The sequence below is a fragment of the Tamandua tetradactyla genome, chromosome 11 (assembly GCF_023851605.1).
Source record: "Tamandua tetradactyla isolate mTamTet1 chromosome 11, mTamTet1.pri, whole genome shotgun sequence".
In the NCBI taxonomy this organism is placed as follows: Eukaryota; Metazoa; Chordata; class Mammalia; order Pilosa; family Myrmecophagidae; genus Tamandua; species Tamandua tetradactyla.
In genome coordinates, this window is record NC_135337.1 from 38184796 (window position 1) to 38761511 (window position 576716).

The window sequence follows — 576716 nt, forward strand, 5'->3', positions numbered from 1 at the left end:
GCTGTCCTCTCTCTCCCTGTCATCTTTTGATTTCCCTGTCCTATACTCCACTCTTGTCTATTTTTTCACCTTTTCCCTTTCTAACTGCAGCCAAGGAAAAGCTCACTGTAGGGGAAACAGTCCTGAGAGGAACACTGAAGACCCCAATGGGCTTTTGAATCTGGGCAGTGTGTGTTTATATACTCCTGCCCTCTGCAAATGGCGCCTGAAGCCACAAATGGCTCCCTTTCCTCAGGTAACTCTCTGTAACAACCTGACGTTTCTGTGTGTTCCAGGACACCAATGAAAGGCCAACTGTGACCACATCTTTCCTCTCCTCCTAAGAGCAAAAATATGACTGAGAGGAGGAAAATACCCACAAATATGCTCCCGAAACCTCCAACCTAAGCTGCACTGACATGTTTTAGTAGGAGCATCAGCACTCTCCTGGCCTCATGAGCCCCAGAGTGAAAAACAACTCCCTCTGCCTCCTGCTACAGCCAGGCCCAGAAAATGGGACTGGGCAAGAGGCACAGGAAGAACAGCATTCTGTCAGGGCCTTCTAGTATTCCCAACAGAAGGGCTTACTGGGGAGTTCCTGAGCAAAGAGGGCAGGTGGTGAAGGAACTTAAAACCCTGTCACTCGGAACAGCTAAAGGAGAGCAGGATAGCCTTCTTCAAATGTGAGTAAAGCTCCTAAGGAGATGAGAGATTGGGTTTGAGCTAAGTGAAACTGGACAAGGGAGTGGCATCTACCACCAGAGTCTAGATTCAGATAAATGTATTCTAAAAGGCCAAATGGTCAAAGGGAAAGAATTATGTTAGGAGGTAGAAGCATCATAAGGGAGGTCCTACTGGTCAACCTTCAAAGTTCCTTCCAATCCTGAGATTCTGGGAAGAGCTTTGGAGGAAAGTGTTGCAGATCCATTTCCATCCTCCCTCTTCTCCACAGCCCCTTATCTGGTATAAGATGGTATAAGATATCATCATGATTCAATAAATAAATTCAGAATACTTATTGTCTTAGTTTGCCAGAGCTTCTATAAGACCACCCAATAGATTGGTTTAATTAATAGGAATTTATTGTTTCATGGTTTTGGAGAGTAGAAGTCCAACATTAAGGTATTGCCAGGGCTTGCCTTCTCCAGAGGCGGTAGTGTTTCAGCTATCCTCCTTAGTTTTGTTTGGACACCCCACATGTTTCTAGGAAGCTGATCCCATGTGACTCAGTGGGTAATCGGGGTAAAACCAATAAGCTCATTAGACACACAAGTGTGCGCACAAACATAGAGCCCATGGTGACTGGTTCAGTGAATATTGGATATGTTCCTTTAGAGGAAATTATAGAAACTCGCTAGGGATATTAAGACAATATGCTTTTTTCTCTGCTAATTGTGAATAAGGAAGCAAGAAATCCTAGTTGCTGTTGGCAGACATTTGGGGATCACTATATAAGTCATCTTCTGGAGAAAGGCAGAGATGTAGGAGGGAAAGAAGCAGGGACCTTGGTGACACGGTGAGTCATGAATCAAACCTAACATAAAATCAGCTTCCCCTTTGTTTGGACATTTCAGTGCTAAGAATCAATAAAGTCTTTTGATTGTTGAAGCCAGTTTTAGTTGAGTTTTCTGTATCTGGAAATAAAAATAAATACTATTCATTCTGGGGGCAATAGCAGGAAGTGTAAATCTCAGTCACTACCCTAAAGGAGTTTCCAGAATAGTTGGGGAGATGAGTCATGTACAAGATAAGTAGGCTTAATACAGGAGAGGAATATAAGAGACATCAGGCATAGCCACATAAGATAAAGTACCAAATAGTGGTAAAAGAGCAAAAACATGGCAAACTACAGGAAGATTAAAAACTATTCCACAAGATACTCAAGAACAGGCACTGTGTCCTAACTCCTTCCTTCCTTGACTCTGGGAAGCATGGCAAGTTCTGATAGTCCAATGGCTAAGAGTATGATCTCTGGAGCCAGATTGCATAGACTAGGACCCCAGCTTAGCCACTTAGTAGCTATGTGATCTTGAGCGAGTAAGTTAACCTTTCTGCACCTTAATTTTCTGACCTTTAAAATGAGCAGAAGAACAATAATTACCTCTTGGGATTATTGTGAGGATTGAAGGATAATACAACAGTGTCTGGCACATAATCCGTGGGCAGATGGTATAAGATATCATCATGATTCAATAAATAAATTCAGAATACTTATTGTCTTAGTTTGCCAGAGCTTCTATAAGACCACCCAATAGATTGGTTTAATTAATAGGAATTTATTGTTTCATGGTTTTGGAGAGTAGAAGTCCAACATTAAGGTATTGCCAGGGCTTGCCTTCTCCAGAGGCGGTAGTGTTTCAGCTATCCTCCAACACATGGCCATGCCCCTCTTTCCCTCCTGTGTTTGTTCCTCTGGTTTCCGCCAAGTCCTGGCTTCTGGCTTCTACTGACTGACTGCATCAGAATTTCCTTTGCTATGACTCCAGGCATATGAATTAAGGCCAACCCTACTTCTATTTGTCTTCTAAATAGGGTTTTCGAAGATCCTCTTCACAAACAAGACCACATCTTAACGAATAATAACATCTTCAAAGGTCCTATTAACAGAGAAGTTCACACACAAAGGCCTGGGGGTTAGGACTTGAACATGTCTTTTGTGGGGGGCATGATTTGATCCCAACTTGGGATATATTAATAGGAAGTAAAATATGGTCTCTTCCCTTAAAGAAGTTAACACTTCCAACAAAGATGGAGACTAGTGAACTGGCAATTGGGACACATGACAAGAAAGCACGGGAAGGATTTATTAAGAATCTTTGTTATAAAAAGTGAAATCACCTGAATGCTCCTGAGTGAGTGGGTCCCTACATATATATGGATGTAGGGGCCTAGAACCAGGAACTAGAAAGCCATTGGGACCCCATAAGTACTCTTTCTCTGTGGGTTGACTTCAGTTTTCTCTCTTTTTCTTTCTGCAGACTGGCTTCCTGCCTCTCCTTCCCCACAGAGAATATGGCCACCCCACAGTGCCTGGTTTGCATGTTGGAGCCTCACCAAGAGGCTGGATGGCTGTGTATAAGTCCCTATTCCAAATTCCTGGGGCAGAGAATTTGATTGCCTAAGATAGTTGAGGGATGATAAGAGATGAGCCCAGAAAAGTGAGGACAAGCCAGATCCTAATGGGTCTTGTAAGCTTCACTGTGTTTAGACTTTGCAATGAGTTCAGAGGGAAAGCATTACAGAATTTAAATGAAAAGTGAGGTTCATGATCACATGTTTACATTAGGAAAATTATTCTAGCAACAAAATGGAGAATGTGTTGGAGATGGGCAAGACTAGAGGTTGTGGAGGAAATTTAGTGAGTGGGGATGATGGTAGTCTAAACCAAAGTAATTATAGTGAGAATGGAGGAGAAAAAACAAACAAACACATAGCTCTTAGTATACCTAGATTAGCATAGAGCCTGATTTACATTAAAATGTTTGTTGAATGATAGCAACACAGAGATCAGATAAGCTGAAGACCCTCTTGCTAGTTCAGGTATTTCTTGTTGCTTTGGTAATCAATGGTACTAGAAGGCAGGAAGGGCTGGTAAATTCTGGCCAAGACCAGTACCACTGAAAAAATGTATTAAAGGCACTAATCCCCATCATCATTTGTAACTGTTTGCTTCTCTTGACCTGACAGGGAACTATGGCCTTGTAATTGGGGACAGAGATGAGTTATGGTTGAGAACCAGGGTCAAAAGGAGGAGGAGAAAAAGGAAGAGGAAGGATGGATGGTATAGCTCTCCTTCCCAACTGGCCTTTTTGGTTGAAAGAGTGGACATCAAAAATCAAAGAAATTGGTGCACGAGTGGTTCAGTGGTAGAATGCTTGCGTGCCATTCAGGGGACCCAAGTTTGATTCCCAGCCCAGACATCACTACCAAAAAATCAAAGAAATTGTTTTCTAGTGAGACTTGGGAGTAGAAATAAGGGACAGAAGCTGACAGCTGTTGACAGGAAATGGTGTGGGAGTCAAGCAGGAAAAGAAGAATGCGGTGGGTGCTGCGGGTGATTGCAGCTGCTAGTGTTCTGTGGGCCCACATAGAATCTCTTTTTAGAAATACCAGGGGAAAGAGGAATAGAACTTAAGGGGAAGGGCTGAGTGCCTGCTTATGTGTGGGAGTCGGGTGGAGGGGCACAGGGCAGGAGGTATTTTTGCTCACTCTCTGGGTCCACCCTGCTGATCTGCTTTCAATATGTTTCTTCTAAATGTACAAGAGCAGCACAGCTGAGCTCAACCAAGCTCCAATGGTGTCTTCTACAGGCAAAACAGAGTGGTTTCCTTCTATAACTCTGATGGTGTGGTCCATTGTCTTTCGTCTTTTTTTTTTGTATTTCAATGTCCCTTTTAAGGGAAATATTTGTTAGTTTTTTTTTTTCGAAAAAGCCACATTAAATTAGTAATTTAAAGAATTAATTTAGGACAACACTTTGTAAAGCCCTAAGTTCAATTATGAATTTTTTATGAAAAATTCAAGTTCTGAATTTTTATTAAAAAATTTACATTGAAATATTTGATCTGAAATTTCCATTCAGGTTGCAAGAAGATCATTTCCCATCTTACGTAGTAAACAAACTTACTTTGGATGGCAGATGTAAACAAGAGCCCTCAATTGTCTGAAAATCAGTGTTTCTTTGAGAAAGTCAACTGTATTGTGTTCTGATTGCTTTGAATTTGTCTAATCGTGAGGCAAATTTCTCTGGTGGGAAGATTCAAATCTGGATATTTTACGACAGAAAAAAAAAAAAAAGACCTTCTTTGTTCTATGAGGATATTGGTGCATTGAACATGTGTTCTATTACCTTGAGGATAATACTGTTTCCCAATAAGTAAAAATGCTTTTTTAAAAAAACTAACAGCCCACATTCCTAGGACCTTAAGACATTTCGGTAAACTCCAAGAATTCCAACTGCCGGGGTCTGTATCTTCATGCCTGAGAACTTTCTCCAGAACTGAGACAAGCTGCCACTTAACGGCAGGAAGTGCTGAAGAATTAACACCTTCCAGGGGCAGCCCTCAACAAATGGCTAACAGGAGTTGGTGTATAAATATCACAACTTCACCCTCCCAGGGTGAGATCATTCTGACATATGTGTTTCATATTGTTTCTCGTAGTTTCCTTGTTGGATTAAGTCCTGGTCACCCATGTGTTGTAAGCCTAATAATGCCTTCTTTGTTGGCTCCCTTTGCTTCCTGGTGTCACTTCCCCTCTCCCCTACCCTCCTCCTCCCAAATCAGCAACTTGTGCTCAAATGCTTGTCTCAGGGTCTGCTTCTAGGGAACCCAAAGTAAGATGGGCCCATTTGTAAAAAATGGGATCATTCTGTTATTTAAAATTCTGTGTCTAATGCTGGTAGACTGTCAAAGCATGATTTTCAACCTGTTAATTCTTCATTTACAAAATAACTGGCAGAATGACAAAGCTGGTTCAATTGATTTATTCTACAGAAAAGGAATTTGAAATAATGGTAAGTTTTTTACAGAAGATGTAAAACTATTTACTAACCACCGTACGCTAACAAAATCGTAACCATTGGAATTATAGTATCATTTAGCGAAAAAAGTATTGTCACACCTTATCAGTTTTCTACAAAGGTAAACTCTAACTTTATAGACTTATAAAAGGTCTGGGCCTCTGATCAATTGTTTATGTTAAGTCAAGTAACATTATACCCTTTTCCAGTCAGATGCACTTACTAGAAAATGCTCTGACATGAACAAAATATCACCTAATTACCTTTTTTATTTATTCCAAGTTTGGGATCATTTTTCTGAACAAGAAAGAGAATTTTTAAGTTGTTTATAAATAGTCTATGGACTAATGAATGAAACAGTCTTACTGATAGATCTATAAGTTGTGAAATATATGAATGTTTGCATGTATTTTAAAATACTCATTTTCTTTGCTTGGAACAATTTGTGCTGTTGTTGTTGTTTGCTTGGGCAGGCACTGGGAATTGAACCCGGGTCTCCGACATGCCAGTGAGAACTCTGCCTGCTGAGCCACCATAGCCTGCCCTAAATTGTGTTTTTTTTTTTTTTTTTAATTTTTTTATTAGGGAAGTTTGAGGGTTGAAAACAATCATGTATAAAATACACTATAGGGTGGGCCACGGTGACTCAGCAGGCAGAGTTCTGGTCTGCCATGCCAGAGACCCGGGTTCGATTCCCAGTGCCTGCCCATGCAAAAAAAAAAAAAAAGGGTTGCTAAAATACACTATTCCCATACACCACCCCACCAACACTTATATTTGTGTGGAACATTTGTGACAATTGATGACAGCAATTTTTAATAATTGTACTTTTTTTTACTGTAGTTAACTTTGTTATAATTGACGAAAGATTATTAAAATTGCACTATTATCTCTCAGCCATAATTCACATTAGGTGTATTTTTCCCATATACCACCCTATTATTAACACCTGATATTAATATCACACATTTGCTATAATTCATAAGAACATTATTGTCCTTGTACCATTAACTATAATTATCATCGACAATAGCATTCACTGTGGTGTACAGTTCTATGTCTATCTTTTTTTTTTTTGGCATGGGCAGGCTCTGGGAATCAAACGGTTTATCTTTTAGTTTTTATTCTACTGAGAATCGTGTATTTCTACTGAGAAATACTTCCTAAATGTCCCCTTTTAACCAACTCACCTCTATACTTCAGTACCATGGATTACGCTCACATTAATGTGCCTCCATCATCACCATCCATTCCAAACTTTTACCATCAACCCGAATAAAAATTCTGTGCAAGTTAAACATCAACTTCCCATTCTCAACCCATTTACCTTCTTGTAACCTATATTCTAGGCTCTAACTCTATGAGGTTTTTTTAGTATAATTAGTTCGTATCACTGAGATTATACAATATTTGTCCTTTGTGTCTGGGTGATTTCACTCAGCATAATGTCCTCAACGGTCCTCCATGTTGTTGCATGTGTCAAGACTTCATTCCTTTTTACAGCTGAATAATATTCCTTTGTGTATGTATATATATATATATATATGTTTTGTTTATGCACTTAGTTGATGGACACTTGAGTTGCTTCTATCTTTAAGCAATTGTGAATAATGCCAAAGTGAATATCAGTGCGTAAATATCTGTTTGAATCCATGCTTTTAGATCTGAGTATATACCTGAGTAGCAGGATTGTCAAATCATATGGCAATTCTATTCTTTGCTTCCTGAGAAACTGCCAAACTGTTTTCCACAGCAGCAGCGCCATTTTACATTCCAACCAGCAGTGAATGAGTGTTCCTATCTGTCTACAACCTCTCCAACACTTACAGTTTTCTAATTTTCTTAATAGTGGTCATTCTGGTGGGTATGAAATGATATGGCATTGTGGTTTTGATTTGCATTTCCCTAATAGCTAGCAATGTTGAGCATCTTTTTCAAATGTTTTTCAAGTATTTGTATTTCCTCCTTAATGAAATGTTTATTCAAGTCTTTTGGCCATTTTTAAATTAAGTTGCTTGTTTTTTTATTGTTGTCTTTTTATGGCTGTGGGATTCCTTTATATATTCTGGATATTAAATCCTTATTGGATGTGTGGTGTGCTAGTTTGAAACTGTTATGTACCCCAGAAAAGTCATAGGCTCACCCAATCTTATGGGTGCAGAGTTAATGTGGGTAGGATCTTTTGATTATGTTGTTTCCATGGAAATATGACCCTGCCTATTCAAAATAGGTCTTAGTTTACTGGAGTCTTTAAAAGAGCCAACACAGGGAGCAGATGCCTAGACACAGATGTTTGGAGGTGCGTGGAGACAGACCAAAGTTTAGAGAGGAGACCACTGGAACCAGGAGCTGAAAGTAATGAAATCCAGGAGCAAAAGGCCAGCAGGTGTCACCATGTGCCTTCCCATGTGACAGAGGAACCCCAGGCATGATCAGCCTTTCTTGAGTGAAAGTATCCTCCTGTTGATTCCTTAGTTTGGACATTTTCATGGCCTTTATGAAATTTTTAAATTTGTATCCTAATAAATCCTCTTAGCAAAATCCAATCCATTTTTGGTATATCACATTCTACCAGCATTAGCAAACTGAAGCATGTGGTTTCCAAATATTTTCTCCCATTCAGTATGATGCCTTCTCACCTTTTTGACAAAATCCTTTAAAGCACAAAAATCTTCAGTGTTCTAGTTTGTTAGCTGCCAGAATGTGATACACCAGAAACAAAATGGCTTTTAAAAAGGGAAATATAATAATTTGTCAGTTTACAGTTCTAAGGCTGAGAAAATGTCCCAACTTCTATAGAAATGTCCAATCTAAGACATCCAGGGAGATACCTTGGTTCAAGAAGGCTGATGAAGTTCAGGGTTTCTCTCTCAGATGAGAAGGGAACATGGTGAACACAGCATCATCTGCTAGTTTTCTCTCCTGGCTTCCTTTTTATGAAGCTCCCCGGGAGGTATTTTCCTTCTTCATTTCCAAAGGTTGCTGGCTGGTAGACTCTCTGCTTTGTGGTGCTGCAGCATTCTCTGCTTTCTTTGAATCTCCAACTTTCTCAAAAATGTTTCCTCTTTTATAGGATTCTTATAAAATAATCAAGACACACCTGAATGAGTGGAGACATGTCTCCACCTGATCCAGCTTAACAACTGCTCTTGATTGAGTCACATCTCCAAGGAGATCAAACATACAGTACTGAACAGGGATTAGAGGAAAGGCTGCCTTTACAAAATGGGAGTAGGATTAAAATATGGCTTTTCTAGGGTACATACATCCTTTCAAACCAGCACATTCAGTTTTGAGGAGGTCCCAATTTATCTATTTTTTCTTTCATTGTTTATGCTTTGAGTGTAAGGTCTGAGAACCCCCTGCCTACCACAAGATCTTGAAGATACTTCCCTACATTTTCTTCTAGGAGTTTTATGGCACTGGCTTTTATTTAGATCTTTGATTCATTTTGAGTTAATTTTTGTATTTGATATGAATTAGGAGTCTTAATTCATCTTTTGCCTATGGATATCCAGTTCTCCCAACACCATTTGTTGAAGAGACTGTTCTTTCCCAGTTGTGTTGACTTGGTAGCTTTGTCAAAAATCATTGGCCATAGATATGAGGGTCTATTTTGAACTTTCAATTCCATTGGTCAGTATATCTACCCTTATGCTAGTGCTATGCTATTTTGACCACATTGTAATATACCTTAAAGTCAGAGAGTATGAGTCCTTTAACTTCATTCTTCTTTTAAAAGATATTTTTGGCTATTCAGGACCCCTTATCCTTCCAAATATTTTATAATTGGCTTTTCCATTTCTGCAAAGTAGGCTTTTGGAATTTAACCTGGGCTTGTGTTGAAATGTAAATCAATTGGGGTAGAATTGACATCTTAATGATATTTAGTCTTCCAATCCATGAATAAAGAATGTTCTTTGACTTAGTCAGGTTTTTTTTTTTTTAATTACTTTTAGCAATGTATATAGTTCTCTGTGTACAAGTCCTTTATGTCCTTGGTTAAATTTATTCCTGATATTTCATTCTTTTAGATGGTATTGATAATGGAATTTTTTCTTGATTTCCTCCTCAGATTGCTTCTTACTAGTGTATAGAAACACTATGATTTTTGTGTCTTGACCTTGTATCCTGTGACTTTGCTGAACCCATTTATTAGCACTTTTAGCTTTGTTGCAGATTTTCTGAATCTACAACCATGACATCTGCAAATAGTGAAGGTTTTACTTCTGCCCTTCCAATTTAAATGCCTTTTATTTGTTTTTCTTGCCTAATTGCTCTGGCTAGCACTTACAGTAAAATGTTGAATAACAGTGGTAACAGTGGGCATCCTTTTCATGTTCCAAATCTTAAAAGGAAAACTTTCACTCTGTCATCATTCAGTATAATGTTAGCTGTGAACTTTTCATATATTCCCATTATCATGTTAAGGAAGTTTCCTTCTAGTCCTATCTTTCAATGTTTTTTATCAAGAAGTGATACTGGATTTAGTCAAATGCATTTTCTAAATTAATCAAGATGATCATGTTTTTCCTCTTTGATTTAATATGGTGCATTACATTAATTGATTTTCTTGTGTTGAACCACCCTTGCATACCTGGGATAAAATCCACGTGATCGTGGTGTATAATTCTTTTAATGTGCTGTTGGATTTGATTTACAAGTATTTTGTTGAGGAGTTTTTCATTATATACTTATTAGAGAACTTGGTCTTTAATTTTCTTTTTTCAAAGTATCTTTATCCGGTTTTGGTATTAGAGTGATGTTTGCTTTATAGAATGAATTAGGTAGTGGTCCCTCCTCTTCAATTTTTTGGAAGAGTTTAAGCAGGATTGGTGGTAGAATTCACCTGTGAAGTCATCTGGTTCTGGGTTTTTCTTTGTTGTGAGGTTTCTGTTGGCTGATTCAATTTCTTTACTTGTAATTGGCCTATTGAAGTCTTCTATTTCTTCTACAGTCAATGTACGTTGTTCTTGTGTTTCTAGGAATTTGTCCATTTCATCTAAGTTGTCTAGTTTGTTGGTAACAGTTATTCATAGCATCCTCTTACAATCCCCTTTATTTCGGGGGGGGGGGTCAATAGTAATGTGCCCCCTCTCAATTCTGATTTTATTTATTTGTGTCTTTCCTTTTTTTTCATTTGACAATCTAGCTAAGGGTTTGTTGGTTTTTTGTTTTTTTTTAATCTTTTCAAAGAACCAATTTTGGGTTTTATTGATTTTTTTCTATTTTTTTAAATTCCCAATTTCATTTATTTCTGCTCTAATCTTTATTATTGCTTTGTTTCTACTTGTTTTGGGATAAGTTTGCTGTTCTTTTTCTAGTTCCTCCAGGTGTGCAGTTAGGTCTTTCATTTTAGCTCTTTCTTATTTTTTTAATGTAGATGTTTAAGGCAATAAACATCCCTCTCAGCATTACTTTTGCTGTAGCCCATAAATTTTGATATGTGGTGTTTTTGTTTTTGTTTTTCTTGAGATATTTAGTGATTTGTCTTGTAATCTCTTCTTTGACCTACTGATTATGTACAGGCATGTTATTTACCTTCTATATATTTCTGAATTTTCCATTTCTCAGTCTTTTGTGGATTTTCAGCTTCATTCCATTATGGTCAGAGAAAATGTTTTGTATAATTTCAATGTTTTTAAATTTATTGAGATTTATTTTGTGACCCAGTATATAGTCTATCATGGAGAATGACCTATGCACACTTGAGAATAAATGTGTATCTTGCCAACTTGGGGTGCAATGTTCTGTATATGTCTGTTAGGTCCTGTTCGTTTATCATAACATTCAAGGTCTCTGTCTCAAAGGTCTGTTATTTGATATGACTTGTGTATTGAAGTTTCCAACTGTTATTGCAGAGGTGTCTATATATCCCTTCAGTTTTGCCAGTGTTTGCCTGATGTAATTTGCGGCATTCTTGTTAGGTACATAAATAGTTATGATTGTTATTTCTTCTTTGTGGATAGCCCCTGTTATTAATATATAGTGTCCTTTTTGTCTTTCATAACAACTTTGCATTTAAATCTATTTTGTCCAATTAGTATAGCTACCCCAGCTCTTTTTCATTACTGTTTGCATTGAACATTTTTTTCCAATGTTTCACTTTTAACCTATTTGTGTTTTAGGGTCTAAGGTAAACACATAGTTGGATTATACTTCTTTTCTTTTCTTTTTTTTAAACCATTCTCCCAATTTGTGTCTTATGAGTGGGAGCTATCCATTAGTGCTCAATGTTGTTATTGTAAAGGCAGTATTTACTTCTGCCATTTTATCCTTCAACTTTTATATGTCATATCTTGTTTTTGTCTCTTTTTACTCTTTTAGTTACCTTTATTGAAAATCTTCGTTTCTAAACTTTCCTCCAAGCCTTTCTCTCCTGTCTTTTCCTTTAAACCTGCAGAATTCCTTTTAATATTTCTTGTAGGCCAGGTCTCTTGTTAACAAACTCTCTCTGATTTTCTGCATATCTGGGAATATTTTAAACTCTCCCTCATTTTTGAAGGACAGTTTTTCTGGATAAACAATTTTTGGCTGGCAGTTTTTCTCTTTCAGTTCCTTAATGTTTCACACCTTTGTTTTCTCACCTCCATTGTTTCTGAAAAGAAATGTGAAGCCCTTGTATGTCACAATTTGCTTTTCTTTTGTTGCTTTCAGAAATATCTCGCTATCTTTGGCATTTGACATTCTGATTAGTATGTGTCTTGGGGGTAGGTCTATAGTATTTATTCTGTTGGGAGTACATTGCCCTTTTTGAACATGTATATTTATGTCTTTCATAAGAGTTGGGAAATTTTCATCCATTATTTCCTCAAATATTCTTTCTGCCCCTTTTCCCTTCTCTTCTTCTGGGACACCCCTGATATGTATCTTTGTGCACTTCATGCTGTCACTCAAATCCCTGAGACACTGCTCAATTTTTTCTATTGTTTTTTCTATCTATTCTCCATAAGATTTCAATTGTTCTGTCTTCTAGCCCACTGATTCTTTCTTCTACCTGTTTCAATATGCTCCTGTATGCCTCTAGTGTATTTTAAATAATTTCTATTGCCTTTTATCCCCATAATTTCTGTTATTTTTCTATTCAAACTTTCAAATTCTTCTTTGTACTCACACAATGTCTTCCTAATATCCTTTCTCTCTTTAGCCATACTTTTTTTTCTATCTTCTTGAACTGATTTAGGAGATTTGTTTGAATTTCTTTGATTAGTGGTTCAAGATTCTGTGTCTCTTCTGAAGTTTTAATTTGTTTCTTTATTTGGATGATGTCTTCCTGTTTCTTTGTATGGCTTTGTTTTGTTTTGCTAAAGCTGCCAGAATGCAATATACCAAAAATGGGTTGGCTTTTAACAATGTGAATTTATTAGCATGCAAATTTTCAGCTCTAAGGCTGTGGAAATGTCCCAGTCAAGGCATCAACAGGAAGATACCTTCTCTGAAGACAGGCTGCTAACATTCAGGGTCCTCTGTCCTGAATGTCCTTTGCTCCTTCTCTCCAGGTTCTGTTGCTTTCAGCTTCTGTGTGTCCTTGTTTGATTCTCTTGGGGCTTTTCTCTCCAAGATCTCTGGGTGTTTCTCTTTCTCAGTGCTCTTCAAATTTCTCTCTTTTATCCTCATAAAGGACTCCAGTAAAGGAAAAGAACCACCTTGAGTTGGATGAGTCACATCCCAGTTGAAACAACCTAAACAAAAGATACCACTCACAATAGGTCTGCATCCACAAGAATGGGTTAAAAGAACATGGCATTTTCTGGGCTACATAACAGCATCAAGCCAGCATACTCCACCCTCTGGACCCCAAAAAGATGTGTGCTTTCCATATGCAAAATTCATTCACTTAGTCACAGTATCACAAAAGCGTATATTATTTCAGGAACAATATTAAGTACAAAATCTCATCAAGTTCAGTTAAAGGTGTGGTTTGTCCTAAGAAAAATTTCTCTTCTGGTTGTGGGCCTGTGAAGCTTAGAACAAGTTATCTGCTTCCAATATACAAAGGAGGAACAATCATAGAGTGAACATTTCCATTTCCTTAGGGAGAAATTGGAAGGAAATCAGGGGTCAAAAATCTCAAACAGTTCCAAAAAACTCCAGGGAAAACTTCATTCTATTTCCAAATCTAAAAGTCATCTATAGAATGACATTTTACCCTCTGGGCTTGAGAAATTGGCAGTCCCATCCTCTCCAAGGGTTTACACAGTAGCCCTGCTCTCTCCAAACCCCAGTGAGGGCTCCAACATCTTCAAGCTTTGGGGAGACCACCATGTTCTAGGCCCTACTGTCCTCAAGCATCTGGGTAGCAGCTGGAGTCTCTGCCATCTCTGGGGCACAAGTTCACCCCTCTCCAAACAGTGGTAGTCAGGCTCTCCCCAATCCCCAGGGAATGTGCTGCACTCTCTCTGAAACCTTGAGCAGCAACATTCTTCCTGAACAATGGAGAGAAGGCCTGCCTTCTGCAAAACCAGGGCAATCCCTTTCCATGTGCATAGGTCTACTGGCCTGAGGTTTCTTGGGTCTAGACTTCAGTGTCCATGGTTCTCCCTTTGAAGCTGTTTTCCCTTCAATCTCTCCCCTTTCTGTCCCTTTTAGTCCAGGCTGGCAGTGGTTCCATTCATAAAAAGCTCACAAAAAAACTCATCCATTTTGCATGCAGCACAAAAGTGTCCCAACCCCAGACAATAAGACTTTCCACAAATTCTTTAAGGATAACTGCATGTCCAAGCTTGATTCACACTGCAATGGGTGACTGCTTTCAGATTTGATTAAATCCTCACATGGGGCACTATCCTCTGGGAACTCATTTTCTAAAAGCTCAGAATTTTCTGAATTATCAATTTCTTGTTTCTTTGTACCCAAGAGTTTAGTTGTCAACTTATCCCTTTCCTCTTGAGTTTTGCTATAAGCTGCGAGGAGAAGCCAAGTTGTATTTTCCACACTTAATTTGGAAATCTCTTTGGCTAAACGTTCCAGCTTGTCACTTTCAAATTCTACCTTCCATCTGACATCAAGACTCAATTTTGTCAAATTCTCTGCCAATTTTAAAACAAGGGTTGCCCTTCTCCAAGTTGGCAGTGACACATTCAACATTTCTGTTTACAGTTTCATCATCTGATGAGTGTCATCCAATGAGCATCATCAACCTTCAGCATCCATATTTCTACCAATAGTCTCTTCAAAGAAATCAAGGCCTTTTCTATCAAGCATCTCAGAATTCTTCCAGTGTTTTCCCCTTATCCATTTATAAAGTCATTCCAGCATATTTTGGTATTTGCAAATCACAATGCCCCACTCTTCTGGTACCAAAAATCTGTTTTGGATTGTCAAAGCTGCCAGAATGCAATATACCAGAAATGGGTTGGCTTTTAACCATGCAGATTTATTAGCTTGCAAATCTACAGTTCTAAGGCCATGAAAATGTCCCAATTAAGGCTTCAGCAGAATGATAGCTTCTCTGAAGACAGGCTGCTGGCATCCAGGGTTCCTCTGTTAGCTGGGAAGGCACATGGCCAGCATTCTCTGGCCCTTCTCTCCGAGCTCCTTTGCTTTCACCTTTCAAGTCTCCTTCCATGTGCTTCTCCTGGGGCTTTTCTGTCCAAGATCTCTGGGGGGGTTTCTCTCTGAGCTCTTTTCAAACTTCTCTCTTTAATCCTCATAAAGGACTCCAGTAAAGGATTAAGACCCACCTTGAATTGGATGAGTCACATCTCAACTGAAAAACCTAATCAAAATGTTCCACCCACAACAGGTCTGCACCCATCAAGAATGGGTTAAAAGAACATGGCATTTTCTGGGCTACTTAACAGTTTTCAACCAGCACAGGCTTGTAATTATTTTGCTGATGTCTAGGCACCTTATTATGTTGATGAGTTTACTCCGAAGATCAGCTTCTCTCTCTTGCCTGGGATTTTATTGTTGATTATCTTTGTGTTAAGGTTTATCTTTTACACTTGTTCTGCCTTATTCTAAACCTTCAGAATAGCATGTGTCTGAGTGGTCAGATTTTTTTCAGCTCTTCTTCATCTGATTCTTTCTCTGGATATACAGTACAATTTTTGAGGTTGCAATTTTTGTGCAATTGTTTCACCTCCAAGAGAAAGCTTCCTTTCCCCTGTTCCTTCTCTGGTAATGTTCATCTGTTCTGTTTGTTTTTGTGTGGAATTTTCTCCCCAGCTCTTATGATTTGTTTAATTTCTTTCTCTCACTCAGTGTGGTGTTTTTCTTGCATTATTCAGTTCTGGAAATCTGTCTTATAGCAATTCAATTTCCCACCCCACCCCCTTCTTCTGTTCTTCTCCCTGAGGCTTTTTTGTCTCCAGTTTCTTCCTGATCATGGAATCCTGCCCCAGGAAGCCAGATGGGGTCAATCCAAAGAGGTAGCTCACTCCAAAAAAATCCATTTTTTATTTAGGGGGTCCAATCAACAGAAACTGGATTGAATGAGTGTACCACTTTCCAGTGCAGTTTCTCTCCCCTACTCCCCCCACCCAGGGGCCCTTATGTATACAGCACTTCCAAGTGGCTTGTGTTCTGCCCTGGGCTTTTGAGGACCTGAGACCCAGTGCCTGGATATATCTGGGCTTCTAACACACTTCAGCAAGTGGTCCTAAAATCTGCAACCACACCGGGAGGGAGGGAGCCTGTTTTCTCTGTCTCTGAGGTTCTCCCAAGCTGCTCAGCCCCAGTGAGGGGAGGGAGTGGAACTGGTGTTCCAGATAATTCCTACCTGGAATTTTTCTCTTCTTCGCTTCAGTGTTTGTAGAGTCCTCCAGTCCCTATCATCCTCCAGAGTTTTAAGCAAGTGGGTTTGTCCTTTTATTTGCTGAATGTCTGGCAAGGTTTTTTTCAGTGGATGTCTTATATCACCATGTTGATCACATTCCTCTCTCCAAAATATGTTTTTGAAGTAATTTTTAAAAATGGTAATATTGTACTACTTAATATAGGATAAGAAATGCCATGTAGACTGCCAAAAACAAACCTTCCCTATTGTGGTGGATTGGTTTTATTTTGTTTTGTTTTCCATTTAAGTTTTTATCATGTGTCTAGGATTTTGGTGAATTATCTGGAAACTAGATCTGAAAATGAATGTATTATCTCCAAATTCTCCTTACTGGCAAAGGGTCTTTGTGAAAGCACCAATAATCCTAGATTTATTAAGATTTAAAAAATTTTTTTATTATGTTTGTTCTAATAGCTGTAAGGTGGTCTTAACAACAACAAAACAAGGTGCAAATCACCATAATTATACTTTTTAAAAATCTTGATAGATATCTCTAAAACCACAATATCTTTTTTTTACCTCCAGGTCAAATTGTGTTCCATGGCATCAAAAAATGAAGATAATCAATGTATTCCTTGCCCTGTCCTTTAAAAATGAACCCTAAAGAGTTGTCCCATTATGAGCTAAGAAAAATCTACCTGCCCACCCCAGGTCTGATTAAACACTCAATTTGAAAGCTCAGGAAAGCTCACCAGGGGTGCCCCCTGCTCCCTGACACCAGGCGATTTGGAACAGAATGCTTTTTGCTTATCCGGATTTAAGTGGATCTAGTGTAAGAGACTTCTCTAAGCCTGAGTTCAAATAGGCTCTTCTCTTCCTTGATCTCTTTCAAAGCAAGCCACCCCAATACTAGTAGTAAGAGAAGGGAGCATTCTCTCTTCACAAATTGAATGACCTGATTTTTATCTCCAGTTTTATTCCAGGAGGAAGCATGATGTCATTTCAACTACTGGCCAGAAAACTTCTTGCTTAATGAGCACTTTGAGCTTACTGACAGCCAAGAAGGCCTTTGTTTACTGTGCCTAGAAACAGGGCTCAAAGATCCTCTTTCTCTGGCTCTTATGAACACAGGGATTGGCCTTCTAACTCGCCCCTGTCTGTAAGCAAGTCTCAGACAATGGCAGGCAAATAAATTTAACCAGCTCCCAAAAAGGTAATAAAGTCAAAGAGGTCAATAGGACAGGAGAGAGAAGGGACTGAAATGCCATCAAAGATGGGGATTTTTGCCTCCTTATTATGGTGTATAAGTCATTCCAATCTGATCCCAAGTGGGGTCTGAGTTTCAGCCAGGTGTGCCCCTACCCTCAGCTCTCACAAACTCCTGTCCTGAGCTCCCTGGCCAAATCTTCCCTCAGCTGTTGGAGCAGTTGCTGATGGGCTTGGATGGTTTCCACCCACTGGCAGCTGTTGAGATATATTCTGGGGGTGAAAAAAGTCTCTAAGACTCTTATTTCTAAATGCTGAGGACACCAGAATATAAAAAGAGAGGGTCATTTTCTACCTGGTGCATGGTAACTTAGATATTAGGTGATACAGGTTGAGTTTTTTTTTTTTTTTTTTTTAAAGGAAAGACAGAGAGAAGGAAGGAAGGATAGAAGGAAGGAAGGAAGGAAGAAAGGGAAACATTTTTAAACATTTTCTTGTTTTATTGTATTCTGTTTCTCCGTTTTTGTTACATGGGCTGGGGCCGGGAATCGAACCGAGGTCCTCCGGCATAGCAGGCAAGCACTTTGCCCGCTGAGCCACCGCGGCCCGCCCACAGGTTGAGTTTTAAGAAAAATACACAGAAGCCCATGCTCCAATAAAAATGGTGTAAGCGCTCTATCTGACATTTTTCTTAAAATAAAGCTTTATTGAAGTATAATTGGCAAATAATAAGTTGCTCATGCTTAAAGTGTACAATTTGATAAGCTTTGACATATGTCTACATCCATGAAAAAAATACATCACCACAGTCAAGATAATAAACACTTTCACCACTCCAAAACATATCCTCCTGCCTCTTTGTAATCCCTCCTCTCCAAGGCCAGCTCTTCCCCTTTCCTTCCCCCAAGCAACCACTGATCTGTTTTCAGTCACTAAGGATTAGTTTGGATTTGTAGAGTTTTATATAAATGGAATCATACAGTGTTCTTTCTTTGTCTGGCTTCTCTCACTCACCTAAATTACTTTAAGATTTGCCCATGTTTTTGTTTGTATTAATCATTCATTTATTTTTATTTCTGAGTGGTTTTCCATTTGTAGCTATGCCACAATTTGTCTATTCATCTGTTGATAGATACTTGGGTTGTTTCCAGTTTTTGGTTATTAAAATTATGTATATTGAATATTTGTGTACAAGTCTTTGCATGGACATATGCTTTCATTTACCTTGGGCAAGTAAATACTGAGGAATGAAATGGCTTGGTCATATGGTAGTTTAACTTTTAAAGAAACCGCCAAACTGCTTTCCAAAGGGATTATACCATTTTGCATTCCCATCAGCCGTGGATGAGGGTTTCACTTCTTCATGTCTTCACCAACAGTTGGTATCGTCAATATTGTTAAATTTTGCTCATTTTAATAGATGTGTAGAACTATCATGTTATGGTTTTAATTTCCATTTTTCCTAAAGAAAAATTATGATATGCATCTTTTCCTTTGCTTATTTGCTGTTCATATATCTTTTTGATGATGTTTTTGTTGAAATCTTCTGCTCATTTTTTAAATGTTTTTTGTTTTCTTACTCAGTTTTGGAAGTTCTTTATATATTCTAGATACAAGTCCTCTATCAGATATAGGCTATGCAAATATGCAAATATGCAAGACAGTCTCTGTCTTGTCTTTTCATTCTCTTATCAGTGTCTTTTTATTTTAAATTGTGGTAACATATATACATAACATAACATTTCCCATTGCAACCACCTTGAAGCATATAATTCAGTGCACTAATCACATTCCCAGTGTTGTGGTACCATCACCACCATCATTACCAAAACTTTTCCATCATCCGAAACAGAAACTCTGCACCTGTTAAGCAATGACTCTCCATTCCCCAACCCCTACCCCTGGTAATCTGTCTTTTGAAAAATTCTTAATTCTGATGAAATCCAATTTATTAATTTTTCTCATAAATTTCTAAAGGGTCAGAGTACAATCTAGGAAATGACATGGACTTGATATAATTTTAAGTGCCTTCTTAGACCTATGACTTGATTTTTCGAGGCCACAGTAAGTCCTTTTCTGGACAAATCTCATTACCAAAACAATCAATCAGCCAAAAGATATCCAGGTTCTGAAGAAGAGCTACTTATTTCAAGCAAAATCTAATAATGTAACAAAGAAATCTGGACCGAAGAAGAAAGGTGTAGTGGTGATATTTCGATAAGTGCAACTCCAGTGGTGGATAAAATCCCTAAATACCGACCCAGAAATAGATAAAACTGAGTAGGGCTACTCATGGGTGTGGGAGAACAGCTTTTGTCTTCAACCATAGAGGAGAATATAGGCCACTAATTAAGGTTCAAATGATGTATAATTAAGGATAAAAAGATTCCAGATCTGCCTTTAGAGGAGTCAGGCATGGCTGCTTCTGGCCTTTAGAAGGGAAAATTCTTCAAATGCTTCTGTAGGAAGCCAGAACCTTTCTATTTTCAATTATTTATAATTCCGATAAATACCATGCCTAGACCCAAATAATACAAATTGTAGTAAACACTGCTAGTGTCCATGCTTGCTAGAGAGGAGTGTTGTATCATAGTATCTCACGTAACTCCTGGCAATGCTGTGAGTGGAACCGTTGTAATATCATTTCACAGACAAGGAAACTGACGCATAGAGAAGTCAAGTGAGCAGCGAAGCCGGACAAGTCTGTCTGACTTCAGGCTCTTTCCTCTTTCTCTCCATTCTCTACTGCCACTTTTTCAGGACACCTGCATAATGTGACGCTTTTACTTCTAGGAACAGTCTTTCAGTTAATCGTATCCTGTTGCTTTTAGGTTGTTCACTTTTTAAATCTATTCACTTATACAGAGGATAGAAAGAGGCCACATCAGGGTGAATGAGCACAGTCCCTGCCCCAGGAGGTGTGGCAGGCACTTCTTGATTAGCATACAAACCCTTCCCGTGTCTCCCCCAGACCCCAAATTCTGTGTCTGTGTGCACTGAACTGTCCTCACTGTGAGGGCCAGTTAAGAAGCCTGTCTCCCTCACTCTCACTAGACTGTAATCTCCTGAGGGTAGTGTTTTCGTTTTCTAGGCTGCTTAAGCAAACACCATGAAAAGGTTGGCTTAAACAATGGAAATCTATTTGCTCATGGTTTTGAGGCCAGGAAAATGTCCAAATCAAGGCATCATCAAGGCATTGCTCTTTCTCCAAAGACTGGCATTCTGGGGCTGGATTCTGGCTATCCTTGGTTTCTCTGTCACATGCCAAGGCACATAGTGGCATCTCCTGGTCTCTCCATTCTCTTCCAGCTTTTGTTGATTTCAGCTTCCTATTTCTTATGGCTTTTCTGTGTCTGAATTTCATTCTCTTATAAAGAACTCCAGTAAGAGGATTAAGACTCATCCTGATTGAGATGGGCCCTTAACTGAAATATCCTTCTTAAAAGGTTCTACTCGCAATATGTTCACATTCACAGGAATGGATTAGATTTAAGAGCCTGTTTTTCTGGGGTACACACAGCTTCAAACCACCACAGGTAGGAGCTGTGCCTTAAGAGTGCTGGTGCTTGGGAAGTTCTTGATATGCTGATGGAGGAGTGAAGGACTCTCCCTGCTAGCCCTTGATGCAGTCTTGGATTTTAAAGTTAGTTGGCTAAGAAAGACTGATTGCTTCAGTAAAAATACCACTCTGCATCCAGATAATCAAGGGCATGCACCAGATCAATTATTCCCATGGGGAAGTGGTCAGACTAAATCTGGAGATAGCTCAGAGGATTTTATTCTGGGAACATGTTGTTATCTGGTTTCCAGAATGATTCAGAGCCTCCACGTGGAACTGTGTGAGCTAAAACTTATGAGCTTTGACAGGTAAAACCAGATGAATATAGCCAGTTCTCCTGAGGGACCCATGGCATAGTCATAGAAAAAAAGAGGTAGCGAGCTTTGCCCAGGGAAGGCCCTTCAAAAGACTCATTCATTTTAACAACCTTCCCTTATCAAATGCTTGCTTACCACTGCACTGTCCTTTGATGTGTTAACCCATTTAATCCCCAAAACAAGATCTGCAAACAAGTCATGTCACCACGAACCATCTGATGTGGTGCAAAGGGAGGGCTACAGTATACCCATGTAGTATTTTTGCCAAAAATGTTAAACCTGAATCCAACCATGAGAAAATAATCAGACAAATCCAGGGCCAATCTGCAAGACAACGACTTTGAATGCTTCAAAATGTCCAGGTCAAGCAGAGAGAGAGAGAGAGAGAGAGAGAGAGAGAAAAGAGAAAAAAGACAGTGGGTGGGGTGGGGTGTTTTCGATTAAAAGAGACAAAAGAGATAAGATAGCCAATGCAGTCCAATATGTTGATTTGATTCTGAACTAAAAATAGCCATAAAACTCATTTTGGTAATAATTTAGGAAATTTGAATATGGGTTGCTTAACTAGACGATATTCAAAAATCAGAGCTATGATGTAGCCTCTCTCTCTAAGCCCAACTGTGCAAGGGAAGTCATTATCTTCTCCCTTATGTGGAACATAACATTCAGGGGTGAAAGTCTACCTGAAAACATGGGACATGACTCCCAGGGATGAGTATGGTCCTGGTACCATGGGATCAACAACGCCTGCCTGACCAAAAGGGGGAAAAGAAGTATAACAAAATAAGGCATCAGTGGCAAAGAGAGATCAGATAGAGTCAAGAGGCTATTCTGGAGGTTACTCTTATGCAAGCTTCAGCTAGATATTGCAAATTGCCACGGTTTGCCAAACTCCAACCAGCATCACTCCTGTTAATTCTTAAGAAAACCTAGGGCTCGAACTGAGACTCTATAAAAGTTTCATGCACTAAGTTTACATTCCTGGAAACTGTAACTTCCAGATGGTTCCCAGGCCAGATAAATCCAGAAACTGGGAGGAACCAGCCTCTCCAAGATTATCAACCAATTACATTTCCCTATCCTTTATTGTTGACACTCCCTCTCAACATGAAAAAATCAAAATGAGCATTGCCTAATGATGGGAAGTAGGACCAAAGGAGAAGGAGGAGGTATAACAGAGAAAATAGGATTTAACAAATGAATATGACTGCTGAATCACTATACTGATATTCTTTTAGCCTCTTGTGTTTTGGAGCAGCTAGAAGGGAAAATCTGAAATAGTAAATGGTAACCCATAACAAACTCTGAAATCTGTTCTATAACTACTTGTTGAAGTGTACTTTAAAGAATATTGCTTCTTCTTTCTTTTCTTTGTATATATGTTATATTTCGCAATAAAAAATGTTAAAAAATCAAAGCTAAATATCTTGGGTACGATAATGGTAAGTGGATATATAGAAGAATGTCTTTAGTCTTAGGAGGTATTAATAGTTGGTGAATCTATATGAAAGTTATAAAAATATTCTTAAAATTTTTTGTAGATTTATTTTTCATAATAAAAGGTTAGGGAAAAAGCCTTATGAGACATTAATTATTCTTATCATCCTTATTTTACATATGAGAAATCTGAGGTTCAGAGAAGTTAAGTACCCAACTCTACTTTCCACAGTAGCAAGCCTGGGAATTTAACCCTGGTTGGTTCTCCCCAATCTGTAGATTTTATTAAAGTGAATCCACACAGCTTAAGAACTGTTGTTACTATTGTTTTGTTTTAACAGAGAATCTGAGGTCCGGGGAGATGAAGTGATTTGCTTGGGGTCAAGAAACTGGACAGGGGTTAAAAGCCTTAAGTTCCCCTCCCTGGTACACTCCCCACTTGTTTTCTCTGGCAAGGATTTTAGTAAGATCTGGGACTGGAGCCAGCCATGAGATGTGGCAACTGTCAGCTCAGTGTATAGTCGGATGGAGCCTATGCACACGCATTTCCCTCGGCCCGCACTCCCCTTCTCCGTGTCCCTCCCCAACCCCCAGCACTCAGCCCCCCAGGACTCAACCTTCAGGGGTCAGATTTAACTTCTTTCATTTCAGGAACACTTTCTGAATGCCTCCCCACAATGGGCAACTCCTCCCCTCACTTCCACCGCACCCCCACCCCCAACCTTATAGGTTAAGATACTTTTTCTCTCAGAGCTTCCTGTAACCTTGGCTAATATTCACAGGGCACCAAGTATGAGCACTTAACACATATTATCCCATTCGGTCTTCTGAACCTATGAGATAGATACCACCGTTATTAACCTCATTTTATGATGAAGAAATCAAGGCATAGAAAAGTGAATTGATTTACTGAAGATCACACTGTTAGTGTGGATTGAGAGGCAGGCGTCTGATTCAGACCTTATGCCTATGTTTAATTGTCCTTAGCACATATAACCATTGCAAGAATTTGATTGTTGTATGCCTTCTCTGTTTAACTGCTCATCTGAAAGCTCCATACCTAGTATATCCTGGCACTTAGCCTAGGGCCTTGCATCAGCAGAACCTAATAATTATTTGTTGAATGACTGATATTCTCTGTAGTGTAATGGGAAGAGTGAGGCATCAGGAGTCAGACAGAGTTTGTCCCTTGGCCAATTACCAATCGGATGATTTCAATTAGGTCAATTAACTTTGAAGTGCAGCAGTTTTTGTATCTAAGAAAAATAGGAACTAAATTATTGTAAGAATTTATTGTGAATGTGTAGGAAAGTACATTTTGAACTGTAGTCTTGTATAAATGTTGGTTATCATGCTTTTTTTTTTAAATACCTAATGGGCTGCCAGAGCATGATTCTTTCAACTTCCAAAAGAGAAATAAGGTAGAGGCTGTGACTACCAGCGGACTGGAGTCCACTGGCCTCCAGGAGAAGCCTGAAGTTCTAGGCCAGGAGAATCTTTGGCTGCCCAAAGAGGTCTGACATGGGATTTGTTTGAAATGCCCACCTGCATTTCTCTTCATGAGTTCCATTGGGGGTAGGAGGCTCAAAGTGTCCATTGTGGAGGTGGCAGGCTGAATCCTTGGATGAAACACTGCCCAGAGACCGCAAAGGGGAAGAATCAGGGTACAGGAATGAGAGAGAAATCCAAGAAGCCACTGTCTCCCTCATCTGCACACCATCTCCCCCAGGGGAGGTGTTCTTGTTTGCTAGCTGCCAGAATGCAACACACCAGAGACGGATTGGCTAGTTCTTCAGAGGAAAGGCAGGTAACTTTCATCTGAGGTTCTTTCTTATATGGGAAGGCTCAAGGTAATCTCTGCTGGCCTTCTCTCCAGGCCTCTGGGTTCCAACAACTTTCCCCGGGGTGATTCCTTTCTGTATCTCCAAAGGCCTGGGCTGAGCTGCAAGTGCTGAGATGAGGTATGCCAAGCTGCTTGGGCCGTGTTATGTTGCACTCTCTCATTTAAGCACCAGCCAATTAAATCAAACATCATTCATTGCAGCAGGCACGCCTCCTAGCTGACTGCAGATGTAATGAGCAACAGATGAATTTCACATGCCATTGGCTCATGTCCACAGCAACAGAACTAGGTGCCTTCACCTGGTCAAGTTGACATCTGAATCTAACTACCACAGGAGAATGAAGAGTGACAGATATCGAAGTCTCTGCCAAAGAGGTGCCATGAAATTTGTTCCCTATACTCAGCCTGTTCTAACTGCCTATGAGCTGACACCTTCTGCTCAGGTGCAAGGATAAACTCAGGCTGAATACGTAGCTATGGGGTCCATCCTGTGAGTGACATTGGAAAAAGAAAGTAAAGGAAAGAAATCACAGAAAAATTTAGCCTTGGTTGTGTAAAGCCTTGAAGTCTGGTTGGTTCTTAAAAAATATTTCCACATCTAGGGGTGTTAGTTTACTTATAAGTTGAGCAGGATTCTAGAATGATTATTAAACAGATGTTTTTTAGGGTACCTCTGTGAGCCAGGATGTACATGGCAGGAACAAGTGATGCCTCTAGTGAAAAGGTTGGTTGGTCACCCGATCAGAGTCCTTGTGATGTTGCAGGAACAGGTGATCTGGATTTTAGAGAGGTGGACAGGACCTCCTAAAAGAGTGGGAGAAAAATGTGGATCAGATACAAGTGTCCGCCAGGCCCTGGGTTAGACGATAGGAGTATTAATATAAAGATGAATAAGAATAGCTCTTCCCTCAAAGAGCACTCAATTAGTGGAGTTTTATTCAGATTAATACCAAGAAAAACAAAGCAAAATAAAATACAGAGTAGTGGATTAATAAAAAGCTAATTGGAATTTTGCTTCTAGAGTAGTGCTGTTCTAGTATAGTGCTATTTGACCTTAAAAAAAATTAACAATATGGAAATACAGAAATCATGACAATCAAATTTTTAGATGACAAAAATCTAGGAGGGGTAACTAAAAGGTTGGATGTCTGAATCAATACTTTAAAAAATTTTTGATAAACCAGAATCCTTTAAACCCAAGGTTTAACCCTATTAAGTAGGTGAGCATACTAAATGTTAAAGCGCTTCTGATTTAGTGTATGTTTTAAAAAGTAATGTCATTTTAGTTAACCACAGACTCAGTATAAGCCAGGAGCATAACTGTTAGCTAGAAATGTGAATGCAACCAGAAGATGTAATAATAACAGTGGCATTTAGGGAACAAGGGAAGTGACGCCACTATCATTGTTTGTTTTGGTCTAGTTTTGCCTGGAAAGCATAGTGCGTGGTTTTGAGTACCATATTTTATGAAGGATTTCTTCATAAGTTCCATTTTCCTTCACAAAGCATGTCTTCAGTTTTTGGTAGCCAGACTGTGGAAAATGGATTGAGAATTCTTATGAGCAACCAACTACAAAAACTTTAGATAATGGCCTAGACTTAAGATCCAGGAGCCAAAACACTCATGGGTTTAGAATAGTCTTCATTTTTCTGAACGTTGTCACCACATTCCATAAATTTCACCCTCTGTTGTTGGAATGATCTGTTGGCTTTCATGACATGATAACACTCTTTCTGTAATCGTTTCCTTAATTCTTGATCTCACCACCCCCAATTATTGCAGATATTCTTTTGCATGTTGTCATCAGCTCCTTTTCTCTTCCCTGTCTTCCTTGAGAATTCACCTACTCCTGGGGTTTACAACTTCTTTCCTGTGAATAACCTAGAAATCTGTTGTTCCAGCCTTTGTCTCCCCTTTGAACTCTAAGTTCAAAGAATAGTTTTCCAACTATTTGGGGACAAAGCCACAGGATAAAAGAACTAACATTTACTTTGCAGACCTTTACTCATGTTTTCTCACTTAATAACCACAATAGCCCTTTGGTTGGTTTGAGTATTAGTGTTAGCATACATATTTTTCAGTTGTGGACACTGAAGATCAGAGATTTTGGTCAGACTATTGTAGAATGGCACGTTGGTGGTTTTTATTCCATGGTTCTTCCCACCACAGCAAGACTGCCTCTCTTTTATAATTCATACTCTCTATTGGCATTTATTTCTTCATGCCATCCATTTATTTATGCACATTGTGTGCCTACCATATTTCAGGAGCCATGCTAGAGCCCAGTAATAAGGAAATGAATATGACACTGTCCTTTCTTTTAGAAGCTGGCAGTTTAGTACAGGAAAAGGTAGATGACACAGCAGAAGGTGATAAAGACTTTGATCCTGCTACAAAATGAACGGTGTACGGTAAATACCCAGGGGAGGCAGTTGCATTGGGCTTCGTAAGTGAAGGAATATTTGGCGGAGACTTGGAAGAGAAATTTGTCTTCTCCTTTACTTTTCATATTTACATATCAGTTGTCTTCCTCCCCACTACACGCGTGTAGTTGTAGGCAAACACTTCCAAAAGGACTGTGGCTATAAGGCAATAAAGTGTTCATACGTAATTCTTACATAAAAATCTTAACATATCAAACAGGCGTGTGTTCATTTTCCACACCAAAATATTTATAGGATGTTTCCTCTCTACTTTGTAAGGGAAAAAATAATGCAGCAGTGCAGTTCAGTGATTCCTGTAAGGTGACGTGGTATTTGGCATCCAAACCTGCATGCGCGTCTGCTGCCTGGGCTCCCGAACCTGCATGCTCACCTTTGTAACACTCGACATCTGAATATGTTCCACTCTTCAAGGAACAGCTGGAGACACATCCTGAGCAGAAACAGACTCTTGTCTCATCACTGTGGGTGAGAGGAGGAGTGCACAAAAGTGCAACCCGTATAGAGATGCTAATGGCCTATTAGGATCTCACTATTCAGGCAATTTCTTACCACCTGGACGTTAATGGCTGCAATTAGTTTGCCACCTTGGTCTGACCCTGGGAAAACCTGCCAGGTGCTGTCCTGCCCTGCAGAAACCACTTTGCTGCCGAGGAGAAAAAGGCTGTTTCTTGCCACTGAATTCATAAAGGGGAAAGCTGTTCTTTCTAACAGATCTTGAATTTGAACTTTCATAAAGCCACCTTATCACCCGGACTTTCTCATACGTCTTCATCTGTTCCATTGACTCTCTCTGATGGAATAGATCAGCAGGCTCTGCAAAGTGCTTTTTAATACTTTAGTAAACAGTTGAGAGAGAAACCTCATTACAGATAAAGTGAGAAGTGAGGTTGGACAGCCCATTTATCTTACTCAAGATGAAATGAGGGCCATTGTTCAATTAAGCTAAAATAAAACCTCTCAGGTTTCTTTCCTAATGTATTACTTGGGGGCAGATGTATGGGGGCTGGGGAATGGGGACAAAGGGAAGTGCATGCAGGATACTCATCCTGCTTCTGAAATACTGCCCAAGAATGTGACAACAGAAAAATATGCTCTAACATTGAGGAGTGATGGGTGGCCCAGGGTGGGGGGGAGGGGGGAAGGGGGGTGGGGTAGGAGCAGATTTCAGCTGCTGTTTCTACAAAAGTCGCTTTGCATTGATTTCTGCCGGCATGTCCAATTTGGAATCAGGGGCATGAGAGAGTTAGGGATCCATCAGAGAGTGCAAATCCTTCCTCCATCCTGGCATGGAACTTTATTAGCATGCATCAGAAAGGGAAAGAGAGGAGGGGGCGGGCTGCAAAGGATTATTGGTGGGGCTTTAGGAATAGAAGTTGAGACAAGCCAATTTGATCAAAATGCATGAAGATTGTAAATCTGCTCTTATTCTTTAGCTATTACTCATAGCAGAGGTTTTTGTTGTTTTTTTAATGGCGCTCGAGGGGGAGAGGTGTTGGAATGGAGGGTGGGGTGCAGGAGTCGGGGAAAGATGGCGGCAGAGGAGAAAGAAATGAAATTTGCCATTGGCCAAAGCTTGCATCTGGAGCTTTCTCAGTCTGCTGATGTTTTAATTCCCACTCACCCCCACTTCCAATACACTTGTTCATTCTCAAAAAACAAAAAAAACAAAAGCAGGAAAAATCTCATTTTTGCATCCAGATGTTAATTTGGTGGAAGTCTAAAATCTTTGATAGGAGATATCTTTTTCCCCACGTTTCCCATTTTGCTTGAATGAGATCAAATTTAGACTGAAATATCCAATATATTAAGAAAGAACAAAAAGGACAGCAAGAATGAGGGCCAGAGTTCTGACTGATTCGGTTGATGTCTCAGACCTTCCAGGTACACATATTCCCTCCTGCCCTAAGGGGTTAATCCTATAGGGACTTGTTTTATGTTTGATATCCTGAGTCATAAAGACTTGTATTCTCCTCTTCAAACTATGACTCCAGTATTTTAAAAAAAATTTACCTAGAGAGGAGATGCAAACTATTCATCTGTTTCTCCAAAACTTTTTTATTAGTCTTAAAGAATCATGCACAAAGTCATTGCCAACGTATTCTAATTTTGTTCCTCTGATTAGGTTCTTAAAATAAGAGGATTTCACTTCCTCAGACCTTTCTCCTCTTCAAAAAATAACCAAGATATTCTTGGTTGCCTACCCCTTAGAGGAGAACATTTCCTAGGAGTTCTTAAATTAATTTTAAGGGTATTAATTTCTAAACTTTCTCAACTTCCCACTGTACATTTTCCTAAAATTGATCTCTCACCCATCCAAATCGTATTCACACACATTGTCCTGGAGCACCAAATAAAGGGATAACTCCAGCATGCCTTGCTCCTGAGGGAGTCCCAAGGACACTAGCAGGAAATATTGAAGTCCCTTATTTCATCCAAGAGATAAATTTCAGCAGGGCTCTGGCTTATCTCCCTATCTATCTCTTTGAATTAAAATGCAAAATGAGATGGTGTCAAAGGCATGGGTATTAGCATTCTTATTTGAGTTGAAAAATGAAGTAAGACTTCTGACAGAAAGTGAGTCTGATCTGGATGATAAGTTTGATGATGAGAAGTGGATTTCCCAAGTTCTATGATGGATATTATCTATATATTGAATGATCTAAGTGCAGTTCAAAGATTTTAACAAAAATATATTCAAAGCCTATGCACCACAGAATATGCTGGAAATTAAACTCACAACGAACATTTTTAAATGCCTGTTTTAAAATATGTAAAGTGTAGTACATAGATTATTTTTCAAAAAAATTAAGGAAATAGTTCATTTTCTGGACCATGCACAGCCCCCCTCCCCCCCAATAAATAAAATAATGGAATAGACAAGAAAGTTGGAAGACCATTGCTCTCGGGGTTCTGAGGGAACGAGGCTAGGCGGGAGCCATCAGAGGAGGTTTCTTGAAGTGGTGGGGCTGAGCTGGGTTTTAAAGGATGGTAGGATGATTAAAGAGAGAAAGCATATTGAATGTGAGCAGCCTGTGCAAAGACCTTGGCCAAATGTGTCCAGCTTTGTGATGGTAATGTGGCTGGCCTCACCTCAGGGCAGGGACCCATGGAAAAGCAACGACAGTAATCTCACTACCTGCCTGGGCCTGAAAATATTTAATATATTCCTTGCTGGGGAATAGAAGGAGGACTGGTTGAACAAGTGAATGGGCAATAAAGCAGATTGGGGAAGGCATCGAAAGTCCCATCAAGGGATCTAGATTTTAAACCACATAAACCAAGCAGGATTTAATTTCTCTCACTTCCTCAGTGTAGGAATTTGTTGTTTTTCCTCTGAATTCCCATAAAATTATTTCCATTCTTCTATTATAGGTGCCTCCCACATCACAGCAGTTATTTGTTTACATGTCGGTCTGTTCCATTAGTCTACAAACTCTCCAAGAACAAGCGTTATATCTTATTTATCTTTGTAACTCCAGTGTCTAGTCCATCTTCCCCCAAATAACAGGAGCTCAATGAACTTTTTAAGAAAGTGAATGCAAGAATGGACAAAAGAAATACAAAAAGGAGGTGAAGAGGGATGAAAGAAGAAAAGAGGACTAACATTGCTATGTAAGCAGGTATCATATTAGCTTTCAAGTTCATTCTCACCGGAGGGATAAGTGCCAGCCTCTTGCTCACTGTACCAAACTGTCAGTCATAAGAGAGAGACACCTATTGCCTTCAGGGGAGGGGTCTCACTGTAGGAACAGATGCCTGCCACCAGGAAAGTGGTCCCAGGATCCCAGCCCACTCCCTAGTTTGCAGCTGCTGGGGCTGTCAACAAAATCATAACTCACACAGGCACTGGGGGGACAATCTTTACTCATTTTGTCATTTTGAAACTATTACGTTCCCCAGGAAAGTCATGTTTTAGTCCTGATCCAATCTTGTGGGGAAAATCATTTCTTTAAATCCTGATTCAATATTGTAGGGCAGAAACATTTGATTAGATTTTCTCAATGAAATATGGCATGCCCAGTTGTGGGTGTGACCTTTTGGTTAGATGAAGATGTGACTTCACTCATTCAAGGTGGGTCTTAATTAGTTTACTGAGTCCTTTAAAGGGGAAAGCATTTTGAAGAAGCCTGAGATATAGACACTTGGAGAACAGTTGCTTCAGAGCTGAGAGAGACATGGATGTTTGGCGATGCTTAGTGTGCTGAAAGAGAGCAGATGCTTAGACATGGCAGAGCCCAGCAGATGTCACCATGTGCCTTCCCATGAGATGCTCAGCAAGTCAGAACCCAGAGTTGTGTGTTACAGGAGCTGAGTAAAGGCCCATGGAAGCCAAGTGAGGAACTCCACAGGAAATAGAAACTAAAAGCAACAGAGCTCAGGAGCAAGGGCCCAGCAGATGCCAGCCACATGCTTTCCCAGTAGACAGAGGTATTCTGGATGGCATCAGCCTTTCTTGAGTGAAGATAACCTCTTGTTGGTGCCTTACTTTGGATACTTTCCTGGCCTTAGAACTGTAAACTTGCAACTTAATGAATCCCCCTTTTAAAAGCCATTTCATTTCTGATGTATTGCTTTCCAACGGCTTAACAAACTAATACACTCATAAAGATAAGAGACAGAGCAAGGTAAGTGTTCTAGTTTGCTAGCTGCCAGAATGCAATATACCAGAAACAGAATGGCTTTTTAAAAAAGAGAATTTAATAAATTGCTAGTTTACAGTTCTAAGGTAGAGAAAATGTCCCAATTACAACAAGTCTATAGAAATGTCCGATCAAAGGCATCCATCCAGGGAAAGATACCTTGGATCAAGAAGGCTGATGAAGTTCAGAGTTTCTCTCTCAAGTGAGAAGGCACATGGTGAATACAGTCAGGGTTCCTCTCTCATCTGGAAAGGCACACGACAAACATGGCATCATCTGCTACCTTCTTCTCTTGGCTTCCTGTTTCATGAAGCTTCCCGGGAGGCATTTTCCTTCTTCATCTCCAAAGGTCGCTGGCTGGTGGACTTTGCTTCTTGTGGCTATGTCATTCTGCTCTGCTCTCTCTGAATCTCCTTCATTCTCCAAAATGTTTCCTCTTTTATAGGACTCCAGAAACTTCTCAAGACCCACCCAAATGGGTGGAGACATGCCTCCAGCTAATCCAATTTAATAACCACTCTTGATTAAATCACATCTCCAGGGAAATGATCTGATTACAGTTTCAAACATACAGTATTGAATAGGGATTATTCTGCCTTTATGAAATGGGATTCAGATTAAAACATGGCTTTTCTAGGGGCCATACATCTTTTCAAACCAGCACAGTAAATTTCTAGTGGGCGTCAGTCCCCTATGGCCAGCGTGTCTCAATCTGCCAACACAGGATGATCTCTGCATATCCATCTTGTGCTGTGCCATAGTGGAGGGACCCTACTCACTCCCCACCAGGAACAGATATACCAGTGCAGGTGAGCTGGATGCCATACAGTGTACATGCTTTAGCCAAGCTGTCTCCAGTAAATGTTTACATATGCCTGAGGAAGAGGGGAAAGAAGTGCCAGCAAACCACTATCTGCTAGGTGATGAGTTTTACCTGAAGACATTTCCAAGAAGGGAGCCGGTGCAGATTTATGCCATTTTAGGAGCCAGGCTAAGATTTGCTCACATCTAATCCTGAGCACATGGTTTATTTATGATTCATGTGGAAATGTGGCAGGCTGTACCTGACCATCCTCTACCATAATAAGTATCACGGTCGTAGTTTCAAAACTGAGGAAATAATGCTTACATTCCCACAAGTCTTTAATAGTGAAGCCATTTAAAAATCAAGCTTAATTTTAAAGTACATTTCTGTTGGTTATTCCCAGTAAGCCAAGTTCTAAAATCCTGATTTAATATTGTAGAGTGGAATCTTTATGATTAAGTTTTTCCCTGGAGATGTGACTTACCCAATTGTGTGCGGGACCTTTTTATTAGGTGGTTTCCATGGAGACGTGTCTCCACCCACTCAAGGTGGGGTTGCTTACTGGAGACCTTTAAGAGGGAATCATCTTGGAAAAAGCTTCAGAACTGACACAGAGACATTTGGAGATGCAGACAGAAAATGCCCCTGGGGAAGCCATTTGAAACAAAAAGCCAGGAGAGAATGCTAGCAGACATTACCATGTGCCTTTCCAGCTGACAGAGAAACCCCAAATGTCATTGGCCCTTTCTTGAGTTATCTTCCTCTGGATGCCTTAGTGTGGACATTTTTATGGCCTGAGAACTGTAGACTTGTAACTTAATAAATTTCCATTTTAAAAGCCAACCCAATTCTGGTATATTGCATTTCCAGCAACACTAGCAAACTAAAACAATAGGATTTCAATATTTGTCTTTCAAATAGCAGGTCACAATCCAGTTATGGTTTATGAAGTCAGTTTTGTGGATCATAACTAGCATTAAAAAAAGAATATAGCAGAATAATAAGAGTGATTTTAGAGTTTTACTTTCAGTTATGTGTGTATATGTGTTTGTACTTGGTCTCAAATTAAATGCATTTCTTACTGTGGGTTGTGGTGAAAAATGTCTGACCAAACCGTATCACACCTATTGCCTGGATTAGGAAGTAACAGTGCTAATGAAACATAAGGGATTGACGGGAGGAACACTTTGGAGCAAAAGTGTAAAGAGTTGGCCTTTGAATAGCTGCAAGAGTTTGAAGAGTCCGAGATCCTGGAAGAATAACGTTACATATAAAAGTACAGGAGGATGTCATAGCAGCGTCGTGCTGCTCACAGAACACTTCCACCTCTCTGCCTCTGGCCACATGGTAGGCCTGAACTTCCTGAACTTTCTGTGTGGGTGGAGGCCTTGGAAGAGTTCAGGCCATGAGTCATCTCTGGAGCATGTAAGGGCTGGTGTGAGACAGTCCACTTCCTCTGCCACAGCACCTGAAGGTGTTTGGGACAGTGTATACTCTGGTCAGCCTGGGTCCCAGAGCGAGGAGACTTGGAGCAGAGCTCCTTGGCCAACCTGCAGTGGAAGGAGCAAGAAATAAACTTTTGCTGACTAAAGCAAATGTGAACTGGAAGTTACTACTCACAGTATAATTCAGCCTGTTATAGCTGACAGAGGGTCGTGCTAGCAGAAGGTGCTTCACTGACCTGGAAAGGGGAAGCACCTGCTTACATTGGTGTCTGAGGAGTGGTAGGCTAGGGAATAAGGCTCGTGGGATGCAGGAAACATGAGCTGAGAGTCTAGGGAGTTCTTTTATCTAATGCCTCTAGACTAAGGAGGGCCACAGACATGGGAATCTTCATCTCTTTTGACATTCTGGGTCCCTCTGCTCTGGATCTCTCTGAAATCCCTGGACCAGCTGCTTTCCTCTCTGTGGCAGACAGAGTAATGGTTGCCCACGATGGCCATGCCCTCACCATTCCTGTGAATATGTTGTCTTACAATTGCAAAAGCGACTTTGCTGACATTAAGGTTAAGAGTTTTGAGATGCGAAGGTTATCCTGGGTTACCAGGTGGTTCCAATTTAATCTCACGGTTCCTTACAAGCAGAGACTCAGGCATGGCAGCCTGGGAGAACTCGGCCCACTGTTGCTGACTTTACAAATGGAGGAAGGGGGCCACCAGCCCAGGAATGAAGATGGCTTTTAGAAGCTAGAAAAGGCAAGTCAAACAGCTTCACTTCTAGAACCTCTAGATAGAAATGCAGTCCTGACACATGTTGATTTTAGCCCAGTGAGACATGTTTCAGACTGCTGGCCTGCAGAGCTTTAAGGTCATAAGCCTGTATTTTTTAAGCCACCAAGTCAGGGCTAATTTGTTACAGTAGCATTAGAAAACAAATACACCCCAGCCGTATACAGGAACATTTCCTGATGCATTCCTGCTTGTGTATCTCACTCCCATCATCCCCTCAGTCTGAAATGCTTTCCAGTCTTGCTGACATCTTACCATCGCTTTGGGCTCAACTCAAACCCTGCCTCTTCATGGAGCCCTCTCATGTTCTTCCAGTCGGAAGTAAACACTTCCTTCTCTGACCAGCTATTGTGCCTTATCCATAGCTTTGCGCTTTTAACCTGCTGTATGATCATTTACATCATTGATGTTTACTGTCATTATGTGTATGAACTCTGTTTTGTGTAGCGCACATGTAAATCACACACTTCAAGGAAAGAGTGAAATATTTTTTTTCATTCTTAACTTTTGATCATTCCATTCTACATATATAATCAGTAATTCACAATATCATCACATAGTTGCGTATTCATCATCATGATCATTTCTTGGAACATTTGCATTTATTCAGAAAAAGAAATAAAAAGAAAAGAGAAAAAAATCCATACATACCATACCCCTTACCCCTCCCTTTCACTAATCACTAGCATTTCAATCTAAATTTATTTTACCATTTGTTCCCCCTATTATTTATTTTTATTCCATATGTTTTACTCATCTGTTGATAAGGTAGATAAAAGGAGCATCAGACACAAGGTTTTCACAATCACACAGTCACATTGCAAAAGCTATATCATTATACAATCATCTTCAAGAAACATGGCTACTGGAACACAGCTCTACATTTTCAGGCAGTTCCCTCCAGCCTCTCCATTACATCTTGACTAACAAGGTGATATCTACTTAATGCATAAAAGAATAACCTCCAGGATAACCTCTCAACTCTGTTTGGAATCTCTCAGCCATTGACACTTTATTTTGTCTCATTTCACTCTTCCCCCTTTTGGTCGAGAAGGTTTTCTCAATCCCTTGATGCTGAGTCTCAGCTCATTCTAGGGGTTTTCAGAATGAGATTTTTTCCCTTTAATCATTGGACTACTGCAGCTGGCAGAGAATATCTGAAAGTGCAATGCTGGAAAGAAGAATATAGGATTTTTCTCTTTTATTTAGGACTTAGAGTGCTAAATATTAAACTTGTCGTTTCCACTCTAAACTTCTGTGCTATCTATGAAACCCTTTATTACGGGCACTATTGACTACATACCCAGCACCGATTCATTGCTTCCTTGCTAAGAGAATCTTGATTCCCTGCCCCCCACTCCCCCCCCAAGTATCTACTCCCCCTCCCCCCCCCCACATGACTTAGAAGACTGTATTTCTAGCTCCTAGGATAGGTCCTCCTATTAGTCTAAGCTAATTATGGTGAACCCATTTCCCCTTGCTAATGATTGGTTTAAAAATGACCAGAGACAGTTGAAACAGAAGCATCCTTGCAGAATGAGACTTCCTACAGAAGGGACCAAATCCCCTCTGCCTAAATGCAGTTTTAAGGAAGAAAAGACAATTCTCTTTAGGGCAATGACTGTACATTAGGTAAAAGCAGTTTTTTTTCAGTTTTTAAGTCAATGAGGTCAGCAAGGATCTTAATTTATTTCTCATGCTTTGCTTAGACAAGATAATGCACTTAGTATTGCTTGGTTGGTCTCAAATGCTTGGCTGGCTCTCAAAGAGCTTTTGATTTGGGGAAAGGATAATGCAGGGCGTTCCCAGCCAGCTTTATCAGGACCAGACAGTACTCAGAACTGCAGCCTCAATTGTGTGCATGCCCTTTTGTGAAACCTATAAAAGGCTGGATCTGCTTACGGAGCCATTAACTACAGGGTCCCAAAAGTCATCTTACAGCGATGGCTGAATACCCCTCTTCTAAGTGCACATCAGTTATTAAGCAGGAGCCATTCATTCTTAACCATTTCCAAACCAAGACATGCTTAATAGGTACAGGAATTTAGTAAATCCATGTGGGAATTTAAAATCCTGTTAATTCTGTTAACATATCATTAATATCATAGAATGAGGTGGTGAAAAGTGGCAACTTGGAGGAAATGGGACTTTTCATCCATTCATTTACCCTTGAATTCATTAATTCAAGTAGAATTTCTCAACCAGGACTCCTCACCTGAGCCATAGTTCACAGAAAGTGATTTGAGTGACCATTTTCTCAACCCTCCCAATAATTGTACATAACTGGCATCATTCTTTCTGCAAAAGAGAGAAGTGAATTCATACATTGGATGATTGGGACATTAGAGTGTAATTCTCTCATGGAACCCCAGTTCATTTACTCGATTATATTTATTGAGTGTCTACTATGTATCAGGCACTCTTAAAGGCACTAGATTTATAAGAGGGAACAAAATGAAGTCCCCATGGTAGCGCCAAGTGAAGTAAACAAAATGAAGCTTACATTCTAGTGGAGGATATATGTACATAAGTAATATATATTCAGGATATATATGAATAATATATATGCAATATACCCTGGTCTTGAAGAAAGAATAGGATATGGACAGTAGAAGGGAGGGGGAAGTAATTTAACATGGTCTGGGAAGGTGAGGCCATACAGAGATGGATCTGGGAGCTGGCTGGTTTATGCTTACTTTCTCCACATGAAGGCTAAAGGACAGGCTCTCCGCAGCTTTGACTGCTGAACCATATAATCCCTAAGCACATGCCTTTTTGTCCATTGGTGCCATGGTCAGGCTGCACTTCTGGGGCACTCCCTGCTGCCAAGGGTGGGGCATTTATATGACCCAGGAGGAAGGGGCCCTGCCATTGAGAGTTCCTGCCTTGATAAGCATCTGGGGATGCTTGTTCCCAGTTTCTGGGTTAAGGTCTGGTCAGACCTTTGCATTAGACCCAACATCTTCCCAACATCTTCCCTGAGCTGCAGAATGGAAATAGACTGAAACATTTGCAAACAACAAAAAAGGAAAGGCAGGGGTAGGGGATAGGTTAGGGCTGGGAAATGGCTGCTGAGCCTGTGTCTGTGACTTTCCCAGCACCCACAGGAATGTAGATTGAGAGTAAGAACACATTTTTTGGTGGGATGGGTGGGGTGGGGGACGCTCTACCAAAGTGTCCAATTTGTTCTATAAGCAGACATTTGCCAGGCCTCTACCTTCAGCTAGGGGCTCAAGCACTATGGGTGAATGAAGCACAGTTTCTGTTTTTATGATCTTACAGCTCCTACAGCCTTCGGAACCTCCCTGTCTCCTTCTCTCAAAGCTGGAGGATATTCAAGTTCATCAAGCTTTAAGGGAGTATGGGTCTCCTGACTAATTCTGCTACATGTATTTTCTTTGTACTTTGACAATTTACCTCTTTTTCTGACGTGTGACATAGGAAGAATCTGAGAGATAACTACCAAATTTCAAAGACTCTAAGATGACAATGATTGCAAGATGCACCCAATATTTATGTGTCTCTAAGAAAGAGAAAGTGCTGTCATTTTTTTTTTTTTTTTTTTGAATTTTTTTTTTATTAATTAAAAAAAGAATTAACAAAACAATTAGAAATCATTTCAATGTACATGTACAATCAGTAATTCTTAATAACATCACATAGTTGCATATTCATCATTTCTTAGTACATTTGCATCGATTTAGAAAAAGAAATAAAGAGACAACAGAATAAGAATTAAAACAATAATAGAAAGAAAAAAAAAACAAAAAAAACAAAAACAAAAAACCTATACCTCACATGCAGCTTCATTCAGTGTTTTAACATAATTGCATTACAATTGGGTAGTATTGTGCTGTCCATTTCTGAGTTTTTATATCCAGTCCCGTTGTACAGTCTGTATCCCTTCATCTCCAATTATCCCTTCTCTTTTTTTTTTTTTTAATTAACAGAAAAAAAGAAATTAACCCAACATTTAGAGATCATACCATTCTACACATGCAATCATTAATTCTTAACATCATCACATAGCTGCATGATCATCATTTCTTAGTACATTTGCATTGGTTTAGAAGAACTAGCAACATAACCGAAAAAGATATAGAATGTTAATATAGAGAAAAAAATAAAAGTAATAATAGTAAAATCAAAACAAAACAACACAAAACAAAACAAAAACCTATAGCTCAGATGCAGCTTCATATAGTGTTTTAACATGATTACTTTACAATTAGGTATTATTGTGCTGTCCATTTTTGAGTTTTTGTATCTAGTCCTGTTGCACAGTCTGTATCCCTTCAGCTTCAATTACCCATTGTCTTACCCTGTTTCTAACTCCTGCTGAACTCTGTTACCAATGACATATTTCAAGTTTATTCTCGAATGTCCGTTCACATCAGTGGGACCATACAGTATTTGTCCTTTAGTTTTTGGCTGGATTCACTCAGCATAATATTCTCTAGGTCCATCCATGTTATTACATGGTTCATAAGTTTATCTTGTCTTAAAGCTGCATAATATTCCATCGTATGTATATACCACAGTTTGTTTAGCCACTCTTCTGTTGATGGAGATTTTGGCTGTTTCCATCTCTTTGCAATTGTAAATAATGCTGCTATAAACATTGGTGTGCAAATGTCCGTTTGTGTCTTTGCCCTTAAGTCCTTTGAGTAGATACCTAGCAATGGTATTGCTGGGTCGTATGGCAATTCTATATTCAGCTTTTTGAGGAACCGCCAAACTGCCTTCCACAGTGGTTGCACCCTTTGACATTCCCACCAACAGTGGATAAGTGTGCCTCTTTCTCCGCATCCTCTCCAGCACTTGTCATTTTCTGTTTTGTTGATAATGGCCATTCTGGTGGGTGTGAGATGATATCTCATTGTGGTTTTGATTTGCATTTCTCTAATGGCCAGGGACATTGAGCATCTCTTCATGTGCCTCTTGGCCATCCGTATTTCCTCTTCTGAGAGGTGTCTGTTCAAGTCTTTTTCCCATTTTGTAATTGGGTTGGCTGTCTTTTTGTTGTTGAGATGAACAATCTCTTTATAAATTCTGGATACTAGACCTTTATCTGATATATCATTTCCAAATATTGTCTCCCATTGTGAAGGCTGTCTTTCTACTTTCTTGATGAAGTTCTTTGATGCACAAAAGTGTTTAATTTTGAGGAGTTCCCATTTATTTATTTCCTTCTTCAGTGCTCTTGCTTTAGGTTTAAGGTCCATAAAACCGCCTCCAGTTGTAAGATCCATAAGATATCTCCCTACATTTTCCTCTAACTGTTTTATGGTCTTAGACCTAATGTTTAGATCTTTGATCCATTTTGAGTTAACTTTTGTATAGGGTGTGAGAGATGGGTCTTCTTTCATTCTTTTGCATATGGATATCCAGTTCTCTAGGCACCATTTATTGAAGAGACTGCTCTGTCCCAGGTGAGTTGGCTTGACTGCCTTATCAAAGATCAAATGTCCATAGATGAGAGGGTCTATATCTGAGCACTCTATTCGATTCCATTGGTCGATATATCTATCTTTATGCCAATACCATGCTGTTTTGACCACTGTGGCTTCATAATATGCCTTAAAGTCAGGCAGCGCGAGACCTCCAGTTTCGTTTTTTTTCCTCAAGATGTTTTTAGCAATTCGGGGCACCCTGCCCTTCCAGATAAATTTGCTTATTGGTTTTTCTATTTCTGAAAAATAAGTTGTTGGGATTTTGATTGGTATTGCATTGAATCTGTAAATCAATTTAGGTAGGATTGACATCTTAACTATATTTAGTCTTCCAATCCATGAACACGGTATGCCCTTCCATCTATTTAGGTCTTCTGTGATTTCTTTTAGCAGTTTTTTGTAGTTTTCTTTATATAGGTTTTTTGTCTCTTTAGTTAAATTTATTCCTAGGTATTTTATTCTTTTAGTTGCAATTGTGAATGGGATTCGTTTCTTGATTTCCCCCTCAGCTTGTTCCTTACTATTGTATAGAAATGCTACAGATTTTTGAATGTTGATCTTGTAACCTGCTACTTTGCTGTACTCATTTATTAGCTCTAGTAGTTTTGTTGTGGATTTTTCCGGGTTTTCGACGTATAGTATCATATCGTCTGCAAACAGTGATAGTTTTACTTCTTCCTTTCCAATTTTGATGCCTTGTATTTCTTTTTCTTGTCTAATTGCTCTGGCTAGAACCTCCAACACAATGTTGAATAATAGTGGTGATAGTGGACATCCTTGTCTTGTTCCTGATCTTAGGGGGAAAGTTTTCAATTTTTCCCCATTGAGGATGATATTAGCTGTGGGTTTTTCATATATTCCCTCTATCATTTTAAGGAAGTTCCCTTGTATTCCTATCTTTTGAAGTGTTTTCAACAGGAAAGGATGTTGAATCTTGTCGAATGCCTTCTCTGCATCAATTGAGATGATCATGTGATTTTTCTGCTTTGATTTGTTGATATGGTGTATTACATTAATTGATTTTCTTATGTTGAACCATCCTTGCATACCTGGGATGAATCCTACTTGGTCATGATGTATAATTCTTTTAATGTGTTGTTGGATACGATTTGCTAGAATTTTATTGAGGATTTTTGCATCTGTATTCATTAGAGAGATTGGTCTGTAGTTTTCTTTTTTTGTAATATCTTTGCCTGGTTTTGGTATGAGGGTGATGTTGGCTTCATAGAATGAATTAGGTAGTTTTCCCTCCACTTCGATTTTTTGGAAGAGTTTGAAGAGAATTGGTACTAATTCTTTCTGGAACGTTTGGTAGAATTCACATGTGAAGCCATCTGGTCCTGGACTTTTCTTTTTAGGAAGCTTTTGAATGACTAATTCAATTTCTTTACTTGTGATTGGTTTGTTGAGGTCATCTATGTCTTCTTGAGTCAAAGTTGGTTGTTCATGTCTTTCCAGGAACCCGTCCATTTCCTCTAAATTGTTGTATTTATTAGCGTAAAGTTGTTCATAGTATCCTGTTATTACCTCCTTTATTTCTGTGAGGTCAGTAGTTATGTCTCCTCTTCCATTTCTGATCTTATTTATTTGCATCCTCTCTCTTCTTCTTTTTGTCAATCTTGCTAAGGGCCCATCAATCTTATTGATTTTCTCATAGAACCAACTTCTGGCCTTATTGATTTTCTCTATTGTTTTCATGTTTTCAATTTCATTTATTTGTGCTCTAATCTTTGTTATTTTTTTCCTTTTGCTTGCTTTGGGGTTAGCTTGCTGTTCTTTCTCCAGTTCTTCCAAATGGATAGTTAATTCCTGAATTTTTGCCTTTTCTTCTTTTCTGATATAGGCATTTAGAGCAATAAATTTCCCTCTTAGCACTGCCTTTGCTGCGTCCCATAAGTTTTGATATGTTGTGTTTTCATTTTCATTCGCCTCGAGGTATTTGCTAATTTCTCTTGCAATTTCTTCTTTGACCCAGTCGTTGTTTAGGAGTGTGTTGTTGAGCCTCCACGTATTTGTGAATTTTCTGGCACTCTGCCTATTATTGATTTCCAACATCATTCCTTTATGGTCCGAGAAAGTGTTGTGTAAGATTTCAATCTTTTTAAATTTGTTAAGACTTGCTTTGTGACCCAGCATATGGTCTATCTTTGAGAATGATCCATGAGCACTTGAGAAAAAGGTGTATCCTGCTGTTGTGGGATGTAATGTCCTATAAATGTCTATGAAGTCTAGTTCATTTATAGTAATATTCAGATTCTCTATTTCTTTGTTGATCCTCTGTCTAGATGTTCTGTCCCTTGATGAGAGTGGTGAGTTGAAGTCTCCAACTATTATGGTATATGAGTCTATTTCCCTTTTCAGTGTTTGCAGTATATTCCTCACGTATTTTGGGGCATTCTGATTCGGTGCGTAAATATTTATGATTGTTATGTCTTCTTGTTTAATTGTTCCTTTTATTAGTATATAGTGTCCTTCTTTGTCTCTTTTAACTGTTTTACATTTGAAGTCTAGTTTGTTGGATATTAGTATAGCCACTCCTGCTCTTTTCTGGTTGTTATTTGCATGAAATATCTTTTCCCAACCTTTCACTTTCAACCTATGTTTATCTTTGGGTCTAAGATGTGTTTCCTGTAGACAGCATATAGAAGGATCCTGTTTTTTAATCCATTCTGCCAATCTATGTCTTTTGATTGGGGAATTCAGTCCATTGACATTTAGTGTTATTACTGTTTGGATAATATTTTCCTCTAACATTTTGCCTTTTGTATTATATATATCATATCTGATTTTCCTTCTTTCTACACTCTTCTCCATACCTCTCTCTTCTGTCTTTTCATATCTGACTCTAGTGCTCCCTTTAGTATTTCTTGCAGAGCTGGTCTCTTGGTCACAAATTCTTTCAGTGACTTTTTGTCTGAGAATGTTTTAATTTCTCCCTCATTTTTGAAGGATAATTTTGCTGGATATAGGAGTCTTGGTTGGCAGTTTTTCTCTTTTAGTATTTTAAATATATCATCCCACTGTCTTCTAGCTTCCATGGTTTCTGCTGAGAAATCTACACAAAGTCTTATTGGGTTTCCCTTGTATGCAATGGATTGTTTTTCTCTTGCTGCTTTCAAGATCTTCTCTTTCTCTTTGACCTCTGACATTCTAACTAGTAAGTGTCTTGGAGAACGCCTATTTGGGTCTAATCTCTTTGGGGTGCGCTGCACTTCTTGGATCTGTAATTTTAGGTCTTTCATAAGAGTTGGGAAATTTTCAGTGAAAATTTCTTCCATTAGTTTTTCTCCTCCTTTTCCCTTCTCTTCTCCTTCTGGGACACCCACAACACGTATATTTGTGCGGTTCATATTGTCCTTGAGTTCCCTGATACCCTGTTCAAATTTTTCCATTCTTTTCCCGATAGTTTCTGTTTCTTTTTGGGATTCAGATGTTCCATCCTCCAAATCACTAATTCTATCTTCTGTCTCTTTAAATCTATCATTGTAGCTATCCATTATTTTTTCTATGTTTGCTACTTTATCCTTCACTTCCATAAGTTCTGCAATTTGTTTTTTCAGTTTTTCTATTTCTTCTTTATGTTCAGCCCATGTCCTCTTCATGTCCTCCCTCAATTTATCGATTTCATTTTTGAAGAGGTTTTCCATTTCTGTTCGTATATTCAGGATTAGTTGTCTCAGCTCTTGTGTCTCATTTGAGCTATTGGTTTGTTCCTTTGACTGGGCCATAGTCTCAATCTTTTGAGCGTGGACAGTTATCTTCTGCTGCTGGCGTCTGGGCATTTATTCAGATTTCTCTTGGTGTTGTACCCAGCAAGGTTGTAATATTTTTCTGTGAAATCTCTGGGTTCTGTTTTTCTTATCCTGCCCAGTAGGTGGCGCTCGTGGCACACGTTTGTCTGCGGGTCCCACCAGTAAAAGGTGCTGTGGGACCTTAAACTTTGGAAAACTCTCGCCGTCCGGGGGGTTCGCTAGCCGAAACGGCTTGAGCCGGCCCGGGGTCTGAACGCAGGGAGGGTTGCTGGTCGCTGCAGCCAGGGAAAGAGCCCGTCCGAATTTCCTAGTCGGCCCTGGGCAACAAGCGTGGCGGGAGGGCGCCAGCGGCAGCGGCCCGCCCGAGAGAGTGCACGTTCCCCGGGAGTCACGGGGTCACCGTTCTCCGCGGCCTGGGGGTTTCCGATCCAATTCTCTCAGTTGTTCCGGGGGCTGCGCGTGGTGTGGGCGCCAGTCGCCTTGGTTTCAGGGGACCACCTCTCCAATTCTCCCAGCCGGCCCGGGAAGGGGGAAGGGAGTAACTCCGGCCGCTTGCCACCCCGCCCGGTAAGGCCCGCGCGCCTCGGCGATCTCACCCGAGCTGCTTCTCTCAGCCAGCCAGCCGTTCCAGGATGGGGTACGCTGTCTTTTTTATCTCTGTTGTGGCTTTGGGCGCTTTCTGTATCGTTTCTACTCCCCTAGTAGGTGTCCTGGAGAAGAAACTAAGATCCGCGCGTCTTACTAAGCCGCCATCTTCCAGGAAGTCCAGTGCTGTCATTTTTAATGGTAAGATATTGATTTTAAGATAGGGCCAATCTTTAGAAATGTTAAAATGTGCGAGAAAAAGTGTATCTTAGAGCACACATCGAGCAAGTACCTATCACAGTTAGTTATTCATCTAGGCAGTGTTTTTTTTTTTATGTCTTATCTCATTTAAGTCTTACCTTCTGCACCTGCTCTTAATGATCAAACTCTGCATAGCCAAATCATATTACATTTTTGGCTACATCACTTCTAGGTCAATCTTTTAATTTGGGTTCCTCCAAAAGCAGAGCCAAAGTCAAGAATTTAGAGAGGAGTATAGCAATTTGGGAGGTGATCCAGGATTCAGCTGTGAAGGAAAAGGAGAAGTGCACAGGGCAGAAGATAAAGTCAATATAATGTGCATGATTGAGGTCACTGCTTTAGGCTACAGGGGCTTGACTCTTAAGGGACCAGCGAAGCCTACAGAATAGCTGTCAGAATTATCCAACCATGGGGTGGGAAGTTGAGGCATTTGTCCAATGCTTCCCAATTCCTGTTGGTGAAGAACTGTCCCTGGGGGTTTTAGTTACCTGCTTTTCCTGCCCAAACCTGTGTATGGCGTGAGTGGGCTCCCATGATTTTGGAGAAATCATTGAGGTGGGAGAATGGAGAAAGGCAGGGTCCATTTGAACTAAGACTGGTCATCACAGCTATAGCTGTGGCTGAGGGTATGTGTTGTGGGGCTTTAAGGGCATCTCCCACACCCATGAGAAAACACTGGTGGTTAAGGCTTCTTTTCGTGCTTCAGCTCTTTATTGAGTCACATTTCTGTCGCTTGCAACCTTGAGTTCTGACTAATATAATAACTTAGGGTGAATCAGGGAATGTAGGCTCTAGAGTTTTAGTCTTGGATGGTCTGTGTGGTCTTAGGTAGGATATTTTACTTTTCTGTCCCTTGCTTTCCTCCTCTGTTTGAATGAGGGAGGTGGACCACACAAATTCTCAAATGCCCTCTTGTCAATAGTCTATCACTTGACTCCAATATTCTATTAATGTTCCATATTATGATTATATGGATTATGAGTTTCAGCATCAGCCACCTTGCTGTCACTTCCAAATCCTTGAAGGGGTGATTCTGGAATTCATAGGTAAGTTTGTCTGACTACTCCATTCAACCCTTTCTCCACCTTAAAACACAATGTTCCGAAGATTGGGGGAAGATGGCAGTGTAGGAAGCTCCAGGAATCAATCTTTCTACCAGAACAACTATTGAACTGGCAGAAATTGTCTGAATAATTTATTTTTTATTTTTTGTTAATAACTTTTTGTTGTTAGAGAAGTTGTAGCTTAACAGAAACATCATGCATAAAATATATAAAATATAGAGTTCCCATATATCACACTGTTAATAACAACTTGCATTAATGAGGTACATTTGTTATAATTCATAGAACTAACACCAATATTGCTCAAACTCTTCCAAAAAAATTAAAGAAGGAATACTTCCCAACTCATTCTATGAGGTCAACAGTACCCTAATACCAAAATCAGATAAAATACAAGAAAAAATTATAGATCAATATCCCTTATTAATATAGATGCAAAATCCTCAACAAAATATTAGCAAATTGAATCCAACAGCATGGTAAAAGAATTATATACCATAATCTTGTGGGATTTATCCCAAGAAAGCAAGGGTGTTCAACATTACAAAATCAATAAATATAAAATATCACATTAATAGAATGAAGGGAAAAACACATGATCATATTGATTGCTGTAGAAAAGGCATCGAACAAAATCCAGCACTCTTTCTTGATGAAAACACTTAGAAAGCTAGGAATAGAAGGAAATTTCTCCAACATTATAAACAGTATATATGAAAAACTCACTGCTAATATCATACTCAACTGTGACAGCCTGAAAATTTCCCCCCTAAGATGAGGAACAAGACAAGGATACCCACCGTCACCTTTGTTATTCAACATTTTCCTGGAAGTTCTAATTTCTAGAGAAATTAGGCAAGGAAAAGGAATAATAGGCATTCAAATTGAAAAGGAAGAAGCAAGACTTTCCCTATTTGCAGATGACATGATTCTACAGCTAGAAAAAAAAAAACTACAACAAATCCCCCAAAATCAACAAAGCTACTAGAGCTAATAAACAAATTTAGCAAAGTGGTGGAGTACAAAATTAACATGTAAAAATCAGTAGTGTTTCTATACATTAATAATGAACAATCTGAAGAGGAAATGAAGACAACATTTCATTTAACATAGCAACTACAAGAATCAAGTATCAAATATCCTGGAATTAATTAACCGAGAATGTAAAGGACATGTACATAAAACTATAAAGCATTGCCAAAAAAAAAAAAAATCAGAGAAGACATAAATAAATGGAAGGACATTTGTATTCATGAATTGAAAGACTAAATATTGTCAAGATATCAATTCTATGCAAAGTGATTTGCAGATTAATGCAATCCTAATACAATTCTTTTCAGCAGAAATGGAAAAGCCAATCAGCAAATGTATATGGAAAGGTAAAAGGCTTTAATAGTCAAAAACTATCTTTAAAAAGAATGAAATTGGAGAACTCACACTTCCTGATTTTAAAACATGTTACAAAGCTAAAGTGACCAAGATAGCATGGTACTGACACAAGGACAGATTTATAGACAATTGGAATTGAATGAGAATTCAGAAATAGACCCTCACAATGGCAATTGATTTTTTCTTTCATTTTATTAGAGAAGTTGTGAGTTACAGATCAATTAGGTATAAAATACAGGATTCCCATAGCTGTTATGTACCCCAGAAAGGCCATGTTTTTTAAACCATTCTTGTAGGTGCAGACCTATTGTGGGTGGGACCTTTTGATTAGGTTTTTCCCATGGAGATGAGACCGAGCCCATTCAAGGTGGGTCTTGATCCCCTTGCAGGAGTCCCTTTTGAGAGAATAAAGCACAGATGAAATTTAGAGAGCTCAGAGAAGCTAAGAGATGAAACCCAGAGTTTTCCCTGGACAAGCTAAGGGAGGAAGCCACAGATATAAGCCACAGAGATAAGCATCTCATTAAGCCACAGATGCTTAAAGAGAAATGCCTAGAGATGTTTGGAGACACCCAGTGAAACAAGAACCAGGAGAGAAGCACCAGCAGACATTGTCATGTGCCTACTCATGTGACAGAGAAACCCAGATGCCAGCAGCCTTTCTTCAGGGAAGGTATCTTCCTCTTCATCCCTTAATTTGGGCATTTTCATGGCCTCAAAACTGTACATTTGTAACCTAATAAAACCTCATTGAAAAAGCCAACTGACTTCTGGTATATCGCATTCCAGCAGCTTTTGCAAACTCAAACAACCACTGTTATTAACACCTGTAACATTAGTTACAACTCATGAAATCACATCTTTATAATCGTACTATTAGCTATAGTTCATGATTTAACTTAGGGTTCACTGTTTGTATTGAGCAGTTCCATGGTGTTTTGTTAAAAAATTTCTTAAAGAGAGTGCTGTTATAGTTCACAAGCTGCAAGAGTGCAATGTACCAGAAACAGAATAGCTTTGGGGAATTTATTAAATTGCAAGTTTACAGTTCTAAGCCCATGAAAATGTCCAAAGTAAAGCAAAGCTAAAGAAATGTCCGATCTAAGGCTTCCAGGGAAAGATACCTTGGTTTAAGAAGGCCAGTGATGTTCAGGGTTTTTCTCTCAATGGCAAGGCACATAGTGAACCTGGCGACATCTGTTAACTTTCTCTCCAGGGTCCTTGTTTAACGAAGCTCCTCCAGGGGCGCTTCCTTCTTTACCTCCAAAGGTCTCTGGCTGCAAGGGCTCTCATGGTTCTCGTGGCTCTGAAAGTTTTTCCAAAATGCTTCCTCTTTTAAAGGATTTTGGTAAATTAATCATGACCCACTTGGAATGGGTGGAGTCACTTGTCTCCCTAATCAAATGTTAAATCCCACAATTGAGTGACCACATCTCTGTGGAGATAATCTAATCAAGTTTCCAACCTACACTACTGAATAGGGATTAAAAGAAACAGTTGCCTCCACATGATGGATCAGGATAAAAACATAGCTTTTCTAGGGCACATAATCCTTTCAAATTGGCACAAGTGCCAAGTTTGCTCAATTGAGAAAAAACAGTCTTTCAATAAATGGTACTGAGAAAGCTGGAAGTCCATATGAAAAGAATGAAAGATGACCCCAATCTCATACTGTGTTAGTTAGATTCAGTTGTCAACTTGGCCAGGTGAGCATACCTCGTTCTGTTGCTGCGGACACAAGCCAATGGTACGTGAACCTCATCTGTTGCTAATTACATCTGCAGTCGGCTAGGAGGCATGTCTGCTGCAATGAGAGAACGTGTCTGCTGCAATGAGAGAACGCAATGTAGCACAGCTAAGCAGCTCGGCATTCCTCATCTCAGTACTCGCAGCTCAGCCCAGGCCTTTGGAGATGCAGAAAGAAGTCACCCCAGGGAAAGTTGTTGGAACCCAGGGGCCTGGAGAGAAGACCAGCAGAGACCATCCTGTGCCTTCCACGTAAGAAAGAACCTCAGTGGAAAGTTAGCTGCCTTTCCTCTGAAGAACCAACAAAATAAATCCCCTTTTATTAAAAGCCAATCCGTCTCTGGTGTGTTGCATTCTGGCAGCTAGCAAACTAGAACACATACCAAGTAGAAAAATTAACTCAAAATAGATAAAGACATAAATATAAGAAAAAGGAGTATGAAATTCCTAGAAGAAAAAATAGGGACCTTGTGTTAAGTTACGGTTTCTTAAATGTTACCCCATGAGCATGAGCAACAAAAGAAAAAATAGATAACTGGGACTTCGTCAAAATTAAAAAGTTTTGTGCATCATAGGACTTCATTATGAAAGTAAAGAGACAAACTACAGAATGGGAGAAAATGTTTGGAAACCCCCATTTTCATATTTTCATTCTAGTTTATTACCCAGAATTATAAAGAAGTCCTTTAACCAACAACAAAAATACAAACAACCCAACTAAAAGATGGGTGAAAGACTTGACAAAAATTTCTCCATAGAAGAAATACAGATGGCCAAAAAGCATGTGAAAAGATGCTTAATATCGTTAACCATTAGGGAAATGCAAATTAAAACCATAACGAGACACTGTTTCATACCTCCAGGAATGGTTGTTATTAAAAAGCAGAAAATAACAAATGCTGGTGAGGATATGAAGAGATAAGAATATTCATTCATTGTTGGTGGGAATGTGGAAACAGTGCAGCCACTGTGGAAAGCAGTTTGGTGGTTCCTCAGAAAGTTAAAGTTACCATATGACTTGGCAATCTCACTTGAAGGTATATATTCAAAAGAATCAAAAGCAGGAAATTGAACAGATATTTGCACACCAATGTTCATGGTGGTATTATTCACAATTACCAAAAGATGGAAGCAACCCAAGTGTCCAACAACAGATGAATGGATAAATAAAATACAGTATGTACATGTAATGGAATATTATTCAATAACTAAGTTCTGCTATGTATGACAGCATGGATGAACTTTGGAGGCATCATGTTTTAGAGAAATACACCAGACACGAAAGGATAAATACCATATGATCTCACTGAGATGAAAAAATTAGATTAAGAAAATTCATAGAGTCAGAACCTAGAATACAGTTTACCAGAGGCAAAATTCAGGTAGAAAATGGGGAGTTAATGATTACTTGGTTCAGAATTTCCGTTTAAGGTGATGGAAAAATTTTGGTAATGGGTGGTGGTGATGGTAGCCCACATTATGAATGCAATTAACATGACTGAATTATGTATCTGGATATGTCAAAAGAAAATTTTGGATGGTATATATGTTAATAGAATAAAATTTTAAAACAATCATTGCATTCTAGAACACAAACAGTGAATCCTAATGTAAGTTATAGACGATAGTTTATAGTTCAATGATAGCAATAATGTCTCATCACTTGTAACAAAGGTACCACACTAATGCAAAATGTTAATAATAGGGGCTGGTATATGGGGATTTTGTATTTTGTGCATGATTTTTCTGTAAATCTATAACCTCTTTACTAAAAACCAAACAGATTTAAAAAACCCTCAGTACTCGTCTTACATTTCCTCTTGGTATTGTCTGTTCATTCGGCCATTCCTTCACTTAGTACAATTTTATTGAGTGTCTACCATGTGTCAGGCAACATTCTAGACTGTGGTACACAATAAAGAAGACAAGTTCTTGTCCTTTTGGAGTTTCTATTCTAGAGGAGGGTGACATATAAAAAACAAATAATGCAATACCTATAAGGCAAGGTGGGAGGATAGAAGGTGGTAAGGTGCTAGAGAGTTACCATCAGGGTCTTCATCAGTGACCTTCAGTGATGTGATCGTGTTTGGATGTCAGTGACTGTAACCTTTCTGTTCCCATTTAAAGACACGTCCCCAATTTCTCCCCTCCCTACCCTCCATTTCTAGCTGAAGCCTTGGATAGTATATTGTATTTTCCAGATAGCTGTAACAATATCCCACCACAAATGTTCTTCTTTTATGTGACTTTGACATTTATACTATCAAAAGATGGGGTCCATGCTCTCCCCTTTTGAATCTGGGTGGGCTATGACTATGGCGGAAGTAACATTATTTGACTTCCAAGGCTAAATCTTAACAGGAGATGCAGCTTTTGTCTTACTGAAAAACTCTTAGAGTCCTGAGCCACCTTAGAAGTGGTCCAACTACCGTGAGGCCATTCTGTTGTGAGAAAGTCCAAACTTGCCTATGCAGAGAAAACACATGAAGTGGCCTCAAGACTATAAGGAAAAAGATTTCTGGCCAGCCCTCCAGTTCTCCACTATAATCTGACTAGCTTTTATAAAAGACCTTGAGCCAGAACTACTCAGACAAACTCTTTCCAAATTTCTCTCAGAAATCTTGAGAGATAATAAAACTATTGTTGTTTTAAGGCACTAAATTTTGGCATGATTTGTGATGCAGCAGTAGCTAAATAGAACATCTTGCCTCAATCTCTAAAATCAATCTGGAAGAGTTTGGCCTGCTATTTCTGCAACAGCTGATGATTTGACCTTGTACCTTCAAAACTCTTTGAGAGAGGGGCTTTGGTTTTATTTTTGTTTGTTTGCTTGCTTTTTAAAATTTTTAAATTAGGGCATTTGGAGGATTACGGAAAAATCATTCAGAAAAATACAGATATCCCATATACTGCCCCTTGCAGTTTTCTCTATTATTAAGATTTTCATTAGCATAGTACCTTTGTTACAATTAATGAAACATTATTATTTAAATTATTGATTATAGTCTATGGTTTATATTAGAGTTTACTGTTTGTGTTATACAGTTCTATTCTGGTAACCTACATACAACTCTTAATCATTTTAGCCACGTTGAAGTATATAATTCAGTGGTATTAAATACATTCACAGTGTTGTGCTACCAGTACCACCATTCATTACCAAAACATTTTCATCACCCCAAACAGAAATTCCACTACCAATTGAACATTAACTGTCCATTCCCCTCCCCCATTCTAATTTCTGACTCCGTGAACTAGCATGTTCTAATCATTTCATGTAAGTGAGATCATACAATATTTGTCTTTTTGTGTCTGGTTTATTTCACACAACATGATGTCTTCAAGTTTCATCTATGTTGTAGCATGTATCAGAACTTCATTCCTTTTTACAACTGATTAATATTCCATTGCATGCATAAATAATATTTTGTTTATCCATTCATCTTTTGTTGGACACTTGGGTTGCTTCCATCTTTTGGCAGTTGTGAATAATGCTACTATGAATATTGGTGTGCAAATGTTCAACTCCCTGCTTTCAGTTATTTTGTGTACATACCTAGAAGTGGATTGTCATGTTGTATGGTATGAGTATTCCTATTTCTCCATATCATCACCAGCTTTTTTATTTTGTTATTTTCTGTTTTTTTTTTTAATAGTATCCATTCCAGTGGGTGTGAAATGTTATGTCATTGTGGTTTGATTTGCATTTCCCTAATGGCTAAAGATGTTGAGCATCTTTTCATTTGCTCATTGGTCATTTGTATATGGAAGTGCTCTGTTTTTATTTTATAATCCTACTGCCCCACAAAGTGCTTTACTAAGTGCTTACTAAGCACCAGAGACTGTGCTAGAACTAGCTATAAATATCTAAAGCAAACTCCTTGCTCTTAAGGAATTTAATCTAATGGAAGAGACAAACATTAAACAAATAAACCAATTATGCTAAATCCAATGTAGGAAAATAAGCCAGGTATGTTTAGAAAAGAATCACAAAGGGGCATGATTTAGGTCGGAGAAAAGTCAGGGCAGAGGTCTCTAAGAAAGTCATAAGACCTATAAGCAGACACTGGAAGGATGAGAAAGCGTTAGCCTAGTAAAGAATGCAGGGAAGGGTATTTCAGGCCAAAGGAACAGCATATGTGAAGGTATTAAAGTAAAAAAGAACTTGCTTTGCATAATACACTCAATAAATATATGTTTGCCTGGGCTTGGCTCTAAGCTGTAGGCATGGTCCAAGTCTATTCCACAAGTCTCTCATCCTGTTTGAACTTATGCTACCAGAGCATGCTCTTCTCATGGTGTTGGCAAATGCCCAAGAGGACAAGATCAACTGTGTAAACACTTTACAACCTCTGTTTATCGTGCCTGCTCATATCCCATTTGAGAAAGCAAGTCACATGGCTAAACCCAACATAATGGAGCAGAGAAATACATTCCTCCCAAGGAGATGAGGGTGAGGGGTACTCCGTTTTTGGTGGACAATCCTCTACATGAGTCAAGTGCCCTGTATCCTCAACTATTATGACAATTATCTGGGATCCCACTTTTTATCTCTATCTTTACCTTTGCAGATTGTACCAACACCAAATAGTTTGTTCTCCCCATCACCTCCAGTTTGGTCATGCCACCCTGAACCTGCCTCCAGCCACCCAGGTTGGCCTGTGTCAATGCCTTGTTTGATCCTACATCTCAGTCCTCATTAGTCTGCCATTTTGCTGCACTTAAGTCTGTGCCAGCTGTATCTGGTGTTGACAAGAAAATCCAATGAAAATGTAGGATGCTGGCAAAAGTCATTTCATGGAGATAAATTAAAATACAATCGCCTAGGCTGATTAAAATGCTGAAGAAGTATTGAATTGGAACAGGATAATAAAACTCACTTATCTTATAGGGCTTCCATGATAATTAGCTAGTCAGTATTCATGGTTTGAACACAAAAGAAAAATTGTTATTGATTTACATATAATGTCTCTGGTGTGTCTTCAAAAATCTTCCTCAGCTGATATATATAACAGGGGATGGTGAAACCAAATGTTAAGTTTAGGACCCATCCATTTGGCTTTACTTTTTTATTTTTTTTGCCAAAGAACAGCATCATTGGTGTTGGCAAGGATAGCACCACTTCCTTCAGCAGCAGGAGGGAAACAAGCATGGAGAGCTGGCTCTGGATATTTTAAAGAATTGCAGTGTAGATTGTAAAACACCATTGTATGCGTAAAGTATGGTTCATTAGATTTTTGATGAAAAACTTCAAGGGGCATCTGCTTTCCCTCCTCTGTTCTTGCCCCACCCCCTATCACCATTAGCGACCATTTAGAGTAAATTATGGCCTGTGCTCAAGCCAGATTGTTTGGAGTCTGTTTGGCTTGGCTGCCTCTTTCCTCCTGCCAACAGACCATGTTCCTTCATTTCACAGGTCCTTAGCTCTAACCTCAGAGCCCAGAAGCAGAAACGAAGAGGTGGGACTCAAGCCAATTCATTATTCCTCTTATTAGTAGTGCCGGTAAAAGGTTTGCTGGGAAAGAAGACTGGAATTATGGCTCTCATTAGCAGAGGCAATGGAGGCTGGGCTCTGCCACTGCCATTCAGCATTACGTCAAAGTTTAGGGGCAGACCTTCTTCCCGTCAAGCTTTTGTTAGCGATATCTGTGAGAAAGGTTTTCCGGTAGGTTTTGGCTTTTATCAGAGTCAAATGATAATCATACTGTAAATAATTGTTTGTAATCCTGAGAGGACATGTTTATTGAGTGGGTGTTCTGCACCCTGCACTTCACGCGGATTCTCTCATTTCTTCCCAACCATGACCCTAGAGAAGAAACTATTACAGTCCTTATTTTACACAGCAGTAAGTGTCTTTCTTGAAATTTTGTGAAGAGAGGAGCAAACTGTTCTTCAGTACAAGTAGCTCCATCACCCCTCAGGGCTAGACTGTCCAGACCCACTGATGCCTTCCTCCTTGGGAGGTCCAGAAGCTTGTGTGGATGTCTGTATCACACACTTCCCCACCTTTGTGGAGGGATCAACCAGAGCTCCCATCCAGCCCACTCCCCATCTGCTTGCTTATGCAGTTTCCCTGTGTGTATCATGGCAGCTGCCTACACAGCAGAGCCTTCACCCAGCTGCCATTCTTTCCTCATCTATCAGTCAACAAAGATCAATGAGGTAATAACATCACAGTAGTTAGTTACACTGGTTTTGGATCCAGACTGGCTGGGCTACATTCCTGTTTCTATTGCTTATCAGCTCTATGACTGAGGGAAGCCATTTAATTTCTCTGTGCCTTAGTTTCTTGAGGCTAATAATAGTGCATACTGCCAAGAGCTGCTATAAAGGTCCGATAAATGTAGAGCAACATCAAGCACTTAGTAAGTGCTCAGCAAATGCTATTATTATTTTCTACTATATACTTGTCACTGCACTGGGGCTAATCCCAAGCTCAGGGAAATTTAGGAGTCTTTGGCAAACTTACATTGTTCTGGATTGAGCTGCGCTAACTATTAAAACTATTTTAATCATTCCATAGGTTAAACAGATTTTTTTTCTTTTGTTTTTGTTTTTTGGGTTAAATAGATTTTGGCTTACCAATCTGGAAGGCTTATCACCATTTTATAACATTATAAATATGCTCTGAGTCTCAAACAACTGACTTTCAAAAGATCCTATGGACAAGACAATTACTGAGGTGAGCCAAGTAGATTAGATTCAAAAGAATTGGAGAGGTACTCATTTCCTATACTAATGATGAGGGATACTAAGGGTCCTTGCTTACACTCAGCCCTTTGGAGATGCATCCATAATGGTTGGCCTGTCATGAAGAAGGAGAAATCATTCCCTGGAATAACACTGATTGGGCAAGAACCACTAAATTGTGCTGGAGTTACTTGTTTCTTCAGCTATGTTTGAAAAACTGCGCTCTACTTTGGTTGTAGAAAACACAGTCTCTGTTCCTATCCATTCTAAATATTGTTTGATCAGGCTAAATTGTTCTTTCCCAGTGGTTCATTGGGAAGCCTTAGAATGTAGAAATTAAGAGCAAGGCTTTTGGAATTAGAGAGTCCTAGGTCAAAGCCCAGGTCCTGTCTTTCAACCAGCTGTTCATTTAAGAGCTTTAGATTGGTATCTACCTCACAGTTTAGAATGAGATGATGGGTGTAAATCACTTTGAGCAGTGTCTAGCACCCAGTATGCACTTTAATCATTGTAGCTATTTTTATTTCATTCTTTCCTAAAGTTGTAAGGTCTCTGCTGATAGGCCTTTGGGGAGGGAGGAAGCTAGGAAAGTATAGGGTAAATAGGCCAAGGACTCCCTGCCAAGCCACCCTGCCTGTTACAGCTGCTACTGTGAAGGATGATGTGAAGCTGCCGCAAATAAAGCAAGTGACCACAAATGGAAGGCAATTTCTCAAATACAACCAGCTGGATTTCTAATGTATACATATGGTTGGTTGTAAAGCGCTTAAGAAGTTTCTGGGTCAGTACTAATATTTGTTCATTATTCAATGAAGGGAATTTTTTTTTTTTTGCATTTTTGCATGGAAATGTATCGCTCATGCTGGATATATGTTCTATATTCTAGGAAGCTATAGATATGACCAGGGGGCCCTCCAACTCTGAAGTAGTGAGAAGACAAACAGGCTTCCTGTTTAGCAAACTCTGAATTGTAGCATCGTCACAGCAGTCAAGAAGTCATTATTCCAACAAAATAATACTTATATAAAGTTAATCCAACCCATTTAATAATTTATTCACTTAGCTGGTGTGCTGTATGGTAGTGAAACAGAAATAGTAAGTTGTTAACATAAATGATCTTATTTTCCATGGCTTTTCTATTGACCATCATGTTGGTTTGAAACTGTTGCATACCCCAGAAAAGCCATGTTCTTTAATCCTAATTCATCCTAATTCAATATTGATACGTAAGATCTTTTTGATTAAGTATTTCCATGGAGATGTGACCCATCCAGTTGTGGATGGGACCTTTTGATTAGGTGGTTTCATGGGGATGTATCTCCACCCATTCAAGGTGGGTCTTGATCTGCCTGCTGAAGTCAGATTAAGAGGCAACCATTTTAGAAAAAGCTTCAGAGCTGATAGAGCCAACAGAGCCAACATGAGACCCGGGAGTTTAGAGACGAAGAAAGAAAACACCCTTGGGGAAGCCATTTAAAAGGAAAAACCAGGAGAGAAAGCTTGCAGACTTCACCATATGCTTTTCTAGCTGACAGAGAAACCTGGAACGTCATTGGCCTTTCTTCAGTCAAGGTATCTTTCTCTGGATGCCTTAGTTTGGACATTTTTATGGCTTTAGAATTGTAAACTTGCAATTTAATAAATTCCCTTTTTACAAGCTGTTCCATTTCTGGTATATTGCATTCCAGCAGTATTAGCAAACCAAAACAATCATTAACATTTTTAGTTTTTCCTTTTGCCAGTTTTTAGTATCTTTATGCTCAGTAGCTCTGTTGATGCATTTTCCTGCATTCCATTGTCTACCCTCCTGCTATTACCACTCTTCTTCTCTTTCCCTGCTAGGGGACATTCCTTGTTCTCTAGCCCTCTTGGGTTCCTGAGTTTTAGCAGCCCTCTTAGGTCAGCTGTCTGGGTATTGAAGGGTTCAAGTTTGCAGATATTGGGCTTGACATTAGAATGGATACCATGTTCAAAGTTAAAGAAGAGTAGAGATGGGCCCTGATGGAAGGCCTAAAGCTCTGGACTTCTGTGTCTGAGAGCCTTGGGACAAAGGAATGGGAGGAATTAGATTTAAGAGAAAAGAGAGGAAAAGGGAGGTACAGCTCAGGAAATTTAGTCTCTAGACACCCAGGGACCTTGAGAGGATCACAGCAGGGTTATTATTAATGTCTCAATCCAAAAGCTTCAGTATTCTCATCTGTAGAGTGAGGATAACAATCTCTACCTCATAACGTTGTTGCAAGAATGAAATGAGAGAATGTGTATGAGGTACTCAACGTAGTGTCTCCTACATTGTAAATGCCCAATGGATGGTGCCTATTTTTTATGATGTCTTCTTGTCCTGCCAAACAGCATAAAAGCCCCTTTGTGGAAACTAAAACTCTGGTCAGAAAGAAACAATAGAGATTATATAGATTTATTACCTTGATAAGAGACAATTATAATATATTCCCTTGTGATTGAATTTCAGGATAAACTATTCTGATCTATGGGCTCCTTCCCCTGTTCCTGGTAAAATTATATTTGGGGCATTTTTACCTACTTATCAAATTACTCATTAGTAAATGATTGATTTAATTGATAGAGTCAGTAAACTGGCATTAATTTCAGTATAATTCAATAGCTTTGAGTAGTATTTTGGGCCGGTCATTGTTTTTTATTTTGTTGTTTCTATAGGTGAGTTAGCTTTAAAGTGAGACAAAAAGGTAGTCTTAGTCTGTGTTTCATTTAAACAAGTGGCTTGCACACATGTGCATCAGAATCACCTGGAGGACTTGTTGAAACACAAGGTTGGTGGGTTCCACTTCCAGAAATTCTAAGAAACACACTTTGAGAACCACTGATTTAAACCAAGGCTGACTTCTCAAAACTTCCAGCTGTAGCAGTCATGGGGTTAAAAGATGCCCACTTAGTTTGATAGTCTCTGAACTTGGTTAAGGAAGAGTTTATAGCTATTTTATATGAGCAATACTTTATCTGCCCCGAGAGAAATTACTAGCCCCCAAAAAAGAATAATTGGGCCCAGGGAAATGGACCACTGACCATATTTGAGGGACACATAAAATTTTGGTGTTAGTTTTACCCACTTATTAAGAAAAGCTTGGGCTTGAGAAGACAAGGGATGAGATTTAACTCTGCCTGTTTCTGGCTGTGTGGCTTTCTAAATTCCATTTCCTCATCTATAAAACAGGGGTAATGATATCTACTTTCTTACCAGGTTTAAAGGAGATAATGCACAGAAAGTGTTCAGTGAATGTTAGCAGTTATTTTCAAGGTGATGTAAAGACCCAGAAGTGCCTAACACCATGAATGCCACTGTTCATATTTGCTCAACAGAACCCCTCAGAATGTCTGGGCACAAAGTGGGTCCTTTCCTTTAAGGTCTAGATCTATTAGGCTCTGTCAATCCAGGTAGAGAGGGATTCCAAAAGGAATTTCTCTTAAGGTGTCACTCAGCCTTTTCTAGAAAATTCATACTGAAGGGTTTTTTTTTTTAAAGCAGTTTTATTCACACACATATAATCCATCCAATGTATATAATCAGTGGCTCTCGGTATAATCACAGAGTTGTGCTTTCATCATCACAGTCAATTTAAGAACATTTTCATTGCTCCAAAAAGAAAACCCCCATACCCTTTATACCCTCCTATTATTGACACTGGTCACTGGTATTGGTCTGATACCTTTGTTTCAACTATGGTTAACTATAGTCCATAGTTTGCATCAGGCGGATTTTTCCCCATATACTACCCTTTTATTATCACCTTATAACTACTGTCATACATTTGTTCTAGGACATTGAGGAAAATTCTTACATTTGTTTTATTAACCACCTTTGTTGTTCACAACAGGGTTCAGTATGTTATACAGTCTCATGGTTTATCCTTTAGCTTTCCTTCTAGTGATATTCACGATCCTAAACTTCCCCTTTCAACCACAATTATACATGATTCAGTGCTGTTAATTACACTCACAATAATGTGCTATCAATACCTCTATCCATTTCCAAACACTTACAATCAACCTTATTAAAAATTCTGCACAATTAAGCATCATTTCCCCATTCTCTATCCTTATTTTACCTTCAGGTAATCTATATTCTAGATATTAACTCCATGAGTTTGCTCATTGTATTTAATACATATTAGTGAGATCACATAGTATTTATCCTTTTGTTTCTAATTTCACTCAACATAATGTCCTCAACATCATCCATATTGTTGCATGCATCAGGACTTCATTTCTTCTTATAGTTGATTTATATTTCATTGTATGTATGCACCACATTTTATTTATCCGTTCATCAGTTGGTAACACTTGTGTTGTTTCCATCTTTTGATAATTATGAATACTGCCCTATGAATATTGGTGTGCAAATGTCTGTTCATGTCCCTGCTTTCAGTTCTTTTGAGTATTTACCTAGTAGCAGGACTGCCAAATCATATGGAAGCTCTATATTTAGCTTCCTAAGGAACTGCCATACTGTCTTTCACAGTGGCGGTACCATTTTACATTCCCACGAGCAGTGAATAACTGTTTCTATTTCTCCACATCCTCTCCAACACTTGCATTTTTTTCTGTGTATTTAATAATGGCCACTCTAGTTGGTGTGAAATGATATTTGTGGTTTTGATTTGCATTCCCCTAATAGCTAGTGATGTTGAGAATATTTTCATGTGCTTTTGTGCATATGTATTTCCTTCTTGCAGACATGTCTATTTAAGTCTTTTGCCTATTTTTTTTAGCTGGGTTCTCTTTTTATTGATGAGTTAGAGGATTTCTTTACATATTCTGCATATTAAATTCTTATTGAATTTATGGTTTCCAAACATTTTCTCTCACTGAGTAGTGAGACTTTTCACCTTTTTGACAGTCCCTTAAGGCACAAAAGTCTTCAGTTTTGAGGTGGTCCTATTTACCTATGTTTTTCTTTGTTGCTTGTGCTTTGAGTAAAGGTCTAAGAAACCACCACCTGCCATAAGAATTCGAAGGTGCTTCCTTACATTTTATTCTAGAAATTTCATGGTCCTGGCCTTTATATTTAGGTCCTTAATCTATTTTGAGTTAATTTTTGTGTAAGATGTGAGATGAGGTCCTCTTTCATTCTTTTGTATATGTATATCCAGTTTTCCCAGCACCATCTGTTGAAGAGACTGTTCTGTCCCAGTAGAGTAAACTGGGAAGCCTTGTCAAAGATCAACTGACCATAAATACACAGGTCTGTTTCTGAACTTTCAGTTTGGTTCCGTTGCTCAATATGTCTATCTTAATGCCAATACCATGCTGTTTTGTTGACTTTTGCCTTGTAATGTGCTTCAAAGTCAGGAAGTATGAGTCCTCTAACTTCATTCTTCTTTTTAAAGATGTGTTTGCTATCCAGGGTCCCTTAACTTTCCAAATAAATTTGATGATTCGCTTTTCCATTGCTTCAAAAATGGCTTTTGGAATTTTGATTGGGATTGCTTTGAATCTGCAAATCAATTTGAGTAGAATTGACATCTCTCTGATATTGTCTTCCCATCTATCAGTACAAAATGTCTTTTGTTTATTTAGGTCTTTTGTGATTTCTTTTAGAATTGTTTTGTAGTTTTCTGAATATGTGTCCTTTATATCCTTGGTTAAATGTATTCCTAGATCTTTGATTCTTTTAGATGCTATTATAAATGGACTTTTTTTTCATTTCCTCCTCAGATTTCTTGTTACTAATGTATAGAGACATTACTGATTTTTGTATGTTGATCTTGTATCCTGCCACTTTACTGAACTTATTAGCTCTAGTAGTTTTTTGTAGATATTTTGAGACTTTCTATATATAAGATCATGTCATCTGCAAATAGTGAAAGTTTTGCTTTTTCCTTTCCAATTTTAATGCCTTTTATTTCTTTTTCTTGTCTAATTGCTCTGCTAGAACTTCCAGTACATTGGATAACAGTGGTGACAGTCGGCATCTTTTTTGTGTTACAGATCTTAGAGGGAAAGCTTTCAGTCTTTTACCATTGAATATGATGTTAGCTGTGGGCTTTTCATATATTCCCTTTATCATATTGAGGAAGTTTCCTACTAGTCCTATCTTTTGAAGGGTTTTTACAAAAAAAGATGCTGGATTTTGTCAAATACCTTTTCTGCATCAATCAAGATGACCTTGGGGGGTTTTCTCTTTTGATTTGGTGGTATATTACATTGATTTTCTTATGTTGAACCACCCTTGAATACCTGGGATAAAATCCACTTCATCATGGGTATAATATTTTAATGTGCTGTAGTTAAAACTTTTAATGTGCTGTGCAGCAGGTAGATTTGGAGCCAAGCACTAAGAACTGTGGGTAGCATTGAAGAAAAGGGTGGGTTTTAGTGGTCAGTATGAAGCACAGGTGTCTAGGTAATATCCCTGCCACCATGAGATTGCTTAAGTCTTGGTCTCGTATCAGTTGTACTGGTGAGGAAAGAAAAAGAGCTCTATCATGTAACAGCTGTTAAGACTTTGAGTCATGATGAGCCACCTTATTGCCTCCAATTAATTAAAGCAGCATTCCATACCCAATTCAGTTGAATGCTAGAGCAGAGGCCAGTGGTAACTTCAATTTCACTGACTTCCAGCCTGTTAAATCCCAGCTTTACTGGCAGTGGCCACAAAAAGTGGAATGAGGCAGGAGGATGACCTTAGTATCCTCTTCACCAGAAGGTAGATATGGAGAATAGGATTGGTTTGTGGCTATACATAAGCAACCCTGGAGATTCTCAGAAATATTAGAGAGAGAGGAATCCTGTACTTCCCAATGATTCAATAGGTGAATGATCATTTTATTTCAGAGTGTTAATGTAAATCATTTCGTGCTCATTTATATCCCCAGGTTGATGAAAACTGCAATATAGCAATTATGCAACATTTAATTCCTGAATTAGGGCAAAAGTTCTGGCCTCAAGTTTACTCTGCTTTGGTGCTTGATGTTCTCGGTACTCCCTTTATGAATATTTTTCCTTTATGAGGCCCTTCTCCTGAACAACTAGCAAGTTTCTAGCAATGGATGTCAATTTCAAGTTTGATCATGTTTCCTTTGCTTACAAGCTTGTAACCTCAGACTCGCCATTTATAGTAGCAATTGAGCAGAATCCTGTATTATATATTCTTAGGCTATTTTAACCTTTTTTCCTTTGTACATTTACCTTTCTCTTATTAAGTGGCACACCAACCATCTAACATTTTTGAAAAAGGAGGAAATGTAATAAAGGAAGGTTAAAAAAGTTGGGGAGGGATGGAAACAACCCATTTTAAAGTACGTTTACACAGCTTAACAATGGAAATACCCCAATCCTAACTTGAGGTGAGTGATCCTAAATTTAACCTGAAGTCTATAAATTACTAGGTTACAACATACAAGTCAGTGATGAGCACTATGTAAAATGAAACAAATAGCTAATGGGAGGCAATAATGACAGATTTTGAGGTTTACTCTTACAGAAAATCAGATTTACTTTCTGTATTACGTCCAAGAGTAATGTTTCTGAATTATTAATAGATCCCTTATAGAAATTAGAATGCTGTAAGCAGCTATGGCATTTGGTGTTTGGGGTTCTAGGTGTTAGGGGGTACAAAATCCCTAACCTTGAGCTTAGCTAGACTGGGTATTACAATTCAAGGCAATCAGTGCCATAGTGGGCTTCAAGTATACATATAATTCACTCTGCCTGAAGGAGTCCAGAATATGTTGAGGAACTGTTTTTACTCTTGACAGGTGAGTAGAGGGTCTTTAGGTACAGCCAAGCAGAAGAAACCATATACAAAAGGCAAGTTGGCACCAAAGAACATGGTGTATCTGGGGACTACCTATTATGGCTCAAGTTTCAAAGAACCCTCATTAGAAAACAGGACTAGTTAGAAATGTGTGAATTAAACCCCTGGGTGTCGGGCTCTCAGAAAATTTTTAACAATAGTACATCTTTCACCTCATGAATATTTGTCTTATTCTCACAAACCTGAACCCTCCTGTATAGACTTCTTATACTGCCCTGCAGTCTCTCACTACTTAATCTCTATTGACTGAGTAGCTCTGAGTTATAATCAACAAACCAGACACCAATTTAAGCTTATTGGGGTAGATCCAAACGTTAAGGTGGGGTTGTCCCTAGAGTTTCGTCTGCTATGATTACTGCAGCTATGACATCTATCTTTTGGAAATACCATTGAGCAACTTTTAGGATTCAGATGCTATCGGAATTTTTAGCTAATTACCATTACATTTATTGAGCTAAGTGAGCCCTCTGTGTCAGGTTTTCATGGGTGAAGCCCTTTATATCAAGTAACTACCAAAGCATAAAGATCAGTTGTGGGCCAAGAGTGGGGTGATTTTATTCGGACAAGGAAGTTTGGCATGGCTGATAGGACCAGTTTACTGTGTTAAGTTACCCTTTCATAAACTGCCATAAAATCATGGTAGTGTTGAAATCTTTGATTATACACCTTGCCTGAAAGTTTTACCTGGGTAAATTACTTGATTGATCAACTATGGGAAAATGAGACAAATTCTATTAAAATTAGATTTTGTAAATTCAGTGGCAAGGCAATGTGTATTTACTGTGACTATCTGGAAAGAAAATTTTGCCAATGGCAAGTGATTTTATTCCACAGAGGCTGAAAAAAGCAATTGCTCTCACATACTCAACTTGGAAATTCTAATAGTATGTTTTTACTAGGAGCAAGCACTTTGTCCATAATATAGCTATTTCTTCAAACTTCCAAGTTGGGTTATATTATTGTCACTTTAGAAATAAGCAAACAGGCTCAAGGAGGATTAATGACTAACAGGAAGCCATGCAACCTACTGGGAAAGCTAACTTAACTATGCCTACGTTTCAAAGGCCCTATCTACTTTCGCTACTCGTCGCCATACTCCTTAAAACCATCCACAGCAAACTTCAATCAAAATTACCAGAAAGCAATCCAGGACTCCCATCTGGCTGCAGTTGCTCCTATGCTAAAGTGCTCGGCTCACCATGGTCTCAGACCAGGATGATTTGAATCTACTGGTTATCACAGTTGATACCAGCTCAATTTGGTGAGGAAAGCAAGCACTTAAGGAATCTCAGTTTACTTCATCAAAATGCATAGATGCTGTGATGGTGTTGGGGATTCCCATTTATTCATGAATCATTCCAACAAACTTGCTGCAATAGCAAGTCACATTCAAGAAAGTCGATTCTTGTATACTGGAAAGAATGGCCGATCGGGAGACTTCTTTGGAGACCCTGGCAACCCTCCTGAGTTTAATCCCTCAGGGAGTAAAGATGGAAAATACGACCTGTTAACAGCAGCAAATGAAGTTACTGCTGAAGAAATTAAAGGTCTAATGACCAAAAGTGACATAAAAGGTCAAAATATGGGACTCTGCTGGCAGGGTTCTTTGCCAAAGCCTTTTGCTACATTCATAGAATGAAAAAAGAAGTTAAAAAGATAAACAGGAAATGAAATCAAGGATATTGGTGATCAAGGTTGCAGAGAACAGTGCATTGTAGTATATGAACTTCATGAATGTAATTTTCACAGCAGAAACAGTATTTTAATTGATGCCTGTTTTAGACTGATTCAGGACTCCTCCAACAGGATTGTGACATCACTGTACTTGAACGTGCCTCAGATGCCATCCCTTCTGCAGTATTTTACTGTGGGTTTTGCTTCCTGATCACGATCAGAGATGTCAGCTAATCCTGCCCCCCGCCCCCACCTTTGCCAATTCACGCGGACTACAGGGCTGTGTTTGTCATCACAATCTCATTGAAATTGGCTATGTCTGTTCTGTGTGTTTGTCAATATTCTGCAATTTCAATCCTATCTGCGCTACCTGAGAGATGACAGCCTTTAAGATTTCTCTGCCTCTTGTACTGAAGGCCAAGAAAAAGAAACCGAAAGTGTCTACGTGATAGTAAAATGTTTCGTTTCCATCTTTTAGAGCTATTAATAGAAATTACATGGAGGAATCTGTTGGAAAGCCCCTGAAAAAACTACAGATAGCTTTTTTCTATCTTCTAAATAGAGAATATTTTCACGTAGTTATTTTCTCACAGGAAATATTTCCAAGATGGCATTCTCATCTTGCACATCTAAGAGACTGATTTGTTTCAGGGAGACAAGCTGCTATGCAATATATTTATAAATCTTTTCTGATTGGATTTTTTTAATTGACAAAAGAACTACATACAAACATGAACATTCTTAACATATGAACATTCCATACTTGGTGTATAATCAATGGCTCACAATATCATCACATAGTTGTATATTCATCACCATGATCATTTCTTAGAACATCTTCATCACTCCCAAAAAAGAAATAAAAAAACACACATACCACACCTCTTATCCCTCCCTCTCACTGACTTCTTCTAGTATTTCTAACTACCCAACATATTTTAACTTGTTCTATTTTTTTTCTACACCCCTTATCATTCCCTTTCGTTGATCACTAGTATTTCAATCTACTCAATTTAACATTTTCCCATTATTTATTTTTAATCCATATTTTTTACTCATCTGTCCACATTGTAGATAAAAGGAGCATCAGATACAAGGTTTTCATAATCACAGCCACATTGCAAAAACTGTATCTGATTGGATTTTGACCAGAAAGGGGGGAGACCTCAATAATTTGGGAATTTTTTTTAATGGTATGATCATCTGACAAAGTCAGGCTGCTATGAGTGATTATATGCTTTAAAGCATATTGGCTAATCTGGGTCCTGATTGAAATGTATGATGTGTGAAATTTGAACACAGTTTTGAAAGAAATGTAAACATAATTATTTATAGATTAATGGCATCAATCAATTTACATCTTACTTGAACCAACCATTAATGTCAAGAGTAGTCATGTAAAAACACTTATTGTCCAAACTAAATTTTATTCAACTTTAGTATTAACAAATATTTATTTTTTTGCTTGCCAATTCATCTTTGGACAATGTTACACCTTTAATAATATTTGTTACTAAGTACAAAATCTGAAGTTTAAAAGCAGAATGAAACAATCCTCTAGTAGAACAATTTTTTTCAGAAACAGTTGTGTTAAAAGCATATTTGTGACAAAGCGGGAGGTGTGGCCAAGATGGCGGCTTAGCAATGTGCGCGTTTTAGTTCGTCCTCCAGAACAACTACTAAATAACCAGGAACAGTACAGAACATCTTCCGGAGCCACGCCAGTGACCAGACACATAGCATACCCCAGTTTGAACCAGCTAGACTGGCTGCGAGCCTCCCCAGAACCGTTTGAGTTCCCCAAGCGGTGGCGGCTGGTGCCCCTCCCCCACAGGCTGCTTCCCAGAGGGGAAAGGAAAGAGACTTTAACAGCAGCAGGGGCTGAGTCCAACCAAACTCAAATTGTGGCATGAACTAACAAATTCTGACTACTAAAAATAGGCCCCCAGCTCAGGTGAACCTGGTCAAGGCAGAAGTCACTCGTTGGGCTAATGGAAAAAAAGGAAAGAGGAGGAAACGGAGGATTTTGTGGCTGTGTTTCCATGGAGGCTTGGCTGCCTCTGGATTCAGCGGTGGGATTTCTTGGGCTGCAACTGCCCCAGGCATAGGCAGAAATGGGCTACGTTTAGGGCTTGTCTCCCACCTGTGCCTTCCCCAGGGGAGGGGTGAAGCTCAACTCAGGTGGAACCCCTCCCTCAAGGAATTCAGACCCCAGGGCTTGGCAATTTGAAGCCATTAAAACCAGCCTACAACCTCTCCTCTACCACACCCCCAGCAGGGAGAGTCTGCCAAAGTTAAAGGTGCTGTATCATCTTATGTTGGTGGGACCCATAGGCAGACAAGCACCACATACTGGGCAGGATAAGAAAAACAGAGCCCAGAGACTTCACAGGAAAGTCTTTTAACCTGCTGGGTCTCACCCTCAGGGAAAACTGATGCAGGTGACTCCTTCCCGCTGATAGGAGGCCAGTTTAGTCTGGGAAAACCCGGCTGGAGTCTATAATACCTACGTAGACCCTCCTAAGGGTGGTGGGGGGGAAAGGCACCATACAAGCAGGGCAAGAAACAAGAAAACAAGAACCAAAAAATTATCCTCTGTTAAACAAAACCTAAGCTAGAGGTCCAGAAAAAGCTGAACTGAATGTAAAATAACAGATAGACAACAAATTCATCCAGCAAGAAAACCCTAGGTAAAAGAAGTGAAAGCAATCTCCAGAATAAACTAATTAAGGTAATTAAATATCTAGATGCCAGCAAAAAATAACAAATCACACCTGGAAAATTGAACATATGGCCCAGTCAAAGGAACAAACCAATAGTTCAAATGAGATACAAGAGTTGAAACAATTAATTCAGAATATACGAACAGACATGGAAAACCTCATCAAAAACCAAATCAATGAATTGAGGGAGGATATGAAGAAGGCAAGGGATGAACAAAAAGAAGAAATGGGAAGTCTGAAAAAACAAATCACAGAACTTGTGGGAATGAAAGGCACAGTAGAAGAGATGAAAAAAACAATGAAAACCTACAATGGTAGATTTCGAGACAGAGGATAGGATTAGTGAACTAGAGGACGGAACATCTGAAATCTGATAAGAAACAGAAACTATAGGGGAAAAAATGGAAAAATATGAGCAGGGACTCAGGGAATTAAATGACAATATGAAGCGCACAAATGTACGTGTTGTGGGTGTCCCAGAAGGAGAAGAGAAGAGAAAAGAAGGAGAAAAACTAATGGAGAAAATTATCACTGAAAATTTCCCAACTCTTATGAAAGACCTAAAATTACAGATCCAAGAAGTGCAGCGTACCCCAAAGAGAACAGATCCAAATAGACGTTATCCAAGACACTTACTAATCAGGATGTCAGAGGTCAAAGAGAAAGAGAGAATCTTGAAAGCAGCAAGAGAAAAGCAATCCATCACATACAAGGGAAACCCAATAAGACTATGTGTAGATTTCTCAGCAGAAAACATGGAGGCGAGAAGAGAGTGGGATGATACATTTAAATTATTAAAAGAGAAAAACTGCCAACCAAGAATTCTATATCCAGCAAAATAGTACTTCAAAAATGAGGGAGAAATTAAAACATTTTCAGACAAAAAAATCACTGAGAGAATGTGTGACCAAGAGACCAGCTCTGCAAGAAATACTAAAGAGAGCACTAGAGACAGATATGAAAACACAAAAGAAAGAGGTGTGGAGAAGAGTGTAGAAAGAAGGAAAATTAGATATGACATATAAAATCCAAAAGGCAAAATGGTAGAAGAAAGTACTACCCATACAGTAATAACAGTAAATGTTAATATATTGAACTCCCCAATCAAAACACGTAGACTGGCAGAATGGATTAAAAAACAGGATCCTTCTATATGCTGTCTACAGGAAACACATCTTAGACCCAAAGATAAACATAGGTTGAAAGTGAAAGGTTGGGAAAAGATAGTTCATGCAAATAACAACCAGAAAAGAGCAGGAGTAGCTATACCAATATCCAACAAATTAGACTTCAAATGGAAAACAGGTAAAAGAGACAAAGAAGGATTCTGTGTACTAATAAAAGGAACAATTCGGCGTGAAGACATAATAATCATAAATATTTATGCACCGAACCAGAATGCTCCAAAATACATGAGGCAAACACTGCAACACTGAAAAGGGAAATAGACACATCTACCATAATAGTTGGAGACTTCAATTCCCCACTCTTATCAATGGACAGAACATCTAGACAGAGGATCAATAAAGAAACAGAGAATTTGACTATTACAATAAATGAGCTAGACTTAACAGACATTTATAGGACATTACATCCCACAATAGCAGGATACACATTTTTCTCAAGTGCTCATGGATCATTTCAAAGATAGACCATATACTGGGTCACAAAGCAAGTCTCAACAAATTTAAAAAGATTGAAATCATACAAAACACTTTCTCAGATCATTAAGAAATGAAGTTGGAAATCAATAATAGGCAGAGCGCCAGAAAATTCACAAATACATGGAGGCTCAACAACACACTCTTAAACAACCAGTGGGTTAAGGAAGAAATCACAAGAGAAATCAGTAAATATCTCGAGGCAAATGAAAATGAAAACACAACATATCAAAACTTATGGGATGCAGCAAAGGCAGTGCTAAGAGGGAAATTTATTGCCCTAAATGCCTATATCAAAAAAGAAGAAAGGGCAAAAAATTCAGGAATTAACTGTCCATTTGGAAGAACTAGAGAAAGAACAGCAAACTAACCCCAAAGCAAGCAAAAGGAAAGAAATAACAAAGATTAGAGCAGAAATAAATGAAATTGAGAACATGAAAACAATTGAGAAAATCAATAAAACCAGAAGCTGGTTCTATGAGAAATTCAATAAGATTGATGAGACCTTAGCAAGACTGAAAAAAGAAGAAGAGTGAGGATGCAAACAAATAAGATCAGAAATGGAAGAGGAGACATTACCACTGACCCCACAGAAATAAAGGAGGTAATAACAGGATACTATGAACAACTTTATGCTAATAATACAACAATATAGATGAAATGGACAACTTCCTAGAAAGGCATGAACAACCAACTTTGACTCAAGAAGAAATAGATGACCTCAACAGACCAATCACAAGTAAAGAAATTGAATTAGTCATTCAAAAGCTTCCCAAAAAGAAAAGTCCAGGACCAGATGGCTTCACATGTGAATTCTACCAAACATTCCAGAAAGAATTAGTACCAATCCTGCTCAAACTCTTCAAAAAAATTGAAGAGGAGGGAAAGCAACCTAATTCATTCTATGAAGCCAACATCACCCTCATACCAAAACCATGCAAAGATATTACAAAAAAAGAAAACTATAGACCAATCTCTCTAATGAATATAGATGCAAAAATCCTCAGCAAAATTCTAGCAAATTGAATCCAGCAACACATTAAAAGAATTATACATCATGACCAAGTAGGATTCATTCCAGGTATGCAAGGATGGTGCAACATAAGAAAATCAATTAATGTAATACACCGTATCAACAAATCAAAGCAGAAAAACCATATGATCATCTCAATTGATGCAGAGAAGGCATTTGACAAAATTCAACATCCTTTCCTGTTGAAAACACTTCAAAGGATAGGAATACAAGGGAACTTCCTTAAAATGATAAAGGGAATATATGAAAAACCCACAGCTAATATCATCCTCAATGGGGAAAAACTGAAAACTTTCCCCCTAAGATCAAGAACAAGATAAGGATGTCCACTATCACCTCTGTTATTCAACATTGTGTTGGAAGTTCTAGCCAGAGCAATTAGACAAGAAAAAGAAATACAAGGCATCAAAATTGGAAAGGAAAAAGTAAAACTATCACTGTTTGCTGATGATATACTATATGTCGAAAACCCTGAAAAATCCACAGCAAAACTACTGAGCTAATAAACGAGTACAGCAAAGTGGCAGGTTACAAGATCAACATTCAAAAATCTGTAGTGTTTCTATACACTAGTAATGAACAATCTGAGGGGGAAATCAAGAAAGGAATTCCATTTACAATTGCAACTAAAAGAAAAAAATACTTAGGAATAAATTTAAGTAAAGAGACAAAAGACCTATACAAAGAAAACTACAAGAAACTGTTAAAAGAAATCACAGAAGACCTAAATAGATGGAAGGGCATACCGTGTTCATGAATTGGAAAACTAAATATAGTTAAGATGTCAATTCTACCTAAATTGACTTACAGATTCAACGCAATACCAATCAAAATCCCAACAACTTACTTTTCAGAAATAGAAAAACCAATAAGCAAATATATCTGGAAGGGCAGGGTGCCCCGAATTGCTAAAAGTATCTTGAGGAAAAAAAACGAAGCTGGAGGTCTCACACTGCGACTTTAAGGCATATTATGAAGCCACAGTGGTCAAAACAGCATGGTACTGGCATAAAGATAGATATATTGACCAGTGGAATCGAATAGAGTGTTCAGATATAGACCCTCTCATCTATGGACATTTGATCTTTGATAAGGCATCAAGCAACTCACCTGGGACAGAACAGTCTCTTCAATAAATGGTGCCTAGAGAACTGGATATCCATATGCGAAAGAATGAAAGAGGACCCGTATCTCACACCCTATACAAAAGTTAACTCAAAATGGATCAAAGACTGAAACATCAGGTCTAAGACCATAAAACAGTTAGAGGAAAATGTAGGGAAATATCTTATAAATCTTATAATTGGAGGCGGTTTTATAGACCTTACACCCAAAGCAAGAGCACTGAAGAAAGAAAGAAAGAAATGGGAACTCCTCAAAATTAAACACTTTTGCACATCAAAGAACTTCATCAAGAAAGTAAAAAGCCTATACAATGGGAGACAATATTTGGAAACGACATATCTGATAAAGGTCTAGTATCCAGAATTTATAAAGAGATTGTTCAACTCAACAACAAAAAGATAGCCAATCCAATTATAAAATAGGAAAAAGACTTGAACAGACACTTCTCAGAAGAGGAAATACAAATGGCCAAAAGGCACATGAAGAGATGCTCAACTTCCCTGGCTATTAAGGAAATGCAAATCAAAACCACAATGAGATATCATTTCACATCCACCAGAATGGCCATTATCAACAAAACAGAAAATGACAAGTGCTGGAGAGGATGTGGAGAAAGAGGCACACTTATTCGCTGTTGGTGGGAATGTCAAATAGTGCTACCACTGTGGAAGGCAGTTTGGTGGTTCCTCAAAAAGCTGAATATAGAATTGCCATATGACCCAGCAATACCATTGCTAGGTTATCTACTCAGAGGACATAAGGGCAAAGACAGAAACGGATATTTGCACACCAATGTTTATAGCAGCATTATTTACAATTGCAAAGAGATGGAAACAGCCAAAATGTCCATCAACAGATGAGTGGCTAAACTGTGGTATATATATATATGATGGAATATTATGCAGGTTTAAGACAATAAAGTTATGAAGTATGTAACAACATGGATGGACCTTTAGAACATCATGCTGAGTGGGAATAGCCAAAAACAAAAGGACAAATACCGTATGGTCTCACTGATATGAACTGACATTAGTGAATACACTTGAAATATTTTGTTGCTAACAGAGACCATCAGGAGATAGAAATAGGGTAAGATATTGGGTAATTGGAGCTGAAGGGATACAGACTGTGCAACAGGACTGAATATAAAAACTCAGAAATGGACAGCACAATACTACCTAACTGTAATGTAATTATGTTAAAACACTGAATGAAGCTGCATGTGAGAATGATAGAGGGAGGAAGGCTGGGGACATAAATGAAATCAGAAAGAAAGATTGGTGTTAAAGATTGAGATGGTATAATCTAGGAATGCCTAGAGTGTATAATAATAGTGACTAAATGTACAAATTTTAAAAATGTTTTTGCATGAGGAAGAAAAAAGGAATGTCATTATTGCAGTGTGCTGAAAATGGATGGCAATTAATATTTTAAAATGTCACCTTATGTGTGAGAATAAAGCAAAAAATGTTTGTTACAAACTTTATATTTTGACTAGTGCATTTCCTAACATAACTCATGTAGATAGTTTGAGTGAACACCATAAGTACTTGGAATCTCAGGTAGGACATGAGATTTTGTTGGTTTGTCCAGAGTGATGCCCCGATGAATCCCAGAGTGATTCGATCAGTGAGTGGAAAAGTATTTGCAAAGCCCCCTTTGTGGAATGGTGAGAACGGGGAGAAATACAAATTCCCCAAGTTGAATTCTTGATATTCTCACAAGCAGGGTGGACAACCAAAACTATAGGCTCAGCACCCAGTCTTGGGGTTTGTTCATATGAAACTTAACCCCACAAAGGATAGGTCAAGTCTACTTAAAATTCAGGCCTAAGAGTCACCCCCAAGAGAGAGCCTCTTTTGTTGCTCAGATGTGGCCTCTCTCTCCAGACAACACAACAAGGAATCTCACCAGCCTCCCCATCTATGTGGGACATGACTCCCAGGGGTGTGGAGCTTCCTGGCAACGTGGGACAGAAATCCTAGAATGAGCTGAGATTCAGCATCAAGGAATCGAGAAAAACCCTAGAATGAGCTGAGACTTAGCATCAAGGGATTGAGAAAACATTCTCGACCAAAAGGGGGAAGAGTGAAATGAGACACAGTGTCAATGGCTGAGAGATTCCTAACAGTCGCGAGGTTATCCTGGAGGTTATTCTTATGCATTAAATAGATATCATCTTGTTATTCAAGATGTAATGGAGAGGCTGGAGGGAACTGCCTGAAAATGTAGAGCTGTGTTCCAGTAGCCATGTTTCTTGAGAATGATTGAATAATGATATAGCTGTCACAACGTGACTGTGTGATTGTGAAAACCTTGTGTCTGATACTCCTTTTATCTACCTTGTCAACAAACGAGTAGAACACACGGAATAAAAATAATAGGGGGGAACAAATGCTAAATTTAGTTTGAAATGCTAGTGATCAATGAAAGCGAGGGGTAAGGGGTATGGTAGATACAATCTTTTTTTTCTTTCCTGTGTTCGTTTTATTTTTCTATTCTTTTTCTGAATTAATGCAAATGTTCTAAGAAATGATGAATATGCAACTAAGCAATGATACTGTGAATTACTGATGCTGTTTTATTTGGTTTGTTAATTTTTTAAATTAATAAATTTAAAAAACAAAAACAAAACAACAACAAAAGCATATATGTGAAAGCTAATGTCTGCCCTTAGAGAAAATTTGGAGGAAGGGTGGGGGGGAATAGGCTCCCTTTTAAAATCTTATTGTCTCCAGATAGAATTTTTCCCTTTTTAATGTGAAAAAAAAGCATTATTATTGGAGAACTATTCTCCAGCACTTTTGGACTGAATACTGAAAACTTCTATAAAGTCAAAAGAAAAATTTGTAATTTCAACAATAAAAAATTATTTTTCTATGTAACTATGAAGTTGTTAAAAGTCATTTTAAGTTCAGGTATAACATAAGAAATCATTTAAGAAATGATGCCGGTTTGGTTTGTTTTTAAGATTGACAAAAACCCATTTGTGTACAAAAACTTGTATACAAGTAAGATTTTAATTTTCACTTTTTATCACCTCAGAAGCGAAGGTGTTGTTTAGATAATTTCAGTTGGACTTTATATTCTGGATTTGTGATTTTGTTAATAAATTTGCAAAGATTTTGGTGATTGCTTTGCAAGTATTTACTAATGCCCGAGTTTGAGAATCTGTTTGCATGTGTTGCCTTTTAAAAGTAGTGTCTAATACTTCATTGCCTAATTAAGTATAACTAATCACTATTTTAAGTCTAGGAAATAAAGCATTTTATATCTAAAAGATGAATATTTTCAAACACGTTGATAAGGGCTTATTAAATAATATTTCTTTGGAATGTTTATGTACTTGTTTAGTTCTGTTTAAGCTGTATTTTTAGCTTGTATTTCTGGTTTATTTGTATAAATTTTTGTAACAACAAAAAAATTACCAGAAGATTCCATCTATCTCAGATTGTTCTATTATCTCAGCAAAAGTTAGAAAAGTGATAGTGCTTCCAGAACAATGAAAATCATCAAGGGGCAAGCTAGTACTAAAATCATTGCCAAAATATATAATACATGGCACAAGGAAGAATAGTAGATGTCATGTCAGAATAATTAAAGATTGATCTTGGTTTTCATTTTGTAGGGTCTTTTCCATCTATCTCTTACCTTTTACTTTTAAATGGAAGATTCCATTAACATTTCCAAAAAGAAATTTTTTTTCATATACTGCTGATATAAGTGAAATTAACAAAATTTTTCTAGGGGGCAGCATGACAGTAAGTGAAAAACTTTCACAAACTGGTATACCCTCTGCATCAGCAATTCCACAAAGTATTCATCTAAGAAAACAGTTAAGAACACATAAAAGGATTTAGCAACACAATGTTATTTAAAGTATTGTTTATTAGTGAAAAATTAGAAACCTAAAAATTTAACAGTTTAATAAAATGTGGCACAAATGATAGAATATCATGCAGCTATTAAAAAAGTAGAAATATATTTGGCACAGCAAGACAGTCATGGTATTGTTGAGTGAAAAAAAATTATAAAACCATATACAATTTGTTCCCATTAAAAAAATCTACATATGCACAGAAAAGAATCTGGAGGGCCAAATATTAATAGCAGTTCTCCCTGAATGGTGGAATTATGGATGATTCTCATTTTTTTTAAGCATATCTCCCATTTTTTTAAAACCAGCATGTCTATGATATGTATTATAAAAGAGCATTAATAATATTTAAAAAGTCTCCTTTGAAGTAGGAATGAGAGCTGAGCTTAGCAACCTAAGAGGCACAGGGATGTACAATGTTAGTCTGATACCGCTTCCTGGTTTTGTCAGGGTGCTTTAATAATAAATCGTCACCAATCAAAAGGCACTTTGCTGTGTGACAATGTGGATGGTGACAGTGCTTACACTGTCTTAGCCTAAAGGAACCATTCCTAGAAACCCTTGACTGCAACCAAGTACTGGCATTCTAAGCAATATTTCCCTTACATTAAATATACTCTTATAGCTTCACACCCACATATAACACAGCCACGCAAGGTTCCTCTCACCTAAGAGAGGAGCATTGCTGGGGAAAGTTATGGAAGGCAGGAAGATTTTTCAAGTGATGCCAGAGAACAGTCTTGAAAGTGAAAGGCAGGTTTCCTTTGTTGTACTGCAGTGGTTCTCAAACTTTAGAGTGCAACAGAATCACCCGAAGGGCTTGCTGTAACACAGATCGCTGGGCCCCACCTCTACAGTTTGATTCAGGGAAAGCCTAGAAATTTTCAGTTTAGAATTTCACTCAACAATACTGAGTACATATTAGGCGCTAGGACTTGACAGTTGGGAACTGTAACTGTGATCAAGAGTCATAGCTGCTACCTCAGGGAGCCTACATTCTAGAATGATAGACATATGATAAATAAATTATACAAAAATAACTATATCACAATCAGGATTTAGTGTTAAACACAGTAAATTAGTTGAGAGCAGTTTTTATATTAAATTATTCGAAAACCTATCACCTAGAAAACTAGGACTAGGTATATAGCCCTCAAAAACAAAACACAAATAAAGGTGAAAGTACTGGGAAATAGCAATTAGCATTTAACAAGCTCCCAGGTGATGATGATATTGCTGGTCTGGGGACCACACTTTGAGAAACAACTTTACTAAGTAGCCTAATTGGGATAAGGGAAAAAGGTCAGGTGTGGTAGTGAAAGCTCTCTCCCTTTTTAGTCTCACCATGAGGTAAGAACCACTAGGTCATCTGGAGAAGAGGATGAAGCAAAGCTGGCTTTAGGCCAAATTCTAAAGCCCTCTCTCCATTATGGCCCCTTATCCAGGCTTAATGTACTTTATACTATCTGGGGTAACATATTTCAAAATTTCAAAATTGTGAAAGGCATTTGAGAGATAAGGAAGGGATTTCTGAGGACTCCTATCAGTAAAGCACAAAGTCAAACTGGGCCTCTCTGGGTAAACAAGTATGATACTTCTTTTACTGTCCTCCACCATCATCTCTACTCCATAGTCTAGCTCAGTAATGTCTTCCCAACACAGCTTCCCTGAACTTTATTCTGCTTTGTTCTGGTATAACAGCAGACTCTGAGGATGGGCTCTAATCCTGGCCTCAGGTTCCTTATTTCTCATGTCACTCAGAATGAGGTACTTTCCCATTTTTGGAATTTGCTCCTGCAATATAAATTTTTCTGATTAGCACCAAAAAAGATGTAATACCATGACTGTTTAGATTACTTTGAGGATACAACCCAATCATTTTTTTTTTCCTGCTTGCAGAAGAGCCTACAATTATTTTCAAGTTTATTATTTCATTTATATGTGCATCCCTCACATTACTATTCTTTTAGATTAAGCTCAGGGGCACAAAGCTTATTTAAACAATTCTGAATTGCACCATGAATTAAGACACTTCCCAAACTTTTCTTCCATGCCTAAGAACCTTTTTACCTGAGTGAAAACTAAACCTATGACTTAAAAATAAGCCAAAACCAAAATAAACTCCAACCAATAAAACAAACAAAAGCCTACTAAAATGAAAAGCAATAAACACGAGAATAAGTTCATATATTGTGCTGGATTTGTGGCAACAACCACAATAAGCCTTTGGACCTTAACATTATCAAAGGCTTCTGTACATTATTGGGTTACTATGATCAACATTCACTTGACAGAAAAAGAGAAGATTTTTATAAAAAAATGTTTACACTATACTGAGGTTAAACCTAGATCTGAGTCTCAAAGGGGGTAAAAGAGGATTGATAGAGAGTAGACTGACTAATAGATTGATAAAGAGTACAACAGAGTATTAATAAAAAGAGGTGTACCAGAGAGTATATGATGAACAAGGCCCACAGTTTGGACAGATCAGGAAACTACAGATGCTAGCCAGGGGAAACTGATATTTACATACTGTGTTTACTACATGCCAAGCCATTTCCCAAAAAGTACCTAATATACAAAATAATATTTGTTCCATAAAATACTTATAACAACCCTGATGTGGCACAATTGTTACCTCTGTGAGCTGAAGCTGGATTTGAATCTAGGACCATTTCACTTCATTAGCCATACTTTTTCATCTTTACCACCCTACTTCCTATAAATCCCATTTATAGCTGGCATTTAAGTTTTTTTGATACAATCTTTCAAAATCTAAAACTGAACTTACATAATGTAACAGATGGTAATTGATGCTGTACAACTTTCTTTCTGGGGAAAAATTCGCTTGGTTCTACAGGTGACCAAACAGCCTGAACACCTTTTGGGGTTAAGATATTACTAATTCGTAATATGAGAATCTTGTATAACAAAGTTTGGCCTGTGAACTAAAATATCAACATGTGCAACATGCTCTTAAAAGGAGCTCTTAACACAAAAAGATATTTTAAGTGGCGTTTAAATATCTATCATTTCTTAAAGAATCAAAAAAAAAAATCATTGATACATTAACCCCCCCCCCCCCCCACCAAATGAACTACACCTCTGCATTTCATGCTTAGGCCAGACTACACTACTTCTAGCTGTCAAGATGTGCTACGTTCTCTTAGGCCCAGGCCTGGCACATCTTATTCCTTCTGCAAAAACACTTCCTTCCAAAACCCTCTCCAACTTCCCTAACATATTAAGTCTGGGTTAGGTAATACTTCTATATACTCCTAAACACAGTACCCTTTATTTCTTTTATCATGACACAGATCATGATATATGATAATTGCCTATTTATTTTTCTATCTCCTCTATTTGAGCTCTGCAGAGGCCAGGCCTGTGTGCATATTGTTAGCTCCCAAGTGAACAGCACGGTGCCTGGCATATAATGGGTCCTCAACAAATGTTTGTTGAACAAATAAGTGAGAATAAGAGCAGAAGTCCTCACATGGAAACAATCTGCCAATTGGCTGATTCATCACAATTGTTTATATACAGCAATGGCCCAATAACAATTCTCTGGCCCCAAAGGTATCACTAATAATTTCATGTATGTGTTTCATAATCAAAGATCCTGACCAAGAATAACCTAAGTTTATTAATATTCAATTTTTAGGCTCAGAGTAACCAAAAGTTTATTCTGTATGTATATAATTTACTTTATAATGAATGTAAGTGCATTAAATCTGTATTTTTATAAGGATCTGCTGTGTTCAATGAGAACAAATTCTCTTTACTGTACTGCAGTATGTTCTTAATGGCTCCAGTTCTGATTATGCATTAAATTATGCCAATTGAATAATCTTAAAAACATTATATTTAGTAAATTAAATTTGTCCCAGACATTTTAGAACCTTAACTACAAATATATCACAAAAATATGGTAATGACTTTCAAGGGCTGGTTTTTAAATTAAAAAACAAAAACACACACACCACTCAGTAGTGTTAAAAACTATAAAATTTCCAAAATAACGAAATCATTCAATTTCATTAGAAAACAAGGTAAACTAAACATTGCATTTTTTATGGAAGAATTGAGAAGCACATTCATCACAAAAGAGGTTGATATCCTAGGTGTTTTTTTTTTTAAACCCAAAGCTTAAAACAAATTTTAATTTTATTCTTTGGTTATTAATTATATCTAAAAAATGAGTCACTAATATCAATTCACAATAAATTTATTTTACATAAAAGGAAAAACTTGGCATTAATGAAAAAATTCAGTAGAAAACAGTTCTTCTTCTTTAAGTTGGGGCTCAAAAGTAGAAGCTGCTTATTAGTGAAACCTCAGTAGAAAGAGAATTTTATAAGAAAACATTCTTGGCATGAAAGTTCTAACATAAATTCTGTAATGAAATATTTACCATGCAACTTTATTGGCAGAAAGGCCGGTTTCTGGTGGCCGGTATTTTCTTTTCAGTCTCTTAAGACATTAACATTGAAGATACTTAAACCTGCAATAGAGTTAATTGTATATAAATATGGTGTCATGATGGGTAATCTTTCCATAGTCCACTTATTTAATTGAGCAGTTCTAAGTAGGTAATTGGCACCTTGCCCTTCTGATTTCCCCTTTCCCCCATTAGCCAGTCTGAATCCATTCCAACGACACTGAAGACAGTGATCACCTACAAAATAAAATATTTCCAGTTACTAACTACATAAAAAAAATAAACACATAAAAACTAGTCAGATTTGTATTTAATTTACTTATTCATTATCAAAGGGTTAAAAAATATCATTGATAATTCTGCTGAAAGGAAAATATTTTATTGGAGGCAGTTTTATGTCTTCCAGTTATCACTTTAAATATTTCTGTGATGTTCTATGATGTTAAAGAATAGTAATGGAAAACTTACAAAATGTTAATATAATCATCTGAAATCTATGAAATAATTCCAAATGATTTCCAAATATGTAATGAAGACTTTGCATGTTAAAACAATACTAGAAGATATTACAATCTATACTTTTCTTTTCATATCCACATTACTTACCTCATCTGCCAGAAGTGATAATTCACTACTGTTTGCAGCATCATAATCATAGAGAACCCTGGCCTTCCTGCTGCCACTACATTCCTTAAGGTCATGGAGGTTGGGAGGAGAGGCCATTACTAGACCACTTGTTGAAGCCATGGAAGAAGGGCCAATCACATTTGATGAAGCAGAAGGAATAGGCGTTACAGAAGTCTGATTGTTGTTACAAAGGTAATTGGATGGAAAACTGTTAAAAAGAAAATGGTCAATTATCTATTTCCAAGTGATTCAAGTTCCCTAATGCCACCACTTGGTGGCACTGTTTACACTCTGTCAACCTTCACTTTGGAAAAAGATTTACAGACATTTATAAATACTTAAATGACAAAAGTATGCTAACTTGCTTCCTTTTCTCTCTCAGGCCAATTGTACAAGAGAATTTTTTTCTCTTTAAAGGTTTTTCAACTTTAAATCTTTTAAAAGTTTATTTCAGAGCCATCTTTATAGTATTAACTTTAGATAAAAATATCAGTGTAAAAGTTTTTAGCAAACACAAGTGAAAATTTCTCAAATTAACTTTGAGAAATTTTGAATACATGAACTCATTTTAAAATAAAATCAATCCAATCACATTTTCCTATCCAATTAGCAAACATCTACTGAGCATCTATCTGCATGTTCAGCATTATTATTACAAGTTTAAGACAAAAAGATGAAATGAATCCATTTCCTTAAGGATGGAGAAGAGAGGGATGGATATGCAAATAATGTTATAACTGGTAATTATCATAATGAAATAGAAGACTCAATGGGTTTACAGGGCAAGTTTCACAAGTTAATTCTGTATTCTCTTCTTTAGGGAAAACAAAATTGTGATTAATGTGCTTATAAACACTATGAAATTAGAATTTTTAATTTACTGTGAGACTAGTTTGCCTCTAAAAATGCTGAATGAAAAATGGTATGAAACTGCTGGTCTATCCAAGCTTTTCTAAGGTTCGAAATTATGAAAATTCACATTTAAATCATAATAAATCCACTATTTAAAATATAAAAAACCTCATCTGTTAGGCTGGATGAAATTCATTTCTTGGGGAAATATAATTCCCTCTTTTCTTTATGGCCATTGTGCCATCTGAAGTCAGTCATCAGCAAAATTTCCTATAGTCTTAACCTCTTTTTTCAAACGTTCCCTTCATCACCATATGTTGGTGTTTTGTCTGTTGGTTGGTTTTTAATTCCCCACTCTCTACTTATCATTTAGCGTAGAGGTGAATGGAGTAGGAATCCAGACTCTTTTATTGCTAATCTTTGAATATCATGTTAGTAGTAGCATACACTACTTACTAACTCTTCTTGTTAAAACTCATCTGCAGATCCTGGGTTCGTCGACACAGAATCTTAATACTTGGTGATTTTAATACCCATACAGGCAATCTTTCCAACACTTAAGCCTGTCAGATCTATGAACTCCTCTTCCAGTGATCCTGTGCCTGACTCTACACTTCAGCCCCCATTCCCATAGTCATATCTAGAGCTTATCAATTCCCACAGCTATAGCTCTTATAATAATTGTAATTTTAAGCAACCCATTCTCTGACCATATTTTACTCACTTCGACATTACATAGGCCACTACCAGGGCCTATGAGCCTACCAATACTCCCTTCACGTCCATGGTTAATTATTATAATCAACCCTTTGTATATGCTCTCATATTCCATTCCCCTCTCACTTCTTTGCCCCCTCCCCTATTCCTAATTCACTTACTAAGTACTCAGACATCTCTTATGACAGAAGAAAAATTTTAAACCACATTGTTAAGACCTACATTCAACATATAACTAAAAACCTCAAGTCAGTCCACACTGATGCCTGGCAATTACACTACAATTCTCTAGTCCATTCCCTTTCCATTTTCCTGATAAATTATTTTGAGCCCTCTTGTTCCTCCTCAAGATTCCAGAAATTCTCCTCTAACTCCTCCACTCACAGTTATAAGCTTGCTGCCTTTTAATTGAGAGGATAATAATCAGGAAACTTCTATGTATTATATCATTTCTCCTCTAATTATACTTCTAAGGTTAATTCATTCATTTGTAAGCTAAAGCTCATCCCTTTTTGCCTCTCAAGAATGTCACTCTAGAAATTCCTTCTTTTCTTACCAACATTATATTTTTTCCATCTACTAGATCATTACCATCAGCTTACAAATATGCTGTTATTTCTCCTATTTTAAAAAAAGCAAGCAAATAAAAAGCTGCCAGACCTCACTTTCTACTCTGGCTACTGCCCCATTTCTGTTCTCCTCTACATTAGAACTCTTTCAAAGACTTGTGTAAACTTACTGTCACAATTGCTCTTCCTCCATTCTTTTATATTCACAGCAAAGCTTTTGCCCCTACTGTTCCCCCAAACTACTCTCATCAAGGTCAGCAATGATTCAGTGTTTCTAAATTCTCAGTCCTCATCTGACTTGACCTATCCAGTGACCACAGTATATTATTCCTCTGTTATGACACATTTTCTTCACTTGACTTTCAGGCTATAGTTAGTTTACATCTTACCTCACTGCTCACTCCTTACCATTCTCCTGAACTGCCAGTTTCCTAAACTTGCCATATTCGTTTTTCCTCTGACCCTTTTATATATATTCTTCCTTTGCCTAGACTATTCATCCTTGCTCCTTTCATCATATGGATTATTCTTTAAAAAATCATTTTATCTGGGAAACTTTGCTAGACCCACCTGAGTCATAGTTACATGTCCTCAAAGCATCCTGCACTTTTCCACCTTTGTGCAGGTAACGTGCTCTGTCCAATAACTATGTATTTCTACCTAGACTCTACATTTTGCGAGACTAGAGACCATGCTTGCTTTGTACATCATTTTATTTCCAAGGTTGCCTTACACTGTAAGCTCCTAAAGGGCAGGCATTTGGCCTGTTTTGTTTGCTGATATAATCCCAGGGTCTAGAACAGTGCTTGGCATATAGGAGGTGTTCAATAAATATATGATGAGTGAATGACTGAGCTATGTACTTTACATGCAATCAGTTTGCTTTAAAGTATAGCAACATACTCAAAATAATTATATTAATGGGTTGAGGTCTTACAGAATATTTCAAACTCACATTATTTTAGAATGAACAAACGAGTAATAATTAAGTATAAATCAGTTTACTTCAGAGGGCAACTAAGTGTCAATTTAACTACAGCTTCCTCGACCAACAGCAAAAAGTATTCTGTAGCAATAGGAAAGTGAACCTCAAAACTTTCATTTACGTTTTCTTTATATAGCAATAATATAATCACTTAAATTATCTTCTCATTCTTATTAACATTCTTCTTTGTCAGAAGAACTAAAATATTTTTGTGACCTCAGAAGTTTGATACCTTCCTAATAATTTAAATTCTGAACAAGCTAATAAAAGCCATTACTTCTTCTAATTGTTACCACTCTTATTAGTGCACATGGAAATATCTCCATTTCTTCTCTATCAGGGATTTCAAGATGTGAAAAGTAAGTTACCACCTTCCCAGCTGTTTCTGGAGGTCTAACATATACTGGTAACACTGTGCATAGTAAGTCATCTGGGCTTCTACAAAATCATTCAGACAGCGGAGATGGTGTGCCTATAAAGAAAGTTACAGTTAATTCTTAACTCTATAATACACTTGAATTGGGGAGAGATTCTATAACACTGTACTGAGGGAGAATCACCAGTAATCATGCTTAAGACTGATCTCCATGAATAGTGTGAAAACTCTATTTAAATCATTTTAAACCAATGACTGGGTTTGATGAGGGTGGCAGAACTAAGTGATGTGGTACAGCAAAATGTAAAATATTTCTTTCTGTATCTCAGACAGTGTTACAATTTAGATATCCTTGACACATGTTTGAAGAGAAAATTTAGTTTTTTCCTCACAAAACAATTCTGCCTTAAGGTTATCTAAATCTTTTGCTTCAAATAAATTTTGAATGAATTAATAAATTTTGAATGAATGAACACTCACATGTGTACTGCTGATTCCCTCTAGGAGGAGTCTGGTAATCTCTGCTTGCCGATCAAATTCACTTTGAGTTATTCTTAATTCCTGTTCAGACTTAAATTGGAACATAGTTTTAGAATCTCATTAGAAGAGCTAGTCCCATTATATCCACATTCCTTTAGATAGTTAAAACAAACAAACAGACCCCAAATTGTAATCTGTCAATTCTGATTTTATTTTGTTTCTAAACTGGTTCCTGGTTTCTAGGCCTTAGCTTTTCTGTATTTTTCAACCTGGATAGAACTGAATTCTTACCAGTACTTGACTCAAAAGAACCTATTCGATGTAAAAGCTTAATGACATACTCATAAAAGCCAAGAAAACCTATTATGGGACGGTCAAGATATTTTCATTTCATGCTAAATATCAATATTTTACAAAATCTAAGATTACCAGTTTTTCTTTTTTGGCATGGGCAGACACCGGGAATCAAACTTGGGTCTCCGACATAGCAGGCGAAAATTCTGCCACCTAAGCCACCGTCCCACCACGAGATTACCAGTTTTATAACTATCAAGATAATACTGCAAAACATTTTCAATTACTAGTATAGTATTTTACTTTATAGATAACCTCAACACAAATGAAAAGGACTATAATGAAACCATAGGATTCTAATCTCCTGTATTCAGTTACCAAACACTTTTGCTAGGAATACAGTTCTTCAAAGGATTCTTTGTCCTAACTTTTAAATGTCTTTCTTTTCAAATTTCTTTCTGAACATTGCATAAGATATACCTTTATCAGAAATAGTACCATAAGATATATAGAAATTTTAGAAGTTTTTCCTGAAAATCATGATGCCCTTCAATCGGTGGTGTGTTGGTAAATTGGCTCTCCAGGAGAAAAAAAAAAAGCCCTAACTTGTAGTGTTTGCTAATTTTTGTGGTACAAATACTTGCATTATAGCTGAATTCAAGCTACCAAGGTGAAGTTTCTAATCTCAGAATTGGGAAGAGATGCATATACCAGCACACCACTGATGGCTTCAAATATCTGATACAGGTGTGGTGTTGGTTCACCAGAAATCAACATAATCTAAAAATAGTAAATACTGGCAAAAAAAAAAAAAACCCCATTAAACCTTTAGCCAGAGTTGCCTGGTATTAATCAAATCTCATGGCTCACTCAAAAGTTAACTTACTCCATGGAGAATCAACCTTGGTGATATCATTATAATGATCTTTTCTATTACCTCTCCAGCACAAATAGCTCCCTATCCTCCCACTTTACAAATAACTTATGTCATAAGTATAGCCATAAGACTGTACTAAGTATTAAAACAAAATTTGAACTTTTCCTTTTTATGTCCCTTCTTCCTTCTTAGCCCCCCTTCAGTGGTGATAATGAACTTGGTGAACCGGTCAACAGGTAGTAGCAGAAACAAAAAAATTAAAGTAGCAGCTGTTATAATTATTTTCATCCCTTTGGCAATAGCCCTGGTGAAGGGATTAAGAATCTACAACTAAGATAGGATTTATGGAAATAATCTTGAATTACTCAACAAGTGAAGAGTTAAAATTAAATTTGCTTGGTTGAAAACCAAATGCACGGTACTTTGATAGCAAGGCAGAAAGTAAGCTTCATTTGGTAGTTAGTGTGAAGCCAAAAACAATTCCCAAGAGAAGAATCAATGCAGTTTCTAAGGAAAGCATTAAGGAAATCCAATCACTTCAGTGTTAAATTGGTGGTATTTACTGTCTGCTTATTGAATACAAAAAGGTCTTATTAATAGAACTACAAAAACCCCCCACAAAATAAATGAATTTTAGAAGTAAACTTGGCTAGCTCCATGTAGGTCTTTGAGAAAGTACAAATTTGGCTTAATGGTCTTTAGTAGAAACAGCAAAAAATCCTAATAAATTTCTGTACAGAATGTAAGTAAGTAAGCTCTGTGGCACACTTAAGTGACAAGAAGCTTGAGACTTAAATGGAAATAATGTTTTAATGTTAAGAACACTGTGTAAAAAATATGAATAATTTCAGGAAGGACATGGGATCAATCTTCCAAATTTAAGCAAAATTTAGTATTTAATTGTGAAGGTACCATGTCACAGAGCCTAAAAGTCATTATTCTGTCTAATCTACACTTTATATTAGAAAGGGTAAATGACAAAAGGATGAATTTCATTTCTTTAACAAGTTTCAGGATGTGCCTGGGGTGGTTTGCAAACTTGGTCTAACAGCCTAAATCATTTATATTTTCAAACACAAAACTGATAACAATATGAGAGGATGAGAAAATTTAATTAAGATTCATCATAACTGGTTTACTTAGGGAGACAGTAATCTGTTAGAAAAATAATTTCTAACGTTAAAAGAAACCTATAAAAGGGATTTAAAGAAAGACAATGAATTTAAAGAGATGATATTTTGTTCTCCAGAAGATCTCATTCCATAACCAAGGAATAGAGTTCTATGGAAAAGATCTACTGCTTAGAATTACTGTTACTGGACTGACTGATACAGAGTATATGATGGCATATTATAACTTAGGTAAACCGAAGAGTTTTTTTAAGATGTAACTTGGAAAAAGGACAAAAATCTATAGGTCTGCAATATCAGGGCTGGTTATTCATCAGTTAGAAATTCTGGTCATGCTTCTGAGACATTTACTGTGACAATCTTTGTATTACCTAATTTTTCTAGTGGCTTAAATATTAACACATTTCAGTAATATGAAGTTTTAATATTACATACGTTTTAATTATAAAAGCAATGGAAGTAAGCAGAAAAGGGGGGAACAAAACCTCCTCAAATTCATTTTGATATATTTCCTTAAGGTTTTTTTCATATATACCTATATGATGTAAATATTAGTTTCTTGAGTTTCTTCCCATGTATTGTACCCAATATTTTCCAATATTGTAAAGTGCAAAATCAAATCAGCAAGTTTTTGGTGTACCTGCACACCAACCAAAGGGGAACAGAGACCCTGGTTTCCTTGCTCAGCCTATATTCTGCCCCATGTTACTCTGCCTCCTTTCTGTAATAGAGGTTTAGAGGAAGGGGAGGCCAGGGTGGAGGCAAAAACTACACTGATGAATGGCTTCTACAAAGAAGGATGAGAACATAAGTCAAGAATTTCACACTGGATCTCCAAGTCTAGAATCAACAGCTCTGTACCTAAGCATGAAATCGACTATATAATCAACAATACTACCAAGTTAGTAAGTAAAAAATTAAAGCTGATAAAGCTATTAAGAGTCAGGGGACACAATTATCACCTTCCCTCAATTGCAAGCCTTCATCTGGAGGTCAGATTTTTGGTAGGTCTGAATATGGAGAGTAAGTTAAAAATGCATCTGAAGACCTAAAATAGTATTTGAAACAAATCTACACTGAAGTCATAATTTTACGCTTAAGTTCTTGCTCAGCTACTTGATTTCTCAGACCAGAGAAGATTAGAAATACTGACACAGGTCCAGGGACTATTAGCAGTAGTCATATGGACAGATTTTAGAAATGATAGTCTGACACTGAATAAGGAGATTAACATACATGAAAAATAAAGAGGTCCAACCGAGACACAGTACAATGGATATTCATAATAGTCTAACTGCAAATATAAAATATTTGCCATTCCGTATTGAATACAGAAAGAAAGTAGTTTTTTTTTAACAGATATTTTCAAGTAAAGTGACTGATAAAAATAAGCTCTGGTGCAGGAAAGAATGTCTCAGTTATCAACAAATACACTTGTGTGACATATGACACATTCACTTTTCTGAAGACACAGGTCATGGTGTTAAGTACTTAACTATATTTTAGGTAATGAACACTTGCCATGTGAAAAAGTAACTGTCATGTGACTAGGTATATAAACTAACTTATATTCCTTAAGGCACTGTAAAGAATATCTCTTAATAGGCATCTAGGATTTACTGCTCTGTAGAGCTGATATTTTAGCCAAACAGACCTGGTGTTTCATGATTTTTAGATTTTATAAGAAATAATTACAAAGATTGTGACTGGCCCGATGGTTGTTGCCCAATCAATATTTACTGAATGAATAATTAAATTCTTGTTTCATAATTCTGTAGTTTAATAATTTACTTACTTTTGTCACTTCCTCTGCCCAAATCTAGCCAGCATTAAAAATTAGAGAAAAATATAGAACATGAAAGAAAGTTGGAATTTAACATTTCCTACAACTTAGTATAGAAAATTGTAAATATTTTAATTCAGTTGGCATATTCTCCTTTTTCAGAATTATACTGACAGATTAAACACACAGGTAACTACATTAGTTCAGTTTAATATAGCAATATATTAACAACTTTTAAATCTTATACTAATTCTACAAGTTAATAACAGTTTTCTCAAATTAGGAAAACTTTAGTTCCTTTTCTAATCTGTAAAATGAAAGATTTGGACTAATAACTTCTAATATCTTATTTAGGTCTAAAATTCTAGAGTTTTACAAAATTAAAATAAAAGAAGGATAAATGGACATCGAATGTTGATGTAGCCTTCAGTGGGGGGGGTACAATAAACTTAAGGCATATTGAATTTAATATTACAAACGTTAAATACCTCTTACTATAATTAATGACATTAGTAGAGTAAAACAAATGATTAATAAATGAAAGAGCCCTGTGAATTATTTAGAAGGATATTTTTACTTAAGGCAACAGAAATTTATATTCTAAATCAGCAATTCCTGATACAGTCACATTTACCTAACAGATAGGACAATGGAAATAAATGAATGCATTCTCTTGCTATCTAAGGAAATCCCTAATTCAGTCATGTAATCTTTTCTATTACATGGGTTTTTTCCCCTCTGCTCTTAGTTCAATGCAAATGGGATAAAAGTCAATTAATTGCCAATTATTAAGATTTTATAAGACAGTTACAAAGATTGTGACTGGCCCCATGGTTGTTGCCCAATCAATATTTACTGAATATATAGATTCCAAGCTGCTTCTACTGAGGTAGTTTATCTAGGAGTATAATACCAAGTACAAAACTAAATATATCTATAAACATCCTTGGCTAACAATTATTAACTTTTAGGCTATGTTCAGATTTTACTACTTGCTATTTTGTTAAAAAGTTAAATATCACTATCATCTCAAAAAACTCCTCCCAGAGCTGAATATATACATTGGATACTATAGAACAATTCTCATTCTTGATTCTTGCCCAAGGCCATGACCATTCTGCAACTTTCTTAAATTAGTTAGGACTGAACAGCGAATGGGCCTGGTCATTACATGAACACCTAACTCCTGGGGTTTTTTGCAGCTGCAATGGCAAAAGAAATTTATTCTACACAGAGTCTGGGTGAAAATAAAATTTTAACACTGAAATTACTAATAAAGTCAATCTGTATGTGTCATAACTAAATAAAGTAAATCTTGTTGATTTTCTTTCCCAAAAGTAAAAATATGAATTGCCAGTTAAACTAGTATCTTTTATTGGGAATAAAAAGGCACTATATATTTATGCATAAATTCATATTCTAAAATTTGTACTTGGCAGCAGTAAAAATATTTGTAATTAGAACACACAATTTCTTTTCTACAAACTCAATATCACTTTAATTTTCTTTCTTAAGATATAACAAACGTCTATTTTAGACTTTTGTATATAGCTAATAGCAAGAGAAGGCACTTTATTCAAGATGTAGAAAACACAGTAGGCCAACAAACCTTCAGCCATTTTACATGCAGGAAGTTGAGCATGTAAGAGAAATTTACCATAATGTTATCTCCTTCAAGCCGAGCTGAGTTTAGTTGCTTAAGTGCATAGGTAAGAGACAAAGAACACATTATACCAGTGAACACAGTGAAACAAGTTACTTCTGTACAATAAAGAACACACTAAACAAGTACTAAAAGAACTGATAAAATGTTTCTCTACTTAAAAAAGAAATTTCATATAGCAATGCCTCGTCAGTTTTTCCAAAAGATTCAAATTTTCAGAAAGAAAAAAAACCACAGTTGATTCTTGATTTTAAATTAGAATCATTTAGGAAAAATGTATCACTTTAAAACCTGCCCCAGTTACCTAGAACTTTTATTGTTTTCAACAATAAAATTTCTTCCTATCCACAAATTTCCTAATCAATTATTATTTCTATTTAATGAATTTATGTTGCCTTCAACCACGTTCTCTTTCAATCAGCCTCAGCCAGGTCTTGGCATACCCTGAAGAAATATGAAAGGCATGTCAATCCTTTTATTTCTAATAAACTTTAAATTTCAATATGTGTACACATAAAATTAAGGTTTAATGATGGTACTATAAATTCAACAATTTTACAGATTTAGACCACTGTAGAAATGCTCAACTGTGCAGTGAAACAAATTTCACCATATTACATTATTTGAAGACAGTTTCCTTAATAATTAGATGTCCAAAATTAACAGGGGTATACTGTTCAAATTTCATACATGTGCTGCTGAAGTGAGCACATCAACAGGTGTAAAAACCTCTAAATAGTGGATGGCTTTGAAACCAGCTGATATTTTCTTTCCATTAAAAAAATTTTGAAATAGTAAAAGAAAGTTCATATTACACTAAAAGGTTAATAAATGTGGATGCCTTATAAAATAAATACAGAAATTATCAAGTTTTTGTCTTTGCTTCTCTAAGTTTTATCATACATACAAATATTTTCAAAACTCTATTTTCTTTTGGTTCACTGTGAAATATTAAAGTACGTTTTCTCTTTTCTGCTCAAGTGGTATATTTTTGAGAAATGCCTTTGACACTGTTCTTAGTCCTTTACCATTCCTCAAAATGCTAAGTAATACAACAGAAGTAAGTAAACAGCAATAATGGATACATGCAGAATTTTTTACCCATACATTTAAACCATTAAAAAGTTTAATATACTATACTAGACTGTGAACTGAGGACCGCAGAGATTTTATATTATTTATCTGTGAATCACTCCCCAGCAGAGCACCTTGTACAAAATAAGCATTCAATAAATATAGATTTTAAAAAGAGGTCATAAGAAACTAGTAAATACATTTTTTAAAAAAGCTGATTATACTGGTCCTAAACCTTACTAGCAGAGAAATAACTAGTCTTGAAACAATCTACCCATGGAAATTTGTGGAAAAGTGAAATAAAAGTCAGGTTAGAGTAACATTTTAGCTGCCAAGTACGAACCAGGAAATGTGTCAAAGAAGGAAAAAAAAAAAAACAAAAAACTAAACTCGTAGCAGTTTCTATTTTTCTGTATCCTTCAAGTAAACAGAAGAGGCATACAGAAAAAAATAAAAAGCATCACCATATATAGGCATGCCTCCAGGTCTTATGCAATGACAAACTAAAAGGACTCTTCTTTTCCAAAGCATTTCAGACTTACTGTTAAAAATTTTGAAGAAAACAAAAGTTGGTTATCCAAGGGAAAGAGCAACTGAAATAAGGAATGTGAATTTTTATCTAGACTAACATTTTTATTCAATTTTAAGTTTTGTTTTTTGTAATAAATTCTAGAAAAGTTGTATATAACTAAAATGATTGAATAAAGTCATCTGTATCATCTTTCATTTTAATTTTAAACATATATTCCAATAGAAAAAAATGTATCCTCAAAAATACACAGCACAGAAAAAATGCCAAGATTTCTAGATGTAGTAAAAAGGATCATCTCTAAATATCTTCTACTATTATATTTAGTTTTAATATATTTTAATAGCAATGGTAAAACAATGTCAAATACTCAAAGAACCTTGTGAATTGTTAAATTTATATGCTTTCTGGCACTTTTCCAAGAAAAAAGTAGACTATCAAATATCCTGTAACAGTCATTGTTATATAAAGTTTTGTACTGAAACGTTACAACAGTATTCTTATTCCACAATCCTAACAGGGCATTTGCAGGCATTTTGAATAAAGTGATTTGTTTCCAGCTCAAACAGTTATTCCCAAATGATCTTTGTTTATCATAACACTTTTTATCTGGTGATGAAATTAGTATCTTAAAGACCAATTTAGATTTTACTACAAAAACTCATTATCAGCAGCTAGAAAAAATATATAAATCCTAATTTAGGGTCTGCTGCCATTCACAGTATGCAATTTTAAAGTTCTGCTTCTGCAGAAAGTCCGTTTAGGAAAGTTAGGCTATTTTTTATCATGATGTCATGCTAAATTCTGAGGTGAAAATGCCAATGAGTTTGAAATGAATATCCTATCAAGATACTTCTTCTCCAAAAGCTGCTAATGCAAACTCTCCAAAAAGGGAATGACACAGAAACACACACACACACACACACACACACACAAACTTATTCTGCTCCTATGAGGTGTTAGGGTAGTACTGTGAGACATCACTGTCCAACACCAAGTTACCACAGTTTTAAAACTGTACTTTAAACCAATTCTCAACTCTTTGTTCTTCACAAAGAGAGCTACAGTAGTCTTCTACAGTACTGTGGCAATATTAGTATTAGTAAGGCAATGATTCTTGATGATAGTGCTAATAAGCTGGAGACCAAGTGCAGTGGGAATATCATGTCTCTTAACAAAATAAGTTAATAGTTCCTTAACCCAAATTGAGAGTTAACTTGTAAGCTTCCTCTGAAAGTCATACTTGTTTATACTGTGTTGTCTTAAATGTCTTTCAATTCAAATCTGATTAATGGTCTTCAAACTTTAGAATAGAGATATAGACAACAAACATTCAACAGAAAGCTTATAAATAAAACCTTTTAAGAATGTTTTATCTAAAATCACTGAATTATGTTTACTATGTACCCATTCAACTATAAAATATCTTAAGGTTATTTTTCTGAAAAATATACCAGAACTTATTTATTCAAATGAGTTTCCTCCTCTTCAAAAGAGCCATCTGGGAGCCCACGCTGCCAGTTCAAATCTTTTTTGGAACTATTCTTTAACAATTTTCTTCAGTCAGTTTAAGACTTATGTGGAAAAGAAGTCACACGATTTTTAAGTCACAGAATTTTTAGTATTCTTAAACTTGATTTATTCTTACTTTCATTACTATCTTTTTTGCTATTTCTATCTATAATAAATCTTTCTTTAAAAGACATTATTTGCTACCACCGCTGAGGATATTGAAAAAAATATGACACAGCTTTAGGAGCCATTATAATTTTTGTTTCTCGAGCAATACCTGTTTATCGCTGAAATAAATTGTGTCTCAATGAGTTCTTTGTACTGATCTGGATGTATTAAGTTCTGATAAATCTGTTTAAAAAACACAAAAATCAAGACCCCAATGTCTACATCCTAGTCTCAATGAGAGGACTGTATCTTGTATGGTACATCATGTAAAATAATTATATAAATCTTGAAGTTATTAACCTAATATGCTTTTCTATTAAAATACAACTACTTACTGAAGCTCTAGTTTCTGCAGCTTTTGCCTTTTTCAGTCTGGTTTTTGCGGCATCCAAATCCAGCCTCTTATTTTGTAATAGTTTCCTTTCTTTCTATAAATACAGGAAAGGAAAAATGAAGGCTAAACACACTAAAATCCAGAAAGAGCGTACACATTTAAAATATTATTTTCCATTAAATATATGTATTGTTTGACAAAGATCTATAATTTAAAATTTGGCAAGGAAGTAGCCATTCAGGTATCTGACTCTTTTTTCACACTGATTTTAATTCTAAAACGATCTAGACATTGTAGGTACATTAAAATCTGGGAAAAATGGCAGGCAATGGTAGAATAAATATTAGCTTCATTATGTGTGATTTTTTCCCTAAGGGGATATTTGGCAACATCTTTTTGGTTGCCACACCCAGAGGGCAGTGCTAGTGGTACATCACTGCTCCCTAAAGAAAGAAATATACACCCCAAGTTGTTAGTAGTGTTGAAGCTGGGAAACCTTGTTTTAAACTATTACAGATTACCCAAGAAGCACCTATATGGTAAAGGAGGTAGGGGTCTAGGGCAAAGTATCTTAATACTCGACGCGATCTACCTTAAAGATTGGGTAGGCTGGTCTTAACATGCCATAGTAACGAATGCAACTCAAGTATACTCCAAAAAGGAATTTCAAAATTAATAACGAATAAATATTAGTATGGTATCTTAGAATTTCTCATGGGAACTTCAGAATTCTATATGTAGGTAGTTAAATTTATAATAGTTCACTACTTGCTTTTATTAATTGCTACCTAGATTCCACACAAAATTCTTCCTACCGACAATCTGATTTCTTACACATATTTTAACTTGGTAGATCTCCCCCTGCCTGAGGCCTAATACTTGTTTTTCCATAGACAAATTCAATGTAAACCTATTGAGTTTTTAACAAAATTTTGTAATAAGAAATCTGCAAATTAAGACGTTTTAAGTAGTATTTACAGTAAAGAGCCTTGCAAAAATGTCAAGGAAACATCCACCTAGATCACTCTCTATCACTTAAAAAAAAAGTTAAACTAAAAGGTAAATCAATAGACTAGGCTTGGGAAAGAAAGTGATATGTCCCTGGCTCCTGGTTTAGTCAACAGTTACATGGCTATACCATTGGGCATTCTGTACCATATTTTATAATATTCTAGGAACCTCTCTCTATCACTCTTAGTACTGGTAATGAAATAGAATAGATATAAAGGCATTTCAATAATACTGCAGTGTCACAACAATGGAGTCAACGTCACCAAAAGCCCTTTGCTATTTTTAGTTTTTTGTTCTGTTGAATATGCACCTAGCTAGATTAAGTTTTCCAATCTGCTACATCCAAACAGCTAAAGATTTTTAAATTAGTCACTAAGTGGGTAAATTATTCATTAAAAACTATAGGTTCATTCATCTAAATTATTTTACTTAAAAAAAAGGTTACATTTTCCTACTCACAGTGATTGTTTTATAGTCTCCTTCTATAAAGTTTCTTAAAGGAGTGAGAAAATTTAAGGCTGATGTTTGAATCAGCTCTCTGTCTGCTGTTCCAATTCGTTTTTGTGTTTCGCCACATTTAATAAGGGCATTACCTGCAAAGGAAAAAATATTTTTACACCATTATTTGGTAAAGTCAGAAAATAAATCATGTAACAAAAATAAATCAGCAATTCAGCCTGCTTTCAAATGAGTTGTCACTTACCTTAGTTAAGTAAAATTAAATATAATCAACTATAATACAGGCATAATTATTTTAAAAGCAAAGATTGTAAATATCAAAATGACTATGTCAAAGATGATCTTTCTGTCAAATCATTGTTAATTATACCAGTTCACACTAGAACAAAAGAGGAAGTATACTCTAAAGTATTTATGGTCATAGCTTAAATAGTGTAGATATGTTCATACGGAGACCAAGTCACAATATGTCCTCCATTTCCATATCTAAGCACTTATCTTAAATATCTATTAATAATTTTATTTTGTATCCATAAATAATTTATATTTTAAAATGTGAGAAAATAAATCCACGTTTTTACAATATATATTCAGATAGGAAATTAGGAAAAATAGGAAAAGTACAGTAGAAAAAGCACCAAAAAGTGAAAAACAGAAACAGGGTTCTACTCTAGTTCTACCTGTAAGAAGTTTTGGTTCTGTGGATCTTAATCTCTTTGTTAAAATGAGAAAAGATCTGATCTGTAAGGAAGGTAATATAGCAGGGTAGTTACGAGATCGTTATCTGCATTAGCTGTGTAATCACAGTTAAATTAACTGCTCCAAACCTCAGTTTTCTTGACTTTAACTTGTATTATAATCAGGACATGTGTAAGGATTTAATGAAATAATGCATACACTATATAAAGCTTAGCCCAATGCCTGGAGTACTCAACTGTTAGCTATATCAAATACTAATAGATTCATAAAACCCAATTCTAATAATCAGGGTACACTGACTGGAATTATTAGATGATTATAGTAGAAAATAATTTAATATGTCTACCATTTCATATACAAATAAGTACCACTTTCCCGAGGAAATCTTAATAAAGACAATTATTAGTCAAACAATAGAAAGGAAGTTATAGAAATCTCAGGTTTTGGAAAAACTGGAGTTGAGGCATAATAAAGATGTATAATAGCTTGGAGCTTCAGAATTGTACATTAAAAAAGTCAACACAGGGTGGGCCATGATGGCTTAGCAGGCAGAGTTCTCGCCTGCCATGCAGGAGACCTGGGTTTGATTCCCAGTGCCTGCCCATGCAAAAGATAAATTAAAAAAAAAAGTCAATACAGCAATTAAAGCTGGCATAACTGACATGATTATAGGAAATCTGAAAAATATAAGAGGACATTCAGAAATAACCCATGTTAACATCTGGGATCCTGACATTATTGTGTAATCAAAATCAAAGCATTAGGAATTTGTTTAAATATTATGTGCCAAGTAACTTTAATACAGAAATAATAAACCTTCAAGAAGTGTTAAAAAAAAAAAAATCAAGCAGGAAACAAATTTAAACAAGTACTGCAAAATATCATGAGAATAATTACAACAGAGGTGGTTAAAGATGCAATGGGATTGCAAATGAAGAATTCATTCACCCTTATAGCACTAAGAAGATAATATGAATTTTCTGAATATTAAACAAATGCTTAACTATATTAAATAAATATTAAATTAAACTGTGTATATTTATTGGCCATCTATATTTCTCACTTCATTTAAAATTTTAACATAATAAATCTGAAGTTAAAATTGATTCTACTGGGGGGTGTGAGGGTTGTTCAGTGGTAGAATTCTCGCCTGCCACATGGGAGACTGGGTTTGATTCTCAGTCCATGCGCCTCCCCCAAACAAATACAAACAAGAAAAAGAAACCAACAAAAAAATTCAACAAATGGTGCTGCAATAACAGGATACTCATCTAGAGAAATAATGAAATGTGACTGTACTATACAGCATATAAAAAAACAAAAAAAACTTGATTCTACTAGTAATAGGTAAACATCAATGACATCTCCAAGTAGTAAAAAATCTAAGAATAAAAATACTTTATCAGACCTTTTTCCCTTTCACTTACCATAAGCTGTTCCTGGGCCAAACTCAGTCCCTGCATCAATCATATATTGTCCTAAAAGTTCGGGGTTGTTTATACGACTTGGAGCTTTTCTATCCAGTTTCTCATATACAAATTCTTCTATCCTGGCATCTAGAAGAAAAGTTAAAAGCATCAGTGATTTCACCCCACGATGGATAGGCTAAGCCTACTTAAAATTAGGCCTAAGAGTCACCCCAAGAGAATCTCTCTTGTGCTCAGATGTGGCCTCTCTCTCTCAGCCAACATGACAAGCAAACTTACTGCTCTCCCCCTCTCTACATGGGACATAACTCCCAAGAGTTTGGACCTTCCTGGCAACAGGAAGGTTTCCTGGGACAGAAATCCTAGAATGAGCTGGGACTTAGCACCAAGGGATTGAGAAAACCTTCTTGACTGAAAGGGGGAAGAGAAAATGAGACAAAATAAAGTGTCAATGGCTGAGAGATTCCAAACAGAGTCAAGAGGTTATCCTGGAGTTTATTTTTACACAATGAATAGATATCACCTTTTTAGTTAAGGTGTAATGGAGAGGCTGGAGGGAACTGCCTGAAAATGTAGAGCTGTGTTCCAGTAGCCATGTTTCTTGAAGATGATTGTATTATGATACAGCTTTTGTAATGTGCCTGTGATTGTGAAAACCTTGTGTCTGATGCTCCTTTTATCTACCTTTTAGACAGAGAAGCAAAACATAAGGAATAAAAATAAATAGGGCGAAAAAAAGTATCAGTGATTTCAAAAGCGCAGAACCATTTAAAACATTCTTCTGTCCCCATACAAGCCACTTATCACCCCTTATAATAAATATGAAGCTAGTACGCATTCAAGTACACATCTGAATGTATAATTTTATTTTACGTATCAGAGTATCATAGAACTCTTAAATAAACGTATTTTAGAAATCAGATAAAATATCTAGGCACAAAAATATTTGAAAATAAAACTGAAACTACTACTTGAATATTCTTATCAAGAGATAGTAGTAATTCACTTAATATCTAGTAAAACTGCCTTTTCCCCTTTCATATAAGGTCTAAATATTAACCTTTAATTTTGAATGTATATTTATAATTCAAAATCAGGGACTTCTAGGTATGAAAATATAGATAAGTAATTAGAAAAACCAAGAGAGACACTCTCTAAAGCCTGATGTCTACATATAGACATAAGACCTTAAGGAATAGAACAATCCAGGTTTGTAATAGTCTACATAGAACAGAAATACAATCAGAAATATGATGCCTTGGCTTCAGTTTATTTAATTACATTTAAAGTATGCAGATGGTATTGCTAATCATGGACTCAAAAGATCTGAGCATTAAAACTAAATTTAAAATATAACACTTAAGGTGAAAAGCAATAACAGAAAAGTAATATAAATGAGTAGGGGAAAAAAAATAGCACAATCTGCATAACACTTGATTAGTTTAATGTTTAAGACCAAAGGAATTTCAAGATTAAATGAGAAAAAAAATGAAATAATGATTAAATATAAATTAAAATTACAATCCCAAAAGAAACTAAGTCAAATAGGTTTCTTCTAAGCACCTAACATAGATTACTGCACAAATTAAGTTTCATGCTGCGCACTGAATGACCTCACCAGTAACAGAAACACTTTAGGAGTTGAGAAAAGGTTAATTTTGAAACAAAATAGGCTGTTGGAATAACACTCGCTTTTGTGGTAGGCTCTGGTGCAGCATCAGAAGAGTTTTTAAGCAGGAATTTAAAAATCTTTAAATGAGTTAAAAATAAAAGGAGTTTACTTCAAAACATAACTATTTAGAAGTTGCTAAATAATTTTCAACATTTCATTTTCTGACTGTAAGAGCGATTTTTAGCTTTGCTGATTTTCTACCTATTTGGTCAAAAATTTAAAAAATTAAATCATCCCATGTTGCTATGATTAAATTAAAATATTTGTATATTAATAAATATTTCACTTCAGGTTATTTAATAGGTCATAATAAAATCATAACAAAATATGCAGATAATTTTGCTATAATGTAATATATGTTCTTGAAAAACCTTAGGCTCTGGAAAAATCACACACTGAAAACAGCAGGGCTTATAAAAAAAGAAGTTTAGGTCTTACCACTCAAAATCTATCTACCTTCATAACCAGAGCACAAACAAAAACCAACAGTCCTGTTACTTATATGGTGACGCAAAACATTAATGTGCTGGGAAAAATCATCTATGAGCCACTGTTACTTTCGCTTTATGGTTCCATCATTCTTTTGTTTGTCAATCATTTATTAACTTACTTTCATCATTCAGAAAAACACATTATAGAACAGAGTACATATATATGTGGAGAACTCTGAATAGGACAAGGAACAAGAAGAAGAATGTTACTATCCTTAAGTGCCACGGCAGATAATCTAAGTGGCCTTAAATGAATAAGAAATAAAACATGATCGTTCAAAGACAATAGGCCCCAATGTGTAAAAAGCCTATTTTAAAAGGTCACTACAATTTAACAAAAATAGCACAGATTAATATTTTTTTTATAGCATTTGATGTTTATGTAGGAGCAACAAAATTTAAGGCTTGAAACTTCCATACCTAAAAATAAGCTCATAGCATTTCAAAATGTGGTCATGATAACACCAGGGAAAAGGCAAAGGAAGGGCTGCACTGTTACTGCTTTTTGTCCTTCAGTTTTGACATGTAAGGTTAACAGTGGAAAGACAGGGTATCAGTACACTTGGTTTTAGTCCAAGTTCCACTTCTAGTTAGCTATGCAATATTGGACAACATGCTAACTTCTGAGTTTCATTCAATAAACAATTATTATATACCTTTTTTGCAAGGTTATTGAGTTAGGTAAGCTGAAAACCTCACATAGTTGGCTGAAAATCAAATGGAATAAATCATGTTAAAATGCAAAATTTCACTCAAACATAAATCACTGATAACCATTTAAGACTCCATACAATTTTTCATTAATTATTTAAGAACAATTCTCCCTTAGAAAAAAAAAAGGAAGATTAATTTGTCTTCATAGCCCCTTATGATTTTTTAAGTTCAAGTAAGTTACTGTCTATAACTTTCAAGAGGATTCTACAAAAACTTGAAAAACCTGTTTGTAAGTCTGTTAAAGGGAACAGAGAGAAATGTTTATCATCCTTTAACAAAAGCAGGCAACAACAAAAACAAAAACAACCATGGCTCCCTAAGCCTCAAACCAAAAAAACCCCTAAATTTTCCAAATTTACTGAAATTTTTATTTTTATATTTAAAAAACTCACAGTATTTTAAAATAAGATCAGTCAATACAATACATAAAAGGTTTCTTACTTGGATTTGGCTGCAATAACACTTCAGTTTGTTTCATTATTTTTTCTGTCCATATTTTGGTACATTCAGCTTTGCTAAGGAGGTTCTCTAAGTGAGCATCCAATTCTGTCTTCTCTGCTTGGCCAAGCTTTTCTTCTGTGAACTGTTATTGATTAAAAATAAATAAATAAATAAAACTCAATGTCAGGACTATATCACCAATGAAAACACAAATTCAATTCCAAACAGTCTCAATCACACAAACAACTGTACCCAAATTTGTTTGTAAGCCATTCCTTATGAATGTTACTTTTTGGTCCCTATGGTAATTTTATCCATAAAATCTTTTATGGCATTTATGATGGCTTTATCTTACACAATACCCTTAATTCTGCTAAAACTAGGTCTAGCCAAATTCTGCAGAAAATCAAGACTATTGTCTCATACATAAAATAAGTATTTCTTACATTTGGGCAGGATAGCGAAATGGTAAAGGGTAAAAGCTTTGAGTCAACTAAATCTGAATTTAAATTCTGGTTGCACTGCTAAACTGTGTGACCCCGAACAAAGGTTTGACTATTTCTTCTTAAGTATCCTCTATTGTAACAGAGAATACTTTTTGAGGATTTAATAAGATTATATGTGTAAATCACTTTATTCAGGGCCCTGAAATTATTGAGTTGCAAAAGAGCTGTTTATTTTTAACAAGGCTCTATTTTTGGCACTTCAATCATATCTGGTTAGATAGGCTTTTTTTTTTTTTTTTTACATGGGTAGGCACCAAGAATTGAACAAATTGAACCCGGGTCTCTGGCATGGCAGGCAAGAATTCTGTCACTGAAGCACCATCGCTCCACCCTAGATAGGCTTTTATGGAAAGTTCTGAGAAGCTATCATTTAAGCTGTTTCTTCTAGGATGTGTTCCAGCAATTAATATATAGATCAATTTTTAGAACAGACCTTTTTCAAAAAGTATAGCTAAATATACTCAACATATCAGTTTTTATTATACTGAATATATAGTGAGGAGAGGCAGCACTGTCTATATAATAAAGAAGTGAAAGATTTTTTGTGTAGGTTTTATAGACACTTCTGGATATAGTATTTGAGATTATGACAACTGTTTATCACATACAATAATCCTCAAGAATATATGGTTTTCCCCCCACCATAATACAGGCATATCATACAGTACTAATTCTAGCTCATTAGTCATAACTAATTTCTAGTTAGCAAAATACGATATTTACCTTGCCTTTTTTTCTCATTTCTTAAAATCTCTCCTGCTGTTTCAATTTGTTTGATTATGTTGCTTTTAGCATGTTTTTCTGGTTTAATACTTTCAGTAGATTACCAGTTAATACTTTTAGCTGAAAGATTCACTAGAATTTTATTCTTAGACCTCTGGCTACAACCCACTGAAGGCGTGTTCAGAAGCTAGAAATAACAGTTTAAATAGCCTTTGTGAAATTGTTGGGGATTGAATTATGTATCCCAGAAAAACACATTCTTAATCTATTTCTGTGGGTATGAACCCATGGCAAATAGATGTTATTTTAGTTAAAATGTTTAGCTAAATTTGAACTTTAATCTGGATTATTGGAGTCCTTGGTTGGTTGATAAACCAAATGAAATTCAGACAGAAATTAAAGCCACAGGAAGAGCAAGAAGCTGGAAGTCAAGAGAACCAGAAAGAAAGAAGCCATGACCACATGTGTTGTCATGTGGCAGAAATGCCAAGAACCAAGGCCACCCTGAGAACACTGTAATATTTGGGGGGAAAAGGACAGCCTTGCTGATGCCTTGATCTGGATTTCTCTTAGCTTCAAAACTGAGCTAACAAATTCCCATTGTTTAAAGCAACCCATTGCATGACTTTGTTTCAGCAGCCTAGAAACTAATCCAGAAACCTTAGGTCTTTTTTTAAGATTGACCTGAAACTAAATACTGACCAATGGGTGGAATTAAGGAAAGCAGTTCCAAAGCTATTGCCTAAGCTCATAAACTCGGAGCGTCCTATAACTGAGGACTGGAGGGAACCTACAAACAGACAGACCTTGAGAAACGCAAGGGCAGTTGAATAACCATGCGACCTCATTCTTAAGAGGGAGCTCTGACCTTCTTGGCAGATCCCTGAAGATTCTAAGTGATAGACTTGCTATGGAGGTGGAGATTAAAATTTTACATGTTCAAACTCTGCCTTCAAAGGTCAAATATACAACCTCTCAGATAAAGCAGCCAAGGGGAGAGAAACATCAGGGAACACCCAGATGAACATCATCTATAAAAAAAGTTCTATCAGCATAAAAAAAATTCTTCATTTAACATCTTAAAAACTGGAATCAAAGGCATATATTTCCCTTTAGTATTTACTAAGTACCTATACATGTGCTAGGCGCTATTCTTAAGCACATGGGTTTTAGCAGCCAACAAGAGAAAAGGTTCCTGCTCTAAGGGAGCTTCCATTTTAATTGGGTAGATAATAAACAAGATAATTAGATACCAAGGTATAAAGAGGATGGAGGAGGACCAACATAGGTAGTCCCTATTATTCCTTGAGGGAGTGAATAAAGTGACTAATAGAATGAATGCATGAACGTAAGTACAGAAGGAAGAATTCATTCTGCAAGCAGAGAGAACAGGAGAATCAGGGAAGGGCTCAAAGAGGAGGCCTGTGTGACCTACCCTAGGCCTGGAAGGGGGAACAGGAGTTTGGGGAGTGTGAGATAAGGGTGGTTAGAGAAATGGCCTCTTTTACTAGGTGACAACTGAGCTAAAAATGACTGATAAGAAATCAACTATATAAAGATCTAAGAGTATACAGTTTTCTGATGATTTACTTTGCACTAGCACTGTTTCTATAGGATCATTAGCCCATCTTTATGCATATTAAATATTAATTTCTTTGTAGAAATCCTTAACTTATATTTAATAACCAAGAACAGTATAATACAAAAATCACAGATTAATAATTTAAAAATAGCATTTGTTATGTCAGGATTTGTACATAGCACTCTCTTAAGAAATAGAAGACATGGTCCCTGTTGGAAAGGAGAAAAGTAATATCTAATCAGTTCAAATCTATAGCTTTTTTTTAATAAAGATTTTATTATTTAAAATTGTGTCAAATTTAATAAGTGTTTTAGAAACACACTAGGCTTAAAAGGTAAAAACTGGAAATGACCACTAAAAAATGTTTACAAATATAGTGGCTGAAAAAAATTGTCAGTTTACCTGTTACATTAGGTTTCAGGGCAAGTTTTCTCTCAAAAGTATTTCAGCAATTAGAAAGTGAATTATTTGGAAAATAAACATTTTCATGTCAGAAGGTCTATTTGTGTAATTATTTCATATTTTCTTTGTAATTTGTAAACAACCTTTTAGTGAAAGAAGACAAACAGAAGAACATAAAAGTATAACAGAGCAAAGATGGCTATGTGCAACAGGTCACTTTTGAAGAGTCTAAGGAAGAAAAAAGAAAGCATATAAGCTAACAAAGTAAGATTCTACAAATACAGTGAGCGGGTTTTTTTTTACTATTCTGATTTAGAAGAGCAAAATACCAAAAAAAAAAAACAAATGAGAAAACCTTAAGTATGAGTGAGTAAATAGCCTGATTATTGAACACCTGTTTAGGAAAAAGCAATTTTGTAGGAAGGCCTGCATGAGCAATGTATTTAAGTATCAATAATAAATTCTACCTGATGTTTATTTGTATTTTCTGAGAGTGCCAACAGTTCTTTTTCCCTCTGCCTACAACTATGCTATACATTTCAGTATATTATATATGGTCTTGTTTTATCTTCTACTTTGTTTTTTTAACATTATCTTTCTTCAACAAGATCATTTATATCATTTCTATGTTTCTGTATTCTTAACCGTTTCAGGGCTTAGCATATGTTAAAAAATGCCACATACTAAGTAAGCTGTGCGTTTTACAAATATTCAAAAGTATCTTATAATATTGTTAAGTATTTTTTATGTGTAATTTTAGTGATGAAGAAGTTGAAACTCAGAGTGGTTAAAAACTGAGTAAGGGAGGATTCAATTTCACATGTGTTCTGAGTTATACAATTTTATTACTTAATACTATTTCTAGTAAATACCTGCTAACTTCAAGAAATTAATTTTATATTTCCATAACCATTATCCAAACACATTCTGTGCTCCTTACCTGTATCTTTGTTCATAGCACTTTGGACAGCTGTCTCTGCCAGACCACCTCTGCTCCTCATATAATATTCAAAAACTAATCACCAAATAAGTATAAACTAAACATTATATTGAATGAACAAAATAGAGGAGTGGGTAACAATAAGAACTGTCAATTTTATCATATTTTAAAACTGAAATATAAATTTAAATGTAATTACCTAAATGTAACAATAAAAGATACAATACTTCCCATGGCTTTTTTTTTTATTGTGAAGGGGTTACAGTTTTTTTCTATTATGTCATATTACTAAACAACAAATTTTAATAATGGACTAAACATTATATTGAATGAACAAAACAGAGGAGTGGGCAACAATAAGAACAACTGTCAATTTTATCATATTTTAAAATTGAAATATTAATTTAAATTTAATTACCTAAATGTAACAATAAAAGATATAATACTTTCCATGACTTTTTTTTATTGTGGAGGGGCTATAGTTTTTTTTTCTATTATGTCATATTACCAAAGAACAAATTTTAATAATGGCACCTTTTTTATGGACAAAGACCTATTTTTTTACTATTTTTTATTTTTATTTTTTGCACGGGCAGGCACCGGGAAATGAAAGGACCTGTTTTTTAAAAAGACCCTTTTTGTCACTACGATTAAAATTTTATCCTTTTAAAAAAAAAAATTATACCCTTAAAAATTTTTAGTTTTCAACATCTTCAGTCTAAAATCATTAGTTTGTAGTCTTGATCATAATAGTTATTAATAAAAAACAAGTTGATTTTTAGCACATTTCTTAATGGATGGCAGTATAATTTACTAATTAAAAGCAAAAGTGAAAACATACAATAGAAGTCAGAGTTAAATAAGGCATAGAAACCCAACCCCAATATTCTCCAATAACTTGAGGTAAAATTTTTAAAAGGATAATTTGTAATACAGTAAAATGATGTGAGAACAGAAGGTATGCTCCCTTCTTTATATTTTCTCTAACATTGTTTTACTGTAAAATTACGGTTTCGAGGAGCAGGATTTTCTCTGAGTTAGCCACATTATGCCAGGCACCATAACACTTCTTTTACTACAGAGCTGATAACTAATAACTGAAGGCTTTTAAAGCAAATGTGTTTGTGTGTGGTCAGGCAATCATTTACATTTCAAAACAGCTAGGAGACCTCAATGTCACCTCAAATGTCTCAGTTCTCACATATTGTTTTCAGAACAGAAAAACAGGTCTGTGGCCTATAATATGAAATTAGGAGACTAGATTCCATATCCAGATTTCTAGAAAGAAAAAAGGACTACACATAAAAACAATGTGTGATCAATGATATTTATTTAATATAAACAAGAACACCCAATTCTTTGCCAGGTAAGGGTAATACTTTAAATTTCTTGGGGGAACTGTATAACACGAATTCTGAATAACATGTAGTAGAAAGTTGTGAAGTGGATCATTCTTCATTGATTCTCAATTTTGGTTGCTCTTTGGAATTACCTGGCGGAACTTTCAAAAGCACTGACGCCTGGGTCCAACCCCAAACTTTCTAACTTAATTGACTAAGGTACAGCCTGTGCATTAGCATTTTTAAAGATTCCCCAGCTAATTTTAATTGCAGCCAAGGTTGAGAAGCTCTGTTCTAAGCTCAAAAATAATTACTTAAATATGTATCACTTGGTTTACTGCAATCTACATTACTTTCCTCCTTGGCCCATTTGAGAATCTCATTTGCTATCAATTCACTGTGGTGGGGTTTTGCCTCAAATATATTAATTGTAGTGAAATTCTATAATCAAATTCAGCTTCAAAGAATATTTAAGTAGTTGTTCTAGATAGGGTTTTGACAATTTTAGATATAGCAGCACAGCAATTAGGGGTATATTAACTGGGTTTGGTTTAGGCAAGAGCATAAGACCATTCATAATTTTGCAATTAACTTAAAAACACTTTCAAGAAATTTGAAGTGAAAACAATCTCAGCATAGATTTTCTAATCTCACTTGAGTGGTACAGAGGCACAAATTGTTTAATATCAGATTAAACTATCTGTCATCTAATAGTTTTAAGTAACATCAAATATGCAGTTTTTTATAGATAATGAGAAAATGTACGGATTTTGAATGTGACATTTTTACTTATTAGAATTTGGGAAACATGATGAAGTTATCACAAATTAAATTCTATAAAGGAAATGTGATTTCAGAAGGGCTTAAAAGAGAGTATCTGGCAAAGCTGGAACTCCATCCAGTTAGGGCCTGACAGGAGCTAGCTGAGGGCAGCATCATATTCATTTCTATACATCTCCAGCCTAGACACACCATTATTTTGCTGAACTAAATGGGAGAGCAAGGCCAGGCATACCGCTGAATTTTAAAGAATTCTCCTCCTTAGAAAACAGTTGGCATTCATGAAGTTCATAGCTTGACTTCAGTAATTAGTTCAGAGGAAATGTTAGCAAATTTAGAACCCCTTCTCTAAGTAATTAAGTTTGAAAACATATTTTACAAATTATATACTCTTACCTTAAATATGGTGAGCAAAATTTTGCCTCAATAGCAAATCAAAAAGTACTTCTTCTAGGCGGGCCATGGTGGCTCAGCAGGAAAGAATGCTTGCCTGCCATGCCAGAGGACCCGAGTTCGATTCCCAGTGCCTGCCCATGTTAAAAAAAAAAAAAAAGTACATCTTCTCTTGACCACTTGAAAGATTTTCCAAATAAAAAGAACACTAATTCACAAATTGGGCACTTATTACAAATAATATTTAACCATGACAAATTTTTGACTAAACTATGAAGTTGTTCTGGGCAAAGACTTGGTCTCATTCATCTCTGCATACTTCAATGCCACACGTGTAGGAGGTATGCAATAAATATAGGTGAACAGTTTAAAATTTTAGGCAGCATTCATCAACTTCAAGGTCTGTGATATATATTAGAAAAATACTAGTAAAAATAAAATTATGCTACAAGCTAAGCAATTCTTGCTGCCCATCTAAGACTAAACTTTTCATATAGTTACTACTATGACTGGCTAAAATGGTATAAAAACTAAGAACCTTGCTAGATGTTGAGGAGGAGGAGATTGGAAAAAAATCTGAAGTTGAATCCTTAGGAAATACAATCTTTTTAAAGATAAAAAAGCCACAGAATTTTAGAGTTCCAAGAGACTTTAACACTTTGAAGAAAAATACAAGACTATACAGAATTGAAAACTCATACAGGATTTTATAGGAAGGTAAATCACATCAAGCTCCTGTTGGCCAAGAAACTTCTAAATGGCTAATAAAGACCTAATAAAGGCTTTTCAGTTGCTAGTAAAACAAATTTAGTGAAGATAAACTATCTGTTAGGTTTGTATTTTACTGTTTTGAGTGTTAAAACAAGCACCTGAATGACTAGTAAGAAATAAATATTCATGTTAATTTATACATTGTACTTTGACATTCTTTTAAAAGCACACGAAGGTACATAAAACATTTAGAAGGGTGACAGTGGAGTAGTTATGAAGGGAGATTTATTTATACACTTTAATGTGTCTTTTCTTTTTAAAACAAGGCAGATATTTAATTTAAAAAAATTAAGTGAAATGAAAAAAGTACGGCAGTGGGCCAACCAAAGAAACAGCTTATTCTTTAGAGTATGATATGATTTGAATGGAAGTTATTATTTAAAAAGTAAAAGTTTAATTCCCATCCTACGGTTCTTATTGTTTATAAAGAGTAACCCGCATAGCACTTAGGCTATTCTTAGGTTTAAGTTCTATCAGCATGAAACTTGGTACTCTGGCACTATATGGATAACTGCACGTAGACAAAGAACTCAGTTACTAAATACTGAAATGAGAAAGCAGCTTTTTGTTGAAAATTAATACACGTTTCAAATTTTTTTGTTCAAATTTCACATGTATTTTTTAATCACCTTTTTTCTTTATGTTTTATTTATTAAAAAAAGTATTATGGAAGATGTCCAACAAATACAAAAGTAGATTAATTATATACGACATACAATATACACACATGCATATAAATATATATAAGCCCATAATTCAACAATTATCAACGTTCTGCCATTGTATTTCAAACTACACCTTCTTCTGAAATAGTTAAAGAAAGTCCTAAACATCAAATAATTTTGTCTAATCAATTCAGCATATGTCTATAAATACAAAAAAAAATTTAAAAAGACACATTAAAGGAGCCTGTCTCTCCTGAAAATTCTCCCATCTTAGTAAAGAGCATCTCCACTCTTCTAGTTGCTCAAGCCAAAAACATCAGAGTCATCCTCCACATGTCTTTCTCTCACACCTAACAGTAAATACTGGGTAGATTCTGAACCTCTCCTTATCTCATCTAAGACACAATACCTTTCACCTATTCTATGATCACAGATCTCTAACTGGTCTCCCTACCCGCCTGCACCCACAGGGTCTTTGCATATATTCCCTTTTTAAAATGCTTCTCTTCCAAAAAACTGGAGCTCTGTCACTTCCTAGAGATCTTTTAAAATTTCATCTTAGAGAGGCCTGCCTTGACTATCCTATCTATATAAACATGGTTAACAACTGCCATCACTGCCCTGAACTTGATCGTTTTCTCCATCATCACCTGATGTACTTACTATCTTATCTTCTCCTACCAGTGGGCAAAGACTGTCAATTTTATTCACTTTTGTATCAACAGTGACTACAGGAATGACAGGAAGATATGGAGTAGGCACTTAAAACTAAAAAGAAAAATATTTGATAGTTAACATTAGGATAGAATGTATAAAGTAATTTCTAAATAATGTGAAAAACTGATTAAAATTCACTTGGAAAATATACATCTTTTGAGAGCTTTGCTAGGTTTATTCTTTTAAATTGATTCTATCAACAATTAAATCAGACTAAATTCTAATGTCCTGATTCATACAGTGTGGCTTATGCATCTGGAAACATTTTTTTTTACCATATTTAAAATAATAACAATAGAGACATAATAGATTCAATTCTGTATTCAGCATACAGAACCACAGGGAATTAGCACTAAAACAAAAATATTAAATGCTCTAGTCCTCTATTACAGTCAACATTAAGTCTAAAAAGTGCCTCTCATATCAAAATTCATTTCAGGTCCTCATTCATTCTTCTTGTACACCTTATTATAAATAACATATAGAAATCAAAATTTTAGTCTGAACTAGTAGAGATAGATTAATTTAAATTAAAAATTATTTTAATTATAAAGTTCAATGTCTTTAGGATATATATTTCAGGAGGAGAGGAAGGTTATGGCAGACCTATTATCATCATGAAGATTTTGGAACTTGGAAATCAAATCCTAGAAGGAATTTCCTATATCATTTACATATTATTTGCTGTTGATATTGAAATGCTCAGGCTATATTAGATGATCGCTAAAGCCTCTCTAGAGTATAACACTGTATTATTCTATATATTTTAGACTTGTAATGCTTATCCAGGAAGAGAAAAGTGGCTTGTAGTAGGTCAGACAGCACCTGGTTTACTGACCAGCCGTGCAAGTTAAGCAAGTTACTTAACCTCTGTTAGGCTGTTTCCTCATTTATAAATGGAGGGTTAATAACATTTATCTGGCAAACTTAAGGAAAGGACTGTAGAGAATATGTCAGATGGCTAGCAAAGTGTTTGATATACAATTTTTTTTCACAATATAGGAAACTATTATAACTTTACTCCAGCTTATCATTCTTTTGCCAAAAAATAGTGTAAGTAGGATAAACTGCACCAATAAAATTGGGATAAAGGAAAGGAGGAAAGCAACAGAACAGATTTACACTTCAGGACCAATTTGGTACCCATACCAACAGATCATGTGTTTTCTCTTTACAAAAGAGAATGTTGTTGCTACTGTGACTATGTCGCTAACTTAAACACCAGATTGTTTATAACCCAAGTTGTGGTGCAATTTACATCTGTTCATAGATTTCAACTGAGTTGGCATAATGTGGGTGATGACTGCAGAAAACCGTTCAAGTTCCTTAGTACTGACACTTCCTTTATTGGGGATTATGGTGAGGTAGTCAACTTTCTTCCCTAAAGTCTATCTGAAGCATGCCACGATGACTACAGGCACAACGAAAATCTCGCAGCCTCTCTTCGCCCTACTGCGGGTGCTTCCACGCACAACGGGTGGGACACCTCCAAGCCCCATACTTCCCGCGGCCTTGACAAAGTTCGAACGCCAACTGGATATCTCCATTTCCCCGCGGGCTGCTAAGCCCAGGGACAGTCCTTTCAGGGAAAGAGGGCTTAAGGGAACTGTGCTGGCAGCTCTAGGGGCTGACGGGCAGGAAAAGGAAACTCCCTTCTAGGACTCGGTGGGGAGGGCGAGAGAGGCGAAAGGAAAGGGTGGGGGCGGTGCGAGAATAGTCCTTGTCTCTGTGATCCCGCCGGACCTATACAAGGCCTCTGTCAACCCTGGGAGGGAGGTCACACGAGCACCGGAGTCCAGGGGTCAGAAAAACGGACGGGGCAGTGCCTGGGCCCGAGAACGAACTCAAGGTGTTCTCCAGGGGCGGGAGGAACCTCTGGGCCGCGTCCGCACCCCACCTCGCTTCCCAGGGAGCGGCGGTTGGGCAGGAAGAGTGGCAGCAAACGGCCACCGAGCCCCGAGGGGCAGCAGGCCGCGCCCGACGCCCGGGCCTCCGGCTGCAGCAGGCCCGCAGGACTGTCAGCGAGGCCGGAGGGCGGAGGAGGACGACGCCGCCGCCGCCGCCTTGGGGCTGAGAGTTCGGGCGGTTCCCCCGATCCCTCCCCGGGCGCCGCCATCCGTTCCCCCACCGCGGTACCTGCACGGCACGACTGAGGAAGGTGCCCGCGTCAGCAGCCAATTTCTTCACATTGAAGTCCATGATGTTCATCCTGGGCGGCAGCCGGGCGGAGCCGCCGGCTGACCTAGCCGAGAGGTGGAGACGCCGCGGCCGGGCTGGGGCGCAGGGAGAGAGCGGCGGGGGCAGGCGTGGTAGGAGGAGGGAGGCGGCGCCAGCCCCGCCGCCGCAGCTGTCGTTTCCGTGAAGGGGGAGGAAGAGGGTGGGGCAACTGGGGACGGAACGTGCGCCTCGGAGCGGGCCGCGCGCCAAGCGGCGGCGCTGGCGGCTGAGACGCTCGGCTTGTCAGGCCGGGAGTGCGGACGCTAACGTCAGTGCTGGCCGCGGCAGGCGGACGGGCGGACAGACTGACAAACGTCAGAGACTTGCGGAACCAAGTTCCCAACCCAGGAAGCGAGCGTGGACCGCGGGGCGGAGCTTTTATAGAGATTTTCGCGGGGACAGCGACCCCTTCAGGATCGCGGCGCTTCTGCCGCGGGGCGCGCCGGGACCTCCGCCCGGCTCCTCTGCGGCGAGCGTCGCGTTGGCTGCGAGGTGCGCCACGGCGGCATCGCGTCCCCTCGCCCCGCCGCTACTCTTGTAGAGCGTAGCTCCTGAGAACCAAGAGCAGAGACAAACCACCCCACCCCGCCCATTTTGTTTTGAGAGGAAATATGGAAATTATAGCATTGAATTACAGTATCTATGTGAACCAACGGGTCTTGGCCTTCTCGTGGTACCCACACCCAGCTGCTCCCTGGTGTCTGGATGGCACTTGGCGAACGTTTGAATAATAGGGCTGAATTTAATGTCCCCACCCAGCCGATTGTTCATTATTTCAGCGTTCTTGAGTACTTCTGTGTGCCAACACTGAACCAGATGCTGGAGATACCGTGCCGAACAAGACAGCCCCTGCCCTGAAGAAGTTCTCAATCTAGTTACTTAAAAACCTTCGGGGATCTCTCCACTCCCACCAGCTCGGGGATCTCTCCACTCCCACCAGCTCTGTAACTATTTGCTGTCGCAAGGATTTTGTGTAATTGCCTTAAGGCTGGATTGCAGAATCAACTACGTGCCTGCTGTGTAGAAAGCGTGGTGCTAGCACACAAAGTGCTGGGCGGAAGACATTTAAAAAGTGTAAAATGGTGAGTGAGATAGGATGACTTTAGTTCAGAGCGGGAAATTTTAATAACAAGTAGGACGTGAAATCTGTTCAGAAACTTATAATTCCAAGTAACTTCTTGAACAGTCGTCACGATGCAGCCTATGCTTTTTAGCTAAGTAAAAGCGCGTACAGTCATGGAAAGTAAGACGTTATGGTTGTGCCATTCTGATACCATACCGCGGCAAAAATGCGGGCCCAGCAAGCAATGAAATGAGCTCACACAGTCTCAGTGCTTTACTCAAACTGTCACAGAAACAGTGGCTGTAAGAAAAGGCTGAAAGATTAGTGCAGAGAAAGCATCATAAGGGCAGGCAAATAACATAAATATTTGTGTTCTTTAATTCTTTGTGGTGGTGACAGAAACAGCCACCTCTTTTTAACATTACTCCAATAGAATGGAATCTCCCAGCTCTAAAATGCTCCATGTTATCTTTCATCTCAATTTATTATTCCGGAAATGTGGAAAAAGAAATATAGAATTAGGAATCTTATTTTCAATTTATTGTCCATTTCAGATCTTTATTTGGCAAAGCACCCTACCCTCTCACTTTCTGGAATTCCATTTTTAAAATACGTACATATGCCATCATCTATTCCCTTCTTTTCAGAAACTCTCGGTCTAGTAACTTGAAAAACTCGGGGGAGCTCTCCACTCCCACCAGCTCTGTAACCATTTGCTGTCCAAGGACTTTGTGATTGTCTTAAGGCAGGATGCACAAGTTGGATTGTAGAATCAGCTCTACGTGCCTACTGTGTAGAAAGCATGGTGCCGTAACAGAAAGTGATGGATCCTTCTACAATTAGAAAAAAGAACCCTTGATCCTCTCCCTCAGAAATGTGTAGATCTTCTCAGACTTGACAAATTTGCTTCATTTTGCACCCTCTATCTGCAATCCTGTTTCACTGCCAAATTCATAAGACTAGTGTACTGGCAGCATTTCCTTGTCTACTGTTTCCATGCAGTTGATTTCTACATTTATACCTATGCCTAAATAGCTTTCTTAAGGTTGCCAATTATTTTCTTGATAAAGCGACAGCTTTTTCTCAGAATTCCACAGTGACTGTACCCATCACCTTCACAAATGCACACTCCTTTCCGGGGCCTTATGCTCCTAGTTTTCTCCCTTTAACACTTCTGGTGGTTTTACCGTAACACATTCCTCAAAGCCCAATGTATTGTACTTTTTTGTTCTCTAATGAATTCGTTAATCTTGACTTCTATTATGCCACTTTATTAATTCCTTCATTTAGGGATACATTTTGCATACCTCTTATGTGAGTTCAAAGCACACATAGCCTTGTGCTTTTGTCTAGGGATAGAGCAGGCAATGAGGCAAACAGTCCCAGCTATCATGGGAGTTTATAACAAATCAGGGAAGACAGAAATGAAATAAGTAATTATAAATGTGATGAAATGCCAAAGAGAAATCCAGGGTGCTCTTAAATGTGCATCTCCAGCCTGTACCTATTAACCTAAATTCTAATTTGGAGGCTTGGTCTCTGTAAGGGTTCCAGTTACCCAAATCCTGCTTCCCTTTTCTGTCCCCTATACTGACTTATTTCAGCAGTATAAGGTATGAGGAAAACAATTTTTTAATGCTTATACTAAAGTGGTGAATACTCAATGTCCTTCCCCTAATTTTTCACTGAAAAAATAAGCATTTTATAAAAATGGCTTTTTGGGGAGTGTGATATGTGATATGCTGCAGTATATGCCACATAATATAGTGTGAATGGCCAAGTAGATTTGCAGATTACATTATCCGTCTAGTTATAACAAGAAATCTTCACAAGACGACAAATTGCCTAAAGAGTTTTCCGCAGAGAAGTCATGGTTAAACATGATTTATGTAAGTAAACAAGTGCCAGAGCTAAATATACCACAACATAAGGTGAAAATAATAATGAACTAATCAGACTCCTTAAGCAGTAAGCCAAACTTCTTGATAAAATGAGTTTATCAGAAGACTATTGGAATATGGTTTCAAACATGAAACATCTTTCCAGCTCTGTGGATTTCAGAATCTAGTGGGGGAGACAGACTTATAAAGTAAAACACAGTACCAGAACTGCAACTGTAAAAGCTTTGTATAATGTACAGGGAGAGGGGGCAGAAGAGGGCGGATTAAGTGTAGGGTAATTAAATTATTGAGTGGGACCTTGATTGAATTCATCAGGCAGATTGGGGTTTGAGGAATGGTAAAGATTATCAGACTTTTAATTTGGTAAGATCACTTTGGGGAAGTGTGGATAATGGATTAGAGAGGGACAAACACAGGAAGACTCCTGAGTCTACTGTTATAACCTACCCTGGATACTGTGATCTTGAAATCTCGAATTTGGAAATCTCACTTTGATAACAATTTCCCTTCCTTTGATCTAGCTGACTCCCTTACCCTTTAGTGTGTTTCATCTTCATCAAAGTATGTAGTCCTGTTCTTGTTCTTTCTTACCTTAACTCTCACTGCCACTCTTTGTTGCTTCCTTCCTTTTGACCCACCAATCCCCACTCCTGGATGAACCCAGCTATTTTCTCTGTTCCTGCTCTCAAACTGCTGAGCATTGTTAGGGAAAAGCATACAACCTTGTAGATGGATGCATTACAAATACATGATCTCCGGTCTCTGTTAGACCTTTAGAATCACTTACAAATGCTTTTTACTCCTTAATTGACACCTTTTCACATTCTCTGCAGAGGCTACAGCAAAACTTTGCTTTTCTCCTTAAGATGCCTACGTATGTCTATATCCATTCATTCTTAGCTTTTGATATTTTATCTTTACAGAGAAAATATGTCTTCAAAGCAATTTACCAGGAGCTTCTCCAACCATATTTTCTTATTTCTACTTCTCTACAACCCCCTTCCCCATCATTACCAAATGCTTCAAGGAAAGAGGCACTTCAGGTGTTTTCTTCTGGATGGATCACAGCTCTCAATCTTGACTGCAAATTGACATCACATTTAAACAAATGCTAATGCCAGAATCCCACCCCCAGAGTGTGGACTGGGCAGTGGGATGTTTAGAAGCTTTCCCAGGTGCTTCTAATGTATGACCAATCATTGAGAATCCAGTATTATTTGAAAACTTTCTCCACATCTCTGTCCTTTGCCTACATACAGACTCTACTCTTACCAAATGTAAGTGAATACCTCGAGGACAGTGACCATCTCTTATTCATTTATGTATTTTTGTGGTCTACATTCCTGGTAACATAGAGGATTCTCAGAAAATGTTTGTTGACTGAATGAAGTACAAATCAGGATGTATACATTTCTAGGCTCTCTTGTGATCTCCACCTCCATCCTAAATTTTCAATTACCTATCCATCTTTCCAAATTAAATGCCCTGCAAGCAATTTCTAGGGCTGAATCTGTTGTAGTTTGTTTTTAAACCTAGGGTTATCTCTCCTTGGGTTTCCTAAATAGGTAAATTGAATTATACCCCCCAACTCACCTAAACTAGAAATCTGAGTTCCTTTTGATGATTTCCTACCTCCAATTTATCACCAAGTCCTGGCATGTTCTTCTCTTGTTTTTCTTCATCCTCAACTTTAAAAAAAAAAATTTATTTTGAAATGATTCCAAACTAACCAAATAGTAGTAATAGTACAAAAACTCTTATATACCCTTTACCCCTAAATCCCATTCAATCATTGCCAATTATTTCCAATAATGTCTTTAAAAAAAGAAAAAGCGTCCAAGCCAAGGTCACATATTGCATCCATTTGTCATGTTTTTCAGTTTTCCTTGAATCTGGTTCTTCAGTTTTTCCTCAACAATATATCCTTCCCTTATTCTTTCCTAGAGTTTACCATTATTCTGAAGTTAGTATAATTACTTTGTTATGTTATCTTTCATTGAATATATATGTATCCGCAAAATATACTAGTATTAAAATGTTTTAATTGCACATAAATCATGCATCAGAATTCTCTAGAGAAACAGACCAGTGGGATATATGTGTGTATAGATATCCAGAGATTTATTTCAAGTACTTGTCTCACTGAGTTGTGGGAACTGGGAAGTCCAAAATCCACAGAGCAGGTAACTAGTCTGGAAATTCAGTCAAGAGTACATGTTGTTCTCTTGAATTTGAAATCTTCAGGGAAGGTCAGCAGTCTGTAAACTCAAGCAGGATTACTATGTTCTACTGTCTTCAGACAGAATTCCTTCTTCTCCAGGAAAACTTGTTTTTAAAACCTTCCAATCTACTTATCAAGGGTAATCTCCTTCATTTAGCCCAAGGGTAATCTCCTTCACTCAAAGTCAACAGATTGCAGATATCAATCGCAGCTGTGAAATATCTTAGCAGCAACTGTAGCACTTGACCAACAACTGGGCATCATAGCCTAGCCAAGTTAACAGGTAAAATTAACCATCACAAATGGTGGTTAACCTGTAAATGTTTGCAATTAAGTGAAAGGTGCACTGACTGAGAAGTAGATTGGCTTACAATGGTGTATACCTACGATTCAACAATGAACTGCTACAAAAGGGAACGAAGTTGTGAGGCATACAACGATGTGAATGAACATGTGGAACATTTGGTGAGGCAAAATAAGCCAGAAACAAAAGAGCACATGTAGTGTGATCTCATTTAGAAAACGCTTATAAGAAAACTGGGGCCTAGACTATAATCTCTTACAGTAAGAGATTATAGTATTATACAGTAAGAGATACAGTAAGAGAAATAACAATTACCACATTTAGTCTGGAGTGGTAATTGTTATTTCTGGACTTTGAGGGGTATAACCTGGTATTTAGAGGTAAGAATGAAGCTTATCAAGTCAGGATTAAGGTAATTCAGAATTCAGGGGTAAGGAAAACATTGCCAATATTTTAGAACTTCACCTACTCTTTGAGACCAAAGGAAGAAAGGCTTATTTTGTCTGGAACCTAAATTTTTGGTAGCGCATAATCAAACAGCCTGTCTGGGTAAATCATTTAAACAATCCAAACTCAGGTAGCCCAGAATAAGAATCAGAGCCTTTAATCCTGTATAGCTTAATGTTATGCCTGGATTCATCCCATAGTATATTAAGGAGACAACCAAAAAGTATTGGCAAAGTCCCTTGAGAGAAGGGAGAAGCAAAATATGGGACTATTAAACCTGTCACCAGGGAAACCCTGGATACTGTGTCAAACATTAAGGACACCCAAATCAATAGACCAAGCCCTTGATCTTGAGGCTTGCTCTTGTGAAGCTTATGTATGTAGTGGAGATGCTTAGCCTACCTGTAGGTATGCCTAAGAGTCACCTCCAGACAATCTTTTTTGTTGTTCAGATATGGCCCCTCTCTCTCCAAGCCCAACTCTGCAAGTGAAACCATTGCCCTCTCCCCTGCATGGTTCATGACATCCAGGGATAAAAGTCTCCCTGGCAGCGTGGGAGATGACCCCCAGGGATGAGTTTGACCCTGGCACTGTGAGATCAACAATGCCATCCTGACAAAAAGGGGGAAAAGAAGTTTAACAAATAAGGTATCAGTGTTTGAGAGTTCAAATATAGCTGAGACGCTACTCTGGAGGTCATTATTCAAGTTTCAGGTAGACATTGCTACTGTCATAACTTGCCAACCCCCAACCAAAACCAGTTCTGCCAATCCTAGGGAATACCTAGGGTATAACAGAAGATTCTACAGAGGGTCCATGCACTAGGGTAACTTTCCAGAAACCTACAACTTCTGGATGGGTCCCTGGACCAATGAGTCCTGAAATGCAGAGGGGCCAGCCTTTCCAGAACATCAGCTAGTTTCATCCCCCTAGCCCATATTATCAATAGCCTCTTCCAACATGAAATAGTAAGAATACCCATAGCCCAAATACCCCTAAGGAGTGAGAGAAAGATCAAAGGTGATGTTGAAGTTGTACAGAGAAGGTTGGGTTTAACAAATGAGTATGATTGCTGAGTCAGTATATTGATATTTCTTTTAGTCTCCAGTACTTAGAGCAGCTAGAAATAAAACCTAAAATTGTGGCATTGTAACCCATACCAAATTCTGGAATCTGTTCTACAACTAATTGTTGCAATGTGCTTTGAAATTTATTGCTTTTATATATATGTTATTTAAAGAGAAGGAGTATAAAGAGAGATTATAGGATTTAACAAATTTGTATGACTGCTGAATCAATATATTGATATTTCTTTTGGTCTCCAGTGTTTTAGAGCAGCTAGAAGAAAACATGAATAATCGTGGAACTGTAACCTACACCAGACTTTAAAATCTGTTATATAACTACTTGTTAAAATGTACTTGGAAATGTATTGCTTTTTTGTATATTAATTTATTTTATTTTATTTTATTTGTATGTTATTTTTCACAATAAAAAAAGTTAAAAAAATAAAGCAGAATAAAAAAAATTTTGCAGTTAGGGTTCTAATACTTTTATCTGTTGGCTCTATTTTTTTGTAGATTAATTCCTTTTATGCTTGGTAGTTTTTTTTTTTTTATGAACTCATGTTTAGTGATTTTAAAAAAAAGTGTTTCTTCTATAAGAGTTCCCCTAAAGTTATCACTGGTCACTGACGAATTTCAATATAATTTATTGGCTTGAACATTCCAAGATCACGCAGATAATGTACATTTGGAACCAAAATCAAGATTAGGCACAAGCCATGTTTACAGATTCTCAGGAGAGACAATTTATTATTTTTTGTCAGAACTCATGCCATGACAGAAAAACTTCCTTGTCATCTTGCTGTACCAGGAGGTGGTGGATTTTTGTCTAGTCTACCCTTTTTCTAAGGGTGCAGAACTTCATAAAATTCTAATTTATTTGCGTGTGGGAGGGATTCAGGAGGGCTTGCTGTTTCTAATTTTTGCTTGCAACAAGTGCCCTGGATCTTATCTTCTGTTTCCACATAGGTTTAAACATCCAAACATCTCCCACCTAGTCACCTTCCACTCAAGACAGGGTCAGATTGTGTGCTCACAGTTCCGGTGTTCAGTTCCTGCTTTATTTTTGCCTTCTTAGTATTTCACTAACTTCTTTAAAAAACTGAAGTGTGCATTTAAATTATTAAAAAATATTTTTTCTTCTCATTTTTTACCTGGTAGTACTATGCGTTTATAGAGGAAGAGCATTCGCTGAATTGCATTCCACTGAATTGCATTCCACTGAATTAGGGACTGATTACATTAAGCTCAAGTAACAGAAGTTTAGCCACAATGACGTACCCAAGTAAGGGTTTATTTTTCTCACCTACCAAGAAGTTTCGAGGTAGACAGTCTTCTGTGTTTCTGTTTTGCTAGTCTTAGCATGTGGCTTTTATCCTCATGTCTCAAAATGTCTCCCATACGTCTATGCATCACATATATCCTCAAAGCAGAAAAAAGATGAATGGTGAAGGCAAAAGGTACTTGCCAGCTGAGGCTGCTTTCCCTTTTTAAAATAAGGAGAAATAACTTTTTAAATAAGCCCCACCTAGTAGCCAAACTGCCTTATAGATTGATTGAACCATTCTCTACATTCTCTGCCCTCATTTTATTTTCTGATGACCTATGTTCTAGATATTAACACCATCTCATTGTGGTTTTGATTTGCATTTCCCTAATTGCTAGTAAAGTTGAGCATCTTTTCATATGTTTTTGAGCCATTTGTATTTTCTCTTTGGAAAAGTGTCTATCCGTGTCTTTTGCCCATTTTTTGATTGGGTGTTTGTCTTTTGGTTGTTGAGTTGTAGTATCTTTTTACATATTCTGGATATTAAATGTGTGGTTTCCTTATCTGATATGTGGTTTCCAAATATTGTCTTCTATTGAATAGGCTGCCTTTTTATTTCCCGACAGAGTCCTTTAATGCAGAAAAGTATTCCATTTTGAGGAGATCCCATTTATCTATCTCTTCTTTCATTGCTCACACTTTGGATGTAAGATCTAGGAAACCACATTAAGATATTTAAGATGTTTCTTTGCATCCTTAAGATTCAACAATCATACTTGTTTGTTAAACCTGACTTTCTCTGTATAACTCCACCATCACCTTTGATCTTTCTCTTACACCTTAGGGGTATTTGGGCTATGACCATTCTAACTGTTTCATGTTGGATGGGGCTGTTAATGGAACAAGTTGATGTTCTGGAGAGGCTGGGCCCCCTGCCTTTCAGGACTGATCTGGTCCAGGGACCCATCTGGAGGTTGTAGGTTTCTGGAAAGTTACCCTAGTACATGCACCCTTTGTGGAATCTTATATTGTACCCTAGATATTTTTTAGGATTGGCAGGAATGGTATTGGTTGGGGTTTGGCAAGTTACGATAGTAGCAATGTTTAATTGAAACTTGCCTAAGAGTGACCTCCAGAGTAGCCTCTCAGCTATATTTGAAATCTCTTACCCACTGTTACCTTATTTGTTACTTCTTTCCCCTCCTTTTGGTCAGGATGACATTGTTGATCCCATGGTGCCAGGGACAAACTCATGTGTGGGGGTCTCCCACTGCCAGGGAGATTTTCATCCCTGGATATCATGTTTCAGGAGAATAAAAGTAGAAGAACATAGAGTTCAGAACTGACACACACAAAACAGTGAGATGAAACTAGAACACAGATATTTGGAGATGTGGAAAGAAATCACCCCAGCAGAAGCCAAAGGGACTCACAGAAACTGAGAGAGCTGTTTGAAAACAGAAGCTGGGAGAGAAGGACAGACATCACCATGTGCCTTCCCATTGACAGAGAAACCTTTGATCCCAGCTGCCTTTCCTCTGAGATGATATCCTCTTGTTGGTGCCTTAATTTGGACATTTTCAATGCCTTAGAACTGTAAACTTATAACTTAATAAATCCCCTTTAAAAAACCTATCCATTTTTGGCATATTGTGTTCTAGTTTGCTAGCTGCTGGAATGCAACACCCTAGAGATGGATTGGCTTTTAATAAAAGGGGATTTATTTCATTAGTTCTTCAAAGGAAAGGCAGCTAACTTTCAACTGAGCTTCTTTCTTATGTGGGAAGGCACAGGGTGATCTCTGCTGGCCTTCTCTCCAGGCCTCTGGTTTCCAACAACTTTCCCTGGGGTGATTTCTTTCTGCGTCTTCAAAGGCCTGGGCTGAGCTGCAAGTGCTAAGATGAGGTATGCTGAGCTGCTTGGGCTGTGCTACGTTGTGCTCTCTCATTTAAGCACCAGCCAATTAAATCAGACATCATTCATTACAGCAGGCATGCCTCTTAGCTGACTGCATATGTAATAAGCAACAGATGAGGTTCAGTACCATTGGCTTATGTCTGTAGCAACAGAACTAGGTACCTTCACCTGGCCAAGTTGACAACTGAATCTAACTCCCACAATTGTATTCCACATTTAGCAAATCAGAACACTCTCTCTTCTGTCTTTTCCTATCTGCTTGTAATGCTCCCTTTAATATTTCTTGTAGAGCAGGTCTTTTGCTCTACATCTGACTTAATGTGGGGCTCATGCCATTCACTTTATTTGTGGCAGACGGCTCCCCCAGGTGACCCAGTTTTCAGCCGTCTCCCAGGCAAGGGTCAGGCGCCTGCTGCTGTTTTCCTCTGGGATGGGGGAAGGGCTTTCAGACCAGGGCTGGAAACACAGCTTGTGTCCATGTTTTCTCAGTTTCTTGGCCCTTACTGACCTGGGCCTTGAAATGTCCTCCCCTGTATCTGGGTCCAGATAGTAGGGTTCTGTCTCACTGCTGTGAGAGAATTTATATTCTCTGTCCTCAGTGGGAGGGATCCCTACTGCTGTTTCTGTGCTCTTTCTGTGCTGTGTGAGACTGAGTGAGGGGGCAGGGAGAGGACTGGCCAGTCCAGGATGGATGTTTCCTACCTGATATTTTTCTCTTTCTTCAATTCGGCATTTGTAAGGTCCTTCTCCAGTCTATATCTTCCTCCAGAGTTCTGAAGAATTCGGAATTGTCCTTTTTTGTTGTTGAATCTCTGGGGAGAGATTTTCAATAGCTGTTTACATCACCACGTTGATGACATCACCTCCTTGGTGTCACTTTGTGTATTTTTTTTTCTTTATCCCTCTCCCCCTTAACTACTTGTTTCACTTTCAGACATTATCTTTTGATTTACTTTGTTAGAGGCTAGATAACTATAACTCATATATTTTCTCACCTTCTCTTCATCTCCCTACCAATTTATAGTACTTTCACTATTTTTCAACACGGTGTTGAACAGGAAGTTAGCATATTAGCTGGTGTTTGAAGAATGTGGGAAAATAGGCATTCTCATACACTGTTGGAGGAAGTACTCATTAACAAAGACTTTTGAGGGAGAAATATGGAATATTTATCAAAATACAAGTTCCTTGACATAGCAATTCTAGTTTTAGAAATCTACCCAAAGATATATTTGAACAAAAATAAGCATATGAAGCTTTTTTTTTTTTGCATGGGCAGGCACTGGGAAATGAACCTGGGTCTCCAGCATGTCAGGCGAGAACTCTGTCTGCTGAGCCACTGTGGCCCCCCGTAAAGATGTTTTTTTTTTTTTCAGCTTCATTCAGTGTTTTAACATGATTACTTTACAATTAGGTATTATTGTGCTGTCCATTTTTGAGTTTTTGTATCTAGTCCTGTTGCACAGTCTGTATCCCTTCAGCTCCAATTACCCATTATCTTACCCTGTTTCTAACTCTTGCTGGACTCTGCTACCAATGACATATTCCAAGTTTATTCTCGAATGTCCGTTCACATCAGTGGGACCATACAGTATTTGTCCTTTAGTTTTTGCCTGGACTCACTCAGCATAATGTTCTCTAGGTCCATCCATGTTATTACATGCTTCATAAGTTTATTCTGTCTTAAAGCTGCGTAATATTCCATCGTATGTATATACCACAGTTTGTTTAGCCATTCTTCTGTTGATGGACATTTTGGCTGTTTCCATCTCTTTGCAATTGTAAATAACGCTGCTATAAACATTGGTGTGCAAATGTCCGTTTGTGTCTTTGCCCTTAATTCCTTTGAGTAGATTCCCAGCAATGGTATTGCTGGGTCGTATGGCAATTCTATATTCAGCTTTTTGAGGAACCGCCAAACTGCCTTCCACAGTGGTTGCACCATTTGACATTCCCACCAACAGTGGATAAGTGTGCCTCTTTCTCCGCATCCTCTCCAGCACTTGTCATTTTCTGTTTTGTTGATAATGGCCATTCTGGTGGGTGTGAGATGATATCTCATTGTGGTTTTGATTTGCATTTCTCTAATGGCCAGGGACATTGAGCATCTCTTCATGTGCCTTTTGGCCATTTGTATTTCCTCTTCTGAGAGGTGTCTGTTCAAGTCTTTTTCCCATTTTGTAATTGGGTTGGCTGTCTTTTTGTTGTTGAGTTGAACAATCTCTTTATAAATTCTGGATACTAGACCTTTATCTGATATGTCATTTCCAAATATTGTCTCCCATTGTGTAGGCTGTCTTTCTACTTTCTTGATGAAGTTCTTTGATGCACAAAAGTGTTTAATTTTGAGGAGCTCCCATTTATTTATTTCCTTCTTCAGTGCTCTTGCTTTAGGTTTAAGGTTCATAAAACTGCCTCCAATTGTAAGTTTCATAAGATATCTCCCTACATTTTCCTCTAACTGTTTTATGGTCTTAGACCTAATGTTTAGATCTTTGATCCATTTTGAGTTAACTTTTGTATAAGGTGTGAGATATGGGTCTTCTTTCATTCTTTTGCATATGGGTATCCAGTTCTCTAGGCACCATTTATTGAAGAGACTGTTCTGTCCCAGGTGAATTGGCTTGACTGCCTTATCAAAGATCAAATGTCCATAGATGAGAGGGTCTGTATCTGAGCACTCTATTCGATTCCATTGGTCGATATATCTATCTTTATGCCAATACCATGCTGTTTTGACCACTGTGGCTTCATAATATGCCTTAAAGTCAGGCAGCGCGAGACCTCCAGCTTCGTTTTTTTCCCTCAAGATGTTTTTAGCAATTCGGGGCACCCTGCCCTTCCAGATAAATTTTCTTATTGGTTTTTCTATTTCTGAAAAATAAGTTGTTGGGATTTTGATTGGTATTGCATTGAATCTGTAAATCAGTTTGGGTAGGATTGACATCTTAACTATATTTAGTCTTCCAATCCATGAACACGGTATGCCCTTCCATCTATTTAGGTCTTCTGTGATTTCTTTTAGCAGTTTTTTGTAGTTTTCTTTATATAGGTTTTTTGTCTCTTTAGTTAAATTTATTCCTAGGTATTTTATTCTTTTAGTTGCGATTATAAATGAGATTCATTTCTTGATTTCCCCCTCAGCTTGTTCATTACTAGTGTATAGAAATGCTACAGATTTTTGAATGTTGATCTTGTAACCTGCTACTTTGCTGTACTCATTTATTAGCTCTAGTAGTTTTGTTGTGGATTTTTCCGGGTTTTCGACATATAGTATCATATCGTCTGCAAACAGTGATAGTTTTACTTCTTCCTTTCCAATTTTGATGCCTTGTATTTCTTTTTCTTGTCTAATTGCTCTGGCTAGAACCTCCAACACAATGTTGAATAATAGTGGTGATAGTGGACATCCTTGTCTTGTTCCTGATCTTAGGGGGAAAGTTTTCCATTTTTCCCCATTGAGGATGATATTAGCTGTGGGTTTTTCATATATTCCCTCTGTCATTTTAAGGAAGTTTCCTTGTATTCCTATCTATTGAAGTGTTTTCAACAGGAAAGGATGTTGAATCTTGTCAAATGCCTTCTCTGCATCAATTGAGATGATCATGTGATTTTTCTGCTTTGATTTGTTGATATGGTGTATTACATTAATTGATTTTCTTATGTTGAACCCTCCTTGCATACCTGGGATGAATCCTACTTGGTCATGATGTATAATTCTTTTAATGTGTTGTTGGATACGATTTGCTAGAATTTTATTGAGGATTTTTGCATCTATATTCATTAGAGAGATTGGTCTGTAGTTTTCTTTTTTTGTAATATCTTTGCCTGGTTTTGGTATGAGGGTGATGTTGGCTTCATAGAATGCATTTGGTAGTTTTCCCTCCACTTCGATTTTTTTGAAGAGTTTGAGGAGAGTTGGTACTAATTCTTTCTGGAATGTTTGATAGAATTCACATGTGAAGCCGTCTGGTCCTGGACTTTTCTTTTTAGGAAGCTTTTGAATGACTAATTCAATTTCTTTACTTGTGATTGGTTTGTTGAGGTCATCTATTTCTTCTTGAGTCAAAGTTGGTTGTTCATGTCTTTCCAGGAACCCGTCCATTTCATCTAAATTGTTGTACTTATTAGCGTAAAGTTGTTCATAGTATCCTGTTATTACCTCCTTTATTTCTGTGAGGTCAGTAGTTATGTCTCCTCTTCCATTTCTGATCTTATTTATTTGCATCCTCTCTCTTCTTCTTTTTGTCAATCTTGATAAGGGCCCATCCATCTTATTGATTTTCTCATAGAACCAACTTCTGGTCTTATTGATTTTCTCTATTGTTTTCATGTTTTCAATTTCATTTATTTCTGCTCTGATCTTTGTTATTTCTTTCCTTTTGCTTGCTTTGGGATTAGTTTGCTGTTCTTTCTCCAGTTATTCCAAGTGGACAGTTAATTCCTGCATTTTTGCCTTTTCTTCTTTTCTGATATAGGCATTTAGGGCAATAAATTTCCCTCTTAGCACTGCCTTTGCTGCATCCCATAAGTTTTGATACGTTGTGTTTTCATTTTCATTTGCCTCGAGGTATTTGCTAATTTCTCTTGCAATTTCTTCTTTGACCCACTCGTTGTTTAAGAGTGTGTTGTTGAGCCTCCATGTATTTGTGAATTTTCTGGCACTCGGCCTATTATTGATTTCCAACTTCATTCCTTTATGATCCGAGAAAGTGTTGTGTATGATTTCAATCTTTTTAAATTTGTTAAGACTTGCTTTGTGACCCAGCATATGGTCTATCTTTGAGAATGATCCATGAGCACTTGGGAAAAAGGTGTATCCTGCTGTTGTGGGATGTAATGTCCTATAAATGTCTGTTAAGTCTAGCTCATTTATAGTAATATTCAGATTCTCTATTTCTTTATTGATCCTCTGTCTGGATGTTCTGTCCATTGATGAGAGTGGTGAATTGAAGTCTCCAACTATTATGGTATATGTGTCTATTTCCCTTTTCAGTGTTTGCAGTGTATTCCTCACGTATTTTGGGGCATTCTGGTTCGGTGCGTAAATATTTATGATTGTTATGTCTTCTTGTTTAATTGTTCCTTTTATTAGTAGATAGTGTCCTTCTTTGTCTCTTTTAACTGTTTTACATTTGAAGTCTAATTTGTTGGATATTAGTATAGTCACTCCTGCTCTTTTCTGGTTGTTATTTGCATGAAATATCTTTTCCCAACCTTTCACTTTCAACCTATGTTTATCTTTGGGTCTAAGATGTGTTTCCTGTAGACAGCATATGGAAGGATCCTGTTTTTTAATCCATTCTGCCAGTCTATGTGTTTTGATTGGGGAATTCAGTCCATTAACATTTAGTGTTATTACTGTTTGGATAATATTTTCCTCTACCATTTTGCCTTTTGTATTATATATATCATATCTGACTTTCCTTCTTTCTACACTCTTCTCCATACCTCTCTCTTCTGTCTTTTCGTATCTGACTCTAGTGCTCCCTTTAGTATTTCTTGCAGAGCTGGTCTCTTGGTCACAAATTCTCTCAGTGACTTTTTGTCTGAGAATGTTTTAATTTCTCTCTCATTTTTGAAGGATAATTTTGCTGGATATAGGAGTCTTGCTTGGCAGTTTTTCTCTTTTAGTAATTTAAATATATCGTCCCACTGTCTTCTAGCTTCCATGGTTTCTGCTGAGAAATCTACACATAGTCTTATTGGGTTTCCCTTGTATGTAACAGATTGTTTTTCTCTTGCTGCTTTCAAGATCCTCTCTTTCTCTTTGACCTCTGACATTCTAACTAGTAAGTGTCTTGGAGAACGCCTATTTGGGTCTAATCTCTTTGGGGTGTGCTGCATTTCTTGGATCTGTAATTTTAGGTCTTTCATAAGAGTTGGGAAATTTTCAGTGATAATTTCTTCCATTAGTTTTTCTCCTCCTTTTCCCTTCTCTTCTCCTTCTGGGACACCCACAACACGTATATTTGTGCAGTTCATATTGTCCTTGAGTTCCCTGATACCCTGCTCAAATTTTTCCATTCTTTTCCCGATAGTTTCTGTTTGTTTTCGGAATTCAGATGTTCCATCCTCCAAATCACTAATTCTATCTTCTGTCTCTTTAAATCTATCATTGTAGGTATCCATTGTTTTTTCCATCTTTTCTACTTTATCCTTCACTTCCATAAGCTCTGTGATTTGTTTTTTCAGTTTTTCTATTTCTTCTTTTTGTTCAGCCCATGTCTTCTTCATGTCCTCCCTCAATTTATTGATTTCGTTTTTGAAGAGGTTTTCCATTTCATTCGTATATTCAGCGTTAGTTGTTTCAGCTCCTGTATCTCATTTGAACTATTGGTTTGTTCCTTTGACTGGGCCATATTTTCAATTTTCTGAGCATGATCTGTTATCTTCTGCTGCTGGCGTCTGGGCGTTTATTCAGATTTCCCTGGGTGTTGGACCCAACAGGTTGAAAGATTTTTCTATGAAATGTCTGGGTTCTGTTTTTCTTATCCTGCCCAGTAGGTGGCGCTCGTGGCCCACGTTTGTCTGCGGGTTCCACCAGTAAAAGGTGCTGTGGGTCCTTTAACTTTGGATAACTCTCGCCGTGGGGGAGGTTCGCCAGCCGAAGCGGCTTGGAAGAGTGCCAGCCGGCCCGGGGGTCCGAACGCGGGCAGGGTCGCTGGCTGCCACAGCCCGGGAGAGCGCCCGACCAAATTTCCTAGTCGGCCCGGGGCGCCAAGCGTGGTGGTAGGGCGCCAGCCGCTGCAGCCCGGGAGAGTGCACCATTCCCAGCCGGACCGGGGAGACACGTGTTTGGAAGGGACCCCCCCCCCGGTCACCGTTCTCCGTGGTCTGGGGATTTCCAATCCAATTCTCTCAGTTGGTCCGGGGGGCCTCGTGTGGTGGGGGCGCCAGCCGCTGCGGCTTGAGGGGACCGCCTGTCCGATTCTGCCAGCTGGCCTGGGAAGGAGGAAGGGAGGGACTCCGGCCGTTTGCCGTCCCACCCGGGAAAGCCCGCGCCCCTTGGCGATCTCACCGGAGCTGGTTCTCCCAGACAGTCAGCCGTTCCAGGATGGGGTACGCTGTCTTTTTTATCTCTGTCGTGGCTCTGGGAGCTGTTCTGTATCGTTTCTACTCCCCTAGTAGCTGTTCATTTTATATACAGGAAACTGAGGCGCAAGAAGGCGGAATTCCCCAAGACCACACAGCCAGTACATGCATCAGCAAGGGTTTAAACCCAGGCAGCTGGCTCCAGAGTCTGTGCTGTGCGGGAAGGACACACAGAAATTTCTAGTGGGGATCCTGGGATGGGAGGGGCTGTCAACCTGGGACGGCAGGAGGAGTTTCGGAGGCGGGGGCTGGAAGGCGGCCGGTGACCCTGCGGCAGACGGCGCGCGGACAAAGGGCAGGGTCGGGAAGAAGGTAGGGGGCTCCGATCGCCAGGGCTGCGCAGCTGCGCTGCTTCTCCGGCGGCTACCGTGACCCGCCCTGGCTCGGCTGCTCTGCGAGCCTCCCGCTCCCCCTAAAGAGGTTTTTTAACAACATTTAAAAAAATCTCAAAACATCAGAACCAATCTAAATGTTAATACGGAAATGGTTTTATGACCATTTATGACATTCATAATGTGGAAAACAATGCAGCAGTTAAAAGAATTATGGAGACAAATGTGTAATGTAATGGATGATCTGTAAATCATATTAATTGAAAAATGCTATTCATATAATATACCTATAGTGTTGTTCCATTTATTAATTAATAATGCTATACATATAAAATAATACTATATATAGTGTATAGTGTGTGTGTGTATATATATATATATATATACACCTCTCTCTCTATATATATATGTATATATATATGTTCATGTATAATATATACCACACTATAGGTATATATAAACACTTACATACCTACATTGGCACATAACACATAGGGACAGGAAAAGGCCTGGGAGAATAAAGAGGTGCTTTCACATGTAACTCTGTATACTTAAAAATGGCTTTAATATTTTACAACAGGGGCACATACATTGTATAAAAGACAGAGAGAGAGAGAGAGAGAGAGAGAGAGAGAGAGAGAGAGAGAGAGAGAGAGAGAGAGAGAGAGAAAACTAAATCTCCCTCCCCCAATTTAATATGTCAGAGTAAGGAATCTTATTAATTTTGGCTAGTATTTCATGTTTAAGGATTTATGTAATGGTTAAATCTGCATTACATTTTGAATAAAAAAATTAACAACTTTTGATGTAATCCACATAGCTTGCCCTAGACATTAACCAACAAGCCAAAACTTCTCTCCTCAAAATGACATCATTTCTGTCCCATTATGTTTAGTATTTTTGGAATAATTTAGAAAATTCACCACACCCTTTGATCCTGAATGAAAGAACTAAGCTACTGGTAATGCCTCTTTCAAAAGATTTCTAGAAATATCTTCCCCTTTATGCCCATGGTTTCACAAAGAGGACTGAATACTCATTCCACTAGAAAATAAAGGTTGTTTAAAATTGTATTTTATATTTTAGATGGTGATATTACCTTGTGACTTGGGATGAAGACTACAAGTAAGAATGCAAAAACAGGTTGGCCCACGTTGCTATAATTTAGGTTAAAATGACTCATAAAAGCAAAAACTTTCTAGTACTGAAAGACACGTTAGTTATGTAGGGATGGTTCGAGGTATGGGAGTAGGGAGACAACATCTTTAAGTGATGTGGTGTAAGTTTGAATGTTTTAAGTTCCCAAGGAAAATTTTAAAAGGACCCACTTATCAGTTGCTTACCAATCAGATTAAGTAACAAATGCCTATTATGAGCAAACCCTATGAAAAGTTCCATAAAAGACAACAATCAGTGTAATATATGGTCTTTCCTATCAAATTGAGGCACATATCTAAGAAAATCTAGTTTAGAAGGCTTTCAAGTGGCTGTGATGGAGTTAAGGGTATCTAGAAGTCTTGTTAAGACTCAGAAAACATAATCTCTGTGTACAGAGGACATACAATCTAGTTTTATGCACATGAAAAGAGAACCCAAACTATAAGGCTGTGTGTTGTTAAGTACTAATTGAATCGAGCAGGTAAGTGCTGTAGAAGGTAACAGAAGGACACATTATTTGGATGGAATAGTTGTTTGTTAAACCCTACCTTCTCGCCTAACTCCACCATTAACTTTGATATTTCTATCCCATTCTTTAGGGGTATTTGGGCTATGGCCATTCTAAATTTTTCATGTTGGAAGGGGCTGTCAGTAATATGGGGTAAGCAGATGGAGCTAGCTGATATTCTGGAAAGGCTGGGCACTAGAGGTTTCAGGACTTATCTGGTCCAGGGACCCATCTGGAGATTGTAGGTCTCTGGAAAGTTACCCTAGTGCATGGAACCTTTGTAGAATCTTATATATTGCCCTAGGTGTTCTTTAGGATTGGCTGGAATGGTTTTGGTTGGGGTCTGGCAAGTTATGATAGGTAGCAATGTCTAACTGAAGCTTGCATAAGACTGACCTCCAGAGTAGCCTCTTGACTTTATTTGAACTCTCTCAGCCACTGATACTTTATTAGTTACAATTCTTTTCCCCCTTTTGGTCAGGACAGAATCATCGGTCCCATGGTGTCAGGGCCAGACTTATCCCTGGGAGTCATCTCCCATGCCACCAGGGATACTTTCACATAGGGGGGTGGGTCATTTGCAGAGTTGGGCTTAGAGAGAGAGAGAGGCCACATTTGAGCAACAAAAGAGGTCCTCCAAATGTAACTCTTAGGCATACTATAGGTAAGCTAAACTTCTTTGCTACCTACAAAAGCTGCACAAGAGTAAGCCTCAAGATTAAGGGCTTGGCCTCTTTATTTGGGTGTACCTAATGTTTGACACAGAATCAGGGGATTCCCTGATGGTAGAGTTCCATATTTTTTTTCCCATCCCTCAAGGGACTTTACCAATTCTTTTTGATGATCATCTAATATACTCTAGGATGTATCCAGGCATTACATTAAGCTGTACAAGTTTAAAGAACCTCTTTCTTATTCTGGGCTCTCTGTGTTTCAGTTGTTCAAATGAGCTATTCAGATAGGTCAAGTTAGACTATATGTTGCAGAAAATTTAGGTTACAGACCGAATAAACCATTCTTCCTTTGGTCTCAAAGTATGTGTAATTTTAAAATACAGACAATGTCTTCCTTACCCTTGAGTTCTGAATTACTTTAACCCCAACCTGATCAGCTTCATCCTTATCTCTAAATCCAGAAATAATAATTACCACTCTAGACTAAATGTGTCTGCTCCAGGAGCTTAAATCTAGGCCCCTGTTTTCTTATAAGCATTTTCTAAAGAAGACCATACATAATTATTCTTTCATTTATGACTTATTTTGCCTTATCAAATGTCCCAAACATTCATTCATATCGTTGCGTGCCTCACAACTTCATTCCCACAACATATGATCATATGTATACACCATCGTTTGCCAAAATTCCCAGTCAGTGCTTCCTTCAGCTACCTGCATTCATCAGGCAACATGTATAATGTCCAGACTCCACAGTTCATAAACACTCTCAATTTTAGATAATTTCATTGTTCCCAAGAGAAAGATAATCAATAAACATACCCTCACCAAATAGGAAATCTAAACCTCCTCTTAACTCTTGTCTCTCCCCTATTATTTACCTCTGCAGTTGCTGTGGTAGTGCTGATATTTTCCTTTTAAAGACAGCTCATAGTATGAATAGCAGTTTTCCTCCTGTACCCTGGACTTAAAAACTCTTTGTACATGAATATCTTTGAAGTAGTTCTTGCAAGAACTAATTTATATTTATAGTGTTAATCAATGGAACACGTAGGTCTATACAACCCCTATTAATCATGTTCATCTTCTATGAACATGATTAATCTATAAGCAATATTCATCTATAAGCAATATTACTTATAGACCTACTGAAGAACCGCCTTTATTTCTATCTATTCCCTTACGTTGGAGTTCAACCTCAGCTCACAATTCACCCATCTCTAGCTTCTATTATTATCTCTAAGTCCCCTATATTCTGTATTATAAGCCTTGATTTTACCTTTACCATGGTCATGAAAGTGGAATCATACAGTATCTATCCTTTTGTGTCCGGCTTATATGTTATTTCCTTAGAGAGGCATTTCCTAAATTTCCTGCTAAATCAAGGATTCTCTTATAAAATCCTTCATAGCTCAAAACACAACTTATAATTATATTCATTTATATAATGATTTGCTTAATAACTGCTAATCCTTCCTAGTGTATAAACTCCAAGAGGACAGGGATTGTATTTGCTTAAAAAAAAAAAATACTTATTTTGAACAAATGAATGTTCAAAAGTTTTGTGGAAGTATTTAGTATAGTGCCTGGCATAGAGAGAATAATTTAAAAAGTTGATTTTTTCCTTTTAAAATTTTAAATATTTATGTAAAATATTGATCTTTTATTTAATGGAAAGTTTGTAGCTTTTTTTTTTTTTTGTATATTTTAAAACTTTTGACTGACTACAGTTATTCCACTAGATGTCAGGCTAGCCTAAAAGAATTAATTGCTACAAAATCAAGTAGTGTGTATGATTCCTGTATTTCATTGAACAGTTAAAGGATACCCATATTGTTAATTTAATGAAGAGAGATAATATTTTTGTTGATGCTATTGAAATTGAGATTGTGAATTCTCCATGACTTTAATTTTCTTGTGCTATAGAAGTTTATAGAGATTTTTGGGTCACTCATCAAAGAATTGAACTCTTATCTATTAATAATAAAATATTTAATGAAATATAATACACGAATAATAGTGATATTTATTGGGCACTAATTACATGCCAGAGACTTTGCTAAATGCTTTCATCTCATTTAGTCTCAATTAATTAATACTAATTAAAATGATCTCAATTAATAAAACAATCCTGTGAGATAAATGGTATTATTAACCCATTTAAAAACTGGAGTTTAAAGAGGTTACATAGCTGTTCCTAGAAATTCTAAAAGATCTCTAAAAGAGGCATCATAATTAGTGAGAAAATAAAGATGTTTTAATAATGGGAGAATTGTCAGTGTTCATTGCCACTTGGAACTCAGGATTTTCTTTATGAGACAGCTAAATAAATGATGTTGTTTAGTAACAGATTAGGAGATAGTGGAAAGTGCATAGGAGCTGGAATTAGACAAACATTGGTTTGAGCTTTAGCATATCATTTACTAGCTTTAGTCTTTTACTAGAGTAGTTATTTCATGTCTCTGGGCCTCAGTTCCCTTCTCATTTAATTGAAGATGTAATTTCATTGCTGAAATAAAGATTAAATTGTATAATATATGTAATATATCTACCACAATAACTGGAGTAAAGTAAATCATAGTTTTAATTATTTTTATTGAAATGTCACAATCTGAGAGAAAATAATATTAAATTTTGTGAATACTACGAGTCAATTCCCTCATATTTTGTCATGGTAGATGAGTAAACAAAATAGCAATGTTATGTTCATATTTGAATTACTTATAAAATTTATCTATGGACAATTTGCATTCAAGGACTAATTATTATTTTCAAAATTAAAGAGAACATTTCCATTATGGAAATCATATATCCTGTATTCAATTAATATTTTAAGAGAACTTTTGGTGTTTGGATATGATGGTAAAGGAGGTGGAGAGAAAGAAATGAAATTCACTTTCTTCTTTTAATGTTTATTATTTAATAATACTAATATTATAATTAATTCTTGCCAGGACTCCTTTAATAGCCTCCAAAATAGTCTCTCCATTTCAGTCTACTTTACACAAGTCTACAACATGAATACCCATAAAAGTACAGCTCAAAACATATCACACTTTGTTGAAGCATCTGCTTCCACATTGCCTATCAAAGTAAGTGCTGTTGAAGGTCATATAGAATATCTCCACCATTCTCTCTATAAAGTAATCCCTGTATATATCCAAAACTGGATTAAGATACATGGGCACTTCTGCCACTATCTCTCATTTAAATGTATGTTTTAAAAATATTTGTAAATTTATTTAATGAGGCTGGAGTGAAATAGATTTCTCTTTTATGTTTTAAGAAATTTTAAATATCCAGGAAAACACAAAATAGTATAATAACATTATTTTATCCTTGATATAGAATTAACAATTGTTTATTTTTTATCTTAATTTTTTTTAAAGATCTAAAATTTTGTTGCTTAAGCTTTAACCTTAGGGAACTAACTCAACATTCCCAGTCCCATTTCCCATTCTCCTTTCTAGCTGCTCTGAAGCTTTCTGTATGGTAAGTTCAATGTCCCTTACTCAAACACTTCAGAAGATATTTCGGCATATCTTTATTTGTAAAAAATATAGTATGTTTTGTATTGTTTCAGTTTATATGCATGATATCATACTGAAATTATCATCTGTAACTTTTTTACTTTATATTATACATTTGAAATATTATACATTTGACATATGGAGCTAGGTCAGATTTATTTCTTTTAGCTGTTGTGTAGGAGTCCTTCATGTGAATATAACACATTTTATTTATCCAGTCCCCTTTTGCTGGACACTTAGATTACTTTCAGTTATTCACTCATAAAGGCATAACTGCAGTGAAATGTCTTTTCTTACTTGTCTGGGAGCACAAATATAAGAGTCTCCATAAGGGATATAATAGTGTACATATTTTTTATTTTGCTAAATAAAACTGAATTGTCTGCAGAGAAAGTCCATATTTCCTCATATCGTCACCTAAACTTTATAGATATTATTATAGGGTAGAAATAGTATCTGTTTATTTTTTTTAAATTTGTATTTTCCTAGTTACTTGTGAGATTGAAACTATTTACCTAAGGCTACTGGCCTTATTTTTCCTCCTCTGTGAATTGCCTGTTTATGTCCTTTGTCCTGGCAATTCTGTTTTTTCGAGTTATTGATATTTTCTTTTGTTCTGCCCTTTCTAAAATTGAGTCTGAAAAGATCTGCTATTTGTCACAACTTTTAATATTATGTAAAATATTCTGTCATTAAGAAATCTCAAATTTTTATGTAAAGAATTGAAATTTTTTAAAAATTGAGTGTTTTTATAAATGTGATATGTTTTTTCATTTATTCAGTTCTTTTAAATGTTCTTCAATAATATTAATATTTTATAGCTTTTCTCCATAAAATCCTTTTGCATTTTTCATTGTGCTTATATTTATATATTATTTACCCTATAGCTTTGTTCATATCATAATTGGTATTTAAAAAATTTACTGTTTCTATTTGATTTGCTTATGGGAGAACTATTGACATGTATACATGAATTCTCATATTCTATAGTTTCTATTTGTATCTCTCAGTATTTTTTATGAAAATAATTACATAATTTTCACAATATGACAATTCTGCTACTTTATGGTAGTCATTCTTCTTATTTATTCTATTGTCTTTTTTGTACTTGTTAGGGCCACTAGCATAATGTTGACTAGTAGCAAGACTTGCAGGCATTTGCTATTTTCCTGACTTTAGTGAAAATGCTTTAGTGTTTCCTTTATAAATTATGATGCTTGGTATGAGATTGTGTGGGAACCTGTTAAAGTTCCTTTCAAATCTCAGTTTGTGAAGTTTTTCTTTTTAAAAAGTCCTGAGTAGGTAGTTGAATATATTAAATGTCTTTTCTTCACCTATTGGGACACTCATGATTTTTCTCCTTTGATCTGTTACTATGGTGATAGAGCTTATTTTTGTTATGTTGTGTGTTTGTGTGCATGCATGTGTAGTTTTTTCCTTTTTTTTATTTAAAGTTTTTGTTTGCTTCATTTGGAACACAGGCATAGAGTTGAATGAACAACTCTCCTCAGTTGATGATGCACTATCATCATTGTTCAATATAAGGCCCCTCTATTGTATCATTTACTTATTTTTATTTTCACCATCCACAAACCTAGTCCATTTTTCTTACTCCCCCAAGGGCTTTTACTTTAATGTGGTGTTAAATACCTTTTAGAATAAAGTGTCACTTTTTGTATATATGTCTATTTTGTTTCCTTTGTTTTTGCACAACACTATATTTTTAAGATCCCATAGATCTTAAAAATATTTATTGCTGTATATGCATTTAGTTTATTATTTCTAACTGTGGCATAATATTTCAGATTATGCATCTACTGTATTTACTTATATATTCCCCTTGAGATGGACACCTAAAGTTGCTTTTAACTTCCTGCAACCACATAATGACACTGTGATAAATATCCTCAAGTAAGTTATCTTTTCATTGGTATGCTGGTTTCTTTGGTGCATATATCCAGGTATGTGATTGTTGGTGCATATATCAAATATCAAAAGTTAGCATATATCAAATTCATTAAAAACCATCATATTGTTTTCCATAATAATGCTTCAGTTACACTCCGGTTAGTAGAGAATAAGAATCCTTATTTCTCTATTCTCTTGCTTACAGTTGGTATCATCCGGCTTTTTAATTTTTGTCAATCTGATGGATGTAACAGTATATCTCAATTTTGTTGCAACTGCCATTTTTCTGATTACTACTATATTTCTCTAATTTCTACTCTTATTTGCCATTGGACTTTCCTTTAAGTGACTTTCCTATTCATGTCCTTTGCCTGTTTTTCTATTGGGGTTTCCTTATTCTTGTTAATTTGCAGTTGTTCCTTTTACATTCTAGGTATAGTTCCTTAGCAGTTTTAAACATTGTGAATATCATCTCTGGTCTGTCAACTGTTAATTTTGCCTCTGGCATTCCTTGTGAACAGAAATCTTCAATTTTGATGTAATTAAACACCAAAAAAAAATTTTTTTTTGGCCTTACATTACGTGTGTGTGTGTGTGTGTGTGTGTGTGTGTGTGTGTGTGTGTGTGTGTGTGTTTTACATGGGCAGGTACCGGGAATAGAACCTGGATCTCTGGCATGGCAGGCGAGAATGAGCCACCATCGCACCACCCTAGGTTTTGTGCCTCTAATTCTGGTCTAAGAAGTCCTTTCAGACTGCTGAAATATTTCCCTTAATTTCCTCTATTAGTTTTTTAAAAATTGACTTCTAAATTGAAGACCTTAATCCAAATGAGTTTAACTTGCATATATGGAACAGAACAGGGATCCAATTTTATTCTATGTATACTGAGCTAGTTTTTGTAATACTGTCTGTTAAGTAGTTTATCTTTTCTCTGTTGATTTATAGTGCTACCTTTCTCTCTCTGAATTTTCTATTCTGCTCCATTATATATTTTTTAAAATTTTTATGCAGTTAAGCACTGTATTTATTACTATAGCTTTGTCCATTATGTTAATATCTAGAAAAGGATTTCATCCATTTTACTCTTTTTTTTCAAAATTATGTTAGTTTTCTGTGAACAGTGTGTCATACGATTTGGATAATGTGCTTGTTTTGTTCCTAAAATAAGTTTTCTAGAATTCTTGTTGAAATCTGAATTAGGTATCTATTGCTTTGAAACTACCTCATAACTTAGTGGCTTATAAGAATGAGAAACATTTATCATCTCACAGCTTTTGTAGGTAAGGCATTCAGAAGCAGCTTAGCTGGCTGGTTTTGGCTTGAGGCCTCTTGTGAGGGTACAGTCACAGGGTCAGTTCAGGTCAGAGTAACCCGAAGGCTTGACTGGAGCTAGAGGATCTCTTCTAAGTTGGTGCACTCATATGGCTGGCAAGTTGTTGCAGCATCAGTTCCTTGCCACACAGCCTTCTCCATAGGGCTGCGAGAGTGTCCCTTGCTTTCCCTGGAGCAAGTGATTCAGGAAATAGCAAAGTGGAAATTATGATGTCATGTATGACCTAGCCTCCGAAGTCACATTCCAACATTCCTGCAATATCCTATTGGTTACCCAAGTCAGTTCTCTTTAGTGTGTGTGTGGGAGGGGGTCGGGGTGGTTGAGGAGAACTATTCAAATGTAATCATGTATGTTCTTTTCTTTCTTGATTTTCTTCATTCAACATTATATTTGAAAGTTTCTCTAGCTTTACATTCTACTCAACACTTGATTTTTCACTTTTTAATGGTTTTTGCTATCTGATGTAAGGACAGTATTATCTTGAGGTTTTAATTTGCATCTCCCTGGTTACAAAGAAGTTTGTATTAATTAGCCTTTGGATAACCTGTTATGTAAAGTTTCTAGTACACATTTTGTCCACTTTTTCTACTGTCAGTCTTTTTTATTGATATGAAGGAATACTATCGATTCTGGGTAGTAAACTTTTTGGTTTTATGTGTTTATAGATTTCTTCTTCTATTTTGTGGCTTTGTCCTTCACTTTTTTTTATGGTGTCTTTGTTTTTTTTTCTTTGGGTGTGTGGTCCAGGAATCGAACACTGGGTCTCCCGCGTGGTAGGCGGGCGTTCTAACCACTAAACTACCACGCACCCTATGGCTTCTTTTTAATGGGCAAAAGTTCTTGATTTTTACTGACCTCAGATGCATTTTTTTCCAATATGTTATGCATTTTATATCTTCTTTAAGAAATACTCTTTCTAGAAGTCATGAAGACACTCTTTGATATAATCTTTGACAAGATTTATGGTTTTGCTATTAAAATTAGGCCAAATAAACCTGTAATTGATTTTTATGTATGGTGTGAAGTAGGGATCCATTTTATTTTTTCCCACATCTCAGTCATCATTTATTCATTTAATGAAAAGCCATTCTTCTTCCCACCAATAGGCAGTGCTATCTCTCATATATACTAAATGTCTGTGTGTGTGTGTGTGTGTGTGTGTGTGTGTGTGATTTCTATACTGTCCATTCTTGCTCCAAAAGCTCACAATCTTAATTGATATACAAGTTTATAATTATTCTTAATACCAGGTAAATCCATTTTCTGTACTTTATCCTTCTTCTGAAAATGTGTCTTGGCTATTCTTGTTTCATTGCAGTTCAATATGAATTTAAAATCATCATGTCAAGCTAAAAAAAATGTCGGATTTTTATGGAGGTTACACTGAATCTATAAACTAATTTTGAAACAATTGACATACATACAATATTCAGTCATCCTTTCGAGGAATATGGAATGCTGTTCTATTCTATTTAGCTAGGCCTTACTTAATGTCACAAAACAAAAAAAAGTTAAATAGTATTTGTTCTAGGAAACTTACACATCCTTTGTTATATTTATTCCTAGGTATAGTTCTGATACTTTCATGGTATTATAAATGATAAAATTTGAAAATTTTCGTTTCCTAACACTTGTACTGGTATATAGAAATACAGCTGTTAAAATGAATTTTGTATATGATTTTCAGCAATCTTACTAAATTCTTTTAATTATAATAATTTATGTGTAGATTGTTTTGTGCTTTCTAGGCTAGGTACACTATAATATCATCTGACAATAATGACACTTTTGTTTCTTTCTACTCCTTATCCTTCTTTTTGTTTTATTGCCTTATTGTGCTAGCTAGGATCTCCAATAAATTGTTAAGTTAGGGTAATGATAGCAAACATCATTGGTTTATTGTAGTTTCAAAGAGAAAACCTGCAAGATATCACCATCAATTTAGATATTGGCTATAGACTTTTTTTTTCTCTTTGTAGATAACCTTTGTCAGGTTAATAAAGTTTTCAAAGGTTGCATTTTAAATGTTGAATGGAGGCTGAATTAACATATACTGTTCTGTTAATTGAGATGATTGTGTAGCTTTTCTTCTTCTTAACAAATATGCTAAATTACATTGATTTTCTAATATTAAACCATCTTTGTTTTCCTGGGTTAAATTGGTCATGATATATTATTAAGTTTTTCATATTTCCGGATTTGATTTACTAATGTTTCAAGATTTTTTTCCTGATTCCTCCACCTCCAAATATATCAAATAGCTTCTTTCTTTCAGACATTAGGAGTTTTTGAAATCTTCCTGTCACTTTTAATTTCTCTCTCTCTCAGAAAAATCACAGCATCGCTGTATTAATAGCTTAATTTATATTTTATTAGATAGTTTATTTATATAGTCTGTTAACACAATACAGTTAGGTTCTTGATACTTTATGTGTTGGTTACAGTCAATGAATTAAGTGGTTAGATTTGATTATATCCTGCCCTTACAATACCATGTGCATATGCACATTTTGTAGATTTTTTTTTTTTATGTAATGGGGGTAAGTTTGCATTTCTTTTTTTTTTTTTTTCATTTGTCTCATTTATTTGTGGTACTGCAAAAAGATTTTCACAAGAAATCTATACTTGCAACGTACTTTTCAGTGCTTTCTCAATTTCATTTGGTAAGTATGGAAAAGGCAGATGTTATTTTTATGCTCAACTAAGCCTAGCATAGATCTGATATGATTCAAATCTTTTGAAAGAGTCCAATGCCTCCATGAAAATGTATATGAAGTGTCCATGTGTGATAGAAGGGAAGTTTTAACTTACTAATATTCATAGATAGAACATAACTGTACAAAAAAAGAGATATACTTTCATCAGGAGATATTAAGACTGTGTAAGTTAAGGGGCTGATCACTAGTTTGAACAATACATAAATTTTTGGAATGTTTAACAGACATACAATGATTTGATTTGACTGGGGTTAGTAGGTTCTTTTCGTGGGCATCTTTTGCATGACAGAGTCCCAGCCGGGCTCAATTCCTGGAGTTTAACAATCCTCTCCCACCAGCGTGTTAATCTATCAGTGTTCAGTGCTTGGATGTCAGAGTGAGTGTTGATGACACGCGGAAGATTTGGGGAAGCATGTTACTAAGCTGATAAAACATTTCTTCAGAAATACTCTGTGGTACCAGAAACTGCACTGTCCTAGAAATTCCTCCATCCCATGAAGCCATTTCCATCATGAAACCTTTGACACATTTAAACACAAGTTCTGCTCTCCTTAAGCACCAGGGTATAGTCATTTCCTCTGACATATCATGCACCAACAAGAGAGGAATGCTTATTGTTGTGATGTCATGGGTACAGCAAACCTTGAGTATATTTCGGAGCCCCATTATGGCAGGATCACGAGCAGTGATATTTCCTGATTTCACATTGTCATCCACACACAGATGGAAAGCAACATGGATTTCTGAGAGATTAGAATGTCGTGTAATGTAAAATTCTCCAGGTAAAATATTTAAGTAGTTTCTGTCAGAATTCTTAGTCTTATCATCACTTTCTCCATTTTGGTTTCCAGAATCATGTGATTCTTTCAACTTATTCCTGCGCTGGGTTCTAGCATAAAGTACCACCTGCTGGACAACTTCTAGTTGCTCTTCAATTCGGGGAAAATGAAAGTCAGTGCATTCTTGGCAAACTGTAGCAAAATCTCTTTTAATACCACTATATGAATTGATTCGATTATCTACTAGTAAAACGAAGCCACACAGAGATGTAGAATAAAGTGACAGTGCTGTTTGGAGCCGATGGAGTTTTACACCACTTCGATGATTTCGTTTATGTTTACAGAAGTCTAACATATCTGCTCTCAGCAATCTCAAATTATGCATGGTCTTCAACTGAGCTCCTAAATGAATGGTAAAACTTTCTTATAACTTTCTTTGTTCCTCATAAATCCTTCCATTTGCTTCTGTAGATTCTCTGAATTGACTTGGCTGAACTTTAATTTCTTCACTGAGGGAGCTGTTATTGGGGTTTTTTAGATCTTGATGAAGTTTTATCACCCATTCCTGATACTCTTGCTTTTGGATGGCAGTTGACTGTTTTAATTCATTCATCCACTTATTCTCTAAGTCTTGCTGGGATTCAAAATGCTGAGCAGCCAATGAATTTACATCTTGATCTGTCAGTGATTTTCCCAATTCTTGCATCACTTTTTCCATTTCAATACCTTGTCTCTCACGCAATTTTTTCAGCTCCACATCTCTTTCACCAATCAGTTCTGAGATACTAACAAAGTAATTATGTTCCAGATTTAGGAGCGTTTCAGAGGCAGGAGAATGGATTAGGTCATGGTACACATCTGCAAAATCTTCATCCCAGCTGGGTTCTTCAGGCCGTGCGTATTCTAATGTGGTCTCAGCATAAGCTTTGGCCCATGTATTTGCCAACTGATGTAAATCTACTTCACCTGATTTCAGAGCTGCCAGTGACACTTCAGCATCTCTATCATAATCTCTGAGGGACTCTTCTTCTATAAACTGGCTCAGAGCTTCTTTTAAGTCATTTTCTATAAAGCAGGGTAAATTGTGCAGCAACATCAGACGTCCATGCAAATGACTGGCATTCTCTTGAACAGGAAATTGGAGGGGCACCCTCAGCTCGAAGCACTGACTTCCTACTTTGAATTCATACATGAATTCTCTCTCTCTGTTACAGAATCTTTCTCTGTTTTTCTTCATCTTTGGCAAGATTTCTATAAAACTTGTCTAGTCCCGAAGTCTTCAGCGATCGGCACACTCCGAGTGGTCCACGAGCCTCGGCACTAGGGATATCAGCTGTTTTGCCTACTCGTTTTTACATCCAGCAGTTCCGTCGGCAGATTCCCCCACACCACCTCCTCGTCCCTGGTACTGGATGGAAAACCCATCGATCTAAGCACCACTTATTTCTTCTTGCTTCAATTAGGAAGGTGCATTTCTACTGTTATTGCGTATTTCAGAGACGGCGCAAAAGTCACTGTCATCACGAAAGTGCAAGGGCGAAGCCTTGGATTTCTCTTGAGAGCATAAACATATTTGTTAATTTTTAAACAAGTATTTATTGAATATCTACTGTATGTCAAGTATTATTCTAAGTTCTGAGAGTACAGCAGTGTAAAAAGATTCTTGCCCTATTGGGGAATCTTGCTGATATTCTGAGGATGTAATGGTGGTTTCAGAATAGAAACAGGACTTTATTTCAATGTTCCACATTTCACAGAGAAAAGCACACTTGCTAGCTAATAGTGATTTCATGCCTATGGCTGAAACTTTCATATTCCACATTTAGTCATTGATTAAAGCCAAATTTCACTTCCTTACTACTTTAGGCCATTTCTCATAGAAAAATTGTCTCTGCAGTCTTTTTTGATTACTGGTATTGTTAACATGAAGAATTCATTCATAGTTGGGAATGGAACATAAATAATTTTACCATAAAGTTATTTGCTATTGTGGATACATAAACTTTTTTCAAGTGACTTGAGTGAATTCTGATTTTAATATCCGAAATAAATTTGTAGCACACCCTTAAATTGTTTTTTAAAAAAGCCTACAAGTACAAATAGGCATCTTCTTTTAATGTTAAATTTATTACATGGATTTTTGAAAGATAGGGGATAGTATACTCATTTTGATTTCCTTTTAGCAACTTAATTAGTATTTATAACTTTTGCATGCCCATTTTTATATTACAAAGGCTTTTATAATAGACAATGAGTATACTACATTAAATTCTAAGTATTGTAGATGCTTACCAAATATGTATAATATTGAATTTTAGTTCTAATACAATTTCTTTTAAAATCTGGATAAAATCACAGCTAAACTCCAAATTGCCAAACTGATTGCAGAATATTGATACCCAGATCAGGGACACTGGATTCCTGTGGAGGAATAAACTTGTTTGCATGTGCAATGTTAGAAACCTCTGAGGTCAGGTGGGATTCGTGGATAGCTTGAATTGCAATGTAGAATTCAGAGCCATTTTCTATTTTTAAAGGTTCTGGTTTAAATTTTTACATTTCCATTGTTTTAACCTCTTTAGGTATCAGGTTAAAAGTATTCACTAAAGCTGCATTGTAAAGATCCTCTTAGAGATCCAGGAAACACTTATTCATTCTTATAATGTAGAGTCAGCGGGAAAACAAGTATATATATTCCACATATATTATTATTTTTTAAATTTTTTATATTTTATATATTTCACATATATTAAGACCTCTAGGATACCTTACAGCCATCACATTACATTGCGTATCAGAAAAATACACTAGGTTTTAGTTTTGGAAATCCCAAATGTGGTTTATATCTAGTCATTGCATGTTTACATTAAGAGCAAGTATGTGAAAAGTTTTCTATCTAGAGTTATTGGATATAGAAAACACTAATTGAAAATCATATAATACTAAAAAAACTTTGAATCTAGAGTTCTTTTCAGAAAGTGAAATATAAAGTGCTGAATTCACTTTGCAATTTAGTGCAAAAAGCACATTAATGTTCAAGGAGTATAATAAAGACATTTAGTATCCCAGATCTATTAAGTTGAGAAGGGAGTAAATAGGAAAGGAGAAGAAGAGAGAAGAAAAACATAACAGGAGACAAGGGTAAGGACAAAGAGCAAAAGGAGGTAGAGGGTTTGGGTTGTATATTAATTAAAAACATGCTCAGGACATATCAGGAAGGGGTTGTGGGAAGATGGCAGAAAAGGGAGCCCCAGGACTTGGTCTTTCTACCAGAAACAACTTTAAGTAGGCAGGAACAGTCTGAAACAATTATTTTGAACTCTGGAGGCCAAAAGAACACTGTTTAGCATCCAAGAAAGAGTGGGAGGAAGAGATTGACATATTATGGTTAAGAACAGTAAGTTGCTCTCTCTATACAGTGGCAGTGGCTATCAGTGTCCATGCCCCATTCTTGCAGCAAGTACTTTGGGTTCCGGAGTCTGGCTAGTTCACTGGTGACAGAAAGGGACATAAAAATCCTCTTCCCCAAGACTAAGGGTGGGCACAGTTGATCACTGATCATGGCTTTTGATTAGGGTCCTTGGATCATTTCAGGGCCCAACTTTGAGGGTGGCCACTGTTTTAACAGCCCTCTTCCCCACACAAAGGCATCAGTGGCCATTGTTTCAACCCATCCTGGACAAAGGTCAGAGCAGAGAGGATTTAAAGATGCTATGCTTCCTCAGGGCAGCAGGAGAGGGTTGCAGCCCTGAGGAAAAGGGGCTTTATTTGTTGGGCAGGCCAAGAAAGCTCAGCTTTGGGGAAGCATGGAAGGAGCTTTTGGCATCCATGTTGATCCCCTCCCCTTTGTGTATCCGTGGTCCTGTTTGTCTGGAAAAGATTGACTTGGTAAAGTTGTCTTTAGTGTGCCCCTCCTCCCAGAACTTGAGATAACAAAAGGAGTGTAAGAAACTATAGAAGCAGATAGTCGGGGACAAAGGCTTGCCACCTTCAACACCCAGGAGAGAGAGAGAGTGAGGTCGGTCTCCTGGGAAACAGAGGGAACAACCAAACACCAGGAAACGAGAACTCCAAAACAACTAACAAGCAAAAGCCTAGGACAAGATACTGGTCCAGAAAAACAGGGAAGTCCCTGCACATTCTATTTGCATATGGCAGACCTTCTTGATAGGAAGGCATAAACAAAGGACAAGGATAGAGCTCTGAAAGCTACAAAAGAAAAACAATGTGTTTTGTACAGGGGAGCCCCAATTAAATTTAGTGCGGATTCCTCATCAGAAACCATGGAGGCAAAAAGGCAATGGGTTGAAACACTTAAAGTGCTGAAAGAAAACACCTGCCAACCAAGAATTTTATATCTGGTAAGAATTTCTTTCAAAAATCAGGGAGAGACTAAGCATTCCCAGATAAACAAAAGTGGAGGGAGTTCATCATCACTAGACCTGTCCTACAATCAATGCTGAAGGGAGTTCTTCAGACTAAAAGGAAAGGATACTAGACAGTGGTTGAAAATGGCAAAAATAAATAAAGACCTGCAGTAAAGGTAACCATTTGGGTAATTATAAATATCAGCATTACTGTATTGTATTGTTTGGTATGTAATCCCACTTTTTACTTCTTGCTTCCTACAGGTGCCAAAATGCAAATGCATGAAAGGTAATGTAAAGTAATGGTTTTGGATATACGATGCAAAAAATATCAATGGTAACAAGTACAAAATAATGTGGGGGAACAGAGGGATATAGGGGATGTATATGTGTATGCTATTAAAGTTAAGTTGGTATCAAACCAAATATGATTATTATATATTTAGGGCAATAAATTTTAACTCCATGGTAACCACAAGGAAAACAGAAGATAAAGATATCCAGATAGAAAAGAGAAGGCACTCAATATAGTATGACACAATAAAATCAAGTGAATATAAAAGTAGACATTAATGGAAGAATTGAGGGTCAAAAAGTAAAAGACATACAAAGTTTAAGTAATGAAATGGTAGAAGAAAGTCTTTCATTATCAGTTGTGACTTTAAATGTAAATGGATTAAATTCTGCAGTCAAAAAGCAAAGATTGACAAATGGATGAAAAAGATGACAAAATTATCTGTTCTCTGCAAGATACCTTAAATTCAAAGGTACAAGTGAGTTGAAAGTGAAAAGATGGGAGAAAATATATCACACAAGTAACCAAAAAAGAGCTGGGGTAGCTATATTAATATCAGAGAAAATGGATTCTAGGTAAAAAAAAAACAAAACAAAAAAACAGTTATGAGGAACAAAGACAGTCATTATATCTTGATAAAGGAGACAATTAAATGAGAAGATGTAGCAGTTATAAATATATATGATGTATTTATACAGCAGAGCCCCAAAATATATGAAGACAGTATTGACAGATTTTAAGGGAAAAATTGGCAGTAGGAGAATTTAATATGCCACTTTCAATAATAGGTAGAAAATCAATAAGGAAATACAAGACTTGAATGATACTCTAAACCAACTAAATCTAATAGAACACTTCACCCAACAAAAACAAAACACGTATTCTTCTCAAGTGCACACGGATCATTCTTCAGGATAGATCATATGTTAGGTCACAAAGCAAGTCTCAATAAATTCAAAAATATTGAAATCAAACAAAGTATATTTCTGTCCATAAAGGAATGAAGCTAGAAATCAATGACAGAGGAAGAAATGGAAATTCACAGGTATGTGGAAATTATGCAACAAATGGGTTAAACAACAAATGGGTTAAAGCTAAATTCTTTAGCAAAATATAGAAATGTACTGAAGCAAATGAAGATGAAAATACAACATACCAAAACTTATAGTATGCAGCAAAGACAGTGCTTGAGGGGGAAATTTATAGCTCTAAATGCTTACATTAAAAAAGACTTCAATCAGAGAGCTAATCTCAAAACTGGGGAGATCTAGAAAAAGAACAAACAAAACCCAATGCAAGCAGAAGGAAAGAAATAACCAAGATTAGAGAGGAGAGAAATGAAATAGAAAACAAAACATAACAAAAACAATAGAATCAACAAAACCAAAATTTTGTTCTTTGAAAAGATTGATAAAATTGACAAACCTTTAGCTAGACTGACAAAGAAAAAACGAGAGAGGATACAAATAAAAATCAAAAATGAAAAGGGGGACACTAGTTTTGAACCTGCTGAAAAAAAAAAAGAATATAAGAGGATGTTATGAACAAGTGTACATCAATAAGATCTCAACAAATTAATTGCTAGTAGAGAGATTGATTCAATAATAAAAAAAAAATCCCAACAAAGAAAAGCCCTGAACCAGATGGCTTCGCAGGGGAATTTTACCAAACGTTCTATGAAGACTTAACTCCTGTTCTGCTCAAACTCTTCCAAAAAATTGAAAATGAGGAAATACTCCTTAATTGATTCTATAGGGCCAATGTCACTCTCATACCAAAGCAAAATATAGATATCACAAGAAAAGAAAAAAGAAAACTACAGATCAATATCTCTTATAACTATAGATGCAAAACACTAGTAAGCTGAATCCAACAACATGCTAAAAAAATTATACACCATGGCCAAGTGGGATTTATCTCTGGTATGCAAGGTTGGTTCAACATAAGAAAATAAATTAATATACTATACCACCTCAACAAAGTGAAGGAAAAAACCACATGATCAACTTAATTGATGCAGAATATGCGTTTGAGAAAATCCATCACCCTTTCTTGATAAAAACACTTAGGACATAAGGAATAAAAGGAAACTTCCTCAGCATGGTAAAGAGCATATATGAAAAACCCACAGCTAATATGGTACTCAATAGTGAAAGACTGAAAGCTTTCCCTTTAAGATCTGGAACAAGAAGGATGCCCAGTCACCCTCTTATTCAGAATTGCACTGGATGTTCTTGTCAGAGCAATAGGCAAGAAAAAAAAAAAAACAACGAAATGCTTTCTTTGACCTTGATCCCCTTTTTTTTTTATTCCTTCTCTCCTTGCCATCACTCCCTGGAATGTGCCCCCCTTTCCCTATCTATGAAAATTGTCCTCCTTCTTAAAGGTCCGAATCTAGCTCCAACACGTTTGGAGTCTTATTCAGGTATTTTATCCACCCTTATGCTATCTTCCATGAACTCCTTTTGCATGGAGTGCTTCTTTCTAGATTATTTTTTTGCAGGCTTGACTTCTTGCTTCAGTTAGATCTTATTAATTTTGAGAGTAAAGTCTATGTTTCATACTTCTTTTGTATCACCTACAGTATCTGGTACTGTGGTAGGCATGCATTTGATCTCTTTACTTGTCTGCCAACAAAACAGTTAAATTGATATAAAAAATGACGGAATTAGAGAATCATAAAGTATTGAAATTCTACCTCCTACTTTTAGTAATTCTGTGTCATCTAGTCTTATTTGCATATTTGTCAGATGTGGAAATTGAACCTCAGAGAATTTAAGTGCTTTATTCAAGATCATATAGTTGGTTCATTTATTTTCTAAGATACTCCTATAACTTTACTTTTGAAATGCCTGGCAGTGATATTTTATAGAAACTGTTATAGCTTCCTATTTGTCACAAGGAGATATGGACTAGATATCACTTATGTTAGGTATTTGTGGTTGTGCACAGTAATGTGCTCTCTCTCCCAGGGTCGGTATGTAATGCATTCCTTCTGCTTTTGGTTTCTGTAATCAGCAAGAGGGGCATTTATTATGAACCCATCTTGAACTGAAGGCTTAGTCTTGACTGAATTAAATTAAAAATTAAACTTTTGGTTAGGTAATTTTATATGTGCTTTTTTTTCCAGTGGCAGTATTGATATTTTTCTTTTTTTTCCCTGCCATATGTTTAAGGATTATAGCCTGGGAAATTAATGTATTTCAATAGCAGTTAATTTTCAACATTGATGTACAAAGAGCTCTTTGTGGATATTTGTATGTTTCCTCTGGATTTTGAACAATTCCCCCCCTTATATAATAATGATAAAAAGAAGCTATTTATGATAAGCTATAGACCATTTAAAAATAATGCTTCTTTTCTTTTGAGCATGTACGGTGAGGTGTTTATACGGTGAGGTGTTTATTGTAACTCAGGAGAAAGAACAGTGAACTGACAATCCCTGAGATGTGTATATCAGCATTGCATAATTCTTCCATTTTTCTTTCTTAATGGGAAAAGAGCAGGAATGGCTTTATTCCTTAGGAGACTACTCATCTAGCACAATATTGAAACATGATAGGAATTCAATAAATACTAATTGAATTTAGTAAAATTTAAAGCAAAGAAAGAAGTGATTTAAACTTTCTGAAATGAGGGTAATTTATTATTAGAAATTTTGAATAAATTTGCTGTTTTGGTCTTGAACTTTCTTTAAACTCCATGGCCAAATATCTCAAATTATTAGGTTTCCCTGCACATGATCATCTCCCTGGGACACTGTCACCCAACCTGGCTAACTTCTTTCATTCTTCAAGACTCTCCCCTGGAGGCCATTTTTGTTTTTGTTTTGTTTTATTTTTTTGGAAGTGCACGGACCGGGAAACGAACCTGGGTTTCCCGCATGGCAGGGGAGAATTCTACCACTGTACTACCTTTGCACCCTCTCCCCTGAAAGACTTTTAAAATAAATTCCCTGTGCTCTTAACCCCAACCATTTTCCGTGTGTGTCTCTCTAAGCATATCTCTTTTCACATTGTATCAAATTGTCACTTTACTTGTGTGTCTTCTGCATCTCAATTTACTATTGAGAGAAGGGATCATTTTTAGTTACCAAAACTCCAAAAAAAAAAAATGTGGATGAATAAATGAAATTGTTCGAGTACAAAAATACTTAGGAAAAAATTTCCCTGTTATGGAGAAAAGAATGCAACAGACAGCTGTTAATCGGTCTTCTCAAAGTAATTTCTAAAACAGTTCAAACTATGAGAGGCAATTTGGCACAATAAAATCTGACAAGTCTAGGTTAGAATTCTAGCTAAGTTACTAATACAGGAGTAACTTGGTTAACATTGATTGATAACAGATATTGAAAAAGTAGCAGCTTTTAGTGAGAAAACTTTTTTTAAGTTGTCTATTTTTAATTGGTGAGGAGACATTATACTAGGCTTAAACTATCTTTCTGCTTATCTGTCTATACTACTTTGATAAAAAAATTTTTGAGGACAAGGATTGCATTTTATTTATCCTTATGGCTGTAGTATCTAGTGTAGTGCTTGCCACATAGAAGGTGTTCAACAGCTTTTTTTAAAAATTACTCATACAATTTTTATTAAAAGCAAATGATTTCCTGGCCCATGCACGTCCCAAAACAAACAAGCAAGCAAACAAAAAACCAACCAAACAAAAATTCAACAAATGGTGCTGCAATAACAGGATACTCACATGGAAAAATAATGTAATGTGACCCCACCATACTGCATACAAAAAAAAATGCATATAATGCAAAACATTGAGATAAAAGAGCACAAAGTGACTAATAACTAATATCATGAAATCTTGTTTTTATGATTCCATTCATCTGAGACTCACTTCCTCCAGGTATTTGTATGACACTCTGCTTCTTAGGGTTGCTCTAATGTGACGTTATCCTTGAAGAATTTTCTATAAAAATTATTATTATTATTATTTATTTTATCTTATTTTTTGGCATAGGCAGGCTCTGGGAATCGAACCCGGGTCTCCGGCATGGCAGGCAAGAATTTTGCCACTGAGCCACCATTGCACCACCCAAATTATTTTCAAGAGTAAGCCCCACTGTCTCTGTGGACCCTCTCCACTTAATTTTTCCTCCTTAGCAGTTACCACTATACATAATCATAGACTTAGTTGATTATTTATTTTTCCTGTTGGGCTCTTTTTTTAATAGCTTTTGTGAAAAATGTAAATGAACTGAACTGAGGTAGATGTGAGCAAAGCAAATGGAAGCAAAGTCCTAGGCAAGGTCCAATAGTAGGAATTTGATTTTGAAATACACAAGTTATTATGTAGCTATATACTTAGGTTTTTCATACACATTATATTTTCAATGCTTGTCATATACAATTCACCTAAATAAATGTCACATTTTTATTTTTATGTCACCATTTTTTACATAGCCTGGTATATACAGAGCTTCATTCTGAAGTCATCTTTAATAGCCTATCTGTATTTTTTTCTTGCTTGGGCATGTACTTTTAAACAGTTATCTACCATTTCCATGATAATCTGTGAAATACCTCGGGTTTAATGCTTGGTTTGGCTACTTTCTAACTCTGTGGTTTTGGAAGTCTAATTCGTAGTGTGTGTTCAGTTAATATTAGCTATTATCATTTCATGAAGAAAGCTTATAAAAATCAAGGAAAATATAACTAAACTGGGGAAAGCATATGTGAAACAGTGACATTAATGAAAATAGAGAGAACTTGTTCTCTTAAATTCCATGGAAAAATTGAAATTCATAAACATTATGGCTATGACTTGTCAAGATGACTGGGTAAAAGTTAAAACATTAAAATTAAATGTAATTCACTTTATAATATGATTCATTAGCATAGATAAGAGAGATTGATTTCTAAGTCATATGATTGTCATTGGCTTATAAATTCAGTGAAAGTTGATGCAGATTCTTATGACCTGCACGATGGTCCCAGAGCGCTAGTGTTACTTGGTGTTCATCTTTGGTTTCTATAGTGGCTGTTACATTGTTTCCCAGAACAGAAAAAATTCACTGACTGATTTGTGCATAAACAATCACTGGACTAGGGAAATGTGCTGTATTTTCCCTCATGAAAGTAGTTATGATCACCAGGTGTGTGGTAAGACTTCTTGCTCTAGTGATCATTGTCACAGTTAGCCACTGAGAATTGGCATGAATATTTTGAAGACAGTAAGCCCAAGTGCCCATATGGAAATTTAAAATAACCACTCAAGAGTTTTGCCAATATTTTCCTACTTCTTGTTTGGATTAAAATCACTTAGAAATTTAAGCAGAGTAATATTAATGATGTTTAATACCTGATTTTATGAACTAATAAATAGTTTGCTTATAAATCTTGAATTATTTTCCTTGGCTTCTTTCTTATGACAGGTGATCTGTTGTTGCCTTAATATTGACAATGTTTACGATGTTTTCTTCTCTTCTTCCTCTTCCCTCTCCTTCTCCTCCTCTTCTTCTATCTCTCCACCTCCTCCTCCTTCCCCTTCTTTTGGAAATTGATGAAGCATGGAGAAAATAAAAGAATAGAGTTACCTCTGCAATACTTGGTATTTGAAGATGAATAGACCAAATATTTGGCTTATCTTCTTTGAAATCTGAGGTTTTATATTTCTTTCTTCTGGGTCCTGAAGAAGAATTTTTGGCTTTTGTATTATCCATATGATGACAAAAAAGTATAATTTCCAATTGTACTATCCACAGGCACTATACCATGTATCCATTTCTTTCCTACAATCTTTAAGGCTCTACTTCCAGCTATTACATTCATAAAACAACAAATACGTAAATAAAATCCATTTGTTATTATACACATAGAATTTCAAAGTTCAGTTTAGAGTAATTTTAAATTTCTTTTTTTAAGATTTCAATTAAAATGACAATTATTTTGAAAAATTTTTCAAATGAATAGCATTTATAATTATAAAGAATAGAACAGTGCAAAAGAAAATGTAGCTATGACTGTTACAGAAAAGCAAACTCCAGAAGGATGTATTTTTATGCATACCTGAAATATTTCCATGTGAAATATATAATAAATATTATAATAAATGGAAAAGTTAATTATAATAAATGGAAAAGTTAATATTTAGGATAATAGAAATTTATTACAAATGTGAGAAAGAAAATAACTTTCCTGATATATTAACCTGAATAGCCTACTGAGAGATGCTGCCACTTCCAGATGAAATTCTACTGAAAGCATCATTTAAGGCCATTTGTGTCTTTATTGGTATAAAAATGATATCCTCCCAAATGGAATTTAATTTACTTTTATAATTTTGAAATGGGAAAAGTCATATTTTTGTTGGGCTATCATCAATAGCTTTAAAATCTATCTAAAAATTTCTTTTTAAGCTTGCAAAAAATGACTTTCACAACAGTGTACCAGATGTTATCCTACATTAACTAAACTTTGCTCAAAATAAGTAAAAACAAGGGAAACATTAAAGAACAGGTCAAACTGTATTATTTTTATAGCAATCAATCACCAGACATAAGTGCCTGCCACATTGGTAAAGCTAGTCTTAGCACTAAATAATGTTATAAGAATGAAATTTTACACAGTTCTTCTGAAACAGCTGCTTATTTTCTGGTTGAGTCTATGATATACCAAATAAATTAGAGAATGACAGCTAAGAAAAGTAAAAATTGATAAGTTCATAAAATGAATAATATAGGGGTTAGTGAATAGAGAGATTATTGAGTATGAGGAGTTAGGAAAGAATGGGTTGCAGAGGGAAAGAATTAATACAAGTTGCTGCCATGTATACACTGATCAGTACATATTTATTGAATTAACAAATGGCAGAAAAAACAAGCTGGGAGATTATGGAAGTAGCCCAAGCAGGAGGTCATGTGAGCTAAATTACAATGTGGTAGTAGGACTGGATGGAAAGGGGAAATTCAATAAATATTCCAAGCTAAGATTTAGTAGGATATGGTGAAACAGGAGCAAGGTGAAATGGTGGGAAGATCACTGGATTGATAAGCAGGACTCTATTGCCTTGTGCAAATAATTTATTCCCTCTAGTCTTCCATTTCCTCACCTATAAAATAGGGATATCTGAATCTCTACTGTAGGATTGAGCAGGAAAGAAACTGAGCAAGGATTTTGGAATTGCATAGTTGAGTAGTCATCAGTAACCATGGTGAAATAGGCTTCAATTTATTGATATTGGCAGAAATTTGGAGAAGAATGAATGAAGAGAGCAAATGTTGAATAATAATAAGAAGCTGGTATATGAAGAAAGGGAGATAGAGAAACATGAGGAGGGAGAGAAAGGGAGAAAGAAAAAAGGTGGGACGATGTTAATTTGAGGGACAAGGAAGGGACAAGAGTAGATTAATTTTTAGGATAGGGAATTTTTGAGCAGATTAGTCGTTTAATGGGAAAGAGCCCCTGGGGTGCTGGGAATATATTCCTACCCAAACTATATTCTAAAGGTTTACCAGTCATATTTGACAGAGTCTCCAGTTCTTTGGCAGCAGAAAGTTTCAGTGCAATGGTGTATATGATAGCCCATTTTATTTTACTTCTTCAAAGCATGAGCTTGCGGTATTACCTTCCCCATCTGTTAGCCATATGATTTCAGAACCAGAAGTACTTTGGTCACTGTGGGTAAATGCCTGATAATGAGAAGCCAGATGATTAATTACAGAATAATATGTATGAATAATTTTAAACTAGAAATAAACCTGTTATTTGGTCTTGGAGAGGTCTTTAGTCCTATGCATCAGAGTAGGCGCTAGAGAAGAATATATAATCTTGTGCTTTGGAGTGGAATGACCTATATATGTCTTTTAGGTATAGTTCATTTACAAGTTATTTAACTTCTTTATTTCTTTATTGACCTTCTATCTGGTTGTTCTATCTATACAGGAGAGCGGTGTATTAAAGTCTCCTACTATTATTGTTGAAACATCTATTGCTTCCTTCAGTTTTATCAGTTCTGTTTCATGTACTTTGGAGCTCTTTGATTGGAAGCATAAACATTTATGATTGTTATATCTTCTTGGTGAATTGACCCTTTAGTTAGTATATAGTGTCCTTCTTTGTCTCTTCATTTAAAGTCCATTTTGTCCGATATTAGTATAGCTACTCCTGTTTTCTTTTGGTTATAATTTGCATGGAAAATCTTTTTCCATCCTTCCACTTTCAATCTATTTGTATCCTTGTGTCTAAAACAAGTCTCTTGTAGGCAGCATAAAGCTGGATTATATTTCTTAATCCATCCTGCCAATCTGTATCTTTTAATTGGTACGTTTAGCTCATTGATATTCAAAATTATTACTGAAAAGGCATCTCTTGATTCCACCATTGTTCTAGTTTGCTAGCTGCCGGAATGCAATATACCAGAAATGGAATTGCTTTTAAAAACAGGAATTTAATAAGTTGCTGGTTTATAGTCTAAGCCCGAGAAAATGTCCCAATTAAAACAAGTCTATAGAAATGTCCAATCAAAGGCATCCAGGGAAAGATACCTTGGTTCAAGAAGGCCGATGAAGTTCAGGGTTTCTTTCTCATCTGGGAAAGCACATGGTGAACACGGTCAGGGTTCCTCTCTCATCTGGAAGGCCACATGGCAAACACGGCATCATCTGCTAGCTGCTTCTTCTGGCTTCCTGTTTTGTGAGGCTCCCCAGGACGCATTTTCCTTCTTCATCTCCAAAGGTCGCTGGCTGGTGGACTCTGCTGTGGTGTGCTGTAAACAGATGTGCTGAGCTTAGGGAGGGGCGTGAGGCTGTGTGACACTATGGGTGTTGGGAGGCAGGGGTACCATGGTTATGGAGGTTAGTACATGCAGCCTTTATGTGCTGGCAACAGTCTTCAGGGAATAGGGAGGGGGAGGTAGTGCTCAGGAGGGGTGCAGGGAGGTGTGTTTGGCTGCACTTGGGGCAGGGGTGTGAGACAGGTACGTGTACTGGGGGCTGATGAGGTGGGGGTGCCTGGAGCATAGGGAATGGGAACAGGCAATGGGGTTTTGGTATGTGGGGTATGTGAGTCGCTGGTCATGGGGCTGTGTTGGTGAGGGTAGCGCGCCCAAGGAACTGGCTTACTTCCTAGTCCCATGTTCCTATCTGTGCATTCCCGCGGGCTCTGCGGCTCCATGTCTCCATGTCAGGCTCTAGGCTTCTGCCTCTTAGTTCCTCGGCCTCTGCAACCAGAGCTGCCGCATGTGGTGCAGAAGGCTCTCCCAGGTCAGCCACACTCCTGAATCGCCATCTCAGTTGCCTTCCTATCTCTTTTATAACTTTTACGTGGAGCTGGGCTAATCTTGAACTACTCTAGTTGGCCATTGTTCTAGTTTGCTAGCTGCCAGAATGCAGTATACCAAAACGGAATGGCTTTTGAAAAGGGGAATTTAATAAGTTGGTGGTTTACAGTTCTAAGGCCGAGAAAATGTCCCAATTAAAGCAAATCAATAGAAATGTCCAACCTAAGGCATCCAGGGAAAGATACCTTGGTAGAAGAAGGCCAATGAAGTTCAGGTTCTCTCTCAAGTGAGAAGGCACACAGTGAACAGGGTCAGGGTTTCTCTCTCAGCTGAAAGGGCACACGAACTCGGCATCATCTGCTACCTTTCTCTCCTGGCTTCCTTCACAAAGCTCCCCGGGAGGCATTTTCCTTCTTCATTTCCAAAGGTCACTGGCTTGTGAGCTGTCTGCTTCTCCTGCTCTCTCTGAGTCTCCTGCATTCTCCAAAATGTTTCCTCTTTTATAGAACTTCAGAAACTAATCAAGACCCACCCAAATGGGTGGAGACATGTCGTCGCCTAATCCATCTTAACAACCACTCTTGATTTAATCACATCTCCATGGAGATGTTTCAAACATACAGTATTGAGTAGGGATTATTCTGCCTTTACGAAATGGGATTTAGATTAAAACATGGCTTTTCTAGGGGACATACATCCTTTCAAACCAGCACACCTTCCCATTCCAGAAGGGAGAAGTTGGATGAAAACAAGAAGACAAGAAATAACCAATTTGGTAGCTTTTATTTACATAATCTTGAGTATGTATGTGCAGGAGAACATTACATATATTATAAAATCATACTAAAAATTGATTTATATTATTTGTGGCTGCATCTCCAGGAAGATGATCTAATTACAGTTTCAAACATACAATACTGAATAGGTATTAGAAGAAACATCTGCCTTTACGAAATGGAATTAGGATTAAAACATGGCTTTTCTAGGGTATATACATCTTTTCAAACCAGCACAACCATCTTTCTGAAAGTCCTGGCTCTCTGGTGAACTTTTTAAAGCTATTTTTTTTTGGGGGGGTGGTACATGGTCTGGGAATCAAACCCAGGTCTCCCGCATGAAAGGCAAGCATTCTACCACTGAACCACCCGTACACCCTTAAAACATTTTTTATTGTGAAATATAACATATACAAAAAAGCAATAATTATTTAAAGTACATTTTAACAAGTAGTTATAGAACAGATTTCAAAGTTTTGCACTGGTTACAGTTCAGGTTTTTCCTTCTAGCTACTCTAAGACACCAGAGACTAAAAGGAATTATCAATATAATGACTCAGTAGTCATACTAGTTTGTTGAATCCTAACTTCCCTGTTAAAACTACTCCTTCTCCTTTGATCCTTTTCCCAATTTTTAGGGATATTTGGGCTATGCCAATTTTAACTTTTTTTCTTGTTGAAAAAAGGTGTTGACAATATGGGATAGGGGGATGGAACTGGTTGTTGTTCTTGGAGAAACTCACACCTTTGGGTTTCAGGACTTACCTGGCCTAGGAACCATCTGAAGGTTTTAGGTTTCTGACAAGTAAACCTAGTATGTGAAACTTCTGTAGGATCTCAGAGCCATGAGTTTAGGCTTAACAGAAATGATGTTAGTTGGGGTTTGGCAAACTGTAGCAATTAGCAATATCTAGCTGAAGCTTGCATACGAGTATCCTCCAGAATAGCCCCTTGATTCTATTTGAACTCTCTTAGCCACTGATACCTTATTTTGTTACATTTCTTTTCCCCCTTTTGGTTAGAAAAGCATTGTTGTCCTCTGGTGACAGGGCCAGGCTCATCCCTGGGAGTCATGTCCCACATTGCCAGGGAGACTCACACCTCTGGACGTCAAGTCCCATATAGCAGGGAGGATAATGATTTTTACTTGCAGAGTTGGGCTTAGAGAGAGGCCGCATCTGAGCAATAAAAGAGGTTCTCTGGAAGTAACTCTTAGGTATAATCATAGGTAGGCTTTAGCTTCTCTACTACAGAAATAAGTTTCATAAGAGCAAGCCTCAAGATCAGGGGCTTGGCCTATTAACTTGAGTGTCCCTAGTGCTTGGGACAGTATCATGGGTTTCCCAGGTGGGAAAGGTTAATAGTTCCATATTTTTTCACCAGTACCTTTAGGGACTTTGCTTATGCTTTTTAATTATCTTCCCAACATACTCTGGGATATATCTGGCTATTACATTATGCTTTACTGAATTACAAGTCCTCGTTCCCATTCTGGGCTCCAAGTATTTGGGTTGTTTAAATGAACTATCCAGACAGGTTGAATTAAGTTGCTACAGAAAATTTAGGTTTTAAACAAAATAAAGCTCTGTTCCTTTGGGCTTATACAATAGGTGAAATTCTAAAATACAGACACTTGTCATCCTTTACCTTGTATTTTGATTTACCTTAGTCCCAACCAGATCGGCTTCATTCTTATCTTTAATTGAAGGCTGATCTCTTTTTCAGTTTCTTTAATGGTTGTTGTACATAGCAATGATGATTTCAGATCTGCAAAACTCTGAGTCTTAGGTGTCACACAGGTATCTGGTGAACTTTTTGACGTAAATAAAATAATACTTCTAAAAATAATGAAAGCATAGGGAGAAAATGAATAGATGTGAATGTTTCTCTTTGAATGGTAAACAGTAAATTGTATCTAATAATTCTGACAACTGCTGTTTCATTACTATAGAAACTGTGAAAATTCTCCAAGTTTTGAAAACTTGTAACTTGGAAAAAATGCTCTCATAAAGGAGTGTAGCAATCAGTAAGGACTTCAGCTTTCAGTCAGCCTCGGTTTATAAGAACTTTTAGTCATGTCACTCTTTTAAAATGCCCTTCCAACAAAAGAAGAAGCTTCCATATTAAGCTCACATTTAGAAGAACTAAATTATTAAAGTTGAATACCTTTTACCTAAATTTTAAGTTTGTTTTCCTTCTGATATGGTTCTAATTTATATCCTCCAAGCGGGGTTATATTGAATGGGAGCAAAGTACAGGGCATTACCAAGGAGGTGACTCAGAATTGTCTTGTGATGTGAAACCTCATCAAACCTACTGATGTGAAACCCTCTACCATCATCACTGTCTTTATCCACAGCCTTCAGGTACCTTCCTTGCCTATTGCCATCACCTTCCAATTGGTCTCCCTGCCTCCATTATCATCACACTTCATCATTTCTTTCACAATTAGCAGACTTACCTTTCTGAAAGAACATAGCTAACCATATCATCAATTGAACCTAATAGGATAAAATCCAAACACCTTACCTTTGTAGGTCCTAGTTTCTTGTTTCTACTTCATTTCCTGCCTCTTGTCTACCAAATACCCTTTGCTTCTATTACATTAAAATTCTTCCTGCCTCAAGAATATGCCAGGAACTTTCACCCATGGTCTCTGCTAACCCACATGGTAACTTTGTGCAAATTAGTAAAAGGCACACCTTTCTCAGGTTCTTTACTTCTATCCATCTAAAATTTGTTCTAATGACTATTAAAATCTTTAATGATCATGAAGTCCGTAATTTGGGCAGTGCTCAACGTGCACAGTCATGCATAGCAGCCTTGCATTTCTCAACTCTTTGCTTTTGTAAACCCCTTTATTTGCCTGGAATACTTTTCCTCTTGCTTTGGCAAATTCACACCCATTTTTTAAAATCCCAGCTGAAAAGTCTTCTCTTCAGAAAACTTTATCTGACTTCCAGGTAGAGATGATTTCTGTCCTTTCATAATACGTGGTTTATATTTCTGTAATATCTCTTCTTACTTTATATATACATGTTTTTGTATCCCTAGCTCTCTCACTAAACTGAGTTCCTCAAGAACGATTATCTTTAATTACTTTAATGACATGATCTTCTTTAGTATTTATTTCTCAGATAGTCAAGTGTGAATTGGCTCCTGACAGTCAAGTGCTTTTGGAATTTGTAGTCTGGAACCGACAGCACATATTCTGATTATTCTCTTGGGTTACATGGTCTGATAACTATTTGGATGCTGCATCTTTGGCCAACCTTTGCTAAACCAGATTCAACAAGTTAAGGTGAGCCTTCCTCAATCACATGCCAAATATTTCCAGGAGGGGGTTTTGTTAGCCTGGTAAAAACTTCTACTTAAATATCTAACTTAGGTTAGTTCAAATGTGTTAGACAAAAACATCATCTATATTTTCATTCAAGCTTTTTACCATTAATGCTGTTAAACGCAGAACAATTTAAAATTTTATCAGAAAAATAGGCTGTTAACCTCTTCCTTTGGAAGTATTTATTGTGAGTGATTTGGTATGTGAAAATTTGCCTCTTTTAAATAATTTAGGTTTGCTATTTAGAGGTAGTGGCTTTATTTTGATTTTGATAACTTTAATGTTCATATTTTAAAATTTCTTTTATATTTTAAAAACTTTCACCAAGTAACTAAAATGTTTACATTAATTAAGATTGAGCCTATCCAAGGAAAGCAATAATGGCCATTGCCCAAGTTTTAAAAATAAATTTAAAAAGTTAAAAATCTGAAGTGTATATTGTGCTCATCTTGTGCCAAGCACTGTGCTAACATTTTGTATTAGCTTTTACAAAACTTGCAACAGTGACACAGTGAGGTAGGTATAATAATTACCATTTAACAGATGAGAGAACTAAATCTCAGATTTAGCAGTGACATGGTTTGAAAAATGAGTTTTTTTAAGTGTACTGCTTATTTATAATTTTGCAGCAGAATGCCCAAAATAAAACAAATTGCGAATATCCAGCTGTGCAAAAGGAGATTGTGCTTAAGTACAAATAGGGGACACGATTTCTTTTTAAATAAATACTTAAACACAATTGAGGGTTCTATAAGCATTTGGACTTAAGGGTTTCTAAGTCTGTGTAGCTGAACTGCCTCACCCATGGACATACAATGATGGTCATAATTCCTCTCCCCACCAGTAATCAAAACCTGCAATCAGGTCTGCTGATGGTCCAATGTCATCACAATAATCCCCTTTTCTAGAGCTTGCCCTAGCCCTCTATAGATTTGATCTACCTGGGTAAAAAACAATAGGAATTTCTTGAAGGTCAGTGGTTCGGAACAGAAGGGAGACCAGGAGACACATCCATGTGCCTTGCCATGTGACAAGCTAAGGACCAAGAAACACCAGCAGCCATCTCCAGAATGCCAGTTTTTAGGAAGAAAGTATTGCCTTCATGGTGCTTTGATTTGGACCTTTTTTTCCAGCCTCAAACCAAGTGTGAATAAATTCTCATTGTTTAAGTTGACTCATTTCAAGCTATATATATATATAGCTTAAAATATCAAATAGTTTTATAAGACGTAATAAAAGTTAAGTCCCTTGTGAACTCATTGCCCTCCCCAACTCTACGTGGGACATGACTCCCAGGGTGTAAACCTTCCTGGCAACATGGGATGAAATCCTAGGATAAGCTGGGACTCAGCATCAAGGGATTGAGAAAACTTTCTTGATCAAAAGGGGAAAGAGAGAAATGAGACAAAATAAAGTGTCAGTGGCTGAGATTTTTCAAACAGAGTCCAGAGGATACCCTGAAGGTTATTCTTATGCATTTTAATAGATATCCCATTTTTAGTTTATGGTGTATTAGAGCAGCTAGAGAGAAATGCTTGAAACTGTGGAGCTGTGTTTCGGTAGCCATGTTTCTTGAAGATGATTGTATAATGATATAGTTTTTGCAGTGTGACTGTGTGATTGTGAAAAACTTTATGTCTGATGCTCCTTTTAGCTACTATATCAACAGAAGAGTAGAACATAAGGAATAAAAATAAATAATAGGGGGGAACAAATGTTAAAATAAATTTAGTTTGAAATGCTAGTGGTAAATGAAAGCAAGGGGTAAGGGGTATGGTATGTATAATCTTTTTTTTCTCTATTATCATTTTATTTCCTTTTCTGTTGTCTTTTTCTTTTTCTAAATTGATGCAAATGTTCTAAGAAATGATGAATATGCAACTATGTGATGATATTAAGAATTACTGATTGTATATGTAGAATGGAATGATATCTTAGTGTTTTGTTTGTTAATTTTTTTAATTAATAAAAAAAGTTAAAAAAAGAATGTTTCTTTGTTTACAATAAAAATATTTTTAGACTTCCGGAGAAGATGGCGGCTTAGTAAAACGCGCGGGTCTTAGTTCCTCCTCCAGAAAAGCAACTAAAGAAACAGAAACAATACGAAACAGCTCCCGGAGTCACGACAGAGACCAAAAAGACAGCGTACCCCATTCTGGAACAGCTGAACGGGCAGGGAGAATCTGCTGCGGTGAGATACCCGAGGGGCGCGCGTTTTCCCGGCCGGGGCGGCTGGCGACTGGGGTCCCCTCCACGCACGTGGCTCCCCGGTCTGACTGGGAACGTTGGATAGCGGGGCCCTCCCATCACGCTTGGCGTTTCGGGCCAGCTGGGCAATTAGGACCGGCACTCTCCCAAGCCGCGGCGGCCAGCAACCCCCACCTCCACGCGCGGTTTCCCGGGCCGACTGCCGTGCAGACAGACGAGCGCCACGAGCGCCACCTACTGGGCAGGAAAAGAAAAACAGAGCCCAGAGATTTCACAGAAAAAGCTTTCAACCAGCTGGGTCCCACACCCAGGGAAATCTGATCAAATGCCCAGACACCAGCAGAAAATAATGGATGACGCTCGGAAAATTGAAGATATGGCCCAGTCAAAGGAACAAACCAATAGTTCAAATGAGATACAGGAGCTGAGACAACTAATGCTGAATATACGAACAGAAATGGAAAAATTCTTCAAAAACCAAATCAATAAATTGAGGGAGGACATGAAGAAGACATGGGCTGAACAAAAAGAAGAAATAGAAAATCTGAAAAAACAAATCACAGAACTTATGGGAGTGAAGGACAAAGAAGAAAAAATGGAAAAAACAATGGATACCTACAATGGTAGATCTAAAGAGACAGAAGCTACAATTAGTGAACTGGAGGATGGAACATCTGAATTCCAAAAAGAAACAGAAACTATAGGGAAAAGAATGGAAAAACTTGAGCAGGGGATCAGGGAACTGAATGACAATATGAAGCACACAAATATACGTGTTGTGGGTGTCCCAGAAGGAGAAGAGAAGGGAAAAGGAGGAGAAAAACTAATGGAAGAAATTATCACTGAAAATTTCCCAACTCTTATGAAAGACCTAAATTTGCAGATCCAAGAAGTGCAGCGCACCCCAAAGAGAATAGACCCAAATAGGCGTTCTCCAAGACACTTACTAGTTAGAATGTCAGAGGTCAAAGAGAAAGAGAGGATCTTGAAAGCAGCAAGAGAAAAACAATCTGTCACATACAAGGGAAACCCAATAAGACTATGTGTAGATTTCTCAGCAGAAACCATGGAAGCTAGAAGACAGTGGGATGATATATTTAAATTACTAAAAGAGAAAAACTGCCAACCAAGACTCCTATATCCAGCAAAATTGTCCTTCAAAAATGAAGGAGAAATTAAAACATTTATAGACAAAAAGTCACTGAGAGAATTTGTGACCAAGAGACCAGCTCTGCAAGAAATACTAAAGGGGGCACTAGAGTCAGATACGAAAAGACAGAAGAGAGAGGTATGGAGTAAAGTGTAGAAAGAAGGAAAATCAGATATGATATATATAATACAAAAGCCAAAATGGTAGAGGAAAATATTATCCAAACAGTAATAATACTAAAAGTTAATGGACTGAATTTCCCAATCAAAAGACATAGAATGGCAGAATGGATTACGACCCAGCAATACCACTGCTAGGTATCTACTCAAAGGACTTAAGGGCAAAGACACAGACGGACATTTGCACACCAGTGTTTATAGCAGCATTATCTACAATTGCAAAGAGATGGAAACAGCCAAAATGTTCATCAACAGACGAGTGGCTAAACAAACTGTGGCGTATACCTACGATGGAATATTATGCAGCTTTAAGACAGACTAAACTTATGAAGCATGTAATAACATGGATGGACCTAGAGAACATTATGCTGAGTGAGTCTAGCCCAAAACTAAAGGACAAATACTGTAAGGTCCCACTGATGTGAACCGACATTTGAGAATCAGCTTGGAATATATCATTGGTAACAGAGAGCAGCAGGAGTTAGAAACAGGGTAAGATAATGGGTAATTGGAGCTGAAGGGATACAGACTGTGCAACAGGACTAGATACAAAAACTCAAAAATGGACAGCACAATAATACCTAAGTGTAATGTAACTATGTTGGAACACTGAATGAAGCTGCACCTGAAATATGGTTTTTTGTTTGTTTGTGTGTTTGTATCTTTTGTTTTTGTTTTTTTTCTTTTTCCTTTATATATATATATATATATATATTATTAGTATTATTATTTTAATTCTCTTCTCTATATTAACATTCTATATTTTTTTCTGCTGTTTTGCTAGTTCTTTTCCTAAATCGATGCAAATGTACTAAGAAATGATGATCATACATCTATGTGATGATACTAAGAATTACTGAGTGCATTTGTAGAATGGAATGATTTCTAAATGTTGTGTTAATTTCTTTTCTTTTTTTTGATTAATAAAAAAATTTAAAAAAGAAAAAAAAATATTTTTAAAAAAAGATGCAATAAAATTTAAGTCCCCTGTTCCACGGAATAAATCTCCCTTGGCCATGCCTTACTTCTTTCAGTTATTACTCTTTCTGTATGTCAAGATTCTTGAAAGGTTGCTGTACACACTTTGTCTATTTACCCACACACCACTGTTTATCAAAATTTCTCCATTAAGGTCTCCAACTATCTCTTTTGCTAAAATCAATGGCTACTTCTTCATAGTAGCCAAAACAGTTTATGGCACCTTCTTTCTTAAATCATTTCCTCTTTTCTCACTTGTGACATCACACTTTCTTGAATTTTCTCATATGTCTTCAGAGGCTTCTTTTCAGATTTGTTTTTCCTTTGGGCAGCTTCTCCTTCTTCATTCAATCTTTAAAGATTTGAATACCACCAGGATTCAGTCCTAGGCTGAGCTATGCCATTAAATGGATATTGGTGAGAACAGCAACCTCGTTTCAGCTTTTATTCATTTGTTGAGAGCTCATTATTGAATTCTCAAACAAGCAGTAGCAAAGATATGAAAAATATGGAGTAAAGTGGACATGTGGGCACAGTGCCACAAAGGCACTTCCTCGTAGAGGTGGGCCAGAAATTCTTTAGTTCATGCATCCAATGTGGAGTGATTAATTCACCAGGTCACCCAAATCCAGCTCACTGCCTTTTAAAAATTATTAGACTTTGGGAAAGTTGCACTCATTGCCACTCAAGAAAATTCCTTGCAATGCCAGAATATGTCACAGTTACATATTTCTATGCTTGTAGTGGCTTTGCTGAATCAATGTGGATTAACTAGCACTACATTTTCCAGAAATCTATATGACTTAGGTTAGAGTTGTTGAAAAAGAAATTTGCATGTAATTTGGAAGGCAAAAGTAAACAGCAGACTTAACTGTCAGAAGGTGAGGTAATTAGAATCAGTGAGAAACAGATGCAGATGGTCTGGCATCCTTGCTGTTTCCTATCCATGTCTTAATGGGTCTTAATCTTATTCCTAAGGCCTTATAGGGAAGGCCACACACAGAGAGAGGGTTTGAGGGGGAACAGGCAGAAGCTGAACATCAATGGAAACTGGAAGAGAACAGAGAAGTCAAAAGAAGCCACCATGTGCAGGGCCATGTGGCAGAAAAGCCTAGGACCAAGGACCACTGGCAGCCAGCCACAGAATGTTACAATCTTCTGGGAGAAAGCATTGCCTTGATGACATTTGATTTTGGACTTCTCCTAGCCTTAAAACCATAAACTAGTGAATTCCCATTCTTTAAACCAACCCATTGCATGGTATTTGCTTTAGCAATGAGAAAACTAAAATAGAAGGACTCAGGGAACGTATGTGTGTTGTGCAGTATTTCCCTTACTGACACAGAATTTTGGATCTTCAAAGGGAAAGGAAGTGGATATATGTTTACATTGCACTGAAATAAGGAAAGCGTATCGTTTAACAAATATACCTGGTGTCATATACTTACCCTTCTCCCAAAGCTCCTCCAAATTCATCTGTATATTCATAGCTATCAGCACTTGCTGAGCTATTACCAGCCCACTGAGTAACTAATTGTGCCAATAGACCTTCTGCCTCAGAGGCAAGTCCCCAAATATCCTAGTGGACATTCATGCTCCAGTGAATGGCATGAGAGTACATCAAGCCCTCCCATAATCAGGGATCTCCTATTTATTTCCTTTTCCCTTGTTCCTTTCCCAATTCCTATTTAAACTCCTTCTTGTTAAGCTTGCTAGGCTGGCCAAATAGTCTTGTTTGGCCTTGCTGACTGTTAAGGAATACCACTGGACTCAGATTACATGGCTTTCACTATGGCTTACTTCCAAATAGGCAATAATTCCTAACAAGATGACATGAGCTGAGCATGCAAATGAATGGATGTAGTTCTTTAGTCCCTCTCCAGTTCCTCAGGGAGCTAATTTTGGTAGTCACCTTCTTTGCGCAAATGTGAAAACTCCATTTGGAGGAGCAAGAAGCCCATATGCTAATATACTTCAACTCAAAGCTCTACCTAGTCTCGTGAGGGAAACCCTTTCTCCACCATGGTATGCAATAGTAACATGCTCTATGTTCCATTTTGTATTGCATCACTGGGGTCTCCAGTTGGCCTGACAATAGTCCACCACATAAACCTACGCTTCTCAACCTCGCTCATTACTATGGGTTTAATATCATGAATATGCAGGCAACTCTGAAATGTGTATCTCCAATGAATTCTTAATATTTAAGAATTGATTCCCACTGTTGGTGTGATAACACAAGTTGGTGCTTACTCACAGGTTCCTCAGGGATTTTGAATTCCTCCATCAAAATCCTTTTCTTCTGAATCTTCCTCATCTCAGTAAATGTCACTTTCATAAATCCCTATTTTCAGTTGGAAGCTTAGGATTCATTACAGGCTGGTCCTCCCTCATCTCTCACATCTAATTTGTGACCATATCTTCTCTATTCCAATTAATTTCATTTTGAATATGTCCATTTTTTCCCTCTCATTGTAGTCCAAACCACAATGGTCTCTCCGTGGGGACTATTATCATGGCCTCCTAACAATACTATTTTTATTCATGTATCTTCAGATTCCTTTACCACTCAGCAACCAAATAAGCTGTTTTGAGATGCCAATTAGGTCATACTTAATGGTCATCAACAATTCCTGCTACACTTAGAATGAAACTCTGACTCTGTTCCATGGCCTAAATTATGCAGTGGAGTATTCAAACTTAAGCATCATCTTTCAAATTATTCACTTATGAGTCTGAATTCCAGAGTTGTCTGTGAATTGTTGGAATCACAGTGTCAGCTGTGACTCTGAGTGATAAATTAAAATAATGTTTTAAAAGTATTTATTTTTGTTTTGTTGGCTGAAAACAAGGGCACTATGTAGTAGATTTATTAAATTATTTCCTATGATGAAAGAAAAAGTACACAGGGCAGTGTGGCTTTTTAAGGCAAAGGAAAAGATATGTGTTTATATTGAGCTTGAAACAAGGAAAAATTGCGGTTTGACAAATAGTGACTGATTTGTTTACAAATATACTAAATTTCCATAAACTGCGTAAACATGGCATTAGCTAATGCAGCCTATAATTGGAAACTCTGGGTGAATCCAATATTATCAATTTATGCTTGTAGGAGGAAGACTAAATTCATGTTTTCATAAATATTGCTTTTGTGCTTTTTTTTACACTTGCATTTTGTCTAAATAGACAAATTTAACTTCTTGATGAGGTTTGCAATATCATTCTGGATATTCAGATACAACATTCTGGATATTCAAATACACGCAACCAGAAATCTATTTGAAAAAGGTCTTTATTCACCACTACATATGATAAAAATAATGAGTAAATACAGCTTACTACCTTCAATATTGACATCAGTTTTTCAAATGACCACACATATTTCTATTTAATCAAATGATCCTCTCTAGACTTAAAATTCTTTCTTATGACTTCATGATCAAACTAGATGAATTTAAAATGTTCAAATAACCTTTGATGTTGTTGGCTCTTTTAAAACCCAGTCCTTGGTCTACTTGTATTTTTTTTCTTTTTTAAAACACAAATAGTGGTACTTAAAATAATAGTAACAATTACGACAGCTCCAACCACTGACAACACCAGGATAGAAATCTTAACTCCGGGATTATGACTAGGGTTCTGATTATCACCATCAGGAGCAGGTTCTGCTTGAGGAATAAACAAAGCTACTTGTGCGATGTTGGATACTTTTGATGTCAAATTGCTTTTATCAACACTTTGAATGCCAATAAATAGGTGGGTTGCATTTTCATCTGAGATATTTCCTGGTTTAAATGCAAAGATTTCCTCGGAGTTGGCCTCACTTGGTAACAGACCCGTAGTGTTTACTTGAAGGGCACCATCAAAATTGTTTCTGAGATCAAGGATGCTTCCACTTATTCTTATGACATACTGTTGAACTAAGGAAAAATAAAAAAGTCACATTAATGTAGCACTAGAACATATCATTTAAAATTCCTTTTTATTTATTGCCTGCAAGAATGTTGTTTAGCTTTTCAAGCTCATACTCATATTTGTATTCATTTTCCACTAAAAGCTGAATTCTGACTTTTAAAACTCTGTCAAATCCTACCTTCTTTGTATAATAACTCGGAACCAGATTAAAATGAGTCATGCTTGATTGGTTCAAAAACATCATGTTGTAAAATTAATAGTTTACTGAGTTGTCAGTTGAAAGTAGTTTCCACCATTCCCCTCCTCCTTTTTTTCTTTGGTATGGGCAGGCACTGGAAATCAAACCCAGTCTCCAACATGGCAGGGGAGAACTCTGCCACTACACCACCATTGCCTGTCCTCCCCCATCCCTTTTTCACATTTGCTCTTGAAAAGAGCAATTTTCACTTAAGTCAAAACCACCGAAATTCATCCTTACCTTTTCCAACATCAAAATCATCTCCTGGTGCTGTCCACGTTAGATTGATTTGATCCCCATCAAGTCTGGCACCAAGGTCTGTGATCTGACTTGGTGGGTACAGATCAGGCCGGGGAAGATTTGGAACATTTGAAACCACGAATGCACCTCCAGTTGCTGTTCTGCTGAAATTCTCAAGGGTTGTCTCAGTATCCTCATTAATTTCGGGTCTTGGTGGGTTCCCTTCAATTTTTCCTGCGTTAAAAACATCCTGATTTGTAACAGACACACCAGAACTAGTATTTTCAGAACTGGATGAATTGAATTCTCATATCCATGGGTCTTTTTTATTTTTTTCATATAAACAGTCACATTTTTGCTAAGTGTGGTGACACAGTCAGAAGTTAGTTAAGCATAAGAAAAAAATTAGTCTTAAACTGTCACCTATAAAAATTTTGAAAGTTTATGAGAAATCAGTTACACAGCATTATTTTTGATGGCCTGTATTCCAGAGTATCTCCAACTCCTGGTACTTTTTGTGAATAGGTAAAATTTAATTCAGCAGAACTTTAGTTTCCTTTTCAGTATGTATTATTAATTCTCATTACCACCTTCTTCTGTCAGAAAATATATAGGCAGTTTAGTAAATCAAACACTACTTGTGTATGGTTGACACTGTTTTTCAAGAACCATGAGATTCATTGACCCAGGCTTGTGCTGTCAAACTCACTGGTGGCAGAATTCTTCCTTTAACATCCTGACCAGAATGACGTATGGTAAAATCAGATAACTACTCTTTTTGTAACTAGGGGTGCACAGAAAGAGAATAATATTATGTAATTCAGTAACTGCCTCTTTAAAAAAATATTTGCTCTACTTTCTAAATTATTTCCAAGCTGGAAATAAATCAGAGTACATCTCTGTCAGCCTACTTCCATCCACTTTACCAGGTCCCTCCCTCCATGCCATAAGTGCTAAGGAATACTTCTGATTCCATTCCCAATGCCAACAGAAAGCCCCTAAAAGTCACAGTTAAGGGATAAGACAGAAGAAAGCTAGCACAGAATGGGCTCTTAAATCTTATCCCCTTACTCCATGCAATTTTTTTCTTTTGACTTAATAAAAGCATCCCAAACATATGTTTACACCTTTAGTTATCATTTACATCATAGGTAATTTGAAGGATAAAGTCTGCCATTGGGTTGAATTAGGCTCACAACATACTGGCCTGTTTCCTTCAATCTGACCTGAAAATTAGGCTTATTTTGCTGATTTAGGTATTGTGCTCCCAACTATTAAGAATAGCTACCATTGTACAAATGCTCAGATCAACTTGAAGGAAAACCACACACAGTATGACTGAGAACCTCATTGGGAAAGGTTATACGTTGAGTTGTAAAATGTTTGCAAAATTAATCATATCAACTCACAGATATTATGCTAGCCAGCCCTGAATTTCTGATATCACAAGTTACTCACCATCTACCACCCAGCCTGGTATATAGACAGCTCCGTTCAGCGGATACTTTAAGCTTCGCGTGGCAACTTTTGTTTCACCACGAGCCCGTACTTTTAAACTGTATCTGCCATTTTCTTTATAAGCTATAAAATACCTGGAGTAGACCCCATCATTTTTAAAAGAATCAGCACCTGGTTATAGAAATGAAGGAATAAATTATTATTATTATCACATAGAAAAGAAAAATCCATGCATTTTCTAACTCAAGCATATTGGCTTTATAAGCATATACCCTGGATTGGGTCACCAGTTTAGGACTTACCTTTGGAGAATATCTTCATTTGTTCTGCCAGAAGACTATCTTTTTGAGTTGATATCTTTGAGTTATTACAATATTCACTATACATATATATATATATATATATATATATATATATATATATGCACATATTTATGTATGCATAATAAATACTTTCTGGCTGTTATCATTTTATATGCGGACGATGCCCTCCTAACAGATTTCTCAACCAAATTATCTACTTTCAGCTTACATATCTAAACACATTACGTCATTCCTCTGTTCAAATCAAAAGGGTCCCCACGGAAGAGCAAATGCTTTTGTTTAGAATTTAATCTCAGCATAGCCAACTACAAAGTATCTAATTAGACTTATCCTCAACCACTTATCCACAGTTCTTGTTCTACTGATTCATTCACCCTCTGGCCTGACAGTGGAAAATCCTAACAACTATTAGAAAAAACATTTGGGGGACCTGGAATATTGTATCATAAATATACTTATTTATGATTTATGATATCACTAGCATTGGAATCATCTGTTAAATGGCAAATACACGTCCCAGGGGTTTAACACTCTATGTCAGAGATTCTTAAAATTAGAACCTTGAACCAGCAGCTTCTGCATCACCATAGAACTTATTAGAAATACACATTTTGAGTTCTTAATCTAGATCTACTAAGCTTGGGTCCAGCAATCTGTGTTTTAACAAGCTCTTCAGGTGGTCACCTCTGTATGCCTAACATCTGGGAACACTGCTTTAAGTCATTTTTAGTCAGCAATACCTTCTTAGGTAAAGGCATTCCAAATTAGCTAAATAGTCATCTGGTAAACGTTGAGAAATGAAAAAAGATGGAGGGAAATTTTAATGTAGCGTGGAAGGGTTAGGGAAAGGGGTAGAAGAGGCAGGGAATACTTGTGAAAATAGCATCATAACTGATGAAGGTATCAAGTGTGAAGGTAGCGAATTGGGCAGTGCATGGAAGACAAATTTTATCTTCTAATTTTTTCAGGGCCAAACCTAGTTGAGGATAGATTTATAAAATTTAATTAATGCTTCATTAATTATATTATGAAAACTGATAGAAAACTGTGATAATTCAGATAATTATCAATATGGTTATTTCCTTGCTTACTGACCTCTCCAACAGAAGGTTCAGTTCCTCAAACAATCCAGAACCTGGGATAATTGTCTGTGAGCACCACTCACCCATACAGATCAGGGAGACAAAGTTTGGCCAGTGCTGTTTTGTCTCCTGTCAATCAGATCTGGTATCTGATATCACAGTAAGGACTTCTCCTCCTTTGTAGCAGCTCTGGCTGTCTTGGGACTCAGTTCGCAGTATTATATTTATACTTCTCTTCCTGCTGTTGGGAATTACTCTCGCTCTCTCACTCAACACCCCATCCCCTAACCCCTGAGCTCCCTTCACTTAACCCTATCTAGCATCTGACTTTACTCTCTCTAGCAGACTTCCTTGATGATACCCACCTGAGAAATACTTCTCAGCATTCTTTTTTAGCATTTTTTTCCCTTCTTTTTTTTGTTTTTGGCATGGGCAGACACCAGGAACCAAAGCCGGGTCTCTGACATGGCAGGCAAGAATTCTGACACTGAGCCACCATCACACCTCAGCATTCTTGATGCTGTCCTCAACCTCCAAAATGAGACTTTCCTAACCAGTGATGGACATTGGTTGTCTAGATGACAAACAATTATGATAACAATAGGTACATTAATGAATGCTAACTTTATATGTATTTCCCTGCCTATCCTGCTGTTTCTCCTTAATCTGCATCAGTTCTTCTGGTGCCTGTTTTATTTCCCCATCTCATGGCACAGGTCCCCATAACAAATGCTGGGTTATGAAACCAGTGTGAATTACCTGCACCATTATCCAACAGTTCCAACACTTCCATTTTTCCATTCTCTGATTCAATGTAGGCAGTCACATTGGCTCCAAGAATGGGTGAATACCCTTGTAGAATTTCCGCATAAACAATCATTGGGCTGGGAAAGCTGTTTGTGTCTTTATTCATTTTAGCCTTCACTGTGATTGGAGTCACAGAAGAATTTGCTGCCCGAGAAGTTACTGTTATAGTTAACGTTTCTGAATTTACCCTGGCTTGAAGACTATAAGTCCAGATGCCCACCTAAAAGATTCAATGGAAATATTGTAAGGATTTAAGGTCAAGCCATTTTCTATGTTTCCATTATCCAATTGTAAGAGTACATCTATAAAAGTGTGGTGTAAAATCAACAGGTTTTGGATGGTTTATGCAGCATCTCAGATGAGACCTGAGGCATTTAGGAGGGCACCCCACTAATAGCATGCATGATGTCTATGCTTGATGAAATTTCAGCTGGGAAAAATAAGTTTTGGAATGTTTGCCTCTGTTTTGGCTGTATTCTTTGACAGAAAAACAGATTCTCTAATCCTGGTGAGGCCTAATAAGCAAAGAAGTTGTAGCTGTGTATACACCAAGCTGCAAAGACTCCCCACATTTCCTCTTTGAAGGAAATATTTTTGTCATTATCTTCCTTTCTCCTGAATCATATGTTCTTTCCCCCCACTTCCATCACAAGTTTCATTATCATACAAACAGAGAAAGTATATTCTATTTTTTCTTAATTTTGAAGATGATGCAAATATTGACATTCACATTTATGACACTGAGTAATTTATTTTCAATCTTTAATAAAATTTTATGAGATGAAGTCTAAATCGTGATTGCTTACCATTGCAACTCCTGGAATACTGAGATAGGCCATTTTTGAATTGCTGTCCAGTGTGAATGTTGTCGTCGGTGTTCCACTGGGATCCCAGAGAGAAATACTAGGAGGCTGTTTGTCCCAAGTGATGAGAAAGAATGTGTCCTTTCCCACTGTGCTATCAATTATTATGGTGCCATTCATCCAGAGATTATTGTTGAGTGTTAATCCTGTACTTTCAAGCTGTATAAATATGTATTAAAAATTAATGACTGTGGGGGGGAGTAATTTTATTGTTTTCTTTTCTAAATATAGTTCTTGATTTCTGGCTTGAGAATAATTTAAATATGGCATACCACCTTAGGCTTGTGAACTCTCCAAAAGCTGACAGTCACCAGTCAGAAAGCAAGGAAATAGAGGGTCTGAGGAAATGACAGGGTTTGAAAAAGCATTAGTGCAAGAGCCTGTGTTTTACTGTTGGAGAGGAGGCCAAAATATCATTATTTACCAGTTGTCTTGGCAAGCATCCACCCCAGGCTTTAACTAAGGTTGCCAAAAAACATTGAGAAGAATTAGCTGTAGTGTGTATGTGTTTCTGTGTGTGAATATGTGTGTACAAGTGCCACCTTCAGTTTTCCATCCTCGTGATAACCCAAAAGAAAATATTTATTGGTGGCTAGATTATTTTTTATAGAGAGAGTGTGGGAGGTCTGAAGTCAGAAAATATAGACTAGCAAATAATCAAGACAACCCCTCATGGATATTTTCCTGTTGTGAAATCTTGAAGTAATTTTTCATTCATGTTAGAGGAGTGGCTCTTAGGCAATAAATATGTTCAGTAAGAAAAGATGAAGGGCAAACTGAAGTCAGTAAGGTTAGAATCCTGAAAAGAAATGAAGAGGATAGTAGGACCTTTCACTAAGAAGAACCTTTTTTTTTTTTGAGAGGAACTTTGAAGAAAGAGTTTTTCAAAAGTCTCTGGGGATAGATCTTAGCAAAGAAGAGACGAGACAGTCTGATAACCAAAAACAGGCTTCCTAGAGAGGTGGGTCATTTCACTTCCAGCCCCTCTTCAACTCCAACTAGTCTTAAACTGGAAACACCTTCACTCCAGTGCTAAAGGAAGGGAATGCATTCTATCATTGAATCATCACTGTTTTGACACGTATCTCAGGTCTCCATTAAGTACAGATGTCTCTGAGTGCACAAAGTATCGTTATAATGTTAAATCAGAATATGAATGACTTTTTAGACTTTCTATTTGAAAAGCTAAGAAAGAAAGAAGGCTTTGGCTGTATAGCAAGACTAGAGGAAGATAACTAAGTAAAAAGGGGAATGCAGCCTTTCCTCTGTATTCCACCTGCCACCAGCCAAGTACAAGTTCCTATCAACTGATGTTAGCTTATTGTAGTGGGTTCTAGGTGGCTACCATGCTTTCCCAAGTCCTACCCATAATGGACACAAATCTAGATTAAACTTTCAGAAATTTGTGGTTTTTTGCTCTTTTCCTATTTAAGTAATAACCTCAGGCATTTTAAGCAAGAGAACATAACTTTATTCTTTCAACTTCCCCATCTTTTATGAACTCCATTCTGAAAACTTAGAGTGCCTCGTATACCAGATGTCTCCTTTACAACTGATTTCTCATATTCTCCTCTTATACTTTTAAATGCCTTTTGGATAAAGCCATTTGAATGCCCCCAAATCTACTCAGAATTAGCAAGACTGAAAGAGAACACAAAATAATATCTTCAAAATCAGCTCTCCTTTCCTACTTCTCAATTTCAGTCAGCGGATTCATCATTCTCTCAGTCAACCAGGTTGAAAAACTCAAAACTGACCTCCATTCTTCTGCAGTTTGTTCTTCATCTACCAACTGGCTAGAACTCCAGACCAATTTGAGTCCACATTACTGAATAGAAGACAATTTAGATCTCCAGACCAGTACATACATATTATTCTACTCCCATATCCTATAACTTCTGTGTTCCTTTTTGTTGAGTAGTAGAGGAAATAGACTTAGTTAGATGATTATGGTACATTTTAATGTGATTGGATGAGCTGCAAGGTGGAAGACAGCAGTCTTGTCATAAAGTAACATGATATAAGTTAGTGGGAATGGATATGGAGAGATGTATTTTTATAAAACACGCTTATAAAACAGTTGACACTGTTTACTGTTCAGTTAAAATATACTCAAAAGGCTTGGACCTAAGTAACAGAAAATGATGGTGCTATTGAGGCACAGAAGATATACAAAAGAGTTGAGTTTAGAAGAAAGGTGGATAAAATAATAAACAAACAGTAAAAAAAGTGGCTGAAGGATAAGAGAAAGAAAAGACTCGTAGATATATAATCTTAATCCACTCTCTCTTTTCCCTGCTCAATTTACTTTCCAAAATACAGTCCATTCACATCCAAGTTAGGTTCTTGAGTTGATCTGCCTAATTTTGTATCTATTTCTTAGCACTGAAGGGACTGAAAGGTTGGAAGCATGAGATTTTTAAATGAATTCCTAGAAAAATGGGGACAAGTCTAATTTTGGGGATAAAATACTATCCTTTAATCCAATCTCTATGGAAAAGCACACACACACACACACAATTGATACGTCTGCTAATGCTATTTTTTCACAATATTTTTTTCAAATTTATATGTTTATTTATTTAATCAATCCAGTAGAAAGACTAGAAATTCACAATTTTGAGCTCCTTTTTTTTTTTTTACCTTCCAAAAGCTTAAAATTCATAGTAGGTCTCATGGAATTTTAGATCAGAGATATCGCATGGTTTCATTTTCCAAATAAGGAAATTGAGTCCCTAATTGCTTAAGGGACTGGCCTCAGTCTCTTGATTCAAATTATACCTTACTGCTATTACTTTCCAGATCCAGGGTTGGCTTTAATGGTAAAATAGCAAAAATAATTCTGAAAATGGAAATTAAAAATATTATCTATTTAGAAAAAGATTGTGAGGCAATTTTATGTAACGTATTATTAAGTGGCAAATACTTGTTAACACTGGCATTATTGGACATGCTTTTTTTTTGTATAACTAGTTTCCACTTTCATGTTAGTATTGTCATACACATAAACTCTCATTTTAGTACATGTTGGGTTCATTTTGTAGAATGCTTTCTACTTCAGACTGAAGTTTTGATTTTAGCTTAACATTTACTATCAGAAAAATAAAGAATTCAAAACATAAAACTACCAAATTCTCTTTCTTGGTCCTTGCTTAGTGCAAACATAAAAACCCAAGGAGGGGAAACTCTGACCTGAAGAGACTGCTGGGAAAGATCGGCATTTGCTGATGCGAGGGATCCGAAAGCATCGATGAGGCCATTGCTCTGGGCTTGATCAGAAGCATAGTGATACTGCCCTCCTAAAATGCAAATACATTAGCAAAATTCTTTTATAAAAATAAGTACTTATTGCATTATAATGATGAGTAAAGTAACACTATAAACAGAATCACAGTTTTGAGATCACAGTAAATCACAGTAAGTATTAAAATAGACTGAAATCAGGTAGGTATAAAGATTCACTCTCAAATGTTAATTCCAGAATGACCTATTGGAAGTACAAGCTACCATAATACCATGCCGTTTTGGAAAACTTCACTAGATGAAGTACATCAAATAACCATAGAATATTTAAAAAGTTGTTACATGTTTTAAAACTCAGAGACTTCACACAGCTCTTTAGCGGAATTATTCATTTTTTTTGAGATACAGTTATAAAAATATTGACTTTCAGATTTTCCAGCCACACATCTCAGAATCAGAAAATTAGAAAGGTTAAAGAGCTGGTATAAAGAGGTATCCTGGAAATTGCTGGCAAAAAGGATAGGCAAACAGTAAACATCAGAGATAAGTTCAAAAAAGTGCTACTTTGGGGGGCTATTTGAGATGGAAATAGATTTTACAATGGCCATGAAAGCACTCTGAAAACAATGGAAGTTTAAAAGCAAATACATAAATTAGAAGCCAATTCATTATGATAATATTTATAATGCTATCTGTATGTCATCTTGACAGTTTAAAATTATGTTTTCCCTATTATGTTTAAGAATGCATTAGACATGTCATTCATTTTCCTCAAATGTCTGTGTATCCAAGGTAACAGCAATCTTAATTTTTTCCTTTCTTGTAAACAACAAGCTCTTTTCAGTTTGAACTACCGTTAATCCCATCTCCTCATCCCACAGCTGATGCTCTGGTTTCACTGAATTTCCCTTGGTTCCTTCAACACGACTTGTATTGTCATTTTTTGGTTTATGGTTTAATCTTCTCTTACTCTTTTTTTCTACTCCCAGAGTGACTCCACACCTTGTTCAAGGCCAAACTCAGAAGTCCCCCTTATCTCTGATACCTTCTTTCCCTGACTCTGTCCAACCCTGGGAGAATTGTTGGCTTCTTCTGCTCACACAGAACTTTATTCCCATTTGTTCCTCTTGTTATGAAGGAGTGTTATCTGATTCTCTTATTAATTAGCAATTTGATTTGTCTCTCCAGCCATCTGGACAGTGAGCAGCTTGAGAACAGAAATGAGGTCTAGTTCAACTTTGGTCCCCAGCTCCTGGAACAGTGCCTGCCAGAGTGGAAGCTTCAGAGGGGACGAGTTTTTGGTCCCCACATTTAGGGATTGCTATCAAAGGACTAGAAACTCTATATCATATTTTACCTGTTATATTGCTCATCTCTCCTACTGCTGGATCAGCAGATGGTCCCAAAGCAATTGAATGAATGATGGTCCCACTTTGTTTCACGTCTTCCATACAATTCCTTACAGTATTGTCCTCCCCATCGGTCAGCAGCACTATTTCAGATCCATCTATTTGGAGGTCTCTCTCTCTAAACACCTGCAAACATAATTCAGGGCATTAATAACCAGGTGTCCCTAGATTAAATAGACCAGTGGAGAATTAGAATGGAATGAACATGTAGAGAATATGTGATATACACTTTGTTTTAAAATCATAGATTCTGCAACCAACTATCCCTGGGGGAACTTAACTGTGACTTTTTCTTTTTTCTGTCTACCTGCTACAGGGAACATTTATGTAAATAGAGTTGTGTGGGTGCAGAGTGATAGAGCCCTGCTGAGTTAAATGGGAGTGATATTCCAGCCGGTGGGAATCAAGTCAACCAAACACCAAAAATATAATTTGGGAAAGTGGAATGAAATATTCCTCTGCTTTGTTTGACTGGAGTACCCTGTTGCAAACTTTTAGTACATAAAGTCAGTTTCATGTACATTTAGATTCACTAAGAATCATTTTTAACATAAGAAAAGTCAATGTGTGATCTATCAGAAAGAAAAATGTAAATAATTCACAGAGTCCAAACTAAGGAAAACTTTATTATGCTTAAAAATAAGAGACGTGCAAAGTTCAAACCATCTTGAGGTTAAGTACTTTTCTATAATTTTAATTTTACCTGCAAAAGTAACTAGCACAGAGCTAATTAGCTGCTCAAAGAACTACGGTGGTGTTCAAAGAATACATGGATTATATTTATCGAGTTCTATTTGTGTTTTGAATCCTCTTCCTACATCAAACTACAAAACCAAACAATTTGAAAATTCAGAGTTCTAAATACTAGCCACCTGCAAGGTTGGATGAAGAGAACTTAGTCTGGGATACCACCTATATTTCATGTTCTCTGAGACTTTTAATTGGTAATGGCTTCTTTTGAGAAAATGAGTATAGGCCAAGAGAAAAATAAATGCCGTGGTGGACTTGCAGTGGCTTTCATGGGCCTAGAAAGGAAGAGTGGAGATGTGTGCAGATTTACAGAAGAGAACTTGGAAGGCAGAAATCTCTAACGAAGCTGATGTCCGGGAACAAAGTGGTCACTTTCATTACAAGTTTTGCACGTTTTGAGGCAAGGGATTACTATTGTGTATATTGCAATATATGGGACACATGCTCTGATGTGTATTAAACACAGATTAAAATATAGGGGAATGCTTTCATAATTACTTAAAATAGAAACTTAAAAGCACCACAGATTTCCCCACTGTTACAGCGTCCTTATTCCATATGGTCTGCTCACTTGAATATAAAATGAAAATCCAGTGATAAAGTAGATTTCTCCCTCCTTCACCTTTCCCTTTCTTTTATTAGTTTTTTTTCCTAAGCACCTACAATGTTTCAGTCACTGCTGGATACTGAGAATTCAGCTAGAATTACTTTGTATGGTACATGTGTTCATGGAACATAAAGGAAGGCAGACATTAAGAAACCTTTCCTTTGGTATTTCATGAGCAGTTTAATTAAATACCTATGGAATTTTGTTATTATTTCACTTTCTGAGTAGATTTACAGCATTAGGCAAGTATTCACTTAACTTCTCCAAGCCCCCAATTTTTCACATTTAAAATGAGAGAATTAAACTTTAGTTCACTATAAAGTTCCTTCCAGTTCCATCTATCTATGCTTCTATTCTGTATGAGGCATAGTTAGTCCTTTAGTGTTATTTGCAATGTAAAAGAATTTAATTCAATTTAAAAAATTTATTGATCATTGGGACAGATTTAGGAGTTGTAGAGATGAACAATAAAGGCACAACTAACATATAAGGCATATTTTATAGTTCAAGAACAATAGTGATATAGAATGCTACTGTGTATTGAACCACTCCCATGCAATAAATTGAAATGAATCAAAGCTCAAGCTCCCAACTGTCTCCCTGCTACCATTCTTGCTACCTCCAATCTATTTTATATGGGACAGAGTCCTCTTCCTAAAAACATCACCTCTCTTTGAAGCTCTAAAGCTTTCAATAGCTTTCTGTTGTGCTTCAAGTAAAATACAAAACTCCTATCATAGCTTTTGAAGCTTTGAAAGATGTAAACTTTGTCTACCTCTTCAATCACATTTTCTAACCCATTCATTCACTAAATTCCAGCAAGATTAACTTCTATCATTCCTGAGAATAATCCATTACTTCCCCACATTTCCTATGGACTTTGTGATTTTCCTTCTGTCTGAATGACTGGTTCCTTTTTATCTGTCAGTCTTAGCTTAAATGTCAGCTCTTCAGAGTAGGCTTTTCTGGCCTTTCTACCTTAAATAGGCAATTCCCCTCCTCTTTTACCCTTTATCACTTCACCCTGTTTGGTTGCTTCACAACATTTTCTCTGTAATTATTGTTTTTATTTATTTGTGTATCTATTATCTGTCTCCTTCTGAAAGAGCATGTTCCAGAAGATCAGAAAAGTCATCAATTCCCAGTGTCTTTCACAGCGCTTTGCTTGGCACATAGCAGTCAGTAAATGTATACATTGGATATATATGTGTATATATATATATATATATGGAAATACATATTCAATATATATTGAATAATTGAATAAATAAAGAGTTCTGCATCATAGCTTTTATTTTCCAGTTTTACTGATGAGTTTTAATTGAGAGCTAGAGACAATTGAGGGAACTGAGACTTTGAGAACAAGAGGGGTTAAAAATCATGCTTTGGTAACAAAACTAATAAATGACAATGATAATTTAAACCTAAGCCTTCATGTTACAAATTAATGGTTAGTTTTATATGTCGACCTGGCTAGCCTACTGCACTCAGTAATTCAATTAAACACTGACCTTGGTGTTGCTGTGAAGGTCTTTTGTAGATGTGATTATAACATCTGTAATCACTTGACTTTAGTAGCCCTCTAATCTTTATCTCAATTTCTATCAACTTTATCTCTATCTCTATCCTACTGGTTCTATTTTTCTGGAGAACATTGACTGATACCAAAACCTATACTAAAATTCCATGCATTTCAAGTAAGAGGGAGTTTCAATGCTGTTGCTGGTAACAGAAAAGGCTACATGAAGGAGAAAGAATTTTGAATAGTCGATAGGATTTTAACACACAACAAGGGGAGAAAAGGGAGCGTTTTAGACAGAAGAAATGCATGGCCTAGTGGATGGAAGCTGTCAGGACACAGTGGACTTGGAGAACAATTAAGTGTGGTAATTTGGTTGGAGCATAAGGCATCACAACGGGGGAAATGAGAAATAAGGCTGGAAAGAAAGGTGGTGGCAGTTTTTAACTTTACGGACTGTGAAGAGATAGTAAAATTTCTAAGGAAGAAACTGACAATTGATATTGATTGTGAATTCAAGGTGATCACAAATGTGTCAAAAGTGACATTCATAATAATGGTTGATGTGAATTGTATATTTACTATATGATATACTAAACATTGTTTTAAGCATGTTAAAATGTTTCTTATTTCCCAGTATTTTATTCAGAAGGCACTAGGAATGGGGGAGACCCGGGTTTGATGCTTGGACCATGCACCACCCTCATTCCTCACCCACCCCTGCAAAAAAAGGCACCAGGAGTGTAAGGGAACTGGAAACTGCTAGTAAGCTAGTAAGAAGCAAAGTCAAGACTCTAACGTCAAAGCTCATACTCTAACCAAAGACCTTGCCCTAAACATGTCTAACAGGCCTTCCTACATTTGTTCTAAGAGATAAACATAGGCTGCCCTAACTGAATATTTCAGGGAAGGAAATGAGGATTGGCTGCAAGTGTAATCATACCATATACCTTGTTCATTTCCCTAAAAGTTGGTGGTTTTTGCTGCCCAAATACATTCATTAATATACCAAACGTTTATGGAACAACTACTTGATTATAGGAACAAGACAGAGTTCCTGACCTCATTGATCATAACATCTTGTGGGATTTTTAAGGTCATTTATTAACTTTTAGTTTATTCATTGAGTTACTGATTCATTAAAAATATTGAGTTTGTCTATGTGCTTACCATTCTGCTTCTTAGAAATACTTATGTTAAATTAGGCAGTAAGCATGTGTGTCAACTCTCAGCATAGAAATGTCCTGAAATATTAAAAATGGATGAACTATATTTACAGGAATATTTTCACCTGAAACGCTGATTTTATTCCAGAGCAGATGGACGTTCCTCCTGAAGCCACTGTAGGTAAGAGCTTCAAGAGCTTCTGCCTTTCATTGTTGCTTATAATTTGGATTAGTTTACTCCCGATGTTGGCAGTACCGTCAAATTGAACCATTCCAACCCAGGATCCATTTTCAATGGTCTGCAGCAGGAAATGTTTGGCTGCTTGATTCATTCGATATAAGCGATTATAATTCTGAACAAAAAAGCAAAAAGAAAACAACCAAATAATGTTCAACAGGAAGAAAATAGGAGATCACATGAAATGGGTGAACATAATCTATTGATAAGAATTTTCTATAAGTAGTAATTGGTCTATTAAGGAAAGAAATTATAAACTTTTTCAATTGATACTTGGAAAATATATTATGGACTAGTATTGCACCAAATTTTGAAGGATGAGTATGAAATAACCAGGTGAAAACTTTTTCTATTCAACTATGAACTCCTCAAGGATATGGACCGTTATTCCCAAAGCATAGCACAATGCCTGTCATAGAGTAGATACTAAATATTGTATAAGAAACGAAAGGCTGGATTTTGCCGTATCTTCTCTAAAAGCCATGGTGTGGCTTTTAGTCTGTCTGAGCATAAGGAGGTAATCCATACAGGCAGTGCAAAGTAAGAACTCTCCTAGTTGATCCTGTTCCTTGATGTGGAATATGGAAATCAGCAGCCCTGAATCCACTCTATCCTCATCTGCCAAACATTTCCAGTATATAATGGGGTATGATTAGAAATAATTTCTATATTTCAATCTCTAGTTCTGATCCCCCAACTAATGCTTTCCTAAAGGGCCTCAAAACTTTTCACAGTAAGCACTCATTTTCTGGAATTAGGTTCGTTCTAGTTAACTCCATTGGCTCTGCTCTTTACTATAATATTTCTCTGCCCCTCCTGAAGTCATAACCATAGGTGACAGGATTTTAGGCTGCCATGAAATTTAGAACAACTCAGATGCAGGTAGAGTGCAGTGTATTTTTTAGCTTTTTAATCACCTACCAGTTTCCTTCATCTAGGAAAAAAAGGCCGTGCAGCTTACCCCCATGCTTCCAGACTTATCAAGAACTAAGCACACAGTTCTTTGAATTATCTTCAGCAATGAGAAGACAGGGGAAGGAGGTGGTGCCTCCATTGGTGTGGTGTGGTTAAAATCCTCAGATTTGCTGATCACTTCCCACGCGCTTCTGAAATTACACTTTTTGTTTTGTAGACTTGGAGCTTCTTGGTTATGGTTTTTTTCATTACAGAATGCAGTGACCTGAAAGATTCGTAAGATGAAAAAGATCATTTTTATTTACCATGAATTCGAAATATAACTACAAACAAAGAAATAAAAATCTGTTTTGCAAATATATTTATTGAATGAAATATGACTCAGTGAGGAATCAACATTATAGCACATTATAGTAAGGTAGATTTTTCAATAATAAAAATAGCAGTAGCAATAATAAGTAATACTAATTGAGTGCTTACTATGTGCCAGCCAATATTCAAAGAATTCTATATTAGTACATCTCATCCCTCAGGTCACCTGGACGGAGATTTAAAAAACATAATAACATGTTTTAAAATAAATTCTAGACACAATGATTGGCATACTTACAGAGTCAATACTTTGCATAAACATTATGGATGCCTTTTCAGTTTGAAATTTATCAGGGAAAAATTGACAGTCTTTTTCATACAGGTTGGTCTGAGGACTAATTTTGCAGTCTCTAGTAAAACAGCTGTTTCCTTGACATTTATGGACTTTATTTATGCCAAAGATATCTGTGGAACACCTGAAAGTATGTGACAGTTAGTTTTTGAAGCAACATAACCATTAACATTTTTGAAAATCTTAAGTGCCTCTATTCATGATGATCATATGTTAAAGTTTTAATTCTTTTATGAGTATCACATAAACCCTATTCTGATAAAAAAATTAAGGTTGTATATCAAGAGCAATATCTGTTTTTCAAGAAATTGCAGGGCTAAACTTTAAGTGTGACTTCCAAGTGTATACAATGGCTGAGTTCTCTGCTGTGGTTCAAGTTGCTGCTGTTTTGCTTAGACTAATGGCTGGAGGCTCCCCTTTTCCATATTCCTCTCTTGCTGACCTCATGGTGGTAAATAAGCTGCGGGCATCTGGAGGAGGGTACCTGTGAAAGCTTTTGTGCTGGTTTGAAGGGATTTATATACCCTAGAAAAGCCGTGTTTAATCCTAATCAAACTTGTGGGAGCAACGGTTTCTTCTAATCCCTATTCAGGACTATAGGTTGGAAACTTGATCAGGTTATCTCCACAGAAATGTGACTCAATCAATTGTGGGTATTAAACTTGATTGGATGGAGATGTGTCTCCACCCATTCTATGTGGGTCTTGATTAATTTACTGGGATACTATAAAAGAGGAGATATTTTAGAGAGAGTTAGTTTTGAGAACAAGGAGAGAGCCATAGAACCATGATAGAATGACCAGAGAAGCACAGAGTCCACCAGCCAGAGACCTTTGGAGATGAAGAAGGAGAAGGCCACTGGGAGCTTCATGAAGCAAGAGGTCTGGAGAGGAAGCTAGTATCATCACTACGCTTGCCACGTGACTTTCCAGTTAAGAGAGAAACCCTGAACATCATCGGCCTTCTTGAACCAAGGTATCTTTCCCTGGATGCCTTATATTGGACATTTCTATATCTTTACTTTAATTGGGACATTTTCTTGGCCTTAAAACTGTAAACTAGCAACTTATTAAATTCCCCATTTTAAAAGCCATTCTTGTTCTGGTATATTGCATTTCAGCAGCCACAAAACTAGAGCAGCATTTATTCTATGTAACCTTGACTTGACATTATTGATAGATTTCTTGTCAGAGAAGATATCCTCAAAAGATTTGGAGGCAGCATAGCTACAATTATGGAGCCAAGGAGCATTGTTATACAGATGGGAAGTGGCTGGAAGAAAAGAGTGAAGTGCTGTCCAGAAGGATAGTAGATTGTACTATAAAAAATGGTCAAGGAGTTGGCCGGCAGCAGTAATTATGGCAGATATGCTGGGATTTGAATATATTGCACCTTTTAAATGTGGTTCTATTTCATATTCAGGAATCAATGATTGGATTTCATTCAGTTATTTAGGGAATCTCCTAAATATATCTATGTTTATATTATCTCCAAACTCATGGAAAATAATGAAGCTACCTATTTTAACAAATATAATGAATCTTCTGTTACAGAGATGAGGCATTTAGGTGGAATGTCATGCTGCCAAATTTACTAAATGTAATACTCTTTAAATGCATGTCCTGTTAGTTTAGTGCACCATCATAGATCAGAGGAATGGCCTACATGGATATCGTGTATCTTTCAACCTATAAAGTTGTGACAAAGCCTTAGTTCCAGCTGAGCATCAAACATTGATTAGGCTGATGCCATCTGCTTTTAACTCAAATATCCCCAACCTTTCTGCTCTCTGGATATCAGAGCCAAAAGGATTGTCTATTATTAACCGTGATGCTAAATTGGTATTTTAAAATGAAGATTATAAATCTTCAAGAAATTCCTATTTAGATTCATGAATCTGGTTAATTTCTTAGTCATCCAACATTGATCATTACTTCTTTGCCTTTTTTGGTCACTCTTGTGAAACCAGAATTACTGTGTTTGTTACAACCCTTCACACATAGAATGCATCTTCAGCTCAAATGAGTACTGGCAGCTATGATAGAGCGCTATAAAATAAGTCAAAATTAGTTACCAAATGCTCTTGAAGTTAGTTTTGTGTTTTTAAATTGACAACCATTTAAGATACATTTTCTAAAGGAACCAGAAGAAATCAGAAATGCACTGTTTCATGATAAAGGATCCATCATTTTCATCATGACAAAATGAGTGGATGGCATTGGGAAAGGAATCAAACTAAAGAAAGTAAAGAACAGTTACAGCTTAAAGTTATTGAAAAAATATAAATGAGCATGCCTTGTTGCTTCAATTTTTCTTGAATTAGAGCGATAGAATGGCTCATCTTCATTGTACTCATCAAACACTCCCCACCGGAGATGGGCCCACTCATGGACAAGCACTCTTCCTGTGGGAAAATATTTCAAACATATGATAATAATTCAAATCACAAAATTTCTCTCTCAAATATTTTAAGAAACTTTTTATTCAGCCAGAAGTATTTAGATTTTAAATAACTGCCAACATTTATGTTTTTGTTAATATGAGCATATTTTATTACATATAAAGCACTTTTCACAGAATTGAAGACTACCAGTAAGGGTAACTTAAAGGATAAAAAGAGAAAGAGGGAGGGGGTACACAGGTAGTTCAGTGGTCTACCATTTAGAAGACCCAGGTTCAATTCCTGGCCCATGCATGTCCAAAAAACAAACAAGCAAAACAAAGAAAGGAAAAACAAACAACAAAATCAACAAATGGTGCTGTAATAACAGATACCCACATGGAGAAAGAATGAAACGTGACTTCCGCCATACATATACAAAGAGAGAGAGAAAGAGAGACAGAGAGAGAAAGAAAGAGAGGGAGAGAAATGGAACAAACTAATATCGATCTGACAAATAAAATTCAAAGGATAAGATGGTAGATTCAAGAAATGCCATTACAGTAATAACTTTGAATGTTAACAGACTAAACTTACTAATTAAATGGTACAGATTGGCAGAATGGATTAAGAAATATAATCTAGCTATATGCTGCTTACAAGAGACTCATCTTAGACACAAGGATACAAATAGATTGAAAATGAAAGGACAGAAAAAGATGTTCCACTCAAGCTGTAACCAAAAGAAAGCAGGAGTATCTATGCTAAAATAAGACAAAAATAGACTTTCAATGTAAAGACACCATAAGAGACAAATAAGGCCAGTATATATTAATAAAAAGGATAATTCACAAAGAAGAAATAACAATCATAAATGTTTATGCTCCCAGTCAAGGAGCTCCAAAGTACATGAGACAAATATTGGCAAAACTGAAAGGAGTGAGAGACATTTCAAAAATAATAGTAGGAGACTTCAGTACACCACTTTCTTCTATAGATGGAACAGCCAGACAGAAGATCAACAAGGAAATAGAGAGCTAAAACAATGTGATAAATAAATTAGACCTAACAGACATATATAGGTCATTATATCACAAAACACCAGGATATACCTTTTTCTCTAGTGCTCATGGAACATTCTACAAGATAGATCATATGCTGGGGCACAAAACAGTGCTTTATAAATTTAAAAACATTGAAATTATTCAAAGCACTTCTCTAATCACCACGGAATGAAGCTGGAGAGCAATAACCACCAAAGAACAAGAACTTTCACAAATATACGGAGATTAAATAGCACACACTTAAACAATCAGTGGGTGAAGAAAAAATTGCTAGAGAAATCAGTAGCTATCTTGAGACAAATGAAAATGAGAATACAATATGTCAGAATTTATGGCATTTGGCAAAAGCTGTGCTGAGAGGGAAATTTATTGCCCTAAATGCCTACATTAAAAAAGAAGAAAGAGCAAAAATCAAGCACTTAGCTGTTCATCTGGAGGAACTTGAGAAAGAACAGCAAATTAAAACCAAAGCAAATAGAAGAGAAATAACAAAGATTAAGCAGAGTTAAATGAATAGGAGAACAAAAGAACAATGGAAAGAATGAATAAAATCAAAAGTTGGTTCTTCGAGAAATTCAATAACATTGATGAGCCACTAGAAAGGCTGACAAAGAAAAAAAGGAAGAGTATGCCAATAAACCAAATAAAAATTGAGAGAGGGAATGTTACCACAGATCCTGAAGAAATAAAAAAAGTCATAAGAAGATACTATGATCAACAATATACCACAAACTAGACAACTTAGATCAAATAGACAAATCCCTGAAAACACACAAACAAGATACACTGACTCAGGAAGAAATAGAAGATCTCAGCAAACCAATCACAAGTAAAGAGATTCAATCAGTCATCAAAAATCTTCCTACAAAGAAAAGCCCAGGGTCAGATGGTCTTACAGGAGAATTTTATCAAACATTCCAAAAAGAACTAGCACCAATCCTGCTCAAACTTTTCCAAAATTAAAAAAAAATTTTTATTAATTAAAAAAATAACAAGAAAGAAACACAAACATTCTGAATATATGCTCCTTCCGTTCTACATGTATCATCAGTAATTCACAATATTATCATAATGTTGCATATCATTATCATGATAATTTCTTAGAACATTTGCACCAATTCAGAAAAAGAAATAAAAAGACAACAGAAAAATAAAACGAAAACAGAAAAAAACTTTTACATACCATACCCCTTACTCCTCCCTTTCATTGATCACTAGTATTTCAAACTAAATTTATTTTAACATTTGTTCCCCTATTATTTATTTTTATTCCATATGTTCTACTCGTCTGTTGACAAGGTAGATAAAAGGAGCATCAGACACAAGGTTTTCACAATCACACAGTCACATTGTGAAAGCTATATCATTATACAATCATCATCAAGAAACATGGCTACTGGAACACAGCTCTACATTTTCAGGTAGTTCCCTCCAGCCTCTCCATTACATCTTGGATAACAAGGTGATATCTACTTAATGTGTAAGAATAACCTCCAGGATAACCTCTTGACTCTGTTTGGAATCTCTCAGCCATTGACACTTTGTCTCATTTCACTCTTCCCCCTTTTGGTCGAAAAGGTTTTCTCAGTTCCTTGATGCTGCATCTCCGCTTATTCTGGGATTTCTGTCCCACATTGCCAGGAAGGTCCACACCCCTGGGAGTCATGTCCCATGCAGAGAGGGGGAGGGTGGTGAGTTTGCTTGTTGTGTTGGCAGGAGAGAGAGGCCGCATCTGAGCAACAAAAGAGGTTCTCTTGAGGGTGACTCTTAGGCCTAATTTTAAGTAGGCTTGACCTATCCTTTTTTGGGGCTAGGTTTCATATGAACAAACCCCAAGACTGGCCTATAGCTTTGGTTGTCCACACTGCTTGCGAGAATATCAAGAATTCAACCTGGGGATGTTGAATTTTCCCCGTTCTCACCATTCCCTGAAGGGGTATTTGCAAATACTTTTCCGCTCACTGATCAAGTCACTCTGGGATTCATCGGGGCATCACTCTGGACAAACCAACAAAATCTCATGTCCTACCCAAGGTTCCATTACTTATGTTGTTCAACCAACTATCTACATAAGTTATATTAGGAGATGCACTAGTCAAAATATACATTTTGTACCAAATAAGCATTTTTTGCTTTAGTCTCCCACATAAGTTGAAATTTTAAAATGTTAATTACCATCTATTTTCAGCACCCTGCAGTAATGATGTTCCTTTGTTCTTCCTCATGCAAAAACATTTTTAAATTTGTACATTTAGTCAGTATCATTATACACTCTAGGCATTCCTAGATTATACCATCTCAGTGTTTATTGTCTATCTTTCTTTCCGATTTCATTTATGCCCCCAGCCCTCCTCCCTCTACCATTCTCACATTCAGCTTCATTCAGTGTTTTAACATAACTGTATTACAGTTAGGTAGTTGTACTGTCCATTTCTGAGTTTTTATATTCAATCCTGTTGTACAATCTGTATCCCTTCAGCTCCAGTTACCCAATATCTTACCCTATTTCTATCCTGATGGTCTCCATTGCCAACAAAATATTCCAAGTTTATTCACTAATGTCAGTTCATATCAGTGAGACTATACAGTATTTGCCCTTTTTTTTTTGGCTAATCTCACTCAGCATAATGTCCCCAAGGTCTACCCATGTTGTTACATGCTTCATGACTTTATTCTGTCTTACAACTGCATAATATTCCATCGTATGCATATGCCACAGTTTGTTTAGCCACCCATCTGTTGATGGACATTTTGGCTGTCTCCATTTCTTGGTAATTGTAAATAATGCTGCTAAAAACATTGGTGTGCAAATGTCCGTTTGTGCCCCTGCCCTCATGTCCTTTGAGTAGAGACAGCATATAGATGGGTCCTGTTTTTAATCCATTCTGCCAGACTATGTCTTTTTTTTTTTTTTTCAGACTATGTCTTTTGATTGGGGAGTTTAATCCATTAACATTCAGTGTTATTACTGCATGGGTAGTACTTTCTTCTACTATTTTGTTTTCTGGATTTTATATGTCATATCTTATTTTCCTTCTTTTTACTCATAGTCTTCCTTTCTACACTCTTCTCCACACCTCTTTCTTTTGTGTTTTCATATCTGTCTCTAGTGCTCCCTTTAGTATTTCTTGCAGAGCTGGTCTCTTGGTCACAAATTCTCTCAGTGATTTTTTGTCTAAAAACGTTTTAATTTCTCCCTCATTTTTAAAGGACAATTTTGCTGGATATAGAATTCTTGGTTGGCAGTTTTTCTCTTTAGTAATTTAAATATATCATCCCACTGTCTTCTCGTCTCCATGGTTTCTGCTGAGAGATCTACACAGAGTCTTATTGGGCTTCCCTTGTACATGATGGATTGCTTTTCTCTTGCAGGTTTCAAGATTCTCTCTTTCTGTTTGACCTCTGACATTCTGATTAGTAAATGTCTTGAAGTACGTCTATTTGGATCTATTCTCTTTGGGGTACCCTGCACTTCTTGGATCTTTAATTTTAGGTCTTTCATAAGAGTTGGGAAATTTTCAGTAATAATTTCCTCCATTAGTTTTTCCCCTCCTTTTCCCTTCTCTTCTCCTTCTGGGACACCCACAACATGTATATTCATGTACTTCATATTGTCTTTCAATTCCCTGAGTCCCTGCTCATATTTTTCCATTTTTTCCCTATATTTTCTTTTTCTTGCTGGATTTCACATGTTCCATCCTCCAGTTCACTAATCCTATGTTCTGTCTCTCGAAATCTACCATTGCTGGTTTCCATTGTTTTTTTCATCTCATCTACCTAGCCTTTCATTCCCATAAGTTCTGTGATTTGTTTTTTCAGACTTTTGGTTTCTTCTTTTTGTTCATTCCTTGCCTTCTTTATATTCTCCCTCAATTCATTGATTTGGTTTTTGATGAAGTTTTCCATGTCTGTTTGTATATTCTGAATTAATTGTTTCAGCTCCTGTATGTCATTTGAATTGTTGGTTTGTTCCTTTGATTGGGCCATCTCTTCAATTTTCCTAGAGTGAATTGTTATTTTTTGCTGGTGTCTAGGCATTTAATTACCTTAATAAGTTTATTCTAGAGATTGTTTTCACTTTTTTTACCTAGGGTTTTCTTGATGGATGAATTTGTTGTCTATCTGTTCTTTGACATTCAGTTCAGCTTTATCTGGACCTCTAGCTTAAGTTTTGTTTAACAGAGGAGAATTTTTCAGTTCTTGTTTTCTTGTTTCTTGCCATGTTTATATGGTGCCTCCCCCCACCCCACCACTGCCACGCACACTTAGGAGGGTCTACTTAGGTATTATAGACCCCAGCCAGATTTTCGCAGACCAAACTGGCCTCCTATCAGGAGGAAAGAGTCACCCGTGTTGGTTTTCCCTGAGGATGAGACCCAGCAGTTTGAAAGACTTTCCTGTGAAGTCTCTGGGCTCTGTTTTTCTTATCCTGTCCAGTATGTGGTGCTTGTCTGCCTGCAGGTCCCACCAGCATAAGATGATGTGGTGCCTTTAACTTTGGCAGACTCTCCCTGCTGGGAGCATGGCGGAGACAGAGGAGAGGTTGTAGGCTGGTTTTAATGGCTTCAAATTACCAAGCCCTGGTGTCTGAATTCCTTGAGGGAGGAATTCCACCTGAGTTTGGCTTCACCCCTCCCCTGGGGAAGGTACAGGCTCCAGAAAAGCCCCAAAATGAGCTTGTTTCTGCTTATACCTGGGGCAGTTGCAGTCCGAGAAGCCCCACTGCTGTATTCAAAGGCAGCCAAGCCTTTGTAGAAACATAGCCACAAAAACCTCTGTTTCCTTCTTTTTTTTTTCTTTTTCCATCAGGCTTGCCCCCTTGGCACTGGGGCAAAAATGAATGACCTCTGCTTTGACCAGGTTCTCCTGAGCTGGGGGTCTATTTTTTTTTTTTTTTTTTTTTTTTTTTTTTAAAGAGAGAGGGAGGAAGGGAAGGAAAGACACAGAAGGAAGGAAGGATGGAAGGGAGGAAGAAAGGGAAACATTTTTAAACATTTTCTTGTTTTATTATATTTTGTTTGTTTGTTTTTTACATGGGCTGGGGCCGGGAATCGAACCGGGGTCCTCCGGCACGGCAGGCAAGCACTCTTGCCCGCTGAGCCACCGCGGCCCGCCCTGGGGGTCTATTTTTAGTAGTCAGAATTTGTTAATCAGTTTCACAATTGGCGTTTGATTATGCTCAGCCCCTACTGCTGGTAAAGTCTCTTTCCTTTCCTCTCTGGGAAGCAACTTGTGGGGGAGGGGGACCAGCCTCCCTGGCTTGGGGAACTCATGGTTCTGGGGAGGCTCACAGCCAGTCCAGCTGGTCCGGTCTGGGGTATGCTGTGTGTCTGGTCACTGAGATGGCCCCAGGAGCAGTTCTGTACTGTTTCTGGTTATTTAGTAGTTGTTCTGGAGGACGAACTAAAATGCGCACCTTGTTAAGCCGCCATCTTGGCCCAGAACTTTTCCAAAAATTTAAGAAAAAAGAATGCTACTTAACTCATCATTTTATGAAGTTAGTATCACTTTAACAACAAAAAACAGATAAATATGCTATAAGAAAGAAAAACTACAGGTCAATCTCCCAAATGAACACAGATGCAAAAATTCTCATCAAAATACTAGCAAATTGAATTCAACAACACATTAGAAGAATTATACACCACAACCAAGTGGGGTTTATACCAAGAATGCAAGGATGGTTCAACACAAGAAAATCAGTTAATGTAGTACAGCACATTAACAAACCAAAAGGGAAAAATCACATGATCACCTTGATTGATGCTGAAAAGGCATCTGACAAAATTCAACATCCTTTTCTGATAAAAATACTTAAAAAGCTAACTTTTTAACCAAAGGTAATTTCCTCCATATGATAAAGGGAATATATGAAAAACCCACAGCCAGCATCATACTAAATGGTTAGAGATTGAAAGCTTTCCCCCTAAGATCAGGAACAAGACAAGGATGCTCTCTGTCACCACTATTATTCAACATTGTACTAGAAGTTCTTGCTAGAGCAATCAGGCAGGACAAAGAAATAAAAGGCATCCAAGTTGGAAAGAAAGATGTGAAACTTTCATTATTTGCAGCAGATACGATACTAGACTTGGAAAATCCTGACTACAACAAAGTTACTTGAGCTAACAAACAAATTTAGTAAGGTGGCAGGATATAAAATGAATGTGCAAAAATCAGAAATGTTTCTATACACAAGCAATGACCTAACTGAGGAATCAATTAAAGAAAAAAATCTATTCAAAATAGCAACAAAAAGAATCAAGTACCTAGGAATGAACTTAATTAGGGATATAAAGGACTTGTACACAAAAAACTACATAACATTGCTAAAAGAAGATCTAAATAGGTGGAAAGACATTCCCTGCTCATGGTTAGGAAGGTTAAATGTAGTTAGGATGTCAGTTCTACCCAAACTGATCTACAGAGTCAATGCAGTACCAATAAAAATTCCAACAACCTATTTTGAAGACTTGGAAAAGCAGTTAGCAAATTCATCTGGAATTTGCTAGTTAGCAAATTCAACAACCTACTTTGAAGATTGGGAAAAACTAGTTAGCAAATAGCTAAAAGCAGCCTACAAAAAAAGAACAAAGTGGGGGGATTAACACTTTCTGATTTTAAAACTTATTGTAAAGCCACAGTGGTCAAAACAGCATGGTACTGGCACAAAAACAGAAGTATTGACCAACAGAATTGAATTCAGAGTACTGAGACAGACCACTAAATCTATGGTCAACTGACCTTCAATGAGGCCCGCAAATCCACTGAACTCAGACAAAATAGTCTTTTCAATAAGTGGGTATGGGAGAACTGGATATCATTAGCCAAAAGAATAAAAGAGTACCATTACCTTACCCTCTATACAAAAATTTACTCAAATTGGATCAAACACCTAAATATAAGAACCAGTACTATAAAGCTCCTGAAAGAAAATCTAGGGAAATATCCTCAAGACCTAGTAATAGGAGGGAGCTTCCAAAACTTTATACCCCGAAGCACAAGCAACAAAAGAAAATATAGATAAATTGGAATTCCTCAAAATCAAATGCTTCTGCACCTCAAAATATTTTGTTAAAAATGTGTAGAGGCAACCAACTCAATGGGAGAAAATATTTGGAAATCACACATTGTATAAAGGTTTAATATGCTGTATACATAAAGAAATCATATAGCTCAACAACAAAAGAACAAACAAACCAATTATAAAATGGGCTAAAGATTTGAATAAGTATTTTTCTGAAGAGCAATACAGATGGCTAAAAAGCACATGAAAACATGCTCATTTTCATTAGGTATAAAGGAAATGCGGATCAAGACTACAATGAGATACCACCTCACATGCATAAGAATGGCTGCTACTGAACAAACAGGAAACTACAAATGTTGGAGAGGATGTGGATAAATTGGGACACTTATACACTGCCAGTAGGAACGTATAATGGTACAGCCACTTTGCAAGACAGTTTGGCGATTCCTCAGAAAACTGATTATTGAGTTACCCTATGACCCAGAATACCACTACTCTCTCTCCCTATCTCTCTCTCTCTCTCTATACCTAGAAAAACTGAAAGCAGTGACACAAACAGACTTTTGTGATGTTCATCCAGCATTTTTCCCAGTTGCCAAAAGATGGAAACAACCCAAGTGCCTATCAACAGATGAGTGCATTAACAACATGTAGTATATACATATGATGGAATATAATACAACAGTAAGATGAAATGATGTCCTGAAGAAGAGGACGAGATGGATGAATCTTGAAGACATAATGCTAAGTGAAATAATCCAGGCACAAAAGGATAGATAGATAATGTATGATTCTACTTTTATGACCATGGTAAAGGGAACATTAGAGGTTTATAATACAGAATATAGGGGACCTAGATATACATGGAAACTAGAGATGGGTGAATGGTTAGCTAGTGAGATTGAATTTGAATGTAAGGGAATAGATAGTTGGGAAGGTGGTTCACTATTGGTTCTATGAGTAATATTACTATATTGAAGGTGAACATAATTGAAGGGTTGTATAGATCTATGTATCCCACCACTGAACACTACAAATATAAATAAGTTCTTGCATGAACTATTTCAAAGGTATGAATCTTGTATAAAAAGTGCATAATTTGGGGTATGGGGGGGGAAAACTGCTGTTATATGCAGTGGGTTATGTTTAACAGGAAAACATCAACAGTACCATAGCAATACCAGGGGTAAATAATGGGGGGAGGCACAAGAGTAAAGGGGAAGTTTCGATTTTCTGTTTGGTGAGGGTGTGTTTATTGGTTATCTTTTCTTGGGGACAATGAAATTATTTAAAATTGAGAGTATCGATGGGTTGTTGATGTTAGACATTATACATGATGCCCAAAGAATGGAGGTGACTGAAGGATGCACTGACTGAGAAGTAGATTGGCAAACGATGGTGTATACATATGATTGAATATTGCGCTGCTACAAAAAGAAATAAAGTCATGAGGCATACAATGCTATGAAAGAATATGTGGGACATTTGATAAGGCAAAATAAGCCAGAAACAAAAGAGCAAATATTGTATGGTCTTAATAGAAAATACTTTTAAGAAAATAGGGTCCTAGATTGTAAGCTCTTATAACAGTCACATTTAGTCTGGAGTGGTAATTGTTATTTCTGGACTTTGAGAGGCTGCTTTATATATGTATAACCTGGTATTTAGAAATAAGAATGGAGCTGATCAGGTCAGGATTAAGGTAATTCAGAAAACAGGGGTAAGGAAGACATTGCCTGTATTTTAGAACTTCATCCACTCTTTGAGATCAAAGGAGGAAAGGCTTATTTGTCCTGAACCTAAATTTTCTGTAGCACATAATCTAACTCAACCTGTCTGGATATATCATTTAAGAAATCCAAACACAGGGAGCCCAGAATAAGAATGAAAGCCTTTAATCCTGTATAGCTTAATGTAATGCCTGGATACACCCCAGGGTACATTAAGCAGATAACCAAAAAGTACTGGCAAAGTCCCTTGAGGGATGGGAGAAAAAATATGGGACTATTCAAATTTACCATCGGGGAATCCCCTGACACTGTGTCAAACTTTAGGGACACCCAAATCAATAGGCCAAGCCCTTGATCTTGAGCCTTGCTGTTGTGAAGCTTATGTATGTAGTAGAGAAGCTTAGCCTACCTATAGGTATGCCTAAGTGTTACTTCTGGAGGACATCTTTTGTTGCTCAGATGTGGCCTCTCTCTCTAAGCACAACTCTGCAAATGAAATCATTGCCCTTCTGCCTACATGGGACATGACATCCAGGGATGAAAGTCTCCCTGGCGGCATGGGAGATGACTCCCAGGGATGAGTCCAATCCTGGCACCATGGAATCATCTATGCCATCCTGACCAAAAGAGGGGAAAGACGTGTAACAAATAATGTACACATTTGTTCTCAGTAGCTGAGAGAGTTCAAATAGAGTCGAAAGGCTACTCAGAAGGTCACTCTTATGCAAGCTTCAGTTAGACATTTCTCCCTATCGTAGCTTGCCAAACCCCAGCCCAAACCATTCCTGTCAATCTTAAAGAACACCTAGGGCATTATATAAGATTCTACAAAAGTTCCATGCACTAGGATAACTTTCCAGAAACCTACAACCTCTAGATGGATCGCTGTACCAGATAAGTCCTGAAAGGCAGAGGGGCCAGCCTTTCTAGAACATCAACTAGTTCCAGCCCCCTATCCCATATTATTGATAGACCCTTCTAACATGAAAAAGTTAGAATGGGCATAGCCCAAATACCCATAAAGAGTGGGATAGAAACATCAAAGGTGATGGTGGAGTTATACTGAGAAGATAGGGTTTAACAAATGAGTATGAGTGCTGAATCATTACATTGATATTTCTTTTTGTCTCCAGTATCTTACAGCAGCTAGGAGCAAAAACCTAAAATTGTGGAATTGTAACCTATATTAAACTCTGAAATCTGTTCTATAGCTAATTTTGTACTGTGCTTTGAAATTTATTGCTTTTTTGGATAAATGTTATCTTTCACAAAACAGTCGATTGTGACGATAAGTGCACAGCTATATGATGATATTGTGAACCATTGATTGTACACTTTGGATGATTACGTGGTATGTGAAGATATAATATATATCACTGAAAAATTTAAAAAATGTAATGAGAGCCATTAGGAAAAGAATGTCTAAAAATTCTCCTTAGAGCCATGATTATGAAATTAGAAAGTTAAGAACCATTATAATATTCTCTATATAATTGTGGTGAAGTTGAAATGAAATAGTAAGCATTAATCATATAACCAAAGCTTCTGTTGCCTCCAGCCACAGTGAGCTTCTGCATGGGTTATCAAAATGTTCTCTCTTGTTATTGTTGTTTTGTTATTATTTGCTATTATTATTACATAATGATATAGGTTTTGAGAGCAGTTTTACTAATCTTATTTTTCAAAAGGGCTTGCTGTTTTTATGGCATGGTTTTGCAGAATATGAACTCATTCAACACACATATATCACATTATGGCAGAAACACCTACATAAATGGAATATGAAAAACTGTCATAAGTGAAGAAGGCTGAAGTGGTGAGTGGGTAAAAATCATGAGCTCAGGCAGAGACTTTGATCTGAAAAGTTGGAGGAAGCTCTCCTCTTCTAAGACAGTTTGGAGGCGATGATGGTGAAGGTAGAAGAGAGAGTTTGGAAATAGAGAGACAGAAGGCAGGAGCCTCTGTTTTCTTAATGAGGACATCTGCCAATTGATGGAGATGATAACAGTGTATAGTGATCTCAAGAAAAATGGTAGAAGTTTTAGAACAGCTACTATGAGGTATGAGAAAAGGGAGCTGGGAGGTAGCAAGTAAAGATATTTTTGAGCAGCGTCAAGGGCTTTGCTGAACTTGGAAAACATATTTTTGTAATGATACCAATTAGTATTGTAATTTTCTTCCACAATCTCAGAAATATATTACAGGAGCTAAAATGAAACTGGGTTATATAGTTCAGAACTAGGGATAAAAGAAGTCAAGGAATTGAGCTATTTATACTTGTAATTTACATGAGTGATGTTTTTGAAAAAAGTAGAGGCTAGAAGGGAATGGTTGACTGAGACAAGCTGGCCAAAAGGATTAGAGGTGTCATGGAAAACACAGTCAGGATCACGTTTGTGTTGGTGAACAGGTCTTAATAATAAGGAAAGTCACTTAATGAATGCTTATTGAAAAGGCAGTGGAAGCGAAAGAGACAATTCTGGGATACGAAAGTTCAAGGTTTTCAATGGGTAGAAGACATTTGAGCTGGCTTTCCTTTTTTTTAATTTAGTAACATGTTAAATCAATTTTTTTTACATTTTTTATTGTAAAATATAACATATATACAAAGCAAGAAAGAAAAAAGCAATACTTTTCAAAGCACACTTCAACAAGTAGTTACAGAGCAGATCCCAGGGTTTATCATGGGCTACTATGCCACCATCTCAGATTTTTCCTTCTAGCTGCTCCTAAACACTAGAGGCTAGAAGGAACATTATGATAGTAATTCAGCAGTCACACTTGTCTGTTAAATACCATTCTCTTTGCCATACCCCCTCCTTTTTCTCCTGATCCCAATCTATAGGGATCTTTGGACAACATCCATACTGACTTTTTCATGTTAAGAAGCAGTATCAAGCTACACAGAACTATAAGGCCTCATTCCCACTCTGGACCCCAGGATTGTGTGTTGTTCAACTGAGCCATCCAAACAAATTGATTTAGATTATGTGTTACAGAAAATTTAGGTTCTAGACATAATAAACCTTTCTGCCTTTGGTCCTGTATAGTAGGTGAAGTTCTAGTGTAATATACTATCGCCTTTTACCCTGATTTGAGTTAGTCCCAACCAGATTGGCCTGGATTTTTACTCTGATTGAGGCCTGATTTCCTCTTCGGTGGTAGCTATTATGCATAGCTATGCGAGCCTTCAGGCCACAGCATCCCATCTCTGCAGGCCCTCCTTTTAACAACGATTTGCATTTTTATCTGAAATATGACATGCTTTGAGTTTACTTGGACAAACGGTTTTAACTTTTAGGTTGAACTAGATGAAATTTTTGTATGTCAAATGGTTGATTTCCTCTGGCTCAACCAAATAGAAGAATAATATCAGAAACTAACAGCCTATGAGTGTTTTCTGTTGACCATGAACTAGCATCATGGCTTTTTCCAGATTTCTATGCATGTATTTTCCATGGAGCAGGCATAAGATTGATTAATCTCCAGCATGGAGCTAAAAGGTATATCATGAGAAAAACATGTATTGTTGTTGCCCTGTGTTCAAAATTTCCACCACTTGCCAAGTACCAGACACTATACAGAGTCCGTTTACATGGATTAAGTAATTTAATGTTTTCAACAATTTTACAAGATAGAAATTCCTATATTCACCATTTTTCAGATTTAAGCCCAGAAGTAAATCACTTGTCTAAGGTCACACACAACTTATAAAGTAGGGGAGCTAATATTTGGCACTAGGTAGTCTGACTCCAGGGTTTACACAATAACCTGGGTACAAAGTTGCTTGTTGCAAGTATGGCAAATTATGCATTTTTAACCAAAATTCCTACCTGATGGTCCATATTCATTTTGTTTCTTTCCAAGTACAAAGTCAGGAGTGAAATGAATAAATTCTCCCTTTTCTTCACAGTCAGTGAAGTGTCTTGTATAAGGTTCATCTCTACCAGGGAGGGTAGGTGGTGCAACTAAAACATCAGCCTGTGAATGTGTAAAAGGATAATTAAAATATCAGAAATAAAAATGACAACATCTAGTCTGAAAAACTTTGACAACAATCAGTTTGAGACAATATCAGAAAATGTAATTTTTTCTGAGAAACTTTTGAGTCTTACGTGCATGTAGCTCTCCAGTTTTGGCCTCTTGTATTGAGGGTTTGCCTTCCAATTTTCAGGAATTAATATAGATACATTTCTGAAAAAAAACCTTTTTTGTGTGGCTTCAAAAAGGTAAGTAGAAGCTGTAGTCACCATGACCTATTATTAAAAAAGAGAAAAAAAATAAGTCAAGAGGGCCATGACTGAATGAGCATGAGTTCATTATAGGCATTTCCCACTTTGAGTGAATAAGAAAACCAACTGACTGATGTGTGGGGTCTCTGCTTCATATTCTCACTGTACCCCTTGTATCTAAAATTACAGCTTAATCTTGCACAACTAAAGGCTTTTAAGTATTTTATAATCTTACATCAATAGGCACATGCTTCTCTTTGATATTAAGAGGAAGTATTTGCTATGATAAAGAGTGTGGACTTTGGAGTCATCTAAACTTGGTGTCAATCCCAGCTATATTACTTTCTCTGACTGTTAAACATTAACCAATTAATGTAATTGCTCAGAACTTCAATTTCCTCATTTCACAAAAGAACTATTACTACCTACCTTTAAGATGGGCATAAAGATGGAATGAAGTGTAAAGTGCTTGAAGGTAGGTGTCAATAAAACAATTGATATCATTACCATTTATAAGAAGTCTTTCTAGTGAACAGGCTTAGGTGATGAAAACTGAGGTGACAGTCCTTAGGGATAGGTTATATGAGAGGTTTCAGAGATACAAGAATGGTGACAGTAAGAGGTGGCTAGGTTGGGAGTCCTGGGGATGGGTGATGGAAAAATTCATAGGTGAAGCAGAGCTTTTTGTTCTGCCAACAAGATGAAAATATCACCTTGCATTGTTCGATATTTCAGAGCTCAAGAATATAATGAGGAATAAGATAAAGTCTCCTTCCCTAGAACCTACTATCCAGTGGGGGAAACAAACATTGAAAGTCACTCACGATGATCTATTTTCCATGATCACATTTATTGAATGACTGAGGAATTCTAGGCATCAAATTAAGATGTCAACCTCTTCATTTTTGCTGGCAGCTTCCTATTCTGCAGTGTTATTTCTTCAGTGAAGACCCTCTTTCTTCATGATGTTTACTGGCTAAACACAAGCTCACACGGAACTCTTCTTCTTCATGAATTCCAGAGCTCTTTTTCCAGTTCTTTTGCAAAGTCCAGTGCTCTGACTCACATGTACTGAATGAGATCACCATGCTAATTGGCTTTTGAGCAATGGGAGCCATCACAAGGCTAGAGTTCTGAGAACTGAAGGTCCAGAGGATTGCCTGAGGGTATAGAAAAGTTCTTTGTAGAACTCCCAGAGTAGATTGGTTTCTTTTGCCCTGCCTTAAAGTGGATGACCTAATTCTCTCTTTGCTGACTAAGGATGCCTGTACACTTTTTTGTTTAGAGAACTTTAGGTTTCAACAGCTTGTCACTTTCTGCCTAAAGTGATGGATCTACTATACCTGTTCTATAAAAATATATTTGATGGTTTGAATTACAAAAGTAGGGCCATGACATATGTTTGTGTGTGTTGTATACTGTATACTTCCAAAGGATGTTACTTATTCTTAGTCCCCATGACCTTATGTGACTGTCTTGGATAATAATAGATTCTCAGGTGATGGAGCGATTTCAAACATCCCCATCAAAGGACTATGATCCCTGGGGTATCCTGTGGGTGGCTTATAATGGTTCCCACAGGATCTCCAAGCAGAATTCCTATGCTATTCCTTTTAAATTTCTTCTCAGAAATCCTATATCCCAGTTGGATCAGAGGAGTATAAGATATTATTTTAAAAAGTAAGTACTTTTGAACCAAGAAGAAACATAAACATGAAGAAAAGAGAAATTGAAGAATCTTATGTACTGGATTATAAACTAATTCAGCATAAATCTTATGCTGGTCACATGGTTTCCAGGAATGGGGTCAAGACCACAAACTGGTTCACCACTTTCACACAAAAGTGGGATTTTTGCCCACTTATCAGAGCCAGGATTCAAATCCTGGTCTGTTGTGTTTCAAAGTCAATGTGCTTAATTATTATACAATCCCTGGATTTTAACTCTGCCTGTGACAGTTCTTGTGACTTTGGATAAACCATTCAGCCTCTTTTCTGTAAAACAAGTCTGACAATATTTCACAAGGTTGCTATGACGGTTTGATAAGGAGATATAAACATAAGGGTTTTGTAGAATGCTAGGAGAATGTTAGGAATCACTGTATAATTAAGGCTTAGCCATTTAGAGTTGAGTTTCTACCAACTGTGTGCAAAAGAGGGCTATTTTAACAAATTTGTTGCTGCTACAAATAATTTTCCCAAATACTGATTTTTGAGGTTCAGAAAAGTTTGAAACAGAATTTGCTGTCCTTAGACACTAAGATGCCACCATTCAGAATCAGCCATAGTAACTGCTCTTCAAGTATGTGTTCTTCAGTAAAAGGAATCTTAATCTTCACTTGGAATTTAAATGGTGTCAATAAGTGAATAACTTTTTGAAGGTTAATTTTATGTGTCAATGTAGCTAATTATGCTGTTCAGCTGTTTTGGTCAAGCACTAACCTAGATATTGCTGTGGAGGTACTTTTTTAGATGGGATTAGCATAAGCAGTCAATTGACTCTAAGTAAAGGAGTTTACCCCCCATAATGTGAATGATTCTCATCCAATCAGTTGGAAGCCTTAAAAGCAAAAAACTGAGAGATCCAGAAAGAAGAAATTCTGCATCAAGACTAAATCCTCTACTTTTCTCTGAATTTCCACTCCCCTGGCCTCCCCTGCAGATTTCAGACCCAGACTCAAACATCATTCTTATCAGAATTTCTTGTTTGCTGGCTTCTGCTACGAAATTTAGCTCATGACTTCAACATCACTCTTAGAGGAATTTTCTGCCCTGTGAAAATCTACCTGTCCTACAGAGTTTGGCTTTGCCAGCCCCACAGTCATGTGAACCAATTCTTTATAATCCTCATCTCTATCTCTCTATCAATATACTGTTGGCTCTGTTTCTCTGGGGAACCCCAGTAAAAACTCTGTGCTGCAATAGAGTTTATATAAGATGAGTGAAAAATTATGGCCACAGAATCACCTATTCACAATTCAGGCCATGTCCATCAGTTTCTGATATTAAACAAAAGCCATGCAGGAGGGTGCAAAAGTAAGTATAAGGACACAATAGTGGAGGACTTGAATAAAAGGAAGCTAATAGACACTGATGTCAGGGTCAAGGGAAATAACTCCTGTGACTGTAATCATCAAATCTTAGTCCCAACATGGAATGTTACATTTGGAAGAACCTCAGAGTCCTCTGCTCAGTCCTAGAACATTTCTTTTCTACATCTGCACTTACCTAGTGAACTAATTTATTCTCCTGGCTTTAAATATCCTCTACACTCTGATGACTCCCTAATTTTTATCTCCACCCAGATCTACCTCTGAATTCAGGTTCATATCTCTACCTATTTGGATATCAAATAAGCATCTCAAATTCAAAGTGTCCCAAACTAATTCCTAATTCCCTTAATCCCTACGTTTACACTTTAATTACCTATATCCTCTGAAAAATATATATTCCATGAGATCAGGAACTGTTTAATTCACTACTGTTCCCCCTGGCATGTAGTAAGCATTCAATAAATAGTTTTTAAGGAATGAATAATCCAGGTTCTCATTTGCAGATGAAGAAACTGAGAACTGGATCAGCCATGTGCCTTGTCTTCGGTATGGTGGTGAGACAGGTAGACCACTGTCTAGAGCCTCTGTCTCCAGTGCCCATTCCAGTACTGCCTGTACAGCACCCTGCTGCTTTTAAACTTTCTGGAGCATTCACAAGTTTCAATAATAATTATTAACCATTCACGTTTTCTTCTCCAGAATCGAACGAAGCAGTGTTATAATCCCCTTTCTCCCTTACCTTTATTTGCTCAATTAGTTCCTCATCTTCTGGCAAACCAGGGTCAATAGCAATGATAATGTCTTCATAGCCATTGTTGTTCAGTCGAACAAGGGAAGTACTCACCCCCTGCAGCAGGTATAGAACTAAGAGGAAAACAACATTTTTGAAAAACTGCATTGTCACTCTTTAGTTGTTCTTGATCCAAACGTTGGTATGTTCAAGAGCCTGTCCTGAATCTTCTCTTTCTGCGTGCGTGCATATATATGTATGCTCCTATACGTTATAGCACTGGCTGATAACAGGATGTATAAAGTGTTGCAATCTTTCAGCAACCCTGTGAAATGAAACACACAGACACACAAGACGTATGAGACAGACAAGATGACTGCAGCCCCAAAGAGCTCCAGCTGCTTTATTTTATATCATTTCTTATAGCTCTTTTGCTGACCAAACCTGTTTCCCAGTATATTACTTCCTTGTTCTCTTGTTACTTTCAATCTAGCCTCCAGGATATCTGGGTAGCAAAAAGGGATCATTCCATATTTTGTGCGTGAAAGTAGGAACAAAGCAAGTCTGTTTGCAGAACATGTTCTTCCGCTCACCCCCAGATAAGGCTCATGGCCAGGAGCTCACTGTTTGCAGTAGACCTCCTCAAGGCCAAGGCCAAATGAGGTCTTTGCGTGTGCGCGAGATGGCCTTGAGTAACCTTCATAAAGGTCAATGTTATGTATTGTGGAATTTCAGTGTACAGTCATTTTATTGTATATTATTGCAAAAGTGATAAAGAAGCACAGTAGAAATCGGATCTTTTTATAAAATACATTGTACATTTTCCACTTCACTTGGGAAACTTCTTATATACTTGCTAATTCTGGTGAATTCCCTACTTAAAGACGTATCCTTAATATTTCCTATCGATGGGAATATGAAAATTAATAAAAACTCATAATAAAATTTATAGAAACTGTAATGCTAGTACTGTTCATCAGTGTTACAAAGCAATCGAATTAGTAGTTAAGGTATTTACCAAGAGTATAAATCATGGAAAATAATGTAAGATTATTAAACATAAGTAATACCAAATTAAAAAAAAAAATAACACCAAATTGTGGAAGCTGGTTCAGAGGCCTAAATTAAAGAATTTTAAGGGCTTCAGTAAATTCAGGAAGCATTGATAGAGTCAGCTTATTAGAGTTTAAATTAAAAAAAAAAAATCCTGCCCAGTAATGAAGAAACAGAATTTGTGTTTATATAAAAATAAAATTAAAAAATCTGATCATTTACTGGTTACTACTCAGGCAAAGAATGAATGATATTAATAGATTATATCCCTTGAGTGCTTACCAGAGCATGTATTTCCTTGTTTAATCCTCATTACAACTCTCATCATATTGTGTATGGGGAAACTGAAGCACTCAAAGGTGAAATAACTCGACAAGATCACACAGTTAGTAAATGTCAGAGGAAATGACAGCATTCTAACTCCAGAGCTAAGGTACTTAATCACTCCACATTTAGGCAAAGTTGTTTTATAAAGAAAAAAAACATAAAAAGTTAAAAAGTGGGGTTAGAGGAATGAGGGTGGGGGGTACTACCAGGCTGGGTTAGGAATTGAGATGGTAAATCCAAAACGTTTAGTTCTAAAGCAAAAGGACCAGGACTCATCAGGAGCCCAAAAGAGAACCGAAAATTTAATAACAGAAAAATATCCTTAAATGAAGAGCGCAGCCAGGAGAATAGAGATTCGATTCTGAACAAGTAAGATCATCAAGATGGAGGCTTCATCACTCATGCCCGGACTGAAGCCTCCAGGTGTAGCATCCCACACCTTCCTTCCATTTCCTCAGAAATATTATGCAGTAATTGTGCATCCATAGAATTAATAAATTGTGCAAGATAATAGGATGGAGCTATTAACACTGGCAACTCCAGGGAGGCCATGATTACCTAGAGCACGTAGGGGGGCTGGCTGTTAACAAATGCCAACCATGCAGTCTGCCCTTTCTCTTGGATGCTGTCCTTTTCTGTTGCTTCCTACCCCTTCTTGAATTTCAGCTTTGTGGCTTCAGGCCAACCAAGTACATTCCAAGTTCATGAAATATGTGCTCAGGAAATTCTTTTGCTTCTTAGACTGTGTGAATTAATGAATGATTATCATTTTTAACAAAAACATTAACCTAATATCATGCTAAACAGAAGTTTGCCCAAGGCCTTTGGAATGCCTGAGAAACCTGGGGGACTGATTCTCCTACAGACTTTGGGGAAGTATCTAGGTTATTTTCAAGAAACTCCCAGCAGAGGAATTAGGAAAAGCTTCCTCTTCAGGTAGTGGGCACTTGGAATAAAGTGAAAACAAACAAGTATTTATAACTCTCCTCTTGTCCTTGTTCCTGTGGATACATAAAAACGTGATGCCTCATGGAACCTGAGATAGGATCTCCCTTGGAATTTGAGAAAAATATTACCTTGATTTATTTGCCATTTATCTCTCTTGCTGACTTTCCAACACTCTTTATAGAGGGAAATGGGGAGCTGTTTTCATACCCTCAGAGCAATCCCCACACATAACTAGTTTGCCTCTTACTGAGTTCGTATCTGCTGGCCAGGATACATTGGCCACTGTCTCCATCAACCCAACCTCAGGTAGATATTCTGGGCAGAGCAAGTAGGTCCAGACTGACTGGAAGTCAGGCAAATAGGCTCACTGCTGCCACTTTGAAGGGTTGGGTTTCTATTTCTATTTCTGGGATAAGGAAGAGCTTTGAAAAAAATTTCAGTTTTTATGTATTCATTTTAGTGTATAAAGAAACACTATATCCAACACAGAAAACCTGTGATTTCACATATATTATTGTTAAAATAATCTAAGTTTTTTTTTAGTGAGTTTACTTAAAGTATAATAAAATAATAGAACGGGTGTACACAGACATGACAACAGTCATGAAGTTCGTGAGTGCAGAGTAGGAAATTTTCTGATCACCTGAAAGTCTTCCCTTCAACATCTGATATTTTAGGCAGGTCAAAATTGCTAATGCTGGGACCAGTCAGTACCTACAGGAAAATGTGGTAAGGACCAAACTGATAGGCATTTTTAGCTATCTTAATGAAATATAATCTATTAGGATTAGTTTAATAACTAACCCACTGCTTTTTGGTTATTATTGATGGTTTGCATATTACTTCATTAATTTCTTCTCTTACAGTTAGTCTTTGATTTTACTCATTTTAGGTTTATAATGTACTCTTTCTAGTTTCTCAAGTTGATTGGTTAGCTAATTGATTTTATGTATTTTAATGTTGTTTAATAATACATACTGAAACACATACACTGAATACTATTTTGGCCATGTCTCACGGTGTCCTTGAATATCATAGACTAAATTTCAGATATGGTTGTATTAATTTTTTTTGTTTTTTTTTTGGCATGGGCAGGCACCAGGAATCGAACCCAGGTCTCCAGCATGGCAGGCGAGAACTCTGCCTGCTGAGCCACTGTGGCCCTCCCTGTATTAATTTTTATTTCTCTGAATATAAAATCTCTAGGTTTATATGTACAACACTAAAAATTGCTAGTTATTTTATTTTTTGCAAATGTAATTACTATGCATTGTCTTTATCCTTTATTCAACTTTCCAAACTACAATTTTAGTTAGATCTAGTTATCAAACCATAATTTTTTTTTTTTTTTAACATGAGCAGGCACCAGAAATCAAACCTGGGTCCTCTGGCATGGCAGGCAAGCATTCTTGCCTGCTGAGCTACCGTGGCCTGCCCATCAAACCATAATTTAAAAAAGGGCAAAGTTGATCGAGTTTTCTATCATTTGGTTTGGACAGTTGGGGTGAACGTTTAGGATTTTAGGGCAATTTATCTTTACTGCATAAATAATTCCCTATCGTACTCTCCTCTTTCCTCAAATAATCATTTTATTTAATTGGCTACAATAAGCACATATTTGAATGAGTGCCTGTTTTTTGGCCACTAGGTGTAAACTTGGGAGTGGCATGGTGGGGAGTGTTAAAAGTCCCAATTGTGACTTCAGGTCAAACCATGTATGCTAGTTTTATTTTACCCTTGATCATCTGCTGACACTTTATTCCAATTCAATTTCAAATTCTAAAAGGGAAATAGTTGGGATTTTTTTTTTCCATTTTCAAAGTCCCAATCCACTAAAGAGAGAACAATTTGAAATCACATATTCTACAATCTTTTACATTCTTAAGACATTCCACCATTAAGGGTTTCTCAGTGGCCCCTTTTCCTACTTTGCACTCAGTTTTTCCCCTTTCCTCTTCTCATTTTGTGTTTCTGATCCCTCCTTTCTGGGATTAAGTCTCTGGAAATCCAAATACTTTTTCTTCTATTCTATAAAGTAGTTTTCAGTTCTCTCCTATTACTATTCCCAAATTTACATATTCAAACCTACCATGGAGCCCATGGTGCTTATGGTTATAAAGAGCCACATAGTTTTGCATAAATAAAAGAAAGTACACCTTCCTCTAGGCTCTCAATAGAGGGTTGGACTGTTGGAGAGGATTCATTTTTTTCCTTTTTTTTTTTTTTTTTTCGGGTACATAGTTCAGGCATCAAACCTGGATCTCCGGCATGGAAGGCAAGCATCCTACCACTGAACCACCCGTGCAACCTGAGATGATTCATTTCTTTCTCTCTGTTAAAGGAACTGTATCTGTTGATCTCTTTACAACAATTCTAATGTTAGCTAGAATATAAAAATCTTGACTTTCAAGAATTTTCCCTATCATACCTGGGCAATTTGGCAGCTTTTTGACAAATTACTTACTTAGTCAATAGTGTCTCCCAACTCTAGTTTATAGTGCATACCACCAAATAATCTTATATAAAATGTCACTTTCAATTTCTCAAATTCATCAAGGGTTTATCATTACCTTGGCACAATCCTTTACTTGCTATTCAGAATTCATCATTGTCTGACTCCAAATGATTATTTCCAGTGTTATGTACCAACACTACCTATAATAGCTCTTCCCTTCTAATCAAAATGATCTTCCCAAATTTTGCAAAAAATTATTTTTACTTTCCACTATTATGCCCTTAGTCACAGCCATTTTTTCAATTCCATCTTATTCTTCAATATCCAGCTTACATTCTACTTCCTTATGAAGCTTTCCCTGACCAATCCAGCCTGTTATTTCCCTTCTCTGAGCTTCTCTACCTTTTGAACCATACAAGATTTTCTATACAGGAAATTTTCCCGATTTCAGGATTTAGGAGTTGAAAATTTGAATATTCACATAATAGAACATCAGTGCCAAAGGTTGCCTTAGAGATCATAAAATTGAAACATTGATTTTATAGATGGGAACACTGATGTTCCAGGAATATAAGTGACCTCATGGCAAAAATTCAACTGGAAACTCCTGACTTTTAGCCCGGTGCTTTTTCTGTGTGACTTCTTTCATTATTTCCTCCTTGGCCAGTGCTGCACCAGCTCTTCCTTTTCCTGGCTGTTGCTTCTACTGTTTCTATTTATGAGCGCCCTGTTCCCAAGGCACTCAGTTTTTTTTTTTTTTTAGAAGTTTTAAGGGTAGCAGATGCTACAATAATATTGTAACATGACTCCTAAAATTAAAAAACTTCTCTTCATGCAATCAGAAGAATTGAAAGAACTACAAGGAGAAAATCCTTTGAATAAAATTGCTCTGAATGGAAATTTTGTCAAAAAATTTATTTCAGGGTGGGCCACAGTGGCTCAGCAGGTAGAATTCTCACCTGCTGTGCTGGAGACCTGGGTTTGATTACCGGTCCTGCCCATGCAAAAAAAAAAAAAAGAATTTATTTCAGGAGCAAGTACTTACAGGTTCACCTTTTCACAGTGATCTTTAGAATCCATTCTTTAAAAATAGAGAATTCTTTAAGTATTAGAACTGATATTTATTGAGCACCTATTCTATGCCAGACATTATGATAGGTACTTTACATTACCTAAGTTAAGTTTCACAATCACTCTTTGAAGTAGGTATTCTTAGCCCTTTCTTACAGATGGTGAATCTGAAACTCCAACATGTTAAGTAAATAGTTCAAGTTCACACAGTCAGGAAAGAGGAGGAGATGGGATGTGAACCTATGATGTGTCTATGCCGTGCTATGGGTAATTGCCTATTGGTGACTTTGGGATATGGTAGTGGACATTCTTGGTACAGTGCCCATATATCTTCAGATCCCTTTTACTGTTCCTCTTTGTCTCTCCCTCCTGTTTACTGTACTTTTGCTTCCACTGACCTATACTTGTAATTCTTCCTTGGAGGGTGATTCTAACTTCTTTGCCCATTTTTGCAGAGAGCCAGAAGCCAATAACCAACAGGTGCAGTTGCTTTGTCTCAAGTAGGAACAAGTTTTGAGGTATAATACACTGGAGATCCTCTGTGTAATCTGGTTGACTCCATTTCTAAGGGCCTTTGCCTGTAATCAACTTCCAGTTTGGCTTCTTCCCTTTCCCTGTCCTGCTTACCCTGTTTCCTTACCATCTCTTTTCTTGGAGCATTTCCTTAGTAAATCACTTGTACACAAATCTTTGTTTCAGGGCCTGCTTCTAAGGAACTCAAAAGTAAGATAGGAGTCATGTCTCAACCTCTAAAATAATATTTATTAAGCAGTCACTATATGCTAAACACTTTACGTGTTTTAATTCATTCAATCATCTCAACAACCCCATGAGTAGCACCATTTCTTATTTTACAAATGAGAAAACTGAACCTTAATAACTTGTGCAAGGTCACCCAGCGAGTAGATGTAACAGCCAGGCTAAATCTTGGTCTTATTACAAGCCATAGTCATATATCTTCACTAGGCATACATCATTTCCCCTGCTAAGGAGGCCGATTCATGGTAGGCCAAGTATCTATCTGAGAAATAATAATAAAAACAAATATTATAATTCCACTTAAAATGAAATTCTCACATATTTTACAATTTTCTTTTCCTAACCCAGAAGATCTAGATTTTTGTAATTGAAAACAAAAACCTCTCCTGGGCAGAACATATTATGTAACAGGACATAGTCTTCAGATTATTACCTTAAGTATTTATGGAATATTTACTTTATGATAAGATCGGAGGATAAAACTGCTTGCCCTTAAGGAATCCACAATTTAGTGAAGGAGGCTGACACATGAAGGCCTATAAGGTAGTGTGATAAATACCATAATAAAAGTTTATAATAGCAAGCAGAAAGGAGCAAGGAATTTTGAGTCAGAGGTAGTGATAGAGTTAGGGAATGATGTCATTTAAGTGGGGTCTTAAAGAATGAGTAAGATTTAAAATTTTTATTTTATTTTGTTTTACTTTATTTTATATTTTATTCTGAAGAAAGAATACATTCCAGAGTTGTGCTCTATAAAGGCTAAAACCACAGAAGTAGAAAACAGCCTCTCTATCTTTCCTAATGAAAATTCCAACATAAAACCTAGATCAGAATGTACTTGCTCTAGAGTACAGAATAGCAGTGCTTCTTTTTCTGATGGGTTACCGCAGTGGGCCGAATTCACTATTCTCTTTATAATAACCTAAATTATTTTACAATTAGGGTGTTTACTCCCAAGTGGTAATTGTTTATATTCATACTGATATTAAATGTGTGACTCTAAACTGAAGTTTAAAGTTTTCAAATGTTAACAATACCAAGATGAGAACATGGAGATGTTCATGGAAGCACTGGTAAAGGGAAGTGATTTCCAACCTATGGATTGAGACCCTCAGGGGGACTTGAATTTATTGAGATGAGTATTCAAACACATCTGTATATGAGCATCCCTTTTCCAAGCTACAGATCCTAGAACTCTTGTCTTGTGGAACAGCAATAAAAGAGTGGTGCTGAATATAAGGGTTTAGAGATGTGTTGCCTGAGTTCAAGCTCCAGCTTCACCATTTAGTAACTGGGTGAACTTGATTAAGCTAATCAGCTTCCATTTTCTCCAGTAGAGATAACTGTTATTATTAGGCTAATAGCCATGTGTAAAATAACACAGTTATTATTACGTATGTGGGTTTGGGAAATGGATCCCTGGCATTCATTTGATACAAAAAAATTTTTACTTGAAAAAGTTGGGAATTACTTAATCTATTGTAGATCTTTGCTTATTCAAAGAAGTTTATATCAGTTTGGATTATTCTGGTCCTTTGCCCCTCCTACTCCATTTTCTCTTAGTTTTTTTGCGCTTACTTCACACATTAGTCCCTCTAGCCTATGTGTATTCATTAGGAGTGTTTTCAGTTATAAAACCTAATTTGTTGTGGCTTAAATAAATGTGGTGTATTTGCCTTACAAAGCAGTCTAGCGCTGGTACAGTGCCTTAATGATGGCATCAAGGATACAGGCCTTTTCTATCTTTTTTCTCCATCAACCTTGAACTGCTGGCTTTTGATTCATGATCACAAGACAGCTGCTTGAACTATAGGCAGCATGTCTATGCTCTATTCAGGAGAAAGAGGGATGTGATAGCTCTAACAATGTCTGTCCTTTTATCAGAAAAGCAAAAAAAAAAGCCTCAGAAGATCTCACCAAAAGCCCTGGAAGATTTCTATTTCCATCTAATTGGCCAGATGTTCTGATTGTGTACATCCTGCTATTCAAAGGGTAGTCCATGGACCAGATGTGTTGTTATCAGTTGGATACGTGTTAGAAATGCAGAATCTCAGGCTCCACTCCAGACCTGCTGAGTCAGTATTTGCATTTTAACAAGATTCACAGATGAGGCACATGCTCATTAAATTTTGAGAAGTTCTGGTGTGCGCTGTATTGACCATAGTTAGTCATCGTAGAGTTTGAATTAAATGCAAATGTGTTCTTAAAAATCACCTTTTTAGCAAGATAAACTAGGCTTATGGTGGCAGCCCTGGCATGCACATACTCTTTCATGCTTGATCTAAATTCTTTGCTAGGTATTCACATTTTTGTGTTTCTTTCATAGGCATGACTTTGTTCCTGGTATTCATGTCTTAATATGGCTTTCCAATTATTCCTATTAAACCTCTCAGATGCTTTCCCTTTTTCTTGTTCCTGGCTGACTTTTGCCACCTAAGATATGGGTTGGGGAAAAGGAGTTCCTTCAGTGAACTATTTATTCAAAGAATTACTGATTGGCCTGTTTTTCTTGATTCTACTTTCATTCTACCTATATGTACATCAAAGTAATAAAATTCAAAGGTATTATTGGGCTTCTTATGAAATATATTGCTTTTTACATTGGGTTTTCCCTCTCGATAGAATGCAAAAGTTTAGCATCTGTTACTGTGACTTTCAGATATTTTATTTGGAAGTCTGTCAAAGTTCAAATCAATTTTAACTTTCTTTTAGGCAACATGCTTTTCACAAAATACTGGTCAATCAAATACTTGCTCTTTTATTTTTAAAAGTTTGTTTTCTTAGGATAGTGATTGAATAGCCTATACCTCTATAGAAAAAAACATCATAAAGTAATAATGACAATAGCATAATACAAAATGTTTATATATTTACCCCTAGAGTCTAAAAAAAATGTAATTGAGAACTAATATGTTTCTTCATTAAAATGTTGTCAATTCTTTTTTTTTTCTTTTTTCTGGTTAGCTTTTTTTTTTTTTATTAATTAACAGAAAAAAAGAAATTAACCCAACATTTAGAAATCATACCATTCTACATATGCAATCAGTAATTCTTAACATCATCACATAGATGCATGATCATCGTTTCTTAGTACATTTGCATCGGTTTAGAAGAACTAGCAACACAACCGAAAAAGATATAGAATGTTAATATAGAGAAAAAAATAAAAGTAATAATAGTAAAAACAAAACAAAACAAAACAAAACAAAAACCTATAGCTCGGATGCAGCTTCATTCAGTGTTTTAACATGATTACTTTACAATTAGGTATTATTGTGCTGTCCATTTTTGAGTTTTTGTATCTAGTCCTGTTGTACAGTCTGTATCCCTTCAGCTCCAATTACCCATTATCTTACCCTGTTTCTAACTCCTACTGGACTCTGTTACCAATGACATATTCCAAGTTTATTCTCCAATGTCCGTTCACATCAGTGGGACCATACAGTATTTGTCTTTTAGTTTTTGGCTAGACTCACTCAGCATAATGTTCTCTAGGTCCATCCATGTTATTACATGCTTCATAAGTTTATCCTGTCTTAAAGCTGCATAATATTCCATCGTATGTATATACCACAGTTTGTTTAGCCACTCGTCTGTTGATGGACATTTTGGCTGTTTCCATCTCTTTGCAATTGTAAATAACGCTGCTATAAACATTGGTGTGCAAATGTCCATTTGAGTTTTTGCCCTTAATTCCTTTGAGTACATTCCCAGCAATGGTATTGCTGGGTCGTATGGCAATTCTATATTCAGCTTTTTGAGGAACCGCCAAACTGCCTTCCACAGTGGTTGCACCCTTTGACATTCCCACCAACAGTGGATAAGTGTACCTCTTTCACCGCATCCTCTCCAGCATTTGTCATTTTCTGTTTTGTTGATAATGGCCATTCTGGTGGGTAAAATGTTGTCAATTCTTGCATGGAGTTGCCTGGAGACCTGTATAAAACTTTCGAATAACTAAAATGTTAGAAAGTTAATATAAATAGAGAGGTAATAGGATCAAATTAACTACACAATTAACAGGGGGACAAAGACTATTTTAAGTGTTAATACAATAAGAAAAAAAGTGAATTTTATATATTAAACACAAAAAGTCAAGTATTTTAGCACTTCCATATTAGTATGAATAGACAAAAAGAGTATTGTCTTGTGGGAAATATTCCTAACTCATATGACTTCAAAGTTTTCCTTCAGCTTCAGATTCATGAGCAGTACAAGATTCAGAGAAGATTTAGAGTAGCCAGAAAGATAAGAACTGGGCCAAAAAAATAGGAACTTAAGAGGATGAAAGTTTAACAAAACAAAACAAAAAAGATCTCACATGTTTAAGTTGATAAATTGAGCACTTACCACAGGATTCTTTTCTTTGTTAATTTTCTTGTCTGAAACTGGGACTGCAGATAGTTCAGCAAATGCTTGTTGAGCCCCTACTGCCTATAAACCAGAAACCGTGGTAGATCCTAGTGATACAAAAATCAGTAAAACATAATCCTTGAGTTTAGTGAAGTCACAGATTAGCATGGAAGTAAATGATTGCAATTTAGTGGAATGCTATATATACTAGAAACATGACTGGGTTGAGAATGTATTCTAAAACCAGACTGCCTGAATTTGAATCCTGGCTTTATCACTTTCATCAACTGTGTGATCTTAAGCAAGCTGCTCAATTTATTTATGCTGCAGTTCCCTCATCTGTAAAGGGAGTAGAGTGGGGTGGGGCATAAATGGCCCCTATGTCATAACGTTGTTGTGAAGATTAATTGAGTTAATTTAATAAAATGTTTTGAATGGTGCTTGGCACATGGTAACTACTTGTTAAATCTAGTGAACATTGTCATTGGCATTGTTCATAAGGCAGTAGTAGAAATTGAATATGAGGCAGGGATTTTGTCTTTTTATCCATTTCTTAAATTCCCAAGTGCTTAGGAAACTACCTGATTAATTAAGTAAGTGCTTAATACATGTTTTATTTGAAAGATAGGAGACTGGGGCTCAGAACTAGTACAGAGATGAGAGTTTAGGGTCAATAAAGTAGGAGGTTTGAGAAATCTCTACCAAACAGGGTTTTGAAAGATGACTATGTTTTCCATACACTAATGGAGGACAAGCCTTCCTGACAGAGGGGACAGTATTGTAGCCATGAAGGTGAAATAGTATCAACTGTATGGGGAACAATCATTAATTTGGTATTGTTGGACTATAAAGGATGAGGTGAGAATGGCCTGTTATGAAGCTGAAGAAATAGTGAAGTTTATTCAACAAGGATTGATTTAATAATCATTATATGCCTGACACTGTGCTACATGTGAAAAGTATAATAGTGACCATGACACAGTTCTAGTGTTCAAGAAGCTTACGTGGAAGACCTGAAACACCATGCACTAAAATTAGACTTTATGACATCAACTGTAGAGCTGATAAAGGACCTTGAAAATGTTTAAGAAAAGCTGTCACCTGCTTGGATTGTATTGATGAACAGAACTCTGGTAGCAGACAGAGGATGGACAGGGCAGGGGCTCGGGTTTCTTGCTGTTGGTGCTGCTTAAGAGGGCACTTAAAGAAGAGGTTTCACTTTAATATAGACAAAAGAGAATATGTCCTAAATTAAGGTGGTGTTGGTGGGAATGGAGAGGAAGAATATAAATTTGAAAGGTAATTACAGATACGTTTTCTGGGACTTGGCGACTGATGGTAAAGAAGAGTAGGAAAAAAACTCAAAGGTAACTCTCAGCTTTCTGGCTTGACTAGCTGGATGGAGAGTTGGGTCTCCTTTTTGCCCCCATCGCTCAAGGAAGGAAATTAGAATAAGAGGAGGTTAGGGAATGGGAGGCAGAAACAAATCCAATTTTGGACATGCTGAGTTTGAGACATCAAAGGGACATCTAGGTAGAAAAGGCCTGTAAAGGACTATACACATACACAAGTACACTTTAGTACTTGAGTGAAATTCTTATAAACAGAGATGTGACAGCAATCATACTAGAATATAACATTCATTTATACAGCAAATGTTCATTCGGCTCCTTTGATAAAGCAGGCTCTGTGTTCATGCTGGATAGGTGAAGTCCTTGCCAGTGGATATGTGTGGTGTCTTGGCTCTGGTTTCCAAGTCTAAACATCTGTAAATCAGGATTAAATATGATACGGAAAGAGGCTTGTCTTTTAAAATAAAATAACTCCAGTCCCACTGTATTAATGTATCTCTGTAACATATTACCATAAACTTATATTTAGTTGTTTGAAAAGATAACATTTATTATCTTGCAGTTTTGGAGGTCAAAAGCCCTAAATGAGTCACATTGGGCTAAAATCAAGATATCAGTAGAGCTATGTTCCTTCTGGAGGCCTTAGGGGAGCATACGTTCCCTTAATTTATGTAGATTTTGGAAGGTGCCTGCATTTCTTGGCTCATGGCCTTTTCTTCCATCTTCAAATTCCTCTCTGTCTCCCTCTCACCTATGCTCCTGTCAATGTGTCTACTTCTCTGCTCTGACTGACTGATTCTCCTGCCTCTTTCCCTTGTGAGGACTCATGTGCTTGCATTAGGCCCACGTGGATAATCCAGGATAATCTCCCCAACTCAAGATCCTTCATTTACTCACGTCTGCAAAGTCCCTTCTGCCATGTAAAATAACATATTTGCAGGTTCTGAGGACTAGGACTTGGGCATCTTTGGCAGGGGTGAGAGTGGGGTGGGGGCACGACATTGTTTTGCCTGCCACACCAACTTTTATTTGTACAGTTCAAATTAATTTTGATGTTATTCAACGTCAGCATTTGCATTCCTCTCCAGTTTGTCATGAAAATTACTTACTTGGCTCTCCAAGCTGTAATCTGATATATGTCACACCCAAAGAAATCTTCCTTTGACCTCCAACTCCGCAGAAATCTTTCTCCTCTGAATTACCAGAATGCTTCTGATCTTTTGCATGAATCATAACACTAGTGAATTATTTAGTCCACTTGGTTCCAACAAATCGAAACATTTTAAATTGGCTCAAGGAAGTAAGTGGAAGTTATTGACTCAGGGAAGCCAAGAAAGGACTGAAAAAAGAAAGTGTGGGAAGGTCAGGATGTAGCCGCAACCAGAGACTTAAACATTCTCTCTCTTTCCTTTGTTTATACTTTCCTCAGAATCATTTTCATTCTCTCTTATGACAAAAACAGAGCCAAGGACAGGAACTGAATTTTATATTTTAAAGCTTCTTCCACTAGAGAGGAATTGGCTCTCAGTTTCTTTGGAAAATGCTTTGATTGGCCTGGGCTTGAATTATGCACACATCCTTGGAAAAATCAATCGGATGTTAGGGGGATGAGATACTATGATGAACTCATCTTTGGTCAGATGCCAATCCCTGAACCAATCAAGTGTGGCCAGAATGTGGAGGAACATGTAAGAAAAATATAGCTTCCAAGGTAGTAGAGATCTGGTTGAAGGAGGCAATACCCATCCTTGCAGAAAGACAATTGACTAAAATTACCTGTTATCATCTTTATACATGTCTTATCTCCCTAACAAAATATTAAGTTGATTTGAAGCATCGATCATGCCTTATACTTTCCCCCTCTCTTATAATTAAGGATTTAAAAAAGTATTTAAAGGTTGCTTGACTACTCATTGATTGATGGCTGTGTAAAACATTGATTGGTTGATCCCTTGTTTGATTGATGGTTGTAAAATACACTGGATGCCCATTAAGACAGAGGAGAATCTGCTAGGTTAGAAATATAGGAACAGGCTCTGGTTCTATGTAGCTACCCTCTAAGTTTCTGTTTTAAGAGCTATCAAATGAGACTATTAGAGTAGAAGATTTCTAAGATCTTATTAAGCTCTAAAACTTTACTAATTTCATCAAGATCACATTCAATTCTTATATCATCAATTACCAATTAACTATAATTTTTTTTCTTTTTTACATGGGTAGGCACCGGAAATCGAACCTGGGTCCTCTGGCATGGCAGGCAAGCATTCTTGACTGCTGAACCACCGTGGCCCATGCAATTAACTATAATTTTGATCCCAAGTTAAAAATTATTATTTTTCAATGCTGAATTCTTAAATTGTAGTCAGACTCTTTCTGATATAGACCCAGAATCTATTCACATGTGTTTCTTTTCAGCTGCCAGCTTCCCTCTTTCAAGTCGTCCATATACGCTGGTCATTTCATTTTTGCTTCTTTTCCCATAAACAGCAGAATCAAGAGGAAAAAAATAAAGGTAATCATGGGTGAGCATCATTGAAATCTCACAGATCACTTTCTACTATCTAAAATTTGGAAAGGGACCAAAGTTTTGTTCCCTGATTATTCTTTACTTTTAATCTTAACTGGGTCTTTGCCTTCATTATAAAGCTTAGAGTTATAAGAACTGAGTTTAGACTGGAATTTTCCCTTAAAAAACCAGTACCTCATCTAACAACCTCCTTCTCACGACATTAAAAGAAAATGTAGTAGGTTCTTAAACAAGAAGTTGACGATTTTATTTCTTTTTTTTGAAGGGAAACAAGAAATATTTTCTCTTTTAACTCAGCTCTGCTTGTGGTTCTGGGAAATCTATGGGGGCAGGGAATCCAATTGTTTGTTCTAGGCAGTTGTTTTTACTTCTTAAAATCTAATCTAGAAAGAGAAGAGGGTAACCCAATGCTACTGGTCCTTTTAACTCATGTCACTCTTTCTTTAGTAACAAAGGTCCTTGATTCGTAGTTCTCAGGGAAAATAATAACTTCTGGACAGGAATGCCTTCAAATGCTTCCCCTCCCACTTCAAACATACCTTTATCCCTCTTCTCAAGCCTCCCTCAGAAGAAATCAATCATTTGTCTTTTTAATTCTCCTGCACTTGTGCTCTTTATTCCCTCCAGTACCATAAGGATGCAACATTTGTCCCCTCTTTTCTGTATCTCCCTCTCTACTGTCTTCCTGCTTGTCTCTACCCTTTCAATAGCATCTAAAAACGATAAAACTTTTTTCATATAAAAAAAGAAAACTCCGTATATTGTTTAATGAATAATTTGAAGTCCTTATCACTTAACCTCTCTGTAATACTCAATATTGTTAATTCCCTCTTATTTGAAACTGCCTCTTCTTCTTGGCTTTCATGACACACTCCTTATTGTGTTTCTAACGCTCTGGCTGCTTCTTAGACTTGGTCACAATCCCTCTTTTTCTAACTCTCTTAAATATTGTTTTTTTTCTCCAGTTTATTCTTGACTCCTTTCTCCTCTCCCTTTCTATACTCCAGTTGGTGTTCTCACTCCCACACATGGCTTCACTTATCACCAGTGTACTGTTGACAGTCAGCTACACATCTAGCCCAGACTTCTCAAAACAACCCTTGGTGCAACAATGTGCTGATTTGAAAGGATGTATGTGCCCTAGAAAAGCCATGTTTTACTCCTAATCCCGTTTTGTAAAGGCAGCCATTTCTTCTAATCCCTATTCAGCATTGTATGTTTGAAACTGTAATTAGATCATCTCCCTGGAGATGTGATTTAATCAAGAGTGGTTGTTAAACTGGATTAGGTGATGACATGTCTCCACCCATTTTGGTGGGTCTTGATTGGTTTATTGGAGTCCTATAAAAGAAGAAACATTTTGGAGAATGAAGGAGATTTGGAGAAAGCAGAGAATGGTGCAGCACCATGAAGCAGAGAGTCCATCAGCCAGTGACCCTTGGAAATGAAGAAGGAAAACGCCTCCCGGGGAGCTTCATGAAACAAGAAGCCAGGAGAGAAAGCCAGCAGATGACGCTGTGTTCACCACATGCCCTTCCAGCTGAGAGAGAAACTGACAGTGTTCACCATGTGCCTTCTCACTTGAGAGAGAAACCCTGAACTTCATCAGGCTTCTTGAACCAAGGTATCTTTCCCTGGATGCCTTTGACAGGACTTTTCTATAAACTTGTTTTAATTGAGACATTTTCTCGGCCTTAGAACTGTAAACTAGCAATTTATTAAATCCCCCTTTTTAAAAGTCATTCCATTTCTATTGCATTCTGGAAGCTAGCAAACTAGAACAAACAAGCAATGGAATAATACCTGCAGTGTGTTGAAAGAAAAGAAAAACCTATTATTTTAAATAATCATTTACACATTAGAATGAAGTAAAAATAATGTCAGAACTACAAGGCCTCTGACCACTTAATACACATGTTAAAAACACTCTTGGAGGAACAGCCCCGCGGGAGCGGGCGGCCGGTCGCTGCGAAGCCGAGCGAGCCCGCGACGGGCGAGGGGCCAGGCCGGGGCCGGAGTCCGGGGCGGTGGAGCTGCCGGGTCCTTCATGATGAGAGATTTTGGGGTTCTTCTCCCTCTGTGTTGTTGGTAATTTGGATGGTGAAGAGATGGCTGACAGTGTCAAAACCTTTCTGTGGGACCTTGGCAGGGGAATCAAAGACTCTATCTGGGGCATTTGTACCATCTCAAAGCTAGATGCTCGAATCCAGCAAAAGAGAGAGGAGCAGCGGCGGCAAAGAGCAAGTAGTGTCTTGGCCCAGCGAAGAGCCCAGAGCACAGAGCGGAAGGAGGAGAGTGAACCACGTATTGTTAGAATTTTCCAATGCTGTGCTTGGAATGGAGGAGTATTCTGGTTCAGTCTCTTCTTGTTTTATCGAGTGTTTATTCCTGTGCTTCAGTCAGTAACAGCACAAATTATTGGTGATCCATCATTACATGGAGATGTTTGGTTGTGGCTGGAATTCTTTCTTACATCAATTTTCAGTGCTCTTTGGGTGCTCCCCCTGTTTGTGCTTAGCAAAGTTGTCAATGCCATTTGGTTTCAGGATATAGCTGATCTGGCATTTGAAGTATCAGGGAGGAAGCCTCATCCATTCCCTAGTGTCAGCAAAATAATTGCTGACATGCTCTTCAACCTTTTGCTGCAAGCTCTTTTCCTCATCCAGGGGATGTTTGTGAGTCTCTTTCCCATCCATCTCATTGGCCAGCTGGTTAGTCTCTTGCATATGTCCCTTCTCTACTCTCTTTACTGCTTCGAATATCGCTGGTTCAATAAAGGAATGGAAATGCACCAGCGTTTGTCAAATATAGAAAGGAACTGGCCTTACTACTTTGGATTTGGTTTGCCCCTGGCCTTTCTCACAGCAATGCAGTCCTCATACATTATCAGTGGCTGTCTCTTCTCTATCTTCTTTCCTTTATTCATTATCAGCGCCAATGAAGCAAAGACCCCTGGCAAAGCATACCTTTTCCAGTTGCGCCTCTTCTCCTTGGTGGTCTTCTTAAGCAACAGACTCTTCCACAAGACGGTCTATCTGCAGTCTGCCCTGAGTGGCTCAACCTCTGCAGAGAAGGTCTCTTCACCACATCCATCGCCTGCCAAATTGAAGGCTGCCTCAGGCCACTGAATCTCTTGCCATCCAAAGGGGGTGGGTGGGATTAGGAGGAGGCTGTGGCAGATCTTTTTCCTGTTCACTTCCCCTAATGAGGGAGGGTGGGACCCGCTCTGCCAGGGGCCTTCTGCATATCCTCTTCTCTCTGAGGAATTGGAATTTTGGTCTCTGGTGCATGTAAGCCAGACTCTCCTGACACCAGTATGTGGATTTTTAAAACCACCGTGAGTCTGAAAGGACCACAGGTTTTTCTGCAGCTATTTTCTAGCATTTGCCAGCCCCTGTGTCTGGATTGATTTGAATACTTTGTTTTTCTTCCTGTGCCATTTACCCTCCTACCTCCTCTTCCTACCTTCCACCACCCTCGGATGAATGGATTTGTAAATTTAGCTGTTGTAATTTGTGAATTTGTTATTTTTGTTTTTTTCTGTGAAGCACATACATCAGATGTGGGGGTAAAAGAATTGTTCCCCATCACTCCCTTTATAGCCATCACTGTCTTGTTTCTTGTAACTCAGGTTATTGGGTGCTGCGAATAGGAACTGACGGGGTAAAACACATTATACCTGTGATTATTTAGCTTTTTTCTGTCATTTTAAGAGACTAAATGTAGGGGATGGGGTGGGCAGGGTATCAAAAGAACTGTACAATTTTAAAATATCACAATTAAACATGAGCTGGTTTCCCATAAAAAAAAAAAAACACTTGGAGGAAACATTCCTACAAAAAGTAAATGAATACAAAAAGAATCTATAAGAAATGGGGGGAAAAAACTGTTAATAGAATCAGTTATCTAAAAAGCAATGAACAGCAACAACAAAATCATCCATAATGCATAACTGAAACTTTAGAAAATAAGGACACGAGGAAGGTTGGTGCTGGAGTCCAGAGGTAGACAAGAACCTGCGAAGGCACTTCTGTTGGAAATGAAGGGGATAAGGGAGTGTGTTAGGGGCCCCTAGAGAAACAGAACAGATTTAATGTAGGAATTTGACTCATGCAGCCATGCAGGTTGGTGAGCTCCAAATTCCACAGGAAGGCTGCAAGTTGGAACCACCAATGAAAGTGAGGCTGAATTGCCTAGAAGAAGCTGGCTGGTTGAAGTAGAGGCAGGAGTCCTTATTTCTGACCGAAACCCCCAGTTCTGGCCTTGAGACTTCTATCTGATTGGATAATGAGACTCCCTTCATTGCTGAGGTCAGCTTTCCGTTGTTGATTGTAACTGTAACCAACTGACTATAGATGCTGATCTGTGAAATACTTTCTCAATAACAACAGACTAGTGCTTGCATGACCAAACAACTGGACACTGTAACCTGAAATTAACCGTCACAGGGAGATAAAGGTATTCATAAGCTTAGGAATTCTATTTCTATAGGAAATAAATAAATGAATAGTGAATGTATGAATGGGCCTTAGTAAGTTGAGATGACAGTCACCAGAAGTCTAAAAATATAACGTGTAATTTCCCGAACCAGCAGTATAAAATTCATTCTATTAAATGGAAGTTAGGAAAGGAAGGTAACAGAAGAAACAAACAAAGGAAATATTTTAAATAGAAAATGTTAAAGATGATGGCAGAAATGTCAGAAATAACTTCTAATAAATAATTAAATCTGTGAATTTTTAAAACTCTTCATAAAACAGTGACTCTAGCTGAGATTTTTAAAAAGAAGCAATAATGCTGTCCTTAGAGACACATTTTTTTTACATTTTTTTTATTAATTAAAAAAAGAATTAACAAAACAATTAGAAATCATTCCAATCTACATGTACAATCAGTAATTCTTAATAACATCACATAGTTGCATATTCATCATTTCTTAGTACATTTGCATCGATTTAGAAAAAGAAATAAAAAGACAACAGAATAAGAATTAAAACAATAATAGAAAGAAAAAAAAAAAAACCTATACCTCACATGCAGCTTCATTCAGTGTTTTAACATAATTGCATTACAATTGGGTAGTATTGTGCTGTCCATTTCTGAGTTTTTATATCCAGTCCCGTTGTACAGTCTGTATCCCTTCAGCTCCAATTATCCCTTCTCTTTTTTTTTTTTTTTAATTAACGGAAAAAAAGAAATTAACCCAACATTTAGAGATCATACCATTCTACATATGCAATCATTAATTCTTAACATCATCACATAGATGCATGATCATCATTTCTTGGTACATATGCATTGGTTTAGAAGAACTAGCAACATAACCGAAAAAGATATAGAATGTTTAAATATAGAGAAAAAAATAAAAGTAATAATAGTAAAATCAAAACAAAACAAAACAAAAACCTATAGCTCAGATGCAGCTTCATTCAATGTTTTAACATGATTACTTTACGATTAGGTATTATTGTGCTGTCCATTTTTGAGTTTTTGTATCTAGTCCTGTTACACCGTCTGTATCCCTTCAACTCCAATTGGCCATTATCTTACCCTGTTTCTACCTCCTGCTGGACTCTGTTATCAAGGACATATTCCAAATTTATTCTTGAATGTCTGTTCACATCAGTGGGACCATACAGTATTTGTCCTTTAGTTTTTGGCTAGACTCACTCAGCATAATGTTCTCTAGGTCCATCCATGTTATTACATGCTTCATAAGTTTATCCTGTCTTAAAGCTGCATAGTATTCCATCGTATGTATATACCACAGTTTGTTTAGCCACTCTTCTGTTGATGGAGATTTCGGCTGTTTCCATCTCTTTGCAATTGTAAATAACGCTGCTATAAACATTGGTGTGCAAATGTCCGTTTGTGTCTTTGCCCTTAAGTCCTCTGAGTAGATACCTAGCAATGGTATTGCTGGGTCGTGTGGCAATTCTATATTCAGCTTTTTGAGGAACCGCCAAACTGCCTTCCACAGTGGTTGCACCCTTTGACATTCCCACCAACAGTGGATAAGTGTGCCTCTTTCTCTGCATCCTCTCCAGCACTTGTCATTTTCTGTTTTGTTGATAATGGCCATTCTGGTGGGTGTGAGATGATATCTCATTGTGGTTTTGATTTGCATTTCTCTAATGGCCAGGGACATTGAGCATCTCTTCATGTGCCTTTTGGCCATTTGTATTTCCTCTTCTGATAGGTGTCTGTTCAAGTCTTTTTCCCATTTTGTAATTGGGTTGGCTGTCTTTTTGTTGTTGAGTTGAACAATCTCTTTATAAATTCTGGATACTAGACCTTTATCTGATATATCATTTCCAAATATTGTCTCCCATTGTGAAGGCTGTCTTTCTACTTTCTTGATGAAGTTCTTTGATGCACAAAAGTGTTTAATTTTGAGGAGTTCCCATTTATTTATTTCCTTCTTCAGTGCTCTTGCTTTAGGTTTAAGGTCCATAAAACCGCCTCCAGTTGTAAGATCCATAAGATATCTCCCAACATTTTCCTCTATCTGTTTATGGTCTTAGACATAATGTTTAGATCTTTGATCCATTTTGAGTTAACTTTTGTATAGGGTGTGAGAGATGGGTCTTCTTTCATTCTTTTGCATATGGATATCCAGTTCTCTAGGCACCATTTATTGAAGAGACTGCTCTGTCCCAGGTGAGTTGGCTTGACTGCCTTATCAAAGATCAAATGTCCATAGATGAGAGGGTCTATATCTGAGCACTCTATTCGATTCCATTGGTCGATATATCTATCTTTATGCCAATACCATGCTGTTTTGACCACTGTGGCTTCATAATATGCCTTAAAGTCAGGCAGCGCATGACCTCCAGCTTCGTTTTTTTTCCTCAAGATGTTTTTAGCACTTTGGGGCACCCTGCCCTTCCAGATAAATTTGCTTATTGGTTTTTCTATTTCTGAAAAATAAGTTGTTGGGATTTTGATTGGTATTGCATTGAATCTGTAAATCAATTTAGGTAGGATTGACATCTTAACTATATTTAGTCTTCCAATCCATGAACACGGTATGCCCTTCCATCTATTTAGGTCTTCTGTGATTTCTTTTAGCAGTTTTTTGTAGTTTTCTTTATATAGGTTTTTTGTCTCTTTAGTTAAATTTATTCCTAGGTATTTTATTCTTTTAGTTGCAATTGTAAATGGGATTCGTTTCTTGATTCCCCCTCAGCTTGTTCATTACTAGTGTATAGAAATGCTACAGATTTTTGAATGTTGATCTTGTAACCTGCTACTTTGCTGTACTCATTTATTAGCTCTAGTAGTTTTGTTGTGGAATTTTCCAGGTTTTCGACGTATAGTATCATATCGTCTGCAAACAGTGATAGTTTTACTTCTTCCTTTCCAATTTTGATGCCTTGTATTTCTTTTTCTTGTCTAATTGCTCTGGCTAGAACCTCCAACACAATGTTGAATAATAGTGGTGATAGTGGACATCCTTGTCTTGTTCCTGATCTTAGGGGGAAAGTTTTCAATTTTTCCCCATTGAGGATGATATTAGCTGTGGGTTTTTCATATATTCCCTCTATCATTTTAAGGAAGTTCCCTTGTATTCCTATCTTTTGAAGTGTTTTCAACAGGGAAGGATGTTGAATTTTGTCGAATGCCTTCTCTGCATCAATTGAGATGATCATGTGATTTTTCTGCTTTGATTTGTTGATATGGTGTATTACATTAATTGATTTTCTTATGTTGAACCATCCTTGCATACCTGGGATGAATCCTACTTGGTCATGATGTATAATTCTTTTAATGTGTTGTTGGATACGATTTGCTAGAATTTTATTGAGGATTTTTGCATCTGTATTCATTAGAGAGATTGGTCTGTAGTTTTCTTTTTTTGTAATATCTTTGCCTGGTTTTGGTATGAGGGTGATGTTGGCTTCATAGAATGAATTAGGCAGTTTTCCCTCCACTTCGATTTTTTTGAAGAGTTTGAGGAGAATTGGTACTAATTCTTTCTGGAACGTTTGGTAGAATTCACATGTGAAGCCATCTGGTCCTGGACTTTTCTTTTTAGGAAGCTTTTGAATGACTAATTCAATTTCTTTACTTGTGATTGGTTTGTTGAGATCATCTATGTCTTCTTGAGTCAAAGTTGGTTGTTCATGTCTTTCCAGAAACCCATCCATTTCATCTAAATTGTTGTATTTATTAGCGTAAAGTTGTTCATGTATCCTGTTATTACCTCCTTTATTTCTGTGAGGTCAGTAGTTATGTCTCCTCTTCCATTTCTGATCTTATTTATTTGCATCTTCTCTCTTCTTCTTTTTGTCAATCTTGATAGGGGCCCATCAATCTTATTGATTTTCTCATAGAACCAACTTCTGGTCTTATTGATTTTCTCTACTGTTTTCATATTTTCAATTTCATTTATTTCTGCTCTGATCTTTGTTATTTCTTTCCTTTTGCTTGCTTTGGGATTAGTTTGCTGTTCTTTCTCCAGTTCTTCCAATTGAACAGTTAATTCCTGCATTTTTGCCTTTTCTTCTTTTCTGATATAGGCATTTAGGGCAATAAATTTCCCTCTTAGCACTGCCTTTGCTGCATCCCATAAGTTTTGATATGTTGTGTTTTCATTTTCATTTGCCTCGAGGTATTTACTAATTTCTCTTGCAATTTCTTCTTTGACCCACTCGTTGTTTAAGAGTGTGTTGTTGAGCCTCCAGGTATTTGTGAATTTTCTGGCATTCCGCCTATTATTGATTTCCAAATTCATTCCTTTATGATCCAAGAAAGTGTTGTGTATGATTTCAATCTTTTTAAATTTGTTAAGACTTGCTTTGTGACCCAGCATATGGTCTATCTTTGAGAATGATCCATGAGCACTTGAGAAAAAGGTGTATCCTGCTGTTGTGGGATGTAATGTCCTATAAATGTCTGTTAAGTCTAGCTCATTTATGGTAATATTCAGATTCTCTATTTCTTTATTGATCCTCTGTCTAGATGTTCTGTCCATTGATGAGAGTGGGGAATTGAAGTCTCCAACTATTATGGTATTTGTGTCTATTTCCCTTTTCAGTGTTTGCAGTGTATTCCTCACGTATTTTGGGGCATTCTGGTTCGGTGCATAAATATTTATGATTGTTATGTCTTCTTGTTTAATTGTTCCTTTTATTAGTAGATAGTGTCCTTCTTTGTCTCTTTTAACTGTTTTACATTTGAAGTCTAACTTGTTGGATATTAGTATAGCCACTCCTGCTATTTTCTGGTTGTTATTTGCATGAAATATCTTTTCCCAACCTTTCACTTTCAACCTATGTTTATCTTTGGGTCTAAGATGTGTTTCCTGTAGACAGCATATAGAAGGATCCTGTTTTTTAATCCATTCTGCCAATCTATGTCTTTTGATTGGGGAATTCAGTCCATTAACATTTAGTGTTATTACTGTTTGGATAATATTTTCCTCTGCCATTTTGCCTTTTGTATTATATATATCATATCTGACTTTCCTTCTTTCTACACTCTTCTCCATACCTCTCTCTTCTGTCTTTTCGTATCTGACTCTAGTGCTCCCTTTAGTATTTCTTGCAGAGCTGGTCTCTTGGTCACAAATTCTCTCAGTGACTTTTTGTCTGAGAATGTTTTAATTTCTCCCTCATTTTTGAAGGACAATTTTGCTGGATATAGGAGTCTTGGTTGGCAGTTTTTCTCTTTTAGTAATTTAAATATATCATCCCACTGTCTTCTAGCCTTCATGGTTTCTGCTGAGAAATCTACACATAGTCTTATTGGGTTTCCCTTGTATGTGATGGATTGTTTTTCTCTTGTTGCTTTCAAGATCCTCTCTTTCTCTTTGACCTCTGACATTCTAACTAGTAAGTGTCTTGGAGAACACCTATTTGGGTCTAATCTCTTTGGGGTGCGCTGCACTTCTTGGATCTGTAATTTTAGGTCTTTCATAAGAGTTGGGAAATTTTCAGTGATAATTTCTTCCATTAGTTTTTCTCCTCCTTTTCCCTTCTCTTCTCCTTCTGGGACACCCACAACACGGATATTTGTGCGGTTCATTTGTCCTTGAGTTCCCTGATACCCTGTTCAAATTTTTCCATTCTTTTCCCGATAGTTTCTGTTTGTTTTTGGAATTCAGATGTTCCATCCTCCAAATCACTAATTCTATCTTCTGTCTCTTTGAATCTATCATTGTAGGTATCCATTGTTTTTTCTATCTTTTCTACTTTGTCCTTCACTTCCGTAAGTTCTGTGATTTGTTTTTTCAGTTTTTCTATTTCTTCTTTATGTTCAGCCCATGTCTTCTTCATGTCCTCCCTCAATTTATCGATTTCGTTTTTGAAGAGGTTTTCCATTTCTGTTCATATATTTAGCATTAGTTGTCTCAGCTCCTGTATCTCATTTGAACTATTGGTTTGTTCCTTTGACTGGGCCATATTTTCAATTATTTGAGCGTGATCTGTTATCTTCTGTTGGCGTCTGCGCATTTAGACAGATTTCCCTGGGTATTGGATCCAAAAGTTTGGAAGATTTTTCTGTGAAATCTCTGGGTTCTGTTTTTCTTATCCTGCCCAGTAGGTGGCGCTCGTGGCACACGTTTGTCTGCGGGTCCCACCAGTAAAAGGTGCTGTGGGACCTTAAACTTTGGAAAACTCTCGCCGTCCGGGGGGTTCGCTAGCCGAAGTGGCTTGAGCCAGCCCAGGGTCCGAACGCAGGGAGGGTTGCTGGTCGCCGCAGCCCGGGAAAGAGCCCATCCAAATTTCCTAGTCAGCCCTGGGCGACAAGCGTGGCGGGAGGGCGCCAGCGGCAGCGGCCCGCCCGGGAGAATGCACGTTCCCCGGGAGTCATGGGTTGGAAGGGGCCTCCCCCACCCGTCACCATTCTCCGCGGCCTGGGGATTTCTGATCCAATTCTCTCAGTTGGTCCGGGGGGGGGCTGCGCATGGTGTGGGTGCCAGCCGCCTTGGTTTCAGGGGATCGCCTCTCCAATTCTCCCAGCCGGCCCCGGGAAGGGGGAAGGGAGTAACTCCGGCCGCTTCCCACCCCGCCCGGTGAGGCCCGCGCGCCTCGGCGATCTCACCCGAGCTGCTTCTCTCAGCCAGCCAGCCGTTCTTGGATGGGGTACGCTGTCTTTTTTATCTCTGTTGTGGCTTTGGGCGCTTTCTGTATCGTTTCTACTCCCCTAGTAGCTGTCCTGGAGAAGAAACTAAGATCCGCGCGTCTTACTAAGCCGCCATCTTCCAGGAAGTCCCTTAGAGACACATTTAACGTGATAATATTAAAATAACTACAAGATTATCTACGAGCAACAGAAAATGTAAGATAGGTGGGATATTTGTAATAGGTAATGGAGAAGACAAAAATCATTGGCCCTGAAAATTTAATGTCTCATATTATAAGTTATGTATAGCTAAATGATTGCAATCTCTGTCCTATCAGTACTTGTCTCTCTCATCCCATTATATTTCATAGTGCTCTTTCTAAATACAAATATGATCTCATCCTACGACAGTCATTTTATAATTATTCATCATTGCCTAAAGGACCAAATTCAAGACCTTTGGTGTGGGTGTGATAGTCAGTGTCTTGATTTGTAGCTTGGCTACTTCCTCTAGTCTTAACCCTTACCACTGTCTCCCTATCCTGCACGCTCCTTCTGCTTAAGGTATGCAGCATTGTTTATACTTCTCTAAAAGAAACACCTGTTTCTCATTTCCATGACTGTACCTATATGACTCTTTTTTTACGGGAATTTCCTCCTCCCCTTTCTATTTGTCCTTCAACACTTAGATGAAGTGGCACATCTTCCATGGTGTTTTCTCCTATATGCTCCCAGAACATCCTGTGACACCATATCACGTCACCCTAAGTTATTTGCTTACTTGTTTGTCTCCCTCACCAAACTAGAAGTCACTGGAAGAGCAGGCACTATGCAGTCCCAGCCTTCAGCACAGTGCCTGGCATATGGTGTAAATGGTGATGAATAAATAAATGAATTAAAGTCAGTACATATGTATAGGTGCTAGACTGTGCTAGATTCAGACCAAGAGGCAAGAAACAAACATATAGGAACTAGGTTTTGGGTATAAAAGTAACAATGAATGCTTTATTTAGCTGAAAAAATGTTATTTTTTTTCATAATTAGCTAATCAGAGTACACAAGTTATTTTCTTTTTTTTTAAGGGGGAAGGAGGGCTTGGGGTAGGAGGAGGGATAGCCGGACCCCCAGGCCCTACCCTGCGGCCTGGCGTCAAGTTATTTTCTTAAATATTAATTGAATTATATGAGTGTTTTAGGCAGGACTCTTTAGGCTGCATGCGACCTAGTAACTTATATTGGGCATATCTCACATAGCACTGCAAAGTAAAGATTCCCTTAGAGTTCAGATTGAGCGGGAAACAGAGAAATTAGGGATTTGAATGTAGCCAGGTTTCTGTCCATATCTTGGCTTATTGGCCTCATTCTCTCATACCAGCATATCCTGTCCAGCAGGAAACATGGACACAGACAGGTTCTGAGCTTTACATGCATAGTTTTGCTGCCAGAGTGACATAAATCTTCTCTAGTTGTGGTACAGAAAGTCTTATCTGCCTGTTCTGAGTCAGATGCTTACCATGGTGAGTCAATGTAGTCAGGAGAAGAGCTCAGATCTGTCTCTCCTGAGTAAGGATTTCCACCCTTGATGAATTAATTGTAGCAAGGAGAGCAGGGTCAAGTAGCAAGATATGAGAGGTGGGGACAGTCTTCAATCTTAATTGACATCCTTCTGCATTATTAGGAGATTGTTACAAACAAATGCTCGTAGGCCCCACCCTATACCTACTGAACCAGAATCTACATTTTAGCAAGTTCCCCAGGTGATTTATGTGCACATTCAACTTTGAGAAGCATGGGACATATAAATCACAAGTGGTTGTTCTCTACACCTTCTGAAGCTGGACAAATTGGCACTGATTTTAGGAGATGTTTCAAGGAAACATTTACAAGATCATCCTGTTTAAAACATAAAATACAATGTCCTGAAAAGTTTTAGAATTTTTGTTTGGAGGAAGGTTTTATAGAGAAATATTCACTACTTTTTCCTGAGATAGTTTCTCAAATTATATAGGTAGAAAGGGAAACATATAGGAAGGATATTGGGTGTATCTCACGGCATACTGCAAAGACAAGGTTACCCCTAGAGCTCAGGTTCAGGGAGAACTTGGGAAACTAGATATGTGAATGCAGCCATATCAACTTTCTTTCCTGCCGCATCACTTTTTTTTTTAAAGTTTTTGTTTAGGTTTTTATTTCATAATCATAAACTTAACTCTGCAATCCAGCTAGGCTTGGAAGAGGAGGATAATGTAGAACCCAAAGAACTGCAGCAAGAGCACAATGAAAGGATATTATAGGTAGACCAGGGGAGGTGGGATGTTCTCCTGAGCTACAGGAGGGATGGTCTGTTGGTGAAGACAAAACAAAAATCAAATTTATTAGATTTGTCCACAGTCGGCAATGGTGATCTTCTTGTTGGTCTTGCCGTTCCTGGACCCAAAGAGCTTCATGGCCTCCACAATATTCATTTCCTCTTTCACCTCACCAAAGACCACGCGCTTGCCATCCAACCACTCAGTCTTAGCAGTGCAGATGAAAAACTGAGAACCATTTGTGTCGGGCCCAGCATTGGCCATGGACAAGATGCCAGGGCCCGTATGCTTCAGGCTGAAGTTCTCATCATTAAATTTCCCCCCGTAGATGGACTTGCCACCAGTGCCATTATGCATGTGAAGTCACCACCCTGGCATGTAAACCCAGGAATAATTCTGTGAAAGCAGGAACCCTTATAACCAAATCCTTTCTCTCCAGTGCTCAGAGCATGAAAATGTTCTGTTGTCTTTGGAAATTTGTCTGCAAACAGCTCAGAGGAGATGCAGCCCAAGGGCTCACCGTTGACAGCGATGTTGAAGAACATGGTGGGGTTGATCACAGCTGTGAGTGGGGAACTACAGTGACCAGCAGTGTCTGCAAGTCCCATCCCATCACTTTTTCTTTTTTTTTTTTTTTTGCGTGGATAGGCACCAGGGAATCGAACCCAGGTCTCTGGCATCACAGATGAGAATTTTGCCACTGAGCCACCGTCGCACCGCCCTGTCACATCACTTTTATAACAAATTCATCTGCTGTCATCTCACACCCAAAGAGGATATAATGAATAGGATATATTGAAAGCAATTAAAATTGTATAATGAGACCTAAGCATAGGGGCAGGCAGCAAGAGCCTTTATGAATATCCTTCAATAGGCACCATAGTGAGAAGGTTGAGGCCAGGATCAGCTATTCCAAAACTTGAGCCAATGGAAACACATTTTGATTGAGGCACACATTTTCGCTGAGGTGAAGTACCACATTTTCAGTAATCAATTCCAAATAAATTCCTCTGGTAATCAATCATTGGGAAAAGAGGGGAGAAAGCTCATTTTCTTCATATTGTCCTTGCATGTTTCTTGAACTTTCCTCCTGTGGCATCTTCTATTTAATATTAGAACTAGTTAGCTGCAAACTCTGACTAATCATTCTGTAGATCAACATTTGAGGTTACCAGGACACAGAAATCCCCTAGAGACCACTAAAGAGTACTTGAATATTTGCTAATCTCTACAGAGTTTGGTGGTATCTCAGGTGCATTTAGCATGGGTTGGTGGCTCCTGAAGAAACTGCCAGGATGGTGTGTTTATGCTACAGAGCTGTTTCTACTTTATTTTCCTCATCGCTGGCTCTTTTCTGCTTTCCCAGTGCCTATCAGTTGCTGCTATTTTGAATTTCTACCATCACCCACTATTTTTTCTGTTGCTCAATATTTTTGGTTTTAGAACTATGTAGATTGTTTCTATTTTTGCTATTAAAAAACTTTTCTTTGATTATAAGTAATACTTATTGTAAAAACTTTGAAACTATTAGAAGGTTTAATGAAATACCTATTATTCTTTCTCTACATAAACACATAACATGTATATATATATATAATTTTGTCTTAATCCATTGAGACCAATTTTGTAAAGGTTAAAAACTGGACATTATTTTATAAGCACCTACCAGAAGATGTTTTGGAAGATGATGAGCGAGGTGATGGAAAAACTAACATTTACGTAGAGAGCTTTCTTGTGTTAGGTACTGTTTTACATACTTTATAGATGTCTATTTAATCTCCACATCAATCATTTGTTTCAGTACTGTTATTATTCCCACATTACATAACACAAGAAGCTGTAGTGCAGAGAGATCAGTAATTTGCTGAATGTCCCATAACTAGTGAATGGATATCTATATTTAAAGCATTTTATATCAACAAAAATATTTCTAAATCCCATTTTCAATGATTGAAAATAATTTTGTCACATGAACTCATCATAATTTCCTATTATTGTTAGACATCCAGATTGTTTCTGATTTGGGGATTTCTCAATTTGTGCTGTTATCAACATCTTTGTTTACATTTACAGCTATTTCCTTATGGTGGACATCTGAACATAAATTGGTGCGTCAAGGGGTAAAGATTTTTATGGCCCTTGATATTGCCAATTGCCTTCCAGAAAGATAGTGCCCGTTTATAGTCCATGAGATAGTATTTGAGGGTATACACTTCACTGCACTAACATTTATAGATATGTTTGTTAGTTTGAAAAGTAGAATGGTGTTCGCTGTGTATCTTCGATTTTGTAATGTGGATTTTTGTGGTTGTTGTCACCAATCAATGGGATCACTCAAGGCAAATAGTAAATTAGGGCATGGAGATTCATTTGTCAGTTGAGGAAAGTGAGTGAACCAATCAATCCTAGGGCTTAGGAACTTCTGTTTATCAGTCTTGGTTATGTTTGTCTTTGCCTGTTATTCAGGGCTGCTGATTCACTACCAAGTATGCATATTTGTTACATGAGTTTCCATATAGATCCAATCTATCCATCAATAAAACAGAGCAACAAAACAAACTAACAGTAATGCTATCCTAGGTTAAATAAGCAAATCTGACCAACCTACCACCAACATTAAAACAGAAAAACAAAACAAACAAAGAAGTTAGAAAAGTTTTGACTTATGTTAAATTAGCAAATTTGAAACTAATTGATTGGTTCACAATTTTGAAGTCAATAGATTTATTGAGAGAATTCCCTCATAACAGTTCTTATGAATCAGCAGGGTTTTCCCTTTATTTCCTGGTTCTTGGTCTTACTCTTACATATATATTAGGTAAGGAAGGTACACAGGACTTGAATTAAATATGGAATTGTTTCCTATACATGGAAATTTGGCTATGTGATAAAAAAATTAAGTCCTTAATAGGAATGTTTGAAAATCCCTTTTTGAAAAGTAAAATGCAGAGAAAACTGGATAATTTGATATTTCAGTTAGTTATGTCACATAAAATAAAATGTTATTAAAATTCCCTGCACTATCATTCTAGATGGTACTGACCATCTACTCTGGGTCAGTCACTTTAGTTTCACTTGCCTACAGGTAGATCTCACTAATGTAGGGATGGATCCATATATAAAGATGGTCCAGAGTAGCAGAACTGCCTAGGTTCAAAATTCTGACTTAAGTTACTTATTGGGGTGGGCAATGGTGGCACAGTGGCAGAGTTCTCCCCTGCTATGCCAGAGACATGGGTTTGATTCCTGGTGCCTGCCCATGCCAAAAAAAAAGTTACTTATTAATAGTTATTTATTAACTATTACATAGTTCCTTATTAATAGTTACTTAATAGTTGTACATTAGTTCACTTGTTTAACTACTCTTTGCCTCATTTTCCTTATTTAAAGATTTGATGATAATATTACCAACCTCATGGAGAAAATGTGAAATACAGTCAATTCTCATTATTCACAGTAGTTATGGTCTGTAAAGTTGCAGTGAACACTGTATTAGCGAATACTGAACATTATTCTGAGTGGAAATACAGAATTGGGTTCCTGCAAGCCTCTGATCACAACATTTTTATCAACCATTCAGTATGTAACAGTGTTTTACTTATGCTTCTGTTTCAAGACACCTATTCAATATCAAATCAATATTGTTGATTCATTAACATTGAGCTCAAAGTCAATAGCACTATAACTTATGACCAAAGTTGATCTAACATATGTATTTTCTCTAAAATGTATATCTCAGCCTTCTTATTCTTAGGAAAACTAGGCAACACATTAGCACTATGCTTGGAGGTCATTTTAAACAGTGAAATAACCAAAAATAGCACCAAAAAATGCGGAAAACATGGTACCATGATGGACAACATGGCACCATATATGCCATAACAGGGACACTTTTTTACAGAATGACAGCTGAAACAAGAAGGCAGATCACCTTTTTTGACTTCATTGGTGCAGGCAAATCAAATTTTTTGCTGCTTTGTGTATATCAACAAATGACTTAGAAAGCCCCACAAGTATTGATTTTGGGATTACAGATAAATTTTAGTGAGTAGGGGAATTTGCAAGTACAGAATCTGTGAATAATGAGGATCAACTGTAATATAACAGAAGCTCCTAGGGCAGTGCCTGGCACATAGTAAGTACTTAGAAAATATTATTATTCTTTTTATTATCACTACTAAGGAAAGTTACTTGCCTCCTCTTTCTCCATGAAGCTGATGCCTTATGAATAATATTAGTATTATTGCAACTGGGTTCCTGGAGCCGTCCTGCTGATGAACCAACATGGAGGCGCTTCCTGGCTCTGGGAAAAGAACACATGAAGGCCCAAGGATAGTACAGAGCATGAACTGATAGTGTTGGCCCAGGCATGCAGCTAGGTTTGTGTCTGAAGAGGGAATATAGTAGACAGATTAAAGAAGTTGATCTCCAGAGTCTGGCTAGCTTGGTTTAAATTCTACTTAAATCACTTACTAATTGAGACTGCAGGCTGAGTACTTAAACTGAGCCCTTAATTCCCCATCTATTCAGGCTTTAGATATGGTGTCTCTTCCCTTTTTAGGACTCTGCTCTGAACCTTCTCTTGCTTTGCCTCTCTCAGAACTAACTCCCTGAGCACATGTCCTGTGCCGTCATAAAGGACCCTAAACTCAGAAGGATCCCATGCTTGCTTTAATTCTCTGCTGTTACTGTCTTGAAATTCTTAGGAATTTTATCTTTGAACTTGTGTTTCATAAGTGAAGTCCAAAGGGATAATGAGTGTGAGTGTGAGTAGTGGAGATATGTATGTATGTCTACCAGCCCTTGTCACATATAGCATTGTCTATCTTCCTTCCATCAGCATAGAATTTCCACAGACCCATTATGCACAGGGGTTCAGTGAAATTCAAAGAAAGTACAAGGTAAACGTGTTATATCTTTAATTTAGTAATTGGGGGCCCTGGAAACCCTGAGAGGCCATGCTTCTGTTTAAGCTAGAGTTTCTTTGAATGCAGAAAAAAGGCTATGCTATTTTAATAAATACAAATTGCCAAGGAATCCTGTCATATCCTTTCTTATTTGTATTATTTCCTTGTGTTAAGCCAACTGCTTATGTTGAAAATGATGACGTGGAAGGAAAGGGAAAGATAGGGCAACCCAAAGTTTCTTTTTCTTTCAGATCTTCCTTATTCATCAGTAATCCACAGATAGAGAGTTTTGATAGAATGTACATATACTAAGATATAATATAAAAACAATTGAATTGATTTTGTGCAGTATTTCCATTGTTCTGGTAAGAATGAAATATATTTGCATATATAAGCTACAAAATTCAAATTGTATATCTCATACATACGTTAAATGCCCTTATCTTTGCATAGAAAACTGGCATCACATAATATAAAAATGAATGGTACAATTCATTTTAAAGTTCATTCAAAATATTCATTTTTCCTTGCTTAGAACACCATTAAATAACCAATTAAAAAAATACGATGGCAAGCCAAGAAAGACTGTGGAAAAAAGGAAACGTTGTATTTTGGTACTTTTAATGACACTTTTTTTTCCTGCTTTTTGAACAAAGGATCCTGCATTCATTCTGTCCCCCAAATTTTGTAGCTGACCCTGGTTTCTTTCTAACAGGTGAAGTTATCTACAGTGCCAAGTATGATACCCATCCTCTGAGTCCCTCCCACCACATTCTAGAACACACTCCACATATCTGAAATTTGAAACTTTCTGATAAATAACTCTGTCCTGCTTCCATGGTCAGCCCAGGCTTCTTATGGTTAGCTCTTCGAAGGGCAGATTGCATCACAAGTGTGTTCACCTCTAGGTGGGAGAGTGGACAAAGGGCAGCTGTTTGTCTGTGTGGTATGTGGACCGAAGTGGCCACACCCGTGAGCACAAGGTTCCTCCTGTTGTGGAATGGAGTTTTGGAGGTGGGTAGGAAGAGAAGAGAATGAATCATGAGCCATCTGTTCCTGAGTCATCGTATTCCAGTATGACGCACAGAGGGGTCCAAGAAGTCTACATTTGAACCCGACCTTTCAGGTCATTATAAAGGTATAATTGTCAAGGTAGGAGAGAAATACATCTAATTTAACAGCCTATTAACCTGGTTTATAATGTTTGTATACTTAGATACATGATATTTGACTCTCCAATTATACTCTTACCCCAGTTCCATCAAATATTAGGGGAGTATATAAAGCACTTATTGCCTGACACTTAGTAAAAACCCAGTAAATGATGGTTATTATCATTAGCAACTAATATAGCAAGTGATGATGGAAATAATGGCACATCATTCTCTTCTTGACCAAGGCCCCCCAAACCTGCTCACTTCTTCTCTCACCACACTCCTGTCCCTTCCCAAGGTGGTGGTATGGTGGTAATGATGGTGGCGGCTGCAGTGGAATTCTCCTTTCCCAAACCCAGATAAGAAAGCCTTGCTCTAGATGAACTGGTTGTGTGGATCCTTACAGCCCTGCCCTGGACCTACTACCAACCACGCTCTACCAGTAAGTAGGATTAATTATGCTCTTGGGCCTGCTTGGATCATTCCTGAGTTTAGTATGCCCCCTGGGGTCTGAAGTACGCTGTCCGTTTTAAAGCCCATTGTATGGGTTTTTTTCTGATGGATTTGGAATTGCTTTTGGAATTTAGGAAAGGGTTTATCTCTAGTGACACAGCTAAAATAGGCTATGAAGAACCATTTAAAATATGTTCCCCTTTTTGTTTAGGGTGCCAGGAGTTAGACATTTTTTTTCAGTTGCAATAACTATGCCTTGATTAGGCTTTCTAATTCAATTAATTTCTTGACCTCACTATTTAGTTATTACCTGGACTGCTATTTGTTGTGGGTTAAATTGTGTCCCCCAAAAAAGTCCTGGCCCACATGCCTGTGAATGTGACCTCATTCAGAAATGGTGTCTTTGAAGATGCTGCTAGTTAAGATGAGGTCACCCTAATCTAATAAGTGTAGATAAACAGAGGGCTAAAGTCCATGTGATGACTAGAGATGGAAAATGCTGCTATCAATAAGTCACTGTTAGAAACCAGGAAAGAGACACGGAATAGATTCTTCCTCCAGACTTCAGAGGATGCCTAGCCGTGCTGACGCATTGATTTCAGACTTCTAGTCTCCAGAATGATGAAACAAAATATTTCTGTGTTTTAAGCCACTCAGCTTGTGGTACTTTGTTATGGCAACCTTAGGAAACTAAGACCTTATATTTGACTATTTATGTGAAAATATTACTGCAAGCCCCCTTGAACACTGTTTCGTTGATTTGTCTTCTTTTTCTTTGTATTAATGAATTACTCCAACAACCATGCTTAGTCCAAAATTTTGGGCATTTCTTCAAAAGTCTGAAACCATGTAGAATTATTTGGGAGCAGGTAGAATCCCTTGAGGGCGTATGTCAGGTTTTAAACTATAATTTAAAGAGCATGTGTGTGTTTATTACTTCTCTCCCCACTTCGGGTGTTGTATTCGGCTGTAGGTTTTGTCCGATATGACTAATGCCAGCATGTTGTAATATTTGGAGAAATCGAGACTTGGTGTCAATTTACTTCTCTTTTTTTCTCTTGGTTTTCCCTCTTTATTTTGTACTTACAGTCAGACATCAGGAAGCATCATTGTTCTGGGAAAGACCATGTATTCGTTATGTACACAAATCATGAGCACCTACAATATATGGTTCCCCTAAAATAGCACCTACCTGTTGTGCACTGTTAATTGCCTGCTTGCTTATTTACATGTCCACTGGCTATAAAGTTCTCAAGAGCAGAGTCAGTGCCTAGATTGTTTATCCAATCCTCAACACTTAATTCAGTGCTTGGGATATGACATGGGTACTTAATGAATATTGGTTCAGTAGAACAATAGATGCCACATGGAAATTCTGCATGCAGACAGAATGCTTGATTTAAAGTTAGGGATTTTCAGGGCAGGTATGATAAGAGGATATGGGGGATGAGGGAGTTGAAGGTGTTGAAAGGACTTGAAATGAAACACACCTAGGGGCTGTATAGAGAAAATAATGGCTATATAAAGAGAGATGAGCCAAGCGATTGAAATTATAAGGCCATTTCAGTGGTGTAGGAGGTGAACGACTTGATGGTTAGGAGGTTATAGTCAGAGAGTAGGATACTGGATGTTAGGGTTTCAGAGGTGGAGCTATTCCAGGTCATTACTAGGTCCAGACTGTAGCCTTAGAAGTATTAGAACAAACTGTATGAAACTGCCAATATACTCCCTTTTTTGCTTATAAAAGCATTTGGATCATTTAACCCAACAGTTTGCTAAAGTTTATTGGGGCAAAGTTCACAGAATTTTGAAGCTCAGATATTAATTCATTCATACAGATTCTGAAGCCACCTAGAGTGATTTTAAAAGGTGAGGGGAAGGAGTGTTTTGAGTCACGTGCCTGCATTGGATGAGAGCCAGCTGACGGGAGAGAAGGGATGAAGAATGGCATTGATCAATGGCATAGAACGAGAATTTCTCTCTCTTGATCAGAAGAGTAATGGCTTAGTTTGGAAGATGCAAAGGGGAGCTTGGCAAATACTTCTCCCTAGTACTTGGCTATTGGGAGGAAAAGCAACCTCTTCTCTAGAGAAGGGGAATCTTTCAATGAAAGTCTAGGTTCGGTTAAGAAAAGGCAGCACAAAGAACATTCAGAGAGGAATTTGGATGAAATTGTGTTTCCAGAGAGAGAAGACTAGAAAGGCCTTTCTTTGAAGACGCTAATTTAGTTGAACAAAATAATATCCCTTCACAACATATAGGATAGATTCACTAGCTTTAACCATTCATTCAATTAACTATCAGAAACTCAAAGATCATTGTGGGGCAATAAGCAAAATTTTTATTTATTTCATCACACAATCCAGATCCATTTTGCAACAAGCTGCCCTCTAACCCAGAGTTCATAAAAATGTTTTTTTTCGTTGCTGTTCTCTACTTTCTGTCTTATCATACTTATCTGCTGTCTTACCTTTTCTCCTTTCAACTCATATCACACACCCCCTATTCAATCTTCCAGGATATCCCACTGTACATTCCACTGGTTCACTCAAAGGGAAATTAAAATCTCAATAAGTGATTTCTTTAGAAAATTTCCAGGCTAAATCCCTGGCAGCCATGGTCTGTGGGGCTGAGTTGGGGGCCTCAGACTCATCTGTCCATGTGGGGCTAGTGAATGACCCTCTAGTCAGTTATGCACTGAGAACTCCAAACTGATCCTCTGCCCAGCTGGTTGGCCAAGGGCATGCATTTGCCCTCAATCAATAATTCTAACTTTTAGGACATCAGCATCTTCCTAGTTTTGAATCTCTCTACTATTTAATTACTATCACACACAGATGTTAGAAATATAGAAACCTGAAGGACATGTAATCCATTCACTACAATTATATTTTGGATCAAGTTCAAGAACTACATGTTAGGCCTAAATTATTTGGGCCCTTTTCTGAACAATGCTGTTCAACATTGGACAATGCTGTGCTTTTATTCTATTGGCTTGCAGTGGAGGACCTTGTGGACAGTGCTATATTAAACTTATTGTTGTGCTTATTAGATCGATGTCGCTAAGCTGCAGTCTGTAATGTCACAGGACCCTAGTTTATTGAGGATCCACAGATGAAATTTTCCATGGGTTTCAGGACTAGGAAAAGCTATGTGCCTCCTGAGCCTCTGGTTTGCTTTTAACTTTAGACTTTTGTTGATCTTGTCACTCTGTATGTTTCCTTTGCTCAGCTTGCTTGGAACCTCAAAATGAAATGTGTAACCTAGGTGCAAACGGTCATATTGAATACTATCTTGTACATTGGATGTGCCGATCCTTCCTTCAGGTTTTATTACATTTTCACTTCATTCTATTTATTTCTTCATTTATTTATTTTTATTATGTTGTTGTATGTATCTTTAAGCTGCCTCAAATTTTGAAATAAGGAAATTCCCCAAATAAAAAGATAAATGGTGGGTCTATGGAGAAACAATCTCCTAGATGTTTGGCTTTGGTAATAAAGAAAGCCATCCACATCTTGAACTCATTATGCTAATGAACTGGGAACTTGAGATACTTTCAACACAAATACTTTCCCCTGCGGGTACTGGAGTCCTTCTGGAGTCTTTGATTCCAGACTGCTATACTGGTAAATCTGTATTTGCATTCCTTTATCCTCTTCTTTCACCTCTCATGGTTCAACCTCTCTCTCCTTTATTCAGCTCTTTATATGGTCCTCAAAATCCCTCTTCTCGAGGATGGCTCTGATATCTGTCTCTTGATTAAAAAAAAAGGAAATGATCAAATGTTCTTTATGGCCTACGTGGAAAAGGCCAAGTCTTACTCAGTTTTCTGTCCTCAGGACCTAGTATGCTGTGGAATATATAGTAAGTCGTTCAAAAATGTCTGTTGAACAAACTGAATTGCATTAAGTGAAGTCATGCATATAAGGCATTAGTAGAGCACTTGGTACAAAGTACACAATAAATGTATATTTTCTCAATCAATTTCCCTTCACTCTTGACCTGACCCTACCTTTCCCACCTCATCTCTCATCATTGTGGCTTTAAGCATCACTGACTTATGATTTCATACACATAACATGGCTATGAAACCTTCGTCATGCTGTTATTTCTCTCTACATTGTACTCCCTTCCCTAAATCTATCACCTTTGTGCAAATCTAGAGAAAAGAAGGCATATTCCTGGTGATGCTGGCCAAAGTGCCTAATATATCAAACCACAGCTTTTATATTTAAATAATTTGAATTGGCATTTCTGGCATCTTTTATCAAAAGAAACCCAACGTATACAAACGATTTTTAGAAACTTTATTAGATAAGATTATATTAAGTAAAACAGTACAATCTTTTAAACTGGTAATGCTCCTTAAAATAAATCACTGCACACTTCCATTTATAAATGCAAGCACACATTCATTCTAGTATTCAAAATCATTGATAAAAGACAAGAGTTGATTAAATTTTTGGATTTGAATGGATAATTTTTATTTGTATGTTTCCAGTTGTTTCGCACTTTATTTCATTATCTCACTCCCCTACAGGAAGCCTAAAATACATATTAGAAAATTTTATAATCTGAAAAGGATGAATGATTTATTTTATTTATCTCATAAAAACTCAGCCCAAGGCTACTGACAGCTGCAATTCTCCTAACCATTTCCACATAACTTTTAGAATGTGAATTCCAGGAATGGTGCTATTGATATTAATATCAGGACAAGGAATGGAAGTGTCACCAGGACTCGGTGTCTCTGGAATCTGTGAAGGAATAAACAAAGATACTTGTGCAATGTTGGATATTTCTGATTTCAGATTGACCTTATCAACAGCCTGAACAGCGATGAAGAGATCAGTGCCATTTTCAAAAACGATGCCTTCTGGTTTAAACACAAAGACTTCTTTGGAGCTGGCTTCCTTTGGGATCAGATTGGTAGTGTTCACTTGAAGAGATTCGTTAAATTTGTCTCTGAGATCAAGAATACTTGTACTTATTCGAATGATATACTCATGAGCTTAAGAAAAAAGAAGGATACAACTTGTAATTCTCAAATGTTAAAAAGTTTTAAAAACCTGTTAGAAATTGCATTTCCATCCTATAAAATTTCAATGAATAATTGTAATCAGCAGTCTATATTTACAAATGTTAATATCTTTTTTGCATCCTTGTTTTTATATCCCTGACAGAGTGATCAATGTTAAGTGGATTGGACATAATTCAAGCTTTAGTCAGCATTTTAGGCATAGCACATGGCTAAAAGAGGAGCTTGCTTAATTACTACTTATTATTTTATTACTTATGGAGGGGTTTCTGGTACCAGTGTTCCTTAAACTTTAAGTGTAAACAGATCACTCAGGAATCTTAAAATGCAGATTCTGGTTCCTTAAGTTTAAAGTGGGGCCAGAGATTCTGCATTTCTAACCCTCTCCCAGGTGAGGTCCATATTGCTAGTTGGAAGACCGTATTTGAGGAGAAAAGGGCAGCTCTGCCCCATTGTTCTATTCCTTAGACCTTCCCCAGCAGCCCCTATTGAAAATAGGGTGTATGAAAGGACTTTTTGGCAAGAACTTTGGAAAAAAACAGGTTTGACTCTTCCTGGCCTAAACCACTCACTCCTAAAATAGGACAGTGTTTCAGATTCTAAATATCTCTTATTTAAGCATCCTTACTTTTCATTTCAGAGGACTTTCAAGATCCCACCTACCTACTGCCCCCTGTGTTTCACAACACACCTGCCTGCCTCAACCTCTTCTACATTTCTGCTTGGCTGTAAACTCCTTTAAAGGGCCCACACCACATTTAATTTACCTCTTCCGTGGTCATAATCATCCCCGGGAGCTGTCCATGTCAGATTAATGAGGTTGCCGCCTTGGATTTTTGCCTTTAGGTCGGTGATTTGACAGGGTGGGAAGAGGTCAGGTATGGGAGCCTTTGGGACATTGGAGGCTATGAATGAACCTCCTGAGGATGTTCTGCTGAAGCACACTTGCTTGTGTAGATCATTATCAATCTTAGGTCTCGATGGATTCCATTTTATTTTACCTGCATTAAACAAATCCCTCAGTACATGGTAAGCAACACCCACCAAATGCCGGACCTCCCCCTGTTTTATTATCAGATTACTCTGTTCCTCCTCTCCCCTTCCTCTTTTTCACTCCCACACAAAATTCGTTTTAACTCTTTGGTGATAAGACCCCAAATCTGGTTGGATCCAAGGGGAAAAAAGAAAAAGAGAACAGTTTTTTCAACTCACAGATATTTCTTGGCTATTTATTGGAATCAGCTTTTGGGATCTCTGTTCATGACAACTGTCCTGGAATCATTTCTTTTCCCATCTTTTTGCCCATTCTGGATCTCATCCTTCTACAAGATCAGTTTAAGTATTTCACCTGTTTTTAAACTTTTTCAAAAAATTTCTCCTATCTAAATAATACTGTGGACTTCATTATCTTTCCTATTTATTTGGTATAATTGATCAACCAAGCTTTTAAGTATTTCCTTGATTGTTTATTTTGTGCATTTTTTCTTTTAATTTCTTTGTTTTATCTTTTTTATTAGATTGCAGTTTCTAATGAAATGTTTTATGATAGGGACTTCACAACTTTATGCTTTTGAAATACTCCTGATTTTCTCAATGCATGTAAAGGAAACTATATCATGTAGCAATCCCAACTTCCTTCACATTCTTGTTGAAAATATATAAAACTCATCTTGATTTTCAAAAAAATATATTGACTTACTGAGTCATTGGGAGTCTCAGACACTCTTTTCAATAAGAATGTTCTATAATACCCCAGCATGGCATTATTCAGAATTTACCTTCTTATAAACTCCACTTCTTTAGCCCTCAGAATTTTTATCTGTAAAGACAGGTTGATCATCATACCTATTAACTCAGTCTTGAGCTAAGATGAAGGAGGTGGTTTTCCAGGTTCAGGTTAGTATTCAATTCATCAATAGACATCATATCTCTTGATATTAAGATACCTTAAGGGACAGAGGGGAAGAACATGGCTTCCCATCACTAAGCCTGGAACTATCACTACTAGTTATGTGGACCAATAACCTTGCTAACTGTAGCCTTTGCTTCCCCATCTGTAGAATGGGATAATTAGAAGTATTTACTAATGTAAATAAAACACTGAGCACACTAAATGAGTCAACCACTGAATGAGTCCTTCCTTCCTTCTTCTTCTAACTCCAAGAGTAGGGCAAATGATAATAATATAAATTAATATATGTGAAAAAGCCTTGAAGCAATGGTATCTGCTAAAGCATTTTATGGTCACTTTTGCTTGAGGAGACCCCACATGTTGAGGAGTCTTCCCTTTACTGAGAACCCCCAGGGAGACCTCAAGGAGCTGTACTACACAGCTGTACTACACATCAGGAAAAAGTTCTGCCCATGACAGAGTAGAGATCGATGGAAAACAGGTCCTGGAACCCACCAGGAGTCTTGTTCCCAGTTCTCGCTCTTGTCCAGGGCAAGTTTGTAACAAAGTGTTGTGTGAAACCATTAATTTCATGGAGCATAATTTTCCTACCTGCCTATATGCAGGCTTAATGTGTAGGTTGGTATTAAAAGTCTCTCTTGTTTTAAGGAGGGAAAGAGAGTTGAAAAGGAAGAAAGCGGACTTATGATAGTGATACTGATGTAGGTTAAGCAAGCCCAAAATTGTGTTTTTATGATTCTATGGAAGTTCCAATTATATCAGTGGAAAAGAGTTTTATTGCAAAATACTTTAAAGTTTATTAAAATAATAACAAACATTTATAAAGCATTTATTACATACCAGGAACAATTTATAAGATTTATTTTTCGGAGAAAGAACAGCAAACAAATCCCAAAGCAAGCAAAAGGAAAGAAATAACAAAGATTAGAGCAGAAATAAATGAAATTGAAAACATGAAAACAATAGAGAAAATCAATAAGATGAGAAGTTGGTTCTATGAGAAAATCAATAAGATTGATGGGCCCTTAGCAAGATTGACAAAAAGAAGAAGAGAGAGGATGCAAATAAATAAGATCAGAAATGGAACAGGAGACATAACTACTGACCTCACAGAAATAAAGGAGGTAATAACAGGATACTATGAACAACTTTACGCTAATAAATACAACAATTTAGATGAAATGGACGGGTTTCTAGAAAGACATGAACAACCAACTTTGACTTAAGAAGAAATAGATGACCTCAACAAACCAATCACAAGTAAAGAGATTGAATTAGTCATTCAAAAGCTCCCTAAAAAGAAAAGTCCAGGACCAGACAGCTTCACATGTGAATTCTATCAAACATTCCAGAAAGAATTAGTACCAACTCTCCTCAAACTCTTCAAAATAATCGAAGTGGAGGAAAAACTACCTAATTCATTCTATGAAGCCAACATCACCCTCATACCAAAACCAGGCAAAGATATTACAAAAAAAGAAAACTACAGACCAATCTCTCTAATGAATATTGATGCAAAAATCCTCAATAAAATTCTAGCAAATCGTATCCAACAACACATTAAAAGAATTATACATCATGACCAAGTAGGATTCATCCCAGGTATGCAAGGATGGTTCAACATAAGAAAATCAATTAATGTAATACACCATATCAACAAATCAAAGCAGAAAAATCACATGATCATCTCAATTGATGCAGAGAAGGCATTTGACAAGATTCAACATCCCTTCCTGTTGAACACACTTCAAAAGATAGGAATACAAGGGAACTTCCTTAAAATGATAGAGGGAATATATGAAAAACCCACAGCTAATATCGTCCTCAATGGGGAAAAATTGAAAACTTTCCCCCTAAGATCAGGAACAAGACAAGGATGTCCACTATCACCACTATTATTCAACATTGTGTTGGAAGTTCTAGCCAAAGCAATTAGACAAGAAAAAGAAATACAAGGCATCAAAATTGGAAAGGAAGAAGTAAAACTATCACTGTTTGCAGACGATATGATACTATACGTTGAAAACCCAGAAAAATCCACAACAAAATTACTAGAGCTAATAAATGAGTACAGCAAAGTAGCAGGTTACAAGATCAACATTCAAAAATCTGTAGCATTTCTATACACTAGTAATGAACAAGCTGAGGGGGAAATCAAGAAATGAATCCCATTTATAATCGCAACTAAAAGAATAAAATACCTAGGAATAAATTTAACTAAAGAGACAAAAAACCTATATAAAGAAAACTACAAAAAACTGCTAAAAGAAATCACAGAAGACCTAAATAGATGGAAGGGCATACTGTGTTCATGGATTGGAAGACTAAATATAATTAAGATGTCAATCTTACCTAAACTGATCTACAGATTCAATGCAATACCAATCAAAATCCCAACAACTTATTTTTCAGAAATAGAAAAACCAATAAGCAAATTTATCTGGAAGGGCAGGGTGCCCCGAATTGCTAAAAACATCTTGGGGAAAAAAAACGAAGCTGGAGGTCTCGCGCTGCCTGACTTTAAGGCATATTATGAAGCTACAGTGGTCAAAACAGCATGGTATTGGCGTAAAGATAGATATATCGACCAATGGAATCGAATAGAGTGCTCAGATATAGACCCTCTCATCTATGGACATTTGATCTTTGATAAGGCAGTCAAGCCAACTCACCTGGGACAGAACAGTCTCTTCAATAAATGGTGCCTAGACAACTGGATATCCATATGCAAAAGAATGAAAGAAGACCCATATCTCACACCTTATACAAAAGTTAACTCAAAATGGATCAAAGATCTAAACATTAGGTCTAAGACCATAAAACAGTTAGAGGAAAATGTAGGGAGATATCTTATGAATCTTACAATTGGAGGCGGTTTTATGGACCTTAAACCTAAAGCAAGAGCACTGAAGAAGGAAATAAATAAATGGGAGCTCCTCAAAATTAAACACTTTTGTGCATCAAAGAACTTTATCAAGAAAGTAGAAAGACAGCCTACACAATGGGAGATAATATTTGGAAATGACATACCAGATAAAGGTCTAGTATCCAGAATTTATAAAGAGATTGTTCAACTCAACAACAAAAAGACAGCCAACCCAATTACAAAATGGGAAAAAGACTTGAACAGACACCTACCAGAAGAGGAAATACGGATGGCCAAGAGGCACATGAAGAGATGCTCAATGTCCCTGGCCATTAGAGAAATGCAAATCAAAACCACAATGAGATATCATCTCACACCCACCAGAATGGCCATTATCAACAAAACAGAAAATGACAAGTGCTGGAGAGAATGCAGAGAAAGAGGCACACTTATCCATTGTTGGTGGGAATGTCAAAGGGTGCAACCACTGTGGAAGGCAGTTTGGCGGTTCCTCAAAAAGCTGAATATAGAATTGCCACACGACCCAGCAATACCAATCCTGGGTATCTACTCAAAGGACTTAAGGGCAAAGACACAAACGGGCATTTGCACACCAATGTTTATAGCAGCGTTATTTACAATTGCAAAGAGATGGAAACAGCCAAAATGTCCATCAACAGACGAGTGGCTAAACAAACTGTGGTATATACATACGATGGAATATTATGCAGCTTTAAGACAAGATAAACTTATGAAGCATGTAATAACATGGATGGACCTAGAGACCATTATGCTGAGTGATTCCAGCCAAAAACTAAAGGACAAATACTGTATGGTCCCACTGATGTGAACGGACATTCGAGAATAAACTTGAAATATGTCATTGGTAACAGAGTCCAGCAGGAGTTAGAAACAGAGTAAGATAATGGGTAATTGGAGCTGAAGGGATACAGACTGTGCAACAGGACTAGATACAAAAACTCAAAAATGGACAGCACAATAATACCTAATTGTAAAGTAATCATGTTAAAACACTGAATGAAGCTGCATCTGAGCTATAGGGTTTTCTTTGTTGTTTTTTTTTTTTTACTATTATTACTACTTTTATTTCTTTTCTCTATATTAACATTCTATATCTTTTTCTGTTGTGTTTCTAGTTCCTCTAAACCGATGCAAATGTACTAAGAAACGATGATCATGCATCTATGTGATGATGTTAAGAATTACTGACTGCATATGTAGAATGGTATGATTTCTAAATGTTGTGTTAATTTCTTTTTTTTTTCCGTTAATTAATTAAAAAAAAAGATTTATTTTTCATTCCCATCCTGAGGTAGTTACCATTATTAGCCCCATTTAACAACTGAGGAAAGTGAAGCACAAAGAAATTACCCAAAATACTTAATTTGGTGGAGAACTGAGATTTGAACTGAGGCAGTCAAAAACTGTATTGTATATAGTGGGTTCTCAACTGGGGATGATTTTGCTCCTAGGGAATATTGGAAATGTCTTCAGACATTTTTGATGGTCATTACTGGGGGACTGATACTGACATTGAGACCAGAGATGCTGTTAAACAGTCCCCAAAGCACAAAATAGCCTGCAACAAAGAACTATTAGGTTCCTAGTGTCCCTAGTGCTAAAGTTGAAAAACCCTTAATCACTGTATTATTCATTTCCACAGGTTAAATGATTTCCTCTTGATCCTAAGTCTTTTACTAAAGCCAGTTCTGTTATTATAGATGACTTACCATTCTTGATGCTACCTGCTATGTACATGGCTCCATTCCGCTGTGGTATATTCCCTCTCTTGGCTCTGTTCATTCCTCCCAGAGCCCACACTTTTAAGCTGTATCTACCATTTGTATCATAAGCCGTAAAATATCTCGAATAGACACCATCATCCTTAGTAGCATCGGCGCCTTGACAGGGAAATGAAGGAATTAATGAATATCCCAAAGGCAACTGGACATCTGTATATTTACAACTCATAATATGGGTTAGAGATTTTCAAACCGAGATGTTCAGCATTATCTCCAAGAGAGTTTAGGATTTGTCAAAGTTAAATATTAGCCCTACTTATTTTAGATACTGTGAGTGTGTGTGCATGTGCGTGTGTGGTTTCATGCTATGTTCTGTCTTCTTGAATAGTCATCTTCCTCCTTGAATTCAGAGATCATGTCATGTGTGCGTCACACCCAGCGTAGTGCTGGGCATATGTAATTACTCAATACAATAATTACTCATTCACTGAACGAATTGAATTGCTGTGTGTAATGAGGGAGAAAAATGTTTTATGATTATTTAATAACATTCATGACCCCTCCCCAGGAAAGATTTAGGCAGGACTTTAATTTACAGAATTTGTTTTACTGAAGTTACTTGTTTCACAGTAAGCAGTCAAGTTCCTTTTAAAAAGAAATGTGTAATTTTCTTTCTCTCTCTCCCTCCTGTTATGTATCTTAAATACAAAAATAAAGAAGAGCATTTTCACTTTTGGGGCAAACTAATACAGAGTTGCATGTGTACAGGAGTCATATAGACCTGTGCTTAAATCTCATCTCCACTATTTTCTAAATGTTTGCATCTCAGTTTCTTCATCTCTGAAGTAGGAATAAAAATAACTGAAAAATGTGTGATGAAGATAAAAATGAAGCTAGATAGATATATAAAGCACCCAACAAAAAATAACTGTAAAATTTCCTTCCTCCCTTCTTTTGTAGGTGTAGAATATCCTCTGGCAATTCCCTAGAGTCTCTGAGCCTGTTAGGCTTGAGCCACTAATCCATTTTGGAGCTTTACAGAAGCTAAAGATGTGCCCTTCCTTATGTTTTCCAATATTTTGAGATATAGGAATTGTGGGGATGCAAAGAACTCTTCCTGCCAAACCCCTAATGCCAGACTCTCTGCTTCTAATTATCTTCAACTGACTATGCCCTCTTGCAATTTCCTGGTTGTTTCTTGGAAAAGAAAAGTTGTGTTATCCGATTTCTTGGGTGCTTACCTGCTCCATTATCCAATAGTTCCAAGGAAATTGTTTTTCCACTAGCTGATTCAATCAGGGCTGTGACACTGGCCCTGAGAATTGGCAAGTCTCCTTGGCGAATATTTGCATAAACTACCATAGGGCTAGGAAATATGCCTGTGGCTTTGTTCATTTTGGAGGTCACTGTAATTGGAGGCAGGGTAGCACTTGATGCACGGGAGGTGACAGTGAGAGTCAGGGTTTGTGAACTTGCTTGCAGACTGTATTTCCAATTGCCAACCTGACCAAAACAGATGGAGACATTTCTAACAACAACATCAAATAACACAGACTTGTCTTCAGTGTCATCTATAGGAAAAGCCGGTGTGATACAAGTACATTGTAAACATATCTAAGAAGATCTGGGAATTTTTGATATTCTATCAGCCAAGGGGGTCTTTGGTGTGGCTGGACTTACTACATGTTCCTATTGTAAGGAAAATCCTAGTCTGGGAAAATGAAGTCTGAAAGCTGGGTCTCTATCATCGCCTTCATTTCTCAAGAGCAGTCTCAAACGGATGGATTCCTGTGGGAATTGTTTTCATGCTCCTGTAGCTTCAGGGATCATTTTAAATCTTGACTGCTATGTAATTTGATGGTTCTGCCTTTAGTACTGACCTGGACAAAATATCGCATTACCAATTTTCTTTTTCTTTATCTGCTGTCATTCTGAATATTTCCTATTGGATGGAGATGTTTCCTTGTTCTCTCTTTGATTCAACACTGACTCTCCTCTTAGTAACCATCAACATTTTAAAAGCTACAATCATGCTGCATAAATCTTAATCTTGTCAAATTGTAAGAAGGAGAGAAAACTGGTTCCATACCTCGGCAATGCCTTGGATTTGGAGATATGCCATTTTGGAGTGTGTATCCACTAAAAAGCCATCTTGTTTCTTTTTGCTGGGATCCCAGAGAAGGATTTGGGGGGGCTGTGTTGTCCAGGTGACGAGAAACAAAGTGTCATTCCCCACAGTGCTGTCCACAGTCACTGTGCCATTCATCCACTCATTGTTCTGGAGGATCAACCCCTTACTTTCAAGCTGTTAGGAAACAAAAAATTACTTTCTGGGGAGGTACAGCTCCCATTGCGTGGCCTCTTCTATTCCACCCTTGACTCCCAAATATCCCATTAAAAATCTTCAGTGATGCTGAAGTCCTTGGTTTTGTACTTAGGACTTTTTAGGATCCAGTTCTAAATTACATTTCCAGCCTTAGCGTCCACAATTTTCATCTATACGTCCAAACCAGACCACTTCCACAAGTGTCCCACATGAAATTCCTAACTTTATGTATTTATCATACTCTTTGTTTTCCCTGGTCTTTATGTCCACCTCCATTTATCTAAACTTTATCCATCCTTTGAAATTCAGTTCAAATATCATTTTTCTTGATGCAATATTTTCAGATAACTGTCTTGCTTACCAACTAAAAAATAGTCTTGCCTTCCTGTGAACTCCCAAAGGATCTTATTTCTATCAGTCCTTTGAAGTCATCACATTGTATACCTTATACCAATGGTGTACACGGGTCATCTCTTTTACTCAACTATATAACCTTATGAGGACTGACTGGAACTTATTTTTTTCCCTGCAAATGGGTTGTTTGAATTATCAATAGCTAATTGCCAGGTCAAGTATTATTGCAGTCCCTGAGAAGACTGATCAAATAAGCTCATCATCAGAGTTGTATGGGGTAGAATAAAGGAGCTCTCAAACAGGGATTGGGGTGGGGAAGGATATTAACAAGGCTTTTGTAGAAAGCTTTTAAGGATTATGTCCTATATAATTATTTATTGTCCTTACATTTATACCTACTAGGGCATAATGTGTCCTAGTCCTGGAGCCCAGCTTTCTAGTGTCACAGGTGAAGTATGACCTTGCGTATGGAAAAAGTAAAGGACTCAGATCTGGGTCTTCTGGCAAGCCAGTATATGAGTCTGGATCATTTCTCTTTCTTAAATAATAAAAATATTGGGCAGGAACTGCCTGACTGTAAACTTGTCCTTTCATCAGTTTAATTACTTTTCTAAGACACATGCCTCCCATTTCCAGACCAGGCCTATGAGTTTTTCCTTTCTAAATATGACCTAGAATAACTCAGGTGACTATAGTTCCTATCTTTCTAGAGAGAAGGAATGCTGCAGCAATAGGCCAGAGAACCTGTTGTTTTGAAATCTGATTCCAGGCTTTGATATTACAGTATCCCTTTTCCTTTACTCACATGGTATAAGTGCTGATTGTTCACTCTTTCAAGTTTCAAAAATTCACATGAGCAATTTCTATAACTATTAGAAAAGAGCATTTAAAATACATTTGTGGGGTGCACAGGTGGTTCAGTGGTAGAACGCTAGCCTTCCATGTGGGAGACCCAGGTTCGATTCCCAGACCATGTACCTCCCCCAACTCCCCCCAAAAAAAACCATTTTTAAAAAAGGCCCAAGACTTTTGGAAAGCAATATTTTGTTTTCTTGGAACTTTAGAACCAGAAGTGCATTAGGCAGCTTTTCTGGCTCATATCTGGGTAAGAAACTGAGGCCCAGAGAGGTGAAGTGCTTTTCCCAGGACAGAGTTAATGGCAGGCCCAGGTTCCAGGTGTCAGTCCAGACTGACATCATAGGCTTTACAGAAAATGAAGCATTCTCTGTCCATTTTGTAAAAATCTTGGCAAATATAATGAAAAAATAGAGCAAGTCATCCCTGAATACTTGTCCTAGAAAATTTGTAATTGAGATGATCTATACTCAAGAAAATTTGAGGTCAATATATTACTGTGGGTGGTTGCTAACAGATGTTAAAAAAGAATTCTTGGACCCTCTATATTTTACATTTCTATGAGGAAGTCACTTAATATTGTCTCCAAACAAGTAAAAACTAATTTCTTGTTTAAGTGGTTAGTATTGAATTTTAAGAATCATGTTTAATATCAAGCTGAAATTTTCATGCTAATTTTAGTTCATTACTGGAGGAATGTAGAACTTGAAACTTCTAAGCACTAAATTCTCCATTTTGGCTGTGATTATGTACGAACATGAAAAACCAACAGGTAAGAACTCTAACCTGAATAGAGCGCTGGGAAAGAGCTCCGTTTCCTGACGAAAGGGCCCCAAAAGCATCAATGAGGCCATTGTTCTGAATTTGATCTGAAGCATATGTCTGTAAACCTCCTAGAATGCAATTATAGTATCAGAAGTTATTTGCCAGAAACAGGTATTTGCCACATTCTAACAATTGTTACTGGAGCAAAATACACAAATATCCCATTATGTTGTTAACATATTCGATCAAAATCAAATAGATACCTAGATTAACTTAGAACTTGATGCAACTTTTTAAAATCCTAGTAAATAATACCTATGCCAACATCTCAATTGTCTGGCAACTTGAACTATCTGCAAAGCAACCACAAATCTCTGTGGGCCAAAATTAATATCATATAATCCACGTTTTAAAGGTCATGCACTTTCACATGACAGAAGGACTTACTTGGAACCTATTTATTTACTCTTATTTGAGACACAGCTCCAACAAGCTTGGCCTTTGGATTTACACTAAAATCAGAAGCAGCAAATTGGAAGGAATGAGAGTTATTAAAAATATGTATTGACAATAGCAAGAAATAACAGCTGACAAAAGGGATAGTTATAGAAACTGCGATATGTATAATAAAGGAAAGATTGTACAATGTGCCTGGCAGTTCTGGGGCCATATAGAAATATGTGTACCTAAGACAGCTGATGTGAAAGCACTGTTGAACTATTAAAATTCCATCCAAAACTAAGGAAGGTATTGGCGTGGCAATGTTGATGCCCCACCCAGGTCCCCTTAACTGGGCTAGTGCATCAATTCCCAGTTGCTGTAAGTGTTGGTTGCTCATGGCCTACAGCTGCCTCCTTTTTTCAGAAAATTACCTCACCAAAAGGGGGCCCCCACAGTTAGGGAGATGACGTCCATCCTCACCCCTGTCCACCCCAACAGTCTATAGCCAATGACTGACACAGGGATACAAAAGACCAGCCCTGTTTCCTCAAAATGGGGCCAAGTCTGTGAGGCAATTCTGAATTCAGAGCCCTTGTAGGGTCAGCCTTCATTCAGCTAGACTCTGACTTAGCCTGTTTCTGCGTAGTTCCTTCGTCTTCCCTATCCTGCTTCCCTCCCTCCCTTTCTCCTGAGAGCGCTTCCTCTATAAATCACACACACATGAACCCCTGTCTCGGCCTCTGCTTGTAGGAAACCTGGCCTAACAAAAGTAATATTAGGGGCAAACAGTTCTGTCATTTTATATGTCTCAGAGGCAGCTCTGCTTAATAATTGACCTATAATGCCGACCCTAAGAGAAAAAAATTGTGCTGAAGAAGCAGGGGCACATGGGATTTCTTTTATTTGTATGTCTGTATATGAGAGCTAGAAACATGGTACATTAATATTTTATGGAGAAACTGCATTGTATTTTACATTTTCTGAGTGACCTTTTATTACTTCCTGCCAACGTCAACTTCTCTAACCCTTCCCACCCATCCTTTGCTCTAGCCACACTGGACTGTTCACCCTGACCTTTTCTCTCTCTCTGCTACACCTTGTTAAAGGCCCAACTCATGTGGCATCTTTCTTAGCTCTTCTCTTCCAGATACAGGCTCCCTTCCTTGTGCCTTATTGTACTTTCTTTTGTTAATCTAGCACTTTTTTTGTGGTGTTATATAGTTAGTGTCTTATCTGTAAGTCCTGTTTCTCCTGGCCAACTCTCAATTGGAAGTAAGTTGCTTCTGGTCAACCTATTAGATTTACCCCAGGTCTTACAAGATGCTGGGAAGAGCGTCCTGAGCACTAGGGTGCTGTTCTGGCCCCATCTTCTCCAGACTCCCCTGCTCCTAGAACCAAAGCCTTAAAATAAATGGGAGGAGTCGGTTCCAATGCCAGTGGGCCTAATGGCAGCTAATTGGCTAATAAGGCTATCCCCAGCTCTCCCTGAGCCCATTCCTGCCTCCCCTTCCCAGCCCCTGAACTTATAGTCTCATGGGGCAGACAATACATTAGGATTCCAAAGATCATCCTTCACCTGTCATTTTGGACAGCTCCTCTAGTTCTTGGGCCGCAGAGGGTCCCAGGGCAACCGTGTGGATGACAGCTCCACTTTGTTTCACTTCATTAAAGCACTCGCTTATCTTGTTGTCCTCTCCATCTGTCAGCAGCACGATTTCAGATCCATCTGTTGGGTATTTCTTCCTAATCACCTAATGACATAATTCAGGCTTGAGTTAGACTCAAGGTAGCCATGGTGTTTGTAAAAACTGGGCTTATAGGGAATGAGAGGAGAAATTCTAGAAGGAATAAATAAAAATGACTGGGAAAGGTCAAACCACCTCTTTCTCTTGAAATGATATCATTTTAAATCAATAACATTCATGGAAATCAACCAAGGTCTTTTCTCTTAGCCAACATGCTGCAATGAAGGCTCTAAAAAGTGGAGTGCAGGTCTGTTCCAGGATGGACAGCATTGAGGAAGCAGCAAAGAAGGTTTTTCTGCTTTCCTTCATGTGACCTCTTTTTGATAGGCTTTCAGAATTTCCAGAAACCACTCTCATTTAATGGGGATAGTATTGGATGCAGGACAGATTTTAGCTTTTATAATATTCACCAGTATAACCATGCTGACACTGTGCCTGGCAATCACTCTGATTGCTAAGTGCCATGCCACATGAGTTGTTAAAATTTTTACTATCCCATTTGATTAAAGCAATACATTTTTGTTCTTATTTATTCCAGTCGCTAGTTGTTCAATGATACTCAGCTGTTCCTGGTTGACTCGCATTATAGTTTTCACATGGTATAGAGAGGATACTTCTTCTGACAATTTTGGATAAGACTATGAGGCTATCATTTTAGAAAAGGAGAATTCAATAAAAGAAGGGTATTTTCCATATAAGAAGAGGAAGGCAAAAAACCTATTCCTTCTAGCCTCCACTCCCCAGACTTATAAAGAGTGGGAAGGAAAATCCAAAGATAGGGTAACAAACCCTCAAGCATATGTAACCACCTCTCTCTGGAACAGAATCTCAGATGGAGAAGGCCTGCTAAATAGGCTGAAAGGAAAACTGAGAGAAGAGACTTCCACCTTATTCCCTGTTTGAACTCTGAGATGGGACTGCCACATGACCTTTGGTGACATGGATAGAGAGCAGAGCTGTGACCATAGCTGTGTAAAGGGGTTTGAAGCCCAGGACTCTGTCAGCCGTGATGTGGCCTTGGACAAAGTGTAGAACCTGACAAATTAAAGGAATGACCCAATTTAGATTCTCTTGCCCACTTCCCATCACTGCCACTTGGCACTGTAAAGGACAAGGAATTTCTACATAGCCCACAAGGAAAACAAAAGGCTGAGTTGAGAGCTAGAAGGCAGGAGGACAGGCTATCCTGTTCTAGAAGCTGAGGGGCATACAGCCTGGCCAGGGGCTGGGTGGAGGACATGTTGTAGCTCAAGGTTTTGCTCCAACAGTGAGAGTATGGGGGTTAGGACCAGTGGACCCTAATCAAGCTAAGAAAACAAGACAGAGTGTCGTGACCATGCCTCCACAAGGAGCCCAAGATGCACCTGACCAGGGTCCTGCAACAGCAACCAGTGAGGCTCTTGAGGACAGTGTAGGATCTAAAGCTCTTTACTTTATCATCCTGAAGTCACACGAGCTCCTTCTATCCCTCCCCCAAACCGTATTGGGGAAGGAAAGCATTCTAAATGCTGATTGCATTCCTCACCCTCTTTCTCACCCATCTGAGTGGAAATTGCAGAACCAGTTGTCTCTCCCCTCCCAAGCCATCTGGAATTAGTCATCTCCCCAAGGGTTTTGCATAACAGGAGTATGGTACAGCAACTGAGTGATTTCATTTTCTTCTTTAATCAAAGCTTGGGTGGGTGGCAGACACATAGAACCCAGATGCACACAGACATCTGGAGAAGGGTTTTGCAGCTGACTGTGTATGCAACAGAAACCACTTTTTTTGGAATGACCTTCAAGAAAGCATAAAGGACCAGAGGTACAGATAGAATTTGAGGAAATAGTTGAGTCCAGTGTCCACATCAAACATAGTGAACTGTAAACTAAATGTTCCTGCTGCCCTTGTGGGAACCTAGAACTGCCGTTTTGATGTGTATTGTATGTTGTGCTACACAAGCAGACAGAAAGGGCAACACTTCTCCAAGTCACACGGGAGTCTTTGAGACCTTAGGGCACCCTCCATCTTTCAATCTCCTAACCTTTGGTTCATGGGGCTAAATATCCTCTAAGATTCCTTCCAATTCCATAAATCTATGATTGAATTCTATATTTGCAGCAAATAGCATTTACTTCTCAACTCAAATTAAGAAACTCCCTTATGAAAGATTATCGTGCTAGCAGCTTGAGAGTTAAAAAGCTAAGCTCTTATCCCTAAAGAAGTTTTGCTTATGTGAAGCACATGAAAGATTTACACATATGATTAGAATTTGATACAGAAGAGCCTAGAAGTCATAAGAGATATTCAAGAGAAAAAAGTCAAATGATTCAGAAATAGAGGATGTGTACAGTTGAAAGGAACAGGAAAAAATATTGAGAATTAGGTGGTATCCGTGGTGGACCTTTGAAGAATGAGTGTGATTTGAGATGTAAGAAGGGGAGAGAGAAAATACTGAAGGTGAGGAGCTAGCCTAGCAAAGATGTGGAGGCTCTGAAGGACGGGTGAATCAATATGTTTAAACATTCCTCGTATCTAAGACTGGAAAGGTAGGTTATTAGGGGCTATGTTATGAAAGAAGTTAGCTATTATGTGGAGGGATTTTTACTTAATTTTGTTGAAAACGGGAAGCATTGGTGATATCTAAGTAAAAATATGACATGTTTCATTAGATGAGACCTTTGGCTATGCTCCCAATACAATCATAGTCTACAATGCAATTCTTCCTGCTTTGATAAATAAACCATTTTCTTGCCCGAAAGGAGATCCAAATACCCAGAAGTTTGGAGCGTATAGATGCCTCAAAATTTAACTGTAACTCATAGCTCTTTTTTTTATACTAAAAGATTCTATCTTATATCCTCATGTACTTTTCCTTTATAACACTCAGTACAGTTTATAAATTTCCACTTATTTGGGTGGCTATGTGATAAATGTGTCCTCCCCCTAAATATTACAAGCTCTGTGAGGCTCTATGTGGCTCTCCTGGTATTCTTAATGACTAGCACAGTGTCTGGTATATGAGGCACACCATGAATATTTTGAGTATAGACATGCAGAAAAGCATGAATGCACAGATACCCAAAAGCATGAATGGATTAATTAACAATGGCTTTGGAGGCCTGTGCCTTTGCATCATCTGAACCTTTGCTCTGCCCTTTCAATGTTGGAATTAGATACTAGGGATGTGTGGGAATACTGGAAATGAGAACTTTTTAGGAAACATAAACTGCAACCGTTGGCAAACTACAGTGGGGAAGTATGTCTCACAGTAAATGCTGATCGAAGCCCAGAGCAGATAGACGTTCCTCCGGCGGCTGTCATGGGTAAGCGTCTGGTGAGAGCATCTCTCTCAGTGGCACTGCGTATTTCTATGAGTTCACTTTGTACAGAGGCCACACTGTCAAATGTCACCATCCCAACCCAGGACCCTTGCTCAATCGTCTGCAGCAGAAAAAGCTTGCCTGCTTGATTCAGTCGGTTAAGGCGGTCACCAATCTGAATGGAGAAGTAGAAGAAAAGTTGTCAGATTGGTTATAGATAGACTGACTAACAACAGAACAGGCTGGAGCGAATTTGGAAGTGGCTACCTCAATGTAGAGTAAATGACAACAAGCTTATTGATAGCCTATCTTTCTATGGAGATGTATTTTTTCTTCATTTTTAACAACAATTTTGGCTAAAATTTTCGGACCTTTATATGAAGTATAAAGCCAGATAAGACATGGCAAATGAGACAGAAAAAAGTTAAGGTTCTCTCATTCATTAGATGTTTGCTAATTTAATTTGGCAAATGAGACAACTGATGACAGATCTGTTTTGAATAAAGTTGAGGTGGGACATTTCTCATGGCAATGTTGGTATTGTAATTGTTCTGACCCTCGAGATCATGTTTATTCTCAGCCAGTTCCAAGTTATCGTCCAGGTTATACTGTAAGCATGCCTGTGACGAGCATCCAGAAAGATGTGACTCACTGAACGTACCGTCATGCTTCCAGACTTGTCGAGGACTAAACACACAATTCTTTGTCTAATCTGCAGCAATGAGAAGGTGGGTTTAGGTGGCTGTGTTGTCATAGGAGTGGTTTTCTTAAAGTCCTCAGAATCACTGATTACTTTCCATGTGCTTTGGAGATTGCACCTTTGGTTTTGCAGGTTTGGGGCTTCTTTATTGTGGTTTGTTTCTGTGCAGAATTCAACCACCTGAAAATGTCAATAAAATGATATAGATAGCAATAAACCACTAGTTAAAAACCACAGAGTCACAATTCACAGAGTTATGAACTACGAAGACCATGTCTTCAACCTCATTGGACACTTAGTGCTCCTTCACAACCCTTGTATCTCCTGTAGGTGGCTTCCTTCCTACTCCTTAAATATGCCATTTCAAACCATCACCACTCTTTACAAGCCACCCACATTCTAGCACTCCTCTTCTGAGATGGTATCATCTTATCTCTTTGTTTTCACTACCAAACTCTACTTCTCTTCCCACACATTTACCAATCCTCTGTATTCCCATCTTCATGGTCCAACATAACAGCTCTCTCCAAAATTCACATGGATACCCCATGGGCACCGCAAAGTCCATGTGTTCATAATCGAATTCATCACATTTCCTGCAACTTTGCTTCTCCTCCCATGTGTTTCCTAACTTGATAAATGTCATCACTATCCACCCAGTTACTCAAATCAGATAACTGGGAGTTTCCCTAGCTTCTCTTCCTTCCCCCTGAAAAATAACCAGGATCAATAAATTTCCTCTTCTTTTTTTCTTCTCCTTCTCCAATGGAATCTCCATCATTCAAGCACTTAGTGCCTTAGATTGCCCATCTCACTTCCCTCCATTTAGTCCACCCCACAGCTGACAGAGGGATCTTCCATCTCATGTCTGAACTTAAGACCCTTTTGAGGTTTATCATGCACCAAAATCTGTATTCCTTCACATAGCAAATATAAACCTTCCGATCTGGATTTTGCTTCACTTTCCATTCTTACTCTAGCTGCTTGTTCCAACTCTCTAATCTTCCACTATAGCCTACAAATTTCCAACCTTACCAGGCTATTTTATATCTCAATGTCTTTGCTCATGATTCCCACTTAATTAAGAAATTCCTCTTCTTCTGTCTCCTGCATTGTAAACTCTACCTTCATGTTTCACCTAAAAGGTCACTTCCAATACATTTTCTCATTTCCACTCCTTCCCCCAGGGAATTGCCACTGATCCTTTGTGCCCTCATAGTACCCTTCAGAAACTTCAATAAGGGCCCTTTAACAGTGTGCTTTACTTATTGGGCTGTTAATCCATCTGTGGCACAAACTTGTTTCATTAACTTTTGTTTTCTCAAAACTTAGAAACATTTAGCAGCTCAAAATTTTTGTTGTTTTTTTGAGTAATCTTAATCTCTCTGCACATCAGTCTTCTTATGTGTAAAATAGGGATAATTATTATGCAATAACTAAATGAGAATATATGAAATATGATCAATACTAGCTTAGTCAAGAAATGACAGTTCCTTCCCCCTTTCTTAGGCATTTATATCCCTAGCATTTGGGGAATTAAAGAAAGAGGCATGGTATACATAGGGTATGGCATAGTTCCTCCCCTCAGTGATTTCACAGTATTATAATTCGATTAGAAATCCCTAAGACCTGGGATTCTATATATTTAGAAGGTAATCATAAACTGTAAAACATTTATTTTTCTTTTTATTTGCATTTTAAATGTTTTTATTATTAAATATAACATATATACAAATGAAAGAAAAAGCAGTGATTTTCAAAGTATGCTTCAACAAGTAGTTACAGAACAGATTTCAGAGTTTGTTATGCGTTAACATTCCACTATTTCAGATTTTTCTTTCTAGTTGCTCCAACACACTGGAGGCAAGAAGAATTATTTTTCTTTTTTTTGTGAAAAATAATATATATACAAAAAAGCAATAAATTTCATTTTAAGGTCATTTGTTTTAGTGGTGTTTCCATATTATTGATGCGGGCAGAGATTCCCAAATCTATGCTTGTTTGAAGTTTAACTCTGTGGCTAATTTAAAGTGCATAATCTGTGTGCCCTGTTTGAAGTTTCCGAAAAAGTCTGGGGATGGGCCGTGGCAAAGTCAGATTAAGTGATGGGCCTGATAAACTATGCTGCATCAAATTTTAAAAATTTGTGCCACATTGTTATTGGCAGAGTCTTGCAATTTATTTTGCCCTCTATTTCAAAAGGAAAGTATTATTTTATGTAAAAAGAGTGGAAAATGAGAGGGGCTTTCCACTAAAGTCAGTTAATTGATACTTTAATATTATTTTGTGCAAATTTTGCTGGTCAATATTTATATAATGTATATCTTAGCATTAAATGGTTAAGGAAGTCAAGCTCATTTTATGATTTAACATTTAAGAAGTTATTTAAAAACTATTTAAAGCTATTAAAACTATCTATAAACTTCAATACACCAGGCACTCTTAAAAAGACAGAAAATTTCAGTTTAACAATTAAATGCAAATACATAGAGCTCCCCAAAAGTCAAATTAAGGGATATATATATATATATACTTTTTTTGGGGGGGGGAGTGCATTGTCCACCAATCAAACCTGGGTCTCCCACATGGAAGGCGAGCATTCTACCACTGAACCACCCATGTACCGTCAATATATTTTTATTAACTAACAAAAAGAACTGCCTAAAACCTGGGAGAATTTATTTAACTATAAATTTGTGTGCCTGTATGTCTTTAAGGATATTTGAAGTAATTCCAAGCACTTAAACTAAAAGCTAGTGGGAGGGAGATGATGGAAATGAAAAAATGGAAATAAGGAAGGGATCAGGGAAAGATAGTAATTTATCTCTGCCTTTGTATTCTCAGTTTGTCTTCTGAAGGACCAGTTGCCCACAGATAGTTTCTCTACATTTTGATCCCCTGTTGAGGCACTAAAGGCAAAAAAAAATCTAAGAAAAAAAAAAGCAAGACAGAAGTATATGGATAATTCTCCATGTTACTGAATATATTGATAGGAAACAATATTCATCTGTCCACATGACCCCTCTCATTCCTGATGGAAGGCTGAGGAGATAAATTCTCTAGTTTTTAAGTATGAAGTTTATCCTGGGTTGTTTAATTCTAGCTTTTGTTTGAATTCATTTACTGAATCAAGATGACTATGTTTATGTATTATATTGGATTCTACTTGTGTGAATTTTAGAACTATAGATACTTATGCACTGGTAGTTTCTACAAAAATTTATGTTTATATCTGTATCTTTTTCCAGATGACGTGATTTTCGAAAATGAAAATAAATTTAGATTCGGATTTTTTAAAAAAGAGAGAGAGAGCAAGGTACTTACAGAATCAATACTTGGTGAAAACATTATGGAAGCCTTCTCAGTCTGTCCCGGGTCTGGAATGAACTCACATTCTTTTTCATACTCTCCTGTGGCTTGGTTGGGTCTGCAAGTCCTGGTGATACAGCTGCCACCCTGACACTTCCTCACTGTACTTTTACCAGTAATACCTGCCGAACATCTGAAAATGTGTTGTGCTTAGTTGTTTGGTTGGTGTAATCAGTTCAAAAGGTTATCAGTTTTGTGACAGATGGACTTGTTTTTATATCCTCTCATTATTTAAGAAACAAACATATCCCCTTTCAAGCAAAATTTTTAAATTCTTATCAGAGTCATTTCTGTTTGCCAGGAAGTATTTGGGGGGCTCCTAGCACAGGATCAGAATTTGTAGCAGAAAAGCTAAGTGTGCTGATGGCTGCTTTTAATAAGGACCGAAGTCCTTAGTCACTTCTTAATCCATTCCTCTTATTCCTGGAAAGTCTAAATCTTCTTTTGTTGCCCTCACTAGACTTGCTGACATTTCTTACTACGTTTTTCTAATTAGTCTACTACATACAGTTATCATATAATTTTTATATGTTCATAGATATTTTAAATTTTTCTTTATATTTTATGCTTATTGGGTTTTACTGCTATTCGAAATGGTATGCTTTTCTTTCACATCTTATTTTTTAGTTGAATGTTTTTTGAGTATATAAGCAATATATAGCACCATAGAAAATTTGGAAAATAATGAAAAAGCATAGAGAAGAAAAGAAAAAATTTATGCCCTCTTATCAGAAATAAGCTGACATGTTGAAGCATTTCCTTCTCTTTCCATGCAAAAGAATAATTATAGCCCAGGTATAGCAGGAAATTCATTTCCTGCTTTAAAAAAATGTAGTATTTCAGTATGTTTAAAATTTAGTACAGTATTTAATATTCTTTCAAAATATGATTTTAATAAATTCATAATATATCTTTTATATTCAAATATGAATTTAGCCTAATTTATTTAATTTAGCTTTTCCCTCAACTTGTCAGTAAGAAAAGTAACACTTCAGTGAATAATTGAAATTTAGTATACATTTTTTACTATATTTCCAAATATTTCCACATGATTGATTCCCAGAGGGAAATTTTAGGTAAAAAGCTTGAACATTTTAAAGCCTGTTGATACAGCTTATTCTGTCATTTCCTAAGAATGGATTTTTAAACATCAAATTACTAGGTCAAGAAATAGGAAACATTTTAGAGCTTTAAAATTGCTTTCCAGATAATTCGTGTCAATTTATACCTCTAGCAACCATCTGTGAGAGCGTTTATTCCACTGACAGTAATTTAGGTACTAAATGATTCTCCTTGTTGTCTAATTTGTGTCTTCTTAAGTACTAGTAAGTCTGGACAACTTTATGTATTTATTGAACATTTTTATTTGTGATTTTTGTGAATTATTCTTCTCTTTTGTTTATTTTTCTGTTAGAGTGTTATTTTATGTGTTCTTAGTGGTTTATAAAAGCTCTTATGTATGTATTAGAATATTAAGCTTTTAGATATCTACCTTTTTACTTTTGAAAAAAATCTTTTCAGTTTATTTCCCTTTTAATTAGTTTATATTTGGTTTGTGTGCACAAAATTTTAAATTTATATATGTAGCCAAATTTATCATTGTTTTTAATTGTATCTTCTTCCAATTTTTGAATGCACTGAGAGCTCTTCACTATGTAGGGGTCTAATATTTGTTAATATTCTCCTAATTGTTTTATGATTTTATTTTTATATTTAATATGTTTATCCAATTGGAATATATTCTGTTTTATTCCACACTTGCAAGTTGTCCAGATACATAAGAAACTGATTTTCCTCATGAATTTGTAATTCTACAAGTATTAAAAATAATTTATTAGATGAATGGGTAGTTCAGTGGTTAGAATGCCTGCCTTCCATGTGGGAGACCTGGGTTCAATTCCCAGACCATGCACCCCCCCGAAAAAAAAATTATTGCTTATGCAAATATCTATCAGTCCACTTTGTTTTAATCAATGTAGTTTTATAGTATATTTTAAATTTTTTTTTTTGTTTGTTTAAACCTGGGGCAGGCACTGGGAATCGAACCTGGGTCTCTTGCATGGCAGGCGAGAACTCTGCCAGTGAGTTATCATGGTGGGCCCAGTATATTTTAAATTTTGATAAATAAAATTCCTCTTTATTACTTTTCCTTTTCAAAAATGCTCTTAGTTAATATCTATTGAATGAAGTCTAGGAAATTTTTAATGAGGTAAAAATGGGTGTACTTTTTACTAGAACTTCATAAAACTTATAATTTGGGTAGATTTGGATCTTTCATAAATTAAAATCTTTCAATTTATTTTGGTCTTCTTTTAAATTGTCAGAAGAGTTTTGTAATTTTCTTTTAAATATGTCTTCCAGATTTCTTCTGACAAGTTATCCTTACTGTTATTATACCTTTAATTGCTATCTTGAATGGAATATTTTTTCCATTAATTTTTGAACTAGTTATTGCTAATGTATGGGAATGTACTTTGTATATTTATTTTATATCCGGCCATCTTATTGACTTTGCTTATTTATTTTAGTGTCAATTTATTCTCTTGTGTTTTCTAAGTAAGTGAAAGTAAGAAGTTAGCTGGATGAAAGCAATTTTCCATCCCCAGTTTCTTATGCTCTTTCCTAAACAAGGTTAGGTAGTTCTGGAAGTCCTTAGCTTCTCCCTGGGACTATCTCTGGTGTTTCACTAATAAATCTGATGCTGGCTGTTGGCTTTCAATGGATGTCCTGCATCATATTAAGGGAGTGACCTTCTGTTGTAGGCAGTATGCCATTTTTGTGTTTGCTTCTAGACCTTACAAATAATAATTGAAAAGCTTGAAAGATAAAGGATGAAATGTATTATTAATATATTATAATAAACTTTCTTTTTAAGAAGACATGGTAATCTGGTCAGCTTTGCTATTGCGGTGTACAGAGTTATCTGCAGAGAAAGAGCATGCTGTATAAATGAATATTTCTAGAATATCTCTAGAAAGGAATAAGCACTGATAAGCTTTCCTCTCAAGAGAATATGCACTATCTAATTGTCTGGAAGCTTAGAAAAGAGAAGAGAAGTAGGAATCAGAGAAGAGACGATGTCAGGTTCGAAAGAGAAGAGATGTCAGGTTAGAAGTGGTGCCTATTCACTGAGACTGGAGACCTCAGGTACAATCACGTCAGGGAAGTGACCCTGGGCTGCCATCTATCTGGTGCAGTTCGTACAAGATGAAGGAATTGGGAGAACTGTGTATGGCTCTAGGAGGCAGACTTGCATTCCACGTAGGGAATTCCAGGCCAAAAACGCAAGGAATATGCTAGTGTCTATTTGTGTCTGAAAAGATTCAATGATGAGGGATAATAAAATGGAAGCGGACCAAGTGGGCAGACTTTGAAAGTAATAATGAAAGAGAAAAGTGAAGAGGAATAATGCTTCTGAGGGAGAAATGGTAAGCCAAGGCTGAGTTCTGAGCCCAGTGCAGCCGTCGCTTGGAAGCAGTGGTACCATGAAGACACAGTAAATGAACCAAAGCTGAGTATATCTCCTTAAAGAGCCACCAGGCTAGTAGGTCTGGAAGCAGAATTGGCAAGGGGTATGTAGCAACTCTATCCTTCTTTAAAAAGAGGGGGTATTTTATTTCGTTTCACATCAGAAATAAGTATGGAATTTTATTAAATTCGTTTTGAGAATCTATTGAAAAATTATTCATTTTCCTCTTTTAATAACTGATGTATTAATTACTTACCTAATATTACCACATTTTTGGATTTCTGGAAGACATCTAATTTGACCCAAGTGTATTTATTTTCCTCTTAATACTGCCAGACCTAATTTGGTTTCTTTTTATTTAAAAAATTTGCCTCTATCTCTTTAGAAACCTGTATTTACGGAATTCTTTTTCATGCCATCAGTCAAATTTCAGTATCAGAATTGTATCAGCTTTTAAAAATAAATTGGGAAATCCTCTCTCTTTTGTGTTTGCACTAAAGCAGTTTATATACACTGAAACTATCCATTGCAAGAATTCTCTGATAAAACCATGGGGTCTAAGAGTACTTTCCAACTTTTTGGTTTGTTTTCTATGGACACGTGACAGGGTTTAATTCAGACTGTGAGAAGTGTTTGTTTTGTTTGCTTAATATTTGGCTTGTCTTTCAGGTAAGTTTCACAATCCTCCCAGCCCACTCTTACTGACGAAGTCACAGAGATGTCATTCTGCCCCTAAACTCTGTTTATGTCACTGATTCTGGTTTTTCTTTTAGGTACAGGAAGCATGGAAACACTGAACATAGCAACTATGGATTTCTTAGAGTTCGTATACTTAGAAAAAGAGGCAATGATTTGTAGCTGCAGAATATTTGACTAGCTGAAGCTCTTTTGAAGTGAACAATGGTGATGATCTTGTGGAAACCGAAAATAGCAGGTGCAAAGAGAATGAATTATAGACTAATAAAAGACTCTTTCTTTTTAAAAGAGAGTCTCTAAAACAATCAATTAAAGAAAAAAAATTGTTTGCAATTTAAAATAATTTGGGAAAAGTTAAATCAAAGTATACATACCTTACTGGTTTGTTTCTCTTATTGGATAAGTAGAATTTCTGGTCTTTATTGTACTCATCAAATACTCCCCATCGTAGATGAGCCCATTCATGGACAAATACCCTACCTGTGGGAGAATATTTTAAACACCTGATTAAGGTGAGAATAGCAAAATTGAATCTTCACATTGGGAGGTGTGAATTCTTATTATGTTCTGCTATGTTTATTTACTTTTTTATTAAAGTTTGGATTTCCTTAGAAAGAAAAATCTAAGGGACAACTGTATGTTTCTGTAAACTGTAAATTCTTATTTTGGCTCATTAAATGTTAATCAGGCAGTTATTAATACAGAGTTGAAACAATAAACCCCATCCTCACATGACTCACAGTTGGGTAAATAACACACACAATTAGATAACTACAATGCCCAACGGTGCAAGTGCAACGATGGAGGTCAGTATGGGTTGCCATGAGAGTCAGAGGCATCCATAGCATGGCCAGCCAGCATCCTCAATCTGTCTTTTCCCCAAGGCTCATATCTAATCAAACCATGGACCATGACTTCTCCATTGCCATATCTGGGCACATGGCATCTTTTTTTTTTTTTTTTTACATGGGCAGGCACCAGAAATCGAACCCGGGTCCTTGGTCATGGCAGGCAAGCATTCTTACCTGCTGAGCCACTGTGGCCCGGCACACGGTATCTTGAACTTACTAAGTACTTGTTCGATTTGGATGAATCTTAGTGACTTATGTGCAGCTTGTGTTTTTCTGGAAGTGAATCTCCAGAGTAGGCCGAATTTGCAGAACTGGACATATTAAGGAAGTCTAGTGTTCTACACTATGGATTTGAACTTTTTCTGTAGGACTTGGTGAACAACTGATGGCCTCTTAAAGGTAAATGTACTGGTTTGAATGTGTTATGTATCCCAGATAAGACTGTGTTCTTTTAATCTACTCTTGTGGATGCAAACCTGTTGTGTGGAGAACTTTTGGTTAGGTTGTTTCCATGGAGATGTGACCCATCCAATTCAAGGTGGGATCTTCATCCTTTCCTGGAGCCCTTTATGAAAGAGAAAACTCAGAAATGTTTGGAGACAGACAAAGAACATGCTGTAGGAGCAGCCAAGAGAGAAAAGAAATGCCCAGAGACATTCAGGAGGGAAGGACAAGCAGATGACAGCCGTTCCCATGTGACAGAAGAATCTGGATGCCATCAGTCTTTCTTCAGAGTCAAGGATCTGTCTCTGAATGTCTTAATTTGGACATTTTCTTGGCCTTAGAGCTGTACATTCATGACCTAATAAATGCCCTTTAAAAAGCCAACCCATTTCTGACATATTGCATTCCAGCAACTTTAGCAAACAAAAAGAGTAAGGGAAGATTGTGAGAAGCAGGAGTGGAGATATAGAAAGAAGACAGGCCAGGAATGGGATAGGATATGGTGACCACAATGGCTGGGATGGGCGGGAGCGGTGGTGCGGGCAGGAGTGGGATGAGACTGTTACAAGTAAATCAGATTTGAGAATTTTCTGTTCCTGCTGTGGAGTGTTGTAGAAAAGCCCAGGGGGGTCCATTTGACACCTCCTCCTGAAGTCCGCTATGGGTGGCAGGTGGGAGAGGGAGGCACCAGCAGTTCTTCTGTTTGCTTGTTTGTATTCTCTTTCGTCTGATTAAAAATCAAGCCCAGGGCGGACCACGGGGGCTGAGCAGGCAGGAATGCTCTCCTGCCATGCCAGAGGACCCGGGCTCGATTCCCGGTGCCTGCCCATGTTAAAAAAAAAAAAAAAAAAAAAAAAATCAAGCCCAGTCCTGGAGGACTCTAATCTTTGTTAGATAGTAAAAAACATAATGCTAGTTATTTTGTAACTAATCACATTTGATTATAAATGGGAAGTACGTTATACTTTTTCTTTTTCTCCTAATATATCCTCCAAAGATTGTTCATTTGAAATTCTTTAATGTCATTCATGTATTTCTTAGTAAGAATTTATTTTGCTAAGGAAACTTGTAGCATTTTTCTTCAGTTAAGGCTTTGAGACCTGAACTAGAAAGACATGCTTTCTGCTACTCAAAGAGTGGTCTGTGGTGGAGCAGGGTCAGAGTGACCCGGGAGCGTGTTAGAAATGCAGGCTCATGGGCCCCACTCCACAACTGTTGAGTCAGGGTCTTCATTTCAACAGGGTCCACTTATCATCTGAATCCACCAAAAGTCTAAGAGCACTGTGCATCTCCACCATTTGATAGCTACCATAACTAAGAAATCAGGATTTAAGGGATTATTTTGATTACCCAATCATTATATTGATATTTCTTTTTGCTTTCTGATATATTGGAACAGACAGAGGGAAATTCCTGAAATCTCCAAATTGTAACCCAGCTGCCTTGATCCCTGATAATGATTGTATAGCTATTATCTTCTGCCCCTGGGATGGTTAAAACCTTGTGACTGGGTGGGCAACGGTGGCTCAGTGGCAGAATTCTCATCTGCCATGCTGGAGACCCGGTTCGATTCCCGGAGATACCCATGTCAAAACCAAAAAACAAACAAACAAAAAACCTCTTCATCTGTACCCAGTTATCCGGTTTTTCATCTTTAGAGTCTTGTAATCACTAACGACAGCTCCTAATGTTTATTAATGAAAGGTCTTAGGTCAGCCCAGAACTAACCCACCCCAAGTTCAAATTTATCTTGATAACCAAGACTGAATCTAACTAAAATGGGCCTGCCTGACAGGTGCAGTAATTTAGACTGTAACCTACAAATCACCTACTCCTCATTATAATATTCCACCATTTTCTTACTAAGCATGTAATCACTCTGTGCATGCTCAATAATTAGATCACCTCTAATCACATCATCTGGGGCCACTGTGCTCATTATCCTAAACCCTGTCCATCTGTTTCTCTAATAAAACTATCAGATTTACTGCAGTTCGGGGAGACAGATTTTGGGCTGATAGGCCATCTGCTCTCCTACTACGCACCGAGTAATAAACACTTTCACTCTTTGAAACCCTGGCATCTAAGGAATTGTTAATGAGGACATCTGGCAAAAGAATCCACAGCCTCTGTCTGGTAACACTACCACATGAATTGCATGCTGAGGGGTTCAGTTCATTTAGGTGGGAGTCACCTCACAGATCCATTGAAACCTAATTCCATTGTCCATCCATTTATTTGACTGACTACCCCACTAGACTTCAAGCTAGTATATTTATCTTTATATCCCCAATACATAGCAAGGTAGCTGGTATTCAGAAAGTGCTCAATTTTGAAAGCTGAATTTGGAAAATACAGAGTCCAAGAAAATTTAAATGCTAAAAAATCCTTGTGAAAAATGAAGAATTAAAAAAAATAAGTGACATTGATATGTCCCTCTGTATATGAAGAAACTGCTTCTCTTATTATTTTTAATGTCTTACAGAAGAGGAAATGTTCTGGGAAAAAGTAAGGAGATGGACTTAAAATAACCGCTTTTGTAGGTAGAGTACAGGTATCCTTTCCTCAGAATGGTGGAAGGAGACGAAATTTTAGCATGTGGAATTTGATTCTATGTTATTCTGTATTATAGCATTATAACATATTTTTCTTACAATAGAATAATCATATATTTATGTTCAAATTTATTGTTACTATCTGATGATTTCTGAATGTTAAACATTATATCCATACATGTGTGCAAAATATGAAGAAATTAAATTTCAAGCTAAAAATTCCACTATTTTGATCCTTGTTTTAAGTGAAAAAATATGCTATGGTATGCTTATGTGTGCTTCCTCATAAAATTAATGCTGTTGTGAGAAAGGACTGTGGGAAGATGGCAGAGTAGGAAGCTCCAGGAATCAGTTCCTCCTGCAAGATATCTATTGAACTGACAGGAAGTGTTTGAATCAATGATTTCAAAATTCTAGACTGTAGGGGTACACTGTGCAGCATCTAGGGAGGAGCAAGAGAAAGACTCTGGTAAATTGTGGTTAAGACCTGTGAGTTTCACCTTTTCTGCAATGGCCCTTCCCCCAGCCTTGAGGCAGGCAACAGTGGGGACTTCTCTGGATCCTGGCACAGCTTGCTGTCAGGGACATAAAGATTGAGTCTTCCAAACTCGGGTATTTGTGATCTGATCAATAGTCATTGGTTTTGATCAGCTACTTTAGATTCTGGGGGCTGGCTCTGAGGGTGGCCATTGTTTCAGCACCCATCGGGTAAAGGTGGCAGAGGAATCTTAAAGAAAGTAACTTTCCTCAAAACTTTGGAAAACAAAGTGCTGCATTAACAGATCAAGTGCTGAGTCAAGAAAACACAATTTAAAAAGAAATGGAAGGAAAAAAAAATTTTTTTTAAGCCATGGAAGAAGCTCCAATTGCCCTTGCCAACTTCTCCTCCACCCTCTCTATGACACAGGGTAGAGTGACCTTGTGCTCCTGTTTTGGGTCCCTGGCCCTGTTCCAGAGAGAGCATAGTGGCACCTTGTGCACACCGGGGTATGTGTATATCAATCTGTCAGGTGGAAGTCTGAAAGACTAAGACAGGTAACATGATTCTGGCTCACCCTACCAGAGTTTGTCCTGAGGGCAGAGAAGACACTTGCAGACAGCTAGGACATAGAGAAACACTTAAGTTGCAGCAGCCTTAATACAAAGGATTCGTTGCATTAAGTCACTCAAGGGGGTGGGGGCAGGGGGAGGAGAAGGGAGCTTAGGGGGTGAAAGCCTATTTCAGAGGGAGTGGAATGTGCTCTCACTTGAACCCCCGTAAATTCTAAATGGGAAATTTCTAAGGTCTCTAGCAAGCACAAGCTCAGAATAGAAGCAGGCTCCAGGGCCCCACACAGGCTTAGATAAGACAGAGAAGACCCTACTCTTCACATTTGCCTCAAGCTGATCTTGATGGGAGGGCTAAGCTCTGAAGGAAATCACCAGCCAAAGCAGAGCCAATTTGCAAAGACAGAGAAAGGTGTTTATTGCTTTGGTTTCTTCATTTTGCTTAGTATCTTGCTTTCAAGGAAATGATATCACTATCTGGATACAAACTTAAGGAACAGACAATTTAGGGACTAAATCCAAGAGTTAACACCTTAAAATATTAAAATGTACAGTGTGCAGCAAAAGATTACCAGACAAAGAAACAAGAAATAATTGCTCATCCAAAGGAACAGATAAAAATCCAGAAAACATCAATGAGGAGAAATGGGCTTTAGACTGTAAGAAAGTGATCCTCAGTATGCTCCAGGAGGTAAAGGAAAACATGTAGAAAGACCTAAAGAATATGAGGAAAACAATGAATGAACAATATGGGACTCTGTTTAAGATTCTCAATAGGATCCAAACAGGAGTACTGGAGTTAAAGAGCAAAATAACTGGACTGGAAAAGCCCCTAGGTAGTTTCAGTAGCAGATTGGAGGTGGCAGAAGAAAGAACCAGTTGTCCCTAAGACAAGACAATTGAAATGATTCAGGCTGAGGAGCAGAAAGCAAAATAAGAATTTTTGAAAAGTGGGCAGAGTCTAAGAGACCTATGGGACACCATCAACCATATAAATATATGCATATGGAAGTCCCAAAAGAAGAAGAAAGAGAGAAAAGAGTGGAAGAAATATTCAAAGAAATAGTGGCAGAAAACTTCCCAAATTTAAAGGAATGAGTATATACATTCAAGAAGCTCAATATACCCCAAACAGGATAAACTCAAAGAGCACCATACCCAGACACACAATAATCAAAATTACCAATGCCAAGGACTAGGAGAGAGTTCTGAAAGCTGTAACAGAAAAGCAACGAGTTATGTGCAAGGAAATCCTAGTAAGATTAAGTGCTAATTTCTCACCAGAAATCATGAAGGCAAGAAGGCAGTTGTACAAATTATTTAAAGTGCTGAAAGAAAACAAACACCAACCAAAAATATAATATCTGGCAAGATTTCTTTCAAAAGCATGGGAGAGATGAAGACACTCCTTGATAAACAGAAGCTGAAGGAATTCATTAATACTAGACCTGCCCTATAAGTAAGGAATATTTTAGACTGAAAGGAAAGAAAACTTGACAATGGATCCAAGTGACATAAAGAAATGAAGACCTCCTGTAAAAGTAACCATGTGTGTGATTATAAATACAAGCTATATTGTATTGTATCTTTTGATATTTAACTCCACTTCCTACTTCCTACAGGCGCTGAAAAGCAAATGCCTAAAAAATAATGATAAACCAGTGGTGTTGGACATAAAATGTGCAAAGATAATTTGTAACAAGTGCAAAAAAAGGTGGAGGGATGGAGGGGTATAGGAACAGTGTATATGTATGCTATTGAAGGAAAGTTGCTATCAAATAAGATAAGATTATTACAGATTTGGGATGCTAAATTTTAACATCATGATAATCACAAAGAAAATGATGAAAAATGTAAATGAATTAAAGTCTCAAAAAGCAGACATTGGCAGAATGGATAAAAAAACATGACCCAACCATTTAGTGATTACAAGAGACTCATCTTAAATTCAAAGACATAAGTATGTTGAAAGCAAAAGGATGGGGAAAAAAGTACCCATGGACATAGTAATCAAAAAAGAGGTGGGGTAGCTGTTCTAATATCAGACAAAACAGACTTTAAGTCCAAAACTGTTATGAGTGACAAAGAGGAACATTGTCTATTGATAAAGAAAGCAATTCAAAAAGAATACATGACAGCTACAAATATATGTGCACCTAATAGCAGAGACCCAAAATATATGAAGCGAATATTAACAGATATGAAGGGAGAAATAGATGTTTCTACAAAAATACTAGAAGATTTCAATATACCACTTTCAATATTAGAACATCTAGATAGTAAGTAAATAAACAAATAGAAGACTTGAACACAACTCTAAAGCACCTAGACTAAAAGACATACACAGAACATTTTACCAAGCAGCAGCAGAATATACATTCTTCCCTAGTGCACATGGATTATTCTCCAGAATAGATCATATATTAGGTTACAAGCAAGTTCTAGTAAGTTCAAAGATATTGAAATCACACAAAGTATCTTCTCCAATCAAAATGGAATGAAATTTGTTATCAATACAGAGGGAGAATTAGAAAATTCACATATAAGTGGATATTAAACAATGTACTCTTAAACAACCAAAAGACCAAAGAAGAATTTACAAGGGAAATTGGAAAATATCTTGAGGAGAATGGAAATGAAAGCACAAAATATCAAAACTTATGGGATGCAGCAGAGGCGGTGCTGAGAAGGAAATTTATAGCTCTAAATGCTTACATTAAAAAAGAAGAAAGACTTTATATCAGAAATCTAACTTCAAACTGGAGGATCTACAGAGAGAAGAGCAAATGAACTCAAAGCATGCCCAAGGAAGGAAATGACAAAGATTAGAGCAGAGATGAATGAAACAGAATTAAAAAATAGAATCAATGAAAGAAAAATCGGTTCTTTTAAAAGTTCAGTAAAATTGACAAACACTTAAGTAGACTAACAAAAAAGAGAGATGATGCCACAACTAAAATCAGAAAGGAAAGGGGGTCACAAACACAGATTCAAAAAGGATCATAACAGTTTACTACGATGGGGAGTGGAGAGAAGGGGGTGGGGGAGAGAGAGGGAAGGAGAAGAAGAAGTAGGAGAAGAAGGAGCAGAATAAGGAGGAGGAGGAGGAGAAGGAGGAGACGATGACAACAGGGAGTAGGAAGTTGAGAACAAAGAAACCCAAAAAAGATAGGAGAGACCAGAAGATGCCTCCATGTGCCTTGCTTGGGGCAGGAGAACCAAGGATGGCCAGCAGCCTGTCTTCAGGAAGAAAGTATTGGTTGATGATGCTTTGATTTGGACATTTTCCTGAACTCTATCCCTCACTTTAGGTCATCTCATCCACTCTCAGTGCCTCAATTCTTATAAAAATGGATTAATCTTAAAAGACTTCTGGGAAAATGGCAGAATAGGATAAGCACTACTCACTCCTCCACCATAAAACATCTAGAGAACAGGCAGAAAATGACCAATGCAACAGTTGGAGGTTCCAGGTGACCAGAGAAAAACCAACCTCTGCATTATACAAGAAAGACCAGGATGAAAAAGTGTAGAAACTATGATTGAGAAATTGGGGTGAGTTTATTCTATCATGACCACTCCTGAGGCCCGCCACTCTTCACTGCCTGGATCAGGCAGCTGAAAACTGATGCATCCCTACTTTGGAGAGATGAGGGAGTCAACCTTTTCATTCCCACAGCCTAGAGTTCCCACATGGGAATCTGGGAGCCAAAAGATTCATTTTATCCAGTTACTGAGATCCTGCTGTGGTGCCTAGGACCTACCTTCCCATTCCTGAAGCAAGTTGCTGCAGGTGCCTAGATTTGGGGGAGACTGGAAAGCCCTTCCTTTTGGAGGAGAGGGGGATGCAGAGCAGAGCCAATCTGATGATTGGCCAGTGAGAGAGACATTCTGGGTTCTGCTACCTCAGTGCTTTCTCCATGCAGGCCCCAAGCACTGCATAAGAAGTAGGGTCAAAGAGGCAAAGAGGTAGAGTGAGGGAGCTGCATTGCAATGCCAGGCACCCTTCCTTCACCCTCAAGACCAGCAGGTGCACTCCAGTCCCAGTCTTGCTGGCTGGAAAAAAGTAGTATACACCTGGCCAGCTGCTGGCTGGTAAAATTGAACTCTCAGTCCTGCAGCCTGGAGTCTTTCCACACAGGAGCCTGGGAAACACCAGACCCATTGTTCTCATAAGCAGAGTCTCTGCTGTGGTGCACAGGGCCTACCTCCCACCTCCAGCTTCCAGCACGCATAGAGGCCTGCAGTCTGATTGCATTATTACCTGAACAGGTCCCTTTACAGTAGGCTGGCATAGTTGGGGAGAGGTGGAGTTGTAGGTAGAGGTGGCCCAGCAAATTACTATCTGCTAGGAAGACTTGGAAAGTATAATCTGGCAAGCTGCTTTTCTGCCCAGCCTCTAACAGACTTCCAAAAAGTGTTGCACCCTCTGTGTTAGGCCTTGACCTTGGCTTGGCTGGGAAAAGTGCCAAAGGAGACCTTCAACAGAAACCCAAGTAACAACAAAATCTTAAACAAGTGAGGGAAACCAACATTCAATATTACTTTATCAAGATAGTCAAATGTCAAGAAGCCAGCAAAAAATCACAAGGCATATGAAGAGCAAGAAGATAAGGCAAATGATCAAATTAAAAAGCTGGAGGAGACACAGAATTTAGAACTAATCAAAGATATTTACACAAATCTCCTAAATGACTGCAGTGAGATGGCTAAAAAGATAAAGGATATCAAGAAGACACTAGAAGAGAATAAAGAAGAATTTTAAAGAAAAAATAGAAAAGTAGCAGATCTTATGGAAAGGAATGATACTGTAGATCAAATAAAAAATATACTAGAGAGGCACAATAGCAGATTTGACGAAACAGAAGAAAGAATAAGTGAACCAGAGGACAGAGAAACTGAATTTGAATGCACAGAAGAAAAATGGTAAAAAATATGGGAAACTTTGAATTGGATCTCAGGGAAATGATGGACAATAGGGAGCACACAAATACAAGAATCACTGGTGTTCCAGAAGGAGAAGAGAAGAGTGAAGGGCTAGGAAGATTATTTGAGGTGATGATTGGGAAAAACTTCCCAATCTTTATAAAAAATATAAACATGCAAATCAAAGAAGCACAATGACTCCAGATAGAGTAAATCCAAATAGACCCACTCCAAGACACATACTCATCATTCTGTCAAATGCTGAAGAGAAGAGAAGAGTCCTGAAAGCAGCAAGAGAAAAGTGACTCACCGCATACAAGGAAACCAAATCAGACTAAGCACTAACTGCTTATCAGGCACTGTGGAGATGAGTAGATAGTGGTACGTATATTTAGATTGTGAAAGATTCTGAAAGAGCAAAATTGCCAGCCAGGAATTCTTTATCCAGCAAAGCTGTCCTTCAAAAGTGAGGGAGCATTTAAAATTTTCACAGATAAAAAAATGCTGAGGGAATATAACAAGAGACTTGCCCTGCAAGAAAAACTAAAGGGAGTTCTGTCAGCTGGAAAAAAAAAAAAAAAAAAAAAGACAAGAGAAAGAAGCTTGGAGAAGAGTACAGAAATGATGAGGATCAGTAAGGGTAACTAAAAGGGTAAACAGAGAAAACTAGTAGATCTGACAAATAAATGGCAAAGGACTAAACGGCTGAAGTAAGGACAGCTTTGACAGGAATAATTTTGAATGTTAATGGATTAAACTCTCCAATAAAAAGACACTGAACTTGCAGAATGGATTAGAATTATGATCCACCTATATGCTGTTTACAAGAGACTCATTTTAGACCCAAAGATACAAATAGATTGAAAGTGAATGGATAGAAAAAGATATTCCATGCAAGCCACAATTAAAAATAAAGCTGGGGTAGCTATACTAATATCAGATAAAATAGTCTTTAAATGAAAAGATTTTATAAGAGACAAGGAAGGACATTATATATTAATAAAAGGAGTAATTCACCCAGAGGAAATAACAATCATAAATGTTTATGCACCCAATCAAGGTGCTCCAAAATACATGAGGCAAACACCTGCAAAAATGAAGGGAGCAATAGACATTTCTATAATAACAGTGGGAGATTTCAACACACTACTCTCTTCAATAGATAGAACATTTAGACAGAGGATCAATAAGGAGAAAGAGAACCTAAATAATGTGATAAATGAATTAGACCTAACAGACGTATATAGATTATTCCACCCCAAATCAGCAGGATACACATTCTTCTCAAGTATTCAGGGAACATTGTCCAGGATAGGTCGTATGCTAGGGCACAAAACTGGTCTTAATAATTTGAAAAACATTGAAATTATTTAAAGCATTTTCTCTGATCATAATAGAATGAAGCTAAAAATGAATAACCACTAGAGAGAACCTGAACTTTCATAAATATATCAAAATTACACAACACACTGTTAAATAATCAGTGGGTCAAAGAAGAAATTGCAAGAGAAACCAGTAAATATCTAGAGATGAATGAAAACAAGGATACAAAATATTAAAATTTATGGGATGCAGTGAAAGCAGTTGTGTTAGTTTGCAAGCTGCTGGAATGCAATATACTGGAACTGGCATGGCTTTTAAAAAGGGGAATTTTATAAGTTACAAGTTTTCAGTTCTAAGCCTATAAGTGTCATACTAAGGCATCCAGGTAAAGATACCTTAATTCAAGGAAGGTTGATGGGTTAGGAACACCTTTGTCAGCTGGACAGTCATGTGGCTGGCATCTTCTGGTCCCTTGCTCCTGGGCTCCGTTGCTTTCAGCCTCTGTTCCTGTGGAGGTTCCTCATTTTGCTTCTCCAGAGCTGGCTTTCATCTCTTGGCTTCCCTTGGCTCTCTCCAGGTTCTGGCTTGCTTAACATCCAAGCATCCAAAACACCTGTGTCTCTGTTCTCCAATTGTTGGCATCTGTGTCAGCTCCTCTTTGAAGTTTCTGTTGGCTCTCCCATTTCTGAGGTTTCTCCAAAATGTTTCCCCTTTTAAAGACTCTAGTAAACTAATCAAGACCCACCTGGGATGGGTGGAGTTACATCTCCACTTAATCAAAAGGTCACACCCATAGTTGGGCATGTCACATTTCTGTGGAGATAATCTAATCAAGTTTAGTTAATCTACTTAATCTAGTTTAGTAGTTTTCAATCTGCAGTATTGAATCAGGATTAAATGAAACACTTGCTCCCACAAGATTAGCTCAGGCTTAAAACATGCTTTTCAGGGGTACATAAATACTGTCAAGTCAGCACAGTGATGCTGAGAGAGAAAGTTATAGCTCCAAATGCCCACATTAAAAAGGAAGAAAGAGCTCAAACCAAAGACCTAACTGAACAACTGAGGAAACTAGAAGAGCATCAAAACTAGAAGAGAAAGTAAAAGAAAAGCAATAATAAAGATTAAAGTGGAAATAAATGAATTGGAGAACAACAACAACAAAAATAGAGAACATCAATAAAACCAAAAGTGGGTTCTTTGAGAAGAACAGTAAGATCAACAGGATCTTAGTTAGACGTACAAAAAGTCAAAAAGAGAGAAGATGCAAATAAAATCAGAAATGGGGGTGGGGTTATTATCACAGATCTGAATGAAATAAAAAAAGATCATAAGAGGATACTATAAAAAACTGAAGACCACTGTTCTAATTTGCCAGCTGCCAGAATGCAATATACCAGAAACGGAATGGCTTTTAAAAAGGGGAATTTAATAAGTTGCTAGTTTACAGTTCTAAGGCTGAGAAAATGTCCCAGTTAAAACAAGTCTATAGAAAAGTCCAATCAAAGTTATCCAGGGAAAGACACCTTGGTTCAAGAAGGCCAATGATGTTCAGGGTTTCTCTCTCAGCTGGAAAGGCACATAGGGACTAGCATTCTCTCCAGGCTTCTTCAGTGGTTTCCCTGAGACTCTGATCATTCTATTGGCTCTGTTGGTTCTGGTGGCTCTAAAGCTTTTTCCAAAGCAACCATACCTTGAATGGGTGGAGATACATCTCCATGGAAACCATCTAATCAAAGGTTTACCACCCACAACTGGGTGGGTCACATTTCCATGGAACCAATCAAAAACATCCCACTCAGCAATGTTGAATGAGGATTAAAAGATGTGGCTTTTCTAGGGTACACAACATTAAAAGAATTATACACACGACCAAGTGAGGTTTATTCCAGGCATGCAAGGAGCCTCAACACAAGAAAATCAATTAATGTAATACAACACGTTAACACATTGAAAGGGAAAAATCACCTGATCATCTTGATTGATGCTGAAAAAGGTATTCTGCAAAATTCAGCATTCTTTCCTGATAAAAACGCTTTAAAAGGTAGAAATTGAAGAAAACATCCTTAATATATAAAGGACGCATATAAAAACCCACAGCCAATGTCAAACTCAATTTTGAGGGACTGAAAGTCTTTACTGTAAGACCAGCAATGAAACCAAGATGCCCACTGTCATTATTGTCATTCAACATTGGGCTAGAAGTTCTAGCTAGAGCAGTTAGGCAAGAAAAAGAAATAAAAGGAATCCAAATTGGAAAAAAAGAAGTAAAACTCTCATTATTTGCAGATGCCATGATTCTATATTTGGAAACTCCCTAGAAGTCTATGACAAAGATAACTGAGCTAATAAACAAATTCAGCAAAGTGGTAGAATTTAAGGCCAATGTGCAAAATTCAGTAGTATTTCTATACACTAGTAATGACCTAACCAAGCAGGCAATCAAGAAAAAATTCCATTTATGATAGCACTAAAAGAATCAAATATCTAGGAATAAACTTAACTAACTATGTAAAGGACTATGTAGTTTTCTATGTACAAAGAAAACCACAAAACATTGCTAAAAAGAATTCAAAGAAGATCTAAATAGGTGGAAAGAAATTCCATGTTCGTGGATAGGAAGGCTAAGTGTTGTCAAGATATCAATTCTACCTAAATTGTTCTACAGATTCAATGCAATACCCATCAAAATACCAACAACCTATTTGGTAGAATTGGAAAAGTTATTTATCAAATTTATTTGGAAGGGAAATGGGCTTTGAATGGCAAAAAGCATACTCAAAAAGAAAAATGAAATGGAAGGACTTACACTTTCTGAATTTAAATTTTATTATAAAGTCACAGTGGTCAAAACAGTATGGAACTGGTACAAAGACAGACATATTGATCAATGAAATAAAATTGAGAGTTCAGAAATAGACCCTCAGATCAGTGGTCAATTGATATTTAAAAAGGCCCCCAAATCCACTGAACTGGGCCAGAATAGTCTTTTCAATAAATGGTGCTGGGAGAACTAGATATCCACATCCAAAGGAATGAAGGAGGCCACTACCTCACACCCTATACAAAAATTAACTTAAACTGGATCAAAGACCTAAATACAGGAGCCAGTACCATAAAACTCCTAGAAGAAGATATAGAGAAACATCTTCAAGACCTAGGATAAGAGGTAGCTTCTTAGACTTACACCCAAAGCATAAGCAGTGAAAGAAAAAGTAGGTAAATGGGAACTCCTCAAGATTAAGCACTTCTCTGCTTCAAGGACTTTGTCAAAATGGTGAAAAGGCAGCCAATTCAATGGGAGGGAATTTGTGCTAACTATATATCTGATAAAGCTTTGATTTCCAGTAAATATAAAGAAATCTTACAACTTAATAATAAAAGGACAAACAACCCAATTATAAAATGGGCAAAATATATGAATAGACATTTCTCCAAAGAAGAAATACAGATGGCTAAAGAGCACATGAAAAGATGTTCATCTTCAGTAGTTATTAGGGAAAGGCAAATCAAAACCATAATGAGCTATCATCTCACACCTATAAAAATGGCTGCTATTAAACAAATAGGAGACTACAAGTGTTAGAGAGGATATAGATAAATAGGAATAATTTATTGCTGGTGGGAATCTAAAATGGTACAGCTGATGTGGAAGACAGTTTGGCAGCTCCTCATCTTCTCTAATTCATGTAGGAGATACAGTTTACAATAAAAAAAAAAGAGCAAACAGAAGGATAGTTAATTTCCTTTCTTGGTGGGATAAGCAGAACTTGGGATATGTGTACATAAAACATATAATATATAAAATATATATAATACAAATAAAATTCCTCAGACATAGATTTTTTAAAAATTCTGTGCCAAAAATGTGTTTTCAGAGAAAATCTTGCTTTCATACTCAAACTTTGTATCATCACTCATCTTTATAGGTGTGCTTGGTTACAGCACAGACCCTGCCCCCACAACATGGATGTGTCACACAGCATCTGTACAAAATGACTGGCTAAGTCCTTCCTCCTGTTACCTGGACCTCTCCCCGAACTTCAAAACACTTATCAATTTATGAAACTATTTTTCTTAGTACAATTTTGTTTTGTGTGTCCAATGGATTACAAACTTTATTTTAAAATACAAAAAAAAAATGAGTGTGACAATGATTGCACAACTAGGTGCTAATACTGGGAGACACTGATTGTGTACTTCAGGTAGAATATATTGTATATGAATATACCTCAATAAAATCTGCAGGAAAAAAGAGGTTATTATGAACAGCTGTATACCAACAAATTAGGTAACATAAGTGAAATAGACAAATTCTAGAAACACACAAATTACCTACACTGACTCAACAAGAAGTAGAAGATCTCAAAAGACCAATAATATGTGAAGAGATTAAGTCAGTAATCAAAAACCTCCTAACAAAGAAAAGATGGTTTCACAGGTGAATTCTCCCAAATATTTCAAGAAGAATTAACATTAATGCTGCTCAAACTTTTCCATAAAATTGAATAGAAGGATGGTGTTGCCAGGGTTGTTCAATGGTAGAATTCTCGCCTGCCTTGCGGGAGACCCAGGTTCGATTCCCGGTCCATGCACTTCCCAAACAAATGAACAAACAAGCAAAAATTCAACAAATGGTGTTGCAATAAGGAAATACTCACATGGAAAAAGAATGAAATGTGACCACCACCATACAACATACAAAAAAAAAAAATTTAACAGAAGGGAACACTCCCTGATTCATTCTACGACACCAACATCACTTTCATAGCAAAACAAGAAAAGGATGTTACAGACCAATTTCTCTAATGAACATAGATGCAAAAATCCTCAACAAAATACTAGCAAAATGAATCCAACAGCATACTAAAAGAATTCTACACCATGATCAAGAGGGATTTATCTGGGTATGCAAGATTGGTTGAACATAAGAAAATCAATTAATGCAATACACCACATTAACAATACAAAGGAAAAAAAGTGTGCACACAATCATGTCAATTGATACAGAAAGTCATTTGACAAAATCCAGCACCCCTTCTTGATAAAAACACTTAAAAATCTAGGAATAGAAAGAAACTTCCTCAATTTAATAAAGGGCATCTACGAAAAACTCACTGCTAACATTAGATGGAAAGCATGCCCTCTAAAATTAGGAACAAGGCAATATTTCCACTTTCATCACTGTTAATTCAACATTGTACTAGAAGTCCAAGCCATAGCAATTAGACAAGAAACAGAAATGAAAGGCATCCACATTGGAAGAAGTGAAACTTTCCCTATTTGCAGATGACTTGAACCTATGTACAGATAGTCTTGAAAAATTCACAACAAACTATTAGAACTAACAAAGAATTTAGCAGAACAGTGGGGTACAAAATCAACTTGCAAAAATCTGTAGTGTGTCTATACACTAATGATGAACAGTCAGAAGAAGAAATAAATTATAAATCCATTTACAACAGCAACTAAAAGAATCACATATCAAGGAATATATCTAACCAAGGATTTAAAGGACTTGTACACTGAAGACAACAAACCATTGCTAAAAGAAATCAAAGACCTAAATAAATGGAAGGGCATTCTATGTTCATGGATTGGATGTCAATTCTACCCAAAGTGATTTACAAATTCAATATAATCCCAACCATAACTCCAAATGGAAGCCAATCATCAAATTTATATGGAAGAGTAATGGACTCCAAATAGCCGAAGTTTCCTTGTAGGTGAATAATGAATTTGGAGAACTCATTCTTCCTGATCTTAAAATTTATTACAAAACTACAGTAATTAAACAGCACAAGGACAGACATATGGACCAATGGAACTGAATCGAGAGTTCAGAAATCAACCCTCATGCTTACGACGAACTGATTTTTGGCAAGGGTGCTAAAGCAATTCAATGGGGGAAAGAATAATCTCTTCAATAAATGGTGCTGGGAAGATTGGATATCCACATGCAAAAGAAGAGGGTGGCCCCTACCTCACAACATATAAAAAAAATCAACTCAGAATGAATCAAATGCCTAAATATAAAAAGTAAAACTATAAACCTCCTAGAAAATAACATAATAAACATCTTCAGGACCTTATTTTAGGGGATGGTTTCTTAGACTTTGTATCTAAAGTACAAGCAACAAAAGAAAAAATAGATAAATAGGCCTTCATCAAAATTAAACTTTTGTGGATGAAAGGACTTTCTCATGAAAATAAATGACCACCTACACAATGGGAGAAAATATTTGGGAACTACATATCCAGTAAGGGTTTAGTATACAGATTTTATGAAAAACAACAACCCTGTAACTCAATAGATTTCTCCAAAGAAGATATACAAGTGGTCAAAAATCATGTGAAAAGATACTAATATGATTAGGGAAATGCAAATCAAAACCACAATGAGATATCATTTCACACTCACTAGAATTGCTGTGATTTAAAAAATAGAAAAATTACAAGTGTTAGAGAGAATGTGGAGAAATAGGAACACTCATTCATTGTCAGTGGGAATGTAAAATGATGCTGTCTCTGTGGATGACAGTTCAGTGTGTTCTCAGAAAGTTAAGTATAGAATTACCTTAGGACCCAACAATCCCATTTCTAAGTATATTCCCCCAAGGAATTGAAAGCAGGAACTGGAAAAGACATCTGCATACTAATATTCATAGTTGCATTACTCACAGATTGCCAAAAGATGGAAAGTAAATACAATATGGTATATATTTATGTACAATGGCATGTATGCCTTATTCAGCTGTAAAAGGAATGAAATGCTGATACATGTGACAACATGCATGAACCTTGATGATAGCATGTTAAGTGAAATAAGAAGACACAAAAGGGCAAATGTTATATTATCTCACTGATATGAAATAATTAGAATAAGCAAATTCATAGTGTCAGAAACTAGAATAGGTTTCCAGGGTTGGGGTCGGGGTAGGAAATAGGGAGTTAATGATTAATTGGTACAAAGTTTCTGTTTGGAGTGATAGAAAAGTTTTGGTAATGGATGATGGTGATGGTAGCACAACATCCTGAATGTAATTAACAGCACTGAATTACATATTTGAATGTGGTAAAAAGTGGAAATTTTAGGTTGTATATATGTTACTAGAAAAAAGGTTTTTTTTTTTTAGAAAAAACATAGGACTATACAACATAAGCAGTAAACTCTCATGTAATCCATGGGCTTTAGTTAATAACACAATTATAAAAATATCTTTTCATCAACTGTATCAAAGTTACAAAACAAATGCAAGTTGATGTATCGGAATTCTGTTGATAAGAGGGTGGTATATGGGAACTTTGTATTTTATGCATGTATTTTCTGTAAATCTACAATTTCTCTAAGAAAAAATTAATTCTATTGTTGAACCACATGAACATAAAATTGTTAAATTATGCGAGTTTCGTGGAATATTTCATCTGTACCCATACCTTGTGGTCCATACTCTTGAAACTTTTTTCCTGCTAAGAAGTCAGGTGTGAAATGAATCTTTTCACCCTTTTCTCCACACATGCCTATTTGCTCAGTATAGGGTTCATCGTTACCTGGAACAATAGGTGCAGCAACTAGAACATCAGCCTGAAATTTAAGAAAAGGTTTTTATTATCACGAAATTTCGGTAAATGCTTTGAACTTATTTTGAATACTTGATCTCCTCACATTTTTGTAGGTCTCAAGTTTTGGTCTCAAATACTCAGGTTTTGTCTTCCATTTTTCAGGAATCAAAATAGCAGCATTTTTGAAATAAAATCTTTTTTGTGTAGCTTCAAACAGGTATGGAGAGGCCTCGGTCACCATGTCCTAGGAAGAAAGAAAACAAAGAGATATAACAGTTGTTACTGAAAACAGACTAAATTGCCAATTATTCAAATTTACATCTATGTTTCACATTTTTAAAGACTATCAAGTCGGGAAGGGTAAATTTTGAAATATCTTTATTAATAATAATAGCCTTTTTTGAGCATTTACCACCCATTCTTCATCACTGTGTAATGATTAGCAATGCAGAATGCAGCATCAGACATCAATCCTTGGTCCACACTTATTGTGTGATATTCAGGCAATTTCCTTAACTTCACCTGAGCCTCAGTTCTCCCATTTATAAACTGGGAAATATTATAGTGGCTAACTCATAAGATTGCTGTAGGAATCAAATGAGGTTCAGTTAATGACATGCTCGGAACCATGTTTTCTTATCACATTGTAAAAGCTTATTAAGTTTTGCTAGTAGTTACATTTCATTTGATCCTTTGAGGACCAATAAACCTTTAAGTGAGAAACTGAGAATTGCATAGTATGAGTCTAGTGGCAAGAAATTCAAATTAAAGTCAATATGACTTCAGCGCCTGCTGACTTGTAATAGTTTTGTAGCTTACTAAATGTTATGGTAGTGTTTTTTGGGTTTTGTGTTTTGGTATAGTACTAAGAGTTAGATATAAGGAATTTACATAATTATATAATTTCTTTTCAAATTAAACCTAACTTTATTTCTCTAAAATGAAAGAGCTAAAGGGTTAAATTATGTCTCTACAATTTCCCTGAGACACATCATGACATGTAGTAGAGAGGATATCAAAGGATATTTGTATATTTGTTGGGATTGGGTCTGTTAAGAACTGAGAATCACTGTCCCCAATAGTGAATGTTGACAGATATTATGGTCAGGTTCATATATGCCAACTTGGCCATGTGGTGGTGCCCGGTCATCTGGTCGGGCAACTGCTGGCCTTTCTGTTGCTATGAGAACATTTCATGTACTTAAATCATGATCACACTAGCTGCATCCACAGCTGGTTGCATTTGTAATCAGCTAAGGGGAGTGTCTTCTGCAATGACTGATGCTTAATCTAATCACCGGAAGTCTTTTAAGGAGGATTCAGAAGAGACAGTCAGTCTTTCTACTTCAGCCAGTGGGCCTCTCCTGTGGGGTTCATCCAGTTGCCAGCTTCACAGCCTGCCCTACGAATCTTTTTTTTTTTTTCTGCATGGGCAGGCTCCCGGAAATGAACCCGGGTCTCTGGCATGGCAGGCAAGAATTCTGCCACTGAGCCACCATTGCACCACCCTGCCCTACGGATTTTGGACTCTTCCATCCACACGGTTGTCCACCCAGCCTTTCCTGAGTGTTCGTTGAGGAACTTCATCGGAGTTACTAGCTTTTGTCCTGCCCTACCAGACCTTGGACTCTACATGCCCACAGTTATGTGAGACACTGTTATAAATTTTTTATCTACAGATATCTCCTGCTGATTCTGTTTCTCTAGAGAACCCTAGCTAATAGAACAAAGGAAAGAAGAAGAAAGAAGACTGAGTCCTAGGGTCCCCTAGCAGTTCGAAGTGGGAAGAGGACTCAGCATAGAAAGCTCAAAAAAGCAGCCAGGGAATGGGAAGGAAACCAGAAGCCTTGGGATGAGATAATTTGTGTTAATGTTGCTGAACCAACCAGTAAGATGAGAACTAAGAACTGGCCACTGGATTTAGCAACAAGGGGCTGTGGTATGGAGACAACAGCTCCATGTGACTGGATGCAAGAGAGTGGGAGGTGAAGAATTGGAGGCAGTGAATGCAGGCAATAGATCAAGAAATTTCGCTATAAATTAACGGAGAATAGAAAAATGAGGCAGTCATTGGAGGTGGACTTCAGAGCAAGGGACTTCTGTTTTGTTTTGCTTTAACATATTTGTTTGCTAATGGGAAAAAATTGATACTGTGATAGAAAAAAAAAGGATCATTGCAGGAACAAAGACCTTTCTGGAGTGGACCACGTTGGCTTGACTGCAATGCCTAGTGGGCTGGTCTTACTGTTATACAGGAAAGTGAAGCAGTAGTTGAATACTGATGCAAGGGTGAGTCCTGCTCTACTACTTCCTAACTGGACAAACTTGGGGAATTTATTTTATCTCTCCGAGCTTCAGTTTCTCCATTTGAAATAGTGATAATAATGGCTGTCTCCAGTTTTCAAAAGTGTGTTCAATGATTTGCATTTCTCCTTACAAGCAAACAAGCCAGATTTAACATTGTATCATTTTAAAAAATCAAAGAATGGAGTCAAAATCACACACACACACACACACACACACACACACACACATAAAATGAGTGTAAAAACTTTCTATGTTAGAATATTATGTTACAATTTTATGTTAAAAATGTGAATTTTCTGTGCCTCTCAGGAAAAAGAATAAGGACAATGATATACTCTCGTTAATAGAAATATGAAGAAGGGGGTCTCACACCACACCCCCTTTGCTTTTGAATCTGTTCCAACTTTTGAGAAGGTAACCTTATGTCCAAATAGATGTTTCAACTCCTGTGGCTGAGAGAAATTAGGTGATGACAGCTTATAGGATAGGCTGGAAATTTCTTAAGGACGGAAATAGTATGTTGTTCACCATTGGATTCCTAGTTTTGGCATAATGGAAATGCTCAGTAAATATTTGTTGAATGAATAGGCAAACATATGAATGAATGAATGACATGGCCATGCCTAGCACCAGTGCATTGAGGAAATCCCTAAATACTCCATTGTGTGTCTTCTTGTGTGTGTGTATGTACGTGAGAGAGAAAAGAGAGAGAAGGCACATTTCCCCATGCCTTTCCCCCTTTCTCAGTTATTTGATGTGAGCTCACTGCTTCTACAACTAGTAATGTCAAGAGTATGGTGCAGTCGTTGGAGCTGAAGCGCCACCTGCTGGTCTTCTGGTTGGAGAACCATTTGGTACTGTCTTGAAGCAAGTATTTGAAGAACTGATTTATAGACTTCTGTCTCTACAAGGGCAACAAGCAGAGGACCCTGATAGAAAAAAAAAAAAGAGCACAGGATGGCTAGGAAATGAGGCAAAGCCTACAGTGAGGTCCCTCAACTCTGCAGATCTGGAACATCAAAACAAGAGACAGTAAAGAAGGAATTTACTTGTTTTAACTACTTAGGAACTTGGGGACATGGCATGCTATTACACTTAAATCTTAAAATGATCCTCACACTGAAGGAAATTCCAACTCATTTAGGAATTATCAGAAAGTCAATTTAATAATTGTAGTGAGAAATACATTTCTCAGGAGGAAACCCCAAAGAGTGCCCTCCAGCACCATACAAATACAGTTACAAGTCTCATTAGTGATAAGGCACTTTGTACTCCATCTGTGCTCCTGATCCTCCTGACTGTCTAGTCAAGAACAGAAACACACTGGCCACGTTCTTCTCCCACACATTCCTTCTCTGTTGTTCCAAGTGGCAACTTCATTTCTATTGATGCCATTTCCAAAGTTTTGAGACAATTGAGAAATTCACCCAAAGTTTTTGATTGTTGAGAGGTTTCAGATGGTACAAATTTCCCTTTTGCCAATGATAGCCATATCTGACAGTCTTCAGGTTGAACAGGTAAGCTTCCCACATGAGCACACCTGCAATTCTCTAGCTCTAATCTCCCTCCTGGCAATAGAGGTAGTTCTCTCTCTAAACTTGACCTTTCTGAGTTTGCCTGTGCTCAGAGTAAGGAACCTATGGGGATGACCTTCAGGGCCCTTGAACTATTGACTTCTGAGCCCATACTTAGGAGTTTTGCTCAGAAACATGTTTCAGTCCCTTTGGCATGATTAAGAAGGATGGCCTTTCCCTTTTGAGAGGCTTCAAAAGGGAGACTGCTGACCGAGGGCTATGTCCAACATTTTTTGAGCCCTTACTATGTGCCAGGGTCTATGCATGCACTTTAAAAGCTATTTTTTAATTTTTGAGATAATTTTATACTTACAGATACTGGTAAACATTGTACAGAGTTCCCATTTACTCCCATTTTAAAAAATTAAACCTATAGAGGAAGGACTACTGTTATCCCCATTGTATAGCCCAGTGCTCTTACTCATTATGTGATCCTGCCTCTGTGCTCTCAGGCATCTTCCTGTGATCTGTAACTGCTTGTTGTTGGACAGCAAGAACTCCTAATAAGTATTCCAATCTTGACCACGAACTTTTCTAATCCAAACACCCAACTTGATGACACTTAAGTGCCTTTGTCGGGTCAGAGTTTTCTCTAGCCCCAAAAAGAGTGACAGGTGAAGTGCTGCAGCTCAGCAGCCCTGAGAGGATCCCTTGTATTGCAGCTGATAAAATGCAGGATTTCTTCCTCTCAGCAGGGCCAGGAGATTTACATTCTGGGCTTCTATACTAGGAAGGAGGTTACAGTTATGGAATAAAAAGAGAATTTGGTATATGCCAACGTTAAAATTAGGCAAAGGAATTATCCTCTGGGTATCTCACAATATCTGCCAAATGTAGGGCAGAACCAAATAATTTTCAATGAAGTAATTCACAGCCAATAAATAGAGCCACCATTTATTGAGCATCAACAATGTATCAAGGTCTGGGCTGTGCACATTGCATTTGTCACACCATCCCTCACAAGAAGCCTAAAGGTAAAGTATTATTATTCCCCTTTTACAGATGAAGAAACTGAGGCTCAGAGACATAAGAATAGGTTGCTAGGGTTGCCCAGCTGGAGTTCTTTTCATCACAGCATAAATATACATGTACACACACACGGATGATTATCATTTCAGACTTACCTTTATTTGTTCAATGAGCGTTTCATCTTCTGGCACGTTAGGGTCAATGGCAATGACGATGCCTTCATAGCCATTATTATTCAGTTGAATGAGTGAATTGCTCAGGGCCACTTTCAGAAGGTAAAGAGCCAAAATGAAGGCAGAACTCTTAAATGATCCCATTGCTGCACATCTCCCTTCGACTTCTCTCTTCGGAAAATGTTGGGTTTAGAGGTGTCTGTTTCCCCCCTATATATATGAACTTATAGACACACATTTTTTCCAAGTTATCACAGGACTTTTACCCTTTGACCCAAAATCTTTTCATGATTGCATTTATCTCCAGTAAGAGGAACAATGACTTAATCTTAAATTCTGTGTACTTTAAAATATTTCATTTTGAAAGAAGCACTGCTCTTGCCCTCAGCTGTGCCAGATGCTGAGAATGAGGGTGGGAAACCCACACCTGGTTCCTTGGAAGGAGTCACAGGTGACAAGCAGCTTGGCCATTGAGAAGTTTATGTACTTCCTACAAATATTTACCCAACAAATATCTGACCCGCCCAAGACTCTCCACCACCCCCAGCACCACTGCCTCCTGCAGCAGTGGCCTGACCATGGTGTGTGCTCAGAGAGCCTTCAGTAAGTGTTATCCTCTCATGGCAGCCTTACATTTACCCCTCACTAACCTTGACATAAACCTCAGCACATCTTGGCATTCCTCTTCAACAAACCGTTTGCACTGAAAGCATTAACAAGCAGCACAGATATTAAAACTTTATAATGGAGAGAAGATAAAATTTATACCTCACTTTCCAAAACAAACTCCCTCAAGTTTCCACATCAGAATTCTGCTTTCTCTATTCCGTATGTCCTACTTGTCAAAAGCTTTCAAATTAACAACATCAAAGGATTTTGTTGAAACTAAATGTCACTCATAAATGAACATGGATGGTCAGCTACTGCCAAACGGCAGATGAAAATCCGAAGTCCTGTAACTTTCCTGTGTTTAAACTCTTTGAACTATCTCTTCATTCCATTGCTTCATTTGGTCTTCACATGATGGTAGACCTCAATTTCATCTTATCTGTCCTTTTCTTTTTTTTTTTTTTTTGACATAGGGTCATGAGAATTAAATTAGTACTTATTGGTAACATAATCTCAAACAATTGAAAATGAAGCAAATAAAGTGGAAGTACTCAATTACACAATAGTTGCCCAGATGATCCAAAATGTGCTTTTATATAAAAATATGTATGCATTTAGTATACATGCAAAATTTAAAATTTATAGATTATTGAAAATCTTGGACCTCCAGCTATATGTATCTTCGCTTGGGTTTCCGAGAAAACAGAGCCTAGAGTAAACTTACATGATAACAATTTATTTTGGAGTTTAATTGCTGAGCAGTGAGAGTGAGGGACAGGGAAAAGTAGTTAGGGAAGGCTGGGAAGCAACGAAAGGTAAAGCGTTACTATGCTGACCACTGCCATACAATGAAGAGACCCAGCAGTTCACCCCGAAGGGTCATCCCGAGGTGCACCTACCCTGGCCTTGGCATGCCTAGGTACAATCCACTGGGAGGAGGAAGGAGAGTGTTTGATTCCCTCTCATCTCCTCCAGGTAATCAGCTCCCCTGGAGATCAGGGAATCAGCTAGCTGTGTCACTCAGCCCTTAAGTCACCTCCTTGAAAAGAGTGGTCCCATGCCCTACGGTGTGGGAGCAGCCAGGGATCCCAAATGGTGAGTGCTTGGCCTCAGGCAGCAGCGATGTTTGGGCCTGCTAGAAATTGACAGGGACGCTCAGTAAGATGCGACCAATACAGTTCACCCTTGCTCTACTCAGAACCATTTAAGCTCTTTTATCCTATCCAGTTTCAGTATTACAATGGGGATTCGCTTTTGAAAAGTGGCAAGCTGTGTCACTTTTCCCCTGAGAGACAGTATAGATCCGTCCAATCAGTTATAAAATATCCTTCCAAGTGGTGGCCAATGGCAATAATCTAAAATACCTAAGAAGAGAAGGTTATTGAAATAAATTGCAATGCCCGCTGGTATAAGCTCGTCTCAAGATCATTAGGAAGTATTTATCATCTCCTTCCTTCACTACCCATTCCTGCTGTCCTTCACTTTTGGCCAGTATTTTGGCTGGCCTATGCTGTTGCCTGTTGGGGTAGCTTTGCCTTTCATCTCTGAAGGGTCTGAGTTGTCGGGTTGCCATTGCTGCTGTGGCTTTTGACAGGTGTAACAGGTGTGACAGGCCCAGGCAGGTGTCTCCCCAGATTCCTTTGGCTGTCCCTGGGTCTTGGATGCTTTCTCAATGAAAAGTTCTGGCTGCTGCCCCAGCCACATTATTTTCTAGCAACCCTGGCTCTTCTCAGCGGCCCCCAGGAAGAGGGCCTGGTTTAGCACGCTATTCACTGGGCTGCCAGCGGTGGGCGTTCCGCGGTCTTTGTTTCCCAAGTCTAGCCTGAGATGCACAGAGGCTTAGGTTCAATAACTCTCAGCCAGTAACTTCCAGTCAATAACTCCCCAGTGCAAATCACTATTCAGATCTCTATTGCTACATACATTAGTTTTACCTGTTTTCAGACTCATATAAATGAAAATGCACAGTATATATGTCTTTTGTGTCTGACTGTTATCACCTAACATTTTTCTTCCATGAGATTCAGCATGGTGTTGTATGCTGCAGGGATATGTTCTTTTTTCATTATATTCCATTGTAATAAATATACCACAATTGTTTATCCATCAGACTGTTGATGAACATTTGGATTATTCCCAGGTTGGGACAATTATAAAAAAAAAGCCATGGTAATTAGCAATATGTAGCTGAGTAGTCTCCAGAATAGCTTCTCAACTCTATTTGACCTCTCTCAGCCACTGATACCTTATTTTATTACATTTCTTTACCCCCTTTTGATCAGGAAGCCTTGTCTATATTCATTCAGTAAACAACATTTCTTTCTACTTCCTCTTTCTTTCCTCTTAACTAAACTTCATCCTCAGAGAGAGAGATAGGAGAGGAACAAATAAGATGGGGAAAGCCAGAGCTTTACATCAAAAGGCAGCATATAAGAATGGTCAATGCATATTTTAAGAACATGACTTTGTGTGTGTGTGTGCATGGTCCGGGAATTGAACCTGGGTCTCTAGCATGGAAGGTTAGCATTTTACCACTGAACCACCCATACACCCAAGAACACTGATGTTTAAGAGTCAATTTTAAGCTGTTTTACATCCAGCTCCTCAATAGAATTCCACCCTCCACCCTATCTCACCTGCAGTTCAGTACCCCCTTCAGCAATGGTAATGAGCCATAGGGAAACAGGCATTTTATACTTCACTGATAAGGGAAAGATTGTACAAATGCTTTTGAGGGCAAAATTCACCAAAATTTAAGTGTGGATGCCTTTTAAGACAACAATTCCACTACTAAAAATTTACCCTACATGCATACTCACATAGATGCACAATATTACATGTATAAGGGACAAACTCATATGGGTGCACTAAATTACATGAACAGGTGTCTCTCTTAAAGCCTATTTTATGATAGCAAAAAAGTGAACAGGCCAAATGCCCATTAATAGAGGAATAAATAAGTAATCTTATTTAACATCTATTTTATTTATTTCATCTCTTTATAGCTATACTTTTTATAATAGCATGTATTCCTTTTGTGATTGAAATAAATTATAAAAATAAAATGTTGGAGCAAAGACCATCATTTTGAAATCCTGACATGCTAAAATAAGAGAGGTTTCTGTCTTCACCACTCTTAATTTCTTCTTTTTTTGCCCTTCTATTTCGCTCACTTTCTTGTCTCTTCGTCGTAATCTAGCTGCTTCTTTCTTATATTGCTGTGAAGTAAGGTCATGCCAATTGAAATTATATTCCTTTTGGATGTTTGTTCATTTCTATTGTTTCTATTCCACAGAACCAGGGCAGTAGAAAGCAATTGTTCACTATCCTGGATGACTTCCTCCTTCCTTGATCCTTGAGGCAATTATTCTCAGAGAGCAGCTTTTTGATAAGACTCAGCAGCCTGTATTGGAGAGGGAGTGGGAAGGAAATTGGCCACCATCTGGGTCACTCTCCACCGCACCCAGGAGCATTTTGTTGATAAGAGCTATCCATTTTAAGGGCCATAGGAATTTAAGGGCCACACAGGGAGGCAATTCTTGTGACCTTTGGGGATGAGATTTTATTACCTCCATGGATATTGCATAAGTGCCTGTGTTCCTGAGTGTTTCTCTCTCTATCCTCATGTACCCTGTAATCTGTGTCCCTAACTTTATTTCATCTCTCTGTGCCTGAGCTATGCTTTTCCAACTTCCTATGATGTATACACAGGAAATCAGTCATCTTCCTTTCTTTTAGAGCCTTCTACTTACCTTGCTTCCCCTCTGCTTCTATTCTATTTCCTGTTGCCATATATTTTGCATTCATGGATCTTAACACGTAATGCAACATCCGCCCAACCTTTCTAGCCCCTCCTTTATTTTTTCATCAGTTGGATTTTCTACTTGTTTTATGAATCCACTCCTCCATGACAAACCATTTTCATTTTACTTTAAATTTCTCTCTTCTTTCTGGTCTTCTCAACTCCATTTAACTGTTTCTTTTCAAAAGGATCAAATATTCCTGTTGTGTCACCAGCATTGTTGTAATAAACTGAAAACAGATCAAAATCTCGGGGGTGCCATGGTGGCTCAGCAGGCAGAGTTCTCACCTGCCATGCTGGAGACCCGCGTTCGATTCCCGATACTTGCCCATGTTAAAAAAAAAACACAGAAAAAAAGACAACCATATTCAAACAAACCTGGTTGTTAGGAATAAGTAATTATATTACCTTTATAATCTAACCTTTCTCTAATGAAAATAACAATAAAAATTTATGCCAGTAAGAAATATGAGTATCCCATTTTAAGAAACATAAGTTATACAAATACTAACATCTTAATAGCATGGTATACATTGTTCTTGTTTTGCTATCCAAAACACATATATACTCTCAGAAACAATGTATCTTTGGAACAAAATTATAAGAAAAATAAACTGTGCCTTGTTGATAGGATAAGAAGTTACATCAAAATCTGTTTCAATATGTCACATTACATAAGTTCACAGCGACCTTCCTATTGCTAAATCCAATGGTCCTTATTTAACTCTCATCTTTAAATTCAATGGTCCTTGCTTTACTCTCATCTTTTTTAACCTCTCAGTAGCATTTCACACAGTTGGTCACTTTTTCTTCTTGACACATTTTATTCTCTAGGTTTTGTAAAGCTAATATCCTCGTTTTCTTCTTATCTCAATGGCCATTCATTTTCCATTCTCCTTTTCTTGTGTAATTTTACCTCTAAATTTTAGGATGCTGTGCTGGTTTGAAAGGATGTATGATCCCCTAGAAAAGCCATGCTTTAATCTAAATTCCATTTCGTAAAGGCAGAATAATCTCTATTCAATACTGTATGTTTGAAACTGTAATCAGATCATCTCCCTGGAGATATGATTTAATCAAGAGTGGTTGTTAAATTGGATTAGGTGATGACATGTCTCCATCCATTTGGGTGGGTCTTGATAAATTTCTGAAGTCCTATAAAAGAGGAGACATTTTGGAGAATGAAAGAGATTCAGAGAGAGCAGAGAACAACATAGCCACAAGAAGCAGAGGGCCCACAAGCCAGCGACCTTTGGAGATGAAGAAGGAAAATGCTTCCTGGGAGCTTCATGAATCAGGAAGCCAGGAGAAGATGCTAGCAGATGCTGTCATGTTCGCCATGTGCCCTTCCAGATGAGAGAGGAACCCTGACCGTATTCACCATGTGCCTTCCCAAATGAGAGAGAAACTCTGACTATGTTTTCCATGTGCCCTTCCACTTTATAGGGAAACCCTGAACTTCATTGGCCTTCTTGAACCAAGGTATCTTTCCCTTGGTATAGATTGGACATTTCTATAGACTTGTTTTAATTGGGACATTTTCTCAGCCTTGGAACTATAAATGAGCAACTTATTAAATTTTCCCTTTTTAAAAGCTGTTCTATTTCTGGTATATTGCATTCTGGCAGCTAGCAAACTAGAACATAAGATTAGGATTAAAACATAACTCTTCTAGGGTACATAAATCCTTTCAAATCAGCTCACACAGGAAGGCACATAATGTTGTCTGCTGGCCTTTTTTTCTTGGGTTTCACTGATTTCAGCTCCTGGTTCCAGTGGCCTCCTCTGTGAGCTTCTGTCTGTCCCCAGGCATCTCCAAACATCTCTTCTATGTCGGCTCTAAAGAAACTCTGCTTTTCCAAAATATCTCCCTTTTAAAGGACTCCAGTAAATAATCAAGACCCGTCTTAAGTGGGTGTAGTCACACCTCCAAGGAAATGATCTAATCAAAAGGTCACACCCACGTTTGGATCTGTCTCATCTCCATGGATACCACCTAATTAAAAGTTTATATCCACAATTGGGCATGTCATATCTCTATGAAAATAACCTAATCAAAAGGTCCCACCCTGTCATGCTGGATCAAAAACATGGCTTTTCTAGCATACATAACAGTTTCAAACCAGCATATATAGTTTTCAAATATTTTTTTCCATTGTGTACATGGAAGATGTATTTCTTGTAGGGCATATCTCTTTTTGACTAATTCTCTCAGTAGTTGTTTCTCATTGAAGATTTTAATCTCTCCTTCAATTGTGAAGGATAACTTGGCTGGGTAAAGAATTCTTGGCTGGCAGCCTTTCTCATTCAGAATCTTAAATATAGCATATCACTGACTTTTTGCTTCCATGGTGCCTGTTGAGTAGTCCAAACTCAGACTAATATGTTTTCCCTTTTATGTAGTAGATTACTTTTCTCATGCTTCTTTCAGGACTTTCTGTCTCTCTTCATTATTTGGCAGTTTGGTTAGTATGTGTCTTGGAGTAGGCCTACTTGGATTTATTTTATTTGGAGCTCATTGGTCCTCTTTGATTTTCATATTTATGTCTTTTATAAAGGTTGGGAAGTTTTCCCCAATTATATCATCAAGGAATTTGCAAGCCCTTTACTCTTGCCTTCTCCTTCTGGGACACAAATGATTCTTACATTTGTGCACCTCTTGTTGTCCACCACTTCCCTAGGATCCAGTTCCATTTTTCCATCTTTCTTGCCATTTTTTCTTTTGGACACTCTAGTTCAATTTTTTTTGTCTTCTAGGCACTTATTCTTCCTTCTGCTTCTTTGAATATGCTATTGTGTGTCTCATATATTTCTAATTTGGTCCACTATATCTTTCATCTCTGTGAGATCTGCCATTTTTCTATTTAATCTTTTGAATTCTTCTTTATGCTCTTCTAGTGTGTCTTTTGTTTCTTTATAAATATCCTTGAGTAGTTGTTCCATATTCTGCACTCCCTCTGGAGTTTGATTTGGTCATCTGGGCTAGGTCATTTCTTTGGATCTTCATGTGCTTTGTGATTTTTTGTTGTCTTTAAGGTATTTGGTTATCTTAATAAAGTTATTTGCAAATTGGTTTTCTCCACTCATCTAAAGTTGTGTATTTACTTGGTTTTACATTGCAGGTTTCCTTTTGCATTTGGTTTGTCAGTAATTCCCAGCCAAACCAAGGCCTAGATCTCATGTAGGGGGCACAATTCTACTTGAGGGTCTATTAAAATCTAGGCTGAGGCTAATGAGTATTTCAGTGGCAGAATGCCTACCTACCACATGGAGACCTGGGCTTGACTCTAGGCCCATGCACACACACCCTAAAATAAAAATAAAAATATGAAAAAGAAAACAACAATGAAAAGCACAACTAGGCAGTCATAAGCCCCAAAGTCAGAAGGAGACATCCCAAGATATATTGGGAATGAACTAAGACTGGTGTCCACAGAAGAAAGAGAAAATTTAAATACATATATACATATATATTATTATATATATAATAGAATAAAAAAGAACTAAAAAATAAAAAATCAATACAATAGAAATATATAACTAAAAATCAAAAATAAAAAATAAAAATAATACTACTAATAAAAGCATAGCGACAAAAAATATATTTAAAAAGGAAAGAAAAAAAAGTAACCTAGGCAGATAGTTTGCTGACTGCAGTGCCTGGTGCCCAGTGGATGCACCACACACTGCACCCAATGGGACAACCATTTGTGGCACCTGGTCAGGTGACTGCTCCTAGCACCTGGGGGCATAGCTCTTTGTGATGGATGCCCGCTTGCCTCCGGGCTCCCTATGGACACTGCTGGCTGTGGTACCATTTGGGAAGGTTTCCCCAGCCAGCATCTGGGGCAGGCTGGAGTGGAAGGGCAGTCAGTTCCCTCCATTCCATGCCTCCCCGTGTGCCGCTGTCTGCCCCCAGGGGGATCGTATCTATTCCAACCCACCCTGCTCTCCCCATCCCAATTTGCCCATCTCTCTCCTCTGCAAGAAACCCTAGAGATCCTCTTCAACTACTCACCCCCTGGACTACAGCCCCTGTCATCCTCTCCCCATCCCCTGTCTTGTGCCATGGAGCAGGGGTGAATTTGATCTAACCCACTCCACCATCTTTCTGAAAGCTGACTTCCATATAAATTTGATGATTGGTTTTTCCATTTCCACAAAGAAATTTGCTGGTATTTTTTATTGGGAATTGGATTGAACCTATACATTGCTGTGTGTGTGTGGGGGGGGGGGAACTGACATAAATCTCAAGTTTTTTATTATGCTTCTCTAACTTGGAACAGATTGAACACTAAACCCTTTCTCCATTCCTTGGCTTTCTCTTCCCTTTCCCAGATAACTGAGCATCTGGCTCACACATTTTCTCCTTTTGAAATATAGAGTCAAACATCCACTGATGTCATTATTATAGTATCCTACCAGTGACTAAATCTTCATAGTATCTCATCCTTCTTGGTCCAACTCTTCTGTGTTTCTATTATTTATCATTTATTCAGAAACAGTGTTACTCTCTTTACAGTGTCTCTATTCTGTTGATTGCTTTAGAGCTAAATCAGTATTTTCCCTATTTACCACATCCTTCCTGTTATTGAAAGTTTTCACACCCTCACAGCCACTGAACATTGTTCACCCTACCGAGCTCTTTTGAGGTCTTCCTTTTTACTTTGCTATGACATATTTCAGTTTATTACTTTAACATCCTTGGTATCCTTTACTTTTGCCTCTTGTAATTTCTGCACGTAAGTCTATTTACTCCATTCTTGTACCCTTAAGATGGAGAAAGGAAGGTATTTTAAAGCCAGACCTGCTCTCCTACTAAATCATCAAAAGAGTTAAGTTTTTCTAGGCTTAAACTGCAGTATCTGCCCTATATCTTCTTAAATAGACAGGGCTGAACTAGTAGGCAGAGAACCAGGCTCTACTCCTACTACTGCCGGTAACCAACATTCTTTGTATTTCTCATTTAACCCTTTCTACTCCTGTCTGTGAAATGAGGAAAACACTCGAGGACTTGACTCCTGCCTCACTCATGTCTTAGTATTTTACCATAGCCAGTTGATTAAACCTACAGAGGAGCAAACCCCAGGTTAGCAGGTTTGACGGCAATGCAGGTTGGTGGGACTGACTGCCTAGCTAGGGACTGAGCTTCACAGGCTGTGAAACTTCCATCTGTGAAAATTCTATTACTTAGAAGGTAATAGCTCAGATCTGGGGGTAGTGTGATCCAGGAGGAGCCTGGGTAGGAATATCTGCTGGTTATCTTTTTTCTAATGTTGCCCTGGGTCTTACTCAGGGCTTCATGCTTTCTGTCTCTTTTTCTTCCTGTCCTAATTCCCCACACTCCTTTCACAATTGGTTTTGAGACTTACTTTCTATTATTATTTCTATTTATTCAATAAACGTTTTTCCTTTTTCCTTTAATGCTTTGTTTTAAATAACACACAAAAAAGCATACATATCTTCAAAGATTCTCAAAGAAAAACTTGTAAAACTTCCCAAAATGCTTTGACTTTCTTGGGGATGACAGGTTTTTGAGAACACATATTGAGGTTTCACTCTCTGTAGCATGGCGTTCAACCTTAGGTCGAAGTTTCCAGTTCTTTCACCCTGTGCTTCCTACATGCAGCCCCCAGACCTTTCTCGTTCTGGAGTGCTGGCTTTCTGCTCAGGCCTGCTGAGGCTCCTGAGCTTCTTTTTTAAGATGCAATTTTTATGAGGCATATTCACACACCATATAATCCATCCAAGGAATACAATCAATGGCTCATAGTATGGTCACATAGTTGTGCATTCATCACCAACAATTAATTTCAGAACATTTTTATTACTGCAAAAATAAATAAAAATAAAAAACAACCCCCAAAACATCACATACACCTTTCCCCCCTATTAATTTATTTGTTTTTGCCTTTATTTTATTACTCATCTTCCCGTACACTGGATAAAGGAAGTATTAGTCACAAGGTTTTCACAATCACATGATCACACCATAAAAGCTATGTGATTATACAATTATCAGCAAGAGTCAAGGCTACTGGATTACAGTTCAACAGTTTCAGTTCTTTCCTTCTAGCTATTCTAGTATACTAGAAACTATAAAGGAATATCTTTATGATATATAAGAATAACCTCCAGAATGACCTCTCAACTCTATTTGAAGTCTCTTAGCCACTAAAACTTTATTTTGTTTCATTTCTTTTCTCCCTTTTGGTCAAGAAGGCTCTCTCAATCCCATGGTGCCCATCCAGGCTCTTCCCTGAGAGTCAGGTCCCACATTGCCAGGGAGGCTTACACCTGCGGGTCATGTCCCACATAGTGGGGAGGGCAGCGAGTTTATTTGCAGAGTTGGCTTAGAGAGAGAGGCCACATCTGAGCAACAAAAGATATTCTGTGGGGGGAGAGTCTTAGGCATAATTCTAAGTAAGCTTAGCTTCTCCTTTGCAGGAATAAGTTTCATAAGAGCAAGCCCCAAGATCAAGGGCTTGACTTATTAAATTGGGAGTCCCTAATGCTTGAAAGAATATCAGGAATCCCAGGTGAGGAAGTTTAATATTTCCATATTTCCCTCCAACACATCAAGGGGGCTTTGCAAAAAAAAAATTTTATTGTCTGTCCAAACACTTTGGGTGTTTCAGGGTATTACATTAACTTGCACAGTAAAACAAGATCTCATTCCCTATTCTAGGTTTCATGTAATCATGGTGTCTAAATAAACTGACTATAAGGTTCAGTTGGATAGTGTGCTCTAGAAAATATAAATTTTGCACTAAATAGGCATGTCTTCCTTTGGTCTCACACAGATGTTGAAGTTTCAAAATACAGCTAACATCCTCCCTGACCCTGTAATATAATTTACCTTAGTCCTAACCAACTTCATTTCATTCATTTCTCTAATTGAAGTCTGATTGTTTTCATTTTCTTTAACGATTGCTGTATGGAGTAATGCTGACTTTCAGAGCTTCAGAACTCTAAATGAGTCTCAGTTTCATGCAGATACCTGAAGTTGCAGGGAACTACCAGGTTAAACACAAAGGGCTCCACATCTCAGAATTTATAAATACAGTTAAAACTCAGGAATAGCTGTGATTGCTGTAAGGCTTACAATAAGCCTTATTGAACATTCTGTACTACTTAATCGTTGATTGCCCAATCTCTGCCCATGTTCTATCCCCTGAAACCTATGCTCTAGAATTCAATTCTCAGAGTTAGCACATTATAGTTAGTTCATATTAATGAGACCTTACAATATTTGTGCTTTCCTTTCTGGCTTATTTCACCCAAATTATGTCCTCAAAGTTCATTTACCTAGTTGCATGCCTCACAAACCCATTCCTTCTTCCAGCTGCTCAATATTCCATTGTAGGTATACATCACAGTTCACCCCTCCATTCACCAGTTGATGTACCCTTAGACTACTTCCTTCTATTGCAAATTGTGCATACTGCCACCATTAACTCCTGTGTGCAAATGACCATTTGTGCCCCTGCTTTCAGTTCTTTCAAGTATATACCTAATAATGGGGTTGCAGGATCATGTGGCTATATGATCCTATACTTAGCCTCTTGTGGAACCAACACACTGTCCTCCAGAGGGGCTGCACCAATTCAATTAAGTTTTAAGCTCTTTAATTTAAAAAGCAAATGAGGATGGGCCACAGTGGCTCAGTAGGTAGAGTTCTCATTTGCCATGCCCGAGACCTGGGTTTGATTTCTGGTGCCTAACCATGCAAAAAAAAAAAAAAAAAAAAAGCAAAGGAATCTATTGCTCAATAATCTTTAAAAAGAAGAGATAAAATTAGAGAAAGATGAGTTTTATTTCTTTGTGACCTTTGTTACCTGCCCCTCCCCCACCTACCACCATGGATAAATAACCCTTGATGGAGAAAGGATTCCTAGACTCTTATATAACCAAAGAACTGAGCCAGCTAATCATTTCCAAAGGTTAGTCTCTCTTCACTGAACTTTTCTTTGGTTGAGATTGAATAAAAGTATATGATATACATATGTATTAAAATAATCTAAGAATAATGTATTTCATTTTTTTACTTAAAGCCTTATGGAAGCTATAAAAAATTTCCATCCAATAAAATCCAAGGAAATAGCTTAGACATTGTTTTGTTGAGAGTAGAAATTTATAAGCAATAAATTCAGTAGACCTCTATTTCAATACCAGTATCAGAGGACAAGGATAATAATTTTAAGGTTACATCTTACAGTGAAGAAGATCTCTTTGAACATTAGCAGTGGGATTTGATCTATAGTGTATTTAAACAAATGGCAAGAGCTAAAGTAAGGAACTTTACAATAGGGGCTTCAAATATAAGATGCCTGCTTTTCAGTCATCAACAAGCAACCTGTTCTGCACAGATAACAGGAAAAGAACAATTAATCAAAGTAGACAATTGCTTCAAACAGACATCTTTGCCGAAAAACCCAAATCTAACCTTTTCTCTGCTTCATAAGGCTATTTTTCCTCCTCAATGAAACAGACTTTCCTTGATGCTTTGATTCAACTTTGTATTTCACTTTGCCTTTAAACACTACCTTGAAGAATAATTTTTATTCTCTTTCCATAGCCAAAGTCTAAAGTTTTCCTGATCTCTGAAACAGATTTCCCCCTCCAAAACAATATAAACGAGAAAAGTATCATAAGAGATATTTTTGTCTGACATGAAAATATGCTTTGTATTGTACAAAAACCCAAAGCAGTTTAATACAGTTTAATGTTAATTGATTCTGTTGGTGTGGGGTTTTTTTGGTTGGTTTTGTTTTCTTTGCACTATGCAAAGGCCAGGGGTCTTATGTCTAAGAAGAATTGTGCTCTATACATTTGTTCACAGTACTTCTGTTTCATTCTCTTTCTTGTATGCTGTCTTTTTCCTATTTAAAGTATAATGCGTCACAACTATAGTAAGACAAATAATTCCTATCAAACTCATTGCTGTTAAAACTCCTTTCAATATAAGAAAATCTCTAACAAGCACAGGAGCAGAACTGGGGGGAATAAACAAAGATGCCTGGGCAATGTTAGATACAGCAGACTTTAAGGAGTTTCTATCCATTGCTCGTATTGCCACATAAATTCTGTGATTTTCTTGTGTCTCTCCATCAGGTTGATGCTCAGAGTGCCCATCTGTGAAAAGTTTTGGTGAGAATGTAAATATCTCTCTGGTACCAGCTTGCTGAGGGTTCAGTTTTGACGTGTTCACTAAAATGGCATTGTTAAAATCATCTTGAATATTCTGCAGACTTTTACTCATTCTTATTTCATAGCTTGTAGCTGAAATGGAAATGATATAGATGGTTAAACTAAGTCACCTTGAGTAAGTTATCTAGTTATTAAAAATGACGAAGGAGAGTAGCAGCAAAAAGTTAAAATACCTAGACATGAGTATAAGGCTTCAAATTAAAACCTGGACAAGAGGAAAGATTTATCATCTTTCTTGAATAGCAAGACTCAACATAATGAAAATGTTATTTTTCACTAAATCGTTTTGTAAATTTTATATGGTTCTTATATTAACATGCCTCTAGTTTCTATTTTAACTAGTCAAGCTCAATGTCAAGTTCATATGGAAAATAAACAATAAGGAATGGCCATATAAAGTCTTAAAATTAGCAGTGTAGGAGGACTAACTGTACCAGACATAAAAATACTATGATCCCTCAATAGTTTAAACACTGCGGTACTGTTGCATGAATAGACTTGTCCATAAACAAGGCCAAAGTGCATTCAAGAATGCAGTAAATGATAAAAGCAGAATTCAAACTAATAGGAGAAAATACAAATTTCTCAATAAATGGTGTTGTGACAAGTAGTTGAAAATTTAGAAAAAGTAAAATTGTATCCATACCTCAAACCTCAGTATAAACTCTTAAGTGATCAAAAGTTAGATGTTAAAATAGACCTAAAGCCAACCAAATCAATGATAAATACAAGTAGATTAACACTCTAATTAAAAGACAAAAACAAAGTAAGACCTAACAGCATGGAATTTATAATCGATGCATTTTAAATATAAAACCACAGAAGTTGAAAGTAAAGGAATGGAAAATGATACACTATGCAAACACTGAACATAAAAAAGCTGATGTGCTATGTTACTATAAGACAAGTAGAGTTTGAGAAAGGAGAACGGGAGTTATTTCATAATGATAAAAAATCATGAAGAAGATATAACAGTCCTAAATGTTTGTGTACCTAATAATAGAATTTCAACATAAAACGTTAGGTTAAAAATATTTAAGTAGGAACAATGGATGAATTCTAGTATAATCTTGAAGTGAGGAAAGCCCTTCAAATTAAAGACTCAAAATTCAGTGGCCATTAAAAAAACTGATATTTAAATACATAAAATGAAAAATTACTACATGAGAAAATAAAACCCTCCTAAGCAAAGTATAAATATAAAAGCTAAGTGGTAAAAAGTTACCTGCAATTTCTATCAAAGGTAAAGTTTAGTTCTGATATTGGAAGAGTAGTTCCTATTGGACTAACTCTTCAGCAGTTAGTTACAAACTCTGAAAGAAAAAGAAAACTATCGAAAACACTAGATTCAGATAAAAAATAAGCAGAAGCCAAGGGAAGTATGATCCTTAAAAGAAAGGAAACAGACTGGGAGTGATTCACATTTATATAGTTTTCCCTGAGGGCACTTTCAACTCCAGTACAGGTGGCTAGAATTGAAACAGAAAACCACTATTTATTGGTTTGAGAAGTCAGAGGACTGAGTTTGGCACGTCAAAATAGTTGGAAATTGAGTGGATATATCCCAGAAAGGAGGAAGTCAGAAAAGGACAGGCCCAAAATCTGTGTATTAACTTCTCTCAAAATCATTGAGAGATTTTGTAAATGTGTATAGTATGTGGGTGAAATATCAAGGAGCTCAAAGGGAAAAAAGTCAGTTAGGAGGCTGAAAACTTGGCAAACTTTTGCACTAATGCCAACCACAGAAGAGACTGTGTGGAGTATGAGTCTGGCCAAATTAGAAGATCTTAGTAAATACCTTGGGGTTTCCACTGAGACCATAAAAAGACTGTACCTTAGGAATAAAGACTGTGTCCCAGAACTCAGGGATATATCCTAGGATTAACAGCAAAACTAATACAGACAAGCCTTGACCCAAACTAAAACTAAACCTCCTGAAGTTCAAGGTGATCCATCAAAAATCTGAATGTCTACTAGATAAACTTCAAAATTCTTCCTAGGAGGATTATAGGATCCAGAGTCTATAATTTGCCATTCACAATATTCATTCACAGAGCACTCAAATTCTCAGGGCCATTTCCATTTAAAACAAAGGGGTCAGACTAGTACGTCATCGTTAAGGCCCCAAAGTGTTATTAAAATGCACATTTACTGAGCATTTATTATGGATGAGGCAGTGTTATAAGTCCTCTCTCTGACTTATCAACTCAATTTTTATTCAATTTATTCAATCAGTGATTCTGTGAGATAGATGCCGTTATTATCTGCTTTTGCAGATGAAAAATTGGAAACTCAGAGAATTTGAGTAACTTGTGTGAGTTATATAAATAAAAGAGGGTCTGATTCCAGAGACCAATACCCTTACACTAGGCTATGCTACTCCCACTAGGCAACACTACTATCTCCTATTTCTTTCTTCCCAGGAATTGCTACTTTCCAGTTACTAAGGCCTACAGCTTCACCAGCACCTTCACCAATGAATTCCTACTGTGGGAAGGCCCTGGGTTTGGATTGAGAATATGGCGAGTAGTCAAAGACATGGCCCCATCTACAAGGAGACTACTGTTTACCAGTGGGAACTGTTCCCACGTGCTCTTTCCATTTCGAAGTGGAAAAACATCTTCTCAGGATTATCTCAGCCTTCTTCAATATTAAAACTTCCTCCAATCTACAAATATAACTGAGAATTGGGGGGTAAGGGAGTAGAGGGAATAACAATTACTGTTACTGAGCATATTTTTCAAAAGTGGCATATTTTCAACAACTTTTAAAGATAATACATTTAAAGATAGTATATTGCATGAGGACATGATAAAAATATGTCAGAGGAAGCAGTGTGAAAGTAAGGCTCGTAGGCACATAGGGAAGGAGGTCAAGGCAGTGAATATGGTCCAAGACTGGTGATTCCTTCATGACCTGGCCCCGTCCCAAAGCTTTACCCAGGTCTTTGACATTAGAACCCAGCCTTTCTTCTGTGTCCACCGACAGTGCTCTAACTTTTATTGTGGCTACCAAACTCTGAACCACATAAATAGCACTGTGATATACACAAAAATGGAATTTTGGCCATTTTATGTCTTTTTTTTCCCTCTCAACCCAGAATTATAAATTTTTGGATTGCAGTGACCATCTTAAATAACATCTATATAATGTCTACTGCTGTGCTAGGCAGGTAATAGTTGCTTAATAACATATTTCAACTTCCACTTTTTGAAAAAAGCCATAATGGATATTAACTTTATATCAGAGATACAAGTCATTCTTGGTACTCAGTTTTGATAATTATTTTACCCCAGACTTTTAATGAAAACCCAAGGAAGTAATATGTTTATAATGCTAGTCCATATACATTTCCAAACATAAGGGTAGTATGATGATGTTATGTTTATTCTGTGTAATTGATCATCTTTTCTAGGATATTAGGTATGTTGAGGAGCTGAGTGTCTAGATGTATGCTAACATGTATGTGCATATGGGAGATGGTCATTTATTGCTAACAAGCCTTTTAAAAATAGTCACATTATTCATATTGTAAATCAAGACATACCCCCATTGTTTCTAACTCTAGTTCGGGAGGTGAGGATAACATCTTCCTAGACAATTTGTGAAAGAAGAAGTGATGAGAGCACACATTTGTGAATTAAATAGACATATACATGCTAGTTGGGCTTAAACCAGGTTGCCATAGGAAAATGCTTATAAGGTTGTAGGAAAGGGTCTGGAGGTGAGACAAATGGTGTTGGGAGGAGACTACTTTTTAATAATTAGTGTCCATGAATGAATTGCTCTAAAGTCATTCAGTTTTTCCACATAGTCTAACATTTACTTAGGATAAATTTTATTCACCTTTTCTTTTCACATGTGTTTTTGATAGTGAGTTCTTATTGGCTACAAGGTAGTTTTGAAAAACTTGAAAAAAGCCATCTGCTCATGGCTAATTGGTCAATTTTGCCATTGCTGAGTAGTCAAATCAATCATGGCTGAGTGATTTCAGCAATTTAATACAGATCCAGCCACTTTTCTGACATACCTTGTGATTTATCTTTGACATTATAACAAGCTTGATCTGCTTTAATTACCCAGATAATTGAGGTTGTCTGCAAGTGTGAAGGTTATTTAATTCTCTATATTGATGCTCTTTGTTATATCAATTCTAAACTAAAGTCACATTTTATTGTATTCTCATTTTCAAGCCAATAACAACCACTAACAACACATTCACTTTCTTTCTACTCTGTTAATATAGTGATAGAATTGAAACTACTGGGGCTCTTGAAAGAAAAATTTCCAGTATTAATGGGAATTTGAGCTTGTGTTTATTTGTCTCTTTTAACAAACTACCATGCTTCTAAGTCAGTGAAGAAAGAGGGAAAATACTAGATGGCAGGTGCTATTCTGGCTTTTAAACAGAGAGGGGTGTGAATATTATTTGTGCCTCCTCCAAATAAGAAGCTAAAGCTGTCTCTATTAACACAAACCAGGAGCCCAGGAAATTTACTAGGCATATTCTCTCTTTCATTTCTGATTTGATATGTGTCATCTCAGTTCATTTTTACACAAAATTATGAAGTAGATATTTTTAATTGTATTTTATGTAGAAGGAAAGTAAGGTTAATTGAGGTTAAGCAATCAGCCAATATCAAACAACCGAACTTAAGCCAAGAAAGGATTTTTGTCCTGACAACTGTTACAATTGCTTCCACTACATGTCCATTTCAAAGTTTAGTCAGTCATTTCCCATCTCCAAACTTTAAGGCAGGAGGATCCTTATTTCAGAATATGAAGTATTTCACTTCCTTCATCTCTAGTAAGAAGAGACAGATTGTGATAAGACAATGTGAAGACATAGTTACAGTGTTGACTGCTCCCCGGTAGCACAATTATTTGTAATTGAGAGACCTTCTGATGAGAATAGTGAATTAAGTGAGAATTACAAGCCAAAAGAGATGCTCCAAGATGGAAGTTACATTGGCAAAGGCTCAAGGTAGTAACCATTTTTAACTGATATTGTTAGTAATCAACTCTCTATAGAGAATGGTTTCTATAGTGAGCTTAATAAGAGGCATCAGGAAATAAACCACTGAATGTATAATCAATGTTAACCATGTCCTGGTGATGGCAAAGTTGTCAGAAAGAATGTTCTCTAAGAAATGTTATTCTTTTGTGTTGCTCTGAGAATAAAGAGATGATATAATGAAAGCCTGAAGTTTAGCATAAGACTTAGAAAAGGGAAAGTAGAAGAATACACTCCTTCTGTGTCCACCCAAGGCAGGATATGAAAGGTCTGAACTAGTGGACTGGTTCAACCTCACTAACATAAACAATTACCAAAATTAGAAGACGGAAATGCATCAAGTTTTGTATGACTTATGGGAATTATTCCCTGAAGCCTTCTTTGCAAATCTTTGAATAAATATTCACTATCTAATTTTTCAGAAAAATGAATCACTCCCAGTATTTGGAAGGGCATCCTATATAATGCAGAACCTATTTCTGTAAATAAACCACTATTACATGTGGTATTTATGTTTCCGGTCAAGGTTTATGTATGATTAGTGTCTGCTGGTTATCAGGGCCTCTTCAATCCTGGGGAAACAGACAAGCTTCTGTTCCTGGACTCCAAGGTTCAAAACTCTATCAGCAACTCAAAGCTTTCCTTGGAAACCCTCTGCAGCATTCAAACCTCTAGGGCTCAAAGCTATTTTTACCCACCCAAATCCCTGACATAATTATTAGAGGCACCACATCCTGAAAAAACAGGGCAGTATACCTACCCTGGCCCTGATCAAAGTCGTCACCAGGTGCAGTCCAAGACAGAGTCACTTCCTCTTCCACTTCCACAGCTTCAAGGTCAATAATTTTGCATGGTGGGAACACATCAGGATGGGGGCCAGCTGGAACTCCCAGCACTGCAAAGGAGCCCCCTGAGCTTATTCGGCTAAAGCCCCACTTTTCCTCCTCCTCATGATTGCCCATGGATTTTCTTGGGGCATTCATATGAATATTACCTGGGACACAAAAGAAAAGAATAGCCAAACAACAAATTATAAATCTCCTGGATTGCTTGTTCTTGACAGATGATTGAGAGGGTTAAAGACCTTTTTGTTCTTTCCTTTATCATTAGAATAACTGAGTTTGTTCATTCAATAATCCACTCATTCATCCATTCATTCACTCAAGAAATATTTACTGAGGGCATACACTGTGCCAGAAATCATAGATAAAACAGGACCCTGCCATCATGGGATTTATATAAGCATACTGCAGAGGTATCACAGATAGAAACATTTGTGGTAAAGTGAATATCACAATAAAGTGAGTCACATGTTTTTTTTTGGTTTTCCAATGCATAGAAAAGTTACGTTTATACTGTTCTCTACTCTGTTAAGTGGGAAATAGCATTATGCCTAAAAGAACAATGTACACTGCTTAATTTAAAATTAACTGATCGCAAAAAATGCTAACCATCATCTAAGCCTTTAGTGAGTTGTAGTCTTTTTGGTGGTGGTGGGGGTCTTGCCTCTGTGTGGATGGCTGCTGAGTGATCAGGGTGGTGGTTACTGAAGGTTGAGGTGGCTGTGACAATTTTTAAAAATGAGACAGTGAAGTTTGCCGATCTTCCCAAAAGATTTCTCTGTACCATGTGATGCTATAGATAGCATTTTACCCAAGGCAGAACCTGTTTTAGAATTGGAGTTGATCCTCTCAAACCCTGCTATCACTTTAGCAACTAAGTTTATGTAATATTTTAAATCCTTTATTGTCATTTCAACAATTCACAGTATCTTCACCAGGAGTAGATTACACTCCAGAAATCACTTTCTTTACTCAGCCATAGGAGGTGACTCCTCTTCCTCTCAAGTTTTATCAGGAGATTGTAGCAATTCAGTCACTTTTTCAGGCTTCTAATTTGAGTTCTCTTGTTATTTCCACCACATCTGCCATTACATCTTCCACTGAAGTCTGGAGCCCCTCATAGTTATCCATGAGAGGTTGAAATCAACTGCTTCCAAGCTCCTGTTTATGTTAATGTTTTGACCTCCTCCCATGAATCACGAATGTTCTTAATGTATCTAGAATGGTGAATCCTTTCCAGAAGTTTTTCAATTGACTTTGCCCAGATCCATCAGAGTAATCACTGGCTATAGCAGCTATAGCCTTACAAAATGTATTTCTTAAATAATAAGATTTGAAAGTCAAAATGACTTATTGATTCATGGGCTACAGAATGAATGTGTTACAGGCATGAACACATCATGAATCTCATTGTACATCTCCATCACAGCTCTTGGCTGACCAGGTGCAATGTCAATGAGCAGTAATATTTTGAAAGAAATCTTTTTTCCAAATATTAGGTCTCAACTTTGGGCTTACAATATTCAGTAAACCATGTTGTAAACAGATGCGGTTGTCAAACAGGCTTTGTTGTTCCATTTATATAGTACAGGCAGAATGGATTTGGCATAACTCTTAATGGTGCTAGGATTTTTGTAATGACAAATGAGCATTGGCTTCAACTTAAAGTCAACAGCTGCTCAGCCCCTAACAAGAGAGTCAGCCTGCCATTTGAAACTTTGAAACCAGTCATTGACTTCCCCTCTCTAGCTATGAAAGCCCTAAATGGCATTTTCTTCCAAAAGAAGGCTATTTCATCTTTATTGAAAATCTGTTTCATCAATGATCTTAGCCAGATCTTCTGGATTAAGTTGCTGTAGCTTCCACAATCAGAGCTTGCTGCTTCACCTTGCACTTTATGTTGCGGGGACAACTTCTTTCCTTAAACCTCACGAACCAGCCAGGCACTGAATTCTTCTCTCTAGCAATGAAAGTCCTAGATGGCATCTTCTTCTAATAGGAGGCTCTTTCATCTACATTGAAAATCTGTTGTTTAGAATTGCTACCTTCATCAATGATTTAGGTAGATCTTCTGGATAACTTGCTGCAGCTCCTACATCAGGACTTGCTGTTTTACCTTGCACTTTTATGTTACGGAGATGGCTTCTTTCCTTAAACCTCATGAACCAGCCTCTACTAGCTTCAAACTTTTCTTCTGCAGCTTCCTCACTACTCTTACCCTTCATAGAATTGAAAAGAGTTAGGGCATTGTTCTGGATTAGGTTTTGGATTAAGTGAATGTTGTGGCTGGCTTGATCTTCTCTCCAGACGACTAAAACTTTCTCCATCTCAGCAATCAGGCTGTTTTGCTTACTTATTCATGTTTTCACTGTAGCTCTTTTCATTTCCTTCAAGAACTTTTTCTTTGCCTTCACAACTTAGTTAACTTTGGCACCAGAGGCTTAGCTTTCAACATGCCTTACTAAATTTAATCACTTCTAGCTTTTGATTTAAAATAGAGTCATGGACTCTTTCTTTCACTTGAACACTTAGAGGTTATGTAGGGTTGTTAATTAGCCTATTTCAATATTGTTGTGTATTCAGGGAATAGAGAAGCCCAGTGAGAGGCAGAGAGACAGGGGAGCAGCTGATCTATGGAGCAGTCAAAACACACAACATTTATCAATTACATTTTTCATCTTATATGGATGTGGTTCGTGGCACCTCCAAACAATTACAACAGTAACATCAAAGATCAATGACCATGGCTCACCATAACAGATATAATAATACTTAAAAAGTTTGAAATATTGTGAGAATTACCAAAATGTGACACAGAGACAGCACATGCTGTTGGGAAAATGGTGCCTTTAAACTTGCTGGAGGCAGCACTGCCACAAACCTTCAATTTGTAAAAAAATGCAGTGCCTGTGAAGTGCAATAAAACAAAGCACAATAAAAGGAAGTGTGCCTGTAGTTATATTAATTATATTAATAAACATATATTTCCAAACTGTGATCATTGTAAGAAGGAATAAAAGCAGGGTGCCACGAAAAAAATAACATGTGTACATAATTTAGAATATCAAGGTCTGTCTCTCCAAGGAAGTAACACTTAAAGATTTCCTGAAGGATGAGTAGGAGTCAGCCTGGTAAAGAATGAATATAATATCCCAGGCAGAGGGAATAGTTTGTGTAACAACCCTGAGGTGCAGAAGAGTTTTGCAAGTTAGTAAAACTAAATTAAAGCAAGAAGAAGAGTAGTTTGATAGGAGACAGGAGTTCATTCAAGATCTTGCGGGACATTTTAGTAGTTTTCAATATTAATTTTGCATGCTCTGGGAGTGATAGAATAAAATTTGCTTTCTGATGCACTCTGCTTATTTGTTTTCTAAGGTCACTCTGGCCACTGGGTGAATAATGGATTAAAGCACAGAAACAATGAGTCCACTTAGATAACCATCACAAGACTCCAGACAAGAGAAGATGGCAGCTAGGACTGGGTGATAGCACTGAAGACGAGGCAAAAGTGGGTAGTTTGAGATGGATTTTGGAGATAAAAGGTGATACTGGGTTTGGATAATGAATGGTGAAGGAGAAAATGTTGGTTAAAAAAAAAATAGCTCCCAGGTTCTTAAAAGGAGCAACCTGGGTTAAAGGAAGGTAGGTTAAAGGAAGAAAACCAAAAATATAACTCATAAGGATTGAAATTCCTGTAAAATATCTAAATGGAGATGTCAAGGAGTCATTAGATGTGGATTTTAAGCCCAAAATAGAGGTTTTAACTAGAAGATATCTTTTTGAAGTTACGAATTTGGAAGTTATGTGCTTATGGATGATATTAAAGTCACATGGATTATAATCACCTAACACAATTATTTTAACTATAATAATAAATAGTGTTTATTGAATGCCTACTCTGTGTCAGGCATTTTTAAGTGCTTTACTTGTATTTAATCTTCCAAGCAATGCTATAAAGAATGTACAATTGGCCCCATTTTTACAGATGATGAAACTGAGGCACACAGAAGATAAATATTGTGCCCAAAGTCTAGGCAATGCAATGATAGTTGAGTGGCAGAATTCTCGCCTGCCACGTGGGATACCCAGGTTCGATTCCTGGCCCGTGCACTTCCCCCCAAACAAACAAACAAACAAGCAAAAAACCAACCAAACAAAAATTTAAAAAATGGTGCTGCAATACTGAATACTCACATGGAAAAAGAATGAAATGTGACCCCGCCATACAGCATACAAATATACATATATAAAGAAGGAATATCTATCTAGAAATGATAAAATCTACATACAAAATCATATCTGCAATCCAGCCATATTAACTTCCAAATTGTTTTACAATGGTTTTGAAGACCCAAGTTATTTTAAATAGAGGTGAAAGTGAACTGTTTTCTAGGAAACACTAAAGAGACCAGGAGATGCGAATCTACTGTAGCATCTTGAGTATGTTCTAGCAAAAAGTATACACAGAATAAAAAATAGAGATGCATATTATGAAATTGTCCAAATGATTCATTAGAGCAGCTAAAATAGTAGCATTCATAAGGAACTTGCATATTTGGAAATAAGAATGTTTGTAAAATACTTCTTTTTAAAGACAACATGATACATTTCTGTTTGTGGCTGAGACATTAGTCACTGCTCCACATCTAATGACGTGTTAAAAAAAGGTGTGTATCTTCAATTTGTTTGATAATTTTATCTTAAAGGAAGACAGAACATCTTCAGATATCACTCAGTTGATACCTGAAACTCATATTTATTGAGAAACTCATTTCCCTTGTGGATTGTCATTTGTTTCATCGTTTCAACTGCTAATTTTTTGCCTCTTTCTCTTGCCTGAACTTCTGAGAAATGCAGAGGCAGGAACTGAAAAGCTCAGTAAGTTTCTTTATCTATTAGAAATGCTGATAAAACAATCACAAGAAAGGGGCCAAGATAATAACTAAATGTAGGTTGGAGAAAATCTGTGGGAACTATTTATTGCCTTCTTATATCTGCTACAATAAATCGTGGAGGATTGAAGGGGTATTCAACAAACTGAACATTATCTTAGGCATAAAATTTTAGTTTTGAAATTCAGTGAGGGTGTGCAAGGGTAGTGCAGTGGTAAAATTGTTGCCCACCATGCGGGAGACCCGGGTTCGATTCCCAGCCCATGCACTTCCCCCCAAAACAAACAAACAAAACCAACCAAACAAAAATTCAACAAATGGTGCTGCAATAACGGGACACTGACATGGAAAAAGAATGAAATATGACCCTGCCATACTGCATACAAAAAAAAGTTTTGAAATTCCATCTCTCTGCTTTCTTTTCTTCCTTCCTTCCTTTCTTTTCATCCCTTCCTTTCCCTTCCTTTCCTTTTTATTTTGTTTCTTTCCACTTTCTTCCTTTCTTGCTCTCTCTTCCTTCCTTCTTTTCTTTCTTTCTTTCTCTCCCCACTCTCTCTCTCTCTCCCTCCCTCCCTTTGTTACTTTCTTCCTTCCTTCCCACTTCCCTTTCAATCTCTCTCTCTCTGTCTTTCAATACACCCACTCACATACACGAGATATATTTACATGAAATGATGTCACTCAAATAAAAGTGCTAGCGATTCTTACCGTTTGCTATGTAACCTGGTACATACATAGCATGACTCCCTGGAATAGAGTGGGCTAGGGTGCTTATGCTGGGAGAGTGATAGACATGCACTTTCAAGCTATATCTACCATTTACAGCAAAGGAGAAAAAATACCTCGAGTAAATTCCATCATTTTTTATAACATCAGCACCTGTATAAAGAAAAACAGTAAATGTTAGCATTTGTTTTCACAGTTGTTTACTGACATTTAATTAGGCCACTGAAAATAAGAATTACTCCCTTATTCTTCCCATTTCAGCATATGCTATCATGGTCATACCTACTTTTGATAATTTGATTTTAACATTGATTCAAAAATCCAATGGCTTGCTGTTATTTCATAGCATCTGAAAAATTATTTTCTAAGGAAAGTGAATTACACCTGCTTCAGCCCTAATAACATACCTTAATAAAAAAATCTTTGTTACTTGATAAAATACTATGAAATTCTTTAATTTCCCTCATTAGAGAGTGCTTGGAACTGTTGTTCTATATTCTAAGGATTCTAGTTCTAGATTGGAATTTGGCAGGCATTGTTTCAGAAACATTCTGAAAGCTGGCCAGCACCAGTGCAGGACTGCCTTCCTTTTGCATTGAGCCTCAGAAAGCAATTCAATTACAAGCAAAATCAATGACTAATTAGCAGGGAAAGCCCAGATTCCAGGACAGCAGTAGAGGTCCAGTTTAGTTCAAGATCATAAGTAAACACTGAACAAGTGGATTGTCCTATCCTAGAGGTCAATTCAGTTCTCACACTGCATGTTAGCATGGTATCATAGCTATAGTGATCTAGAATCCCCATTTTCCCCACTACAAGGTGCCAGGCTCCTTAACATGAGAAAAGCAGTATATTTAATTAAACTTGAAAGTTTTAAACATCTTACTTATTAAGGTAGGATTAAATTCTTTTTCTATGTCTATTGGAAAGAAATAAAATTTTGGTATTTAGTGGCTTAGTGATTAATAAGGTCTCTCCTTGTTGAAAAACAACAGGAAAAATTCTCGAAATAATGAAAGATCTCCATGCCACAATCTTTGACATCTCTTTTAATCACAAAGAGAAAGAAATGAGAAAATATTGGTTTGGGAGTTGGAAGAATTAGTTTTAAGATTTGGATCTGCCACTTCTTAGCTGTGAAAATCTCTCTGAACCTCAGTTTCCTCATCTCTAACGGGGATATAACTTACCTCATGGGATTGTTGTGATGATTATTAGAGACTGCGCAAGAGATTATTTAGAAGAGAAACATTGCTCCCACTATAAAAATAAATATTAGAAGGCTAGGTGCATATGCATTAAGTATTTAAAAAACCAAAATCTACACTTTGATGCCTAACTAATATTTTTTCATTGTTTCTTTCTAGGGTGTAAATTCGATAGCAACTAAATGAAATGGTTCCAGGGAATAAATATAAAAGCTCATTGAGCTGAATCAGATGATCTTTCCGAAGGGGGCCAGGAACAGTTCACTAGGCCAGTCCACAGGCTGGGGCAATAAGGGAGAATCATTTCGCAAAGTGTATTTTTGGACTATGTACAGTAAATGAATGATTCATCCATGGATAAGCAATCCGAACATGAGAAGTTCATTTGGTTCCATTCCCATAAGCAAGAGGATTTCTCTGGTATCCCTCTGAGGTGGACTTAAATGAAAATCCTTTGAATGAACTTTTGTTTCATAAATAGTACTTAAGATTGCCCTGGCAAGATACGATGGATTGCCAAACCTAAGACTGTGCCCTCTCATCATCCCAGCTGCTTGGCTAAAGAACGGTCATGTCATGGGTCACAAGTTCAATTTTCAATTTTCTCTTCACAACAGGGTCTAAAGGGAAAAAACAATGGATTCTTTCTCACAGAAGCTTCCTTCTTGGGGTTTCATTTGTTATTTTTAAGTGTCCCACCTAAGTATTTCAGTGAATAGAGAACTTAGTAAATTTTAGAGGAATTTTAGAGGAACACGTCATGAGGACTTATAAGCCCATCCCTATGTGAACTCACTACAGGAGGCCAAGCGGACAATGTCACCAAGTGGATGTCAAGGCTGAGGTGTCAAGAGGCTTCCTTCCATACTCTTTCTCCTGCTCACACACAACCACACTCACAGAGCCTCACAGAGACTCTCTTTTCCCACGTCCACATCTATCTTTCTTGTGCAGATGTAAGCCGTAGCTACTCTGTATGCCAGTGATTCTACAATTTGAGAATCTGATAAGATTGGATGAGAAAAATAATTGAATTGGAAGAATTTTACAGATGAGCTTAATGTTGATACTTCAGAATCATTTATAACATGACTGCTAGAGAACCTGAAAAATGACATGACATTCCTTATTACCTGCTCCATCATCAAAAAGTCTCAGTGTAACAGGAGGTCCAGTCTCTGGCTCAACTGTAGCCGTCACAGTGGCATTAAGGATGGGATAAAACCCCTTTCTAACATTTGCATAAATCATCACTGGATGGGGAAAGTGGGTGCTGTCTCTTTCCACATAGGTTTCAACAGTGGCAGGGGGCACTGCTGAGCTCGAGGCACGAGAAGTCACGATCACTTTTAAGGCTTGAAGAGAATGGTGGGTATTGTTCAGTGTGTAAGTCCAGCGTCCAGCCTGCAAAATAAAAGCTCTTTGTTTTTCAAAGTATGAAGGAAAAAAAAAATCAGGCATTAATTTTATAGCATAGCTCTAAGCCCTTAGGTATTTTTGTTCTTGTTTCATTGATGTGACATTTCTTTAATACTACAAAAAGACTTTAGGAAAACTACTATTGGTTAAAGGCTAACTCAATTCAATTTTTATATGGCTTTCACAGCACAGCCCACTTTTTATTGTTTAGTAACTCTTTAGGAAATTATATACTAGATTTATTTAGGAGAGAAAGGTGGACCTTGATTCCCTTTTTATGAAGATAATGGTAATGGTGTCCAGCTTCAAAGTACTTTACAAATATTAACCTGAGCCCCTTTGTCCAAGAGGAGGTTGAATGTTTTTATTCCTTTTATTCAATTAAGAAAATAACATCAAATAAAGTGGGCCATTGTGATTTATGTGGATACCCTAGACCAAAAGGCGACATGTTCCTTCCATTTCCCCCAGATAACATTTCTGCTTTTCCAGAAATCCCAAATAACAAAAGCCACATACATTATTTAAGGGCCAAGAAAAAGACATATTTTTAATAGGTCGGTGTTCTACAATGTCTCTGATGATAAATTTATACAAATATCACTAAATACTCTCATTTTCCTAGTAGACTGCCTGGAGAAACCTGCAAAAGAATGTCCAAAAGAAAAAGGTTAAAACTATATTAGAGCAGAAATTTATTATTTTGATGAATCTATACATATATTCCTTTTATCTTCATTCTTACTGCTGCTTCTATGAAACTCCGGAAGTAACAGGAGGAACACAATAGAGCAGGAGGGAGAACTGAGAAAAGCAATAGATTAAAAAGTGACACAGAGGGGAGAGCTGAAATGCCACCACATACTACCCAGCCTCTTTCTCTTCTTCCCTGGGATTCATTTTCTTTGCCATGTTCCAATGAAGTCACATTTCAAACATTAAAATAATCTATCCATATCTATTATATATATATAATATATAGATGTTTTTCTCTTGCAGTTATGAGTAATTTTCATATATTCTTTGATGACCATATATTAATTTTTACAAAATTTTTATTGTAGTAACATAAGCCTAACTCAGAATTTCCCATTTTAACCACTTTCAAATGTACAATTCATTTATATTAATTACATTCACCACATTGTGCTGCCATCATCCATATCCATTACCCCAATTTTTTTTTTCATCTCAAATAGACACTGCACCCACTAAACAGTAATTCCATCTCCCCTGAACCCACTAGTCCCTGGTAACCTATAATCTACTATTTGTCTCTAGAAATTTGCTTCTTCTTGATATTGTATGTAAGCAAGATCATACAACATTTGTCTTTTTGTATCTGGCTTATTTCACTCAACATGATGTCGTCAAGGCTCATCCCTGTTGTGGCATACATGGGAACCTCATTCTTTTTATGTCTGAATATTCAATATTCAAATGTGTGTTACTATACTTTTTTATCCCTTCATCTGTTGATGGACACTTTTGGCAATTTATGAATAATGCTATGATGAACACTGGCATACAAAAATCTGTTCAAGCTCCTTCTTTTGATTCTTTTGGGTATATACCAAGAAGTAGAATTGCTGGGTCATAATGTTAATTCCATTTCAACTTCCCAAAGAACTCCTAAGCTGATTTCCACAGTGACTGCACCATTTTACAATACCACCAGCAAAGTATTCCTATTTCTCTGGGTTCTCATCAACACATATTCTTTTTTTTTTTTTTTTTTTTTTTTTTTAAAGGAAAGACGGAGAGAAGGAAGGAAGGATAGAAGGAAGGAAGGAAGGAAGAAAGGGAAACATTTCCAAACATTTTCTTGCTTTATTGTATTTTGTTTTTCCGTTTTTGTTACATGGGCTGGGGCCGGGAATCGAACCGAGGTCCTCCGGCATAGCAGGCAAGCACTTTGCCCGCTGAGCCACCGCGGCCCACCCAACACATATTCTTTTGTTCTATTTTTTAATAACAACCATTCTAGTAGGTGTGAAGCAGTATCTCATTATGGTTTTAATTTGCACTTCTCTGATAACCAAGTATGTTGAATATCTTTTCATATGCTTATTGATCATTTGTATATCTTCTTTGGAGTAATGCCATTTAAATATTTTGCACATTTTAAAATTAGGATGTCTTTCTGTTGCGAGTTGTAGAAGTTCTTTATATATTCTTGATATTAAGCCCTTATCAGAGATATGGTCAGCAATTATTTTTTCCCGTTCTGTAGGTTGTCTTTTCACTTTTTGATCATGTCCTTTGATGTACAGAAGTTTTAACTTTTGATGAAGTCCATTTAATCTGATTTTTTCTTTTGTTGCATGTGCTTTTGGTGTCCTATATAAGAAATTACTGTGAAATCCAAGATGTTGTCTTCCAGGAGTTTTATGGTTTTATCACTTATGTTTTAGGTATTTGATCCATTTAGAGTTAATTTTTGAATATGATGTGAAGTGGAGGTCCAACTTCATTGTTTTGCAAGTGAATATCTGGTCTTCCCTGCATCATTTGTTGAAAAGACCATTCTTCCCCCCAGTTGATGCAATTGGCACCTGTGTCAAAAATCAATTGGCCATAGATGTGTGGCTTTATTTCTGAACTTTCAATTCTATCCCATTGTCTAATGTCTATCTTTATACTTGTACTACACTTTTTTGATTACCGTGGTGCTTTTAAATTGGAAAGTGTGAGACCTCCAACATGTGTTCTTCCTTTGCAGTATTGATTTGGCTATACAACGCCCCTGTGATTCTACATGAATATGAGGATTGGCTTTTCCATTTCTGCAAAAAAAAAGGCCTTAGGGATTTTGATAGGGATTGCACTGAATTTGTAGATCACCTTAGGTAGTATTGATATCTTAATAAGTCTTCCTATCCATGAACATGGATATCTTACTTTTTTTAGGTCTTTAATTTCTTTCAGCAGTGTTTCATAGTTTTCAGTGTACAGGTCCTTCACTTTCTTGGTTAAATTTATTTCTAGGCATTTTATTCGTTTAGGAGCTATTGTAATGGAATTTTTTTCATTTCCATTTCAGAATAATCTTTGCCAGTGTATAGAAACACAACTAATTTTTTTCATGTTAATTTTGCATCCTGCTACTTTGCGAAATTTGTTTATTATTTCTAGTACTTTTCTTGTGTATTATTTTGGATTTTCTATATAAAAGATCACGGCATCTACAAATAGGCATAGTTTTATTCATCCTTTCCAATTTGGACACTTTTACTTTTTCTTGACTAATTTTTCTGGCAAAGTCTTCCAATATAATGCTATAATGAATAGCAGTGGTAAAAGTGGACATCCTTGTCTTACTCTTGACCTCAGGAGAAGGGCTTTCATCTTTCACCATTGAGTATAATGTTAGCTCTGGGTTTTTCCTATATGTCTTTTATCACGTTGAGGAAGTTACCTTCAATTCCTATTGTTCTGAGTATTTTTAAAATCATGTTGGATTTTGTCAAGTGCCTTTTCTGCAACAATTGAGATTATTGTGTGATTTTTTTCCTTCATTCTGTTAATGTGGTGTATTATATTGATTTTCTTTCATTGAGACACTTTTACATTTCTGGGATAAGTTTCACTTGGTCTTGGTGAATAATTCTATTAAAATGCTATTGGATTTCATTTGCTAGTATGTTATTGAAGATTTTTTGCATCTGTATTCATAAGGGAAATTGGTCTATAGTTTTCATTTTCTTGCAATGTTTTTTTTCTGGCTTTAATAATAGAGCAATGGCCTAACAAAGTGAGTTAAAAAGAATTCCTTCCTCTTCACTTTTATAAAAAAAATTTGAGAAGGTTTGGCACTAATTCCTCTCTGAATGTTTAATAGAATTCATCTGTAAATCCATCCAGTCTTGGGCTTTTCTTTGTTGAAAGGTTTATGATTACTCCTTCAGTCTCTTTATTTATTATAGGTCTATTTAGAGCTTCTATTTCTATTTGGGTCAGTTTAGGTAAGTTGTGTGTTTCTAGAAATGTTTCCATTTCCTCTAGATTTTCTCATTTGCTGGCATATAATTGCTTATAGTATTATCTTATAATCCTTTTAATTTCTGCAAGATCATGGTAATACCCTCCTTCTCATTTCTGATTTTAGTTATTTGTGTCTTCTTTCTTTTTTGTCAGTCTAGCTAAAGGTTTGTCAATTTCATTGACATTTTCAAAGACCAACTTTTGGTTTCAATGATTCTCTTAATTGTTTTTCTATTCTTTATTTAATTTATCTCTGTTCCAATATTTATCTTTCTACTAACTTTAGATTTAGCTTGTTCTTCTTTTTCCAGATGGGCAGTTAGGTTTTGATTTCAGATCTTTATTCTTTTTTAAATATCGGCATTCATTGCTACAAATTTTCCTCTGAGCACTGCCCCCATTATATAAGATTTTTTGAAGTAAACTCAATTTTTATTCTTTTAGATAATACATGGATATATGGATAAAATTTCCTTAAACAGCTTGCAACCCTGAGGTGATATCCTTGGGTATATAAAGTATAAAGCAACAACAAAATGAAATCTGAGCTCCAGGGATGATAAGTGGACTTCAAAAACAATTTTCATTTTTATGCAATTGCGCACATACCAATAGCACTCTATGTCTCATCTAGTCTCTTACTCCAACAATCTCAGCTGCCTTGCAGTTTGCTCCCTAGAGAGCTTGACTCTCTATATCTGTTTTGTCATTTACAATGCCTTCTTTCTGACTGAAATTCAATAAATTAACATGGATTTACATACAGGGATCTTGTCTGGTGAGTGATTGCATAAATTTTTGAATACAGCATTTGCGCACATAAAATCATTAGACTTCAAAAGGGAATGGAAAACTTACTGACTGTAGTAACTTTGGGGTCCTTAAGGGACCCCTGGGATCCACCAGGTAAGTTTTCTCACCTAATCAAGGACATGGCTGATTAGAGGAGGTAGAAGGTCATGGCTACTGGTTAAAGAACCTCAGTTTTCAGGATGCATAACCCACCCACTAAGATGGGACAACATTGGGGTATACAGGTTTACTGAAGGTCAGAGGCAGGGGTGGAGAGGGAAGGGAAGTCCAGAGTATAAGGAGGCTACTGTGCTTCTTATCCATCAATCTGATAATGTCTGGCCAAAACCTCTTCAGTAAATGGTGGAAATCTATTTCTGAATATTCAGTTTACCCAGAATTTTATAAACTATGCTTATAAGAAACTAAAGGTGAGTTCATTATATTATTCATATATTATCTTCCCTCTGAGGATAGCAAAGAAGTGTAAATAAAAAGCAGTCAAATACCTGTAAGATGATTCAACTTATAAATTCTTTCAAATCAGAGAGTGCTTTTGCCTTAAAACAACTGTAAGGCCTGAAAAGAAAATCTTGAAAGCAAAATCTAACTTTGTCTGGCTCACTGATATACAATGATCCTGAGCCCTTCCTCAATTCACAGTCTGTTTTTCTGAGGAATATCCTCCATTAAAATTCATTTTGTTCCATAATTATTACAAAGGGTAAATGCAGCTATGTCCTTATTTAGGCATCAACTCTGCCCTGGTCCTACTAGTTCTGCTCACTTATCAGAACTCCTGCGTGGCCTGCAGAAGCTGGATACATTTTCATTCACTACATAGATCCTTCAGGAGAACACTTGAAATTCTCCTAGAATTTGTTCATCACACTTCCACTGCCACAGCACTGTCCACTGGAATGAAGTTAAAGGCTTCTAGTTGAGCACCTGAAGTGAAACCTGTGACTTCCAGCCCATTGATTTCTTCAGCTTGCTCCATAGTACAGTACAGCTTAGCTTCTGAAACTGAGTGGAACTCACATGGAAGTTGGACATTTGTGGAAGCAGCCCACTCATTGGGTAGGACAGTGTCATTTACTGTGGCAGGATATCCAGAGACAGCTTCTCCTTGTTTTGGGCTAGTTTTCATATTCACATGGCTTCCATTTAAGCTCTCACCCAAATCTACTCCTTCTTCTTTTCATCTTTGGAAGTCCAAGGAGCTATCCAAGGAAGAAGACAAGGATATTCCTTTCTCTCAGACTCTCCCATGGTAGGGATGGTGGTCACGGGGTGGGCTAATGTGGGTTGTAACTGGGAGGAGGAGTTTTTCCTAGAGTCTTTCATTCTCTGAGTTGGCTCACTTTCAATATTCTTTGTCTGGTGAAGGGCTTCCCCCAGAAGCCCACATCTGTACCCCCAAATATGGAGCTTTATCTCTTTAGTACAGGAATTGCCCTGGAGCTATGATGTTTGTCACACCTGACCATTAGTCCATGCTCCATGAAGTTTTTCAGGTTTGGAAGGGTTTGCCTCAAGTTTGGAATCCCTAGTCCATGTTGTTATATTAGCTGTGCTATATTGTTGTTTAGAAGATAAGACACTGTAATCAAGTTGCAACTTCTTCCCTCCTTTTGGATATAGTAGAAACTCTCTCTTCTTTTCAGTCAGCTTGTCATTGATATTATCTTTGATTGTTGATCTAGACCCCTTATGAATTATAGGAGATCTGAGGGGCATTTGTAGGAAAAAAGGAAATCATGGAGACCAAGTGCACAGTGTAACCAAGGGCAACAGCAATGCTTCCATCATCTTTTGCTTGGAAGTCCTCAGAATCGGGCTTGACACCACATACAAAGTAATTCTTATGTTCATTCAAATCAATAGGGTAAATGGAGGAAAGTTCAGACAGTAACTGCCTGCATTGAATTGTCAGCTGAGCATTAGTCTCCAAAAAGAGTTCTTTTGGCAGTGCACTCCTTCCTCAACTCATTTAGGGGTTCTTTCTGGAGTTGAAGCTTGAGGTGTTCGGTTGAAAATGCACTTCCTTTGTCCTATAATGCAATTTGTTGCTTATGCAGTAATACCAACTCCCATCCCAAAGCTTTCTTCTGTCTTTCCAGTTCATTTTGAAGAACCAAAATTTTTAATTGCAGGCATTCACTTCCTTTTTTCAGCTCATTGCTTGTAGATGTGAGTCTTAGTTTTTTTTCAATTTCCTTTCCAATTCTCTGAACAGTTACCTGAATCTGTTTAATTGCACACTGGGCTCTACGAAGCCATAGCAAAGAGAACACATTATAAGAATTACCAACACAGTTCTGATCCACCTGAAGAAGACTATTCTTCTGAACATTTGAATAACGCTTATGTGGAAATGGAGCACAATAGGAGCCATCATTGAATCCAAAAACGATTTCATTTTGGTTAGGGGCATGAATCATGAAACAAGACAAATGTATAAGATGGTCCTGCATTATTCCAAAATTGAGACTCCGCCAGGTTGGGTTCTGCTGAAACGGGAGCTCTATATGCAGGGCCTGCCAAGCAGAGAAGGAAGCAGCACGGCGGCTGGGCCATGGGTGGTGGGGGTGATGGGGTGAGGGTAGGGGTAAGGTAGGGAGGCAGGGGGAAGGGGGTGGGGGGAGACCCAGCCCTGACTGATGCTAAGGGCCTCATCTTGACCCCGCCAAGCGGCGGGGCTGGTACTCCTCCAGCATCCACCCCCACCTCCTAACCATGACCACCACACGGAGCCTCTGCAGCCTAGAAACCCGCTCCCTGAGAGGCAGGACCAATCCACCCCGCCACTGGCTGCTGCCGCCACCCTCTATAAGTTTTTATATATTGTTTTCATTTTCATTCACCTCAAGATATTTTCTAATTTCCTTTGTGATTTCTTCTTTGACCCTTTGATTGTTTAAAAGTGTGTTGTTTAATTTCCACACAATTTGTGCCTATTATTTGTTGGACTCATAACATTAGTAAGAGGCAGGAACCTCCACATCAAAAACTTTACTTCAGTTGTAATAAGCTTTTCATTACAGGACACATAATTCAGACAAAGGGAACAGGCCAAGGGAGCAAGAATTAGGTAATGTTCCTGGCCTTTGCTCACAGATGTGTGTAGACTGTGATGAGTTTGTAGAAAAGTTTAGCAGGAGTAGAGCATCAAGTTTGGAGGGATAGCCCAAGGGTTAAGAGATAGCTTTGCTAAGTACAGAATTGCCTTATGATCCAGCAATCCCATTGCTGGGTATCTATTCAGAGGACATGAAGGCAAGGACACAAGTGGACATTTGCACACCAATGTTTATAGCAGCACTATTTACAATTACCAAGAAATGGAAACAGCTCAAATGTCCATCAATGGATGAGTGCCTAAACAAGCTGTAGTATATACATACAATGGGCTATTATGCAGCTGTAAGACAGAATAAAGTCATGAAGCACGTAACAACATGGATGGACCTTAAGGACATTATGCTGAGTGGAACTACCCAGAACAAAAGGATAAATGCTGTATGTTTCACTGATATGAACTAACATTAATGAGTGAACTTGGAGAATTTAAGTTAAGAACACAGGTTTCAGGAGATAGAAACAGGGTAAAGACTGGGCAATTAGTGCTGAAGGAATACAGATTGTGCAACAAAAATTCAAATATGGATAGCACAATACTACCTGATTGTAGCACAGTAATGTAAGTACACTGAATGAAGCTGAATGTGAGTATGGTTGAGGGAAAAGGGCTGGGGACATGCATGAAATCAGAAAGTAAGACAGAGGATAAAGACTGAGACAGTATAATTTAGGAAGCCTGGAGTGTACAATGATGGTGATTAAATATACAAATTAAAAAACGTTCTTGCAGGAGGAAGAACAAAGTAATGTCCATATTGCAGGGCATTGAAAATAGATGGCATATGGAAAAAAGTACAATCAATGTAAGCTAAAGTCTATAGTCAAAGGTAATATTATAATATGCTTCCACTGAATGTAACAAAGGTATTATGTCAAAACTAGATGTCAACAGGTGGGAGATTGGGAAAGGGGTATGGATTCTTTGTGGAAGAAAAGGAAATGTCTTCATATAGATTATGGTGGTGAAGGCATGGCTATTCACTTAGGCTGGATTGTATGATGTGTGAATAAAACTATTTAAAAATGGCCAGAGAGAAACAAGTGCTAGAGAAAATGTGGAGAAAGGGGTCTACCTATTCCCTGTCAGTAGGGAAATGAGAGGTGAAGCCCCTTGGAGAGCAGTGTGCCAGTTCCACAGGAGGCTAAGGTTGGGCTTGCCATATGATCCTGAATCCCTGTTGCTCAGTATATACCTGGAGGAACTGAGTGCAGGGACATGAAAGGACATTTGCACACTGGTGTTTCTGGCAGCAGTGTTCTTGATCCACAGTGAATGGAGGTGGCTAAGGGTACAACGACTGAGGAATGGAAGGAGGAACTATGGTGTATACATACAATGTGCAGCTACAAGAAGGAATGAAGTTGTGAGGCATGCAACTAGATGAATGAACCTTAAAAGCTGTATGTTGAATGCAATGTCAGGAACAAAAAGATATGTATTATCATGCCTCAATTATTTGGACTAATTATAATATAATATAAAAATTATAATATAAAAATTCGGTGAACTAAAGTGGAGAGCACGGGTTATCAGGTTGTGGCTTATTGTAAAGTGTCCTGGATCAGAAGCCCTTCCAGCACTCACATATATTCAGGAGGCGTGACTATTAATTCTAAATTCTAAGATACTGAGTTGTTTGTGTATAACATGGTCTTTTCCAGAAACTTCGGGTATTTATGTGACACCTGAGACTCAAGTCAGAGCTCTGTAGCTATGAAAGTCAGTAGTACCCCATACAGAAACTGTTTAAAAAGTTGAAAAAGTTGCTCTTCCTCTTTCTCCACCAAGGGCGCTCCCGCTGCCATCTAGCCCTCCTCTTTCCCCTTCTCCGCCGGCGCTCCTGCTGCCATCTAGCTCTCCTCTTCCTCTTTCTCCGCCGGCGGCGCTCCCGCCGCCATCTTGCCCTTCTCTTTCTCCTTCTGCTCCGGCAGCGCTCCATCCGCCATCTTATCCTTCCCTTTCTCCTCTTACTCCAGCGGCTCTTCAACCACCACCGTGCCCTCTTCCGCCTTCACCGGCACCTCCGCCACCGTCCTCGACAGCCTTGCCACCCTCACCTTTCCTCCTCCAGAACAGCTACTAGGGGAGTAGAAATGATACAGAACAGCTCCCAGAGCCATGACAGAGATCAAAAAACCAGCGTACCCCATCCTGGAATGGCTGACTGTCTGAGAGAACCAGCTCCGGTGAGATCGCCGAGGGGCGCAGGCTTTCCCGGGCGGGGAGGCAAGTGGCCGGAGTCCCTCCCTTCCTCCTTCCCGGGCCAGCGGGCAGAATTGGGCAGGCGGTTCCCTCAAGCCGTGGCGGCTGGCGCCCCCACCACACGAGGCCCCCCGGACCAATGAGAGATTTGGATCGGAAATCCCCAAACCACGGAGAACGGTGACTGGGGGGGTCCCTTCCAAACACGTGACTCCCCGGTCCGGCTGGGAACGGTGCACTCTCCCAGGCTTCGGTGGTTGGTGCCCTTCCGCCACACTTGGCGCCCCGGGCCAACTAGGAAATTCGGACGGGTGCTTTCCCGGGCTGCGGCGGCCGGCGACCCTCCCCGCGTTCGGACCCCCGGGCTGGCTGGCACTCTTCCAAGCCGCTTCAGCTGACGAATCTCCCCCACAGCGAGAGTTTTACAAAGTTAAAGGACCCACAGCACCTTTTACTGGTGGGACCCGCAGACAATCGTGTGCCACAAGCGCCACCTACTGGGCAGGATAAGAAAAACAGAACCCAGAGATTTCACAGAAAAATCTTTCAACCTGTTGGGTTCAACACCCAGGGAAATCTGACTAAATGCCAAATTTAAATCTGACACGCCAGCAGAAGATAACAGATCACGCTCAAAAAATTGAAAACATGGCCCAGTAAAAGGAACAAACCAATAGTTCGAATGAGATACAGGAGCTGAGACAACTGATGCTGAATATACGAACAGAAATGGAAAACCTCTTCAAAAATGAAATCGATAAATTGAGGGAGGACATGAAGAAGACATGGGCTGAACAAAAAGAAGAAATAGAAAAACTGAAAAAACAAATCACAGAGCTTATGGAAGTGAAGGACAAAGTAGAAAAGATAGAAAAAACAATGGATACCTACAATGATAGATTTAAAGAGACAGAAGATAGAATTAGTGATTTGGAGGATGGAACATCTGAATTCCAAAAAGAAACAGAAACTATCGGGAAAAAAATGGAAAAATTTGAACAGGGTATCAGGGAACTCAAGGACAATATGAACCGCACAAATATACGTGTTGTGGGTGTCCCAGAAGGAGAAGAGAAGGGAAAAGGAGGAGAAAAACTAATGGAAGAAATTATCACTGAAAATTTCCCAACTCTTATGAAAGACCTAAAATTACAGATCCAAGAAGTGCAGCGCACCCCAAAGAGATTAGACCCAAATAGGCGTTCTCCAAGACACTTACTAGTTAGAATGTCAGAGGTCAAAGAGAAAGACAGGATCTTGAAAGCAGCAAGACAAAAACAATCCATCACATACAAGGGAAACCCAATAAGACTATGTGTAGATTTCTCAGCAGAAACCATGGAAGCTAGAAGACAGTGGGATGATATATTTAAATTACTAAAAGAGAACAACTGCCAACCAAGACTCCTATATCCAGCAAAATTGTCCTTCAAAAATGAGGGAGAAATTAAAACATTCTCAGACAAAAAGTCACTGAGAGAATTTGTGACTAAGAGACCAGCTCTGCAAGAAATGCTAAAGGGAGCACTAGAGTCAGATACGAAAAGACAGAAGAGAGAGGTATGGAGAAGAGTGTAGAAAGAAGGAAAGTCAGATATGATATATATAATACAAAAGGCAAAATGGTAGAGGAAAATATTATCCAAACAGTAATAATGGTAAATGTTAATGGACTGAATTCCCCAATCAAAAGACATAGACTGGCAGAATGGATTAAAAAACAGGATCCTTCTATATGCTGTCTACAGGAAACACATCTTAGACCCAAAGATAAACATAGGTTGCAAGTGAAAGGTTGGGAAAAGATATTTCATGCAAATAACAACCAGAAAAGAGCAGGAGTGGCTATATTAATATCCAACAAATTAGACTTCAAATGTAAAACAATTAAAAGAGACAAAGAAGGACACTATATACTAATAAAAGGAACAATTAAACAAGAAGACATAACAATCATAAATATTTATGCACCAAACCAGAATGCCCCAAAATACATGAGGAATACACTGCAAACACTGAAAAGGGAAATAGACACATATACCATAATAGTTGGAGACTTCAATTCACCACTCTCATCAATGGACAGAACATCTAGACAGAGGATCAATAAAGAAATAGAGAATCTGAATATTACTATAAATGAGCTAGATTTAACAGACATTTATAGGACATTACATCCCACAACAGCAGGACACACCTTTTTCTCAAGTGCTCATGGATCATTCTCAAAGATAGACCATATGCTGGGTCACAAAGCAAGTCTTAACAAATTTAAAAAGATTGAAATCATACACAACACTTTCTCGGATCATAAAGGAATGAAGTTGGAAATCAATAATAGGTGGAGTGCCAGAAAATTCACAAATACGTGGAGGCTCAACAACACACTCTTAAACAACAAGTGGGTCAAAGAAGAAATTGCAAGAGAAATTAGTAAATACCTCGAGGCGAATGAAAATGAAAACACAACATATCAAAACTTATGGGACGCAGCAAAGGCAGTGTTAAGAGGGAAATTTATTGCCCTATATGCCTATATCAGAAAAGAAGAAAAGGCAAAAATGCAGGAATTAAATGTCCACTTGGAAGAACTGGAGAAAGAACAGCAAACTAACCCCAAAGCAAGCAAAAGGAAAGAAATAACAAAGATTAGAGCAGAAATAAATGAAACTGAAAACATGAAAACAATAGAGAAAATCAATAAGACCAGAAGTTGGTTCTATGAGAAAATCAATAAGATTGATGGGCCCTTAGCAAGATTGACAAAAAGAAGAGAGAGGATGCAAATAAATAAGATCAGAAATGGAAGAGGAGACATAACTACTGACCTCACAGAAATAAAGGAGGTAATAACAGGACACTATGAACAACTTTACGCTAATAAATACAACAATTTAGATGAAATGGACGGGTTCCTGGAAAGACATGAACAGCCAATTTTGACTCAAGAAGAAATAGATGACCTCAACAAACCAATCACAAGTAAAGAAATTGAATTAGTCATTCAAAAGTTTCCTAAAAAGAAAAGTCCAGGACCAGACGGCTTCACATGTGAACTCTATCAAATATTCCAGAAAGAATTAGTACCAACTCTCCTCAAACTCTTCCAAAAAATCGAAGTGGAGGAAAAACTACCTAATTCATTCTATGAAGCCAACATCAGCCTCATACCAAAACCAGGCAAAGATATTACAAAAAAAGAAACTACAGACCAATCTCTCTAATGAATATAGATGCAAAAATCCTCAATAAAATTCTAGCAAATCGTATCCAACAACACATTAAAAGAATTATACATCATGACCAAGTAGGATTCATCCCAGGTATGCAAGGATGGTTCAACATAAGAAAATCAATTAATGTAATACACCATATCAACAAATCAAAGCAGAAAAATCGCATGATCATCTCAATGGATGCAGAGAAGGCATTTGACAAGATTCAACATCCTTTCCTGTTGAAAACACTTCAAAGGATAGGAATACTAGGGAACTTCCTTAAAATGATAGAGGGAATATATGAAAAACCCACAGCTAATATCATCCTCAATGGGGAAAAATTGAAAACTTTCCCCCTAAGATCAGGAACAAGACAAGAATGTCCACTATCACCACTATTATTCAACATTGTGCTGGAGGTTCTAGCCAGAGCAATTAGACAAGAAAAAGAAATACAAGGCATCAAAATTGGAAAGGAAGAAGTAAAACTATCACTGTTTGCAGACGATATGATACTATACGTCGAAAGCCCGGAAAAATCCACAACAAAACTACTAGAGCTAATAAATGAGTACAGCAAAGTAGCAGGTTACAAGATCAACATTCAAAAATCTGTAGCATTTCTATACACTAGTAAGGAACAAGCTGAGGGGGAAATCAAGAAACGAATCCTATTTATAATCGCAACTAAAAGAATAAAATACCTAGGAATAAATTTAACTAAAGAGACAAAAAACCTATATAAAGAAAACTACAAAAAACTGCTAAAAGAAATCACAGAAGACCTAAATAGATGGAAGGGCATACCGTGTTCATGGATTGGAAGACTAAATATAGTTAAGATGTCAATCCTACCTAAACTGATCTACAGATTCAATGCAATACCAATCAAAATCCCAACAACTTATTTTTCAGAAATAGAAAAACCAATAAGCAAATTTATCTGGAAGGGCAGGGTGCCCCGAATTGCTAAAAACATCTTGAGGAAAAAAAACAAAGCTGGAGGTCTCGCGCTGCCTGACTTTAAGGCATATTATGAAGCCACAGTGGTCAAAACAGCATTTTATTGGCATAAAGATAGATATATCGACCAATGGAATTGAATAGAGTGCTCAGATATAGACCCTCTCATCTATGGACATTTGATCTTTGATAAGGCAGTCAAGCCAACTCACCTGGGACAGAGCAGTCTCTTCAATAAATGGTGCCTAGAGAACTGGATATCCATATGCAAAAGAATGAAAGAAGACCAATATCTCACACCCTATACAAAAGTTAACTCAAAATGGATCAAAGATCTAAACATTAGGTCTAAGACCATAAAACAGTTAGAGGAAAATGTAGGGAGATATCTTATGAAACTTACAATTGGAGGTGGTTTTATGGACCTTAAACCTAAAGCAAGAGCACTGAAGAAGGAAATAAATAAATGGGAGCTCCTCAAAATTAAACACTTTTGTGCATCAAAGAACTTCATCAAGAAAGTAGAAAGACAGCCTACACAATGGGAGACAATATTTGGAAATGATATATCAGATAAAGGTCTAGTATCCAGAATTTATAAAGAGATTGTTCAACTCAACAACAAAAAGACAGCCAACCCAATTACAAAATGGGAAAAAGACTTGAACAGACACCTCTCAGAAGAGGAAATACAAATGGCCAAGAGGCACATGAAGAGATGCTCAATGTCCCTGGGCATTAGAGAAATGCAAATTAAAACCACAATGAGATATCATCTCACACCCACCAGAATGGCCATTATCAACAAAACAGAAAATGACAAGTGCTGGAGAGGATGCGGAGAAAGAGGCACACTTATCCACTGTTGGTGGGAATGTCAAATGGTGCAACCACTGTGGAAGGCAGTTTGGCGGTTCCTCAAAAAGCTGAGTATAGAATTGCCATACGAACCAGCAATACCATTGCTGGGTATCTACTCAAAGGACTTAAGGGAAAAGACACAAACGGGCATTTGCACATCAATATTTATAGCAGGGTTATTTACAATTGCAAAGAGATGGAAACAGCCAAAATGTCCATCAACAGAAGAATGGCTAAACAAACTGTGGTATATACATACGATGGAATATTATGCAGCTTTAAGACAAGATAAACTTATGAAGCACGTAATAACATGGATGGACCTAGAGAACATTATGCTGAGTGAGTCCAGCCAAAAACTAAAGGACAAATACTGTATGGTCCCACTGATGTGAACGGACATTCGAGAATAAACTTGGAATATGTCATTGGTAACAGAGTCCAGCAGGAGTTAGAAACAGGGTAAGATAATGGGTAATTGGAGCTGAAGGGATACAGACTGTGCAACAGGACTAGATACAAAAACTCAAAAATGGACAGCACAATAATACCTAATTGTAAAGTAATCATGTTAAAACACTGAATGAAGCTGCATCTGAACTATAGGTTGTTTTTTTTTTAACTATTATTATTACTTTAATTTCTTTTCTCTATATTAACATTCTATATCTTTTTTGGTTGTGTTGCTAGTTCTTCTAAACCAATGCAAATGTACTAAGAAACGATGATCATGCATCTATGTGATGATGTTAAGAATTACTGATTGCATATGTAGAATGGTATGATTTCTAAATGTTGGGTTAATTTCTTTTTTTCCGTTAATTAAAAAAAAAAGCCACCTAGGGAATTAAAAGTCACAGTATAATCTCTAAACATTTATATTTGCATTTAACATTTAACTTTTGCAGTAAAAAAAAAAAGTTGAAAAAGTTGAGATTGAGCAGAGACATGAATGAAGCTGATCTGGATAGGACTAAAGTTTTTCAGAAGACTGGGTAAAGGATGATGTTATCCATGTTCTAAAACTTCAACTTCTGTGTGAGACTAAAGGGAAAGATGTTTATTTGGTCAAAATTTATATTTTGGACAATGCATTTCCTAATTTATCTTGTCTGGTCAGTTTAGTTAACACCATAGTACATGGAATCTTGAGTAAGGGAGTAGGGCATGAGATTTTGTTGGTTTTTCCAGGTTAGTGTGGTGCCCCAATAATTCCCAGACCGATGTGGGCAGTGAATAAAGAAGTATTTGCAGGATCCCCTTAGGGAAATGAGGAGAAAGGGGAAATATTCAACTTCCCCATTTGGAGAATTTCTGATACTCTCTCAAGCAGTGGGGACCAAATCAATAGACTTAGCCCTCAATGTTGGGATTCGCCCCTAAGAAACTTATTCCTGCAAAGGATAGGCTAAGCCTACTTAAAATTAGACCAAAGAGTCACCCCTAGAGAACCTCTTTTGTGGCTCAGATGTGGCCTCTCTCTCTAAGCTGACATGGCAAGTGAAACCACTACCGACCCCACTCCCCCCACCCTACATGCGACATGGCTCGCAGGGATGTAAATCTCCCTGGCAACATGGGACAGAAATCCTGGAATAAGCTGGGGCCTGGCATCAAGGGATTGAGAAAACCATCTTGACTAAAAGGAGGAAGAGAGAAACTAGACAAAGTGCCAGTGGCTGAGAGATTTCAAACAGGGTTGAGAGGTTATCCTGAATGTTTTTCTTATGCATTATATAGATATCCCTTTTCAGCTCATGGTGTATTTGAGTGGCTAAAGGGAAGTACCTGAAACTGTAGAGCTGTATTCTAGTAGCCTTGTTTCTTGAAGATTATTGCACAATGATATAGCTTTTACAATGTGACTGTGTGATTGTGAAAACCTTGTGTCTAATTCTTCCTTTATCCAGGGAATGGATAGATGAGTAAAAAATATAGATTAAAAATAAACAAATAATAGGGGGAACAAAGGTTAAAATAAATTGGGTAGATGGAAATACTAGTGGTCAATGTGAGGGAGGGGTAAGGGGCATGGTACGTATGAGTTTTTTCTTTTTATTTCTTTTTCTGGAGTCATGCAAATGTTCTAAAAAATGATCATGGTAATGAATATACACCTATGTGATGGCATTGTGAGCCTTTGATTGTACACCATGTATGGAATGTTTGTATGTTAAGAATGTTTGTGTTTGTATGTTGTTTTATCAATTAAAGTATTTTTTTTAAAAAAGAGAGAGAGACAGCTTTTGGTAGAAGTTGGAACATGAAGGGCCTGGTATAGTAACCACTTGACATTTATCCTGAAACTACCAAAGAGGTTTAAATGGGAGGCAGGTTTGATCAGACTTGTGCTTTAGAAGGGTCACTCTGATGGAGGTGTAGAACAGAAGAGGTATGCAGCTGGGAGGAGAGAGGCCAGTTAAGAGGCTATCAACAGAGATTTAGGGGAGGGGATGGATGAGGGGCTGAATTCTAGCCGTGCAAGAGTGGATCTGATGAATTCACAACTCTGCTTAGAAACTTAAGTGGTTCGCATTTAGCTTCAGGATTTAAGCTCCTACTCCCTTTTGCTGAATACAAAGAAAGCCCTTGCTGACATGGTTCTTGTTTATCTTTCTAGGTTCATCATTCCCTGCTCCTTCCTTGCCCCAAATCCCCACCTTACATGCTACTCTGTGGTCTAGTCATAGCGAACTACATGCAGTTCTATGACCTGTCATGTTCTTTTTCTCTGTTTTGTTTTTTTTTTAACACGCTATGTCCTCTGTCTAGAATGTCACACATACCCTCTGGCCCCTTTATCCTCCATATTTCCTTGATCCTCCTTATTTCCATTTTGAAATCTTCACTTCCAATAAGCACTGTCCTTTCCCTAGCTTTCTTTTCTCCTATACGCTCTGGGAGTATCCTGTGCTTAGTCCTCTCATGGCATTTTTACGTAAAACACCTACAACCAGGCCCAGCACGTAGTAAGTGCTCAAAAACATATGTGTTGTATGTATTCATAATATAAATCCTTGGTAGATTTTTTCCTAAGCATATAGACAAGTATGTCTATATGGATTTTGTAAAGAAAGATGTAGACTAAAAAATTATTCATACTATATAACCACTAATTTCCACTGTCAAAGTGAGACGGCTTTGGTATCCACTGTTAAAAGTTTTTGTACATATCTTAATTGCTCCTCTTAAATGTTTAACATTCACAACATTCCCCTTATAAGTTAAAAAAAAAGTTTTGCTATATTAGAACAGAGTTCCTTTACACAATGCTTTTAATTGTATGATTCAATTAAAAGTCACATACTTGACTAAATGTTGTCATTAGGAACAAGGTCACAACATCTACCTTAGCAGTTCCTGGAATCCAAAGGCGAGCTGTCTGCAAAGCTAGATTGGTGATAAAATTATTTGTATAGTATTTTCTTCCATTAGGATCAAATAATACAATCTCAGGAGGCCCACTAGTCTGCCAGGTGATTAGAAAGATAGTATCATTGCCCGTGCTGCTATCCACAGTCACAGTATTTTTCAATTGATGGTGAGGTTTAACCATTTCTTTGGTACTTTCAAGCTGTTAAAAACAAAAGAATATATACGTGAAACTTTCTAGTATATGCATAATCGTTCCATTGCCTTTTTCACTTTTATGGTAAATAAAAATGAGTTAGCAAAAGTAAAAATAATTTAGCCCTTCACAGTAAGCATGTATGTGTGTACACACGTGTAACATGCATGGAGACCATATATGCGAATTGCTTTAATACATTATCTCACTTAGTCCTTATGAAAACTCTCTGCATTATAAGTACTATTGTTATCCATGTTTTACACATGAGAAGACAGGCTTCCAGAGATAATTTGTCCAATGTCCTACATTGAAGAGGTGGAATTGGGACAAACGCCAGGCAGCCTGACATCAGAGCCCTGCATTTAATCACTGTGCATGCACAATGGACACAAATCTGTAGATAACTTGGAAAAATTATGTTTATTAAATAAATGCACTAGTAACACATTTTAAAAACTGCTCAGAACTGGAAAAGCATACAAAATTATATTGGTGAACGAAAGCAAAGACACCATGCATTATTCATTCAAACCAACTTAAGTGTTTACGGACTGCTGACCACTGTGCCCCTTGCTGTGCTGGTCACTGGACTGTCAAAGAGGATCTAGACCTTGTCCCCATCCTTAATCTAATGGGACAAAGGACAGCAAACACTTGGGGGGGTGTAAAGTCATGTTTGGGAACATCAGATAGGCTAATTCGAACCAATATAAATAATACTTTCTGTTAAAAATTATTTTTTGCTTTTTACTTTTATGTGTATTCCACGTTATACTAAAGAAGAAATCATAGGGTAGAAAGATTACTGAGAATTAGCAGAAGAGCTCACTGTAGTTTAACCTATAGTATATATTGTATTTTCTTATTTCTAATGATGGATTGTGATTATTGCCTTTACTGTGTAAATATCATCTTAATGTTAAATATTTTAAATATCTTCTAACAATAATTTTCTGATGTCATCATTCACATCAAGCCATTAACTTGGCAGGTTTATTTACTACCTGCGAGGAAACTACAGATGAAATTTTGTTTAAAACATTATTCAATCACATTTAAATGTCTTAAGAATACTTAGGAAAATAAAGTTTGCCCTCTTTAAAAATGGCACAATTAGAGGAAGCTTCTGTGAATAAAATCAAGTAAACTGTGGCAGTTGAAATGATATTTAGAAATGTTAAGAATTTGTACAAAGGAGAAGCTTCAAAGAAGATCTAAAAGTGCAAATTTAAATGGATTCTGTTTGATATAAAGTTATTATGCAATAAAACTAAATACACAGTTTCTTATCTTTTTTCTGGACTTTACCCCACCGACCATCATTTTGAGCAAAGAGAAAGGAGCAGCCTCGACTTACAGACCTTGTCAAGCTGAAACAGCTGTTGCAGAGAATGGTTCCTAAGACCGAGAAGCAAAGATGTAAGGTATAAATGAAGCTATACTCTGGTGATGCCAAGAAAAAGCCTTCCACACTTTTACTGTTGCATAGTCAAATGAGATTAATGAAACAACACAATTCATCTATTGCCCTTACTTACCTTACCCCCGCTAGCCCCCATACGTTTTGTAATTATAACACAGGAAATTCTGACCTGGACACGCTGCTGAAAAATGTCTCCAGTTCCAGAGGAAATTCTACAGAAAGCATCAATCATGCTATTGGAATTGGGTTTATCTGGAACAAAGAACTTTAAGCCTCCTGAAATACATGATTGGGATGTTCAATATAATAAAATGATTAAATAAAACAAAATTTTAAAGTTCCTTTTCCCATAACCTTTCTTTGTGTTAAAGTGCTGGTTCTGGAGAAGTAGGGGACGTTTCTGACTTGCTTTGCATATCATCCTATAAAGCCACATGGTTAGCACCTTGAGGGGAGTGGTTTGGGTTTTATCTGTGCTATTCATGGCTCTCATACCAGGACCTAGAATATGGCCCAATATATGATAAGAATTCAAATATTTGTTGAATAGTCCTATAGCTAAGGTAATTGCTAGACACTCTAAATAAATTGCTCCCAATTAAAACATTGTTTTCAGAAATGATTCAATAAAACCTAACTTTGTTTTCAAATCAGCATACTCATTTCTATTGCCCATAAAGAATATAAGATAAAATCATTCCGTGCCTCATATAGCTGAAAAATAGATATGAATCTTATCATGTAAGTTGGTGCACTTCATCTCAGACATATTTTTTAGCTCTGTGATTTTACCTGCTTAGGCTGGTTTAGCAAAGAAATGAAAATAATATTTCATTCCATGTATGTAATTGGCACCTTCTAGGGGAAAAGTACAAAAATGGAGCAGTTTGGGATGATCTTTGTTTTGTTTTGAAAGAAAACTGTTTCTCTTTTCAATTAAACCATGCACTCTCTTCCTGAAATCTGAGTTTGTGTTTTGAATATTCAATCTAAAGGAATATTTTTAAAGAAGACTTTTAGAAATTTATTTACCTGTAAGATGTGATAATTCCTCCAGGTCTGCAACCACAGATGACCCCAGGGCAATGGAATGAATGGTTGAACCACTGCTGAGCACAGTGAGGAAACAATTGTCGATATGCTCATCATTTCCAGCGGTCACTAATATCATCATAGTGCCATATGCTTTTCCATTCAGATTTTCAACCACCTGGCCATACAGTATCAGTCATTTGGAAGGAAATGTACTTAAACTTGACTGTGGTCCTCCATATCTCCCTGTACTCTAGCCAAGCCCACTCAATCCTTGCCTTATCCCATCACAGCACATGTCACTCCATATGACATTGCTGATTTTCCTGGTGGGCAGGGACCCTTCCCGTTATAATCACAATGATATGGCCATGATTTAGAATAGTGTCCACGTAGAATATTATTACATATTATTTTGTGAGGTCCTTCCCTGTGAGGTCCAGTGAGTGACCAATTAGAACTAATAAAGTGGCAGAAGGGCTAGAGCAGCGGATCTCAACCTTGGCTATACACTGGAATGACATGGGAGTTTTAAGAAATTTTAACAACCAGGCCACATCCCAGATCAATTAAATCAGAGTCTCTGGGGATTAAGACCCAGCTACCAGTGTTTTTCACTCCTCAGATGATTTCAATTTTACCGCCAAGGTTGAGAAGCAATTTTCGGCAACCACAGCTGAAAAGTGGGTTGCTTGTTCCCAGATGCTTGATGCATGGCCGTCATCCAAATGTTGACTCCAGCCTGGTCCTGATGTAGATGAACTCTATAAATCCTGTATCATACTTTGAGGCTTAATTGAGGCTGATTTCCCTGAGATCTATTATGGGAGCATAGGCAGGAGCCATGCTCATTTGACTGGGAAACCAGAGATTAAAAATGGCCACAGCTGGTACAGTCTCAAACTAGATAAGGACAGTATATAAAGCACACAAATGATGCTGAAGTCCTCCTGCTTTGGCCATTGTGTTAATTATTTACTCATTCCTTCGACAAACATTAACTAAGCAACCATTACATGTTGGGTGCTCTGCAAGGCACACGGAATACAATGGTGAAAAAGTTATGGTTTCTGCCCTTAAAAGAATTTGTCATTACTCTCACATAGTTGAGAACACTATATCCACACTGTGACAGATTACCCCTAATCTGAGCAGCCCTAAACAGAAGAAAAGAAAGGAAAGCAATGGTGGGTTGGGGTTTGGGATGCTCTACTGTACCTCAAATCCCTTCTTAAGCCCTGAACAGATGCTAGTTTCTGCTTCAGCTGACACAGTGGTAGGCAGATATGAAACCAGAAGCTTTCGGTCATCATCACTGTTAATTTGGTGTAGCTGGGCTCTGATCTCTCCTTTGCTGTTAAAACTGGCAATGCCCACAAAAGTATGAATTTCAACAATCTGCATCAAGTAAAATTCTGCTGCTTGTTGCAGTCGAAGCAGCCTGTCAACCTAAGTCCCAAAAAGGAAAAAAGAAAGGTCACTGCATTTGGTTGGAAAAGTATGACTAAGTAACTCAATTAGCAAATATCTCTACTAATTTTTTAGGGATATTGGATCATAATTTTTTAAGAGTTGTGTGCTGGTTTGAATCTGTTGTGGACCCCAGAAAAGCCATGTCCTTTAATCCTCATTCAATATTGCTGAGTAGGAGCTTTTTGATTGTTTCCATGGAGATGTGACTCACCCAGTGGTGGGTGGTAGCTTTTGATTAGATGGTTTCCATGGAGATGTATTTCCACACATTCAAGGTGGGGTTGCTTACTAGAACCCTTTAAGAGGGAACCATTTGGGAAAAAGCTTGAGAGCTGCTAGACTCAGCAGAGCCCACACAGCCAGAGACCTTTGGAGGAGGAGAAAGGAAATGCCCCTGGGGGAACTTCATGGACAAGAAGCCAGGAGAGAGAACTAGCAGATGTCACCCATGTGACCCTCCCAGCTGAGAGAGAAAGTGAACTTCAACGACCTTTCTTGAGTTAAGGTAACCTGTTGTTGTGCCTTAATTTGGACATTTTTATAGCCTTAGAACTGTAAACTTGCAATTTAATAAATTCCCCTTTTTCAAAGCTGTTCCAGTTCTAGTATATTGTATTCTGGGAGCTTGCAAACTAGAACAAGTTGTAAAAAGTGATATAATGCCAGAATATTGCATACATTATGAATAGGATTGTGTGCCCCCTCCCCCCCAAAAAAAAACAACAAAAAAATAAGACATATTCAAATTATAATCCTGGTCCTGTACCTGTAAACTTATTTGGAAATAGGGTCTTTGAAGACGTCATTAGTTAAAATGAGGCCAAACTGGATTAGAGTTGGCCCTAATCCAGTATGACTGGTGTCCTTATGAGAAGGGGAGAATTGCACACAGACACAGGAGAGAATGCCATGTGATAATTGAGGCAGAGATTGAAGCCCAAGGCTTGCCAGCAAAACAACAGAGGATGGGAAGAGGCAAAGAAGGATTCTCACCTACAGATTTCAGACTACTGTTCTCCAGAATAGTGAGACAACAAATGCCTGTTTTTTAAGCCATCCAGTTCACAGCACTTGGTTAAGGCAGCCCCAGGAGACTAAGACAGTTCAACTAATTACAGTTCAAATCTGGGTGCTTTTTTTGAGGAAGGTGATGGGAGGGTTGGAATGCTATCCCCAATAAGCTCTTCATAATGTACTTCTATGCAAGAATATATAATCCCATGAATTCTCTCCAACCCCAAAATGAAAAATCCATGGAGCCAATAATGACTAGGTTCATAGCTGCTTCTTTTAAAATTAAATCTGTTTAAGAGGACACTTGCAAAGATTTTATGGTAGAAAGGAGTTGAGGTCAGAGGATCTGGTATCTATCTTGACACTGCATAAGCTGCAAACCTCATTTGCAAAATGGGGACAATAATATCTTTCTTACTTGTGAGGACCAACTGAGATACATATATGAAAGTACAGTTAAACCAAGTCCCAAGCCTATATAAAGGAGTATTAGTAATCGGAATTAGGCAGGTTTTACTGTTTAATGTATGAGGGTCACTTGTTCTGAAGGCTGTGGGAGAAGAGAAGAGAGTGACTAGGTGAGTTTCAAAGACCTGTTCAGGGATGACTGTGATCGCTGTCTTCAACCCAGACACCTCGCTTAAGTTCTAGGTCCTGCATTTCACACTGGTTAGGAAACACCACCAATCCAATGCTCTACAGGCACTTCAAACTCTACACACTTTGAATTCATTGCTTCCTTTCCTAAATATTGTTACTTTTACCATGTTGGTAAAGTTGATAAAACAAGAACTTTGAATCCTGCCTTCAACTTTTGCTACTTGTGTGGTATGAGAAAAATTATTTATAATTTTTAGGTTTAGTTTTTTCATCTGCAAAATGAATGCATAGGAAACACTCAGTAAAAAGTAGCTATTACCATCATCATCATCATCACTCACCATTCCCAATCATGACATCTTTTCCCAACTCTTTAAGCCAGAAACCTTGGATGCTCTTCTACTTCTCCTTTCTTACAAGCACCCTTATCCTTGAATAGGCCCTATAAATTCAACATCTTAAGTTTTTCACAAATCCATACCATCTCTCCATCCTATCTGCCTCTTGCTCAGACCCACGTGTGTTGTATCTGTACCAATCAATCTAGTTCCACCAAAGAAGTCCCTCTAATTTTGCTTCTCAACCACTACACAGTCTTTCCTTCCTTCAACTGCCATACCTCTTTTCTTTCCTCACCTCACCCAACCTAACAAGCACCTACTTGTCCTTCAAGATTCAGTTCAAACTTAATCCTCTCAATGGAATCTTACTTAACCATTTTCCTCTACAACACTAGCTGTTGCCTCTTCAATGCTCCCATAGCAATTCATACCTCTGTGGACTCTTTGCCACACTGTATTGTATTTCTTCACATGTGTGTCATATCTCCCTAACTAAGCTGTGAGACTTTCAAAGCAGTGACCCTGTTCTACTCTTCTATGGATGTCCCAGGCCAGCACAGTATAGACACCTCATCAATGAATGAATGACCATGATGGTTCAATGGCCGCATTGGCAGGGAATGGAAGGGGAAAGGTGCTCTGCCATGACTTTAAAGCTTTGAGCATATTTCTCTTCCATTTATTCTAGGTCTTCTTTCAAATACAACATCTTTCCCTTTCACTCCATCCATTCTTCCTCCACAGTCAGATAGACAATAGAAATCACCCCCAGACCATGTTGAGAAGATCATTTCCCTGTCAATGGTAGGTAGGCAAGATGACAAAATTATTCAGATGCAGATTGCATTAGTAGAGTTCCTAATATTTCAGATACAAGCCAAAAAAAGGCAAATCTGCCAGGGCTACTGATCCAGAGAGTACAAAAGGATATCTTCTCCCCTTGGACAAGTATTATATTAAAATAACAGTAACTTTTATTATTTATTATGCACCCCAAACTTCATATTCATTACCTTATTTATTCCTCTTCAACAACCCTATGAAGTAGACCCTGGTGTTTTAGTAAATGTTTAATAACCGACTCTGGGCAAAAAAAAAAGCCTGATTTGTAGTGATTGCCAATGTTCATGATGAAAATACTTCCACCATGCTAATTTCAAGTGGCCAGTGCTACATCACTGAATGCTGAATTAGTAAGAGATATGCTGTAGCTCACCATTATGTAACATTTCTACCATATAAATACAAAAGACGCAAATAGCCTCCAGAACATAGGAGTTGGCAAATATTTTTTATGAGGAACTAGATAGTAAATATTTTAGGCTTAGTGGGCTGTTTGATCTTTATTGCAATTACCGGACCTCGTATTGTAGAACTAACATGACCATAGATAATATGTAATCAAAAGAGAGGAGCAGGGGATGCAAGGGTAGTTTAGTGGTAGAATTCTTGCCTGCCATGCAGGAGACCTGGGTTCAATTCCTGGCCGACGCACTTCCCCAAAAAACAAACAAACAAGCATAACAAACAAATTTAAAACAAACAAAAATTCAACAAATGGTGCTGCAATAACATGATACTCACATGGAAAAATAATGAAATGCGGCCCCTGCCATACAGCATAAAAAAAAAATAGAGTGGCTGTCTTCTAAATAGAACTTTATTTAAGGATACTGAAATTTGAATTTAATATCTTTCATGTATCATGAAATATTGTTCTCTTGATTTTCTTCTTAATCATTTAAAATGTAATACATTCTTAGTTGGTGGAATATATAAAAACAGTAGTAGGCCAGATTTGGCCCATGGGCAATGGTCCTGACCTTGGGCATTGATAATTGTAAAAAAATGGTAGAAAAATAACTAGACTTTTGAGTATTTATTATATTTGTTTTAATATATTTTATTTAACTTTAAGTTTACATAGTATAATTTTTAATAATGGTTGTATGTATCAACTGGCTAGCAAATTTCCTGAAAATCTAACAGTCAACTCCTGTGAGTCAATATGAGCTGATTCTATCACACTGCTGGAAGTAGGTATTATTACCCCTACTTTACATTGAGAAAACTGAGCTTCAGAGAGGTTGAATATCTTGGTCTTGATTACACAGATAGAAAGTGAGGGAGCCAGGATTCAACTCATTATCTGCTTGTTTCAGAGACTAAACCTTTAGCCACTATCTGAGAGTTCTGGAGCTTGAGAGAGTGGTTTTCCCATGCGGTTACTAGATTGGCAGATGACTGAGATAAGTCTTCTGTATACAGTCTTCTGTATACAATGACATATGGAAAAGGTATACATAATGGGCATGTATGTTTGCTATAAACTCACAGTGTATTGCCTCTGCCAGGGATGTTTACCAGTGAGTAGAACGAGGCCTTCTGTTACATGTCAGAGTTCTGGAAAAGGGCTTGATTCAGAAAAGACTGCGATCAGTAGTAAGAAATAAGTGTTAGGAATTATTAAGTTCATTTATCTTCATTATCTCAATTTCTACGGCACATTCTGTATTTGTCCCTCTCATCCCCAAGAAAATAAGGTAGCCCTGACTATTCCAAACCTTTTGCCTCTCCCTATCCTGGAAACATAAAAAATTTAAAACTGGTAGAGAAAAGAATGACAAATGGCTTACAACCACTTTGGTTCAAATCGTTACCTCTGCCATCTTGTTGGACACGTCCAGCACCAAACAGACCACTTTGTCGCCAACCTGTACAAGGGAGAATGTGGGAGGAGGTGGCAGCTCAGTCCCGTACATGGGAGAGCTGTGGTTAAAGTCAGTGGAGTCTGTGATTACATCCCATGCACTTCTGAGGCTGCACATTTGGTTCTGTAGGTTTGGAGCTTCTTGGTTGTGGGTACTTGCATTGCAGAATTCAACCACCTGGAAAAATAGCAAGCCCTATCAGAGTATAGAGGCATTCCTCCCACACTAGACATGCTTCCTCATTCTTAAGTAACTAAAGGCAGAAGGCTAGGGAAACTAAACATAGGAAATCAGAAATACTGCAATACTTCAAGAATTACCTTACCACACTTTGCTTGAAACGTTAACACCATTGTGGTATTGAGATAATAGAGAAATCAAGACTGGCTGCACTTGGTTAACAGAAAACATACTATATACATACGTGTGCTTGTTTGCTTGATTTAAAAAACAAAATAATCTCCCACTTTCCTCAGCATGATGTTGTGTTAAAAAAAACACCCTATTCAAGAGATTTTTATCTTGACTACCCTATTCCCTGGAATCATATTCAATGGTATCCATAAAACTTTTTTATTGATCAGTAAACACAGATTAATCTAGGAACCAATATTGATACCTGCAAGAACAGGATAAGGGAAAAACAATTTAAATCTACTTCCTGGTCTCTCCTCCCACCAATCTGGAAATATAATTAATTTACTGGTAGTAAACCTTTGTCAGCATTCCTCTTAAATATATGGTTTGCATTACAATGAGATGTGTCACCATGCATTTCTAGTGGTTATGTTCCTATGAGGAGTAGCTACTTTCTGCTAACAAAACCTTACAGACTCTCTAGTTCCATCTCTAACTTCATAGAAGAGGAAACAAGCTTGAAAGGTTAATATCATGCATTTCTTGGTAGAGTGGGGAGGCTAGAGCAGAACCTTGGATTTTTGGTGCTCTTTTCTCTACCTTTCATGACTATGTAAGGTAAACGTTTCTAACTGGATATTATTAAGGGGTATGTCTTTCAAAGGATCATAAAGATAGTACATAGGCAAAAAAATGTGGATCAAATATATGGCATTAGGTTGGCTTCAGATATTAAAGCTATAAATTAAAAACATAATGGATGAGACAAGAAATATGAATGACCTTAAAGCTACAGAGTGACTAAAACTAGACTGATGATAAAAAGTTACCTAAAAAGAGAATGCATTAAATATTGTATGATTTTTCTTATGTGAAATACCTAGAATATGCAAATTCACAGAGGCAGAAAGTGGATTATAGGTTACCGGCAGTGAGTGGGGAGAAGGAAATGGGGAGCTAATGCTTAATGAATCCAGATTTTCTGTTTGGGGTGAAAAAGTTTTGTTAATGAATGGTGGTGATGGTAGCACAACATGAATGTAATGGGAAATTGTATGTTGTGTAAATACCACTGTAATAAAAATTTTAAAAAAAGGGAGAATGTGTCAATCCAAAGAACACTAGCCAACAATGGAAACAAAAAGAAAGCTTCACAGAAGCACATGCTTGGAGTGACCACACAAGGCCAATGAGTAGGAGGTAATCCACAGATGTGAGTTGTCAGGGTTTGTGAAGATGGATAGAAATATCAGGTCATGAAGATATGCCACTAAGCCTCTGAATCACCCAACTTCCCCCTTTCTGATTCCATGGTCTCTGAGCATAATTCTCTTGTGGGAATTTGGCTTTTCCATGCTGCTTTCATCTGAGAGAAAACGAACTGTCCAGAGGATGCAAGTATTGGATCCCATGACAGACTGAGTTTGCTTTTTTAAAACAACAACAAAAAAGTCTTATGGGTTCATAAACTAGTCTCTTGTCAGTTAGTCTGGAATACTGACAAGGTTGGGTTTCCAAAACTGCAAAGATGACACTGATCTTTCTTTTTAAATTCTAGATTTTGCAAAACAAGGGAAAGGGAATTAGGAAATGCAGTTATAATGTAGAGTATCTATCTCAAATAAGAGAAATAAAATAATTTGTTATAGCACTTTCATTAGCCCAATATCCTTTCCTACAGAAGGTTATAGGAACACCACCAAATAAGCAGTTAATTCTCCAATTTCCTTTGTTAAATCACCTTCCCTGGAAAGCAAATAATCATGTTTCTAATGGAATTCATATTTTGGTGACTATCTTGGGAGACTCCATTTTTTCATCTGTAATATAAGAACTAGATGAACTCTAAGGTCTTCCAAGCTCCAAAATGTAGCGAATCTTACTTGTCTTAATTGTTTAAATACTTAAAACATATCAATCTATCTTGAGAAGTAGATGGAATCTTGTAGGAGTTTATCAACCGAAGGCCATACTTACAGAAGGTAAACTTTGCATGAACATTATTGATGAAGTTGTATTTTGAGTACTATCATATAGAAACATGCATCCTTCTTTGAAAAGCTTACTAATAACACAGTTTTCTTGGGGGCAAGGGCCTTTTTCACACACGAAAATGCCTGTGATGTCAGATGAACACCTAAAATAGAAAAAGAAATTGAGTCTATTTTAGAAATATTTACGTTTCTTCTTCACTAGCTTATATAATAATTTGTTTCAAGGATACAAAAATCTAGATATACATAAAACATCTTTAACTGCTCCATTAAGAAAATTCAGTAACTTTCAGTAAGTAAGTTCCCATGGAGCATTAAGAAAATGAACATGTATTGAGGATGTTTTATACAAAGATTCCTTCCTAAAGATGCAATCTCAAACACTGTTAGTGGGATGGAAAGCAGTGCCACTCTAAGGATGGGAATCTGTCAATAACTACCAAAACTACAGTTGAGGGGCTCCTTTAATGCAGTAATTCTTGGAAGCTAGTCAATAGATATATAGATCTGCCTACACAGATAAGAAAGGACATATGTATAAAGTTTTGACCTGCAGTATTATTGGTAATTACAAAAGATTGGAAACAACCCATATGTCCAGCAATAGTGAACAGATTAAATAAATTATGGTATATCCACACAATTCTGCTATTATGCAATTATTTTTTAAAAAGAGAATGAGGAAGAATATATACTCATATATATTTGAATTTGCCTGAAGAAAAACTGAAAAGCTAAACAAGAAGCTAATAAAAATGGTTACCTAGTTGGGATGAGAGGAAACAGGATAAAAGCTGTGGTGGAAGTGAAACATCTAAGAGTGTAACTTTTTATGTTGTTTTTACACTTGAACCATGTAAATATTTATAATTTTTTAAAATGCAATAAGACAAACAAAAAACAACTGAAAAGGGAAAGGATCTCTTTCTTATCAACTTGAGTTTTAAATGCAATTGTAAACTTAATTTAAGAGCCAAATAAACAATGAATTTTTTTTTTTTTTTTACTTGTGAGGTTGATATGTAAGGACTGATTCCATGTTACAGATAATGAAACAGGCTCAAAGAGGAGAAGTGACATGCTCAAGGTCACACCAAAGGAAAGGCTGAAGAAATGGAGCCCTGATAGAACAAGCCCCTAGTAAGGTGGCCAGAGGTTTATTTTTCAATGTATAGATCAACATTGGTTCTTATGATGAGCCAGCTCTGGCCTAGGCACCGGGGCTCTCCAGCTAAAAGGGAATATTTCTGGCCTTAATCAGTTTGCCTTTTAGGTGGGAGATCTATCCCAGTGCAATGTAAGTCTTTAATGGGGGAACCAAGGGGCCTGTGGGAGCCCAGAGGAGGGACACATCTCATCGAGAATTAGGAGAGAAGCAGTAAAGGTTGAGGTTTACAGGATGAGTTGGATTTAGCCAGGGTAGAAGGGAGAGAAAGAGCATTCGTAATAGTAGAAAACACACTTGGTCCAGACTTGAGAAAAGACAGAGAATATTTATGGACTTGCAGGTGTTTTCTCGTCGTTGGAGGGTCCCCTCTATGGGTATGCTGGAGAGTAAGATGTGGAGAGGAGGCCAGGGAGTTGGATGGGATCAGATACGGGGTTACCATCTATACCTAAGGAGCCCCCTCATCTGGGTGAGACAGTCTCAAGCTTTGCTGGCACTGAGGGGCCTAGAAAGTCGTTCTTCCAGGGGGTCCTGTGCTTTCTTAAGGGAGACTAAAGACAGCCAAGTTTACTCCAAAGAGACAGGATCCTAATGATGGACTTTCCAAGCATTTGTGTCTCAAGGGTAGGTCCCCCTAGTGCCTGAGGGTTTCCATTTACTGCTCAACCACTTCTTTGGGGGAACAATGGGGAACACGATAGAAAGTGACTCAGGTGGGAGCTAATTTAGATAGAGGTCTCTCTGAGGAGGTCACATTGGGTCAAGCCTTTTGCAGATGGGGAATAACAAAGAACTAATGCAAAGGCCTGGCACGTTCAAGAAATAAAGGGAAGGTTAGTGTAACTGGAGGGGAGTAGTGAGGGGGAGAGAGGCCGGGGAGAGGTCAGAGAGGCCAACAGGAGCAGAGCAAGTCAGGCCTTGTAGGCCAGGTAAGGTCTTTGCATGTATGTCATTATAAGCTTGGTAGGAGGCTTTGCAGGGTTATAATCAGGGAAGCAAAGATGATGTGGTTGCGTTTTTTTTTTTTTTTTTTAACGGAAAAAAAAATTAACACAACATTTAGAAATCATACCATTCTACATACGCAATCAGTAATTCTTAACATCATCACATAGATGCATGATCATCGTTTCTTAGTACATTTGCATCGGTTTAGAGGAACTAGCAACACAACAGAAAAAGATTTTAAACATGAGAGAAGTATTAATTTTAAACATGAGAAAAGGTACTAACCTTGTTACTTTAATCTGATTTTGCCCATCAATGTAGAAAGGTTTCTCGTTGTTATATTCATCAAATACACCCCAACGGAGATGGGCCCATTCGTGGACAAACACTCTGCCTGTGGGAAAAGAAGCTTTTGTTTTTGAGTTTCTAAAATCTTCTGTGAGGGATCTTGATAACACATGATGATGTGATATCACTTGACTGTATGTTCATTCCAAAGAACTGAAGTACAATTTTCTCTCCCACTCTTCCTTCCTCCACCCCTTTCCCATCTCCTTCTACTCAACTCTTTACCATTGTGAAAGAGGCAACGTGAAAATATCATCTAGTAAATGCAAACCAGTGGTTCACTTATTGCACAACTATTTGAAGGTAAGGAGGAGTCCCACATCCTCTCACTTCCCCAGCAAGTCTGCTTAAGGGGTTCCTTTTTAGCTTCATACAGGCCTATATATTCAGGGTTGGGGAAAACATGGGGAAAAGCACATCTGAGCAAACCAATAAAGCTTTCCTCTTCTTCAGTCTATATTGTCCAAGCAGGTATGTTTTTATCCTGTGTATAATCCTCCTATTTAGAGCAACGTTTAAAACCCTGGACCAGGGAGGGAGAAAGGAGCAAAAAAGATCATGGGCCTTTCATTCCAGCCTCTATGGTCCTTTCATAGAGGTCCTTTTTATTTTATCCCTGATTCACCAAGTTTGTGCACCTCTCCAACTCTTAGTTATGGGAATCGTCAACCACAGTATTGAATACTCCCTAACTTTATCTCTTCCTGTCTAAATCATGCGTTTCCTTCCAAGTTCAAATCGAAACTTACCTCTCCCCCACAAAACTTTCCAGACTAAGTCCCTCCCAAAGTACTCTTTTCTTTTTATAGAATTCTTTTAAGCTCTGGGAACCCAGGCAGTGTTTGATGAGTCGACTCGGTCTGTGGCATATTGTGCAATTTTTTGATCCTTGAGCCAAGAGAAGGGAGGGAACAGCTCAAGTTCAAAGTGTCAAGGAAAAGTTTATGCCTACCCATGGAATTTGGAAGTAATAATGAAGTCAAGTGTTTGTACAGAAATTATCAGCAGACGGGTTGCCAAGGAAGAAAAAGCTTTCCAGAGTTTTATAATGCATCTTCTAAAGCGCGTATCATACAGTGTGTCACTCCACTTATTGCTAGCTATATGGAGGATAACAAAATCTACATAGACTTAAATGGGAATAGAAATGAAAATATCACTTGGAAGGCATTACTGTATGTTAAAACAAAAACAAAAAAATTAAGAATGGGGTAGTGAGCCTCTGACATGCTGATCTTAGATTCTCCCTCTGCTGTCATTCACTAAACATCAGTCTCTTCTGTGGAACACAGTGGCAGTGGCTTTCTCTCCCAAACTCTAGCATCGATACCCAGCCCTATGTTGGGCCCTTCCATTTGGATGGTCCGCTGTTCCTCACAATCAACCTGCCTGGAAACCAGAGTTGTGGGTTTCCCTTTTAAACTGATCCCTTCTATTTCTGACAATAACAAGACCCAAACCACGATGTATTCCTTAACACTGCCCCCATGCAGCCCTTGCCTTGCACCGCGTAGCAGTTCAGACCCTCGTTTCTCTTTTTGTCCTTCTGGAATATCTCTCACCACAAGATGTTTTTAGGATTAAATAAGATGACATTTGAAAAACAGACAGACAGCACCTCGTGTGTTGGAAATTCTCCTTGTCCTTCACATTCTCACTGACTCCACTGTTCTCTTAATGATTCTCCTGAGAGCCAGTTCCCTCCTCACTGATCTGAGAGAGTCAGATTATCCACATAGCCGAGTAATCGTAAAACATTGCTCTGATGGTGTCACTGCTGTGCTTATAATCCTTCGGAAGTGACTTGCCAATTTGGACATCTGAAGCTCTCCAACACCCAGCCCCTACGTGCCTTCAGCATTTTCTCTCACCACTTCATTACACACAGTCTCTCTGTACCAGTCAACGGGGTCTACTGCTCCCCATTTTCCAAATATGCTTTGGATTCTTCTGTTGCCACAGTTTTCTTCACACTCTTCCCTCGATTCCCTTCCTTCTTTCCATTTGTCAAAATAATATTCAGCCCTGAAGACCCTTTGTGGGGCCTTTCTAGCCACCCTCAGCTCAAAATGGCCTCTCCTTTCACTGAATTCACATGGCACTCACTGTCCGGCTCTTTCTTTGTTTTCTTTTTGTGTGTGTGTGTGTGCTCTATGGTGGGGGTCACATTTCATTCTTTTTCCATGTGACTATCCCATTATTGCAGCACCATTTGTTGATTTTTTGGGGTGGGGAAGTACACAGGAATTGAACCCGGATCTCCTGCATGGCGGATGAGAATTCTACCATTGAACTACCCTTGCACCCCCTTATCTGGCTCTTTTGTTCCTTATTTTTTCCATGGGCAGGTTGCCCATCTCCCCACCCAAATGGCAAAGCCCTGGTAGGTTTTAGGCTCTGTTGATCCCTTTTAGTACCAAGCACAGACTATCGCAAATAAGATGGTCAATGGTTATTTCTTGATTGGTTGCACTCACCTCGGGATCCATAGCCAGCTGTTAAGTGATCATTTAGTAGGAAGTTAGGTGTGAAATGAATGTATTTTCCCTCTTTTCCACACCCTCTATACTGTAGGGTGTATGGATCATCTCCATGTGCCCCATACCAGTCAGCCACTATGACATTTGCCTAAATTAAAAGAAATGCCTTGTAATACTTTCTGTTTCAACTGGAGCACTGGTGATATGGCTATACACATTTGTTAAAACACTTTGAACTGTATCCTTAACATTTAATAATGCTTCTATTGAAAATCAGATTTTAAAAAAAGTAATGCCTTGTAAATAGAGTTTACAATGTACTCACAGCTAAATATCAACAACTTTCTTTGGCACTTTCAAAAACATCTATATTTTAAAAGCATAGCAAATTTCCACAGAGCTTCATTGTTTCTCTTTTTTGAGATTAAATTTTTTCAAAAATTAATGCTGTAAAATTGTGACATTATAAAATGCTATAAACTACAATAAAAATATTTGAAGAAATTTTGAGAACATTTATGCATAATTTAGAACTGTGCTTTAAAAAGTTATGACCTTTTGGAGACAATTTTCTGTGTTTACTTTTAAGTAAAAGTAAAAAATTTTCTGTGCCTACTTTTAAGCCTTGTCTTTCTGAATCCATAAGAAATCAGATAAACAAAATAATCATTCTAATGAAATTATATTTCATCTCGCACTCTGACCATTTAAGTTAATATTGCTAAAAAGACAATATTTTAAATTAAGTCCCAAGCTAAAGTAAATAGATATTCAAATAACCATCAAGCATTATTATTTTGTGTATAACACAATTTTATGTAAAACATTCTTTCATTCATTTTGTTTGTTTGTTTGTTTTATTATTTATTATTTTATTTTTTTTGCATAGGCAGGCACCGGAAATCAAACCTGGGTCTCCAGCATGGCAGGCAAGAATTCTACCACTGAGCCACTGTCACATCACCCTGTTTGTTTGCTTATTTTTAATTAATTAATTAATTAATTTGTTGTATTCATTTTAAGAGGCAATATAGCATGTTGGTTCAGAACCTGCCCCTAGAAGTTATGTATGTCATTAAATTAAAGAAAAATAAAAAAGGAAGAGAAGGCTGATTATGGAAAGCTAGATAGAATACGATCCCAAATATACATAAAATTATCAGTGTATGTGTGTATTTTTGTGGGTGTGTGGGTGTGTGCCACTGAGAAGTAAAAAAAGACCAGATTTTCATTTTTATTTTCCATATTTCTACAATAGTTTGAATTTTTGTGATGAATGTGAATTAATTTTATAATAACAATGAGTATATTTATTTTTATAAAGATAAAGATTCAAGTCACAGACTTTGCAAGGCAACGCCTACAAATAAGGCTACAGATGTCATACCCTTGGATAATCCTCACTTGGACAACACTTACTCCCATGTCTATAAACTCGTCCTGAAGCAAAAAGGAAAAATGACTCTTCATAAAATGGAATACTCAGAGGCTGTTTGGGATTACATTCCACTACAGAGTCTGAGGTATTACAGCTCTTGTCTATTTTTTTAACTTTCTTCCACCCTCTCCCCACCAACCCCCATTTCTGCCTACGTTAGGCTGTAAATTCACAAGAACAGGAACCAACTTGTCTCTCCTTCGATCTTCTGCAGTGCCAACAATGGCCCATAATGATCATTCACTGTTTGCTTAACTGACATCATGAAGGTTAAAGGAATTGGTATCCAACAGACATGAATAGAAGCCATTGACTTCTTTTGCCCTTTCTGTTCAGTCATATCTCACCTTTTTCAAGTTATTTATTTCTCTCCCTTCCATTAAAAGATCAGGAGCACTACCTCTGCCAACCCAGTTTTGGTGTTGGTTGTCTCTAGCAACTTTTTGTTCTATGTAAGCCTAAATTAACTAATGAAATCTTTGTAGATACTTAGAGAAAACACAGATGAATGCAAAAGTATGAGTTTTAGTCTAAAAAAAGACAAGGATTCAAATCATGGCCTTGTAATCTACTACCTGTTTGACTTGGGACAAAGTTCTTACGTTATTTGAACCTCAGTTTCTTAATATGTGATTAATAGCATCTAACTTTTAGGGTGCATGAGAATTAAATGAGATAATCTATGTAAAATTCCTGGCATATAGTTGATACTTAAGAAACACAAGCCATCCTTCCAGTTTATCCCAGTTCCCTTACCTACCCTATTCCCACCCCAAGACATTGTTAAATGCTTTTAATTGGTCATATATTAGATACTTTTAGAAGCCTCTTTAATTTCTTCAGGGCACTGGGGTGCCTATCTAGACTGCCATATCATTTAATTTCCGAGAGAAACACGACATATAAAACAATCACTAGGAATTTGGTACCAAATGATACAAATAAGGAAAGGGGAAGCTCTATTATAGGTCTCGGCCACTCTGAGCTGGCAGGAACATCTGAAACTCACTCCATTGCTGAAGCCCTGAGCTGAGCTCTACCCAATACCTCTGCTGCTGACTCCTGGGAGCTGTGAGAGGCTTTTTGTTCACAGTAACTGATGACAGTCACTTGTCAAATTTATTTAACATTATTTATGCAGTGCATACCAGCACATGCCAGACATTAGTATGGATACTTAAACATGATCTGTAGTGTACCATAGTCCCTTGGGATTAAGTTCTTTTTGCTTGGAAAAGAAAAGGTAGCCACCCACCTTCCCTAATCCCGCATTCCCCTGACACACACACCTATTTCTTGCTCCCCTCTTCTCTCTTCACCTCTCTAAAACAGTGCCCTGGATTTGGACTAAAGTGAGATACTCACACTCTGGTATGAGAGGATGGTCATATTTTTATATGTGTGGGTTGTTTATGTTTCTGTAGTAACATGTTTTCTTTCGTAACAGAATAGTAAATAAAAAATAATCATAATTGGAATTGTTTCCCTTTACAGCTTGTATGCAATAGGCTAAAATCAATTTTTGGTCTTCAACCAAAAATTTCAGAAAGGATCATGTAAGTTACAAAATAAAGAGCTCCTTTGGGAGGCTACTTGAGCAATGGCATTTTATTTATTTTTTACTTCATAATTTGCACTCATTTACTTTATTTCTACATATTTGGTTGACAACAATCTGCCAAGTAATATTATTTGCACATTAACATCAATAATTCATATTTGCTTAAGTTCTTACTTTTAAAGAGATAACATGGTATATTTCAGTTTTTCCCCAGTTAAGCTCATTTGATTGAATCCTGAATTCTTCTTACCTTTTCATATGATTCTTGTTTCACCTTGCTGTAATTATTAGCTTTCCATGTGTCAGGTATTAAAATCTTTATATTTCTGAAAAACACTCTTCTTTTGGTAGCATTAAATAGATAAAAAGAAGCTTCAGTTATCATTTCCTATAATCAAACAAGTGAAAAGTTCATCAGTTCTAAGTCCTTTATGTTTTTGTTTTCTGATTATACTTGAGTAAGTAGTAACAAAAATATTGAAAATATTTTGAAGGAGGCCATTTCTTTAAGAGAATGCATTAGATTTTTGGAAATTAAGAAGCAAAATAAATAAACTTGAAACGTTTATCTGGAAGAATTTTTAGGACGTGAATTGGGTGTCTGGGCTTGCCGACATAATTCCCCCAATTTTATGAAAGGCTTTTAAGCCTTTACCAAACAAATCCTTTTCATGTCACACCTGTGGGCATGTTCAAGCACACCTTATGTCAATACCGATTTCACTAAAGCAACTCCAGGAGAAGGCTCCCAAGTAATGGCACTGTGATCCTCCCTTAACACTTTAAAGCTAAAATAGTCAATTTTATGGAATGTTCAGATGGAGAGAAATAATTTTGTTCTCCCTTTCTGTCTGGGAAATCTCACCCTGAGGGGGAATTCCAACAACATGATTTTAATAAGCACTATCATGCTTATTCAATAGTCAAGCATCTGGTCTTTGTTGCCACAGTGGGTTGCTATTATTCTAAGTTGCTACACCACAAACAGTCATGTAGGAAAACCAGATAGCTAAACTTAGTAGTAACTAACAAACAGAGAAGAGGGCTAGATCAACTTTCAGTCAGCTGAGACTACACAATATTAGGTCAACAAATTGGCTGGGCCAAAACCAAAACGTTGGGTGCTATCCTTAAGAACTGCAGCTCTCTCTATTGGTCAACTAGTTAGCTGTTTTAAAATAAGGCTCCGGGTCTCTTGTAATGGGATAATGGTATTAATATCATATTGTCTCCACTCACCTTAATGTTCAGGATGAGCTTCTGCTCCTCAGACACCTGGGAACTGATTGCAACGAGTAATCCATCATACCCATTGTCTTGAAGCTGTACACCCGCTCCCAGGAGTAGAAGTTCTGAATTCAGGGCAATCAGAAGAGTTACAGACTTCAGGCAGCACACAGGACCTGCACTGTCCCTGTGGCTCATGTTGTAGAGAAGGCTTGGCTTTACTCACGCTGACCCTGCTGGGTACATTGTATGAGGCTGTCAAAGGGGAAGCAGATGGTTTCTTCCTGAATGTAAAAGGTTTAGAGCTTATGATGAAGGAGGTGCCTTCTTTGCAAAATCCAGGGTGGATCTATTTGGGACCTGCCTCTACAAGTCCTTTTTCTCTAGGCAATATCATACTTGCCTGTTCTGTGGCTGAGCTTCCTCCTAAATTATGGTTGAGCAAGAAATCTTACTCATTTTATATCTTCTCAGTAGAAGAAGAGGGAAACTAAGACAAAAGAAGCTCCAAAATGGGACGCCTGACTGGTTGGGCTAGAAATCAGAGTATCTGGATTGTTCAATCTGCTTTCAGTAGAAACACAGAAATCCACGATGATTTTCCTCTCCTCATTCTCAGCAACCCTCTCCATCAGTCAGCATAACTACTTCCCACTGCACTCAAGTCATTGTTTGTTTTAAGATTTCCTTTACCTATTTATTTTGAAGATTTGGAACTCCATCCTGCAGTCCTGTCCCTAGGGCCCTTGGGGAAAGTAGTCTGGGCAAGCTGTCAGCCCATGACAGGAGGGAAGGTGTCAGATATCCCCTAGGGAAGGCCAGGTGCCAGGAAGCTGGATACCTGTCGGACAAACAGGACCTTCCCTCTGGACTCGCTGTTTCTTTTCTTGGACCAGGGAGAAGAACGGGTTTCTCTTTTAGTAACTCTCTCCATTATTTCATTTCCCCAGTACCCATCACAGGATCTGGTGTATAATATCAGATTAATAATCCCTGATATTTATGTAATGCTTTAGAGTTTACAAATTAACCACTTGAAATGTCAATTCCCTGATTTAGGTATAACTTTTCAAATGAAGAAAACGAGTCTCAGAAAGACTATGAAAATTAGCCAATGGGAGAGGAATTTAACATTGAGTGATGACTTTTATTATGCTTATTTTATGGGTGACAAAACTAAGGCTTGGAAAAATCTAAGTAAGTTGTTCAAGGCTGTTCAAATACTGGCATAGTGCTAGAATGATATCACATGTCTGACTCAATGATATCACATGTCTGACTCCCTCCAAATCCCAGTTTTTCCCTGTATCATGTTACCTTTTGCTTATTGAATTATCCTAGGAACCCTCTATCCCTCCTATCTTTGGGTATGAGAACTCCATACAGAGTGAAAGCTATTGTGAAACTATGTCTAAAATAAAGGGAAAATGTCTATCCACAGGTCAACAGTCCACAGCAAGCAAAATGAGACTCATGGCCATCTCCTCACTCTTCCCTGCCATGGACCCCATTCCTCAATTTTGCTGGGAAGCAAAGAGTAGTAGGCAGGCTGGGATCTGCCCTGAAACTAAAAAAAGATTTTACCAAGAGTAAGTCTTTGTTTTTGCTTTACTGGTCATCTTTAGGGCCACCGAGATGTCAGTCTTCCTCCCCAAAAGGTTGCAGTCTTTTGAACCGGGGTTTTACCCCATCATTGCCCTGGCCAAATAATAACAGAAAGGGAGAATATTTATCCAACACATACCAGTGCAGACATTTTGCTTATTTAAAGTAATCGCCAGACGTTTTATGAGGTAGGCATTATAACCATCTCCATTTTACGGATGAGGAAACTGGGGCATAATGGTTCAGCAAGATGGGGAAAATAATATCTACTTTATACACAGGGTGACTGAGAAAATTAAATTATTGGTTAATATATTAAAGCATTTAAAACAATACCTAGTATATGGGGGGGAGGTGTGCGTCCAAGGGTAGTCAGTGGTAGAATGCTCGCCTGCCATGTGGGAGACCCGGGTTTGATTCCCAGTCCATGCACTTCCTGAAAAAACAGACAAATAAGCAAAGAAAGAAAGCAAGCTCAAACAAACAAAAATTCAACAAAAATGATGCTGCAATAATGGGATTCTCACTTGGAAAAAGAATGAAATGTGACCCCACCATACAGCATGCAAACAAAGCAAAACAAAACAAAAACAATACCTAGCATATAGTAAGGCATGTATAAATGTTAGCTATCATTGTCATTACTGCTGTCAGTTGACTTTTAATGCTCTCCTTCCCGCCCGTCCTTCCTTCCATGCAAATTTATTGAATATTAACTCAGTGCACTATGGTGAGCATCAGGGATAGCAATGATGGTTTCAATTCCTGCCCTGCCAGGAACTTGCAGCGTAACAGGAAAGAGAGAAGTACTTGTCAGCATAACGGGGAAGAGAGAGGTACATACCTGATGTTATAGAAGCATAAGACTCGGTTCCTAAATCAGACTCTGGAGGGGCCATATAGGGAAGATTTTCCAAAGGAAGTGACATTTAAGCTGAGACAAAAGGGATGAACAGGAGTTAACAAAGAGAAAAGGGTGAGGATGGCTCTAGAAGAGGGTTAATGGCAAAAGCCTAGAAGTAAAAGATCCTGTTGGGAAAATTCAAGAAAAGAGAAGTCAAGTGTAAGAGCTACAACGTTGAGGTATTTTGAGGGGAGTTTTTCTCTTGCTGCTTCCTCCCTTGAAATTTCTTTCTCTTCTTCTTGCCTGCTTTTCCTTCACGTTCCAGCTCTGTCCTACAAGCTTGCCCTGACCTCTCTGCTTAAATCAAATACTCCTGTGCCATGCTTTCATAGCACTGGATATTGCCTGAAGCATGATCATGGTTACAATATGACATTTATTTGTGCCATTGTCTATCTGCTTCCTCTGAAGACTATTTGAGAGAAAGGACTTAGGTCTCTCTTTATTCACTACATGCCCTAACTCAGTTAACTCTCAATAAGCATTTGTTGAATGAATGAATGACTCGAGTTAGGAGAAGCAAATAAAAGCCAGATCACAAAGGAGACCTGGATTATAGTGTGGAAATGCTTTTACCCTTTGTTCCGTAGCAGATACATTTATTGTTTGGGGAAGTGTTTTAGTTTTCCTAGGCTGCTCAAGTAAATACCATAAATAATTTGGCCTAAACAATGGGAATTTATTTGGTTATGGTTTTGAGGCCAGGAAAATGTCCAATTCATCGCATCATCAATATGATACTTTCTCCTCGAAGACTGTGGCATTCTGAAGCTGACTGCCAGTGATCCTTGGTTCTTCCGTCATATGGCAAGACACATGGCAGTGTCTCCTGATCTCTTCCAGATTCTATTTCAGCTTCTTGCTTCATGGCTTTCTCCCTGGAATTCATTCTCTTATGAAGGATTGTCTGAATTTCATTTTCTTATACAAGACACCAGTAACAGGATTAAGACCCATCCTGGTTGAGGTGAGTCACACCTTAACTGAAGTAGCCTCAACAAAAATTTCTTTTTAATGGGTTCACACTTCAGGCATGGATGAAATTCAGAACATGTTTTTCTGGTTAGTTTCAAACCTCCATAGGCAGTTTCTTCTTGCTTCCTGTGGACCAACAGTCCTTGGATATTGGTGCTCCCCTTGGGTGTGTAGGAGAATGGCATTCACTGGTCACCAACTTGCTTACCTACAGCTCAGGGGACAGCCTAGCTATCATATCTTCTGGATCTGATTCCGAACAGTGGGGTTTTTTTTCACTTCGTAGACTATGTCTATAGGAATGAAAGGCCAAAGGTGGGGCAACCCCAAAGGCTCTGCCTGTAGCTATGATTCATTAAGTAGCACAATTTACCTTATTTACAACATTCCTTGTCAGTTTATTTTCTTATGCAATCTCTTGTATTTTTAAGAAAAAAAATCATTCTCATTAGTAAAGTAATAAACTCAAAAATTTAACTTTTGTACGAGAAGCTTCTTGACAAGAATCAGAACAGAGTTCCTTCTCCTTGCCACCAAGTACAGTTGTGTAAGTTGTTCATTGGCTGAGGGGGAATTGAGGACCAACATCCAGTTCTCTCTCCACTTGTTGCTATCAGTGATTGTAACAGCTCCCTTAGGATGTACGAATGGAGAATATTGACTAGAGTGTACATGCTGTTTTTTTGTTTGTTCTGTTTTTCTTAAATGCAGTTTTACTGAGATATGTTCACATGCTATGCAAACTGTGCTCTTTTATAAAGAACAGCCAAAAGTAAACCACTCTGCCCAATCTTGCATGGGCTAAAACCTGAACAAGCACACTCAGGCCTTGCTTTCCCTGGGCTGGGAGTCCAGGTCTGAAAGTCATTCCTGTCTGTCTGCTTTTCTGGCCCCTTGGTTCTAGAATTCAATCTCTAGGCATGGACACTTTACTGCCCTCCACTTTCATTATCTGTCCCTTGTGAGATTTCCAGGAGCTGACTCATTCTACGACAGTGTCTCAGATATCACATTCACTCCCCCAAATCTTTTCCCATCACCTCTGTCTTGATGTACGCTTTTTTAGAACCTTTCTCTTATCAGAAACCAGGCCCAGCTCCATCTTTCAGGCTAGACCAGTGAAGATCTCTTCATACTACCTTCCCCTCTGACCAAACTGACTGTACACTTGGAGCCATGTACCCCAGAAAAAATAAAAAAACATGTTCTTAAACTTAACCCATTCCTGTGGGTGTGGACACATTGCAAATAAGATCTCTTTAAGATGTTACTTTAGTGAAGGTGCGGCCCAAATGAATCAGGTTAGGCTTTAATATGGATTACTGGAGTCCTTCAAACTAGAGTGAAAGTCAAGCAGAGAAAAAAGTCAGAGGGAGGAGCTAGAAACTGAAAGCCAACAGAACCCGGAAGAGAAAGGAGAAGCCAGGAGTGGCCACTGTGTGTATTGTCACGTAATGGAAAAACCAACAACCAAGGATCACCGGCAGCCAGCCCCAGAATGCCACAATCGTCTGGGAGAAGGCATCAGCGTGATGATGCCTTGTTCGCGGATTTCTCTTAGCCTAAAAACTGTGAGATAATAAATTCCCATTTGCTACACCAACCCATTGCATGGTATTTAATTTGGCAGCCAGGAAACTAAAACATTGGTCTTATAGAAAATAAAGATAAAATTCATTCCTGGGAAAAGTGTCTGCTTCTGATACAGTGTGACTTTGTTCAACAGAAATAACTATGTATTCATTCATTACATAAAAAAATTCCATATGGAAATGTCTATAGATTTTATGGTATCTGAGGAACGAGGTATTACCTGAAGTGAAGAAAAACAGGAATACAATTTTAAGTGCTTATTTCAATGTTTTATAGACGCTAGGAATCTGCACTGACTTTATCTGCTTTGAAGAAAATAAGAGCTATTCAGTTTCAGTAACTGAAGAACTTGAAGCACGTCTTTGTTCGTTGCTAAATCTGCAGTCCAACCTAACCCCAGAAGACCTCTCTGTGTTTTCTCTTCATGGAGTCTGCTGATACAGACCTACAGTCAAAGTAAATAAAATGTCCTATTGGTGACAGAGAGTTCAGAGAGCTGACATCTTGAGGCATCAAATTAAGTTTTGGATTATTTCCTTTCCACCTTTTGTTTCAACTCTCCAGCAATTCCAGTTAGAAGAGGGAAATACAGTTCGCTGAGTGGTTAGAGTACAAAGTTTATGGGACACTACAGTTTATGCAATATTTATGAAATAAATCAAAATGGGTATGAAGCAAATCATAAAGATGAAGAATTTTGGTACATTTCATGCCTCCCTTATCCTATTTTCTTCAGATTTATACACAATCTCAAAGGGGCAAAGTGGATGGTCTAGAGAGGGTCCGGGAAGCCATTTGTGTCTCTTGAGTCAGCACCATGGCATACAACATCCCCAAGCATGGAGCTCAAGGACAAAAGGTGGACTGCTTCATAAATTAAACACAGCATTGAACCATCAGAATAAACCAAGTGGCTTTCAGAGATGGTGAAAAGATTCCAGCATTGGATAAACTGGGACTGTCTTCCATTGTAGGAGGTATGGACCTTCCCCTGGGTAAAGACTGTGGGCCCCAGACATTATTAAAAACAATTCCTTCTATTTGTATGTATTGGATAAAAAATATTCAGTGGTTTGGTCCAACACTCATAACCACCCAGCGAGCTGAGGTTGAAAGGGGTTTATTATAAAGTGGGGGTGGGGGTGGGGGTGGGGGAGACATTTTCTTCTAGAGCCTGAAGAAAATGCCCTCCTGTGTTGTGATGTGTTTCTCCTTTTATACTCTGAAGCTCGCCGTCCCTGATTGGTCCTGAATTCTGCATTTGGTGACTTATCTGATTGCCATTGGCTGGTGGTCCTGCTTCATTCTTCCTTGTGCCTGTTCTGACCTGTTTGCTCATTACTGGTGGAGTTTGTGCTATAAGTCATTACTTGGAGTGGTGTTCACCTTGGAGAACGTTTCACAAGGGGAGTCACACATTGTGGCGAGGGGAAGGGAGTCACAAGTTGCAGCAAGGGGGTGGGGGAGAGGGTCACAAGTTTTGGCCCTTGTGACCTATCAGTATGGTGTTTTGTAATGTTCAAAGTACTACTATATGCATTAACCCATGAGTCACAGGAACTTGAGAATTCTCTTTCTGCAGAAATTATTTTAAAGAACAGTAATTTTAAAATAAAATTATTTTAAAGAAACTATTTAAATGAAGCCTGGCTTGGATACAAGACTAAGATTTAGTTCGTTTCTTTAAAATTCATTCTGGGTACATCTGCAATGTTGCTTAAAAAGCAGAAGATACTGGTTTTATTCATACTGCTACTAGACTCTGATAACAAACACTTAAAATTTTTGAGTCTTGTTTTCGTCATCTTTAAGGTCTACTTTTTACTTTTTATGAGAAAGTCCTGTGATTTTTTCAGAACATGTGAAAAAAAATTTTCCTCACATTCCTCATCCAATTCCTTTGGTAATAATTCTATGGATGAGTGCGTCACAAAAAAAAATCTCCGAAAGTAATCAAACAAGAACTGCTTTCAATGATAAGCTAATAAAGAAAACGAGGAAAAAGGAATTCCCTTCTTTGTAAAACAGGCATAAAATTACCGTCTTAAAATATTGTTATATTTATTATACATCAAATAGATAGCAAACAGTACCATGTGGATATAAGATATTGTTGTTCCTATAATTATTTTCAAGAGGAGAAAACAGAACTGTGACATTTTTTAAAGAGACGAAAAATAATCAGGGAACTCAGGAACAGTCAAGGGAAGCTGAAGTACAAAGTCTTGACGAAGTCCTTCCTATGTCTCCCCTTCTTTCTTCTCCTCTTTCCTCTCCTTTTGCTGCTTCTAATTTCACTCCTCCAGCCCAATGATGGACCTGAAGCAACTCCAACTGGTTGGAAGATCTGGCAACTAAGGGAGTAGGGCTCCCTCTTCTGTTCCTGGGGTGCATGTATCTGGGGCTCTGAATCCTCAGACAAAATTCTCAACAAATAGGGTTGACTGACCCTCACAGTCTCTCACTTCCAGGTGCTCCAAGACCCATCCAGAGTAGAGCATTTAAACTTTCATGCACCTAAGAATCCCTTCTTCAAATGCAGAGTCTGATTTAGTAGGTCAAGGTGAGGCCAAGCTCCCAGATGATGCTCACAGGCCGCTGGTCCTTGCACCACCCCAAAGAGCTCCCTGGAATGTTCTCTCTAGGAATTTAGTTCAATGTTGTGGAACTAGGAAGAAGCAGTCTACGAACTTCTAAAAAAATATTTTTACTTATGAGAAAGTCCTGTGATTTTTTCAGAACATGTGAAAAATGCATTAAATATGCATTTTCATGATGGTCATTGTTCAAATATTGTTTGTTAAGAAACAAATTACAGAATACAGTGATTTGTGGGGTTTTTGGAAACATATATGTAGGTTTTAGAATCTTGAAACTCAGTTGTCTCTCTATTATTAAAGTCCTTGCCTTAAATTTCACTCCTTATTTTCTTATTGATCATTATGACCCATGATAAGATTATCTTAATGGACACATTTGTCTTATCTACATCTTTTTGTTTCCTCAGTGGTGTCTAACCTGTAGCCTCAGGCAACCAATGCCCAAGGCTGTACTTTATTCAGTCAAGGGGGCTGCTTCCTTACATTTCTCCTTCTTTTCATTCATTCATTCAAAAACAAAATTGTGTTAATTACACCACAATACAGCTGTTAAAACATAGAAACTGTGCTCCTATCATATGAAAGGCGCTAAGTGCTAGATGTAAGAGTGAATAAATCAGGCCAATCCGCTGTCTTAATGGAGTGTACATTCTAAGGAGGGCAGACAACAAATACAATATATCGTGAAAATAAAATAATGTTATGGAGAATAAGAGTTCAGGTAAGGGAGAGAGGCAGCAAAAGGGTGGAAGTTGCAGTTTGCTATTTTGTATCAGGTGGTCAGGGAAGGCCTCACTGATGAGTAAGGAAAGGAATCATGCAAATACCTGGGGAAAAAAATAGTCTAGGCAGAAAGAACAAGCCGGAAGACCCTGTGCCTGAATTGTGTCTGGAATGAAATGAGCAAAGGGGAGGGTAATGAGAGAAGAGGCGGGGGAGGGTACCTGGGACTGGAGGGAGCCAAGACATGGAGTGGCGTTTAGCACCCAGATCAGCAAGGCTTGCTGCTTGTGGAAAAGGCTGGGGTTTGTTTTGCTCTGAGAACTGGAAAATCAATGGTGGATTTGAAGGACTGACGGGATCCAACTATCTGACTTTTTCTTTATAAAGATCACTCTTGCTGCAGCGTTGAGATTAACCTGGAGGAGGCCAAGTGTGGAATCAGGGGCCAGCTAGGGAGTTATTGCCATAAGGCAGGTGACACTGAGATGGACAGGACTCAGACAAAAGTTTTGGTTGTCTCCTTTTAGCCTTCCTCCAGCTTTTGGGAAGTTCCTTTTCCCTCTCTACTGAATAATTTTTGCTGTGGACACAAAATAAAAGCCCTGCAGCTTGTAAGCTCTTTAAAGGGAGAAATCAAGTCATGCTTTTTTTTTTTTATTAATTAAAAAAAGAATTAACAAAACAATTAGAAATCATTCCAATCTACATGTACAATCAGTAATTCTTAATAACATCACATAGTTGCATATTCATCATTTCTTAGTACATTTGCATCGATTTAGAAAAGAAATAAAAAGACAACAGAATAAGAATTAAAACAATAATAGAAAGAAAAAAAAAAACAAAAAACTTATACCTCACATGCAGCTTCATTCAGTGTTTTAACATAATTGCATTACAATTGGGTAGTATTGTGCTGTCCATTTCTGAGTTTTTATATCCAGTCCCGTTGTACAGTCTGTATCCCTTCAGCTCCAATTACCCGTTCTCTTTTTTTTTTTTTTAATTAATGGAAAAAAAGAAATTAACCCAACATTTAGAGATCATACCATTCTACATATGCAATCAGTAATTCTTAACATCATCACATAGATGCATGATCATCATTTCTTAGTACATTTGCATTGGTTTAGAAGAACTAGCAACATAACCGAAAAAGATATAGAATGTTAGTTAATATAGAGAAAAAAATAAAAGTAATAATAGTAAAATCAAAACAAAACAAAACAAAACAAAACAAAAACCTAAAGCTCAGATGCAGCTTCATTCAGTGTTTTAACCTGATTACTTTACAATTAGGTATTATTGTGCTGTCCATTTTTGAGTTTTTGTATCTAGTCCTGTTACACCGTCTGCATCCCTTCAACTCCAACTGGCCATTATCTTACCCCGTTTCTACCTCCTGCTGGACTCTGATATCAAGGACATATTCCAAATTTATTCTCGAATGTCCGTTCACATCAGTGGGACCATACAGTATTTGTCCTTTAGTTTTTGGCTAGACTCACTCAGCATAATGTTCTCTAGGTCCATTCATGTTATTACATGCTTCATAAGTTTATTCTGTCTTAAAGCTGCATAGTATTCCATTGTATGTATATACCACAGTTTGTTTAGCCACTCTTCTGTTGATGGAGATTTCGGCTGTTTCCATCTCTTTGCAATTGTAAATAACGCTGCTATAAACATTGGTGTGCAAATGTCCGTTTGTGTCTTTGCCCTTAAGTCCTTTGAGTATATTCCCAGCAATGGTATTGCTGGGTCGTATGGCAATTCTATATTCAGCTTTTAGAGGAACCGCCAAACTGCCTTCCACAGTGGTTGCACCATTTGACATTCCCACCAACAGTGGATAAGTGTGCCTCTTTCTCCGCATCCTCTCCAGCACTTGTCATTTTCTGTTTTGTTGATAATGGCCATTCTGGTGGGTGTGAGATGATATCTCATGTGGTTTTGATTTGCATTTCTCAAATGTGCCTTTTGGCCATTTGTATTTCCTCTTCTGATAGGTGTCTGTTCAAGTCTTTTTCCCATTTTGTAATTGGGTTGGCTGTCTTTTTGTTGTTGAGTTGAACAATCTCTTTATAAATTCTGGATACTAGACCTTTATCTGATATATCATTTCCAAATATTGTCTCCCATTGTGTAGGCTTTCTTTCTACTTTCTTGATGAAGTTCTTTGATGCACAAAAGTGTTTAATTTTGAGGAGCTCCCATTTATTTATTTCCTTCTTCAGTGTTCTTGCTTTAGGTTTAAGGTCCATAAAACCGCCTCCAGTTGTAAGATCCATAAGATATCTCCCAACATTTTCCTCTAACTGTTTTATGGTCTTAGACCTAATGTTTAGATCTTTGATCCATTTTGAGTTAACTTTTGTATAGGGTGTGAGAGATGGGTCTTCTTTCATTCTTTTGCATATGGATATCCAGTTCTCTAGGCACCATTTATTGAAGAGACTGCTCTGTCCCAGGTGAGTTGGCTTGACTGCCTTATCAAAGATCAAATGTCCATAGATGAGAGGGTCTATATCTGAGCACTCTATTCGATTCCATTGGTCGATATATCTATCTTTATGCCAATACCATGCTGTTTTGACCACTGTGGCTTCATAATATGCCTTAAAGTCAGGCAGCGCGAGACCTCCAGCTTCGTTTTTTTTCCTCAAGATGTTTTTAGCAATTCAGGGCACACTGCCCTTCCAGATAAATTTGCTTATTGGTTTTTCTAATTCTGAAAAATAAGTTGTTGGGATTTTGATTGGTATTGCATTGAATCTGTAAATCAATTTAGGTAGGATTGACATCTTAACTATATTTAGTCTTCCAATCCATGAACACGGTATGCCCTTCCATCTATTTAGGTCTTCTGTGATTTCTTTTAGCAGTTTTTTGTAGTTCTCTTTATATAGGTTTTTTGTCTCTTTAGTTAAATTTATTCCTAGGTATTTTATTCTTTTAGTTGCAATTGTAAATGGGATTTGTTTCTTGATTTCCCCCTCAGCTTGTTCATTTCTAGTGTATAGAAATGCTACAGATTTTTGAATGTTGATCTTGTAACCTGCTACTTTGCTGTACTCATTTATTACCTCTAGTAGTTTTGCTGTGGATTTTTCCGGGTTTTCGACGTATAGTATCATATCGTCTGCAAACAGTGATAGTTTTACTTCTTCCTTTCCAATTTTGATGCCTTGTATTTCTTTTTCTTGTCTAATTGCTCTGGCTAGAACCTCCAGCACAATGTTGAATAATAGTGGTGATAGTGGACATCCTTGTCTTGTTCCTGATCTTAGGGGGAAAGTTTTCAATTTTTCCCCATTGAGGATGATATTAGCTGTGGGTTTTTCATATATTCCCTCTATCATTTTAAGGAAGTTCCCTTGTATTCCTATCTTTTGAAGTGTTTTCAACAGGAAAGGATGTTGAATCTTGTCAAATGCCTTCTCTGCATCAATTGAGATGATCATGTGATTTTTCTGCTTTGATTTGTTGATATGGTGTATTACATTAATTGATTTTCTTATGTTGAACCATCCTTGCATACCTGGGATGAATCCTACTTGGTCATGATGTATAATTCTTTTAATGTGTTGTTGGATACGATTTGCTAGAATTTTATTGAGGATTTCTGCATTTATGCTCATTAGAGAGATTGGTCTGTAGTTTTCTTTTTTTGTAATATCTTTGCCTGGTTTTGGTATGAGGGTGATGTTGGCTTCATAGAATGAATTAGGCAGTTTTCCCTCCACTTCGATGTTTTTGAAGAGTTTGAGGAGAATTGGTACTAATTCTTTCTGGAATATTTGGTAGAATTCACATGTGAAGCCATCTGGTCCTGGACTTTTCTTTTTAGGAAGCTTTTGAATGACTAATTCAATTTCTTGTGATTGGTTTGTTGAGGTCATCTATGTCTTCTTGAGTCAAAGTTGGTTGTTCATGTCTTTCCAGGAGTCCGTCCATTTCATCTAAATTGTTGTATTTATTAGCGTAAAGTTGTTCATAGTATCCTGTTATTACCTCTTTTATTTCTGTGAGGTCAGTAGTTATGTCTCCTCTTCCATTTCTGATCTTATTTATTTGCATCCTCTCTCTTCTTCTTTTTGTCAATCTTGATAAGGGCCCATCAATCTTATTGATTTTCTCATAGAACCAACTTCTGGTCTTATTGATTTTCTCTACTGTTTTCATATTTTCAATTTCATTTATTTCTGCTCTGATCTTTGTTATTTCTTTCCTTTTGCTTGCTTTGGGATTAGTTTGCTGTTCTTTCTCCAGTTCTTCCAAGTGAACAGTTAATTCCTGCATTTTTGCCTTTTCTTCTTTTCTGATATAGGCATTTAGGGCAATAAATTTCCCTCTTAGCACTGCCTTTGCTGCATCCCATAAGTTTTGATATGTTGTGTTTTCATTTTCATTTGCCTCGAGGTATTTACTAATTTCTCTTGCAATTTCTTCTTTGACCCACTCGTTGTTTAAGAGTGTGTTGTTGAGCCTCCACGTATTTGTGAATTTTCTGGCATTCCGCCTATTATTGATTTCCAACTTCATTCCTTTATGATCCAAGAAAGTGTTGTGTATGATTTCAATCTTTTTAAATTTGTTAAGACTTGCTTTGTGACCCAGCATATGGTCTATCTTTGAGAATGATCCATGAGCACTTGAGAAAAAGGTGTATACTGCTGTTGTGGGATTTAATGTCCTATAAATGTCTGTTAAGTCTAGCTCATTTATAGTAATATTCAGATTCTCTATTTCTTTATTGATCCTCTGTCTAGATGTTCTGTCCATTGATGAGAGTGGGGAATTGAAGTCTCCAACTATTATGGTATTTGTGTCTATTTCCCTTTTCAGTGTTTGCAGTGTATTCCTCACGTATTTTGGGGCATTCTGGTTCGGTGCGTAAATATTTATGATTGTTATGTCTTCTTGTTTAATTGTTCCTTTTATTAGTATATAGTGTCCTTCTTTGTCTCTTTTAACTGTTTTACATTTGAAGTCTAATTTGTTGGATATTAGTATAGCCACTCCTGCTCTTTTCTGGTTGTTATTTGCATGAAATATCTTTTCCCAACCTTTCACTTGCAACCTATGTTTATCTTTGGGTCTAAGATGTGTTTCCTGTAGACAGCATATAGAAGGATCCTGTTTTTTAATCCATTCTGCCAGTCTATGTCTTTTGATTGGGGAATTCAGTCCATTAACATTTACCGTTATTACTGTTTGGATAATATTTTCCTCTACCATTTTGCCTTTTGTATTATATATATCATATCTGACTTTCCTTCTTTCTACACTCTTCTCCATACCTGTCTCTTCTGTCTTTTCGTATCTGACTCTAGTGCTCCCTTTAGCATTTCTTGCAGAGCTGGTCTCTTAGTCACAAATTCTCTCAGTGACTTTTTGTCTGAGAATGTTTTAATTTCTCCCTCATTTTTGAAGGATAATTTTGCTGGATATAGGAGTCTTGGTTGGCAGTTGTTCTCTTTTAGTAATTTAAATGTATCATCCCACTGTCTTCTAGCCTCCATGGTTTCTGCTGAGAAATCTACACATAGTCTTATTGGGTTTCCCTTGTATGTGATGGATTGTTTTTGTCTTGCTGCTTTCAAGATCCTGTCTTTCTCTTTGACCTCTGACATTCTAACTAGTAAGTGTCTTGGAGAACGCCTATTTGGGTCTAATCTCTTTGGGGTGCGCTGCACTTCTTGGATCTGTAATTTTAGGTCTTTCATAAGAGTTGGGAAATTTTCAGTGATAATTTCTTCCATTAGTTTTTCTCCTCCTTTTCCCTTCTCTTCTCCTTCTGGGACACCCACAACACGTATATTTGTGCGGTTCATATTGTCCTTGAGTTCCCTGATACCCTGTTCAAATTTTTCCATTCTTTTCCCGATAGTTTCTGTTTCTTTTTGGAATTCAGATGTTCCATCCTCCAAATCACTAATTCTATCTTCTGTCTCTTTGAATCTATCATTGTAGGTGTCCATTGTTTTTTCTATCTTTTCTACTTTGTCCTTCACTTCCATAAGTTCTGTGATTTGTTTTTTCAGTTTTTCTATTTCTTCTTTTTGTTCAGCCCATGTCTTCTTCATGTCCTCCCTCAATTTATCGATTTCGTTTTTGAAGAGGTTTTCCATTTCTGTTCGTATATTCAGCATTAATTGTCTCAGCTCCTGTATCTCATTTGAACTATTGGTTTGTTCCTTTGACTGGGCCATATTTTCAATTATTTGAGCGTGATCCGTTATCTTCTGTTGGCGTCTGCGCATTTAGACAGATTTCCCTGGGCATTGGATCCAAAAGTTTGGAAGATTTTTCTGTGAAATCTCTGGGTTCTGTTTTTCTTATCCTGCCCAGTAGGTGGCACTCGTGGCACACGTTTGTCTGTGGGTCCCACCAGTAAAAGGTGCTGTGGGACCTTTAACTTTGGAAAACTCTCGCCGTCCGGGAGGTTCGCTAGCCGAAGCGGCTTGAGCTAGCCTGGGGTCCGAACGCAGGGAGGGTTGCTGGCCGCCGCAGCCCGGGAAAGAGCCCGTCCGAATTTCCTAGTCGGCCCGGGGCGACAAGCGTGGAGGGAGGGCGCCAGCGGCAGCGGCCCGCCCGGGAGAGTGCATGTTCCCGGGGAGTCACGGGTTTGGAAGGGGCCTCCCCCACCCGTCACCGTTCTCCGCGGCCTGGGGATTTCCGATCCAATTCTCTCAGTTGGTCTGGGTGGCTGCGCCTGGTGTGGGCACCAGCCGCCGCGGTTTCAGGGGACCGCCTCTCCAATTCTCCCAGCCGGCCCGGGAAGGGGGAAGGGAGTGACTCTGGCCGCTTGCCGCCCCGCCTGGTGAGGCCCGCGCACCTCGGTGATCTCACCTGAGCTGCTTCTCTCAGCCAGCCAGCCATTCCAGGATGGGGTATGCTGTCTTTTTTTTATCTCTGTTGTGGCTTTGGGCGCTTTCTGTATCGTTTCTACTCCCCTAGTAGCTGTCCTGGGGAAGAAACTAAGATCCGCGCGTCTTACTAAGCCGCCATCTTCTCCGGAAGTCCCAAGTCATGCTTTTTTGCCTGCCCAGCTGTGCCCAGCATAATGCTACATCCGTCCCATGGCCTGTGGGAAAGCAAACCCTACGCTTAGATTTCTGCAGATACCTGGACACCTTTTCTCAAAACTCTTCTTTCCTAGCTCTGCATATGTAATTTCTGTGCTTCAGTATATTGTCTAAATGCCAAATGTTTTGCGTTTTCCAAAGAAATATACATATACAGTGTTTGTGAGCGATATAGACTTTATTGAAGGGTTCACTGAGAGAGGCTAAAGAGATATTTACATCACAGAAAAAAACAAAACTTTTGAAGTCACTTAGAGTATCAGCATTTAAATAATGTTCCGCAAATGACTCCCAATTTTCCTCAGCTACTTTCTCCCTTGAGGTATCTCATCCTTTTTACTTTCTTTTTTTTCCTTAAAGAGCAAAGCCAATCAACCAACCACAAACTACAAACCCCCTGCCTGGCCTAACTTGGAGCCAATACCTCGCTCCTCTGAATCCTTGCACCACCCAAAAATCAGGCCATGTGGGAGGATTAGAAGGGCTCCCTTAAATGTTAGACATGGGCAAAGTGTTATAAAGAGGGATTCTGACCAATAAAAGTTTTTAAATACTACTCTGGCTTAGGCATGCATCTTCCAGGATGTCTTCAAAAGCCATTTCCAATTCATCTCTATTTCTTCTTCTTCTCTGAATTCAAAATAAAAAGATTCCTCTACCACTCTTTTTCTTACGTCATTTCTATTCTCTAAAACTGTTATTTTCCCTTTAGCTGGGCATGGCCAAGATCTCATAGTTCTTTCCAATTTGAAAATGTGTAGCACCCTACCTTGATTCCAGTTCTCTTGAATAACCTATGTGATTATTTCAAAATTTTTGACTGACTTGCTCTATGCCTGCTTAAATTGAGACTGTCTTTGATCTCCTCTTTCTTTATTTCCTTTACACACCAATTATTTTTGTGTCTTCCATATGAGTACTTTCTTCTCTTTTTCTATCCTCCTCCAAAAGTCTAGGGAGCAACTTCAAAAAAAAAAGTTACTTATATGCATCTTTTACTATATAGTTTTTATAAGATGTTATGTCTATTAGAAAGTAATGGGATGTTTCTTTTTTTCAATCACACCAGAAAAAGAAATGAAAAGAAAAAACTCATACACCCCATATCCCTTACTCCTCCCTCTCATGGACCACTAGTATTTCGATTTACACAATTTTTTTACCCCCCCCCATTATTTATTTTTTTATCCTTATTTTTTTTCTTATCTGTCCATACCCTGGATAAAAGGAACATCAGAAACAGGTTTTCACAATCACAAGGTCACAATGTAAAAGCTATATAGATAAACAATCATCTTTAAGAATCAAGGCTACTGGAACACAGCTCAACAGTTTCAGGTACTTCCCTCCACCCACTCTAATACACCATAAACTAAAAAGGGATATCTACATAATGCATAAGAATAACTTCCAGGATAACCTCCTGACTCTATATGAAATCTCTCAGCCATTGAAACTGTCTTTCTCCTACTTGTCAAGAAGGCTTTCTCAATCCCATGATGCCAGGTCCCCACTCATCCCAGGAGTCCTGTCCCACATTGCCAGGGAAATTTACATCCCTAGGAGTCATGTCTTATATAGTGGGGAGGGCAGTGAATTCATGGGCCAAATTGGCTTGCAGATAAACCACATCTGAGCAACAAAAGAGGTTCTCTGGGCGAGACTCTTAGGCGTAATTATAAGTAGACTTAGTTTCTCTTTTGCACGAATAAGTTTCATAAGGGCAAACCCCAAGATTGAGGGCTCAGCCTATTGAATATGTTGTCCCCACTGTCTATGAGAATATCAGGAATTCCCTAGATGGGGAAGTTGAATATTTCCTCCTTTCTCCCCAGTCTCCCAAGGGAAGTTTGCAAATACTTTTATATTCACTGCCCAAATTACTCTGAGATATAACAGGTTATCACTAACCTGTACAAACCAATAAAATCCCATGCTCTATTCAAGAGTCCATGTAATTATAGTATTCAAACAAACTGACCATACAAGTTAGATAATGTGCTACCCAAACAAATAAATTTTGTACCTAATAAACATCCCTTCCTTTGATCTCACACAGAAGTTAGAGTTTTAAAATATGGACCATATCATTCTTACCATGTATTCTGATTTACATTAGTCCTATCTATCACATCTCTAGTAGAAGTCTGATCACTTTTTCAACTTTTTAACAGGGAGAATGCAGACTTTCATAGCTGCAGTGCTCTAACTCAGAGTCTCAGGTGTCACATAAATACCTGAAGTTTCAGGGAATGACCAGGTTATACACAAATAGCTCAGTATTTCAGAATTTAGAAATAACAGTTATAATTCATGAATATATGACTCCTGTGAGAGCTTATAATCTAGGAGGCCTTATAATAGGCCCCAACCTGATAGCCCATGTTCTTGACTTTAATTCTCCAGGTTGGGATGTTTCTTGAGTAAGGATTCTTTAGAGTCACATAGCTAGGAAAAAAAGGGAAAATAAATAATTTTTAAAATATGCTATAATGTGGTTATATAAAAAATAAAGAAAAATGTACAATGGTGATATATTTTATCTAAGATCAAGGATTAGTATTACAAAAATATTATAGATGATTTTAAAATAATGGTCATGGGCCCGACAACATTTTGAAAAGAAACACTTCAGAGAGCATTTGCCTTTGTCAGTCAAGAATCAAAGACTTTTTTAAATGTCAAACTCTGTCCTGTCATATCACACACATATTTTATCTCCCCGTGGATGAGTTGTCATAGATTATGTGGATTACAAAGCAGGGTATAAAGCTATGTTGAAAAATTGTGCTACTTCTGTTTTCCTTTCAATTATATAAAATTTTATTGGCATTCACCTGCTAATCCTATATAGTCATAATCACATAGCAGCCATAGTAAAATGGTAAGATATTGGTCTTTGGAGTTAAATTGCCTGGATTGAAAGTTTAGCTCTGCCTCTTATGGGCAAGTTATGAAATATCTCTATGCCTCATTTTCTGCATCTGTAAAATTGGTGTGAAAATTAAATGTGATTAAAATTGGCCAGAGGTCAGAGTAAGAGCTCAATGAATATTAATCAATATTAATTTATGGCCTTTCTCCAGTGTGTCTGGCATTTGTTTAGGCCCTGTGACAGACACTGTGAGATGTCTACCCAATAGTCATTCTCCTTCCTTCTATCTTGCCAGCAGAACCCTGCTTCCATTACAGAGGCCAAAATCCATGCAGCTCATTTTTCCAAGGCTCCCTTTTACTACTTGAGCATGAGTATGTAGCCCAACCATGGCCATGGGATCTAGCAGGAAAGAGGTGGAGGAGAAGGAGGTGGCAGTGTTGGGATAGTTTATAGAAATGATTTTTCCCCCTTAAAAAAAAAAAAAAGAGAAAAATGTCTAGAAAACACCCCACCCTTCTTTCCTATAAGGGTGCCAGTTGCTGAGGCAGCTTCTGTGACCATGAGGGGAAAGGTGAGGAGAGCTGTCAACTAGTAAAGGAAAGCAGAGCTGTGGAAAGAGCTGAGTCCCTGACGACACTGGGGACTGCTGAGCCAGCCCAGGACTGCCAAACTCCAGACTTTTTACTTTGTGAAGTAATGAAAGCCCCTACTGTTTTAAGCCATCTTTAGTTGGATATCCTGTTACTTTCCCCTGAAACTGTTACAACTCATAAAGGGATTTCTAGAAAATATTTGGAAACATATAAACTAGTTTAATCCATACATTCATACCAGAGAATATTTTAATAAACAAATGAACATTGTTTCAGACCCCTAGGCAAAATTTTAATCAAATGAATGATTTTCTCTTACAGCAAAAAGGATCTTGTTTGGTTTCAAGAAGATGGGGGAAAAAAAGACCTATTGAAAAATTCTTGCCCAAAGAAACTAAACTAAATCTTTAACTTTCTTAGGATTTTCTTAAAGTGTGTATTAGATCATAAACGTGCAAATTATGCTAGTTTCTTATTTCTATCCCTGCAATATTAAGTTTCTGTCTCAAAGGATGACATTCTATCTTCCAATGAATATTTATATTCATATTCGGCACCTTAGAGTCAGTCCATCATTTTCTGAGAATTGTTCAGTTAACTGGCAAATTAATTTATGGCTATATTACTGGATTTTCAAACAGTACCAGAATTTAAAAAGTGTCTATGTTTTCTTTGACTACACAACATCTTTATGCCATGGAACTTAAATTGCTTACATTGTATTCTTAAAGTCTTTAATAGCTAGTCAGATCCAAAAAATAACATATTTTAAAAAGGAAATTTCATACTCAAGCATCATTTTCCCTCGGTCAGCCAAAGAAATGCTAATGTCCCTGGGGATAGAATATTGAGTTTAAAACTTAAGAATAAGCAATATTATTCTCAGCATGGCATTAAAAAATAAGCTTCTGATTTAAAAACTGGCTATATAATGTATTAAATGTTCTTTACATGAGATAATTTCCTTGAGTGTAGACATTGACCATATCCTACATCTTGGACTAAGTTTTGACAATGTTTATTTAACCTGCCAAACACTCTGAATTTTTGCAAGTTATGGTAATTACTGGAACCATTTATATTTTAGAAGGAAAAGTAGATTCACATATGCTATTTTTAAAAGTTCATGTCAGAAGGTTCCAACTTCCATGTAAATTATATGGATGAAAAGGGATAATGATTCTTAATTTTATATCAAGCATCTCACACTTTAAAACAATCATTGTTAGTATACTAATACCTACCATTATAAGGTACTTAATTATATATCAAGGACAGGGCTACATGTTCTACAAATACGACCTAAATCATTACAATGATCCTATCAGAAGGGTAGAATTACTCTTTAATTTTTTTAATGAGAAAAACAAGATTTAGAGAAGTGAAATAACTTGCCCAAGATTGGTAGCTAGAAAACACCAATTCAGGCTGCTCTGATTCCAAAGACCTTGCTGTCAACTACTATGCTATTATAACAACCCATCTCAAACTCATCCCATGCCCACTCCCATCCCTACCCCCAATGTAGATTGCTATTGCAGAACCCAGGTGGTTTTCAGTGAGGACCTCCTTTCAACAATCATAAATGCTACCCATTAATACTGTAGTAAAAGTAATGCCTGCTGTTTCTCAAGGCTTTGCTCAGTCCTTGCCTAACTTACCCTGTGGATGACCACCCTTGTACTAGATGGGGTCTACCTAAATTTAAGATTTATATAAAACTACAGCAATCAAAAGAGTGTGATATTGGCTTACATTTAGGTTATAGATTGTTGGAATAGATGGAAAGTCCAGAAATTGTCCACACACATACGATCTAATTTTCAACATAAGCACTACTCAGGTCAATGGGAAAAGAAAGTCTTTTAAACAAATAGTGGTGGAACAACTGAGTATCTACATAGAACAAAATGAACCTTGACCCATAATTTATTCCTTACAAAAAATTAATTCAAGTTGGGTCACAGATGTAAATGTAAAAACTTAGACACACAAAGCTTCTAGGGAAAAACATAGAATATATTCGCAAATTTGGCATTGTGAAGCACTAACCATAAAAGAAAAAAAGTTGACAAGGTAGATTTCGTCAATGTTAAAAATGTCTGCTCATCAAAATATACCATTAAGAAAATGAACAGGGAAGATACAGACTAGGAGAAAATATTCACTATATATTCCACAAAAGAGCTTTTCAGACCCTATAAAGAACTCCCTCAATCTAATAATAAATAGACAACCCAATACACATATGGCAAAAGACTTGACAAATACTTCACAGATGTTATGCAGATATTTAATAATTATATAAAAGGGATTCAACATGATTAGTCTTCTGAGAAATGCATATTAAAATCAAAATAAGATACCACCTCATACCCACGAGAATAGCTAAAATAAAAAGATGGATAGACCAAATGTTGGCAAAGTTTGAAGCAACTGAAACCTCATACTATACTGGCATAACCATTTGGGAGATGGATATGGTATTTTCTTATCAAGTTAAATGTATACATACCCCATGACCCAGTCATTCCACATCTAGGTAAGAAAACTGAAAATATACATTCATAAAATGCCTTTTACAAGAATTCTCATAGCAGTCTTATTCACAATAACAAAAAACGGAAAACAAATGTCTGTCAACAAGAAAACTGATTTTAAAATGGCCTGCTGCCATTAGCAATTTAGTTATTGAAGGCAAGTACGTGGTGAGCCTAGTGGCTGCGGACCTATTACAGCAAGAATGAAGAACACGAAGACTGTGGGGTGGGTTTGCTACTGAAAAATTATCTCCACTTAGACTACTTAAAGAAAAATGTGACTTGCTTAGGGTATTAAGTTTGGGACTCAGAGCATAGCAAAAAAGGCCCAGGAGCTTCTATGATCATCTGAAAATTTTATCTTTAACCAGTCTTACCAGATTTCTTAGGTGAAATATTAAGATGTTGATTAGGAAGGAGTTAGACCTCGAGAATTGGCATAGGTTATTTGGGTAGATTTGAATGGTTCTGCAATCTTTACACAAACACCCTATAGAGCTTTTTACCCTCTGAAAAATTCTGCCTTCTTTTTCTTATAAGGTTGGTCTTACTTTCTTAGAAAATTCTGAAAAGACTTCCCCTGAGGAATTTATCTTGCAAGGAGTTGCCAGTTCTTTTCTTTTTTTTTTTTTTTTAAAGTTAAAGAGGTTTTATTATTTTTTTTTATTAATTAAAAAAAGAATTAACAAAACAATTAGAAATCATTCCAATCTACATGTACAATCAGTAATTCTTAATAACATCACATAGTTGCATATTCATCATTTCTTAGTACATTTGCATCGATTTAGAAAAAGAAATAAAAGACAACAGAATAAGAATTAAAACAATAATAGAAAGAAAAAAAACAAAAAAAACAAAAACAAAAAACCTATACCTCACATGCAGCTTCATTCAGTGTTTTAACATAATTGCATTACAATTGGGTAGTATTGTGCTGTCCATTTCTGAGTTTTTATATCCAGTCCCGTTGTACAGTCTGTATCCCTTCAGCTCCAATTACCCGATCTCTTTTTTTTTTTTTAATTAATGGAAAAAAAGAAATTAACCCAACATTTAGAGATCATACCATTCTACACATGCAATCATTAATTCTTAACATCATCACATAGATGCATGATCATCATTTCTTAGTACATTTGCATTGGTTTAGAAGAACTAGCAACATAACCGAAAAAGATATAGAATGTTAGTTAATATAGAGAAAAAAATAAAAGTAATAATAGTAAAATCAAAACAAAACAAAACAAAACAAAACAAAAACCTATAGCTCAGATGCAGCTTCATTCAGTGTTTTAACCTGATTACTTTACAATTAGGTATTATTGTGCTGTCCATTTTTGAGTTTTTGTATCTAGTCCTGTTACACCGTCTGTATCTCTTCAACTCCAACTGGCCATTATCTTACCCTGTTTCTACCTCCTGCTGGACTCTGATATCAAGGACATATTCCAAATTTATTCTCGAATGTCTGTTCACATCAGTGGGACCATACAGTATTTGTCCTTTAGTTTTTGGCTAGACTCACTCAGCATAATGTTCTCTAGGTCCATCCATGTTATTACATGCTTCATAAGTTTATCCTGTCTTAAAGCTGCATAGTATTCCATCGTATGTATATATCACAGTTTGTTTAGCCACTCTTCTGTTGATGGAGATTTTGGCTGTTTCCATCTCTTTGCAACTGTAAATAATGCTGCTATAAACATTGGTGTGCAAATGTCCGTTTGTGTCTTTGCCCTTAAGTCCTTTGAGTAGATACCTAGCAATGGTATTGCTGGGTCGTATGGCAGTTCTATATTCAGCTTTTTGAGGAACCGCCAAACTGCCTTCCACAGTGGTTGCACCCTTTGACATTCCCACCAACAGTGGATAAGTGTGCCTCTTTCTCCGCATCCTCTCCAGCACTTGTCATTTTCTGTTTTGTTGATAATGGCCATTCTGGTGGGTGTGAGATGATATCTCATTGTGGTTTTGATTTGCATTTCTCTAATGGCCAGGGACATTGAGCATCTCTTCATGTGCCTCTTGGCCATCCGTATTTCCTCTTCTGAGAGGTGTCTGTTCAAGTCTTTTTCCCATTTTGTAATTGGGTTGGCTGTCTTTTTGTTGTTGAGATGAACAATCTCTTTATAAATTCTGGATACTAGACCTTTATCTGATATATCATTTCCAAATATTGTCTCCCATTGTGAAGGCTGTCTTTCTACTTTCTTGATGAAGTTCTTTGATGCACAAAAGTGTTTAATTTTGAGGAGTTCCCATTTATTTATTTCCTTCTTCAGTGCTCTTGCTTTAGGTTTAAGGTCCATAAAACCGCCTCCAGTTGTAAGATCCATAAGATATCTCCCAACATTTTCCTCTAACTGTTTTATGGTCTTAGACCTAATGTTTAGATCTTTGATCCATTTTGAGTTAACTTTTGTATAGGGTGTGAGAGATGGGTCTTCTTTCATTCTTTTGCATATGGATATCCAGTTCTCTAGGCACCATTTATTGAAGAGACTGCTCTGTCCCAGGTGAGTTGGCTTGACTGCCTTATCAAAGATCAAATGTCCATAGATGAGAGGGTCTATATCTGAGCACTCTATTCGATTCCATTGGTCGATATATCTATCTTTATGCCAATACCATGCTGTTTTGACCACTGTGGCTTCATAATATGCCTTAAAGTCAGGCAGCGCGAGACCTCCAGCTTCGTTTTTTTTCCTCAAGATGTTTTTAGCAATTCGGGGCACCCTGCCCTTCCAGATAAATTTGCTTATTGGTTTTTCTATTTCTGAAAAATAAGTTGTTGGGATTTTGATTGGTATTGCATTGAATCTGTAAATCAATTTAGGTAGGATTGACATCTTAACTATATTTAGTCTTCCAATCCATGAACACGGTATGCCCTTCCATCTATTTAGGTCTTCTGTGATTTCTTTTAGCAGTTTTTTGTAGTTTTCTTTATATAGGTTTTTTGTCTCTTTAGTTAAATTTATTCCTAGGTATTTTATTCTTTTAGTTGCAATTGTAAATGGGATTCGTTTCTTGATTTCCCCCTCCGCTTGTTCATTACTAGTGTATAGAAATGCTACAGATTTTTGAATGTTGATCTTGTAACCTGCTACTTTGCTGTACTCATTTATTAGCTCTAGTAGTTTTGTTGTGGATTTTTCCGGGTTTTCGACGTATAGTATCATATCGTCTGCAAACAGTGATAGTTTTACTTCTTCCTTTCCAATTTTGATGCCTTGTATTTCTTTTTCTTGTCTAATTGCTCTGGCTAGAACCTCCAACACAATGTTGAATAATAGTGGTGATAGTGGACATCCTTGTCTTGTTCCTGATCTTAGGGGGAAAGTTTTCAATTTTTCCCCATTGAGGATGATATTAGCTGTGGGCTTTTCATATATTCCCTCTATCATTTTAAGGAAGTTCCCTTATATTCCTATCTTTTGAAGTGTTTTCAACAGGAAAGGATGTTGAATCTTGTCGAATGCCTTCTCTGCATCAATTGAGATGATCATGTGATTTTTCTGCTTTGATTTGTTGATATGGTGTATTACATTAATTGATTTTCTTATGTTGAACCATCCTTGCATACCTGGGATGAATCCTACTTGGTCATGATGTATAATTCTTTTAATGTGCTGTTGGATACGATTTGCTAGAATTTTATTGAGGATTTTTGCATCTGTATTCATTAGAGAGATTGGTCTGTAGTTTTCTTTTTTCGTAATATCTTTGCCTGGTTTTGGTATGAGGGTGATGTTGGCTTCATAGAATGAATTAGGTAGTTTTCCCTCCACTTCGATTTTTTTGAAGAGTTTGAGGAGAATTGGTACTAATTCTTTCTGGAACGTTTGGTAGAATTCACATGTGAAGCCATCTGGTCCTGGACTTTTCTTTTTAGGAAGCTTTTGAATGACTAATTCAATTTCTTTACTTGTGATTGGTTTGTTGAGGTCATCTATGTCTTCTTGAGTCAAAGTTGGTTGTTCATGTCTTTCCAGGAACCCGTCCATTTCCTCTAAATTGTTGTATTTATTAGCGTAAAGTTGTTCATAGTATCCTGTTATTACCTCCTTTATTTCTGTGAGGTCAGTAGTTATGTCTCCTCTTCCATTTCTGATCTTATTTATTTGCATCCTCTCTCTTCTTCTTTTTGTCAATCTTGCTAAGGGCCCATCAATCTTATTGATTTTCTCATAGCACCAACTTCTGGCCTTATTGATATTCTCTATTGTTTTCATTTTTTCAATTTCATTTATTTGTGCTCTAATCTTTGTTATTTATTTCCTTTTGCTTGCTTTGGGGTTAGCTTGCTGTTCTTTCTCCAGTTCTTCCAAATGGATAGTTAATTCCTGAATTTTTGCCTTTTCTTCTTTTCTGATATAGGCATTTAGAGCAATAAATTTCCCTCTTAGCACTGCCTTTGCTGCGTCCCATAAGTTTTGATATGTTGTGTTTTCATTTTCATTCGCCTCGAGGTATTTGCTAATTTCCCTTGCAATTTCTTCTTTGACCCAGTCGTTTAGGAGTGTGTTGTTGAGCCTCCACGTATTTGTGAATTTTCTGGCACTCTGCCTATTATTGATTTCCAACATCATTCCTTTATGGTCCGAGAAAGTGTTGTGTAAGATTTCAATCTTTTTAAATTTGTTAAGACTTGCTTTGTGACCCAGCATATGGTCTATCTTTGAGAATGATCCATGAGCACTTGAGAAAAAGGTGTATCCTGCTGTTGTGGGATGTAATGTCCTATAAATGTCTATTAAGTCTAGTTCATTTATAGTAATATTCAGATTCTCTATTTCTTTGTTGATCCTCTGTCTAGATGTTCTGTCCCTTGATGAGAGTGGTGAATTGAAGTCTCCAACTATTATGGTATATGAGTCTATTTCCCTTTTCAATGTTTGCAGTATATTCCTCACGTATTTTGGGGCATCTGATTCGGTGCGTAAATATTTATGATTGTTATGTCTTTTTGTTTAATTGTTCCTTTTATTAGTATATAGTGTCCTTCTTTGTCTCTTTTAACTGTTTTACATTTGAAGTCTAATTTGTTGGATATTAGTATAGCCACTCCTGCTCTTTTCTGGTTGTTATTTGCATGAAATATCTTTTCCCAACCTTTCACTTGCAACCTATGTTTATCTTTGGGTCTAAGATGTGTTTCCTGTAGACAGCATATAGAAGGATCCTGTTTTTTAATCCATTCTGCCAATCTATGTCTTTTGATTGGGGAATTCAGTCCATTGACATTTAGTGTTATTACTGTTTGGATAATATTTTCCTCTACCATTTTGCCTTTTGTATTTTATATATCATATCTGATTTTCCTTCTTTCTACACTCTTTTCCATATCTCTCTCTTCTGTCTTTTTGTATCTGACTCTAGTGCTCCCTTTAGTATTTCTTGCAGAGCTGGTCTCTTGGTCACAAATTCTTTCAGTGACTTTTTGTCTGAGAATGTTTTAATTTCTCCCTCATTTTTGAAGGATAATTTTGCTGGATATAGGAGTCTTGGTTGGCAGTTTTTCTCTTTTAGTATTTTAAATATATCATCCCACTGTCTTCTAGCTTCCATGGTTTCTGCTGAGAAATCTACACAAAATCTTATTGGGTTTCCCTTGTATGTGACAGATTGTTTTTCTCTTGCTGCTTTCAAGATCTTCTCTTTCTCTTTGACCTCTGACATTCTAACTAGTAAGTGTCTTGGAGAACGCCTATTTGGGTCTAATCTCTTTGGGGTGCGCTGCACTTCTTGGATCTGTAATTTTAGGTCTTTCATAAGAGTTGGGAAATTTTCAGTGATAATTTCTTCCATTAGTTTTTCTCCTCCTTTTCCCTTCTCTTCTCCTTCTGGGACACCCACAACACGTATATTTGTGCGGTTCATATTGTCCTTGAGTTCCCTGATACCCTGTTCAAATTTTTCCATTCTTTTCCCTATAGTTTCTGTTTCTTTTTGGAATTCAGATGTTCCATCCTCCAAATCACTAATTCTATCTTCTGTCTCTTTAAATCTATCATTGTAGCCATCCATTATTTTTTCTATGTTTGCTACTTTATCCTTCACTTCCATAAGTTCTGCGATTTGTTTTTTCAGTTTTTCTATTTCTTCTTTATGTTCAGCCCATGTCCTCTTCATGTCCTCCCTCAATTTATCGATTTCATTTTTGAAGAGGTTTTCCATTTCTGTTCGTATATTCAGCATTAGTTGTCTCAGCTCTTGTGTCTCATTTGAGCTATTGGTTTGTTCCTTTGACTGAGCCATATTCTCAATCTTTTGAGCGTGGACAGTTATCTTCTGCTGCTGGCGTCTGGGCATTTATTCAGATTTCTCTTGGTGTTGGACCCAGCAAGGTTGTAATATTTTTCTGTGAAATCTCTGGGTTCTGTTTTTCTTATCCTGCCCAGTAGGTGGCGCTCGTGGCACCCGTTTGTCTGCGGGTCCCACCAGTAAAAGGTGCTGTGGGACCTTAAACTTTGGAAAACTCTCGCCGTCCTGGGGGTTCGCTAGCCGAAACGGCTTGAGCCGGCCCGGGGTCCGAACGCAGGGAGGGTTGCTGGTCGCCGCAGCCAGGGAAAGAGCCCGTCCGAATTTCCTAGTCGGCCCTGGGCAACAAGCGTGGCGGGAGGGCGCCAGCGGCAGCGGCCCGCCCGAGAGAGTGCACGTTCCCCGGGAGTCACGGGTTTGGAAGGGGCCTCCCCCACCCGTCACCGTTCTCCGCGGCCTGGGGGTTTCCGATCCAATTCTCTCAGTTGGTCCGGGGGCTGCGCGTGGTGTGGGCGCCAGCCGTCTTTGTTTCAGGGGACCGCCTCTCCAATTCTCCCAGCCGGCCCGGGAAGGGGGAAGGGAGTAACTCCGGCCGCTTGCCACCCCGCCCGGTAAGGCCCGCGTGCCTCGGCGATCTCACCCGAGCTGCTTCTCTCAGCCAGCCAGCCGTTCCAGGATGGGGTACGCTGTCTTTTTTATCTCTGTTGTGGCTTTGGGCGCTTTCTGTATCGTTTCTACTCCCCTAGTAGGTGTCCTGGAGAAGAAACTAAGATCCGCGCGTCTTACTAAGCCGCCATCTTCCAGGAAGTTCCGAGTTGCCAGTTCTTGAACTAACTCACTGTTATCACTTTTAGATCAGTCCTGTCCAACAGAAATATGGGAGCTATATATGTAATTTTAACTTTTCTAGTAGCCATATTAAAGCAATAAAATTTAATATTTTAACACAATGTATCCAGAACATAATTTCAACATATAATCAACATAAACTTTAGTTTGAATTTTTAAATACAAAGTCTTCAAAATCCAATGTGTAGTTTATATTTACAGCATATCTCAATTGAAATTAGTTGTATTTCAAGTGCTCAATAGCCAGCAGCAAGCTAGTGCACAGGTCTAGACTTTAGGTTTCTCAGTCTCAGCACTATGACAAACTGGGCTGAATAATTCTCTGTTGTGGGAGAGCTGCCCTATGCATTATAGGCTGTTTAGCAACATCCCTGGCCTCTGCCCACTAGTAACAGCCCCCTAGATGTGACTCAAAATATCTCCAGACATTTGGTGAAACAAAATAAGTCAGAAACAACGGAATAAGAATGGTATGGTCACCTTTAGAAAATGCTTATAAGAAAACAGGGCCCTAGATTGTAAGCCTTTAGAGCAGACACATTAAGTATGGAGTGGTGATTATTTCTGGATTTTGTGAGGCTGTTTTATATGTATAACCTGATATTTAGAAATAAGAACAAAGCCGAACAGGTTGGGGTTAAAGTAATTCAGAACATAGAGGTAAGGAAGACAGTGTCTATATTTTAGAACCACACATACTGTTTGAGACCAATGGAAGAAAGGTTTATTTGGTCTGGAACAGAAATTTTCTGTAGTGCATAATCTAATTCAACTTATCTCTATTGCTCATTTGAACAACTGAAACACAGAGAGCACAGAATGAGAAAGAGGTCCTTTAATCCTATATAGGTTATTGTAATGCCTGGATACATCCTAGAGTATATTAAGCAGATAATCAAAAAGTATTGGCAAAGTCCCCTGAGGAATGGAAGAAAAATATGGAACTATTAAATCTTACATCAGGGAATCCCCTGATACTGTGTCAAACTTTAGGAACACCCAAATCAATAGGCCATGCCCTCGATCAGGAGGCTTACTCTTGTGAAGCTTATGTAGGTAGCGGAGAAGCTTAGACTACCTATAGGTATGCCTAAAAGTTACTTCTGGAGGACCTCTTTTGTTGCTCAGATGTGGCCTCAGTCTCTCTAAGCCCAACTCTGCAAGTGAAATCATTGCCCTCCCCCCCTACGTGGGTCATGACATTCAGGGGTGAAAATCTCCCTGGTGATGTGGGAGATGACTCCCAGGGATGAAACCAGACCTGGCACCGTGGGATCAACAATTCCATCCTGATCAAAAGGGGGAAAAGAAATGTAATTAATAAAGTATCAGTGGCAGAGATAATTCAAATAGAGCCGAGAGGCTATGCTGGGGGTTGCTCTTATGCAAGCTTCAGTTAGACCTTGCTACCTATCATAACCTGCCAGTCCTCAACCAGGACCATTCCAGCCAATCCTAAAGCACACCTAGGGCAGTATATAAGACTCCACAAGGGTACCATGCACTGGAGTAACTTTCCAGAAACCTACAACCTCCAGATGGGTGCCTGGTCTAGATAAGTCCTGAAACCTAGCCCAGCCTCTCCAGAACATTAGATAGTCCCATTTCCCTACTCCATATTACTGACAGGCCCTACCAATATGAGACATTTGAAATTGCCATAGCCCAAACACCCCTAAAGAGAAGGATGGAAAGATCAAAGGTGATGGTGGAGTTATACAGAGAAGAAAGGATTTAAGAAATGAATATGAATGCTGAATCATTAAATTGATCTCTTTTAGTCTCCAGTATTTTAGAGCAGCTAGAAGTAAAAACCTAGAATTGTGAAACTGTAACCCACGTCAAACTCTGAAATATGTTCTGCAACTAATTGTGGTGCTGTGCTTTGAAATTTATAGCTTATATATATGTATATATATATATATATATATATACATGTAATTATTCACAAAAAAAGAAGGAAAAAAAGTCGATTGTGATGATAAAAAAATATTTAAGCCCTCTAGCTTCCTATATTCTGGAGCAGCTAGAAGGAAAAATATGAGAAGATCATATGGTAGCACATGATAAACTCTGGGTTCTGTCCTATAACTACTTGTTGAAGAGTGCTTTGAAAATTATTGCTTTCTTTATTTCTTTGCTTTGTATATATGTTATACTATACAATAAAGAAAAGTTATATTAAAGAAAAATCTTCAGACATTGTCAACAGTCCTCTTGTGTCACAGGCAGGCAAAATCATCCCTATTGAGAACCCACTGGTATAGACCTGTAGAGTCAGATCCCAATATGTTCTAGGAGGCAAGTAAAAGTCTGACCTGTAGGAAAGCAAATGTACTAAACATACGCAAGATTTTGCTTATTGAAAGAAATCTATGGAATATGAAAATGAATTTCAAGGGTACTAGACCAGGGAAAAAGGAGCATAATTTTTTATCAGACCAAAATTATCAATAAAGATACACTTACCAGAGACCATGGATTCACTGTATTTGCTTGAGCATCTGAAAGTGATTCTAAAAATTGACTCAGTTGGTTGGTTAGATCCTGGGCTCAATGGTGGCCTGAAGTAAAGATACTAGAAATCCCTTGGCATATTGTAAAGGATGGAATTAAAAGAACTAGGGAGACAGGACTACTGAAGTAGACTTACCAGGAGTAATCAAGTTACCACCTCCAAACATGTCCTGAGAAGGTCAAGAGGACCCTCTTTTTGCTAAAGTATTGAGAAAAAAAAATGGGGAGAGGAAAACTTTGATGTTAAAGACACACTATAGCTGCCTAGAGATGAAGTTAGGACATTTGCCACTGAAATGGGATCCCTAATTCCCTAATGTGAATAATGGTATTCCAAAATAGCAGAGGCCAAGTGGGAATAGTTAATCATCAGAGATGAAGCAGCTATGGTTACATTAAAAGGCAGCAGGGCCAAAGTTGTAATCATAGTTGTTTAACTAGGAGGGATCTTTGGTAGTGGGTAATTGATCATCATGTTCCTAGAACTGAAATGGATGGGCTGCCTATTAAAATCCTACTGTATGATGAAAAGTTGCTAGATCTGATGAAGAGAGACCTGACTTCTATCACCCTAATAAAGACACACAATATCTTGACATTAACTTCTTGACTTATGGCTATGATTATAGAAAGACCAACTGGAAGCTCCTGGAACTGCCTCTTTCAACCAAAAGAGAAACCAAAAACAATACCATATCCCTGGATGATCCCTGGGGGAAATCCAATATCTAGTGCCATGATCAAAGTCTTGAAAAATGTGGGTGGTGATTCTCACTACATTCTCATTTGGCTTTCTATTTGCCTGTGTAGAAGATGTATATCGCTATTGCAGAACCCGGGTGGTCTTCAGTGAGGACCTCCTTTCAACAATCATAAATGCTACCCATTAATACTTTAGTAAAAGTAATGCCTACTGTTTCTCAAGGTTTTCTAAATTATTGATCCAGCTGTAGTCTTTTTACTAGGGAAAATAAGTACAATTCCTGGCATCTAGTATACAGATACCACTTGTCAGATGCCTTTTTCTTATCCTGCTATGCATGGAACAACTGCATCTGTTTGCTTTCTTCTGGAAGTGATAGAAGAAAACTTTATTACTTTACTTAAGGGCTATGTAAACTTTCTAGCTCTTGGTCATAATTAAACCTAAGGTACCATGATCATTTCTTTACCCTACAGGGCATCACTGTTATCTACTACATTGATGATATCATGCTGACAGCACCTGGTGAATAAGAAATAACACATAGCATGTACCATAGATACATTGTATAGCAGATTGTTGTCCAAAGCAGGATGTAGTCCTGACATTTCACTATCAAGAAGTGGAATCTCTTACCTTTTCCTTAGATACAGGCTGGCCCTGTGATTATTCTTTGTCTCTCTCTTTTTTTTTTTACATGGGCAGGCACCGGTAACTGAACCCAGGTCTCTGGCATGGCAGGCTAGAACTCTGCCACTGAGCCACCGTTGCCCACTCCCCAATTGTTTTAAGCAACAGAAGTGGCTGAGCCTATATAGATCTGTTGTTTCTGCCTTCACAGTTTGTAACATACACTCTTGGGCCCCAGTTGCCATGAAAATAAGTCTAAACTTGTATGCCAGTTGGAAGCTATTATGCACCCCAGAAAAGCCCTGTCCATTAATCCTTATTCAGTATAGATGTGACCCACCCAATTGTGGGTAGTAACCTTTGATGGTTTCCATGGAGATGAGTGTCCACCCACTGGGTGGGTTGCTTACTGGAGCCCTTCAAGAGGGAACTGTTTTGGAAAAGATACTGAGCCAACAGAGCCCACACAGCCAGAGCCTTTGGAGATCCAGAAGGAAAACATCCCTGGGGAAGCGGTGTGAAATGAGGAGAGAAAGCTAGCAGATGTTGCCATGTGCCCTCCCAGCTGAGAAAGAAACCCCAAACTTCATCGGCCCTTTCTTTGGAGTTAGGTATCTTTCTCTGGATGCCTTAATTTTGACATTTTCACAGCTTTAGAACTGTAAACTTGCAACTTAATAAATTCCCCTTTTAAAAGCCATTCCATTTCTGGTATATTGCATTCCAGTAGCTTACAAACTAAAACAGCTGGCCACAGGGAGAGCCACATGGAGGGAGAGGGAGAGGTCCCAGCCTCCCAGTTGAGTCTACCAAGTCAACGGTGAAATAATCCTGGATGGTCCAGCCTCACTGCATTCTGGTTACAATTTCATAAGAGACCCCAACCATTGCCACAGGAACAGAAAAACCAGGCAGCAGAAACCTGTCTGAATTTCTGACTTGCAGAATCATGAGCAAATAGGATAGTTATTGCTTTAAAGCTACTATGTTTGCTATAAAGCAATAAAACACCAAATCACTGTAAAGAGTACATGCACAAAGAGAGAAACTCTATGAAAATTAAGGTGATGCTAACTCTGTGAATTTTCTTGGTTCTGGGACACATAGGGATAGTCCCTTTAAAATAAAAGTTTAACCTTGCATCCCCCTACATCATGTTGAGTAGGGTCACCCATACTGCTGCATTCAGCTGGGGGCATAACTGGGCTTTGAAAGTCTAAATGACTCACATGTATGGCACCTGAGCTGGGAGACGAAAATATATGGCATCTACCTGGGCTTTTTTCTACAGCAGAGTAACTAGATTTCTCATAGTAGCAGATTTCCAACACAGGAAAAGAAGCTGCTAGATTTTTAAAGGCCTAGGTCTGGAATTGACCTAACACCACTTTCATCATATTTTATTGGTCAAATTCAAGGGGAGAGGAAATAGATTCTACTTGGTGATGTGTATACTAGGATGAGAGGAAGCGTTTGGAGGCCATCCTTGGAGACAGTTTATTACATCTCCACACTGTTTTTTTTCCTCAAAATTGGTTGGTTAACTAAGGTATTATTTGTTTTCATCAAGCATCGTTATTTCATCAAGTAACCTATTTTTTCATTATTTGCTGCCAAGAGAAAGGAAAATGCAGTTTCCACATAATATAGTATTGTTGCATCCTGCATACAAACATTCCAACTAGTGAGTTGTTTATTAGGTTTTTAATGTTTTAAGTACTTTATATCCAGAGTCTACTCACTACTGCAGACTGAACCCTTCCTTCTGCCTGATTCTGTAAGTAAAGTTTTATTAGAACACAGTTGAGCGCAAGTATTTATGTATTGTCAATGGCTGCTTTAGTGGTAATAGCAGAGTTGAGTTGCAACAGAAACCATATGGCCTGTTTAACCTAAATTATTTACTATCTTGACTTTACAGAAAAAGTATGCCAACCCCTGTTATATATTATGCAGAATCTATAGCAGTTTCATAGGTGGTCTAAGTGTAATTAATGAGATTTTGGGAAAATGACAGGGGTTTTTGGATGGGCTGGAAGGATCTGGTTGTTCTCATTTAAAATAATAAAAGATCTTTCTATCCAAACATTTGCTATTTAATCTGATTTCCAGAACAGTTCAGATTTAGATGATGAGGGATGCCATATTTACTTTATCTAGGCAATTCTATTAAAATAGTAAATTTGAGACTCTTATGAAAGCTTGACCCCGAGATTTTGAGAATATTTCCTCTAGAATATGAAACAGAGATCCTTCCATCTAAGCCAATGCAATTTCATTAAAATAAGCATTTTTCACAACAGGACCCCAGCTTTTACACATACCATTATTTCCCTATTTACTACAAATTAGCAAAGGTAGATAGACTCCTAGGCTAGTGTTGGAAGGGCTCTCAAAATTGTTCTATTCCATGGCCCAAATCCACCATCCACCTCCCCTTTTTGTGATGAAAATTGACTTGCCAGAGATCACAATCCTTTGGTGACTGTAGGTACTTAACTCCCAGTCTCCTGCACTTTTCATACGCAACAGCTATTTCTTCACTATTCAATTCTAACTTTCACACTGACTTTGTGCTGGACACAGTACTGGGGGAAAAAAGTACTGCTGTGATTCATGGAAAATATTCCTTCATAAAACCAACAATGATGTAGAAGCATGTAATGGTCAAACAGCTAGGTTGATAGTTGCTCTATTTATGAACTTAACATGATGGCATACAATTCTTTAACTAAACATTGAGTTTAGGCGTCGGATAAACTTAGTATTTTTAGTCCTCCAAATAAAATCTTGCCCTATATGTTCCTGGGGTTTATAAACCATTACATTCTGCTGCCGCACACAAAGAACTTGACGCCTGAAACGCGTCCTGAAGATCATCGTCTGGCTCCTCCATTTAACAGGAGTAAACTGAGGCCCAGGGAAGGAATCCAGCTAAACTGCAAAGCCATATATTTTAAACGACGTCTCTTCTTGTCTTTTAAAGAGCAAAAGGGGGGACCTTCATACAAAGTATCAGCATATTCGGAAATTGACCTTATTTCCCTCGGTTTGGTTAAACTCAGTTGACATTTTCGGTCACTAATCATAAGTGTAGCTCTTTTGGGAAAACAAGAACTTAAAAAAAAAAGTTACCCCATGAGACAACTGACACACAAAAGGGCCCCTCACGGGCTCCGCCCCCTCGCCCCCGGCCCGGGCTAACAGCACCAAGGCGCCGGCGCTGGCTTCTCGGAACTCGGCCAATGGGCTGCGCCGGGTGCGGACCCAACGGAAGGGGCGGGAAGGTCGTTGCCAGAGAAGCCGTTTGCTCGTTACTAGCTTAGCTTTTGTCTCGTATGCAGCCGCGGTCCCTAGGCGGGCATTCCCACATCGGAAGCACTTCTAGGAATTCGCCTATTCCCGCTTTGCGTTCTTTGCTTTCTTTCTTAGTCTTTCACCTACTGCCCCGTGCGTCTCGGTTCCTCCTCGCTGGCCCAGGGCTGGACGACCCAGGTACGCACGCCGAGGATCCCCTACCGGCCGCAGAGCGCCAGCTTTTGAACCCCAGCGGGCCCTTCCTGTAGCGGAGCGGCGACGGGCTGACGTCACGGCTTCGCGCTGGCGTGGCGGCGGGGGTGAGCGCGGCGTGGGGCGGTGGCGCGCTGTGCGTGGAAACCTTCACCCGCCTTCCTGGGGCTACCGCGGCTCCTCTTCAGCCCTCGGGGTGCGGGCGAGCGGGGCCGCGGACACGAAATGCCCTCGTGCGCACTCAGAACTCACGCTCATCCCACTTTTGCGCATATCCTCCGCTTCCCCTGACTGACCCGGCTTGGAGAAAGGCAGCGAGGCTCGTACTCCTAGGAAGGGTGTAGTCCTGGGGCTATCTGGGCGGGTCTTAGCGAGGTAGGCTGGCCTAGAACGAAGTCCGTCCTGTCTCTCCTCCTTCCCGGGATGACCCCTGTCCTGACGGCGTTTCTTTCAGACACAGCGCTCTCTCTCGTTCAGATGAGTTTTAAGTGCTTGCCCTACACTGGACTGTGCTAGATTGTGAGGCTTCATAAATTAAGAAAACTCCAGGAAAGTTCCGGAAATCCTCTAGGGTCCTTCCAGGTTTCATCCGCTGCAGGAGACCCCTTTAGTGCGTCGTTAGCGAAATGTGGAAGGAGGTAGAGTAGGCCTGCGTGCAGTGCCAGCTCTGCCACGAAACCAGTTTGTGTGACCTTGGGCAGGTGTCTCAATCTCTTCAACTTCGGTTTCTTTATCTGTAGAAAGGGGACAATAATGATCACCTTGGGGGTGATCGTATTAGAAGAGTTAAGTGAACGCAGTGGCAGATTTTGAATGTTAATGTTCAGTGGGTGGTGCCTGTTTACGGAAAATAATGCTGTGGTTTATGTTGGAGATAAAATCTGTTTTGGAGACAAATCTTCCTATCACCTGATGCCTAGTAAGGTTTCAGGTGTGCTTGAATGAGGTTCTTGCAGTAGTTTTAAGAACCACTTTGTTAGTTGTGGTTAAAGGAACAAACCGCAGAAAGTCTGTCTACATTTAAAGTTAGTTTTATTCTCTTCAGCTTTTTTTTTTAACGTCATGTTTGTAATTCCTTGATAGCTAGCTATCCCCCCTTTTTTGCTTCTCTTTCGCTTCTGCTCATTTGACAACTGATGTATATTAATAGTATAGTATTTGTATCTAGAGCATCCAAAGGTATGAGAAATGGATAAGACTCAAGGAGTTGGATATAGTAATAAGGTTGAAATGATATCTACTCACAACGAATCTGTTGGAAATAAATAATAGTTTCCCCCCTCCGCTCTAATTTATTTATTTATCATAAACTATTTAACCCTTTATGATTACATTGAAGATGATTTGAAATAGTCCAGCAAGGAGTAGATCTTGAAAGAATTGCTTGGAGAATGGAACTGGTTCTATAAATGTTTCAGCCCTGCAGATAGTTTCCAGAACAGTGATTAACTCAGGTTTATTATTTTTAAAAAACGAAAAAATTTTAACAGAAGACCTGGTGGGAAATCAGCCCAACAAAGTGAGCCTAGCATGGTGCCTGAAGGGCCCTAGATTAAAAAAAAAAAAAAAAAAAAGTAAGTACTTTTGTTTCATTCCCTTTGAACCTTCTTTCGGCTTTCTCTGGCAAAGATTAGTCTCATGGAAAACCAAGGCCCAGTGTGCCCAAGAGCTGTCAGGGGGCCAGTAAGGACCAAGAGCTGATGTTTTATGAGTCTGGTCCAGTGTTCTTTACATTTTAATGTGTTGTCTCTGCGTCATCAGAGAGTGGTTAAATTAAATCCCATCAACTTGTATTGTTTAAGAAGGAAAGAAGGATGAAAAATACTTTTAAAAGATTTTCTTCAAATTGGTCTAAATTAATTTATATTAAAAATAAGCTATGGTTATCTGGAAACTTAATTTATCATGTGTAGAGCAATCTCTTTAGATGGTCATGGGTTGAGTGAGGTGTTATATTGTTATTTGATCACCTCTGTCTATACTGATCTCTTGCTGTTCTGGCATTTTCATTAATTTAATTTTTCATTGTTTTTCATGTTTCCATCATCAGTGGAAACAACTTTTGATATCTTAAAAAAATTTTCAAGGAAAAAAATGTTAGAAGTTAATCTCTCTAGGACCTTGGTAACCAGTTTCACTGCTTTTACTCTCCTTCCTTCCATCTTCCTGGTGCACTCTCCAGACCACCACCAGATTAATCTTCTAAAAACATACTTCTGGTTTTAATCCCCTCTTAACATTATTGAATGGCTTGCCTTAACCATCAGGAAAAAATATTCAAGCTCTTGAAATTGGCAGGCAGTGACCCCTCTCAGTGTGTCCCCAGCATCATCCCTTACCACCTACCCTTCACTAGTCTTGTTCCCTCATCACTCCTTGCTCTTGCTCATGTTGCACCTGCTACCTGAAATACTTTTTTTCTTCCCTTTTGCCTGGCTCTGACTTTTTCTGCAGTACATAACTGAGGTACCACCTCTCAGGTAAGTCTTCCAGCATCCTGCCAGTGGACATTAGGTCCCCTCCTGTGTACTCTCACAGCACCCTTTATTCTCCTGTTATAGCTTTTAGTGCACTGGATTTTGTGGTCTGGTCACTTGTCTGCTTTCTTTAGACTTGTAGCCCATGAGTACAAGTTGTTCAATCTCATTTAGCCCAGATTTCCTTGGACGGAACTTCAAACAAATTTTGACTAGAAATTGAACTTTTAAGAATGGTTTTACAACCTGACTGAATTAAGGCAAGTTTGTGAGTTACTTTCTGCTGTGCAGATCCTTATATTTTTAGTATTTCATGGCTTTTGGTTTCAAAACTGAATTCGACCGCTTCCTTACTTGTAATCTTGGGCAAGCTATTTAACCTTTCTAAGACTAGGTTTCCCCGTCTTTAGCTTGAGGATGTTAATAACAACTGTGGAAAGCTTTTGGTAGATGTTGTTTATAAGATCAGTAAGTGCTTCAACCAGTAATTGGTAGCAATTGTAATTATCAAGTTGAAGAGAAGGGAAATGTTTCACTCTTTATCTGGTAGAGGATGATGGCTTAATTATTTGGGATTATACAATATTTTGAACATCTTTGGGATTGAAGGAAACTAAAAATTTCAGCCCAGTCTTCTCCTGTGTAATTGGGCTTTATATGGGGCCCCTTCATCTCAGAAGTATTCCTATTTGAACAATAAATGATATGTTCACCCTAGCTTATATTTGAGACTCAAATCCATGCCATTTCCACTGTTAGGTAATTTTTTTTTTTTTTTTTTAACATGGGCAGGCACCGGGAATCGAACCTGGGTCCTCTGGCATCGCAGGCAAGCATTCCTGCCAGCGGAGCCACTGTGGCTTGCCCCACTGTTAGGTAATTTTTTAAGGTGAAAGGTTATGGATATCATATGTGCCCTCACAGAGTTGATGGCCAGTCTAAAAGAAAACTAAAGTATGAGCATGTATGGAACAATTTAATTCTAAACTATACAGTTCTGAAACTACTATTAGGTGTTTAGAGTTCTTGGTGGTCTAGAGTAATCAAGGGAATACTTTGGTCTTGAATTATTTGTATATATTTTATACTTACAGATCAGTTGGTTTTGCTGTCAAATTCAGCCCTGCTCCCATATTATCTAATCTGCAACCTATCTTTTAAATTTAAATTCCTCTTTACTCTTTATTCATGAGAGAGAGGCATTAGCTAATTAATTATCTAAGTTAATGTCCCAGTCTTATGAAAGTGTTTGTTGTGATTATAGTAGTTTTTACTCATAACATCTATTTTCCAGCTGTGATTAGTTTTTTTTCTTCACCTATTTCCAATTTTCCTATATGCTTTTTCATTATGGAGTCTAAAATTCTATACATTAGTTCTCTGGTAGACCTTTTGCCTAATGCCTAAGATTGCAGGAGAAATGAGCAGTATTCCTACATCTACTTTGTGTTCCTTACTCAGTGTCTCAGCGAATTTTTCAGTACAGGCAGTGTGCTTTTGTTTGAAGCCAGTGGGAGCCAATTTGCCTAGAAATAGTGTTGCCAAACAAATTAGAATATACAGTATTCGTATGATTTTCTTTTTGGAGAGATTAGTTTTAAGTATGCATTTATCTGAAGCTGATTAGTTTACTTAGACCAGTTTAGGTGCTGAGAAAAGTCATGGACTATGTTCATTTTCCTGCCCATGGCCAACATCATGCTTCCCAAAGAGACATCCCTCAAATGCTTCTTGTTGATCAAAATAGAACATGGTTTAGTGAGTGTAGCTGAATCAGCATAAACCCATGACCACTCCTTGAAACAGGTTTAAGGATATGCCTTTTTGGTAGAGGACTGATAAAGTCATCCCTAAAGAGGAAATTCAATTGTTTAAACATTTGAAAATATTTAAAAATTGCTCATCTTTAAGGATTGGTTCGTTAAATAAGTGTGCAAAACGAAGTCTTTGTTTCACCTCTGACAAAGTTCTACAAAAGTACAGTACATCTGACAATAAAGATAAGACTTTTTATGCTAAAGAAAATGAATACATTGTTCTGCATACCTGTGTTCTGGGTTTTATTTTGTCACAGTGTGAAAATAGTGGAGTATCTGAAAACCTCTGAACAATCTTTATCCTGGAAAATTTCTCTCGATTATAAGGATCTGATTGTTGATAACGTCTCTGGAACATATTTGATGCTTTTATACAATTCCTTGCTTTGTGCTTTGGCAGTCAAACAATGTTTGAGCAGAACATTGGGCTAAAAGTCATTCTAAAAATCCCTGTTCACGCACGTTAGTTTTATTTGTTTATCCTTTTGGGATAAGATATAGCTGCCTGTTATAGGTGATGAGGTAGAGAAATTTTGTTTATGATTTGGTCTTATGATAAAACTTTTAGAAAAATTGTATATGTAGCTACCAGTAGCCCTCAAAGCCAAGTAAGATGTTGATCCCAAACTGAATCAAATGCCTAGCACATTTTCTACAAATTGAAGTTCACTGTCTCATTACACTGGTGTTCTAGAATTTTTATTCCACGTGTAGGGACCATTTCTTTCCTTTAATGTTCAACAAAAAGGTGAATCGAGATGAATAAATAAAAAGCAGCACGGTCTTTATGCATATTCATTAACTGCTCTCATCTTTGTCTTCTCCTTCAGTTATTGCTTACCTTTTACAAGGCCCACAGGTGCCGAAGATTCCGATATAAACAAGGCATTCCTTTTTAAGATTCCAGTCTACAGAGAAAAAAATATTTAGATAACCGAATGGGTAAAAGAGAAATACTAATTCCTTTCTGAGTGGGAGAGCTATTGCAACTGAACAAATCCAGAGATGATAGTTCTCGTGATTTCAGTGACATATACAGAGCATATATTTCTTAACTCTTAGATTTGGTTTTTCATATGATTTTGCATATCTGTTTATTTTTAATTATTCTAAATTACACGTAGCTGAAAATATTGTTACTGTCTAATAACGTGTTGCATGTTTGCAGCATTCAAATGGATCACGTTGGTCTGTTTGTATGTTATTTAGATGTTTCTTTGGGATGTCTAGTGCTGATATTTCAAAAATAGGAGCATGCTTTTTATTAACTTATATATTCTAAATATTTATTCTTGCATTGTATAAAACCTTTAGACAAAAGCAAATGAACTTTTACTCAGAAGATTTCTGAGTTGCTAACTAAGTTTTGTGAATGAACTTTCAAGCTATAATTACATATCTTCTTATAATAGTGACAGTTCTTCAGAATAATGTATTTTATAGTACAGAAATATGAAAATGAATTCGAAAGGTTACTATCTCCAAAAAACATGGAAAACTTTAAAATATTGTGTACCAATGTAAAATAAAGTCAGGAGGATACATTATCATATATTAGAATTGTGAAAACACACCTTGATGGTTGCTAAAGCTTTAACTCATTACCTAAGATGGAACAGTGGTGAAGAGATTCATAAATATTCACTTAAAATCCCCGTGTTTTTGTGAGAACAATTAGATGATTTAGTACAATTTGGAAGTAATGTCATCTGTATTTTTGTTATCACCAAAGAAATATACTAGATTGATCTGGGAAATGGGAATAAGTAAATTTAATTTTAAAAGATCAACTGTCAAAAGAGAATCCTATCTTTTTTGTAGCTGTTGTTTCCATATACTTTCAGAAGTATCTTGAATTTCCACAGATGTAGGCGTGAATAACGTACATTTCTTATTCTTTGGCTCTAATGAAACTGAAAACCATAGTTAACCCATGGTTTTTCTATCTATTATCTAGTCCTACTGGATTAAAATATTGTTGTAGTACTTCAGGGAACACATCAATAAAAGCAACAATATAAGGAAGCCCTTTGGAAACTGAATGGAAATTGGCATTTGTTAAATGGTTTGTTCTATGTAACTTTCATACTATTTTGAATTAATGTAAGTAGTAGTTATAATTTCAGTTTTTCTTTTAGCAGTTATGCTTTTATGCATCTTTAGGATCTTTATGTTATAGCATGCGGACAAAATAAGAATCTCTGCTGAAATGCTGTTTAATAACTAAAATATTTCTAAGCTTTCAGCTTATGTGAAGAAATTGTGAAAGCCGCCTATAAATCTACATACTGAATTTATGGAGAAGCCTGCAAATGATGGAAGTCATTCAGAAGTGTTTTCCCATCTTAAAAGTAGATCAGAGAAAGATTATCTACCACGGTGTGCGAGTGAAAGTCATCTCAGTGGGTAATGTCATCAATAGCAGGGGAAGTCTCATTTCAGATCTCATGTTTGGTCCACAATATGAACTATTTGAATCAAATACAGCAGTTTTTTTCTGGAGTATGTTCTTCAAATCTAGTGTTCATGTATTTATTTAATGTGATTGCAGAGTTTTTGGGGTGTTGTAGTGAAAGCAATTAAAAATGTAAGTTACCTATTAAGAATTTGTAAAGTAAAGCTTTTAAGCTGAGATAAATGAAAATATAAGTACTGGAGAGTATCAGAAACGACTAATGAGTACTAATTCATTGTCATTTGATATTGTTATATAACAAATACCTGTCATTATTTGCTTCTTTAGAATAGGAAATGCACTTGTTATTTATATAGGTCATTGATCCCCAAAATAACAATCTTAAAATACAGTTATTGTCATTGTGGATAATAATAGTCTAGCTTCTCTAGTCTGATTACTTATAAATGAATAATATTTTGTCATATTAATCATTCTCGACTTTCTGTCCTTGATTTTTAATAACAGACAGGTGACATTGTTAGCCAGCATCTTACTAGGCCCATCACATTCAGCCAGTGGTACTCATACTCTTCCTCAGTAGATGAGCCACTGCATTGTGTTCCATAAAGAAAAATAAACTGCCAGTTAAACAATGACACAGTGCTTTCTTATCCTTTGAATTTTATTTATACATATTAAAAAAGTTTCTTAAAACTTAATTAGACATAGATTTCTAATCCAAATAGCTTTGGGCTTACATAAAGTAAAATGTAGTTGAATTTAGTTAAACTTATGCATCGGAAGTATAACTATTTTATGTGACTAATTTAACTTAAATTTTATTTGTGTATATGAATTAGCCTGAAGCAAGACATCGAAAATGAAAAGACTGAATTGGAAGCAACACTTAAGGAAGCTGAGTTGGCAACCTATTCTATAGAATTGCTTTTGCCATTATTTAAGGGCACGATTGAAAATATTAGTTTTGAAAATGTGAGTATTTGACTTGTGAGTGTTAATGAATAAACAGTTAGTGTAATAGTCAGAATGCATTAACCAAGGTGTCATATCCTAAATAGGTATGCTAACTGTTAGTATTTGATACGATAAATGGGAGTTTATCAATGTTCTTTATTCCTGTGTCATTCTTTTGCTAAAAGGTAATCTCAGGCTTGCATCTGCTAATGGGCTAAGCTTGAAACTGTGTATCTAGATGCTTACCTGGAATTGGTTTAAAGTCTGTTTTTCTCAAGAGTGAATTTAAAACTAAAATATTATGAGAAATGAAATGTGTTTATTTTCCATAGTGTTATGTGGAATTAAAAAAACTCTGTATTCGAAAATTTTAGCATACTAAGGCTTGAATTAGGAACAAAAAGGAGGTTATATTCTGTTGCTTTTATTCAAATCAATGCCTGAAATACTTTTAGGATTTAAGCCCTTGAATGAGTTTATTTTAATTTCATTGTATGTGCCATGTAACACCTCTGTTCTAGTTTGCTAGCTGCCAGAATGTAATATACCAGAAACAAATGGCTTTTAAAAAGGGAAATTTAATAAGTTGCTAGTTTACAGTTCTAAGGCCGAGAAAATGTCCCAATTAAGCAAGACTATAGAAATGTTCAATCTAAAGCATCCAGGAAAAGATACCTTGGTTCAAGAAGGCTGATGAAGTTCATTGTTTCACTTTCAAGTGCAAGGGCACATGGCGAACACAGTCAGTTTCTCTCTCATCTGCAAAGGCACATGGTGAACACGGTCAGGGTTCCTCTCTCAGCTGGAAGGGCACATGGTGAACACGGCATCATCTGCTAGCTTTCTCTCCTGTCTTCCAGTTTCAAGAAGCTCCCTGGGAGGCATTTTCCTTCTTCATCTCCAGTGGTCCCTGGCTTGTGGACTCTCTTCTTCGCGGTGCTGCAACATTCTCTGCTCTCTGAATTGCTCGTTCTTCAAAATGTTTCTTCTTTTATAGGACTTCAGAAACTAATCAAGACCCACCCAAATGGGTGGAGACATGCCTCTACCTAATGCAGCTTAACAACCACTCTTGATTAAGTCACATCTCCAGGGAGACGATCTAATTACAGTTTCAAACATACAATACTGAATAGGGATTAGAAGAAACAGCTGCCTTTACAAAATGGTATTAGGATTAAAACATGGCTTTTCTAGGGTACCTACATCATTTCAAACCAGCACAACCTCATTTCTTTTAATAAACTTGGCACACCTTACTGTCACTACATGCCACTACATACCAGGAAAAATGGTTCTTTGGTAAGAGTAATATTATATTTTGCTGTTTGCTTAAAACTGTGTCTTAAAATGTGCATATGGTTCTTATATTTTATCAGGCCAGTATTTCTGCATCCAATTTGAAGAAGATTTCTAAACAGAAGGAAATATTAACAAAAGATTTAGACACTTTTAAACGTGTAAAACAAGATTTCGAACGTCTACTTAGAATGACAGACTATGAACAAGTAAGGTGTCAACACTAAACGCTCGTTTAACAATGATAATTCTCCCTTAAAGGGTATATTAGTCCTCAAACTGTAGAATTGAAATATTGCTATATTTGAAATAGAAATAATAAATATTTGTTTGAAGTGGCAATGATTAAACTAATCCATACTTTTGTTTCACAGATAGTTTTATTTGAAAAAGCATGTTTTTAAATAGGAAATATATTTTTATTTCCATCTCAGAAGTTTCCATAATTTGTTATACATCATTTAACTGGCATAATAAAATAAACATTTTTAGAATTTAAGCTCCTGTGTACATTATACTTATGCATATGTACATATTCTACTTTTAGTAGTTTTATTGAGATGTAAATTATGTAATGTAGTTAGCCATTTAAAGAATACAATTCGATGGGTTTAGTGTATTCAGACTTGTGCAACCATTACCACAATTTTAGAGCATTTTCATACCTCCAACAAAGCACTCCTGTACTTTCTAGCAGTCACCTCTCTTTCCCTCTTCTCCACCCAGCCGTAGGTAACCACTAACCTACTTTTTCTAACCATTAATGGATTTGTCTATTCTGGGCATTTCATATAAATGGAATCATGTAATCTATGGTCTTTTTGATTAACTTTTTTACTTAGCATGTTTTCAAGATTGATGCAAGTGGTAGCATGTATTGTTATTTCATTCCTTTTTATTGCCAAATAATATTCCATTATGTGGCTATACATTTTATTTATCCATTCATTATTTGATGAAAATTGAGTTATTTCACCTTTTGGGCTATTTTTAATAATGCTGCTATTTACTTAAATGATTATTTACTGTAACCAAATGGGATTTATTCCAGAAATAGGGGAACATACGGAAGGGGGGTTCAACATAAGAAAATCAATCAGTGTCATACACCACATAAATAGAATAAAGAGGGGGTAAAAAACCATACAGTTATCTTAGTAGATGCAGAAAAGGCACTTGGCAAAATCCAGCACCCTTTCCTGATTAAAAAAAAAAAACAACAAACACTCAGAAATCTAGATACAGAAAAGAACATTCTCAACACAATAAAGGCTATTTATGAAAAACCCACTGCTAACATCATATTTAGTGGTGAAAGACTTTAAAATCTTTCTCTAAGATCAGGAACAAGACAAGAATGCATGTTTTTACTGCTGCTATCCAGTGTTGTACTAGAAGTTTTAGGCAGAATAATTAGGCAAGGAAAAGAAATAAAGGTAACCAGATTAGAAAGGAAGAAGTAAAACTATCTCTATTTGTATATGACATGATCTTATATCTAGAAAATCCAAAGTAACCCAGAAGAAAACTATTAGAACTAAGTAACAGTTTTAGCAAAGTGGAAGGGTACCATGCACCCTCCAAAAAAATGAACTCAGAGTAGATCAAGGACCTAAATATAAGAACTAAAACTATAAAACTCTTAGAAGATAACATAGGAGCAAATCCTAATTACCTGGGATTTTGTAATGGATTCTTAGATATGACACAAAAAGCACAAGCAACAAAAGAAACCATAGATAAATTTGATTTCATCAAAAATTAAAAACTTTTTGTACATCATAGGACATTATTAAGGAAGTGGAAAGACAGACTACATATTGGAAGAAAATAGATGTAAAACAAATATCAGATAGGCGCTTAATATCCAGAATGTATGAAGAACTTTTACAGCAAAACAACAAAAAGACAAATGACCCAATTAAAAAAGGGCATGATTAAATATTTTTCCAGAGAAGATATACAAATGGCTAGAAAGTACATAAAAAGATACTTAATATCATTAGCCATTAGGGGAATTCAAATCAAAACCACAGTCAGATGCCACTTAATACTCACATGGCTATTATTAAAGAAAAAAACAGAAAGGAACAATTGTTAGAATGCAGAGAAATTGGAAACTAATGTATTTTTGGGTGAGAATGTAAAATGGAATAGCCACTGTAGAAAGCAATATGGTGATTCCTCAAAAAGTTAAGTACAGAATTACATTATGATCCAGCAATTCCATTTCTAGGTATATACCCAAAGAAAATGAAAACAGTCTTAAACACACACTTGTACATCAGTGTTTATAGTAGTATGATTCATAATTGTAAAAAGTAGAAAACTTAAGTGTCCATCAACAAATGAATGGATAAACAAAATGTACATAGGCACAATGAAATATTCAGCCATAAGAAAGAATGAAGTTGTAAGACATGCTGCAACATGGAAGAGCTTTGAAAACATTATGTTTGGTAAAATAAGTAAGATACCTAAGGACAAATATTATATGATACCACTTCTGAGAGACATCTAGAAATACCAAATCTGCAGAGATTGAAAGTAAATTAGAGGGTATCAGGGGATGAGGAGAAGAGGAAGGGAGAGTATATTTGGTGAATGTATATATATTTTGTGACTAAAATTAATTAAAAAAAATAGTGCTACTTCGAACATTCATTTACAAGTTGTGGTATGGATGACAGTTTCATTTTTCTTGTGTATATACCTAAGAGTTGTAATTGCTGGGTATATGTATATTTTACATACGCACATACTAACATACATGTAATTTCCCTCTGAACTAGAACAAAGTTCTCTACCATTTTTTCCTGCCTCTATGCTGTTTGCATGCATAATACAATTTCAGCCCACATCATCAAACTTAGGGTAAGAGAAGTGGAATCAGAGAATACTGCCTCATATTTGAACAAAACTGATCTAGAGCTTCTGCTCAACTTTATATAAAGAAAACCAAAGCTTAATTTTATGGACATATGATCAGGTAGAGTAGATTTTGATTTTTAAAAATGTACGTTACCGGTTCGATTCCCAGTGCCTGCCCATGAAAAAAAAAAAAGCAAAAACACCTTAAAAAATAAGTTAGTAGTATTTTTCTTTTTTACTACTTTTTCTCATTTGTATCATAAAAATTATGCAAGATCAAAGCTCTTAATTTGGCATTCTTATTCTGGGTCTGTTTATCTGGGGTCCCTGAAATTTTATACAAAGTATTGTGTGCATTGACTAGAGACTTGAATTCTATATTGGTAATATTTACTTCTTTGTGATTGTTACTTCTTTTGGGATGAATGTACTTGAGGAAATGAATGTTTGTGATAGGACTAAAAGTCACCCAGTTTATTTCATGGCTACTTTTTTGTTCTTTCCTATGATGACACTTTCTTAGAATTGTAAAAATTGTCTAATATTAGGTAACAGTTCTTGTAATTAGAACTCACATCATTATAGAAGGTTTAAGAAAGTGAACAGATAACTGCCTTGACATCCTTAAAGTCACTATTAAGCACTATTAATTTTTTATATATTTTCCAGTTTTCTGTTCTGTCACTACACGTATGTGCATGTGTGTGTGTATATTGTTTTAGAAAAATAACATCATATTTTTCTCATCATTTTGTACCTTGATTTTTGTGCTTAACACTATGTGATCAATATTTTATCATATAATAAACATTTCTTCAAAAAGAAATTCTTAACCAGAGCAATGTGGATTCTTGCAGAGCTCAAGGATGGGCTTCATGGAGTTCATGAACCCTCTAGAATTCTGTGTATAATTTTACATGGTTTGGTTACATATATATGCTTTGGGATAAAGGGATTCATAGCTTTTTCAAGTTTTTCACGTATGAGTAGGAAGGATCCCTCTCAAATCAATAAATATTCTTCTGTCATCTCATTTAAAGCGACTACGTAGAATTCTGTTACAAATTTGTTGTAATTCTTGAACGTATTTCTTATTTCTAGGATTTAGGTTATTATTTTTGCCTATTCATAAATAGCACTGAGTTGAATTTCCTTTGTATACAGGATTTTTGTGTTTTATATATGTCATTGGCTTATGCTTTCTTATGCATTCTTTAGAGATCAATTTGATAAATTAATATCATAAATTATGGACAAAAATGTTTTCACTCAGTCAAAAAGCCTTCTGATGGTTTACTTTTTAAAAAATCTGAACTGTGCACATTAATTGTATGTATTAATTTCTTGAGTGATACTTATTCCACTCTACCTTTTATAGTAGGGAAATAATAGTATGTGAATATTGGTTTATAACGTCCTTTATTTTCACAGGTAGGAGACAGTTTGCCCAGCATGTTGTTAGAGAAGCTAAATGATGATGAAAATGAAAATACTGTAAGTCTTTCCTTATGTTTTGTGTCTGTTCTTTCTGACATTTTGTTGTTGTTTGTGTGCTGCTTGGTTTTATAAAATTAGCCAATATCCAGTTCAGTGTTTCTAATTCTTTTATTTGCTGAAGAAACTTAAGAAGAAGGTACTTGAAAAGGAGACCTATATCCAAGAACTTTCTTGTTTGTTTCAGAATGAAAAGGTAAGCAAATTTTGAGCTTTTGAACTCAATTCATCATTTTTTGTTTAATATTGACTCCCCCTTTCCCTTCTTCCCATTTCTATTTGGCTCCCGTATTCTCAGAAATAAATACGTAAAAGTTTCTTGAAATCCTAGATTATTTTGATATTTTCTAAGTTTTGTGTATCAAATATAGCATCTTAATTTTAAATGGTTTTTTAGATGTTAGGGTGTTTCATTGAAGGTAACTTGATGTAATTACTATAAATTAGGAACCATGTGTAAGTTTGTATTGAATTTCAGTTTGGGGCTAAATTAAGAATTTTGTTATTTGTAGAAATAATTGTATTTAAGAAGATAGATGTTGTGGTGGTTAAATTCATGCATCAACTTGGCTAGGTTTTGGTGTCCAGTTGTTTGGTCAAGTAAGCACTGGCCTTACTGTTTCTGTAAGGATATTTCAGGGATTTAAGTTCAGTGGTAAGTTGATTGCATCTATGGCTGATTATGATCTACAACAACAAAGGAAATTGCCTTCATCAAGTGGGTGACAGGAATATAAAAACCTGATGGTTTCAGCAGTCAGAAGAGAAGAAAGAATTTCCATCTCTACTTAAGCCAGCTAGCTTCTCCTGGGGAATTCATAGAAACCTTCACCAGAGTTTCCAGCTTACGGCCTGCCTGATGGAATTTGACCTTGTCAGCCCCCACAGTTGTGTGAGCCAATTCATATAAGAAAACCTCCCTGTAATTTTACATGAAATACATTTGTAAATGGGAGGGGGCAGTTTATGTGAAGTGGTACTCTGATTTTTATCAGCTTTTTAAATCATGGTTAAGTAGGAGTAAAGTTAAAGTTTTTTTTTAAAACATAAAATAACACTTTTTTTTTCTGTTACAGGCAAATGCTTTAAAAGCAAACCGTTTTTCACAATCAGTAAAAGTCGTACATGAACGACTACAGCTCCAAATTCATAAAAAGGAAGCAGAGAATGCTAAGTTAAAAGAACACATAAAGGTTGTAGATATTTATGTTTTTATAGTTTAAGGGATAAAATTAGTGAAAGGTTATAAAGCCATTCACTAATTCTGGAATGTGATGATTTTGAAGGAATTCAATTCAAGTGTTGACATATTACATATTTAATGCAAACCTTTTGATTTCTAACCCATATAAAGGTTTAGGTTCAAATCCAAATATAAAATGCTATCTCTCTTTTTTTTTTTTTTTTCTTTTTATGTGGTCAGGCATTGGGAAATGAGCCCAGGTCTCCAGCATGGCAGGTGAGACCTCTGCCACTGAGCCACCATCACACTGCCCTAAAAATGCTGTCTCTTTTTAGTATCAATCTATGAAGGATTTGTAGAGATTGAATTATGCAAAAAATACTTTTCTATTATTCAGTTAACTGTTTATGGTGGAAAATTTGTGAAATCTGGAAAATATGAAGGTGAAAAAAAATAAATCAGAAACACCGCAACCATTGTTAATAATTCAGAGTTTATTAGTCCATGTTTTTTCTACATCTATATATACTCTCAAAAATATTTAAAAATATCAGCAAAATTTTTTGTTGTTATGAATAGTTACAATTTTAAAATCAGCCTAACTTTGGCATTTAGATAATCAAATAATTTTTTATTTAAGTTTTTAACACTGTTGTTAAGGGAAATTTTTTGGTTTAAACTGAGTTGTTTAATTTGAAATCTCACAGTTACTTTAAGATAAGAATTCGAGGCTACTATGGTATAGACACAAGCTCATTGGATCTGCTATCATTTTTTGCCAAAGGAAAAGAGGCAGTGTTCTGCCTTCAGAGGTGATGTGTACAAAGACTCAAACCCCTTTGAGTAAGGACTTATAAATTTGAATTCTGTTTGCTTTTGTACTCCTGAATTACAGCAGGCATCTGCAACCTATGACACACATTTCAAGATTGAAGGAGTGGTTATTTCTTTCAATGGCAAAAAGTTTTGTCCATCAAAAGGACACTAGGCAGGCTTATGGAGAATCTTACGTTTTGCTCATTGTTTCACTACATGTTCTTTTAAGCATCCTTCTCAGGTTCCCTGTGTCCTTTGTCTTTGGTGTCCTAGGGCAATGTAAAAGAACCAGAGTTTGCATTGCATTCTTCTGTCAGTAAATATAATGAGGAGGAATACATATGATTTAGTATTATCAAATAGTCATCCACTATAATTTATCTTGGTTTCACCATATTTAATTATGTCTTAAAATAGCAATTGGGGAAATTTTTAGAATATTTTCTTCCATTTAAAAATAAAATATTAAATAATTTTTTAAGATAAATTTAACAGAATTATTTTTTATATTCATAATAATTTGGAAACAGAACATAAGGCTAAAATTCCAAGGATTTGGCAGAACATTCTCCTGTTCTTTCAGTTCAAAGTACTTTTTAAAAATGCTACTGTTTAGGAATGATTAGCAGAGTTGCACTAAGATACTGCTTTTTCTCCATTTTCTCATATACACTTTTGGAATTTAAAGCGTTAAGTAATTGGGGATCAGAACTTAGTTTTTTGATTTCAGTTTAAAAGATATATATATATTTATGTATATCTTTATAGATATATGTATATTTAAGTACAAATACAATGTGCTCATTTTTGCAACACAGATCTCATTTTTTTGCTATTGTTAAATCACTTCTTTGTGTTGGGTCTTTAAAATCTTTAAGTTACATTGTAATTCTCTGAGAACTATCCCAAAGAGACATAAAGCACTTCAAACCATTTTTTCTCTCCCTTTCAAAAATCTTCTTAATATAGCAATTAGAATGAGAATATTTTTCTATTTTTAGAAGAGACACAGAATGATTATCTTTATAATGTGCAACATGGATAGTTCTTTGGAAACAGAAAAAGGCAAATAGTTGCCTTTCTGTGACCATTTATTTGTTGAGAGACTATTAAAGATTATTTATTCTGAAAGTATAAAAATAATTTGATAAGTTTCAGTATACTCCCTAGCAGTGTTTAAGTATGGGATTTGATAAATCTAGTGAGGAAGTCTTGACTGTAACTTTGTTAAAAAAAAATCTTATATGCCCTTTGGAGTTTTAATAAGAAGGTTTTTGTTCACTTTTTTTAACTTTTAGTAACTGTGATTCATGGTGTGATGATGACACCCTGTGGTTTTTCAAAGGAATACAGCTGTAGTCCCTAGGGTGGGGTGGGTTGCAGGAGTGGGGGGGGTCTTACTTTTACTTGTGTAGACTTATACTGCTCCTACACGTTCTCCCTCAACTACTTATTAAAACATTTAGTAGAATTTTTTAGTTTAAGATATATTTTTAAAGAAAATTTAAATGTATTTAAATTGGTTCTTCTATCTTGTCACTCTTCAAAGATATCAAACCTTTAAATCTTAAGATGTACTTCTTAATCTCAACTTTAGTGCAAGTTATGAAGTATAATTTATGTTGACTATACAGTCAAGTAAAAAAGTTTTTACTTCTTTGAATATTTTATTATTATCAAAATGATTGTCTAAGACTAAAACCTAAATTCTATAGTAATTTAAGATTCTTTTCAATGTTACACAACTTTCAAAAAATGTGGAAGTGCTAAAGAAGTATCTTAAGTATTTTTATACAAAAACATAAGACTTAACCTTCTATATCACATCTAACATCCACCCAGCCTAATATTGTAATTCTCATGTCACCGAAAGATATATCAAGGGGTTGATCAAAGCAACAGATAGGAAACATCTTATTACCCTTATTAACTTATGTATATGTTAGTCGTTAATTTATCTAAACCTGTATTTGATCTTGGAGTAATAAGTTCTACACATTTACTACCCCTAATTCTTGTAAATTAAAATTAAGTAAATGAGTATGTTCATTTCATCTATATCTTTCATGATCCATCTCCCTTAAGACCTTATCTTTCTGAACTGAAGAATCTTAATATATTTCGGGAGCTACCAATTACTGTGAACTTTGTCTATCAATTAGGTTTTTTTTATCTGCAGTACAGTTCTAGAATATTACTACAAATAATATTCTAGAAGTGAACTAAAAAAAAGTTTAATTAGTTACAAAAAGTTTTAAGAAAATTAGTGTTTGTACCATAATCACCAGTATTAATATCTTCAATAACAGTAGCATTAATTTTATGTAGACTTGTATATTTTAAATGTGCCTTATATAGCTGGTTACAAATAAGCATTTGCGATGTCCTATTTCTTCACTGTTTTGCTTTTTATTAATCTATTAACAAAATCATTAATGATTTTGATAAAATCTATGTGGAATTTAAATCATTAATGTATTTTATTTAATCGTTAATAAAATCATTAATAAAATGAGTAATGATTTTGATAAAAACTATGTAGAAGATTTTAAAAGTATTTTCACAATGTCTACATAAATATTGAATTTCTAAAATAATTGAATTGTTCCTAATATTTTTTAGAGCTTAGAAAAGAAGATAGCTGAATGGAACTTACAATTGAAAAAGAATAAGCATGAGGCTGTAGTAATGAAAGAATCAATTAAACAAAAAGCCATAGCTCTAAAAAAGGCATCTAAAGCTTACAAACAAAGGTTTGAACATTTTACAGGAGACATTGAAAATGTTACTTCCCAAATTAGAGATCAGGTAAGTACATACGTTTTTTTTAAACTTTTTTATTGTATAATATATATATATACACACACACACACACACACACACACACACACATATGTATATGTGTGTGTATATATATATATATATATATATATATATACACACACAAAGCAAAGAAAGAAGGAAGCAATAGTTTTCAAAGCACTCTTCAGCAAGTAGTTACAGGACAAATTCCAGAGTTTATCATAGGCTACATACCACCATCTTGGATTTTTCCTTGTAACTGCTCCAGAATATAGGAGACTAGAAGGAATACATATTTTTTTTTTGGTCATCCAATTGACTTTTTTTTTCTTTTTTGTGAAAAATAACATATATACAAAAAAGCAATAAATTTCAAAGCACAACACCACAATTAGTTGTAGAACATGAGTTTGGCATGGGTTACAATTCCACAATTTTAGGTTTTTACTTCTAGCTACTCTAAGATACTGGAGACTAAAAGACATATCAATTTAATGATTCAGCAATCATATTCATTTGTTAAATCCTATCTTCTCTGTATAACTCCACCATCACCTTTGTCTTTCTGTCCCTTTCTTTAGGGGTGTTTAAACTATGGCCATTCTAAATTTTTCATGTTGGAAGGGTCTGTCAATAATATGGGGTAGGGAGATGGAACTATCTGATGTTCTGGGGAGACTGGGCCTTCTAGGTTTCAGGACTACATTCTTTTTTTTTTTTTGCATGGGCAGGCACCAGGAATCGAACCTGGGTCTCTGGCATGGTAGGCAAGAAATCTGCCACTGAACCACCATGGCCTGTCCTACATTCTTTTTCAAACACTTATTTTTTCTACTTAGATATGTACTCAGTTTATGTAATTAATGTCATGCTACTTGACATAATAAATTAATCCTCTGTTAATGCTACTGATACTAGAGAAACTTGCCTCATACTGTTTTTAGTCTTTTATTTTGAAAGATTGCATAAAATATCAAATTTGCACATTAGTTATATCAACATTTCCATTGGAACTTACTTTAAAGGAGATGTTCAGTTGTGTTCCACACACACAAAAGAAATGTAAGGCTTCTATGGCCATCTAACTAAGGGTAACAGGCATACATCTTCCCCCTTGGAAATTTATAATATACGTTAGCATATTAAAGGCCCTAAGAAGGCCTTCAGTAAAGCAGTGTAATAAATTTTGTTGAACCCAGAGTTTCCCACACTTATTTACCCATACAGCTTTTCCTTAAACCACAAAACAGCCCTTGGAACTGGTTCTGAGGAATACCAGTTTGGGAAATGCTGATTTATATTAATAGACCATATGATTTTATTCAGTAATTTACTTCATTTAATCTCTGTAATGCATTTAAAACCATATGCTGACATAAAGACACCATATGAAAAATATCTTTGGTGCTGTTCAGAGTTGAAAAATGGACTCAGTGCTTTGTTGTTTTTAACAAATTATTATACTTTTTCAATTACCAAGTAAGAAAATATTTACCCTTTTTAATGTCTGACTGGTATTCCGCCTCTTAAGAACTTGTTAGGCTTATAGAATTATTAGAGGTTTTTAGAAAAGAAAACAGACTTGTACAAAAGCTTGTGCAAACAAAACAACTTACTATTTTGTACACTTAAGTGTTATCATCTTTAGTGCTCTAATATTTAGCATACGTCCAGAAAAATTTAACTCAATAAAAGAATTGAGGACTAGGTTCAAAGTCTAGAAGGTTTTATAGACCTGGTTGAATACTTGAGAACGTTCTTGAGTGATGAAGATGAATTGAGTCATTAATATTGTTGGGGTTTTCCTACTAAATACCATCATCCATGCCTAGACTATAGTATAGAAAGTCTCTGTCTTTTGTTAAACTTGTGGCTTTGAGTAAGTTATTTAACCTCTCTAAGCTTCAGTTTCCGGACCTATAAAATGGGTGTAATAATACTATCTGAATCATGATTTTAGGAAGGAATAAATAAGACAGTCTTTCTTAAGCATAGTGTGGAACCATATTGCATTTTTGCCATGCTGACTGACTTTCTGTTTTTCAAATGCATGAAATTTGCTTGTTTTGTTTACCTTTACCTCTGTATGGAATATTCTTTCTTAGTTCACGATAGCTGGTTCTTTTTAAATCGTTCAGGGTATCTTTTCAATTGACATCTTTTCAGAGAGGCCTTCCCTGACCGCTTGTATTGAAGCAGACCTACAACAATTAATCATATGATCATATTTAATGTTCAGGTTTTTCCCACATCATTTATTACAGTCTGAAATCATTTCATTTATTTATTAGTTTATTTCATTTTTTAAATACTTTTTTTTTTTGCATGGGCAGGCACCAGTAATCGAACCCGGGTCTCCACCATGGCAGATGAGAACTCTGCCAACTGAGCCACTGTGGCCCGCCTTAGTTTATTTCATTTTTTAAAAACTGTTTCCTTCTACTAGAATATAAGCTCCAGGAGTCAGGAGCTTGCTTATTCCATTCACCTCTGAATGCCATTGTTTAAAACTGTGTCTTAAGTCCAAATATATGAGCAGTTCAGAACAGCATGAGAGCCAATAATAGTTCAATAAATGTTATCTCATATATGTATAACATCCAAAATTTACTGCAGAGAAGTCATGGAAAATGAGGACTTGGAAGGGTCCATGGTCTTTGGTAATTAGAGTGTTACTAGTAACCAGCTCAAATGCAGTTTTAAATGCAATGGAAGGCAGAAATGAAGGGACTTTTTGCTTTATGTCTGCATGTTTATAATAAGGACAGATGAAAGAAGAAATGGAGAAATTGAAAATGCAGGGTGGTCCTGGCATTTAGCACCCAGGGACTAGGGATGTTAAATTTCTTACAACAAGAACAATGCTACACACCAAAGAATTACCCCATTTCCTTTTTTGAAGATTTTCCTTCTGGTGGCTTTGCTATGCCGTTTCCTTAACGCAAAGAGAAATTCCCCTCATGGAAGGTGATTCTGTCAGAGGCTAGTTCTTACAGTCTAAGAATGTCATATTAAGTAACTGTAATAATTATATAGCTTTGGCTATGGTCCCCTGGGAAAGTAGTATATAAATTCTTGTTTTAAAATGAAATTTCTAAATATTTAAATTTATATTATAATTTAATTACTCAACTTATGCTTCATAATGTCTGTTAAAATTGATTTTACATAAAATATGAAAACAATGCTAGACTTTCTTCACTATATAAAAATATTAATGCAAAAATGTAAACAATAAATGTCTGGCACATAGTAATGAATATTTGTCCGGTGAATGAGTGGTTGATGGAAAAAACAGAAGCACCCGATAAATATTAAGTGGTGTCATTACTACTTCTGGGTCTTCTAATTGGTAATTACTGGCACTGTTGCCATTCCAGGCCAGTTCATTTTTCTGAAGAATGTAGACAAGGGGTGCAGTGGCCATAGCTCATTAAGTGAATCTGCAAAGGATAGATTAATTTGACAGTTATTTATGCCTGCTATATACCAGGCACAATTGCAGGACCTAGAAGTACACAATGAACAAAATGGACAAAAATCCCTATCTCATGGGATCCACATGTAAAATGAAAAAGCCTCTACTACCGTTTTCATCTCTTAGCTGGCAGTAACAGTTTTTGAAGACTGACAGGGTGATCTCTACAAAACAAAGCTTGGCGACATGACAAGGATGAATAAGGCTGTGTTACTAAATGCTGTGGCATTGTGGAACTGGGGTTAGTTTATTTGTATACCATAGAGGTCTGTCTTCTTTCTCTTCTGCTGCTTATGGGGTTGTTAGCATCTTTTGTATATAGGATGCAAAATGAAAAGTTCAGTAAATAGCAAGGAAATTATCTTCATTAATTATGAAGTATTGTTTGAAAATGATTGCTGCAATATCCTTAAAATGTGAAATTGGAACTGCTAATACATGCATTTAAAATAATTGTAATGTAGGAGTTCTACTAAAGTTTTCTTTGTAACTTTCCTGTTTTCAGAATTGTACACTGAAATTTTCTTACAATGAAAGTTCAATACTTTATAGGATGAGTGTTTCCTTGTTTATAATTCATTTTAATGTAGGGCCCCGAGCAATACAAAAATGTTCTTAACTTATGAGATGACTATTTTATGTATTTTTAGGAAGCCAAGTTGTCTGAAATGATGTCAACTTCCAGTGCCTGGAAGAGTCATTATGAAAAAATTGTAATAGAAAAAACAGAATTGGAAGTTCAGATTGAAACACTGAAGAAGTAAGGAAAAAATCTTATACTCTGTCTAACTGTTTAGTATGAGGTGCTTTCACTTGCCCTCTACTCCCTTTCAATTTTTTGTATTTTCATTCTTTTGGTATATGTGGTAAAGATGCTGCTAATAACATTTGATATTTTTGTTATTTACTATTCTATAAACTTTTTTTTGACTCTGCTCTAAAACACAGCAAAAATCATTACCTGTTAAAAGTGCATTAGAGTTCACATTTTGAAATTTTAAACTTATAGGTCAGTATTTGTTCTTTATATCATCTAGTATTTGTAGTAAACCTTACTACTGTCTTAAAACAGAAGTTATATTTTTCTATTAAGCTGTACTTCACTAGTAAGCAACAATATGTACAAGTGAAAATGTATAACAAAATTTATAATACACCACATAAACACTTTCAAAATTCTTAAACCTGTTAATTATAAATACCTTAAAATGCATAATAAAGAAGATCAATGATTAAAATAAATATACTTTATACTTTGTAGTTTATTATTGATAAATGAGCCCTGCCTATTGATAATGAAGTATAAATATTTACTTTTTAAATGTTTTATGTTTTGTCTATTTTCTTCAGTTTTATCATTGTAGATTAGCATATATAACTTGCTTTTAAATATCGTTATTGCCTCACTTGATCCTCTTATTTAACCTTTACCCTAAAACTGTGCATACACGAGTGTGAATGAGAGAGAGAGACGTGTATGCCTGTGGATGATAGTTTAGAGTCTTTATTAAATAGCAAAAGAATGTTGTATAATTTTTCATTGACGTTATCAATGGGTAATTGTTTCTAATCCCAGATAACACCAGTTTTCTTAAGTTGATTTGGGATGTATCATGCATTACTAAAATATGGGCAAAGGAAATATAGAAACAAGAGCTAAATGAAAGTCAGAAGAGAGAAAGATGATCAGATTGTGAGAATAGCTAGAGACTACCAGAAGCTAATTTAGCTGTTACTCTGGAAGTAACCTCACAGATTACATCTTTTTCATTCACCCTTTATGTTCCCTATTTAAAACAGTGTACTCTATTAAAACGACTTCAGAAACATATTTAAAATGTGTTATTTAAATGAAAATTTCCATGACTTTTATAAAATGTATCATTTATTACATAAAGGCAAATCATTAATCTTTTGGAAGATTTGAAGAAAATGGAAGACTATGGGGAAAATTCATGTGAAGAAATTCTTAGAAACCTTCATTCCATTGAATATGAAAATGAAACTATCAATCTTGAGAATGCAAAATTAAAGGTACTGTATGTGTATGTGTTTCGTGTGTGTATTGTGTAATGACAATTTAGTAGAAATGTCTTGATGTAACAGCATATTTAGAATACTCTTGTTTCATTTTGTACTTAAAGTTTCTCAGGGTACTAGAGTTTTCTCAGGGTACTAGAGTATAATAGGTAGCTTATAAAACTATTATATCTCTATACTTGTATATATACATTTATACATGTTTATATATTTTTAAATTTTTATGGTTGTAAATTAAAAATTTTCAGCACTAAAGAAGATTTATTAAGTTATAACACTGTTTAAAAACTTGTTTACTGTCCAATTTGAGCAGCTAAGTGAATCATGAAAATTATATTAACCTTAATATATAAGTTTATTTCTAGGTGTCGTGGTTAGTTACAATAGGATATACCCTCAGTCTTGGTCTGTTTGAAACCAGAAAATATGTTCTTGGCTGCTTTGTAACCAGAAAGAATTTTCCAACTTAGTCAGACCCAAGGGGTGATTTGTTTGTATGTTTAACAGAGAAGGGATGTAGAAGAAACTTTTATAATTTCTGAGAAAGGAGGATACTTGAGTTCTTAATAAATCAGAGAAATATATATAACCAGATGAGACCTAGCTAAAGTTGATGGTACCATTTTCAGATCCATAATACTACTTTTGGAGGACTTAAAATAGAAGCCAGAAAAGAATCTTTTTAAAACATGAAATAAAATTTGTGTTCACAGAGTAAATAACAGTATGTTAGTGGCGTAGAAGATATTTTAGAGAAACTCATAAAATAAGCTTCTAACATTGTTCTGATGTGTTTATAAGTTTGATTTTGTCACTGTGTTTAGACTTCACTAAAAAATGCACATTTTTTCTGTGTACTGAGAAGTCTTCATTGTAGGTAGTTTATATGGTACTTTAGAGAAAAGTTACCTTTAGTATTAAAAAAGAAGTAACACTTCCATTTTTTTAAATTTTTTTGAATTAAGTTTTCTTTGCATTAGAAACGTATTCATTTCTTAATTTAAACAAAGCTTGTTTAAATTATATTCACATTATGTAGAAATTATAATGAGCTCTTTAAATGAATTTGTTTATGAGAAAAAATATAGAAATTGAAAATCATTTTAAGCAAAAGGTTTCAAGTTTCTTAATTATTCTTAGAAGAGATTATTTTCCAAAAAGAAATTGGAGAGGAACCCAAATCTCTGTTACCTTTTTAAAACCTTTCTTTCTCTACCTCTGGAAAATGGCTTGTGCTAGAAAAATAATTTATTAATTGTAGTTTTGGGCATATTTTCCCACAGGCCAACCTATTTTCCCAGGAACTGTTCTGTTTTTATGGGAGATATATAGGGTATATATAGGGTGCTTGGTAAAGTATGACAGAAAGGCAACAGATTGCACAAACTAAAGATCCTTTCCCTCTGTTGGTGATTCAAATTGGTAACTTTTCTCACCTTAGTTTGCAGTTTCAAACAATCTCCTTTGCATCAATGGACAAAGCCAGGCTCATCAGTCTCAGATCCATTGTGTTTTCAATGGAGAGACTCAGTTTGAATTGAGGACTGGAAACTGATAGTCCTGTTTGTCGTTATTTAAGAATGAGTGAAAGAAATGGCAGGAATCTAAATGATACCTATAACAGAAAGCATATAGATCCTGATTTTCTTTTCTTCAACTTATTAAGTAATACAATTATTTTGGCTACTGTTTTGATTTGCTAAAGCTCCTGAAATGTATCTCTATGGAAACAACTTAATCATAAAAATTCCACTCAACAATATTGAATGAGGATTAAAGAACGTGGCTTTTCTGGGGTGCACCGCAGTTTTAAGCCAGCACACCTACTTTTTGTCAGGAAAGATAAGAGAAAGTTACCTTTTTTAACTTTGGCATTCAGAATTAGATTTTTTCCCTTCTAATTTCGTATGTCCTTTATCTTTCATGCAATACAAAATTCTTGTGTTTTCTTTATATAGGAAATCTAATTATTCATTGGACGTGGTTCTTCATACTTCTGTCAATTATTCAGAATTATGTTTTGAGGGAAGAATATGTACTCATTATGGGAAATTCAGAAAGTATAAAAATAAAGAACAAAATATCCTTTGATTCCATATCCCCCAGAAAGAACTACTACATTTTATAACACTTCTGGGTTTTTTTCATAGATGTTATTAAACTGAATATATCTTGCTTTTTTCATTTTAACATGGGAAAATACATTGGAGTGTATAATAAATATATAATGCTTCATAAATATCCTTTTAATTACTCTCTATATATATATTCCCTCTTGAAGTATTAGTTAATTGATTTAAAAGTTTCCTTTTTGTTGGGCATTAAGATCATTCCCAGTTTTTTTTTTTTAATTTTAAATAATGTTCTGATCAACTGTTGTACATAAAGTTTTTGTTCCATTTTCTTTCGCTTAGATTCCAAGATATGGAATTACTGGGTCAAAGAGTATTAGAATTTCAAAAAACTCTTTATACACTATACCATACTTTTTCTCAAAAATATACTACCAGTCTACGCTGCCATCAACTCTTAATACTTCATCAACACTGAAAATTAAATGTCTGTTTACTTTAATCTTTGCTAATTTGAAAGGTTAAAATGGTATCTGTGGTTTTAATTTGCAACTCTTTCAGGAACTAGTTTTAATTCTTTTAACTGTTACTGTTTTTGGTTCTTCTGATGGTTACTTGCATATCTCTAAATCATATTCTTATACCATTATTTCTTGATTTATCAATCATTTCTATAGATTTTGTAATTAGTAGAACAATAAGAAAAATGATGATCTTAATAAAAATACCAACACAACTAAAAAAATTCCTAATAAGTAAAGGAATACCATGGCAAACATCCAACTCTTTTTTTAAAAAGGTATGGTAGCTTGATGGAAGAAGTTAAAAGAAAGAGTTAAGATTGTTGCGTTATGGACTTAAGGGCAGCATACAATAAGCACTCCCAAGACAGGGCACAGGACCAGAGAGAAGGAAGAGAAAGAATATGGGTATATAAATGGACTTTATGTGTAATACCATGTATGTCTGTGGCTTGCCATCTTGTGTTCAACTGATGTTTTTTTATGGTACAAACTGTTGGGAAAATTACATCTGAACAGAAGTGACTTCTTTGTTATACTGACCCCATTCCCCTTTTTATTGGTACTAAGATGAACTTCGCAGAAATGTGAAAAGCAGACCAAATTGTATATCTTGACTTCCTATTTTGCAAAATAAGGATATTTCTGCTTCTTCCTTTTTTCATTTCTTCTCTCCTCCTTTACCTCCCCAATTTCTTTTACATTGTTAGTGTTAAAAACATTGACAATTTGCTCTCTAACCTTGACTAAGTGCTCTGTTTATAAATTGATGATAAGCATTAAAAACAATGACTATATAATTGTTCTTTAACTGCACAGTCAAGTAGTGTGTTTAAAATATTTTTTTTCTTGTTCAGCTTTTTATCTTTCCTGGAATTTCCAAATACCCTACTTGTTTCTTGTATTCTTTGCCCATATTATAGTCTTATTTTTTCCCTGAAGCTCTTCATTATATTTCTGTATTCTGAAGAACCTGTTTTCCCTGCATTCCTTCTACTTGAGACACTCTGTCTCACTGTTCCAATTTGAACAGGTTGGTCTCTAGGTCTGCTACTTAGATGTCATGCTTAAACGTCCTAGTCCTACTATTTCCTCGATCCTCCATGGTCTTTTTTAAAATTACTCCTCATTTTGTTAAAGTACATCTTCAAATAACCTCATAAAAACGTGAAAATTACTTTTCTGCCCTCATCTGTGGTTTTGACTGCCTATAGCAACCTAAATTGAAAGTAATTTTCAGACAGCCCTTCGAAGAGTAGTAGCTCCATAGTTTTCTAGGGGTGAGTTGCTGTTGAGAAAATCTGTTGCCAGTCCAATTCTTATTCTTTTGTGGTGATATTTTTTTGTTTATCATAAGGTTTTTCAAGATACTCCCTTTATTTTTCATGTTCTGAAATTTCACACACACAGTTGCCCATCCTGCTTGGTACTTTGTAGGCCCTTTAAATACAAAGACTCATGTGCTTCAATTCTGGAAAACTCTCTTGTATTTTTCTTTTGTAATTCTCCTTCCCCTGGTCCTTTCCATTTTCTCCAGTCTTTTTCTGAGCATACTATTAGTCATTTGTTGCACCTTCTGGATTGATACTATGTCTTCCATCTCTTTGACATTTGTTTAACTTTTAGGGAGATATCCTTGATTTTTATTTTGTAATCCTTCTTTTAAAATTTTAATTTCCGAGACTTTTTTATTCTTTGAGTGCTCATATCTTTTCAAATATTGAATACTTATGAGAATTGTTTTTTATTTTTTATTTTTAGGTTCCCAATATATTTCTATTTCCTGTTGGTTCATTTTTTCACCCCTTTTTTAAAAATTTTAAACACATTTTGGGCAGTGCAGTGGTAGCTCAGGGTGGTATAACTGGTGGGTCAGTGGCAGAATTCCTACCTGCCATGCCAGAAACTCAGGTTCGATTTCTGAAGCTTGCCCATGCCAAAAAACAAAAACAAAAAACTCAGTAAAACGCATCTGGTCTTTCTCTTTTATGTTGGTTGTCTTTCCCCAAATGGCCAGTGACAATTAAGAATTTACAAATGAGATGATAGAAAAATAAACTGAGAACTTTGGATATGTAAATGATTCTTGTCACTTGATAGGCTTTACTTCAGCTGTTGGGCAGTTAGTAGTTTCACTGGTGGACCCTAAAAATGTCACAATGCAGGCATATTTGCTCAGTTACCAACACTGTCCCTCTGTTTTAATCTCCCCACACTGTTTATCCAATTTCTTTAGAGAAGAGCCTTCCTTGTTTTTGTACCTTGAATAGTAAACTCCTGGCTTCCAGCTGTTCTTTCTTGCTGCCCCAGGGAAGAGTTGAGGAGTGATGGTGGCCAGCTGTTCTGTTTACAGATTGCGAGTTAATCCTTTTCAACCTAAAGTCTCTTTCTTCCCCTCAACTTTAACTGGAGTTTCCAAGACTTCTGCTTCTCTAGATTCTGCTGGTCAGATAAACTTCCTCCTTAGCTGTGCTCCTCCTACATCATTAATCAGCTCTCCATTTTCCAGAAACATTAAAAATGTTTTGTCCCTTAATGGTCTGTTCTCTTTATTGTGAGGATTTATAAATTATAAACCCTTTTAATTCCCTTATTAGTTTTGTATTGGGAAGGAAAGAAGATAAACAGATGTGGTTAGTCCTCCAGCAGAAGCTTCTTTAATTTTATTTAAACCTAAAATTTCTCTGACATTAATAACCTTTTTCCCATTATGCGCTCTGTTTTATTCTCTCTATATTAATTCTACATATAGAACTTTATTGTACTTACTTCTTTGTATAACTTGACTCCCCTATTGGGTATCCTTCCCTCCGTTACCCACATCCCAGGGCCAGAAATTTTATTTCATCTTCCCTTCTTTGTCTGATACCTAGTAATGTGCTGGGAACATATGAGTCACTTAAATGGAGAATAATGACAACTGTTTATTGATTGTCTTTAGTATAGGAGGCCCTTTGATAAGTGCTTTACATTCTTTACTTGCACAAAATCACCCAGCTGGTTTAGAGAGAAGCCATGATTAGAATTTGGATAAAGAAAGGAAGGAAGTACTAGACACAGTTTTGTTCACATTTTATAATTACTTATTTGGTTTCTTTCACCTTTTTTTTTTGGCATTTTTTCTCGTCTTTTAAATTATAGAAACTTTGGGAGAAATTGTGTTAGAGACTTCCAGAAAACAAAACACAGTAACAACTCAAGGGAACTATTTTCCAGGGAATATCTTTTGTGTTTTAGTGAGTCTTGAGTCCAGAGTCATCTTGGCTATGTATAACAGAAAACCAAAATATGTGGCTCACGTAAGATAGAGATGTATTTTTGTCTATTATGTAAAAGAAGTCCAGAGTTGGCAGTTCAAAGCTTATATGGCACCAGAGAACCCAGCCTCTTTTTAGTCATCTGTTCTATCACTCCTAGCTTGTAGCGCTCATCCTTGTGTTCCAAGATAGCTGCTGGAGTGCCAGATATTATATCCACGTTTCAAGCCACAGGATAGAGGGGAAATGCATACCCTGTGCCTCTTTTATTTGGTCACCTGTATTTTAAGGAGACTTCCTGAAGGTCCATATGACTCTTTTGTTCATTTAGGCAAATGACCACACCTGTCTGCAAGAATGCTAGGGAATGCAGTCCTCTAGTTATCCTGAACCCCAGTCAAATATGAATACTCATTATTTTGCATAATTTTTTCATGCTTCCTTCATCTAGTCCTGTAGTTTTCTTACTTTTAGTTTGTCGTGCTTTTTACCTCAATATTTAAATATTATCTTTCCTTGAAAGTTCACCTCAAGTATTACTTCTTCCCAAAGTTTTCTTCCTTATACACTCCTATCTTTGTAAGCACAGAGTACCCAGAGAATGTATGACATATTTTTTAGCTCTCAAAGAATATTTGTTGTTGAATGCTTAAAATGTTTTATTTGGGAACAGGAAGTGCTTTTATTTATTATGTATATTTTTCTTAATTAACTTGTCCTTCTAAAAGAAAGCATTAGAAGCACATTTCATTAATTATGATCTACTTTTTAATCACATAATAATGGAATTAATTTTAAGTTATATAGGCTATATATCATTATTTGAGTTAAAGTTTGCATTTTAGCATATTCTGTTAATAATTCAGAAATATGTATTTTAATTATTATTTGGGTTTTTGTTTAAGGAAAAAATCTCGTTATAATTTTACATTGTTTAAATATTTGTATTATGTTACTTTTAATTATTTTAGGATAATTTTAGGTTTTAAGGTTTCAAGTGAAAAAGAAACTAGCTGATATATATATATATATATATATATTCTCTTAGCCTTGCTTCCAAAACCCAGAGACTACCTCAATTAAAAACCACAAAAGTTTATTTGGCTTGGGTTATGAAATCCTATTAGTTCATTATAGAAATTTGGAGGAATAGGAAAAACATGAAGGACATATTTTTTTAAAAAGCCTTCAGTCTTACAACTGAAGATAATTAAGATTAACCTTTATATATATATATATATATATATATATATATATATATATATATATATATATATATAAAATCTTGGCAACTTTTGAACTACTTTATTTTTGCTTTTATGCATAAGCATCTGGATAGTTTCTTTGAGTCTTTTTGCATATATGTTTTCTTAAGATAAATTTTTATAAATGGAATTTTATGGTCAAAGAAGAGATTCATTTTAAATGTTTTTTTTAATTATATATTTCCAAATTGCCCATCATAAATGTATCCACCATACAAAAAAGGATCCCTATGTTTTTTCCAGTACTAGGCAATAATTTTTTATTTTAATTCAATTTTATTAATATATATTATATATTCACATCCCATGTAATCATCCAAAGTGTACAATCAGAGGTTCACAGTATTATCATATAGCTGCGCATCATCATCACAATTGGCTTTTTTTTTCTTTTTTTGTGAAAAATAACATATATGCAAAAAGAAGGTAATGAAATTCAGAGCATACCACAAGTAGTTGTAGAACAAATTTCACAGTTCGGTATTACAATTCCACAATTTTAGGTTTTTACTTCTAGCTGCTTTAAGACACTGGAGACTAAAAGAAATATCAATATAATGATTCAGCAGTCATACTTATTTGTTAAACCTTACCTTCTCTGTATCACTCCACCATCTCCTTTGATCTTTCTCCCCCTCTTTAGGGGTATTTGGGCTATGCCCATTCTAACTTTTTCATATTGAAAGGGCTGTTGATAATATGGGATAAAGGGATGGAACTAGTTGATGTTCTGGAGAGGCTGGACCCTTTAGGTTTCAGAATTTATCTGGTCCTGGGACTAATCTGGAGGTTGTAGGTTTCTGGAAAGTAATCCTAGTGCATGGAACCTTTGTAGAATCTCGTATAAAGCCCTAGGGGTTCTTTAGGGTTGGCAGGAATGATTTTGGTGGGGTTTGGCAAACTGTGATAGGTAGCAATGTCTAGCTAAAGCTTGCATAAGAGTAGCCTCCAGAGTAGCCTGTCAATGCTATTTGAACTCTCTCAGCCACTGATACCTTATTTGTTACACTTCTTTTCCCCTTCGATCCCACGGTGCCAGGACCAGGCTCATCCCTGGGAGTCATAGGCCACATTGGCAGGGAGGCTTTTACCCTTAGATGCCATAGGCCTTAATTTTAAAACAAATCTTTCCAAACTTTGTAGGTGATCTCAGCTAGTCTTATGGGTGGAAATACCCTCTATATGCTTATGGCTCTCAAATTTATGTCTCTATTTAGATCTTGCCCTTGAATCCCAGACATATATTCTACTGCCTACTTGACACTTCCACTTGGATATTTAAGAGGTATTTCCAAGTTATCACCAAAATGGAGCTCCCCCTAAAAGAGTTCATCCTGCAGTAGTTTGCTTATTTCAGTTAATGGCAGTCCATTCTTTCTATGACTTGGCATCATTCTCATTCTTGCGTTGACTTCCCAACTATCCTCCATGCTTCCACTCTTGCCCCCCCTCCAGTGTTCAGTGTAGCAGTAGAATAATTCCTGTAAAAATGCAAGGCAGATCATGGCACTGCTCTGTTCAAAACTCTCCAATGATATCATTTAAACACTTAGATGACATTATATTAATGATCTGTCTTCCATTACTGCCCTGACCTCATCTCCTTCTATGCTCTTCTTGTTTTCTCCATTTTTGCCACACTGGTCTTCTTGTTGTTTCCCCCTTACTGATGGGGGCCTCTCCTACCATTCTTTGACTCGTTCTCTAAAGTGCCTACATTCCTTAGATCTTTACTAAAAATTCCCTTCTTGGATCATTTTCCCTAGCCTATCCCCAACATGTCATTCCTATCCTGCTTTTATATATATTTTACTTCTTATTCTTGTTTTTTGTCTGTCTGTCCTTCTAGTATGTAATTTCCCAAAAGAAAGGAATTATTTTTGTTCACTACTAGAATCCCCCTGCCCAGAGAATTTTATTTTATTTTGTTGTGTGCTGTATGGCGAGGCCACATTTCATTCTTTTTCCATGGTGAGTATCCCATTATTGCAACAGCCTTTGTGGAATTTTTTTATTTGTTTGTTTTTGTTGGTTTCTTTTGTTTGTTTGTTTGGGAAGTGCATGGACCAGGAATCAAACCCCATCTCCCACATGGCAGGCGAGAATTCTGCTACTGAACTGTCCTTGCACCCCCCCCCCAGATATTTTTTTTTAATGACTAGTGAACATATTTTTCATGTATTAATTGATTGTTTACTTTTCTGCCTTTTGAATTACCTATTCATTATTCTTTATTTTACTACATAAGAACTCTGTCTGTATTAAGAATAGATATTAATCCTTAACCTTAACTTGCTAAGATTTTTTTCACATTTTGTTTGCCTCAAACATTTTTTGGTAGCATATGAAATTTTGGATATATATACATAAAAAAGTATATATATATATACTTTTTTCTTTTATGACTTCTTTTGGTAGTCTCTCACATTGCTGCACATCTTATAAGCAGGAGCTTTGACAGCCGTTGATCCGAACTATCTTTATAAGTCCTTTGCATAGCAAACAGCCTTGGAAAATAGCAAGAATATCTTCCTTCAGAGCAAATGGTAGGCGTGCTTATTGCTGGTTATAAGAGATTTAGGTTCCCTAAACTTGGTGTTTAGTAGTGAGCCTTGTTTTTCCACATACCACATGCCAAATTCTCACATACCACTCCCCCCATCACCAAATATTATACTTTCGGTTGAAATTGTTTTAAAGCTTTTAATTAATCTGGAAAAAAAACAGTATAGAGTCGTCCCAACCAGAAACATGGTTTCTCTATTTTCAAAAGTCTTTTGTTAGTTTTGTTTTGTTTTTCTACTTATTTTTTAAACTTTTTTATTGTATAATATAACATATATACAAAGCAAAGAAATAAAAAAGCACTACCTTCCAAAGCATTCTTCAACAATTAGTTACAGGACAGATCTCAGAGTTTGTCATGGGCTACCATACAGTCCTCTCAGATCTTTCCTTCTAGCTGCTCTAGAGTATAGGAGGCTAGAAGGCATAAATATTTTTTTAGCATCACAATCGACTTTTTTTGGTGAAAAATAACATACATACAAGAAAGCAATAAATTTTCAAAGCACATCACCACAATTAGTTGTAGAACATATTTCAGAGTTTGGCATGGGTTACGATTCCGCAATTTTAGGTTTTTACTTCTAGCTGCTCTAAGATACTAGAGACTAAAAGAGATATCAATTTAATGATTCAGCAGTCATATTCATTGTTAAATCCTATCTTCTCCATATAACTCCTCCATCACCTTTGATCTTTCTATTCTCTTTAGGGTTATGGCTATTCTAAATTTTTCATGTTGAAAGGGTCTGCCAGTAATATGGGGTAGGGAGATAGAACTATCTGATGTTCTATTTTCAGAAGTCTTTTTGTCAGTAGATTTTAAAGGTTTTAAGAAATAAATGTCCTGCGTAAAACTTACTAAGGTTTTTCATAAATACTACTCACAAACCTTTTGGAATTCTTAAATTTTACAGGGCACTCTATGCAGTCAAAAATAATTATTTTATTAACCTTGTTGCTGAATGAGTTGTTTTTATAATTCTGTAGCACTGGAGCATAAATGTATTTTAATGACTTACAAAATTTATTTATATTTCCTTGATAGACTACCCTTGCTGCTTTGAAGGATGAGGCTATTTCTGTGGAAAATGAACTGTTAGAATTACAAGAAGTAGAAAAGCAACAGAAGACTCTTATTGAAGTGTATAAAACTCAGGTGACCATGGAATTTGTTATTATTTGTTAAAATTCATACACAATTTAAAATACACATTTGCTTGCAATCTAAATAAATAGAAATGAAGAGAGATGGGACTGTTATTATATAATAAATTGATGCATCCCAAATGTTTTCTGAGGTCCCACATATTTTTATAAATAGAGAATTCTGCCAATTCCTGATTGAAATACTGCTTATGTATGTACTGGATATTCTTAAACATAGATCTAAAATTAATTGCATAGTTATGATATTAACCTTAGTATAAAATCTTGTTCATTTTGGTTACATTTGTTTGTCATTTTGTGTATTTAATGGTATTCATTTGAAATAATGACTCTTTTCTAGACCAGCCCAATATTCCCCCTTTCCCAATAAATAAGTGACTTATAATTCAAATGTACTCATGTGAAAGACCTAGAAAAGAATATATAACAGTATATATGGAATAGAGTGTGTGCTCAATGGTAGAAATGTGGTTTACAAAAACAGCTTCATAAAAAGGTGGAAACTATACTAGTTCTTGGATGATGGGTAACAATTTAACTAGTCAGTAAAGATCTTGACTTTATTGGAAGAGAGTTTGAATTAAAGAATAGTGAACTAAGGATAAAAGCTTAAAGGAGACAAAGTGTGAGTAAGTAGAAAGGGACTGCATTTGAATGGAGTAGGTGGGAAAATGGAGTTGAGACGTACAAAATGAAGTTGTGGTGCATTGTGGGCCCATGATTCAGAATGTCATCTGGTCTTCCAGCTGGTGATTCATTTCAGTCCCTTATCAGGAGTACTATGGATGAGTTACCATATTCAAATATTTTTGGCACAGTTTGATTTGGAGGGAAGAATACTTGGAATGGAAATTAGTTTAATTCAGGGACTGATTTAAGTCCCATTGACCTGCAAAATATGGGAAAAGACAGGTAATCATAAGTGGAATGTGGATTAGAGTAGAGCGTTGAGTGACTCCCATATTTAACAAACTGAAGGATTTGGTAGGGAAATGATGATTTGTATATAAATAGAAATATGAACCTTTTAACTTTTTATTTAATTTTATGGTTCTCATAATAAAATAATACATGTTGCTGTATGTATTATATATATAATATCATTTATTTTCAGGTACAGAAGTTGCAAGAAGCAGCTGAAATGGTGAAAAGTAGATGTGAAAAATTGCTCCATGAAAATAACCTAATAGCAAAAAACAAAAATAAAAAATTGGAGAAGGTATGTTTGAAATTTTAAATAATGAAAATATTTTATTTATATTTTGTATTATATGCATATTATATGAAATCTTTAATTTTGGTCATTTTCTATAGCAAATATCTAGGAAGTATCTCTTCTCAGTCTCTGTAGGAGTTTGCTGAAAAGACAATGTTTTCCCAAGCTTGAGATGTTTGTTTGTGTGAATGTTTTTTCACTTTTCCCTGAATATTTGCAAAGCAGACATAAAATATATTTAATTTTTCTGACACAAGAGTAGACTTAAACCTCTTGGGGAAAAAATGAGTGTTATTTATTTTTCATCTTGACCAATGACTATGGTACTTTTAATACCTTTCATTTTTATCTTACCTCTTTTTTTCTCATAATAAATCTTTTGTGTCTAAAAGAGCAAAGGAAATATTCTTGCTAAGTGCTTTATCGGAAGAAAAAGAATTTCTTGAAAAACAAAACATCATTTCCTTTTATTCACCCTGTTGCAACAAAATGAGAAGGCCAGTGTTGGCAAGTTATGATGTTTTTGTGAATTTTTTAAGGTTTTAAATGAAACCTTAACCTTTTTTTGGGTCTTTTCATGTTGTTTTGGTAAGGAAGCAGTGACAATCATTGGACACTAACTCTTGCCTGGATGGTCATGGGATGTTACTGGTCGGTTCCAACTAAGTGTAATAAGGCAACTGTTTCTGGGTTGCCCCCATATCTTGTGATTGAAAAATCGAAAAAAATACCAACGTGAAGAGGGCAGCTAGAGCAAACATTCTGCCAGTTAGATAGAGATCTACCAAATATATCACTTACTACCTTCTTAGACGGAATAATTTTGCACTTATTTCTAGCAAACCTGAGAAGAAACCATTTCATGTCTTTTGGTCTCCTCCTCTTTTCTCATGAGACATACAAAGTACAAATGACTTCTTTTCTGCCAGGCAACACTGAACATAAAGTCTGTTCAAAAGGCAGAAAGGAGGCAGGCCACGGTGGCTCAGCAGGCAGAGTTCTTGCTTGCCATGCTTGAGGCCTGGGTTTTATTCCCGGTGCCTGCCCATGTTAAAAAAAAAAAGGCAGAAAGGCAGGAAACTGTGTTTTTCAGATAAGTGTGAGGTCAAAATGTTTCCTTACTGACATTAATCCAGAAAAATAATGTGATTTTTTTTAAATGAAGATATGCTTTATTCTAGTTTTATCCTTCATGACCAAGAATGCTAGATGTTGCATAGAAGCACTAAGTGTTCCTGGTGGAAACACAAGGAAAGTCTAAGTGTTGCGTTTTCTCCTTATAAACATCCCAAATGCCATATGTCTGATTATTGTTTCGTTTTTAAAAAATTTAACTGTATTTTTAAACAGTTTTATTCACACACTATACAATCCATCCAAAGTGTACAATCAGTGGCTTTCTATATATTGCAGAGTTGTACATTCATCACCACCATCCATTTGAGAACATTCTTATTGCTCAAAAAAAAAAAATCCCATATTTCTTAACACCCCTGTTACTGAGACTTAGAATTGGTCTAGTACCTTTGTCACAATCGATGCAAGAATATTACAATGTTACTATTAACTGTAGTTCATAATTTACTTTAATTGTATTTTTCTCATATACCACCCTAATATTAACACCTTGTAATAGTGACATACATTTGTTCTAGTTCATGTACAGTTAAGCACAGTCATCATCCACAACAGGATTCACTGTGTTCACAAACCCATGTTTCATCCTCTAGCTTTCTTTGAGTGACATATTCAACCCTAAACTTCCCCTTTCAACCATAATCACACCCATAATTCAGCAGTGTTAATTATCCTTATGGTAATGAATTACCATTATTTCTATCCATTTCCAAATATTTGTAATCACCCTTATTAAAAATTCTGTAAAAATTAAGCATCAGCTTCCCATTATCTACCCTCTCCTGGTAGCTTATACTCTAGATTTTAGCTCCAAGAGTTTGCGCATCATTAGTTCATGTTAGTGAGACCATACAGTGTTTGTCCTTTGTATTTGGCTTATTACACTCAACATAATGTCCTCAGGGTTCATCCATGTTGTCATACATCAGGATTTCATTTTTCCTTATAGCTGAGTAATATTCCACTGTATGTCTATTTCACATTTTGTTTATCCATTCATCAGTTGATGGATGCTTATATTGTTTCCATCTCTTGGCAATTATGAATTATGCCACTATAAAAATCGGTTGCTAGTCATTTTTTTAAAATCAGTAGTACAAGCATTTCTTAATATTGCTGCTTGTCACATCTTTACAGGACTACTACAGTGAGCTTAAAAAGTTGAAAAAGTGGGATGCACGGGTGGTTCAGTGGTAGAATGCTCGCCTTCCATGTGGTAGAAGACCTTGGTTTGACTCCTGGACCATGCACCCCCCCCCCCCCCCCAAAAAAAAAGTTGAAAAAGTAATCAGACTTCAACTTGAGATATGGTTGAAGCTGATCTGGATAGGAGTAAGGTAAATCAGAATACAGGGTAAAGGAGGATATAGTCCATATTTTAAAACTTCAAGTTATGTGTGAGATCAAAGGGAGAGATGTTTATTTGGTGCAACATTTATATTTTGGGTAGCATATTATCTCATTTAACTTACATGGTCAGTTTATTTGAACACCATAATTACATGGAATCTTGAATAGGGCATGAGATCCTCTTAGTTTGTACAGGTTAATATGATGCCCCGATATATCACAGAGTAATATGGGCAGAGAATAAAAAAGTATTTGCAAAGTCCCCTTGAGGGGACTGGGGAGAAAGGAGGAAATACTCAACTTCCCCATCTGGGGAATTCCTGATATTCTCACAAGCAGTGGGGACAACCAATTCAATACGTTGAGCCCTCAATCTTGGGGTTTGCCCCTGTGAAACTTATCCTTGCAAAGGAGAAGCTAAGCCTACCTATGTTTATGCCTGAGAGTCACCCCAGAGAACCTTTTTTGTTACTCAGAGGTGGTCTCTCTCTCTAAGCTAACTTGGCAGGTGAACTCACTGCCCTCCCCCCTACATGGGACATGACTCCCAAGGGTGTAAATCTCCCTGGCAACATGGGACAGGACTCCTGGGATGAGCCGGGACCTGGCATCAAGGGATTGAGAAAATCTTCTTGACCAAAAGAGGAAAGAGAGAAATGAGATAATAAAGTTTCATGACTGAGAGATTTCGGAGTTGAGAGGTTATTCTGGAGGTTATTCTTATGTATTATATAGATATCCATTTTTAGTTTGTGGCGTATTAGAATGGCTAGAGGGAAGGAAGTACCCGAAACTGTTGAATTGTGTTCCAGTAGCCTTTATTCTAGAGGACAGTTGTATAACTATATAGCTTTAACAGTATGACCATGTGATTGGGAAAACCTGGAGTCTTATGCTCCTTTTAACCAGAGTATGGACAGAATTAAAAAATAAGGATAAAAAGAAATAGATAATAGGGGGATAAGGGGCAAAAAAAAGATGGATAGCTTGAAATACTAGTTCTTAATGATAGGGAAGGGTAAGGGATATGAAATGTATGAGTTTTTTCTTTTTTTCTGGGGTTGATGCAGTCATTCTAAAAAATTATCATGTTCATGAGTATACTACGTTTTTATATTGTGAGCCATTGATTGTATACTATGAATGGACTATATGTATGTGAAGATTTCTCAGTAAATATTTAAAAAGAAGAAGAAATGCTACTGAGAACTGTAGGTGCCAAAAGAGATTGATGTAGAGAAAGCTAGAGAGATCTGTTCAGAGAAACATTAATGATCATATTACATTCTAGTAAGGACTGATGATTAGCTATTGTGAAATAATATATAGAAAACCACCGATTTGGACTAAGACTGTAGAAGCAAGTCTTCTCCAATTTAGTTAAATATCTAAATTATAAGATTAAACAACTAGAAATATAAGATTGAATAATTTTAGAATTCAGGGCTAGACAGTAGAAAATGCTATTCCAGCTCTCTTGGTAATGTTATCTCTGCGTGAATACAAATGACAAGATTCAAAAAGTTTGGCTTTCTAAGTAGGGTAAACATTCTCCCTACAACCTAATATTACTGTAGTCATTTGCCCAACAAATGTTTTGAACAGTAATTGAAGGCCAACTCACTTTTGAGTTTTGATGTGTTCTTACTTAGAATCTAAATTAATGTTCATATTTATTTGCTCGAATCTTTTGTTTAAATACTTATAACAAGTATTTAGTATTAAAGATAGTAAAAATATGAATGCTGAATGTGTGATCTTGCATTTATTTCCTCTAATGCTACAATTCAGATGAGAGGCCAGATGGAGTCTCATCTGAAGAAGTTAGAGCGCATCCGTGATTCCTTGTCGGCGGCCGAACAGAAGCTTCTCCAGTGTCAGGAGAGTCTGCAGCACTACAAGGGGAAATGTGCAGACCAGGCACAGACCATTAGGGAGCTTCAGGGTCAGGTGTCTAGCGGCCATTCTGATTTTTGCTAGATGTGTTATAGGAATGCTTTGGAACAATTTCACCAGCTGAGGGCACTCATGCTAGGGGTTACTTTTTTTACTCTAAGGTTAATCAGTTGATAGAATGTCAGTTTCATGCAGCTACTGTAATATTATTTTGCAAGCTATTAAAAGAATAGTGTTTTGTGATGAAAGTTTGGGGATTAAAATTGCTAATTTAGTTAATTCATACAGTGTATATTTAGACATTTGAAGAAGTAGTAATACAGCATGACATAAAGAGTAAAGCTGTACTTACATATATATTTATTTTTGCTGTCAGGATAAGTAAATTGTTCACATTTATCTTACAAAAATGAGAATTTTTAAAAATTACAACTGTGCATTTAGTTTATTGGGATTATTTTCAATATATATTTTTCAACATATACTTTTTTTTTACTCGAACAGGGATCTGTGTGTCCTGTTAATCACCACATAGCTGTCTCTTAGCCATTGCTTACCCACAGTAAACATTCAATGAATATTTTTTGAATAGCAATATTTTTTTCAAAGAAACATGAGCACAGATGGTATCAAGTCTTTATTTACAAGATGTGTTTAGAGAGAATTCCTTATCTGCCCTCCAAATTTGATGTGGATTTTAATTTTGAAATGTATTCTGTTTAAAAAAAAAACATATAAGAAACACTTGGCTAAATTTACGTTCCTGAGAGGAGACTTTTTTCTAAGAAAATATAAAATTAAATAGAATAACCTAAATTAATAATTGGAATTATAAGAAAAAAATTTATTATTAAAGCTGTTCAAACTAAAGTTTTTCAAGCAATGGGAAAAATATTCTGTCCTATAAGTTTTGGTATGGGAAAGTGTGTGTTGGCTTTATTTGTTGGTTTATTTTATTTTGCTTTTCAAAAAAATATGTTTTTATGCATAATTACAACTTCACAGATATTCCCTTATCAACCAGTGTCTTTAGGTGAAATAAAAAACTGTAAGAGAAACTCTTAAGTGTCTAGCAATAGGACAGTAACACTGGGTAAAATGTTCACATTTCAGCTTAATACATTAGATGTGCTTTTTCAAGAAAAAATTGTTCAGAATCTTATAATTGCCATCATTCAGAAAAGTTTCCAGTTGATGATTTCCATGAGGCAATATTTAAGGGTTTAATCAGAAATTTGAGAACTTTTGTTTTAACAATGTAATATTTCTCGGTGTCTCTCTGTGGAGGATGAATAATAATATTTATATGTCTTTTTCATGAGAACACAGTTGTATGACAACACAGGATGTAGATTTCTTAGATTTAAAACAAAGCAATCAAGAAAACATATTTGTCTCTCCTCTAGGTTGACGGAAATAACGATCTTCTGAAAAAGCTTTCTCTGGAAGAGGAAAATTTTCTTATTCAGTTGAAGTGTGAAAACCTAAAACAGTAAGTATTAAATTGAACTTAAATTGCTGTTACATTTTCTTCTACACACTAAAATTTAAAAATACATGTTTCCTGTAAAAAGAAAATTAGAACAGATGGATGCAGAAAATAAAGAGCTTGAAAAGAAGCTGGCAAACCAAGAAGAATGTCTTAAGCACTGCAATCTTAAGTTTAATGAGAAATCTGGAGAATATACAGCATTGACCAGACAGCTAGAAGCTGCTTTAGAAGAAGGAAGACAAAAGGTACACAAGGCCTTTATGTAGAAACTTTTTAATTAGTTTACCAAAGAGACGTCTTTTTAACCAGACAAAATCTCGTCTCACCAAAGCTACAGTTATTGTTTTTATCCTGTTGACAGGGTGAAAGGAGCAATTACATTTTTGTTCTTTATCTACTTTTCCCTTTTGGAGCAAAAGAGATTTATTACTGGGCCAGGGTTTCTTAACTAGAAAAATGATGGTGTTGCAGATTAAAGGATGAAATTGGAAAATACTGGGAAGTTGCTTCCCCTTTATTTTAATAAAACCAAAGTGAATGGGAAAATTATTGAAAATTTTGGATTTTATCAGGATCCAGTGAACTGTAAATCTCAACATCACTTTGTTTTGGCAAATATTGTTGCACAAATGAATACATACAAGAATTAAATTCCACCTAAATCCATTTGATTAACATTTAATGAATACCATGCTGTGTGTCAGGTACTCAGCTAATACTTGAAATGCAAAGATGAATAAAATTTGGCCAGAGCTCTCAGGATGTTCACAGTCTAATAGGGAGATAATATGTGAACACACTAATGTTTCAGCCTTTAGGTGCAATAATAGAAGGAGTGTAGAAGATACACAAGAGGAAGTAGTTATTTCAGTCTGGGAATGAGGGGAAGTGGTTCAGGAAGATCTCAAAGAAGAGATATAAATTTATCAAATGATTTGAAAATCAAATCTTTAAAGGAGAGTGGGCTTTGGAGTCAAAGAAAACTGGATTTTACTCTGGCTCTGATTCATTGTACCTTGATTTAGGCCAAATCACTTAATTTCTTTATTTTTAAAATGGGAATGATCAGTTTCCCTCCATTTAAGTAATTGAGTAATTTTAAAGTAGATCATTTATACCTTAATGACTCTCAAATTTATTTCCTCAACCCAGACCTCCCTTTCCTCTGGAATGCAGACTTATATCTCATACTGCTTAGTTGACGTCAAGTAAGCATGTCCAAAGCCAAAATCTGAATCCTACCCTCTAATCTCTCTTCCACCGTAGTCTTCCCCAGCTTAGTTAATGGCAGTTCCACAAGAGTCAGATAAAGTATGATATACTTGAAAAATGTGGCTCTTACATCACAAGTGTCACATGTATATTTTGATTTTTTTAACAATGTTTTTTAACATTGATTTTGAGAGACACATCATTGAATGAAAGCTAAGTAATAACACATGCTGCCAGTATAGAAATATAATCCAGCTTTTTCAGCCCCACCAACACTTGAGAAGAGAATAAGAAAGGACTATATCCCTGGTTTAGTGTGAGTGGGCTTTGGAAACACCAGACGCCTTCAGATTCCTTCCTCAAAGTTCTCAGAGTCCCAGGACTCTTTCTGCTTTCTCTTTACACTCCTGCTGCAGTAGAATGTGGGGCTGCCTCTTGTTCCTGCCCACGTGAGGAGTTTCATCACTGTTCTGTCACCATTGTCCACACTGAAGGCGCAGTGTCAGGGACATGGGTATTTATTCTGCGGGCTCTCTCTTCCACAGCTGCAGATGCTGATAGCATCCTTCATTTACAGTTGCCCTTGAAGAAATCTTTGTAATCACTTTGTAATACTTAGAACTATGTCCATAGAAATTAGGTTTGAAGACAGTTCTTCTCACTAGCTCCTTGCTCCTGGAGTAGTCCCTGCCTCCACTCTAGTTCATGTGGTTCCAACTTACAGTTCCCACATACAGGTTCCCATATATATCAGCATAGCTAAGTTAGACATTCTGCTGATATAAACTACCAGAAAAACATGAAAATCAAATGCAGACCATTATGGAAGTGAATGAATGAAAAATGAATCACTTTAAAGAAGTTAGCCCTTCTAGGTTTTTTTTCTCTGAAGAAGTATTACATTCTGCCACCCAATTCTATCTGTCCAAGCATGTAAACAGCCTTTAATGAGAACTTTCTGTGCTCTACCACTGCTGTAGACAACAGATGACTATAAATACTATAAAGCATGCAGTTGGTCTCAGTATATTATAAAAATATACTGTGTGAGGGGAACACCTACTAAGTCACAGAGCAGTGACACATAAACATACATCTCTTCCATTCCAAGCTAATTTTGCAGATATTTATGTTGCAAAGATAAATATACTTATCCTGTATGTGCTTCCTCAGGATAACATCTTAATTAAATTGTTTAGCATTCAGTTAGTATCTGTTTGGAAAAAGAATAGCCATGGCAAGAATTCAAATCATATTTTAAAGAAAACACAATTAGCTATTTTACTTTTTTCATACAAATTACAGGTTTCTGAGGAAATAGAGAAAATGTCATCTAGAGAAAGGGCTTTGCAAATTAAAATACTAGATCTGGAAACTGAGCTTAGAAAGAAAAATGAAGAACAAAATCAACTTGTTTCCAGATTGAACAATGTAAGTATTAGTATGATTTTATGTATTGTCACATAAAATAAATTAGCATTTAACATTGTTGCCATGTAGTTTAGTTAAATAAAGTGAGAAGCAAGGGGAACCTGGGTCATTGTTTTACTGATAGAATTAAAAATAACAAATAATGTAAATCATAAAAAATAAAAAGTCAGGATCATGTAAAAATGAATTATCTTACCTCCTTGGTAGCATCTGTTATATCCCCCCAAAGTCTCATCAAACCCTTTCCCTGTGTATTGCTTTTATATAACAGCTGCTTAATGAAAGCACTAACATAATCTACTTACTTTTCCCTGGTATGATTTTTTCTTCTTTCTTTGGAGAAACGCAGTTTAAACTGTATTACCTCCATATGTGATATATGACTTTGTCTCCTCATCCATAAAATGAGAATACCAAATTAGCCATTTTTACTTCTTTTTCTAATGTGTTTTTTCCTCCTGAATATTCATGATGTAGCAGTTGGCATAAGATGCTCTAAAATCTAGCACTATCTGTGATTACTTAACAATCATCCACTTAACAATAACATAGAAAATAATGATCCTGTATTTTTTCCAGGAGCCAGACATTCCATGAAAATTTTTTTCATTCACAAGTATCTAAAAAGTTGAAAAGCCAAAAGTTTCAAAGGTCAGATGATTTTGGCGTATCCCATTAGTTTAATTTGGGCACCAGGAATCGAACCCTGGTCTCTGGCATGGCAGGTGAGAACTCTGCCTGCTTAGCCACCATGGCCTACCCCATTAGTTTAATTTTAATGCCATCAAAAGTTTTATGGCAGTTTAATCAGAGCAAAGAATTTATCACTACTAATTTAACACAAGTCTTCCCTTTATTTTTAAACTTTTTTTTTTATTCACCATCAGAGTTCTTGGTATTATAAAATATATGTAATATTCTTTATATAATCAAAGCCTTGGAGAAAATAAGTATACTAAAATGAGATGGGTTTTGCTAAATTTGTTCTCTGTATTTGGCTGAAGTTCCTAAAAATCAGTAGGTTTGAGATATGATGTTTTGTTAAACTTGATCAAGTTTGCAGTAGTAAAAATCTCAAATTCTAAGCATAGATTTAGATATTGCTGAAAAAGGAACTATTTGTTCTGGCCCTCCTTCAGTGGGCATTTTGTATACATGCCATAGCTCCAAGTGAATTTTAAGTCCCTTGAGAACCTGCCTCAGAGATGATTGTATCCCTGCTACCTTCCACAGTGCCCTCCCTGCAGTAGCAAATTTTCAGATTTTCTCCCCAGTTACTCTGATGGTGGGTGGAGTAGATGCACAGACTCAAAGGTGACCTCAGCAGTTTAACCCAAGCCACCTCCCTGGAGCCTGAAATGTCTTTGAAGTCTTATGTATAATCTTAAAATTCAAACACATTTTGCCTTCTACCCTACGATATAAGTGTGCTTGTTTTAATATTTTCTCCCCCAATTTTTGAGTAAAATTAATGCTCCATAAAAATTTGCGGTGTTCATTCTGTGACTCTTTGTAGTCTAGCTTGGCATATTGCTTCGTATCACATCTCCCTTCCCCTGACAAACACAGCTCAGTTTGAAAAGATGTCAGGTATCATTGAACACCTGATAAGAAGGAAATAAGATCTCTCTTATTTAATTGGAAGTTAGATGGTATTTGTAGCATGTCTTTAAGGCATTTTCCATGAACAGATCTGCTTAGAAATTTAGATGCAACTCAGTGTTTAAAAAAAATGTGTTTGGTTTTTAATTTTTTTGTGGAATAAAAGGCACCTATAATATTGAGTTATTTTTACTTTTTAAAGGATTCTAATAATAAATGTTTATATTATTAAAAGTAGAATTCCATCCATTTTTAAAACAGCAAAGGTCATTCTTATGGTATAAAAGATGAATTTTTAGGCAGAGAAAATGTTTAAAAAAAGTATTAAAATGTGATGTTAAGTTTAATGGAAATCATGAAATTTAAATAGAACTCATTTATTAATCATATTACGTATGTAATAATTTGGGGTGATATGAAACATCTTACAACTGTATCACAGTAGAGATCAACATGCTTGTACTTTAAATATCCTGAATTTTAAAGAAAAGTTAGCGCTAAGATAAGTTATTAATGAACATAACAAATGTGCAGATTCTTTCTTTTAACAATTAAAAATAATGTATTCAGTTAATATATATGTAAAGTTTACTTTATGACTATTGTCCTTTGATCTAAATGCTGTTATTGATCACCTGTATTTTATTTTTATTTAGAAAACACAGCATCAGGAAGTATGTTTGAAAGAAATACAACATAGTCTTGAGAAGTCGGAGAATCAAAATGAGAGTATTAAGAATTATTTACAGTTTCTTAAAACTTCTTATGTAACTATGTTTGGATAAATTGTTAAATTTTTTTCTATGAAGAACAGGTTTTACCATGAGTTTAAAAAGTGATTAGGTGAAAAATAAATAAATATAATACCTGCTGTTACACTTGATGATTTATGGGTGGTCTTAGTTGCATTTTTATATAAAGATTTTTGAAATATAATTTATTATCCAATTGTTACTTTAAAGCAAGACAATTGTTATTATTTCTCCTTGCTGGGTAATTTTCATTGGTTTAATTCTTATTTAAATCATATTGGCTTTTCAGAATATATTTCACACACATATGCAAAAGAAGCCAGAATCATTCTTTGTGTCTGTTAGTAGCCACTACTCAAGTGAATTTGAAATAAATTTAGGTCAATAATAAACTAAATACATGGTTTTAAATAATGTATATAATTGTTTTAAATATAGTGCTGAATATATTAATATAATAAAAGAAAATATTCTGGATTTAATTATATATTTTATAAAGATACCAAATGTCTATATACTTACTATTGTTTCAATTATAGCTTAAGACACTGTTAAAATTTCTGTTGGGTTTTAAATATAGAATTTAAGTCATAGCTATTAAATGCCAATTGATGGTGACAGATGAAAACATGTTGGTATGCATTGTTTATTTATAAAATATAGGCATGCAGACTCTCCCATCAATTATAGCCTCTTTCGTTCTTTCTTCATTTTATGTTACTAATTGTCTGATATTATTGTTGTAGACAGTTCAAGGCCCCTTAGTTAACTAGAAGATTAAAGAAGAACAAGTTGGGCTACCTTCCCATGTTCAGTGCGCACAGGATGACTAAAAACAACAACACTCTCTTAATACCAAGAAATTTCATTATTGGAATAAAGTAAAAGAAATACCAAGAACTTGTTCCCTGTAATCTACCCTCTGGGCCAAGGCAGGATATTCCTAAAGGCAGTGGATATGGGGATCATGAAATAGTGGACCATGGCTTGAGAGCTGTTTGTTCAGGGGAACTGGTAGGTCTCAGAAGGTCATTCAGAGAGGATGTTGTGCACCACATCATCCCATTTTATGATTGGAGCTCAATCTCCCCCAAGATATTTTATCCTCTTCTCTCATCCGAAATAGGGGCCTTGTCCTCACTGTTCTGCTCTCTCCTAAGACTGCCATATCATCTGCAGGAGCTTACTACCCACTGGCAGAACAGAAAAACACAGTAATGCAAGAAACTTGTGGTCAGTGGTTGCTAACAAGATTAGTGTTGCCTTTTTAAATTTTTCATTGTATTTGTTATACTAAAATAATGGTTCTTTCTTCATCTCCTTAGACAAGAAATGCCCACACAAAATGAAACTAATGTTTTTGAGTATTGCTCACTAAACTGGGAGCTCCTTATTTTATTCATATTTGTACCTCAGGCCCTACACAGTACCTGATAGATACTCAGTTCATGTTTGTGGATAGATGGAAGGATGCTGAAAGAGGCAAGTTCTCATGTTCCTTTTTACTTAAGAAAAAAATGCAAGCATAGGAGTAATAACTACCATAGCGACAACAGAATAAAGCTTTTAAGTTCTAGTTTTGAACTTGTCTTCTGATTCCAAAACTAATATTCTGTGCAGTTTTCTTGCCTTTGCAGCTGGAACAACAGCAGCAGCTGAGCAGCAGCATTTCTTATTGTTTATTAAACCTATGTGTCAGGCATAGTTCTCTGTGTGGTATATGTATTAATCCATTTAATCTTTATACCTGATGAGATGGCTACCACTGATCCCATTTATTTTCAGGGAACTATGACATAGAAAAGTTAAATAACTTATCCAAGTTCACACAGCTAGTAAGCAGCAAGCATCCAGAGACTCTGCTCTTAACTATAACATACTACTACCTTGGTATACCTTTTATACATGAAGGTAATAGTTTCTTTTGACAATGCATATGACATTGAAAATTGGTGCCTACAATGTTTTACATGCACTATGGAAGGAGAAGACTATCACAGGTTCCCTGAGATTGGTACTCAGCTGCTAGTGACACCAGGTGACAAAGATAATTTGCCAGATCCAAGAACATAATCTCTGTGCTTAATGCTTCACATTCGGCTCTTCTGGTGTGTATACCAAACTTGGCATCAGGGGTGCCCTTCAGTGCCCTTATGTCCCTAGGTGAGTTTCTGCTTCCAGCTTTCCAGTGTCCCAGAAAGCTCATTCCCCCACCATACTAAAAGGCTTGACAGATTTTCCCTTTATTTAATATTCAGGGCCTCCAGGATTCCTTTAGTTCAGGAAATTCTCTTCCATTGTATGTGTGATTACTACTTCACATACTTCTTTGCCTCCTCCTTGTTTGATCCCCTGGATCTGATGGCCACACAACTTACCTTTCACTCAGGGCATGTTCCATTGAAGATATGTTTCTGCTCGATGGTGAGGTATTTCTTCCACCTTATTTTTCTGTCTACTAGTGTGGTTCTTAAGGGTGCTCATTCTTTTTCTGTCGGATATAGAATTTTTAGTTAAGAAATCATGTTTTTGTTCCTATAGGTCTTTCTTTTAGTCCTAATTCGATTATATTTTTATACAAATTCTCTTCTGTCTTTTCCATTGGTTCTACTTCAGTAGGGATCTCCCATTTCTGGTGTGTGGCCTTTCCTTCAGAGCTCCTTACCTGATTAGGTGAAAAATAAATAAATATAATACCTGCTGTTACACTTGATGATTTATGGGTGGTCTTAGTTGCATTTTTATATAAAGATTTTTGAAATATAATTTATTATCCAATTGTTACTTTAAAGCAAGACAATTGTTATTATTTCTCTTTGCTGGGTAATTTTCATTGGTTTAATTCTTATTTAAATCATATTGGCTTTTCAGAATATATTTCACACACATATGCAAAAGAAGCCAGAATCATTCTTTGTGTCTGTTAGTAGCCACTACTCAAGTGAATTTGAAATAAATTTAGGTCAATAATAAACTAAATACATGGTTTTAAATAATGTATATAATTGTTTTAAAATATAGTGCTGAATATATTAATATAATAAAAGAAAATATTCTGGATTTAATTATATATTTTATAAAGATACCAAATGTCTATATACTTACTATTGTTTCAAGTATACCTGAGTGTTCATATTCCCTGCCTTTTCATAGTTGTGGTTCCTCAACCCCTGCCAGCAGTCTGCTTTACACACCTCTTGAGCAGCAGTAAATCAGGCAGTGAAAGGTATGAAGGCTTCAGTCCGCCTGGGCCTGTGAGACCTGTTTCTCTACTGAGGTCTTGTAAGGAACTATTCTGCTCCCAGACTTTTTCAATTATAAGCAGCCACTTTTCCCTACTATAGAGATTATAAAACAACCGTTTTACCCCATGGGAGAGCCCCCTTCAACAATTCTTGGGTCAGCAGGTTTGAGGCAGCAAACCACAAGTAATGTCCCCTTTGGAGGGAGCCACAGCTGGGGTCTGTACATGAAATAATGTGTGGCTACTTAATAAATTCCATCTTTATCTGCTGACTTGAAATTTGTCCATGATTTTTTAGGCGAAAAAGTCAGCATTATATATTTAGTATGTTTCATTTTTGTACTGAAAACCAAACATTTCTATTTGTGTATATAAGTTGACCGAAGCTGTTATGAGCATGGTGAAAGGAGTGGATCTCTTCAAACCTTGGTAGGGATGGGGGTAAATGGTAATCACTTTTCCTGAATGTGCCACTATTTTGTTTCACTTATTTTAAAGAGATTGCATTTCTTTTAAATTTTTTTCTAAACAGATAAATAAAGACATTTAAAGATGGGGAGGAAAGACAGAGTGGGATAATGAGATTGGTGAGAGGTTATGTTCCAAGAAAAAATACTGGGATTTGATATTCAGAGATAGAGTTTTTTTTGGACAAGTTAAAAATGAAGAGAAGCCTGTTAGAGGTGGAGATGGTGGCCATTGAGTCCAGGATGTTGAGTAACTGAGAAGCCTTGGATATTGAGGCTATCTAGGATGTACCAAGAATTGGGGTAGGACTGAAGAACTAGCATCTTGATTAAATAGGAGCAAATGACTGGTTGCTGAATAGATGACAGTGATAAAGAATGAAACTTCTGAAACTCTGTCAATGGTTTCTGATCACACTAGAATAAAACCCAAAGTCCTCAACATGACCCTCAAGGCCCTACATAATCTGGGCCTGCCAACCTCACCCTCTCTCATTCCGCTCTTCTCATGCACTACACCCAGTTGCACTTTGTTTTCTTGGATACTGAACTCATTCATTCGTTCTGATCTTTCCTCATCTTAGAATGGCTCTAACGTCATGTTTGGCCTGATTAAATCCTACTCATTCTCTCACAGCTTCCTATTCCTTTCCTTCATAATTGTCAATTATTTATTTGTGTGGATATTTCCTTCATGTCTGTCTCAGTAGATTTTATGCTCTGTGAGAGTATTCCTTTCCATATCCTATATCTAACACAGTGCTTGGCACATAGCCGGCACTAAATACATACTTGTTGGATGGATGGACGGATGGTGATATTGCTATTAGTTCTGAGCTTCGAAGTTGGGGGGAACAGTGTTGTCTAAAAAAAGATAGGGATATTATTCAGAGGCTGAGAGAATGAGTACCTTTCACCCTGAGGTCTGCAAATGAAACAGTTTCTTTGGGGGAGGGTTTGGGTTTCCTCTCAGACAGAGGTAGAGATAGTGAAGAGATTAAGTGTGCAAGAGTTTGTTTATAATCATACGTGTATCTGTTCCAAAGGTCTCTGGAAAATGTTGGGAGTTGGCAGTGGGGCGATGAATCAGGAAGGTAGAATGGGTTCCTTTATAGCTGCTTGCCTCAGATAATTTAAGAGAAATCTCTCCTTTTATTTTCTTGTCTAGAAATTAATAAAAATCCCATGTGTTGTCTTCTTTTCTTTTGATACTACTGAATTGCCAAAAGGCCCTTAAGTCCAAGTATAATTTAGTGTTTTTTTATTATTTAACATTACAACTAATTGTGCTACTTTCAGATAACACTTTCACAAAAGAAAAAATAAATAGTAAAAAATTTTTTCTTAAAATTTAATATTTGCTTAAAGTTGTAAAGTTTAGGGTAATTTTTTTAAATACCCCATATATCTTGCTTGTTTGCTTCTTACTTTGGCATAGTCTGGGGCTGGGATTAGGGGAAGGAAAAGCTATTCAGAGTCCTCTATATCAAGGTTGCTATTATTAGATAAAGTTAATATTGACAACAGTTAGGTTACTGTTAAACTATAAAAATAAAGCATGTGATTAACTATCACACGTTATTTGGTTCAACATATTTTAACTATACCCTTGTATAAAATTAAAAAAAAAAAAAAAAAAAACAACTAAAAAGGGTACCTAGCCAAAGATGGTAAGGCATATATAAACAATCTTTAAGAAAAAATAAGGATTTCATTATAATAATTAAGGATAAAGAAAACTCGAGTGTCATCTGAATGTAGTAACCATCTAAAACATCTTTTGTCTATTTTTAAAAGATTTGTTTTTACTTTCACCGACACAGTTAATAATCTTAAAGATTCCTAAATTTGCATTACCAGTCCTGAAGCCTAACGTGTTTTACCATTTTGTTTGAAGTGTTACACTATAGCATTTCTGATAGTGTTTGTGTGGCCGTTGAGGCATTTCAAGAAATAAGAATTTTAATTTCAAATGAGCTGTACTTGTGTTAAAACTCCAAGCTCAATATTTGATATATGGTAGATACTCAAAAGATTAGTATCTTCTCTTTTTCTGCCCAACATATAAAGAGCTCTTGCAAAATAATAAGTGTTCAACTGGGAAGATAGGCAAAATATAAGAACAGACACTTCACACCAGAAGAATTACCAAGGGCCAATAAATGTTTGCAAGATTTTTGGGTATAATAGTATAGAGATTAAATGAAACCTAATCTTTTTTTCCCCGTACAATAATTTTTAAAAGGTAATTCCTGGTGTTGAAAAAATGTAATAAAGGAACTTACTGCTCCATTATCTGGGTGCTCTATAATGTATTAACCATAATATAATAGCTTTGTGGTTGGATAGTTGGGTAGCTTCTGTTTTCTCTGTTATAAATAATTCTACAGTGAATCCTCATATGCACAAATCCTTGTCTTTATCTAATGAAAAATGGCAAGACTCCTGAAACTCAGAATTGTTCATGCCATTTCCTACAATAATTTGCAATTTAGGTATTTATCCTAAAGTAATAGTGGATGCTGGCAGGGACTACTTCTGTTATGCCACTCCATTGTTAGTCACTGACTGGCACCTAGTAAAACAATCAAATCTTATTCAACATTCAAATGAGTTTTAGTTTGGTCAAGTCATAATCTTTCAATTTTAGTTTTTACTCACTTTAAATAAAATGAGAATGTGAACATACTTCGAAAAATATGAGTTCTGAAATTCTAAATATTAATATTTTATTTATAGTTTTAGATGTATTATATTTTTTTCTCATTAAAGTTTCATTAATGGCTGTTCAAGAAATATCCAAAGGTGTATTTTCTCCTAATGGTCTATTTACTTAGTTATCTACTTGTATTAGAATTCTCCTGTGTTGTTAAAAATCAATAAGTAGGTCCTGTTTAGTATAAAATGAATTCTAGAGATGAGTTTTTGTTGGATATATTGCAGCTATTTCTCTCCCTCTGTGTGTTGCCTTTTCACTTTCTTAATTGCGACATTTGATGATCAGAAATTCTTAATTTTAATATAGTCCAAATTAGCAATAATTTCTGCATACCTCAGTGATAGCAGCTTTCTGAATAATAAAGGTATGTAAAAAATCTCTTATGATTAATTATTTTTCTACTTCTCATCTTAATTCTGTCAGTTTTTCCTGTGTATATTTTGGTCTGTTATTGTGCGCATAGTTTTAGAATTGTGATGTTGTCCTATGGAGTGACACCCTTCATCACTACTAAATGTCTTTATCCATAAAAATGCTTCTTGCCTTAAAGTTTATTAAGCTATTTAATATCTTATTTGTTTAATGTTTTTATTTGTTTAATGTTTTCATAATGTATCTTTTCCCATTCTTCTATTTTCTGCCTTTGTATGAATTTGTATTTTAGGCATATCCTTTGTAACCCACGTATAGTTGTAATTTTTTGTTATTTTTCTTTTTGTTCGTACCTTTGCTTGTTTTTTTTAGTTGACAGTCCTCATCTTTTAGTTAGCATATTCAGCCTTTTCACACTTAATGTAATTTCCAATATAGTTGGGTTTATATCTATCTTCTCACTAGTTTTTTCCCCCCTATTTGAGTCACTTGTTTTATATTCCATTCTCTCACCTTTTATTTCTCCTCTGATTAGTCAAATATTTCCTTGTCCCCTTGGTAGTTCCTTGTCTTTCAGTACTGCTTGAGTTTGCATGAAATTTGGTTTTGCTTTTCAGAGGTTCTCACTTTTGCTTTTAAGTCTTCTGTCCTACACAGCTTCAGAATTGAACAAATATCTTAGAGAATGAACCAGCCATATGCTTGAGTCTTCTCCATTTCCAATTTTGTCACTCCAGCTATATGATTCCAAAGGCTCTGCAAGTATATTTGAGTCCTAGTTGTGGCCCAGAGGCCACATTCTAGGGTAAGATTCTCAGCTTCTAGCCTCTTTGGGAAGAGGATATGAAAATCCTCAGCTCACCTCTGAAATTCAGTTCCTCTAGTCTTTGTTGCTTCCAAGCGCTCTAAAGCTTAAAAAAAAAAAAAGGATTGTTTGATTCTTGCTATTATGGAGTGACCATTCCAATTTGCTTGAAACTGATAGGTTACTGAAGGTGTGGGACTTTTATTGCTAAAACTAGGCAGTCTCAGGTAAATTGCAACAGTTGATTTAAAAATCTGCTGGAGAGCTCTGTAAAGAGGCAAAAAATGACCCCTGACAGACCAAAGCCCATGCACTGCTGCATTCCCACTTTCAGTGCCTGTGTCCCACCTCCACCTCCACTGTGCCCAAGAGAAAGGCTGAAGGAGATCCTACAGAAGATAAAGTAAGGACAAAAACTAACCACAGAGAAGATCTGCAAGGTTATCTGCTAAACCTCCTCCTCTAAAATCAGAACCAAGCCTTAAACTGCACTTGCAAAGAAGGGAGAGAAGATAACCAAAGGGAAAAGGAGAAAGCTGATTCTGGTAAGGATAGAAATAACCCTGCAGGAAATGGAGATGCCAGAACAGACCAGGCACAGAAAACTGAAGGTGCTGGAGATGCCAAGTGAAGTGTGTGCATTTTTGATAACTGTGTACTTATGTGACTTTATTTTTATCACATCGTATAAAAATGCAGAATTTTGTTTTACTTTTTTTTTTTTAAGCTGTTAGCACACAAAATATTTCATTGTTGTTTTTGAGGGTAAGGGCAAATGTCACTAATAGTATGTCTCCAAAGTTGGATTGATATGGGAGAAAACACCTTTCCGCTCTAGTTTTAAGCAACTTCCTCTTTACTCCCAGGAGATGGGACTCCCTGACATTGCCACACATTAGCCACCTTGGCACAAGTGCCATGTAGTATGGAAAAATTAAAATTATTTTTTTATGGCCTCATGACCTCTTCTACCTCTCAGCATTCAGCATGAGACTTCAGTCCTTTAAGCCCAGAGACCTGTTAAAACCTGACCCCAGACAGTGAGAGTCTGGGGGCCAAGATGGCGGCTTAGTAATGTGCACACGTTTTAGTTTGTCCTCTAGAGCAACTACTAAATAACCAGAGACAGTACAGAACAGCTCCCGGAGCCATGACAGTGACCGGACACACAGCGTACCCCAGTCTGGACCAGCTGGACCGGCTGTGAGTCTCCAGAGCAGTGAGTTCCCCAAGCCGCGCGTAGTTCCCCAAGCCGCGGGCAGTTCCCCAAGCCGCGCGCAGTTCTCCAAGCTGTGGCAGCCGGCGCCCGGCGTCCCTCCCCCACAGGCGGCTTCCCGGAGGGAAAGGAAAGAGTCTCTAACAGTAGCAGGGACTGAGTCCAACCAAACATCAATAGTGGCATTAATAAACAAATTCTGACTACTAAAAATAGGCCCCCAGCTCAGGCAAAACTGGTCAAGGTGGAGGTCGCCTATTGGGCTAACCGAAAAGATGAAAGGGGACGAAATGGAGCCTTCTGGGGCTGTTTCTACGGAGGCTTGGCTGCCTCTGGATTCAGCGGCAGGATTACACAGGCTGCAAAGGCCCCAAGCATACGCAGAAACAGGCTGCTTTCAGGGCTGTTTCCTGCCTGAACCTTCTCCACGGGAGGGGTGAAACGCAACTCAGGTGGAATCCCTCTCTCAAAGAGTTCAGAGACCAGGGCTTCGCAATTTGAAGCCATTAAAACCAGCCTACAACCTTTCCTCTGTCTCCACCACGCCTCCAACAGGGAGAGCCTTCCAAAGCTAAAGGAGCCACAACATCTTTTCCTGGTGGGACCCACAGACAGACAAGCGCCACATACTGGGCAGGATAAGAAAAACAGAGCCCAGAGACTTCACAGGAAAGTCTTTCAACCTGCTGGGTCTCACACTCAGGGAAAACTGATGCAGGTGATTCCTTCCCCCGAAAGGAGGCCAACTTAGTCCAGAAAACCCGGCTGGACTCTGTAATACCTATGTAGACCCTCCTAAGGGTGGGGAGGGAAAAGGCACCTTACAAGCAGGACAAGAAACAAGAAAACAAGAACTGAAAAATTACCCTCTGTTAAACAAAACTTAATCTAGAGGCCCAGAAAAAGCTGAACTGATGGTCAATGAACAGATAGACAACAAACTCATCTAGCAAGAAAACCCTAGGTAAGATAAGTGAAAGCAATCTCCAGAATAAACTAATTAAGGTAATTAAATGTCCAGACGCCAGCAAAAAATAACAAATCACACCAGGAAAACTGAAGATATGGCCCAGTCAAAGGAACAAACTAATAGTTCAAATGACATACAGGAGCTGAGACAACTAATTCTGAATATACAAACAGAAATGGAAAACCTCTTCAAAAACCAAATCAATGAATTGAGGGAGGACATGAAGAAGGCAAGGAATGAACAAAAAGAAGAAATGGAAAGTCTGAAAAAACAAATCACAGAACTTATGGAAATGAAAGATACAGTAGAAGAGATGAAAAAAACAATGGAAACCTACAATGGTAGATTTCAAGAGACAGAGGTTAGAATTAGTGAACTGGAGGATGGAACATCTGAAATCCAAAAAGAAACAGAAACTATAGGGAAAAGAATGGAAAAATATGAGCAGGGGCTCAGGGAATTGAATGATAATATGAAGCGCACAAATATACGTGTTGTGGGTGTCCCGGAAGGAGAAGAGAAGGGAAAAGGAGGAGAAAAACTAATGGAAGAAATTATCACTGAAAATTTCCCAACTCTTATGAAAGACCTAAAATTACAGATCCAAGAAGTACAGCGCACCCCAAAGAGAATAGACCCAAATAGGCGTTCTCCAAGACACTTACTAGTTAGAATGTCAGAGGTCAAAGAGAAAGAGAGGATCTTGAAAGCAGCAAGAGAAAAACAATCCATCACATACAAGGGAAACCCAATAAGACTATGTGTAGATTTCTCAGCAGAAACCATGGAGGCAAGAAGACAGTGGAATGATATATTTAAATTACTAAAAGAGAAAAACTGCCAACCAAGACTCCTATATCCAGCAAAATTGTCCTTCAAAAATGAGGGAGAAATTAAAACATTTTCAGACAAAAAGTCACTGAGAGAATTTGTGACCAAGAGACTAGCTCTGCAAGAAATGCTAAAGGGAGCACTAGAGACAGATACAAGAAGACAGAAGAGAGAGGTGTGGAGAAGAGCGTAGAAAGAAGGAAAATTAGATATGATATATAAAATACAAAAGGCAAAATGGTAGAGGAAAGTACTATCCAAACAGTAATAACACTAAATGTTAATGGACTGAACTCCCCAATCAAAAGACATAGACTGGCAGAATGGATTAAAAAACAGGATCCTTCTATATGCTGTCTACAGGAAACACATCTTAGACCCAAAGATAAACATAGGTTGAAAGTGAAAGGTTGGGAAAAGATAGTTCATGCAAATAACAACCAGAAAAGAGCAGGAGTAGCTACACTAATATCCAACAAATTAGACTTCAAATGTAAAACAGTTAAAAGAGACAAAGAAGGATACTATCTACTAATAAAAGGAACAATTCAACAAGAAGACATAACAATCATAAATATTTATGCACCAAACCAGAATGCCCCAAAATATGTGAGGCATATACTGCAAATACTGAAAAGGGAAATAGACACATCTACCATAACAGTTGGAGACTTCAATTCCCCACTCTCATCAATGGACAGAACATCTAGACAGAGGATCAATAAAGAAACAGAGAATTTGAATATTACAATAAATGAGCTAGACTTAGCAGACATTTATAGGACATTACATGCCACAACAGCAGGATACACCTTTTTCTCAAGTGCTCATGGATCATTCTCAAAGATAGACCACATGCTGGGTCACAAAGCAAGTCTCAACAAATTTAAAAAGATTGAAATCATACACAACACTTTCTCAGATCATAAAGGAATGAAGTTGGAAATCAACAATAGGCAGAGTGCCAGAAAATTCACAAATACGTGGAGGCTCAACAACACACTCTTAAACAACCAGTGGGTCAAGGAAGAAATTACAAGAGAAATCAGTAAATATCTCGAGGCGAATGAAAATGAAAACACAACATATCAAAACCTATGGGACGCAGCAAAGGCAGTGCTAAGAGGGAAATTTATTGCCCTAAATGCCTATATCAAAAAAGAAGAAAGGGCAAAAATTTGGGAATTAACTGTCCACTTGGAAGAACTGGAGAAAGAACAGCAAACTAACCCCAAAGCAAGCAAAAGGAAAGAAATAACAAAGATCAGAGCAGAAATAAATGAAATTGAGAACATGAAAACAATAGAGAAAATCAATAAGACCAGAAGTTGCTTCTATGAGAAAATCAACAAGATTGATGGGCCTTTAGCAAGATTGACAAAAAGAAAAAGAGAGAGGACGCAAATAAATAAGATCAGAAATGGAAGAGGAGACATAACCACTGACCTCACAGAAATAAAGGAGGTAATAACAGGATACTATGAACAACTTTATGCTAATAAATACAACAATGTAGATGAAATGGACAAGTTCCTAGAAAGGCATGAACAACCAACTTTGACTCAAGAAGAAATAGATGACCTCAACAAACCAATCACAAGTAAAGAAATTGAATCAGTCATTCAAAAGCTTCCCAAAAAGAAAAGTCCAGGACCAGACGGCTTCACATGTGAATTCTACCAAACATTTCAGAAAGAATTAGTACCAACCCTGCTCAAACTCTTCAAAAAAATTGAAGTGGAGGGAAAGCTACCTAATTCATTCTATGAAGCCAACATCACCCTTATACCCAAACCAGGCAAAGATATTACAAAAAAATAAAACTACAGACCAATCTCTCTAATGAATATAGATGCAAAAATCCTCAACAATATTCTAGCAAATCAAATCCAGCAACACATTAAAAGAATTATACATCATGAGCAAGTAGGATTCATCCCAGGTATGCAAGGATGGTTCAACATAAGAAAATCAATTAATGTAATACACCATTTCAACAAATCAAAGCAGAAAAATCACATGATCATCTCAATTGATGCAGAGAAAGCATTTGACAAGATTCAACATCCTTTCCTGTTGAAAACACTTCAAAGGATAGGAATACAAGGGAACTTCCTTAAAATGATAAAGGGAATATATGAAAAACCCACAGCTAATATCATCCTTAATGCGGAAAAACTGAAAACTTTCCCCCTAAGATCAGGAACAACACAAGGATGTCCACTATCACCACTGTTATTCAACATTGTTTTGGAACTTCTAGCCAGAGCAATTAGGCAAGAAAAAGAAATACAAGGCATCAAAATTGGAAAGGAAGAAGTAAAACTATCACTGTTTGCAGATGATATGATACTATATGTCGAAAACCCTGAAAAATCCACAGCAAAACTACTAGAGCTAATAAACGAGTACAACAAAGTGGCAGGTTACAAAATCAACATTCAAAAATCTGTAGTGTTTCTATACACTGGCAATGAACAAGCTGAGGGGGAAATCAAGAAATGAATTCCATTTACAATTGCAACTAAAAGAATAAAATTCTTAAGAATAAATTTAACTAAAGAGACAAAAGACCTATACCAAGAAAACTACAAGACTGTTAAAAGAAATCACAGAAGACCTAAATAGATGGAAGGGCATACCATGTTCATGGATTGGAAGACTAAATATAGTTAAGATGTCTATTCTACCTAAATTGATTTACAGATTCAATGCAATACCAATCATAATCCCAACAACTTACTTTTCCGAAATAGAAAAACAAATAAGCAAATTTATCTGGAAGGGCAGGGTGCCCCAAATTGCTAAAAGTATTTTGAGGAAAAAAATGAAGCTGGAGGTCTCACGCTGCCTGACTTTAAGGCATATTATTAAGCCACAGTGGTCAGAACAGCATGGTACTGCCATAAAGATAGATATATTGACCAATGGAATCGAATAGAGTGTTCAGATATAGACCCTCTCATCTATGGACATTTGATCTTTGATAAGGCAGTCAAGCCAACTCACCTGGGACAGAACAGTCTCTTCAATAAATGGTGCCTCGAGAACTGGATATCCATATGCAAAAGAATGAAAGAGGACCCATATCTCACACCCTATACAAAAGTTAACTCAAAATGGATCAAAGATCTAAACATTAGGTCTAAGACCATAAAACAGATAGAGGAAAATGTAGGGAGATATCTAATGAATCTTATAATTGGAGGCGGTTTTATGGACCTTAAACCCAAAGCAAGAGCACTGAAGAAAGAAATAAATAAATGGGAGCTCCTCAAAATTAAACACTTTTGTGCATCAAAGAACTTCATCAAGAAAGTAAAAAGACAGCCTACACAATGGGAGACAATATTTGGAAATGACATATCAGATAAAGGTCTAGTATCCAGAATTTATAAAGAGATTGTCCAACTCAACAACAAAAAGACAGCCAATCCAATTACAAAATGGGAAAAAGACTTGAACAGACACTTCTCAGAAGAGAAAATACAAATGGCCAAAAGGCACATGAAGAGATGCTCAATGTCCCTGGCCATTATGAAATGCAAATCAAAACCACAATGAGATATCATCTCACACCCACCAGAATGACCATTATCAACAAAACAGAAAATGACAAGTGCTGGAGAGGATGTGAAGAAAAAGGCACACTTATCCACTGTTGGTGGGAATGTCAAATGGTGCAACCGCTGTGGAAGGCAGTTTGGCGGTTCCTCAAAAAGCTGAATATAGAATTGCCATATGACCTAGCAATACCATTGCTAGGTATCTACTCAGAGGACTTAAGGGCAAAGACACAAACGGACATTTGCACACCAATGTTTATAGCAGCATTATTTACAATTGCAAGGAGATGGAAACAGCCAAAATGTCCATCAACAGACGAGTGGCTAAACAAACTGTGGTATATACATATGATGGAATATTATGCAACTCTAAGACAGAATAAACTTATGAAGTATGTAACAACATGGATGGACCTAGAGAACATTATGCTGAGTGAGACTAGCCGAAAACTAAAGGACAAATACTGCATGGTCTCACTGATATGAACCGACATTCGAGAATAAACTTGGAATATGTCATTGGTAACAGAGACCATCAGGAGATAGAAATAGGGTAAGATAGTGGGTAATTGGAGCTGAAGGGATACGGACTGTGCAACAGGACTAGATACAAAAACTCAGAAATGGACAGCACAATACTACCTAACTGTAATGTAATTATGTTAAAACACTGAATATCTGCATGTGAGAATGATAGAGGGAGGAGGGCTGGGGACATAAATGAAATCAGAAAGAAAGATAGATGTTAAAGATCGAGATGGTATAATCTAGGAATGCCTAGAGTGTATAATAATAGTGAAATGTACAATGTACAAATTTTAAAAATGTTTTTGCATGAGGAAGAACAAAGGATTGTCATTATTGCAGGGTGCTGAAAATAGATGATAACTAATACTTTAAAATGTCACATTATGTGTGAGACTAAAGCAAAAAATGTTTATTTGTTACAAAATTTAGATTTTGACTAGAGCATTTCCTAATATAACTCATGTAGATAGTTTGATTGAATGTCATGAGTACTTGGAATCTCAGGTAGCACATGAGATTTTGTTGGTTTGTCCAGAGTGATCCCCCGATGAATCCCAGAATGATTTGATCAGTGACTGGAAAAGTATTTGCAAGCCCCCTTCGGGGAATGGTGAGAGTAGGGAGAAATTCATCTTCCCCAAGTTGAATTCTTGATATTCTCACAAGCAGTGTGGACAACCAAAGCTATAGGCTGAGCCCCCAGTCTTGGGGTTTGTTCACATGAAACTTAGCCCCACAAAAGATAGGTCAAGTCTACTTAAAATTTAGGCCTAAGAGTCACCCCCAAGAGAGCCTCTTTTGTTGCTCAGGTGTGGCCTCTCTCTCCAGCCAATCTGATGAGCAGTCTCGCTACCCTCCCCCTCTCTGCATGGGACATGACTCCCAGGGGTGTGGACCTTCCTGGCAATGTGGGATGAAGATCCTGGAATGAGCTGAGACTCAGCATCAAAGGACTGAGAAAAACCCTAGAATGAGGTGAGAATTAACATCAAGAGACTGAGAGAACCTTCTCGACCAAAAGGGGGAAGAGTAAAATGAGGCAAAGTGTCAATGGCTGAGAGATTCCAAACAGAGTCGAGAGGTTATCCTGGAGGTTATTCTTACGCATTAAGTAGATATCACCTTGTTGTTCAAGATGTAGTGGAGAGGCTGGAGGGAACTGCCTGAAAATGTGAGCTGTGTTCCAGCAGCCATGTTTCTTGATGATGATTGAACAATAATATAGCTTTCACAATGAGACTCTGTGAATGTGAAAACCTTATGTCTGATGCTGCTTTTAGCTACTATATCAACAGAAGAGTAGAACATATGGAATAAAAATAAATAATAGGGGGAACAAATGTTAAAATAAATTCAGTTTGAAATAGTGGTAAAGGAAAACGAGGGGTAAGAGGTATAGTACTTATAGTTTTTTTTTCTCTATTATCATTTTATTTCTTTTTCTGTTGTCTTTTTATTTCTTTTTCTAAATCGATGCAAATGTACTAAGAAATGATGAATATGCAACTATGTGATGATATTAAGAATTACTGATTATATATGTAGAATGGAATGATTTCTAAATGTTTTGTTTGTTAATTTTTTTTAATTAATAAAAAAAGTTTAAAAAAAAAAAAAAACCTGACCCCAAAAGATTGTTTACCAGAATGTCAGGCAATTTGGACTTTTCAGTGATGCCACTGAGACGGCATCCCTCAAAAAGACCAGAGAACCCTTGTTTAGACTGTGGATCTTTCTAAACTGATAATTCTGCCATATTCACTTCATTTCCTGAAAATCAGACATTGCTTATGAAAAGTTATCAAACAAAATGCTTAATGTGAAATGTCAACCCTTATTCTAAACTTTCCCTTTCAGAGCATCAAATGAAGACTTTGTTGGGTTTTATAGTGGCGTTCTGATTTTGATAATCCACTGAAGACAGGAGTTTGAAAGTTGTATGCTGTTAACGATTGTCTGCCCATGTCCTGCCTGAAATACCATGATTGTTTGTGAAAAGTATCTTTAATAAAGGATACAGTTTGGCTTAGAAAAAAAATCTGCAGGAGTGCTGGACCGCCAAAAGCTCTTCATCCTACTCAGTAGTTTAGTTAGTATAAAATAAATATCCTCAAGAGCAAAGAGTTTCTCCTAGGCAATGGAAGAAATGACAATTCTTAAACCCTCTCATCTGATGTATAGTTATAGTAAAATGTTTGTTCTAACAAGGATGATTAATGAAATAGAAACATATTTTGTGACTTTATCCATATCATTTTGAAATTATCATGGTAGATTGTGTCAAAATTAGAGCAAATGAAGGTAAAATGGCAGAATTGCTGATTTAAATTTTATTTTTAAATTATAGTTGTGGACTATAAACCACAGATAGAAATTGGAACCTTTTTCCTTTCTATACCATCAGTTTGAATATGAATGAGGAATTAAGAAGGCCTGTGCAATTCATCCATGAGGATCTTTATGTACTAGATGCTGAACACACAAAATGAGTAAGACCTATTTTCTTCCTTTACAACAGTGTTTCCAAACCTTTCTAAAGCAATGAAGCATATACAGAATATGTTTTGTATCAAACTCTAGTACAGAGAGGGAGGTGCTTATAGCTAGAAGTTTCTGGCCCAAGACTCTAACCAAAATAGGTCTTGGCCAGGTCACATAATTAAAAGTTTGGAAGATCAATATCTCTCCCCGTTGGTCTCCCATCTGTGACACTGATTTGGAAACTTTGCCTTAAAAAATCAATTACTGGCATTTCCATTTATGTTCTAGTATTTCTCTTGCAAAAGATCCTGTTCCCCAGGAGAAACTGCAACCAACTCCAGATGCCTCAGGATATGAGATGATACGTAAGTGGGCCAAATTCCCTGTATCCTGCCCCATGGCTCCTCTAAACTGCTCGTAATCTGTAATATGGAAGTAAAAATTAGTGTCTTGTCAGATTGTTTACCAGCTCAGTTTCTCTTTTGTTCTTTTTCCATATATTTCTTTATGCAGAGGAACATATGGTTCAAATTGTATAGAATACAGAGTAGTTTGGCTTTGGAATAGTTGAATAAAGTTATCATTTACAATAGGGAAATGGCCAAAGCAAAATAATATATTATCATTTTATGAAATATGTAATAGTTGAGTTTATGCTTATATATAATTTTATAATTTTTAAAATTCCAAGTCTGTGGATACCTTTTGTAGTTCTTTATAATTGATGAATGCAGAATCTACAGTTGTCAGAAAATCTCTTAGAGTATTAAAAAAAAAGTAAACATTATATCTAGTTCCAAAACAAGTGTTTTATTTAAACAAATTTATAAAATGTTAAACCAACAATAAATTGGTGGTTAACTGTGACGCTCAACTGAGGGATGACGTGGAAGGTCATGTCCTCATACATGAGAGGTTAATTGGTTGAATGTAACGACCTTTTATGGTATGATAAATACGTAGAGAAAGCAATGATATATGATTACAGCATTAATTTCTGTCAGATTATAATTGGACAGCCTAATCACTGAAAATACTCAGACTAGGGTAATTGGAATGGCCCAGACAAAAAACTTCCTGGGCTCATTTACAGTCATCCGGCTGTGCTGGTGGGTGTAGCCTTATACCTGCTGGTGGACTTAGTATGAGCTAAGCATCTGATAAGGCCAGGCCATTAGAAATGATCAATGCTGTAACCCCCGTAATAAAATTTCATGAGACTGGAATTGAAGCTGCAACACTTTCCTAATCCTAAAAAATTCAAAAATGAATTAACAGCCAAAATTTTTTAAAGGCAAAAAGATCCAGTTATAGTTCTCCCTCCAACTGCTAGTTGATTGATCCAAATGAGGTACTTCTGTAACCACACCCTTCAATGTATGCTTTTGGGATTTCCAAATAAAGAGAGATATTTTACTAAAATATCAAATAGTCAAGTTACTTACTTATGTTATTGATTAATAGATTTGTAAGAGAGTATGAAATGAGGTATATTGTAAAATATGAAAAACATTTAATGTTAAGACAACTGCAGGAGAATATAAAATAGTTTGTTTCATAAACTTTGTTCTTTTTAAGTATTTGTGTTTATCAATTTAAGTTCTATAGCTTCCTTCAAATTACTTCCACATATTTCTCGGTAAAATCATTTCTAATTAGTATGGATTTTTTTGTTGCCCTCAAGAATTATTATCTTCTAAGTAGTGACTGAAAGTAAATACAAATGCTGTAATATTTATCTTGAATTTTAGTCAATAATTCTTTTAGTTGCCAATTGATTTTCTTACCGTTTTAGTAATTATCATAGTTATCATTTTTATTAAGTCATCTTTAAAATGTCTTTTTACAAATGATATGTTCATATCAGTGTCCAAACAAAATCCACACATTGCATTTGGCGGATATATCCCTTGAAATTTCTAACAGTTTCTTCTCCTTTATTTTTATGATATTTCTTTCTTTCTTTCTTTCTTTTTTTTTTTTTTATATGGGCAGGCACCAGGAATCGAACCAGGGTCCTCTGGCATGGCAGGTAAGTGTCCTTGCCTGCTGAGCCACCGTGGCCCGCCCATGATGTTTATTTCTAAAATAAACTGGGTCCTATGTCCTATAGAATTTCCCATCCTGTCCATGACTGATTATATCCTCGGGGTATTATTTAACCTGTTTCTCCCTTCCCTGTCTTTTGTGTAAATCACTAGCTAGGTTCAAAATTTTTATTGAATTGAGGTTTAAATTTTGGGGGCGAGAATATTTCATAAGTGGTGCTATCTGCTTTCTATTGCCTCACATTAGGAGCAATGCAGCATCTGCTCGTCCCACATTTGTTAATGTTAAAATGGGTCAGTGGATTCAGGTGACATGAGGCTGATTCATTTATTAAAAAGACTTACATCAGCATTTTGCATAATACTTTTAAACAGCTATTGATGATCATTGCCAACATCATCATTTCATTAGGAATCTTAAAATGGTGATTTTCTAATTCTATTACTCTTTTGCATATATTCATGGTGATTTTTCTATAAAACAGAACATTATAGAAAGTCCTTCATCGACTGTTTAGTTGCCCTGACATATAAGCTGTAAAGGAAGAGAGGATAAGTGCTTGATTCAATATTCAAAATAATGAGTGAATGCCTAGCTGCCTCCAAAAGTGAAAACAAGGTTTATAATGTTATTGTTTTTATTTGGATGTGCTCTTATAGACTGATATGATATATATCATCTCCATTGTGACAATTAAGTTTTATTTTTTTTAAATAATGAAAGTCTCTAATACTTTCAATTTATTTCTGAAAACAGCATTGGTTATTTCCCATAAGCGCTAGTGAGTGTGTGTGCGGAGGTCTTTGTGTATGTGTATTGTATGTATGTGCATGGGCATAGTTTGCATTTTTTGGAGGTTTTTAGTTTGTAGTTTTATTATTTTTTGTTTTTCTTACTTGGTAGAGATGTTATTAAGGATTCTCTTGCTTTCACTGTTATACTAAAATGTGTTCTTCATAATTTCTGCTATTGGGAATTTACTCATATTCGTCTACTCCATTTTTAATTTTGTAAATTATCTTTGTCATAGATTAATACTGAGTTATATCAGTATCCCACTGCTTGTGTCTTTCCATTTACTCTTCCTTCTACATCCAATATTTTTATCCTCCATAACCTGTTGCTATTATTTGGTTGTTGTCTAGCCTGGTAGAAGAGATTCTAAGGCTGCTTAATTTTTTATCATTTGTGGTAACCACCAAGTTGAGACTTATGTCTTTACTACAAATTACACAATTTAAAATAACCATTATATTATTTTATGTTTTTGTGCCTCCAATTATACTTTGATGATATAAATATTGATGATAGAAACATTGTATACTTTTTCTCCATATTTGCCTGATAAATGTGCTTATCTCATTGTTTTTACCCTTCCTTGTCATTCTGTTTCAGCATCTTTTCATGGCAATGAGGCTCTTGTTACTTTTCCCAGTCCTTGATTATTTAGTCTGGAATTATAATTCCATCATTTATTGTTTTTTATAGGGGTACAAATAAATATTAAAAGTAAAAAAATTAATGTTAAATTATCATTTAAATTTATATTTTCATCTTTAGCTGATTCGTGTTCAAGGCCAGTTCTTTCAAGTATCAAAACCCGAGTCATTAGTTCTTATTTTTGGCTAGCCTTTACTTTTTCTGGGATAAGTTTTAAACACTTTATCCAGAATTGTCCCTGTTTGGTATATATTTAGAGTTCTTATATCCAGGAATTCCTTTCTTGTCTTCACTCACAAATGGAAAACTAGTAGAAACTTCAGTGGGAATAAAATTTAGGGGTCATCTATTTTTCTGCAAAACTCGGTAGATAGTGCTTCTTATTTTCTCACACTTAACTTGTAGAAGAAATGTCTGAGGTCATCCAATTCTATTCTCTTGTGGGTAACCTTACTGTTTGTGCTGGATTTCTGTGGGTCCTTTTTCACTTCGGGGACTCCCTGTAATCCAATGTCATCACTGCATCAGTGCCATCAGGATGTCTGGCCAGATGATGCCCAGTCCTGCTGTTTAGTGGAGATCTAGATATTTCTCTATTTATGTATTCTTTTCCTTCTTAAAGTGGAAATTTTAGAAGGAGCAAACATAAAGACAGTACTCCTGGTACCAAATTTTCTGGAATTTTGTCCAACCAGGGACATAAGGTGGTCACATTTGTATTAACAAAGATCAACCTGGTAACCCTGTGGGGGAGGGTAAGAATGGGTGAGGGGAAGAAGGAACACTGGCGTCTGTGAGACCTAGTAGAAGACTATGTCATGGTCTAAGTAAATAAAAATGAGGACAGTAGTGGTAGGATGGGGAACTAAGGACAAAGTCATGAAATACTGTGAAGTAAATTCCATGTGACTTGTGACCGACTGGTTGCTGTGGGGATGGAGGTGCAATTTGCTGATCAACTGAAATGCAAGAAGAGTGGGATTGACACAAAGATATCAACTTAGTTTGGGACTTCTGTACATTCTTTTCTATAGGAAAAAATAATTATATTTTTGTCTGACCTTAATGTTTGGATTTATCAAATAAATAATTTCTAATGTATTTGTCTGTATTAGTTGAGGGGTATGGTAGTTAGTTTGAAAGAGCAGAGCTTTTTTTTCCAATTTGTTCTTCGTTTTTGCTTTGGGGTTTATGTTCTAAATTTATTTTATGTTCCATTGTCTACATTATTTACATATCCAACCTCCCTCTATTCATCATATATTTTTGTCTGAGTTATTTATTTGGGACAGATTTACAACACCATTAGCCTTTATGGTTCTAAACAAGCTCCTAGTTAATATCTAAAAATCGTAGTAAAACCTTGAAATTGAGTGGAGTCTAAGATAAGCATAAAAAAGAAATGATTCGGAGGATACCCTAAATCAGTTAAGGGGATATAGAAGGTATTAGTCAAATCTGAAACTGATGTTATTTGTCACAAATTGCTTTCACTGACAAATTGAACATTACAGGTATACTGTAATAAGGGGTACACACCACTGTTTGGATCTTTGAGCCTGATAATAAAAGCATGTTAATGAGACCTCAAAATTACCTTGAAAGAGATTAGGAAGCCAGTCTTTCCTTCTTTTACCATGTCAACAGGTTTTTAATGGGAAGGAATTTGGGGTTTCTTGAATTTTAGGGTAGATTTAAGACAAAACAAAACAACAAAAACGCTATCATAAAATAATATGTAAGCTTTCAAAAGTTTTCCTGCTTGGTTTTAAGATGATAATCCTAGATCTAGGTTGGATCTAATTGTTTTGAAACTTGTTTTTTCATATCAGATGTGAAGCAGCTACTTTTCAAGTTTCTATAAAGACAATTATTTTTTTATTATGACATTTTTCACTTTCTTCAGTGAATTTTTTAATCTTATAAGGCTTCTTATTTCATTATGTCCTTAATAATTATGAAAATAATAAATGTTTATTTTTTAAATCCAGATACAGAAGAATAGGAAATGTAAAAAATACTAGTTCTATGCACCCTTACTCCAAATTCCACTCCTGAAAATAACCACTGTCAGTGGTTGCCTAATCATATTGCTTAACCTTTAAAAGAAAACCTATTCTTCAACTTTAAACAATTTACCTCAGGAGAGAAATAGTATCTAGTTCTTTTACAAGACAAAATCAAATTTTAATACTCTTAAATTTTAATTATGTGCAAAAATAGAAATTCTAAGTACAATTGAAAGCAATAAGAATATCTGATGGGTGCTGTAATGGCCAAGTAAATATTTTTCTGTAATTCATTTTCCTTCAGCTGTTTAGAGTAAGCCTAAGCAACCCTTTTATAAAGATGATTTTCTATATTTCTAATAGGTATAGAAACTTTCACTATTCATTTAAAAGTAATATGTAATTTTAGTGATTCTAGTTCTATATAAAAATCAAAGTACGGTTTATCAGTGGTATTTTATGTTTTTCATCTTATACAATCCTTTTAAGACCATTCATTTCAATATTCAAGTTTTATAGTAGGCTGTACACACCCACCATACAAGGCCATGACTTTAATCATTTCCTCACCAGAACTTCAATTACACCAAGCACTTTTTAATTATCCTGCTGCCCACAAGCCTATTCTTAGTAAAAAGTCTGACTTTTACAGAGGCAGGATATTTCTCTGTGGCAAAAATCAACTCACCACTTTGCAACCCCACCCATGAAAAGCCCCTGTGGATTAAAAACTACTAAATTAAGTGTGTATTTTTAACAGCTTCAATTTTAAAGTCAGTTTTGGCATAAAAATTGAAGGCATTTTTTTGAAGTACAAAAATGCTATGTTGGCCTTTCATGGTATTTTCAGAAAGCAATTTGGTTTGGGGTTGTCTCTTTTATAAATTTAAAGTCATTTCTTATAACATCAATTTTTCTTTTTCTAAAATAGACATATTTAATCAACATGCTTTACCACTTTATTTTTATATTATTTTAAATAGCAAATTCTGAATCAAGAACAATTATCAAAAAAGAATTTATGTGTGAGGTCATGGGGTAGAGGTTAGGAGAGGGAGAGTTTGTGGGGACCCGGGTGGAAGGGGAACCATAGAACTGTAGTGTAACTGAGCTCAGCCTTTCCTTTATAGATCCAAACCTGGAATACAAATCCTGAAATTAAAAGGAAAAATAAAACATGGAATTATTGTGTCGTTTTACTATTTTTACTTCCTAACAATGGAAAAATCTAGTTTTCCAATTAAATACAAATAGAATGCAAAGTCATTTTAAGAAATTCTTGTAAAAGGTTAAGTCTTATAAGAGATCCTAAACCCCTAGTACTGTAGAGTGGATTAATTCCAGAAATAATTAGTTTCTGACCTGCTATGCACAAGGCACTGCACTTCTTTTATGTTATAATGCAGTTCTAATAAATTATCACATTATGATCCACCTTAGGAAAATTTATTCTCTAAAATCTGACCATAAGAAATGTGAGGGATGCTGTAGGCTCAGTCAGCACCCATTTTCCCTGGTTTTCTTTGCCTTATCTATTAGAGGCTAGAAAGTGTCAAAACTTGCCTTGTGGCTAATAAGTACATGATGGGGTCCTGGTCAGTAGGTGGGAAGGTAAGTCAGGTGGTGCCACATAGTTTCTTTATGCTGGAAGTGCTGCTGTCACACCTCCAGCATAAAGAGCAGAAAGCTAAAAGGAGCTTTTTCTTTTTTTTTTTTTTGACCCACAAACGTATTGACCCACCATACTATTTGTGGGCTACTAATTCTGGGACTTCCAGTGACATGAATAAATCTCTTCCGTTTTTAAACCACTGTTTGCTAAGTTTTCTGTTACAGTTGGCTGCATGCATTACTAACTGACCCTGGGAAAGTAAAATTACTTTGGAAATTAACATGATGCTGGTCTTCATATCCCCCATGTGGTGGCCAATTTCCACAGGGTTCACAATGTAAACACTTGTGTAGTACTGTGACACTCTAACAGGTTCAGTTTGTGTGACCAGTAGATAGGTCAGAAGTGATGGTTTGTCACTTCTGAGATTAGGTTATAAAAGACCACTGCTTCCATCTGGGGTTTGCTTTCTCTTGAATTACTTGCTATGGGGAAGTCCATGTGCAGAGAACCTGAGGCCTCTTGCCAACAGCCATATGGGTGAGAGCTTGGAAGCAGATTTGGGGGTCCTGCAGATGATGGTAGCCCCAGAGGATAACCTGTCAGCAACCTCACGAGAGACCCTGAACCAGAAACACCTAGCTAGGCTCCCAAATTCCTGACCCTCAGTGAGAAAATGTTTGTTGTTTTAAACTGCTACATTTTAGGGGAATTTATTTCTTATAACTTATAATAACAAATAGATTCATTGCAGTGTTTTAAATGTGTACTTTTAAAAGTATTCAATTTAAAATACTTGATGTACAGCTTTTTTTATAGCACATTTTGGTAAAGGAAATAGGTACACCTGTATTAATATGGTGGTTGGGTTCAGGTGTCAACTTGGACAGGTAATGATGCCACCCAGCTATCTGGTCAGGCAAGCACTGGCCTAACCATTACTGCAAAGATATTTCGAATGGTGGTTTATTAAATGATCAGTCAGTTGTTTGCATCTGTGACTGATTACATCTATGATCAACTAAGGATATGTCTTCCACAAAGGAGAGAATTCATTCAATCAGAGTTAATCCAATCAGCTGAAGAGTTTTAAGGGAGAAGAGAGAATTTTCATTGCTTCTTAGCCAGCCAGCCTCTCCTGTGGAGTTTGTCTAGACCCTTCATTTAAGTTGCCAGCCTCACAGCGTGCCCTATGGAGTTTGGACTCTTGTGTCCCCATGGTGGCATGAGACACTTTTATAAATCTCATATTTACAGATTGGTTCTGTTTCTCTAGAGAACCCTGACTAATAAAATTACTAAATTTTTTTTCATATTAAAATATATGCTTTATATGTTTTTAAACTTTTTTTGTTCTATAATATATATACAAAGCAAAGAAAGAAAAAAGCAATAGTTTTCAAAGTATTCTTTGATAAGTAGCTAGAGGACAGATCCCAGAGTTTGTCATGGGCTATCATACCATCATCTCAAAGTTTTCCTTCCAGCTACTCCAGAACATTGGAGACCAGAAGGAATAAATATTTATCATCACAACTTTTTTTTTCTTTTTTGTGATAACATATATTGGCTTTATATGTTATTAAAACTTCTTTGGCCTTCTTAGTGTTTAAGTGCTACTTATTGGATCATTGAGCAGTTGTGGTAGATGCCATCTAACATACAAACCAGAAGAGGTGCCAGCTTTCATGGAACTACAACTTTAATATGGGAGACATATCAAATCATGAACAAGTAAATGAATAAGACAGTTTCAGCTAGGTGTAACCATTACAAAGTGTCTTAGATTTCCAAGGTTGCTATAACCAATACTACAGACTGGTTGGCTTAAACGACAAGAATTTATTGTGTCACAGTTTTGGAGGCTAGAAGTCCAAAAACAAGGTGTCGGCAGTGTCATGCTTTCTCCGAAGTCTTTTAGCATTCTGGTGATGACTTGCTGGCAATCTATAACTCAATCTCTGCCTCTGTCACATGGCAATTTGTTGCCTTCTATCTCCTACTGCTACTATGTCCAATTTCCTCTGCTTCTAAGGACTCCATTCACATTGGATTAAGGCCTACCCTGATTTAGTTTGGCCTCACCTTTAACTAACAACATCTTCAAAGATCCTATTTACAAATGAATCCAAATCCATTGGACTAGGGATTAGGTCTTGAACTTTTCATGATTCAATCCATCTCATGAAAGAAATGAAACAATTAAATGACAGATTCAGGATAAGAGTGGCTGAACTTTACAGAGGGTGATCAAAGAAGGCTTCTCTGAGGAGGTAACATTTGTCCTGAAATCTGAATAATTAGAAGGGATCAGACCTCTGAAGGTCATTCCAGATACAGGGAGGAGAGGGTGCAAAGGCCAGGAGATGGGAATTCTTTGCTTGTTTAAAGAACAGAAGGGAGGCGAGTGTAGCTGGAATATAGTGAACAAGAAGGAGAATGAGACGAAGGCCTGGTTTCTTGAAGGCAGCTTCCTGTAGCAAGAAACAAAGTAGTCAGAGCCAAGGCCTTGCAGGCCATGGTAAGAAGTGTGGAGTTGATTTCAAGTGCAATGGAAAACTTCTGCTCAAGGTCTTACAACACAGTGCATGATCAGTATCTATTAGCAATTATAACTTACTTTACACTTCAGCAGTTTTCTGGAGAGTTTTAAATAATTCATCATGATTTGGGGTATTTACAACAATCACTGGGGCTGCTAGATGGAGGATGACTAACAGGGCCAGAGCAGGCACAGGAGAACAGTGATCGTCGCATAGTAGGTACTATGTGAGTGAGTGAGTCATAAGTGAGTGAATGAATGAAGGTCAGAACCAACAGATGGTTAAAGTTGGGGTTAGTGTGGGGGTAGTGGAGATGGAACCATGCAGACAGATTGGTGTTTTATTTTGGAAGTCGAAATAATGAAACTTTGTAATGGGTTGGGCATATGATCTGGGAAGGCGGTGTGGTATAAAACGATGTCAAGAAAGAATTGACCCACCATTCTGGCTTAAGCAACTGGGTAGATGAACCTGCATTTATAAGCTGGGGAACAACTGGAGGTAGTGCTGGAGGGGGACAGTAAGAATTCCTGTGCTTCAAGATGTCTGTGATATTTCCATGTGAAGACTGTAAGTAGGGAGCTGAGATGGATAGTTGAATATATTGTTTATAGAAGAGGTCAGAGCTGGAGAAATAAGTTCAGGAGCCATTACCAATTCCTTAAAGATTTACAATGCAGACTAGTTCATTAAAGGCTCTCAAAACCAACTTAATTGACAGGAAATATTGTAAAGCTGAAGGAAGTAGTTAGGACTGTGATAAAAATAAGTAGATGATATCTTGATGATTGTACTAAAGGAAATAACTGGGGAGAGAAAGCCTAGTTCTAGAAGAGAACAGAGCTTTAGCACAGTCCATGATGCTATAACTTGGATGCCACTGAAATACAAGTAACAGTCAAAAGAGTGTTGAACAGTTTCCAGTTGTTATTTCAGATTTCTCTTTTCAATAAAATTGATAGAGTTTTGTATCTCAAATTCATCTTGAATGAGCACTCCCTACAGAATTAGGGTCATGTAGTTTTCCGTGCCTTCTTAGAAATAATGGTTCTCATTTCTGAGATTGTAGATGGTTGTCTTGCAGTTATATTTTAAAGGAAAAATTATATAAGAATACTGTGCAACACAATGAGTGTACATGCCTTTACTTCATAATATATCAGCATGCAAAAAGGGGATACAGAGAAGAATATATGAAAGAATTCTGCTCAAGATCTTACAACACAGTGCATGATCAGTATCTATTAGCAATTATAACTTACTTTACACTTCAGCAGTTTTCTGAATCATCAGATGTATCTAAGCTTGCCAGGTGCACTTAGTCCATGTGCTTACCAAAGTTGAATAAAGTTCTACACCGTTACTGAGAGTTAAGAATTGTCATTTGAAAGCAGAACAGTTTTGCAAAAGCAACAATGAAAACAGCTCGTCATCGCCGATGTCTGAGTCACCAATTAAGAAGTGACTTCACTGACTGGAGTTTAAGCAATGACCCTGCTCACAGCTGCAAGATAGCTGGCCAGCTACCTGGGCCAAGTATCTAAGGCAGGGAGACTATAATCTTGTGCAATCTAGTGGCAAGTTTAATAAGTACTGTAGCTTCAAAATAGTGAGGAGTGTAAATGATATTTAGAGATATCGGCAACAACGCTAATAGATATGAAAATACACACACTCATACTGCTGATTTGCTGTCTACGTTCATCATTGGAGGAATGACTAAACTTCAGTTAGAAGTCAGTGATAATAGAGATGTGTTTTATTTTTCTCTTCCATGTTTATGCATACATCCATGGTTTTCGGGTTAAAAACCACTGGTTTAATGTAAGTTAAACTAAAATGATAGGTCTGGGATATTTGAAGGAGATTTTACATGTTGTGGTTTAAGGGGTCAATATTTAACACCCCTCTTCTCCTCAGATGAATTTAGAACAAATGCAGGAATGAAACATACAGAGATTAGAAAATGAAGGTTTTACTGCTGATAAAGCTACTTGAACAATCTTGCTACCATCTCCTCCCTGAATGAAGCCGAATTACCCCTAGAGTTCCACTGTCCCTCAGGGGCGGCATGCTCCCTGAGGACAGGCAGATCTCAAAGAGGACCCAGCAGGGGCGGAGTCACGGGCTCAGTCAGCGAAGCTGCTCCACCTTTACCATGGGGAGCAGTGAGGGAGAGGACGGAAAGATCAAGAACTATTTCGAATTTGAAACAAGCCTTCTCTCTAACATAATGCATCATTTCATTCATTCATATCTTTTTTACCATGAGACTTTGTGACTAAAGAACAGTCTATTCCACCTGGCAGTACACAGGATAGGGTACAACCTAATGTTTAAGTATAGGGGAGATTGTTACACAGAAGATGTTAAATGCTCTAAATATAGTTTGACCATTCTGAGAGCGGGGAGATAACGTGCATTCAAAAAAATTTAGGTTAAACCAGATGAATATTTTCATGGCAGGATTTTGGATATTTCTTTGAAGGAATTAGAGGAATAGAAATGCTGAGAGAGGGTCTAGTTTTCTTCTAAGTTGATCCAGCACTTTGATACGGTGAAAATTAACAAATTTAACAATAATTTTAAGATAATTTGTATTTCCTTTTTATGGAGTACCATGTTTTTCTCTTTAACATGACATTTTTTTCTGATCAATAATAATATATATTCTTTATTAAAATTGGAAAATAAAGAGAAATAAAATTTTAAAATCACTTATATAATCCCATATTCCAGCCATGCTTCTACATTCCTTAAATTTACTAACTCATTTTTTTCTTCACTGTAAAACTTTTGAGATAGGTGAACTATTATTTCAATTACTTTGAATAGGGAGAAATTGAAGCACAGAGAGGTTAAGGAAGCTATCCACTGTCACACATCTAGCAGGTGGCAGACCTGGGTTTTGACCCTAGGTAAATCGATTCCTCCAGCATTTATAAACCTGTTAAACACATCAAAATTACCCACAATACTGTTAACCGGAGGAAACCACTGTGAATGTTCTAGTAAGCACATAGCTTCCTTGCTTCTTTTCCATAGAGATGCATATACATTTGAAATATACGTTTAGATAGTTTTGTGTGTTTTGTAGCACAACAGATCAATTTCTGTTGACATCACAGTTCCATCATTATCACTGCCCCTTTGATTTTTTCAACTTATTTAAGAATGCTGAATGTCTTCCATATTTTACTGGTATAACAACTCTATTAGTCAATGTCCAGTCATGAAATCTGAACCAACGGAGAACATGTAATACAGAAAATTGGTTACAAACACATTGGAAGGATTGAGGGAACAAAAAAGGAAAGATGTGTTTACTGAGAGATAAGTAACTGCTGAGAAGCCTCTACACCCTAGGGCAGGAAAAGCAGATAGGAAGATGCTACTACCCAGAGCCCACAATCATCATGGCCTCAAGGCTCCCTGAATCCCTGCTGTAGCTGTTGTATAAGAAACTGGGTTTCAGCACCCTCGCTGATGCTACAGGGGATCAGGAACCCAGGGTGGCCAGCTACTGTCACTGTCACAGCCCAGGAGCACTGTGCTGCAGAAGCTGTTGGGGCGCCTGCTGTGATTTCAACAACATGACTGCCTGAGCAGAGTCCAGAGGCACAGGCTTGTATCCTGCTGCTGGTGCTGCCACATTTGTCAGTGCTGCCTCCAGAAGAAGGGAAATCCTCCTCATTTCCAGTCTCTACCAGTATCTCCCACGGCAGATTCTGAGAGACAGCTGGAAAGGGAGTGTGAGAAAGAACTTGCAACTTTTAGGTCCTTGCAATAGAGCGGAAAGCATGGAAGGGTGGAAATGGAGCTGAGTGCCAACAGCCCAACCAACAGACCAATCTTCAAAAGATTTACCTGTCCTTGAAATGTTTCCCATGTCATTAAATATTTTTTTAATGAATGGCTGCATCAAATTCTCTCCTATAAATATAACTATCATTTATTTAACAATTTCCTGTGGTTGATAATTAATTTCTAATTGTCTCTAGTAAAGATAAAGCTGAAATGTATATACTTCTACATAAATTGTTCCCATTGTTTATTTCTGATAAACTTGAAACCTGGAATATAGTCAAGAGCAGATGATTTTTCCTCCTAGGTTTTTTTTTTTTTTAAATAATTGATAAAGAACATGCACTAAGAAACAGTTACCTCATCTTTCCAAGAGGTAACTGTTAATATTTTTTGGTAGCCTTTCAGAATACTCATAATATATTTTATATAGCTTAACTATAAACTATATACAAACTCCATAAACAAATTTGTGCCTTCAATTTTTTCATTTAACGATGTGCACTAGAATTTATTACACAAATCTTTTTCAGAATGCCAACTGTGCCCACTAAAATATAAGCTCAAAATAGCAAGGCCTTGTCTGTCTCCACTATATTTTAGCACCTAGCATCGTACCCACCACATGGTAGGAATTCAGTAAATATTTTTTTGAGTAAATAAAACAAATGATTTTCACATTGCTATGTCCCTAGAAACTAAGAGTGCTCAGCATGATATGTTTCTTGGTCTTTTTTTGGATGCCATTCTCTCCCTTATGTCTCTGAGGATCTTGAAATACTTATCTTAAAGTAATCTTGAGATGACAATATTATTCATATTTTATCAGAAGTAAATTCCTGTCCTGGTTGTTAAATTTATTTGCTATCTTTCTTAGTGTTAGTTTTCCTCACTTGCTTTGAAATTTTAGTGTGCACGTTCACCTATTTGGAAGCTCTCCTCCCTCCTTCCCTCCCTGTCTATCCATTCTGTGGTCTCCTCTACTAACCTCCCCCTCCCATCTCCAGCCCAGAGAGGGCTTGGTGGGCCTCCTGTCTCTTGTGACTTTGGAGATACAGGAGATCCCGCCACGGAGTGGCAAAGGGTATCCTGTCCTTCCTTTCAGCTTTGGGAAGGGCTCAGACACTCCACGTGAGTCCAACACTTGGCTGCCTGTGCTGACTGAGGCTTCAGCTCCAGCATATTGCTAGCTGTTATCTATTATCCTGCTTTCAATGTCGTTACAACTTTTCTTTATTAAAAAAAAAGCACCTATCATTGCAATGTTTGAGCAGATGGAGGAATGTAAAACATGAACTCCTATGTCCTGGTAATGGCATTTTTAATGATTTTCACTTATAATTGTCTTAGCTGTCATAGTACATTTAGATGGTGCACTTGGGTTTTCTAAGTAAATAATCATGTTAACCGAGAATAACAAGCACCTCAGCCACCATTTAATCAGCATTTACTATGTGGCAAGTACACTATGCTTTATGTAAATGTCAGGACATGGAAATGGATGTCTTCCAGTCGAGTGCTGGGCACTGTCCAGTAGACCCTCAAAGGGATTACCTGATTCTAAGCGTGTGCTCCTTTAACTGACTTCCCATTGACTAGGTGATTTTCCAACTCTGTAGGGGTAGCTGTTAAGGGGTAGAGAACTAATAGCAATGCAGATAATTCTTATCCATACCGATGCCAATGAATTTTGGCTGCCAATGAATTAGATTTTAAATCTCCATAAGCCAAATTCTCATATGAACAAGTTTTACCATCTTACTGGTTTCCCTCAATAGTTAATGAGTTGACTATAATTTTTGGCACATATTGATTTTATATTTGTATAAGTCATTTTTTTGGCATTATGAAAATTACTCCTTAGCATCATTTAATCTTGACAACTTGAGAGGTATTATTATTATTCCCAATTAATAGAGGAGAAAACTGAGACTCAGATCAAATGGCTTACCTGCTTAATGTCAGATAACTAGTAAGTGGCCAAACTGGGATTTAAACACCAAGTTTGCTGTCTTCAAGACCTTATATACTATTGCCTACCTTGGAGAAACTCTACTTACAAATAGAATGATTTTAAAACAATGTATGTCAACATCGACAAATGTTTATTAAATGTGTACTATGTGCCAAGCACAAAATTAAATGTTTATATGGGTTAACTCATTTAATTAACAGATATGGAAACTAGTTTTAAACTGGGTTTAAAAAAATTTCAGAACTTACTCAAGGTTTTCCCCATACTATTTTTAGTTTTTTTTTTCCTCCTTTCTCTTAAATGAGGTAGTTCACAACATTAGTTGCACATGAGGATTATCTAGAGGGCCCTTAAAAACTTATCAGTGTATCGTTTTTTTGAAGCTGCCTACGTGATTCCAATATGTAGAATCACTGTATAGGCGAGATCACTTAATATCTTGTATTCCTAGCTAACACTTAAAAGAATTGGACAAATCTGCAACCCCTGCCTTGGTTTTCCTGATATAACCTGAAAAGGTGATTATGGGGCTGAGACCTGTGCTATCCTGAAGCTTGAGCATCTAGAAGTGTTCAGGACTTTGATAAAAGCAGTTGAAAAATTCAAGATAAGTTCAGCTGAGGGTAAATTATAAAGCAGCATAGCATTTTTAGAGAAACTAACTCAGTGGCAAGTAAATGATCTTCACATTGATTCACTTGCTAAATCAGTAAGACCTGCCTTTTAGTGCAAAATAATAAAGGTTAGTGTTTACAAAGGAAATATTTTCTTTCTCTGATTTAGAAAATGATTTAGAAGACCTGTTACTTTTTAAATAAAATTCCTCATCCTTTGCCACCTGAGGCAGATTTTACCAAAAAACCATTCACAACCTTTCCTTGCTTGCCTTTTTCCACATAGTGACTTAAAAGCTAAACTATTCACCTTTCCAATAATGTGTCCCCTAGAGGTAACTTTATGATCCAATTCTGGCCAGTGAGAAGTAAGCAGATATCTTTGGGTGAAGCTTTGAGACGTAAAAAGAAACAAACTAAGCTGCAGCTGCCTGGAATGTAGATGAGTTGTCAGGTGGTATTGAAGCCATCTTGTGACCCTGTGAAAAAAGTCCCATGCCAAGAATGATGGGGCAGAAGGACAGGGGGACCCTGGGTTCTTGGTATATCGTGAAGCTGATGTGCCAGCCCTTGACAACCTACATCCAGACATAAAAGAAAGTTAGCTCCTTAATTGTTCAACTGATTGTTAATTGAGATTTCTGTTGCTTGCAACTAAAGGTGAACCTAACTAACTCATTTGTTAAAATATGGACATTAGTGTATTTCTGTAATTATTTTATGGGAAGAAACGTAAGTAAACAAATTAAAAATTTCTTAAAGCAAAGAAATGTTTAGTTAATTCAGTTTAATTCAACAGGGCTACTTGGGATCTCTTAAGTCAGTTCTTTTTTTCTATTCCTTGTTAGTCAAGTGTTCATTTCTATTCTTATCTCACATACATTGATAACTCTAACTAACGATATATACCAGGAACTTGTAAAAATAAAAATCCTACTTTTTCCTCTTTAATGATAAACATTACAAAACCTAACATTTAGTAGAGGTTAGGTTAGAGCTTTTCCTCTCTTAGATTTAATCGTAATACAAAAATATGTAAAAGGATTGTTTTGTAATGTAAAATTCCCAAGCAACTTTTAGGCCTTCTAAAGCATCTCGTCAAACCAGTAGTAGCATTGTTAGAAAAATGTGACATGTTTTGTTGGAGTTTTTACTGCTCTCTTTTTCATCCTTTTCATATAGTTTCCCCATGATTGTTCTATTCAATTCTCAGCCTGTTTTTTTTGTTCACATTTCAAACTAGTAATATGGTGACGTCTTTGTTATTTGTCATGGCTGAAAATTAGTTTGAGCAATAGAATATTTGGATTAAAATAGCGAGTTGTCACATAATTAGAAAATTCTATAATTGCCCTATATAACTTTTAGATACTATAGTACAATATACTTAATTTTAGAATTTTTATGAAAATTATTTAGTCTTTCTTTAATTTAGCATGCAATCTTTCCTGCCCCACAGAGTTACTTGCTTTTGAGAGTTTTCTAATTATCCGTAGGTCAACCACCTCAGCCTTTTCATAGGAAGAGAAAATTGACTTCTCAAAACTGAGTCAAATCAAACTCATTTTAAGTAATGCAACTAAGTCACCTTTTTCAACAGACAATGGTTCTTATAATCTTTATTATTAACAGAGAAATGCAATCATTAAAAATTTCTCAATGGAGATGGAATTTAAAAAGGTTTAAGCTGTGGGCAGGTGTTCTAGAATGAACATGTCATTTCATCATCAGAGCTTTATTGAAAATGTTCATTAATGGCTTGCACCAGTGGAATTTCATGCACCAGTGGAATTTCATATCTGTCAGAATCTATGATCCCATTCAGTTTAAATGAAATATAGCTTGACAATATCAGTGCTGCTAGAGGGGACTTGACTTAGGATTTGGGCCTACTTTCCATGGAAATATTACTTTGGCTTCATCTCACAGTATATCTTCCAGTGAACCATTTGTTATAAATTCCCTTGATAAAGAGATCAATTCTAACTTAGTGTTTTTAATATTTTGTATATAGTGCTATTATTTTAAGAGCTTCGATATTCTCAAAACTTGGGAAAACAAAGGCACAAGGCATTAGGCTCTATTGCAACCCTTTGTGGTCAGCAAGGAGGGACCAGGCAGCTTGGGAGCAGGCAGGAGAGCAGGCCAAGGCCCAAGAGGACTAAGAGTCACAGCCCTAATTCCAATAAAACTTGGCCATGCGAATATGGTCAGCATTTGAGGAACCTACCTACAGAGAAAACAGACAAATGAGATGAGAACTCCTCAGCTTTCTTCTATTCCACCCATAAACTTATCTGCTTGCAACTCATCCTTTCTTCCATCCTGGCTGTCCCACGGGAATTGCTGTACCACCTCCAAAGGCTAATCCCTCTGCTGTGCTCAGTGCATGTTCAGACCTCGCTCAGTAAATTATCTATTGCCTTCTACGACATAAACTTCTCATGCTCTACAGCATTAGCACATATATAAGGTCTCCCAACTTATAAAAAAACAAAACAAAACTCTCCCTACCCCACATCTTGCCTCTCCTTACCGTCCTCTCTTTCATTTCTGAACCTAGGTCTCTTGAAGCAGTTTTGAATTCTTCTCTACATTTCCACACACCCCACCACCGCCACCACCACCATTCTCCCATCAACCAGCTTAGTCTGCCTCGGCCCAGCTCACTGCAGCTGCTCGCACAGGCCAGCCTCACCAGCAACGTGCTTATGTGACCTGCCAACCCTATGTGACCTCGCCCTTGCTTCCCAGTCCCAGCCTCATTTCTGTCTCCTTTACTCACTGAGATCCAGCCCACCGGCCTCCTTTCAAGTCTTCAAATTCCCAAATCCTTGCTCATCTCTAAGCCTTTGTTCTTATTCTTTCCTTAGCCCATGATTCTCTTTCCCACGCTCTCACGTGGCTGGGTCCTTCTCATCCCTCTGGTCTTGGCACACATACGGGTTTCTCAGAGAGGCCTTCCCTGACCATTCGGTTTATACTGTGTTCCTCATCTTTAAAAGTGGGGGAGTAATTGTACCTATTTCATGGATTATTGTTAAGGATTAAATGAGACTATACACATATAGTGTTTAGACCAAGGCTTGATATATAGTAGCAATTTAGGATTAATTAAAGATAACTGATTAATATCATTGTCATCACCTTAATCATCTTGTCTCCCTGTTTTCTTCCTTTGAGGAAGTAATTACATTTGTTTATTGACTTGTCTATTGTGTGCTTCGCCTTCTAGGATGCAGTGTCGAAAGGGCCAGGGCCATATTTGCCTTGTTCCTTTTTCTGCCTCTTACATCATGCGAGCCTACAGCATGGTAAGGCTCAGTAAACTAGACACTTTCAATCACTATCTTTATTGCATGCTGCAGTTGTCATTGTCGAACATGCTGTCTCTCTGGAAACCCTCTCTTTTTGTTCTTTCCTCTCCTTGTTCTTCCTCTCTTCACATCCTTAAATGCCAGAACACATGCCTGTGAAGGTACAGAGAGGGGTGAAGTGATCTGGGTGAGGTACTGCCACTAAACTCAAGCTCACAGAGGAGCTCTGGTAAAAGGATTTCACTTGAAGAGGGGAACCTCAAACTGAGCCAACATGTGGTGAAGTCGGGAACAAAAGACTTGGACTTGTTCATAAGGCTCTATATTAATTCAGCATTTTTCAAGCACTCCTATGTATCTGACTGATCTCAAGCTAAGCTCTTAGGTCAACCAAAAAGGATCTCAAAATATAGATGTTTAAACAAGTTCTTGTAATTTACTATAGGAAGTACCATGCACAGGTGTGCACAAGGTACAAAGTTTGCAGTGAAGAGGGTGTCATCAGCTGCCTAGAAGATTCAAAGAGGAGTAGAAATGTGAAATGGGCCATAAACTTTTTAGGTCAACGAGGGAAAGAAATGCCAAGCTGAGGAAATAGCATGTGCAAAGCTGTAGAAAACTTTCTGATCAATACTCATTAGGGTGGATGGAGTTGACATGAAAGGACCCACCTCTCCCTGCCCTCCCTCCAAACATACAGAAATCTTTAGCATCCCTCTGATTGCTTTTGAAGAGAAAGCTTTATATGGATTTTAAACTTTTTATTTTGGAGCAAATCTCTTTTCTAGTTGATGGCTTGAGGTGATAGATGGAACAACTACTCAATATGATCTTATGAAAAGCACCAATTCTTACAGGAATGCCAGTTTTAGAAAGTGAGAGGATACGTGGGTGGATGGGAAGGTCACTGGGTGAGTTGATTATATCAGTACATGCTAGGTAAGAGCCTTGGAGATAGACGCCAAGAAATCCAGTAGAGACTGAGTCAGTGCTGCTTTTTTTGAAAATCGGCTTGGGTAATATCCTGGAATGCAGGGGTGACCTAGGAAAATCATCCACACTTCCCTAAACACATATTTCAGATTTTCCTTTCAGTAGTTTCTGAGTCTTACTTTGTATCAGATATTATTCCAGGTTCTTTTCGTATCTTTAACTACCCTGAATGGGCAGTATGAAAACATTGAGACTTGGAGACCTTAAATCACTTATCCAAGGTAACAGAAAGCAGAGAAATAGCCTGGATTCAAACCTCCATGTACTTACATCTGAGGCTCATGTTTCTCCACTATACCATGGGGACAGTTCCTACCTCTTTCTGAACAAGGACGTAATTTACTTCCATTTCCCACTTTCAATCCTAATCACTGCTTTGGTCCAATGATTCACACTAACTCTTGTGATATAAAGGGCAGTGAAAAACGACACAGTTATTGCATTTTTATAGTGGATTCTTCTTAAACCTAATTGATTTTTCCTCTAGCACTGAATTCCTTTCTGCAATATAATGATTGCAAAAAATGATTTCTTTTGTGCCTGGAACAGTGGCCACCACCAAAGTCAATTTACTCCTGGCATCATTCTATTTCATGCCTCTCCAAAGAGTATTCATTGTGGTTTCTGTTGTTTGCAACCAGACCCTTCTGGTTGGACTAAGTATAGAGGAAATTAATACCAGCTATTAGATGGTTTACAAAATTATTGGAAGGGCTATAATAGCAGGCTGAGCTCCTAGGAACAATTCCCAGTTTCCAGAATCACAGTTTTTTCATGACCAAGGATCTCATAGTCTCTTCCTGATATTGCACGAAAGTGGTAACAGGAGAACCTTTGTGCACTTGTCACAATCATGGGCTTAAAATGGAGGTCACCCACCCTGTCTTGTCTGCTTCATGGGCAGGAGACCATTACAATGACTCAGAAGGGGCCCCTTACTCACTTACACTTATCTGCTGGAGCTGTCTTGCAGTTGTTAATTTGAATTTGTGTTTTGTAAATGAGCTCCTCTGGGTCAATGGAGCAAGCCCAGGCCCTTGGAGCCCCCGCTCAGACACAAACCAGGCTCCTGCCACTTCCCCTTGACAGGGTCTCAATGAGACAAATCCCCAGCACTCGGGTCTCCCTGTCCTCCCCCATGCCACCCTCCTCAGGGGATGGGGCCTGGCCTGAGCACGAAGAGAGTTGGAGGTCAGGCGCATGCACCCCACGGCAAATCAGAGAAGGGAAATCAGATACCCTCACTGCTTTGTCCACAACACCCCAGGACATTTAGTGGACAACCTGGCGGGGGTAAGACTCTCACCTAAATTTATCCTGAGCCCTAATGTGTGTGGGGGAGGAGTTGGCAATACTCTTGAGGAGTCAGCAGTCCACCATCACCATGGGAAAGGGCGTTACAACATTTGACTTCTGGGGCTTTAGTCCAGTGGATGTTGGGAAAGGAAACCAGTGGCCAGAGGCACCGCATTGTGGGTAAAAGACCCTTAGGTGCCTGTGAGGCTCTCCCCGTGTCTATGGCAGTGCAACATTAAAGGGAAGGGGAAAGGAGGGGGAGGGGAGGGGAGGGGGAGAAAAATACCAAGACAAGTTGTGAAAAAGATCAAAAGACCACCGAAGAAAAAAAAAGCCCGTTTTCTTGCCCTTTGAACAAAGGGCCTTGCTTTGCATTGGACCTCAAAATTATGTAGCCAGCACTGTCCCCACTTAATCGAACTTGAATCCAATTTTTTTATAAGTGCTCTGATGGGTGGAATCCAAGTCATGTTCTAAACTCCAGTTATAAGGGAGTCTGAGAAATGCAGTTTTTAGCGTTTCCACCTCAGCAGTACAGGAAGCACTGGAAAGGAGGTTGGCATGGATACCAAGTGGCACAGTCCACTTTATCTGCCGCAGTCACCTCCAACGTGGCTCTGGCAAAAGAGCAACATCGGTCTGTGCTCCATTCTCCATGGGGCAGGGCTAGATGTGACTTATTTGTACTTCTATCCCCATCTTAGGACACAGGGCCTGTCACACAGTAAGATCGTACTATTTGTAGAATTTACTTGTAAAGTCACCCATTTTTATAGGCTCTATTTAATAACCTATATATCTGTTTTAGTTTGCCAGAACTCCCGTGAGAAATACCACACTGTGGTTTGGTTTAAGCACCAAGTACTTATTGTCCCGTCATCTTGAAGGATAGGAGCCCAGCCTCAAGGTATGGGCAGAGCTGGTGTTCTCTCAGAGTCTGCAGAGTCCTGCCACTAACTTGCCTCTGCGTCTTTGCCTCCATCATGTGGCCCTGTCCTTGGTCTCCTCCGACTTTCTCCGACTTGGCTCCCCTTTATAAAGCAACCGGTAATATGGAGTAAGTCGCGCCCTAATTGCGTTGGCTACATTAACTAGGATCTTGGAAGATTCTATCCCCAAATGGGTTCACACCCGTAAGGAATGCAGATTAAGATCTGAGCCAGTCTTTTGTCGGAGCACATGAAACAACCTACCACAAAATCTAGTGGTACACCTTCCTGCCATAGTTCCTACTAGCTGGATGTCTTCATTACTGGTTACATGTTCAGATAGAAAATGTTAGTTAGAAAAACATTAGGTATAGGGATTCTCCTTAGTGACTTTTTTTCGTGGGCATAGCTAATACCAGCATGGTGCCATATGTTCACTGGGCTTAGTGAATTAAGTCACTTAACTATGCCAGTATGAAAACATTTATAATGTTTACGCAGCCACAGAAACCACCAATATAAAATTACATTCTTTCTAGTCTTCACCTTTCAAATTTCACAAACTGGAATTAATTTAAAAGGGAATTTGTCTGGCTGAAGCGTATTAAGAATATTCTATGGAAAAATTAGTTTGATTTAAAACAGGAATGCCTCAAGCAGATTCAAACTTTTCCTATACTTCTCACCATCTCCAGAATGGAAAGTGGCAGGATTTCCCCCCAAATATGTTTTAATTATAAGGCCTTTTAGAACTATGTACATATATAAAAATATCTCTTAATTGCAGAGACATAATGTTAAGGCTTTTAACCTAGATTAATAAATAGTGTAAATTGTGTAGCTACAGATTAGATGACATTGAGGATAGTTGGGAATTTGTTAGATGGTCTGATCAAAGCAATTCAGGAAGCGAAGCATCTCTCAGAATGTTTGTAGCTGTGTAAGAAGTAGTGTAGAGTGGAGGACTTGCTCCAAAATTTTTTTAATTTAATAGGATAAAAGAGGTCTTCGGGATCTCTGTCCTCAGAAGGTCTGCTCAGGAGCTGTGTCATGGAAATCTGGGCTGACAGTTTGACAGCTCCTTAGTTAGATCTTAAGTATGTGAGCTACTTAATGGGAATCAGTGAACCAATTATATGAGACAATTGGATGTGATGGCATAAAGGCACAATCTGATTCTTGAGCCAAAGTAGGGAATAAATAAATTCTAGGATCATTCAGGAAAAGTGGAGCAGAAAATCTTGACCATTTTTATCCAGATAACCTTATCTTCCACATCAATTGACTGCATGATATACCTAATCTGTTGTACCTCTAAATAAAATAGTTGTATTTCCAAAAGTGTAACTATAACTATAAAATATAAGTACATTAAGGTTATCCACCGGATAATTCAGAATAATCTCCCCATCTCAAAATCCTTAATTTACACCACAAAGTCTTTGTTTTGCCATATGAAGTATGTAAAGTAACATTCATAGGTTCCAAGAATTAGATGCAGATATCTTTTGGGGAACTGTTACTGAGCCCACCTAAAATTCCTGAGGGTAGGATATGCGGTCATTTGTATACGTTGTTAAACTTCCTAAATTCACACGTGTTTCTGCATGGTTTTAATCAGCCATGTGAAAGCTATGAAACCTTGAATCTGAATGAGCCAACACTTTAATTTCTATCACTCTAGGATTCATAGGTTGGACAAGGAACTGCATTACAGTTGAATTAATAAACATTTTTGATGAATTTACACACAACAGGTCATTTAATACATCCTGACCTTGAGAATAGCTATTGAACTGATTGCTACAGTTTAAGTGGAAAGGCAGGCAGCTTGTTTCAGGTTTCAACTTTAAATACAGGGAGTATCCCATCTTTTTGCCTTGTTGTGGTATTCTGAATAAAGTGTTTCTCACTAAGGAATTTCTATTAAATATTTTGGTGAATTAGAAAATATAGCCTTCAGAGTCACCTTATAAACTCTTGGATGTGGTCTATTTTCTGCTGTCATTTTGAATATTACAGACACGGGTAACTTGGATTTGTAGTTCTAGTCCCTTTAGTGGCAGCATGCCTGCAATAGGCCCAGCACATCTACTGAGCACCTACTGTCTACCAGCCATGGTGAGCAGGGCAGATATGAAGACTCTAGACTGTGGGCTCTGGGTTTGGATCCAGTCTTACTTAATCTTAACTCCAGCATCTATTCCACTCTCTGGTACGAAGAAAGTTTTGTTTATTAGGTAGTTGTGTGAATGATCAGTCTGAAAATGGAGCTACTTATGAAATCACATGAATAAAGTAGAATAATAAAAGTGTAATGGAGGTGTGAGAGGGATGCCATGGGACCTCAGTGAAGCGAGCCACCAACTCAGACAGGGAGAATCAAAGAAGGCTTTGTGGAAAAGGAGTCATGTCAGCAAGGTCCTGAAGGCTAGAGTCCAATTTGCCAATTAACTACTTTTCTGAATTTCCTTCTTTCTTTTCACAATTTGGTTGTGATGGGCTGCCTTTCATTTTGTCTCCATAGTAGCATTTTAAGGAATGTTGGGTTTGTCTCTGCCCCAGCTCCTTGCTGCTGCTGGAAAGAACAGGGACTGAGCAAGAAGCCGCAACTGGGGGAGAGGCAAGGAGCAGAGTCAACCTACAACACAGCCCTCCCAGGGAGAAAGGAGACTAAGAAGATAGGGAGAAACAGAGGCAGAATGTCTGGGGAACAAAGAAAAGGGCAACCTGAAGGCTGCTTCTTAATTATAAGAAGAATATATTTAAAGATATTCTTTATATTTGAGAACATATTCCTTGTGAATATATGTTCCTTGAATGTATCCTTCTTTTGGCCTACACCTCTCCTTTCTCTGGCATCAGCAACATACATTGACCCTACTTTCCACCTAGGCCCTGGAGGGGTGTCCCCTCTTTGTGTCCCAGAGTTTTCCGCAGCAGGGAGCCGGGGAAGCAAGAATTTGAACATTCCTTAAAATGCTGTTATGAAAACAAAATGAAAACTGGTCATCTAAAAGTTTACAGAAATCTTTAAAAGCTATTAAAACTTTCCCAACCAATGTGAATTACTGTAAACTTTATAAATAGTTCAGAGAAACAAGAAAATTTGGCAAATTGGCCTTGCGGAAAATTGGCTTTCTGCAGTTGATTTTTGGCAAATTGACGCAGAACTAGTCTTGAAGAATTAATATACCTCCACCTACCAAAAACAGGAAAAGGGCAGTCCAGGTACAGAGACAGGAAAAGGGGAATAAGTTCAGCAGGAATGGGTATATTTAATCCTTCCCCAAGTGTTTTAGAGTACAAAAACCTGCCCTTGTGAAGTGGAAAGTCCTGCTCTTGTGATGCTTATGTTTATATAGATGTCTGCCAAATACTGGTTTTAAAACACGCAGAGACACACACTTAGACTTCAGAGAGAAACTTTTTAGATGTTGGATATAAATTGCGACAATTAATGAAAAGTAGAGATATGAACCATACTAAGCATTCATTTGAAGACGCTAAAAAAGATCCAAGAAATTGAGCAAAGCTAAAATAAAAGGATAAAGGGCAGAAATTAATGAATAAGAAATATTCATTATTCAAATTAATGAATAAGAAGCAAAAAAAAAAATACTATCAAGAGCTGAAGAGTCCATTAAAATCGATAAATCTTTGCCAAGTCTGACCAAGAAAAAAGATAAAGAACACAAATGCAAATATTAGGAATGATAAAGGATATGCAATCATAGATGGAGATTAAAATAATGATTAAAATTTTCATATACAACTTTGTCATTAAAAAAAACTAGTTGAAATGGATTAAGCTCACTAAAACCAACTTAAAAAGAGATGAAAATCTGAATAAACCCAAACCTAGGAGAGATTTACAAGGTTTAATAATGTACTTCCTTAGAGGCACCAGAGGCAGTAGTTTTTATTAGTGAGTTCTGTAAGTCATCAATAAAGATGTTGCAAAACCATCAAACTATGTAGCTCAATCTCAGAAATGGCAATGAAAAAATCCAGAACAAACTGTTGAACTATATCAGATCCAGAATCATTTAAACAAAAAATATAAACCATAATAGTAAACTGCGGTCTAGTAGGGTTTTTTCTGTGCAATGCAAGAATGGTTCATAATAGGAAATTCTTCAATACAACCAATTATGGTAGTAGATTAATGAGGAAAAATGTAAGTGCCCATTTTCATAATATTAAATAATATAATTCAAAATTCTTTCCTGATAAAAACTCATGGTAAATTTGTAATAAAAGAAAACTTGGTCAATATGATAAAAAGATTTCTGTGCAAATCAACATGGCTACAATAACAAAAATCATAGCCTAATTCTAAAACCTGGAGGCATTCCCCTTAAAGTGAAGATTAAGACAAAAAGACTGTGGTAGACAGTATGGTTATCCACAATATTGTGTTTCTTTTCCTTCCAGGCATGTGATAGGATTGCACCATTCTCAATCCCTTTGACATTAACATTTGCTGTGTCATGTTCTGGCCAGTGGGTTTAGCCGGAGGTGATGTGGCATCTTTGAGGTCAGAGTAATTGTTTCCATTTGGAGACCTTCTCTCTGTCCCTCTGCTGTGGTGACTGTAGAAGCATTTGTTAAGATGGCGTCTCCATCAGTCTGAGTCCTTGAGTGACCACAGTGAACATATAGGTGAGGGAGAAGTGCACCATTGCTGTCTCAAAAGGCATTGAGACCCTGAGGTTATGTGTTACCACAACACAACTTTGTCTACTCAGACTGAAACAGGAGTCTGTCACGCCTAGTAATTGGGGTCCTATTGGGAAGGCTTTTAGCAACATTATGAGATGAGGAAAATAAATTGGACATAAATATTGGGAAAGAAGAGAGAACATTTCTCATTATTTGCCAGGCTGTCTGTCTAAAACTTCAGAGATAATTAACTGGAAAATAATTGGAACCTATAAGAGAGTTAAGCAGTCAGATATGAAATAAAAGTCAATAGATTTCAGATCAGTAATAACGAATTAGGATATGAAATAAGTATATATCCTAGTCACAATAACAAAAATAGTAAATATTCAGGAATAAACTAAATAATGAATGTTTAAACTCTATTTAATAGAGAAAGAGAGAGAGAGAGAGAGGAGAGCAGGAGGGAAGGTGGGTACCATTAAAACTTTGCTAAGGAACAAAACTAATAAATGGAAACACATACCATATTCCTAGGTGAGAAGATATGGTAAGGTAAAAATACTGTTCTCCCTGGATGATGCGACAGTGGCTCAGTGGCAGAATTCTTGCCTGCCATGCCAGAGACCTGCGTTCGATTACCGGTACCTGCCCATGCAAAAAAAAGAAAGGAAAAAATACTGTCCTCCCTGAATTATTCAGAATAGGTGTGGAATCCTGCAAATGCAGTCTATGGCTCGTTTGTGCTAAAGATAATGGGAATGAAAGGGGATGACAAGTAAAGGGTTTTCCGAGGAATATGATTACCTAACTGCCATGCTATGAAAAGATAACAGAGTGTTCTCTGGAAAGACATATCAAATGTCAAAATGTTTTAAAATTTTAACTGGTGCTAAAACTGTCAAGTTCTGTTGCTAGAATGGGAGAAAGCATATTGATCACATGAACATTGTGTTGGTCCTTTCCACCTTCTGTCTCCATACAGTCAACTGAAAGTTAGTAATGATGTGATTCTCGAAGATCTGTTCCCAATGTAGTGCATTTCTCCCAACATTTCATGCTAGGGCTGGAGAACGACTCCTAACTCAGAGACAGCAGAAAGGATAACAGGTGAGACAAGCAAAGAAAATTTTGCAAAAAAGTGTATAGTCTGAGGGGACTTAGCCTTCTGGGTATAAGAACATACTATAAAGCTTTGTTATAGTACTATTTTTAAATTAAATTTGTTGAAGACTTACTATGTGCCAGACACTGTACTAATTACTATACACATTTTTTACCACTTATATCTTCCCCAAACAGTAGGAAGTAGGTAGCATTTTAATATTCAAATTTTTAGGGGAGGAAACTGAGGCTTAGAATGGATACATTTGCTTAAAATTAAAGTTAGTAAATTATGAAAATGGAATTCTAACCTATAGTCTAACTCCAAAGTCATTCTTATAGTGTTATCCATGTATTTTCAGCATTTGGGGAAAAAAGGAACAGCAGAACAGAGTTAAAAAAACAAAGCAGCCTTATTCTATGAGATTTTATTGTATGATATATAAGGCACTTAAATCAATTTAATAATTATTACTGGGATAATCGGCTATGCATTAAGAAATATTATTGTATTTCATACCAGGAAAAGATATAATCCAGAAATTTTCAAAACTGAAAGTAAAATGAAGAAATAATACTAGAAAAAAAGGCAGAACACAGAGCTCTCTGGTGGCCATAACAAATCAGCGTTGGCACATTAAACCTATCTGATATCCCCTTGTGATAGTTAAGTTCATGTGTAAATTTAACCTATTTATATACATGTCCAGTTGTTTGGTCAAGCAAGCACTGGCCTGATTGTTACTGTGAGAACATTTCATGGAATTAAATCATCAGTAAGTTGATTGCATCTATGGCTGATTACATCTACAATCAATGGAGGAGATTGTCTTTAGCAATGAGAGAAGTCTCATCCAAACAGTTGAAAACCTTAAAAGAGTTTTGATTTCAGCGGTCAGAAGGGAGAATTTCCATTTCTACTTCTGCCAGCCAGCTTTTCCTGGGGAATTCATCAGAAACCTTCATTGGAGTTCCCAGTTTGCAACCTGCCCAATGGAATTTGGATTTGCCAATCCCTGTAGTTGCATGAGACAAGTCTTTAAAAAGTCTCATAATATTTACAGACATCTCCTGTTGCTTCTGCTTCTCCAGAGAAATTTGACTCCTTCACCAAAAACTAAGAAGTATGAATGAAGGGGAAAGATTTTTTAATTAAGAAGTTTCATATTTTGGTTTGAGACTGCCAAAATATTCTCCAAGAAGTGTGAGGAGAATGAAGTATTTATTGTCCAGAGCTAATTCAACCTTTCCTTTTATTGTTCACATGGTTTGATGCATATGGAAAAGGAACCCTGCATTGGTTAAAACCAAATGACAGGGCATTCACGGTGGCTCAGCAGGCAAGAATGCTTGCCTGCCATGCCAGAGGACCCAGGTTCGCTTCCCGGTGCCTGCCCATGTAAAAAAGAAAAAAAAAACAAAACAAAAAGATTTCTCTTTAAAAAAAAACAAATGACACAGTTCCTGAATGACATAATGTAAGAAAAAGAAGTGATTTAGAAAACCTAACTTTTGCCTAAGAAGTTGTGATCAATGATATCATCTTTTTAAAATTACCTATGTTTGTTGACGTCACAAAACAATGATCAAAAAAGATCATAGAGACTTTCACTTTTGACCTTAAGATGGAATAACGGGCCAGATTTTCCACTGCACCAGCAACAACCAAAAACAAAATTAATAAAATACAGGAAACAATGGTTTTCAAGATACTGGGTACCATGTAGCAAAGTAATCTCTGTGAATAGGAGACAGAAAAGACAAGCTCTGTGATTGCCCCAGCTTACTGCCATGAGAAAATTTTCAGGGGAACCTTAGTCAGAGCACAGGTGACACTGTGAGTTGAGGAAATAGAGCTGAGAGTCTAAGAAGACTAAAAGGACTAGAGTTTACAGGACAGAGTGCCCGAGAAGAGAGAGAGTCAAAGAGAACTTCAGAGATCTGTAAAGGGTTCCCTAAGTATTCAGCCGAGTACTGATTAGCACTTGCATGTGAGGGAACTACTTGAGACTTGGGAAAGATGCACATAAACACATTAGAGGTAGCAATGCCCAGTGCTTACACAGGGCTGAGATTTAGTGCCTCTTGCCACCAGCCAGACTGGAAATCCTGATGATTCACAGGCCACTGGGTAGAGTTTACAGAAGGGTCTTGCCTCAGTGCTGGGGGAATAAATGGGCCTAGACCATGCATAGCTCTGGGCCTACCAAGACCTGAAAGGATAAAACTATTTCCAAGTAACTTAACCATGTACCAGGACAAAAACTGAGAATAGTTATAGGAATACAGAAATATCTAGCAGCCAGTAAGGTAGCATTCACAATGTATGGCATTCAGTAACAAATTAGCAGATATGCAAATAAACAGGAAAATATGAATTGCAATGGGAAAACAGGTCAATCAATCAAAACTGACAACAAAGTTAGAATTAGCAGATGAGGACATTCGTTATCAAAACTATGTGCCATATGTTCACAAAGTTAGGTAGACGCTAAAATATATTCCTTTTTAATATAAAGGAATATATTTAAAAAATCCAAATTGAGCATAAACTAGAGATACCTTGTTCATGGGCCAAAGACTGAAATTCCCACCTATATTTATCTATAGATTTAATGCAATCACATACAAAATCCCAGCAAACTCTTTTGTAGAAATTGAAAAAAAAAAAGCGGTTCTAAAGATCATACTAAAATGCAGAAGACTGAGAATAGCCAAATCAATTTTTAAAAAGAACAAATTTGGAGGACTAACACTATTTGATGTTAATGTTTTCATAATCAAGATAGTGTGACACTGATGTAAAAATAGAGAAATAGATGAATAGAACATAATAGAGTCCAGAAATAGATCCACAAATTATGGACAACTGGTTTTCCATGGCCTTTTCAATAAGTGATGCCAAAAATGAGTCTCAGTGCATACTTCACACGGTTTACAAAAATTCACTCAAAATGGACCATAGATCTAAATGTAAAATCTAAAACTGTAAAACTTCTAGAAGAAAAAATCAGAGAAAATATTTGTTGCCTTAGATTAGACAATAATTTCTTAGATATGTCACCAAAAGCACAATCTACAAGAGAAAAACATGATAAATTAGAGTTACTGAAATTACAACTCTATTCTTGAAAGAAAAGTTAAGCCATAAACCATGAGAAAATATTTGCAGAGATACCTGTAAATTGGAGTTGAATTTGCAGACTACAGCATTTTATTTGGGATACCAAGTTTTGCTTCAACAAAAGAAGCCAGATCTGATGTAGCTCTGGGATTCTGGGATGGCAAACAATTTTTATAAACAAAAAAGAAGCTATTTTGACTCCTGTTGATTGGATGAGAGATTGTCCATCTTATGGGATAGACTTATAGCAGATGGACATTATTTTTATTGGGACAAAGATAATGAACTAGGTGCTTGAGTGGCTATCTGGTCAGCTGCCTTGGTAGGGATTCCAAATCTCAAAAGATAAAGAGGAAGCTCAAAAGGGCATGGGTTTTGTTTTGTTTGCACTGAGGGGGCTCCCAGGGCTTTCTCTATACAATTTTATCATATCTGAAAAAGTGATTAAATTCAAAAGACATAAAGAACTCTCAAAACCCAGTAATAAGAAAACAAAAACCAGATTAATAAATCGGCAAAAGATTTGATCAAAAATTTTACCAAAGTTGATAATATAATTGGAAAGTAAGCATAAGAAAAGAAACTCAGCATCATTAGTCATTAGGGAAATGTAAATTAAAATCACAATGAGATAGCAGTACACACTTATTACAATGGCTAAAATTGAAAAGAATGACTTGTGTCACACATTGGCAAGAATGTGAAAGGAATTAGAAATCATACACTACTGGTGAGAATGTGAAATTTGCAACCACTTTGAAACATGGTTTGGCAGTTTCCTAAAAAGGATTTTTACTTTTCATTTTAAAGAGAGTTAAGCATACACCTACTTTTTGATCCATCTATTCCACTCTTAGCTATTTACCCAAAAGGAATGAAAGCATATACAAATACTTGTATATGAATTCACAGCAGCTTTATTTGTAACAGCCCCAAACTGGAGACAACACCGAAGTCCATAAGCAGATAAACAGATAAACAAATTGTAGTCTATTCATATAATGGAATATTACTCAGTAATAAGAAGGAAAAAAGCATCGGTATATTCTAACACATGGATGAATCTCAAAGTAATTATGCTGAGTAAAAAAATGGGACAAAAGAATACATACAGTATAATTCCATTTATATAGAATTCTAGAAAATGCGAGCTAATCACTAGTGACATAAAACTGATTGGTGGTTTCCTGGGGATAAGAGGAAGGTAATGGCAAGTATAGAAGGATTACAAAGGTGCTTGAGGACACTTTTGGGGGTGATGGATATGTTCATTATCTTGATTGTGATGACAGTTTCATAGCTATGTGCATCTGTCAAAACTTACCAAATAATATATTTTGAATATGTGCAACTTATTATGTATCAATTATACTTTAATCAAGCTATTAAAAAAGATTGTACATAAAAGCATGGTAAAAACCACTCCCTTTTGAAGTCAGATTTCTATAATCCTCAATCCTCTGCTGCACAGGGATGTACCCAGAAATTTCTCTTAAAACATGCTGAAATGGCTTTGAGACAAAGTCATAGTATCCCAGCCTAACTCCTTACTTCCTAGGTGAGCTTTTTAACCCTCATTTGAGAACCTGCTTGATCCTACTTAACACACAGTCAAGCATGATAGACAATACATTTGAAGAGAGGAAGTAGCATAAACATATTTGGTGGAGTTTTCTTGGGAAATGATGATTAATACTACAGGGAGAGGGAAAAAATGCCCGAAAGTAGTCAGAATTTCACTTTATAAGTACCATCTACAGATAAATATTCCCTGAGATAGCTGAGGACAGGATCTCCTGTTTTAATAAGGCAGGTAAGAATACAATATGCTATAGAAAGATCTCTAATGAAAATATGATGAAAAAAGTTTTAAATACTGAAGTTATGGAAAATCTATGAGCCTGCATATGTCGTCCCCCCACAATGGAGTGCTACTGAGGAAAGTCTTGAAAGTTACTAAAAGTAGTTGGATTCAAACTAAGTAAATCATTGGAAAGAATTTGCAGGGTTAAAAGTGAAATAGACAGGTTCATTTCAATCTTTTTCCCTTCACAAATTTTCTTATCTCTCTCATTTCCTAAAGTGCTTCTGGTGTTTAAGTTGAGAGGACAGAAAGAGCAAGTCTTAACAATGCCTTCTGGCTCCAATTTCGTTTCCAGTCCATTCACATACAGCTCAGAATGTTAATTGAAAGCTGATCTATTTTGACTTCTTGCCAACTTTATGATTTAAACTCACTCTTTGACCATAAATTTTGTCCTGCTGGGGAAAATTCTGGAATTAAGCTTAGAATTGTTACAGGATGACTCTTCTGTTACTGGAAATTACATCCATGTTTAAGGAATTTTATTACGTTAAACCTATACTGAAAAAATTTTAAAAAAGCACGTTGCTAAGAACCTGCAAAGAAGAAGTGGGCCATTCAGCAATGTCACTGAAAGCTAATGAAAGCATTGAACATTCCAACAAACGGAAACAAAAACTTCTTTACAAGACATTAATGCCAGAAAGGAAAGAGGGCTAAGAAGCCAGTTCATCACAATCAGAATCCACCCTCCAACAAGCCTGAGCCCACCCTGGCACAACGTAGAGAGACAGAAGTCAATTGAGCTCCACAGGCAGCTCCCATACCCTCTCACAGGGTGGATGAGAAATGCTTGCCATGCTTTTATCTTGCATGGGCTTTTTGTGCCCTAGACAGCGAGTCAGCAAATGAAGGCCCGTGGGTCAAATTCAGCCCATCACCTGTTTTTGTATATCCTGTGACCTAAGGATGGTTTTTACATTTTAAAATAGTTTATATGAAAAAAATAGTGGAAGAAGAAGATTTTGCAACACATAGAATTATATGAAATTCAATATAAAGTTAACTAGAATACAGCCATGCCCACTGATTTATGGATTGCCCACCAGCTGCTTTCCTGTTCCAAAGTCTCCTTGAGACCCAGGCTGATGAGGTGACATGTTCTACATTTGACTTTTCTTTCTAGGTCTAAGGTGTTTTCAACCACACTCTGTTCATGTTCCAGGCCGTGGAAAGGGAAAAGGATCATGAAGGGCAAACCACTTCCTTTTGAAGGATGCAAACAGAGGTTACTGCAAACACTTAGGGCCTAAAACCAGGATTCAAAAGAAGCTGGAAAATGTCATCTCTAGTTGAAGTGGTCATTAACCCAGCCAAAACTTGATGGATGTTGGGAGTTTTCATTGTAAAAGAATGGGAAGATGGATATGGGGAATATTTCTAAGGTTTTATACAGGAGAACGTCCATGCTCTTGAAACTTCAGAAGTCCCCTGTAAAGAAGTTTTGACTTTACCCTGTTCTCCTAAAACAGAAACCCATAAAAAGCATCACAGCAGTGGGAAGGTCAGAAAACACTTTTCTCAGCCTCTTGATAGAAGAAGCAGTGCAGCAATGAAATGTCTATAGCTATTTTCACTTTCAATGAAAAAGAAATAGAAACATCTTGAGTTTAAAGCACACCTACTCTTTCACTGAATGAACTGAGCACCTACTGTGTGTCCGACATGATATGATATAGACGTAAACAAGGCAGTCCTAGTTGCTGCCCTTGTGGAACTTGCATTCTATCATGGGTGTTATACACTGAACAATTTATTGTAAGTTTATTACTTATTATGGTAAGTACTACCATGAAGTACAGGATGGATATAAGTACATATGACATGGGAATCCGACCTAGGGTACAGAAGTCAGGAAAGTATTTTCTTTTTTTATAGTCAAAAAACTTATATTTGGAATTTGCCAGCTGGACTCCATTTAGATGATCTCATTTTTTTTTTTTTTTTGGCAGTATTCAATGCATCAGTTTGGAGCCAGTCAAATGTAATCCTTCTTCTCTCCATCAGGCCTGATCATAGTGTTGACCTTGGCCACATCAGTGTCATAGAGTGTCTTCACAACGTGTTTGGTCTGGCGCTTGTTGGCCTTGACATTCACAATGAGCACGAGTGTGTTGTCTTCAGCAGTCCCATGGCTGGCTCGGTGGTCGGGGGATCTTGATGGTGGCGTAGTGGTCACGCTTGGCTCTCCCGAGGATATGTGGGTTGTCTTCAGAGATGCAGCATCTGGGGCCGGCAGAATGAGGGTGAAGCGCGGTACTGTTTTTTGTGTGGATGTGGATGTCTTTCGGTTCGCCTCTCTTGGCTTTCAAAGCCATCAGCTTTGGCTTCAGTTTTAGGAGGGGCAGGGGCTTTCTTTCTTCACTTTTGGCACTATCTTCATGAAAAAAGGCCCTATTTTCTTTCTAGAGTGGTAGTTAAGTCCAAAAATATTGTGGACAGATTTGCTAGTAAAATAAATTTCTGTCTGCTGGAAAATGGAAAATTATACACACTGCAGAATTCCTATTTTGCACTTTAGTTATGTGTGGATTAGGATTTTTGTCATCTGAAAGCATGCATTAATTTAACTTTTTGAATAGGTGTTCATTTACCTGGTTTAAACATTCAAAAATATAAAAATGTATACAGTCAAAATTATGCTTCACATTCTTGACCTCAGAGGCCCCAGTGGGTGACCTCTCAGACTGACTTTTTATCTTCATAATAATTTTTATTTATATATAAGCCAGTATAAATATATATTATCTTTCTTCTTTTTAAATATAAATAGCAGCAGATGATACATTTTACTGCATATATATATATAAAACTATCTATCTATATATTTTTTTGCTTAATGCAGCTTGGAGATCTTTCAATATGAATACATTGATATAAAATATATTTTTTACAATATCATAATATTCCATTTTATGTATATACCACTAATGTGTAGACCCCTATTGATGTGCATTTAGGTTATTTCCAGTATGTTGCTGTTATGAACAGTGCTTCAGTGAATACTGTTGTATAAATATCATTTTGTTCTTATGCATTTTTATGTATATAAAAAATTCCTAGAAATGGAAATGCCAGGTCAAAGGATATCTACACATATGTAATTTTGGTACCTATTTCCAAATTGCCCTCATAGAGATTGAATCACGCGTTACACTTGCCAACAGAATATGAGTGTGCCTATTTTCCCATTGTCTTGTCAACTCGGTATTTGCCAATCTGATAGATTAAAAATTATATCTCACTGTAGTTTTATTCAGTACTACTCTTCTAATGAGTGCTGTTGAACATCTTTTCATATATTTAAGAGCTTTTATATGAGGAGTGGCAGACTTTTTATGCTAAGAGTCAGATAGTACATGTTTTAGGCTTTGTGGATCATACAGTCTCTATTGCAACCACTCAACTGTGCCATTGCTGCACGGAAGCAGGCATATAAAATATGTACAAGAATGAGTGTGACTGTGTTCCAATAATACTTTATTTTTAAAACTGGCAGTAGGCTGGATTTGGCCTTTAAGCCATAGTTTGCTGACCCTGATTTATATTACTTGTTCTCAGAACTATTTGTTCGTCTATTTTGCCAATTTTTCTATTTGGCTGTTGGTCTTTTTCTTATTGATTTGAGAAGTCTTTGCATATAGGTGGAATTAGCCCTTTGTATGTTATATAAAAAAAATTTGTAAATATTTTTCCTCAGTTTATCATTTGACTTTTGACTATGCTTGTGGTATTATTTTTTGTGGTTGTCATGCAGAAGTTTATTTTAAGTATAATCAATCTGTTCATTTATAGCTTCTGGATTTTAGGTGCATCTCTTCAAGACAATGTAGAAGGGGCTTTATAATATAATCTGAATTCTTTATAATTAATTTAAGACCAGTTATATTTATTGATATGACAGATAGTTTTGAACTTAATTTTATTATTTTATGTCAAATTTTCTGAATTTATAGATTGTTTTTAAATCTTTGAGACCTGTTTGCTTTGCTTTGTTTTCTGTATTAGATTTTACTGATATTAAAAAAGGTTTGCACTTTTATTCTGTTATATTTTGCATTCTAGTTTAATATTCTTAGTTATTCATATCTTTGGACATTGTCTATTAGCTCCCTTATATAAGCAAAGATGAAATTTGAATCTTTCCTATTTTTCTTCCTTTCCCTCCCCCTTCTCCATCATGTAGCTTTAGATTTTTACCTTTGCTTTATTAAATACTTATGCAACCATTAGTTATTTTGTCAACTTTAAATATCCTTTTACTTCAGATACTACACTCCAATCAATGCACTTTTCTTCCCACTTTCTTTCTCCATTTCTCTTCCAATTTGTGTTAATGGTATTACTTCTACCTTTTTCAAGCATACAGCATTTATATTCTCTTATGTCACTCTAATCTCCACATTTGTTTTAGTCTTGGTTCTACAGTTAAATATATTTAAGTTTACTGCCAGTCCTTTGTCTCTAGTAGTTAATACAAGAAGTGATGGAAGAAGTGATGGGTAAAATATTCCCTACACCCTTGCATGTTGTATTCTGCTGCCTGTAGCCTTTAAATTTGAAGCCTCGTTTGACTTGATGTTAAATCCTTAGCTATTGCTTTCTTTTCTTGAATATCTTCTATGTTTTGTGACAGTCTTTTTGGTGATGAACATTGTTCTGGAGAAATTCAAAGTCACTCTGATTATTTCCCTCTTTATAACCTCTTTGATCTTTTATCTTATTGCCCAAAGGGTTCTTTCATTCTGTTTTAGGCAAATTTACTAGGTTATGTCCTATGTTGACTATTGTAGGTAAATTCACTCTGGCATAGTCTATGCCTCCTCATTATATAGAGTTTACTGAATTATGTTTTTTAAATATTTGCTCTATTCCATTGTTTAGATTTTCTTGATCAGGAATTCCAGATATGTGTATATTGGATCTCCTAAACTTATGAGCTCTAGTCTTCATTTCCTCTGCAGTCCTTTTCAGTTCTTTATTTATTATATCTGCTGTTTTAATTTTATCATCTATATCCCTGTTATGTTTTCTATAAATTTTGCCCTTGAGCTTCTTTCAGTCTTACTTTGATTTCTATGATGGTTTTCTTTCCATTCTTTTACTTTTTTCCTGGGTTCTTACAGCTCATGTTTCATCTCCTCTGGTTCAACATTTCTTGTCTAAGAGACTGCATTTCTGCCTTGTGGTATTTTCTCACAGAGCTTTTTTTTTTCTTTTAAATTAATTTCATGACAGACGTTTCATTTATGATTTTATATGCTCTGTGGCAACATTGATCTAGTGAGTGTTCTCCATCTGTAATAAAGTTTGCTGCCTTGTTCCTCATTTTTCAAACAGCATTTTTATATCTATGCTTTTCTACTTATAACTCATCAAATGTATTGAATTTTCTTGTATGAGCTCTTTGCACGTGTTTCCTGTAGGTGGGAAGAGGCCAAGATCGTCTTCCACACTAGGAATTTTTCACAAAATAAACGGCTCTCCTCTTTTTATCTGCCTTTAAGCTGCCTGCAAATATGGCTTATCTATATGATTCTTAGATTGTCCTGATTCCTCTGTTTTTCTGAATGAACCAGGTCCAGGAGGTTTCTTCTGATTTCAGCTCATCTCCATTCTGGCACCCTGTGTTACAGACAAGGGATATAGCTTCTACCTCTTAGAATGTGTCTCTCTGAACTTTAGGAAGTGGGGCATTTTTGTTTTTGGTTATTTTTGCCTCTGCTAGACTGGCTCTCCTGGGCTTCACTCTACCACTGCCCATGAGGCTCTTAAGCAAAGTTATTTGTTTTGAGTAGCTTTTATAGATATTTTGTAGGTGAGCTCCTGGTTCCACCAAAAATAAGTTTGAATTTTTGTTCCTTGTTCTCCCTATTGCTTTGGATGTGTTATAGAAGAAGAGAAGGATAACTGAATTTATATAACCATCTTGCAACTGGAGCTCAGGATTCATTTTTCTAATTTTTCAGGAAGCTATTATTTTTGACATTAATCAAACATTTTATGTATAAACCTATATTTCTATCAAGTATTAAACTATTTATGGATGTGATTATAAGAATAATTAGACAATCAGTTATATAGGTGCTTTTAGCAAAATGAAGCAAAAACCTCAGGGAATTATAAATTCAAAAATAAGATTTAGCTCAGGAATCCAATGTCTTGGAAAGAAAGATGGATAAAAACATTTTTCTGGCAATAATTCTTTTCATTTGCCCTTTTCTGTTCTTTTTCCAATATACAAAAAATTCAACCAAGAAATCGGAAAGCTTCTATAGAGTGCCATCAAAACCTCATTGAAGCCACATATGGTTTGGAATTATTTGAAACTTAGCCAAATATAAATAAAGGCAGATGCAGAACATATTTTTTCAGCTGACAGTATCAGTAGTATTAACTCTGTTGAGTAATATTAGCAATGCTCTCTTTTCCACTCAGTAGAATGTACCACAAAGTTGTAACATAACAGTTTCCCAATATCTACTTTTCCCAAATACCCTTCACATCCCAAAAGCCAGCCCACAGTCCACTGATCCTGACAACAGGAATGGGCTTCTGGAGCCCATTCTAATCCAAATCGTGTTCCTTGAGACTTTTGGACCTGGTTTGGCCTCCAGTAGGGAGAGACAAAGGTACCCAAAAGTTTGATGAGTCCAAACTGGTTGTCTTAGTTTTTGTTGGTGCTCTGTCAGTTGGGGTACTTTGAGAGGAAGTTCTGGGTTTACGGTTTATCTCTGTATTTTTTGCATAGGTCACTTTATCTTTCTTAACTGGTAAATACAAATATATAGTGCCTTCCTTGCTGGTTTCACAAACTCCATTTCATTGGAGGTAAGCACCTTATGAGCAAATGTAAGTGAAAATACTTTGTAAGTTGTATAATACTTGACAATTGGCTAAGTGGAATTATTTTATTCTATTTGATGGCTGATAGAGGGGCGAAGATAGCACAACAACCAGTGGAAGAGAGCACATGGTAAGCCTGAAAATTGCGTTTTTCTTTTTTTTTTTTTCAGGGCTGCTGCCAAGCCCTAAATGTCCAAGTCATCATTAACTATGCATTAAAGCTGGCAAGTGAAGCCTGACATATGATCTACACACCTAGCCCAGAGAGAATATTAATGCCAACCATATTCTTGGACTTGCTTTCGTTGAATGACTTTTTATCAACATATTGGCACCAGCTGTGGCTGCAAAAACATTCAAAACAGCCATATTTAAATGCTTTAAAATCTAGTGAATAGGGTTTTTATTGGACCAAAAAAAAAGACTATTGCCAAATCAGACATTTGATAGCAGAGCAAACATTTGAACAAATAAACACAATGGTGTTTAAAAGATTGTGAACAGATCTTTTTTAATGTGAATTTTGATAATTTGTCTCTAATCATTGTGTTTTTGGAGTTGTGTATTTGACTGTGATTTTCAAAACCAAATTGATTAGAATTTAAACAGGTCTAACTCATGGATGAAATTGTTCTTCACTCAGGACTTGGGCTACATTTGTTTGGCTTTGAGTACCCAATAGGTTTCTGAGATAATGGTCCCTAATGGTCAACCCTCTGTTCCCCAGTAAAGGTACTCTGAACTCACATTTTAAGAAAAATGGTTGGTACACAAACTAAATCACAAGCATTGAACTTGGAAATTGCAAATGAAAATTGTGAGCCCTGCAAAATCCTAGCCTTTTAACTTTCTCTTCAGATCATTCATGGCGCAGGGTGAGATTGGGCAAGTAGTCTTCTAGTTTCCAAGGCATTCATAGTCTTTGGACTCTTGGTCTTCATAAATTCCCTTGAGTCACATATGAAGGTAACAGAGACAACACAGTGTTCAGTGATTCATTTTCTTTAACCTAAATTATTTGTAAGAACATTTTGATACCATTGCATTTACTATGACTTAGGCACTATCCTATAAGATGTGGCATACATTATCTTATACAATCTCATAACAACACTATGAGATAACTATAATTACACCATTTCTCGACCAGGTAACCAAAGTGCAGAAAGCTCAAGCAGCTTATTGAGATGGGTGTTCTAACTATTTTGTGCCCCACTCAGATCTGGGACAGGGTAAATAGATGTGATCAGCTAGAAGTAGAGTCAGTGGTAGGGATCTTCTTCACAGAACCAGGGAAGGAAGGAGGCAGGAGCCACCAAGTCCACAGACTGGGCTCCCTTCTGGTCTCCATGCAGATCCATTTTTTTTCTTTAGATTCTACTTTATTTGGTAAGGCTTGGAAACTAACAACCAATTCACACATACCCCGCCTCCTTCCCTCTGAAGAAGGCAGTTCTCCAGAGACAAAAGGGCTGTGGCTTGTGGATCATCCACCCTCTCCAGGTTTTATACACCAGCAGCCCATGGCTGGTGTTCAAACCTCCAGACCCCAAAGCTTGCAGAGGCAACAGAAGAAAGTAAAAGCAAGCTCTCACTCCAAAGACAATGAAACCCTCCCGCCCCTCTTCCCCCTACACAGAAGTTCCTTATACTCCCAACCTAAAAAAAGAGATAGAGGAAATGCATGAGTGACGTACGCGCGCGCGCGCACACACACACACACACACACACACACACACACACACACACACAGAGCATCCTTTCAGCTGAAGAGCCGCAAGATCCCTCCCTGGAAAGAGGAAAAGTGGCCAACACCAGCTGAAGTTTGGTGGTCCAAGGTAATGGCTGGAATCATGGATTTTTTTTTTTTGCACATCACAGAAATCTTTATTCACCCATTACTGCTCCAGGAGAAACTTAGGCTTACGTGAATCTCTCATTTTAATATGCTGTCATCTCTGGCTTCTGCCAATTCTCTTGCAATCCGTTTCAATTCATCCTGCTTTTTCTCTTCAGCTGCAATCCTCCCTTCTTCTTCTGCCCGAGGCTTTAGATAGCTGTGGCGCTTGGCTCCATAGGCCACGCCAAGGAACAGGGCGGAGTAGCAGCCGAGCTTGATGAGCAGAGACACCTGCACGGGTGGCACCATCTTGTCCCTGACCTTCGCACCGGAAGCACAATTCCTTTTTTTTTTCAAATCCACCTGTTTTTATTTTTTTCATTTAAAAAAAGAAAAGAAAAAGGAAACAAAAAAAAGGAAAAGAAAAGAAAAAGGAAGCAACCAACCAAACAAAAAGGCAGCGCTTGGCTCCCTCTCAGCAGTTGGGCATGCATCGCGGATTAAGGGGGGGTCTATTTCTGCATTCCGGCTTCCTCTGTGGCTATGATTTGTTTAAACACATCACTAGGCGTGGGCGGCTCTAACATATAGCAGAGTAAAAACAAACCGCTAAGGGGGCGGGGCAGAGACACCAGTAGTCTAAATGTAAAGTGCATCGCAGTGGCTTCGCACTGGGCCAGCACCCCCGAGGGCCCGCACGGAGGAGCACGGGCTGTGCATGCCCTGGGCCCGGGCCCTCTCCCTCCTCCCCTCGCCTGACGACGCGGGCTCAGCACAGGATTGCAAAAGTCAACAGGAAGTTGTGTCCATTGGCAAGCGGTGCTGCACGCGCAGGTGGCAGAGGGGAGGGCAGGGTCCTGGTCCCTGCAGTCCCCTTGCCCTGTCCCTCCAGGACACTCCTGACTCCCACGGAGCAGTCAGCATGGAGGGTGTGGCGGTGACTGCCCCGGACAGGCAGTGGGTCAGAAGTTGGTGGGAAGACTGAGGAGGGCCTCGGATGTGGCCCCAAACAGGGGGTCCTGGAGACAGGCTGCTGGCAGGTACCCTCACTGCTGCTTGCAGGCCGACAGCCGGTGGATCTTGCTGCCAGCAGAGTAGGCCTTGCGGGTCGGGTTGGTGGAGCTGGCCCAGCGCTCCGCCTTGGATTTGGTGCTCAGTTGTGCTGACTCCGTGCTGTTCATACACACGGCCTTGGGCAGGCCCCGGCTCTCTCCCTTCCGACCAGCCTCACCTTCCGGGATCTGTCGCTATGGCCTCAAGCTGCTCAGGCACTGTGGGCCCCACGGCCGCCTCGGCTTCCTCTCCAGGTGACTCTGAGCACCCGCTCTTCTGGGTGCCTTGGTCCTGGCTAAGCCCTGTCTCAGCTGCCTCCTCGTCACCAGGCACTGTGAAGTCCTGAGTGTAGATGATGTCGTCCTCCATGTCAAAGAGGTCGTCGTCGTTGCCATCGGCAGTGCGGCCATGCAGGTCCTCCACGTAGGGCACCACTATCATGCTGCACCAGGGGTCCTGTGCGTCCGCGCTCGGAGGGATGGGCACTGGCGCCCCAACCGGCATGTGCTTCTTCCGGAACCAGCTGTGCTGTGGGATCTGCTGGATGGAGAACCTTCTGGCAGGCTCGTACTCAAGCACCCCTTTCAGCAAGTCGGACAGTGGGGGGCTGCACTCACCCAGGATTGTGTAGGCCCCCTTCCCGATGTTCTCAAACAGCTTATAGATGTTGTCCCCCTTGAAGGGGTACAGACCCGTCGTGACATTGTAGAGTGTGACCCCTGCTGACCAGATGTCCACCTTGAAGCCAGAGAAGGTGTCCAGGTCTTTTTTTTTTTTTTTTTTTTACAGGACATGGGGGACACATGAATATACTGAAGCACACCATGGGGGAGTGATAACCAGTGCCTGGCTGTGAGAACAAGCTCCCTCAGCAAACAAATCACAGTGGGAAAGAGGGGGAGGGAGAAAACGCAGATTGATGCTACAGCCTCAAACTGCAACAGCCTAGTTTTATGTGGATGCTCACTCATCGGCATGCCTGGGGAATGGGGGGTGAGCAGGTGAGGTGACACGGGCCTGGGGACTGGGGGGTGAGCGGGTGAGGTAACACGAGCCTGGGGAATGAGGGCTGAGCAGTCGAGGTGACACGGGCGATAGGACAAGGGGGTGAGAGGGTGAGGTGACACGGCCCAGGGAACTGGGGGTCGATTGGTGCAGCTGACATGGGTTTGGGGACTGGGGGGTAAGCGGGTAAGGTGACATGGGCCAGTGGACTGGGGGCTGAGGGGTGCAGGTGACATGGGCCTGGGTACTGGGGGGCAAGTAGGTGAGGTGACACGGGCCTGGGAACTGGGGATTGAGCAGGTGCAGGTGACACGGGCCTCGGGACCGGGTAGCAAGCAGGTGAGGTGTGGGTGGCCTCGGGTTGCTCTATGCTGCTGAGGGGTGAGGGCTATATGGACACCCCTAGGCTGGTAAAGAGCAGTGGCATCGTGGAACGGCACACAACCCACTCCAGCCACCTCATCTTGGGGTGCAGCACAGCTGCCCGGCAGGAGCGCAGAGCTGGGTGCTGGGGTCCTGGGGTGGCTACAACCAGTCCTGCAGGGACAGGTCACAGCACTTATGACCTCCCAGAATAAAAACAGCCAGGATGGGGAGATTCAGCCCTGGAGTGTCCCGCGACTGCTCTTCTGACCTCTGAGCAAATCATGGACAGAACAGACACAAATGCGTGTGCATCGGATCCTTTCCACACACCCAGACACACACACGGGCGCGCAGGCCCGCACCCAGAACGCAGGGTGCCTCTCGTCTTCTTCCACTCCCACTGCTGCCTCTGTTTCAATCTCTGACGTTGCTGAGATCTGAGGGGCGGCCTCCTCCACAAATGGGTCATCCTACTTTTTCTGAACGCTGGGACTCTACCATCACACTCGAGACCGCCAGTCCACTACCTGGAAGTTGCAGTTTTTAATCTGTCAGTAAATAAAATGTCTTTTAACTTCACACACACACACACACACACACACACACACAAAGAGTTGGGCGCGCGGCTGCAAGCGTTGAGGGAGAGGAGCTGCTGCGGCGGGTGAGCAGCTTACTGTGCGCGAGCGCATCTCCATCCACGTCGGGCAGGCAGGCAGGCGTCCTGATTGGCAATGCCTGCTGGGAGCTGTACTGCCTCAAACATGGGATCCAGCCCGACGGCCAGATGCCAAGCGACAAGACCATCGGTGGAGGGGACGACTCCTTCAACACGTTCTTCAGTGAGACCGGAGCAGGTAAGCACGGACCGAGGGCAGTCTTCGTGGACCTGGAGCCCACTGTGGTGGACGAAGTGCGCATGGGGACCTATGGGCAGCTCTTCCACCCGGAGCAACTGATCACCGGGAAGGAAGATGCCTCCAATAACTATGCCAGAGACCATTGCACCATCGGCAAGGAGATCGTCGACCTGGTCCTGGACCGGATCCGCAAACTGGCGGGTCTGTGTACGGGACTGCAGGGTTTCCTCGTCTTCCACAGCTTCGGGGGCGGCACCGGCTCCGGCTTTGGGTCCCTGCTCATGGAGCGGCTCTCGGTGGACTACGGCAAGAAGTCCAAGCTAGAATTTGCCATCTACCTGGTGCCCCAGGTCTCCACGGCTGTGGTGGAGCCCTACAACTCCATCCTGACCACCCACACGACCCTGGAGCATTCCGACTGTGCCTTCATGGTGGACAACGAGGCCATCTACGACAACTGCCGGCGCAACCTCGACATCGAGGGGCCCACCTACACCAACCTCAACCGTCTGATCGGGCAGATCGTGTCCTCCATCACCGCCTCCCTGCTCTTTGACGGGGCCCTCAACGTGGACCTGACGGAGTTCCAGACCAACCTGGTCCCATACCCCCACATCCACTTTCCCCTGGCCACCTACGCGCTGGTCATTTCCTCCGAGAAGGCCTACCACGATCAGCTGTCGGTGGCCGAGATCACCAACACCTGCTTCGAGCCGGCCAATCAGATGGTCAAGTGCGACCCTCGCCACGGGAAGTACATGGCCTGCTGCATGCTGTACCAGGGGGGACTTGGTCCCAAAGGACGTCAACACAGCCATCGCCACCATCAAGACTAAGCACACCATCCAGTTTGTGGATTGGTGCCCGACCGGGTTCAAGTGGGCATTAAGTACCAGCCCCCCACTGTGGTCCCCCGGGGGACTTCGCCAAGGTGCAGCGGGCCGTGTGCATGCTGAGCGACACCACGGCCATTGCTGAGGCCTGGGCGCACCTTGACCATAAGTTTGACCTCGTGTACGCCAAGCGTGCCTTCGTGCACTGGTACGTGGGGGAAGGCATGGAGGAGGGGGAGTTCTCGGAGGCCCGGGAGGATCTGGCTGCCCTGGAGAAGGATTATGAGGAGGTGGACATGGATTCCGTGGAGGCTGAGGCTGAAGAAGGGGAGGAGTACTAAGTGAGCCGCAGGCATCCTTTTCTTCCATCCCCCTCATCCCACACCTTTCCAGCCACTCCTGTCACGGCTGCTTTCAAAAGCTGTTTATAATTAAAGTTGCTCTATTCTAAAAAAAAAAAAAACAAGCATGCACCTTTTTGTTGTTTGTTTTTTTGCATTTCCAACAGAAGATTTATTTTCCTCCGATGTCCCAGGCCAGGGCTTGGGCATGTAATTGATCTTTCAGCAATGAAAGTGACAGGACCTGGTTTGGGGATAACTGTGAAGGCAGGGAACATGGCTCACGCCCTTATAATTAAAATATCTCATGTTGAGGTGGTATGAAGGGGCAGAGTTTTAGAAATTATGGCCTTGACTACAGAGTTTGGGAAAAGAAAGCATAGGAAAAGACTACAAGTTGTATGGCCTTGATTCGGGGATCTCCAGGTGGAGGTAGATGTGCAATGGTTGTGAAACACTCAAGAACGAGTCTATTCCAACCTTAAGAATTAGGTTACAAATGACTTGTACGTCATCTATAATGAATCCTCAGAGGAAAAACAAAACAAAATTTAAAGTTTACTCAGTTTTTGAGATTGCATTAGCGATGCCAACTTGGAGAAGCATTCTGAAATTGAGGGCACACATCATTCAAGCGTTCATAGGAATACAGAACACAGGTGGTAAAAATTTTTTAAGCTGTATGGTAAAGCAAACAGTAGTAGCAGCTCACCAGCTGATGCTAGTATCAGCTTAATCTGCCCCTAAAAGATCCCACAATTACCAAAGGGTGGCTTTCCATTACCCAATTCTGTGCTGATTACATATGGTGGCATTTCTGATTGATGGCTTCTCAATTAAGAGGGGTGACTTCTGGAGAGGTGTTTTCAAAGCAAGGAGGACACTGCTGAATGCTGCAGGATAACGATTTTTGCATTTTTGAATTAAACCGCACCAAGCCTGGTTAGCAAAGAAATATCTTCCATTGAAACCTTCCTGGAGCCTAAGATTTCATCAACAGCAGAACAAAAGTGGGGCAGGTTCCGAACAGTGGAAGGGAAAAAATATTCACAGTATCTCCACCCAAACCTTACGTTTTAAAATGGGTTTTGCTTTCACTGTTCAGGAAGGGAGTGGGTTTGGAAGGATGAGGGGAGTAACTGATTCCTGCCAGGGCAGCCATGCTTGGCTGCTTTGGTGGTAGGTACTTCATGGGGTGACACCAGCCAACCCCATCTGTGACCAGTGAATGAGCACACCCCAGCAGGCTTAATTAGATCGGTGACACAAAAGGCTATTCCTTTCATTGATAACAAATAATGCAGCTATAAGTGTCTGCAACAGCAGGTGAGAAACAAAGGCAGCAGCACAGACCCTTAATTGAATCTTTCCCCTTCCTGGCCCATGACAATGATTTACTTGTAACCTGGGAAGCCGCGGGTGGAGCAGGAAGGACCTGGAGAGCCAGCTCCTCCAGACGAATTACTTGGGGGTGTAGGGGAGGGAGGCAGCAAAGTCTCTGTAGCTCCAGTTTATTCAACTATTTATTACTCTTACTAAGGGGTGGGTTGGTTCGGGTTTGCCGCTGGCTCCCAGACCTCCCCAGGCTTCCCGAGCCCTGCACCCCAGGAATCCCATAAGATAAATCACCCCAGCCTCCCGGATTCGGCACAGGGCTCCGCGGGGAAGGAAGATAAGCAGCTCTCGGTGCAGGCCGACCACGGGCCTTGGCTCACCGGCTCTGGCCTTCGTACCCAGCTCCCTGAAAATGGGGGTGGGGTGGGGTAGGGGGAACGGGACGAGGCGGGTCCGGAGACAAAGTGATAGCAGTAGATGATGGCTATTTGAAGGACCAGGCACGTACGCCCCCCAGAAGGAGGTGGAGGTTGTGGAAATGATTCACGCCACGGTCATCAGGCAGAACCAGGCCCTGCGGCTCAGAGCCCGCAAGGAGAACCCGGAATGCAAGGACCGGGTGACAGGGGAAGAACGGCTGGTCCGCTCCGTGGGTGCGTACCTCCCGGCCGTGTGTGAGGACGTTCTGGATTTGGTGGATGCTGTGGTTCTCACGGAAAAGACAGCCCTGCACCTCCGGGCTCGCCAGAACTTCCGGGATGTCATGGGGAAGAGCCGGCGCACCGGCGAGGAATGGCGGGTGACCGTGCAGGACACGGAGGCCCACGTGCCCGACGTCCATGAGGAGGTGCTGGGTGTCGTGCCCATCACCGTCCTGGGCCCCCACCACTACTGCGTCATCCTCGACCCGGTCGGGACAGACGGGAAGAACCAGCTGCGGCAAAAGCTCGTCATCAAGGGAGAGAAGTCTTTCTTCCTGCAGCCTGGGAAGAGGCTGGAACAAGGCGTCCAGGATGTGTAGGTTCTGTCGGAGCAGCAAGGCCTGCTGCTGAGCGCCCTGCAGCCCCTGAAGGAGAAGGAGGTCATGCTCCAGGCCGGGGACCGCTGGCTCATCCGCGGGCCCCTGGAGTACGTGCCGTCGGCCATGGTGGAGGTGGTGGAAGAGCACCAGGCCATCCCTCTGGACGAGAACGAGGGCATCGACGTGCGGGACATCAAGACCCGGAAGGTGCGCGCTGTGATCGGAAGCACCTACATGCTGACCCAGGATGAGGTCCTGTGGGAGAAGGAGCTGCCCCCTGGGTTGGAGGAGCTGCTCAAAAAGGGACAGGACCCTCTCGCTGACCAGGGCGAGAAGGATCTGGCCAATACCCTTCAGCCCTCTGCCCCCGGGAATAAGACCCGCGTGGTCAGCTACCGTGTCCCAAACAACGCGGCGATGCAGGTGTATGACTACAGGGAGAAGAGGGCTCGCGTGGTGTTTGGGCCCGAGCTGGGGTCGCTGGGTCCCGAGGAGCAGTTCACGGTGCTGTCCCTCTCAGCCGGGAGGCCCAAACGTCCCCACGCCCGCCGCACGCTCTGCCTGCTTCTCGGGCGGGACTTCTTCACCGACCTCATCACCGTCGAGAGGCAGACCACGTCAGGCTGCAGCTGCAGGTCGCCTACAACTGGCACTTTGAGATCAGTGACTGGAAGGACCCCCACGAGACCCCCAAGCTCTTCTCAGTGCCAGACTTTGCGGGCGACGCCTGCAAGGCCATCGCATCCCGGGTGCGGGGGCAGTGGGCTCTGTCACCTTCGATGACTTCCACAAGAACTCGGGCCCGTATCGTCCGCACCAACGTCTTCGGCTTTGAGGTTCTGGGAGCCAAGGGTCCCGATGGCATGGCCCTGTCCCAGCCCCGGGACCGGGCGGTCTTCCCCCAAAACGGACTGGTGGTCAGCAGCGTGGACGTGCAGTCGGTGGAGCCTGTGGACCAGAGGACCTGGGACGCCCTGCAGCGCAGCGTCCAGCTGGCCATCGAGATCACCACCAACTCCCAGGAGGCAGCCGCCAAGCATGAGGCTCAGAGACTAGAACAGGAAGCCCGGGGTCGGCTTGAGAGGCAGAAGATCCTGGACCAGTCGGAAGCCGAAAAAGCTCGCAAGGAACTCTTGGAGCTGGAGGCACTGAGCATGGCTGTGGAGAGTACTGGGACCGCCAAAGCTGAGGCCAAGTCCCGCGCAGAAGCGGCACGGATTGAGGGAGAAGGCGCCATGCTGCAGGCCAAGCTGAAAGCAGAGGCCTTGGCCATTAACAGGGAAACTGAGCTCCAGCGGGTGCAAAAAGTGAGAGAGCAGGAACGGACCTATGCCCGAGCCCAGCTGGAGCTGGAGGTGAGCAAGGTCCAGCAGCTGGCTGAGATGGGAGTGAAGAAGTTCAAGCAGATTGGGCACTCAGTAGCTGTGGTGTTATGGTAATTTGGGGGAATCAGTGATGTCTGACAGTAAGTTTGTAAAAGTCTACAGTTCCCTAAATTTATCAGGAAGCCAGTAGTGTTATGCTTATTCTTGATATTCCTCAGACTTTCAAGGAAGGACTGGTGTATTATATTTAGTACCTTGAGATCTTTAGTCCTTTGATAAAATATGGTTTCTAATTTTAAGACACTCATTTCTACAGGAGTGATCAGGAGACGTTTATGTACACTCACTGTTTATGAGGCACTGCTCTAGACTGCAATTATTGGGAGGAACTAGGAAGGATCCGTGTCCTACAGACTTCGTATCTAGTTGGAAGAGCAAGAAATCTATAGGTTTGAGACTGAGATCTTTGAGAATAAAACCGAATTTTATCATACCTGGATGTAGAATAAGGATGTAAAATGTCATTCGAATTTTGGTTTGAGTCCTTACCTGTTGAATCTTTGCATTCATTGTTATACATAAATGTTAATGTGTGTTTGGATCATCTGGGGATCTTGTTAAACTGTAGATTCGGATTCAGTGGGTCCGGCGTGGGGCTGGAGATCTGCCGTTCTAATAAGCTCCCAGGTGATGGTGATACTGCTGGTGCTCAGACCACACTTTGAGAAACAAGGCTCTAGAGCAGTGTTTTGCAAATTGGCTGCATATGTGAATCATCAGGAGAAATTTTAAAAAGTCTTGCTGCTTCCAACCCCCTTCTTTGGGTCTGAAATTCCACACCCCACCTCAACCAAGAATCTAGGAGTTTCAACTCAGACTTCCAAGTCTGAATCAACAAGGGTCAAGAGGGAGCCCAAGATACTTGGTTGGAGTAAGACTGCGCCTGTCCAGCCTTGGGGATTTTGCAGGTTACCAAGAAGATGCCTCTATTTTTAATCAAGATCTGAGCTTAGAGTTCCTGTTCTAATCTCCCACGGTCTACTGAAGTCACATGGCCATGCCTGAGTTCAACAGAGCAGGATGTGCAGCCCTATTCTGTGCCTGGAAGGAGGACTCCAAAACTTATAAACAGCATAATGAGTGGATTCCTATCCCCAGGAGTCCCTCCTCATTCCCTGTCCCAATTACCATAGGTTTGGGGGTAAATTTCTTTCTTTCTTTACTTGTTGTTCCCACAGGCATTACCCTTTCCTACCTTCCTTCTCAAAAACACGTAACATAATCTTTTCAATTAACTGGCTTTTTCAAAGATAAGAGGAACCTTTGTCTTCAACCAACTTCTATCCCACTAAAAAATGAAGAAATCTATGAGGCAAGGAAATATAAAGCCTGGTTACTCTACGGAGAGGAGGGGAGGGAAAAATATTGAAGTTAATAGCACAATAGATTATCTTCCCACAAATATATTCGAACTAGAGTTGGAAAACCTGACAGAACCTAGTAACCAAAGAGATAGAGAGAAGAGGGGAGGCAAAGGAATCCAGGATGGCTTCATATTTTATAGTCTTGTATCCTTTTGGAACCAATTAAAAGAGGCAAGTCCCAAGGGAAACTAGTTTGGGTAGAAAGAATTACCAGAATTTTACGGACTGCTAATTTTTAAAAAGTATGTATTATTTCTTTTTATTTGTTACCAATAAACTTATTCCAATTGAAATTGTCCTCGGTGTGGACAGAATCCAAAGACAGAAATAAGAGAGAAAAGCACCATGTAACTACTGTCTGGACATACTTCCCTTGCTCACTAACCAAATTTAGCTATTTTGGGTAATAGCTATATCACATTTGTTTCTTGTTTCTTCACTATTAAAGTCACTGATAACTCAGTTAACCATTGACAAGCATGGATTCTCAAGGATTCCTCAGAACAGTTCCATTTTGGGATGCAGCAGATAATTTTCTGATATTTACAGCTCTTTCCCCTGATGATTTGGTCTCTTTTTTGCAAACATTCTTGTGTTTTACTTTCTTCGAGCAATGCCTTTGTCATTTAGTAACACGAAGCAACTCAATATACACAATGTATTTGCTTTTGATATAAATTTTATTTCCGTTTTTCATCCATAATTGTTCTTTTTTACATATTTAGTAAATTAATGAGTTATTTCACAACTCATGACATGGCCTAGTATGTCAGCTGCACCAAAGTTACATTATTGGGTCATCCCAAAAAAGCCATTGACAAATTCTAGCTTTCTGATTATACCCTGCTCTTACGTGAACTCTAATTAGCAAAGCTAGTAGAAGTTGATTGAGCCAAATATTTATATCATTAGCATATTGAACTTCTGCTATTAATGTTTTATTTGTACATTTTATGAGCTTATGTCTAAAGTATTGAAAATGAAAGTGAAAATCTTCATGTTTAGAAAAATGTTCCAAGTGTTCCTCAAAGTAGCATTAATAGAAGTTCTGTGTTTTTTCTGAATTTTTGAACTAAATTTTAAAAGAAATTGCATCTAAGATCTTAAAATTGGTTCATCATATCTATTTATAACAGTTTCTTGGTACATTGGTGGTTTTTAATTAATATTAGGGATTGTATTCACCTATAGATAAATATTAGATGAGAATGTTAAAAAGTAAAAAACATTTCAATGACATTTGTCAGCCAATAAGACACAGGATACAAAAGCAGATAATATTCTGTAATTCCATTGCTTCTGTTAAATTTTTATTTTGAAAAATTATCTTTCAGAAAAGTTGAAAAATTAATACAATAGACCCATATACTCTTCACCCATTAATCAGTTTTAAGTATTTTATTGTATCTTCCTGCTTTCATTATTGTTGAACCATTTAAAGAAAGCAGACCTCATAACACTTCACCCCAAAATCCTTCAGCATGTTTATCTAAGAACATTCTGCTAAATAACTAAATAACTATAACGAAATGATCATGATCAAGAAATTTAATATACAAGTCATATTCAGATTTTCCCAATTCACACCCAAAGGTTATAACTCATTTTTATGTCTTAACATGTGTTTTTAAATAGCTAAAAATTATAAAACTATAAAAGTTAATGACAATTCTTAAAGTACTATACTTCTTCCATTTATTGTGTAGAGTTTAAATTATCATGCTTTTTTTCCCCCAAAATATGCTAAAAATAATACTACAGTTGAGATGCAGCAGCATTGCTCTGGATTGAATAGTATTTATTTAGGGATTTCTTACCTTGGGATAATGTATCAGTACCTTGGGAGACAGAAAAGAACATATTTTGGAATCTCTAATAGTTAAGATGCAGTGTTAACTTCTCCTGTATCAGTGGCTTCTAAGTTTACCTTAAGATACTAAATTTATAAAGGCTGAATTTATGCGCTCATATGACTGATGAGGTCAGATAAGATCCAAGTTTCTCCTTTTCTAAGGAGAGCTTTATTTAATGATTAATTTATTCATTTGTCTTCCTGACTAAAAGTGATATATTTTCAATGCTACTTCATCAAGACTTTTCAACCATATTTAACAACTTCTTTTATGTGTAAAATATGTGTATATATGTAATATATGTACATATATTTACTATATGTAAAAATGAAATCTGAGAAATTGAGGGTTTCTTTTTTTGCTTTCCTTAGGAATTGTTTTAGGCTGATAAAAATTGCTGCCCTCCATTCAGGGCACTGATTTCACCCAGTCTTTCACCAACCACTGTTCCCCCAAACCCTTCCTCTATGCCTTCAGAACAGATAATCAATCAGGTTTTCTTGAATGATGGGCTTATAATAACTATCTCACAGGCCTGTAGGAACATTTAATGAGAAAATGCATATGACATGCTTAACACAGTGTTATACTTGTGTATAAGTATACTTGTGCATAATTATATTATATATAATTTTGGATTATACTTCATCACTCAACAGATGGCAGCCATTATTTTCATAATAACCTTTATTATTGTTACTCCTATTATTTTATTTTTCTTAAGTGTTTCAGGCAAAAGGACGAGTATAGACAATGAAGGTGGGGTGAGAATGCCAGCAGGATGATTTTAGGGCGAGCATACACAAGTGGGTCAGAGGTTTGACTCAGATCAGGATTCCAATCCTGTCTCTGCCCTTTCCCTGCTATGTCACCCTGGCAAGGTCACATAACATTTTGGACCCTCTTTCCTTGCTATGTCACCCTGGCAAGGTGACATAAATTTTTGGACCCTCTTTCCTCATTTGCAAAATGGGGATAATAATAAAACCTGCCTCATAAGGATGCTGTGGGGATTAAATTAGAAAGTGATGTTAAAAGGATTAGCTCAATGACACGTAGTAAGCAAACAATAAATGTTAGCTAGTGATATCCGGCCTCCTTAGAACAGAACCTAAATTCTTCATTTTATCTCAGCAATACACTGCAGTATTCACCAGGTAATGGTCTCCTGGCTTTGACCCGACCCCAAGGATTTCCTTTCTGGACCCCATGGAGTGCCCCCACCCAGCCTGTCCAGCGCCGTGGGAGCACAGTCAGAACCTTGGTATTATTCTTGCATATTTGTTGCAAATATAGTTCCCATGGATATTTTTTTTACTGGATTTAAGTTTATTTTTCAGAAACTATACTTATACTTTGTACAGATTTTTATCAGGTTTGGCATTTATGCTAGCCTCCTAAAATGGATCAGGAAGTTTACCATCTTCTCCTGTGGCCTGGAGCGCACAAAGAATATAGGAATTGTCTGTTTCTAAAGGTTTAATGGAGCTCCATTATAATAACTTCTAGTCTTAATACATGTTTTGTGGCATATCTGTTTTTTTTTTTGAACATTAGCTCTTAAATATCTTTCTAGTCTGTCTATATTTATGGGTTTTTTCAAGTTGTTTTTTTTTAAACCTCTTCTTAGATCAACTTTGACACTATATTTTCATAAGAAGTCATATATTTTGCCCAGATTTTCTAACTGATTACTATATAATCACATGTAATATTCTTTTATATTATTTCAGTCTATTCAGTGTCTATGGTTTCTTTCTCATTGCCAATCTCACATATTTTTGTTTTCCTTCTTTTTGATCAGGTTACCAGGTCTTTTCTGTTTTTAAATTTTTTCTACCTTTTTTGGGGGGTTAATTTTTACTTGTTTCATTATTTTAATCCTTTACCTTTATTAATTCATGTCTCTTAGTTTTTTTTTTTTGTTTGTGTATTATTCCTTTTCAAATATTTAAGTTTAAATAATTTAATTTCAACATTAAAGGCTTTAAATTTTCCTCTAAATTTAACCTTAGCTATATCTCATATATTTTAATGTGGAATTTCTCCTTTTTTTTTTGTTAGTTTCTAGTTTGTTTTTACTTTGGTCTAGGGTTATTTGGAGTGTTTCTTAATTCTAGTAGTTAAACTTCTACTCTTCTTTCTATTGTTAATTTCTAGCTTTATTGGATTATAATAAGAAAATACAGCCTGGAAAAACTTCTGCTTTCTGGAATATACTAAAGTCATTTGTTGCAAAATATACAACTAAATATCAAAGTTAGAAGAACATGTATTTTTTGTTTTTAAGATATAATTTCTACATGTAGATCTATCAGATATATGCATATATTATGATATTTCTAAAGTTGTCCTTATTTTCAAGGAGATTTTCTCTTTACATTGGTGCAGTGTTGCTTGGCACAAAAGATTCCCTTCTTCTTCGTGACCTTTACCTTTTATCATTCCAGAATATCCCTCTTTCTTCTATTTAATGTTTTTGGCCTTGAATTCTGTTTAGTCTAATATTAATATTGTGGCTGTGTTTTCTTTTCATGTGTGTTTTCCTGAAACATATTTAAAAATCACTTATCTTCCCTCCTACTTTGTCACTTCCTTTGAAGTACTTCTTATTAATAATATTGAACCGATAGGAGCAGATGTGCCAATCCAAGGGAATCCACTAGTATTCTAGTATTCTCACCAAGCATAGCAAAGTAGCCTCTACCTTAGACTTTAAGCAATAGCCAGCTGTCCCTTTGGGTGGTCCTTTTGTGCTCACCTGTATCAAAAGAAAATGAAATAAACCTGTTTGGTTCCTGGAGGTGAAAGCGTAATCTCAGACCCATTCTCCAGGAATTGCCAGCATGTTCTCCTTGAAGTCTCTTTGATGCATTGCTACAAGGAACAAAGGAGGGTCAGAGGATATGTGCCAAGGTCAATAACTTTTCATATATTTAATTAATACAGCTCACATTTGTCTTCTTTTAAATAGTAGCATAAGTTTATGATTAAAAAAATCTACCAAATCAAATAAAGATGGCTTCATCTTGTGAGACCACATGGTATTTTGAAAGGAGCCAGACTCCTTTTCAAATCGAGATCCTAACACTGTTTCATTAGCTGTGTGCCCTTAGGTACGCTGAGATTGAGGTTCATCACATGTAAATGGAGATAGTGCTGTTTCACTAGGTTGTTATGGGGGATAGGTGAAATGAGGTATCTAATGGTGTTCAAAGCATGGTCAAGTGTTGACCGTTACCACTTCACTCCTCAGGAAAATTTGATTGGATTGTGGTAAGAACCCTATTTCTCAGGAGAGAGAGCCTTCGGGAGTCTTCAGGCATGTGGCATATTACAGAAACGTAGCTTGGATTCATTAGGAGGTCATCACACTAATTTTTAAAAAATTAATTTATTAATTAAAAAATTAACAAACCAAATAAAACATCAACATATATAATCAGTAATTCACAATATCATCACTTAGTTGCATATTCATCATTTCTTAGAACATTTGTATTAATTCAGAAAAAGAAATAGAGAGAATAGAAAAAGAAATGAAACGAACACAGAAAAGAAAAAAAAGATTATACCTAACATATCCCTTACCCCTCACTTTCATTGATCACTAGCATTTCATATGAAATTTATTTTAGCATTTTGTTCCCCCTATTATTTATTTTTATTCCATATGTTCTACTCATTTGTTGACAAGGTAGATAAAAGGAGCATCAGACACAAGGTTTTCACAATCACACAGTCACATTGTTACAGCTGTATCATTATTCAATCATCCTCAAGAAACATGGCTACTGGAACACAGCTCTACCTTTTCAGGCAGTTCCCTCCAGCCTCTCCATTACATCTTAAATAACAAGATGATATCTACTTAATGCGTAAGAATAACCTCCAGGATAACCTCTCTACTCTGTTTGGAATCTCTCAGCCATTGACACTTTGTCTCATTTCATTCTTCCCCCTTTTGGTCGAGAAGGTTTTCTCAATCCCTTGATATTGAGTCTCAGCTCCCTCCAGGAATTTCTGTCCCACGTTGCCAGGAAGTTCCACACCCCTGGGAGCCATGTTGTAGGTAGACAGGGGGAGGTTGGTGGGATTGCTTGTTGTGTTGGCTGGAGAGAGAGGCCAAATGTGAGCAACAAAAGAGGCTCTCCTGGAGGTGACTCTCAGGCCTAAATTTTAAGAAGACTTGACCTGTCCTTTTGGGGGTTAAGTTTCATATGAACAAACCCCAAGACTGGGGGCTCAGCCTATAGCTTTGGCTGTCCACACTGCTTGTGAGAATATCAAGAATTCAACTTGGGGAAGTTGCATTTCTCCCCATTCTCACCATTCCCCGAAGGGGGCTTGCAAATACTTTTCCACTCACTTATCAAATCATTCTGGGATTCATCGGGGCATCACTCTGGACAAACCAACAAAATCTCATGTCCTACCTGAGATTCAATGCAATACCAATCAAAGAGGAAGATAGAGAGAGGGGAAGGAAGGAAGGGAGGGTGGGAGAGAGGGAGGAAGGAAGGAAGAAAAGATGGAAGGAAAATGGAAGGAAGGAGGGAGGGAGGGAGTTCTATTTCATATAATGGGTATAAATGCAACTCATCCCTAAGAAAAAAGTTTCTGTTGTTTTAAGGCTAGACTTCATCATTAAATAATGCTGCCTGATAGAATAATCCTACAAAATGATACAAAAGTACCTCAGTATGGTGTTCAATCAAACTATCTACATAAGTTATATTAGGAAATGCACTAGTCAAAATATAAATTTCGTAACAAATAAACATTTTTTGCTTTAGTCTCACACATAAATTGAAATTTTAAAATATTAATTACCATCTATTTTCAGCACCCTGCAATAATGACACTCATTTGTTCTTCCTCATGCAAAAACATTTTTAAAATTCGTACATTTAGTCACTACCTTTATACACTCCAGGCATTCCTAGATTATACCATCTCAATCTTTAACATCTATCTTTCTTTCTGATTTCATTTATGTCCCCAGCCCTCCTCCTTCTATCATTCTTACATTCAGTTTCATTCAGTGTTTTAACATAATTGTATTACAGTTAGGTAGTATTGTGCTGTCCATTTCTGAGTTTTTGTATTCAGTCCTGTTGCACAGTCTGTATCCCTTCAGCTCCAATTACCCAATATCTTACCCTATTTCTATCTCCTGATGGTCTCTGTTAGCAACGAAATATTCCAAGTTTATTCACTAATGTCAGTTCATATCAGTGAGACCATACAGTATTTGTCCTTTAGTTTCTGGCTAGTCTCACTCAACATAATGTTCTCAAGGTCCATCCATGTTGTATACTTCATAAGTTTATTCTGTCTTAAAGCCGCATAATATTCCATCGTATGTATATACCACAGTTTCTTTAGCCACTTGTCTGTTGATGGACATTTTGGCTGTTTCCATCTCTTTGCAATTGTAAATAATGCTGCTATAAACATTGGTGTGCAAATGTCTGTTTGTGTCTTTGCCCTTATGTCTTCTGAGTAGATACCTAGCAATGGTATTGCTGGGTCATATGGCAATTCTGTATTCAGCTTTTTGAGGAACTGCCAAAATGCCTTCCACAGCGGTTGCACCATTTGACATTCCCACCAACAGTGGATAAGTGTGCCTCTTTCTCCATATCCTCTCCAGCACTTGTCATTTTCTGTTTTGTTGATAATGGCCATTCTGGTGGGTGTGAGATGATATCTCATTGTGGTTTTGATTTGCATTTCTCTAATGGCCAGGGACATTGAGCATCTCTTCATGTGCCTTTTGGCCATTTGTATTTCCTCTTCTGAGAAGTGTCTGTTCAAGTCTTTTTCCTATTTTATAATTGGATTGGCTGTCTTTTTGTTGTTGAGTTGAACAATCTCTTTATAGATTCTGGATACTAGACCTTTATCTGATATGTCGTTTCCAAATGTTGTCTCCCATTGTGTAGGCTGTCTTTTTACTTTCTTAATGAAGTTCTTTGATGTGCAAAAGTATTTAATTTTGAGGAGTTCCCATTTATTTATTTATTTCTTCAGTGCTCTTGCTTTGGGTGTAAGGTCTATAAAACCACCTCCAATTATAAGATTTCTAAGATATTTCCCTACATTTTCCTCTAACTTTTTTATGGTCTTAGACCTGATGTTTCAGTCTTTGATCCATTTTGAGTTAACTTTTGTATAGGGTGTGAGATACGGGTCCTCTTTTATTCTTTTGCATATGGATATCCAGTTCTCTAGGCATCATTTATTGAAGAGACTGTTCTGTCCCAAGTGAGTTGGCTTGACTGCCTTATCAAAGATCAAATGTCCATAGATGAGAGGGTCTATATCTGAACACTCTATTTGATTCCATTGGTCAATATATCTCTCTTTATGGCAGTAGCATGCTGTTTTGACCACTGTGGCTTCATAATACGCCTTAAAGTCAGGGAGCATGAGACCTCCAGCTTCGTTTTTTTTTCCTCAAGATACTTTTAGCAATTCGGGGCACCCTGCCCTTCCAGATAAATTTGCTTATTGGTTTTTCTATTTCTGAAAAGTAAGTTGTTGGGATTTTGATTGGTATTGCATTGAATCTGTAAATCAATTTAGGTAGAATTGACATCTTAACTATATTTAGTCTTCCAATCCATGAACACGGAATGCCCTTCCATCTATTTAGGTCTTCTGTGATTTCTTTGAACAGTTTCTTGTAGTTTTCTTTGTATAGGTCTTTTGTCTCCTTAGTTAAATTTATTCCTAAGTATTTTATTCTTTTAGTTGCAATTGTAAATGGAATTCGTTTCTTGATTCCCCCCTCAAATTGTTTGTTACTAGTGTATAGAAAGTGTATATATAGTGTTTCTGAATGTTGATCTTGTAACCTGCCACTTTGCCATACTCGTTTGTTAGCTCTAGTAGTTTTGCTGTGGATTTTTCAGAGTTTTTGACATATAGTATCATATCATCTGCAAACAGTGAAAGTTTTACTTCTTCCTTTCCAATTTTGATGCTTTGTATTTCTTTTTCTTGTCTAATTGCTCTGGCTAGAACCTCCAACACAATGTTGAATAACAGTGGTGATAGTGGACATCCTTGTCTTGTTCCTTGTTCCTGATCTTAGGGGGAAAGTTTTCAGTTTTCCCCATTGGGGATGATATTAGCTGTGGGTTTTTCATATATTCCCTTTATCATTTTAAGGAAGTTCCCTTGTATTCCTATCCTTTGAAGTGTTTTCAACAGGAAAGGATGTTGAATCTTGTCAAATGCGTTCTCTGCATCAATCGAGATGATCGTGTGATTTTTCTGCTTTGATTTGTTGATATTGTGTATTACACTAATTGATTTTCTTATGTTGAACCATCCTTGCATACCTGGGATGAATCCTACTTGGTCATGATGTATAATTCTTTTAATGTGTTGCTGGCTTTGATTTGCTAGAATTTTGTTGAGGATTTTTGCATCTATATTCATTAGAGAGATTGGTCTGTAGTTTTCTTTTTTTGTAATATCTTTGTCTGGTTTTGGTATGAGGGTGATGTTGGCTCACACTGATTTTTTATCTAAAGTGTTTAATGGTTTTAAAGGAAAGGAAATATGGCAAGTACTATCTCTGACAGAAACCTACCCCTGCTCAGCCAAGGGGATATTACTGCTGGTTTTGAGACTATTTCATTTATAAGATTTTCTTATTTCCTTAAGTGATAAAGATTAAAATGTTATGCAAAATTCATCATCCATAAATGCACTCTGAATGTGGCTCTCCTCTTTGCTCTCCTTTTCTTCTGCAGTGGATTCAGTCTCACTGACTGGCTCCTCAGTCCGGCATATCTGTAACTTCAGACCTTGGACATGCTTCCAGACTAACTAATTTCTGTAGTTCATTTAATAATGCAGAGTATCAACTGTACTTCCTTGGGTTTCCTTGTGAATCAGCTTCTAATTTCCCCCTACCTTTCCTCTGTCCAATTGGACAGAAAAGTAGAAAAGAACCTACTATAGATTCTTTTGAAATAAATATAAAGCACATCCATAGCCACTTTGTTAAAATGAGGGTTTTTTTTCAGATTCAATTATAAAATAAAATTATTTTATCCTTTCAAAAAATGTATTTTATCCTTCCAGAACTCAGTTTCATAAAAATCATTTTGTAGGATTATTCTATCAGGCAGCATTATTTAATGATGAAGTCTAGCCTTAAAACAACAGAAACTTTTTTCTTAGGGATGAGTTGCATTTATACCCATTATATGAAATAGAACTCCCTCCCTCCCTCCTTCCTTCCATTTTCCTTCCATCTTTTCTTCCTTCCTTCCTCCCTCTCTCCCACCCTCCCTTCCTTCCTTCCCCTCTCTCTATCTCCCTCTTTCTTACTCTCTTTCTTTCTATAACCTTTTGGTTCAAATGTTTAATGGGCTATCGTTGAGGGTTTTTTTCTTTCTTTTTCTTTCACAGAATCAGTAAGACCGTATATCAAAGATATCATCCTGGATAAAAGTTTTATTTTATTTTTGGCCAGACCACACTGAAATGACAAATGTGAATTAAGATATGTAGCAGTAGATTAAATTAAAAGTACATTGGATTACTGACAAAAATTTTTCTAAACTGCATGATTTAGTCAAGCAAAATCATTCTCTCTTTTTTCACAGTAAACAACCTCTACACATAAATTACACTGAGCAACATATGCGATTATGAAATATAAATAGAATTTTGATGGCATGTACAGTAAAATGCTCAAAAATACTCATACATAAATGTAGGGTGGCACTCGGGCTCTTTCATTTGCTAGGTGGAAATTGAGAGCTGGCAGGAGTGATAAATATTGAAATTAAGGTCTTAATAGCAGAGCCATGTAGAAGATTTAAACATCCATTCTGTATCTGAAATGCAAACTGGGCCACATTTCACTCTCCAGGTTAATGCTCATTTCTGCTGTTGCATGCTGTGTCCCCAAAGGGAAACAGCGGCAGCCACAACAGCCACCTTCAGCAGGAAAGTAAGGCTCTGCCACAATTTAGTGCTAGCAGTGGGCAATTCAGTGCAGCTGTTGGTTTGGCCCTGGGAGCTGCAGGTCGGGTGTGATAATGCATGGGCAGCACTAAAAAGGGCCTGGTTTCTGTATGAAAACGATTTATATCAAGGTGCCTTCCAAGAACAGCATTATCCCAGTGGGTATTGGGCCTTTGATTTCAGCCTTTCTTTCATTCACTTGAAAGAACTTAAAAACACATGGCTGGAGCTCATACTTATCATGATAGCCAGGGGCAGGCAAACCTTAGAGACCCGTCTATGGGAGGCACATGGAGGTGCTCAATAATGGTAGCCATTGTATTACAGGATACAAAGGGCCACTGTAGGGGCAGGTCTCTAGATGTGGTGTCAAGTAAAGATTTTCATTTGAAAACTAGAATTAATTTAGTAAATAAATTCTCGTGGAGAGAGGTAAAAGCTGCATACTAGGGTGAATTCTACAACTGAGTCTACTAGAAATATCAACCATTCATCCTTCTGGGCTTTAGTCTGTGTGGGATTTATTGAAACATCTGCCCCATGGTCCTCTCTGAATCTTGGTCTTCCTGCTTTCCACAGTTCCAGCACTCAGTGTTTCCACATGTCCTCACCTTCAGTCTGGTCTGTTCTCCCACTTCCATTGTCCAAGCTGGTGTCTGACTGGTTGCCAAATCTTTATCTGTCTTGATCTTCTGCAGCAGTTAACACAGGAGATACTCCCTCCAACTTGAAATTCTTTCTGACTTGATTTCCATGACAACACTGTCTACTCCTTCCCAGACTCCTTGTAAGGTTTCTCCTCCTCCTCTTGACCTTTACATGTTCTGTCCTTAGCTCTCTTCTCGTTCTACGCCCATTTGTCAGCAATCATTACCATTTCCATGACTTCAACCATGACATGCATGCTGATAATTCCCAAATGTGCATCTCTGGCAACAAAAGAACTCCAACTCTTTACATCCAAAGCCTTATTTAAAAACTCCACTTGATATATTACAGGCATTTCAGACCTACATGTTCAAAATGGAACTCATCATCTCCCCCAAACCAATTACTCTTCCACCCAGTTGCCCCAGCCAAAATCTTGTAGCCCTTCCTTTGTGCCCCATAGCACTTTGTGTGTAATTATTTAAACATATAATTGTCTTTTTTCTTATCTGTCTTACCCATTAGACTGCTTTTTATCATTGTTTATCATTGTTTTCTTCTATCACAGAAGAAACCATTAATTACCTCAGAATACAGGAATGCTAGATAATGTCCCAAACAAGCTAGGGTATATTATATTTAATTTGAAACATTCAGATGCCACTTGAAGTGTATAAGTTCATGATTGTAACTTTAATGATTGAATTGGCTGATTTAGCTCTTGACATGGGTAATGGATTTCTTTGTATTTAGTCTTTCTTAGGTATTAAATGTTTGATTTTTTTAATCAACTTGATTGCAGTATAATTTATATTCAATAAAACACACTCATCTAAAGTTACAAATATACACATTCATTGTGTCAATAAAGATATAGAAGATTTCCATCACTCCACGTGGTTCCCTATTTCCTGTCATTACTCCCCTCACCTCCTTTACATAAATAGTTTTGCCTGTTCTAGAATTTCTTAAAAATGGAATCAAATAGTATGTATTTGTTTATGCCTGGCTTCTTTGGTTCAGCTTACTTTTTTTTGAGATTAATCCATGCTGTTGCATTCATCAGTTTCGTTCTTTTGATGACTGAGTTGTATTCTATTATTGGTATACCAATATACCCAAGTTATCCATTCACCAGTTGACAGATTTTTTTTTCAATTTTTGAGTTATTATTAATGAAAGTTTTATGAGCATTAATGTACGAGGTCTTTGTGTGGATATAAGCTTTTCCTTTCGTTGATGTAGTAACCTAATAGAATTGCTAGGTCATATAATATCTGTTTAAAAAGAATTGCTAATTTGTTTTCTCAAAGTGGTTGTACTATTTTACATTCCCACTAGAAATGTCCAGAAGATCCAGATGCTCTATATCCTCTTTAATACTTGGTATTATCAGTGTTTTAATTTAGTCATTCTAATGCATATGTAGTGGTATCTTGTGATTTAATTTGTATTTTTCTTGTGGTTAATGACATTGAAGATAAAATTAACAAATTTTAATTCTGTATTAGACCTTACTTTATTAGCTAGAACATAATCCTTTGTATTACAGTGATAATATGGCTTTAGAGTCAGAGTTGAGTTTAGATATTGACTGTCCTTACTAGTTATGACCCATGGCAAGTTATTCTTAGGCTGACAAAATGTAGCTAATAAGATCTATTCCTTGGGATTGTTTTGTGGTTTTAAAATAATAATTATGAAGTTCTTAGCACCATGCCCGATAGTAGGAGCTCAATGACTGATAGCAGTTAATATAAATATCATTATTTTACCTATACTCATACCTAATATGTAAAAGAGGTGAATAATTTTTTCTGTATACTATGTGGCAAACTGTAACATCAGCGTAAAGAATATATGCTAATTTAAATTGAAACATCAAATGTTATTGGTTTCTAGAAGTATTTTGCTAGAAATGGTAATCACAATTTATCTGAGGACAGTACCATGTGCATTTTATATAAAAAGCACAGATAATCTCAAATAAGTTACCAACCAAATTGGTAAAAAAAAAAAATATATATATATATATATATATATATATACTATCTTTATTTTTTGTGTATACAATGTATATTATGGCTATATGGCATTCACTTTGACTAAGCAAAGTGCTCAAAGCTTGTCAATTCTCTAGAATTTCTCACAGCAGGGTCCTTCTTGTTATTGTCTCAGAGAGACCTGCCCTGATCTCCAAAGAAAGAGTAACAGCCTGCCGCCCCACCCAGTTACCCCAGGTTATTGTCTCCAAGCATAAAACTATATTTTATATTTCATATTCATTTATTTAGTAGTAAATATTAAATTATTTGAAAAAATAACTTATTTATTGCCTGGATTCTCACTTCTCTAAACCTTACGAGAGCGAATACTTTCCCTGTCTTCTTCATTCCAATGTCTTAAGTACTCAATAAATTGTTTGTATGAGACCACTTACATATATAGGTATTCAGTAAATATCTGATGAATGAATGAATAATTACTCAATAAATAAATTAATAAAGGCAGCAGGTATGAAGTTGCTGAAATATGAAATATCATGGCCTGTTCCAGGCACTGCAAGTCATTTTAATGTAAAGAATATGTGCTAAGGACAATAGTAACAGCATTCACGTAGCATTTCTTGTGTACCTGATACTATGCTAAAATAAGATTTTTACTTACCTTATCTCATTGACCTCTCATGACAATTCCATGAGATCAGTGCTTTATTAAACCCACTTTATGGATAAGAAGGCTGAGGCTCAGGGAGGTTAAGGGCAAACACAGGTCAACAATGGCAGAAGCCAGACCATGAAAGGCTCTTGGAAAGAGTTTCAACTCTATCCTGTGGACAATGACAGAACTTTGGGGATTGTTAGGCAAGCAAATGATAAGAGGTGATTTGTGCTTTAGAAAGATCATGATGGGGGGAGTATAGAGAACAAAGTGGAAAAGGACAAAAGAAAAGTCAGGAAAATCAATGAGGAGGCTGTTAAGATATTCTCAGGAAGAGACCTTGGCACTGAGTAGTCGGGAGGGATGGGAATGAAAGGATGCCTAGAAGGGAGATAGAACTTAGTGACCAATGGGCTGGTGGCATAAAGGAGGACTGGGGGATGACTCATGATGGATGTGTGGTTTTGATATCTGCTATCTTGCATCCTTCGCATACTCCCAACCCCAGTGTTTGTGCATGAGATTGCCAAAGCCAAGTTCCTCATGCCTGCACTTCCTCAGTTGACTAAGAAAGCCTGAGGGACAGCATGTGCAAGTATTGGGGTGGTGGTGGTTACTAAAATCATGCATAGGAAGCACTGTCATGCAATAAATCAGGAATCAATAGCTTTCTTCCATCACTGTTGATACAGCTGCATCTTGTATCACTGATGTGGCAGAAGTGACACTTTAAGCCTTATTCCTCTCCAGTGCAATCAGGGCAGGGGTTAGAGTTTTGAGGGTGCATGTTGTTTTATTTTCAAAGGGTTTTCTTCTTAGATTTTTTAAAGCTGTGTTTCATGTTAAATTTTTCATTATTCCTCAGCAACTTATTCATTCTACATAGCCCATATTTTATACATTTAAACCTCTCGAGAAGGAACTGAGCTCTTTCAAGGGTCTGTGTTGTAGCGTATTCAACAATGTACTTCTGGCAACTGCGCAGATAGGAATCAGAGCTCAACTACTCACAGCTGTGGCCTCCTTTCTACTCTGCATAAAGCAACACTCTGCTGTGTTGCCCCTAAAGGCTTTCTTGAAGGATACTTTCTAAGACTTCACTGAGCTCCAGGGTTGTTCTGGATTCTTGTGCACAAATCAAGGAAGATTCCAAACCAGACTCTCATACAACAAACAGCTCGCAACACAAATTCTGGGCGAGTAGATCCTGACATTGAAGTTATTTTTATTGTCTCCAGCCGGTTATAGGGATATGCTAACCAACAAATAATCTGTTTCCTTTGGAAACCTCCCAATTTGATGAAAGAATGGAGTGTGTTTTCCTTACCATGGAAGATGCCATGTCATAAGTGAGTGTTTTGTGCTCAGTTGACTACAAAATGGGTTGTCTTAAAACTGTTAATGGTAGAACACATGGCATAAATTATACCATAAACTCCAAACAACTCTGAAATTATAAACATTGCTTAGTCAAGGCTTTTTTTTAACGATGCCCGGATGTCATTGGCATAGCCCAGTGATTTCAGTCAGTGTTATTTTACTTGAAAGGAAGAATTTCTTTTCCTAAAAAAAAAAAATATCTCTGAGAAAAACTATCTTGTTGGCCGACTTCATTAAACAGCTTTTTCCAATGGCCTGTGTCAGGTCTTGCATGGGCCAGGGCCAAGCAGGATGAGATAGATGAGAACGTAAAGAGAAGAAAGAGTGAGTCGTGTGATGGACAGAAGCCGCTGGTTTGATGCTGACATAGTCAAGAGGCTGGCTGACTCAGATCAGTAGGAACTTATGACTAAATAGAGAAGGTCAAGAATCTGAGCCAAAATACTTGAGACCAAGTGCAGAGGTAGCCTTTAATTCAGGAGATCTTCCTTTGTTTACCTATCAGCATAGCTTTATAGAGATGGAGATGGCAGATAGATATCTTCTAAAAGAATAATATTTACATCATTTAAAGCTGATTTTTATTAAGTATTACATATTATATGTCAGGCTGGCCAAATACTTTATGTACATTATTTTAATTAATTGTAATAATCCTTGAGGTAAGTACTGTTATTATCTCTTCATTACCGTTGGAAAGTGGGGCTCAGGGAAATTAAGCTTTGCCCAGGGTCACATATCAAGTACGTGGCAGCCAGGCTTCTAACCCAGGTCAGTGTGACTCGGTCTGTACAATGAACTAGTAACAGCTATGTTTTGCTTCCTCCATGAGGATTAATTAAGAAAATGTGTGTGGAAGTGTTTTGGAAACAGCAACTGCAAAAGAAGTGATGGGGTCTGGAGTCAGAAAACTTCTTAAGAGCTATGAGTATAAGATTTGTCAGTAAGATACTTGTACCCCAGCCTTTTATTGGATACTGGAGAACCGAGTTGAAGACCAAAGCCCGGCCCAACTGCTATTCATCGTGGTGAGAGACTTTCATTTCAATGCCGATCTGTAAAAGGTGCTTTGCTTTCATTAAAACTTATTTGGTTCAGATTCCCGGACCATGCACCTAAAACAAAACGAAACGAAACTGGTTTGGCTAGGGTCCCTTAATCATCAGCTTTTCCCACATGCTGATCCCAGATTTTACTTTTATTCCAGTCTTCTCAGCCTGTAACTCACTACTGGTCAGCAAGAGAAAGGTAAGCGAGTGTAACTGGTTTGATGCAGTATATCCCCATTGTCGTAAAATGTCAGATATGCATCTGCCCTCTGGTTAATGGAAAGGTAGCATCATATCTATAAACAAAGACTCCTTATGACAAGAAAATGAAAATTTAAATGAAGAGAAGGATTATTTTATAACTCTAGAACAACATTTTCTCCTGGCCAAAAATATATTAGGTAACTGATCTAGCCAGCATGCCTCTCCAGTCTGGCAGATCCCTGCCACGTGGGGATTAGCACAAAAGTCCCATAAGTCTCTGACTTCATTCATATGGCAAATCTCTCTATGTCATACCCGTTCATTCAATAAATGTTCATTAAGACTATACTCTGGGCTGGGCCACAGTGGCTCAGCCAGAAGAGTTCTCGCCTGCCATGTCAGAGACCCGGGTTCGATTCCCAGTGCCTGCCCATGCAAAAAAAATAAAGACTATACTTTGTACTAGGGGCTGTGCTACTTAGATGATAAATATCCCTGCCCTGGAAGAAGTCAAAGCTTATGGGGCATTATAATATAAACCAATAATCATAATAGAATATGAATTATGCCACAGGAAAATATTGAATAAAGTGCTCAGGTAAGGAAAGGAAAGGAAAGCCTCTAACTGACTCTAAATTCTGTGTTAGTTCCACAGCAGGCTCAGGAAAGCAGGAGGCAGATGGTTTTGTTCCCTTATTTCTGAATAATTTCTCATTCTAAATAGCAGGCTGGGGGAAAAAATAATAAAATAAATAGCAGGCTGGGGAGTGTCAAAGATTAGATACATAGATGTTTAAGTAAAATGCCCTTTGAATTTTCATCAGGGATAAGTTGGCAATAACAGAGCCAATCCCAGGTTTTAGTGACATAATGGGAAATATCTGTATTCTGTTTTACAGATGGTACCAAATCCAGCATTGGGCAATTTCTGAAGCTTTAGAACCCACACAGTACTGCATATTCACATGCAGAGACCTCTGATGAATGAAAGGTTTTCTACTTTCTATAAGGAATTATTTTTGAAGATTTTTTTGGGGTACCATGAATACGCCTTGTGCTTTTGGGTCAATAACATGCCTAAATAGCTGCACAAGTGACTGAGCAAATTGCTTTGCTTTGCTGAGCCTCAATCCCCTCATCTATAACAGAGATAATAAAAGACACATGATAGATTTAAATCAGATAACATATACGAAAGACATTTCTCAAACTGTAAAATATTTCACAAATGATAATATTTAAGATCCCTTTTGGCTAGCTATCCTTGTTTGTGTTCCCAAGAGCCTCTTGTACACAAAGTCCCACTGCATGTTATTGATGGAGGACAGGTTTGTGTTCAGAAGATGTTTTGGAAAAGTACTTAACAACACAGATGCTCTTGAAATATGAGCTCCTCTTTTGTCCATGTCACATTTTCAGCAGTTTCCAGAATAATATTTCCTGTATATGGTCCAATAGTCATGACCTGTGCTGTTTAGAACAATGGTCTTTTTAAAAATAATCTTATGATCATCACCAAAAGTAATAATAATTTATAATTATTTAGACCTGTGACTTTTTTCATCTTTCTACTTGAAACTCGAAAACTTTTTAAAAACAGACTTTGTGGAGAAGACTTTTTTTCCTTTTGAATATGAGAATTAGGGCCCAAAATTTGATCCAAACCAAATTTCAAATGCGGAATTATAACCCCTACCTCTAAATGGAAAGCATGGAGCCCCTTAGCCAGAGTGGCAATTGGCAGTTCCACCTTGGTCTCCAAGGACGCACATGGTGGGATACCTACCAAGAAAAAGAACAGGGATGGAATATGAGGGGAAATGCTAAAACCATCTGTTCAGAGCTGGGTTTTATGTGCTTCTGGTACAACAGGTCTTTCATGTTATCTTAACTAGAGTCCAGGCTCCCATGACTACAGTTATTTGAAAGAATAACACTCCTCTTGCAAAGTGTTGATTTCAGAAAGTTAGTGTGGTTTGATGGAGGGAACATCAGAGTGAGTGTCAGGAAACAGGGTTCTCTCCTGGCTCTAATGCACTAAACTCTTTGCACCAGATCCCTTGCCCTCTCTGAGACTTGGAGGCATCACCTGCAAATGCACATAATAACAGTTATACCTACTTCACAGGATATGATGAGGAAAACACACTGAAAATTAACATGGGCACTAAATAATTCTTTGCCTGAGGTTTAGCCACAGCCATTGTTCTCTGTCCACCTCCCACCCCTGCCTCCAGAAAGCATTGAGAGCAGTGCCTAGGATGATGCTAGAAAACCGAATCACTCACTGCCTCAGTCCTACCCCTCCTACTGCAGTGATACTAGGGCATAGCACCCTTGCCACTGCAAACTTGTGGTCTTGACAGTCGGGGACCAACTCCTGTAATTCTGGTCCACAGTCTCGGTGGCCACTTTATTTCCCAGCAACAGTTGTGTCTATTCAAACACTTACACCAAAATGTAAGTTCAAAAGTTGGTTACAGTGGGCTTTTACTGCCTAAGGGTAGCAATAAAAACAGAGATATTAATGGAAACAAAGGGATTATCTGATAATTCAAGCAAAAATTAACAAGTACTTCTGTCTGAATATGGAAGATGTAAGTCTCTGGTTGCAATCGTTTTACAACAGAACCACTTTGGCTTGTCCCACCAAATGGCCATCAGCTGGTCTTTTATGAGGCGTGGTTCACTACATGGTGGTCACAGATAGCTGAAATGCATCGTGGCATAGATAGCTGAAGATATGCTTTAGCATTGACTGCTCAGTGAAATGGCTTAGAGTTCTTATTATACTGCCCTTTTTTCATTTATGCATAACATGTGTGTAGTCTTTAAAAGAGCCTAACTTATAACCGTGCAGGCATAGGCACAAATAGAAACTGCTCTAGTATTTACTTGTGAATTAGTTTTTACATTTTTTCCATTTCTAAAAGCTTCCAATAAACCAATTTCCTTTGCTAGCAGAGAATATATTTCTCTTTAAGTTTGCAGAAGGAGGTACATAAAATTCTCCAGACACATGTTTAAAATGTGTGGTCAAACTGGCATCTTTACTTGGAAATGTCCAGTGGTGGAGGATTTTTAAGTTTGTCTGATGATACCTCAAAGAGTCTTTTTTTTTTTTTAATGGAGCACTAGTCCCTCAATTATGAATTGTTCCCACATTTCAGATTTGCCCAGTGGCCTTTTCAATTTTGTGCTATTTCTGTTATTCATGAAAAAAATACATTATTCATTTATGAAGCCTGGTTCTTCTTAGCATTTTGCTTCAGAGAAGGACTTAATTTAAGAAGTTAACCTGTGGAGTAAATTGTGTTCCATGCGAACACATTTAGAGACAAATGTACTTTGTGATCAATTTATATTTCTCCAAAGAGTTGTCATATTCACTAGACTCAACAGACCCACTGTGAAAGCAAATTTTAAGCTATGGAAAACTTTTCCAAACTCTAAGAACTTCTCCCACAGCTGGGAGTAAGTACTCTGCTTTATTGATGAAAGACATCAAGCACTGCCACAGTTACCTGATGCGAATGAAGATTAAAACACAGCTGAAACATAGGTGAAGATTTAAAAACACTGAATACAGTAATTGACAGGAAAGTAGAGGACCCAGGCAAGATAAAGGAAAATAAACTCAATATCTCTACAAAGATGTTAAAGGAAGGAATTGTGGGGAGTTAGCAGTCTATTTCACATTATCAGACAAAGCCAGAATTTAATCTGTTTCTAGGTACTCAGACACTAGAGTGCAGAGCCTGGGTCTTGCCATCAGACAAATAGGGGTTGAAATCCCTTCACTGCACATGACTAGTTGGGTGGCCCTGGATTTTAGCTTATTTTGTCTGAAGCTGTTTTCTCATATGTAAAATGGGGTTATGATTTCTACCTGTAGGGGATTGAATCACATCCCCTGCAAAAGGCAAGTTAGATTCCCAACCCCTGATCCTGTGGCTGTGAACTAATTTATAAATAGGACCTATAAAGATGTTATTAGTTAAGGTGTGCTAAACAGAATGAGGGTGGCCTTAATCCTATATGGTCTGATTCCTTCTAAGCAAAGGAAGTTGGATGTTGTAAAAGAAGCCATGGGAGCAGCCAGAAGCCGAAAGTCTAATGGAATCCAGAAGATAGAGGAAAGGATGCCAGCATATGCATTGCCATGTGATGGAAAAGACAAGGAACCCCCAAGATTACCAGGCATCCAGGAAATAACAACCCAAGAAAGAAGCAAGCCTTCTAGCTCTGAAACTGTGGGTCAATACATTCCTGTTGTTAAGCCAACCCTTTACGTCATATTTGTTTTAGCAGCTCATAAACAAAAACTCTACTTATCGAGTTATCATGATAATCAATAAAACAGTATTCAAAAGTATTCATAAAGTTCTTAACACAACACTTAATATATACTTAGTGAACAATCAATAGGAAGAAGTCCAGCAAATTTCAGCTTTGTTAAAGCTAAAAACCATAAAACTATTTACCCTTTACTCTTTTTCTTTTAATAACTTTATTAAGGTGGAATTTGCATACCGTGAAATTCACCCAATGATTTTTTGTAAATTTATGAAGTTGTGAAACTATCCCTACAATTCATATCCAGTTTTAGAGCAATGACACGATCCCCAGAAGTCCCCTATGCTATTACCATCCCTAGCCTTATGTAACCACTGATCTGCTTCCTGTGCCAATAAATTTGCCTTTTCTGGACATTTTATATAAATGGAATTATACACTATGCAGTTCTTTGCTTCTGGGTTCTTTTATTTAGTGTTATTTTTAAAGATTCACCCATTTGCAGCATTTGTTAATACCCCATTCCTTTTTATTGCCTAATACAATTGCATTGCATGGATAGATTACATTTTGTGCATCCATTCATCATTAATGGCTTGTTTCCAGGTTTTTTTTGGCTATTATAAATAATGCTTTTATGAATATTCATAAATATGTCTCTATGTGGACATATGTTTTCATTCCTCTTGGGTAGATTCTTAGGAGTGAAATTGCTGAGTGATAGAGTAAGTTATATTTAATTTTTTAATAAACCACCAAACTGTTTTCCAAGTGGTTTTACCATTTTACATTCCCACCAGCAATGTACCAAGGATTCCAGATTTTCCTTGACCTCACTAATGCTTGGTATTGTTTGCCTTTTTTATTATATCCATTTTAGTAGGTGTGTAGTGGTATTCATTTGTTTTTTTTTTTTTTTTTTAACATGGGCAGGCACCGGGAAACGAACCTGGGTCCTGTGGCATGGCAGGCAAGCACTCTTGCATGCTGAGCCACCGTGGCCTGCCCTATTCATGTGGTTTTAATTTTAATTTCCCTTATGACTAATGATGTAAATCATCTTTTCATGTGCTTATTAGTAGTCTGTATATCTTCACTGGTAGAATATCTTTTCAAATCTTTTGCCAATCTTGTATGTGTGTGTGTGTTGTCATCTGGGTGTCAGTGGGTGAGGTGGAGCTGGAAATGAATGGGACAAAAAGTAGCCATATTTAGTTAAATATTTATAACTCTTTAATGAATTCTCATCTCCCACTTTCTCCTCAAACCTGTGTGGTCTGGTTCTGACAATGTCCTGTTAAGATAGGTTGACCCTTCACTGCCCACTCAAGTGCAGTTAATACTGTTCGCCACTCATTCCTTTTTTACACTCTTTTCTTTGAGTTTGACTCTCATTTTCTCCTCCCATCTCTCTGATGACTGATCCCTATCCTTTTTATGCCCTCTTTTTTCTCTCATCATTCTTTGCATGTCAGTTTTCCTCTAAGTGCTCTCCTCAGCTCACTTCCATATTGGGTGCCATTTTTCACTGTGGTTTTATCCACATTGCCTTGTATGAACTACTCCAGTGGCCCCAGCACTTTTTTCCAGCTCAGTCCATTTTTAAAAATTAACTTTATTTAAAATTTTCCAAAATTTCCAAATACTAGGAACCCACCAAGCAACAATACCTCTTTACCTCCATCCCCTGGTAACCTCTAATCTATTTCCTGTCTCTATTAGTTTTCTGTCTCTAGATGTTTCATGTAAATTAAATCATACAATATTTGTCTTTGTATGCCTTGCTTAATGTTTTCAGGGTACACTTATTTTACAGCATGCCTCAAAAATTCATTACTTCTTGCAGCTGAATGACATTTCATTGTGTGTATGTACAAAAAATGTCCATTTAACTGTTGATAGATACTTGGTTTGTTTCCAACTTTTGGCTATTGTGAATAACACTGCTATCACCATTGCTATACAAGTATCAGTTTCAGTTTCATGCTTGCTTTCAATTTCTTTGTGCATATACCTAGGAGTAGAATTGCCAGGTCATATGGTAATTCTATATTTAACTTTGTGAGGAACTACTATCCTGCTTTCCATAGGGGCAACACCATTTTACGTTTCCACCAACACTGCAGAAGGGTTCCAAGTTGTCTGCATCCTCTCCAACACTTGTTATTTTATGTTTGTTTGTTTGTTTTTTAAATAACAGCCATTCTTGTGGTGTGAAGTCACGTCTCATTGATGTTTTATTTGTTCCCTGTGGCTAACGATATTGACCATCTTTTCATTTGTTTATTGGCCATTTGTATATCCTCTTTCTGTTTAAATCCTTTGCCTATTGTTTAATTAGACTGTTTGTCTTCATATTATTAGTTGTAAGCATTCTTATATATGCTGGATAGGTGTCCTTTAACAGATAGATGATTTGCAAATATTTTCTCCCAGTCTGTGTCTTTTCATTTTCTTTAATGGTGTCTTTTGAAGTGAAAAAGTTTTAAATTTGATACAATCTAATTATTCAATTTTCTTATGGATCATGCTTTTATTGTCATATCTTAGAATTCTTGGCCTAACCCAAGGTCACAAAGATTTTCTATTATCTTTCTAAAATTTTATAGTTACATTACATTTAGTTCTATGATCCATTTTTAGTTAAATTTTGGGTATGGATGAAGTACAATACAAGTATGTGGTTTTACATGTGGATAACCAATTGTTTCCACATCATTTGTTGAAAAGACTACCATTTCCCCCATTGAATTGTCTTGACATCTTAACTGAAAATAAATAGACCATACATGTAAGGGTTTACTTATAGACTTTCAATTCTGTTATATTGACCTATATGTCTATCGTTGCATCAATACCACAGTGTCTTGACTGCAATAGATTTAAAATAAGTTATAAAGTCAGGTGTTCTAGTTTGCTAGCTGCCAGAATGCAATATACCAGAAACAGAATAGCTTTTTAAAAGAGGAATTTAGTAAGTTGCTAGTTTAAAGTTCTAAGGCCAGGAAATGTCCCAGTTAAAACAAGTCTATAGAAATGTCCAATCGAAGGCATCCAGGGAATGATACCTTGATTCAAGAAGGCCAATGAAGTCCAGGGTTTCTTTCTCATCTGGAAAGGCACATGGTGAACACAGTCAGAGTTTCTCTCTCATTTGGAAAGGTGCATGGGGAACATGGTCAGGGTTCCTCTCTCATCTGGAAGGGCACATGGTGAACATGGTGTCATCTGCTAGCTTCTTCTCTTGGCTTCCTGTTTCATGAAGCTCCCTGGGAGGCATTTTCCTTCTTCATCTCCAAAGGTCACTGGATTGTGGACTCTGCTTCACATGGCTATGTCATTCTGCTCTGCTCTCTCTCAGATCTCTCATTCTCCAAAATGTTTCCTCTTTTATAGGACTCCAGAAACTAATCAAGACCCACCCAAATGGGTGGAGATATGCCTCTACCTAATCCAGTTTAACAATCACTCTTGATTAAATCACACTAGAACAGCTGCCTTTATAAAATGGGATTAGGATTAAAACATGGCTTTTCTAGGGTACATACATCATTTCAAACCAACACATCAGGTACTATAAATCTTTCTTGCAGCTGAAAAATATTTCATAGTGTATATGTACCAACCACATTTTTAATCTGTCCATTTATCTGTTGATAGATACTTGGTTTGTTTATAGCTTTTGACTATTGTGAATAATGCTGCTATCATCATTGCTATTCAAGTATCAGTTTGATCCTTGCTTTCAATTTCTTTGTGCATATACCTAGGAGTAGAATTGCCAGATAATATGGTAATTCTATATTTAACTTTGTGAGGAACCACCTTTGCTCTTTCTATTTTCTTTTTGCAAAATTGTTTTTTGGCAATCTAGGTCCTTTACAGTTCTATATAAATTTTAAGATCACTTTGTCAATTTTGACTAAATTATCAAATGGAATTTTGGTAGGCATAACATTTAATCTACAAATCAGTTTGGAAAGAATTGTCATCCTGCCAACATGGAGTCTTATAATCTACAAACAAGAGAGTTCTCTCCATTTATTTAGATCTTCTTTTAATTTGTCTCAATAATTTTTGTAGTTTTTAGTGTGCAAGTCTTGCATTAATTTTGTTAAATTTAGTCCAAAGTAGTTTATTCTTTTGATATTATTATGAATGGAATTGGTTTTTTAATTAATTTTTGGATTGTTGCTAGCTTTAAAATAAAATCAATTTTTATATTGATCTTATGTACTATGAACTTGTTAAAATCTTTTATTCTGTTATATTTTTATAAATTCCTTGGTATTTTTTATATCTAGGATCATATCATATGCAAAAAATAACAGTTATACTTCTTCCTTTCCAATATGGATTTTTTTCCTGTATTGCATTCACTAGAACCCCAATATAATATTGAGTGGAAGTGGTGAAATCATACATTCTTGCCTTGTTCTTAATCTTAAGGAGAAAATATTCAGTCTTCCATGGTTAAGTTTGATGTTAACTTATTTGTAGATTGCCTTTATCAGGCCAAGTATATTTCCTTCTATTCTGAGTTTGTTGAGTTTTTTTAAGAATCATAAAAGGGTGATGGAATTTTAAAATGCTTTCTCTGCATCTTTTGAGATTATTGTATGGTTTTTTTACCTTTATTGATTTATTATGGTGCATTATATTAATTGAAATTCAGGTATTGAACCAACCTTGCATTTCTTGAATGAATCCCATTTGGTAATGCGGTATAATCCTTTTAATTATTTTGTATCTATGTTCTTGGGGAACATTGGTCTCTAGTTTTCTTTTCTTGTGATGTCTTTGTCTGACTTTGGCTTCAAAGTAATACTGGTCTTATAAAATGAATAGGGAAATATTATCTTCTACTCTATTTTCTGAGACTTTGTGAAGTATTGGTATTATATCTTTAAATGTTTTATACAATTCACCACTGAAGTTATAGGGAACTGAGCTTTGTGGGAAGATTTTATTGCTAATTCAATTTATTTTCTCTTTGTAGACTATTCAGGGTTTCTGTTTATCTTGAATTTGTTTCATAGTATGTTTCTTTCTAGGATTTTGTCTGTCATCTAATTGCCTAATTTGTTGGCATAAAGTCCTTCCTTGTCATTTTTTTAATTCCCTGATTTTGTTAAATTGTCTTCTGTCTTTTTTTACCCAAAAAATTGCATTGAACTTCTCAATGAACAAACTTCTGTTTCATTGACTGCCTATTGTTTTTCTGTTTTCTATTTTATTCATTTCTACTCAAATCCCTCAGAAACCAACACAATATTCTGGAAATCTCCCCTTTCCCTTTACACTTATAAACTACATTCTGACCTGCTCAAAAGTTCATTTAAAACTACAAATAAATACTAGAATTGAACCAGAGAGCATTCTGGAATAATCTTTAAAGATATAATCATGTCCATGGACCTTTTCTGAGGAACCTTTTAGATCAGTGAGTCTCCAGAATTCTTTCCTGCTGTGTGACATATAAGTCCACTCAAACACATAAAAAAATAAAAGAGAGCCACCTTGCCCCTAATATACACACTTCTGGAAGAAGCCTATGTCCCTCTATATACTTTTCTTTTGTTTTGAGGATCTGTTAAAGAGCTATTGGTGAAGCCAATTTCCATCAAGGGCTTCCTTTTGAAGCTGAAGAAAGGTAAAAGGAACTGGTACTTTTTAAAGCATAATAATTTGACAACTGGGGCCAGAAATTTGACAAATAAATAGGGTGATAACATATCTGCAAGTTGTGGGCATGGTTTTTTTTTCAGGAAGCCCTCCAAATGTCAAATTTTTGTCAAGGAAAACACCAAAGAAAGGATGTCAACCAAGATTACTTAGGAAAGTTTCAAAATCACAGACGTAGACTATACTCTGGAAAAATGGGTCTGTGAAAAATGAAAAATTTAGTCCAGCCAGTTAAGTGCTTGATGACAACTCTGGCTAATTTCTCCTTCCTTCATTACCCCCGAGTGGAATTCTTAATGATTTTGAGGGATTTTATAATGTGGCTAATGATACAAAAATAGCTATCAGATCCTGCTTCCCCCAATCCAACCCCAAGGCAGTGATAGAAAATCTGCACCCTGTGAACAAAGCCCAGCAGGTTACAAGAAGCTCCTTCTGAACCTGGAGGAGGATTCTAGAATTACTTTCGTATGAGTCTTTGGGTACCTGGGAGCCTACTGGGCTATCCATGGTCCATGTGTTCCTGGGTTCATATGATTATGTTCCTTCTTAGTTTTCTGCTTTGGATTCAGAGTCTTACTGTCTTACTTCTTCTAGTCCCCCTTCCTTAGGCATTAGTTGAAGCTTCTTGCTTCTACCAGGACACGCCATCACTGGGTGCAAGGCCATCCACCTGAGTATGAGCCCCACCTCTGCCCAGAGCATAAAACAGACTGGGAGACCCCCTTGTTATGTGAACTGCTGGTGGCCCTATTCTTTCTAGCAATGATTACACTCATCTGCCTAGAAACTCACAAGTTAGTGCAGGACTCCTTGCTGAGGCCACACAGAATGACTATATCCAGAGAGAGCTTTAAAAAGCTATAAAGCGGAGGTCTGCTGACTCTGGGGAAAATATGCTGATGTTTGGGAAAGTCAGTGGATTTAACTCTCCTTGCTTTCCTCCTTCAGATTTTCGGAGCAAATCAGAGAAGGCCTACATACCATAATAAAAAACACAGGCCTTTAGTTGAGAGTCAGTCATCGTCTTCTCTTCCTAATCAGCTTACGGATGAGAAAGCCAATTCAGCATCCAGCATTCTACTGTGCAATATTGGGTTTCAATAGTAGCTACACATGTGTAACCAAGCTAGGCACTGGCCCAGCAAACAAATCCCAGAATGTAATCAGGGAGGTAGGATTTGCTTGAGTAGAAATTGGAAGGAATTAATGACAACTCATGAGTTAAGGGAGTTATGCCAGGAAGAATGAAATATAGCGTAGGAACAAGGCATCAGGTGCCAGAATACCTACCCTCCCTGCTGCTCTTCAACCCTGCCCTACCCCACACTTTTCTTGTGGGAACCTGGCATCTCATGCAGTATGATGGAGTCCCATCGTAGCTTTCATGAAAGCAACGTAGCTGCATTCTGAAACAAAATGTCTATGACGGCAATCATAAAAGGAAAGCACTTAAAAATTTTTGTGGTGAATTTTCCAAAGAGAAATTTTTGTGTCTGCCTGCCTCTTAATGAATATGTCTGCTTCTTTCTTGAGTACTAACCAAGTGAACATCTGCTTGACAGAAAACTGAACAAGATGCCCAGTGGAAGCCCTCAGGGAAATGCTGTTAATTGAAAGTGATTTTGAGCCCCTTTTCAAAATAAGGCTGGGTAAACAAAGGGTTCATTTTGGTGTTGGTAAGAGTCAGCTATATGGCCAATGGCTCTCTTCCATTAAAGGTAACCTGAGAACTCTGGTGTGGGAATTCTAACCGCTGTTCCCTTCCAGTTCCTGTTGTAGTGTTGCAAGTGGTGCCACATAATGCCTGCCACAGAGGCGGGGCCTCTATTCCTCTCTGAGCTATTGTGCATTTTGTCCTTGTCTGTATTCACACACAGGTGTGTAAGGCAGATATACCATGTCTCAGAACTTAAACTAGGTAATGAAGGTGTCATTTGAAATTAAATTAAATTCTACCATTTCCAAGGCAAATATTAAGCAAATGTACTTCATAAATTTCTCTCACATGGCAGAGACATGGAGAGTTTTGTGTCATTGTAAAATCATATACTATTAGGAATTGAAAGAGACCTGAGAGGGCATGTAATCCAGCCCTCACCATGGAAACCCCATTCTACCTGGATAGAATATGTCCAGCTAAAGTAAATAGTGGCAGTGTGCTTCTAAAGATTTGGAGTGTTTAAATCAGCTATGCATGTTTTGAGGAAGAAAAATGTAAATGTCTCTCCTTCTTCTGTTTATTGGAAGGCTACCAAACTGCAAGTTTCCGTCCCAGCTGGGAGTGCTGTCTCTCTTTCTTCACTGTACTCTTGTTTTACTCAGTGCATTTAATATTTATTTGGCACTTACTTTATGTGGTCTTGATTGTAGGTTTTTATATGTGCGTATATGCTTCTCCTAAGTACACTGAAAATGTGAGGACATTGACCTGGCTGCATTGGTCTTCCTTTGGTCCTACCTCAGTTAGTCTATTTGTCTATGAAGAGTTTAAAAATCTGTTTTTGCTCTTTGAACAGGTCATAATTTTTCCAGACGCTTCTGAAAGGGTAGGCTCTACACCACCTCATAAAGACCTATCCACTGGCTAGCTCTGATCTCAAGCAAGTCTCATAAACAATCTGAGTCTGAGTTTCCTGTCTGCAAAGTAAAGATGTATGACTCATTTAGTGCTTCTCAAACCTCTTCACTTAGGAACCCTTGATGACAGTGGAAAATGAGTGCCAGCTCCTTGGAGCTCAAAACAGCTTGCTGCAAGCCTGAATTTTCTGTCAAATCTCATGTTTTTGTCATACAGTTATAGGTAAATTTGCATTATCTTCTGCAACATATCTACTTGTTTATACAGCAAAATAATTTTTGCCCCAATCTTCAAGTCAAATTGAAACTCAAGAACATTCTTTCAACTTTCAAACTGAAGAATATTTTTTCAATGGCTTCATGTACCCCTGCTGCAGAGTCATGTTCCTTAGTCTGAGATGTTAAAGTCATCAATCTGTGATCTTACCCTTTATATAGCTATTCACTGAAATCCAGCCAGCATTGGTAGAATACATACTATATGCCAGGCATATGGCCAGACTCTAATCTTGGACCTGAGTGTTATGACACCAAAACCCTGATGCTGACTATTGGCCATGTGAAATGTGCAATGCCATACAGAGTGGGAGCTCAATAACTATTTATTGATGACTTGGTTCCATGGTTGCCCCTAACCTATAAAGTTGATTTTCAGACCATGGCCCCTGGAGCCTCAGAGCTTAGTGGCAGTTTCCAAGGTTCTACCACAGAGGGACAGGTGGGGAGGGGTGGCTGAACTTTCCCTAATCAAAATCAGTTCTGCTTTTATTTATTTATAAAGTAGATTTTTTACCTAAGTATTGTTTTTTGTAGATGGCCTTTATCTGGTTGAAAAAGTTTCGTCTATTCCTAGATTTCTGAGAGTTTTTATCAATAATGTATGTTGGATTTTATTAAATACTTTTTCTGAGTCTATTAAAATAATAATATAGTTATCTTTTTTAGTTTGTTGAAGTTTTGAATGTTAATCTTGTATTCTTGGGATATGTGAATTATTCTTTTAAATATTATTGCATTTAATTTGCCAAATTATTGTTATTATTATTTTTACCCAGATCAGTCTTGCTAAAGACTTACCAATTTTATTGATCTTATCCAAGAACAAACACCTGGTTTAACTGGTTTTTCTCTATTGATTTTCTACTTTTTTCAATTTCTGAACTGATCTTTTACATTATGTTCTTTTTATTTTAGGTTTATTTTCTCTTCTTTTCTAGCTTATCTACATGGATGCTTAAGTTATTGATTTGAGACTTCTTTTCTTTTCTAACAAAGGCATTTAGTAATACAAATTTCTTCCTAAGTATTGCTTTAGCAGCATCCTACATTTTGACATGTGTTTCCATTTTTATTCAGTTCAAAATACTTTCTAAACTTTTCTGAGTCCTTCTTTGACCCACAGGTTATTTAGAAGTATGTTATTCTGTTTCCCAGCATTGGGGGATTTTCCAGAGATCTTGCTGTTATTAATTTCCTTAGATGCAGGGGCTGATCAGTGCTCAGGTGAAGACTCACGTCGGGTATTCTACGCATTCCCTGCGTTCTGTCTTTGCACAGTTCTCTCCTCTCCTGGACCCTGTCCTATGAATGTTCACTGCCTTAGTTTCCCTGACCTCTTCTCAGCTCAGGATGTCCTTTGGGCACCTCCTGGTTTCTCACTCCCGGTACTTCACCCTAGAAGTTCTCTGAAGGTAGTGAGTTGGGGTAATAGTGGGGCTCACCTGTTCATTTTCCATCACTCAGAGACCACTGCCCTTTGTTGCCTGATGTCTAGTATCTTGAAAACTGATCTTTCAAACATTCTTTCCATTGTTTGGTTGTTTAGGCAAGAGGGTATATCTGTTTACTGTGACTCCATCTTAGCCGGAAGTGTAAGTCTGGACTGCATTTTTTACATATCTTTTCATCTTTTGCTTTATCTAGTATGGTACCATTGAATGGAGACAAGCTTGGTATATACAGATGAAATATACAAGAGGCCTAGGAAACAGAAGGTCTAGATTCTAATCTCCTATGCATAGAATAACTGACTGTGTGGCTTTGAGCAATCATAACCCCTCTGAATGTTAGTTGTCTAACTCTGCCCAGTTTAGTAATAGTAAGAATGACCATTTAATAAGCATGTACCATATGACAGCCACGTGCTAAGAGCTGTACTTGATCATTTCACTTTATACTCACAGGAAAGTTTAGCAAGACTATCTCATTTAATCCTCACAGAATTCCTATAAGGTGGGATTTATTAAGGAGAAGGAAACTTCTAGGAGAAGGCAACTGAGCCTTTGGTAAACTAACATATCTTGCCTCATTTCACTCACGGGCAAGCTTCAGACCCAGGGTTCAAACAAATCCTTAACTGCCTCACACCTGACAGGTTTGTGAAAATTAAGAGAAGTAATGGTTACAAAAATACCTTACAAAACGTGAAGCTTAATGACAAATAGTAACTATGTGGTAATAATTCATTTTCCATGAATTAATCTCATTTTGACTATTTCTGTATATACGTCTTAAACATAAAAAAAATTTAGTATTCCAGACTTCTAGAAGGCGACTTCAAGGATTTTGAAACATTTTGGTGTTCAACATGTTTATAACTCATCATGGGTTATAACAAGAATTTGAGGTTTACTTTATAAATTTTCTAAAAATTTTTCCTTATTGCTGTAAATCAAAATTACTGGCCTATATGGCCCAGTTCAATGGGGCCTTTGATTTTCTACATTTTGCTAGTTAGTGAAGGACTTAAGTGAAGCAAAAGTTTTATCTTGTCATCTGCTTATCAGACACAGCTGGAGCAACAAGTTCCCTGTGCCTGCCAAGCCAAACAGGGGCCAAGTTAGAGCCTCTGTTCCATGAGGAAAAAGAAGATGATTTGACATGACCCAGGCAGTGTGCATTTGGCCAGGCACAGACTGTTCACATTCTGTTGTAAACAGTTTGGGAATCTACAGTCACATCTGAAACTACATATGGAGAAAACCTTGTGTGTTGTTGCTGTTTTGTTGAGTGAACTGTGCAAATAAGAGGAAAGAGTTGGCCCACTCCTTTCTGTCTATGCAAGGATGCTGACTCCAATTTTTAAAAAGGGATCTCAGAGTTTTCCTTCTTAAGTGTCCAAGACACAAGGTTGAGGTCACTAGTAGAAAACAACTATGAACTTTATAGAGAGTAAACAAATAGAACAGTCTTAGAGGAATGATCTCTTTTTTAATAAACATTTTATTGTGAAATATAACATATATACAAAACAATCAATTTCAAAGTACATTGTAACAAGTAGTTACAGAATCAATTTCAGAGTTTGGTATGGGTTACAATTCCACAATTTAAAGTTTTTCCTTCTAGCTGATACTGGAGACTAAAAGAAATTTCAATATAATGATTCAGTAGTCACACTCATTTGTTAAATTCTATCTTCTATGTTAGAACTCCTCCTTCTCCGTTGATCCTTCTCCCAGTCTTTAGGGGCATTTGGGCTGTGCCTTTGCTAACTTTTCATTTTGGAAAGGGGTGTTGATAATATGGGATAAGGATACGGAACTAGTTGATATCCTTGGAGAGGCTGGCACCTCTGGTATCAGGACTTATCTGCCCTAGGAACCATCTGGAGGTTATAGGTTTATGGAAAAGTCATCTTAGTGAGTGAAACTTTTGTAGAATCTCAAATAGAGCCCTTGGTGTTCTTTAGGGTTAACAAGAATGGTCTTGGTTGGGATTTGGCAAATCGTAGTAATAAACAATATCTAGCTGAAGCTCACCTGCACATAGCCTCTCAACTCTGTTTGAACTCTCTTAGTGACTGATATCTTATTTTGTTACATTTCTGTGCCCCCTTTTGGTTGGAAGGCATTGTCAAGCCCATGGTGCCAGGGCCAGGTTCATCCGTAGAATTCATGTCCCATGTGAGCAGGGAAGAGAAAGAGAGAGGCTACATCTGAACAACAAAAGAAGTTTTCTGGAAGTAGCTCTTAGGCATAACTATAAGTAGGCTTGGCTACTCTGCTATAGAAATGAGTTTCGTAAGAGCAAGCCTCAAGATCAATGGCTTGTCCTATTGACTTGGGCATCCCTAATGTTTGTGACAGTATCTAGGGTTTCCCTGATGATAAAGTTTAATGGTTCCATATTTTTTCTCCAGTCTCTCAAGGGACATTGCCAATACTTTTTAATTATCTGCCCAGCATACTCTGTGATGTATCTGTGTATTTTATTAAGCTATAGAGAATTACAAGCCCTCATTCCATTCCTGGACTCCATGTGTTTGGGTTGCTTAAATGAGCTATCCAGACAGATTGAGTTAGATTATATACTACAGAAAATTTAGGTTTTGGACAAAATAAAGCACCCTTCCTTTGGTCTCATACAGTGGGTGAAGTTCTAAAATACAAACAATGTCATCTTCATCCATGTATTCTGATTTACCTTAGTTCTGACGATATTGGCTTCTTTCTTATCTCTAATTGAAATCTGATCTCCTTTTTGGTTTCTTTAACAATTGTTGTAGGTAGCAATGCTGACTTTCAGAGCTGCTCCAGCGCTGTCTTCAATGTCACACAGGTAACTAAAGTTCCAGGGAGATACCAGGTTTTACATATATAGCACAGCATTTTAAAATCTAGAAGTAACATTTGCAGTTCCAGACTAAGTGTGACTGCTATAAGAGCTTGTAATCTAGGTCCTAATTTTCTAAAAGAGACCGTACATTATTTGTTCTTTTGTTTCTGGCTTATTTTGCACCACATAATGTCCCCAAGTTTCATTCACCTCGTTGCATGCCTCACAACTTCATTCCTTTCTATAGCTGCACAATATTCCATCACATGTGTACACCACAGTTCACCATGCTACTTCTCAGTCAATGTATGCCTCAACCACCTCCATCCATTGGGCATCTTGGATAATGTCCAAAGACAACAATCCATGTCTCACATTATCCTCACTTAGTTGTACAATCATCAACACTCTCAATTTTAGGCAATTTTCATTGCTCCCATAAGAAAATAACTTATAAATACATCTTCACCAGATAGAGAATCCAAACTTCCCCTTAACTCTTGTCCTTCTCCCCCAATTATTTACCCCCAGTATTGCTGTGGTAGTGTTGATGTCTTCCTTTTAAATATAGGCCATAGCACGTAATACTAGTTTTCCACTAGACCCCTCTATTATTGACTCTTTGTACAAACTTTATACATTTAAAGTAGTTCATGGAGAAACTTATTTATATTTGTAGGGTTCATCAGTGGACTACATGGCTCTATACCACCCCTTTCAATTATGTTCACCTTCAATATAGCAATATTACTTACAGACCCACTAATGAACTGCCTTTACTTCCGTTCATTCCCTTACATTTAAGTTCACCCTCATTAGATAACCATTCACCCATCTTTAGCTCCTGTGTATCTCTAGGTACCTTATATACTACATTATAAGCCTCTGAGTTTACACTTACCAACATCATAATAGTGAAATCATACAGTATCTGTCTCTTTATGTCTGGCTTATTTCACTCAGCATTGTCTTCAAGGTTAACCCATGTTGTCATATGCTTCAGGATATAATTTTTTTATTACTGCTGTATAATATTCCATCATATGTATATACCACATTTTGTTTATCTACTTGTCTATGGATGGGAATTTGGATTGTTTCCACCTTTTAACAATTGTGAATAATGCTGCTATGAACATCAGTGTGCAAATATCTGTTTGTGTCACTGCTTTCAGCTCTTCTGGGTATATATTGATTAGCAGTATTGCCAGGTTATGGGGCCACTTGATATTTATTTTTTGATAGAACTGCCAAACTGTCTTTCACAGCAGTTGTACCATTATACATTCCCACCAGCAGTGAATAAGTGTTTTACTTTCTCCACATCCTCTTGCCTGTTTGTTTAATAGCAGCCATTTTTATAGGTGTGGTGGTATCTCATTGTTGTCTTGATCTGAATTTCCCTTATAGCTAATAAAAATAAACATCTCTTCATATGCTTTTGAGTCATCTGTATTTACTCTTCAAAAATGCCTATTCATATCTTTAGCCCATTTTATAATTGGGTTGTTTGTTCTTTCGTTGTTGAGTTGTATGATTTCTTTCTATATACATGATATCAAACCTTTGGACTTAATCTCTTTTTAAAATTTTAAGTGCATGTTCTCAAGTCAAATAATGCTGATGGCACAAATCAGTGCCATGTTTTCAATATAGTGTTCATATGGAAAGCTGCTGAAATTCTGAATATCACTCAACTAAAATGACTATAGTGACAAACCACAATGTTATTTGTTTTTCCCCTATGGAAGTGGAAACCTGCTTGTTTTTTGGTTGGTTCTTCCTTTAGCTTCTAATCCTGTCTGGCAGAAGAGCTCCCTCATCACATGGATTCTTGCCTATCACGTACCTCTCATCCTGCAAGCTGTCTCATGCTATGTAGAATTTATTTCAGGACAAAAATGTAAGACAAGCTGACTTAAACTTTCCAATTTGAAAATTCCAATATATACATTAAGAGGTAAATGCTACCACATTTGACCATTTCCATTAAATTATTTGCTATTAGGAAAATGCAAATCAAACCACAATGAGATAACATTTCACACCCACTAATATGGCTACTATTTGAAAAACATAAAATTACAAGTGTTGGAGAGGATGTGGAGAAATAGGGATGCCCATTCATTGCTAGCGGGAATAAAAAATGATTCAGCCTCTGTGGAAGATAGTTTGGCAGTTCCTCAAACTGCTGAGTATAGAATTACCATATGACCTGGCAATCCCACTACTAGGTATATACCCAAAAGAATTGAAAGCAGGAGCTCAAACATTTTGCACACTGAAGTTAATAGCAGCATTATTCACAATTGCAGAAAGATGGAAGCAACCCAGCATCCATCAACCAATGAATGAACAATCAAAATGTGATTTATATGTACAATGGAATATTATTCAGCATTAAAAAGTAATGGAGTTCTAATTCATACAACAACATGAATAAACCTTGAAGATATCCTGTTGAATGAATAAGCCAGACACAAAAGGAAAAATGAAAGTGTGTGATCTCACTGATATGAATAAGTGAAGTCATAATCTAAGATATTGGTTACCAGGGGCTTGGTGGGGGTACAGAGTGAGGAGTTAATACTTAAGTTTTACAGGTTATCTATTCGGATTGATTGTAAAGTTTTGGTAATAGATGGTGGTGATGGTACTGTGATTGTGAATGTAATTAACAGCAATGACTTACATGTTAATGTGGTTTAAAGATAAAAATTCTAGGTTCTATTTATGTTACTAGAATAAAAATTAAAAGAAAAAACAGAGAAAATTAAAAGAAAAACCCCAGATAATCCAATTGTAAATGATGGACTACAGTTAATAGTGCAGTTATAAAAATGTTCTTTCATGAGTGGTAACAAATGTACCACACTAATGCAAGGTGTTAATAATAAGGTGATATGGAGAAACTGTATTTTATATCTTTTATGCATGATATTTCTGTAAACTTACAACTTCTCTAACAAAAACTTCATTAATAACAAATATTTCTGTTGTAATTATCTCTTCATGAATTCATTCCACTATTTTAGAAATGATTTTTCTCTTTAGCTAAAATGATACAATCTAATTTTAAAAATAAGCAACCACTGGAAATTCTGATCCAATTACCCTGTTTTTCCCAATGAAGAATACTTTCAGGTTCTTGAAATAAAGCCATAAAACTCTATGAAGAAAACATAAGGGCAAATCTACATGACCTTGAGTTTGGCAATGGATTCTTAATATGAGGCCAAAAGCAAGAGTAACAAAAGAGAGAGAAAATAGATAAATTGGTATTTTAATTAAAATTTAAAACTTCTGTGCATCAAAAGACATTATCAAGAAAATGAGTAGACAACCTGCAGAATAGGAGACAATATATGAAAATCATATATCTAATGTGTCTAGTATCCAGGCTGTATAAAGAACTCTTACGACCCAACTGACAGCAAAAACAAACAACTCAGTTAAAAATGGGCAAAGGACTTCAATAAATATTTCTGCAAAGAATATACACAAACAAACAAATGATCAAAAAGCTCATGAAAAGATGCTTAACATCATTAATCATCAGGGATATGCCAATCAAAACTAAAATGAGGTGCTACTTCATACCCCACTAGGATGGTTATAATAATGATTAAAACAAACAAACGAACAGAAAATAGCAAGTGTCGTAGTGTGGTAGTTTGAAGCTTTATGGATCCCAAAAAAGTATGTTCTTAAATTAATCCATTCCTTTTGGTTAGTTTATTTCAATTGATGTGTGAACCACTCCATTCAAAGTGGATCTTAGTCTTTTCACTGGGTTTTTTTTTTTTTAAGAGTATACAAGACAGAAGCTAAAAGACAGAAACTGAGACATGAAATTAAGAGAAACTCATAGAAAAAGCCCCAGAGAAACTAAGAGGAAGCCACTAAATCCAATCACAGAAATCAGTGAAACTCAGGAAAGAGGCACTGGCAGACACCAGCCATGTGCTTTCTCACGTGACAGAGGTGACCTGGATGCCAACAGTCTATCTTCAGAGTCCAAGTATCATCCATTAATGCCTTGAATTGGAATTCTCACAGCCTAAGAACTGTAAGTTATAAGTTAATTAATCTCCATTTTAAAAACCAACTTCTGGTGTATTGCATTTCAGCAGCTTTAGCAAACCAAAACAAGCAAGGATATGGAGAAGTTGGAACCTTGTACATTGCTTGTAGGAATGAAAATAGTGCAAATATTGGGGAAAAGAGTTTGGCAGTTCCTCAAAAAGTTGAACATAAATTTTACCATATGATCTAGCAATTTTAATCCTAGATATGTGTATTGGTTTGAGATGATTTATGTACCCTAGACAAGCCATGTTTTAATCCTAATCAATCTTGTGGAGACAGCCATTTCTTTAATCCCTATTCCATAATATAGGTTGGAAACTTGATTGGCTTATCTTCACAGAGATGTGACTCACCCACTTGTGGGTATTAACCTTTCATTGAAGGGAGATATGACTCCACCCATTCCAGGTGGGTCTTGATTATTTTACTGGATCACTTTAAAAGAGGAAACACTTTGGAGAAAGCTCGAGATTCTGAGGGAGCAGAGCCACAACAGGGTGATGAGAACCGTGAAGCAGAGAGCCCACATTGCCAGAGATCTTTAGAGATGAAGAAGGAAAACACCCCTGGGAGAGCTTCATGAAACAAGAAGCCTGGAGAGGAAGCTAGCAGTCAGCACCATGTTTGCCACATGACTTTCCAGTTGAAAGAGAAACCCTGAACGTCATCAGCCTTTCTTGAGTGAAGGTAACCTCTTTTTGGTGCCTTTATTTGGGCATTTCTATAGACTTGCTTTAATTTGGACATTTTTATGGCCTTAGAACTGTAAACTAGCAACTTAATAAATTCCCCCTTTTAAAAGCCATTCAGTTTCTGGTACATTGCATTCCAGCAGCTAACAAACTAGAACAGTATATAATCTCAAGTAGACAGGTATTCAAACAAATACATGTATATGCATGTTCATAGCAGCACTATTTCCAATAGCTAAACTGTAGAAACAGTTCAAATGTCCATCAGTGGATGAATGGATAAATATATATATTTATATGATAAAATTATATATATATATGGGATATTATTTATCCACAAAAAGTAATGAAGTACTGATACACCCTACAAGTGAATGAACCTAGAGAACATTATGCTAAGTGAAAGAAATTAGATGCAAAATGTTGTAGCTTTGGTTTGCTAAAGCTGCCTAAATGCAATATACCAGAAAAGGACTGGCTTTTAACAATGGGGATTTATTAACTTGTAAATTTACAGTTCTAAGGCTGTGAAAATGTCCAAATTAAGGCATAAAGAGGAAGATACCTTCTCTGAAGAAAGGCTGCTGACATACAAGGTACATGGCCGACATCTGCTGGTCCTTTGCTCCTTGGTCTCATTGCTTTCAGCTTCTGGTTCCAGTGGCCTCCTTTCTGAGCATCTGTGTATCTTCTCCTACCATCTCTGTGGTATTTCTCTTTCTCCAAGCTTTCTCGGTGTTTCTGAATTTTATCCTCTCATAAAGAACTCCAGTAAAGGATTAAGACCCACCTTGAATAGGTTGGGTCACATCTCAATAGACACAACCTAATCAAAGGCCCTACCCACCATAGGTCTGCCCGACAGGGATGGATTAAAAGAACATGTCCTTATGTTTTAAAACTTCAACTTCTGTGAGACCAAGGGGAGAGATGATTATTTGGTGCAAAATTTATATTTTGGGTAGTGTATTTCCTAATTTAACTTGTATGGTCAGTTTAGTTGAACACCATAAGTACATCGAATCTTTAATAGGGTGTGAGATCTTTTGGTTTGTACAGGTTAGTGTGGTGCCCCGATATATCCCAGAGTAATTTGGGCAGTGAATAAAAGAAGTATTTTCTCCCTTGGGGGACTGGGGAGAAAGGGGGCAATATTCAACTTCCCTATTTGGAGAATTTCTGATAATCTCGCAAGCAGTGGGGACAACCAAATCAATAGGCTGAGCCCTTGATCTTGGGGGTCACCCGTATGAAACTTATTCCTGCAAAGGATAGGCTAAGCCTACTTAAAATTAGGCCCGAGAGTCACCCCCAGAAAACCTCTTTTGTTGCACAGATGTGGCCTCTTTCTCTAAGCCAACTCAACAAGTGAACTCACTGCTTCCACCCCTGCATGGAACGTGACTCCCAGGAGTGAAAATCTCCCTGGCAATGTGGGGCAGAAATCCCAGGATGAGTTGGAACCCAGCCTCAAAGAATTGAGAAAGTCTTCTTGACCAAAAGAGGGAAAAGAGAAATGAGACAATATAAAGTTTCAGTGGCTGAGAGATTTCAAACAGAGTGATGAGGTTATTCTGGAGGTTATTCTTATGCATTATACAGATATCCCTTTTTAGTTTATGTGTATTGGAGTGGCTGGAGGGAAGTACCTGAAACTGTTGAGCTGTGTACCAGTAGCCTAGATTCTTGAAGACAAGTGTATAAAGATATAACTTTTATAATGTGACTGTGTGGTTGTGAAAACCTTGTGTCTGATATTTCTTCTATCCAGGGTATGGACAGATGAGTAAAAACAAATATGGATAAATAAATAAATAATAGGGGAGACAAAGTGTAAAATAAATTGGGTAGATGGGAATGCTAGTGGTCAATGAGAGGGAGGGGTAAGGGGTATGGTTGTGTGAGTCTTTTCTTTTTTCTTTTTATTTCTTTTTCTAGAGTGATACAAATGTTCTAAAAAATGATCATGGTGATGAATATACAACTAGGTGATGATATTGTGAGCCATTGATCGTACATGATGTATGGAATGTATGTGTTTGAAGATTTGTCAACAAAAATATATTTTAAAAAAGAATATAGCCTTTTCTAGGGTATATAAGAGCTTCAAGCCAGCACACCCCACCCTCTGGACCCTAAAAAGACATATTCTTTCCAATTGCAAAATGCATTCATTCTGGCACAATATCACAAAAGCTTTAAGTCATTTCAGTAAAAATATTAAATAGAAGCCTCATCAAAATCAGGTATAGATGTGGTCTGTCCTAAGGCAAAATTATTCTCAGGCTGTGGACCTGTGAAATATAGAACTAATTATCTGCTTCCAATATACAAAGGAGGGGCATTCATAGGATGAAGTTCCCATGAATGGGAAGAAAATGGAAGGAAAGCAGCAGTCAAAGATCCCAAACAGTTCCAAAAACCTGTAGGGCATACTTCATTAGATTTCCAGGTCTGAGAGTCATCTATGGAATGACATTTTATCCTCAGGGCTTGAGAGAGCAGCAGTCCCATCCTTTCCAAGGGCTTGAACAGCTCCCTGCTTTTTCTAAACACTGGGTTGAGAGCTCTAACATCTCTAAACACTGGGGAAACCACCATGTTCTTGGCTCCACCCTTTTTAAGCATCAGGACAGAACTTGGATTCTCTGCCATCTCTAGAGCAGAAAATATGGCCAGGCTCTCCCAGGAAATGTATTCCACCCTCTCTGAGGTGGCACCATTTTCCTAAATAACAGGAAGGCCAAACTCCCTTCAATTCCCCTAGTCATCTGAGAGCTCTGAGGTGGCAACAGTCTACTTGAACAATGCGGAGGAAGATCCACTCTCTGCAAACTCACCCTTTCCACATGCATAGGTGGATCTGCAATCCTGACCTGAGGTTTCTTGGCTCCAGATCTCAGCTTCCATGGTTCTGCTTTTTGATGTTATTTTTTCTTCAATTTGTCCCCTTTCTCTCCCTCTTAGTCCAGGCTGGTAATTGTTCCATTTATTCAGATCCTGCAATAAACTTGTCAGTTTCATATGCAGCACAAAGGAGTCCCAAAAAAGAACTTTCCACAATCCTTTCTGTATAACTGCATTTCCAATTCTGACTTGTCCTGAAATGGCTATCTGGTTCCATGTTTGGTTAAATCCTCACATGGGGCACTGTCCTCTGGTCTCATTTTTCAGAAGCTCATAATTCTCCCAACTATCAATTTCTGGTTTCTTTGTACCCAAGAGATCAGTTCTAAGCTTATTCCTTTCCTCTCACATTTTATTATGAGCTGCAAGGGGAAGCCAGGCTGTATTTTCCATATTTACTCAGGAAATTTCCTCAGCTTGATATCCAAGCTCATTGCTTTCAAATTCTCCCTTCCATCCAACTCCAGTACTCAATTTTGCCAAATTCTCTACCACTTTAAAACAAAGATCACCTTGCTTCCTGTTTGCAATGACACATTCATCATTTCCATCTAAGGCCTCATAGAAAGTACTTTTAGCGCTCATATTTCTACCAACAGTCTCTTCAAAGCAATCTAGGCCTTTTCTATCAAGGGCCTCACAATTCTTCCAGAATCTTCCCCTTATCCATTTATAGAGCCATTCTAACAGTTTTTGGTATTTGCAAGTTGCAGCACCCAACTGCTTGTGCCAAAATCTGTTTCAGTTTGCTAAAGCTGTCAAAATGCAGTATACTAGAAGTGAGCTGGCTTTTAACAATGAGGATTTATTACCTTATAAATTTACAGTTCTAAGGCTGTGAAAATATCCATATTAAGGCATCAAGAGGAAGATACCCTTTCTGAAGAGAGGCTGCTATCATCTGACATTCCTCTGTTACATGCTAAGACACATCGCTGATGTCTGCTGGTCCTTCACTCCTGGGTCTCCTTGCTTTCAGCTTCTTGTTCCAGTGGCCTCCTCTTTGAGTATCTGTTAGCACTTCCGAGGTGTTTCTGCCTTTTATCCTCTCATAAAGGGCTCCCACCCTTTATGGATTAAGGTAAAGGATTAAGTCCCACCCTAATGGGTTGGGTCACAAAATGTCCTAACACAATAGGTCTGCCCTCACAGAATGGATTAAAGAACATGGCCTTTTCTAGGGTACATAACAGCTTCAAGCCAGAATCCTCATATATTATATGATTCCATTTATATGAAATATCCAGGATAGGTAAATCCACAGAGACATAATGTAGAACACAGGGGCTGGGAAATGGTGGGGACTTGGCAGCAATTGCTTAAAGAGTACAGTTTATGTTTGGGGTGGTGAAAGTGTTTCAGAGTTAAAAAAAAAAATGGTGGTTGCACAATATTGTGAATATACTAAATGCCACTTAAATATTCATATTAAATGGTTAATTTTTTTGGTTATATCATCTCAAAAAAAATCCTGATGACCATGCTGAACACCAGACCAATTAAATAGAATCTCTGACAGTGGGACCCAGGTAATGGTGTGCTGGTAAATATTTAACAACCAGCTCTCCCATGGAGGGGAAGAATCCCTGGGTTGTAGCTTTTGCTAATTTCCATGTGTAAATACTCCATTTCAAATGATGAACATGGTGCCAGTGCATCCAGTTGGGAAAAATTGCTAACATTCAGCCTGAAGCCAGTATGTGCTGACTCCTGCGTAACACTGGATCCAGGCATCTATAATTTTTATAGCTTCCAAGTGGGTGAGCTGTAAATGTGATTCCAATGTGAGCCCAAAGTGGAAAAGCACTAGCTTTAAAGTTAAACTATCTCTATTATTCAGAGATACATAATGCTTCGATTTCATCACTCTGCTTGGTGCCCTGACCTTTTTGTCTGCTTTCTACTCTCCTACCAGCCCACTCTGGTTCTTTACACCTCCTCTAGCAAAACATTTAGTGAAGTACTTCTGTCTCCCAACTTAACCATACTCCCAGAGCCTCCTGCTTAGCCCCACCCCAGCAGCATGTGCATTATTCCACTCAACCATACCTGCCCTCATAAAAGACTATACAATGCCAGTGACTATGTTTTTTGTTTGTTTTGGATTTTTTTAAAAATCCAGATCAAAGTTTTTCCAGAGGTCCAGAGTCAGGTGCTCAGAAACAGAGGGAAAAAGATCTCCTTCCAAGTCCAGTGTTCAGCAATTCATTCATTTCACTGAAGGAGCAAACATTTGGATCAGAAGAATGAATATCCTAAGGATTCAACTCCTGCTTCTGTTGCTGACTCTTCTGTGACCCTGGAAAAGTAATATCCTTTCTGGGACCTAATTTTGCTATCTGACAAATGATAAGAATCATGTTTGCTTCATGGAATTATTGTAAGAATTAAATGAGGCATATAAAGACATAACCATACAGCTTGGCACATAGTGGGCACTCAACAAATGTTAATTATTACAACAACTGCTATTACTAGTGTTATTCTACTGATAATGATACTTCGTGTTCTAGGAAGTTAGGGAGCACACAGATGTACAGCAGCAGAGACATGCTGAAGAAGTGGGTACTCCAGCCATGGCGCAAGGCTGGCTAACAGTCAGCTCAGGGGCACTCCATATTCTAGAAATATCACTCCCTTCACAGCACCATGTATTTTTACATTTTGTCTGGCTTGTAATCTCAACTTTCCTTTCTCAACTAGCTCACTCTCCTTCTATGGTTTGACACAAAATAAAACCTGACATGCTTCTTTCAGCCTTCCCAGTACAAAAGCCTTTCTATGATAATTTTTGTGGGAAGATAAATGAGAATTAGGAAGAACTCATTTTCTATTCCCTTGTTACAATCAGAAAGAAGCTGTGATATCAATGTGCATCTATTCGCAGGGCTACTCAGGACGCCATGAGAAATATTTAGGGGACAGGCAGAACATTTGTACTCAGGAAGAGGAGATGAATGACTGAATGAAGATGTGATGTTTATGCCAGAGCAGCAGGAAAGGAATGTGGACAAATGGCAACCTCCCACACAAAAACTTTTTTTGTAACTGTTCACTGTCTTCCACTCACTCCCTCAAACTGGTTGCCACTTCCTTTAAATTGTAGGCTGTCACTTAGCTTTTGAAATGCACCCTTCCTTCATGGTTTATGATTATAATACATAAGAAAAAATTTGTTCAGCAGAAAATTGCAGCATACTTTCTGTAAGTGACATAATGTACTGGCATTTCAGTTTTATGGGGGGGTTATATATTTCATTTTGCCAAGAAGCAAAATTCAACCTTTGTCAGATGGCACCTGTTTTATCAAAGAATGTAAAATGAACATCGCAAGCAAAGGGATTTTATCTTTCAAGTTTAATTTCAACCTTCTCCAGATTAACTCCCTGACCCCCACAACAAAACCAACAAAATGTGCAAACAGGTTTTGGGGACATACTGTGTGCCAGATATTACATTGGGTTCTCTCACATAAGTCACCCCAGTCTGAACTAATTGATCTCCTCTAGTCTGCCATTACACTTTTTTTTTTAACTAATAGAGTGGGAATAACTAGGAGAAAAGGAGATTGAGAAAAAGGCATTGCATTGATCCAGGTGAAATATGAGCTTTTAAACTGTGGTGGTTTGAAGCTTCATATACTCCATAAAAGGCCATGTTCTTTTAATCCATTCCTGAAGTGCAGACCAGTTGTAGGTAACACATTTTGGTTAGGTTATTTCAGTTGAGATGTGACCCACCCCATTCAAAGAGGGTCTACGTCCTTTTTGACTGGAGTCCTTTATGAGAGAGATGAAACCAAGAGAGGCTCAGAGAGAAAAACCCTGGAGAAGCTAAGAGAGGAAGCCACTGGAACCAGAAACTAAAAGCAATGAAACCTGGGAGTGGAGGACAGCAGACACTGGCCATGTCCTTTCCCAGTGACAGAGGGTCCCAGATGCTGGCAGACTTTCTTCAGAGAAGGTACATCCTATTGATGCCTTAATTTGGACATATTCATGACCTTAGAACTATAGACTTGTAAGCCAATAGATGCCCATTATAAAAGCCAACCCATTTCTTGTATATTGCATTTTGGCAGCTTTAGCAAACCAAAACATGAGCTAAGGCTATGGGGATGGAGAAAAGGGACATATTAAAGATGTCTTAGGAGGTAAAATTGATAAGGCTTTGAGTCTGAATCAATGTATAGGGGAAGGAGAGACAAGAATGGAGACTGAACTGCAGGGTTCTGCTTGGGTAATGTGAAATTGAGGAGATGGAGCATATTGGTGGTCCATGAAACTACTGATATCAGATAAAAATAAAGAAGCTGATTACTTTGCACTAAAATTATAAAAATGAATACTTTAGAGAAAAGATTTATAAACATTGATGTTCAATTAACAATGCCCCTCCAATGCCTTCTAATTAAACCATCAACTGACTGGATTGCTTGAGGTCAGACAATAAGGGATAGCCAAGTTTGCCAGAAAGAACATGAAATACCTCTAATGCTCCAGCCTGAAACTAACAAAAGTTAGTTTACTATAAATTTATTGAATACGTTATGGCAAGCAGTATGCTAGGTGCTGAAGCTGTAAAGAAAAAGGGGATGCACTGCTTGTCCTAGTGAAGCTCTTCAGTCTGGAGACACTTGTGCAAATGGGTAAAAACTGTGATAAATCCAATGAGAAATGTATACACTAGGCACACTTACCAACCACCATCCTGATAGTGCCACCTCTGCCACTGGACTATTTATAACAGCAAAGACCTGAATCCTGATTATTGTAGCCTCCAGGCCCCTTTATAGTCATGTAAAGGAAAGAAGCCAAGCATTCTTAAGCTTTGGAGGCAGACAAATCTGGGTTCTGATTCCAGATGCAAACTTATTATGTGTGTCTCCTTGAGCAAGATAATCTATTCCTTGAAATCTCAGTTTCCTCATTTATAAAATAGGAGTGACTACCACTTCATCAGGTTGTTGTGAAAATAATGCTAGTTGACATATGCTAAGTAGATGTCATATAGTGGACATTCAAGAAATGCTCATTCTGAGAATGTATGCTCCTCTTATTAAAGTTTATATAGTGCCATCCAAAATTAATAAAGTTCGATAGGTGAATATTTAATCATACCACTGAGCTTGAAGTCAGAACACTGGGTTCCAGTCATGTCTCTGTCTCCAGGAAGTAATTTAATTTCAGGAAAGCCTACTACACTGTTTGTTCATCCATTATTTATCTTCAAGCCTGAACTTACAGCTTTCTAGTTCCCAGCAACTCTGCTGTTGAGAGGTGATACCTTATACTTGTCATTATATAATATTTCTCTTATTTTAGCTGATTGTTATTGAATAATTTGATTCTTATTTTTATCTAAATTGAACATATAAAAGTTTAAAAGACCACTAATTCTATGAATCTAACAGTCAAAAGAAAGTTTCCTTCTTCATCCTACACCCCCAATTTTAGTCAAGAACTTTCAATACTATTAACTTTTTATTTTGGGAATTGACTTCCATATTTATAAATGACATCCTTATACAGCATTACTTCATTTTTTTTCAATTCAAATTATCTAATAACTTCCGGGAAAGAAAGAACATTCCCTACATAGACACATACACACAGACACACCCTTCTCTTCCAACCTCTCATCTATCCTTCCCATGTAGTATGTTAGGAATTTTGGTTAGAAATTTGAATTTTACATTGTTATTCACAAAATCATGTAATGAATATGTTTACATATGATTGTATTTCTTGTCTTGTATAACCCTTATGTTTTCCCAAGTCAATAATTTCAATGTCCAGTGTTTGCTTAGATTTCTCTATGGCAATACTAATTCATCTCAAAATCTTCACCAAATATGTAAATCTCCTTTCACTACATTTGAACACATTTGGTAATTCTCCATTTGTAATAGACATTTCTCTTAGAGCCCTCCATTCTCTTGTTCTAAATTGAACTGGCTGCTCTCTAGATGTGCCATGCAGCTGAATTCCTGGGATCTGTCTCCCTTCACCATTATCCTGGGATACTCTTCCACTCACCCTGGTAATGAATCCTCTGTTTCCTGTATTCTGTGTTTTTCTTTTACTTGTGTTACTCCCTCATTTTGGTGGAGCACATTTTTTTAGTAGTGTTTTCGAAAAGGAGTAGGTGTTTGGTTGTTTGTTTCTGATACCTGAAATGTCCCTATTCTCCCATTAAATTTGACTGATAACTGATAACTAGACTTGGTATAGAATTCCAAGTCAGAAATAAATTTTTGCCAGATTCTAAAGCAGTACCCTCTTGTTTTCTGGTTTTCAGTGTGGCTGTTAAGAAGTCAAGTACTATTCTAATTTTCAGTAGTTCTTAGGTAGACTAGATTTTACTTTTTTTTTTTTTTTTTGTATGTTGTATAGTGGGGGTCACATTTCATTCTTTTTTCCATGTTAATTTTTTTCCTGTTATTGCAGCATCATTTGTTGAATTTTCTTTTTTTTTTTTTCTTTTTGGAGTGGGGGGAGTACATGGCCAGGAATCAAACCCAGGTCTCCTGCATGGCAGGTGAGGATTCTACCACTAAACTACCCTTGCACCCCCTTGTTTTGTTTTGTTTTAACCATTGAAATCTTTTAGAATCTTCTCTCAACCCTAGCATTTTTCTAAGTTTCACAGCATGTTTGGGTGTAGGTCTCTTTTCATTTATTGTGCTGGATCTCAATGAGCCCTCCAAAGTAGAAATTCATTGTTCCATTCTTAAATAGTTAAAATAGTTTTCCTTAAATTATATTTTCTGGTATGTTTGAAAGTCACAAGTTGAAAAGTAATTTTCAGATGTGTTTTATGTCTCATTAAAATCACTGCCTGAAATCATATTTCAATAGGTGAAGAGACTGGAGCTAGGGGAATAGGGAAGACACGTCTCCATAAATAATGAGATACTGAATTTTTCTTGACAAGGTTCTTTAAGCTGTTAAAAAACAAGAGCTTCACTGGGTGTGGAAGATTAAAAAAAAATCCTTGGTTTGTGTGATAAAAAAGGTTCATCCTGTTTGCTAACATAGATTTACAGGCAGGAAATCTCTTACACTCTAAACAAAATGGAGGGCATGAATGTGCAGATAAAGTGTTTCCCAAGAGGGAACTGTATGTCCAGTAACTGCGCGTCACGGGATTTACGTCTCAGTTCTTTGGTACACTCTACCATTTCGGCAGTGACTGGGCATCATTCACTCCAAGAGAGAGGAGTGAGTGGATTTGCATTTGGAATTGTTATAGATGCAGTCTGGCTGGGGCATGCCCTAACATAACCCTTGGGAAAATGTCGGTATTTACTTTACAAACCCCTTATTAGTGCCAATTATTCATCATTGTTTCTCTCTGAAACTGTGAAGGAAAAAAAGTCCTTCTAACATAATGAGAAAGACTGTAGTTAAAGATTAATACATCTAGCATATACTTTCTTTAATTATTCTTGAGACCGATTGCTCTATGAAAGATCAACATCCTTTATTGGACAGTTTAAAGAAATAGTTCCACAAACAAATTTTTGTATAAATGACATTTATAACTCTATGTACATGCCTTTCATCTTTATTTTTTTTTTTACTTTTACCTAGATAATTAAAATCTTCCTCAAAGGTATTATTTATTTGCTAATTTAAACTGGGACCATACTATAAGAGATTCTGTTGAATATTTATTACTTTATTTATGTAGTAAACATGTATTCCAACAATTATATAAATGTTTCTTGCTGAGTCAAGAACTTCATTCTACATAAATGATAATGTTAGGCTTCAAGGCAGTTGTGCCCTCAGGAGCTATGAAGTTGTACAGTGCAGTGGAGTCTAAACTCAATGCTTTGAGAAATTAGGCTTTTTGAGAAGAAACTCTTATGATTCAGTAAGAGAAAACGAAACAGCCCAATAGAAAAAAAAGTTTGAAATGAGCAGACATTTCTCAGAAAAGAAATAACAAATAGCTCATAAATATATGAAATAATGGTTGTTGTGCTGAGAGTAGATTGTAGCAAGATGAACCAGGGAGATTTTACTTGCAATGATCAGGCAAAAGATGGTAGTGGCTTGAATCTCTATGGCACAGTGGGGGTAGAAATAATGAGTTCATTTCTCTGTCTATGAAAGTAGAGCTAACTGGATTTGTTGATCTATTGATTGGATGTGGGTGTGAGATAAAGAGAATTCAGGGATGACTGTAAGGTTTTTGGTCTGAGCATCAGTTGAGGGGAGAAATGCCCTTTGTGTTTACACATTTTGAAAAATTTCTATTATTTTCTATATACTTTTATGTCTGTCATATTTAGCAATATATTTAATACAACATGTTCCCTCCTAACTCAGTTATTATTTTTTCAGCAGCCTAACAGAATTTGACTTTCTCATTCTATGTCACCAAACAGTAAATTCTGCTTTTAACGTCTCCTACTTTTGTATTTGTCCCCAAGCTTATGAGCTGCCAGGAGTAATACAAAATGACTACACTCCTTGGGGAGAAGAAACAAAATGTCTAGCATAAATAGAAACTGAAGATTCAGGAATAGAAGGTTGCATGGGCATTGTGGTTTTTTTCACTCACCATTATCCAGAAACTAGGCCCTTGATCTTTAAGGTGACATCAACTACTGCAAAGGAAAGAAGGAAAGGAAGAGAAAGTGGAGGGAAGAAGAAGAATAGGGAGGAAAGGAAGGAAAGAAGGAAAAGTCAAAAGGATGCTGACTCTGTTGATACAATGCTGAGGCAATATCTGTAATTGATGGATGAAAATTTCTTAGATTAATTGCATTTCTCCCATTGTTTCCGGAAGAGCAAGGAAGAAGCTTAAGAAAGTGAAGAAAAGATCCATCCTGAGGCCCTAGGCTCAAGTTCCTGTAGTGTACAGACATATCTGGTTTTATTGCAATTCACTTTATTGTATTTTGTAGTTATCACATTTTTTGCCGATTGAAGATCTGTGGCAACCTTGCATTGAACAAATCTAGCAGCACCATTTTTCTAACAGCATGTGCTCACTTTGTGTCTCTATACCACATTTTGGTAATTTTTGTGATATTTAAAACTTTTTCATTATTATTATATCTGTTATGATGACCTGTGGCCAGTGATCTTTGATTTTACTGTTATAATTGTTTTGGTGTGCTGCAAACTGCACCCATGTAAGACAACCAGTGTAATCCATAAATGTTACATGTGTTCTGACTGCCCCACCAACTGACTGTTCCTCAGCTCTCTTCTTCTTGGGTCTCCCTATTCCCTGAGACATAACATATTGGAATTAGGCCAGTTAATATCTTAAAATGGCCTCTAAGTGTTGAAGTGAGAGGAAGTTTCACATGTCTCTCACTTGAAATCAAAAGCTAGAAGTGAATAAGTTTAGTGACAAAGGCATATTGAAAGCTGAAATAGGCAAAAAGCTATGCCTCTTGCACCAGTAAGCAAAGATGTGAATGTGAACAAAAAGTTCTTGAAGGAAATGAAAAGTCCTACCCCAGTGAACACATGACTGATAAGAAAGCAAAACAGCCTGCTTCCTGATATGGAGGAGGTTTTAGTGGTCTGGATAGAAGATCAAACCAGTCATAACATTCCTTAAGCCAAGACCCAATCCAGAGAAAAGCTCTAACTCTTTTCAATTCTGTGAAGTCTGAGAGAAGTGAAGAAGCTACAGAAGAAAAGTTTGAAGCTAGCAGAGATTACTTCATGAGGTTTAAGGAAAGAAGCCATCTCCATAACATAAAAGCAGCAAGTGCTGATGTAGAAACTGCAGCAAGTTATCCAGAAGTTCTAGCTAAGATCATTGATGAAGGAGGTAACTCTAAGTAAGATATTTTCAATATAGGTGAAATAACCTTCTATTGGAAGAAGATGCCATCTAGGAGAAGACAATGCCTGGCTTCAAAGCTTCAAAGGACAGGCTGACTCTGTTGTTTGGTGCTAATGCAGCTGGTGACTTTAAGTTGAAGCCCATGCTCATTTACCCTTCCAAAAATCCTAAGGCCTTTAAGAAATTTGCTAAATCTACTCTGTCTGTGTTCTGTAAATAGAACAAGACCTGGATAATAGCATATCTGTTTACAACATGGTTTTACAGAATATTTAAAGCCAACAATATTTACTGTTGGTCATTAAGACCATTTTTGAGACCTACTGTTTGGAGAAAAATATACCTTTCAAAATATTACTGCTCATTGACAGTGCACCCGGTCACCCAGGAGCTCTGATGGAGATATACAGTGATAATAATGTTGTTTTCATACCTTGTAACACAACACCCATTCTGTAGCCCATGGATCAAGTTGTCATTTTGACTTTCAAGTCTGATTATTTAAGAAATACATTTCATAAGGTTATAGCTGCCATAGACAGTGATTCCTCTGATGAATCTGGACAAAGTCACTGGAAAACCTTCTAGGAAGGATTCATCTTTCTGTATGCCACTAAGAATATTCATGATTCATGGGAGGAGGTGAAAATATCAAGTTTACTCTAACCCTCATAGATGACTTTGAGGAGCTCAAGATTTCAGTGGAGGAAGTAACTGTAGATATGGTAGAAATAGCAAAAGAATTAGAATCAGAAGTGAAGCCTGAAAGTGTGCCTGAATTGCTGCAATCTCATAAAACTTGAATGGATAAGGAGATACTTCTTATGGATGAGCAAAGAAAGTGGTTTCTTGAAATGGAAGCTACTCCTGGTGTAGATGCTGTGAGCATTGTTTAAATGGCAACAATGAATTTAGGATAGTATATAAACTTAGTGATAAAACAGCAGCAGGGTTTGAGAGTATTGAATCCAGTTTTGGAAGAAGTTTAACTGTGAGTAAAATGCTATCAACAGCATTACATGTTACAGAGAAATCTTTCATTAAAGGAAGAGCCAATCAATGTGGCAAACTTCACTGTTGTCTTATTTTAAGAAATTGTCATAACTACACAAACCTTTAGCAGCCACAGCTCTGATTAGTTAGAAGCCATCAATATCAAGGCAAGATCCTCCAGCAAAAAGATCACCACTCACTGAAGGCTCAGATGATGGTTAACATTTTTTAGCAAGAAAGTATTTTTAATTAAGATATATATATTTTTTAACATAAGGCTATTGAATACTTAATAGACTACAGTGTATGTAAACGTAACTTTTATATGCATTGGGAAACACAAAATGTGCGTGATTTGCATTATTGCAGTATTCATTTTATTGCGGAGGTCTGGAGCCGAGTCTGCAATATCTCTGAGGTATGCCTGTATTTAATAGTCCTTTTGTTGATGTTGGTGAATTCTTTTACAGTAAAGTGATGTAGTAGAGAGGGCAAAGATTGTAGTTTTTTATATCATTAAAAGAAGCGGAGTGATGCTTTAAAGAAATTCTAAATATGCTCTATAGAAGTTCAAAAGATTTAGAGAGATCTTGGCATTTTAGGGAAAGGAAACCATGTTTAGTAGTGAAAATGGTTCCTGCTCCCACAGGAATTTATAATTTAGACAATGATCATTACATACATAAACAGAGAAATAAAGAAGGTGGTGAGAATATGAAACTACACAAGTAGTCCATTTTAAATTAGCTCCTTAGTGTTAGGTGGGAGCTGTTTCTAAATTAGAGTGTGTAGTTAATGATAGTTCATTCTCCTGAGGCACCTGAAACTCTTGAGGCAGAGGGCAGAGAGAATGTTTATGAACTCCTTCTGGCCTAGAGAAGGTTTCCATTACTTTCCCACATTTCATCTAATAGGTCAACCCCATCCAATTTTGACATACATATCATTTTGAGGGTCAACACTCAACCTGGGAGGAAGGGCAAAGTGTCAGCATCTGGGGGTATAACATTTAGTTTGTCTTCTAGAATAGCTTGTAAATAGCCAGGAGCTGTCTGGAAAAACTGTTTGGGGGACATGTGTGACCAGACACACATTGTCCGGAATGGGTGGAGATGCTGAGATCACAGCACAGAAGGTAACACTCCCAAACTTTGGAGGCTGGCACTTCTCACCCACTGGCATGACAGGCTGTTGGAGATACTTCCTTGTGGGAAAAAGAAGCAGTTGCTACTAGGAGCAAGGAAAGGTAGCTCAATCAAGTTCCAATTGTGATTTCAATTAATAAATCTGGACTGCTGAATACAAGCTCAGAGCACAGATAAACCCAGAGAAAGCCAGAAAGTAAACCTGAGTTCTTTCCCAGCAGAAAAGAGATAGGGCAGATGAAGGGGGGAAATAAAATGGAGGCTTTTGGAGTTGGCTAAGCTCAGGATACTGGAAAAGGGCTGTGATCTAAGAAAAGGAGCACAGAGAACTGGGTATCAACTGCAGTTCTTGACTGGCAAAGCTTGGGGGCTGTGGGCTGACACTGAATGTATTTTTTTTTCTCTTCTCTCCTCTCCTCCCCTCCCCTCCTCTCCTCTTCTGTTCTCTCCTCTCCTCTCCTTTTTCTCTCTTCTCTCTCACTCTAGCTGTATTCTGAACAGCTTACTGGAGAAAACCTAAGGCATTTTCAATTTTCAGTGCTGACCCAGGCAACTGTGGACTTAAGATAGATCTGAGAGACAAAATAACAAGTTTAGTGAAGGTGATAAGTCCCTAAAAGGCATATCTTCCCAAGATAAGGGAGGGGAGGAGAGCAGCTCAAGTGGTAGCTCTCCTTCCAAGAATTCAGATTCCAGGGGCTGGGAATCAGAAACAGCCTAAGCTTACTTTCCACCTCAGCCTCTGTCTCAACCACATCCCTGGCAGGGACAGGAGCTGCTGAGAACTAAAGGCACCATAGCATTTTATGCCTGTGGGGAGTGGTGGGCTGGCAAGTGCTGCCTGCTGGGCAGAATAGGAAAAATTACAGAGTCTAGAGACTCCACAGGAAGGTCAGACAACCTGCTGGGTCTCATCCTAAGAGAAGCCTGATGCTGATGACACCCTCCTCCTGAGACCTGGGCCTGCCTTGTCTGGGAAAATCTGACTGGGGAGACTCGCCTCAAAAAAAGGGTTCCACATAGGCAGGGCAGGAGCCAGAAAGACAAGAGCTGAAAAATTCTGATCAGTTAAACAGAAGCTATGCTAGAGATCTAGAATAAATTAAACTGAATGCCAAAGAACAGATAGGGAATAAAGCTTTTATTGATTAAAGAAATCCTCTATTTGATAATTATGGAGCCGTGTTGAACATTCACCTGGGCTTAATGCTTCCTGTCACTCCCAAGAACTCAGGCTACAAGATGATAAAATACTATTCTGAATGAGTCCATGACAGTAGAACTGTGAGGGTGTCTGTCTTATTTTATCTGCCTGCCCAATTTGTTTGCCAAGGTCATGTCTTTCATGATGGAAGCCATTCACATCTCACATACCAGCCAGTTGACTGTGACAATGAGGTTATTAGAAAGAGAAATGGAAGAGAAAAGTGCCAGTTTTTTTTGTTTTTGTTCTTTGACTGTCTGGAAGAAAGACTACTGAAGTCTTAAGAAAAGGTGGCTGTTCCCAGAGCTATCTCACACACCCTCAGCAGTGGTGAATGGTTGAAGTTTGAAGAGATAAGAAACATTAGAGCCTTGTTTTTAGCTAGGATTTTCTCAAGGGCAGCAGCCAGCTGTGTTTGAAATTGTTAACACTGGAGGATGTTTATGTAACAATAGTGCTTAATTTGCATTTGTCTACTCAAATTATGCAGGCAGTTCTAAGACAGCTTTAGAAGTTACAACTGTTATTATTTCTACTCTGAAGCCAGGCAGTTCTGAGTAATGCAGTGAAAGGGCATACATTCCGAGGTCAGAAAGCCATAGGTTTGAGCTGTGGTCCCTCTAATTCTGGTTGGCAAATTTGGGCAAGTCATGAGTCTCAGTTTCCACATTTCTAAGATGCCTATAAGCAAGTTTCTCCTAACAGTATTGTAGAGTGGATAGGAGAGTGTGCTCTGAAAACTCACAATTCCAAATTTAAATCCTCTAGTCGTGTTCCCTAAGCTCCCTAAGAGCGTCAGTTTCTTTATCTTTAAAATGAGATGGTAATAGGATCAACATCATAGGGTGAAAAAGGCTAGGAGAGAAGCTCTCCATCAGTATGAAAAAGTGTAAATCATATTCATGTTGATGTTTATGCATCAAGGAAACAACTATTGAAATGATTTTAAGCTTACGGATAGCTATGGCTAGAAATATAAATATAGGTCATGTTCATATATGCAGCATGCATGCATGATGCATTGAAAAGGGAGCTATTAGTAGGCTGAAAATGCTGTAGAATCATGTTTCAGGGAGAGAATGGGTGTTTACGTTCCCTCTACTTCTCTGCTTTTTTGTTTCAGTTTTCCTATTTCTCAGAGATGTTGAATATGGTACATGTCTTTGGCAGAGAGAACATAATGACATTTGGAGTCTGTTAAACTCTATCCTGGATAGGATCTTCTGGAGCCTAACCAAACGTCCAGCATGACATAAATGTTTTATCAGATATTCACTGTCTTCCCAGCTCTCCTCCCTCCCCCACTCCTATCTCACTGACTGACCCAGGTTTGGTTGGGAAGGGGAGCCTGGGCTGGCTAAGGGCTGAGGTAGCCTTGGGAGGGCCAGAGGACTGCTCCGGTATCCTCTGTCTGAGATATTTCCAAGGGCCAATCAGAAGCTACTTAGGGGTCGAAATGAAGTTTTCAAACTCTTCACCTGAGGGGAATCATCAGGAAACTGTGGACCAAGACATTCCCTCTCTGAATCATCCTGTATTTAATGTGTCACGGTGCTGTTTTGCCTCTGGGCCCCACCTCCACGATGGCCTTCCATGACCTTCCATACTGCTCCCTTCTGTGCTACCCAGCCTGTGTTTTCAGCCCTTGTGCTCATAGGCACAAATGCCTTTTGTATAGGAAGTTGTAAAAAGTCAGCTTAGGTGTCACTTGTCATTATTTTCGCAAGGAGAATTCTGGCTTTCACAAGAAGCTGTGGGTTTGACAGTTTCCCAGGATTTCTCACAATCGCTTTTTCTTTTGCTTTCCCCAGCTTAGTGTGACTCTGCTCTCTTTTCCACCTGACTGGTACATTCGTTAGGAAAATAGCTTTTGCCATTTTTTATATTTACTTAGGCTAAAATATCAGACTTGTCCTGGCATGGAGTTGGCCCAAGTTAGATTTTAGAGAAAGGCAACAAGAGAGGTCAGAAATAAAGTCCCAAATTTTCAAAACTATGCTAATCTGCCAAATTTAACATTTGTAGGGAATGAAGAGCAGGCCTCCTACTCAAGAGTGTAGGAAGAAAGTTAATTTTGTCCTCTGGATCAATGATCAGATTTCATTTATCAATATGTTTAATTTAACCAGTAATGACCAAAAGTCTACTATGTGCTGAGCACACTGTCAGGTGCCAGGGGTACAAGATGAACAAGGCATCATCTTTGCCCCCAGTGGTTCGCTCCCTTGCCTCTCAGACGTAGAATTGAGAACAAATCAGTTCAACAAGGGGAGGCCCCAGTCTCTACCCTGAAGTCTGAGCATACTTAACTTAAACTATGCCTGGTGCCCACTCCTCCACAATGAACTGCTAGCCCTGCTGCATCAGGAGCAATACCTGTGGGAATTTCCCATGAGGTAGGACCCTACGTGCAGTAGTAATTCCACATGATGCCTGTGCTACACTTAGAATTTGTGATATATGCTTGTAATTACTAATACTGATGATATGGTCAGGACAGGTGCTATTAAGTTCATTTTACTGATTATAAAATTGTGGTACAGATAAGCCAAAAGGGTCTCCCAAGGCCACACAGTGAGAGAAGAAGTGACAGAGCAGGACTACAACAAAGATCCTGACAAATTCATCCCTATTTTTCTTGCTGCAACTTAATCAAACCTGACTAGCTAATAATGGTCATCTGAAATCAATAATAATACTCTTAAATGTGTCTATGAGGGACTGATTGGGGAAAATACTACTTTAATTAATTTGCTACTGGTATACTGAAAATAACATCTCTACCTCAAATCCTCTACTTTAGAACAAGGCAGAAATATATAGCATTAAAAGGAAGAAGAATAAAGGAAAATGCGAGATGACAAAACATGATGGTTTGCCCACTTTGGGCAATTTGTTTCTGTTTCCTTACCTGGAATATTAGTACCTATTTATACATAGTAAATACCCAGTAAATATTAGTTGTAATTATTATTACTGTCTTAATTGCAATTATCCTAAAACAAACAAACAGAATAAAACCTTAAGTGACTCCCACTACTTTGGTGGCTCCCCTGAGCCTTTTGGGAACACCAAAAGTCAAGCCTGGAACCAATACTCCAGAAGTTACTGGTTTTGAGGAATTCAGGAAAGCAGAAAAGAATGACAATGAGAAAAAGAAAAGAAAATTCGTATCAGCGTTGCTCAGTTGGTCCTTTTTTTTTAAAGACACCATGTCATCTCTAATGGTATCTCAGACAACATGTTTGCAAAAGAAAATGTGTACCTTTCTACAGATGTGGATGCTGAGATAGAGGCTGCAAATAGGCTGAGCCAGGAATAGGGTGAGGAACTCAATCCTGTCTGGTTCAAAATGCCCCAGGATACATGCTGCCTTAAATGCAGAGTGCTAAACAACAGTCCTGATCATGGACATTTTTTCCCCTTGTTTTTTGTTAGTCTCTCTTGGGTGCATGGTCTGGGAATCGAACCCAGATCTCTTGCATGGAAGGTGAGCATTCTACCACTGAACCACCCATGCACCCTCTGATCATCAACATTTAACACAACTCACAGACGTCTATGGAACTTAAAGCTTAATAAACCCCATATATATACCCAAAAGAAGGTAAAGGGAGACAGAGTTAAATGAAAAAGGGTCTGAATTAATTTTCCTCTGAATTATTTTTGGACTGCATAACTGAATTGTCAAAATGTTGTAAGCCTTTCTAAAATAAATTACTAATTGCTTATGAATAGTAGGGTCTGGATAAGTTCTTCTGAGTAGATTTTCCTAATTAAAGGAATCCAAATAAATTGGAAGGGTGGCAGTTCTTCAGATAGGTATTTTTCACTTGCACTCTGCAGAAAAGGTAGGAATTCTGTGGTTTTGAAAGGACCTGACCAAGGGTATTCATCCATGCCACAGTTACGTTCTGTTCAGATCCAGCAGTCCTTTCCCAAGGAGACACCTACAGTGTCAGAGGGTCAAAGTTTATTTTGGACTGAATAAAAATGAGACATGTGAGAAGCTTACACATATAACTTTTTTTTTAAATGAAGGAACCACAGTCTTTTCCATTTCCTCTTTAAAACTGATGACTGGGAAACTCATCAAGAAGACAAATTCATTCATTTTAAACATGTTATATAACTCAGGATTGTTAGATCAGGAAATGAAATGGAAAAGCCATTTCTGCCATTAGACTTGTCGCAGTTAATGCTGGCATTTTACTATTTAGTTTGTTTTGTTGGGTTCCTTAGCATCATGTGGCTTTGCATTCAAAAACTTTCATCTGACCGCTTATACTGGTTTGGTCACATCTGGCTATTTACAAGGTTCTTTCGTAATTGTTTGGAGGAATTCATAACTTTCTGTCAAATTATAAAAATGGTGTCGTCACTGGCATACATTATTCAGTGCTTACAAAATTATGTACTTTTAATTATGCTAAAATATTCTCCTAAAGGAATCAAACATACTTGTTTTCCTATTTCTTTTTCACATCCCTTACTTACAGTATTTAGAAACTTCCCAAAGTATTTTCATGCCATAAAAGGCATTCAGTCCAATTAGTCCTAATCCTCTTAAATTAGGCAGCTATTTCTTTTCTGTCATGTTATATGTAAACTATGATGCAATGACAGGTGCCTAATTTGCATAACTTGATGCATTCATTGTTTGGTTCCAATTACATTTTGCTGACTAAACTGTACGAAGCCATGCTCCTTCAACTTTTGCTTCTCATGTTTCCCATTGACCTTGCTCCTCCAACCCTCTTTGTGAGAGATAAAAGTCAAAATGTATGCATGTAGGATATAGCCATGTTTAATTTGTTTGTGTTCTTAAGTGAAAACACTCAGTCTAGAGTTCACTATGAAGTGAGGCAAAGCCCAAAAATAAGCTTTGGTAGTGTAGTCACCAGGAAATTCCTATGAGAGAAAGTTTAATATCTGTGCCTGTGAGTGGGACACACAGGCCTTCTCAAAATGGTTGAAGCAAGATTGTGGGAATATAGTAGATGGTCAGTACATGTTTATTGAAGAAAACCATTGCTGCCATCTGGGAGAGCTGACAGTGATTACAACAGAGACTCAGATTTGGGGGAAATGAAGTCCCTAAAAAAAAAAAATGTACACCATTATAGCATGAGGATGTTGGATCACCCAACAGGTTCCACTTTGAAGGACTAGATAAGTGAATTTCAAAAAGGTGTTCAATTGATAGTGAATGTGAAAAAAATATATGCAGAGACTTAAGTTATAAATATCATCATCTTCCCTTAAAATTTTCCCATTATTTTAGAGGTTGACTCTTACTACTTTAGCCTGAAGAAGATAAATATCATTCTCCACTCCAACAAGTTGTGCTATTCCCCGGGCTCAAACAGGAACAAAATGATCAATCTGATAATAAAACCTCAGTTTTACTGCTTCAATTCCCTTGCCTATTTTCTAGGACATTTATATTGGGTAGATCTGTTTCCTAATTTCTCTAGGTCTCTGTGGGATATGCTTTGTTTAGGAAGAATTAGACAGTGTTCATTAGGAAGAAAATTGTGCCATAAAAAAATATAAAAGTTAAAGATGATGGTGGTAGAAGCAGTAATAGTGTCATCCAGATTCTTCCTGTGACTCATTTAGTGCCATTGACAGGAATGAAGAAAACATCTTTTGTGTGTAATTTCTACAAAGTACATTCCTACCACGTGCCTATAATACAGTCAACAAAATCAGAAAATTAACATTGAAACCTTAATAGTACCTAATCCTCAGACCCCATTAGAGTTTCATTAATTCATCCAATAATGTCCTTTATGGCAAAAAAATTGAGTTCAGAATCACATATCTTTTGGTTGTCATGAACCTTTAGTCTCCTTTATCTGTAACCGTTCTTCATTCCTTCCTTGACTTTCATGACTTTGACACTTTTTGAAGAGTATAGGCCAATTATTTTGAAGAATGTCTCTCATTTTTGGTTTGTTTTGAATTTCCTCCTGATTAGACACAGGCTATTAAAAAAAATTATTTCTGGGTGCATGGTCCGGGAATTGAACCCAGGTCTTCCACATGGAAGGCCAGTATTCTACCATTGAACAACCACCATACCCAGACTATTTAGTTTTAGCAGGGATGCCTCAGAAGAGCTGTGTTCTCATTGCATCCTATCAGATGTTACTTGATTTTAATTTGTTCCACTATTGACAATATTAAATTTGATTGTTTAATTAAAGTAATGTTGGCAAGATTTCTCCACTGTAAAGTAACTATTTTTCCTTTTTTAATTAAAGCATATTTTGTAGGGAAGGTTCTTTGAGCCTATGCAGAGATCACATTTGTCACCAAACTTTTATCCAGTAATTTTATCATCCATTGTTATTCTTGGCAGAGTTGATTAATATAGTATTTTTCTAATTCCATCTTCCCTTCTGTATTTATTTATTACTTGGCATTCTATTGTAAGAAATTTTCTTTTTCTCCTCATTCATTTTTTTGCATTGGTATGAACTCATCAATTCCTACTTTTTTCAGTGGATTTTAAATCACTACAGTGTTTTATTTTTATTCTTAATTTGTACCAGATGTGGTTAGTAGGAAACACTTCTGTGGCAGACAGACACAAGGGTAACCCCAACAACTCCCATCTTCTGTTGTTCACACCTTTGCATAGTACCCTTTCCTTGAGAGTGTGTAGGACCTGTGAGTTGCTTCTAACCAGTAAAATATGGCAAAGGTGACAGGATGTCACTCCCGGAATTAGGTTTCTTTATATGGCAAAGGTAATGAGATGTCACTCCCATGATTATAATTTTTTTACGTGAGACTCCAAGCAGATGGCTCTCATGTTCTTGGTGGTCCTGCAGAAGTAAGCTGCCATGAAGTAAGTGACCTACATGGGAGGAACTACAGGTGGACTCTAGTAACTGAGGGCAAGAAACTCAGTTTTGCAGCTGGAAGGAAATGTATTCTTCCAACCAGATTGGAAGTAGATCTTTCCCCATGCAAGTCTACAGATGAGAACACAGCCCAGATGTCATCTTGGTTGCAGTCTTGTAACACCCTGAGCAGAGAACGCACAGAAGCCATGCCTGGATTCTTGACCAACAGAAACTGGGATATAATAAATATGTATTGTTAAAGCCTCTAAGTTCATGGTGATCTGTTATGGAGCAATAGAAAATGAATACATTTTCTGTTTCCTTTGACATGCCCCATAGTTCTTTTGAGTACTTCTTTATAGTCCAAGAAGATATTTCAGATTCAGCTTGTACTTTCCTGGAACAAACTTGGAATAATCCATTTATCCAAGAAACTCTGGTTTCCTTTAGTGAAGGTTGGAAGTTAGAAAACAAGATCTAGGGGCTAGATGTACTCAATAACATTGGGGTGTCTTGTTCCCAGGCTTTTTCATTGGACAGAGCTAGGGAAATTGTGTGTGCACGCACACACTCACATTTACATCTCTATTTATTTCCACATCAATCTATAATTATTAGAAATCATGGATTCACACCAAAAACCACCCTTCTAATCCAGCACCAGAGGATTTATTCTAGTTTTCTTTCTTTCCATATTTGTAACTCCTTTCTCTTATGGTAGAAACCTGGCTCCTATTATTTCAATATATTTACTCATTGAATAAGTTTCTTCTATATGAAATCTATCTCCTATAATCTTCATCATCCCCACCCTTTCACAGATGCCTTATTCACCCTGCTCAGTCTCCTTTACCCAGTACTTAACCAATGTCCCTCCCCCCATACAAACACCTATTTAATTATGCCCTACCCTGATTAATTCAATTTTTCCTGAAGGAAGGAATATCTAATTACTTTTATTGAGTGCCAGGCATTATTTATGAAATATTATAGAAAAGTTTGAGGCACAGAATGACATTCTACTCCCCCAGAGAGTGTTTACATACTTGCAGGCAGCTAGGGAACTAACAATGCTAGTTTACCTTCATACAAAGTTGTAATTGGATGATTTGTAACTGGGCTTCCATCACCTTAAGGGCCTTTTTTCAAGTTGATAGTTAATCCTACTTTCTAATCCAAAGCTCCCTTCATCCCCACCCTTTGGAAATACCTAGACTTCATATTTTTGTCCTCTTAACCTTATGAGGCTGACAAAAGCTTTGCTCAGCTTCTCAGGTTCTAAGCCACCCCAGAATTAGAAGACACCCCTTGAGGAAAAAAAGGCTCCAAAAGAGGCTCAATTTTCTGAATTTTCTTCTTCTTCAGTATATTGCCCCTATAATTCACTCTCAGATATTCTGAGAATAATTTTTTAAGTATATTTTGTCCATCTCGTCTAGTTATTTTCAATAGAAAGATTTTTCCAAGTCACCTAATCTGCCATTACTGGGAGAAAAGTCTTATATTGATAGCTTTTCATGTTTAAACTAACATGTTAAATATTTATTGTGGTCTTTACAACCACCTTATGAGATAGGTACTATTATTAACCTCATTTTACAGTTGAAGAATTTAGATTTAGTGAAATTTGGTAGCTTATCCAAGACCACAAGTGTTCTAGTTTGCTAGCTGCTGGAATGCAACACACCAGAGATGGATTGGCTTTTAATAAAAGGGGATTTATTTTTTAGTTCTTCAGAGGAAAGGCAGCTAACTTTCCGCTGAGGTTCTTTCTTACGTGGAAGGCACAGGATGGTCTCTGCTGGTCTTCTCTCCAGGCCCCTGGGTTCCAACAACTTTCCCTGGGGTGACTTCTTTCTGCATCTCCAAAGGCCTGGGCTGAGCTGCAAGTGCTGAGATGAGGGATGCCAAGCTGCTTAGGCTGTACTGCATTGCGTTCTCTCATTTAAGCACCAGCCAATTAAGTCAAACATCACTCATTGCAGCAGACACGCCTCCTAGCTGACTGCAGATGTAATTAGCAACAGATGAGATTCACGTACCATTGGCTTGTGTCCGCAGCAACAGAACTAGGTATGCTCACCTGGCCAAGTTGACAACTGAATCTAACACAACAAGCTAATAATAGTATTTAGCTTAGGTCCATTTGACAAAACCTAAGATTTAAAATGCTAAACTTATGGTGTGGCTGCAGAAAGGAATGAAGTTGCAGGCATGCAACAAGGTGAATGAATGTGGAAGACAAAATATGGAGCAAAATAAGCCAGAAACAAAAGGATAAATATTGTATGGTATCACTAGTATAAACTAACTATAATGAGCAAACTCTGAGAATTAAATCTGAGAGCACAGGTTATCAGGAGATAGAAAGTGGGCAGAGTGGATAATCAATGATTAGGGAGTAAAGAATGTACTATAAGGCCTATGGTAAAGGTTCCTAGATTGTAAGCTCTTACAGAGTCACATTTATTCCTGATTTTTAACTGTTATCTCTAAATTCTGAGATGCTGAGCTCTTTATGTATAACCTGGTAGGTCCCTGGAACTTTGGATATCTGTGTGACAACTGAGACTCAGAGTTAGAGTACTGCCATTCTGAAAACCAGCATTACTCCATGGATACAGTAATGGATAAAGAAGCTGAAAAAGAGATCAGACTTCAAGTAGAGATATAAATGAAGATGAACTGGTCAGGAGTATGGTAATTCAGAATACAAGGTAAAGGAGGACATTGTCTGAATTTAAAAATTTCAACTTCTTTGTGAGACTAAAGGAAGAGATGTTTATTTTGTCCAAAACTTAAATTTTCTGTTGCACACTATCTAATTTAACCTGTCTGGTCAGGTTACTAAAACATCCTAATTACATGGAACCTAGAATAGGAAACGAGATCTTTTATTCTGTACATTTATTAGGTTATTGCAATACCCTAATAACTTCCAAAGTATTTTAGGCAAAAAAACAAAAAGTATTTTCAAAGTCCCTTAAGGGACTGGAGAAAAATGTGGAACTATTGAACTTCCCCATCTGGGGAATTCTTGATATTCTTTCAAGAATTAGAGACACTAATTTAATCAGCCAAGCCATCAAGCTTGCCCTTATGAAACTTCTTTTTGTAGTGGGGAAGATAAGCCTACATACAATTATGCCTAAGAGTTGCCTCCAGAGAACTTCTTTTGCTGCTCAGATGTGGCCTCTCTCTCTAAGTCAAATGCTGCAAATAAAACTCACTAGCTTTCCCCCTATGTGGGGCATGCCTCCCAGGGGTGAAAGTTTCCCAGGCAACTTGGGACATGACTCTCAGGGATGAGCCTGGCCCTGGCATTATGGGATTGAGAATGCCTTCTTAACCAAAAGGGGGCAAAAATGAAACAAAATAAATTTTCAGTGGCTAAGAGATTTTAAATAGAGTTGATAGGTCATTTTGGAGGTTATTCTTATGCAAGCTTTAGCCAGATATTGCACATTGCCACAGTATGCCAAGCCCTAACCAACAGTACCTCTGAAAATCCTAAAGAATGCCCTGGGTTCTATTTAAGACTCCATAAAAGTTGTCCTTAGTAAGTTTATTTTTTCAGAAACTTAAGGCCTCTAGATTGTTCCTATATCAGATAAGTCCTGAAAGCCAGAGGTACCAGTCTTTCCAAGAACATTAACCAGGTTCATTCCTCTATCCCATAAGGTCAACACTGCATTCCAGCATGAAGAAGTTAAAATAGTCATTGCCCACATATCTCCGAAGATTGAGAGAATGATCAAATGAGAGGGAGGAGGTGTAACTGAGAAATTAGGATTTAGCAAATGATTATTACTACTGAATC

General features: G+C 37.3%; 6 protein-coding genes, 2 long non-coding RNA genes and 7 pseudogenes across 35 annotated transcripts; 7 read left to right on the forward strand and 8 right to left on the reverse strand.

Moving 5' to 3' along the window:
• Positions 1 to 64631: 64631 nt before the first annotated feature.
• Positions 64632 to 65555, forward strand: LOC143649110 (general transcription factor IIH subunit 3-like; annotated as a pseudogene).
• Positions 65556 to 79919: 14364 nt separating this feature from the next.
• On the reverse strand, positions 79920 to 138790 carry SH3GLB1 (SH3 domain containing GRB2 like, endophilin B1). 12 transcript variants are annotated; one of them, XM_077120386.1, is made up of 12 exons: positions 111806 to 112057; positions 100851 to 100992; positions 97533 to 97661; positions 95407 to 95540; positions 93938 to 94030; positions 90266 to 90352; positions 88669 to 88692; positions 84573 to 84662; positions 84085 to 84188; positions 80573 to 80801; positions 80129 to 80203; positions 79920 to 80029 (listed from the first exon to the last, which is right to left on the reverse strand). In XM_077120386.1, exons 1-12 carry the CDS (start codon positions 111875 to 111877, stop codon positions 80024 to 80026), a joined length of 1185 nt encoding a protein of 394 aa, XP_076976501.1. In that variant the 5' UTR covers positions 111878 to 112057; the 3' UTR covers positions 79920 to 80023. The 12 variants fall into 12 exon arrangements, with proteins under 12 accessions (XP_076976501.1, XP_076976507.1, XP_076976506.1 ...); XM_077120392.1 differs by lacking the exon at positions 111806 to 112057 and adding an exon at positions 138547 to 138790 and having other exon boundaries at positions 79920 to 80203; XM_077120391.1 differs by lacking the exon at positions 111806 to 112057 and adding an exon at positions 116444 to 116467 and having other exon boundaries at positions 79920 to 80203.
• Positions 138791 to 138911: 121 nt separating this feature from the next.
• Positions 138912 to 271426, forward strand: LOC143650077 (uncharacterized). The gene is made up of 3 exons (XR_013159345.1): positions 138912 to 138957; positions 183366 to 183433; positions 269707 to 271426. It is a non-coding gene; the product is annotated as an uncharacterized LOC143650077 (long non-coding RNA).
• LOC143650071 (ferry endosomal RAB5 effector complex subunit 3 pseudogene) lies at positions 141176 to 143643 on the reverse strand (annotated as a pseudogene). The gene is made up of 2 exons (XR_013159343.1): positions 143073 to 143643; positions 141176 to 143019 (listed from the first exon to the last, which is right to left on the reverse strand). The product of XR_013159343.1 is annotated as a ferry endosomal RAB5 effector complex subunit 3 pseudogene (transcript).
• Positions 168907 to 205737, reverse strand: CLCA4 (chloride channel accessory 4). Its single transcript, XM_077120380.1, has 14 exons — positions 205297 to 205737; positions 201389 to 201529; positions 201107 to 201254; positions 187365 to 187473; positions 185016 to 185193; positions 184452 to 184670; positions 183378 to 183605; positions 179159 to 179336; positions 177751 to 177857; positions 174502 to 174717; positions 173648 to 173915; positions 171484 to 171654; positions 170026 to 170259; positions 168907 to 169552 (listed from the first exon to the last, which is right to left on the reverse strand). Exons 1-14 carry the CDS (start codon positions 205453 to 205455, stop codon positions 169125 to 169127), a joined length of 2784 nt encoding a protein of 927 aa, XP_076976495.1. The 5' UTR covers positions 205456 to 205737; the 3' UTR covers positions 168907 to 169124.
• Positions 222124 to 223372, forward strand: LOC143650076 (etoposide-induced protein 2.4 homolog). Of its 2 annotated transcripts, XM_077120395.1 has the most exons (2): positions 222124 to 222928; positions 223023 to 223261. In XM_077120395.1, exons 1-2 carry the CDS (start codon positions 222241 to 222243, stop codon positions 223136 to 223138), a joined length of 804 nt encoding a protein of 267 aa, XP_076976510.1. In that variant the 5' UTR covers positions 222124 to 222240; the 3' UTR covers positions 223139 to 223261. The 2 variants fall into 2 exon arrangements, with proteins under 2 accessions (XP_076976510.1, XP_076976509.1); XM_077120394.1 differs by having other exon boundaries at positions 222131 to 223372.
• Positions 233555 to 234118, reverse strand: LOC143650933 (peptidyl-prolyl cis-trans isomerase A pseudogene; annotated as a pseudogene).
• Positions 244318 to 293562, reverse strand: CLCA1 (chloride channel accessory 1). Its single transcript, XM_077120381.1, has 14 exons — positions 293344 to 293562; positions 288442 to 288582; positions 288213 to 288360; positions 270004 to 270109; positions 265420 to 265597; positions 262057 to 262275; positions 261343 to 261570; positions 257924 to 258098; positions 255928 to 256034; positions 253696 to 253911; positions 252848 to 253109; positions 251595 to 251765; positions 245833 to 246066; positions 244318 to 245038 (listed from the first exon to the last, which is right to left on the reverse strand). Exons 1-14 carry the CDS (start codon positions 293503 to 293505, stop codon positions 244644 to 244646), a joined length of 2742 nt encoding a protein of 913 aa, XP_076976496.1. The 5' UTR covers positions 293506 to 293562; the 3' UTR covers positions 244318 to 244643.
• Positions 293563 to 305520: 11958 nt separating this feature from the next.
• On the reverse strand, positions 305521 to 395966 carry CLCA2 (chloride channel accessory 2). 4 transcript variants are annotated; one of them, XM_077120396.1, is made up of 18 exons: positions 395843 to 395966; positions 362384 to 362473; positions 361876 to 361975; positions 361519 to 361632; positions 359947 to 360170; positions 358958 to 359095; positions 355706 to 355856; positions 353166 to 353274; positions 350748 to 350907; positions 348363 to 348590; positions 343493 to 343723; positions 342275 to 342452; positions 341412 to 341518; positions 339598 to 339822; positions 320798 to 321068; positions 318439 to 318609; positions 312757 to 312990; positions 305521 to 307054 (listed from the first exon to the last, which is right to left on the reverse strand). In XM_077120396.1, exons 5-18 carry the CDS (start codon positions 360130 to 360132, stop codon positions 306609 to 306611), a joined length of 2835 nt encoding a protein of 944 aa, XP_076976511.1. In that variant the 5' UTR covers positions 360133 to 360170; positions 361519 to 361632; positions 361876 to 361975; positions 362384 to 362473; positions 395843 to 395966; the 3' UTR covers positions 305521 to 306608. The 4 variants fall into 4 exon arrangements, 3 of the variants coding, with proteins under 3 accessions (XP_076976511.1, XP_076976512.1, XP_076976513.1); XM_077120397.1 differs by lacking the exon at positions 395843 to 395966 and adding an exon at positions 375190 to 375204; XM_077120398.1 differs by lacking the exon at positions 361519 to 361632.
• Positions 325637 to 337793, reverse strand: LOC143650934 (UV radiation resistance-associated gene protein pseudogene; annotated as a pseudogene).
• Positions 344059 to 366436, forward strand: LOC143650081 (uncharacterized). Of its 4 annotated transcripts, none has more exons than XR_013159349.1 (5): positions 344059 to 344252; positions 357033 to 357231; positions 361376 to 361523; positions 365288 to 365988; positions 366240 to 366436. It is a non-coding gene; the product is annotated as an uncharacterized LOC143650081 (long non-coding RNA). The 4 variants fall into 4 exon arrangements; XR_013159348.1 differs by having other exon boundaries at positions 365288 to 365467; positions 365748 to 366436; XR_013159347.1 differs by having other exon boundaries at positions 365288 to 366436.
• ODF2L (outer dense fiber of sperm tails 2 like) lies at positions 395671 to 442631 on the forward strand. 9 transcript variants are annotated; one of them, XM_077120402.1, is made up of 18 exons: positions 396032 to 396287; positions 397403 to 397486; positions 402446 to 402612; positions 403465 to 403597; positions 404959 to 405087; positions 409181 to 409243; positions 409368 to 409439; positions 410320 to 410436; positions 413865 to 414050; positions 418173 to 418282; positions 419421 to 419556; positions 430291 to 430401; positions 431527 to 431631; positions 435907 to 436065; positions 437418 to 437503; positions 437586 to 437748; positions 440021 to 440146; positions 442405 to 442631. In XM_077120402.1, the coding sequence occupies exons 3-18, from the start codon at positions 402503 to 402505 to the stop codon at positions 442531 to 442533; spliced, it is 1935 nt and encodes a 644-aa protein (XP_076976517.1). In that variant the 5' UTR covers positions 396032 to 396287; positions 397403 to 397486; positions 402446 to 402502; the 3' UTR covers positions 442534 to 442631. The 9 variants fall into 9 exon arrangements, with proteins under 9 accessions (XP_076976519.1, XP_076976516.1, XP_076976518.1 ...); XM_077120404.1 differs by lacking the exons at positions 396032 to 396287; positions 397403 to 397486 and adding an exon at positions 395671 to 395897 and having other exon boundaries at positions 402453 to 402612; XM_077120401.1 differs by lacking the exons at positions 396032 to 396287; positions 397403 to 397486 and adding an exon at positions 395672 to 395897.
• Positions 442632 to 501741: 59110 nt separating this feature from the next.
• On the reverse strand, positions 501742 to 502339 carry LOC143649479 (ATP synthase F(0) complex subunit e, mitochondrial pseudogene; annotated as a pseudogene).
• A 2493-nt stretch (positions 502340 to 504832) lies between these two features.
• LOC143649480 (tubulin alpha-3 chain-like) lies at positions 504833 to 506288 on the forward strand (annotated as a pseudogene).
• Positions 506289 to 508000: 1712 nt separating this feature from the next.
• Positions 508001 to 509973, forward strand: LOC143649111 (major vault protein pseudogene; annotated as a pseudogene).
• Positions 509974 to 576716: the final 66743 nt, after the last annotated feature.

Coding starts and splice junctions, on each gene's coding strand:
- SH3GLB1 (XM_077120382.1), bottom strand. CDS start 111,877: ATGAACATCATGGACTTCAATGTGAAGAAATTGGCTGCTGACGCGGGC. Junction 90,353..93,937: donor CTGCAGAAACTAGAGCTTCA/GTAAGTAGTTGT, acceptor TATGCACTTAAG/CAACTAAACTCAGCTCGGCT. Junction 84,663..88,668: donor GGGCAGAGGAAGTGACAAAA/GTAAGTAAATTA, acceptor TTCCAATTTAAG/TCTGAACAGGAATTAAGAAT.
- CLCA4 (XM_077120380.1), bottom strand. CDS start 205,455: ATGCAGTTTTTCAAAAATGTTGTTTTCCTCTTAGTTCTATACCTGCTG. Junction 201,255..201,388: donor AACTGGAGAGCTACATGCAC/GTAAGACTCAAA, acceptor ACACATTCACAG/GCTGATGTTTTAGTTGCACC. Junction 174,718..177,750: donor TTTCCCAGCAGTCTCTTCAG/GTCAGAGTTTCC, acceptor ATATTTATACAG/CTTGAAAGTACAGGATTAAC.
- LOC143650076 (XM_077120394.1), top strand. CDS start 222,241: ATGGCTGACAGTGTCAAAACCTTTCTGTGGGACCTTGGCAGGGGAATC.
- CLCA1 (XM_077120381.1), bottom strand. CDS start 293,505: ATGGGATCATTTAAGAGTTCTGCCTTCATTTTGGCTCTTTACCTTCTG. Junction 288,583..293,343: donor CGCTCATTGAACAAATAAAG/GTAAGTCTGAAA, acceptor CTTTCTTCCTAG/GACATGGTGACCGAGGCCTC. Junction 258,099..261,342: donor GGCTTCGATCAGCATTTACT/GTGAGACATACT, acceptor TTATGTCATTAG/GTGATTAGGAAGAAATACCC.
- CLCA2 (XM_077120398.1), bottom strand. CDS start 360,132: ATGAGCCACAGGGACAGTGCAGGTCCTGTGTGCTGCCTGAAGTCTGTA. Junction 355,857..358,957: donor AACAAGAATCATATGAAAAG/GTAAGAAGAATT, acceptor CTTTTAATTTAG/GCAAATGTCATAGTGGCTGA. Junction 312,991..318,438: donor ACCAGGTTACATAGCAAACG/GTAAGAATCGCT, acceptor TTTGTGTCCCAG/GTAATATTCATATGAATGCC.
- ODF2L (XM_077120404.1), top strand. CDS start 402,503: ATGGAGAAGCCTGCAAATGATGGAAGTCATTCAGAAGTGTTTTCCCAT. Junction 410,437..413,864: donor AGTTAAAAGAACACATAAAG/GTTGTAGATATT, acceptor AATATTTTTTAG/AGCTTAGAAAAGAAGATAGC. Junction 437,504..437,585: donor AAGTGTGAAAACCTAAAACA/GTAAGTATTAAA, acceptor TCCTGTAAAAAG/AAAATTAGAACAGATGGATG.